This window comes from Bos indicus x Bos taurus, chromosome 3 (genome assembly GCF_003369695.1).
Source record: "Bos indicus x Bos taurus breed Angus x Brahman F1 hybrid chromosome 3, Bos_hybrid_MaternalHap_v2.0, whole genome shotgun sequence".
Lineage (NCBI taxonomy): Eukaryota > Metazoa > Chordata > Mammalia > Artiodactyla > Bovidae > Bos > Bos indicus x Bos taurus.
Window position 1 is genome coordinate 14,457,009 of NC_040078.1, and position 487,587 is coordinate 14,944,595.

General features: G+C 47.7%; 21 protein-coding genes, 2 long non-coding RNA genes, 2 other non-coding genes and 2 pseudogenes across 57 annotated transcripts; 15 read left to right on the forward strand and 12 right to left on the reverse strand.

The window, feature by feature from the left end:
• Window positions 1-24,844: 24,844 nt before the first annotated feature.
• Window positions 24,845-31,760, reverse strand: TSACC (TSSK6 activating cochaperone). 4 transcript variants are annotated; one of them, XM_027530317.1, is made up of 4 exons: window positions 31,596-31,760; window positions 30,666-30,725; window positions 26,506-26,628; window positions 24,845-25,135 (listed from the first exon to the last, which is right to left on the reverse strand). In XM_027530317.1, the coding sequence occupies exons 1-4, from the start codon at window positions 31,612-31,614 to the stop codon at window positions 24,918-24,920; spliced, it is 420 nt and encodes a 139-aa protein (XP_027386118.1). In that variant the 5' UTR covers window positions 31,615-31,760; the 3' UTR covers window positions 24,845-24,917. The 4 variants fall into 4 exon arrangements, with proteins under 4 accessions (XP_027386118.1, XP_027386124.1, XP_027386128.1 ...); XM_027530323.1 differs by having other exon boundaries at window positions 31,277-31,705; XM_027530320.1 differs by having other exon boundaries at window positions 24,855-25,135; window positions 31,558-31,705.
• Window positions 31,761-31,854: 94 nt separating this feature from the next.
• On the forward strand, window positions 31,855-46,471 carry CCT3 (chaperonin containing TCP1 subunit 3). Its single transcript, XM_027530314.1, has 14 exons — window positions 31,855-32,008; window positions 34,006-34,067; window positions 34,752-34,802; window positions 34,892-34,954; window positions 35,997-36,093; window positions 39,096-39,213; window positions 40,665-40,851; window positions 41,485-41,634; window positions 42,531-42,663; window positions 42,844-42,925; window positions 43,986-44,166; window positions 44,887-45,132; window positions 45,388-45,519; window positions 46,138-46,471. The coding sequence occupies exons 1-14, from the start codon at window positions 31,978-31,980 to the stop codon at window positions 46,240-46,242; spliced, it is 1,638 nt and encodes a 545-aa protein (XP_027386115.1). The 5' UTR covers window positions 31,855-31,977; the 3' UTR covers window positions 46,243-46,471.
• Window positions 46,472-51,662: 5,191 nt separating this feature from the next.
• Window positions 51,663-56,317, forward strand: GLMP (glycosylated lysosomal membrane protein). 2 transcript variants are annotated; one of them, XM_027530339.1, is made up of 6 exons: window positions 51,663-51,827; window positions 52,280-52,537; window positions 52,743-52,943; window positions 53,068-53,286; window positions 53,690-53,946; window positions 54,061-56,317. In XM_027530339.1, exons 1-6 carry the CDS (start codon window positions 51,714-51,716, stop codon window positions 54,224-54,226), a joined length of 1,215 nt encoding a protein of 404 aa, XP_027386140.1. In that variant the 5' UTR covers window positions 51,663-51,713; the 3' UTR covers window positions 54,227-56,317. The 2 variants fall into 2 exon arrangements, with proteins under 2 accessions (XP_027386140.1, XP_027386144.1); XM_027530343.1 differs by lacking the exon at window positions 52,280-52,537 and having other exon boundaries at window positions 51,669-51,827.
• On the reverse strand, window positions 54,832-60,914 carry TMEM79 (transmembrane protein 79). The gene is made up of 4 exons (XM_027530346.1): window positions 60,795-60,914; window positions 59,197-59,999; window positions 58,727-58,940; window positions 54,832-55,830 (listed from the first exon to the last, which is right to left on the reverse strand). Exons 2-4 carry the CDS (start codon window positions 59,954-59,956, stop codon window positions 55,617-55,619), a joined length of 1,188 nt encoding a protein of 395 aa, XP_027386147.1. The 5' UTR covers window positions 59,957-59,999; window positions 60,795-60,914; the 3' UTR covers window positions 54,832-55,616.
• A 1,661-nt stretch (window positions 60,915-62,575) lies between these two features.
• Window positions 62,576-90,283, forward strand: SMG5 (SMG5, nonsense mediated mRNA decay factor). Of its 2 annotated transcripts, none has more exons than XM_027530350.1 (22): window positions 62,576-62,810; window positions 66,366-66,464; window positions 66,983-67,106; window positions 67,709-67,865; window positions 69,739-69,828; window positions 70,998-71,087; window positions 71,781-71,859; window positions 75,643-75,768; window positions 75,867-75,935; window positions 76,396-76,604; window positions 77,249-77,386; window positions 77,524-78,123; window positions 79,615-79,790; window positions 80,945-81,020; window positions 81,460-81,635; window positions 82,669-82,827; window positions 85,644-85,703; window positions 86,029-86,188; window positions 86,586-86,676; window positions 87,498-87,572; window positions 88,540-88,678; window positions 88,858-90,283. In XM_027530350.1, the coding sequence occupies exons 1-22, from the start codon at window positions 62,737-62,739 to the stop codon at window positions 88,939-88,941; spliced, it is 3,051 nt and encodes a 1,016-aa protein (XP_027386151.1). In that variant the 5' UTR covers window positions 62,576-62,736; the 3' UTR covers window positions 88,942-90,283. The 2 variants fall into 2 exon arrangements, with proteins under 2 accessions (XP_027386151.1, XP_027386162.1); XM_027530361.1 differs by lacking the exon at window positions 62,576-62,810 and adding an exon at window positions 63,059-63,081 and having other exon boundaries at window positions 88,858-89,265.
• A 1,128-nt stretch (window positions 90,284-91,411) lies between these two features.
• PAQR6 (progestin and adipoQ receptor family member 6) lies at window positions 91,412-96,411 on the forward strand. Of its 6 annotated transcripts, none has more exons than XM_027530396.1 (8): window positions 91,508-91,631; window positions 93,055-93,130; window positions 93,576-93,703; window positions 93,836-94,041; window positions 94,156-94,282; window positions 94,662-94,758; window positions 94,959-95,109; window positions 95,426-96,411. In XM_027530396.1, exons 2-8 carry the CDS (start codon window positions 93,080-93,082, stop codon window positions 95,698-95,700), a joined length of 1,035 nt encoding a protein of 344 aa, XP_027386197.1. In that variant the 5' UTR covers window positions 91,508-91,631; window positions 93,055-93,079; the 3' UTR covers window positions 95,701-96,411. The 6 variants fall into 6 exon arrangements, with proteins under 6 accessions (XP_027386175.1, XP_027386197.1, XP_027386216.1 ...); XM_027530382.1 differs by having other exon boundaries at window positions 91,542-91,631; window positions 93,055-93,178; XM_027530391.1 differs by lacking the exon at window positions 91,508-91,631 and adding an exon at window positions 92,358-92,447 and having other exon boundaries at window positions 93,055-93,178.
• A 100-nt stretch (window positions 96,412-96,511) lies between these two features.
• BGLAP (bone gamma-carboxyglutamate protein) lies at window positions 96,512-99,048 on the reverse strand. The gene is made up of 4 exons (XM_027530474.1): window positions 97,466-99,048; window positions 97,174-97,212; window positions 96,905-96,974; window positions 96,512-96,750 (listed from the first exon to the last, which is right to left on the reverse strand). The coding sequence occupies exons 1-4, from the start codon at window positions 97,527-97,529 to the stop codon at window positions 96,621-96,623; spliced, it is 303 nt and encodes a 100-aa protein (XP_027386275.1). The 5' UTR covers window positions 97,530-99,048; the 3' UTR covers window positions 96,512-96,620.
• Window positions 99,049-99,134: 86 nt separating this feature from the next.
• Window positions 99,135-120,919, reverse strand: PMF1 (polyamine modulated factor 1). Its single transcript, XM_027530462.1, has 5 exons — window positions 120,729-120,919; window positions 104,187-104,292; window positions 103,001-103,101; window positions 101,343-101,538; window positions 99,135-99,641 (listed from the first exon to the last, which is right to left on the reverse strand). Exons 1-5 carry the CDS (start codon window positions 120,887-120,889, stop codon window positions 99,588-99,590), a joined length of 618 nt encoding a protein of 205 aa, XP_027386263.1. The 5' UTR covers window positions 120,890-120,919; the 3' UTR covers window positions 99,135-99,587.
• LOC113885283 lies at window positions 104,301-108,225 on the forward strand. The gene is made up of 3 exons (XR_003509172.1): window positions 104,301-104,946; window positions 107,457-107,543; window positions 107,672-108,225. It is a non-coding gene; the product is annotated as an uncharacterized LOC113885283 (long non-coding RNA).
• A 180-nt stretch (window positions 120,920-121,099) lies between the features above and the next one.
• Window positions 121,100-137,960, reverse strand: SLC25A44 (solute carrier family 25 member 44). Of its 3 annotated transcripts, none has more exons than XM_027530427.1 (4): window positions 137,796-137,956; window positions 132,196-132,840; window positions 127,207-127,334; window positions 121,100-123,763 (listed from the first exon to the last, which is right to left on the reverse strand). In XM_027530427.1, the coding sequence occupies exons 2-4, from the start codon at window positions 132,818-132,820 to the stop codon at window positions 123,572-123,574; spliced, it is 945 nt and encodes a 314-aa protein (XP_027386228.1). In that variant the 5' UTR covers window positions 132,821-132,840; window positions 137,796-137,956; the 3' UTR covers window positions 121,100-123,571. The 3 variants fall into 3 exon arrangements, with proteins under 3 accessions (XP_027386228.1, XP_027386237.1, XP_027386248.1); XM_027530436.1 differs by lacking the exon at window positions 137,796-137,956 and adding an exon at window positions 133,434-133,528 and having other exon boundaries at window positions 121,111-123,763; XM_027530447.1 differs by lacking the exon at window positions 121,100-123,763 and adding an exon at window positions 123,770-124,788 and having other exon boundaries at window positions 137,796-137,960.
• A 14,461-nt stretch (window positions 137,961-152,421) lies between these two features.
• On the reverse strand, window positions 152,422-180,732 carry SEMA4A (semaphorin 4A). Of its 7 annotated transcripts, XM_027530526.1 has the most exons (16): window positions 180,645-180,705; window positions 178,795-178,942; window positions 171,174-171,344; window positions 169,270-169,430; window positions 167,909-167,971; window positions 167,531-167,629; window positions 167,202-167,307; window positions 166,257-166,373; window positions 165,418-165,542; window positions 165,080-165,252; window positions 163,867-164,017; window positions 157,657-157,837; window positions 156,078-156,196; window positions 155,811-155,968; window positions 154,102-154,202; window positions 152,423-153,726 (listed from the first exon to the last, which is right to left on the reverse strand). In XM_027530526.1, exons 3-16 carry the CDS (start codon window positions 171,313-171,315, stop codon window positions 153,134-153,136), a joined length of 2,289 nt encoding a protein of 762 aa, XP_027386327.1. In that variant the 5' UTR covers window positions 171,316-171,344; window positions 178,795-178,942; window positions 180,645-180,705; the 3' UTR covers window positions 152,423-153,133. The 7 variants fall into 7 exon arrangements, with proteins under 7 accessions (XP_027386293.1, XP_027386327.1, XP_027386319.1 ...); XM_027530492.1 differs by lacking the exons at window positions 178,795-178,942; window positions 180,645-180,705 and adding an exon at window positions 174,957-175,052 and having other exon boundaries at window positions 152,422-153,726; XM_027530518.1 differs by lacking the exon at window positions 178,795-178,942 and having other exon boundaries at window positions 180,645-180,732.
• Window positions 180,733-187,369: 6,637 nt separating this feature from the next.
• Window positions 187,370-215,998, reverse strand: LMNA (lamin A/C). 2 transcript variants are annotated; one of them, XM_027530570.1, is made up of 13 exons: window positions 215,788-215,998; window positions 206,031-206,630; window positions 194,399-194,555; window positions 192,958-193,083; window positions 192,504-192,674; window positions 192,176-192,301; window positions 191,164-191,384; window positions 190,848-191,070; window positions 190,348-190,455; window positions 190,122-190,241; window positions 189,643-189,732; window positions 188,590-188,862; window positions 187,370-188,304 (listed from the first exon to the last, which is right to left on the reverse strand). In XM_027530570.1, the coding sequence occupies exons 2-13, from the start codon at window positions 206,384-206,386 to the stop codon at window positions 188,278-188,280; spliced, it is 1,998 nt and encodes a 665-aa protein (XP_027386371.1). In that variant the 5' UTR covers window positions 206,387-206,630; window positions 215,788-215,998; the 3' UTR covers window positions 187,370-188,277. The 2 variants fall into 2 exon arrangements, with proteins under 2 accessions (XP_027386371.1, XP_027386359.1); XM_027530558.1 differs by lacking the exon at window positions 215,788-215,998 and adding an exon at window positions 213,575-213,679.
• Window positions 215,999-235,442: 19,444 nt separating this feature from the next.
• Window positions 235,443-245,514, forward strand: MEX3A (mex-3 RNA binding family member A). The gene is made up of 2 exons (XM_027530582.1): window positions 235,443-236,379; window positions 239,967-245,514. The coding sequence occupies exons 1-2, from the start codon at window positions 235,926-235,928 to the stop codon at window positions 241,073-241,075; spliced, it is 1,563 nt and encodes a 520-aa protein (XP_027386383.1). The 5' UTR covers window positions 235,443-235,925; the 3' UTR covers window positions 241,076-245,514.
• An 828-nt stretch (window positions 245,515-246,342) lies between these two features.
• On the reverse strand, window positions 246,343-253,475 carry RAB25 (RAB25, member RAS oncogene family). Its single transcript, XM_027530616.1, has 5 exons — window positions 253,166-253,475; window positions 249,767-249,962; window positions 247,783-247,976; window positions 247,066-247,146; window positions 246,343-246,687 (listed from the first exon to the last, which is right to left on the reverse strand). Exons 1-5 carry the CDS (start codon window positions 253,206-253,208, stop codon window positions 246,560-246,562), a joined length of 642 nt encoding a protein of 213 aa, XP_027386417.1. The 5' UTR covers window positions 253,209-253,475; the 3' UTR covers window positions 246,343-246,559.
• Window positions 253,476-254,580: 1,105 nt separating this feature from the next.
• Window positions 254,581-257,724, reverse strand: LAMTOR2 (late endosomal/lysosomal adaptor, MAPK and MTOR activator 2). 2 transcript variants are annotated; one of them, XM_027530627.1, is made up of 4 exons: window positions 257,536-257,721; window positions 257,091-257,253; window positions 255,020-255,109; window positions 254,581-254,784 (listed from the first exon to the last, which is right to left on the reverse strand). In XM_027530627.1, the coding sequence occupies exons 1-4, from the start codon at window positions 257,601-257,603 to the stop codon at window positions 254,728-254,730; spliced, it is 378 nt and encodes a 125-aa protein (XP_027386428.1). In that variant the 5' UTR covers window positions 257,604-257,721; the 3' UTR covers window positions 254,581-254,727. The 2 variants fall into 2 exon arrangements, with proteins under 2 accessions (XP_027386428.1, XP_027386437.1); XM_027530636.1 differs by lacking the exon at window positions 255,020-255,109 and having other exon boundaries at window positions 257,536-257,724.
• Window positions 257,725-258,687: 963 nt separating this feature from the next.
• Window positions 258,688-274,299, forward strand: UBQLN4 (ubiquilin 4). 2 transcript variants are annotated; one of them, XM_027530593.1, is made up of 11 exons: window positions 258,688-258,852; window positions 260,379-260,530; window positions 260,932-261,149; window positions 261,722-261,984; window positions 264,138-264,296; window positions 268,118-268,343; window positions 269,421-269,560; window positions 270,055-270,138; window positions 270,298-270,413; window positions 270,611-270,797; window positions 272,300-274,299. In XM_027530593.1, exons 1-11 carry the CDS (start codon window positions 258,745-258,747, stop codon window positions 272,450-272,452), a joined length of 1,806 nt encoding a protein of 601 aa, XP_027386394.1. In that variant the 5' UTR covers window positions 258,688-258,744; the 3' UTR covers window positions 272,453-274,299. The 2 variants fall into 2 exon arrangements, with proteins under 2 accessions (XP_027386394.1, XP_027386403.1); XM_027530602.1 differs by lacking the exon at window positions 272,300-274,299 and adding an exon at window positions 271,768-271,911 and having other exon boundaries at window positions 258,704-258,852.
• Window positions 274,300-281,073: 6,774 nt separating this feature from the next.
• On the forward strand, window positions 281,074-281,959 carry LOC113890424 (annotated as a pseudogene).
• Window positions 281,960-299,474: 17,515 nt separating this feature from the next.
• On the forward strand, window positions 299,475-306,165 carry SSR2 (signal sequence receptor subunit 2). 2 transcript variants are annotated; one of them, XM_027530649.1, is made up of 6 exons: window positions 299,475-299,574; window positions 300,159-300,313; window positions 301,273-301,371; window positions 302,463-302,571; window positions 304,396-304,473; window positions 305,588-306,165. In XM_027530649.1, exons 1-6 carry the CDS (start codon window positions 299,566-299,568, stop codon window positions 305,696-305,698), a joined length of 561 nt encoding a protein of 186 aa, XP_027386450.1. In that variant the 5' UTR covers window positions 299,475-299,565; the 3' UTR covers window positions 305,699-306,165. The 2 variants fall into 2 exon arrangements, with proteins under 2 accessions (XP_027386450.1, XP_027386461.1); XM_027530660.1 differs by having other exon boundaries at window positions 299,533-299,649.
• Window positions 306,166-310,071: 3,906 nt separating this feature from the next.
• On the forward strand, window positions 310,072-358,759 carry ARHGEF2 (Rho/Rac guanine nucleotide exchange factor 2). 8 transcript variants are annotated; one of them, XM_027530671.1, is made up of 28 exons: window positions 310,072-310,297; window positions 317,666-317,961; window positions 319,329-319,446; window positions 325,698-325,736; window positions 327,493-327,610; window positions 328,250-328,289; window positions 329,448-329,541; window positions 343,062-343,206; window positions 345,314-345,381; window positions 345,703-345,766; window positions 346,418-346,544; window positions 346,768-346,877; window positions 347,027-347,173; window positions 347,650-347,900; window positions 348,107-348,232; window positions 348,544-348,661; window positions 348,860-349,108; window positions 350,662-350,738; window positions 351,205-351,374; window positions 353,093-353,160; window positions 354,289-354,489; window positions 354,854-354,973; window positions 355,104-355,171; window positions 355,313-355,348; window positions 355,556-355,606; window positions 355,809-356,255; window positions 356,499-356,682; window positions 357,298-358,759. In XM_027530671.1, exons 2-28 carry the CDS (start codon window positions 317,687-317,689, stop codon window positions 357,369-357,371), a joined length of 3,585 nt encoding a protein of 1,194 aa, XP_027386472.1. In that variant the 5' UTR covers window positions 310,072-310,297; window positions 317,666-317,686; the 3' UTR covers window positions 357,372-358,759. The 8 variants fall into 8 exon arrangements, with proteins under 8 accessions (XP_027386472.1, XP_027386502.1, XP_027386512.1 ...); XM_027530701.1 differs by lacking the exons at window positions 310,072-310,297; window positions 317,666-317,961; window positions 319,329-319,446; ... (1 more) ...; window positions 327,493-327,610; window positions 328,250-328,289 and adding an exon at window positions 329,034-329,140 and having other exon boundaries at window positions 357,298-358,492; XM_027530711.1 differs by lacking the exons at window positions 310,072-310,297; window positions 317,666-317,961; window positions 319,329-319,446; ... (1 more) ...; window positions 327,493-327,610; window positions 328,250-328,289 and adding an exon at window positions 329,241-329,260 and having other exon boundaries at window positions 357,298-358,492.
• Window positions 333,640-334,483, reverse strand: LOC113885403. Its single transcript, XR_003509193.1, has 2 exons — window positions 334,395-334,483; window positions 333,640-334,228 (listed from the first exon to the last, which is right to left on the reverse strand). It is a non-coding gene; the product is annotated as an uncharacterized LOC113885403 (long non-coding RNA).
• A 3,110-nt stretch (window positions 358,760-361,869) lies between the features above and the next one.
• On the reverse strand, window positions 361,870-364,929 carry RXFP4 (relaxin family peptide/INSL5 receptor 4). Its single transcript, XM_027530732.1, has one exon. The coding sequence runs from the start codon at window positions 363,283-363,285 to the stop codon at window positions 362,164-362,166; it is 1,122 nt and encodes a 373-aa protein (XP_027386533.1). The 5' UTR covers window positions 363,286-364,929; the 3' UTR covers window positions 361,870-362,163.
• Window positions 364,930-380,217: 15,288 nt separating this feature from the next.
• KHDC4 (KH domain containing 4, pre-mRNA splicing factor) lies at window positions 380,218-397,525 on the forward strand. 3 transcript variants are annotated; one of them, XR_003509198.1, is made up of 14 exons: window positions 380,218-380,312; window positions 380,792-381,008; window positions 383,863-383,991; window positions 384,323-384,402; window positions 385,846-385,898; window positions 386,150-386,313; window positions 387,581-387,792; window positions 388,349-388,409; window positions 390,328-390,385; window positions 390,623-390,876; window positions 392,571-392,744; window positions 393,685-393,769; window positions 395,257-395,348; window positions 396,242-397,525. XR_003509198.1 is itself a non-coding variant. In XM_027530743.1 (14 exons), exons 1-14 carry the CDS (start codon window positions 380,275-380,277, stop codon window positions 396,439-396,441), a joined length of 1,845 nt encoding a protein of 614 aa, XP_027386544.1. In that variant the 5' UTR covers window positions 380,218-380,274; the 3' UTR covers window positions 396,442-397,525. The 3 variants fall into 3 exon arrangements, 2 of the variants coding, with proteins under 2 accessions (XP_027386544.1, XP_027386553.1); XM_027530743.1 differs by having other exon boundaries at window positions 393,657-393,769; XM_027530752.1 differs by having other exon boundaries at window positions 395,257-396,411.
• Window positions 387,101-387,235, forward strand: LOC113890613. Its single transcript, XR_003510571.1, has one exon.
• LOC113890610 lies at window positions 391,571-391,704 on the forward strand. The gene has a single exon (XR_003510568.1). It is a non-coding gene; the product is annotated as a small nucleolar RNA SNORA42/SNORA80 family (small nucleolar RNA).
• A 1,093-nt stretch (window positions 397,526-398,618) lies between the features above and the next one.
• Window positions 398,619-407,881, forward strand: RIT1 (Ras like without CAAX 1). 2 transcript variants are annotated; one of them, XM_027530762.1, is made up of 6 exons: window positions 398,619-398,761; window positions 399,213-399,357; window positions 399,531-399,587; window positions 402,046-402,119; window positions 402,337-402,528; window positions 405,179-407,881. In XM_027530762.1, the coding sequence occupies exons 2-6, from the start codon at window positions 399,255-399,257 to the stop codon at window positions 405,407-405,409; spliced, it is 657 nt and encodes a 218-aa protein (XP_027386563.1). In that variant the 5' UTR covers window positions 398,619-398,761; window positions 399,213-399,254; the 3' UTR covers window positions 405,410-407,881. The 2 variants fall into 2 exon arrangements, with proteins under 2 accessions (XP_027386563.1, XP_027386561.1); XM_027530760.1 differs by lacking the exon at window positions 398,619-398,761 and adding an exon at window positions 398,902-399,019.
• A 9,505-nt stretch (window positions 407,882-417,386) lies between these two features.
• On the reverse strand, window positions 417,387-436,765 carry SYT11 (synaptotagmin 11). The gene is made up of 4 exons (XM_027530772.1): window positions 436,444-436,765; window positions 429,433-430,259; window positions 421,241-421,364; window positions 417,387-420,695 (listed from the first exon to the last, which is right to left on the reverse strand). Exons 1-4 carry the CDS (start codon window positions 436,475-436,477, stop codon window positions 420,385-420,387), a joined length of 1,296 nt encoding a protein of 431 aa, XP_027386573.1. The 5' UTR covers window positions 436,478-436,765; the 3' UTR covers window positions 417,387-420,384.
• Window positions 436,766-438,570: 1,805 nt separating this feature from the next.
• Window positions 438,571-483,661, forward strand: LOC113885485 (annotated as a pseudogene).
• Window positions 483,662-487,587: the final 3,926 nt, after the last annotated feature.

The window sequence follows — 487,587 nt, forward strand, 5'->3', positions numbered from 1 at the left end:
AGGGGATAGCTGTTAGCCAGGCTTTGGAGATGAGCCAGATCAGCCCTCCCTCCTGGAGCCACTGTCCAGTTAGGAGAGAGACATTTAGGAGGGAATTGAATTGCCATTGGGGTAAATGTGTGACCCAGGAATCACAGAGACTGTGGAGCCCAGAGGAGAAGCTGCAGAGCCTACAGAAGTGGCGATAAGGAAGGGGACTGGGCTGGAGAATTGCCTCCTGGCAAGTGGTGCCTGAAGGCAGCCTGGAAGGACAACCTGGAAATTGAGTAAGTGAAGAAAGGAGAGGAGACATCTCAAGAAGGGACCCACATAAACAGAAACCGTGGGCATGTTCAGGGTGCTCAGAAACTGAGGTTGGGGGTGGGTATCAGCAGGCAGAGAAACGTGGCCTCTGTCTAGTGGGTGCTGGGCCCCTGGAGACCTCTGAACAGGTGGAGGACCTTTGTGTTATTGGTTCTGACACCCAGCCCACAAAGGGCTTCAAAGAAGAAAACCTGAAGCCCAGTAGGGCTGGTGGTGGGAGAAGTCCTGTGTCTCCACTACCCACAGCCTAGCCGCACCTCTCTGAGGGGGCTGTTATACAGGGGTAGGGGGGCGGGGGCGCGGGCTTGTGGGAGTTTGCAAAGATGTCCCAGACCCTGGCCTGAAAGAAGAGCTGCCGTTCCCATGGGCTGTAGCCTAAGGCCATAGGGACCAGTCACTGCCCAGAGCTGATGCCAAGTAGGGCTCAACCTTGCTTCTCCTCTGCCACCTCCCCAGTTCACCTCCTCCCCCACTTCCCCACAAGGCCTAAGCCTCTGTCCAGCATGGACTCTGCAGGACAGTTGGATTCTAGGTGCCCAACCGGGCAGGCGTGGGAGGGTGGTAGCTGCCTCTGATAGCACTGCTCTAGCAGATGGAGCAGCCTCTCTGGCCCTTGGTGGCCCCTGGCCCCGAGGCTCTGTGTCACTACTTGGTCAGCAAGATGGCTGTTTTCTTGCTAGTCTGCAGGTGGTGGGGCAGGGGAAGAGGGCGGGGGAGGAGAAGATGTCTGATCAGCTGCCTTTGGATAACAACTCTCAGATCATTCAACATCTGGGGTTTCCTGCCACATCCAGCCTTCTGCCCCAAAGATGCAGTCTGCTTCCTGAGCCCTGTTTGGAAGAGGGGGTTGCCCTGCGTTGCACAGGCAAGGACTGGATAGGCCCTTAAAAGGAGAGGTTTTCAAAAGCACCAGAATTCGAAAGAGAAAGGAGTAGGGTCTGTGTCTTCTCAGCATCTTCTGGGAGCTTCCACCGTGATTCCAGCCTCCTCCATCTCTGTCCCACCTGTTGTCTCTCTTAGTCTCTGAATCCCTCTGAATCTCTGATTTTTCCTTTCCTCTGTTGCTCATTCATTCATTCACAATATTCACTTAGTGTCAACCCTGAGCCAGCTTTGGGGGCTGTGACCTGAGGTTCTAGTCACATGTATAACACGGTTGGGTCCTGGGTGCCTCCAGCCCTGACAGGTGTTCACCTTTGATGTGGGAGGTCTAGAGGGAGCCCTTTGGGAGGCCCAGGATAGCTGGGCCAGTATCTCGAAGGCACACTTGGAGACCTTTGGGCAATTGCTATTCACCAGCCTTTATAGGAGGATCCTGGTATTCTCACAACTAGTGGGTACCAGCTGGTATCACCCCTGGTCTAACAGAGAACAGGGTCCTGACAGTCCTCCCCTTCTGAGGGTCCCCCTGGCCCACCTGTCCCCTCTGTGGGCTCTCCTGGCAGGCCTACACCTGGGGGCTCTCCTGGCCCACCAACCACTATGGAGAATCTCAGTCTATGGTTTTCTTTGGGATTACCAAGTGCTGTCAGAACTCTTGGCCCTCCCTCCTGCCTTCTCCAGCCCTGGAAATTCTGATGGAATTGGGGGGAAGGCTTCATCTCTCACCCGTCTCTCCACCCTTGACCGCCTCTGAGGGGCCCCAGCTCCGTCACCAGCGCCCATCCTGCCTGGCCTGGTGGTTTGCCCAATCTTTGACCTTCCATCTCCAGTTTCCAGCTATGGTCAGCTGGGCACTTGAGGGTGGCCAAAGGGAACTGGTGTGTGCTGCTTGCCCTGGCCCAGCCTGGCCAGGCTGTTCATGGGGACCAGGGCTTGGGTTACTGAGTAACTCGGGGTTGCTTGGAGCTGTTCTCTACTGGGGTCACCTTCTGCCTATTCACTGCTCTCTTGGCTCAGGAATCCTCAAAACCAGTGGGCTTCTTTTCTCCATCGAGCTTTCCCAGTGTTTATGGGGAACAAAAGAGAAAAGTTCTAAAGCACCAGAATCAGTAAGACTCCTGTTTGTTCATTCTTTCATTCACTCAACACATCTTTGCTGTATCACCTTGGCAAATTGTGGAGCCCTCTCTGAGTTTCAGTTTCCTTATCTATAGGAGAAAAATGATATTCCCTTTGTGGAAATGTTATGAGAATTACAAATAATTACTGAGGAGTGCTGGCATTTTCGTAGGCAGTCAACAGATGCTGTTATTATTGTTCCGAGTGGCTGAGCAGAGAGGGTAAATGGGTTGCTGACTCCAACAAACAATGGGCACATGTGCCTCTGGTGACAGGAAAGGATGGAGGGGACAGCCACCTTGATGCGTTCTCCTGTTGTTGGCTGGAGTGAGTGACCAGCAGGTCTGGGGGCTAGGAAAAGCACATTCAGGAAGGGCCTTTGGACCAGCAGGCCCCGTGACATAACAACTCTTGAGTAGAGGAGATTTGGGGAGGCTTCCTTCATTCAACAAATATATATTAAGCACCTGCTGTGTGCCAGACATGGTGCTAATTGTTGGCAATCCAATGAAATGAGATATATCCCCGGGTGGGGGCGGGAGGTCTATCTGTGTGTGTGGAGGTGCAGATGAATCAGCAGGCAGTAGTATTGCCAAGGGTAGGGGAGACAGGTCATACCGGGACCCAGGCCTTGCTGGGGGTGATCAGGGAAGGCTTCCCAGAGGAAGTGATTCTTACATTGAGATCTGGCCTAATTTCACAGCTAAGGTGGAGCAGAAAGATTCCTTTTTGTCTAACAGTCTGATATGGAAATAGAAAAAGAAGCTATACTGGGCAACTCCTAGGCACCTATTTTCTGGGGGCAGACAAACCCCAGAGCTCAGTTTTTCCCAAAAACTACAGCCACAGTGGCACCATAAAAATATTATTGTGTTTACATAAAGCCGTTTGTAAAAATCAAATATGGCCTTTTGTCCCCAGAGGCTCACCAAAATAGCTTCTGCATAAAAGATTGCCAGAATTAGATTACTTGTGTTTGTTAAGGTTTCTTCATCTGTAAAATGAAAATGGCAATACCTTGGGAAAGAAGTTGGTCAGAAGGCAGTGACCTCACAGTGATCTCATTTCAAAGCTTCTCATTCATGTAACGCATTTTGCTTGCCTTCCTGCTACGGGCTAGATTCTAGAGGACTGCCTCCATGTTCTGCCACCACCAGAGAGAGGGGAGTTATGCTCTGTCCTCAGGACACCACGGCAGATGAGATGTAGTCTCGATTCCCCAGTCCTGACAGCAGCTCTGCCTCAGTGGTACAATTCTCATGATCCTACGGGGGGGTTCTGTGGTCAATTCCTGACCAGGAAGTTTTGAAATACAGCAAAGATCAGAAGGTGAGCGTGTGTCTTCAGATTGAGAGGGACAGAGGACTGAATCCCAGCTCTGCCCAAAAGGGATTTTGGAGAAGTTGCTTACCATGCCTTGAACCCCAGTTTCTTCATCTGTTCCATGGCGACAATAATAGTACTAATACCACAAGGGTTGCTGTGAGGATTAACGTCCACAAATCATGGGACATGTAGTACGCCTTCAGCAGTATAGTCACAGTTCTGACTCTCGTTCATAAGGAAACATATCAATAAGCTGTAGAGCATTTCTTTCTTTGCCTTGCATTCCTCCTCTTAGTAGTGGTAGGAGAACTTTTCTAACTGCTAGGGACATGGGGAAAACTTTGCTAACAGCTAAGGACATGGGAGAAACTGGCCCTCAGTCCTTAGTTTTAAAAATATAATTGTGTTCCGCTAATTCTCAAGGGCCTGACTGGAGTCCCTTAAGAGAAAAACCAGGGAGAACTTCCCTGGTGGTCCAGTGGTTAGGACTGGGCCCCTTCACTGCAAGGGCTGGAGTTCCATCCCTGGTCGGGGAACTAAGATCTCTCAAGCCGTGTGGTACAGGCCAAAAGGAGAGAGAAAATCCAGAAGGGAATCCAGGGTGCAGTGGACTTGCTTCTAGAAATAGGTCACGTGAAGGTGACTGCAGCTAAAGGGAGCAGGGAGATGGGAAGCCACGTCCTTGCCCCAGCTTCCCTTCCGCATTTCTCCTAAGGATTCTGCCACCATCACCAAATCAGCCAAAACCACAGCCAGGAAAGCTCAAGTCCTACCACCTCCCTCTGCCAGAAGCTGTTGTTCAGGCGTCCAGACATCGGACCCTTCTCCCTCTCCTAGGCCAGCCCCATCCCCAAGTGTGAGAGACACTTTGTGATGAATACCTCTCTTCTCTGGAAAGGGAGCAGTTGAGTAGAAATATTCTTCATATACAACCCAGGACAGGACATTGTGAAGATTGGAAGCACATCTTCTCTGCCCAGGGCCTGGGGAGGCACAGAAGCGGGGAGCAGCCAGAATGGAGGTCATAAGATGAGTGCATAAGGTTTGACAGGAGCTGCAGAAGGGTGATCAGACTGGGCTGTGAGCCCAGGAGAACTCAGCCTCTCTAGTGCACATCTAGCGACATGGCTCCCTGCTCCGAACTCCCTCCTGCAGCCCCGCCAGCGTACCAAGCTCCTGAGGCACAGGAGAGAACGTGAGATCTGAGGCTCTTAACAAAGCAAGGTCATGACCATTCAGCCGTTCATTTCATAGCTGTTTATTGAGCCATGTGTTGCAAGGTCAAGCAGGCCCTGCTTTCAACCCTGAGTCCAGGGCACCAAACAAATAGACGTTGTCCTTGCCCCCCTGGAGCTGCTGTCCTGGTGGAGGAGACACACAACAAACACACGCACAAACAGATACATTAGATGTCATGAGAGGTTTGCTGAAGAAAACAAAGCTGAGCTAGAGGATACAGTGATGGGGGTTACGAGACTGGATCACTAGGGGAGGCTCAAGAGGGATGGAAGGAGTGAGAGGGGATCACATAGACTCCTAGGCGGAGGGAAGAGCAAGTTCACTGCCCCTGGGTTGAGAAGCAGGGAGGGCAGTGTGGCTAGAGGTCAGTGAGTAAGGGGGCAGTGCAGGAGGGTGTGAGGGCCAGCAGGTGGAGGGCTCAAGGCCCTGGTGAGGAGTTTGGACCTTACTATTAAGATAGTGGGGAGCAATTTGAGGGGTCAAGAGCAGAGAAATAACATGACCTGAAGTATTATTTTAAAGGATCCCTCTGGCTGCCTAAGGAGCATGGCTGTAGGTTTAAGCAGTCACAGATGACCAGTCCCGAGGCTACCATTACAATCCAGGCAAGAGCAGACAGTAGCAGTAACAGTGTGGAAAGTAGCAGGTTCTGGAAGTATTTGGAAGGTAGAACTGACAAGGTTTATGATGGATATCTGAGAGAGAAAGGAGTTGCTATGGACTGAAATGTGTGCCCTCAGAGTCACATGTCTGGGACTTCCCTGATGGTCCAGTGGTTAAGAATCTGCCTTGCAACACAGAGGATGTGAGTTCGATCCCTGGTCTTGGAACTAAGGTCCCACACACCTCAACTACTGAGCCCATACGCCACAACTAGAGAGAAGCCAGCTTGCCACGACTAAGACCCAATGCAGCCAAATAATAATAATTAATTTTTAAAAGTCGTACGTCAAAGTGCTAACCCCCATCGTGATAGTATTTGGAGATGGGACCTTTGGGAGGTAGTCAGGTTGAGATGAGGTCATGAGAGTGGTCCCTCATGACGGGATCAGTGCCCTTATAAGAAGAGACACCAGAGAGCTCCCCCAGCCCCCTGCCCCTTTTGCTCTCTTTCACTCTTGCTTGCTCTGCCAAGTTAAGACACAGCAAGAAGGTTGCTGCCAGGAAGAGATGTCTCAGCAGAAACAGACCATGCTGCCAGCACCTTGATCTCAGACTTCCCGCCTCCACAACTGTGAGAAAAGAAAGTTCTGCTGTCGAAGCACCCAGTTTATGGGCTTTTGTTATGCAGCCTGAGCTGACCAATACAGGAGTCAAGTATGGTGCCCAGATGTTTGATCTGAGCCACTGGTGGGCAGCCCATCTCCAGTAGGGAACTGAGAAGACCCCTCCCCGAAGCAGTCTGTCTCTTCCTCCAGGCTGATATTTGCTTTCCAGACTCTGTACTCTAGTCTGGGCTGTTACCAGAACACTCCTTCTTCTACTAAAACAAGACTTCACCTTCAAGGCCCACCTCAAGTATGACTCCCTGCCTTTGGGTCCTGGCTGCGTGCTCTCCACATAGAGTGCTAGATGCCCCATTGGGATTTATACCTCCACCTCTTCTCTGGACTGGGCCAGCAATGTTTGACTGAAGGAAGACAGGACTTTGACTCCGCCAGGTGAACTAGTCCCGATGCTGCTGGGAGTTCTTTCTAGATCTCCACCCTTGAGGGCCTGTCCTTCCCTACTGCTTCCTCTGCCTCCTGCTTTCTCTGCCCGGCCCTCCGCCCTGAGACAGCTGGGCAGCCGGTGGTGGAGCTAAGTGAACACAGGGGTCCCGCCTCCCTTTCATAGCACCAACACCTTCACCCTAGGGTTGCAGCTCCAGCGCTCACAGCTCAAGCCAGAAGCAGGTTAGCTCCCCTGGAGCAGGAGGCCCACACCATCATCTGCTGGGCGGTGGCAGCGGACAGGAAAGAGGGGCCCCGCGCCGCTGGCTGGGCTGGGCTCCCTGGCCAGCTCTCCGTACGGTCTCAACCATCGTATCTTCTTGCGTGCTAAGTTGCTTCACGTCCAACTCTCTGCAACCTCATGGACTGTAGCCTGCCAGGTTCCTCTGTCCATGGGGATTCTTCCAGGCAATGCTGGAGTGGTTTGGGTTATCTTATGTTCTTAGATCAATTTGTAAACAATAGTATCTTTTCCCACTTATTCACTCAATAAATATTTATCTAAGTATTTCATTTTATTAGCCATTTAAATATGCAGAGAGCCAGCAGTGTGCCAGGTACTAATCTACGCATTGGTTACACAGCAATAAGAAAAACCATCAAGAACAGGACAAAAAAACCCCTGAGTTTTCATTAATGTGAAGTTCATTAACGTGTTTTAAATTGTATTGTTTTAAAATGTGTCACTACTGGGAATTCCCTGGTGGTCCGGTGGTTAGGACTTGGCGCTTTCACTGCCATGGCTCAGGTTCAATCCCAGATCAGGAAACTAAGACCCCACAAGCCTTGCCACACAGCCAAAAAGATAATAATAAAATGTGTCATTCCTTGAAACTGGTGATTTGACTGCACCAAACTCCTGCCAGTGAAGTGAAGTGAAAGTCACTCAGTTGTGTCCAACTCTTTGCGACTCCATGGACTATACAGTTCATGGAATTCTCTAGGCCGGAATACTGGAGTGGGTAGCCTTTTCTTTCTCCAGCAGATCTTCCTGACCCAGGAATTGAACTGGGGTCTCCTGCATTGCAGGTGGATTCTTTACCAACTGAGGTATCAGGGAAGCCCTAAATTCCTGCCAAGTGGTTTGCAAATATCAGGTGAAAAACCCCAAAAGGCACTGAGTTCAGGAAGGGAGAAACTGGGCTGGTGGGGTGGAGTGTCTTGGGGAATTTGTACCCAGAGAACTCCTCCAGGATTCTGACTCTCCCCTTCTGAACTTTATTTCCTGAAGCTCTGGATTCAGTTAGAGCTGTCACATCTGAGATGTGCAATAAACAGAGAGGCAGGATCAGATGAAACCAGAGGAGGATGGTAAAGGAACTGGGGCTGCTTTATCTGGACAATGGGTGTCTTAGACTCGGGGAGGGGGGTTAACTGCTTCCTGTCTTCACTGTGAAATTGATTTACTAAGGGCTTGGAGCTCAAACTCCAATACTTTGACCACCTCATGCAAAGAGTTGACCCATTGGAAAAGACTCTGATGCTGGGAGGGATTGGGGGCAGGAGGAGAAGGGGACGACAGAGGATGAGATGGCTGGATGGCATCACCGACTCGATGGACATGAGTTTGAGTGAACTCCGGGAGTTGGAAATGGACAGGGAGGCCTGGCGTGCTGCGATTCATGGGGTCGCAAAGAGTCGGACACGACTTAGCGACTGAACTAGACTGAACTGAAGGGCCTGGAGAAAGCTATAGGAGTCAGACCCAGGTTTAGGTACAAGAGCCTTCTAGCACCCAGACCTGCTGCCCTGGGAGGAGACTGGGCTTCCTGCAGAGGGGCTGGAAGCTGGGTAACTCCTGGCAGGAGAATCATGGACCCAGAGAGTTAGTGGCCAAAAGCACCCTTATCAGAACCACTGCGGGAAAGTTGAAAAGGCTCAGCAGCTGACTGTGAGAGACTGACATGGCAGCACCCACTCCTCATGTGAACCCTGCTGGCCTGGTAGGGACACTGTCCAGTGTCCCTCTGAATCACCTGGGTTGGGGAAGAAACTCTGAAAAAATACTAATGCCTGGCCCCACCCCTGGAGAAGGCAATGGCAACCCACTCTAGTACTTTTGCCTGGAAAATCCCATGGATGGAGGAGCCTGGTAGGCTGCAGTCCATGGGGTTGCTAAGAGTCTGACACAACTGACCTACTTCACTTTCACTTTTCACTTTCATGCATTGGAGAAGGAAATGGCAACCCACTCTGGTGTTCTTGCCTGGAGAATCCCAGGGAAGCCTGGTGGGCTGCCGTCTATGGGGTTGCACAGAGTTGGACACGACTGAAGTAACTTAGCAACAGCAGCAGCAGCAGCCCCCACCCCACAGAGACTTTGGTTTAATAGGTTTGGGTGGAGTCCCAGCACCAGTATTTTTCTTTTATAGTTCTCCAGACAATTTTAATAGGTAGCCAAAGTTGAGGATTGCTGATCTAGACCAGCAGTACTAGCACCCTCTACCAGGGAGCTTGTTAAGAAGGGCAAGCTCTCAGGCCCTGCCCCAGACCTACCGAATCAGAAACTCCTGGAGAGGGGCCCGCAGTATGCAGGGAACAAGCGCTCTGGGTGATTCTGACGCATGCTGATGTTTTGGGGAGCTTTCAGGCCTTTTCTAGCTCTAAGTGTCTCAGAACCTCAGGGAAACACAGCTCCATAACGGCTTACCCTCTTCACCAAGGAGGTGAGTTAATAGTTTAACCCGCCTAGAGGACAAACTAGTCAAACCTGAGATCACAGAATGGTTTCACTTCTTTATCACAGTGTCATACTTCATGAAAAATCCAAACCAAAAACTTGACCCATCTTCAGATTTTTTCAGGAAGTGTTCAGTTCAGAAGCAAACAGTGGTCCTTGAATCAGATATACCCATCACCTCCTGTCTCAGAGTATCTACTGCTTCGGTCCTTTAGACCTGACTGCCTGCTTTGTGAGGTCTTTACCTAAGGGACCCTGCCATCTGGCTGGTTTTCATCCCATCTTCAGGAGTCAAGCATCAGTACATAGAGGGAAGGACCTGCCAAGCGAGAGTTGGCCCGACTCGCCCAGAGACAGAAGTGGTGGTAAAGCCAGGATTGAGTAGAAGACCATGCCTGGCACCTCTGGTTCATTTAGGAGCAGCTTTAAAGGGATGGGGAGACCAAACCCCTGAGTCAGAGGAAGCCTACAGCAGAGGGCTTGTTTGCAAAGAGGGAGTGAAGCACTCTGCGCTGGAGGCTCTGGATAAGACCAGAAGGCTGTGAGGGTCCCAGGATTTCCATCCATCAATTCCCCCCAGTGTAGAAGAGGAGGGACCCAGGCTCCTCTCAGAGATTTTTCTCCAGGTCTTTCTCTTGGCTTCAGAGCAATTAGAAAGGCCCAAGAACACAAAAGGAATCAAGACCTGGAGAGGAAGTAATGGCAAAAAATCTAGGATCTCTGGGAAACACAGTCACGTAAGAAGGAAGAGGAACGGTAGTTAGTGAAATCTCAGCCCCACTGAGGGGAAGCCAGGAGGAGAAGGGCAGAGGAGGAATGCAGCTCAGGCACACCAGCCAGCTTCCCTCTGCTCTATGCCTCCCTGCAGTTCCCTCTGAGATACTGTCATGAGGACGCCCCACAGGCACTAGCACGTTATAACAGGCACTTGTTCTGTAAATTCTCTGGCCCTTCCCTCTTGCTTCTGCTAATGCTGTGGTTATGGTTTCACATAAGTTTCAACCAGCTTAGGGCGGGTCCTACCTGACAATGTCTGTCCTTGGAATCGGTGCCATACCTCCCATTTCTACCCCTGGGGCTTCTTTGCAAGAACCTACAAAAACTCATGGGCTTCCCAGGCGGTGCTAGCCTGCCAATGCAGGAGATGCAGGTTTGATCCCTGGAGAAGATCGCCTGGCGGGCGATCGCCGGGAGAAGATCATTGGGAAGATTGCCTGGAGAAGGGCATGGCAACCCACTCCAGGATTCTTGCCTGGAGAATCCCACGGACAGAGGAGCCTGGTGGGCTACAGTCCATGGGGTCACAAAGAGTTGGACACGACTGAAGTGACTTAGCATGCAAGCACACTCAAAGACTTATGCACATGTAACCGGGAAGCATGGAGGGGAAGCCAGCGGGGAGGTGCTAGGGACTGAATGTTCGTAGCCTCCCAAATTTCAGGTTGAAACTCTAAACTGTACCCCCTCAACATGATGGTATTAGGAGGTGGGGCCTCTGGGAGGTGATTTGGTCATGAGGGTGGAAGCCCCATAAATGGGATTAGTGCTCTTATTAAAGGGACCCCAGCAAGCTCTCTCCCCCTACTTTCACCATGTGAGGATACAAGAAGTTGGAAGAAGACCCTCACCAGCACCCAGATTTTAGACGTCCAATCCCCAGAACTGAGAATTCAGTTCAGTTCAGTCTCTCAGTCGTGTCTGACTCTTTGCAATCCCATGGACTGCAGCACACCAGGCTTCCCTGTCCATCACCAACCCCTGGAGCTTACTCAAATTCACGTCCATTGAGTCTGTGATGCCATCCAACCATCTCATCTTCTGTCATCCCCTTCTCCTCCTGCCTTCAATCTTTCCCAGCATTAGGGTCTTCTCCAATGAGTCAGTTCTACGAATCAGGTGACCAAAGTGTTGGAGTTTCAGCTTCAGCATCAGCCCTTCCAATGAATATTCAGGACTAATTTCCTTTATGATTAACTGCTTCGATCTCCTTGCTGTCCAAGGGACTCTCAAGAGTCTTCTCCAACACTACAGTTCAAAAGCATCAATTCTTTGGTGCTTAGCTTTCTTTATATGAGAATTAAATTTTGGTTATTTATAAGCCATTCAGTCTGTGGTACTTTTTTTTTTTTTTTTTTGGTTTGTTTTTTGTTTCTTATTCAAGTATAACTGACTTACAATATTATATTAGCTTCAGGTGTACAACATAGTGATTTTATTTTTATTTTATTTTGTTTCGTTTGGCCATGCTGTGTGGCTTGCAGGATCTTAGCTCTCGACCAGAGATGGAATCTGGGCGCTCGGCACTGAGATCGTGGAGTCCTAACCACTGGACCACCAGGGAATTCCCTCAATATTTTTATACAATACAAAATGATCATCACTATAGTTCTCTGTTATAGCACCCTAGACTGATTCAGATAGGAAGTTAACCATAGTAGGGCACCTGTGTCTAATGGGGGTCAGGAGCCAATAGATACATTTCCCCTTTGCATTTCCTCTAAGTGGGTGGTTCTGAAATCCATTTCATGAGGCTCCTCAAAAGGTCCTGTGAGACTGAGCAAGAGCCATGTGCTATGGTAGCTAACTGAATGATACATCTTTATATCATCTTTCCCCTTCTCTCTTTCACGCCGCTTGCTTTGCATACCATTTCTCTGGATCAAATTCCCAAATAAACTACCTGCATGAAAATATTTGATTCTTGCTTTTGGGAGAAACTGGCTAAAACAATTGGTTCCAGACTAGAATGGGATTTTGGAGCTGTATCACTCTTTAGTCAGATGTCGAAAAGGACTCCATTGCTGGTAATTCCTGGTGTATGATCGCATCAAGATGACTAAGATCCTCAGCTGTGGTGGATTGGGATGTGGTAAAAGTTGAAGTGATAGGCATTTGTGATAGCTATGACCCTTGGGATGGGGGCAACAGTAATTACGAGGATTGGCTGGTTTTCACCTGTTTTGAAAACCTTCAAAAACAGAAAATTATAGGCTCAGGTCAACCAACTAACAACTCAAGGTATACCATGCAAGTCAGAGAGCCTCTAGGAAGACTCTCATCTAAGCTGCAGGGCAGACAGTGAAAAAACCAGATATGGGGTGTAACTGAGGGTAGCACAACAGCAGAGGAGACTGAGTGCATAGCATCAGCAGGTCTCCTATGTCGGAGTCAGGACCCTGAAGGGAAAAGAGTAAGACTAAAAGACCCAGAAGGAGACATCTGGGGATGCAGGAACCTGAGAATTCTGAAACTCCAGGTTGACCTGAACACTCCAGGCCAGCAGAAGCAACCCTCTTCCCTTGCAGATTAGCATCATCATCAAATACTTAAAGGATAATAGGATGGTAGTTTTGTTGAGATTAAGTGATGGATACACAAGAATTCATATATTATTCATTTGTCTGGCTCTTGCAGAAGCCAAGCAGATGAGAATGAGTTACCACAAATTTAACCACATGGTAGCCCCAATCATAGCGGCCACACTGACTGTGGTATCTTCACCAGCCAGCTTCTAGCATCGATATGTGACTGTTGGTCTGGAAAGCGTGTTCTCCATCCTCCTTGGTAAGGATGGGCAAAAGCAAGTGGCCTTTATAGGGGAAGGACAGCAGCACATCATCTCCATCTCGCCACAAGATCATATTAACTCTCCTGCTCTCTAACCAACAGTCTGCAGGAAATCCAATTGTCTTGACACTGCCCAACACATGCCAGTCCACTGGATTGATGATGTACTACTTGGACTTGATCATGAAAGATGGTAAGTGGTTTAGGAAGACCAGAAGATTCAGGTTCTTGGCTGTATAGCTATTAGCAAACTGATGCCCTCTTGGACTTTTGGAGTTTCTCCTTTCCTTTCATTGCTCCTATCCAGGACTGTAACGTGCAGCAAATCATTTCTCTGCCACCAAGGGCTTTTTAGCTAATAGGTATTGCCTAATAATCACGAGGACCAAGTAGCCTCTATGCTCTGTTAGACCCCAAACAATGATGAAGAACTCTCCTTGACATATTCCTCATGTCCACAAGACTACTTATCCATTCACAAATCTTAACTTAGGAATGTATGTCTTGTTTTCAAGCACCTATCCCCATACCCTAGGTTAACTATAATATTATCCCAGTGGCCCCTCTGTTGTGTGGAGTACAGCTGTGAATGCTTCTGGATCATTGCCCACCCAATCCCATTCCCACTGATTTAATCACCACTGATCCGCTGATTATATATGGAGCCTCTTGCTTCATTTTTCAGTCTCAAGATGCCTTCTCAGTTTGGTGGGCACTTTTTATTCCCTCTGTCCTCCAACACTGACACACTGAAGAAACTTTAAGGGATCCAATAATCTGAGGCATGCCAGAACATCTCCTCTGTAAAGGACAAAGAGCTGAATTTGTATCTCCTACCACTATGACAAATCTAGATAACATATTCAAAAGCAGAGACATTACTTTGCCAACAAAGGTCCGTCTAGTCAAGGCTATGGTTTTTCCTGTGGTCATGTGAAAAAAGCTGAGCACCAAAGAATTGATGCTTTTGAACTGTGGTGTTGGAGAAGACTCTTGAGAGTCCTTTGGACTGCAAGGAGATCCAACCAGTCCATCCTAAAGAAGATCAGTCCTGGGTGTTCTTTGGAAGGAATGATGCTGAAGCTGAAACTCTAGTACTTTGGCCACCTCATGTGAAGAGTTGACTCATTGGAAAAGACTCTGATGCTGGGAGGTATTGGGGGCAGGAGGAGAAGGGGACGACAGAGGATGAGATGGCTGGATGGCATCACTGACTTGATGGACATGAGTCTGGGTGAAATCCGGGAGTTGGTGATGGACAGGGAGGCCTGGCGTGCTGCAATTCATGGGGTCGAAAAGAGTCGGACATGACTGAGCAACTGAACTGAACTGAACTGAACTGAACCACTAAGAAGAGTAGTAACAGGCAAAACTCTTTAGATTTTGATGGCAGCCTATTCCACACATGGGAACTTTGCTCCACACCATTTATGAGGTGACTTGAAGGGCTATTAGTTTTGAGTGGGGTTCAAAGCAAGAGAGAGAGAGCTGTACAGCACATCCAGACTGTGATTGAAGCTATCCCATCTCTAAAGCCCCATCACACACACACAAACACAATGAATCCAAAGGAATTTACAGTGGATTAGAATATTGGAGAAGGAAATGGCAATCCACTCCAGTTTCCTTGCCTGGAAAATCCCATGGACAGAGGAGCCTGGCAGGCTACAGTCCATGGGGTCGCAAAGAGTTGGACATGACTGAGTGACTTCACGAGCGAATATTATAGAGAGTCTCTAGAAAACCCCAGTAGAACTGTTAACACAGACTCGAGGTTCTGGAGCAAAATTCTGCCAAATGTGAATGAGAATGACTTGTCATTTGCCAAATGGGCTATAAGGCTTGAGCACAGACCCAGCACTGACTATGGGACATGGAGACTATTCATCTAGAGCTGCTCATCTTGACTGGGCGTTATCAGATCCGTTCAGTCATAAGATGGGGAGGGCACTGCAACAATCCACTGTATGGTGGGGAAGTGCAGATTTGGTATTAGGCCTGAGCAGATCCGAAAGACGCTTGGTAATTAATTACATCAAGTGGTGGTCCAGACTGTCTACGCCCTTTGCTCCAGTGCTTTTTCCCTCAACTCATATCTATGGCCTCACGGAAAACTTTCCAGGACAAACTGACAGAGGAATAAAAACTCAGGTCTGATTTTGAATACATCCTGGATAGTTGATATTAATGTACTTGATACATACTAAAATATTTACAGTGAAATTACATAATATATGCAACTTGTTTAAAATATCACGAGGAGGGGAAAGAATGGGACAGGCCAGGCTTAAGGAGGGAGTGGCCATGGTTAAGCATGAGTTAGGGATAGATGAGAGTTCATATACTATTCTATTTACTTGGGTGTACATTCTAAATTCTCTTTTTTTAAAAAAAATTTATGTATTTTTATTTTTTGGCTGCACTGGGTCTTTGGTGCTTTGTGCAGGCTTTCTCTAGTTGTGGTGAGCAGGGCTTCACTGCAGTGCTGTGGCTTCTTATTGAGGTGGTTTCTCTTGTTGCAGAACACAAGTTCTAGGTGATCGGGCTCAGTAGTTGAGGCTCTTGGGCTTAGTTGCTCTGCTGCATGTGGGATCTTCCCAGATCAGGGATTGAACTATTGTCCCTTGCATTGGCAAGCAGATTCTTATCCACTGTGCCACCAGGGAAGTCCCCTAACTTCTTTGTCAGTCAAAGTTAAGAACAACTCAGTCTGGACCAGAGATGGGTCAGCACGATACACTGAGGTTATCATGATACCCTGGGCTGCTGCTGTATCACAGCCTTGTTCAGGGGTGGTCCTAAAGGACACCAGGCAGGGAAATACACGGAGGGCCAGAGCCTTGAGCATCACACCCAGTTGTTCACTTTATATGGCAGAAGTGGCCTGAGGTTGAGTATACACGGAGTTCTGGACAGTAGTGGTGAATGGCTTGGCGAGTTGATCAGGGGCCTGCAGGAGAAAAACTTGAAAAATCAGAGACAAGGAAGTATGGGAAAGAAAACATTGGTGGAAAAGAATTAGAGTGACTTCTGTTTCCAGTAATCACATTATGTTCCTAATGATGAAGCAAGGGTTACTTGGCCTTTTTTTTTTTTTGCCATGTTTCACGCCATGTGGGATCTTGTTTTTGTTTTTTTTTTTAATGTTTACTATTTATTTTGGCTGCACTGGGTCTTAGTTTTAGCACACTGGATCTTCCACCTTTGTTGTGGCCGAGGCATTTGGATCCAGTTTCCCGAACAGGGATTGAACCTGGACACCCTCCATTGGAAGCTCGGAGTTGTATCCACTGGACACCCAGGGAATTCCCGGGCTCTTTCATTCTTGAACATGTTTTCATCTAAGACTATCTTAGCTTTTCTAATCAAAGCTAAGGAGAGTAGAGTCTGAAAGTAGCTCTTCCTTTCATGGAAGTCTTAACCTTGTGGTGCCCAGAGCTGTGTTCTTTGCCTCTTCATTCCTTAGCTCCTCCAGTTTTGTGGCTTTCAATATCATTAACACACTGATGTCCATAGAATTTTAATCTCCTCCCCACTGCATTCAAGTCATGTATCTACCTGCCTGGCAGACATTTCCACTTAAATATGTAACAGGCATTACAAATTTCACACAGTCAAAACCTTCCTTCTGTATCCACCCCTTTTATTCCTTTCCAGCCTTCTCCATTGCATCATTCCAAGTGTTCAGGTCAAAAATCTAGCATCATCCTTGACTTCTCTTTCTCTCACACATCATACCTTCTATCACCAAATCCTGAGAGCTATACCTTCAAAATATATTCCAACTCCAAACATTTTCACCACCTTTGTAGCTATGACCCTGTTCCAAGCCACCTTCACCTCTTGTCTAGATTATCAAATAGTGTCCTCCTCCTCCCTTTGCCTCTATCAATTTTCAACTCAGCAGCTACAGTCATTCTGTAAAAATATATTTCTGGGATTTCCCTGGTGACCCAGTGGTTTAGAATCCACCTTCCAATGCAGTGGGCTCAAGCTCAGTTCCACTAAGTTTCCACACGTTGTGGGGCAGCTCCAGGGCAACTAAGCCGCGAACGGCAACTAGAGAAGCCCACGTGCTGCAACTACTTCATCTAGAGCCAACGCTTTACAACAGAAGCCCTTGCAGCGCAACTCAGACCCAGCATACCCAAAAAAATAAGGGGATTTCTGACCACATGACTCTTCACAATCCTCCAGTGGTTTCCCATTTCGCTCAGCGTAAAAACCAGAGTCCTGAAAACATCCTGCAGTGCCCTACACGTCGTCTGGGGTTCTCATCCCTCTCTGACCTCACCTCCTTCCACTCTTCCTTGCAGTGATGTCACTGCAACCATTTTGACCTATCTGTTCTCCCAGAATTCCAGGCACTCCTCATAGCCTTTGCACTTTCTGTTCCCTTGGTCTGTAATGTGCTACTCCCATATGGCTCATTCCTTCTCTACCTTCCCATCTCTGCTCAAATGCTACTTTATCAGTAAGACTTCCACTGCCTCCCACAATCTCTCCCTTCCCCTCGTTATACTACACCAAGGGTTTTCACACGCTGATTTCAGGACCCCTTTCCACCCTTAAAAATTGAGGACCCCAAACAGATTTTGTATATATCTTTCAATATTTACCTTGTTAGAAATTAGAACATTTAAAAATATTCATGTATTCATTTGAAAATGAAAGCAACCTCATGTTAACAAATATTTTAATAAAAATATAGTATTCAAAACAAAATTAGTGAGAGCAAGAGCACTATTTACCTTTTTCAGTTCAGTTCAGTCTCTCAGTCGTGTCCGACGCTTTGCAACCCCCATGGACTGCAGCACGCCAGGCCTCCCTGTCCATCAACTCCCAGAGCTCGCTTAAACTCATGTCCATTGAATCGGTGATGCCATCCAACCATCTCATCCTCTGTCATCCCCTTCTCCTCCTGCCTTCAATCTTTCCCAGCATCAGAGTCTTTCCCAATGAGTCAGTTCTCCGCATCAGGTGGCCAAAGTATTGGAGTTTCAGCGTCAGCATCAGTCCTTCCAATGAAAACTCAGGATTGATTTCCTTTACAATTGACTGGCTTGATCTCCTTGCATTTCATGGGACTCTCAAGAGTCTTCTCCAGTACCATAGTTCAAAAGCATCAGTTCATTGGTGCTCAGCTTTTTTTATGGACCAACTCTCCATACATACATACATCAGATATCCATACATGACTACTGGAAAAACCATAACTATGACTAGAAGGACCTCTGTCGGCAAACTAATGTCTCTGCTTTTTAATATGCTGTCCAGGTTGGTCACAGCTTTTCTTCCAAGATGCATGCGTGTGTGTGTGTGTGTGTGTGTGAAAGTCGCTCAGTCACGTCCAACTCTTTTTGAGTCCGTGGGATCGCAACCAGGTCTCCCACATTGCAGGTGGATTCTTTACCAAAGGAGCAAGTGTCTTTTAATTTCATGGCTGCAGTCACCATCTGCAGTGATTTTGGAGCCCAAGAAAATAAAGTCTCACTGTTTCCATTGTTTCCCCATCTATTTGCCACGAAGTGATGGGACCAGATGCCATGATCTTTTTACCTTTTTACCAATCTCTTTAATGTCTGGCTTAATAGAAAAGTAACTGGATTCTCATATCTGTTTCCAATCTGTTGTGATCTCACATTCCTGTCGCCTCTGGAAGATCCCACTGTATACTGAGAGAATGAGAATGCAGGCAAATAATGTCTTAGTATTACTTATTACAAAAATTGTCTTGACCTCACAGACCCCCTAAAAGGGTTTTAGGAACACTCAGGAGTCTCTGGTCCCACTTGGAGAACTCTATACTATATTTTAATAGTTCTTATTGTCATCCAACATAACTATTTACTTGTTTTCTTACTATCAGTCTCCCTGCACTAAAACGAAAACTCCATGAGGTGGAGACTTTGTTCTGTCAACTGTTCTATCCAGCTCCAAAATCAATGCCTGCCACAGGCATTGTGAGAGGCACCAGTAAATGAGTGAATGAAGAAATGGGGGAAAAAAGGAACAACTGGTATCATTTTTAGGATTATCTCATCATGAAGAATGCAGAAATGCTGTAAAACACCTCATTTTTAAAACAATTCCATTGATGAGTCTACCCTAAGTCTGAAGTACCTATCAAACAGATAAAACAATGAGCCACTTGTGATCTATTTCATCCACACCCCAAACAAGATTCTTTTGAGGCAAACCACAAACATCATCTGCATAAGTTTCTGTATGTGTCTTCAAATATACCGATCTTCATTTTCAAAATTTTATGATGCAAATATTCAAAATTACATAAAAGTTGACTTTTTTCCATGAAAACTCATAGATTACCACTACCTAAATTTTATAATAATATTTTATTCTATTTGTCACATAAATATTTTCCCATCCTTCCATCTGTTTTTTTTTTTTGGATGCATTTCAGAGTGAATTGTAGACATCACTAAACCCTTCTGTATGGACATCGTTGGTGCTACTGCTGCTAAGTCACTTCAGTCGTGTCTGACTCTGTGTAACCCGATAGATGGAAGCCCACCAGGCTTCCCTGTCCCTGGGATTCTCCAGGCAAGAACACTGGAGTGGGTTGCCATTTCCTTCTCCAATGCATGAAAGTGAAAAGTGAAAGTGAAGTCGCTCAGTCGTGTCCAACTCTTCGCGACCCCATGGACTGCAACCCACCAGGTTCCTCCGTCCATGGGATTTTCCAGGCAAGAGTACTGGAGTGGGGTGCCATTGCCTTCTCTGATGGACATCATTAATTAGAGATTAATATTTGTTTAGTTTCTTTCTTGTTTTTTATTTAATTTTTAAATTTATTTGGCTGCACTGGGTCTTAGCTGCTTAGCTGCATGTAAGATCTTTAGTTGTGGCATGGAACTCTTAATTGCAGCATGCAGAACTTAGTTTCCTGAACAGGGATTGAACCCGTGGTTCCCTGCATTGGAAGCTCAGAGTCTTAACCACTGGACCATCAGGGGAGTCCCTACAGTTTTATCTTTTTAAATTAAAATTTACATCCAATGAAATGCACAAATCTTAAGTGTATCATTTGATAAATTTTGACAAATGCATACACCTGTGTAACCCAACCCTATATCAAAATATAGAGTCATCAAACAGAAAGTTCTCTTTACCCCTTCCCAGTCAATTCTTATTCCCACTCCATCCCCAGAGGCAATTGTTGTTCTTAGGTTTTCTTCCATCGTATATTAATATTGCATGTTTTAGAGACTCAAATAAATAAAATGGTACAATGTATGCTCTTTTCTGCAAGATGTCTTTCCCTCAGTATAATGTAATGTTTTTGAGATTCGTTCACCTTGTTGCATGTATCAGTAGTTTGTTCCTTTTTATTGCTAAGTAGCAATGGCACCCCACTCCAGTATTCTTGCCTGGAAAATCCCATGGACAGAGGAGCTTGGTAGGCAGCAGTCCACGGAGTCACAAAGAGTCGTACATGACTGAGTGACTTCACTTTCACTTTTCACTTGCATGCATTGGAGAAGGAAATGGCAACCCACTCCAGTGTTCTTGCCTGGAGAATCCCAGGGACAGGGAAGCCTGGTGGGCTGCCATCTACGGGGTCACACAGAGTCAGACACGACTGAAGCGACAGCAGCAGCAGCACTCTATTGCTTGAATATAACAGTTTATCCTGACTTGTCATTATGAAATGTCACTCTTTATCTCTGGCAGTATGAATTTGTCTTGAAGTCCACACCATCTGATACTAATACAGCCCCTCTAGCTTTCCTCTGCTGTTAGCATTGTAGTTTTTTTTCCTACCCATTTACTTTCACCAAAATATATTTTTACAAGTAAAGTCTGCCTTATTCAGATTGACTCCTGAGTTCTTCCAACACAATTCTTAAACAGTTTCTTCCTACCTGATACGATAAGATATTCCAGGTCTATCTTGTATTTTTCCTGCCAGAGAATTGGAAATAGTCATTTCTTTAAGGAATTCTGCTTCCTTTAGTTGAAAAAAGTGGCACTTAAAGGCTATATTCTGGGTGCTAGGGGTATTCATTGCTTCAGAGTTGATCAGTTCTGGGGCCTTTTCAGTGAATATGACTTTCTGAGAAAGGTGTAAGCTCAGTGTAGACTCACTTTATTGCATGTGGATGCCCAGTTAACAGTTTAGAAAACACTATCCTTTCTCCATTGGATTGCCTTTACTTCTTTGTCAAGGATCAATTGACTATGTGGGTCCATTTTTGTGTTTTCTCTTCTGTTCCACTGATTTGTCTTTCATCAATACCATACTTGATTAGTGTAGCTTTATATGAAGTCTTGAAGACTTAGTAAGTCTTCCTCATTCTCTCCCCTCCTCCTCCTCCTCCTCCTTCAATAGTGTACTGGCTATGCTTAGTCTTTTGCCTCTTCATATAAACTTTAGAGTCAGTTTGTCAGTATTGACAAAGTAATCTGCTGGGATTTTGATTGGGATTGCATTGAATCTATAGATCAAGATGGGAAGAACTGACATCTTAACAAGACTGAGTCTTCCTTGAGACTTCTCTGGCAGTCCAGTGGTTAAGAATCTGCACTTCCAATGCAGGGGATGTGGGTTCCATCCCTGGTCAGGGAACTAAGATCCCACATGCCAAAAAAAAAAAAAAAAAACAACTCCCAAAACCCAAGATTGAGTCTTCCTATCCACGAACATGGAATACCTTTTCATTAAGCATGATTATAAATTTTTATTGAATATATTTGACAAATAACATTGTGTATGTTTGAGGTGTGTGCAGTATGTTTTGTTATGTTACTTTTGATATCTTATGTTACTTTTGATATCTTTATATTTTATACTATGATTGCTATTGTAGTTATACTTATCATATTACATAATTATGGTACAATACTGTTGTCTGTGCTCATTATAGGGTACATCAAGATCAGTAAGGCTTCAGTTTAGTTCAGTTCAGTCGCTCAGTCATGTCCGACTCTTTGTGACCCCATGAATCGCAGCACGGCAGGCCTCCCTGTCCATCACCAACTCCCAGAGTTCACTCAGACTCACGTCCATCGAGTCAGTGATGCCATCCAGCCATCTCATCCTCTGTCTTTCCCTTCACCTCCTGCCCCCAATCCCTCCCAGCATCAGTCTTTTCCAATGAGTCAACTCTTCGCATGAGGTGGCCAAAGTACTGGAGTTTCAGCTTTAGCATGATTCCTTCCAAAGAATACCCAGGGCTGATCTCCTTTAGAATGGACTGGTTGGATCTCCTTGCAGCCCAAGGGACTCTCAAGAGTCTTCTCCAACACCACAGTTTAAAAGCATCAATTCTTCGGTGCTCAGCTTTCTTCACAGTCCAACTCTCACATCCATACATGACCACTGGAAAAACCATAGCCTTGACTAGACGGACCTCTGTTGGCAAAGTAATGTCTCTGCTTTTCAATATGCTATCTAGGTTGGTCATAACTTTTCTTCCAAGGAGTAAGCGTCTTTTAATTTCATGGCTGCAGTCACCATCTGCAGTGATTTTGGAGCCCCCCCAAAAAAGTCTGACACTGTTTCCACCGTTTCCTCATCTATTTCCCATGAAGTGATGGGACCAGATGCCATGATATTCGTTTTCTGAATGCTGAGCTTTAAGCCAATTTTTTCACTCTCCTCTTTCACTTTCATGAAGAGGCTTTTGAGTTCCTCTTCACTTTCTGCCATAAGGGTGGTGTCATCTGCATATCTGAGGTTATTGATATTTCTCCCGGCAGTCTTGATTCCAGCTTGTGTTTCTTCCAGTCCATTTACTACTTATTGAAAGTTTGTACCCTTAAACAACATCACTTTTTTATCCCTCCACCCCCATCCCCTGATAACTACCATTTTGTGTTTTTTTAGATCCCATAAATAAATGATATCATACAGTACCTGTCTTTCTCTGACTTCTCTCACTTAGCATAATGTGCTTGAGGTCTATTTATGTTGTCACAAATGGCAAGATATCCTCCTTTCTTATGGCTGAATAATATTCCATTCCATACCACATTCATTTTCTGAAGGGCATTTAGGTTGCTTCCAAATCTTAGTTATTGGGAACACTGCAATATACATGGGAGTGCACTGCTCCCTTCAAAATACTGTTTTCACTTCCTTTGGGTATATACCCAGTAGTGGAACTGCTGGGTCACATGGCGTATCTATTTTTAATTTTTTCAGGAATCTCTCTATTGCTTTCCATAGTCACTGGACCAATTTACATTTCCACCAACAGTGTTTAAAGGTTCCTTTTTCACCCACATCCTCACCAACAACTGTTATCTTTTGTCTTCTTGATGCCATTCTAATGGGAGCATAACTCTTAAAATTTTTAGTGTGAATGGAGAGATCACTGGCTAAGGGAAGAGGGGACCCCATTCAGATCTTACTCAAAAATTGCATTTTAATGAAGATGATGAGATGATGAAATAGACATACTTCCAGACATAACATATCCTTCCTCTTTCCAAGCAGTTGGGTCAAAACTTATGCACAAATGTCAGAGCCTCTTTCTAAAATTACTTTATTTCTCTTTTCTCCACAAATAATAGCTTAATCAAAAATTTTCAATCCCCAACCCCAATTCCTCAAGCTTCACTTCAGCCTTATCCCTGCTGTCTTCCTTTTTTCAACTTTATTTTTAATTGGAGGATAACTACAGTATTGTGATGGTTGATGACATACATCTCTGCTCAGTCTTCCTTATTCATACACAATAAAGAACTCTCTCTGGAAGCAGATTCAAGATGGCACTCACCTTCTCCTGTCAGACCAAGTCATGCACTCATCTCCTCCTGCGAGACCATCAAAATCACAACTAGCTGTTGAACAACCACCGAGAGGAGGACACTGGAACCCAACAACGGTAAAGGACTAGGAGTCCCCAGAGAATTTTACTTTGAAGGCCAGCAGGATTTGACTGCAGGACTTTCACAACTGTTAATTGGTTATACCCCAATACAAAATATTAATAAAAAGTTTTTTTTTAAAAAGAAGTCTCTGAAAAACCATTCAAAGAGTTGAAGCCAATGTGAAATTCTCTTCTCAACCACTGCTTTCTCACTTTCTCATCTCTGAATTCAGGCTTAACTCTCCTTTTATCTTCTCCACATTCCATAGGAAAATAAGCTTCTGGAAAAAGGACCTAGTCTCAGTCTCAAGAATAACTTGCCAACACAAATGTATAAGAAAGCAGTGATCTAATGTGGTCCAAATGACTAAGCCAACCTCTGGTGTCCGCTTCTCAAACACTGAAAACATGTGGCTGGATTTGAACCCCCATGAAAGCTGAACTGATTTCCCAACTTAGAAATTTCAGGATGCTGTCGCTTGGTTCTTCAAGCTCGAGACTAGTCCCTTTCTACAATATAGCTAAGATTTACCCATTGCCTGTCTTTATATCTAAACCCTTTATCCAGACCCTGGTAGTTTCACAGGGGCCTCTCCACTTGCATCCTCCTTCCACCCCAAAATGTTTTGCCCATTTTGTATCCTTTGCTACCTGAAAGCCTTCAATGGCTTTCCGGTGCTTCAAATAAAACCAGAGCTTCTAACAGTTGTTAGCAGAACAATTCTCCAGGGAAAGCTGCTCTGTTCTCAGCTGCTCCAATTCTGCTTCACATCACATTCTACATTCTGGGGGTAAAATAATCCTCTTTTCCTAATTTTTGATGACTTATTCCCCTACCTCTCGGTTTTTGCCCAAGCTTTCCAACTGACATGGAACTACCTTACTTCATCTGCCCAGGCCATCCAATGTAGCTCCTTCATCAAGTGGCACCACTTCCTCTGGCAAGATTCCACAACTGATCCAGTATCCTACTAACCTTTATCTCTGAACTTCCATTCCCTCTTAGAGTACTGCTAAATTTTACAATGAACTGTCTTTTCTGCTTTGCTAGATAGTAAACTCCCTCCCCACAATTTCTCTCTCTTGTAATATGCATTCCCAAGTGCCTTGTACAGCGCTTTGCACTCAGTGAGCACTTAATACGATCTTGTAAACCAACCAACCACATATAGAATATATAAGCCCAGATTCCATCAATGGTTTACTGAGAAGACAGCAGGGAAAACATACACAATAACTTTGTTCCACAATTCATTTACTGAATTGGGGCAGGTGACTTAACAATAGATTGCGAGATAAGGCTGGGAGAGAAGAGTTCTTGTTTTCTTTCCCAGGAGCCAGTTGTGTCATGGATGCTTGTAAATTTTCCAAAATAGCCATCTGTTGTTGGGCGAGCTGGGTCTGAAGCTGGAGATTGGCATACATACATTCTAGGAGTCCTAGGCATTCCTTGGGCTTGTGGTTAATACCTGAAGGAAGAGCAATGGAGGTGCAAAGGGGACAAAAGAGATTTTATAATTGCACTGAGATGGGAAAGGTTCTACTAAGACGACCCCTCTTTCTGGGCACAACTCAACCCAGATGTAACTATGCTCAACTGTCACCTTCTCTATGAAGCCTACCTGGCCAGCCTATTTGAAACCAATACACTGGAATTTATTATTCACTCCCTTGCTTCACTTTTCCCCTTAGTACTTATGATTATTTGGTTAATTGTTGGCTAATTCCCCCTTCTAGAATGTAAACTCCAGGAAGGCATGGATTTTTGTCTGATTTGTTCACTTGTGTGTCCCCAGCATCTAGAAGGATACCTGTCATGTAAGTGTTCAACAGATATTTGATGAGTGAATGAAATGGTTTGAGACTGAGGCCTAACCTCCCTTTCAAGAGCTCAGGAGATGCCTCAGCCTTCTTCTCTCTGACCTGACACAGTAAGGTCATTAGCAGTGACTCGAAGTTCTTCCTGCTTTCTAACTTCAACGAGTCTTGCTGCACCCATTTTTAATGTTTTTAACTACATTATACACATCCAGCTCTGCCAGTTAACCCCGGCAGTTATTTATACCTTGTATATTCATTGGTCTTGACTTCTTTATTAAACCCTGAGGTCCTCAAACTCAGGAGTTATGACTCTCTAGGAGATCAGTCCTGGGTGTTCATTGGAAGGACTGATGCTGAAGCTGAAACTCCAATACTTTGGCCACCTCATGCAAAGAGTTGACTCATTGGAAAAGACCCTGATGCTGAGACGGATTGGGGGCAGGAGGAGGAGGGGACGACAGAGGATGAGATGGCTGGATGGCATCACCGACTCGATGGACATGAGTTTGAGTGAACTCTGGGAGTTGGTGATGGACAGGGAGGCCTGACGTGCTGCGATTCATGGGGTCACAAAGAGTCGGACACGACTGAGCAACTGAACTGAACTGAACTGAACTGAGTGCTGTTTGGCTTCCCACGGGTATGCTAAACTTGCTGATTTTTCTGTGGGAGGATGAATAACTGAAATGCAAAGAAACTGAGCTAATAGTTACTATTTCTTTCCCTAGTCACTTTTTAACTAACATTACTAAACAAGCAATGGAAGTCTTATTTCAGTCCTTCCAGTCTAATAAAGGCATTAATAAGCAAAACAAACAAACAAATGAACTGGTAAAATCAGGAAGAAAATGAAATCAACAGAACTGAATAATCAACAAACTACCAGCGAAAAATCTAAAGTTGCCTGGACCCAGAAGTCAGCACCAAAATCAATAAAAGAAACCTCCAGCCACCTTGTCCAGAAAACCCTCCCTGCTGCTGAGCCTATTTGGGAAATCCACCCTGCCTCCTTCCTTACCTGACGGCAACTTTGTTGGCAGGATTTTCAGTAAAGTGACTGGTGGGGAACTTGCTTGAAGATTAATAAAGCTGGGGGAGGGTTTGGCTCGACAAAGAGGCACAGCATTACCCTCCTCTTTGGCTGGAACAAAATCAGAGGCAACTAAGTCAGAGTTCATTCTGACTAGGGACAGCCTAATTAGAATCCTGCATCTGGTCTATGAATTCAAAATGCTGAGGCCCTGGCCTGAATGTCTCCAAAGAAAGTTATATAAGACAAAAAAAGAAACCACAGTGAGACTAAGGGAAACCAAGCAGAGATGGGATAAGCTAAAATCTAATTTGCTTACATTTTACAAGTTCTTATTGATCTGTGCTACATGCTGACTACTGCACTGAATGCTAGAGCATAAACATGACCCAAGACATAGTTTCATAGGTGTTTAATCAGACACTGGTGAAATGGTGATATAGCAACACAGAACATAAACAGTGAGTCTGATAGTCTTGCATGAAAATAAGTCCTTTTATCTTTTAGTTATACTGAAATGTGATCAAATGTAAAAATGAATGTTTTTGAAAGGGCAGGGGAGAGGTATCAACATGAGCACAATAGACAAAGACAACTCCAGGCAGGTGGAGGATATTTCCTAGACCTTGAAAACAGGAAGCTTCGGATAAGTGGAAAAGATAATTCAAGTGGGAGGGAAAAAGATGGTATGAGCAAAGACAAGGATGCAAGAATGTGGCTAGAATGATAAGGAGCCCTAGGAAAGTGGCCAGAATTAGGGTGGGGAGAGTGGGAAAAGCAGGATGGGTCATGGAAGACCCTTTCCAATATAAATCTGAGACTCTCTCAGAAAATCACTGAGCCTTTTTAGGGTTAGAAAATATGATACAATTTTTAATCAATACATTAGGATTAAAATGGGTTGAACATGGAAGTTCTTAATGGGGAAAAATAGATTACCTTTGGCAAAAATAGTTAAGTTAGAAGGAAGTTTTGATTTGTAGGAAGAAAATGACGAGTGTTATAAGAGACATATGTTATTTCTGTCTACTGAGCCACCCTTCCTCTGAGAAGCTACTCGTTCTCCAGATTCTAGGTCATACATACATCAGGCCCCTCTCCCTATTCCAACAGGAATGGACATGTGACCTAATATAGGCCAATCATGGTAGCCTATCCCACTTGGCAACTGGGACTGATCCAAGGGGTAAGCACATGAGGCAAACTGGGCTTGTCATGCCTTGGGACTGATAGGTAGATTCTGTGTCCAGGCTTGCTTTCCTCAATTTGCTCTGCTGGGAAGATGTAAAGCTGGGGTCAATGAAAGCTAGTGAATTTGGCTAGCATGTTTTAAGAAGCAGGTATAAGCAAGAGATTAGAGAGAAGAGACAGTATAAGAGAAAGAGAGATAGATGGGCAGATAGCTACAGGCACTGAATCCTCAGTTCCAGTCCCTGTGGTCCTCATCACTCTTATTCATTCTTATTCTCCAGCTATCTCATCAACCCTCCCAACTGCACAAGCATCTGAATTTCCTTTTTCACTCAAGGAAATCTGAGTTTCAGTAATATCATATTAACATAAATCACATTTTGGACATATTGGATCTGAGATGAGACAAGGCAGCCCAAACGCCTAAAAAACAGCCAAAGAGATGGTACTGAACTCAGGTGAAAGGTCAAACTTCCAGGCCAGACACAAAGAGGTGATGAAGGAGCTGCAAGAATAAATTAGCTCTCCAAGGTCAAAATCTGGGAGAGAAACCTGGACCTTTGGGGAACTCCTTCCCAAAGTTTGCAAGATGAAAAGGAAGTGGCAAAGTAGACTGAGGAGGGCTTCTCTGGTGGTCCAGTGGTTAAGAATCCACCTGCCGAAGAAAGGGACCTGGATTGGATTCCTGGTCCGTGAGTAAGCCCAAGTGCCACAACTACTGAGCCCACGCTCTGGAGCCCGGGAGCTGCAACTACTGAAGCCTGGGCACCCTAGAGTCTGTGCTCTGCAACAGGGGAAGCCACTGCAACGAGAAGCCACTGCAACTAGGGAGTAGCCCCCACTCACCACAGTTAAAGAAAGCCCATGTGCAGCAAGGAAGACCCAGCATGGCCAACAGTAAGTAAATAAATAAAAATCAAAAATAAAAAATCCAAAGAAGAGCAATGGATGGAAAGGCAGACTATCTGGCTCCACGAAAGAATTAAAGGGATCAAGACAGTGGAAATCCACAATTCACTGTCATAATAAGATCAAAGAAGATAGAAAACTCAAATTTACTCATTCATACATAGAAGACATAGCTTAGTGCTTCTATGTATCAACCACTGAAGATGCTACAGTGCATTAAACAGACATGGCTGCTATTCTCAGGAAATGACAGTATTACACTGTAGACAGTGCATTTTCTACTGAACTGTAAGGTTTGAAGAGTACATTACACACAATCCATATTAAAAGAACTATACTGATGACTACACAATGTATAATAGAGGACGAGACTGGGGAGCAGCAAAAGGAAGAACAGACAAAATAAATATAAAAAGTGATTTACATACATTATACATTTCTCATACTGACCCTATGAAGTAGGTAGCCTGTGGAAAATTCTTCAAGAGATGGGAATACCAGACCACCTGATCTGCCTCTTGAGAAATTTGTGTGCAGGTCAGGAAGCAACAGTTAGAACTGGACATGGAACAACAGACTGGTTCCAAATAGGAAAAGGAGTTCGTCAAGGCTGTATATTGTCACCCTGTTTATTTAACTTATATGCAGAGTACATCATGAGAAACGCTGGACTGGAAGAAACACAAGCTGGAATCAAGATTGCCGGGAGAAATATCAATAACCTCAGATATGCAGATGACACCACCCTTATGGCAGAAAGTGAAGAGGAACTCAGAAGCCTCTTGATGAAAGTGAAAGTGGAGAGTGAAAAAGTTGGCTTAAAGCTCAACATTCAGAAAATGAAGATCATGGGATCTGGTCCTACCACTTCATGGGAAATAGATGGGGAAACAGTGGAAACAGTGTCAGACTTTATTTTTCTGGGCTCCAAAATCACTGCAGATGGTGACTGCAGCCATGAAATTAAAAGACACTTACTCCTTGGAAGGAAAGTTATGACCAACCTAGATAGCATATTCAAAAGCAGAGACATTACTTTGCCAACAAAGGTTCGTCTAGTCAAGGCTATGGTTTTTCCTGTGGTCATGTATGGATGTGAGAGTTGGACTGTGAAGAAGGCTGAGGGCCGAAGAATTGATGCTTTTGAACTGTGGTGTTGGAGAAGACTCTTGAGAGTCCCTTGGACTGCAAGGAGATCCAACCAGTCCATTCTGAAGATCAGCCCTGGGATTTCTTTGGAAGGAATGATGCTAAAGCTGAAACTCCAGTACTTTGGCCATCTCATGCGAAGAGATGACTCATTGGAAAAGACTCTGATGCTGGGAGGGATTGGGGGCAGGAGGAGAAGGGGACTACAGAGGATGAGATGGCTGGATGGCATCACTGACTCGATGGACGTGAGTCTGAGTGAACTCCGGGAGTTGGTGATGGACAGGGAGGCCTGGCATGCTGCGATTCATGGGGTCGCAAAGTCGGACACGAGGGAGCGACTGATCTGATCTGATCTGATCTGAAGTTAGGAGATTTGCTTAAGATTTTTCACTGAGGCAGTGCTCGAATTAAATCCAGGCCTATAGACGCCAAAGTCATGTTCTTTACCACTGCACAATATAATCTGTGAAAAGAGCTAGTTCACTTATGTTCACGTTAAGACAGTACAGACCTCTCAGATAATCTATCCCACCTACAATTAAGTGAATAGGCTCTGGAGTCAAATGGTTTCAGGCACTTCCCTGGCCACTAGTGGGACTGTCCCACTCAGTTTGATTATCTGTTCACTCGAGTCAATAGTATGTCTTCTGTCCTAAATATTAAGAGGAGATGCAAAGGAATAATACACTTCAACTTATAATTACTGAGTATCTACTATTTAATAGATCCAGTTCTAGGCACTAGAAATACATTTAGTGGGAAATGCATAACAAATACAAATACTTTCCGACTAAGTAACAGGAAAAAACCATACATACAACTAGTTTCATTTCCCCAAAAGCTGGGCAATTAAGGTCTGGTTTTAAGGGAGAGGAAGCAGGGCATCTGACACACACCTCTTCTGTTAGTAGGATGACTAGGAAGCTGCTCCATCTGAACACCCATAGGTGTGGTGCCTGGGGAAAAAAATCATAGTATCTCATGACTGACAACCCATCTTACTGTTTTATTATTAACAATTTAAGTTCTCCCCAGCAGACCTCAGGCTGTTCCAATTTGGAGAGGGAAAAGTGTGAAAGGATGTACTGTCTTAGTTTATGGCGAAATAGAAGTAACTGTTCTTGAATTGTTTTTGGTCTCAGGGCCCTTCCTTTAGTTTGGAAAACAGCTATTTCCTTTTTTTCTGGACAAAACAGTACTTTAACCACGCCTAAACCTTACAAGTCTCCTATGAACAGGCAAATATTCCGTGTTCTCTCGTTTTAATTTCTGTAATATCAGTCCTTTTCTCATTCTGTAGGGTTATTTTAAAACTCGTGCTCTCCAGCAACTCTAATGAACCTGCAGTTGAGGCGATGAGGAGGGCAAGGGAGGGAATGGGCGTGGAGAAAGAAAATCTTGAGAGCACTACAGGGAACACTTGAAAAAGTCTTTTGGATAGGACAACTCGGGGAAAAACTTAAGCCACCTCCTGGTACCGCTGACAGCCTCAGAATAAAGCATTTACCTAAGAAAGGGAAAGTCCACGCACAGCAACGAGTCAGAGACAATAAACCACAATTCCCAGCGTGCCAGGAAGGATAGTCACCGCTCAGCCCAGCCGGATTGGACTACAACTCCCATTTCCCAGCATCAAACCGGCCAGGTCTTCTCTCAACAGCCGGTTTAAGTCCCGCCCCTCTATCGCTCGCCGTTGCTAAGGCTGGAACGAAAGCGTGGAAACTGCCACGCCTTTCTTGACCTTCGCGGCCCGAGAGAAGCCTAGACGCCAGAGTTTAATGACCTCACCTGCAGTGTTAATCGAAAGCCTCAACCCCAGCACCCACCCTTGTTGTTGATACACATGCGCAGTGGCGTGCCGACCAACTGCCGGAGCCTCGGCGCTTGCGCTGAGGTTCGCGCCGCACGCGGCCGGGAGCGGCCACCCTATTGCGCAAGCGCCTGTGCCCTCGCATTTCTATCATCGTGCTTTCTCTATCTAACTTGCCCTGCGTTCTTACGCAGGGGGTGGGGCTAAGAATGTCAATTGGTGTGTTTTCGTGCCGGTCAGTGACATGCATGCAGTGATTGGTGGTGACTCAGAGGGTAGCGGGTTTAGGTGTGAGCCCCGAGGAGGCAGCGTTTTCTGGGCTTCTCTCTGGTTCTCTCTCTCCAGAAGGTTCTGCCGGTTCCCCCAGCTCTGGGTACCCGGCTCTGCATCGCGCCGCCATGATGGGTCATCGTCCGGTGCTCGTGCTTAGTGAGTTGTGGGGAAGGTTGGGAAGGGACTCCCTTCGCCGCCCTCCCCTTTCGCACTTAACAGCCTTGCCCCAGCCCAATCGCGCCCTGGTTCGGCCGCGGAGCCTTCCAGTCGTTCATTTTGGAAGCCCCTTCTCCCGTTTCCCTCTTTCCTTAACCCATTCCCCTGTCTTCGCAAACGCCAATTGACCTTACCCTCGCCGAACGCGAGGCTCTGTCTTTCCGGGCAGTGACCTCGGAAAGATGCTTCCCACTCGGCGTTCCGTTCTTCACTCCCAACCCTTGCCCCTGCACGCTTCCTTGAGCGATTTTCAGTGTGTAGCTGAATGAATAAATATTTTTTAATTTGGCCTAGCTTTATAATCTTGGTCCATCCTTTAATAGTGGTGTGGTTTCGGCCAAATAAAGATCGAAATAGTTCCATCTTTATTATTAGGGTTAACAGTATTTCCTCGTAGAATTGTGAGGCTTAAATGAGATAAGTAGATACAATTGTTTAAAAGAGGGTCTGGCAAACAGCGAGTTTCCTTGGCCACTTTTTTTTATGATAACTGTTGTCTTGAATTTTCATTTGTTAACCCCTGTTCCTGATGTAACCCTGCTTCTCTCACTGATCATATTATATTAGATGTAATTATCCCTGCAAATGTCTCGTCCGTTGTAATCTTTCCCACTTACGAACTGAGTTTTCCCAAATTTCTTAATTAGTTCTTTTTACCTTCGGGAACATCCCAGATTTCTTGTTTACTTATGAGTCCCATTTCACTTGTCTTCCCCTGGTATGTTTCTATCCTGTGTAACTTCTGTACCTCATCCTGCATGATCACTTGACATGCTTGACTAGCCATTTTGCCTTTCTCACCATCTTCTGTGTAAAGAATGCTGTTCCGAGATTTTATCTATTTTCTCTACACCTGAAAAATAACTATTTTAAGACAAGCATTCGCTTAACTCAGAAATAAAAAATATTTTTTCCTGATGAATCCATCAGAAAGATCCATGCAGGATTTTAGTTAACAATGCCTGAAATAGGGATCTAAATCCAGAGAGTTGTGTTTAGATTTGATGGGACGGGATCGAAAATTTTACAACAAATTGTAAGGAAAATATAATTTGGAGAGAGGAGTGAGAAAAACAATACATTGGTTCAGTTATGGCCATTGGCTTGTCTCTCATTGAAAGGGCCCTAGGGTGAGTTAGTGGTGCATTGTGCAACCTTTCTGAGGTCCGTGTTAATCCTTGGCAGTAGCAGCTGTAACTGATTGTGCTCCCTATTAAAGTATATAGTACACTGTTACTGATGGTAAGTGGGTAACTGAGGCATTCTGAGTATATCCAAGCATGAAGTGACCATATCTTGCAAACCCCAATACTTGTGAGTGTGTGTGCTCATTCCACAGCACACTGGGGGTCACTGTCAATAATTTATGCTGGGACTGGGTATGGTTCACCATATCCTAGTGTGAGAATGTAAATCCCCAGACTCTTTCCCTTGTTATATAAAGGAGAGATTCATGCTTTTTTAGGGACACCAGCCCTTTGAGAATCCGATACAGTTCAGATTATGAATCCTTGCTGTAAGTACATGAATGTTTGGTTAAAGGGAAAGTGATGACCAAGATTCTGAAGTGAAGCTTTGTGGATTGTTCTTATTATACCAGGAATTGAAGTAAATAAGTAAGTAGCCATAAGTACATGTGTTTATTTTTTAACAGTTTGTTGAGGTATAATTGATATTTAAAGAGTACAAGTCGATAAGCTTTAATCAGTGTATACATTCATGAAACCTGGGTGTGTGTTTATTTTCAAAGATTAGGGAGTAGCTTATATACAGTGGAGCAATACTGGTGTGTCGCCTTTTTTTTTTTTTTGAAGGATAATTGCTTTACAGAATTTCGTTGTTTTCTGTTGAAACTCAACATGAATCAACCGTAGGTATACGTATATCCCCTCCCTTTTGAATCTCCCTCCCATGCCTTTTGTTTTTATCTGTTTTAGGCCAGAACACAAAGCGTGAATCTGGAAGAAAAGTTCAATCTGGAAACATCAATGCTGCCAAGGTAGCATATTTTTTTAAGTTGTTTATAATAGTTTGCCTGTATTTGTATTTCTGTATTTGTGATTTGGTGGAAGAAAATTTGATTTCCTTTCCTTCAGGACATTTCCCTTTTGGTGGTAAGGAGAAAGAAGCCTTCCCTCTCTGAGATGTATCTAATGGTCTTCTCATATTGTGCATATTATATTGCATGTTTGTGTTTGCCTCCCATACTAGACTGAATTACTTGGGTAAAAGAACTATATTAATTCCCTTTTGTATTCCTAGTACTTACTGTAGATCCTGGATATGTATATTCAGTAAACATCTGTTGAATGAAAGAATAAAATAGCCCTGGATATAATTTAGCATGGGGTGGAAGCCACTATCATGGAAGGAAGTACAAATATGTGGACTTTCAGTTATCTGTGGACTGCTGGGAAACTGAAGCTGTGAGAGCTATGTCCCTTTTTTTTCCTTGTGAAAAGTTATTTCTTTGCATATCCAGAAAACATTCCCAAAGGGGGAAAGACAAAGAACAGAATCTAGCCATATGACACTCTATACTGAAAGTCAGTTGCAAACCCTACTTTAGAAGTGTCCTTGTTCAAACACTGGCTCTGTGAGTTGCCCATGCCCCTTCCCCTAAAACACACAATCACCATCCTCTGGTTTGTGCTTAACGTGTTTTGTATTTTCTTTCCAATAGACTATCGCAGATATCATCCGAACATGTTTGGGACCGAAGTCTATGATGAAGGTAGGCTTATTTCATACTGAAACTTCAGCTACACGTTTTCCCTTTCTGTTTTCTGGGACACTTAAATATAATCTTTGCTTTGGTCCTAGATGCTTTTGGACCCCATGGGAGGCATCGTGATGACCAATGATGGCAATGCCATTCTTCGAGAGGTAGGACTTTTCATTTTGTTTTCTAACGTTTTACAAAAGATACATAAAGAGATAATGTAAATAATGGTTAGTTTCTTTGGGCTACTTAGAAGTTACCACAGACTGTGTGACTTGAAACAACAGAAATTTATTCTCATGAACTGGAGGCTGGGGGTCCAGACTCAGTGTGTCAGAAGTGACACACTCCCTCTGAAGGCTCTACGGAAGTACCCTTCCTCTTCTAGCCTCAGAATCTTGACCACATTCTTTGGCTTATAACCTGTCTTTCTGTCATATGGCATTCTCTTGTGTGTCTCCACCATCCCAGTGGTTGGATTTAGAGCCTACCCTGATTTGTCCTATAACCTCGTCTTAACTTGATTTCATCTTCAAAGACCGTATTTCCAAATATGGTTGAATTCACAGTTTCCAGGGAGTGAGGCATCAGCATGTTCTTTCAAAGGCCACAATTCAACCACCACAACGGTGCTCCCAATAAATTAGCTAAAAGATACTGTTCTGTTCTCGAGAAACTTTAATAGTTAAGTTGTCTAATGCATTCCTCCTCCTTCCCTCTGCCCCACTGCAAAAACTACTTGAAAAAGTGGTTTACTTAGATATCTTGGAGGCCAGTTTTAATCTTTAAATCTGTGATCAAACAATAACAGGGAGTAAGTGGAAGCAAGAATCTTTAAGAGTTAGGACCAAGCAGAATGGGTTAAGAGGTCTTTGAGTCGTGTTGATTCAATGAATTCTGCATTTTTCTTTTTCTAATTATTTGTGGCTGGGCTGGGTCTTCATTGCTACACCTGGGCTTTCTCTAGCTGCGGTGAGCAGGAGCTACTCTTCATTGCAGCGTGAGGGCTTCTCGTTGCCGTGGCTTCTCTTGTTCCCAACTACAAGCTCTAGGGAAGGCGGGCTCAGTGGTTGTGGCACACGGGCTTAGTTGCCCTGCAGCGTGTGGGATCTTCACGGACCAGGGATCAAACCCGTGTCCCCTGCATGGGCGGGCAGATTCTTTAACCACTGGACCACCAGGGTAGCCCTGTACTTTTCTTTTCAGATTCAAGTGCAGCATCCAGCAGCCAAGTCGATGATTGAAATTAGCCGGACACAGGATGAAGAGGTTGGAGATGGGACCACATCAGTAATTATTCTTGGTAAGAAGAGAATGGAAGGTTGATAAGGAAAATTAGATTGAAACATTAGATTTTTGCCAGAGATAATGTCAGTCTTTTTTATATTTTTGCCACACTGCTCAGTATGTGGGCTCTTAGTTCCCTGACCAGGGATCAAACCAGCACTCCCTGCAGTGGAAGTGCAGTCTTAACCAATGTACTACCAGGGAAGTCCCCTGAGTCATATTTTAAGAACATTTTTACTAATCCATTAATTATAACTATTTAAAGAACTTGTTGCTAATTTTCTATGTATTCTCTCCCAACTGAGCATAAAATGTTCATCATGGTAAAGAGTAAGTTTTTCAAATGTGTTAGAGTAAATTACAGTCTATTCTCATTACAGTAAATTATTTTCTATAAAGTCACCGCAAACACTGAATTAGTACTAAACCATCGCTCCCGGAGAAGGCAATGGCACCCCACTCCAGTACTCTTGCCTGGAAAATCCCATGGACGGAGGAGCCTGGTAGGCTGCAGTCCATGGGGTCGCTAGGAGTCGGATACGACTGAGCGACTTCACTTTCATGCATTGGAGAAGGAAATGGCAATCCGCTCAAGTGTTCTTGCCTGGAGAATCTCAGGGACGGGGGAGCCTGGTGGGCTGCCGTCTATGGGTCGCATAGAGTCGGACACGACTGAAGCGACTTAGCAGTAAACCATCACTCCAGAAGGTAATATGGGGTTAGATGCCTTTGAGCCTCTGGTCACATATTTTATCAAGCATAAATATGTGTTTTATGTTTTGTTTTAAAGTGAAGTTGCTCAGTCGTGTCCAACTGTTCATGACTCCGTAGACTGTAGCCCACCAGGCTTCTCCGTCCATGGGGTTTTCCAGGCAAGAATACTGGAGTGGGTTGCCATTCCCTTCTCCAGGGGATCTTCCCCACCCAGGGATTGAACCCAGGTCTCCCGCATTGCAGGGAGATGCTTTACCCGCTGAGCCATTAGGAAAGCTCTGGATGTTGTTTTTAAGTAAACATGGTTTGTTTTAAAGATACTGTATTTAATGTACATTGTTGACTCATTAACATTGAACTCATGCCCAATATCACTGTAACTCACACCTGAACTAAGCTTATCTAGTAAGTTCATTGTCTTTACAAGGCACATCAGAGCCTTCTTGCACGTGGGAAAACTAGATAGTACTTAAGGGCTTTCAACAGTGAAATCACCAAGAAGATGCACAAATTTGAGGAAAACTTGCCACTAAATATACCACATAAAGGACACTTTTTTACAAGATGAGAGCTGAAACAAGGCAGAGCATTCAGTCTTGCCTGGGAATTGTATGCATTGGGTGCTTTAAATTTTTCATCTCTGCGTGTCTGTGAATGACCATTTAAGTGCAGTAAATACTGATTTTGAGATTACAGATTTTAGTGAGTAGTAAAATAGAGAAATATAGAAACTTAAGACTGAGTCTTAGCTATACATGTTTTAATGGCCTAATCTTTCTGCATTCTGTGGGATCATAAAACATCCATTTGAAAACTTAGCGTGTTGCCTTAGTTTCATAAATTTTAAGTTGATTGTGAAATTTTTATAATAGCATTCATTTTGAAAATATCTGTAGCAACATGAGAATTTTCTGATGGTAATCTTACTGGCTCAGTAATAGAGAATCCTTGGCCACCTCATGCGAAGAGTTGACTCATTGGAAAAGACTCTAATGCTGGGAGGGATTGGGGGCAAGAGGAGAAGAGGATGAGATGGCTGGATAGCATCACTGACTTGATGGATGTGAGTCTCAGTAAACTCCGGGAGTTGGTGATGGACAGGGAGGCCTGGCGTGCTACGATTCATGGGGTCGCAAAGAGTCGGACACGACTGAGCAACTGATCTGATCTGATCTGATCTGAATAGAGAATCCACCTGCCAGCGCAGGAGGCTGGGATCCCTGGGTTAGGAAGATCCCCTGGAGAAGGATGTGGCAACCCACTCTAGTATTCTTGCGTGGGAAATCCCATTGACAGTGAAACCTGATGGACCATAGTCCATGGTGTTGAAAAAGTTGAATACCAACAACAGCAATCTTAGTTGAATCTTCTGAAGATACTAAATAGGTTAACTATCCATAGGTCTAGGTATTTTAGACATAGCTATTTAAAAAACACCAAAATATTGCCATTTCTGAAGATAACTTCTATGATACTATTCTGGCTGCTGTTTAACAGGGCATAGTCTTTTCTAAGTTATTAGAGCATCTTTTAAAATATTTGATTATCTTTTAATATACTTAATAGTCACTTATGAATTCTAAAGTATCAAAATCAAACATTTGAGCTCATGTCAGAGAGTAGATAGGTGAACTTTGACACATTTGTGTACATTTTAAGAATTACTGTCAAAAAAAAAAGAATTAGTGTCAGTGGACCTGATAATATAAGCATTTTGTAAAAGGCCCTTTTTTGACCAAAATTAATGGTGTTTTAGAAGCAAACTTTTGTATGTCAGTGTGTATTTGTATTTCTCTGTGTTTGTGTGTGTTTTAATTAGAATTAAAAAGTAAGGACAGTTTTTAAAAGAAAGAGGCATTTTACCAATAATTCCTCTTCCAAAGGGTAAGATTTTAATGGGTATTCTCTGGGTGTAGAGTTTTGGTGGGGGGGTTCAGTACCTGCAGTTTGACTACATCTTAGGTATTGAAATAATAATAAGCAAATAGATTTTCCTTTATGTATTTTTCTTTCTTTTTAGAGTCTTTGGAAAAATATTTACTGTTTAAGAAACTGATAACATAAGTAGTTAGATCACAGAATTAAGTAAACCCTAGGATCAATCTTTAGTCATTTAAAATGTATCTGATTAGTACTTTATTTCAGAGTTGGCTTGTACAGAGTACAAAATTTGAAATAGTGTTGGCATACCTTTGGGGCAGACCTGCTTTAGAAAAAAAGAGCAGGTATTTTAGAAGCTTTAATGAAGTTGTTTTGAAATCCAGATACTTTTTAAGATGTTATGGTATATATATCTTTTTTCAGCTGGGGAGATGCTGTCTGTGGCTGAGCACTTCCTAGAGCAGCAGATGCACCCAACAGTGGTGATCAGTGCTTACCGCAAGGCATTGGACGATATGATCAGCACCCTTAAGAAAATAAGGTATTGGAGGTGGGGACCAGAAGCGGGTGGTGTCGACCAAGGAAGGCCTGAAGACCGATCTGTTCTTAGGTGGTAAAGGAAGGCCGGGCACATCACCAGTAGTTCGTATTATTTTGCAAGGAGAAAGAGGGGAGCAAAATGAAGGGAAGGATAAGGGGAATAAAAGTTTTTAGAAAACGGCCAAGGATCCAGAACAGACAAATAAAAGGAGCTAGGTTCAGTTCTTCAAAACATGCTTTGGTTACATGCAGCCTGCTAGTTTCCATGTTATGCCTTGGGGAATGTATAGTAAGTGAACTAGAGTTTCACTCCAAAGTTACAGATTGTAGTAGGAGAAACAAGGAGTTAGATAACTGTGATTATTGAGGACTTAATATTAAAATATCCTACCATCATGTATGATTATAACTAATCCAGTCAGTACTCTCTGTAATACACAGCATTGTATAGGATAATAGTCAGCTATATTCATTAAAACGAAAAGGATGGTACTGAAAATGCTGTTTGAATCCAGTCTAGTTATCACAGAACTTGCCGTTGGTCTGTGTTTGCTGAGTGCTATAAGGTATAATAAAAAGAATATAAAAATGTGTGACTTCTACTTAAGGGAATGTCAGTTAAATGAGAAGATGATACAAAATGCAGAACTTTTTTATTAAAACAGTTGTTATAAAACCTATAATCTACTCATATTCTTGAGTTGTTGGATGCACAAGTACCCCGCAGTGTGGAAGCTTTGTATTGTACCGCCTGCTATTAAGAAACAAAGTTCTTGATAACTAGCACTCCTAGAGAATGAGGTGTTTGATTGCAGGTGATTTTATGAAGTAAGCTTTGTAAGAACGTAGAGATACAAAGAATTTATTGAATATTGGGAGCTGAGTCATTAACATTCTTCTTTTTATCAAGCAATAACTTTTGAAGCTATTGCTTTTTTCTCTAAAATACATGATTCAACAACTATTTAATGATTGCTTATTGTGTGTCTTACACTGTTAATAACAGGGATTTCAGCAGTATGTGAAAATTCGGACAAGATAGTATCCAAGGTCTTCTACAACTTTCAGGATTTTTTAGTTAAGGGATGAAGTTTCAAAGATGAAATGTGTCTTGACTCAAGTTGTTAAAGTTATATAGAGTGTATATGGTTGGAGTAGACAGGAAAGAGAATATTGTACTGTAAACTCTTAAGTAAATGTGGAGGGTTGTCAGAGGAGGGAGCAGATTATTCAGGGATTTGAGACACCTTCCAGGGATGGGTTAATTGTAAGCTTTCTGAAAAGCAGAAGATGGACAAGGTTACTTCTTGATAACTTTAGTTTCCTATGAAGAAACAAATTTCCCCTTCTTCTGCCTGTTGGCCCACTGTTATAGCCATCAAGATGTAGATGAGGGATTTCTTAAATATCCAAGATCCACCTGACCATATTACCCGTTTTTCTTTTCTCCAGTATCCCTGTCGACACCAGTAACCGAGATACGATGCTGAACATCATCAACAGCTCCATTACTACCAAAGTAATCAGTCGGTGGTCTTCTTTGGCTTGCAACATTGCCCTGGATGCTGTCAAAACTGTACAGTTTGAGGAGAACGGCCGGAAAGAGATTGACATCAAGAAATATGCAAGGGTAGAAAAGGTAAACTCTTCAAGTGTGTACTTTGCTTGCGGAGGAAGTAAGTTTAAATCAGAGGAAGATACCTTTGTTATTAGAACCAGGAAGAAGAGTATTTACTACCTGGAAAACAAAAATCTTGAAAAAGAAGGTACTAAAGAGGTATCTGAAATAATTCTGTTAGCTTCACTGCTCTCTCTACCCACGGTTTACAGGGGCAAGGGAAAGCCTTTTTTTTTTTTTTGTCTGTATTTGTGTGCATATCAGACACTAGGTCAGGAAATAAGGGCTCTACACCATAGCACTAATAAAGCTTTCTCCATCTAAGATTTAAAAGAAGCATTAATAACTTGTGACCAGTAGAGGGAGCCCTATACCTAAAATTCGTGGAACTCTTTCAGGAGGTAGAGATATATGCCCCTTTAAATCTTGGTGAATCACTGAACTTCTGTTTCAGCCAACCTTCAAATTGTGTGTCATGGTCTAAGATTGATGTGCTTCCTAGAAAGAAAGAAAGGTGATTGAAGCTGTAGTTGTTTTTGAGGTTTGTGGAAAATTTAGAAATCTGAAATGGTGGTTATTTGGGAAGGATGAATGTCTGAAAAGGAAGTTGAGAAGTGTCTCCTGGTTGTGGATTAAAGTAATTCTTTTGCTCAGATACCTGGGGGCATCATTGAAGACTCGTGTGTTTTACGTGGAGTCATGATTAACAAGGATGTGACCCATCCACGAATGCGACGCTACATCAAGAACCCTCGCATTGTGTTGCTGGATTCTTCTCTGGAGTACAAGAAAGGAGAGAGCCAGGTAAGGGCGTCGGCCCTGTCCAGTCAAGTTGATGTAAGACTCTGTTTCTATACCAAGGAGGTAAGAAGTGCTTGGTACATGCCTGCTGTGTGACCTTTACAACAACCCTTAAGAGCAAATGATACTGACTTTCATTTTACAGATGAGGGATCTGTAGCTCAGAAAAGTTAGGTTAATTGCTTCAGGAACATACCTTGTATTGGCCAAATCAGAATTTGAACCCAGCTCTGTTTGGCTTCAGAGTATCATGCAACCTTTTCTAATGCATTAGTAGAACATGGAGTAGGAGTTAATTGAGCTTTGAAGTGCTAAAAAATTTCCAAAGGACAGGAAACTCAAGGCTCCATCACACTTGAATAAAAGTAATTGAAGCTTATCAAACGGTGATTGGGAACAAGAATCATTATAAGTTGGGAGAATTAAGACCCTGAGTTACCCTGCATGCTGACAAGTCAGAGGAAACATTGAACTAAGTGGCTATAGACCTTAGCCAAACTCTCCACTAATTGCATGTGACTTTCCTTCCAGTAAATAACTAAATGGGCTTAAGCTAGATGTAGATGATTCTTGGAGCTAAACTGGTGTACAAAGGTGTTGGATCATGGTTTATTCCAGCTCTTGCTTTCTGGGATACATGAGAGGGCTAAACAGAGGGGTCGGGTGGGATTGTGTGTGTTCGTGTGTGTGTGTGTGTGTGTGTGTGACTTGCTCGGTCTTGTCCAACTCTTTGCAATCCCGTGGACTGTAGCCCGTTAGGCTCTTCTGTTCATGGGATTCTCCAGGCAAGACTGGAGTATGTTGCCATTTCCTTCTATACCAGAGGGAGTGTAGTAGTAGCTAAAGAGCTTCACCAGTTCAGAATTTTTAATTCATGGTGACTTTTCTTCACCACATAGACTGACATTGAAATCACACGAGAGGAAGACTTCACTCGAATCCTCCAAATGGAAGAAGAGTACATTCAGCAGCTCTGTGAGGACATTATCCAGCTGAAGCCAGATGTGGTCATCACAGAGAAGGGCATCTCCGGTAGGACTCCATTCATTTTTCCAGACTGCTGTTGTGGTAGAAGAGGATGGGTAATTTTTTTCATCCCATGTTGTCATATACTGAACATAATTGACGGGTGATGGTTAGGGTACATGGAAGATAAAAGCAGTTCAGAACCCGGAATTTCTGGCTTCCAACTTGACATCTCTATTTCCACAGATTTAGCTCAGCACTACCTCATGCGAGCAAATATCACAGCCATCCGCAGAGTCCGGAAGACAGATAATAATCGCATTGCTAGGTGAGTAGGTCAGGTAGAAATAAAATTGTGCTCCTTCCCATGTGTTTTTATTTTGTAGCTTCATAATGTAGTCATCATTATCTGATAAAGCTTAACAGGATACAATCAGCCAAATCATTTACAGGTGGAAATAACCTGGGATTAGCCATCTGCCCTCTTCAGAGGTCCCCCAGAGTAACAATTATCTGCTGCATGAGATTCTGTTGCTCCTAACCAGAAGTGAACAGCTTATGCTTAGACATCTGTGATCACCACCTTGGTATAGGGGTCCATTTCAGAGTCGTCTGTTTTAACTAGCTCAGAATAATTAGCTTGATTGGATCCTCAGTTACTGTAATGCAACCTTAGATTGCATTCACTACTTCAGCATGGATATCTAGGCTTAGGTCCATCTTTTTTTTCTTTTTTTTTTTTTTAATGTTAAGTCTATCCTAACATCACATAATATGCCATAGATCCAAATGTGATTTTATACTTAAAACGCGATTTTATTCTTAAAACGCTTGCTCTGAAATGGCGCGGGGCATGCATGTGTATATATAGTTGACTCTGCATGCCCATGAGGCGGGGGGGAAGAATGACATAAAAAATTAGCCCTACATTCATTAAAATGGGGTCAGACATATATTTACCTTCCTTCTTGCTTGACCTTTGCTTTGTTTTTAGTGTAGTCCTGTTATTGGCCTTGAGATCTAACTAGGCAATATAGGACAAGTTCAACATAGAAATGACCACTATGTAACGTGCATAAGAACTCATTTGTCCAAATTTTAGGGTCTACTGAATATACTTTGAATTAAACAGTATCTCATTATAGTAATTATCTTAGGTATGTACACTTAAAAAACTATATTAGTTTAAGGAAACTTTATCTCTGTATTTGGAAATCTGTTTCACCAGGCAGCCAAGACCTCTCAAGTTCGGTAGAAATGTTACTAGCAATCCACTTTTGCCCTTCCTTTATCCCCCACCACAGACTCTAGGGACCAGGAAGGTGAGTCAAAGTATCTGACATCATCTGGTCTTCTCCCTGTCCCCCTCCTCCCCATCTAATCATTAGAGCCTGTGGGGCCCGGATAGTCAGCAGGCCAGAGGAACTGAGAGAAGAAGATGTTGGAACAGGGGCAGGCCTGTTGGAAATCAAGAAAATTGGAGATGAGTACTTTACATTCATCACTGAATGCAAAGACCCCAAGGCCTGCACAATTCTTCTCCGAGGGGCCAGCAAAGAGATTCTCTCGGTGAGTCAGCCTTAGAAGTGTGACTGAATTGAAGTAGGTCATTCCATTTCTTGAGAGTTTCCCAAAGGGCCTAAAATTTTCCTGTTTGCCATTTATAGTTATTCAGTTGTCATCTGAAGCTGCAAATGTTTTTATTTTAAATTGTGGTTAAAATTTTTTTAAATGTAACATTTATTGTCTTAACCATTTTTAAGTGTATTAGTTCAGCAGTGTTAAGTATATTCATATTCTTATGCAACAGATCTTTAGAACTTTTATTTTGAAAAAGTGAGGTGCTATACCCATTAAACTTGTTTCCCCATCCCCTAGCAACCATTGTTTTCTTATTTAAGTTGAAATGAATAAATATTACCTTTTTTTTTAATGAGGTTAAATAACTTACGGAATGCACATAGCTAATAAGTACAGAGTTTCCACTATGCTGTGCAGCCTCCTAGAGTATACAAGTAGACAGGGCAGAGTAGGGTATAGGTCTTTCAAGCACAGGGGACAAAAGCCTAATATCCCAGAGTGACACCTCCTCCCCGTGGCCTTCTAGGAATTGTAGTTAATGTGTTTTTCCACAGTTACAGCATCTACCCTTCCCAAAAGGTTTGAAGGACCTTTCTTAGTCTGCCCTCTTTGGTGGTTTACCAAACTTGGCAATCAGGAAGTCCTTTGATGCTTCCGGTTTGTTCCTGAGTCATTGAACTTTGGCTTTATACTGTTTGCTTTCCCAAGGAAGTAGAACGCAACCTCCAGGATGCCATGCAAGTGTGCCGCAATGTTCTTCTGGACCCGCAGCTGGTGCCAGGGGGTGGGGCTTCTGAGATGGCTGTGGCTCATGCCTTGACAGAAAAATCCAAAGCCATGACTGGTGTGGAACAGTGGCCATATCGGGCTGTTGCTCAAGCCCTGGAGGTCATCCCTCGCACCCTTATCCAGAACTGTGGAGCCAGCACCATCCGTCTGCTTACCTCCCTTCGGGTGAGTTCCTTTCCACGCTGTTCTCTTAGGTAGGAAAAGCTGTGTTGGGACTAAGGGTGGTTCATGTCTGTCCCCCCAGGTTCTCCTGGTAGCTTCTTCCCTTAAAAACTGTATCTTAATTTTTACCTTATTTGCTGTCATTGGCATTTTCTCTTATTCCTACCTTATCAATCAGTGTATTTGGTTCTTGTCTAATGGTCTCTGTCAGTTCCTAATATTTTCCCCTTTAACTGTTTATGCTTGTTCCAACTACAGGCCAAGCATACCCAGGAGAATTGTGAGACTTGGGGTGTAAATGGTGAGACAGGCACTTTGGTGGACATGAAAGAACTGGGCATCTGGGAACCATTGGCTGTAAAGCTGCAAACGTATAAGACAGCAGTAGAGGTGAGGCAGTCAAAATCATATGCTGTGCTGTTTGAGTCTTCTTCAAAAGATCTCCCCGGGAATTCCATCCCCCTGCTTATTTTTAGCTCACTTCAAAAGCAAGGTAGTGGGAACTTTCCTGGTGGTCCAGTGGTTAAGACTTTACTCTCCACTTCAGGGTGCAGGTTTAGTGTCTAGTTTGGGAGCGAAGATCCCACATGCCTTGGGGCCAGAAAACCGAAATATAGAACAGAAATAATATCGTAACATTCAGTAAAGACTTTTTAAAAAATGATCCACATGAAAAAAAAGTCTTAAAAATAAAGAGCAAGGTAAGGAATTTCCTGGCAGACCAGTGGTTAGAACTCTGCTCTTTGACTGCCCAGAGCCCAAGTCCAGCCACTGCTCAGGGAACTAAGATCCAACAAGCTGTGTGGCACAGCCAAAAGGGAAAAAAAAGTTAACTAGCACAAGTAGCATCTCTTGCTTAGGGAGAACTCAATTTACATTCAAGACTATTGAAGGGTAGATTTCAGATAAAATGATAATTATGTAGGAGGAGCTGGGTGATAATGTCTAAAAGAAAACAAGTGTCCTTCCTGTCTGCTGACCTCTTTGGGGCTGTGGTTTTTCTTCTAGACGGCAGTTCTGCTGCTGCGGATTGATGACATCGTCTCAGGCCACAAAAAGAAGGGTGACGACCAGAGCCGGCAGGGCGGAGCTCCTGATGCTGGCCAGGAGTGAGCAGTGGACAAGGCAACCTCAACGCACAGAGCCAACAGAGTCTCCCCCTTCCCTGGGCCAGACTGCCAGGGACACTGTGGATATCTTTGTTTGGAAGGGATCAGGTTGAGGGGCAGCCCCAGTCTCTTTCTGTCCCAGCTCAGTTTGCAAAAGGCACTGACATGTAATTCTTCTCTATTGTAAGCTTTCCATTTAGTTTGCTTCCGATGATTAAATCTAAGTCATTTGAGATGGTTGTTATGTGTTTTTCAACCTTGGGTCATATCTCTGCCTCCTGGCAAGGAGGGAAAAGGCAAAAAACCTTACTGGGGAGAAAGAAGGATGGGGATTGAGGTCATTAGGTAACTTTGTCTTCTTGAGAGGGTATTCTTCACTCTTCTCAGTAGATGCTAGTTGGGATTGCTCTTGAAATTCAAAGCTTGATACTGTAAAGCTTAAAGAAGCACAACTTTGCATTCACCACCCAAAGAACAGGAAGAACCTGTCCCAACTATGATATTCCTTGTGTGTGGTTGTATGTAGAGCGACACCCAATATGTGCCAGGGCTCTGGCGTTCATCCTCAAGAACATAGAGCATGTGTTTTTTGTACTGTATCCTGTAGCTTTGCAGAATCTTTCCTGTCATACCTAGAATTCTTTCTTAGCTGTCTCCCAGGGTTCTTCCTGATTCCAGTCTATTCTGGCTTGCTGGCTTATTTTCCTGGTGTGTTTGTGTCACAGGAGGATCTCTACTTTCCCTGCTAACATTAACAAAAGATGTCCCATTTTGTGCTTCATTTTTATCAAGACAAAAAAAACGTCTTGTGACCCTGAGACTCTGGAGGCTAGGTGGGGCTAGCCTTTGATTTCTTCAGAGACCTTCCTCTGCGCCGTTCCCTGTTCCCTTTGTCCTCATGACTCATGCAACCAGATTGTATCTCCTCCGTGACCACAAGAGTTAGTATTACTAAGTTGAATGTCAGGTGGCATGATAATGGCTAGCACATAGTGCTTATTGTATAATGGCTGTGTTTTGGTCACTTTGCATATATTGGCCAGTCCTTAAAAGGACCCTGAAAGATGGGTAATAACCCTGTTTTATTAGGAATCCAAACCATAAAGTAGTTTGTCCAAGGGTCACAAAAATGATAAGTAGCAGGCCTAGAATTCCTGTGTAGATGGTCTGGCTCTAAAGTTGGCATTTACAACTAGCAATGATGACTGAACAGAGGTGTGCCTGAAAAGGGTCTTTGGAGATCTGCTCTCATCACACCTGGTATTTAACTTGCTGTTTAACCCGGTCTAAAGTTTTCAGCTTTTCCTTTTCTATGAGAGGCTCTGAAACAAGCCTACCTACCTTTTGCTGAAATCCCTGCCTCTACATGAAGTATTAATTCCCTCAAGAGTTTTCAGACAAAGAAAGATAATGAGTTAATTCCCAAAGATCTTGAAGAGATGGTGGGAGGAATTGCCTCCCATTTGTTCTTTACAGTTTTCTAGGTCCATTCTGGTTTTACCTCTAGTGGTTAAATACATGGATAATTGTACATAGTAGTCTAACCTATGGAAATTCCTCCTGGAATGTTAGATCAATCTCTATCCTTCATCAGAGCTTTCAGAGCCACTTTGTGATTTTCCAAGCCTTTAAGTCATTACCCAAACAATTGTTGCCTGCATGAGCTCTAAAGTGATTCCATGAACACAGTTGTTGCTGCCACCTTGACTGTCATGATTCTCTGGCAAATTCCTGGATTCAACTAAATTCTATTCTGCACCTGCCCCCTCATAAAGCAGTGTTTTGGGGGTGGGGAGAGCCTTGAATCCTGTTAAACACTATGTACTCAGCCAAGACACTTGCGTGTATCCTCACATGCCAAGCCTAGAGGTGACCCTTGAGAGGTGCAACTATTTTTTTCTCAAGGAAAGGTTTTTAAATCTTACTGAAGTATAGGTGATGTACAGTGTTAATTTCTATTGTACAGCAGAGTGACTTATATTGACATATATTCTTTTTCATGTTCTTTTCTGTTCTGGTTTATCACAGGATAGAGAATGTAGCTCCCTGTGCTGTACAGTAGGACTTTGTCCATGCATTCTACGTGTAATAGTGTGCATATTACTAGTCCCAAACAGCCGATCCTGCTGTCCATCCCTAACAACCCTAAGTCTGTTCTGTATGTCTTTGAGTCTGTTTCTGTTTCACGAGTATGTTCATTTGTGTCATTTTGGGATTTTTTCTTTTTCTTTTTTGGATGTGCAACACAGCATGCAGGTCCTAGCCTCTCTGGCCAGGGATCATGTCCACACCCTCTGCAGTGGAAGCACAGATTCTTAACCACTGGACCACACCAGGGAAGTCCCTTTGTAGACATTTTTGGTGTGACATGGCCATGGTGACTGGTGTGTGTGTGTGTATATATAAGCTCATAGTCTATAATTTTTATTGGAGTATAGTTGATTTAATCTAGTTTTGATTTGCATTTCTTTAACAGTGTGATGAGCATCTTTTCATCTGCCTATTGGCCATTTGTATGTTTTCTTTGGAGACACGTCTGTTTAGGTATTCTGCCCATGTTTCAGTTGGGTGGTTTTTTTCTTGCAGTGGAATTGGATTACCTGTTTGTATATTTCGGAAATTAATCCCTTGTCAGTCTCATCATTTGCAAATATCTTCCAGTACATAGGTTGTCTTTTAGTTCTGTTTCTGGTTTTCTTTGCTGTATAGAAGCTTGTAAGTTTGATTAGGTCCCATTTGTTTATTTTTGCTTTTATTTCTGTTGTCTTGGGAGACTACCCTAAGAAACCATCCGTATGATTTGTGTCAGAATGTTTTGCATGTGTTCTCTTTTAGGAGATTTATGATGTCTTAAAATTGTCACCTCCCTAGTGACTCAGATGGTAAAGAGTCTGCCTGCAATGCAGGAGACCTGGGTTCAATCGCTGGGTTGGGGAGATCCCCTGGAGAAGGAAATGGCAACCCACTGCAGTATTTTTGCCTGGAAAATTCCATGGACGGAGAAGCCCTGGTACAGTCCTTGGGGTCACAGAAAGTCAGACAGGACTAAGTGATTTTCACATACATATGTTTGTCTGTAAGCCATTTGAGTTCTTTTTGTGGCTCAGCTGGTAAAGAATCTGCCTGCCATGCGGGAGACCTGGGTTCAGTCCCTGGGTTGGAAGATCCCCTAGAGAAGGGAAAGGCTACTCCAGTATTCTGGCCTGGAGAATTCCGTGGATTGTATAGTCCATGGGCTCTCAAAGAGTCAGACACGACTGAGTGACTTTCACTTTGTGTATGGTGTGAGGTGTGTTCTACCTTCTTGGATTTACGTGAGACTGTCCAGCTTTTCCAACACAGCTTGCTGAAGATACTTTCCTTCATTCTATATTCTTGTTTCTTTGTCAAAGATGAGTTGTCCATAGGTGTTATGTGTTTACTTCTGGACTCTGTTTTGTTCCATTGATTCATATGTCTGTCTTTGTGCCGGCATCAAGCTGTTTTGATTACTGTAGCTTCGTAGTGTTGTCTGATGTCTGGGAGGGTTATGCCTCCTGCTTTGTTCTTTTCCCTAAGGATTGCTTTGGCAGGTCTGGGTCTTTTATGGTTCCATATAAATTTTAGAGTTTGTTCTAGTTCCTGTGAGAAATGTCATGGGTAATTTGATAAGGATCACATTAAATCTAAATAGATTGCTTTGGGTAGCATGGTCAGAAAAAAAATGAAAATTTTCAGGAAACTTGAGTTGATCCTAGACTAGCCATCAGAGGGGAAAAAATGAAATTGGATCCTTTCTTTGTTTCTTACAGCAAAATTAGTTTCTGGCAACTGAAAGATTTAAATATAAGAGCACTAGAAAAAAAACATGAGATTTAAAAATACGTTCATCAGGATTTCCCTGATGGTCCAGTGGTTAATAATTTGCCTGCCAGTGCAGGAGACATGAGTTCCCTGGTCTGGGAACATTCCACATGTCTTGGGGCAACCAAGCCTGAGCACCACAACTCCTGAAGCCCACACACAGCAACAAAGGCCCAGCACAGCCACAAGTACATTTTAAACTATATGCTTACATATCAGGGGAATTCCCTGGCACTCCTTGGGACTCCATGCTTTCACTGCCAAAGGTACAGGTTCCATCATGGGTCAGGGAACTTAAGATCTTGTGCTGTGTGGCAATAAATGAATGAGTGATAGGGACTCAGAAAAATAGGCAAAAGGTATAAATAGCTCCAGGGAAGCAAAAATAAATGACTAATAAAACGTGGAGAAGTGTTTGATTTTATTCATCGGGAAATACAAATTGTTGGGTAAGCACTCATCAGAGTGTGGGGGAAATGGGCCCTCAAACATGGTGTTATCAATTGAACTTCATAGAAGGCAACTTGAGGCAATTCTGCTGAGTATTAATCTTAAAGATTTGGTTACAAATATATGAAATGCTGATCATACAGGGATATTCTTTTCAGTGTTTTTTGCCTGTAGCAAAATGTTGGATACTATCAAGGTTCTAAGTATATCCGTGGAATATCCCCCCTGCAATGAAAGACTGGAGAGATACAGAATAGTCCTCAATATATGTGAAAAAAATTTCTAGACAGTGGATTCCATGGTATCCTATTACACACATATATGTATATAGTATTATTAAGTATGTATGTATATATGCAGTCCAGTGGTTAAGACTGCTTCCACTGCAGGGCATGGATTCAATTCCTAGTTGGGGAACTGAGATCCCACATGCCATGTGGTGTGGCCAAAAAAAGAATACATAAACATGAGCACGCATAGAATATTTTAGGAAGGACACATAAGAAACTGGTAATAATGGTTGTCTCAAGGAAGGACCCAGGTTGCTGATATCTTCTGGTACTTTATAAATACTGTACCATATGCATTTTTTTTAGCTAAAATGACTAGGATTAAGGAACAAAAACCAGAAGTGCATTCATTCAGCCAGGCATGCACTGAGTTATATATTCAGTTCTATGACAATTATGTATCACTTTCATGTCTTGTTTTCTGAGGTTTCTTTTCTCCACAGTAAAATTGTGAGCTCTCTTCCAAGACAAGAACCTGCATAGCCAGGGGCTCAATAATTACTAATAATTGACAGAAAGAACCCTCTGAGGTGTGCTATTCCCTCACCGAATTCTTTCAAATTCTCTGCGCCTTCTCTGCCACAGTCGTTCTGTAGATTCCCTTTGGATGTTTGAATCCAGATATCATGCCCCCTTGTAGGTAACTTTAGTGGAACCAGTTGGGTAGGAGAGGTTAGGAGTGTGTCTGCAAATCTAGTCTGAGATAGCTCGCTTGCTAGCTCAGTTGGGGATGACAAACTCCTAACCTTTCTGATTCCATTCTTAATTCAAATACGGGAGGGAGGCGGACTCTTTAAGAACTGTTGTGACGGCCCCGCCCTTTTAAGAGATCAGCTGAATCTGTGAGTCACATGACTCCAGCGTCTCTTCCGCCCTCTGAAGTTGGGACCACATGAGCGGCTATGAAAAGCCTAGCCGGGGTTGGGGGTTCTGTGCCCTCAGCCCCGTGCTCCTGAGTCTACTGATGGCAGCTCCACTTGGCCTGCTAGGGGAGGAGACCCGCCAGGTGAGGGGCTACAGCAATAGGTGTTTCAGCATATGCTGCCTTGAAGGGTGGTTGGAATCTAGGACAACGGAAGGGTGGGGATGAAAGGTGCTTGCATTGACGAGTCGGGGCAGCCGTGGGTCACGGTACAGGATTATGGAGTAGGACGGATGTGGTAGAATCTGGACCCTGACTTAGCCCTGAGTCAGCCAGGTCCAAGCAAGTGTTGGATTTTTTCCTTCCTCTCAGCAGTGTGCCCTGATCTCTCCTCCAGGGTTAGGGCAGTTTGGGCTCTCCCTGCCTCTCCTCCAACCCATGTCTGCCCTTGACAGTGAGGTTCTCTTAGCTCCCACAAACATTCCTCTTGCACTCTTTCCCCATCATTTTGCAAGCCCCCTCTCATCCCCAGACATCTTTGTCCTGTGTCTCTCCCTGACCCTGTTCCCCTGACCAGCTTCTACTCCTTGTTCCAGGTGTCTCTGAAGGTCATCTCTAACAGGCTGGACTTTTCCCAGAACCTGCTTCACATTCGGGCAGTGGGCACCAATTCCACGCTGCACTATGTGTGGAGCAGCCTGGGTCCCCCAGCAGTGCTGTTGGTGGCCACCAACACCCCCAACAGCACCCTGAGTGTCAACTGGAGCCTCCTGCTCTCCTCTGATCCTGACGGGGGCCTGATGGTGCTCCCTGAGGAGAGCATCCAATTTTCTTCTGCCCTTGTCTTTACCAGGGTGAGGAGGTTGGGGGAGATCCGAGGGGAAGAGTGCAGAGGAGAGGGTTCATTCTAGAGGGAGAAATTGAAGACTGGGAGTAGGTGAAGTAGAGTCGTGTGTGAGAGCCTGGGGTGGGGCCAGTGAGTGCGGGGTCGTGATTCAGGAGAAAGGTGGACTCGGGCAAACCTTGTCCCTCCCCACCCCTTCCCCTCTCCCCCCACAGCTGTTTGAGTTTGACAGCACCAACATGTCTGATGCGGCCTCAAGGCCTCTGGGAAAATCATATCCCCCGTACTCCTTGGCCAATTTCTCCTGGAACAACATCACTGACTCACTGGATCCTGCCACCCTCAGCGCCACATTTCGAGGCCATCCCATTCGCGACCCCACTGGGGCTTTTACCAATGGCAGCCTGGCCTTCAGGGTAAGGATATAGGGAATTTGAACTCGAAAGGCTGGTTTATGAGGGTGGGAGTTAATGATAGGGGTCGCCTTCAAACATATGCATACACCTGCTTCCCACCTCTCCCATGCCTCTTCCATCTTAGGTCCAGGCCTTCTCCACATCTGGCCGACCAGCCCAACCCCCTCGCCTCCTGCACTCGGCGGACACCTGCCAGCTAGAGGTGGCCCTGGTTGGGGCCTCTCCCCGGGGAAACCGCTCCCTGTTTGGGCTGGAGGTAGCCACCTTGGGCCAGGGTCCTGGCTGCCCCTCAATGCAGGAGCAGCACTCCATCGATGACGAGTATACCCCTGCTGTGTTCCAGGTGAGGCTTCCAGCAGAAAAGCAGACAGGTGGGCGTGTGAAGGGGGACTCTATCAGGACCTCAGAATCATTCAACAATTTACTATTTAGCAATACTTCATTCAGTTCCTTTAAGTGCTGAATGCTATGCTAATGCATTTAGCCCAGAGGAAAGGCGGTGCAGTGTGACTCTTGCTCTGACTGGTGGGATGTGCAAGGGCCTGGGGTCCCAGAGTGGGGAGCTGGTGCAGGCTTGCTGAGTGTTGAGACTGGGAAAGGACTCCGTGCCACCCAGCTGTGAGTTCTAGAACCAGGCCTAGGATTCAGGACCGCTCATGACAGAGGGAGGCTGTGAAAGGGCAGGGGAACAGAAGGGCCAAGCATCTGTTGTCTTCCTCAACCTGTGTGTTTGCGTTTCTCCTCAGCTGGACCAGCTGCTATGGGGCTCCCTCCCATCAGGCTTCATGCAGTGGCGACCAGTGGCTTTCTCCCAGAAGCGGGGCAGCCGGGACTCAGCCATGCCCTGCCAATCTTCCCCGCTTCACCCCACCTTGGCATACCTTCTCCCCCAGTCACCCATCGTCCGAGCCTTCTTTAAGACCCAGGACCACTCCTGTGCCTTCAATCTGACATTTGGGGCTTCCACAGGCCCTGGCTACTGGGACCAACACTACCTCAGCTGGTGAGAGTCAAGGCCTGGGCCATGGGTTTGGGAGGTTGCAGTGGAGGAAGGCTAGGCCTCTCGGCCTTCCCTCCTAAGCCTGACTCCCTCTCTTTCTCACTCTGCTTGCTCTAGGTCCGTGCTCCTGGGTGTGGGCACCCCTCCAGTGGATGCCTTGTCCCCACTAGTCCTAGGCATCATGGCAGTGGCCCTAGGTGCTCCAGCACTCATGCTGCTGGCAGGAGGCCTGTTTCTGCTGCTGGGCCGCAAGCGGGACTCTGAATACCAGTCCATAAATTGAGGCCTGCTCTCTAGAGGAAAGGACATTACTGGACCTGCCTTGCTGGTCTGCAGGTTTGAGGGTCAGTATTCCCAGCCAGCTCCTCCTCTTCCGTATCTTCCTTTTTGGTAGAACCTCAGATCAGCCTCAACTTCCTGGGGGACCCAGGTGGGGCTTCCTTCCAACTCTGAGGAGGGACCAGACACAGAATGATTGCTAGAGGGAGGGTCCCCTCCATGTGGCCTCCCCGTTGCTCCACCATCCCATTTCCCTTGAATGGGACTCACAGGCCTAAATGAGAGAGGCCTTCTGACTGTTTGGTGCCCTGGAAGGCATGAAATAGACTAGTTTTTTTCCCACAGGGCTTGTCTCTCAATGTGATGCGTTGTTGGGCAGGTTTGGACCTGGTTCCAGGGAATGAGAGGGCTGGAGGAGGGGCGTAGAAGGCAAGTTCTTTTTGAAGCCTCATTTCCTCATCAGGCCTAGTTCTCTCCCTTGCCATGGGACCAGGCTCCTGCCAGCCACTCTTCAATATGTAGAGCTGGGAGGTTTCTGGTGCAGTTTGAATCAAACAAGGAAGGGACACTTGAGGTTGAGGGGCAAACCCGACAGAAGAGCCAAGAAAGTCTGTGGTATTAATCGTTTATTATTATATACACATTCAGACGGGGTTAACATCAACCACCATGCCTTCCAACCACTCCCAGCCACCACACGTGTGGGCATGCACGCACATACACACACACACACACACACACACACACCTCTTAGGAAGCAGGTTTCCCTGTCTGCTCCTCTTCCCACAGGAGAGAGATGACTGGGCACTTTGGAGGTGCAAAGTTACAGGGACCTAAAGGGTTGGAAGAGAGGAGTCAGCCACTCTGGGCTGGAGCAGCTGCAACTGACTTGGCTGAGGCTAAAGGGCCTATGAAGGCCAGTCATGGACGGTCCTGAACCCAGGTCCCCAGAAGGGTTTTCACCAAACAGGAAAGTCCTATTGGATCTGATGCCCAGCCTTCACCTAAGGCATAGGCAATGTTTCCAGTCTCTTGGAGGCCCTCTGCTTAGACACCCAGCACAGAAACGGTCAGAGTTTTGGCTATGCCCTGCCGGCTGCCTCAGGCAGGAGGCTGCAGAGTGGGGAGCAGAGTCCAGTCTCTGTGGGCCCTGGTGGCAGCAGTCAGAGGCTGCTAAGAAAGGAACCATGCCTCTGCCCCTGATCCCGTGTCCTCAGCATGGGACAGGAACATGGCTGTCCACCTCTTTCCCTGAAAGACTGTTTAAGTCCCTCCCACATAATTGTCCCAGGCTCCTAAGATGAAGGGGAGCACCCCACACTCTGATTGGATGGCACCCCTGTCAGGGCAGTAGGGAGGTTCATCCCACCCAGGGACAAAGCGGGTGGGGCAGCTCAGCCCCGGGAGCGGGGCCTGTAGTCTGAGGCAGAGCGGGCGTGGTCAGGGTAGTCCAGGCGGCTCTCGGAGGCAGTGAGCATGCGTTCGGGCTCCACCACGAACATGTAGTAGAAGTTCCACAGCAGCATGGACAGCAGAGGCAGGAACGTCAGGCCGTAGCCAAAGCCTCGGAAGGAGCGGCCCACAGCGAAGGTCAGCCAGTATATGAGCCTGGGAGGCGAGAAAAGGTCGGGCTTTCCTTGAGAGAAGTGCATCAGCGAACAGGTTGATGATACGGAGAGTGGAAAGTGAGGGAGGCAGATGGGGGTTGGTTGGCACAACTGATACCTCTAAAAACAACCAGTGTTCATGCACTGACATATGTGCCAGGCATGGTACTAATGACTTGAGGGGCACTATTTAATTTAGACCTCACATCTCTATGAAGCGTGTATATTATTCACCTCCCTCTTTGTATACTTCTCAAATTTGAATTAAAAAGTTTTGAGTAGGCAATATACATTTACACGGTTCAAACTTCAAAGGCACCAGTGAATATAGTAAAACGTTTTCCTTTACTGATTCCCAGATACTCTGTTCTCTTCCTTCACCTCCTCACCTCTATTCTACTCCCACCCCAGACATCATCCGTTATTATGGTTTCTTGTACATCGTGAAGTTTTCTGTGTATATAAGCAAGAAAATTTATGTTTTCCTCCCCTGCCTCTTTTTTTTTTTTTTTTTTGAGGTTTGGGAGCATACTATTCCATTGGGGTCACAGAGTCGGACATGACTGAGCAACTAAACTGAACTGAACTGAGCATACTATAGAGACTATTCTGCACATTGACTTTTTCCCCCCATTTAATGCATCTTGGAGATTATGTCATTGTGTGTGTGTGTGATCCATTGCTCAGTTGTGTCCGACTCCTTGAGACTCCATGGGCTGTAGCCCACCAGGCTCCTCCTCTGTACATGGAACTTTCCAGGTAAGGATACTGGAGTGGATTGCCATTTCCTACTCCAGGGGATCTTTCCAACCCAGGGACTGAACCCACATCTCCTGCATTGGCAGGTGGATTCTTTACCACTGACCCACCTGAGAAGCAATTGTGTCGTATCAGTATATAAAGAGCTTCATTATTTCGCAGCTACAGTACATTCCATTGTGTTTATTTCCCCTTTTATAGATGGAGAAACTAAGATTCCAAAAGGTTAAGACGGGTCCAATGTCACATATTGGCTAAACAGTAAAACCATGATTTGAACCCATGCCTGTTCATCAGCCTCTCTCCTGCCATTTTAGAGGGGCTGAGGGAAAGAAGAGACTAAGGAAGCCAGCTTCAAGAGAGCTTGAAGCCCAGAGGGATGAATCAGGCACAACTAAATTTCCCCTTTTGGAAGATCCATTCAAAAATACACACCCCTCAGTGGGAGGAGGGCAGCGGTTTCCTCTTAACTTACGAAGGCCCATCTATTACAAAATTGAGATGCCCCTATATTTTTACCTGTAATAGAGGGAAGAGTACATGCTGCCAGTAACTTGCCCATAAAGAAGGACCCTGGATGAGAGAGGGAAGGGACTGGGGTTCTAGTCCTGCCTCTGCTGCTGACAGACCTATGCAACTCTTCTCCCCCAGTCTGTAGTTACTTCCTCTCATAGTCATTTTCTCTCTGTAAAACGGGTAAGATGGACCAGACAACCGCTGGTCCTTTAGCTCCCTGATGATTCTTGCTGCTTAAACCAAATTAAACCAACTTCTTATCTGAGATCAGTGTTCCCTGAGAAGGAGATGGGAGGTTGAGTTACATGAGCAGGAACATATTTATCTTGGAAAACATCTTCTGGAAGAGCACGCACGGCTGCATGACGGTCAGGAGACTTGCAGGACAGATGACCATTAGACTACACTTAGAAGGGACAGGAAGACAGATGTTAGCTTAATAGGAAGAATGCTTTAGCAGTTAAAGCCACCTGGAATCCTGTATGGAAAATAACAGGACTTCCCTAGTGGTCTGGTGGTTTAAGGACCCACCTGCCAATGCAGGGGACACAGGTTCGATCCCTGCTCCAGGATGCTGAAGCATGGTCCTACATGCTGTGGGACCCCTAAGCCCCTGTGCCACAACTACTGAGCCCCAGCCCTGGAGCCTGCGAGCCCCAGTCGCTGAGCCCACATGCTGCAACCACTGAAGCTCGCGTGCTTTGAGCCTGTGCTCCGAAACAAGCCCACACGCTGCAGCTAGAGAAAGCCCTTGCTCAGAAACAAAGACCCAGCACAGCCATAAGTAAATAAATATGATAAAATATTTTTAAAAAGAAAATAACAAAAGGAAATGTATTAGGGGGAAGAAATGGAAAGATCTGCCTTTCTGAAAGACTTCAGAAATTCAAGGGTACCTTTCTGGGTTAACATAGTTTACATGAAAATACCCCTAAGGATCTTCAAATTCTAAATGAAAGAGTAATGAGGCTGCTATGAGACCTATGTGCCCTCAGTTTGGATGAACAGGACAATCCCATGACCAGCCCCCACCCCCTCCCATTTGACAAGCAGAATTTCCTACCTAGATGGAAAGAGACAGGCTAGAGAAGGGACCAGGACCATTTAGCAAAGTAAGCACTGGGAGAGTAGACTGTTGGGAGTCAGAATTGAGAGCTATTGTCAAAGATCTGAATTGACTAGAAAATTCCAGAGGTTAGAATCAGGGCAGAAGTTTTCAGCACAATATAAAAGAGAACTTTATAAAAACTAGGACTTTTGATAAATAAGACTGCCTTACAAAGAACAAAGCATTTGGTCACAGGGGATGTTCAACCAATGTTCAGCCAATGGCCACCCGACCAGAGTGTCATAGAGGAGTGGTTGCAATGGGTGGGAAGTTGGTCTAGGTGACACCCGAAAGCCCTTCCCTTCCCGTTCTAGGTTGATATATGTGTCTTACGAAAGACATAGGAGCTGCCAGGTGAGGTAAAGTGCAAGGCAAAAAGTGGACTCAACTTTCCAGGGTGCACATTTGGGCTGATTCAGAATCCAGAATCTCCCCGGCTCTCCAGACATTCGGATGCCCAGGTCCCTTAAGCACCACTACTTCCCCTTGTGCCCCACCCCCAGCCCCAGCTCACCGGGAGATGGCAAAGAGACCAGTGAGTAGAGGGAGCAGTTTGAGGGCATCTTGAGGCAGGTAGGTGGAAAGCACGGCCAGGTTGAAGAAGTAGAGGATGAAGAGCTGGACCGACTGGGCCACATATTGCCGGTGGATCTCCACCTCCCGCCGTGGCTCCCCAAAGGGCCGAAGGGCAGCAAAGCACAGCAGGCTCAGCCCGTACACCAGGATCCCTGGGTGGGGTTGGAGAACACACAGGATCAGGTGAGGAAGCAGGCGGCAGAGTCTGTAGCATGGGCATGGGCTCTGCACCCTGGGTGGGGCTGAGGTGGTCCTGAGTGGAGGTGGGCACACAGGGTGACAGGGTGTGGGAGGCCCTGAGGGTCCAGGTCTAGTGATGGAAACTTTCCTGCTCTCCAAGTCAGGCAGGCCCTACCCTCCAGCCCAACTCCCAGATGCCCCCTCCCTACCCACAGGGCCCAGGCTCACCCAGTACAATGGGGAAGGTGGCAAAGACCCCACAGCGCAAGGTGTAGATGAGGCGGGAACTCATGGTCGGCAGGCGTGGGGCATCGAAGGGCAGGAAGGCGTACGCCCCGTAGAGCAGGCAGGGGAAGAGGATGAGGGCGGCTCCCACTGAGGCCATGGCCCTCAGCGCCTCTCGGCCTCCACAGCCCCCACAGCCCCCACAGGAGTGGCCAGGCGGCTTCACCACTGCTTCGGCCCACTTGCACTCCGGGGGCTCAGGGTGGGTGGCCCGGGGAGGCAGGAAGGTCCGGCGGTGCTCGCCCTCACTGGCCTCACAGCACACAACGAGGTCCTCCTGGGGCCGCCGCTCAATGCACTGTAGGTCGATGGGCACGAAGGCCCGGGCTGCCTTCTCGGGCAGCAAGCTGGCTTCATCTTCAGGCAACTCCTCTAGTTTGGTGGGTGGCTCTGACTCGGGGGGCTCAGGCTCAATGTTCCTCCAGCCCGGGGGATCTGGGAACGGGGCACTGGGCTGGGGTCCAGTTCCCCAAGGCAAAGTGGCAGCCTCACTTACTGTGCTGTCTAGACCATCCTCGGTCCCCTCTCTGGCTGTGGGAGACTCAGCTGAAGACCCCACTCTAGAGGACTCAGCTCCAAGGGACTCAACCTCATCTTCCCCTTCCAGCTTCCGGCCATTGGGGACCAAGGCCTGGGGTGGGCTCTTCTCCAGGGTCTCAGGCCCCTTCACTTCCAGCAGGGCCAGGGTCTCGGGTTCTGTCATCCTGGGACCTGACTTCTGAAGTCTATCACAAAGTCATGTCACCCTGGAGGGAGCAGAGTGAAGTTCTGTCAGAAGCTGCCATCCTCTGGCCCTTAGGAGGGGTTGATAGAACTGCAACTCTCCAGGGCAGCTGGCCTCACAGGCTTTAGCCCCTTCTGGGATCTTAGAGAGAACCTGATCTGAAGGAAGGTGTTCAAACAGTTGGAGGCAGGAGAGAAGTGAGCAGCTGAAATGGAGGCACCCTTTCGACATCAAATGCTATTCAGCAGGAGAGGGTGAGTCAGGGGGCACAGGCCCTGGCAGCTATGGCCTCAGCCAGCCTCTACCCACGCCTTCTACCCACTCCACCAAAACCCCTGGGGTCATGGCCACCCTAACACAGGAATAGGAGGAAAGGGAGATATTTAGAATTTTGCCAAGGGCTTTCTTCCCATGAAGGAGCTTGTGAACAGAGAAGCTGCCCCTTCTCCTCCACACCTCCCCTTCCCATGCAGATCCCCAGCTGGAACTTTCCCGGCAGCTGACACCCATGATTTACCAAGAGATCTGTCCCAAGGAGCTGGCAGTGGCAGTGCACCCTGGTCTTTTGTCTCCAATCTGGATACTTGGTCTGTTTCCAAACTTCTCAGTAACCCACCCCCTACGTCTCTGGAGGGCCCGGGTGGATCCATTCTGACCTCTAAGTCTAATGAAGGTTGTTTCCCATGCCTCCTCTCTGATCTTTGTCCCCTCCCTGCTGTCCTCCATCTCACTGCTTCTGGATGGGGCTGATTTCCCTCTCTTTACCTCCCCAAGGACCTCCTACCCCCTACTGTGTGGACCCATGACACCCTCTTACTTTCCATCTGGAGAGAGGTAGAGGGTCCCCAGCGTCCAGGAAGGAGCTGCCCAGCTCTTCTGCTGGCTCTGCAAGTATTCCTTTCGGTCTCCCTCCCTTTACCTGTGTCTCCAAACCTGTCTGACCAGAGCAGGTGGGGCCCAGTTTAAAGGGGAAGGCCCCGCCCTGCTGAATCTGCCGACAAAAAAAGCATTAAAGGAGGACGTCATGCTTTCTGAGCCTAGAGGTGTGTGTTCTGGGAACATGGGATGTGTAGGAACTCCCAGCACAGGAAAGCAAAGGGGGCAGAGTGGGTTTCTGCATCAAAGGGCTCTTGAAATAGATTGGGATACCCCAAAAGAAGTAGAATTACTACCCTTATTCATTCAGTATTTACTGGGCACCTATTATTAGTTAGGCACTATTCTAGGGACAGACACAGGAAAGAACAAGATGACAGGCAAAGTCTCTGTGCTTAAAACCTGGCTCTATTGGGGTAACAGATAATCAAGAAGCCCAGCAACTAAACCAACATGACAATATCAATAGGGAGACACCTCTTTGCCAAAGTGATCGTTGAGCTGTGACCTGATGGGAAATCTGGAGAATAAGTGTTCCAGACAGAGGAACAGCAAGTGAAGGGCCAATGAGTGGGAAAGACAGGTTGTTTCAGGACAGAAAGGTCAGCTGATGTCCAAAAAGGGAATTTATGTTCCCACTACAGCGTGTACATGGGTCCACTGAACACTTTGCTTTTTAGGTTAGGTTTAAGGTTAAGAACAGAGAAGGCAATGGCAACCCACTCCAGTACTCTTGCCTGGAAAATCCCATGGACGGAGGAGCCTGGTAGGCTACAGTCCATGGGGTCTTGAAGAATCAGATAGGACTGAGCGACTTCACTTTCACTTTTCACTTTCATGCATTCGAGAAGGAAATGGCAACCCACTCCAGTGTTCTTGCCTGGAGAATCCCAGGGACTGCGGAGCCTGGTGGGCTGCCATCTATGGGGTCGCACAGAGTTGGACACGACTGAAGCGACTTAGCAGCAGCAGCAGCAAGATTAAGAAAGCAATAGGAATCCAAGGTGATCTTTCCCATGGAAAGACCAGGCCGGCAGAAACATAAGGCACATGCAAACATAAGCAACAATGTTGCTTCTCATTCCTGTGGATCTTTTCCCCTAAAGTCATTTGAGCTTTATGGGGGGAGGGGCAGTGTCTGAGTTGCTCATGCCTGCGTCTCCAGAACCCAGAACTGTGGCTGGAAGACGGCAGGGGTTCAATAAATGTTTGCTGGGCTGGTTGGAGATTAACAGCAAATGGAAATCTTTGAGTTGGGGTAGGGGAACTGAAGGGCCCAGGTACAGAAGTTCTGTATTGGATGGCCTTTCTCTTATGTCATGCTTGACTGTCCAAGAAATTTTTCACATACACGTTTTTTGTTTAATAGGGAAAAAGGGAGAATTTGAATCAATCTATCCAGTAATCTGAAAGAGGCTCGGCTCAAACGGATGGGCCAAATGACCACTGTCGGACAAAGCAAAGTCATGCTCCTAGCTGTGAGCCCATCTGCCCAGATCCAGCTTAGCCTCAGCACCCTCACCGCAGAGGCCAGTGCTTGTTGTCTGGTTGTCGGGAGGCTGTGTTAATAAAGTTTTTCGCAAGGGCTCACCGAAGCCGAAAAGAGGCGAGGCTGCCCAGAGTTAGTTCTGGCAACTTCCTGGGAGGGAAAAAGAGTTTCGCGAGATTTGGTAGCAGCAGGCCACTGGCCCGCCACCTGCAGCCGCTATCGCGAGATTTGGCAGGCGGAGGAGGAGCTGTCGCGGTCAGCCGCCTCACAGCGATGGCGGCCGAGCAGGGCCGGCGGCGGCGGCGGCTGCGGCTACGGCCGGAGACAGCAGTGGTGGCAGTAGCGGTGGGTGGCGGGGGCCTGTGACCGGGAGCCACCCCTGGGCCCGGGCATCATGAGCCAAGGCCCCCCCACAGGGGAGAGCAGCGAGCCTGAAGCAAAGGTCCTCCACACTAAGCGGCTTTACCGGTGAGAGGGGCCACGGCGTGAGAGCAGCCGCCAAGGGAAGTGGGGGACAGCGAGAGGCGGGGCCTCCCGGACAGGCGGGCTCCGGTGCCGGGCTGGGGTATGGGTGAGGGAAGAGGGTGCAATTTTGGAGGGAGCAAAGGGGGCGGGGCCGCGTAACCCGGGATTGAGCTGAAAGAAGGAATTGGGTGGGTGGGAGGTTGGGAGGGAAGCACGTGGAGGGAATCTCTTCCGCAGTGAGCTTGGGACGGGCACCGAGCTTTGCGGATTTGGGGTAAGAAGGTGGAAATTGGGACTGCGGGGGCTGAGAAGGTGAAGGTGGGGTCACAGATGGGAGAAAAACCCGGAAGGGAATAGTGCGTAGAACCCTGTAAGGATTTACAGGGAAGAGCCCTGGACTGAAATCAAGAGAGGTCTTTGCTTTGCCGTTCACTGTGTGACCTTGGGCCTTAGTCTTCTCATCCTTAAAAGGAGAGATCTGGATTTGATAGGCTTTTAGGTCTCTTAGGGCTCCAAGTTTTGGGAATCTGAATGAAAATAAAGAGGCTGTAAGATTATTTGTGTTAGACTGGAAGGGAGGTGAAGGACTTTGAGTCCAGAGTTTTCGTAGGTCATCGGAGCCCGTTTCCGGGCACCTGGGGACTCCTGAGCCCTGCTTTCCTTCCAGCCTCATGACTGCGGTCTCTTGCCAGGCAACTCCATTCCTGGTTTCTCATTTCCACAGTGCCACTCACGCTCCTTAACATCTTCATTCAGCCTTTCAGCCCTCTGTTGGAAACAGGCCGGGGTGAACATTTCCCGCCCCGAGTGGAGGATATTTTTGTGTGGGGCAGCTAGAACACGGGTTCTGGATGTGGATCAAAAATAGAATGACACATAGAGACCAAACTGAGTTTTCCACTTTCTACTAGGAAGTTAGGAGTTTGGGGTTTTAATTTGGCTAAGGCTCTGGAACCAGAGGTGTTTGCATGAGAAGACTACCGTCAGAGCCATGAGCCCCATCTTGGCAGTGAAAGAGTCAAGAGCATGTTGTCTTTTCCTCCCTTGTGTAGGCATCCTGCCTGGTCTGGCTTCCTAAGCCAGAAGGCAGAGGGGAGTATCGGCTGCTCCAAAAATAGAAACGTGATCCAAGCCCTCAGCCTCTGGGCTCCCACTGTGGGCTGCCCCAAGCGGTCTCCGGGCGGGTGAAGAGACTGGAGTGGCACATGTGCCTCCTCATGCTGCCGAGTGTCAGTGCTGCCTGTCAGACGGAGCGTGGGCAGTGTCTGTGAGATTCCTCTCTTGTCTCCAGCTTTTGGAAATGGCTTTGGTCATCCTTCTTATCATTCTCAAATCTTGTTTTTTCTCAAGCCACTGCCCTCACAGAACTGACTGATTTAAGCTGATATGTTTGCATGTGTGGCTTACATGTATGCACAGGGGTCTCTCTGCTGGTAATTGTGCGTTGTTGGCTTTGGGTAGGGTGGAAATGTGAGGCAGCACATCTTTTTCTGTCGTTTATTATAGCAGTGGTGATTGGTGGGAAGAAATGGGGGAAGAAAGTTTGGTTTCTCGGCCCAAGGTACATATGTTGTTGGGCTATGAAACTGGCATTGGAGCTTCTGTAAATTTGGGAAATTCCCACAGTCTGTTTACAGAAATGAAATTCTGAAATGTTTGAAGCTCCTCAGAAAAGGCAGCTGGAAAAGGAATGCTGAAAGGGATGCAAGCACCAATTATTAATAATTAGGCAAATTTTAACTACTTTAAAAATGTTTGTAACATGTTTTTCTTCTTTAACTCTGTGCTTGACCTAAGATTACAGTAGTGAATGAGACACAAGACTGGTTTTTGCAGTTTTTGTTCTAAATGAGATTACAATTTAATGGAGGAGCTTATGGTCTGATGGGAAATGTAAAAGAAAGTGTGGAGTCCTCTAAGGTGTAAGAGCTTGCAATTAGAACTCCCTGGAGTAGTGGTTTTGAATTGAGAATCTTAAGGAAGGCTGTGGGGCCTATCCATGAAAACAGCGCCCCCCTCCCCCCCGCACCCCCGCCCCAGATCTGTGCATGGCCCTTTCCTGGGGACGAAACTGGCATATCACTGATGGCCGCTTGGTGCTGCCTTTGGCATTGAGAGCCTGGCTGGCTAAAAGAGCTTGGCTTCCATCTCTAGGCAGCCCAGGAGGTGTTTGGAGAAATGCTGGGCTCTTAAGATTGTCTTTGAGAAGGCCTTGATTACCATCCTACCCACTCAGCTGGGTGTTGGTGATCACTTCCCAAGTACAGGACAGCTTTTAGGGGTGCTGACTGAGCCACCACAAGATGCTAGCCTGCTGTGGCCCACTTTTCCTGGCCCAGGAGCACGTTTCAGTATTCTGAATCCATTTTGGACTATTTTAGGAATTGTAACTCACTATTTTTCGGTTGTTTTGTGTCCAAGAGCAGTGCCTGATTCATCTGTTCTCACAGCTGCTGTCTGTCATCCTCTGGGTTTTTCCCTTCCAGAGATGATACTTACTTAGGTACCTCTTGGCCATCCATTGCAGAGTTGCCCTGAATTTTTCTCTTAAGGCCTGGAGTATCCTCAGGATGAAAACCAACACTTACTAAACACTTACTGTGTACAAGGCATTGTTATGAATGCTTTATGTATTAATTAATTTAATTTGCATAAAATAAGTGATGTTACTAATCCCATTTTATAGATGAGAGAACTGAGATAAAGAAGTTAAATATTTGACCCAGGACTGTATAACTGGTAGGAAGTAGAGCTAGGATTTGAACCCAGGCTGTCTGATTCTAGAGACTGTACTCTATATTAAAACAACTGTTTGCTTCAGCAGAATCCAGGAGACTTTAGGAACTTCAGGGACACTCTCATTCCCCTTTCTTTTACCCCATTATTGCAGAACGGAATTTTATGTTAGGAATGCTTTTCCTTTATATCTGATAATAAGCCAGCCTTTTAATAATAATAATTCATTTCACCAATATATATCAAATGCTCACTATATACCAATGCTGTATTTAAATTATTTCATTTACTCTTCACAACAGCCCTTTGTGGTAACTACTCTTATCTCCATTTTTATAAATTGGTAACTAAGCCTTAAAGAGGTTAGGTAATTTCACCCAAAACTATAGAGTTAGTAAGACACAGCCAGATTCAAACCCTAGATTTTCTGCCTGGCATCAGAGCCTATGCCCTTTCCATTGAGAGAGCCTGCCTTCCCATATCACAGAGTTTCTCTACCTTGACAGTGTTGGCAGCATGATAGTTACGATGGTGGACTGTCCCATGTATTGTGGGGTGTCTAGCAGCGCACACTAAATGCCAATAGCAGCGCCTCTCCTTCCCCTCCCCAGGGTTGTGACAATCAAAAATGTCTTCAGCATTGCCAGACATCTTCTGAGGGGGCCGGTGTATCAAGATGGAGGCTCTGTTCATCTTGTTTTGAATGGAGCTCAACCTGCAGCCATTTGGTTTCCCTACCCCTAATTCTGTAGCTTTTCCTGTAAGATTAGTATATGGACCATATACATGGCTCAAGGGTTGTTTGCCTGTGATTCCCTGCAGGGCTGTGGTGGAGGCTGTGCATCGACTTGACCTCATCCTTTGCAACAAAACCGCTTATCAAGAAGTGTTCAAACCGGAGAACATTAGCCTGAGGAACAAGTAAGCTGAGACTCTATACACATCCTTAGAGTTTCTCTTTTCCTCTACACCTGAAACCCTGTCATATACAGACATATTCTCTCTTATCTCCTGACTTCATGGTACATAAATGGTCTGTGACATATCTGACCTTCCTAAGAGGGAGAGGGGATCCCTCACTTTCTGCAGCTTCTATATCTAACAGACCGGTGCCATTAGAGTGGTGTTTGAGTTGGGGGAGTTGACTCTACTGCATAAGGAAAGAAAGAAAGAGATACAGAGGCTGAGTAGAAAGGAGAGAATGGTGCAAGGGAAGAAGATGAAGATTGTTAAGATTCTTACTGCTCCTGCCTGTGTCTTGGGGCTCCACTGCCTTCTAGGACTGCTTGTCTTGTGTCCTACTGAGTGGGCCTGGATGTCTAATGGGAGACACAGATGTCTGTCAGTTGGGGTGTTGGCAGGTGCCTTCTTGCCCTCAGTTCTTGTGTCCCACACGAAGGGATGGCCAGTCCCTCTCAGGCTTCTCTACATCCTCATAGGCTGCGTGAGCTCTGCGTCAAGCTTATGTTCCTGCACCCGGTGGACTATGGGAGGAAGGCTGAGGAGCTACTGTGGAGAAAGGTATACTACGAAGTTATCCAGCTTATCAAGACTAACAAAAAGGTAAGTGGAGGGCTTCTCTGGTGGCTCAGACAGTAAATAATCTCCCTGCAGTGCAGGAGACCTGGGTTGGATCCCTGAGTTGGGAAGAGTCCCCTGGAGAAAGGAATGGTTACCCACTCTAGTATTCTGGCCTGGAGAATTTCATGGACAGAGGAGCCTGGCAGACTACAGTCCATGGGGTCACAAAGAGTCAGACACAATTGAGCAACTTTGGCTTTTCAAGGGGAGGTCGTAGAGCTTGGAAAGAAGTTTGTCTAAAGAGGGGAAGCTAAGGAATGAAAAGAAAGCTAGGCAACTGGCCCAGAGCATGGCTGTAGGTAGCGATATCAAGGAAGCGATAGAAAGGAGGGAGGAAGTCATATAGAATTAGGATTAGGAGAGGAGGGGAGCCTGACCCCAGGTAGGAGACCAGAGAAGGAGATCTAAGGGTATAGGGTTGACTCGTGAGTAAGAGGAGAGGTGGATAAAGTTCCAGACTTTATCCAGTTTCCAGAGCCAAAAAGATATGTTTATTTCTTCAGTGAGATAAATAAGATTAGGGACAGGGGAGCAGAACTCGGATCTTGCTGCTTAACTGGCCCCTTCTTTTTCCCTATCTCCAGCATATCCACAGCCGGAGTACCTTGGAATGTGCCTACAGGACACACCTGGTTGCTGGTATTGGCTTCTACCAGCATCTCCTTCTCTATATCCAGTCTCACTACCAGCTGGAACTGCAATGCTGCATCGACTGGACCCATGTCACCGACCCCCTCATAGGTCAGTGAAATCTGAAAGGTGGGCTGGAGGAGCAAGTTGGTTTGTTTCTACTTTGGCATTCTTATCCCTCAGTATCTATGTACCTTGTGACCCAGCCAGGCTGTGAAGATTCTAGAAGACATACAAATGCTTCATGAAATTTGGATTTAACCAAATAAGCATGTGAGTTGGGGTAAAGATCTTAAGGAAAGAGAGAGGCCTCTTTAGTTTGGGGTTATAGACTGATGTAGAGCCAGTGGGAGGGATGGAACGATCTAGAGGAAGTCTGGCACTGGAAGATGATATTGATAGCATTTTTTTTTCTCCCAGTTGGATTTGACTGGCACTTTCTTTTAATTTTAGAAATTGTTTCCTAGTATTTGATGAAATTACTACAGTATTTAGAAATATTGGGAAAATCATGGACAGTCTTTCAAGATAGTGCAAATCTCTTCTTTATTTTCTGAGGTACTGGAGCTATGGTTTACCTCCTTCTCTAGTTGATGGTTTTCTCTTCAGTTTGACTATCCTTTGGAGCTTCTTCCCTCTTCCCGCTTCCTCCAGCTCCCCTTGCTCTTCATACCTCCTGCCCTCCCCCAGCCCCCCTGCCCCTCCCCTCGCCAGCAGAAAGACATTCTGGGTCAGAGATGGAGGTTATGTCTGTGCCACTGTGTGGCAGCATTCTCTGATCAGAAGGCACTCTGTTTTATCCATTTGAAACACTTAAGAACAAAACAATGGAGGGTTTCCTGGTGGCCTAGAGGTAAGGACTCAGCACTTTCACTGCCGGGACCCTGAGTTCGATCTCTGGTCAGGGAACTAAGATCCTGCAAGCTGCATGGCCAAAAATAAAGCAATGTTAATCCAAGGCAGAATTCATAGGTGTCATATGAGATTGCCAGGAGGGTCCATAGCCTGAACGAAGATGACGAACCCTTATTTCAAAGAATTACTTCCCCAAACAACTTTATCTCCTTACAGATATTTCTCATTCAGCCAACTCAGCAACGTCTCTATAGTAAATATCGGGGAGGGCTTCTCAGAATGGGAGCTGCATACCTAGGAGAGTGTCTGCAAAGTGCAAGGGATACATGGATGGCCTCGAGCCAGATTGTCATTTGGATCCCAACTCTGTCACTTACCTGTTATGTGACTTTGATTTAACTGTAAAATGGAAATAATAAGAGTAACTTACCTCTTGGGGTTGCCTTGAGGATCACTTCAGTTGGCCTTGTGATATACTTAGATCAGTACCTAGCACATAGGAGAACTGCCTCCCAAATAGCTGAAGCGCTTTGAAGTCCCAGGGCTGCCTGGGTAAAGGGAGCAGTGAGAGCCCAGGCGTCTGTGGCTCTGGCCACCACCTGTCCTCAGGTCAGACAAGTCTCCTCCACGGATGGGCTCTTCAACAGGCTGCCTTCTCCGTGACCTCCTCCGCCAGGCAGAAGGCAGCATTTCCTTTGGCCTCATCTATATGCCATTCTTCCTAGGCAAGTTTCCCATCTTTACCCAAACTTTTTACCCTTAGGTGGGGAGTAGCTCCCCAAGGCACCCACATACTTACACTTGACTTCACTTCTTCTTCCTTTCTAGTAACCTTCCTGTGATGAGCTTTCACATGACCTTTCCTCAGGCAGCTGTCCTAGGTTGAGGACCCTAGACCTTCTCTTCCAGTTCCTTCCTGTCCTGTGAATGACTTCTACCCAGGAGCCTCTGTCCCTACCTCTGTCCACCTGTGAGCCTGTGTCTTGGATGGGCGTCATCTCTGCCCCATAAGGCTGGGCTCCAGAACTAGACCTGGGTTCTTGACCTCCATTCTCCACCTAGGAAAGGTGTTTTCCAGAGGTAAGGTCAGAAGAATGCGCTTATAAACCTCTCTCTCTCTCTTTCTCAGGATGCAAGAAGCCAGTGTCTGCCTCAGGGAAGGAGATGGATTGGGCACAGATGGCATGCCACCGATGTCTGGTGTACCTGGGGGATTTGTGTAAGAATCAGAACCTTTCATTTGTCTCTGTTTGGGGCTCCAGGACAGGCTCCAGCTGTTCAAATTGTTGGTACCACCCTTTAAGCGACTGGAGGGCAGGAAGAGTAGTTTGGGCTCTGATAACTTTTTCCCTCCAGTCTGTTTAGTGTTTCTTTCTCTTCACTGTTGTTCCGTGAGTCAGAAAGGATGAGTGAATGCAAGAAGAAGGGGAAAATGTCTTTGTGCTTTAAGAAAGTCAGGGTGATAACCTGGTTTTAGTAGTAAGTTCGGAAGGTATTTTAATTTGATGTCCTTCTCTCTTGGAGTTTTCTTTTTCTTCATAGATTCCTAGGGGAATTACAGTTAGACCTCAGGGAGGACTTACCTACCTGAAGTACGTTTCTCAGAATGGAAAAGGACTCTTGCTTTATGCCCCCTGAGTCGCTAATCCTGATAGACAAAGACCTGTAGTCCTGTTAGGCTCCTGCTGTGTGGCTTTTGGATGCATTATCTGTAATTGACCTGAGGTGCCTCTCCCTGCCCTTATCCCACTCCTGAACCCTTTACAGGTGGGGGCACAGGGAGAATCAGGCTTCCCAGGTGGTAAAGAGTCCGTCTGACTGTGCAGGTCCCTGTGTCGAGAAGGGAGGAGGAAATGGCAACCCACTCGAGTATTCTTTTCTGGAAAATTCCATGGACAGAGGAGCCTGGTGGGCTGTAGTCCATAGGGTTGAAAAAAGTAGAACATGAGTGAGCAGATGCAGGCACATGTGTGCACACACACACAGAATCAGCTGCTTCACAGTAGATTGACCTAGTGTCATTAGTAATGTCTTCTCTCTAGAACTGAGCAGTTGAATTCCAGAACCAAATATCAGAAGTCATTTCAAGCATTAATATATGCTGTAGCTCCCCTTCCTTGGGAAGAGATAATCAAGAAGAGCCTCTTTACAAACACTAAATATTCTTTACGTTTTGAACCTACCAGCAAGGAAGTGAGAGTTGAACAATTTGCCCATAGTCATGTAGACTTCCAACTGTGCCAGAGACCCAAACAGCCTGCCTTCCAGCTCAGGTATCTTCCTCCCAGGCTCCTATTACAGCTCTCTAGAGTGGACTTCCAAACTAGGGGAGGTGTTTTCTGAAGCATGGAATTATCGTATTTCTTTTCTTCCTCCCCCTCCTTACAGCACGGTATCAGAATGAACTAGCTGGCGTAGACACTGAGCTGCTAGCTGAGAGATTTTACTACCAAGCCCTGTCAGTAGCTCCTCAGATTGGTAAGTGGACTCCCCACTGGGGCCTCCCAACCCAGCAGCATTGTCTAAGAGGACAACAGTGTTGAGATGGCAGGCAGGTATACTCACTTCCCCCTAGGTCCTCCTCACTCAGTTCTTTCATACTTCACCTTGGTTCTGAATTCTTTCCCAAGTAACACACACTCAGAAGATGGTGGAAGAGGAAGAGAAATGGGAGAGTCTTGAACTAAGAGGGAAGGAGGCAGAAAAGAAGGGAAAGAAGATGGCTTCCTCATCTCTGGTGTCTCTGTAGAAAGAGGAGACTGTGCTTCAGCTGCCACTATGGAGGCACAGTGAGGGAAGAGATGAGGCTAAATTACAGGACAAGATGGGGACTAGCATGTCAGAAGGAGAACTCAAAGGCAAGAGACTGAGCCAAGATGAGAGGGTTCCAGGAGTTGAGTCAGTGTTGGAAGAGCCACAGCTGCTGTTGAAGGAGTCGCACCCGTCAGTGCTGAGTCCCTGAGGACCAAGTGGGATTAGACTGGTAGGACGTGAGTGTGGAATCAATAACCCTCTGGGGGAACAGGATTAGCTGCTGACCACCTGAGAGACCAGTGTCTCCCGCAGAGCCACTGTTCTCCACATGAGTTCTCTGATGCTCAGCATGGGTTGGGCCGGCAGCTTTCAGTGAGTGTTGTGGCCACAGACTGTGTGACTCCTCTTTCTCTCCAGGAATGCCCTTCAACCAGCTGGGCACCCTTGCAGGCAGCAAGTACTATAATGTGGAAGCCATGTACTGCTACCTGCGCTGGTGAGTGTTTGGCAGCTCTTTCCCAGCTTTCACGTCTGCACAGTTCCTGCTTTGTCCTCTCTTTCCGTTCTCCCTTCTCTAGCTCCTGAGGAAGACAGATGGGAGAATGGTGAGGCCAGGGGAGCCTCCTCAGGGACCCTGCTTCCTGGCAGCCCCACTGCTTTTCGCACAGCCGCCTGGATTTGTAGGCACTTGGGCAGCTCATGTAGCTGTCTGCTATCATGAAAGCTAACAGGGTAGCTACCTTCCCGAAGAAGGAGATAAATTGGATGCAGTTGGTAAAATCGTACCAAAGTAACCTCTGATAAGAACTTCAAATTGTAGAGCTTTAGTGTCATGAAGTGACAGGCATGACAGACAGCATGGGGGGATCAGTTTAGCAGGGTGGATTACTGCTTCCCTGGATCTCATTCTTATTTCTTAGAATTAAAAAACAACAACAAAACACAGTTTTTTCAGGGCACCCACAGTTGGTTAGACTTAGTTTACTGAGTCACCGTAACCAAATGCACGTGAGACTGACAGGTAAGTGAAAAGGCTTTGATTAAAGTTTAGTGAGACGTGGACTGCCGGGAAGCGCACTGTTGCCACCTCATGAGGGCCAGCGTCTACCTGAGAAGCCAAAGCAGTCTTGGTAGTTACATAGTGAATTGGCTTTCAAGGCCCAGAGGGATTAAGGTGGTCTTATAGCTTAAATGATCGACTGCTGAAGTGTAAATTACGATACCTAATTCTGCCGTAGAATTCCAGGCTGTGGTCCTTGATTCACCTGGTCAAGGAAACCTATTTTCAGTATCAATAAATATTTGCCCTTATCTAGATCAGGCACTGTATTTTTATTTATTTTTTAATTGAAGTATAGTTGATTTACAATGTTGGGTTAATTTCTCCTGTACAACAAAGTGATTCGGTTATATATACCTTTTTAAAAGTTTTACTTTTGGTTGCTCTGGGTCTGTCGCCACGAGCAGGCTTCCCTAGTTGCAGTGCCTGGACAGTTCGTTGCGGTGGCTTCTCCGGTTGTGGGATACAGGCTCTCGGCGTGTGGGCTTCAGGAGTTGCAGATGTGGGCTCAGTAGGTGTGCCTCTTGGACCCTGGAGCGTGTGAGCTTCAGTCGTGTGGCTCACAGGCTCTAAGGCGTGTGGGCTCAGTAGTTGGGGCACAAGGGCACAGTTGCCCTGTAGCATGTGGAAGCTACAAATGCCTGGACCAGGGATCAAACCCCATATGCTCTGCCTGGGCAGGCAGGTTGCTATCCGCTGTACCACCAGGGAAGTCCTGTACATTCTTATAGTCTTTTCCCTTATGGTTTATCACAGGATGGATGCTGAGCATAGTTGCCTGTGCTGTACAGGAGAACCTTGTTTATTCATTCTGTATACAATACTTTGCATCTGCTAACCCCAAACTCCCAGTCCATCCCTCCCCCACCTTCCCCTTGGCGACCACAACTCCCTTCTCTAGGTCTGTGAGTCTGTTTCTGTTTCACAGATACGTTCATCTGTGGCATATTTTAGGTTCCACATACAGGTGGTATCCTATGGCATTTGTCTTTTTCTGACTTACTTCATTGAGCAGGATAATCTCTAGTTCCATCCATGTTGCTACAAATAGCATTATTTCATTCTTTTTTTATGACTGAGTAGTAGGCCGTTACATAGTATAATATATGTGTGCCCTGTCTTTATTCATTCAGCTGTAGATGGATATTTATGTTGTTTCCATGACTTGGCTGTTGTAAATAGTGCTGCTGTGGCACCAGTGGTAAAGAACCCACCTGCCAATGAAGGAGAAGTAAGAGGTGTGGGTTTGATCCCTGGATCAAGAAGATCCCCTGAAGAAAGGCATGACAACCCACTCCAATGTTCTTGCATTTTTTTGGTGAATCCCACGGACAGAGGAACCTGGCAGACTACAGTGCCTGGGGTTCCGCAGAGTTAAGCACAGCCAGGACAGCCTAGTGTGCGCGCACGTGAGCACCGGGGTGCATGTGTCTGCTTGACTTACTGTTTTGTCTGGGTATACTCCCAGGAGTGGGATTGCAGGATCATGAGGCAATTCTGTTTTTAGTTTCTTGAGGAATCCCATACTGTTTTCCATAATGGCTGCACCACTTTACATTTCCACCAACGGTGTAACAGGGTTAGCTTTTCCACCTTCTCCTGCATTTATTATTTGTGTATTTATTCTTACATATGATTACCAGGTTTCTACCCTCCCATGGAATCTTTCCCATTCCTTGTATGCCTTCCAGGGAATGCCCCCCTTTCTTGTCCTGGATCCCGTATCACATTCATAATTATGATTTAGGGTGAGTCACTTGCAGAGAGCCAAGTACATCCAGGTTTGGGAGGTGCCCACTAAGGTCCTCTTCTACGATGCCTAAACAGTTATATCTCGTGTTTTGTGGGTTAGGCATTTGCCTAGGGTCAGTCTGGCAGTCTTCCTCCTGGTGGCACTGTCTAGGGTCAGGCAGTGGTATTCGGCTGGTCTGGTGTCTGATGTGCCTGGAGAATTGGCTTATCTGGACCCCTTTCCCTCTCCTTTTAGTCTTGGGGCCTCTCCATGTGGTATCTTCCTCAAGGTAGATGGACTTCTTACATAGTGGCTCAGGACTCCCAACAGCAAATAATGACCCAAGAAACTTGAAACTAGGGTCTGCCCGTCTCTTAAGGCCTGGGCCTGGAAACTGGTGGCGTCACTCCTACAATGCGTTCTCGGCCAAAGCTTTTCAATGGTCGTTGCTTCCCACCCCCACCCCCTGCCAAGGTTGAAAGGAAGGTGACATAGAACCCACTTCTCAGTGGAAGGGATATCAAAAAATGAATAGCTGTATTTCATTCACCTCTAACATGTATTTCTTCTTTTCTATACCTTGCTTTTTATAGTTAAAAGATGTTTCAGGGACTTCCCTGGTGGTCCAGTGACACAGAATCAATCTCTATTTGGGGAACTAAGATCCCACATGCCATGGGGCATGACCAGAGGAAAAAAAATAATAATAAAAAATTTTAAAAGACATTTCAAACAACAAGACATTTTTAAAAAGTATAGCATGCTGTTAGTCTTTGTGGTAGGGAGGTCGGGGTTGGAGACTGAGCGGTACTGTGTTTAGCTGTGTGGCCTTTGCATTATACTCGATCTCTCAGGCTTCATTCCCTTGTCTGTACATGTGGGCAGTAGGAGGGTGCAGTGCCTGACAGAGTGGGGTGCTCAGTATATATTTGCATTTGAATGAATATTGTGAAGATTAACTAAAATAGAATATGTAAATACCCTTAATGCTTGTTAAATGCCACCTATTAAGTGCTCTGCTTTTAAAAAGATGAAAAATAGTGTATTTCAGCGATGGTGACTAAGTTATGTTTGTAACATTGAATGCGATTAATTGTCCCATATCTGGATGCAGAGGAGATACAGATGTCATCATTACTCTGATTAATCTGAAAATTGTATGTGTGTGGTTTTATTAGGAAAGATAGTTTTCACCCTCAGTCTGTATGTGAAAGAGGCGGCTGGGGGCAGCCTGTATTTACTAGAAACAGTGCTCCTGGGACATCCCTGATGGTCCAGTGGCTGAGACTCCACACTCCCAATGCAGGGGGCCCAGGTTCGATCCCTGGTTGGGGAACTAGATCTCACACGCCACAACTAAGACCTGGCGCAGCTAAGTACAGAAATAAATATTTAAAAGAAAACAGTGCTTCCTAAATCCCTGGAAAACTGACATTTCCCCTCTCCTCCTCTGCCAAGACTCAGTAGCTCACCTCTGTCTCCTTCAGCATTCAGTCGGAAGTGTCCTTTGAGGGGGCCTATGGAAACCTCAAGCGGCTGTATGACAAGGCAGCAAAAATGTACCACCAGCTGAAGAAGTGTGAGACTCGGAAACTCTCTCCCAGCAAGAAGCGGTGAGCGGGGCCTGTGGGAAGAGGGGGTCTTCCTGCAGTTTGTGCAGTAGGACCACAGGGAGCTGTTCGCCATCTACCTTGGGCTCCTCTTATTTCAGATGTAAAGACATTAAGAGGTTGCTGGTGAACTTTATGTATCTGCAAAGCCTCCTGCAGCCCAAAAGCAGGTGAGTAGAAGAGAGTGTGAGCAAGAACTGTGTCCTGGGAGCCCCGTCCACAGTGGCTCCTTTATGGCAGGGGACTTGGAGAGGAGGGCGGGGGCTGGTGAATTCTGTCTCTCAATTGGAAATTCTTGAGCTGGTTAGTCCTTTCTCGGCATCCCTCACTGTCTCACCCTAGGTTCCATGCCCATTCTCTGGGTGGCTCACCCTCTGGCAGATTAGGCGCTTACTGGAAGTTGAAGGAATGGCCGAATGGGAAGCCCACCCACATCCCTTCCACTGTATGTCTGCCCTTCCCGTGTTATTCTGTCTGCTTTAGAGATCAGCCAGCACTGAGTCCCCCTCCTCCTCTCTGAAGTCTCCCTTGTAGGATCCCATAGTCTTTTCTCTGAATCCTGTATTCCCAGCTCTTTGTGCCTGCCTCAGCCCCCATCACTGACCTCCCATTACTCCTGCGCTTCCACAGCTCCGTGGACTCAGAGCTGACATCACTTTGCCAGTCAGTCCTGGAGGACTTCAACCTCTGTCTCTTCTACCTGCCCTCCTCACCCAACCTCAGCCTGGCCAGTGAGGATGAGGAGGAGTATGAGAGTGGATATGCTTTCCTCCCAGATCTTCTCATCTTTCAAATGGTCATCATCTGCCTTATGGGGGTGCACAGCTTGAAGAGAGCAGGTAACTCTCCCTATGTCCCTCTTTTCTCTCCCACTGGCTTCTGGGATCCTCACTACCCTTTTCTGCAGCTCCTTATCCATAAAGTAGCTTCCACAAGTAGTCCCTTCACTACCTGTGTCTCTGCCTGTAGGAGAGAGCCCTGAAGGAGCTCCTAGTGAACAAACAAAGGCAACAGCATATTCCCACCCCCTCCACCCTCCCACACGCACAGATACATGCACCCTTGTCTGGGACCAAGGCAGACAGTGGTTGAGATGCTTAACTGTTGATCCAGATGGAATTCAGACTTGGTGGCAGTGGGGCCGGGGGCAGTTAGTTTCTGCCAGAGGTATATGTAGAGCAAGGTTGGATGGAAGGGAGGGAGAGACGGGACTGGGTGTGAACATGCTTGGGGAGGGGCCTGTGTGAACACATCAGAGCTGGGCAGGATGAGGTGGGACAAGAGGAAGCAGGATGAGCTGACACATTGCACATTACATGGTGGGAGTGCAGAGACCTGAGAAATCTTTTTTTACCTTAGAGAAAGTTTTTAGAGGTAATTAAATCCTTGGGAGAGTTGAGAACAGGTGAGATGAGGTTGGAATTAATGGTGCTTCCTACTCTTCAGGGCCATTAGCCCCTAACACTGGCTTTCCTGGGTTTAGGATCCAAGCAGTACAGTGCAGCCATTGCCTTCACCCTGGCCCTCTTCTCCCACCTCGTCAATCACGTCAACATCCGGCTGCAAGCTGAGCTGGAAGAGGGCGAGAATCCCGTCCCGGCGTTCCAGAGTGATGGCACAGGTACCGGGATGGGGGGGTTGTGGCTGTGGAAAGGTTAGCATGGGGTGTGGGGATCCTGGGAGGGGAACACAGGTGTGGCGGGGTGGGGGCTGTCAACGCCTGCCAGTGTCCCAGCGTTGACCCTCCTCTTTCCACAGATGAACCGGAGTCCAGGGAACCCTTGGAGAAGGAGGAGGAGCCGGGGCCTGAGCCTCCTCCTGTAGTACCTCCAGAGGGTGAGGTCAGAAAGAGTCGGAAGTTCTCCCGCCTCTCCTGCCTCCGCCGCCGCCGCCACCCACCCAAAGCAGGTGATGACAGTGACCTGAGTGAAGGCTTTGACTCGGACTCAAGCCATGACTCGGCCCGGGCCAGTGAGGGCTCGGACAGTGGCTCCGACAAGAGTCTTGAAGGTGGGGGAACAGCTTTTGACGCTGAGACAGATTCAGAAATGAACAGTCAAGAGTCCCGATCAGACCTGGAAGATATGGAGGATGAGGACGGGACACGGTCCCCAGCCCTGGAGCCATCTCGGGCCAGGTCAGAGGCTCCTGAATCCCTCAATGGGCCTCTGGGCCCCAGCGAGGCCAGCATTGCCAGCAATCTACAAGCCATGTCCACCCAGATGTTCCAGACCAAACGCTGCTTCCGACTGGCCCCCACCTTCAGCAACCTGCTCCTCCAGCCCACCACTGAAGCACCCGTCTCGGCCACCCTCAGGCGCTGTGTCAATGGAGATGTGGACAAGCCTTCAGAGCCAGGTATGTGGGCCTCTCTCCATTGTTCTGCGGGTCCACACCTATGTACTGTCAGCACTCACTTGAGAGAGGCTGCTCTTTTCTCCGAGTACTTCTCATCCCTACCCTTGCTGCCTTGCTTCCGGCCTCTGCCTGTAGTGTGGCCCAGGAGCTTTTCCCTGGAGATCCCCTCTCCTGCTCACTTGGTCATTCTCAACTCCCAGCTGATTTTGTGGTCCTATTCTCCTCCCATTCCCACCTTGCCCTGTGGGTTTGGGGTTTTCCTCCCCACACAACACTGTAGCAACAACTTCTCCTGTGCTATCCCAGGTGCTGCCAGGGCTCCTGGAAACTAGAAAATCCAGCACCCACTAGGAGGGCAGGTAGATTGGAACAAGACATTTCTTCTGAGGGCCTTCCCCTGAGGTACAGAGGGAGCACCTGGTCAGCGGCCACGAGCGTTTGTGGCGTCTACACTGTGCAAGCATCAGGCTGCACTTTTTAGGGTCTTGGCTTATTTAACTTTCACAGCAGTCTTTTTTTCTTACGAGTTTTTTGTTGTTGTTGTTTTGTGTTTTTAGTTTTTTTGGCCACACCTTGTGACATGTGGGATCTTAGTTCCCTGACCAAGGATTGAACCTGTGCCTCCTACATTGGAAGCACTGAGTCTTTACCACTGGACCCCCAGGGAAGTTCCCACGGCAGTCTTGTGGTGGGAGAGTCATCATCCCTGTTCTGAATGCTGTCCCACTAAGCTTTTGTGCAATGCTCCTTTATCCTGGAACATGCTTTCCCTCCCTTGCTCTGAGTGTGTTGCTTGGCTAATTGTCACTTGCCTTCTAGATTTTGCCTTATGAATCACTTGGTGTGGGAGTCCTCCGAGGGTCAGCTTCCTGTGGTCTCCTGTAGCTTCTATACCTCCACAGCTTCCAGCGCTTTCCCATTCAAGTGATGATGTCCGTTGGCTTGTATGTGTGCCCACCAGTACCATGAGCCTTTTGAGGGCAGGGCAGTCCATGTTTTGTCTGTTGCTGTATCCCCATTACCAAACACAGGGCTTGGCACAGTGCTGGGGCTTAGGAACTACTGAATGAGTAAAAGAAATGAGGAGGCTGATGCTCAGAGGTGGAGTGTGACCTATGTCGTGTTCTAACCTGCAGGCTTACAGAGCTGGGAGCTGGAAGTAGTTTTAAATTCTGTACCCTTTTTCACCCTACCTGTAGCTCCTTTCTGTCTGCCCTGCCTTTTGCACAGAATGAGCACATCATAGATGTCAGTTGAGTGAGTAGCTGTAGATCTCACAAATTAGCTCGTATTTTAAAAGGCACGAGGCTCTTGGCTTAAAAGCAATCAGTTAGTGGACCTAGAGAAATCAGGCCGGAATCTCATTCCTCTCTTCTCACGTCAGAATTCTTCAGAAGAGTCCAGGCAGGTGGGCGCACGCGCCTCTCAGAGCCGAAGTCTTGCCGTATGTCTGCTAGTTGCTCATCCCAGTTCTCTGTCTCCCACTCCCAGCCTCTGAAGAGGGCTCGGAGTCGGAGGGAAGCGAGTCCAGTGGGCGCTCCTTTCGGAACGAGCGGAGCATCCAGGAGAAGCTGCAGGTCTTGATGGCCGAAGGCCTGCTCCCTGCTGTGAAAGTCTTCCTGGACTGGCTGCGGACCAACCCCGACCTCATCGTTGTGTGTGCGCAGGTGCGTCACCCCACGCCACTGCCCTCTTTAGGTCCCAGGGTGTGAGGGGAGGGCTGGGCCAGCCTCAGCGGGGCGTGGGAATCCCCTCAGCTGGGCTGGGCAGGCAAAAGGTGTTGTCAAGTACCTGTTGTGTGCTGAATCCTAATGCTTTTTACAGGCTAGGCTTAGGCATGACCTTTACCCTCAAAGAGCCTGTGGCCTGGGCTGGGATACAAGTCTTGTGGACTGGGAAAGTGAGAAAGCTGCTTATTCGGCTTTGTGTCCCCAGCACTAGGCATAATGCCGGCTGTAGTGAGTAATGCTGGTGAAAATACATGTTCAAGGGCTAACCTTGGTAGGTAAACATCAGCACCCAGAGAAAAGAGAGGGCACAGCGTGGCGATGAGAGATGGGCCTAGGCAGGGACAGGGTGCACAGACGAGGCGCAGCTGCTCTGGGCAAGGAAGTGGCTTAGAGAGTTCTGCAGCTGGAGCGAGCAGTGTCAGAGCGGGCGCCCATGGAGGCTGGCTGGATTATGGCGGCCTCCTTACCTTCTCAGGTTCAGAGTCTTCATCTCAAGCCTCTGGTGTTCTGAGGCTTTTCCTCAATGTGGTTTTATTCCAGAAGCAGACCTGCCTGCTGTGGAAGACCCTTTTCCCTGTCAGTTGCCCTCTTCCCTCAAAGAGAGAGTTAGGTCAGGGCCAGGCACACCCTGGGGCGTGTGCTTGTGCCTGAAAACAGCTAGTTAGTCACTGTTAGTCATCGAGGGTGGTGAAGTGAAGGTGGCGGCGGTACAGGCCGCTTCCCCAGAGAGCTGGCCCCATGTGTGCACCTGGAGGGCTGAAAGGAGAAGTTTGTGCTAGAGAGACGCTTCTTCCAGCGCTCTAGCTTTTTCCATTACCATGAACCAGAGAGTTCTTCCTGTGGTTTCACACCTTCCCTTTTCATGAAGCCTTCAACTGCTGATGAAGCTCACTGAAGCTTCAGGGTTCCCCTTCTTCATTCCTTCCTGTTTTCCAAGTCCTCTGTAAGCCCCACTTTTGTTAATTTTTTTGTTAACGCTTTTAGGCATGTGACCATAGCCCTATACCTCCCAAATCTAGTGCTTCTCTTGTTCACTGCCAGCCTCCAGTACTGCCCCAGCTAAAGACTTTCTCTTCTGTCTCTCTCTCAAGAGCTCTCAAAGTCTGTGGAACCGCCTGTCTGTGTTGTTGAACCTGTTGCCAGCTGCTGGTGAACTCCAAGAATCTGGTGAGTGAGTCCCTGGCACTGCCTTCCCTTCCCCTCTCCCTCACTGGCCACGGACCCCCCCACCCCCCTACCCCCCTGGTAACCTGGCGCTTAGGGTAAGGAGGTTAATGTGATTCACTGTGTCACCTCCCTAACACACAGCAGTCATTGTGGTCTGGGCTTCTCTCGTTCCCTGCCCGGACACTGCCCCACTGTGGGCAGGTGGCCTGGGCCACCAGGGAGTGTGCTTGCCGAGCGGTCCTCTAGCCCTTCCAGTTTTGGTCTCCTAAAGCTCTGCCTGATGGCCCTGTGGACCATCTCTCCTTTCCTCCCTGCATCTCTCCCCACCTTCTGTCCAAGGAGTATGTCCTGCCTGGGAGTTCCCAAAGGGAAGCACTGTGTGCCTCTGACCGGGGGCTCCCACAGCGCAGGGGCCTCATGTGTCCTCTTTTCTCCCCAGGCCTGGCCCTGTGTGCTGAGGTCCAGGAGCTGCTTGAAGGCTGTGAACTGCCTGACCTCCCATCTAGCCTGCTGCTCCCAGAGGACACGGCCCTTCGCAACCTGCCTCCCCTCCGGGCGGCCCACAGACGCTTTAGCTTTGATACAGCTCGGCTCTTGCTCAGCACCTTAGAGGAGGTGAGGCCAGCACTCCTCGTGCCACAGGCTTTGTCTTTGAAGATTCAGTAGCAAAGCAGGAGCTCGGGCTGGGGGGCAGGCTGGCACCCCTTCTATCCAGACATGGAGCATGTCCCTGGCTGCAGCTCTGAGTCCTTTTTCACTCAGTGAACCATCTGGGCTTCCTGTCATTCTTGGCAGGATGTCCATCCACAGTGTCTCCCTTTGTAGAACAAGCCATCTTCCCCTTTCCCCACCTTTTGGAGAGGACAGAACAAGTAAATTATTAGGGCCTTAAAATCTCTGTTGATCTCTTTTCTCTTCTGAGCCCAGCCTCCTCTAAGCTGAACAGCACACAGAGAAGGTTGGAGCTGGATGGGAATGTGCTGCCCATTTAGTCCAGAGACTTTCACCCTTGAGTCTGTGTCACCACATGGGCTGTCCGGGGGCAGCAGAGGGAAGCCAAGTGGACTGGCGTACCAGCACCATGCACACAGGCGCGCGCGCGCGCGTGCACACACACACACACACACACACACAGTACACACACGCCCTTTGGTTTCTCCTTCTCCAGCCAGAGCAGGTTGGCTTTATGCTCTGTTTTATATTTTAGCACTCTAGGTTAAGACTTTTGTTTGATTGGGAAAGAAGGGTTTTGCTGACCAAGAACTTAAGTTGGAAATGGTGACGTAGTCTGTCCTCTCATTGTACACGTTAGGATCGAGCCCTAGAGGAGAGAGATGCATGAGAACCCAGGTCTCGTGTCTCCCAGCATGTGGCCTTGTCGCTGTCTCTCTTCTCAGCCCTGAGTCCTGCTTCTCCAGTCCTTCTCAGAGTCTCCTCCCCCTGTGTGGTCCCTCTCTTTCTGGTAGCTACAGGCTCTGGGCCTCGGTGCTCCTCTTCTCCCTACACACCTCAGGCCTTTGCAGGGAGCCCGTGTTGCTGAGGGGGCTGGACTGGCGGAGGGCGGGGAGGGGAGGAGGAAGGAGCCCTGGCGGGGGCAGGTGAGCTTGGCAGACTCTGCTTAGCCAGGCTGGCTCCTGTGTCTCCACAGACAGTCGTGCGGATCTGCTGCATACGCAGCTTTGGCCACTTCGTTGCCCGCCTGCAAGGCAGCATCCTGCAGTTCAACGCAGAGGTCGGCATCTTTGTCAGCATCGCCCAGTCTGAGCAGGAGAGCCTGCTGCAGCAGGCCCAGGCCCAGTTCCGCATGGTGAGTCAGGCTGCCCCTCCCTGTCCGCTCTGCTCCCACAGGCTCACTGAGAAACCACGGCCAGAGGCTCAGAAATGCTGTGGCCCTCGACTGAAGAACCTGGTCACTGGGGCCAGGGCAACAGAGACCGAGCCTGGGGAGACCAGAGGGCCGGGAGAGAAGTAAGGGCAGATGGGGAGTGAGAGGTGCTTTGAGCAGGGGCAGCCTGGCACCGCCGCTGGATCTAGACTGACTGGGGATTGAGGGCCATTTCTGTCACCTCCCAGTCTGAATTGAGCAAGTCACTTAACCTTGCTAAACCTGTTTCCTCATCAGTTACGTAGGAATAGTACAATCAGCTTTATGGGGTTGTTGTGACTAAGGCATGGTAGTGAACGTCAGGCACTTGGCGTGTTGTATTAGGCAGTGTGTGTGCTCAGCAAATGCTCCCTGACTGAGGTTCCTGCATCAAACACCATGCAGGAACCTCCCATCCCACAGGAGCCCCGAAGGGTAGGAGGCGGCCTCTGTGATTTCTTTCCCATTCAGTCGTTCGTTCTACAGATATTTACTGAGAATCTGCTGTGTATCAGTAGCCTAGGCCTGGGGGTTACAGCCGCAGACAAGACAGGCCTGTGTCCTGTGGTGCTGGTGCTTTGTGGCAGCAGCTGGGCTCTGGGGCCTGCGCAGCCCTGGCGTGTTGTCCTGCCCCAGCTCAGTGGCACCGGCACATTTGGGTGGTGGTGTCTGGCACAGCAAACACAGCCCGTGTGTCCTGGTGAGCCCAGGGCTTCCTCATCTCAAGCCAGTCTCCTCCCCCGTGTTCTTCCTTTCCCCATCCACAGGCTCCCCCACCTCTGAGCACCCCCTTCCTGCAGATGGGAAGCAGCACTGGCTCCCCAGAAACTCCCTTCCTTGCTGTGTTAAAAGCAAGCACATTTTGTTAAAAACTAACTTTTTATGTTAAGACTTTTATTCCTATTCCATAGGGGAAAACAAGGGGGCTTACAAAAATAATTATGGGGAAGTTACACAGCTTCAGAAAATGTGGAGTGTTTGCAGGCATTTCCTTTGGCCTAGAACTCCTGAAGACTCCTCCTGGGGGCGGGGAGTACTTGAGAGCCCCTCTGGTGTGCTGCTGGACCCACAGGCTGCTCTGGAGCCAGGCCACACTGCCTGCTGGGACTGCATCCTGCGCCACCCGAGGCAGGGTTTCCACCCCAAGGGGTTCAGCTCCCAGTGGTGACAGCAGCGGCTCCTTGTCATACTGCCACCTCCCATCGTGTATTGAGTTCTCCGTGTGCAGAGCTGCTTTGCATGCGACATCTCAGGTGCCTGCATCCTCACTTCATAGGCGAGGATGCACAGAATGTCAGAGGGAGGTGTGGGCGGCTGAGCCAGGGCCCTGGAATTGGAAAGATCTGGCTCCTGTCCTTGTTCTAAGCTGCTCTGGGGGCTCAGCTTCTCCACAGGCCAGGGGGGGGGCCGCTGCTCTGCTCTCCAGGCTCTCATGTCTGCTTGGGTTAGGGAACCCCTCGTTCCCCATCGCCCGGTCTTCTGCATCCCTTCTTTCCTTTCTCTACCAGTGTTTCTCAAAGGGGATACTCTGGACGGGGGTAAGAGGTGGACACTTCCTACCGATAGTATAATTACCAAAACTAAGAAAATAGGACTGGTGCAGTACTGTCAACTACAAGCTTTATTCAGATTTCACTAGTTTTCCTGCAAATCTCTTTTTTTATTTTTCCCGAGGATCCCACATTACATTTGATTATTAATGTCTCCTCAGTCTTTGCTTGTCTTTTATGATCTCGACACTTCTAAAGAGTACTGGTCAGCTGCTCTGTGGAGTGACCCTCACATGGCTTTGTCTGGCATCTTCTCATGATCAGGAGGAGGCTTACATCCCAGGTTACTGTTTTAAATCCTCACTCTGATGATGCCAGTTTGTTCATCAGAGAGTCTAATGGTTCCCCGTGTCTTCTAGAATAAGTCCCCATTCTTAATTTCATCTTTAGACCATATTCATCTAGAAGACAAAGGAAAACCATCACGGGGCTTTTAGTCAGGGCCATGGTGGACCACAGATGGTTTTTGAAAGATTTCTTTGGTTGTCAGCAGAGAAAATGGGTTGGAGGCAGAGAGCAGAAAGAAGGTGGTTTTAATAGTCTAGGTTGGGGGTACTGGCTTAGGCTAGGGTTGTGCTTTGAAAATAGAAGGATGCAAAGGGGTGTGCGTGAATTTTTTTTTTTTTTAAAGGAGGTACAGTTGACAGGACTGGGAGGCTGATAACTTCTGGGGCTGAGAGGAAAAAGTCGAAGCTGGTTAGCTTTCTGACTTGACAGATGGTGGTTTATTTAGCAAGCTGGGGAACATGGGAGGATTAGAAGCAGCTTTGGAGAAGCAGATCGGGCTGTTGAGTTGGGTATATACTTCTCGAACTCAGGAGTGGTCAGGTCTGGGCTGCAGCTGTAGATTTTGGAAGAAGTTTGCAGGTGGATGGTGACAGAAAGTGAGGGGTTGCGTGAATGGTGTTCCCTGGGAGGAAGGGAGGATGAGGGGGCCAGAGGTGAGATCAGACAGGTGCTGGCCCTGCCTTTCCTTCCTGGGGGCGTGGGCTGCTAATGGGAGGTGTTCAGATTGCACCAGAGTGGTATTTTGGCTCCCACGCCTACCTTCCCCTCACTTAGCAGAAGCAATAGAGAGTTGACTTATATAAGGCTGTACCTATTCCAGACCCGAGGAATCCCTTTTGGAATTCTTGATCACTGGAGAAAGGAATATTCCCGCAGCTCCTTGTCCCAAGCTTAACACCTGTTTCTTTCCCCCCTTTGTAGGCACAGGAGGAAGCTCGGCGGAACAGGCTGATGAGAGACATGGCCCAGCTACGACTTCAGGTAGGAAGCCAGGGCCCAGCACTGCTTCTGCTCCTGACCTGTTGCTGCCTGAAGCCCCCGCTGTGGCCCTCCACCTCGCCCTGACTACCCTCAGCCTCGTAGACTGCCCCCCACTGCGACTGGTCACTGAGCCTTTGTGCTCCCGTCCTGCCTTTACTTCTCTTTTCCTTCTCTTCCTCTTAACCATTGTTCCTGTCTACTTTTCCTCTGAAGCCATTCGTAGGAAATGGCAGCAGGAGGAGTCCCATAAGAGCCACCTTGAGAAGCATTCTCCCCCAACCCAGCCCGCACACAGCTCCCCCCCGACCCTGCCTTCTCTCAACAGCTTGAGGTCTCTCAGCTGGAAGGGAGCCTGCAGCAGCCCAAGGCACAGTCAGCAATGTCTCCCTACCTCGTCCCCGACACCCAGGCCCTCTGCCACCACCTCCCTGTCATCCGCCAGCTGGCCACCAGTGGCCGCTTCATCGTCATCATCCCAAGGACAGGTGAGTGCATTGGAGAGGTCGGGGCACAGAGTAAGGCTGAAAGAGAATCTGGCTGGGGATTGAGAGGCCCTTATGCAGGCCCAGCTCACACACAGTGCCCTTGGTCAAGTCCAGCCACCTCTCTCAACTTCGGTCATGTCATCTGTGAAGGGGGCATGACCATCTCTGTCAAACCCTGACTCACAAGGAGGTTGGGAGAAGCAGGTGAGAAAATCTGAGGGAAAGCAGTTGGTAAGTTCCCAAGTGCACTGTTGGCAGGAGGTCAGTCAGACCTTCGGGGCTCCTGTGGGGGCTGCAGTGTGTCCTGGAGCGAGTGCAGGTGCTTCTGCAGAGCTCTCATCACAGCAGCCAGAGCTCATCTGTTTTGTCCTTCCCCCACCCTCACCATGTCCGCCAGTGATCGATGGCCTGGATTTGCTGAAGAAGGAACACCCAGGGGCCCGGGATGGGATCCGATACCTGGAGGCAGAGTTTAAAAAAGGGAACAGGTGAGTGCAGGCCTGGCTGGACCTGTCCTGAGCCCAGGTCAGCACAGATGCCTGTGTGTTCCTGGTGTAGACACATGCTCGTGGTCCCTGCTCACACTTGGCTCACGGCCTGGGGAAGGAGGCCAAGGATATAATTATTAGTCAGGCGGTTAGGTGCTGAAATAAACAATGATTGGAGGAGCCAGGAGCCCTGTTGGGGAGCATTGGCCTGCTGTCCATCTGCCTCTGGGGCAAACATGGGATCAGTGTCAGTGGGGAGAGGGGAGCAAGCCCCCAACTCAAGCCATGGGCGCTTTTGCAGGAGTTTCTCCTGCTTTAGGTGATCAGGTTGACCAGGGGGTTCCCACGGTTCAGGGGTGTGGGGTGGCAGCGTGTAGGTGCTCAGCCCAGCACAGGCCCTTCCTTCTGGCCTTTGGGGCCAGAAGAGGACTAGGCACTGGGTGTTGGGAGGAGGGAGGGAGCTCCCCGCTCTCTGCTGGCTGGCCCACCCTCCTCTGCATCTGCCCTTGCCTGGCCAGGAAGCCACACAAAGCTTTCTTGTTTGGACCTTGTCTCCAGAAGCACTAACTTGAAAAGCATCCGCTGCTTCTCCCCACCCAGCTCCTCTCCAGGGAGGAACCAAAGAAATGATGTTATCAGGAGGAGGAACAAGCGGGGCTCAGCAGCTGGGGAGCCACTTAGAATGGCTCCAGACGGACCTGTGACGTGGGAGAAACCCCTTCCCCTCCCGTGACACGGGGTCTCTGTGCCACAAGGGCCCACTTTGTGTGAGCTGGGCACCCCCACACCCCTGCCCCTGCCACTCTCCCATCTCCCTGCAGGTACATTCGCTGCCAGAGAGAGGCGGGGAAGAGCTTTGAGCGGCATAAGCTGAAGAGGCAGGATGCCGATGCCTGGTAACATTTCTGCCTGTGCCCCTGGAACCCCATATACGCTGCCTGCCTTGCTCCTCTGTGGGCACGCCCCAGGAGAGAGGGATAGGGCCAGAGAATCCAGTCACAGGCAGCAGGACCAGCCTGGGGCCAGGTGCCTCTGTGGATCTCACCCTAGAGGCAATGAGAAGTCACCCCAGCTCTGGAGCCCCTGCGGTCCTGAGATCCTTGGGCGCAGGGCCCTCCCTCATCGTATCTTTGCCTGGTTCCTGGAGCTCATCCTCCAGGCCAGCTCCCAGAACCCACTGCTTCGAGCTGCCTGGTAGCTCTTTCTGTCTCCTGGGCCCCTCCCCATCCCAGCTTCCCTTCTGCCCTGGGGATGTGGTATTCAGATCAGATCAGATCAGATCAGTCGCTCAGTCGTGTCCAACTCTTTGTGACCCCATGAATCGCAGCACGCCAGGCCTCCCTGTCCATCACCAACTCCCGGAGTTCACTCAGACTCACGTCCATCGAGTCAGTAATGCCATCCAGCCATCTCATCCTCTGTCGTCCCCTTCTCCTCCTGCCCCCAGTCCCTCCCAGCATCAGAGTCTTTTCCAATGAGTCAACTCTTCGCATGAGATGGCCGAAGTACTGGAGTTTCAGCTTTAGCATTATTCCTTCCAAAGAAATCCCAGGGCTGATCTCCTTCAGAATGGACTGGTTGGATCTCCTTGCAGTCCAAGGGACTCTCAAGAGTCTTCTCCAACACCACAGTTCAAAAGCATCAATTCTTCGGTGCTCAGCCTTCTTCCCAGTCCAACTCTCACATCCATACATGACCACAGGAAAAACCATAGCCTTGATTAGACGAACCTTTGTTGGCAAAGTAATGTCTCTGCTTTTGAATATGCTATCTAGGTTGGTCATAACTTTCCTTCCAAGGGGTATTCAGTGTTGTGCTAATGCTGGAACTTGGCCCTCCTTCCCCCTCCCCTCCCCGCTCCAGGACGCTCTATAAGATCCTGGACAGCTGCAAACAGCTGACTCTGGCCCAGGGAGCAGGTGAGGAGGACCCGAGCGGCATGGTGACCATCATCACAGGCCTTCCACTGGACAATCCTAGCACGCTCTCAGGCCCTATGCAGGTGGGTTACGGGGTGGTTTGGGAAAGAGTGGAGTGGGGAAGAGGTACCGGAGTCGACTCCCTCAGACCAGACAGCTGCCCTTTTCCTCTTCCGCTACCCCTTCCCCAGCCCCTCAACGACTTGTCCTGTAATTTAGGAGGTCAGGCCCTCCTCAGTCTGTCCTTCCCACAATTCCACAGGCAGCCTTGCAGGCCGCTGCACATGCCAGTGTGGACATCAAGAATGTTCTGGACTTCTACAAGCAGTGGAAGGAGATTGGCTGAGACTGAGCCCCAGGCCCTGCAGCGGGGCTGACTCCAGATCTCTCCTGCCCTCCCTGGCAGCCAGGACCACCACCTGTAGTCACCCCACCACACGCAGACTCACGCACGCACACAGGAAGGAAGCCCAGCTGCACACGGGCTGCAGGGAGGGCCCAGGAGCCAGCTGGGAGGGCGGGGTCCCCCTGTTGCCAACACGACGTCAGGAAAGCAAGGAAAGTGCTTGGAGCAGGAGAGGCCTGTGGGCCCCTAGCCAGCCTTCCTGCCTCAGCCCCCTGCTTTCCCCAGGGGCAGGTGGCAGGTGCGGTGTCTGTTTGATTGGAGTGGTTCCTGGACCTCTGAGGGGAAGGGACAGCAGAAGGGGCCCTTCCTCACCCAAGACGCAGGGTGGGTGGTGCCAGGAGTTGGGGCCCTCGGGGCCTGGGGCAGAGTTGGGTAACACCGGGTGTCTGGGTGGTTCTCTGCAGACCCTTCCTCTCCTCAAGGACCACCCGCCCCTCTCATCCCCCTTTGCAGGGACAGGCAGCTCTGGAGCCTTGGGGACTCATAAGGAAGAGGGGCCTGGGGCTGCTGGCACCGACAGCAGGGCAGGGCTTGGATCCCCTCCTCCTGCTGCGGGGGCCGCACACCGTTGCCCCACTCGTTTCCTGTCTCCCCTCTTCTGGCTTCCAGTGCAGGGAGCAGGCCCGCAGCAGCTACAGGCAGTCTGGCCTGTGTGCCAGGGAGGGCTCCTGTGCCCACCAGCCCCCGGTCACTGTGTGTTGTGCTCTGGGCTGGGACAGAGTGGGGTGCCAGTAAGAGAGGGGGCAAAGTTTGAGGCCACCACCCCCCTTACTATTGAGGGAGGGGCCTGAACTCAGATGGGCAGCAGAAAGGAGAGGCCCCTTGAAGTTGCCTGGCTGGGTGTCCTCTGCCCTAACGGGCTTCCCTACTTCTGTCCTTCACCAGGACTGAAGGCCTGGGGGAGCCGAGCGTGGGGCTAGCTTTTGGAGTGCCAAGGTGAATGTGAGCGCAGAGATCATGGATAGCTCAGGGCAGTGAGTGGAGCCACAAGAGCGGGGCTGCATGAAGGAGGCTTTGGCCAGGATTTCCTCGGCCCCTCCCACCTTGGGCTGCACACGTAGCGTGGGCTGGGGGTTGAGGGAGGGGGGTCTCAGCTCTGCTGTTCCCCACCCCAGTGCTAGCCCAGCTTCCCAGGCTGTTCTCGGGACAGCAGGCTTCCTGCATCCTTCCTCTAAGAAGGCAAGTCTGGGACAGCCTAGGGGGAGTGGGGTCACTCCCACTTCCAGTCCCTGGCAGAGACTTGAGACTAAAGCATCACTTAATAAAGACCCCCTGAAGCCCTCCCTGCCTCCCGGTGCCTTTCTGTACAGTTTTACTGGAACATGGGAAAGATCACAGGCTGAAATGGCAGTTTGGAAAGGTTTCTATGATGTGGCCCAGTTGAAGCAGGAAACCAGCAGTTGAAACACAAACTCCAGAAGCAGTTTTGACAGCTGTGAAGTTCATTGACTGCACTGAGCTGGTGCCTTCACAAGGGTGACGTGTTAGTCTCTCAGTCGTGTCCAATTCTTGTGACTTCGTGGACTATAGCCTGTCCATGGAGTTCTCTAGGCAAGAATACTGGAGTGGATTGCCATTTCCTACTCCAGGGGACCTTCCTGACCTAGGGATCAAACCCGGGCCTCCTGCATTGCAGGCAGATTCTTTACTGCCGAGCCACCAGGGAAGACCAAGGCTGACGGGTGAAGGCTATACAGATGACCATGAACAACATGTGGTTTTAGGGCACTGACCCCCATATAGTCAAGCATCTGCACATGGCTATCCAGTTGGCTTTCTGTATTTAGTTTCACATCCATGATTCAAACATGGACCATGTTGCACTGAGCACATATTTAGTGAAAAATTGTTTATAAATGCAGTTCACACCCATGTTCAAGGGTTAACTGTTTTGAAGGTGACAGCCTGGGGGTGGTTGGCTGTCTTCAGCTGGGTCCTCTGAATCAAGGAGAAGCCTCCTCACAGGAGAGATGAGGGTGAATCTTGAAACCAGCCTCTTGAGTCTTCCATCACCTGTCCTTTCGCTAGGATTGACACACCTCTCGTGTGTCTGGGGAGTGGAGAAGCTTGGTGAACCCCTCGTGGTTTAAACCAACATTTACCAAATGCATTTGCTCTGAATTCTGTCCAGCACCAGGCACTAAGGCAGCAAAGCACAGTGAGAAGTGATTTTGGAAAATCCAAAGTTGGGGTTGGAATTCCTCTGCCCAGCCTACGGCAGAGTCCCCCATCCTCAGGTGCTGGGAGAGCCTTGAACCCTGGAGCCGTGGGGCAGCCTAGGCTGAGGGGTCCCTCCATACCACCCTGGCTGCCTCCTGGATAGGGCCTGGGCCTCTTCCGGCCAGTCTGCTCTCAGTGGGGTGGGGTCAAGCTGGAGGGGCTGGCTGTGTGCTGGAGGCCGAGTGAGCTGCCTGCTAATGGGGCTGGGCCACCCTGCGCTGCTCCCTGAAGGCTGGACAAGGCTAGGATTGTTTCCCTGCTCCCTTTGTCTCCCACACCCCGCCCAGGCCTGGCCCGCCTGCCTGCCGCTCCTCTCCCTCCCTTTGGCCCGGCTGGCAAGAGCCAGGGATCCGCCCGTGGAGCCCGGGGCCTGCCGACCCTCTGGCTTAGGAGCGCCCATCAAGCTCTGGGTAAGGAAGCTCACCTGGGGGACTAGAGGCAACGTACCTGCTCCAGCTGCACACCGCACTCCCCCCCACCCCCATTTCCTTGGCTACAGCTGACCACTCCAGAGACCTGACCCTAGTGCTGAGGGGAGGACCCTGAGGGGACTAGACCCCAGCATCGTCCTGGTCCACCCCTCCCCAAAGTAGCTGGGCTGCACCCAGGGTAGGTCAGGACACCCCCATCCCCGTCTTGGGAGGGGTCGGTCATCTATCTCGGGTAGTTTTTTGGATGCGGTCCGAGGTTTGTGGGGTCTTAGTTCCCGGACCAAGGATGGAACCCAGACCCTCGGCGGTGAAAACACGGAGTCCTGATCACTGGCATGCTAGGTCGTTTCAGTTGTGTCTGACTCTGTGGCCCCAGGGACTGTAGCCCACCAGGGAAGTCTAATCACTGGATGGCCCCGGAATTCCCGGGGGTAGATACCTTAAAGCTCAGCCGGGGTGCAGACTAGGGACCAGATCTGCCTTGTGTCCAGCAGGGTCCCCAGCATCCAGCTCAAGGGCAGAGGCTCGGGGTTCGGGCTGGCTGTGTAAGGCCTGGAGTGTGTGAGGCGCAAACAGAGCAGGCAAAGGAACAGCGGCAGGAAGAGGGGTGGGTCTGGGCTGGAAAGTTTTCGCCTGGAGAGGTGGGCGGGGTGTCCTGTTCTCCCTCCTCCCAGGACAGTTCCACCCACCCTGGTGGCCCAGCCCCTCCACTTGTGCCAAGGAATGTGCCTGGGAGAGGCAGCCTGGGAGGCAGGCGGGGCAGTAGAGCCGCGGCCACCCGGAGGCAGCACACAGGTCTGAGGCTGAAGGGCACGGGGCTCAGGAGGGACAGGGACCAGAACACCCCCGGGGGTGCAAGTGTAGTCGTGGAAGAGCTAGGCTTCCCCCAGTTCCTTGCCCCACCAGTGGGCATCTGGCCTTTCCCAGAATTCTTCCTAAGCTCCCTGAGTTTTCTGTGTTCAGCCCAGGCACTGGGGGCCAAGGGGCTTTTTGGCGGTGGCGGCAGCGGTGGTGGTGGTGTGCCTGGGCTCTCTCTGTGCTGTCCTTTGTAAGTCAGGGTTCTTCTGAGACAGAAATTTGGGGTTAGGGACTTGGATCCAGGGTTCCTGAGGCAGCCTTCTGGCTGAGGAGGCCACTCCACTCCTGATGGATCAGTCCCTCTCCATGGGGGAACTGAGTAGCCCCAGGTTAGGCTGAGGAGGGGCTGGGGTTATGACCACCGGGGAAGCTGGGAGAGCCTCCCCAGGCCTGAAGGAAGCAGCTTGGTGGCCAGCTACCACTGCATGCATGCCTGTACACAGCCCACCCTGGGACTCAGGGATGGGGTCCAGCCTGGGCCTCGGTGAAAAGGGACCCATGGATGGGGTCAGATACCTAATTCCCCTCTGCCCTTTGTCTCCAGGTCAACGTGGAGGTGCCGGGCCACCATGCTCAGTCTCAAGCTGCCCCAACTCCTTCGAGTCCACCAGGTCCCCAGGGTGAGGGATTCACCAGCTCCTACTTCCCAGGGTGCTGGCTGGCCGGAGGTGCTTCTCTTTGTGCAAGTGCAGAAATCTTTGCTACAGGCTACCTCATCCCTGTCAGTTTGGTGTGGGGCTCCTGTTCTCTAAGGAGCAGGGTTTGTGACCTGCTTCCTGGAGCCCAGAACGCTGCTTTATCTGGAGTCCCCAGCCTCAGAGGCCGTGTGTCCACCGACTCCCAACCCCATCTGGTCCCCTCCCTCTGCCTCTTCTGTTTCTCGCCTGCTCTCTGGGTTCTGGAACCTGTGGTGAGATGGGGTTGGATTTAGTTTGGCTTTGGCACCATGGTGATCTCCAGACCATTCCCTTCAACCCTGCTTCCAGAGATCTCTCTTGGAGAGAAAGGGTGGAGCACAGTGACTCCCCTCTTCTCCCCCCACCCCGCCCCCACCCACTACCCTAGGTGTTCTGGGAAGATGGTATCATGTCTGGCTACCGCCGCCCCACCAGCTCGGCCTTGGACTGTGTCCTCAGCTCTTTCCAGATGACCAACGAGACCGTCAACATCTGGACTCACTTCCTGCCCACCTGGTGAGGGAGGCTCTGTCCCAGGCTTGGGCCTCGAGCTCAAGTGGGTACTCAGGCGGGCCAGGACTGCCTGGGCCCACGGGCTGCAGTGGGAGTCGCCGGGGCTCCGGTGGCCTGAGCACGTGCCCGCCGCAGGTACTTCCTGTGGCGCCTCCTGGCGCTGGCAGCAGGCCTGGGCTTCCGGTCGGAGCCCTACCACTGGCCGCTGCTCGTCTTCCTGCTGCCCGCCTGCCTCTACCCGTTTGCATCGTGCTGCGCGCACACCTTCAGCTCCATGTCGCCCCGCGTGCGTCACATCTGCTACTTCCTGGACTACGGTGCGCTCAGCCTCTACAGCCTGGGTGAGCCCCACGGCGTGGCGGGCAGGGGGAGGGGCGTTTCGGGCAGGGCGGGGGTGTGGCACGGGGGTCCTGGGGCGGGGCCTCAGTTCCTGCCCCGCCCCGCCCCGCCCCCAGGCTGCGCCTTCCCCTATGCCGCCTACTCGATGCCGGCCTCCTGGCTGCACAGCCGCCTGCACCAGCTCTTCGTGCCCGCCGCCGCACTCAATTCTTTCCTGTGCACCGGCCTTTCCTGCTACTCCCGGTGGGTTCTCGGCCAGTGGTGAAGGGGAAGGCGGAGGGGCAGACCAGGGCGCCCACAAACACTTGGACACCCAGGACCGCTGGGTGTGCCTGCGCCCCACTGCTCCTGAACAAAACTAGTGGCTGTGGGGCCGTTTATTGAGGCCTTAGTCTGCCCAGAGCCTGTGCACCAGCACCACCCCGGCTCTGTCTCTCCCACAGCGACCTAAGCGGCCCGTGTCTATCCCCATTTTATAGCTGTTGTCACTTACAGAGGAGTTACGTGGCCTAAGGGCTTTCGAAGCCACTAAACATTCCATGGTGGCCAAAGGTCCCCTGCCCTCCTCTCACCCCCATCCGAACATAGTGATGGTGACCAGCCTTTCCCTCTTGCCTCCCAGGTTCCCAGAGCTAGAAAGCCCTGGGCTCAGTAAGATCCTCCGCTCGGCCGCCTTCATCTATCCCTTTCTGTTCGACAACCTCCCGCTTTTCTATCGGGTAAGGCTCCTGCTTTCCTATCCTGACCCTCACAGTGCCCAGTCCCACCCCCTCGAGCCCTGACCCCAGCCCTGCCACCCACCCTCCTAGCCCAGCATCCAGTCCAGCTGTGCACCCCACCCCCCGTCCTCACCAGATCCCAGACACATGATGTCCAGCCCCAAAGCCCTTCCCTGCCAACCCTGCTTTTCCTTTGCCAGCTGGGACTGTGCTGGGGCAGGGGCCGCAGCTGTGGGCAGGAGGCGCTGAGCACCAGCCACGGCTACCACCTCTTCTGTGCGCTGCTCACTGGCTTCCTCTTTGCCTCTCATCTGCCTGAGCGGCTGGCACCAGGACGCTTTGACTACATCGGTGAGCGCAGACCTGGCCTGGCCGGGGGGCGGTCAGGGAGACAGCTCCCCAGAGCCCTGAGCGAACTAAGAGTGTTCCTGGCAGGGCCCTCAGGTTAACAGCAAAACCAGCAGCACGTATGCCAGGGGCTCTGTGAACAGCAGCTCACTCATAGTTGCTGATAACTCTGGGAACCTTAGGAAACCCTGGGTTTCTTATTCCCAGTTTTAGGGGAGTAGCAGGCCCAGATGATGGGATGCTCGCCATGGATCACAGTACGAATTGGGGCAGCTCTGGGGGTTGGATATGTGTCCTCACCTGCCCACCCTCCCCACAGGCCACAGCCACCAGCTATTCCACATCTGTGCAGTGCTGGGCACGCACTTCCAGCTGGAGGCGGTGCTGACTGATATGGGATCTCGCCGAGCCTGGCTGGCCACGCAGGAACCGCCCCTAGGCCTGGCAGGCACGGTGGCCACTCTGGGCTTGGCAGTGGCTGGGAACTTGCTCATCATTGCCGCTTTCACAGCTTCCCTATTTCGGGCCCCCAGTACATGCCCCCTGCTGCAAGGCGGCTCACTGGAGCGGGGTACAAAGGCCAAACTGCAGTGAGGTCTCAGCTCTGAGTCTGCCCTGGAAAGAGGCAGAGGCCAGGCAGGCCCTCATGTAGGGGAGGAGCCCAGACCCAGGCCTGATAAGATGGGGGCACATCTGAGCCTGGAAGCAAGGGTGGCTGAGGACAGAGCGTGGAGCTGAGAAGGGAACTGGGAAGACAGAGGCGAGGAGAGGGCCTGGGAGGCTGGGAAAGAGCAGGAGGCTCAAGGAGGGGGCTCTTGATGGGGTTGGGAAGTACTGAGGGTCTGAGAGGGGAGGTGCGTGTGTCCAGGCTGGAGCTGCCCCACCTGCCATCGAAGGCTGGGGTGGGAGGCGCTGGGTCCTTTTATCTGGTCCCATTTCTGGTGCTCCTGGAATTTCTGCACAGCCCAGGGAAGAACTAACATGGCTAACCCAGCCCCCCCTGAATGCTTGTTAACCCAGCTCGGAGGCCCGCTTGTGCCCTGCCCCCAGACCAGGCAGCGCTGGCCGCCGGCAGTTCTTGGCCTGTGGCCATGAGGGCATCTGTCCTGGTCCCAACCGTGGACTCCGCATCCAGGCCTCTGGGATCTGGTCTGTTTGGGTGTGTCATGGATGGGGCAGTGGGTTGAAGTGGGGGGAGGGTGCTGGGCTAGAGAGAACCCTAGCTAGACTTTAGGGAGCTACCTTCAATGCTTCTGGAATCAGGCAGGGATAAATAAATAAATCAACAACAGATTTTGGGACACACTTTCTGGGACTGAAAAAGGGAAAACCTCTGGCTCCACTCGCCATCGTCCCAACGCCTCCTCCTCACACTCCACAGATGGACAAAGAATCACAGCCCCAGTTCCTCTTCTGGAGTTTATTCTAGAGCAGCGGGGATGACGGGGAGGGGAGGGGTCCTGGAGAGAAGCCAGAGCTGGGGGCTGCCAGCCAGGTGGGCAGGGCTGCAAGCTCTAGACTGGGCCGTAGAAGCGCCGATAGGCTTCCTGGAAGCCGATGTGGTCAGCTAGCTCGTCACAGTCAGGGTTGAGCTCACACACCTCCCTCTTGGGCTCCAGCGGATCTGGGTAGGGGGCTGGGGCTCTGAGAACCCACCACACCGGGCATCAGCCTCCATGCAAAGTGCCCGCCCCTCCTCCCACGGGACCTGGGGCTCCAGGGTGCCCCCACAGCAGCCGCTCCTCCCAGCCCATCCTGCAGATGCAGGGCCTTGGCCCAGCACCGCCCCTCCTCTCACCCCAGCCAGTGGTCCAGGTAGCGCCTGAGTCTCTTCACCACCTCGCTGCCCTCCTGCTTGGACACGAAGGCTGTGGAGCACAGGGGCAGGGGTCAGGTGGCTCCCAGTTTGGGTGGATAAGATGAGGAGCAGGCTGGCCTTCCTGAGAGCCAGATGGGAGGGAGCAGGAGGGGAGAACGGGACTGAGAGGACTGGGGTAAGAGCGGGTGCTGGGAGTGGGCAGCACCCTCGGAGATATGGGGCATACCCCCGTCCAGCCCACTTCATACCTGCGCCTTTGCCCGACTCTGCATCACCAGGCTTTGCATCTGCAAGGAAAAGGAGCCCAGTTCACCCCTGCTCATCCCTAGAGCCCTCCCCACCCTCCCCTGCCTCTGGCAGCTTGCTCTTCCCTCCTCTTCCTCCACAAGGAGAGAAGGGGGCAAATGGATTAAGACTACAGAAAGCTAGTTAGACTGTCACAGGGACTGCCCGTGGAAGGGGTGAGGAGAGCGTGAGTCCCGGGCACTTACTCTCCCAGCTCCCATGGGCTGGATCTGGGGCAGGGGTTGGGGCACTCACCTGCCCGGCCAGCGAGGCAGAGTGTGGCCAGGGCCAGCAGGGCGAGCAGCATGGGGGTTCTCATGGTGTGTCTGTCAGCGGCTGCGTGGACTTGGCCAGTCTGCTTCTCCCGGCCTCCAGCGCCATTTTATACTCTCTGGGCTGTGCCCCAGAGGCAGGGGTGCGGGCGGGTCATGGGGGAGTCTGCCAGGGCTGTTTGGGGCTCATCCGCCTCAGCTCTGTCGGCCAAACCCCAAAGGAGGTTGTGGTTGGAGCTGTGGCTCCCTGGGCAGGCTCCCAGAGTGATGGAGGAGGGTTCGCCTCAACCCAAGACTGCCAGCTTCCAGAGAGGGTCCCCAGCTCCTCCCCGCAGGGTCGCCCCAGGTCCCCCAGCCCCTACTCTCCCTCTGAGCCCCAGCCTCAGTTTGAGCCATCAGTGGGGCAGGCTGGGAGGGGAGGACGGGGATCCTAGAGAGGAAGGGGGGCCGGGGGTCTAAAATAGAACCGCGCGGAGTTGGGCTGCAGCCTCTCAGACTGTGATTTCCACCACTGGCCCCGTGGGCAGGAGCCAAACCCCAGGGAGGGCGGGCCTGCTGGCAGATGCCCTCATTCGCCCCGAGGAACCCTGTCCTAGAGAGGCCTCGACAGCAGGGGCGGCTCGGCTCTGTGCAGGCCCTGGGCATCAGGACACGGGAAGGGGTTGGGGCAGCACGGGGCCAAGAGCCAAAAGCCAACACGGGTGGGGCCGGGCCTGAGGTTAAGGACAGCCCTTTGGTCTGCCGCCGGCCAGGTGGGCCCTAAGCTGAAGACCTCCTGCCCCGTGCCCCTCACAGGCAGGGACGCAGGGTCTGCATGGGGCAGGAAGATGGAGAGCACCCCTGGGCTCCTGACCACCCCATCCTCTTCCTGCCCTCACAGCCTCCTCAGTGCCAACCCTGGGGACCTGTCCTCCAAGGGACAGAATATCCAGCTAGAAAACCCGAGAGCTGCTTCTGCCTCAGCTCAGGCTGGAGAAGAGGGGTATGCTCACCCACCCCCGCTCACCGGGTGGAGGCCTGGCAGACACAGCACTGCCCGCCCACCCCCACCTGCGGCTGGGTGTTTGGATACCTCCAGGAGAGAGGAGCCACTGGGCTCAACGTAGGGGGTGGCGTCTGAAGAGGGGCCACCCTGACATCTCCCCAGTGTCCCTGGTGCTCCCAGACAGACCAGCCAGGCCTCTGTCCACAGTGAGGATGACGCTCTCACCCATACCCCTCTCACCCTCCAGTCTGGAGGAGACACCCACCCCACCTTTGGCCAAGTCTCTCCTGATGCCCTGTGGCCCTGGCTGGGGAAGAGGGGGCATGACGAGCCAGAGGACAAAGTCCCAGCCTTCTGGAGGGCCCACCACAGAGCCTCTCTCAGAAGCAACCCAAGAGAAAGAGAACGGTGGGCTGGCTTGGACAGAGTGACACTCCGCGGAGGCTTGTCCTGGCCTCAGGGAACCCAAGGGTCCTGGTTTTGGTGACAAGGGGCTTACCAGCCCTTCTGCACATGATGGTCAAATACAGCCCCCACCCGCCCTCCCCAAGACCTCTTGCAGCCCTGCAACCAAGACCTCGATGGGAGCCAGGGCTCTGGTCCAGGGCGGAATCTTGGCCTTGGAGAGTCTGGGGAGAGGCCCAGGCGGAAGCAGCACCCTCACAGATTACAGTGTAGTGGAGGAGGTTTATTTGCGGATGTGGGGAGAGCATGGCAAGGGTCCCTGGGGCTGGCCAGCAAGGGGGCAATCAGGAGACTGGAGACAGATTCCCCGAGCCAGGTCTGAGGGCGGGCTCAGGAACTGGCGGTGTGTGTCAGGGGGGTAGAGTGGCGGGTTGGCCCAAACCTATACGAGAGGAAGCATGGGGCCTGCCTCCCACGGCAGGAGCTGGCCAAGAGTCCTCAAGTTAGGAGAAAACAGGGAGGAATCTGAACGTCGTGTGTGTTTCTGACCCCAAGGAGCCCCAAAGTACAACAGCAATGGAGAGACCTCCTTCTCCAGCAGATTCCATCACTGCTGAGGGACTGTTCTCACATGCAGTTCACTCAGGCCCAGCATCCTGGACCACAGGCCCTTGACCTTGACTGCCCTCTGCTCCTGGGTCTGGCCCTCTCCTCCTCACTCAGGCTCCTTTAGTACGGCCAACAGCTCCTTCTGTTCTCTGTGTAGAGCCTGACATCAATGAGAAAGAACAGACAGATTGGGAGATGAGAAAACCCAAACCCCTTTCCTCCACTGTCCTTGACTCCAGGCCTGAGTTTCTACCAGAATGATATGGAAGGTGTCTGTAACTCATGTCATGGGCCCAGCAGAGCATGTTAGGAAATCCACTCCACTCAGGTGTTTATGGCAGGTTGGGTGGCAGGCTTGGGGCTCCACCTAGGCTGGGCCTCCACAGAGAAGAGCTGACCTTCAGAAAGGTCCCTCAAGTGTCCCCCTGACCCTCTGACCTAGTGGAGATTGCTAGCAGAGACGCTTTCTTAAATGGACTTTCAGCTGGGCTAATGGTTTAGTTGCTAAGCTGTATCCAACTCTTTTCGACCCCATGGATGGTAGCCTGCCAGGCTTTTCTGTCCATAGGGATCTCCAGGCAAGACTACAGGAGTGGGTTGCTATTTCCTTCTCCAGGGGATCTGCCCAACCCAGGGATCAAACCCATATCTCCTGCTCTGCAGGCGAAGCTTTACCACTGAGCCACTGGGGAAGCCCTTCAGCTGGACTAGACATGGAAATTGTGGTAGAAGGGGCTCTTTGGGCTCACACAGGACGCAGCGCTGAGCACACCTGACCCACTTCAGACAATGGCTAGGATCTGCACCTGTCGGGGAGAGGTATGGCTCTAAGAGCAGGGTGCGTCCTTCCTCTTAGAACAGAAGCACCAAATGTCACAGCTGGCAGGGCTCTGGGGATCACTGTTTGGCCACTTTGGAAGCCAGAGCCCAGTCAGGGAAGTGACGTTTGGCCTCACAGTGATGGAGTGGCAATGTCAGAGCAGCCTGAGGACCCAGCAAGGCAGCCCTAAGAGCACCCGAGACACAACTCTGAGCCATGGAACCCGCCCCAGGAGACAGGACCAGGCTGAGGGCCTCGGCTACCCGTCCTGGGCCCTGCCATGCAGACCTGGGCCACTACACAACACGATGCTGCACGACAGTACACCCCCAGGGCCGGAGGCTGAGGAGTGAAGACAAGAGGAAGCAGAGCAGGACACAGCCTTTCTCTCGCCGCCGCCTCTCTGAGGCCTCGGTGCCTTGCTGAGGCTGGGGCACAGCCTTCAGGTTCCCCTGACTGGTCTTGGGAGGAGACCAGGGAACCCAAGAGTCATGGATCTGGGGACCTATCCTGCTCAGGATCAGGAGGGTTTGCCCCAGGAAGGGAGCTGTCAAGTGGCCACAATAGACACCAGCTGGACATCTGAATGGTGGACAGAACCCACCGGCGGTTGGGTTCAAGCCCCACTAGAAGCCCTCTTTGGGAATCGTGCTTTGAGCAGCAAGGAAACCCCCTCATCACTCTGTAGCCACACTTGCCGTCTGTGTCACCCAGCCTGTCACCCCTTCCCTTTGTTTACCAACCTGGCCCCAAGTGACTTTGGGCCACTTTCAGAATAGGGTTTACCCTCAAGGACATGCTTTTTTTACAGGGAGGCTATGTTGTAGGTATGCTGACACTCTAGAAGTTGTTCTGAAGTACACATTTTAAAGGTACCGGGCAGTGGTCACGTGGAGTTGAGCCGCCATGGCTATGGAGTGTTGACCCTGACTGCGACAGGCAGAAGCCGCCCCTGGGCACGCCACTTGCTCTCTCTGGGCCCATTTTCTCCTCAGCTGCCACAGGGGACGGCGGGCCTGAGGGCCGGGCTGGGGCGCTCACCTGCCAGGCCTGCTGCCGGGCCTGGGCCTGCAGCTGCAGCTCCTCCAGCTGCCTGCGCCCAGCCAGGACGGCGTCCGCCAGCTGCCTGTTCTCGGCCTCCTGCCTCTGCACACGACGCTGCAGGGCATCCCGCTGCTGCAGCAAGTAGGGCGCCATGGCGCTGCGCAGGTCCTTCTCCGGGATCCCACTGGGGCGCCTGCAGGGGGCGCAGGGGTGGGGACAGGGAAGAGGAGGTGGTGGGGTGAGGCCTCTCCTCCAAGCCCAGGTGGCACGCCCACCTTCCGCTGAGCTGAGCTGGCTCTCGAGGCCTCTCCTGTGGTCCCTCACTCCCAAACCCAATCGCATGGCTCCTGCTCCTGAAGGGAACGCAGACCCCTGTCCCTCAGCTTCCGCTCCCAGGAACCCACCTCTCCCCTTTTCACCAGTCTGCACCCTAGCCTTCCTCCTTTCATCCACATACGCTCTCCCCAGCTCTACCCCTCCAGGGCTGGAGGCAGCTTTCCTCTGTGCTTGTGACCATGTGACCATGCGCCTTGCTGGGGCGTCCCTGCTGTCAGACTGTAAGCTGGAGAGATGGGCACAGGGTGGTGGCCCAAGAGCAGGCCCAGACCCCCAGAGGCCATGGCTGGCTAACGTGGGAAGATAAGGAAAGACAGATCTGAGAACGCAAGATTATAGGGGGTTCTGAGTGCCCAGAGTGAGGAGATGGGTCAGTTCTGATGGGCAGGGGCATAGAAGCCACTGTAGGTTCTTTAAAAATCCTTTGTCAGTTATAAAAGGTAATTCTCTTCAGTTATAAAGAACATAAAGCATTAAACTGGAAAGCACAAAAAAGGTTTTCCCTCCTCCTGACCTAGGCGTCTGCTCAGGCAGGGAGTGGAGGCAGGAGCTCCGGCCACTGTGATTTCGGTGGCCTCAGCTCTGCACTCCCGTCCCCAGGGCCCCCGCTCTGTCCTGCCCAGGACAGCCAGGCAGCGGGTCTGCCCCCGGAATGACAGCTCCCGGACAGCAGGTCTTTCCTGTCTTAGTCACTGGCGAACTCCTGGCATGAAGAACAGTTCTGGGCGTAGAGTAAGAGCTCCTAAAATATTTGTTGAATGAACAAATGAATAAAAACCAGATGCTTGGGCCAGACTAAACGACCTAAGAGTCCAAACGTCTCTATTCCACCTCATCCCACTCCCTCTGTCTACCCTCTCTCCCACAGGCCACGTGGGTCCTGAAACGAGCTGCCTGGGAAGATTTCTCTCATCCCAGGCACCTCAGCCCCCAGGATGACACACGTTTGCCCCCAGCTCTCCCTCCCCAGAGGGGCTACGCATTTGTCTCTCTGTGCCGGGGCACTGTTCGGTGTTGGCCCTCTCCACCTGTCCCTGTCACAGGGTCCTCTCAAGGGCCATGAGCCCACAGTCTCATGAACGTGGTTCCACCAGAAAAGCTCCCTCAAAATGCTGAAATGCTGGGACTTCCTGGGTGGGCCAGTGGAGGCCCGGGTTCCATCCCGGGTCACAAAAGTAGATCGATCCCACATGCCGCGCAACTAAGACCCAGCACAGCCAAATAAAAGAAAAAAAATTTTTTTTTCTAAGATGCTGAAATGCTGCCTCTTTCCCTATGAGCCTGCCTGTGGCCAGGGGAGCAGGCAACGCCCTTCTCACCAGGCTTGCTCCTTGCGGTCTTTGCTTTCTTCCACAATCGCGTCCAATGCAATCAGGACAGCTTCCAGGTTTCCCTCAGCTTTGATTTCAGAGATTTCCTCCTGGAGGGAAAACAGGAAGGAGCTATAATGATACTAGACAATTCCATATGCTGAACTACTAACGGCACTTAGTAAAATTCTGGCTGATTTAAATTCTGTCTTCATACAAGCAGTCCAACTTTCCTACATGTGACTTTTATAAGTAAGGAAGTACAACACAGAAAACACTTTAAAAGAGTCTGCATGGGCTTCCCTGGTGGTCCAGTGGTTAAGAATCCGCCTGACAATGCAGGGGACGCCGGTTCAGTCCGTGGTCCAGGAAGATCCCACGTGCCACAGGGCAACTAAGCCTGTGTGCTACAAGTATCGAGCCTGTACTTTGGAGCCCATGAGCTGCAACCTCGAAGCCTGTGTGCCACAGAGCCCGCGCTCTGCCACAAGAGAAGCCACTGCAGCAAGAAGCCCGAGCATCGCAGCTAGAGAGTAGCTCCCACTCCCCACAACTGGAGAAAGCCCACAATCAGCAACAAAGATCCAGCACAGTTAAAAAAAAATTTTTTTTTTAAAGAGCCTGCAGCAATACGCCCCTCCTGCCCATCATCTCTGAAGGCTGCAGCCCCTGCAGTTCCCCCCACGCCCGAGCGCCCCCAGCTGACAGCACACACACATTCTGATGCTTAACGAGGCCCATCCTGGAGCGTGCCAGCATGGAACTGAGACTCCCCAGGGAGAGTTCATGGCACCCTGTCCTTTCCTGTGCCCCCTCCAGCATGCAGTTCCCGTGAATTCAACCATTTGCTAAACGCATCCTCTGCCAGGCTTTGCAGCAGGTGCTGGAGAAACACAGGGAAAAAAAAAAAAAAAAAAACACAGGGAAGCAGAACCAGGCCTGCCCTCGCTGAGCTCCCAAGGTCAGGTGGGACAGCAACTATAACCACCATTACAGCACAGGACAGGAGGCACTGGAGACACCCACATCATTTGGAGGGAAGGGAAGGCGGCCACTGCAGCCCCTGGGCACAGGGGATAGTCCTGGGGACTGAGGGTAGACGGAGGCCAAGGGCAGGGTCCCTGCCTTCAGGGGGCTGACGACCTGGAAGACAGGACCCGAACCGAGAGTGCCTGCGGGCATTCTTGCCACTCACCTGGATAGAAGTCTGCAACTGAGTTACAAACTTGTCATAGATGCGCTGGGTCATCTCAGGCTGCAACTGGTAGAAGCGCTTGTAACAGTCAGTGAACCTCTGGAAGCTGGTGGGAGGGGAGAAGGCGCAGGTTGGGGATTCAGAGTCATCAGCTGGCGCCTGGGCAGCCCTGCCCCTCATCACAGGGCTCGAGGCCTCGTCTCCATGACTCTGGCTAATGGCAGTGGGGGCAGAGTCTCATCTGCAGCTCTGGTCACTGAGGATGGCTCAGCCCCTCCAGTCTTCCCACTCCCTCTCAGCAGAGCCCCGGCTGAATTCAGGTGTCTCCCTCTGAAGGGTGGGTCACAATCGGGCCAGCCACAGTACTTAAACTCGACCTTACAAAGCACCAAATCACCAGGAGGGCTGATGAAGACTCAGACCACTGCCCCCGCCCCCATTCTGAACAAGCTCCCAGGCGATGCTGATGCTGCTGGCCTGTGCCCCTCACTTTGAGAATCTCTGGTCCTTCCAGTGCCCTTGCAGGGCTGCATTAGGACAGGGTATGTGGCCGCTGGGAGAGGTTTCCTTACTCCTAAAAAGAGCCACACAGGAAGAACTGATGCCCATTCTGTGGGACTTAACTATACCTAGGTGATGCTCCAGCCCCCAGCAACCACAGAGGCAGAGCAGGAAGAGGGAAAGAACCGGGTCTCAGATCATCAAGCCGCTGGAAACATCAAGCTGGAGCCATCCTACCTCGGGGCTTCTTGTTAGTGAGGTAATGGATTTCTCTTATTGTTTGTGGCATTTAAAATCAGGGCTCTGTCACTGGCAGCTGACACACTCCTTGTAGCTGCAAAGGTCAAAGGGTGCCCAGTATACTCCCGATGGCTGGCTCCTCTTGGGCAAAGGAACTGAAATAACAAACGAACTCTCATGGCTGTTTCCTCTCCCCCCTCCACCAGCCTCTCTGCCTCTCTCAGGCCCTTCCCATCCACAAGTGTTCACTTAGCATCTGCTATGTGCTGGGTGCTCTGGGTCAGTGAGGCTGGCATGGCCCTCCTGGTGCTTCCAGTGGAGGAAGAGATGGCAGGAAGTACAGGAACTCACAGGCGAACGTGGGGATGATTACTAGTGAAGAGTGCTTGGAGGGAAAAGGGCTGGGAGTTAGGCGCCCAGAAAGTGCACCGTGGGGATCACCTTTAAGTGTGGGGGTGGTCAGTGAAGGCCTCTCTGATGAAGGAATGTCAAGGGACCTGCAAAGAGTGGCTGAGGAGGTGTCCGGAAACACACCCTGAGGCTTCACTGTGGGCTCAGATATTCCTCAGCCGTCTGGGCCAGTAGGGGCTCTGGACAAACAGGACGTTGGGTACCTGGAGCCCAATGCACAGGCCCCACTGCAGCCAGGGCGTCACTGCTGGGTCCTCCCTTTCTCATGGCTCTCTGGGCCTCCTGGCCCCGTTCCTGCCACCAAAACAGAGTCCTCTGAAACGGACGCAGAGAGTGGCGCAGTGGTGTGCTGCGGCCAGCTCACAGTGGTTGCAAGAGATAACCGTTAAATTTCCAGGAAATCCGTGAGGCAGTTGTTAAGCACAGTAATTACTGAAAATTAAATTAGGTAAGACTACAACGAATTACACTAAAAACAAAGGTACTGGGGCTTTCCTGGCGATCCAGTGGCTAAAACTCCGCACTCCCAATGCAAGGGGGCCAGGTTTGGTCCCTGGTCAGGGAACCAGACCCTGCATGCTGCAACTAGGATCCGGCACAGCCAAATACATGCGTAAGTATTTTCTAAGAAAACCCACAAGGTACTACCTGCTCAAAACACATGATGTCCAAGTCATTCTACACACTTTACTCTGCTCCGGAGGCCGACCCCATCCATGGTCTCCATCTGTAGAAACACTGCTGCCCGCCCCTCCTCTACTGTATGCAGAGATGCTACGCTGCTAGGCTTATTTACACCCGGGAAGCTGGCAGACACCGTGAGCCAGGGCTTCATTTCTGGAGGGCTGGCTGTACACACCTACCAGCGTACCTCTGGCTACGGGCGACCGTCTCCCATCCTCTTGAGGGTACACATTTGCTATCCGTGCACTTTGGGGGAAAAACTAAGGTACCAAATACAAAGACGACAGACGTCCTTTCACCCTCGAGAGCCCCAGACATCCTGTTGTTTTGCCGCTGGCCCCACGAGCCACGCAGTCTGCGGCTACACAGAGGAATATGGAGGGACACACGATGCCTGAAAAAGCGCGGCTGGAATGGAAACCGGGTAATTGTGGCCTGAAATGGGTCTGGCTCAGAAATGGGAGATCCTGTTCCTCCTCCCAGCCCTCTCAGCCCAGGCTGGCAGCAGACAGGGCCCAGGGCAGGATAATTCTGCTCACCAGTGCCGCTGGTCAACTCTTCTGGTATCCCCTTCCTGGTCTGCGAGATCAGTGAAAGTGACGGACCCAGAAACACACACACTGATACAAACACACAACACGGGAAACGTGCTCCAAGGACGTGGAGGGAGAGCAGTCAGGCTGGAAGCGGGGAGGAAAGTGGTTTCTTTTCTTTTAGTTTCACTGAGATGCAATTGACATATGGCACCCTGTAAGTTTAAAGGGTACAGTATAATGACTTATATATACTGGTAAATGATTACCACGGTAAGTAAACATACACCATCTGAGAAACAAAAAGGACTTCCCTGGTGATCAGATGATAAAGAATCCACCTGCAGTGCGGGAGACCTGGCTTCAGTCCCTGGGGTGGGAAGATCCCATGGAGGACGGTATGGCAAGCCACTCCAGTATTCTTGCCTGGAGCATCCCCATAGACAGAGGAGCCTGATGGGCTACATACAGTCCATGGGGTCATAAAGAGTCGGACATGACGGAGCGACTAAGCATACACAGAGAAACAAAAAAGAACAAACAATTGGATTTTCCTTGTTATGAGAACTTGCAGAGTCTGCTTTTTAAACAGCTTCCACACACACCACACAGCAGTGATAACTGCAGTCACCAAGTTCTGTGGCATTCCTAGTGCTGATTTGTCTTATGATTGGTAGCTTGTATCTTCAGACCACCTTCATGCAATTCCTTCTCCCCTCAGCCCCCAGGGATTCCTTTCTTGAGAGCCAGTGTAGACTTGGGAATACTGTGAATGCTCCTGTAAATTTCCTGAAAAAACGCACTCACAGAGAAATGATGCATTTTAGAAAACATTCATGGCCACTACCGCCAAGTGTCACCTTTTATCTTCTCACGTAAATTCTAATATCTCTGTGGACAGGGATGCCATCCACAATGGCGCTGGGATGTCCAGGGTACCCAGACAGTGTTAGAATCACAGCAGCACGCAAGACAAGCTGCAGACCAGGTGAGTGCGACTGCGCTGAGGCCCGGGCTACCCGGCCTCAGGCGTGCTCCATTCCCAGCCACCTCCCCTACCCCGGACCCTAGGGTACCAAGGCTTGGACTGCTTGATCAGAGGTGCCCTCTCCACAGAGCGTCTCCATCGGCCTCTCTGCCAAGTCCTCCTGTGCCCTGTGCTGGAATGGTCTTCTGGCCTTGGCCTCCTGAGGGTACACAGGGGCCCTCCAGCTATCTCTGCCGGGCGAGTGCACCAGCTCTAAGGCCTGCCTGTCCTTTTGCCTGGGTTCACATCCTGCCTCTGCCACTCATCAGCTGAGTGACCCTGGACAACTTCTCTACCTTTATAAGCATCGCTCTCTATCTCCATCAAACAGAGATAGTAACTACCCATAAGTCACAAAATTACTGTGAGGATTAAATGAGGTTACATATGTAAGCACTTAGTACAGTGTACAGGGAAATGCTCCACGTTAGCTACAATTGTTATTACAATTTTCAAAGCAACAGTCCTCACCACCCCTGAAAAGTGTAGAACACAGCCAGTAACTGCATTTCCCAGGGCTGGGAAGTCTGAAGAAGGCAGGTTAGTAAAGCATCTTGATTGCAACTGCATGTGCAGGAAGAACCCCCTGACCCCACTGCAAAGAAAAGGCTACACTGTGGTCCCCAAAAAAACGGCCACATTTTTCACCAATGAAAGTATTTTCTTATTGGAGTATAACTGCTTTACAATGTTGTAACTTCCTGCTGTATAAGAAGTGAATCAGCTGTATGTACGCATATATCTGCTCCCTCAGACGTTCCAGCCCGGCCCCACCCCGCCACTCTAGGGCCTCACAGACCACCACGCTGAGCTCCCTGTATCACACTGCCAGTTCCCACTAACTCCCTGTTTTACACATGGCAGTGTATTTATATCAAACCCCACCTCCCAATTCATGCCGCCCTCTCCTTCCCCCGCTGCGCCCACAGTCCGCTCTCTATGTCTGTCTCTGCTCCTGCCTTGGAACTCGGTTTATCTGCACCATTTTTCTGGATTCCTCATACACACTGGCTATATATATAAAACACATATATCGTTAATGTACGATATTTGTTTTTCTCTTTCTGACTTACTTCGTTCTGTGTAACAGATTCTAGGTCCATCGATACCTCTCCAAATGACCCAATTTCGTTTCTTTCTGTGACTGAGCCGTATTCCATCGTATTCATGTACCACGTCTTCTTTATTCATTTCTCTGTCAATAGACCTTAGGTTGCTTCCATGTCCTGGCTGTTGTAAATAGTGCTGCAAGTAACTTTAAAAACTGCATTTACTGAATTTCAAAACAGAGATGACTATACATTCACTGATTTTAACCTGTTTCTTCCTCTTATTATGCAATATCTGAGTCACCATCACTGTTTTTGAACTCACCAAAAAAGCATGTCATTCACAGCACTAAAAATTAATCGCAGGGACTTCCCTGGTGGTCCAGTGGTTAAGATTCCACATCTCTCTGATGGGGGCCTGGGTTCTATCCCTGGTCAGGGAACTAGATCCTGCATGCTGCAATTAAAAAGATCCTGCATGCAGCAACTAAGACTCAGTGCTTCCATATATAAAACAAAACAAAACCAAACAACCTCACTGTAAACTGAGTTTTCACATATGTTTAACTTAAAATATTTAAGGTCAAAATCAAGCTCTAGTGGCTAGTCAATCTGTCAGTTTACATACGCAGATAAATTGTGCAGGAATGGAAAGACAGAGGCATAGACAAGTAAACATGTGTACTGCTGCTGCTGCTGCTAAGTCACTTCAGTCGTGTCCGACTCTGTGCGACCCCAGAGACGGCAGCCCACCAGGCTCCCCCGTTCCTGGGATTCTCCAGGCAAGAACACTGGAGTGGGTTGCCATTTCCTTCTCCAATGCATGCAAGTGAAAAGTGAAAGTGAAGTCGCTCAGTCGTGTCCGACTCTTAGCGGCCCCATGGACTGCAGCCTTCCAGGCTCCTCCGTCCATGGGCTTTTCCAGGCAAGAGTACTGGAGTGGGGCGCCACTGCCTTCTCATGTGTACTAGTGCTAAAGAAACCCGGTGCGCCCTCCTCCACGGTAACCAGCTTGTTGCCTGCCTGCCCGCCTGTTCCACAGACTGTCCACCAGAGGGCGGGTGAGAACTGGCGTTTTCGTTCAATAAAGGCATGGAGGGTGAAGACAGCAATACAAATATACAGAAGCTGGGGAGCACTGTGACAGAAACCCATGCTCTCCACCTGCCACCCGCCACCTGTACAGCCGCCCTGTTTTATTAAGAAATGTTTCTCTAAAATGAAAAAAAAAAGAAAGAAAGAAAAGAGAAGAAAGAAATATTTCGCTGCTTGGTCTTTCCCCCTTCCCCCTTTTCAGCCTCAGGACTGAGAAAGAAAGGGGGGCAATAAAAACCAGAAGTGTTCCCTGATGAAAATAAGAGGTCAGTCAGCCGCATGTAAATCCAGCTAGAACATTTGCTCACACCATACATAAAAATACACTCAAAATGGCTTAAAGACTTAGATATAAGACCTAACACCAAAAAATTCCTAATAAAGAACATAGGCGAAACATTCTCTGACACAAATCATACCAATGTTTTCTTAGGTCAGTCTCCAAAGGCAACAGAAATAAAAGCAAAAATAAACAAATGGAACCTAATCCAACTTACAAGATTTCACACGGCAAAGGAAATCAGAAACGAAATGAAAAGACAACCTACGAAGTGGGAGAAAATATTTGCAATGATGTGACCAACCACAGGGTTCCCTAGAGGAAGAAACATCCAAGAGCAGCAGGAGTCTTTGAGGGAAGGACAGAAGGCCCGGCAGCAGCGTGAAGATTAGAGTGCACGCGCGCCTGGGGTGCAGATGCCGTGACGAGAAACACGCACGGGGTGCCGCCTGAGCCAGGCACTCTACGTGAAGCAACTCACTTAGTCCTCATGGTAACTGAGGAAGGGTCTACTCTCGCCGTGCCCATTTTTCAGATGCAGACGCTGAGGCAGAGAGGAGCCTGCCCAAGGTCACAGAGCTGGGACATGGTGGAGCCGTCAGCTCTGGGTCAGGCGTCCTTGGCCGCCACACAGTCTGCAGGCTGGTGGGTCAGACACACACAGTCTACAGCGTATCATGATAGGAAGAGCTGGAGGAGGGGGCTTTGGGCAGGGCTGGGGCAAGATCAGATCTGTATGTTAGAAACCCCTCTGGCTGCTGGGAGGGGGACTAAGGAGGCACAGCTGAGGTGGCGGCCGACACAGTGGGGACAGGGTGAGGTGGGTGATCTGGAAACACACGAAGAGCAGACAATCAGCACAACGGGCTGAAGCCACACACCGCAGTCTGTGAGTCACACCCACACTTCAGAAACTAGCTGCTGCCAACAGCACGCGTCATCTGCACATTCAAAGAGTGCGAGATATTTCTGAAGCACTTACTTAATCAGAATATTTTAAATATCAAACCACTCTTTTTCCTGTGAAGAACTGTTTCCTATGAACACCAACAGTCTCTGCCATTCGTTTAAAACTCAACCAGTTCACGTACACATGCGATTAGCTCTCCTTCCTTGGTCCCTGTCAGACACAGGCTTCAAGTCAGTTTCTACACATCACCCTCTGTAGCACGTGTTGGGCAGGAACGGCACCCGGACAGGCACTGGGCCAGTCTGGCACCTCAGACTCAAGAACTGTCAGTCACCGCTCACTCCCTCAGTGCCCCCGGGACGAACACCGCACGTGGCACCACTGCCGGGGGCCGTGGGGACCTGTGGCAGACTGGGCGTGCCCTCAATGGTGCCAACTTCTACCGGGGCCCCACCAACACCAACTCTAATCAACTGTCTCTCTTGGCGGGTCCTGATTTATAACAAAACACAGCAAACCTCATCTACTTGCTTTAGCTAAACAGGAAAACAGCTGTTTCTCAAGGTCCAGGAGGCTGTATGGACAAAATGAACCCTTCATTTTCAGAAGATAAGGGAGAGGTCACATATGGTAAGCTCCAACGGGGCCACATTTCTATGTCCTGAAGCCTACGAGAGGACAGATTTGGACGTCTCTGCCTCAGCTGATCCAGTGAAAGGAAGACACCCTAACTGAAGACAGGGGTATGGGTCTGTGAGGTCTGACAGCCCAGTGAGGCCAATAATCTCCCAGTCACTCTGGAGTGTATCATATAATTTGCCCCTCTGGTCAAGCTAACATGGATGGAAAAACATGAGTTGTAGGGGAATTCAATCTGCAGTTTGAAATATCCCTTTGGATAACTGACATGTGAATAGACCAGCTTTTACTCTGTAGAGATTCCTGTCCTCTGTATAAATTCTTGGTCTTTGGGATTGAGGACTTTTAATGACTTGGGAGAGGGTCAAGCATTTGGATACATCTTAAAAGGCTGTATTCATACATGACATTTGTTGAGCCCTTTCTAGGTGGAAGCCAGCCGTAAGTTCCTACTTAACTGAGAGAGGGGAAGGGCGTTCTAGCAATGAGAAAAAGCAAGTGGAAAGAGCGGGTGGTGTGTTTGCACACCAAGTGTGCCTTGCTGCACACCCACGGCCCTGATCACAGCTGGAGAGATGGGAAGGGCCAAGGGGTGAATGGCCTTTACACTAAGCTAAGGAGCTGAGCAGTCCTGAGCCAACTGAACATTATAAGCAGAAGGACATGCTCAAATCTGAGCCATAGACTGGAGGGAGGGAGCAAGATTGAGGATGGAGGGCCATTTTGGAAGCTGGTGCAATAATTCTATGAGAGACAGTGAGGGCCTGGACTGAAGCATTTGCATGACGATGGAGAGGAGATTGAGGAGACAGGCTGAAACCAACAGGGCATGGTGGCTGACTGGAAGCAAGGGGTCAATGAGGAATCCCAAATCTCTGGCCTAGAGAATGAGTAGATGGTGGTATTTTCAACCAATGTGGGGACCACAGAGGGAAGAGAAATCCTGTTTTGCTGAACGTGATGGTTCTGTGGGATACCAAGTAGAGATTTCTAGTAGTAGACTGTTAAAGATAGAGGCCTGAAGCTCGGGAGAAAGATGTGGCTTGAGAATCCTCACTTATTCCAAAGCTATTTACTGAATGTTTACTATGTGCCAGGCACCATAATAAGCAATGAGCAGAGAGTGATGAATAAGACAGATAAGATCCTGTCCTCAAGGATCTTACGTTTCATGTGGGGAAGACAGACCACAAACAAACAACAGAACAACATACTATGGTAAGTCTTTACAAAGGAATGAAATAAGGTGTTGTGATAAAGAATAACCAGGGGAGAAAGGTGGCTTTAGAGAAGATCAAGAAAACCATTTCTGGCAGAGCAAACATCAAGTGCAAACAGCCTGAGGCAGGAAAGCTCTTGACACTCTAGGGAATGAGAAGGTTAGGATGACCAAGTATAGCTGCAGAGGGGAACAAGAGGCAGGCAGGGGCTAGAACATGCGGGGCCTTGAAAGCCACAGTAAGGAGCGATGAACAGCCACTGAAGGGCTTTCAGCACAGCAAGATACCAAATGGGCTGTGATCTGCACACGTGCCGGTGAAGCAGGAGAAGGGCAATGCTCGCACATTTAAGGGACAAGTGGACGAAGAAGAGCCCGAGAAGGAGCAGCCAGTGCGGTAAAGGACAGAGGATGGTGTTGGAAGCCAAGGGAGAAATTTCAAGGACAGACAAGTGGTTAATAGTGTCAAATGCTACAAGGAGAGCACGTACATTAAAGATGAAAAAAAATCCAAAGTATTTAACAACAAAGAGTTATTATTGACCTTGAAACGAAGGTTTTAGGAGAATGGTGTCAAAATCCCCTAAGCAGAGGGAAAAAACTGGAGATGGAGAACTAGAAGCTGGGAATGCAGAGACCCAAGGTCACAGCCTGGGATGTGAAGGGAAGGACACTGACAGGGAGGGAGCTAGGAGGATGCAAGACCAGGCATCCCAGCCAAGTTTACAGGCGTCTGAACCCCTGCCTGGTGTCTCTATTCTCTCTGTGGACCAGGTGTTGAGGCCGTTTTCAGTGAGCGTGTAGAGGTAGCAGGGGAAGGGCCTGGGGGACAGGGTAAACATTTTAAATATTAATACTTCTGTGGAGAAGGGGAAGAGAGCTGACAGGAGACATGAGGATAATGGGCTCGCTGAGCGCCCAGATGAATCCCAAGAACATGGCTGTGTGGAAGCACCATTTTCCACCATGGGTGAGACTCTACAGCTGCTCAGAGGTTGAGTGCAGGGGCAGAGGAGTGCAGTCAGGACCCTGAAGGTGGGTTTCACAGCTGGTGGGGTAGGAGGATGAGGGGGCAAAGGAGCTGAGATACACAAGTGTGGCTGCCCTGCATCTCCAACTGAAACTATCCAAACAGAGGTCTTGATCTCCAACCCCGGACTCATTTCTCTCCCCCAACTCACGGGGGAGTGTTTCTTCCTCATCTCAGTAGATGGTAAAACTGCACTCAACCACCATCAGGAAGAGGCAGCATCCTCCTGGAGGTCCCCTCCCCCTCACCTTCCCTTCCAATCCAATCCGATTCTCTCTCTGATCAGCTCATATCCACCCACCCCTCTCATCTACACCATCTCTTATCTGGACTGTTTCAGCTCCTACCATGCAGTTAGCATCCCAGGCACAGGACCGTGACCTGACAAGTAGGGCAGACAAGATGATTTAGACTTAAAAATAATGGGAACGGCTTCAAAAATAAAAGCTCAACACTGACCTAATAAGTGTCATCTTAGAGTAATAAAAAATATAACACATCACCTAGTCAACTACAATTTTAATATGACTAGATAAAAATTATATTTAATATGGGATACAGATACTTCTCCCCATGACATAACCTGATTTTTAAACTTACCGTTATAACATGATCATTTTTTCCATAAGTCAGTATTATTCAAAATGGAATTTTAAATAACTCCATAGTCATGTGGCATAGGAGATCTTAGTTCCCCGACCAGAGATCAAACCTGCACACCCCGGGCAGTGGAAGCATGGTGTCTTAACCACTGGACTGCCCTCAACAGGATTTTACTAGATAGTTATTATACCTACGTAACCACCATCCTTCAAATGTTGAACATTTTTGGTGGTTTTCAACTGTTTTCTACTGAACATGCTGCATAGATATTTTTTGTACTTTTTATGATGTAAATTTTTTGACAATTTTATTTTGAAATAGTAATAGATTAGAGGAAGCTGCAAAGAAATGTGCTCTCCCCAATGTTAACATCTTACACACCATAGTACAATATCAAAACCAAGAAGCTGACACTGGTACAATCCACAGAACTCATTCAGATTTCAACAGTTATACATACATTTGTTTCTATTTGTGTATCTTTACCACATGTGTAACCTTGCATAACCACCACCTCAGTCAAGACACTCAATGCTTTTTAAATATATCTGTCATGATATGGGTTGAGGTCGCAAAAAGAAAAAAAAAAAAAAAATCAGAGTCTAGAAGCCTAGAAAGACCTTAAGGTAATCCTACCAACAATCCATTAATATCCTGCACAGCAGTCAGAGTACCTTTAAAAGATCAATCACTGTATCAGAGCATTACAAATAAATAGATTTTTAAGCCCGTGGAGAGCCATCTCCTAAGTACACACACACACACACACACACACACACACACACACACAAAAGGATCACTCATGCCTTAAAAACATCAATGACTTTCCATTTCTCTTAGAATAAACTCCCTTGCATCTAACAAAAAATAATAACCCCTATATATAATGTAACAAAGACAGACAATGGGAAAAAAGAGATATAAACAGTTGTGATGAGATTTTTTCTTTTTTTAACTTTTTAATGTATTTTAAAAATTTATTTATTTTTTAACTGAAGGATAATTGCTTTATAGAATTTTGTTGTTTTGTGATGAGAGATTTTTAAAATGAAATGAATGGCTCAATCAAGACCATTTTTAAAATGAGTATATTCTCTCTCTACACACACGCGTGCGCGCATGCCTTTGGCCACATCTTGGGGCCTGTGGGATCTTAGTTCCTAGACCAGGAATCAAAGAACCTATGCCCTGGGCAGTGGAAGTGGAGTCCTAACCACGAGACCACCAGGGAATAACTAAAATACTTTAATAGGAAAATTTAGAAGCTCAAACTAATAAATAAAATAAAATTCTATACCCAGGAAACACAAACTGTATACTCTTTTCAAGTATACATGGAATATTCACAAAAATTACCTGTAGACTTAGCCATAAAGAGTCAGAATGTCAAAAATTCCCACAAAATCAGCATCACACAAACTGTTATTTCACCACAAGATGATAAAATTGGAAATTACAACAAAAGGATAACTCTTTAAGAATTACATGTCTGGGAGCCAAATAACATACTACTAAATAATCACTGGGTTACAGAGGAAATGATAAGGAAAATTACAAAGTACATAAAATTAAATGACAATGTCTATATGTAAAAAAATGAAATTGGATCTCTTTCTCATACCATACAAAAACTACCTCAAAATGGGTCAAAGACCAAAATGTCAGAGCTAAAACTATAAAAGTCATAGAAGAAAATATACATATAAATCTTTATGACCTTGAATTACACAATGGTTTCTTCAGTTCAGTTCAGTTCAGTTGCTCAGTCGTGTCCAACTCTTTGTGACCCCATGAACCGCAGCATGCCAGGCCTCCCTGTCCATCACAACTCCTGGAGTCTACCCAAACCCATGTCCATGAGTTGGTGATGCCATCCAGCCATCTCATCCTCTGTCGTCCCCTTCTCCTCCTGCCCTCAATCCCTCCCAGCACCAGAGTCTTTTCCAATGAGTCAACTCTTCACATGAGGTGGCCAAAGTATTGGAGTTTCAGCTTCAGCATCAGTCCTTCCAATGAACACCCAGGACTGATCTCCTTTAGGATAGACTGGTTGGACCTCCTTGCAGTCCAAGGGACTCTCAAGAATCCTCTCCAACACCACAGTTCAAAAGCATCAATTCTTTGGTGCTCAGCTTTCTTTATAGTCCAACTCTCACATTCATACATGACCATTGGAAAAACCAGAGCCTTGACTAGACAGACCTTTGTTGACAAAGTAATGTCTCTGCTTTTTAATATGCCGTCTAGATTGGTCGTAACTTTCCTTCCAAGGAGTAAGTGTCTTTTAATTTCATGGCTGCAATCACCATCTGCAGTGATTTTGGAGCCCAAAAAAATAAAGTCAGCCACTGTTTCCACTGTTTCCCCATCTATTTCCCATGAAGTGATGGGACCGGATGCCATAATCTTAGTTTTCTGAATGTTGAGCTTTAAGCCAACTTTTTCACTCTCCTCTCTCACTTTCATCAAGAGGCTCTTTAGTTCTTCACTTTCTGCCATAAGGGTGGTGTCATCTGCATATCTGAGGTTATTGATATTTCTCCCGGCAATCTTGATTCCAGCTTGTGCTTCCTCTAGCCCAGCGTTTCTCATGGTGTACTCTGGATATAAGTTAAATAAACAGGGCGACAGTATACAGCCTTGACGTACTCCTTTCCCGATTTGGAACCAGTGTATTGTTCCATGTCCAGTTCTAACTGTTGCTTCCAAGAGCTTATAAACATTGATCTAACTAAATCCAACTATATATTTTAAATACATCATATTCAAGATTTATTCCAAGAATGCAAAGACAGTTTAACTTTCCTAAAATCTACCAATGTAGATCATAACATTAACAAACTGAAGAAAAATGACAAGATCTTCCTAACTGAGGAAGAAAACATCTGATAAAGTTCAACACCTAATCATGATCTTCTTAATAATTCTCAGAAAACTAGAATGAGACAGGGACTTCCTTAATTTGCCAAAAATATGTACCAAAAACTGCAGAACCCATATGCACTGGCACAAAGACAGGCAAATAGATCAGTGAAACAGGAGAGAGACCCAGGGGCACTAAATGCAGAGGGACTTGCCATATGATAAAAGATGAATGAACTGCTTAGTTGGCAATGACTGGGAACACTAAAAAAAAAAGTAAGAGTAACTGAAACTACCATTTTACACCTGTGATCAGACAGATCACAGACTGAAAGAGTAAAATGATAAAACAGCCAATAGAAGAAAACACTGCATATCATCTTTGTGATCTAGGTGTGGGTACAGCCTCTATAAGCAAGATATCATAAGCACAGGCCATAAGATTAAACACAGGAAAATTGAGGGTTTTAAAATACAAATTGATTAGGTGATACCTAACAATTTATTAGGACTGTTCGAGGGATGTGGACTTAGTGCAAAGGCTGAGTAGAGTCATGAGTATCCACATAGCTTGGGAGAAGGCCCCCCTGGGATGACTACATTTCTCTTTCTGCCTCATCTTCCTGGGGTAAAGTGTAAATGATTAAAATCTGCAATTTTAATTTAACTAAGGATTTCTGTTACTCAAAGAACATGATAGACAAAGCTAACATCTCACAGAGATAGCTATTTCCTCTTCAGTCTAAAACTGACAAAATGATTGATATCTAGACCATACTGGGAACTCCAGCAAATCAACAAGATAAAAAACCCAATTCTAAAAAAGTACAAAAAAAAATTACAGGAAATAAGTAGGCAGTTCACAGAAAAGGAAGTCAAATGACTAATGAGGTATACAAGGAATTGCCCACAGCTTATGAGGAATTAGAAATGTGCAAATTAAAATAATAATGAAATACCCTTTTCACACCTTCAGAATGGCAAACAGAATGGTGGGTTTGGACCAGGTTTTCCGGAAAGCACTCTGACAAAACATAGGTAGGTGTAAACCCTTGGATCCAGGGATTTCAGTCCACTGTACACCTCAAAGAAATTCTAGCACTAGTCTGTGAGGGGAGGCACCCTGGCATAATCTGTGGAGGAGGGAGTTGGAAGCAATCAAGAGTTCATGATTGGGAATGGGCAAGTGCTGGACGTGTATCATGAAATGATAAACAGCACTGAGAAGCTATGAACCACATGCATTTACAGTATATGGTTATATCTTAAAATCAAAAATCTGTTGATTGAAAAAGACATGAGCACGATTATGATTCATGTAAATGTAAAACCTATATAAATTTACCGACAAAACAACACACTTTACAAAGGCACAAACTTACTCAAATGTCAGGTCCTTGCACTTACACTAACCCAGACCTATCCCTATTGCTCTCTATTCCTTTTTGCTGATTTATTTTTCTTTATGGCACAAGAAAGTCTATTCCAGGAGAGCAGGGACCTTCCTATCTTCATCACTGCGGTATTTCCAGTTCCTAACACAGAGCCTGAGACACTAGAGATATCCAGTAAATATCTGCACATGAATACATGAAAAAAATGGAGGACACACAGCAAGCGGAGAACAGGGCCTATGGGGAGGGGAGAGGAGGGCAAGAATGAGCAAGAGAAAGCCAATTAATCGATCAGTAATAGAGCCTGCCTGGACATACAATGATGGCGTGTCATGAATGGTCCATAAACATGATTATAAATTATTTACCAAATGTATTACTCTGGAAACTGTGCCCTGCTGGATAAGCCGATCACCTGCCTGTCCAGCCTCCTCTTATTGTTCTCTCATTTTGCTACTTCCTAGAATCCCCTGACCATTTCAAGGCCTTTGCACAAGCTGTTCCTCCTTCCCACAAGCTTTTCCTCTAGTTCTTCAGAAGACTGGTTCCCTCTCATTCTTCAAGTTTCAGATCAACGTCACTTTCTCAGACTGGAATCCCTATCTTATCTAGTGTCTTCCTTCCCCTAATTTGCCTCTTCATTAGCTTACCAAGCTCTGTGATAATTTTGCTTACTTCATGTCTCTACATATTGAAGGCAAGCTCCAAGACAGGGGCCTTGTCTACTTTATTGTATCCCCAGCACTTGACACAGTGTTTGGCACAGGCACTCAAATATTTGCTAAGTGAATCAATGAGTGATGAAATGGATCCTAAGGTCTTGGTGGGAAACAAAGTCCTAAAACTAGGAAGGAAATCAGAAGATGAGAGTCTTGACGAGGTCAAAGAACAGAGGTAGTGGGGACATAGAGGGTGGATGGAGAATAGGCTGTGGTCAAACCCCTGAAGGTCCTGATAACAGTGTTTCAGTACTAATGTTCTGGGTATGCGACCATGGACAAAACTCGTCCTTTAAAGTGTCCAATACTGTCGTGACCGGCTGGGACCTGGGTCCCTTTGCTGCAATGCTTGCAACCTGGGCAAAAGTCTCCTCAAACAGCAGAATACAAAGAAACTATAAGGAACTAAAACTAACCACATACAGGCACAGTTAATGGCAAGTTATGAATAAGATACAAAAAGACCAAAAATTCCAACCGTTACTTCTGAGCTGTTGGAAGTAAAAGCTGGGTACTGCACATGATCCCGGCACACAGCACCACTGAAGGGGTAGGTAGAACACTTAAGCCTCCTCTCCAAGCTGGACCAATGGATCCACCCCTGTCCTCTCCGCATTTAAGGGACCAGCTGCCTCTCCCGCAGGAAAACCAGCAAGGACTCCTACAACCTTTTTTCAAGCCCTCCTGCTGCACCACAGGTCTCAATAAAGGCTTGCCTGAATTTCTCCTCTTACCAATCTCTATTGTTTGAAGTGTTCAATAACCCACGTCAGTAACATTGTTACAATACTGTTCATAGACAGTAGACCGGAAGCGTTTCTTTCTATTGTAAGACATTCAGTCCTCACACCCACCCAGTGAAGAACGTATTACTATTTTCATAATAAATTCTATGATTCTAATGCTTTCTACGTGGCCGGCACTGTTCTAAAACCCTTACGACTATTTACTCATTTAAATCTCGGAAAGAACCTATGAGAAAGGTACTATTGTTGCTATTTTATTCACGCTGAACAGAAGCACAGAGCAGTTAAATCTTTTTCATTTTAAGTTGGGCCATGATTTGAACCCTAAATCTAATTCGAAAGCCTGTAACGTTCCTTCCAACCACCTATAATCAACACCAGGTTTACTGGAGAAAGGAGTAGCTAGAAGTTAGGTCTGCTCCACAGTACCTGTGTTAGCAAAAAACCAGTGACCCGCCCCCAACCCCCAAACATCCACGTGACTCAGCTCTTTGCCCCCACCCACCCATCACGGGCCGTCCTGATCTCGCGAGGTTTAGATTCCAGTGGGACAACAATCTACAACGAGATTTACACTCGGCCTCACTTCCTCTACCTTACCTCCCGGCAGCGACCAACTTCTGGAGGAAAGTGTCCACCATGGTGTCGAAAAGCTTCACCCTCGAAACGATAGTGCCGGGGCGCGCAGGTTCCTGAGACAATTCCTCGGGCCCTTTTTCTTCACAGCCGCTGCCTACGTTGACGCTGCTCGCTTCAGCCATGTTGAAATAGAACCGCCAAAACCGACTGACCCGGCCGCCCCGCCCACCGAAGCCTCCGATTGGCCGCTCCCGACCGTTGGGCGCCTCCGATTGGAAGCAGCAAATGTCTATCACCCAGCCGTGGGGAGGGGACACTGCCGGACGCGGAGGATTATACAAACACAACAACCGTAGTCCTTTCTTGGCGAGAAGGCAAAATAAGCTCGAAACTCAGGGACTCAATAAAAACGTTTAATTACACTTTTTAGAGAATTCGTACAGTGCAACAGTGAATGTTCGCCGTTAATATTATTCACAGGAGTCCATTTTATCAAATGTTAACTATCTGCATTTTTATTCCCCTGTTCTTCAATACTCCCATCAAGTTTCCCGTCTTGCCCAGTCTCCCGGAAGTTCTTCCAATTTTGGCTACAGACCAATACATCACTCCAATTGGTCCGATCCATGGTCCTGGGAAAATGGAAGGCCACGGTCCCATCCCCACCAAGCCATATTTTAACCAAACCCAATACCAGTCCCTAAAATATTAGATGGAAAAGTAAGGGGCCATGGGTCCCTTTTAGTAATATGCACATCACCTTTTAAAACACCCGTGCGCGTGTGTATGTGTGTGTGTGTGTGACAGAGAACAGGAAACAAGATTGAAATACTTTACAAGAAAACAAAACAGAAGAAAAAGAGTTGAGGAGTCTGGGTCGAGAAATAATCTAAGACAAGAGAGGAAGGAGGCTACCTGTTGTCCATAATACCTCCTTACTCACTTTGCAATGGTGGGGAAGGACTGAATATAAGTCTCTAGGAAGGGGAAGATGTGGCGCTGAGAAAAATCAACCTCCAAAGGTCTCAAAAGAGTGAGTTTAAAGAGAAAGAAGGGACCCCTGGCTTCTCTTATCTCATGGTTCTTAGGGTAAAGGAATGACTGAGACACAGAAGGTTCAGAATGATGTGCAGACCCAACCCTTTAGATGACCATTTGCGAACAGAAACTGGAGGACTCTTGACAAAATCTAAGAAGGGACAAACAATGAAATGAATGAAAGAGAAAATAACCTTCAAAGAGCACAAGCTGGGACGTGGTGGTAAAGATAGAGAATTCAGATTCTGATCTAGCCCAGGGGGGATAGACTGTGGGGCAGCCATAAGAAATATCAAGGCTTCAGGTAGCTAGCACCTTTCAAATTGGCACCGTGGCCTCTCCCAGGGGGTGGGACCAAATAAAGTTTGAAGGGTCATCCAAGTCAGATGTTTCAAGCAGAAGTGTGGGTTTGATATGCCTTCTCATTCCATTTGCTGCACCTCTCCTCACCTACCACACTGACTTGGTAGAGGAGGTGTATGTTGTGGGGGGGAAGGATGAGGCAGGAAAGAAGCACTCATCACCTAGCTCCTGAGAGCTTCAGTAGATAATCTCGGCAGTATCAGGCTGGTAAATGCAGTGGTCCTGGTATTGAGTGACTTCCCAACCCACCCTTTACCCTCCTCCAAGCATCGCTCCAGAGGGTACCATGACCGGGATGTCTCCTTACACTGGGGAGAAGAAAAACAGTTCCACATCTCAGAGATTCCCATTGTGAGACAACATCTGTTTCTGTGAGTCCAAGTGATTGGGGTCTGTGTGTGTGTGTGTGTGTGTGTGTCCGCGCATGTGTGATGACTGCCTGGGGTTAAGAAGCTCCACTACCCTCTGCTAGGAGCTGATCAAGGGAGATGCACTGGAGCATACATATCCTTCTGTCACTTTCCAAACCAACTACTCTCTCAACCAGACTTTTCCGAGTAGTGTTCCAAGTCCAGTGTGTCCCAGACAGTCTGATTTACTTAGAGCTGTGCCCACCACTGTAGTCATCTGGGCCAGGGGAAAACAGCAGCTTGTTTGTCCTAGGGCTGCTGGGACTGGAGGGACTGGGAGGGATAGGGAACTGGGATTGAGGGAAAAGCTACATTACATTTTTCACCTGTCTGAGGAAGGGGTAGGCTCTGACTGCAGGATTGGTGCTTTAGCAGGACTTAGACAGTAGCCTGGTTCACAGAAAAATATACACACAAAATAAAGTATCAACATTTCTCCCCAACCTAATAACTCTCCAAAGAGAGGACAAGTGCTCTGGAGAACCAGAGGTTGTTGCTGCTCCTACTCCCTGTGTAAAAGTGCCTGGCACCTTGTCCCCAGTGGCAGAGAAAAGCAGAGGAGTCTGGTGGGCAGCTCAGTCCCGAAAGAAAAATTAGCAAACCTAAGAGATGAAGGGCTGATGGCAGCTGCTTGGAATTCGGACTGAAAGCCCAATAGGAAGAACTAGTGCTAGTAACCAAGTTCTGTGTACAGCTCTTCTCAGGACCTCAGGGACACAGATGGAGGGAGAAGGCAGAGAAGGGCTAGCACGGGATCCGATGGAGTGGGATTGGCGGGCAGAGTGGATTTCCTTAGGGCAGGACTGAGTTACCTGGACTGAGTGAGGAAGCCCAGCTTGGCAAGAAAATTAAAAACAATGAGGATGGGGGATCCAGGCGTGGAGCCTCTTCAGCAAGAGCAGTTCAAAGTCTCTGTCCCCGTCCCAGACAGGCCACCTGGCCCACAGCAGGACTAGGTCTGCGGTGGGGGCACTTGGAGAGGGTGCTAGCCTCTCCTCTCGCCCCTGACCCAGAGTAGTGTAGGAAGCAGCAGGCTTCTCTCCCCATCACTGGTTACCAGTGTCTCGAGTCAACCAGCTCAGGTCGGAGGCTGAGTTTCTTGAGGCTCTCATAGCCCACCACAATGACAATGGTGGAGGGCGTGGCTGAGATGATTCTGGCGGACAGGCCTTTCATGAGCCCCCAAGGCCCCTCTTCTGCCATCAGCTGTCGGAAGGTCAGGATGATGGAGTTCTTGCCCTCAACCTGGAGAAGTCAACACAGTGGAGGATCACAGTCTGCAGTCAAAGTCCCTACACCCAGTCTCTCCTATCTGAGCCTAAAAGTGGAAAGAATTAAGACTTGGGAGTCAGAGGGCTGGACTCTGCTTCAGCAGGACAGCTCAGCACAGTGAATGAGTGTGGCCTCTGGTGCCAGAATGCCTGGTATGAATCCTGCCCCCTAATTTACTAACAGCATAATCTCAGGTAGTTTACTTAGCACTTTGCATCCCAGTTTCCTCAAATATATAATAATAATGATAGTACCTACACCGTACAGTTGTTTTATGCAATAAGCAAAAGAATTCTTATAAATGCTGAGAACAGTGCCGGGCAGACAGTAAGTATTCAATAAATGTTAGCTTCATTAATATTACTACATAAACTACATAGTGATGAGTCTGGACCAGGTTCCCCTCTCTGGTCTCAGGGAGGCTGGATTAAATCACCTCCAAGGCTTCCGCAGACAAATTTTGATTCTGATCATCTCAATTCCTCCGAACCCACATGGCTAGAGTCCTCCCCTCCGTCCCTGCCACCTCCCACCCTGTGACCTGCCTTCCCTATTGCACCAGAAGAGTGGCCAAGGCAAGGATCTTTTCTGTCTTCTTTCCTAATACTCTTGCCCTCTTCTCCATACCTACAACCAAACACATTTAGAGACCACCCCACTCAGACCCACAGCCAATGCAGGACAGAGACCCTGTTATACCTCTCCCTATTCCCAAGGTGGGCCCATCTTTGACTAAGAACATCTCCCCATTCCTCTCTGCCTCCTTTAGCACCCGCCTCCACATTCCCTCATTCCCTTCTTCCTCTGACCACTTGTGCGCCTCTCATCTTCCACTTACCTAGACACGTGAAGGACTTTTTTAGCTATGGCCCTGGTCCTCATACGCACTTTTTCTCTTCTAGCTTGGGAACGCCTCAAAGTAGTTGTTTAGTTGCCAAGTCATATAGTAGGGAAATGTTCTTTCCCTTGATTCTCCTCATGGAACCCCCATAACAAGGCTAGGAGAGAATAAGGATGGAACTTGTGCACTTTACGATTTGTAAACCGATCAGACACCATTCATTTTAAAATGTATGGGTCATAGCAGGGACAATCTTTCCTAGAGATAAATATACAACTGACCCTTGAACAACATGGGTTTGAACGATGTGAGTCCACTTATATGCAGTATTTTTTTTTCAGCAGTAACACTATTAACAGTACTAATAAAAATTAAAAATAAAAAAAATAAAATAACCAGAAAGATTTTACCATTGCTTTTTAACCTCTATGTATTGTATATTTTGAAACATATCAAGATATATTCTTGTTTCTCTAAAGTATATACTTGGTTAATTTAAGAATTTCATGCTTATACTAACATTAAATTTAAAGAGATTATTTAACTTCTCTGGAAATAAATCAAAATTTTACATAGGTAGCAGAGTTATTACATAAAAAATTGAATTTAGGGAATTCCCTGGCTGTCCATGAGATCATGGCATCCAGTCCCATCACTTCATGGGAAATAGATGGGGAAACAGTGTCAGACTTTATTTTTGGGGGCTCCAAAATCACTGCAGATGGTGACTGCAGCCATGAAATTAAAAGATGCTTACTCCTTGGAAGGAAAGTTATGACCAACCTAGACAGCATATTAAAAAGCAGAGACATTACTTTGTCAACAAAGGTCCGTCTAGTCAAGGCTATGGTTTTTCCAGTGGTCATGTATGGATGTGAGAGTTGGACTGTAAAGAAAGCTGAGCGCCGAAGAATTGATGGTTTTGAACTGTAGTGTTGGAGAAGACTCTTGAGAGTCCCTTGGACTGCAAGGAGATCCAACCAGTCCATCCTAAAGGAAATCAGTCCTGAATATTCATTGGAAGGACTGATGTTGAAGCTGAAACTCCAATCCTTTGGCCACCTGAGGTGAAGAACTGACTCACTGGAAAAGACCCTGATGCTGGGAAAGATTGAAGGCGGGAGGAGAAGGGGACGACAGAGGATGAGATGGTTGATGGTATCATAGACTCAATGGACATGAGTTTGAGTAAGCTCCGGGAGTTGGTGATAGACAGGGAAGCCTGGAGTGCTGCAGTCCATGGGGCAGCAAAGAGTCGGACACAACTAAGCGACTGAACTGAACTGACTGAACTGGCTGTCCAATGGTTAAAACTCCACACTTCCACTGCAGTGGGCATGGGTTTGATCCCCAGATGGGGAACTAACATCCCACATGCCATGGTGGGGTGGCTAAAAAAACCTGAATTTCAAACTGAACTGCCTGCTTATATTACCTGCAATGTAATTAAATGTCTTTATGACTGTAACCGATACCAAAATTGTTTAAGTAAAAATTCATCTTTATTTATACTTAAAAAAAACACCTCCCCCCAAAAAAAATCCTGCAGTACTATACAATCTGTGGATGAGGAGTCATGGATTTAGAGGGCCAAGTTACACTCTGATTTTCAACTATGCAGAGTGTCGGCTTTCCTAAACTACATGTTGTTCGAGGTTCAATTGTACCTAGATTTACCAATCACCCCCGTCCTAACATCCATATCAGAAAAGCTGACTTCACCTCTAACCTGTTTTAAGGTTATCATCCTTCCTTCTCCTCCCTCATTCTCAGGCTTCCCTAGTGGCTCAGAGGTAAAGAACCTGACTGCCAATGCAGATTTTGGAGCCGCTGGCTGGATCCCTGGGTCAGGAAGATCCCCTGGAGGAGGAAATGGCAACCCAATCCAGTATTCTTGCCTGGAGAATCCCATGGACAGAAGATTCGGATGGGTTACAGTCCATGGGGTTACAAAGAATTGGACATGACTGAGTGCGAGTGTGTGTACGCGTGCACACACACACTCCACCTAAAGCTTTATAGAGCGAAATGTATCATTTGTATATTATATATTATTATCTAGATTCAATTTCTTTGGCCTTCAGGTTGTGAAACTGTCACTGAGCTGACTAAAGACAGGGTCTATAATTTCTGGACAGCACCACCAAGGCCTTTGTCTGTATTTGTGCTGAGTCCATACAGAACCATCTGTGAAAACTGTTCAAGAACAGTCACTCTCACTGTAGAGAGCTCATAGCCAAGTGGCAAAGCCAGAGAGACTTATGAAATAAACTAAAATCGTGTTTCTAGTATCGACAAACCTGCAAGGTAAGGAAAAGGTGGTTGATACGCTATGCTAGGGCTTCCCTGGTGGCTCAGATGGTGATCTAATAGGACAAAAGCCTCGAGGACAGCAGTAAGAATTCCTGGGGGCATGGGCAAGGAAAAGAGGCAGCACGGTGGTAGACAGGGTGACAGGAACATCTGAGGTGGTTCAAAGTGCTCAGCTGGTTTCTGTAGATGGTGAGTCATAACCACGGGGAAAGGCTTCTCATGGCTTATCTGGCAGCTGGGGAGAGAAGAAGACTGGTCTTACCTGTACTCGGGTTCGGATGACGTCCATGGGATTGGTGAGGATGGAAGCAGTGGCTGCAGCCAGAGGCCCCGAGACGGCTTGAAAGACAATGTGAGGGCACTCCTTTGGGCAGAGGGATGAGAGCTGCTCTGGAACCGAGGGAAAGACAGCGCCTCAGGACACGAGCCGCCAGCCCATGTGCCCCTCACTGCTTCTACCAGTTGGCCCAACGATGACAAAATTTCCATCCTTGGCCACCTTAGACCCTGTAACTTCCGTCCTGTCTTTTCTTCACGTCCATCAGAACCAACAAAAATTTATAAATCTCAGGCCCCTTCCAGAAGTCAATTTGAATAGGACAAAAAATTCCTCTGGAGAAGGGGATTTCAAAATCCCTTTGCTTGCTGACTCCTTTCATTTGCTGGACAGAAATCCTTCCTGATGTGAAACTCTTATGCCGATACTCCACTTCCTCCAACTCACAGGATAAAAAAGCACACGCTACATATTTTCTTGTATGTGCACTGGATAACTGGTAGAATACATGAGAAACTGGTCACACTGACTGTCTCCACGGAAGGGAGCGGGGTGACTACGGTAGACGAGTGTTTCCACCGCACACCTTTCTCCTACCTTTTGAATTTCAAACCATGTGAATATTTTTAAAAATAAAAAACAATTACAATTAAAAGAGAAAATCATATCCTACAGTGAAAACTTTTCTTCAGCCTGTATCAAGGAAGGAAAATTCATTTTTCAAAATGGTGACGGAGCAGATGCAATAACACCCAGATTCACCCAACCCCAGTGTCACTTGGAAGTTCACCTGCAATCGAACTCTTTTGCTTTTTCCCTCTCTGGAGGTGAGAGATGAGAGTCTGTTCATTTATTCAACAAAGATTCACTGAGTGACTACCAAGAGCCAGTCAGCTTGGGTTCTGAGGAAACAACACTAATAAAAGAGCCTCAAGTCAGAGTCTGAGGAGAACACACGGAAGCCACAAGGGTCACTGAGCCCTCTCCCGGACCTGGCCATCCTTCTCAACGCTCCACAAACAGTATGATGTGGCCTGTCCCCACTTATCTCAGCAACTTCATTTCCCTCTCATTGTACATTAATGAGAAAAGTAAAGTTGCTGTCAATGCTTGCCACTGGGGAGCCTGCCTCCAGCTGCTCCTGGGACAGACCTGCGCCAGGAAGGGCCACCCAGATGTGTGGGTCCTGAAGGGCGAGATCAGAGGTCCAAATTTTCATCTAGTTAAACTGGGGCTATGTATAGGAATATTAAAATTTATCAGATTAAAAAATCTAAAACAACCTTACAATATTGAGGAAGAAAGTGACAATAGAAGGAAAAAGAACTTTTACTTCACCAAATAGTGTGTATTTCAGGGTGGATTGTTTTTTTTTTTTTCCAACTTTTATAAATCCAAATTGTAATGTTTAAAAAAAAAAAGCTTCAAATCCCTGCCCTTATGGAATTTACACTCTTCTGCTGCTGCTGCTGCTAAGTCGCTTCAGTCGTGTCCGACTCTGTGTGACCCCATAGACGGCAGCCCACCAGCCTCCCCCATTCCTGGGATTCTCCAGGCAAGAACACTGGAGTGGGTTTTACACTCTAGAGGGGGAAAACAGACAATAAATAAAAAATAAAATATATCAGAAGGTGATGTATGCTAAAATATACATTTATATGTATATCTTATATATATATAAAATCATGGATGTTTTTAGGTATGGATAAAAATAAAGCAGGAAAAGGAGATAAGAATGCCAAGGGTAAAAGGTGAAGTTTAATCAAAGAGTTAAAGCAGAGTGTAAGCCTTATCGATCTGTGGAAAGAACTTTCCCAGCAGAGGCAACATCCTATGCAAAGGCCCTGAGGCACGCGTATGCCTGAGATCTTCAAGGGGCAGTGAGGCCAGTATGTCTGGAAGAGTGAGGGGAAGAAAAGCAGATGAGGTCTAAGAGGTAGGTCATTTAGGGCCTCGAAGCCATTGCATGGACTTTAGCTTTTACTCTGAGTGAGACTGAGTGTCAAACAGATTTAAGAAAAGAATTAAGAATTCTTTTCTGGGAGGAGGGGCATTATAGAGGTAGGGGATTAAAAGGTACAAGCTATTGGGTGTAAAATAGCTACAGGGAAATATTATATAACACAGGGAATATAGCACATATTTTATAATAACTACAAATGGAGTATAACCTTTAAAAATTGTGAATCACTATATTGTACCCCTGTAATTTATACAATATTATATATTAACTATCAGTTTCAGTTCAGTCGTTCTGTCATGTCTGACTCTTTGTGACTCCATGGACTCTTTGCAACCCCATGGACTGCAACACACCAGGCCTCCCTGTCCGTCACCACCTCCCGGAGTCTACTCAAACTCATGTCCATTGAGTAGGTCCATTGAGTCAGTGATGCCATCCAACCACCTCATCCTCTGTCGTCCCCTTCTCCTCCCACCCTCAATCTTTCCCAGCATCAGGGTCTTTTCAAATGAGTCAGTTCTTCGCATCAGGTGGCCAAAGTATTGGAGTTTTAGCTTCAGCATCAGTCCTTCCAACGAATATTAACTATACTTCACATTAAAAAAATAATAATAACTTTTTTCTCATGCTCCTACTTTTGGTAATTTATGGCCAGGCAACTAAAGATTGGAAAACAAGTAGGAGGGTAGAGGTTGGCAGGGCAGAAGCGAAGGCTTCCAAGACCCAGCGGCATGACAGAATTCCTTAAGCCCTACCAGAATCACCTCTCCCCTGATTTCTGATCACTTTCTTCCCCAGGGTTAGAATACAAACAGAAACAAAGTGAAGTGGCAGCTGTGCCTCAAGGGTGTCTTGCTCTCCAGAAGAGAAAACATTTCACAAGCATTAGAAGGTAGCATCTGGACTGCCACTGCCAGCTTCCTGGGGCCTGTCTGCATTGGCATCCAAGCCAGCAAGCTGCAGTGGGATTCAGATTCCAATTCTAATCACTCACGTATGCCATTTTCCCGGGGTTTAGGAAGAGGGTGAAACAACAAAGACAAGAGGGTGGGAGAAAGAGTCCCAAGTCTTTCCTTCTCCGTTATTCACTCAACAAATGTTTATTGGGCATCTATTATCTGCAAGGCAGAAGATAAACCTAGGCTGACTTGGTTTAAGTCCTTCCTGGCTAAACGACTTTGGGCAAGTAATATAAATGAGCATTTATTTAATATTTACTATATGCCAGCCACTGTGAAAGCACTAGGCAGAAAACAGAGAAATGGGCAGGGAAGTAACTTCACGGAACTTACAGTCTAGTTAAGGAGCTGCGTGGGAGCTAGGGATAAAACAATTGCAAATTATGATAAGTGGTCTAAAGGAAAAGGTGCTGAAAAAGAAAACAGGAAGTGCGCTCTTTCCAGTTGGGTAAAGGTAGCATGTATGCCGATGCCTGAGGCATGAGAAGGGCCCGGCCACATAAAGAAAATGGGGAAGGGTGCTGCAGGCAAAAAGAACAGTATCTGCAAAGGCTAGGAGGTGAGAACGGAGCTTGCTGTATCTCGGGAATTGAACGAAGGGCAGTGAGGGTGGACCAGAGTGAGTGAAGGGAGAGGAGCGCAGGATGGGGTGGAGAGGGGGACAAGGACCAGGTCACACACACCTGTACTGACTGTGAGAAGCATTCGATTTTATTCTAAATACCCACATGGAAGCATTGGTAGATTTTAGCAAAACGGAGTGACAAGAACCAATCTACTCACTCGACAAGTATCTACTGAGCACTTACAGTTCATCAGCCCCTGAGACACAGTGTCACAGAACCTGGCACACAGTGAGGGCTCAATAAATGTTAGTGGGGACAAGGAAGAGGCAGGGGCCAAGCGCGACGCGCAAAGCCTCCGTCTCGCTGATCTGGAGAATAACCTGGCCACTGACACCTGAAAGTCAGTCAGAAAAAGAAAAAGTTTGGGATGAAAAATGTTATAGTTGAGTAAAATTTCAGAGGTATGTGCCTGCCTTCAAGTTGAAAGGTCCAACAGTCAGAATATCTGTCCAGAGCTCTGGACAGGTTAGTCTGGGAAAAGAAATAGAGATTTGGACATATTAGAAAAGGACAACCCTAATTGTAGATGAAATCAAATGAGGAGACAGGGGTGAAGACAGACTCCAGAGAAAATTTTTCCTAGGATGTTTCTCTAACATTAAGATTACCAGCATCTGTTCCAAAGAATCTGATACAAAGGGTCAAGGTGGAGTCCATGTATTTAAATTTTACCAAATACTCTAGATGAAAAACTGTTAAAAGAAAGAGACAAAGTTACAACGCTGTGGATGTTTCAGGGTAGCAAGCGCCTACAGGTCCTGCTCTTGGCAATATGCTTTGCCCTTTCAGAAGGAAATCTGGCGGTATGTTTATTAAGACCCTCAAAAATGTCATCTCTTGGGACTTCCCTGGAGGTCCAGTGGTTACGATGCCGTGCGTCCAATGCAGGGGGTGCAGGTCTGAACCCGAGTCAGGGAATTAAAACCCCATATGCTGCGCGGCCATTAAAAAAAAATGTTATCTCTGGACCCAGTAATCCCATTTCTAAGAAATACTTGTGAACAAAAAATACAGGATTATTTTTCAAGATTATATTACATCTTGAACTTAAATTTAAAAATACCCAGGAAAGGCATCCAACTCAAAAGCTCACACTATCACCACTGATTCCATCTTTAAATCCCATGGATTTTGTCCCTCTCCACCCATTCTCTGCCAATATTCCACAAATCTTAGTTGATCCTGATGCATGGAGAACATACTCAATGTTCTACAGTCAAAGATTTTACTTGTCTGATTTCCTCCACTATAATATTAGCTCTCTGAAAGCAAGAACCATATCTTATTCATCTCTGAATCCTCTTGAATTCAAATGTTTGCTGTATGAATTCTCCCATTAAATCTCCGATTCGAACATGCCCGGGGCGATAGCGTCTGTCTCATTAGTAACCCATCCTCCAACCTCAGCCTCCTAGTTCCCGCTTACCTGCATAGAAGTGGTAGAAGGGCCACCAGACAGCACTGTTTGGGATGTAAGTAAGCAGTGAAGCCACGTAGCCTCGGTAGAAGCCACGAAGTCCATCAGCCCGCAGGATCTGCCTGATGATGTCCTTGGTTTGGCCAAAGGCAACTACCCCTTGTCCCTCTGGATTCCCTCGCACTTGGAAGCGGCCCATTTTTTCACCCTTGCGCTGCATCATCAGATGCTGGGAGACCACGTCAATGGGCACTGTGATGCTCTGGGCCACGAGAGAGGCCGAACCACCAGCCACCAGTGATTTGACTGTGTTGCTCTGGCTGTAGTCAGCTACGAACTTCCGGGTGAGCTCATAAGTGGTGACATAGCACTGGCCAGATATGAGGGTGAAGGTGTTGACCAGGAACCCCCGGTAGAGGCCAGTCACACCATCCGCCCGTAGGATCTTGATGAAGGCGTCGAAGGTCCCATGGTAGAGGCTCCTGCCTTTCTGAACCTGCAACCGAGTGCGGATGAGGGTGAACGGGTAGACGCTGACGCGGATCATCATCGTCATTGCCACACCGAACACGTAGAACTTCTTCTTGTCCAGGTGCTCCCACTCGATGATCTGGATGTTACGTTTGTCCTCCATTGTGCCTGGAGACCTGGGGGCTGGAGCAGGATGGAGGGAATATGAAGGAGATCAGAGTTCACACTTTCTCCTCTTGGCTAGGCTCTGAAACGCTATTCTCAGGCTTCATCTCCTGGGGTACTCACCTCCCAAAGCTTAGACTTCAACTAATCTGGCTCTGCCAACCCCTGCCTGATTCTTCCTTCACAGATCAAGATGCTCCCCATCCTTTACCAGTCCACGCATATTCAGGACCCCTCCTGTGAAAGCTGTTTCTCACCTCAGGGACTCCCCTGTCCCCAGTCCCACCTCAGCTCCCTGCTCCCAGCTTGCTGGACTCATCTGCTCTCTCTGCCTCTGCCAGGGCCCTGGTGTCAGGCCATACTCTTTTCCCTTCTCTCACTCACCCAGACAGCTCAGGATGCTGTGGACAAACCAACCATGTGACAGGAGGCAAGACCTTTAGGTGGGCTAATGGGATGTCACGAAGCGACATTCCAGGGGTTCGTAAAACCTCAAGGGAAGCGCTCCATTTCTGACGCCCCTAGGCCTACTGAGAAGGCAAGGCTTTCAGCCTTCAGCCACTGAGCCTCAGCAGACTACCTCTTTTAGCACCATTTACCAGCTGACTCACCTGACTTTATTTCTGGTTTCCTGCGTTGGCCCCTCTGAGCTTCCCTGACCCACACTCACTACACTTACATTGTCTCTGGTCTGCATTAGAAGAAAATGTGAGGAAGAAAGCCAACAGGGCTTTCATACCACAGCCACCACCCCCTCCCTCCCTCCCCTTTAATGAAAGAAATTAGGAAGTCAGAAACAAGTCAAAGGTCAGAGTCCTCTTTGGTTATTAGATAACTCACCCGAGAGAAAGAAATGAACCACCTGAGAGCTAAATAGCTTCCCTGAAAAATCTTGACAACTGTAGAGAACATGCGTGGCCCCCTTATCCCCAAGCACAGAAACAGTAACCTCAGCCCTAGACAATGCAGGGAGATTCCAGTGACAGAAGACAGACAGACTCTGCCTTTGATACACTCAGTCTCTTCAAGGAGACTCAGTATCCCTCTGGGGAATGGACATAAGAAACAGAGATAAAGCAACCAGGGCAAATTAAATACATGTGGCCCTCATGTTACGTGTATCCAAAGAGTAAAGTTTCAAACAAAACTCATAAGCTTACAACTGTAATAACTATATAAAATCAGGAGCTTCCAACTTAAGAAATGTCAAATGAGACCACATCATATACTGGACATAGACCCAGTGACAATGTGATGTGCTCCTGTGTAGGATACTGGACATTTGCAGCCAGAAGGAGAAAGTGGAAAGTTAAATTCCAGGAAGTGAGAAGTCAGGGGCTCCCCAAATTTTAAGTAGCTTCTTGGTTTACAAGGTTAGCTTTTTGGAATTCCCTTAGCTGGACTGCAAGGAGATCCAACCAGTCCTTTCTGAAGGAGATCAGCCCTGGGATTTCTTTTGAAGGAATGATGCTAAAGCTGAAACTCCAGTACTTTGGCCACCTCATGCAAAGAGGTGACTCAATGAAAAAGACTCTGATGCTGGGAGGGATTGGGGGCAGGAGGAAAAAGGGACGACAGAGGATGAGATGGCTGGATGGCATCACCAACTCGATGGACGTGAGTTTCAGTGAACTCCGGGATATGGTGATGGACAGGGAAGCCTGGCATGCTGCGATTCATGGGGTTGCAAAGAGTCGGACATGACTGAGCGACTGAACTGAACTGAACTGAGTTGGACTGTATCACCTTCATTAAAATACAAAATACCTGCAGTATAAACTCAGTACATGTGAGCTGAAGGGAAAACCTCAGCTTCAAGGTGAGACATGCATGAGGCACATGTAACCAAGATAGGCTTCCTGGAGGAGGACAAAGCAGGTGAATGGAGAAATACATGTGGACAGTGGAAGGGAGAGAAAAATGGCTGAAACCACGGAGTTAACCAGAACAGAGAACTGAGGTCATGGGGAATGAACTAGAGATTGAGTTCTAGGAAGAGAACCTTTGGAAACTGATGTCCCACTTGCTGTGGGCCCTTCCTCCAGCCTCAGCCTACGACACCCACCAAGTCCAGTGGAGAAATCTTCTCCTTTGAGGCCCTTCAAAAGAATGGGATCACTGTACCATTGAAAAGCTAAGTGGGTGTTTGTCATCCAGGGTCCCAAGGTCATGTGTCCATTTCTACTGAGAGAGGAGGAAAGAGAGGGAGATACTAGGATTCACTGAATGCATGTTACCTCATATAATCCATACAACTTAACTTGTGTACAGTTAGACACTTCTGCTAAATGAGAAAGCAGAGATACAAACAGGTTAAAAGAAACAGGCCTAAGGTCACACAGTTGTTCAGCGGTGGAGGCAGGACATGAGCCAAGCTTGCTCCTCTGCTCCATCATGCCCTCTGCCCTCTGGGAGTTGAGGAGTTCCAGCACAAATCACCTCTGTTCTGTCTGAAGCTAAGTCATTCCAACCCTGGGAGGCAAAATTAATGCCCTCACAACTGCCAGTCACGCAAGGGTTAAGCATAAGCTCCTGGCCGTGCAGATGCCCAGGGATTTCTCTCAGCTTTGTTCCAGAGAAACCAAGAGCTGCCTCTGCTTTCCCAGCGTGTTTGTGGAGGGACTGAGCAGAGCGGCTGGGCAGGCCTGTTGTCGTCACAGGACAAATACAGCAGGACTCAAGCAGGAGAGCCTCTGCCCGGCTCATGAGTAGTGCGTGACAGGCAGGGCAACAAAGGACTCTGTCCCAGAACCTGGTTTTGAGGGCACCATCTCAACTTAGGAAACTGAATGACAGAGAACCAACATCTTCTGATTACAACAGCACCCGGTGCCTCACTTCCCCACTTTCCTCCATCTCCATCTCTCACATGTGCCAGTCTAGTTTAAATTCCCAGAAAGAAAGAAGGATGCTCCATGGCCAAAGCAGGAAGCTTCCACCATTGCCATGATGACAGAGGAAGCCGCTATGGGTCATGCCACAAAGGGCTGAGCCTCTACAGTTGAAGGTGAAGGCACTGCATCTACTCTCCCTACCCCTTTGAAAGGTAGGGCTGGTCCCAAAAGTTGGGATCTCAACCTGCTCTTTGTTCTATAACCTCCCAATGTCATGCAGAAATGTCAAAACCAGTTCCTTCTGTCTGTCCCTCAGGAAAATCCTTCTTGCAGATACCTGTACGCTCACTTCCTGCAGCCTTCCAACTCAATCAGTCCAGCTTCTTTATGACTCTTTCCCAGACCCTCATTTGTGTGGGTGTGGACATGCTCAGTTGCATCCGACTCTTTGTGACCCTATGCACTGTAGCCTGCCAGCCTCCTCTGTCATGGGATTTTCCAGGCAAGAACACTGGAGTGGTTGCCATGCCCTCCTCCAGGGGATCTTCCCAACCCAGGGATCGAACCTGCGTCTCTTATGTCTCCAGCATTGGGAGGCGGGTTCTTTTACCACTGCACCACATGGCTCGCACCACACGGCTCCAGTTGTGAACTGTCTCCAATCTTTTAACATAGCTTAGACACAAAGGTTAAAGTGCTTCATGTGGAGACCCACCAGATGACCCAGGACGTCCTGAAGTCATCAAATGAGATGTCAGAGGCAGAGGCCTCATTGATGAGCCTATCAGAAGAGAGGGACAAACTGGCCCAGGCAGGTATACTCCCCCTCCACTTCACTCTCCCTGTACCAGAAAAACTACACCAGACTTCACTAGGATCTCAGATAAGGTTCTGGTTCAGGACAACACAGAATCACCTGGAACGTAAGGTCATTCTATGGAAAGAACACTAGTAGTCAGGAGATCCAAGTGTGAGTTCCACTACCATTACTTTCTAGTAGGATTGGAACCAAATCACTTCTTTGAAATTCAGTTTCCTCATCTCTGAAATGGGGCTAATAAAGCCTGCCATAGCTATACAACAGTTTGGGGCAACTCACCTGAGGTAATATGTGTGAAAGCATTTTGTAAACAACAAAATACTTCTATTATTGCAGAAAGCTCTGCTGAACAGTGCTGCTCTAAATCTCTGCTACTCAGAGTGCGGCACAGACCAGTAGCATGGGCGTCACCTGGGAGTTTGTAAGAAATACAGAATTTCAGGATGCTCCACAGACCTGCTGAATAAGAGCCAACAGGATCTTGGGTGATTAATACATATATCAGAGTTGGGAAAGTACTGCCTTAAATATTAAGGACTGTCAGTATTATGACAATGGTAACAACTACTCTAGGATCCAGGGTCATCTGACTCCATCCTGACTGGTCACCAGGACTGGGCTCAATGATGTCTACTAGGCTCATTCAGATCTTATCAGTCAACAACCCCCACCAAATCAAATCGACACCTAAAACTTCTGACAAGTCATCTGTGGGGTTTGGGCCCCACTTCTGTGCTGGAAACAAGATCTTTGCTTCCTCCTCTAAATCTTACTGAATCTGCCTGAAGGCTCTGCATCCTGGGAGCTATCTACCACATGAATGTGAATGTATTTCCACGCTTGCCCACCAGTCTTAATGAATATGCATTTCCTTAGGGAAGTTCCCTGGCATGCCTCCAACCTCTCCCTCCAAGAGAATCTCCGCTCTGGGACATGAAGAGATTCCCACCCAGCCTTCCTTTGGTCTTTCATAGGCTCCCATGTGATGCTTCACGACAGACACCACATGACAATCCTCTTCACCTACTCCATATGACACACGCTTTAAGCTGCTTCTGTCCTGGCCCCCGAACTGCCGCCTCTGGATCCTCGGACTTGTCCCTCGCCATGCCTCTCGCCATGCTTCTTTCGTTGTCAGCGAACCTCATGCTCCTCCGACAGAAAGAGATGACTAGTTGGAATCGTCCCTCATTCCCCAAACTGCGTGGCGGGCTCCCACTGAAGTGCAGCCGGGCACTGCAGGCACCCGCTGCCTCCTTGACAGGTCCAGCCCCTCGGAGACCTTAGTCCTCAAGCACCCCAAGCAGGTGGTTTCTTACCTCCTCAGATCAGGGTGGTTCCGCCGCGTCTGAGGTGAACTCCAGGTGCGGACCTCTAGGCTGCAGGTCCCATTTTATCCTCTGTTTCTGGCGACTGATGGCCTCCGGTCGCATCTTCCTCCATCTCGACCGGGCTCCCGGTACTGACGGAACCGGAAATTGGGACCTTGTCACTCCCTCCCCTTGAAGGGGCGGAGATGAACGGCGCCAATTCCACCAATGGAGTTCTGAATCTTCAGCCTCTCCCCCCGCCCCCGCAGCGAGAGTGGAAGTTCCTGGAAGCCATCTTGGATTTGGGCAGAGGCCACGCCTTCATTACCTCGGACATGCCCTCGGCTGTACAGCGCATGCGTTTTCTTTCGCCGGCTCTTCTTGAGTATCTTGTTCTAATTGGGTCACCTTGTGTTTCGATGCTATTGGAATCCTTAAATTCAAAGCTAATCTGTTATTTTTCTCATCTGTTGAGCCAAAACAGAGGCTAATGTGCTGAGCAGGAAGGACTAAATTTCGACAACCAATTTTAACGTTTGAGAGCTCAAAGAATTGCAGGAATAGAGGACATCCTGGAGGTGGAGTAGTCTCTCCCAGCTCTAAAACAATTTGCCTATACATGGATTTAAAAGAAGAGGCAGAACCCTTTAAATAAGGGACTGGGAGGTGGGGTATGGGGTGGAGAATAGATTCATTTCAAAATAGATACTTCTACACCGCCACAAAAAGACAACCCAATTCTTTAAATGGGTAAAGGACTTGAATAGACATTTCTCTAAAGAAGGTGGCCAAAAAGCACAGGAAGAGATGTTCAGTATCATTAGGGAAAAACAAATCAAAATCATAAGATCTCACTTCACACCCACTCGGGTGGCTAAAATTAAAACAAGCAAGCAAACAAGAACCTGGAAAGTAAGGAGTGTTAGCAAGGATGTGGAGGAACTGGAACCTTCAGACATTGCTGGTGGAAATGTAAAGTGGTTTAGCTGGTGTGAAAAAGTTTGATTGTTCCTCAGTAGGTTAAGCTACATTAATATATGACCAAACAATTTCACTCTGAATAAGCATCGAAAGAGTTGAAAACAGATGTTCAAACAAAAACTTGTAACACAAATGTTCACAGCAGCACTATTGCAATAGCCCAAAAGGACAAACAAGGGTTCCTTGTTTATCTATACAATGGGGCATAAGCTAGTTAAAATAAAATATGGATACATAGTACAATGTCGATGAGAATTTTGAAACCATTATGCTAAGTGAAATAAGCCAGACACAACAGTCACATATTGTGCAATTGTATTTAGATGAAATATGCAGAATACACAAATCTACATAGACAGAAAACAGGTAAGTGGATTAGCGATTCCCAGGAACTGGAGGGAGGAGGAGTGGGAGTGACTGTTTAATTAATACAGAGTTTCTGTTTGGAGTGATGAAAGTGTTCTGGACCTAGATAGTGGTGATGATTATACAACATTGTGAATGGCTAAATGTCAGCAATAGTAAATTTTATGTTATACGTATTTTATTAGGTGGCACTTCTTGCCTGGAGAATCCCGGGGACGGGGGAGCCTGGTGGGCTGCTGTCTCTGGGGTCGCACAGAGTCGGACACGACTGAAGTGACTTAGCAGCAGTGGTAAAGAACCCACCTGCCAATGGGCTTCCCTGGTGGCTCAGAGGGTAAAGAATCTGCCTGCAATGCGGGAGACCTGGGTTCAGTCCCTGGGTTGGGAAGATCCCCTGGAGGAGGGCATGGCAATACACCTCAGTACTCTTGCCTGGAGAATCCCCGTGGACAGAGGAGCCTAGCAGGCTACAGTCCATGGGGTTGCAGAGTCAGACACCACTGAGAAACTAAGCACAGCCAGTGCAGGAGATTTGGGAGACATGGGTTTGATCCCTGGGTCGGGAAGATTCCCTGGAGGAGGGCATCAGTATTCTTCAGTATTCTTGCTGGAGAATTCCATGGACAGAGGAGCCTACCAGGCTACAGTCCTTAGGATTGCAGAGTCAAGCATGACTAAAATGACTTAGCACGCAGGTACAAAGAATTTGATATAGAAACTGTTCTAGGAAAGATCCGTCCTGAACACCAGATTTGTATTGATGACTGCCACAAAATATCTAATGGGCATTTCAAACTTAATGTGAAAGTTAGTCTTATGTCAGTCTGGCTAGCACTAGGAAGGTGAAAGTGAAAGTTCCTCAGTCATGTCCGGCTCTTTGCCACCCCATGGACCAATCCATGGAATTCTCCAGGTAAGAATACTGGAGTGAGTAGTCTTTCCCTTCTCCAGGGGATCTTCCCAAACCGGGGATTGAACCCAGGTCTCCCGTATTGTGGGTGGATTCTTCATCAGCTGAGCTATCAGGGAAGCCCAGGACTATAATACTTATTCACTAATAGATGTTGCTGTGAAGGTGTTTTGTAGGTGTGATTAACGTCTACAATCAGTTGACTCTTAAGTAATGATTACCTTGATAATGTGGATGGGCCTCACCCAGTCAGGTGAAAGTGTTGCCTTTGGAGCAACACTGAGGTTTCTCTGGGAAACCTCAAGGATGTAAGGATGTACAACCAGCAAGGATGTACTGTATAGCACAAGGAACTATATTCAATACCCTATAATGAAATATAAAGTAATACCCTATAATAAAAAAGAATCTGAAAAAGAATATTTATACATATAGCTGAATCACTTTGCTGTATACCTGAAACAACACACCATTGTCAATTAACTACATTTCATTTTTTTTTAAGGGTAAAAATAATAAAGACTGCAGCATCAGCACCAGTGTTCATAGCAGCACTATTTATAGTAACCAAGACATGGATACAATCTAAATGTCCATCAACAGATAATGGATAAAGAAGATGGGGTATACAAACAATAAATCCTGGAGAGGAGGTAGAGAAAAGGGAACCCTATTGCACTGCTGGTGGGAACGTAAACTGATACAGCCACTATGATGAGCAGTATGGGGATTCCTTCAAAAACGAGGAATAAAACTACCATATGACCCAGTAATCCCACTACTAGGCATAAACTAAGAAAACTACAATCCAAAAAGACACGTGTACTCCAGTGTTCGTTGAGGCATCACTTACAGTATCCAGGACATGGAAGCAGCCTAGATGTTCACCACAGATGAATGGATAAAGAAAATGTGGGGTGTGTGTGTGTGTGTGTGTGTATAGAGAGAGAGAGAATAGAATATTACTCAGCCATTAAAAGGAACAAATTTGAGTCAGTTATAGTGAGGTGGATGAACCTAGAGCCTGTTGGGCAGAGTGAAGTAAGTCAGAAAGGGAAAAACAAATATTGTATATTAACACATATGTATGGAATCTAGAAAAATAGGACTGATGAATGTATGTTCAGGGAAGGAATGGAGATGCAGATGTAGAGAACGGACCTGTGGCCACAGTGGGGGAAGGAGAGGGAAGGGAAAATTGAGAAAGTAGCATTGACATATATATATATACACTGTCGGGGGAAAAATAGATAACCAGTAGGAAGCAGTTATATAACACAGGAAGCCCGGCCTGGCACTCTGTGATGATCTAGAAGGGTGGAATGGGATGGGGAGAGAGGGAGGCTCATGTGGGAGGGGATACATACATACTTATGACTGATTCGCATTGTTGTATGGCAGGAACGAACACAACATTGTAAAGCAATTATTCTCCAATTATTAATTTTAAAAAAGTAATAAGAAATATGCCAGCAAATTTGGAAAAGTCAACAGTGACCACAGGACTGAAAAAGATCAGTTTTCATTCCAATCCCAAAGAAAGGCAATGCCAAAGAATGTTGAAACTACTGCACAATTGCACTCATCTCACACACTAGCAAAGGAATGCTCAAAATTCTCCAAGCCAGGCTTCAATAGTACGTGAACTGTGACTTCTAGATGGTCAAGCTGGATTTAGAAAAGGCAGAGGAACCAGAGATCAAATTGACAACATCCGTTGGATCATCAAAAAAGCAAGAGAATTCCAGAAAAACATCTACTTCTGCTTTAGTGACTTATGCCAAAACCTTTGACTGTGTGAGCACAACAAAGGGTGGAAAATTCTTCAAGATATGGGAATACCAGACCACCAGACCTGCCTCCTGAGAAATCTGTATGCAGGTCAAGAAGCAACAGTTACAACTGGACATGGAACAACAGATTGGTTCCAAATCAGGAAAGGAGTACATCAAGGCTGTATACTGTCGCCCTGTTTATTTAACTTATATGCAGAGTACACCATGCGAAATGCTGGGTTGGATGAAGCACAAGCTGGAATCAAGATTGCCAGAAGAAATATCAATAACTTCAGATATGCAGATGACACCACCCTTATGGCAGAAAACGAAGAAGAACTAAAGAGCCTCTTGATGAAAGTGAAACAGAAGAGTGAAAAAGCTGGCTTGAAACTCAACATTCAAAAAACGAAGATCATGGCATCCGGTCCCATCACTTCATGGCAAATAGATGGGGAAACAGTGGAAATAGTGACAGGCTTTATTTTCTTGAGCTCCAAAATCACTGCAGATGGTGACATGAAATTAAAAGACGTTTGCCCCTTGGAAGAAAAGCTATGACCAACCTAGACAGCATATTAAAAAACAGAGACATTACTTTGCCAACAAAGGTCTATCTAGTCAAAGCTATGGTTTTTCCAGTAGTCGTGTATGGATGTAAGAGTTGGACTATAAAGAAAGCTGAGCGCTGAAGAATTGATGCTTTTGAACTGTGGTGTTGAAGACTCTTGAGAGTCCCTTGGACTGCAAGGAGATCCGACCAATCAATCATAAAGGAAATCATCCCTGAATATTCATTGGAAGGGCTGATGCTGATGCTGAAGCTCAAGCTCCAATACTTTGGCCACCTGATGTAAAGAACTAACTCATTGGAAAATTCCCTGATGCTGGAAAGATTGAAAGCAGGAGGAGAAGACGATGGTTGGATGGCATCACCAACTCAATGGACATGAGTTTGAGCAAGCTCCAGGAGTTGGTGATGGACAGGGAAGCCTGGAATGCTACAGTCCATGGGGTCGCAAAGAGTCGGACACGACTCAATAACTGAATTGAACTGAATTAAAAAAGCAACATGATGGAACAATCTAGTCATGAGATTAAGGGTGTAGAAGGATGATGTAAATTCTAAAAGCCTATATAAAGGTGGACAGTATTCCAATCCTAATTTTTAAAAAAAGAGATGTGGTACATATATACAATGGAATATTACTCAGCCATGATAAAGTATATATATATAAATTATAGAATTGTTTTATATTATTTTAAAATATAGATTCGGTGCAGTTCAGTTCAGTCGCTCAGTTGTGTCCGACTCTTTGCGACCCCATGAATCACAGCATGCCAGGCCTCCGTGTCCATCACCAACTCCCGGAGTTCACCCAGACTCACGTCCATTGAGTCAGTGATGCCATCCAGCCATCTCATCCGCTGTCATCCCCTTCTCCTGCTGCCCCCAATCCCTCCCAGCATCAGAGTCTTTTCCAGTGAGTCAACTCTTCGCATGAGGTGGCCAAAGTACTGGAGTTTCAGCTTCAGCATCATTCCCTCCAAAGAAATCCCACGGCTGATCTCCTTCAGAATGGACTGGTTGGATCTCCTTGTAGTCCAAGGGACTCTCAAGAGTCTTCTCCAACACTACAGTTCAAAACCATCAATTCTTCGGCACTCAGCTTTCTTCACAGTCCAACTCTCACATCCATACATGACCACTGGAAAAACCATAACCGTGACTAGATGGACCTTTGTTGGAAAAGTAATGTCTCTGCTTTTCAATATGCTATCTAGGTTGGTCATAACTTTTCTTCCAAGGAGTAAATGTCTTTTAATTTCATGGCTGCAGTCACCATCTGCAGTGATTTTGGAGCCCAAAAAAATAAAGTCTGACACTATTTCTACTATTTCCCCATCTATTTCCCATGAAGTGATGGGACCGGATGCCATGATCTTCGTTTTCTGAATGTTGAGCTTTAAGCCAACTTTTTCCCTCTCCTCTTTCACTTTCATCAAGAGGCTTTTGAGTTCCTCTTCACTTTCTGCCATAAGGGTGGTGTCATCTGCATATCTGAGGTTATTGATATTTCTCCCGGCAATCTTGATTCCAGCTTGTGCTTCTTCCAGCCCAGCGTTTCTCATGATGTACTCCACATATGTTAAACAAGCAGGGTGACAATATACAGCCTTGACGTACTCCTTTTCCTATTTGGAACCAGTCTGTTGTTCCATGTCCAGTTCTAACTGTTGCTTCGTGACCTGCATACAGATTTTTCAAGAGGCAGGTCAGGTGCTCTGGTATTCCCGTCTCTTTCAGAATTTTCCACAGTTTATTGTGATCCACACAGTCAAAGGCTTTGGCATAGTCAATAAAGAAGAAGTAGATGGTTTTCTGGAACTCTCTTGCTTTTTCCATGATCCAGCGGATGTTGGCAATTTGATCTCTGGTTCCTCTGCCTTTTCTAAAACAAGCTTGAACATCTGGAAGTTCACGGTTCACGTATTGCTGAAGCCTGGCTTGGAGAATTTTGAGCATTACTTTACTAGTGTGTGAGATGAGTGCAATTGTGCGGTAGTTTGAGCATTCTATATTCAATATCCTATGATAAACCATAATGGAAAAGGATGTGAAAAAGAATGTATATGTGTGTGCTCAGTCAAGTCCAACTCTGTGACCCCATGGACTGTAGTCCACCAAGCTCCTCTGTCCATAGGATTTTCGAGGCAAGAATACTGAAGTGTGTTGCCATTTCCTCTTCCAGGGGATCTTCCCAACCTAGAGTTCAAACTCCTGCGTTGGCAGACAGATTCCTCGGTAGCCCATGTATATGTATATGTATGTATCTGAATCACTTTGCTGTACAGTAGAAATTAACACAACCCGTAAATCAACTATACTTCAGTAACACAAAATTTTAAAATGTCCGGAGCTTGAGTACTTCCCACTACCTCCATACTTCCATCCTAATCTCAGCCACTATCATCTCTTACCTGGATCATTCCAGGAGCTTCCCCACTGGTTTCTTTGCTCCCACCCTTGCTTCTGCTATGTACTAACCAGAATAAAGCAGCCAGAGTGATACGTTTAAACTTTAGGTCAGATCAAGCCCCTCGTCTGTTCATAATCCTTCAATGACTCCCCAGTTTATTCCAAGTAAAGGTCAAAGTCTTTACAGTGACCAACAGGGTCCCATAACCTTCCCCCACGCACATACAGCATCTTTCTCATCTCACCTACTATTCTCATTCCTGCCTCAGGGCCTTCGCATTGGCTCTTGCTTCTGTCCGGAAGTTCTTTCTTCAGGCGTGCACATAGCTCCTACTTTCACCTACTTCATTGTTTTATCGTTCAAACACTGTCTTATAAATGAGACCTACTCTGAATTTCCTATTTAAACTTGTAGACACTCCTCTCACTCTCAACCTTCTTTCTCCAATTCAAGTTTTTTTTTTTTTTTCCCTCCATAGCACATCACCATTTAAAGTACCCCATCCGAAGTTCCCGGGTTGCCTAGTGGTTAGGATTCTGGGCTTTCACTGCAGTGGCCCAACTGGGGAAGATCCTGCAAGCTGCATAGTCAAAAAGTTGCTTATATAGTACTCTATTTTATTTCTCTCTCTTCTGCACCAGAATGTAGACTCTGTGATGGCAAAAATTGTGTCCGTTTTGTTCATTGACATGCCCACAGTATGTAATAGTGCCTGTCACACAGTAGGTGCTCAGTAAATATTTTTTAAATTATTTATTTTAATTGGAGGCTAGTTACTTTACAATACTGTAGTGGTTCCTGCCAAACATCGACATGAATCAGCCTTGGGCGCACATGTGTCCCCCATCCAGAACCCCGCTCTCACCTCCCTCCCCATCCCATCGCCCAGGGTCATCCCAGTGCACCAGCCCTGAGCACCCTGTCTCATGCATCGAACCTGGACCGGCGATCCGCTTCACACATGATAATATACACATTTCAATGCTACCCTCTCAAATCATCCCACCCTCACCTTTTCCCACAGAGTCCAAAAGACTATTCTATACATCTGTGTCTCTTTTGCTGTCTCGCATATAGGGTCATCGTCACCATCTTTCTAAATTCCATATAAATGTGTTAGTATACTGTATTGGTGTTTTTCTTTCTGGCTTACTTCACTCTGTATAATAGGCTCCAGTTTCATCCACCTCATTAGAACTGATTCAAATGCATTCTTTTTAATGGCTGAGGAATATTCTATTGTGTATATGTACCATAGCTTTCCTATCCATTCATCTGCTGACGGACATCTAGGTTGCTTCCATGTACTGACTATTATAAACAGTGCTGCGATGAACATTGGGGTACACGTGTCTCTTTCAATTCTGGTTTTCTCAGTGTGTATGCCCAGCAGTGGGATTGCTGGATCATAAGGCAGTTCTATTTCCAGTTTTTAAGGAATCTCCACACTGTTCTCCATAGTGGCTGTACTAGTTTGCATTCCCACCAACAGTGTAAGAGGGTTCCCTTTTCTCCACACCCTCTCCAGCATTTATTGCTTGTAGACTTTTGGATCGCAGCCATTCTGATTGGCGTGAGATGGTACCTCATTACGGTTTTGATTTGCATTTCTCTGATAATGAGTGATGTTGAGCATCTTTTTATGTGTTTGTTAGCCATCTGTATGTCTTCTTTGGAGAAATGTCTGTTTAGTTCTTTGGCCCACTTTTTGACTGGGTCGTTTATTTTTATGGAATTGGTTGCTCAGTAAATATTTGTTAAACAAAGGAATGGATTTCAGCACTGAGAGAGTGCTTACCATATGCCAGGTACACAGAAACACAATGAACATACAGCACTGCATGAAAATGGTTATACTGGGGTAAGCATTGGTCACTAACTCTGCATGGGAAGTTAGAGGCCAACCCACAAAGAGGATGCTGTTCTAGGGGGGAGTCAAAGCATGTCCAAAGGAACCTGACTGCTGGTCCCTCTAGGCAGAATGTCTTTTCATCTCTGTGTCATCAAGGCCTGGAGTAGTGCTAGGCACTCAATAAAGCTTTCCGCAAAGCTGTGTAGAGAAGCTCACGATCTACAAATAGTGTCTAGGTGTGGATGGGGGAGCTGGAGACCAGCCATGCCATACCAAGGGGTTTTCATCTTTATCAATCTGGATTTAATGAAAAGCCATTTAGAGTTTTAGGCAGGTTTTACTTTTTCCTTCCTTCCTTTTCTTTCTTTCTTCCTCCCTCTCTTCCTTCCTTCCTCTCTTTCTTTCCTTCTCTCTTAAGCTCCCTTTGACTGGAGAGTGGAATGCAGGATGGGAGTAGAAGAAGGTGGCAGAAACTGGTCAGGGATCAGCTCTGGCTGTCATAGTAAGGGGTCTGGGCCAGTGGGGATGAAGAGGTACTGAGGAAATCCAGGGAGAGGGAGGAGGAAGAAGGGATGAGATTGGTGGTATACTAAATGCGGAGGACATAAGAGAAAAGAGGTCCCAGGCTTCTGCATTGCAGTGTGGTTAACCAGCATGGGGAACAAAGGAGGGGAAGCAGGTTTGAAAGGGTTGATAAATTCAGTGTGGACACATTGCATTAGAGATGTCTGTGGTGTATGCAGGTGGTGGTTGGGGTGGGGGGTACAGGAAGCCTGAGCTCGAAATACTCTGTCCCGCACCCCACTTCTCCCCCACCCCACCCTGGGCTCTGATTGTTTCCATCTATCCCTTTTGCTGGATTGTAAGCCCGTCGAGGGTAAGAAGCAGGTCTGACTAGTGTTTCTCCCCAGGTCAGATTCTCTCTCTCTCTTTTTTTTTAAGTAAAAAGAAACAAATTTTGACTGTAACACCTGGCACGTGGGATCTCAGTTTCCCTGACCAAGAATCGAACCCACACCCCCTATAATGGAAGCCCAGAGTCCTAAGAACTGGACCATCAGGGAAGTCCCTAGGCCTGATTCGGAACCACAGAAAGTACTGAGTGCTCGTTTGCTGAATGAATGAATGTGCATCCTTGATTGAGAAGTGAAAGTGGAAGCAATAGGCATGGAAGATATTATCCAAGGGGACTTTTCAAGGGAAACAGGAAAAGAGAAGCACTTGGAGGGTGCTGAAAAGCACGGCCAGAGAAGTAGGAAGGTACGCAAAAGCAGTGCAGCCAGGGACCAAAGAGTAGGTATTACAAGAAGCAACTGTCACTGATGTCAAAGACTGCAGAGAGGTCAGGTAGGCTGGGACTGAGCAGGGTTTTGCTGTCATAAACGGTAAGCGTTTTCCAAGTGCCTGCCCTCACGAGAGCATCGTGCTTCACACTGTAGGCTGTGGAGATGGGAAGCAGATTCCCCTGTCCCCAGGGTGCTGAGCGTCCAGCAGGAGCAACTACATGTGCCAGCCCGTGCTGTGTTTTACATTCTTCACAGAAACTTTCATATTTAGAAGTACCGGCTGGACTTGGTTTAGATGATCCCCATTCTATTGGCAACCTCCAAAGAAAGCATCGTCGTCGGGAGCCAGTTGATCATAGGCCTTCTTTGCTTCATCAGGCCTGATCAGAGTGTTGACCTTGGCCAGAGAGCCTTTTCACAGCCTGTTTAGTCTGGTGCTTCTTGGTCTTGACATCCACAGTGAACCCCAGTGTGTTGCTGTTTTCTGTCTTCTTCCTGGCTGACGCAGTTGTGAGGGGGACCTTGTTGATAACATAGTGGTCAAGCGTGTTTCTCCCAGGGGTGCTCTTCCAAGGATTTTTGGGCTGCCTCCTGAGCCACAGTATTCTGGGTGGCGGAAAGGTAGGTAACGTCAGACTGTCTTTTTTTGGTAGCTCTGGACGCCTTTCAACACTGCTTTCTTGGCCTTCGAAGACTTTGCTCTGGCTTTGACTTTCAGAGGGGCAGGGGCCTCCTTCTTCACCGTCAGCACCATCTTTGTGGAAAATGGTATTTTACATTCTTGTGGTTGGGTCTAAGTACCTCTGAACAATACCGACTATGAGTGCTGGGGAAATCTTAGGGAAAAACTCATCAGCCAGAACTGGAGCAGACTGGGAAGAGAAGGAAGGGACAGCCTCTAAATTGTGCCTGAGAGGGAGATGCGGAAAGAGTATCCAGAGTGATGTTGGCAGGAGGTAGAGGAGGGAAGGAGAAAACATGGGGTTCCGGGAGCCCTTAGGTCATCTGGATGAAGATGTCCGACAGTCTTATCCTTGTCCTGGCCAGAGCACAGGAGAAGGCTAGGCTCTGGAGCTGTATATCTGACAGAGAGGAATCCATAACACTTAACGCAGGAAGTTTCCTGTGCATCCCTTCGCCCTGAGACGTGAAGACATTGAGGTGTAGATGGGAAGGTGCCCAAGTCTATTGTCAGCAGATTAGAGGCCCTGTGCCCCTTCCACTGGCCCACAGCCCTTGACCTAGAGGCCATGCAGGAGCCATACGGAGACAGTCTGGAAAGGATGCTCAGAAGAGTGAAGGCTGGGTCTCAGGACAAAAGTGATGAGAGGAAGGAAAGGAGCCAACAAGGGAGAAAGAAACAAAATGGAAGCCAAACACCTCCACTAAAGGATCCGTGGCAGACAGGATCTTGTGATATCTGCACACCCATGCTGATTGTGGCATTATTCTCAACGGTGAAGAAGTAAAAACTACCCAAATGTCCATCAACAGATAAGCAAACAAATTGCGGTCTGTACATACAATGGAATATTCAGTTCAGTTCAGTTCAGTCCCTCAGTCATGTCTGACTCTTTGCGACCCCATGAACTACAGCACGCCAGGCCTCCCTGTCCATCACCAACTCCCAGAGTTCACCCAGACTCACGTCCATCGAGTCAGCGGTGCCATCCAGCCATCTCATCCTCTGTCGTCCCCTTTTCCTCCTGCCCCCAATCCCTCCCAGCATGAGTCTTTCCATTGAGTTAACTCTTCGCATGAAGTGGCCAAAATACTGGAGTTTCAGCTTCAGCATCATTCCTTCCAATGAACACCCAGGACTGGTCTCCTTTAGGAGGACTGGTTGGATCTCCTTGCAGTCCAAGGGACTCTCAAGAGTCTTCTCCAACACTACAGTTCAAAACCATCAATTCTTCAGCACTCAGCTTTCTTCACAGTCCAACTCTCACATCCATACATGACCACTGGAAAAACCATAGCCTTGACTAGACAGACCTTTGTTGGCAAAGTAATGTCTCTGCTTTTGAATATGCTATCTAGGTTGGTCATAACTTTCCTTCCAAGGAGTAAGTGTCTTTTAATTTCATGGCTGCAGTCACCATCTGCAGTGATTTTGGAGCCCCCCAAAATAAAGTCTGGCACTGTTTCCCCATCTATTTCCATGGGACCAGATGCCATAATCTTCGTTTTCTGAATGTTGAGCTTTAAGCCAACTTTTTCCCTCTCCTCTTTCACTTTCATCAAGAGGCTTTTGAGTTCCTCTTCACTTTCTGCCATAAGGGTGGTGTCATCTGCATATCTGAGGTTATTGATATTTCTCCTGGAAATCTTGATTCCAGCTTGTGCTTCTTCCAGCCCAGTGTTTCTCATGATGTACTCTGCATAGAAGTTAAATAAGCAGGGTGACAATATACAGCCTTGACATACTCCTTTTCCTATTTGGAACCAGTCTGTTGTTCCATGTCCAGTTCTAACTGTTGCTTCGTGACCTGCATATAGGTTTCTCAAGAGGCAGGTCAGGTGGTCTGGTATTCCCATCTCTTTCAGAATTTTCCACGGTTTATTGTGATCCACACAGTCAAAGGCTTTGGCATAGTCAATAAAGCAGAAATAGATGTTTTTCTGGAACTCTCTTGCTTTTTCCATGATCCAGCGGATGTTGGCAATTTGATCTCTGGTTCCTCTGCCTTTTCTAAAACCAGCTTGAACATCTGGAAGTTCACAGTTCACGTATTGCTGAAGCCTGGCTTGGAGAATCTTGAGCATTACTTTACTAGTGTGTGAGATGAGTGCAATTGTGTGGTAGTTTGAGCATTCTTTGGCATTGCCTTTCTTTGGGATTGGAATATTAATCAGCCTCAAAAAAGGAGGAAAATCCTGTCATATGCAAGAAAATGGATGAACCCGGAGGCCAGTATGGTGAGTGAGATAAGCCAGTCACACAAGATCAAATATGAGACACCTAAAGTAGTTAGACTCATAGAAAACAGAATGGTGGTTGCTAGGGGTTGAGAGGAGGAGGAAATGTTCAATGAGCATCAGCTTTTAGGTTCACGAGATGAAAAAGTTCTAGAGATCTGTTACACAACGATGGGAACGTAGTTCACACACTGAACTGTATGCTTAAACTGTATGGTTTGTAGCTGTTTAGTTGCTAAGTCATGTCTGATTCTGTGACCTCATGGATTGTAGCCCGCCAGGCTCCTCTGTCCATGGGATTCTCCAGGCAAGAATACTGGAGTGGGTTGCCATTTCCTCCTTCAGGGGATGGAACCCGCATCCCCGCATTGTAGGCAAATTCTTTACCACTGAGCCACCAGGGAAGCCAAAACTGAATGGTTAAGGGGGTAAATTTTATATTACCATGTTCTTTTTTTTAACCACAACTGAAAATTTTTAAAACATCTTCTAAAGAAAAAGCCGTAGAAGAGAGTTACGAGGAATCTAAAAAAGAGCGGATATATGTTTAGGTATAACTGATTCACTTTGCTGTACAGCATAAACTAACACAACATTGCAAATCAACTATACACCAATAAAAATTTAAAAAGAGTGAGTTGTGAGAAGAATAGCATGGCCAAAGTGTGAAGACTACACAGAGATCAAGGCCAGCAAGAGGCTTATGGAAAATCATGAAGAGTCATCTAAGCAGAGAGGTGGGGGAAAAAGCCAGCCTACAGGGATTAAAGAGGGTGAGGGTGACGCTGGGGGTGCTGGAGGGACAGAATGAACCCGACCTGCTGTTCAGTAGTTGACAGGAAAGAGTTAGTGAGCGTGGCAGGGGTTGACTAAAAGTGTGGGGTTGTAGGAAGGATCGTTGATTTTTTCCCCTTTGGTACAGAGAACACCCAGCACACTTGTGGGTGGAAGAAGGGAGGCTAACAGTGAGGGAGCAGTAAAGTGGGGAGGGCGGGGGAGGGCGTCTTGGCGTGGCCCGTGGAAGGGCCAGTGCACCTGTTAGCCTTGGATGGAAAAGGGACAAACGTCGTGACAGGATGGAGAGTGGGCGGGTGATAAGGGGGTGTGCACAGAGCATTTGTCAGATATTAGGAAGGATGTGGCCAGGATGGGGGTGGCTGCACGGTCTTTCTATAAATTCAGTCCTCCAAGGGTTGAAACCAACTGCTGCCGAGGGGTAGGGGGACTGAGTAGGAGTCTCGAGAAGTGTGGGACAGCTGAGATCAGCAACTGTGGGGCTGCGGCACGGAGTCCAGGACGGATGAGGTGTTGCCTGGCCAGCAGACACAGATGTGAGTTGGCCCCAAAGACAGAGTTGGAGGTGCTCTCCAGCAGTGTCTGGAGTAGAAGGAAGGGCTGTGGGGCTGCTTGGGGGCTGGGAGGGAGCTGGCAGGGAGAAAGGGGTGGTTTGGAGCTGGAGAGAACAATCATCCCACAAATCTACTAATGTCCTCAGACTTCCTGCTCCCCTCCCCTCCCACGGGCCCCAGCTGGAGTGCTCTGCTCTGACAGAAAAACAGCACCAGTCACAAGCTTTGTCTTTTTAATAAAAAATAAACTGTCTGTGACAAGCAGGTTTTGAATTCCAAAACAGAGGAGAGGGGAGAGAAGAGAGTCCAGGGGTCAGCCAGGGAAAAGGAGTGATCAAGGCTCAGATTACCCCTGCCATTCGAGCCAAGCCAGAAGAGGCACAGATTAAATGTGCCCCAACTGAAGCAAGATGGAAGGAGGTGAGACTTCAGGAAAGACCTCCCAGCGGAGCTGATAAGGTGAGCTGGAGGGAGCGGCTCCCTGCAGGGTCCTGGAGAGTCCTTGGAGAGGGGAGTGTTGGTATCCAAGGTGGCAGCTGCTTTCAGAGTGGAGTCTCCAGATGTGGTGTGCTCACGCGCTTGTTGTTTTAGGGTCTCCTGCAGCGGTATGTTCTGGACGGTCCCAGGATGCCCAGAACTGAAGGATCCTCTCTGGGTCCTCCTTTCATGGCCTAGACCAGGTCTGGGGCAGCCCCGCTTAGAGAGGCCACGTGCTTGGTAGAAGCAGGTTCCACAGGGGAGCCAGCTCTGCTGTGCCCAGCCTCACTGAGTGCTATCAGTGGCACAGAATGGCAGAGAAGGTCCTCTGGTTGGGGAAAGCGGTCTTCGGTGCCACTCCCAGCCTAGTCAGAAAGGAACAGCTCCCAGCTCCCCCAGCCAATGGCCACACGCCCTGCCCTATCCAACAGCCCCAGCCTGTACCCAGAGTTTAAGCCACCTCTGTGCCCTGGAGGTTGTTGTCGGCGTCCATGTCACTGGCAGAGGTCCTGCCTTCCTTGGAGGGTTGGAGGCACTGCTCGCTGCTCAGTGGGGCTTTCTCCCTGGAGGGCAGGGTCCCACAGCCTTGGACTTTGCCCCGGGCTCGGAGTGCCCCCAGTGGGGATACAAGGAAGGTGACGAGGGCTCCTGAGAGCACCAGGGCAAGGAGCACAGTGACGGTGAGGAAGTGGGGCCAGTAGGACTTCGGGGCAGCCAGGGCGGCCCCGCCGCCAACCCTGGTCAGCGGGGCCTCCATGCGCTCCCGGGGAATGCCCGCCAGTTTGGGGTCCAGGGCGAGGGGCTGGTCCTGACTGTGCACCCAGTAGGAGACCACAGGGTACGAGAAGTCATTCTCAGTGGCCCAGCACTGATAGAGACCCCCCGCCCCATCTCGCAGAAGCAGCAAGAGGGAGCCATTGTAGACTGTGGAAGGGGCCTCTGGGATGGCTTCTACCCCGTGACTCCAGTGGTAAGAGGCCAGAGCCGAGCTCTGGGGACAGGGGAGCTCCAGGATGGAGTTGGGGACAGCCAGGACTTCTTTAACTGTAGGGGAAGGAAAGGGGCCAAAGGTTAAGGGGAGAATGCAGGCCCCGACATTTGGGGCCCCATTCCCGTCTCCGACTTCTATTTCAGGTCCTAAACTCAACTCTGACCCCTTTCCTGTCTCCAGTCTGGGCCCCAAACTAACCCCCAGTTCATCTGACTCCAGCTCTGACACCAGAACCAATTTCAACCCCAATCCTGAATCCCAGCTTAGAATTTCTATCCCTCCACCCTACAGCTGACATTCAAATCCATCCCAACTCTGGGTATTCAGTTCTCAAGCCAGGCAGATGCGAAGGGAGAAATTGATGCAGGAGTGTCCCCACCGCTGGAAGTCCTCTCTAGCCTCTGCACCTCCTCTGGCCCCACACTCACTGATTTGGGGGCGGCTCCTGGGCCCCAGACTCCTGCCCATGGGGCCACTGGCACATGCCCACTCTGGGTTCCCTTGCTGCATGTCCTGTTTCCAGGACTTCCTGAGGAGAGAAAGCAAAAATTATCCCTTGAAACAGGCAAGAGTGGGAAGAGGAGGGAGCAAGAGAGGGAAGTGCAGTGGGGAGAAAGATGGGTCGGGGTGACAAGGTAGAACAGAGATCAGGGGAAGAGAAGCCCAGGGTGGGCTGCAACAGCTCAACAATGCCGGGTATAACTCCATCCCTGGAGGAGCCCCCAGAGGCTGGGGGTTGTCTTGGAGGCGATGTGTTAGTATTAGGTTGATGAAAACGTAATTACGATTTTTGCATTGTTGAAATTTGCCATTTGATATTGGAATACATTCTTAATAAATGTGGTTATGTTATACATCATTTTAATGTATATTTTTTGCTTTATGTTTTTTGCTAATGACCTACTTGATGTTTATTTTATATTTATTTTGGACTATGGAAATAATATTAGACAAAAAGCAAATATGAGCAATTTTCTTACTCGAGTTCAAAATGGGTCGTAAAACGGCAGAGACAACTCGAAACATCAGCAATGCATTTGGCTCAGGAATTGCTAGCAAACGTACAGTGCAGCGGTGGTTCAAGAAGTTTTGTAAAGGAGACAAGAGCCTTGCAGATGAGGAGTGTGATGGCCGGCCACTGAAAGCTGACAACGACCAGTGGAGAGGTCATTGAAGATGATCCTCTTACTATTACACAAAAAGCTGCCAAAGAACTCAATGTCGACCATTCTGTGGTCATTGAGCATCTGAAGCAAATTGGAAAGATGAAAAAGTTCAATAAGTGAATGCCTCATGTGCTGGCCACAAAGCAAAAAAATCGTCATTTTGAAGTGTTGTCTTCTCTTATTTTAAGCCACAACAAGAAACCGTTTCTCGATCAGATTGTGATGTGTGATGAGAAAAGAAAAGTGGATTGTATACTATAACCAGAGACTACCAGCTCAGTGGTTGGACCAAGAAGAAGCTCCAAAGCACTTCCCAGAGCCGAACCTGCACCAAGAAGAGGTCATGGTCATCGTTTGGTCAGGACCTTTTTTGGTGCAAGTGTGGCTTTGGGAAGTGCTTTCGAGCTTCTTTTTGGTCCAACCACTAAATGTCTGATCCACTACAACTTTCTGAACCCTGGCGAAACCATGACATCTGAGAAGTATGCTCAGCAAGTCAATGGGATGAACTGAAAAGTGCAATGCCTGCAGCCAGTTCAAAAAAAAGGGCCCCTTCTCCACAACAACACTCAAACACATGCCACGCAACCAACACTTCAAAAGCTGAACGGACTGGGCTGCAAAGTTTTGCCAAATCCACCATGTTCGCCTGACTTCTTGCCAACCAACTACCACTTCTTCAAGCAACTTTTTGAAGGGAAAACGCTTCCACAAACAGCAGAAAATGGTTTCCAAGAGTTCATCGAATCCTGAAGCACAGATTTTTATGCTACGGGAATAAAGCAACTTATTTCTTGTTGGCAAAAAATGTATTAATTGTAACAGTTCCTATTTCGATTAATAAAGATGTGTTTGAGCCTAGTTAAAATGATATAAAATTCACAGCCCCAAACCGCAATTACTTTTGCACCAACCTCACAGCACCTGGAAAGAAGGAGCCCAGAAGCACATACAGGGTAACTGGCACTCACAGGATGGGGGTGGGCAGGAGGCGGCAGGTTTGAGACTCAGGGTCCCAGGCACAGTGAGGGTCCCGGGCAAGGACACAGTCCATACAGCTCTCGTAGACACTACAGTTGGCTCGAGGAACCTTCCAGATGCCTCCTGAGAAGCCTACAAACACTGCTCCCTGGAAAAGAGATGAAGCCTGTCAAGTCACCCTGCCACATCTAGTAAGGACCTAGCACCCAAGGCCTGCCCCCCTGGAGACCTCATCTGAGGATCAGGCCCTTTCCCACCTGGGTAGGGGCCAGCTGCAGGTTTCGAACAGGTTCAGGGTCAGGGAACAGCTGAATCTCCTCCACCAGATAAGCACTGTGGTCCCCACTCACCACAGCCTTGTGGAGGGAGCCTGTGCCTGTGGAGAGAGAGAGTTGAAATCACCTAGCCTCTCATGCTTGCTCTCTGACTCCAGATGGCCTCCCCAGCTGTCAGAAAGTTCCTTCTGGGACTTCTCTGGTGGCCCAGTGGTTAGGTCTTTGGGCTTCCATGCAAGGCGTGCTGATTTGATCCCTGCTTGAGGACCTAAGATCCCACATGCCTTGAAGCCAAAAAAAAAGAAAGAAAGAAAGTTCCTTCTGAAGTCTGCACTGGACACAGATCTGTCAGACCATTTCCTTCCGTTGCCATGGAGACGGAGCTCTCGTAAATGGCTGGAAATCCCTTGCCTCTCAGTCCTTCCTTGGAAACTGCCTGATCAAACTCCAGCCCTAGAGGAACCAAACTATCCCCTTTCTTCATGGATATGTGGACTTTTAATCAGTTCTGGAGAAAATCACATCACCAGCCTCCCTCACTACAGTCAAGGGTCTCTACTCAAAGTTCAGTAAGGTCTACCCCGACCACCTTTTCAAATTACCACCTTTCCAACAAGCGTTCCTGACCACCCCATCACACTGTTCTACTTATTTTCTGATCTCGTAATGTACCAAGTAACTGACTCCTTCAGTATGTTTATTGTCTGTCTCCATGCACTCCAAAAGGAGCTAGCTTTTTGTCTGTTTTGTTCTTGTCTGTGTACTCAATATAGGCACAGCTGATGTCCTAAAAGAAAGAACGAACCTGACGGGCTTCTTCTACTAAAGCTCAAGGTCATCCACCTTAGCCAGGCCCTCAAAACATATGCTTCGCAATCTTCCCCATCCCCCCACAGACCGTCTCTCCTTCTTTCCACAAAGAATATTTGAATCTACTTCTCTCTTCTCAAACCTGCCTTTTCCATCCCTCAGTCCCCGCCACTCATGACCTTGTGTTCTCCTACTTCATAGAAAACACAAAAGCCTTCGCCTAAGAGCTCCCTCTACTTCCTGCCCATCTTCTCCCTCCCCAAGTCTATACACCCCTCCTCTATCCTCCCTTACATCACCTTTCTAGCATGGTTTCCCCCATAAGATAGATAAATAAGATAAACAGCTCTTGCTAAGGTCACCAAAACCCTTCATGCTTCTCTACCTCACCAGACTGAAAGTTCAGAAAAGTTAGGGATGGGGCTCTTTGGTTCCCCTGCTATATTTTCAGAGCCTAGCTGGGTGCCAGGCACAGCACAGGTGCTCTGATAAACATTTGCTACTTCGTGATAACCTAGAGGGGTGGGATGGTGGGAGGTCCAAGAGGGAGGGGTTATATGTATATGTATAGCTGATTCACACTGTGGTACAGAAGAAACTAACACAATATTATAAAGCAATTATCATCCAATTAAAAAAAGAATTTGTTGAGTGAATGCATGAGTGAATGGACTCAAAGGTCTCCCTCCTCAACCTGAGTTGCAACCCTGGCTCCAGCCCCTTGAGGGGTGCCCTGGAGCCCTCTACTCACTGGTGCCCAGGTACATGACCAGATGGCTCTGCCCGTCGATGCCCTGGGCTGTCTCCACCGCAAGCCATGTGTACTCTACACCAGACTTCACCAGCAGGGGTGTCCCCACCACTGGCTCATCCATCAGGAAATGGTCCTTCATGAAGGTCAAGGCTTTATCAGAGGAGGGGCCCTTGGAGCACTGAAGGGGGAAGGAGGCAGATCAGGTCAGCTTTCTCCTTTCCTTCAACCCACCTGTGGCCTCTTCTCTCCCTCCCTCCCCTTTGGCTAATCTCCTTTGCCTCCCTCCCTCTTGGCAGTCTTCATTTCAGGATTGGGATTAAAGCTGGACTCTGGAACTGCCTGGCTTTAAAATGCAGCGTCTGAATTCAGCATGTCTGAGGTTCCTTAACAGTGAAATGGGCCTATTACCAACACAGCACAGACTTGCTATGAGGATGCAAGCGACTTACATGAAAAGTAATTAGAACAGTACTTGGCATGAAGTAAGTACTTGATAAGCTTTAGCTGTCATTATTTCTACCCATCATCCCCGTCACCAAGGATGCCCGGCCACCAGCAGAATGTAGGGTGAGGATCCCCTGCAGGCAAGGACCACCCTGAACTCATGTCTGTAGGCCCAGGCTTAGCATAGGACCTAGTACTCAGTTGGGGCCCAATAAATGTTCACAGAGTCAATAATGGAATGCAGTCTGTCACAAAAAGGGGTGGTGTAGCAGGGAGTATTTTGCATCATGGTTTGGCATGAATTGGATGCACGACTCGGGGAGAGTCCCTTCTCCATTCTGGGCCTTCTTTTTCTTACCCATAAAATGAGGGGGTTGGACCGGCTGTTCTCCAAAGGCCCTGCCAACAACAGCATACTGCAGCTCTGGGACACCTGTGTCCTGATCAATGGTCACGATTCTTGTCCTCCGTTTCCAACAGCACTGTCTTAAAGCCAGCCACAACTGCATCACCTCATGCTGTGTCCTCAGACAAGTTACCCTACCTCTATGAGTTGCAAATTCCTATCTGTAAAGTGACGCGATAACATCTGTATCTCATTTAGATGCCAGAATGAGCACATGTACCTACTCTCGCTTCCTCCCAAAGGGATTTTTTTTTTTAAAGACATATGAGAACATGAGAGGAGGTAAAAGCAGCCACATTTGGGAAGCTGGAAAGCAAATGAACAAAAGGGAAAAGACTAAGCAGGAAAAAAGAGTCTTTCTAAGCCAGCCCAGGCTTAAATTTTTATTTATAAGGTAGAATTTCTGAAGTTCATAAATCAGTGGCCTCAGTCCCCTCTGGAAACGGGGCAAAAGAAAGGCTATATTTGAAAATCTATTTAAGAAGCAGGCAGACTTCTTCCCAGCTCCATGCAGCTGAGTAACTGTCCCTTCCATACCCTGGCCCAGGACTGGAGGTTTATTCTCTAGAGAGGATAAGGCAGAGGGACTCTGGTTGGAGGACAGCAGAGAGGTGACACACCATGATGAAGGCAGGGGATTAAATGCAGGTAGACACAGCACCTGCTGAGACTCTTCCCCCACCCCCAGCCTTTCTTCCCCATGACTCCCAGATCCCAGGAGCCAGACCGCCTTACTCCAAGACAAGACTAGAAGAATCTGCTCCAGGAAAGCTGACTAAAGGCCCAAAAGAAAAGACTTAAAGATACTGATATTGAAGGTCTCCAGTAAAGCAGCCTAGCCAGCCCATTCACAGTGGAGTTATCATGGAGTTCAAGTTGCCAAGTCATACCCAGGGTGCAGAGTTTCCACAGCTTCAAGGCCCCCTCCCTCATAACTATGAGTAGATAGCCAAGGATGACCAAATATGTGAGTGAAACCACAGACATGAAAGATATAAAAAACAGAGACACGGAAAAAAATTAATAAACTTTAAGAGGAAACAAATGATTCAGAGAAAAGAAAACTTCACAGCGAAGTATCATTATTACCTTAAGAGAGAGAAGTATGAAAATAGCATACCCATGAAACAAGAACATACATAATGCTTCAAAAGAGGAGTTCTTATTCCAACGAATGCAGCCAGAGATTATAAATGTCCTGAAAGAAGACCAAACTAATACAAGTTTTTATTTTGCTCCCCAAAGTCAAACTTTAAGAGCAAGTTTTTATGATCAAGTTTCTAGATCCAAACACCAATTTATAGAAAATACTTAAACTCTGCCACAGCAATGCAAAATCATCAAGATCCAGACTGTGGGAAATTCTACATACCGAATAAATTGTAAGAGAAAGAAAGAAGTTGGCAAGGGAACATATAGACTAAGAGAGACTGAAAAGAACAACCAATCCAAACTTACAGATCTTATTTTGATTTTGATTTCAAAAACAAACTATATTAAAAAAAAAAAACCTTATGATATCTATGAGACTATTAGAAATTTGAATACTTTTGCATATTAGGTTAAGAAACTATTATTAATTTAGGCGGGGTAGGGGGCTTCCCTGGTGGCTCAGATGGTAAAGAATCCACCTGCAATGCAGGAAACTTGGGTTCAATCCCTGGAGAAGGGAGTGGAAACGCACTCCAGTATTCTTGCCTGGAAAATCCCAAGGAGCCTAGAGGGCTACAGTCCATGGGATCACAAAAAGTCAGACACGTCTGAGTAACTAAACATGCACGCATGCATTATTTTTTTGGTGTAATAATGGAACTATACATTATTTTTTTCAAAGCCCTTATCTTTGGTGATACATACTAAAACCATTATGGATGAAGTAATGGGATGAATGGTAGCCACCCAAAGGTATGCCCATTGAAAACCTGGGAGTGTGACTTTATTTGGAGAAAGGCTATTTGTAGACATAATTTAAAAATCTCAAGATGACTCATTCTGGATCACAATGGGCTCTAAATCGAACGACAAGTGTGCTCATAAGAGAAGAGGAGGAGACACACAGAGATAAGGCTACGTGACGGCAGAGGCAGAGACGGGAGTGAGGTGCCTACAAGCCAGAGAACACCAAAGCCTGCCAGCAGCCAAGGCAGGAGTGAGGCCCAGAACGGATTCTCTCTCAGGGCCTCCAGGAGGAGCCAACCTTGACTGCAACTTTGATTTCAAACACCTGGCCTCCAGAATTGTGAAGGAATAAATTTCTTGGTGTTCTTGGTGTTTTACACCACCAAGTTTGTGGTAATTTGTTATGGCAGCCATAGGAAACTAACACAGATGAAATGATGCCCAGAATTTGCTTCAGAAAATAAGAGGGGAAGTGAGTGGGATAGAGATGAAGTGGTCTGATTGGCGAGGAGTTGCAGCTGGCTGATGGGTGTATGCTGCTAAGTAACTTCAGTCATGTCCGACTCTGTGCAACCCCATAGATGGCAGCCCACCAGGCTCCCTAGTCCCTGGGATTCTCCAGGCAAGAACACTGGAGTGGGTTGCCATTTCCTTCTCCAATGCATGAAAGTGAAAAGTGAAAGTGGAGTCGCTCAGTCGTGCTCTTCACGACCCCATGGACTGCAGCCTACCAGGCTCCTCCGTCCATGAATTTTCCAGGCAAAAGTACTGGAGTGGGGTGCCACTGTTTAGAGGTCCATAATACTATTCTGTCGGAGAAGGCAATGGCACCCCACTCCAGTACTCTTGCCTGGAAAATCCCATGGACGGAGGAGCCTGGTAGGCTGCAGTCCATTGGGTCGCTGAGGGTCGGACACGACTGAGCGACTTCATTTTCACTTTTCACTTTCATGCACTGGAGAAGGAAATGGCAACCCACTCCAGTGTTCTTGCCTGGAGAATCCCGGGGATGGAGGAGCCTGGTAGGCTGCAGTCCATGGGGTCGCTAAGAGTCAGACACAACTGAAGCGACTTAGTAGCAGCAGCAGTATACTATTCTGTCCACTTTTTATATGTTTAAAATTCTCTATAATAGAATGTATTTATAAGACATATACAAAGCTCAAAAAATCTAGGAAATTAAATATGTTAGCAGAAATTTAAAATCTGACAGAAGGATCAGAAGATAAAAAAATTGAGATACTCTCTTAGCAAGTAGAACAAAACCAAAGACTTGGGAAAATTCCTAAAAAGGATTTTAAAAGTTATAGGACCAACCAATCCAGGGTGTTCAGAAAGAAATGAGAAAACATCCCAACAGTAGAATATCCTCTCCATGAAAAAAGAGATTTTTGTTTTCTTCACTACTATGTCTTCATTGCCTACAATAGTGACAGGTGACCTTAAAAAATATGTATTAAATGAAAAGGTAACAGTTCAAGCAACAGGTAACAGTTCTTTTCAGTTCTTAGAACTGAAAGAACTAAATTTCCAGGCCTAAGGGGCAAAGTGAACACTCGGACCATGAATGAACAAGATCCCATCAAGGCACAATATCATGAAATTTCAAAATAACCAGCAACAACAACAAAAAAATAACCAGCAACACAAAAAAGGTACGACAAGATTCCAGAGGGAAAAACAGATATTCAAAGCTTTGGGGATCAGAATAGCTTCAGACTTCTCAAACAGTAGCACTGTAAGCTAGAATATAATAGAGGATGCCTTCCAAGTCTGAAAGGAAGATTATTTTTTCCTAGAATTAAAATAGATACAACCAGGCAAACTATCAAAGGTGAATGTAGAATGAAGACATTTTCAGACATTCAGGGTCTCAAAAAAATTTACCTGCTGTGTATTCTTTTCCAGGAATTTACAGAGGCCATCCTGGTGGCTCTAGTGGTAAAGAACCCACCTGCCAATGTATTGAGACATAACAGACACGGTTTTGATCTCTGGGTTGGGAAGATTCCCTGGAGGAAGACGTGGCAACCCACTCAGTATTCTTGCCTGGAGAATCCCATGGACAGAGGAGCCTGGCAGGCTATAGTCCATAGGGTCGCACAGAGTCGGACACAACTGAAGCAACTTAGCACCCACCCACCCATCCTCCACTAAAATAAGACAGTGAAAGAAAGAAAAAATAGGAAGTTGTGGGATGCAAGAAACACCAGATTATCGCAAGAAAGAGGCAAAGGGAATGCCCAGAATGATGAGGAAGGGAGCTTCCAGGATGGCAGCTGTGCTCCGGATGTACATGAGATGAAGATGTAGTCAAGACTGCAGCAGATAGAAAGGATTTCCAGGAAAATGAAATTCTTAGACTACCAAATGGGTCTGTTTTCAAAAGAGATTCAGTTAATTGAGGTAGAGTTTGGGGTTGAAATAAAGATAAGAGCTTAGAAAACAAAGCAAGAAAAAAAAATCAAGATAATTACTAACCCCAGGGAAAATTTTTTTAATTATGCAAAAAGGAAAAATAATCATGGCCTACTATATGGCTCAGTTGTGAGTAATGAATCATAATATAAATACTGGCCTGACCAAACTGACTATAAACCAATGCTGGGAGATAAGAGGTGGGTACAGCAGTGTGCTGGTAAGGCTGCTCTGGGGTGATGATTTAAAGTGTTTGCTGATTTCCATAATGTATTATTCCCACCATGGTTAATTTCAAGCTATCAACGTAATGTCACTGAACTCGGATTTGGAAAGAGATGCACAAAGGGTTCTTGCTAGTTGCTGCAAGTCAGCTCCAGCTCATCGCTGAGTGGGGGGTGGGGATGGGGAGACACGGTTAAATCTTCACCATCCACAATGGGAATTCAATAGCTGCTGCCTGAAATGGAAGCAGCAAGGAATAGGAATAAACATATTTTGAGATTTGGAGATAAAATCAAAAGAATCAGCTAAAAGAGTTGAAGGAGATTGTCTCTAGAGAGGGAAAAGTGCTGGAGAGAGGAAACTGGGCTGCTGTTTGTAACCAACCATGTAAATCTCCTTGGAAAAGTGCTGGAGAGAGGAAACTGGGCTGCTGTTTGTAACCAACCATGTAAATCTCCTTCGAATGGTGTATATATACAACCCCGATCCAAAAACAAAAGTTAAATAAGAAATGCAGATGAAGAGGCCCAGGAAAGTCCCTGGCACAGCCTGTGCTCCCTTGTTTTTTCAGTGATATACCCAAGCATATGGTGTGCACTTAGCTGGGGTGCAGGGGTGCTGTTCTGTATTTAGGATGGGGCTGGACACCATGGATGTGGAACGTGGGCAGCTGGAATGGTGAATATCTGAGCAGACAGGACTTGGGGGTGTGGGGAGCACTAGCATTTATGGGGCACTATCACGCTGTGAGAGGTGCTTTGACACATATATGTCTGGGGGAGGCGGGCTTTACTCATTGCATGGATAATACTCACACTGCCTGGCCGTGGACTGATATCAGGATATTCATAAGTAGTCCAGCGTGAAGTCTCTTTGTCCAATTCCTTATACTTCCCCTCAAAGACACTCTTGATGTCCTTGAGTGAGAAAGCACAGACAGCAGAGCTCCTGGTCCCACCAACGTGCCTGGAGACAGCCAGAGGGGAAGTTAAGTTGTCTGTAACCTCCTCTGCTACACCTCCCCCTCCCACCTTGGCCCACTTTTGGTGAAAAACCCCAGAAGGGGAGAAGTATGAAGGGCTGGGTCAGTCCCCAGCCGAGAGGCGATAAGAGCTAGGAGAGTCCCAGACTTTATCCCATTTTAGGATCTGAGGTGTGGTTATCCTTAATGAGAACTAATTTGGGCTCAGGCCCTGGGGCGTCTCCTGTGTGGCCTGCCCAGACTGAGCCTCTATGGGAGAAGCAAAGTAGCCAGCTCCCAGACAGGCTCCAGGTGAAGCTCTCCTCCCTGGGGGTCCAGTGTATTCTTGGTCCTCAGAAAACCAAACAGAACCCAACTACAAGACTATTTTTATTCCTTCCGCCCTGGTCTGTGGAGACAAAAGCTCTGTCTTTATTGTTTTGTTTTAACCTGACTGTGGCATAAACCATATTCTCAGTCCTGGAAGCCACAGATACCAGACCATGCTTACAAAAGATATCTTTGGTACCTGACACATTGTCAGCAGACATCTGAACACTGTGGGAGCCAGACCACAACAAATAAGTCTCAATCTCCAAGCAATGACTTTATTTTTATCTTATGTTGTTGATGGTGTTTCGCTCTATGCTATGACCACTAGGAAGTTCACAGCTACAGGTGTCCCAGCATCCCCAACTGTATAAGTGATAATCATCTGTAATGTGCGGACTCCATCCCTGGGTTCTCTCATTCTCCTTTTATTTCCATTTCCTCATAGGTTTATTTTATTTTAACGTTTGCCTTTTGTAAGCTGCCTCCTATCCTTTTTGGAACCAGGCAGGACATAAACTAATAAGAACCTTTCTGAGCTTTATTTTCCCTATCTACATTGAGCCCTACATTAAGGGCGTGAGTCAAATTCCTGGGAGATGGTGATGATCAAATGTCTTCATATGTGAAGTGTGGAGTTTGTACTTCGCTCACATCAGTTCCTACCCTCCCTGGCGGGCCAGGGAGCTGACCCCAAATCCCACTTCCAACCCCCACGCTCTCGCCTAGTTGCTCACCACTGAGAGGTAAAGACTGCGTAGACCTGGGGATCGGTGGAGGAATTGTCTGCCAGCAGGACAGCGTGACGGATAACGTTGAAGGGAAGTTGTTCCGGCTGGGTGCAAAGCAGCTGGGCCTTTAGGAAGGTGGTCCACTTCTTCTGCAGCAACTTTTCGCCACCCACGTCATTCTAGGGGCACAATCTAAGAGTCAGAGGGTGCCCCCACTGCCCACGCGTGACCACGCCCTCTAGCCCGCCCCTCACCCCATTGGACCCTAAGCGCCCAGCCCCTCCTCTGCCATCTCCCCCATTGGCTTCTCCACGGCCAGCCCCGCCTCCCACCAGGCTGTGGACCTTGCAGACTTGGGCCACCCGGGAAATGCGAAGCTTCTCGAAGAACTCAAACTCGCTGGCTGTCTCCTCGAAGAAGAAGTAGACGACCTGGGTGGAAGGAATGGCTGCCACGAAGGAGGCGTCCGCTGCACGGGAAGGGCAGATAAGCTAAGAGACGGAGCACCTAGGTGTCCTGGTTTCCCCTTTGGGAAAACCCTTGACTCTGAAGACTAGAAGGTACTATGGCCCAGATCTACAGCTGATCGAGGTGTGGCCATGGGTGGGGGAGGTACTTTAATTATTTACATAAGATGAAAGTTTCCCGGGTTTCCGTGGTGGCTCAGTGGTAAAGATCTGCCTGCCAGTGCAGAAGACAAGCATTTGATCCTTTGTCAGGGAAGATCCCACATGCAGCAGCTAAGCCTGTGGGCTTCAGCTATTGAACCTGTGCCCCAGAGCCAGAGAGACCCACAACCACTGCGAGCCCGTGTGCTGCAACTACTGAAGCCTGCCTGCTCTAGAGCCTGTGCTTCCCAACAAGAGAAGCCACCACAATGAGAAAAGCCCATGCACTGCACGCAACTGGAGAGTAGCCCCTCGTTCGCCACAATCAGAGGAAAAAAGCCTGCGCAACTACAAAGACCCAGCACAACCAAAATTTTTTAAAAATTAAACAGTTTTTTTTAAAAGATGAAACCTCCCAAGGACAGGAGGTCTGTCTTCTTCCCTGCAGTACCACCTTGCATATAGTACGTCTCAACCAATGAGAGTTGAGTGAATTAACAGCAGTTCAGAGTGCCAGGTCTCCGGGACTTGGGGAAGGGGGCCAGACCTGTGCTGGGTGGGGCTGAGGTCCTTACGTTGTAGCCAGCGGAGGAAATTGTCAGTCTTGAGGACAGGCTGGGATCCCAGGGTGCGCAACAAGATGGGCTCACTGCCCAGGAAGTTGTTCATGGTGCCAGAATAGAGCATCCCATCTAATGTGAGGAGAGGAGGGAGGACCTTGTCAGTTGGAGGGTGCCCCTGCCCTTCTCAGATCTGCCTCTGACTGGGGTCAGCATTCACATCACTCTCTGGCCTTCTTCATTTGTTCTACACCTTCCCATGGAGTCCCAAAGCCCAGCTCACAGCCCGCCCTGAGCACTGTTCTTAGGTCCTCCTCCCACAGGGACTGGCCAACTTTATGGCCTTCAGTGTTTGGCACTTTCCCCCCCTTTCTCTGGCTCCTCCCTCCCACACCCAGCTGAACCACTCGCCAGTTAGAATCACTCATTGTTTCTCCAGGATGGCTGTTCTGTTTCTACACATGAGGGCATACCCTTTTCTTCCAGGAACACTTTCCCTGCCCACCTACCTGTCTTTCAAGGTCCCACTCAGTCAAAGGCCACCGGCTTCAGGAAGCCAGGGGGTGGGGGGAGTGATGGTTTGTGTCCAGGAGGGCACAGCACCATGATTTCCTCTTTGCAGTCCCTACGTTTCCTAGCCCAATGCCTGGCACACCGGAGTGGCTGTTCATACAGAGTCTGCTTGTTGAACAGAAGGTGACTCTCAGGCCTCTTTCCTGTCTGAGACCCTTCCAGGACCCTCCCATCTCTGTGCATCCCTCCACATCCATCTTGCCCCACCTCCTTTGTGGCAGCTTCATCTGGTTGGGGTACCTGATACTGCCTCTGATTTTATGCTCTGAGGCTCCTGGCTTCCCCTCCCTTTGTCCTCTTGCCTTTCAGGAAATTGTCAGATTCCCTGTGTCACAGAGTGACCAGGGAAAGCAGTTATTGGGATGGACCAGGGAAACCGATACTCACCTGCCATGACAGCCGTGTGCTTATGGGTGGGGTCGAAGGGGCTTTGGCCTTTCCCCTCCACAACCCTGTCCTCCGAGATGGGCAACAGTCTGGAATCTTGGAGTTCCTAGAGGGGGGGAAGTGGCTGGGGGGGCCAGAACGCCAGAGTCTCACGTCTGGGAAAGGAGGGACACGAGGGAGGAAGGGGTAGGGGGTGCAGAGGAAAATTGACCTGGAGCTCGGAAGCTCACAAGGACCCTGGGCCGCAACATCAGAGTTTTTCAGAGCTGCAGAGGATGAGCTGGGGTGGAGGTGAGGCGGGGCCTGAGAGCCGGCGCCAGATAACTCACAATGAAGGTACAGGCAGGGCTGAAGGCAAACGTGCCGCAGGCGTAGAGGTGGGTGGAGTTGAAGGATACCAGGACACGAATAAAGTTGAAACACTGTGTCTGGGGGAGAGAGACAGTTCAGGCCTCCAGAACACTTGCCCCAGACTCCCGGCCCCTGGAGGACTGCTCCCTCACTTGCCAGGAGGGAGAAGGGCTGGACAGTGCTGAGGCAGTCCCCATAGGTCTTTATAGAACAGCAGGCCACGTGATCATGATCCTCTAGAACACGATCACTCAAACAAGCGTCCTCTGCTGCCTGCCTCACCTAAGGTCATCCAGTGATGGCCTGGGGACACCAGGGCTCTCTTGCAGAGCCCCAGTATCGCCACCCCTACTTACCTCATTGCTCTTCCTCTTAAAGGCACATTCACTCTTTTTTCTGTCACTGGCTGGCCAGGGTATCTGAAGTAGGGCATTGGGAAAGGGGAGATGAAGGGAATGAGATCTTGAGCTCTCTGACCTACTACCCCCTCCTTGGATCTGGTGTGAAATCACCAGCAGGCATAATGGTTAGTTACATGCTGGTAGGCTGTAAGAACCTCGCTTTGTGACCCTGGCTATTACTCTAATGATACTGATATTCATGAGGACACAGCTCCATGTGAGAACATGGTCAATGGAATCAGACCTGAGCTTGAACCTAGACTCAACCACTTACTGGTTGAGTGATCTTGGTCAATGGCACAGATTTCTGTATGTAAAGCACCTAATGCCATGCATGGTATACAAAGCAGCAGCTGGAAACAAAACAAAACACATTTCCTGGGGAAATTGTTAAAAATTTTCGGTTCCTCACACCTCAGAGAAACTGTATTTTTAATCCGCATCCCATATGTGCAGGTGGCCCACAGACCACACGCTGAGCAACACAGACTGTGTTGAGATGCTCAGTAATTGCTCCCTCCCTCCCTTTTTTCCTTCCCTCTCCCTTTCTCCCTTACATTATTCCTGTGAGTAGGGTGACTATAACACAGAAGCCTCAGTGATTTCTTCCAGTGGGTGGATATCACATTATTGATAAATTTGAGTCAATGTTTCTCTCATAGGTCAATTTCCATATCAGTCATTTTAGCAACTAGTATTGGGGCTTCCCTGGTAGCTCAGCTGGTAAAGAATCCGCCTGCTAATGCAGGAGATCCTGGTTCAATTCCTAGGTTGGGAAGGAGGCCCTTGAAAAGGGATAGGCTACCCACTCCAGTATTCTTGGGCTTCCCTGGTGGCTCAGCTGGTAAAGAATCTGCCTGCAATGCAAGAGACCTGGGTTCAATCCCTGGGTTGGGAAGATCCCCTGGAGAAGGGAATGGCTACCCACTCCAGTATTCTTGCCTGGAGAATTCCAGGGACTATCCACGGGGTTGCAAAGAGTCGGACACGACTGAGCAACTTTCACTTTCACTTTGTCAATTTCCATATCAGCCATTTTATCAATTAGTATTATTCAACCAGTATTCATCGTGCCCATGAAGTGTAAGGCCACTGCTGTGTTTCTTTCTTTCTTTTTTTTATTTTTTTTATTTTTTTTGTGTTTCTTGTCTGTCATAAAAATCATACGTGTATATGTCCATACCAAGACCTGCCAATCGTTGCTGATTATAGGCAACAGCAAATTGGGTAGTTATTCATGCATAGGCAGTCCAGGCACAGGGCAGCTGCCAGCCCCCTCCTCACTTCCAGCCCGCACCCTTTCCCTGGCCTCTCACCATATTCTTCAGCCTTGGCACCCCAGGATCCTCGATATTCAAGGCCAGAATGGCCTCTCGAGCCCCCACATAGAGAGTGCCTCCGTCATCACTCAGGAGTAGAGTGTCAAAGTCCTGGAGGCCCTTTTGGTGGAAGAAGCTAAGAGCTCTGCGTCCATCCCCTGTTGAGAGGTGGTGAGAAGGGGTGAGTGATGAGAAGGCAGTGGGTAAGCAGCTGATTTATGAGAGAAAAGCAGGGGAAGGAAAGGGTTGGCAGAGTGTGCTCCCCCCAGCCTTCGCAGCCGGACCCACTCTTCAGCAGCAGATCCCTGCTTTGCCCCATCCTGCTGACAGCCTAGGAGCATTGGGTGCTGAGCTCATAGTGGAGAGGAAAGACAACCAGATTCAGGGTAATAACAGACTGGGACAGACAGAGGGTGCCCCACACTCAAGAGACAGACAAAGGGACAGGAAATAAAGTGAGGCATAAGGGATGTTCTTTCAGGCCTAGGGGGCTGCGGCTGGGCAGGACACATCAGTCCTCACAGGCAGGGAGGGCAGAGAGCAGATAGACAGACAGGAAGGTGTTGGCACCCACAGACAAGAAGGCTAGAGGTAGATAGGACTATGTGTCAGAGTAACTGTGGGTTTCAGGGGTCCCACTCACCAACCCCACTTTCCTTCCCTCCTCTACAGGAAATTTCTACCACGAGAACCACTGCCATAGGTGGAACAGAAAGAAAATGTTTTTCTCCTGAGTTTCCTGCAGGCGCCTGTATATCACCCAGACTGGGGATTTCGGCTGGCTGTGGGAGATTCCCTGAGGTCTCGCCATCACTGTGATGTGGCGGAGGTGGGCGTGTGTGCCCGTTCCCCTGGCACATAGGGCCCCTGGCACATCAGCGAGGAGAGATGAGCTTCTCAAACTCTCTCTCTCATGAGCACGTTTGCACTTTCGCATTAGAGGACTGATGAGCTAACTGTTAGCTCTGGAGGCTCAGAGAATCTTAGTACCAACCACGAAGAGGAGTTGGGGAAACATGTGGCAAGGTGCCAGAGAGGCTGGCCTCCCCAGAGCTGTATAAACCCCTCTGTCACTGAACTGATCACCCTCAAGTATGGTTGTGTGACAGCCCACCTGCCTGCCCCTGGGGACCATCAGCACCTTGGGGGCAGGGTTTATGCTTGTAATCCCAGCACCTAACACAAGGGAGGCCCTTCCATCAATGGGCAACATGCATTTCCTTTACCATGTTGCCCCAGAAAGATGCAAAAGACTCAGCCATGCCCAGGAGACCCTGCCCCTGCAACTCCGACAGGGCCCATGTCCTTTCCTGAGTCTTTTCCCTGCAGGTGGAAGGCTAGCAGCCCCCACAGCCTCAGTAAGAAACCAGTCAAGCTGTGCCTACAGGGTCCCAGGGCCCAGATACCAGCCAGGCTACTCTGGGTTCTTGTATTCCTGGTGTCCACAGTATTGGACACAGCGTGGTCCAGCATCATCTGTGCACTTGCGTGTCCTGGGTCACCAGGTCCACGGATTCCCTTAAGCCTCAAATGTCCTACGGGCATGAAAGCAGTTATGGGTTTGAAGTGCCCAGTTTGATAACAGTGACACTGAAGGAGGGAAAGAGAAATCACCAGCTCTGGAGAACCAGAAGGCACAACGCCCCTGGCCCCCTGCTCTCCTCACCTCCCTTTCCTCAGTCTCTCCCCCAAGTGAGTTTCATCATTCACTCCTTTCTCAGCCTGAATTTCTATTTCTGGCTGTCTCTCTCTCCCTGACGCCCTCTGCCTCTCCATGACTTATCTAGTGTGGTTTCTCCAAGTCCAATTTCCTACCCCTTTCCTTCCATTCTCTCTTTCCTTCCTCCACCCCCTCCAGCCCGGGGCTGCCATCCCCTACTTCCTGACTGTCAGATCCTTACCTGCATGGTATTTGACCCTGGGTGTGGGTCCCTGCCCTTCACGCCCCGCAGTTGTCGCCGGTGGCAGGAACAGCAGGAGCAGCTGGAAGAGGAAAAGGCCCAGGAAGCTCCAGGAGTCCAGGCCCAGGGCTGGAAGGGCCATGCTCAGCCAGGGGCTGTCACTGGACGTCTCTGGGGAAACAGGCACCGGGTACTCTCTGGGTGAGCAGTCCTTACCACATCCCCCCTGGGAACCAATCAGAGAGCCCCAGGCAGCAGAAGTGTGTATGGCGGGGGGCGGGGGGGGGGATGCAGGGGAACGGGCCAGTTTCCTCTCCAGTGTGCCCTCAGAGAGTCTCACTTCCATCATTCTCACAGGCCTCACTCTGCCCCACTCTCCCCTCCGAATTGAAGTCCAGTTGTTCCCCATCCCTTATGATCTCTTTGCACCAATAGCCTGGCTCTGCCTTCCCTCACCTTACGCTCAAGGAAGTCCTTCTTGTTATCTACTCTGCCTTTCCTCCTCCCATAGCCCAGATCCCAAACCACTGCCTGGTCCTGGCTCCAGGACTTTCTGGGGAGCAGATTCCTGCACTCGCAGTATAGATTCTTCAGACTTGATTCTCCTGGCTCTTTCAGATCTCTTGATACCCAGGGCCTTGTACTCAGCCCTACCCTCTGATGACCCAAACAAGAAGACCAGGTCTGAACCGGCCTGCTCTGTTCTCTGACTCTGAGGCCTACAGGCCTCTTCTTGCAGAGAGGAGATGGGAGACCAGCCCTCCAGGCTGACTAGTAGCATCACACGGAAAGTGGCCCAGGGCAGGGAGAGGCTGGTCGTCTCCCAGCCTCTGCAGCTGCCCCCTCTCTCTCTGGTCTTACTGCTGCTGCTATCTGTCCCCCTGGTCTCTGCATAATCCTCCCCTTGGTCTGCCACCCCTCCAGTCAGCCATCACATCTCACGTACCGTTGAGCCAGTCACAGCATAGAACCCAGGTATCCAGACTCTTGGGCGGGGGGTGCCATCCAAGAGAAAGAAGGGAGGGCTCCCAGGCCCCAGAGGTGGGGGACAGGAGACTCAGCCCGGCTGGGCCAGGAGTGCGGCCCTCCAGGTACCCATAGTGGCAAAGCCCGCACTGGGAGCTCTGGGCAAGGGAAACCAGAATTTCCACCTCTCGAGTTGTGACAGATCCCTGGCTTGGGCGGAAGTTGGTTGACTGGGAGGGGAATAAAAGGAGACACACCTCTCTCTTTGGCCCTCCTCTCACCTGTCTATCAAGAAAGTTTAAAAGGCCAGAAAGTTTCTAGGTCATTTCAGCCATCCCCCTGTCCCTCTATCGTCACAGCCAGTCTAACAAGCCTAGTCGGGATTTTACCTCTTGCTCAAGATTTCCCAGATAGGAGACATGACACCGTCTTTCATATTCCTCTTTTCACTTACCTCTCCACTCCTACCAACAGGGAAGTCCCTGAAGTGGAATAACCTTTCAGACCTCCCACGGCCAACCGAGCCATAGTCTTTAAAAAACAATACGATCCTGAACAACAAGGACCTAGAGCACAGTACGTGCTGCTGCTGCTGCTAAGTTGCTTCAGTCGTGTCCGACTCTGTGCGACCCCATAGACAGCAGCCCACCAGGCTCCCCCGTCCCTGGGACTCTCCAGGCAAGAACACTGGAATGGGTTGCCATTTCCTTCTCCAATGCGTGCAAGTGAAAAGTGAAAGTGAAGTCGCTCAGTTGTGTCCAACTCTTAGCGACCTCATGGACTGCAGCTCACGAGGCTCCTCCGTCCATGGGATTTTCCAGGCAAGAGTACTGGAGTGGGCTGCCACTGCCTTCTCCAGTATGGTACAGGGACCTATATTTAATATTTGTAATAACCTATAATGGAAAACAATCTGAAAAAGAATATGTTTATATATAATCTGCCTGCAATGCAGATTGACCTGGGCTCAATCTCTGGGTCGGAAAGATCCCTTGGAGAAGGAAATAGCAACCCACTCCAATATTCTTGCCTGGGAAATACCATGGATAGAGGAGTCTGGTGGGCTACAAGTCCATGGGGTCGCAAAGAGTCGGACACAACTTAGCAATTAAACAACAGCAACCCACTCCAGTATTCTTGCCTGGAGAATTCCATGGACAGAAGAGCATGGTGGGCTGCAGTTCATGGAGTCACAAAGAGTCAGACACCACTGAGCGACTAACACTTTGACTTTTCTTATCTATATATACATATGTGTATGTAAAACTGAATTACTTTGTTGCACAATCTTCTCTTCTTTCTCTCTCTTTTTTTTTGGCCACACTACCCAGCAATGTGGGACCTTCCCCAGCCAGGAATCAAACCCCCACATCCTGCATTGGAAGCATGGAGTCTTAACCACTAGACCACCACGGAAGTCCACATTTTGCTGTACTTTTGAAACTAACACAACATTGTCAATTAAATATACTTCCATTTTAAAAAATGATTTAGGGGCTTGCCCCTTGGTCTAGTATCTAAGAATCCACCTCGCAATGCAAGGGACACAGTTTCGACCCCCTGGTCAGGGAATTTAGGTCTCACATGCCTTGGGGTAACTGAGCCTGCATGACAGCTAAGACCCAAATAAATAAATATTTTTTAAATGGTTTAAAAAATTTTTTGTAATAAATAAAACAATTGCATTAGGCTCTCATCCATGGCGGAGAAGGCAATGGCACCTCACTCCAGTACTCTTGCCTGGAAAATCCCATGGACGGAGGAGCCTGGTAAGCTGCAGTCCATGGGGTCGATAGAGTCGGACACGACTGAGCGACTTCGCTTTCACTTTCATGCATTGGAGAAGGAAATGGCAACCCACTCCAGTGTTCTTGCCTGGAGAATCCCAGGGACGGGGGAGCCTGGTGGACTGCCGTCTATGGGGTCGCACAGAGTCGGACATGACTGAAGTGACTTAGCAGCTCATCCATGGCTTTGCTGAGAAAATTCCTTCTGTAGTCTTATCTCCAGCACTCTTAGGGCAGCATCAGGCCAGTGGGAGACCCAGAAAATTTCCCATCTGCTCGCATACTTCTGAGGCACCCAAAGGCCGGATGGTGGCTGCTCACCCCTCCCTTAGGGCTCCAGGGATCTCATAATGCAGAGTTAATGAGGCATCTAGCACCAAAGGCTTCATGACCTAGAAAGTGGGTAGTTTCCTGCTCACTCAGCCCCAGCTGACTGCTGGTAACAGAGCACAGACGTCCCAGGGCTAATCGACTCTAATAAATAGACCACCTCCTTAAATGCATATTCCTCATGGTCAGGAAGCCTTTCCTGCTGTGTAACATCCACCCACCCCAAGTCCCTGCCACAGCAAAGCGGACAGCCTAGGCTCCTTCTTAGAAGAATTCCTTGTCAGAGTCGGCTCAGCCTTCTTCCCTTTCCCGCTGCCCTCATTTTCCCTCAATTTCTCTGAGGGCTGGTCTCAGCCAAGCCGCTCCTGACAGCTGTTTCTGGCAAGACTAGATCCTGCTGATCTAGTGGCAAGCTCACTCCGCAGTCTCAACTTGGGGACCCAGATTTGATGCCTAGTTAGGGAACTAGATCCCACATGCTGCAACTAAGACCCAGCACAGCCAAATAAATTAAAAAACAACAACAACACTTAGTTTAGACTCCCCCAGACTCTCATGGAGTCTCATTGCCAGGTCCCTGGGAGAAGCCATGGGCCCAGTCACCCGGAGAAAATTTTCTAGACTCTCAGAATCAAGGATCACTCCCACCTAGACCCCACATTTCATGCCCCCTAACCCTCAGTTTAGAGTGGGAACCTACCCCGCTGCAGGCCTCTCTGCTTGAATGGACTGGCTTGTCTGGGAAGAGTTCTGATGGTGGGGAGCCGGGAGGAGGGAGGAGATTCCAGCCCCAGGCTCCGGCCTCTGCCTTGTTCCTCTCTCTCCGGAAGTCTTAGATTCAATGCCCTGAGCCTCATTCTTCCTTCTGACAAGTCTTCTTTACCTCAACCACAAGTATGAAGTTTGCCTTATCGATAAAGGCTTTGATCTACCCAACAATTTTAGCTTCTAGGTACTACAGTAATCTTTTTTTTTTTTTTTTGGTCTTGCCATGTGGCATGTGGGATCTTAGTTCCCTGACCAAGGATAGAACCCTCACCACCTGCATTGGAAGCATGGAGTCTTAACCACCGAATCACCCAGGGAAGTCCCCACATTTTAAAGATAAGGGAAGTGAGGCAGAGTAGCCAGAAGGAAAGGTAAACTCAGGTCTGCCTCGTTCCAGAGTGAATCCCTTAGCTACAGTGTCTCTTAGGCATCCTCCTCCTGCCCAGGTCCAGCAAACTCAACTCTGAGCAACTTGGATGGAGAAAGCAAGTTCTAGTTCCCCTGGGCTAAGAAACAGCATCTCTGGGGTGAATCTTGACTCAAGAGGAAACAGAAGCCTACAATTCCTGCCTCCACTGCCTCCGCAAGGGCCTCCCAGGCTAGTTCCCTGAGGAGCCTGGTGGGGAGGAGGATCACCTTGCCCCCATCACTGCCCATCTGTACCAGAGTCTCAGAAGTCAGACTTCAGGCCACACTGCCCTCTCTCTTGCTGCCCACACAGGGGCCCACGCTCAGTCTAACGCCCAAGTCCTGCCATCTTGTAAGTCTTGGTTGGTTTTTTTTTTTTTTTTTACTAAAAAAATGTTTACTAATGTCTATTCCCACTTAAACATAGCACTGTCATTAAAAAAACTTTAAGCATTTGCAATTTTTTAATAATTTCACATATGTGTTCATGAAATCATAGTGACGTTGATCTGGTAATCCATAAGATTTTCAGGTTGTAAACTGCAGAGGCTATATATGAGATAGGTGATTTCAGAAATGCAAGGAAGGAGTTTGGGAGGAGGGAAGAAAAGGAGAAAGGAGATAAGGTCTTTGGAAACAGAGTTTTCTGTGGAATCTCCTGAAAACTTTTCTGGCATTCCACCTTGGAAAGATATTTTGGTAAATAGAATGTTTGAAAGTCTAAATTTTGAATGAGGGGCCCCACACTTTCATTTTGCATGGGGCCCGGCAAATAATGTAACAGGACCTCTCACAACATTGGGGATGCTCAGAGCTGACAGGGTCCCACCCTCTCTCTGTACAAATGAGGAAACCAAGGCCAGGGAGAGGAAGTGTCTTGGCTGAGGTTGAAGCAGGGCAGCAGTTCAGGTAGGGTGGCGGTAGGAAGGGGTCAGTGGTTCAGGACCAGGTTGTAGGGGCTATGCCATTTCACAGCTGCACTGTGGGGGCTCCCCAACTCTTTTCTCTCCAAGCCCTGGGGCCCAACCTGGGGACCCCCATGACAGCACTGCTGAGTTCAACCCTGACCTCCCAGTGGGGACTCCTTCCCCGTGGCCCCTGCTGCTGCTGCTGCTAAGTCGCTTCAATCGTGTCCAACTCTGTGCGACCCCATAGACGGCAGCCCACCAGGCTCCCCCGTCCCTGGGATTCTCCAGGCAAGAGTACTGGAGTGGGTTGCCATTTCCTTCTCCAATGCGTGAAAGTGAAAAGTGAAAGTGAAGTCGCTCAGTCGTGTCCAACTCTTAGCAACCCCATGGACCGCAGCCCACCAGGCTCCTCTGCGCATGGGATTTTCCAGGCAAGAGTACTGGAGTGGGGTGCCACTGCCCCTAGACCACATCAAATAATAACCCCTTTCTGGCCAGCTTTCACCCCAGGATGGAAATCTAGATGTGGGGATAGAGGTGGGAGAAGTTGCTTCCCATACCCACCCCATGCTCACCCCAGGGTCTCTGTCTCTTCTGCACTCTGATGGAGCCTGGATACCTCACCAAGGGAGGGATCCTGGAGCCAGGAGAGAAGCCCCTCCTGGCTGTGCCAACGACCCAGCTGGTCTAATTCTTCCCACCACCTCTCCCCTCAGCTTCAGGGAAGCCCCAGAAGAGCACAGTCCTAGGGAACATCAGCTTCCCGGGTCCCCTTCTTAGCCCTATCTACCCAGTCCCTCATTATCCTCTTTTTTACAATCACAAGAAGTCAAATCAACTTATAATTAAAGTGCCTAATGTGTGTAAGGCACTAAGGATATATCCCCAAGCCTCTGCTCCCCCAGCACCCCCCCACCTCTTCTCACCCCCACAGTCTCCAGCCTTCTTTCTGTCCACCCAGTCCAATCCCCTTTAACCCCTTACCCAGTGCCTCCTGGGTTTCCTCCTCCTGTCCGACTAGTGCTGGAAGACTGAGCTGAGTATTGAACACAATGGCCTGACCCCCTCTGTCCGCCCCTCCTCAGGGCAGAGCAAGCGCCAGACAATGGACCGCCCCCTCCATTCTGAACTGTCAGCGCTTCGGCTCCCTTACCTGGAGCTTGGATGTGCTGCTGCGTCTCCCTCCCTCTGGAATGCCAGGCTTCCTGTCTCCCAGTGCCTTCGTCCCTGCCACACCCCCGCCCCCCACCCCCAACCCCATCCCGCCTCACTGGTCCTCAGTCACCATGGCAACTGCATCTCTAAGTGGGAGGGACTAGAATCTCCCCATATTCTTCCTCCTCCTACTCGTGTCCCCCTGCGCCCCACCTTCTGCGGCTCCTGAATCCACATGTTTGGAGGACGCAGGGCTCTGGATGTGGGGGGAGGTAGGAGGGGGAGCACACTAGCCTCTGGGGGTCCTTGCTCATCTCCCTTGCCCACTGTCAGGCAGACATCACGATGCAGATGTCCCCCAGCTTGGTTCAGGGGATTAGTTGAGGCCAATTCTCCTTTATGGTCAGTTCCTCTGGGTTTTCCCCCTTCTCTCAGGAACTGTGTATATGTAAGGGGGTCACACCTGGATGCTGGCCAGCCTGACCCCAGGCAAACTGAGTTTGCCAGTGAGGATGCAAATGAACACACAAATACCCATGCAAATAAGCCAAGAGGCAAGGTCTCTGTCAAGAAGCCTAAGAAGCTGTCTCCTATTACTATTATCCTGGCTTGCATGGCAAGGGCACCACTGCCAGGTTCAAGTTCTGCTGTTTATTCCTAAGCCACTTTACCAAGATGCCAGAAGCCTTTGGCTAACCCCCTAGGACCTGTTAGAAGGAGAAAGTTTGTGCTGTAAGAGGAGGGACAGAGGGTAGACTTCAGAAAGGACTTTCCAGAGGATCAGACCAGATAGGAATAAAAAGAGACAAGCCTAAGCTGGATTCTTTCCTATTGAGAGGCAAGCAGGGGTCTGGGCAGAAGCTTTGGAAGCTGGCTGGGCCTGGGGTCCTCTGCTAGCCCTGATCCTGAGCCACTATGTACCAGAGCTCCCTCCTGTCCCCGCTGGGGCTTACCTTCTTCATTGGTAAAATGAGGAGTTGAAAAAGCCCCTTCTAGGGGACTTCCCTGGCGGCCCAGTGGTTAAGACTCTGCACTTCCACTGCAGGGGACATGGGTGTGACTCCTGGCTGGGGAACTCAGATCCTAGATGTCATACAGCCAAAAAAAAGAAAAACAAAAAGCCCCTTCTAGATTGGTTTCTCCTGGTCTGTGGGAAGATTGTGAAAAAAGGCACCATGGGGCTGGAAAGCAGAAGCCCCAGGGATCCTAGGCCTGGATCCCTATAACTTGCTGTGTGATCTTAGGCAGGGCACCTGCCCTCTCTGATTCACATAAGTAAATGATGGCTTTTCAGCTTACCTGGGAGCAGCTTGGCTCATCTCTAGACTTAGTATTTTTTACAAAGAAGGAAGTGAGTGTTCTGGTGCCGGTCCAGGGCAGAGAGTTTCACAGGCCAGATGTGGTTCCCCTTAAGGTCTGGTTTGGGGTAGCGGGTGAGCATTTCCGTCTGGGGCAGGGCAAGAAGGGCATGTGTTGAAAGCAGAAGTGGACTAGGCAGAGATGCTGTCACATCCCCCACCACTTCCTGACACGCCATCCACTGTACCCTCAGCCCTGAGGCCCTGGGGATTCGAAGAAAGCCAAAAGATTCTTCCTGAGGCAGGAGGCAGATGGGCCCCTCAGGGTTAAGTGACAGGAAATCCACTCCATGTGGACTGAAATTCCAAGAAGAAAGTAACAGGACAATTAAGAGAGGAGGCTGGGCCCTGCCCAGACCACATATCACTCATCTTTAGGGGACCTGTCTGACCACACATGCACAGAAAGGCTCCTTGAGGATCATGGGGAGTAATGCTAAGCGATGGTCTACCCATAGGCCTTTGCAGTAGAGTCCGTCTTGACCAAGAGATGCATGCGCAAACATGGAAGGATCCTGAGATATATGAAATATGGACTGTAAACCAGGCAAATCAAAATGATTGGCCAAAGGAAAACCAGAAGAAACACCCCATAAAAATAATTCAAACTACCATGAGGGCGCGACTCAGGGACTCTCCCTCTGAGTCTGCCCATGTGTCTATCCACACATACTGTACTCTTTTCCTCCAAATAAACACTTTACTAGCTTCACTGCTTTCCAGACTTGTGGGAATTCTTTTCAGCAAAGCTGAAGGGCCAAGGCCCTTGTCACTGACCACTGGTCTAGTGGCTAGGATTTGGTGCTCTCACCTCTGTGATCTGACCTCAATCTTTGGCCGGGGAACTGAAGCCCAACTTCAAGCCCCTGCAGGCCAAGGCCACTCAAAATCATTCTCCCCCAGGATTGGGACACACAGCAGGAGAGGAAAAAATGATTTGGAATCAAGGTGGCCAGGGCTAAAAGAAACTGAAATTGAGCCAGGGCTGTAAGACAAAAACTGGACTGCAGAAAGACTTTACACCTGGGGGTGTCCTTGGGCCCCTGCCCCCAGTGCTTTCCCTTTTAGGGGGTTTGTTCCCAGTCCCTGTAGCAGAATTGGAAGAGACTACATTTCCATTTCTGAAGAGGGAGGAAAGTCTACAGTCCCCCTCCGCTTCATTCCAGGTTACCCAGCTGGGCTTCAGGGAACCCTCTCCTGGTTGTGACATGGAACTCAAAACTTCCAGGAAGGAGCTAAGTTGTCCCATGAGGGAACAGAGACGTAGTCTCTGGAGGTAGCTGTGGCTGCAGTTAGAAATTTACCAGGGTGAGCGGGACACCCGAGTCTCCTATGTCTAGCTCCTGGGATTCGAGAAGGAAGGAGACGCTTTCTGCAGCCTCACTTCCACTTCTCCAGCCGGGGCACAAGATTCCACTTACTCTGGTTTGCTTGGTCTCAGTTTCCCCATCTACGGGAAGACAGTGTGTCAGGGCCCTATGTCCTTAATTGAAGGAGGAGCAGGAAGTGATTGGACAGAAGTTAGCAAATGACAGTCCCAGGAAAATGAGATGAGGAGTGAAGCCTGAGGAAACCCAGGCATCCTGTCCCCTTAGGCTCTGTCCCTCAAGATCCCTGGGGTTACCCTTCCCCCACTTTGAGGCCGGAGGACCACCCAGAGGGCCCCTTAAGTTATCTACTGAAGTTGGCACACCGATATTCCATGTCCACAGGGCTAGGAAACTGACATCCCGAACCCCCATCCCACCCCAGGGGCCGAGGTCCTCCTTCCCCACCACCTTCAAGCCTTACCCCCAGCCCAGCAGTGGAGACCCTAACCCAGGCGTCCAAGACTTCCAGCAGAGTCTGTACCGGGCAGGGGGCGGAGCAGAGGCAGGCAGGGAGGGGGAGGGGGTGGGGACCCTGCCAGCCCCCTCCGATGTCCCAGTTCCCAGGCAGCTCTTAAAGGGACCAAGGAGAATTAACTAGGGGCAGCTTAAGGGGGTAGGTGTAGAGGAAAGTGGGTAGTGGGGAGAGGATTAGGTCTGCCAGGGACAGGAGGACCAAAGTAGGGGGCCTGACGCATCCCCTCTTCCTCCAGAAACCCCCAGACTCCTCAGTCGAGCCTTTTCCTCATCCCATGTGACCCCCATTTTGGCCACCCAGCTTATGACTAACACTTCCTCAAATCCTGGCCCTATTTTCCCTTGGGTCCTTGCCCACTTCCTCCCCCCTTCCCCATATTCATGCCACCCCAGTCTCCGGTGGGAGCTGCCAGCTGGCACTGACTGGTACTAAGCACGGAGACTCAGCCCAGGGATTGTAAGGGCCCGAGGCCTGGCCCAGAGGGGGCGGGGAGGCCAGCGCCTCAGAGTCCATCCAGGTTGGTGGGGGTGGGTAGGGAGCAAGAGGCACCCTCCCCTCTCAGCTGCCTTCTAAGTCTTGTTTCCTCCACCCCTCTGGCTGGGCAGGGGGCACCGAGGCCCTGGAGAGACTAAGAGACAAAGGGTCCTGTCCCAGCCCCTCCCTCTCCTGCTCCCTGATAGGCTGTCAGGCTGCTGACACAGAAAAGGAAAATGGCTTAGCCAGTTACTTCTGGGCCTGGAGGGGCAGGGGGCAGCTGAGAGACACACACACATAAGGAGAGGGAAAAAGAAGTGGAAACTGAAAGACAGCAGTGAGCCAGCAGGAAACCTCAGCTCTTATATCCCTGCTCTGCTCAAAAATACCCCCTGGCTCCCCAGTGTCCTCGGCATTAATTTCCGGCTCCCTGATGGTGTTCTCGGCCGCCTCTCATCCCTTCAGCCTGGGAAGGCTCTGCCCAGTCCACCCGGACTCTGCCTTTCCTCAAATATCAGTTTATTATTTTTTCTGTATCCTTTTTTCTTAGTCTTTTGTTTTTCTTCTTTTTTTAAAGAAGAAAAAAAAAATAAAAAATATTTTTAAAAATGAACAAAAATTCATTTTCAGTCTTTGTCAAGTTTTAGTTTAAACTGCATCCCCTACCTGGGATGGTGTTTCTTCTCCTTTCTACCTGGTAGAAAACTTCCCACCTTTCCATGCCCTTCTCCCAAAAGATCCCTTCCTCTGTGAAGTCCTCCTTGGTCCTCCCACAGTATTCTGAGTTGCCGCACTGTTTTCTGGGAATCAGGAGTCCTGGGCTCCTCCAGCAGTGAACTGGGTGACTTCAGGGAAACCTCTCGTTTCTCTGGGTCTCTGCTGCCTCGCTTAAAACGGGACTACTAATAGCCTGCCCCCTAGTGGTGAATGTGCAAATTGGTTCTATCGTTTTGGAAGCAATTTGGCTAGAGGTCTCAGGTTCTCCAAAAGTGCTCACACTGAGTCTATTTCTGAGTCTATGAATTTACAAATACTTATAAAGCACCTACTATGTTGTCAGACACTTCACTAGGTACTGGAGATTCAGACAGACAAAAACACCTGCCCTCAGATGTATGTATTCCGGTACGGAAGACAGATGATGAACAAATACATACATGAAATCTGTGCAGTGAAAGTGAAGTTGCTCAGTCATGTCTGACTCTTTGCGACCCCATGGACTATAGCCTACCAGGCTTCTCCGTCCATGGGATTTTCCAGGCAAGTGTACTGGAGTGGGTTGCCATTTCCTTCTCCAGGGGATCTTCCCGTCCCAGGGATCGAACCCAGGTCTCCCGCACTGTAGGCAGACACTTTACCCTCTGAGCCAGCAGGGAGGCCCTGAAATATGTGCAGTGATGTTAAATGCACTAGAGAAAAAGTAAACCAGGGAGGGTGGCTCAGAAATTGTCAGGCTGAGAATGAGAAGGAGTGTGTGCGTGCTCAGTTGCTTCAGTCACGTCCAACTCTTTGTGACCCCACGGGCCCCGCCAGCCTCCCTTGTCCAAGGGATTTTCCTGGCAAGAACACTGGAGTGGGTTACCGTTTCCTCCTCCAGGGAATCTTCCCAACCCAGGGATTGAACCCATGTCTCCTGAATCTCCTGAGCTGCAAGCAGACTCTTTCCCACTGAGCCACTGGGGATATCCACGAGCAGGAGGATGCTATTTCATTAAATTTGGTCAAGGGAGGTTTTACTGGGGGGGTGGTGGTGACATTTGAATAGAGACCTGAAGAAAGTGAGGGAACAAGCAAGCAGATATTTGATCGGGAAAGTGGTCCAGGCAGAGGGAACCACTTGTGCAAATATCCTGAGACAGGCGTGCGCTTGGTGTGTCCTAGGGAGTGTCTGGGTAGTCACTGAAGTTGAGTGGGGTAACCATGAGGGAGAGCAGGGAGAGATGAGCTGCAGGAGCTGTCACGCCTGGCTTTGCATGCCATTTTGGGAACTTTGGCTTCTACACTCAGTGCTTTGGAAAGGCTCTGGAGGGTTTTGAGCAGAGGGGTGACCCAACTATTAAAGGACCACTCTACTACTGTGTGTGGAGAATAAAGTGTATGGAGCACAGGCAGGAGACCGATTAGGAAACTAATCCCATAACCCAGACGGGAGATGGTGGTGGTGGTGGTGGTGGTGAGAATGAACGGGATTCCAGATATATCTTAAAAATGGAGTTGGCAACATTCACTAATGGATTGAACTTGAGGTATGAGAGGACAAGAGGAGTTAAGGACGAGCTCCAGGGTATTTGACCTGAGCTCCTGGAAAGAAGGGTGGTCATTGGCTGAGATGGAGGAAATTATAGGCAGAGCAGGTAAGAGTGGAGCAGAGGGGTAGAAACCAACATATCAGTTTGGGACATACTAACTTTCAGATGCCATTTGACTTCAAGTGAGTATTCAGGCCCTGGGTCAGAGCACAGGAATGAGCTCAAGATTTAAGAAAGAGAGTCACCAATATACGGAGGGCGTTTAAAGTTGTGAACCTGGAGGAAGACTCCCAAGGCCTAAGCGCAGACAGAGGAGAAAAGGATTGAATGCTCGGTCAGTCCCTGAGTCAGGGATCAGGGAGAAGAGGATGATTCAGCAACACTGGCTGAGCAGTGACAAACAGGGTCAAAGAAACTGAAGACCGAGAAGTGGCGGCTGGGTTAGCAGCATGCAGGTCACAGGGACCTTGACAAAGCAGTCTTTTTGGAATGAAGGAGGAAGCAGGTCAGCAGCTGAGAGTTAGGAGAGGAAGTCTGAAGAGAGAGAAGAGGTGTGAAATAGTCATCTGGAGAAAGGGATGACTGGGTTCAAAACAGCAATAGCAGGGGAGGAAGTCCCAGGGTTGTGGTCATGAATTTAAAGTAAGATTCCGTGCTAAGAAACTACCTGAAATATTTACAGAAAAGGGATTCACAGCTGCATTATTTACAATCATAAAATTGAGAATTAATATAAATGTCCAGAAGGGGTGGTTAAATGAAGTGTTGTATATTCATTCAGCCACTAAAAATGGCTGCAAAATATCTGCAAAGCATATGACTTGATAGCTGTAGATAGATAAAATTGAGAGAAAAATCTTTCTCCCTTATCTTAAGAACTGATATGAGAAAGATAATCCTGCCAATAGAAAGATGAGCAAAAGGGATAGAAATATGTTATTCACACCAGAAGAAAAGTAACCAATGTATGTGGATGGAAAAAAATTTTCAACTTCTCTTCAAAGAAATGCAATCTGAAACATTAATGAACTGCAATTGTTTTCCTAACAGGATGGCAAAGATTAAAACCGACAAAAATCCTGGTGTTGGGAAGAGTTTGGGGGCAAAGTGGGCTCTGCTGCAGGTGAGAATGGTAAAGACCCATTTCTCTGGGTAACACATAGCCTTTATAACATATATACCTTTGATTCAGCTAGTTCCCTTCTTGGAATTTATTTCATCGAAATGCCCAGAGATGTGTGCAAAGATACCTGTTCCAGGACACATTATTTATTAGAACCAGGAGAAAACTGAAAATATATGTATATAAGTTGAAAAAAAAATGCTTGAAGGCCTCCTCCATGGTATTCATAGAGGTTATCTCTGAGTAGTGGCAGTATAGATGGTTATTATTTTTTTTCTTGTTCTACCTTCTCTGTAATGATCAAGTATTACTTTAGTTAATGTCTGTTAATGAAAGTTGCTCAGTCGTGTCCGACTCTTTGTGACCCCATGGACTGTAGCCACTAGGCTCCTCTGTCCATGGAATTCTCCAGGCAAGAATACTGGAGTGGGTAGCCACTCCCTTCTCCAGGGGATCTTCCCAACCCAAGGATCGAGCCAGGTCTCCCATATTGCAGGCAGCTTCTTTACCATCTGAGCCACCAGGGAAGCCCCAAGTATTGCTTACACGATAGGAAAAGAGTCAATGCTGTTTAAAAATAACCCATACGGGGGACTTTGCTGGTGGTCTAGTGGCTAAGACTCTGTGCTCTCAGTGACAGGGGGCCCAGGTTCAATCCCTGGTCAGGGAACTAGATCCCACACGCAGCAGCTAAGACCTGGCACAGCTAAATAAGTTAATTAAAATAATGTATAAATTAACTTAGAAAATGAAAATAATCCTTATAAACTTTGAAATAACATTGGAAAGTGCTGACCCATGTCAACTGAGTAAAGGAGAATTAAAGTTTAAACCACGGTGAGGTCTTAACTATGTAAAGTGTATGTTCAGGAGGAAAAAATAATCTGAAGGAAAATCCATCAGGGGGTTGCCTCTGGGTGACTGAAAAGGGATGATTTCTTTTTTCTTCTTTTCATAATTACTTGTGTTTTCCGTTTTACTACAGAGTATGTGTTACATGTTAACTGCTGCTGCTGCTAAGTCGCTTCAGTTGACTCTGTGCGACCCCATGGACGGCAGCCCACCAGGCTCCCCCTTCCCTGGGATTCTCCAGGCAAGAACACTGGAGTGGCTTGCCATTTCCTTCTCCAATGCATGAAAGTGAAAAGTGAAAGTGAAGTCGCTCAGTCGTGTCCGACTCTTAGCGACCCCATGGACTGCAGCCCACCAGGTTCCTCCGTCCATGGGATTTTCCAGGCAAGAGTACTGGAGTGGGGTGCCATTGCCTTCTCCGTACATGTTAACAACAAGAACCAAATCGTTAATAGTCATGTGCGGTCCGCTGAGAGTCACATGAGGTAACCACGTGTGACGCACCCGCTGGGCGGAGTTGGAGCTACCGATTCGCCTGCGCGGTCAGCTTGCCCCAGGTTTCGTGGACCTGCCTTACCCTCTGCCTCGCTCAAGAGCAGGGACGCTGCCTGCTAGCCCGGCTCTCAGTGCTTCCTGCGGAGCCCCCCCAGTGTTCAACTGCCGGGGAGCCCACGCCGTGAGCGGGGCTCTGGCGCCCCCAGGTGTCACATCTGGGAAGCCCATTTGGACGGTCCCATTTAGAAAAGACGGGAACTCCATTGATGCCCAAGTCCCATATTCCCTGGGACCCCCAAGTCCTTGCCTGGGACTGAGAGAGAAAGGATTTCCTTCTTCAGAACCACCCTCCCCAGAAAAGGACTGCTTCCTCAAGTCCATGCACTATCCTCTCTGCATCCCTTTCCCGGAGGCACCTGGCTTGAGCCCCTAGGGAAGCAGGACTTTCCAGCAGGACTTTGGAGGTTTTTCTCATCTCATTCATTTTGCTTTCTCCAATTCTTTTTCCCACAGTCCCAGGCATGCTCTTTTTCTCACTAACTTTTGACTGCGGGCTCAACTCATCTGCCCCAGGAAATGTAAACTTACATTTTATCATCACTTTTTTTTTTTTTTTCAGAAGGGGAGCATAATGTCACAGAAGCAGGGGTCTGCAGCCGGGACCCTGGGTTCTCTCTGCCATCTAGTAGCTGTGTGGTCGTGTCGAGTTAACTCTGAGCCCGCATTTCCAGGGACAAGACAGCATGAGGGTCAAATGAAATAGCGCAGAGATGCTTTGGAACCTATAAAAGGCCAGAGGAGGGTTGGTCCCTGTAGCTCATTTTCCCTGCTTGGGGTCTTTTCCCTCCATCTGGTTTCCTCATTCCCCTACATTAGAGGCCTCCCCCTGAGGCTCCTACTCCACCTGACCTGTCCCTTTGTCCCCAGCAGTCCACTGGAGTGTAAGATCCCTGAGAACCCTGAGTACACGGTCTTGTCCGTCTCCCTGTCTCCGAGCTGAGCACAGTCTGGCGCAGACGGACATTAACTGCCTGCTTGCAAAGTCAGACCAGCCCCTTTCTGGCCAACTCCCTCCTCCCCATCTGTCCTTGCCCCGGGTCCTGAGACGTCACCCCCCTCAGACTGGGTCTATATCATCATGTGTCTCAGTATTCATGCTGAGCTCAGGGTCCAGCACGAAGAAGGTTCTCGCTAAGTGCTGGCTGGTTGAAGGAAGTCAGGAAGGAAATGCTTGCCCTCAGGCTCTGCCTCTCTGCGACTCGTGGAGAGAGCCCCACCCTGGGTGGGCAATGCTCATGTCAGAGCATCTCCCCAGCAGCCACCGACGGGTGCCCAGCTGTGCACCTGAAGCTCTCCAGTCTTTGTCTCCCCAGGGGAGGCTGGGCAGCGTGAGGATGCAGGTGACCGAGTGACATGTGTCAGACCCTCAGAAAACACACAAGGACACCCACCAACAAAGACACCACGGCAGCCAGGGATAGAAACAACTAGTGTATTGATTCAGGGAGGAGAGAAGGGGTGCAGATGGGAAACGGGAGGCAAGGGGCTCCTTAGTGTTTGCTGAAACCCGCTGCCGCAAGCCCTCCACACTTCCTCGCCTTCCTCCCCTTCGGTGGGGCCCCAGCAGGCTCTCCCCTTTCCTAGTAGGCCTCCCTCTCCCTCATCCCCTACACCCACGTGACCTTGACCGACCTCCAGTAGTGACTGGGCAGAACCCACCCCTGGCTCTAAAGCTAGGTGAAGGCAGGCTCAGACTAACCTTTCTTCCCCCTCCTCTACCTCCCGCCTCATTCCCATCTCTTGTCTAAATAACATACAGAAGAAGCAAACGCAGCTGGGACCTGGGAGAATCGAGTCACCCCGGGGTTGGGGAGAGGAGGGGACGGGGCAGGCAGGCGGAGGAGCCTCTGCCAGGGGTCGTGGAACGATGGGGGCCGGCCCAGGGATGAGGCTCAGCCCTCCTCCCTTGGAGGCTGGCGGAGCAGACTCCATACCTGCCTCTCAGGCACCATGTCACGGGGTCCCCGGGATGGGGGTGGCGGGCAGGGCAGAAAAGCAGAAACGAGGCTTTGTAAAAGCAGCCCCTCTCCTCGGCTCCCTCTTTGGTTTTAAGGCAGATACGGAGTTTCTCGGAAGCAGGGAGAAAAGGGGGGGAATTGAGATAGATGCGCGCGTTTTTTTTTTGGCTTATGTTTTTCCTTCGGTAAAAAACCACTGTAGAAAATAACTTCTCTTAGAAAAACAAAAAACAAAACATAGAAGAAAAAACAAAGGGCTATTTTTCTTTGGCTTCGAACCCCTTCCCGTGAGGTGCAGGGCAGGGGTGGGCATGAGGTGAGGAAGAAGCATGGGCCTCCGCCCCCACCCCTGCCTGGCAGGTCCCAGGTTACATGATGCTGCAGTTCTGGGGGCTCTAAGAGAGAAGAGAGATGGGGAGAGGTGTGAGTGGCAGTGCTGGGCCGAACCCTCCCTTCCCCTCTTAACCCAGCCCCGCCCCTGCCCTCCAATCTGGGGCTCAGACAGGAGGGGCAGGACGCAGGAGCGGCAACCCTCTAGGATCTTGGGCTGCGGGGAGGAGGCTCCCACTCCCCCGGGCTGCGGAAGAGAAGGCTCTCCCTCCCACAGGGCAGCCTGGCCCTAACCCTGGAGGACTAGGGTCCTCTGCCCGCCGGGGGTTGGAGACAGAGGGCTGACTCACCTGGGTTCGGGGTCTGGAGTTGCCCAGGAGGTAGGAGCGGGTGACCAGGCTGTCCCCGAAGCTGCCACCCCCACTGCCCCCCACACTTCGGTAGCTGCGAGTGACTGTGACACTGGAGGCGGAGGAGCCAGAGGAGATGGATCCGCCCACCTGGGCTCCCGAGCCGCTGGCAGACGCCTTGTCTGCGGGCTGCCCGCAAGTCCCGCACAGCACGGTGCGCGAGCGCAGGTTGTACTCGGCGGGGTCCCCCGAGCTGCTGCCTGCGTGGGAGCCCTGAGGAGGGAGACAAGGCTCAGGCCGGACGGCGAGTCTGGGACTGACCGCTCAGGCCCAACACCCAGGCTCCGCGCTCCGGCAGGGTCCAGGCAGAAAGGCGGGCTTCTGCGCTTAAGTAACCTAACTGGTGGGTGGTATAGGGCTTGTTGGGTCGGGGCTGGGCTGGGAAGAGGGGAAGGGAAGGACATGACAGGGGGAAGGGTCAAGAAGACTTGGGGACAGTCAGGAAACAGGAGCCGGGTCTTTGACTCTTGTCTTAGCTACTCTAAGCTTCAGAGGGAAAGGAGAGTGAGCAAGCCTGTAGAGCGGCAGGCATGCAAAATTAACTGGGGAGGAGGGTAGGTGAGAGAGACCCTTCTCCCAGGAAAAGTGGGGGAAATGAGAGGCCATGCATGTGACTAGGAGGGGGAGGAGACAAGAAAGGAGATGCATGCAACAGAAGTGGGGGGGAGAGAGGCAGGGCTGTGGGCCCCACGTCTGTCCTCCCTTCTCTGCCCTGGGGGATAAATCCAGACTCTTGTCCACCGCTCCCATGGGAAGACTCATTGGCATCAGAAGTTCCCACTCCCTTCCTTACCAGAGTAGGGCACCCAGACACCTGGGTTCCCTGTTCAAGGTATAGGGAGGAGAGAGAAGAAAAGCCAGGGCAGCGAGTGAAGTTCCAAAATGTTCTTTAATGAAAAGACTTTCTGGCAGGGGGAGGCCAGGGTGAGGGTGTCCCCAGGCCTGGCTGCGTGCCCTGGCGTGGGCTGGGCCTCAGCGGCGGCTGCCACTCACGTGGTGGTGATGGAGCAGATCGTCTCCATCCTCATCGTCGTCGTCCTCGACCACGGTCACTGAGCGCACCAGCTTGCGCATGGCCACCTCCTGCCGCAGACACAGGACAAGGCCGAGGGTTAGGGGCTGCGGGTCGGAGAAGGGGTGTGCAGCATGCCCACCCCAGCAGCCTCCAGGAGCCTGCTCGCGTTCTGCCCCCTGTCCCGGCTGCCACTAGCTCTGTCCTCCAAGGCGCTGGAGGTAAGAAACTTGTTTCTACTCCAGGGGCATGCGCAAGGTCTCTGGATAGGAGCGTGATCTGCCCTTAACCATGCTCACTGTCTAACCCCCACCCCTCCTGCTGCTAGGGGAGCTATCTCTGGGTGGAGAGTTTGGGGCCTGGGAGAAAGCGGCCCTGAACTGGGGTGGGGGCAGCTGCCTCCAACTCTGGCCACGGGGGAGGCCTCGTCCAGTGAGAGGCCAGCCCGCAGCATACTCACTTCCCCAGTGGAGTTGATGAGAGCTGTACGCAGGCTGTTTCCGCAGCCCCAGGTGTTCTGGGCCTTCCACACCAAGTCAGTAGGGGGGCTGTGGGTGGCCCCAGCTCCTGCAGCCCAGATCTGGGGGAGGGAGAATTCAGTAGAGAAGGGCGCTCACGCGCTGGCACCCCTAGCCTCAGGCCAGCCCATCCCCACCCGAGGCCACCCCAAACACCTGGCCACTCACCGTCACCACCTGCCCGGCCTTCAGAGTGAACTTTGGTGGGAAGCGGTAGGTCAGCAGGGGGTCATCTCCATTCTGGCGCTTGATCTGCCAGTTGCCCATGGACTGGTCCTGCCCAGGAGGTAAGGGGCAGGTGAGAGAGGCTCCTTCAGGCTCTTAGAGGGTTTATCACCTTCTATTCCTCCCCTCACGGCTCTCCCCGCTCAAGGATCAATAACAGCTACGTCTACAGGCACTTAGGCTGTACCAGACCCACTCAGTCCTTTCACCTTCCCAAGAACTCAAAAGTTAGGGACTATTGTTCATGCCTGTTCTGCAGATGACGATGCTAGAAGAGGTTAAATACATTGCCCAAGAAGGTCTCACTGCACTGATGAGTCCTGGGGCCAGGACTGGAGGAGATACCCACACTTGCCCTGGTCTGATGTGAGGAACAGCCCTCCCCGCAAACTCCATCCCTTCACCTTCCAGGTCTTCTCCCTAACCCGACCTGGGAGGCCTACCTCGTTGGACTTGTTGCGCAGGCGCACGAACTTGCCTTCCTCGTCCACCTCCTCCACGGCCACGCGCCCGCTGGTGCGAGCATGCTGGGAGAAGCTGCTCCGGCTCTCGGTGGACTCCAGCTTGCGCTTTTTGGTGACGCTGCTCCCACTCTGTGTCTGGGACGAGTGGGAGGAGGCCCGGCCTCGGCTGCGCTGCGAGGTGGGACTAGGGGACAGGCGGAGCCTGTGGAGGGGGGGCAGGGTGAGGGGGCCTCGTCAAGGCGGGTGGCAGGCAGGCAGGAGGCAGCAGCCGCTCCCTGCCTCCCCCGGAGCCCACCTCTCCTCCTCGCCCTCCAGGAGCTTGCGGTAGGCGTGGATCTCCATGTCCAGGGCCAGCTTGATGTCCAGAAGCTCCTGGTACTCGTCCAGCTGCTGTTGCATCCTTGCCCGCATTTCCGCCATCTCCCGCTCCTTGTCTGCCAGCAGCCGCCGGCTGGTGTCGCGTTCACGGGCCAACGAGTCCTCCAGGTCCCGCAGCTTCGCTTCCTTAGCTGCCAGCTGGGTGAGGGGGAATGGGGGTCTGGTGAGCTCTGAAGGTCCCCGAGTATGGAGAGGTAAGGGATAGGGGTAGGGGCACCCCCCCGGGCACACACCACCCCCACCACCCCTGTCTTCAGGTTCCCATCAGAGCCTTTCATGGGCTCTAATGTGGCTGTGGCTGGCTGGCAACTGGGGAGTCCTTCTCAACATTCGACTGAAATCTCTTAATCTGAGGCTAGAACCTATCTCCTCTGCCACAAATGGCACAGCCAGCTACAATATTGATGCTGTTAACACCTCACTATGCCTGCAATGCAGGAGACCCCGGTTCAGTCCTTGGGTCGGGAAGATCCCCTGGAGAAGGGAATGGCTACCCATTCTCCAGTATTCTTGCCTGGGAAACCCCATGGACAGAGGAGCCTGGCAGGCTACAATCTGTGGGGTCGCAGAGAGTCAAACATGACTGAGTGACTAACACTTTCACTCTTTTCCTTTCCACTTTTAACACCTCACGCTGAGTCTTGTGGCAGATCTAAGAGTTAGGGAGGACGGGAATGGTCTCTATATTCAAACGGGAAAAACCTAGGCTCTGAGAAGTGAAGGTCAAGCAGGTAGATATCAAGAGATAAGAGGTAGTCCTGGACCAGCAAACAGGTCATGTGACTCCAAATCCCGGGCTTCTTACTCAGTCTACGCTCCGGGGGCATATTCTGCGCCCTCCCCTGTGGGGAGGGGAGGGGCAGTGGGGGAGGGGGCAAGGGGGAGGCAGTGGGCAGTGGCGGTGGTGGGGGGGGGCGGGGAGGCAGCACCTGCTTCTGGAGCTGGCTGAGCTGGGCCGAGAGGCTGTCGATGCGGATGCGGGACTGCTGCAGCTCCTCGTGGGCGGCCCCCACCAGGTTGCTGTTCCTCTCCGCGGACTGCCTGGCATTATCCAGCTGGCAGAGAGGACACAGGGTTAGAGCTGCAGGGACCGACCAGGAAGGAGGCAGGGACCCAAGAAGGACATCGCTGCTGCAGCCCGAGGTCCGGGGCAATCTGGGCCCCCATCCGCCTGATCTCCCACAGGACATCTCGGGGAGGGCAGCGGGGAGGGCTGCTGGCGACAGAGGCAGCACGGGAACCCGGGAGAAGGAGCACCTTGGCCGAATAGGTCTTCTCCAGTTCCTTCTTGTACTGCTCCACCTGGTCCTCGTGCTGGGCCCGCAGCTCCTGCAGGGCATCCGCCAGCCGGCTCTCAAACTCTCGCTGCTTCCCATTGTCAATCTCCACCAGGCGCGTCTCGTGGCGGCGTTTGGTCTCACGGAGCTCCTGGAAGGGGTGGACCCAGAGACCAAAGTCAGAGCTAGTCCTTTGAGGATGAGGCCCAAGAGGCTGAGCTCCCAACCCAATCCCAACGTGGAACAAAGTCACTGTGAGCTCCACTTTAACCTGGGGGCTGGCCACCACTCCCCCCAGCCCTCACCCCGACTCCCCATCACTAGTACAAGCCAGCCTGGCAGGGGAGCTCTGCACACAGCTGATACCCCAGCCCAGCTCTGACATCTTTCAGCACCCAGCCCCAGTCCTCCGGTCTGCAGGACACAGTTCCCACCTCGCTGTAGATGTTCTTCTGGAAGTCCAGCTCCTCCTTCAGGGTCTGCAGCCGGTTCTCAGCATCCACTCGTCGCAGCATCTCATCCTGAAGTTGCTTCTTGGCCTCGCCCAGGGCTGCCTCGAGCTGAGAGGAAGGGGACAGAGGTCAGGGAGAGGGGTCATAGGACACCAGAGCTGGAAGGAAGCTGAGAAGGGGGTCATGTCCAGCACCTCCCTTTATATGTGGAGAAATAGGCCTAAGGGAGCAAGACCCTTGGATGCCCACAGAGGTGATAACGCATCTACTCCTTTGCAGTAATGACCTTGTATCGTTGCTGTGCTAATGAAAATATAGATAGTGCCTCCTCTCTCTATAGCTGTTATTTTGCTATAGCCACGGAAATATGCCCAGAGTACAGAAGGAACACGAGGGAAGGGACCAAAGTGTGCCTGGGGTGGTAGCGGGGGGCTTTAGGAAGCCCTCAGGAGTCTGAGATCTGAAGGACAGGTGAGTGGGCAGACAGGAGCAAGTGCAAGGGCGCAGAGGTACGAAAGCACACACATGCACTTCAGGCTCTTCGGAAGGCTCAGTACTGCTGAAGCCGAAGGATGGAGCCCTGGGGGCAGAGTGATGGCAGAGGTGGCTGGGCTGGAAGGCAGGGGCTGGGCCATGGATCCATGGATCGCACCCTCACTGCCACGAAAAGATCCTCTGAAGCTTGAGTAGGGGTGCACCTTTCTTAGATCTTCATCTTAGAAAGCACAAGCTGGGCAGTGCAGCTGGGAAGGGCTGGGGGCAGGGCCTGGGAGAAGAATGGCCCAGCCTTGATTTTCTGGCCAAACTGCTGGCTTCTGGTCTCTCCAGGGTGTACTATGGTGGCAAGGCCTAGCAGGGAAGAGAGCCCTGGACAGAGGCTTGGTGGCTGACTCTAGTCCTGACCTTGCTCTGAGTAGATGTGGCGGTGAGACTGGGAACAAGCCTGCTTCTTTGATTCTGCTCTCTAGCTTTTAACATGAGACTAGAAGCTGGAATGGAGAGCAAAGTGTTTGAAAGTAAAGACCATCGTATACATTAAAAACATATGTCCATATATGATCAACCATCAGCTCCCAACTAGGGCTCTGTGGACAGTCTACACTCTTCTCTGATCTTCCAGAGAGGTCACGGCTGTCTATAGCAAGGCCACACGGGAGGGCTCCAGGGCCAGGCACAATTCATCTCAAAGTGAGATGGAAATGGCTTGTGGATTCTTTTAAATTCATGGTGCTAGACACCGTGGGCAGCAAAGGAGGAAGCACTGTACTCTGGATGGATGCAGCAACGCTGGGTACAGGAATGGCTCTGATGCTGTGGGACAGGACAGACCAGGCGACTCCTGAGAATGCCTGGAGGGAGCAGTGAGTGTGCGTTTGGGCGGGGAGCAGGGACGAGTGTCAGCTGGGTCTCGGGTGGGCCTCACCTTGGCCACTTGCCCCCGCAGGTCATGCAGCTCGCCCTCCAGCGTGCGCTTCTCGCTGAGAGCAGTGCTCAGCGCGGCCTCCTTGGAGTTGAGCAGAGCCTCCAGGTCCTTGAGCCGGGCCTGGGCGGCCATCAGGTCTCCCTCCTTCTTGGAATTGCTAAAGAAGCCAGAGAAGAGTGGCTTTAAGAGAAGTCTGTATCCCTAGACAGAGTCAGGTCCCCCAGGGAGAGTGAGAAGTCCTGGGAGGTCAGCCACAGTACCTGGTTCTGCTATCCCCCAAGCTGCCAGGAGAGGGCAGCCTTGGGTCTGGTTTGCGGCTGCCCGCCTCTGGGGCTGGATTCCCACTTCTCCCAAGGCCCCCAAAACCCCTTTCCTGCTTCTCCACCCTTCCCATGACTCAGTGCTCAGGAACGTGCCTGGGGCCAAGGGCAAAGCTCGATCCCGTGAGATGAATGCTTTTCCCTCTCTCCCCTCCCATTCCTTCCCAAAGAGACAGAACCACCTTTGTCTCCTGCCCCTTCCCACATAGGGCCTTAACCTTCTCCCCCTGACTCCACCCACCTTCCATTCAGCCCAGCCTCCTCCTCTGCAGGGATCCAGACAGCCAGACTCCTAGCCCTGGGGTCTGAGTGTCCCTGACGCTTATCAGTTTGAGTGCTAGAAGTGTCAGTCACTTCCCCTAGTCCCTTTACACACCAGGGACTGCTGGGAGGGAAAGTTTGGTTAAAGCTCAGGGAGACCTGGAATGAAGACTAGCAGGCATTGTATTGACCATTCCCTTTCTCAGACCCAGTCTGGGTCCCCTGATGGGGCAGAGCACAAGGGTTCCAGCCTTCCCTCTCTCTGGGCCTCATCAGAACCTATCAACCACAAGCCCAGCATCTGGCCCCAGATGTGACCCCAGGCCTCCAGGTCCATTTGGGCTCCAGCCTTGAACCTCCACACTCCTCAAACTGGGTAAAGCTTTAACTAGAACCAGTTCAAACAGGAGGTGGCCTCTGCCACCTTCCTTCCCTTTCCGGGCCCCTGATTATTTCTGCTGGATAGTGACCTGGAGAGACAGAGGGATCCTATTTTCTTAAAGACCTCTGGGGAATGCAAGAACTTCCCAGTTGTAAGGATCCCTTCACCGATGTGTGGGGAGAGAAAGCACTAGACCCAGGGAGTGGAAGGAAAGAGCCCAGGGGCCTAGTCCCAGCTGCCATCTGCGACTCATCAGACTTCAAGCATGAACCCACTTGGGCAGATGGAAAAAAAGAAAAGCAAATGTGGGCAGGGGGAGAAAGAAATCTATCCTGGCAAGGAGAGAAGTGGCCCTGCCAACATTTTTCTCCTGCCACCAAGCCCTCGGCTCCAGGAGCCCCAGCAATTCAGTGTGAAGAAGGATGAAGAAGGCCCAGCAGGAGAAGCTCTGGACCTGGACGGAGGGCCCAAGACTGAGGCAGTGTGTTCCTGCCACTAGCTCATAAGTCTTCAATCAGAAGTCACCTCCCCTCCAACTGGGCTCCACTGTGAGAAGGAGAATGCCACCCAGACAGGCAGGGGAAGGACGTGAAGATCTCGGGGGAGCACCCCCAGCCTTGCTCTGTCCAGGCCTCTGGCCACATTTCAGAACAAGCTGTTTAGAGCAAGTGTGTCTGTCTCCTGTGAAAAGAGGCCCTTCCAGACCTGAAGGAGCTCTCCCCTCCTCCGTCTTAGCCAGAAAAGCTAAAAATAAAGTCAAAACCCAGCTCAGGTTTTGGCTGCCATCCGGCCCAGCCCCTGGCTGGGAGCACAGCCCCAACTTTCCATGACTTCAGAACTTTTCCGAAGCAGAGGCAGCTGCAGGGGGAGGAAAGAAGAAGAAGAAAAACCGCTGGTAAAGTGAAGCGACACGGCAGACAAAGATTCCGAGCTCCTTGGGCCGACTCCAAGGCTGGCAGGGACTTCCCAGAACAGGCCTCCCTGCCCGGCAGGCTAACGGCTGGGAGGCTCTCAGAACTTAGAGAACTGGGAGGAGCTTCGCATAGGTTTGCCTTAACCCCCTCCTTTTACAGATGAGGAAACTGAGGCACGGAGGAGGAAGGTGAGTGACCCCATGTCAAACAAAGCATGCAGCTCCGGGGACCCAGGCAGAGTCACAGTTGATTCTGGCTGCTGATCAGGACTCCTCCCCCTGCTCTTCCTCCTACTTAGCCACAGGTCTAGAGAGAACCGAGCCAGCAGGAGACAGGACTCCTGATCCAGCCAGCCCGAGCTGGGAGCAGCAGGACGGAGCACCATGACGCTTTCAAAAGACATCTCAAGGGTGTCTCTTCCCTAGTCCCACCTCCACGGCCTCCTCAGACCCAGAGGAGAAACTTCAGAAGTTCTCCTTGGAAATACCTTTGCTGTGAGAGTGCCAGGCAGACGCTGACACAGGAAAATGCAGCTGCGTGGTCCCTGGCCTCGGGGGCTCACAGCCTGACAACTGCAGGATTTTGTCCTTCAATCTAGCCTCTTCAGTTAGGGCTGCTCCCAGAGGTGGGGTGGTACTAATACTAATACTATTAAACTAATATTAATACTAATAGACTAATACTAGTAATCATCTAAGGACAGCAAACAGAACTGACTGTGTACCCGTTATGGTTGTTGTTCAGCCACCAAGCGGTGTCCGATTCTTTGCTCTTAAAGACTGTGTTAACTGAATCGCCACAGCTTCCCCACTGAGACAGGTGCTAGTCCTAGGTGATGGAGGAAACAGGCTCAGAGAACTCTGCCCAGGGTGCCTCCGGGATCCTGCAGCAAGTGGGGAGCAGAGGTGTGAATGGGTGCTGGATGGCTTTCCCCCCACCACCCCCGCCCGCCCTGCAAAGAAATTAAGGGGGCGATTTTCCTTCCCCTCCTGGAGACTCTGATTAGCACTTAAAAGAGTTGCAATGAAAGGACCCAGACACACCCCGCAGATGAGGGAAGCCACTTGAGCAGAGAGGGAAGCAAGGAAGAGCCTTTGTGGTTTTTTCAGTCAGGCTCCGGGAGCTCCCCTTTGTGGGGAAGCAGCCGCTATCACCCATGGGCTTATGACTCAGACCTCAGGAGCCCTGTGGCCAGGGAGCCACACGCACCCCGCAAGAGACGGCTGCAGCGGGGGGAAGGCACAGAAGCCAGCGCCTCCCCAGCCTCCTCCTCGGTCTTGCCTGTCCACTAACTCCAAATGACATTGCTTCCTTAGTCGGGGTCCCCGGCCCTAACAGGGACTCCAAGCAGACACCGGCCAGGCGTCCAACCCAAGGGGCTGTGCTGCCTGTGCCCCAGTCCACTGCGGGCCAGCAATGGGAAAGTGGGGCACATGCTGCCCCACAGTGGGCTGGCAGGAAGAACAGGGTAGGGCAGGCAAGGGGAGCTGGGAAGGGTGGGACCCAGGGGCTCCACAGGTGACTCATCCTCCAGCAGACAATACCCGGGCAGGTGTCAGGAAATCCTCTAGCGCTCACAGGGGAGACCCTGGCTGTACCCACGTCCTGCCCAGGCCTCCGTGCCACGCCACAGGGAGCCCACTCTTTCCCTCCCATCCGCCAGGCTCCTCCAGCACTGGAGTGGGTTCATCCCAGTGGGCTCCTGAGACAAGAAGGGCTGGGCATCCTGTTTCTAAACTCTTCCCAGGTTGGCAAATCCGATCGCACAAGGCGGGAAAAGTTGGGTGGGGCAGGGCAGGAGAGCAGAGAGGAAAAGGCTAAAGCCTACGCACGAGAGCTGGGAGCGGGCTTGCGTGCTCCCAGGCTGGGGCGCTATTAGGCTGGAGTGATAGGGGAGCCGGGCTTCAGGGCCACTGCAGGGCAGGACTCTAGGGGCTTCTTGGACGGGGGTGGGGGTGGGGGGAAGCAAGGCGCCTGGCGCAGTAAAGGGGCTGCGTGGGCACTGTGCCAGGCGCTGACCTGCCGGCTGAGTCAGCCTCCTCAGCCCAGCTCGGATGCCAGATATGGAAGCCAGGGCGGCCACAGGCCTGTTTGGGCCCGGTTGCTGGGAGCAACTTGCTAGGCCCGGAGGGAAAGGCCCCCATTTCCTCCGCTGGGCTGAGGAACACGAGGCGAGCAGAGACAGCAGGCTGGGGCTAAAAATAACCAGTGGGCGGGGCAGATGGCCACAGGGGCAGTGGAAGAGCCGGGCCAGTCCGCCCGGGCTCCCTCAGACCCGCCCCAGTCCCCTCGCTGACCACGCCCCAGGCTCACCAGCCCTCGGAGTTCCCCATCGATGGGCGGAGAAGAGGGGGGAGGGGAGGCAGGAGCACGGAGATCCCGAGCCCCTGGCATTTCCTGCCTCACTAAAAACGGAGCCCCCTGTGGCCGGGCAGGGCAAAGCAGGGCTGGGTGTGCAGCATTGAGTCCCAGCCCTCCCCTCTCCTCCCAGACGTCTAGACCTCTTCCCAGGCTGACTCCCTGCCAGGTGATGGGGTCTCTCCTGTGGCCACCCCACGCCGGGCCCCCTCGTTCCTACCACTCTTCATTTTGTTCCAGCAACTCCTCCCACTGCAACGTATTCTTCCCTCCCTCCACCTGTCCAAATCCACACCTGCCTCCTTCGTTTGAGCCCTGCCTCAGCCCTGTGCCTCCAGACCCAGCCACACCTCTCTCTCCTCTTCCAAGTCCGCTCAGCTGTTGTTTTACCTGCTGGTTTATTCTCTTTCCAGTTATAAGTGTGTCTCGGGGCTTTTTCTGTTTGTCCCCAAATGCCCTAAGGCCAGAAGATTCATATGCTCAAGGTTTCTAAGGGGGAACCTCCTTCTAGAACAATTCCTGCCCTTTTACAGGTGGGGAAACTGAGACCTGCAGAAGAGTAGGCTCAGACCCTAAAACCCTGCCCACCCGGTCACCTGAGGACACTCGGAGCAGATGGAGACCGGCTCAGAAAATTGCATGACGCATGCAGGGCGCGCAGAAAGTAGGCAGAAACACCCAGGAAGAGAGCCCGCGAGACACTTGGGCTTCTGCTCAATGGCCAGGAGTCGCCCTAGGACCCAAGTGATGACACAGAGACCTAGCGAAAGAGCCCTCACAGCTGTGTGTGGGGCCACGAGGTTCCGCAGTTCCCTCTCCCAAAAGGAACCACTGTTGGGTTTCTCGGCTGGTCTGTGGGCCTGCCATTGCTCTCAGGTATGGGCAGGATGTGGAAGGGCTGGGACATTCGGTTCCGCACTCTGGCTTTCAAGGCACCAGCCCTCTCTGGAAAGGAGACCTTAAGGAGAGAAACTGAGAGGGGCTGGTGTTCTAGGGACTGAGAAGCCCCTTGAACCTTCCCCAGATGCCACCCTGTGCAAGGTCTGAATGTCTTACACCTGGAAAGTACATGGGAGGATCCCAGTACGGACCCCCGGACCCCTGACCCTCCCGCCCAGGCACATCACCCACAGCAGGCATGGCTCTGCTTCCCCACGCCTCCCTTGGGCGTGACACCCACCACATATGCTCAGGGTCCAAGGGCCCTTGGATCCCCTTCCAGAGCCGCTAGGCTCCCAGCTGTCCTCACCCCAGACAAAGCCAGCTCTTAATTCCAAGCAAAGGGAGGGTTGGGATGGGGGAACTGGCTGGCGCTGAGAAGGGGGACAGGAGGCCTGTTGACATGTTCAGACGCAACTCCAGCAGAGTTGCTGGGCCTGGCACAGGGCCAGCCCTGAGTCACAGCTGCTGGGTGTATCAACGTGGCATTGTGCAGCAGCGGGAGAGGCCTGCAGTCCGAGGTCGGTGCGCTGGGGTCCTGGACAACAGGCGGCAGGCTTCCTGACTAACCGCTCCCTCCTGCCAAACTCCACTTTCCTTCTTCCTGGCCTGTCTCTCCAGAAATCATTCCTGTGTTGTCATAAAAATGCAGGCCAAGGCCTGGAACAGACCAAAAGAAGTCGGGGCCTGGAGGGGAGAAGGATGGCCTAGGAAGAGGTAGGAGGTCCTGGGTGTGGGAGGGAGGGAGGCCACTGGCCAACAGGCGGGACATGCAGGGGATCCCTACAAGAAAGCGATTCAGTTGTCCCTTCTTAGGATGTATTAACCTTCCATCTGGTGGCTCACGGTTATTAACCCTGACAACAGCAGGGAGAAAGTGGGAGCCGCACCCCAAGATGGAGAAAGGAAGTTGGGGAGGACCTAGCAGTTCTGGTCGCGCTGCATTCCAGCTCCAGCCTTGGAAGATGCAACGCTGTCTCCCAGCCAGCAGAGGGTGGCAGTGTCATCAGAGCTTCGGGAGGAGGAAGGGGGGGGTGCCTTGGCAATCCCAAACATCCCCCTTTGAACTGCCAGGGACTGTGCTCCTGGAAATCAAGGGTCTCTTACTTCCCTGAGCCAGTCCCGAAAGGGATTCCTGTATTGTTCCCCTCCATCTGTCCCCCATCTGATTCAGATCCTCCTCCTCCTTCCTGCCACTCAGAAAAGTAGTTTTCAAAAAAGGCCGTCCCTCAGTCTTTCTTTCTCTGACTGGACAATTCAGGGTCTCCCGTCCACTCTCTACTCTGCCCTCTACCGTGACTCAGCTCCTCTGCTGGGCCTGGGATTTCGGCCAGAATTATTCCTGGTTTCGACAGGCAGGATTCAGGCTTCCTCACAAAAGGACAGGGGAGCGTGGCCCCCTACTCTGCCCCACCTCCTTCCCAAACTATCCCCTTCCTTGAGTGTTAAGGGACAAGACCTCCTCACAGCCCAGCCTCAGGCTGGGGGAGCCAGAATGGGGCAGGAAGAGTAGAAGGTGGGCAGTTCAAGGTCACCCTGCACCTCCCTCTGATTCCGGGCCATGCTGTCTAATCCCAGCCAGCACTAAGGTAAGAGTCCTGCCTGCCCCAGAGCCTCCACTTCTTCTCCAGCACAGGTCCATGGGACTCTCCTGCATGGTACAGCCTCAAGGGAGGTATGCTCAAAATATAGTGTCCTTTCCTACTAGTAATAAAAACAAAGTCTAAGCCAAGAGTGTAATGTCATAATAATAACCTGTTTTTCACAAACTTTCTTGGAAAAAGAGAGGAGGGTGTTAGTACTTTTAATTCCACAGCTTGTGGGAAATATTTCTATTGAGAATAGCATTGGCTATTAACTATTTTCACATTAATTATACCTGATTTTTATATGCATAGCTTGGTATTTTAGAGAACTGTTTTCACACTTTGTGGGTCATGGTACTACTTCGGAACTGGAGGCATCTCTGGAGATCTTCCGCCCTAACCCCTTTCTTTTACAGCTAGGGAAATCCAGAGGTGGAGGGTGAATTCTTCAAGGTCACACAGCAGTTCAGAGGCAGGGCTAAGCCTGGAACTAAGGACACCGAAGGCCAGGGCTATTTTCACTGCCTCACACTACCTGTCAGTTTGTTGGTAGATCACCTTGCCTTTTGTTAAATGACAGGAGACCCTGCACCATCCCCCACAGAACCTCTTTCCCCGGCATCTCCAAGAATATTAGAGCTTAGCCTGTGTCATCTTCAGTTCAGGAGCCGGGGTTCGAGGGGCCAGGGAGGTAAGAATGGAATGAACTGCCCTGGACCTCTGGGCCAGACCTGGTCCTGGCTGTTGGAGCTGCTAAAGGTGGTCAGGGGCTGGGGAGGAGGGAGACTGGGGGGTGGGGGGAGGAGGGCACAGGGGAGCAGGGGGCACAGTGGGTAGGTAAAGCCATCTCCTCCCAGTTGTCCCCCCAGCTGTCCCTGCCTTCAGCCCTGACACTGAGCTACTGAATCACTGGGGATGGGCCTGGGAGTGCAGACAATGGGCACATTCCATGCAAGAGTAAGCCTCAGATCCCTGGAGGCCAGGGGATGTGCCAGGGACAGGGCATCAATCTTGGGAAGGCCATCAGCACCTTAGCAGGAATTACAGTCTTTCTTGTTTCTCTTGGTCTCCTCAAGCACTTACAGCTCAGCCCCTGGGGTTAACTGTACTTTCTTCTTTCCATTTGAATAAGAATGTGGACTTCAGGGTGAGGGGTAGCGTGGAGAAATGACAACAGCAGCACACGCAGCATCCTCAAAGGCCAGCATCCCCGCTATCCTTATATATCTGCCAAAGGGCACACTTTCTTACACATCCAGGGAGGCAATTCCCATGACAAGTCCCAAGACAGTCTCAAGACAGGAGTTACCAGCCTCTCACAGCTCATGATTCAGGGCCTGGAAGGGTCCTGGGTCTTTCCAGGTATGGGCTGTGGCAAAGGCTGTTGATCAAGTGATAACAGGCCCTGCAGGACGGCAGAACATTAAGGCAACCCTGGCCTCAGAGCAGAATCTCCAGAGTGCAGGGGTGCACTTCAGTCACCCCAACCCTCCTTCCACATCCTCCAACCTGTCCCCGAAGCTAGAGAAGTGAGGTGTAATGATGTGTGTGTGTGCATGCTAAGTCACTTCTGTCATGCAGCCTTATGGACTGTAGCCCCCAGGCTCCTCTGTCCATGGGGATTCTCCAGGCAAGAATACTGGAGTGGGTTGCCATGCCCTCCTCCAGGGGATCTTCCCAACCCAGGAATCGAACTCCCATCTCTTAGGTCTCCCACATTGGCAGGCGAATCCTTTACCACTAGCGCCACTTGGGAAGCCCAAGGTTTAACGGTAGGAGCACTCAAAATGAGAGTCAGAAGACGCGTGCTCAAGTCCGGGCCTGTCACTCATTGGCTGTGTGACACAGGACAAGCCTTCGCACCTCTCTGGTTTTCCCTGTTCTTATCCTGATGAGAGCTTGGAAGAACCTGGGGCTGCAGGTCCCCGCGTGTCCTGACTGAGGCCATCATGTAAGGCGGGCAATTCAGGAAGTTGTCGGGCACCCAAGGCCTTGTTCGGGGGGAAGGGATACTTCTGCTTTGTGGGTCTGGGATCTCCCCACTTCTGACTCAGCCTTCCTCTACCAGTTCCGTTTGGGAAGACACAGACCCTGCCACCAACCCGCAGCCCAAGCCCGTAACTCTGGACTCTGCTCTAGAACTACCTGTGTGCACGGTCTGTCAGGAGCCCTGGTTCCAGACCACCAACTAAGGAAGGAGGCAGAAAAGGCTCCCAGGATGCAGTGGGGAGCGGGGAGCAGGGATGCAGACACTCAGGCCCCCACCCCTCCCTGTAAGACATCTGCTGTCTCCACCCTGTCTCTTGCAAAGCCACTGGGGTGGGAGGGAGGGGGGCAGTATCTGAGTCATCCACCCAGCTGTCCTGACTGGGATGGGGCCTAGCTCCAAGCCTCGACCCCAGGCCGGCCTTCCCTGATGCTTTTAACCTCCTCTTTCTTCCCGCGAGTAGGTGTTCAAAACCCCTGGGCTCCAAAATAAAGGATGTGAGTCTGTGTTTGTGGGCAGGAGCAGTGTTTCTGCTTGGAGCCTGTAACCCAGCCTGATGAGAGGGGGCCCCAAAGCCCTGGGTGTGGTCAAGGTACCCAGGCTGGGCCAGGAGTCACCACAAGATCTTACAGATAGCTCTGCATCCCAACCCAAAGCCTGGCCCTGAACTCTGAGCTCTAATTAAACATTAAACCAGACAACACCTTCTCTCTAGGCTTTAGTGGGAGGAGTTAGGACAATGCCTTTCTTCCTCTCCCAAATTCTTCGTGCCATTCTTCACCTCACCCTGAGCAAAGCAGACACAAAAGGGAGCAAGAAATCCTTGTTCCTCCCACTGGGGACATAGAAGGGGACAGAAACCCCAATCTGAGTCCTCTTGGTCTCCACCCAGCCTCCTATCAGCCTAGGATCCAGGTGTGCAAAACCACCCCACCTCTTCCGGAAGCCCAGCACCCCCAGCCAGGATCAGTGGGGGAGAGGAGAGGCAGGCAGCTAAATATAACAAGTACACACACCACCCCCGGCCCTGTCCCACGTGTGCGCACACCCGCCTGGTGTCCCAGACCGGGACAGCTGCACCAGGGGGCAGAGACGGACTGGCGTGGCTGGGTTAGCGAGAGACCGTAGACTCCACTCTTTCTGTTCCCTGATCAACACCTTCCCCAGAAAAAGACCTGCTAAGAATGCCCTTGGCAGGGACGTGCAAGGTAGTAGTTTGGTAGCTGGGTAAACTAGTTTAGAACACTAATCCTCTGGGACTCCCCTAGCTTGCCTCTTATCTGCCCTGTTAACTAAGTTATTCATATCACCAGTGGACAACGACAGGAATGATCCCTTTCAACAGAAATAGTCACTCTGAGTTCCCTGGTGGCCTAATGGTTAGGATTCCTGGCTTTGGATCCCTGGTCTGATCGGGGAACTGACACCCACCAAGCCTGGGCTTGAGGGTGGCGGGGGCGGGGGAGAGTCACCTGCCTGCCGACACCATTTCCACCTACTCTTCACTAGGGGATGATATATCTGCCACACCCACCGTGCCAGGGCTGGGGGCTAGCGAAGGGGTATAAAGACTGGCCAATACACAGCGCTTCTGAGAAGAGCATGAGCCTGGAGAAGACAACGCAAAGGGGAAGAAGGGGACAAACCATTACAGCCTCAACCAGGGATCTCCAAGCACCTTCAGTGCTCTCTGGCTGAGGTCTTCACAGAAAACAAATCCGTGGGGAGCTGAAGAGGGCCTAAACTTCCCAGCTCCAAAGGCCTTTTTAGAAAAGAGGGAGGAGACTAGTAGGGTGCGGTAGGGTGGGGCAGGGATGGGTAAGGTAGGAGGGGCCTGAGCCTTCCAACGGCTGGATTTCAAAAATGTCACAGTATTCCAGTAGTTTAATAAGGCAAAGAACAATAACCAAAAAAAAAAAAGTCCCAGTGGCTGAGAGGACGACCAGGGCAAAAGCTGCTAGGCTTGGCTGGGAAAATGAAAGTGGCTCACCCCAAGAAGGGAGGCAGGGAGGGACAGAGTCCATATCCTCCTCCGAAGACTCCAGGGAGAGGGTGAGGGTGTGGAGGTGGGGAAGGGGAGGCACAGACCTGGGCATACATAACACAACTTCCTGAGCCGGGAGCCTCTGCCCTCGGTCTCCCTCCCTCCCTTGCATTCCTGGGCCAAGCAGGCCAAGGGCTGTGGGAGCTGCGGGGGAGCGGCTCTCCTGGAGCTGATCGGTGGGCCTGTCAGAGGCCAGGGGAAGTCCCAGACATGCAGGGAGTAAAGGAGCACTTCAAAACTCTTAACAGGAACCTGGGAAAGGGTTGGGCAGTGGGGACCATCGCCGTGCCCCTGCAGGGGGAAAAGGCGGGCACCCGGCTTTGGTGACCTCTCTCTGGCACCACTGGACACCTCCCTAAACAGCCTAGGAGCTCTGTTTTAGTGGGAGTCATGTCCTCAGAGCCAGGCTGGGCAAAGTTGGCACGGTGCCAAGGCTGCCAAGAAAGTTCCAACAGGACCCCTTCACCCACTCCTAAGTGTCTTGGGTGCCTAGATGTCTTAGACCTGGCAAGGCCAGTTCGGCTTTGCTCAAGGCCCTCTCCCAGGCCCCAAATAACTGGCAAATCCCACCCTGACAGAATGTGGGCCTGCCACCAGCTCCTACTTGGCCCTGATGAACCCCGCCATTCCTTATATACCCCACCCTCTCCCAGAGACCTCTCCCTTCTCAGTCCTGTCTTGACAATTTCCCTTGGCACTGCCAGGCACTCGCTGGGGGCAGTTCCGGGAGGGAGGAAACTATACGGGCAAAGTTATCAACCGCCTGGAGCCCGGGCAGGGGCGGCAGTCCGTCTGCCCTCGCTGCTCCTCCCGGCCCCACGCCGCCACCTGGGGCACTCACCGTGCCTTGAGCTCCTTGAACTCCTCTCGCACTTTGCTCAGCTCCAGCTGCAGGCGGGCGCGCTCCTTGGCCACCGAGTCAAGGGTCTTGCGGGCATCCCCCAGCTCGGCCTCGTAGGCGGCCTTTATGCCAGACACCTCGCGGCTGACCACCTCCTCAGACTCAGTGATGCGAAGGCGCAGACCTGCATTCTCCGTTTCCAGCGAGCGCACACGGTCGATGTAGACAGCCAAGCGGTCATTGAGCTCCTGTAGGTCTTCCTTCTCCTGCAGCCGGGTGATGCGGGTGGGTGACAGCGGGGTGGAGCTGGCCTGCGCCCCGCTGCGGGTGGCGCGCCGCTGGGACGGGGTCTCCATGGCCGGCAGGGTGGCAGCACTGCCCGAGGGGCAGAGGTCCCGGGAAGGACGCGGGGCTCAGGCCGAAGGACAGAGACTGCTGGGGTAGGAGCGCGCCGGCCGGCTGGCTCTCGGCTGGCTCCTGGCAGGCTTGTGGATCTGGGCCGGGCGCTGTCAGACCTCGGGATCTGGGCTGGCCGGTGTGGATGCGGAGCTCCCGCGAACACTCTGAGTCACCGGCTCCTGGGCAAAGGCTCTAATAGGTCTAGGGAATGGGAGGAGGGGCCACTCTCTTAAAGGGGCCGTCGCTTAACCACAGGGGTGGGAGAGGGAGGGGTGAGCAGGGGAGACGACTGCCCCGGGTAGGGCCCCACCCTCCCTCAGGCACCCCCACGTGCCTGGGGCTTCCCTGAAGCTCGTCTCTAGGTCTCTACCTGCTCAGAGATCCAAGCTGAAAGCTTGCTCCCACTGCCTCTGGCCTTAGAAGCGGTAAAGGGCAGAGCCAAGGGGTCAGGCTGGGTGGGTATAGGGCAGAGCCAAGGGGTGATGCTGGGTGGGCAAAGGGCAGGGGGAAGAGGCGCAGTAGGCACAAAGCAAGGGAGGGCACCAGGCAGGCAGATCCAGGAAAGTGGGGGGAGGTTGAGGCTGGTGCCCATGAGGGTGACTCACTCTTCCACCACTGGCCCCCCTTTTCCTCCCCATAGTAATAGTGAGTCACCCCTACCGCCCCCCCTCCATGAGTGGGCAGTCCATTCAAAGCCGCATCTCAGTATGCCAGAGTGGGGTGGGGAAATATGCCTGGGTTCCCTGGGGTGGTTGGAGGGAGGGCTGCCACAAAGTTCTGGATCCTGAGTTCCTTATACACCCTCAAATTCAGGGTGGGGACCAGAGTTTGGGGTCATTCTTTTCCTATCTTCTGCCCCAGGTTAATCTCCTTTTGAAATCAACCACTGGATCTTAGACCCAAAGAACAACCCCCAGGCCCCAGAGGAGGTCAAGAATAGGACCCAAGTACTGCCCACCCCGTCCCCTTCCTTTGGACCTAAGCAGTCGGAAAAAGAGCCTGCCTGAGGTTCCTCCCAGCTTTGGTCCCTTTCTAGTCCTCAGCCCAGCCCAGCCCACCCCACCAACCCCAGGACTGTACTTATTTTTTTTTTCCAGGACTGTACTTATTTTAATGGATAATTTAAAACAGATACCAGAACTGTGCATGCATTCATCACATTGCCAGGACACCAGGTCCCAAATTTTTGTGGTTCCCAAAGGGGCCTGAAAGGGGGAGCAGGGCTGGGGGCTGGACAGCCAATGTTGGGTCTCTATCCTGGTTTCAGCCAGAAAAGGGGGGTGATGGGGGTGGAGACAGCAAAGACACCCACAACCTTGCTGACTGCTGGGCCAGCACTGCACTTATCTCCACATTCCTCTCTGGCCAGGTCTGCTTTGCCACTGGCTCTGGGGAGGGGCCAGGCCTTCTCACAAAACAGGATCATCCAAGTCCCTGAGCTTCCCCACCCCAGGCTCTGGAGCTTCATCCTCAGGACTCACGGGAGACCCCTTTAATCAGCCTCCTACTCCCCTCTCCCATCCAGGTCCTGGCCCCACCAACCATCTCATCCTAAGAGGTGGCAGAGGCTGAGGCTCCAGAACCCACGTGCTTTCCTGCCCTGACCCTGGGCCTCCCATAGCTTATTCTCTGGTGAGGAACTGGGGAAATTAAATTATGTTGCTAACTCCTACAGCTCCAGGATATCAGGATACACAAGAGAAACAGGGCTGGACAGGTCTTCTGTTCTGGAGCTGGGGCAGGATTAAGGCAGGGACTCTGAGTGTTCAGGGAGAGAAACACTCCCTGAGGGATGGCAGGTTCCCATCTCCAGGGGTTGACTAGGCAGGGTGGTGAGCATCCAGGATACTCAGAGTTGGGGGACCCGGGATATGGTTCCCCTCCCTGCAGCCCCCTCCCTCAGGGTGGGGCACCCACCTTCAGCTTCCCAGACAAAACAAAGTCTTTCCTTGTTTCTCCCTCTCGTGTTCCCCAAGTCAGAACCAGAGGTGGGGGTGAATGAGCCAGTGAAACGTGAGGGACAGTGGCTGTTCCCACTGCCTCAGCCCCCCTCCACAGGGCTCCCCGGCCTCTGCCCCACCCAGTCCCTGCCTGGCCTGGCCTGACTTCCCCTCCTGGCTGGGGACGCAAAATCACACTTAACCCTTCCTCTCTCACACCTCCCCATCTTTGAGAAAAGAGACAGGAAAAAGGAGAGGGGATTCTCACCCTAAGTTTCTCTCTTTCCAAAGGGTTCACCACCACCACAATGGCCTCAATCCTAAACCTGAACTTCAAAGTGGGCCTTTACCCTAAATATTCAAGCCTAACTCTGAATCCCAGATGTCATCATCTGCTCTCCCCCTGCCAGGGTGTAGATGGTCAGTCCCAGCAAAAGCAGAAGGCAGGGAAGGCCAGGTCCAGAGGAGCGGAGCCTGCTGGAGGTAAGGGTTGGCAAGAGTTGTGTCTGGGTGGAGACCAGTTTCCAAGCCTGTCTCTCACTTGGCCAGGTGATGACAGGTCTGCTGCTGAATTCTCCGGGCCTCAGCTTCCTCATCTATAACAGGGGCAGAGTGGCTATCAAAGAAATGAGGGTTGAGCTAACATGTTTGCTGTCTAGGGAGTTGTCCACCAGTAGGGAAAACAGGAAGAGGCGATACCAAGCACGAGCAGTTAAAGAGCAGCATAGAACCCTGAACTGGATAATGAATTCCAAATGGGTTCCAGAAGCCTGGAAGTTGGAACATCTGTAAGTGATATTAGAATATAGTTGTTGAGTGCAAAGGTCCAACTATCAGAATACAATTGTTGGGCAGTGGAAGAGACACTTGTCTTGAAGACCAATGACCTTGGGGAGGGGACCCTCCTCTTTCCCATGGCATCCTGGACATCTGTGTCCCTAACACTTGGCCCAGTGCCTGCATTCAGGAGGTGCTCAGTGTTCCTTAAATGAACAAATGCATCTGGCCCTGCCACTTCCCAGTTGACTGACTTTGGGCAAGTTGTATCTTTTCTTTCAGCCTGTTTCCTTGTCTATAACATGGGGATGCTGCCATGTTTAAGTAACATGCATTTAAAGGGAGGCTTCTTGGAGGAGGTAGATTTCAGGCTTTACAGAAGTGCCTTATGCCCACAGTGAATTCCCTCATCCAACAAAGATTTATTGAATATCCACTGTGTGCCAGGCACTGCTCTAGACACTAGGGAGACAGCGGTGAATAAAACAGATCAAAATCCCAACCCTCATGTAGCTGACATCCAAGTGGAAGGAGATGGCTCATAAATAAAAGACAAAATTATAGTTTGTTGGGGCTTCCCCAGTGGCTTAGTGTTAAAGAATCTGCCTGCCAATGCGAGAGTCACAAGAGATACAGGTTCAATCCTGGTGAAGATCCCCTAGAGGAGGGCATGGCAACCCACTCCAGTATTCTTGCCTGGAGAATCCTATGGACAGAGGAGCCTTTCGGGCTGTAGTCTGGAGGGTCACAAAGAGTCGGACACGACTGAAGCGACCTAGCGTGCACGCATGCACGCACGTAGGATACTGCTCAACAAACTGGGTAACTGACACTTTGACACTCTTTAGTATATTTTCACAAACATTCTCAATCTGGTCCACAAAACCACCTTATGGGCTGGGGATCATTTCCCTGTTTTACTGCTGAGGCTGACTTTCCCCAAACTAGACATTACTAGGCCGAGGCCAGAACATGGAAGAGGTGGCCTGGACCAGGATTCCTTCACTATCTCATGCCACTTTGATGGGACGTGTGGGAGGAGTTGGGGTGGACTGGTGCTGGGAGGAATTCTGTACAGAGGAGCTGAAGTGGGAAAGAGCTGAGGAGGGTACACAGCTCAGCTGAGCAGGGAGACACTAGAGGTGAGGTGGGAAAGTGTGGGAGCAAAGGCAGGACTGGAGAAGAGGGAGATGGAGGCAGCCACCTGGCTCAGGGATGGAGACCTGCGGGAGGGAATCTGACTGCTTGAAAAGGCTGGGCTCAAGGAGAGAAGGGAGGCCTTGAGACCTGCAAGGAAGGAGTCAGAGGCAGCAAGTTAAACAGTGGGCTCAGCAGAAGGGTGAAATGAGGAGGGCTTTGAGGGGCATAGTAATAACGATTCATGTGGGGAGGACTGTGGAGTACCTACTATTATTAGGCACTAGGTATCCGAATTACTATGTTGAACCTATACAGTAGCTTTACATGGTGAGTACTGTTATTAGCCCTATTTTATAGATGAGCAAACTGAAGCCCAGGGAGATTAAATTATTCCTTTAAGGCAGGGATTCTCAAAGTTTGCACTACTGACATTTTGGGCCTGATAATTCTTTATTGGGTGGGGAAGGGTCTGGGCACTGTGGGATATTTTGCTGCCTCTCTGGCCCTCTATCTACCTCTGCCCCCAGTTATGACAATCAAAAATATCTTCAGACAGTGCCAGTGTCCCCTGTGGGGCAAAATCATGTCCAGTTGTGAACCACTTACCTAAGGTCATATGGTGAGTAGCAGGACTGAGATTTTAATACAGGTGGACTTGACTTTGAACACCAAGCACTTACTACTACTACTACTACTACTACTACTAAGTCACTTCAGTGGTGTCCGACTCTGTGCGACCCCATAGATGGCAGCCCACCAGGCTCCCCCGTCCCTAGGATTCTCCAAGCAAGAACACTGGAGTGGGTTGCCATTTCCTTCTCCAATGCATGAAAGTGAAAAGTGAAAGTGAAGTCACTTAGTCGTGTCTGACTCTTAGCGACCCCATGGACTGCAGCCTATCAGCCTCTTCCATCCATGGGATTTTCCAGGCAAAAGTACTGGAGTGGGGTGCCATTGCCTTCTCCGAAGCACTTAGTATCAGGCTGTAATTCTAGACAGGTAGGAGTGGGAGAGACGCATTCAAATAGATCCTAGGCCACTGGGGAGACAACTCCCCCATAGGGATGGGAAGAGGGGAACTCCTGGAGGAGGGTCTAGGGAGTGGAAGCTGATTTGGAAAGTGGGAGCTGGCTCACAGCCATGGTTTGAGGATCCCTTTATAGTAGGTTCCAGAGGGAAGGTCCCTTTCTTATTCATTCTTTGATCACAGGGTCTGGCACAAAACACCTGTTGAACTGCTGAGTCACTCGTGCACAGGTGAATATTATAACCTTGAGAGTGGAAGGACTCTCCTGTTCTGTAAGTGGTTGTCACGTACAAGGCACCCGGCGAGGGGCTGTGTGGGGCTGATCCCACTTAATCTCCACCTAAGCCCTAGGAAGGAGGTATTATTATTGGCATTTTATGCACCAAAACCCCCAGACTCTGAAAGGTTGGCTAACTGACCTCAGGCCGCCCAGCTGATTAGACTGCCTTCTTCCCGCTCAGACTCAGCTAGATGGAATGATGCAGGCTGTGGGCAATTCACTTAGCTTAGTTTAGCCAGGAAGGCCCTTAGAAGGAATGTGTATTTGACAGCCCTTTGGAAAGACAAAGAACTCCTCATTTGAATGAAATCTCACCCCCAGAGCCTCTCTAGCAGGGAAATTTTGGGACCCCTTCTTGGTGATCCCTTGCCCAGAGGGCCCTCAGGCCTCTGGGGAATAAGCCCCTTTCTTTACAAATAGGCTTCTAAGGCCAGAGAAGAAAAATTTTGCCCAAGGTCACACAGGTGGGCCTGCCCAGAACTCCTGAAATAGTGCTCTGACCCCATCATATGCTACCACAGGAGACATAACACCCTGCACAGGGCCCCTCAAGGGAGGGTATTAACATCACCTTGATGTGGGGGTGCTGCCTGCTGAGCCAGAGACCATGTCTATTCCTTCAGGGAACCAGCCTGGTCAGAAAGGGCCGCTGGATAATGGGCAGAGAACCAGCCTTTAACATCTCACACCTGGCTGGGCAGGTCTCCCAGGCGTGACCCTTGGACAATTAAGATTACTACCATAACAGTCTCAAATCTCTTAGAGACGCACAAACACCATTACCCTCATCACACAGATGAGGAGATTGAGGCTTGGGCGGGTTAACTGATTTGCTCAAGGCCACGCAGCAGACAGTGACAAAAGAAGGCCTCAAAGTCCAGGTGTCCGCCTCCAGCCTAACATCCCACCCCGTCAGCTCAAACCCTGCAGGAAATCCAACTGCAAAATCCGAGGATCTGCCTGGGAGCTCCAGCCCAACATTTCAAACCCCCTTCCCCATCCAACTGGGCCAAGAGAGCCGCCCACCTGAGAGCCTCTAGTTTCCAGACCTGTCACAGGACACACCAGAATACACACCAGACTAGGGCCAGAGAGGAATTCCGCAGTGACAGCTCCCTCTCTTGCTCTCCATCCCCCAGATTTGGCCCCTCCCACCAGGTGAGGGTGGGGGGGTGGGCGTGGAAAGGGGCGGGGCATCGAAGATGTGGGTGGAGCCATGTGGACCGGCTGGCCCCGGGCTGATCGGCTGGGGCTGGTAGGTTGGCTCGGGCTGTGGCTGGGTGGTTCCTCCCTCCTTCCCGCCCGGAGGCGGGCAGTGCTGACGGCTCGTACTGACGCAGGCCCCTGCGTGTGGGCGGCTGCCTGTAAGTCTGTGTGTCTCTGTATGTGTGTGTGGTTGCTGGGGCCTCCGAGGTCTCCTAAATGGGGGTTTCCTCTCCCTGTTGTCAAGGAAACAAACAGAAGCTCCACAACTCCAGGGCTGGGGCTGGAAGGGCAGGGTCCCGAGCCCTACACACCCATACATTTCCAGAAGGTGAGGCAGAAAAGGATTCCCTGTCCCCCTCCGCTCTCAGGGTACTGACCAAACGTGACCAAACAGTGGGGCCCTGAAACTGGAGTAGCCGCCTATCCTGTTTGCAGAGCACTGGGGAGTTTCCTAAGACAAGGGAGTAGTGGTGCTCAAACCAGGACAGGTCCTGGCAAACCCGACAGCTGGTCTCCCTACATGTTCATCCAAGTTTTGCGGGGAGTCTCTTTTTAAAATATAAGAATATCTTTTACAGATTTTACACAGATATATGACGATGTGGAAACACGGGCAGACTCCTCTGAGGGTCTTGGAAAGGCCTGTGCAGCTGAGGGTCCCTGAGCTTCCCCTTCATCACCTTCACTAGAAACCCACCTGAGGCCCCAGTCCCCATTGCCCTTGAGCTCCGTGGGTCGCTTTGAAGGCTACCCACCTCTCCCACCAGGCACTCACACTAGGGGGATCCACTGGGAAGGTGAACTCTTGCAAGGAGGATGGTGTTAATCTGCAGATTTCCTGGTGGGTGGACCGAGCAAAGGGTTCTTTCTGGAGAAGTGGTTGGGCTGCCAGGTGGGGCAGGTGGCTCGGCAGCGTCTCTGCCAAGATCAAGAGCTCCTGGAGAGAGGCGTCATGGGTCAGGGAGGGACTGTGTTGGGCCAGTGCTTCATCATTCATTGCCTAGAAGCCAGAACTTCGGAGCTGGGAGGAGTTAGGGCACCACACAGACCAGCCCCCTCATTTCTAGACCCGCCTTGGTCAAACTCCCTAGATTGCCCCGTCCCACCATCCCTATGCTGCCCACAGGCCTGCCCCAGAGTAGCACCCCGTTTGCCCTCTTTGTCCAGTAAATCCAAAGGTTACAGGGCACCCTGAGAGCCCACCTCACTTTGGCCCTCGACCCTTGAGGGGGTCTTCATCAGAGTAACAGATAATGGGGAAACCACTGGAGCAGGGTGAGGCAGCAGGGGCTGGTCGGGAGAGACAGGATGCATGGGCTGAGGCTGTGCTCCCAGGCTGCCCAGGGAGGGGCTGAGGGGGCATCTGTTTCCTCTTGGCCAGGATTCCCTCAATCTCATCCCCAGAGGAGGTGAAAATGGTCCTGGCTTCCCAAAGCAGAGCTTTCCGGCCTGGGAATGGAGGATGGTTGAGGTGTCTATCAAAACATCCCGTATCCCCTCTCTTCCCTCTGCCTGGAGCTTCAAGGAGCTCAGCTAGGGTTTAGGGGTGGGGGCACACTTCCTGTTGCAGCAGAGAGTTGAGGTCCTGGGGCTCAGTGAGCACCAATGATGTACCTGAAGCTTTAGCCAGGCTGGACTCTCAGTGGATGTAGTGGGGTAAGGGAAGGGGACTTGTCTGGCTCGGGGTGTGGGGTGGAGGTGGGGGCCTCACCTTAGTGGATCATGGGTGAAGGATGGACCAGAGAGAGGTGAGCACAGAGGGTAAGTGGGGATGAGGGAGACATACGAGTGAGTAAAGGAAGGAGGTTAGGGAAGAAGTCTACCGTGAGAGACGAAGAACTGAGCTTTGAGGCAAGGGGCAGGGGGTCAGATCTGGAGCCCAGGCCAGGGGGGACCAGGAGGAGTGGCAAGCTGGGTAGAGGGGGAGCCCAGGAATTGAGGAGAGGGGCAGCTAGCTGCCCAAGCTGACGCCAGCACTCCAGCCCCAGATCCTGGTGGGGCAAATATTTACCAGGCAACAGTTGCTAAGTAAGGAGGAAGGAGGAGGAAAGCCAGTAGCTAGAGGGCTTTCCAGGCTCCTCCCATCCTCACAAAAGAAGAGGGTGAGCCATTCTGTTCTCCTCAGCCCTCCACCCCCACCACACAGGCGTGGCCACATCCCTTCATGCACACATATCCTGGAATCACCCCTACCAATGCCCCCCCCCCCCCCGCCCCACCAAACCCCAAGCTGGTAAGAGGACAGAGGGCTGGGCTAGGGGCAACTTCATCCCAGGGCTGCCAGGCCTTCCGCCTACCCTAACAGCTCTGCGGGCTCAAACCTTGTGAAATTCCCCTTCCCAATCTGTTGTTCAGTGGGGGCTGGAGAGGAGGGTGGTCCAAGCAGTCAGGATACAGTGAGGGAGAGGATGCTGAAGGATGGAGTCAAGATGTCCAGGGGGTGCAGGCTGCAAGAGAGGATGCGGAGGCGGAAAGGCGGGGAAGGAGTGACTCCATTAGAGGCTGTTCAAGGGCAGGCAACTGGGGGCTGCTGGACCCAGAGAAGAGGGATTCTCAGGAGTCCCTCCTGCCCTGGCCCCTGGGCAGAGGAGGGGGAGGGCAGAGGAGGGGGAGGGCAGAGGAGGGGAGGGTGTGCTCAAATGGAGCCAGATGTGGCCCATGTGATGTGGGCTGTCGTTGGCATGGGCACAGTAGGGGGCAGGGCATACAACTGCCGCCAGAAAGAATTAGTCAGAAGCTGGGAGGAGACAGGGGAGAAGGACCGCTAGCCCAGGACCCTCGGGGGAGCAGATGGAAGCTCTGGGGAAGGGTGGGAGGGCTCACAGCCTGCAAGAAGGGGTTGAGATGACCTCCCAACCATTGCCCTGGCTGAGCCCCGATTTCCTTATGCAGAAGAGACATCCTGACATCCCTTCCCAGGACAGAAGACGTGCCGAGGGCCCAGCTCTCGGCCTGACACGTGACAGGGGCTCTCTTTTTTTTACCCACCTTCTCAGGGTGAGGTCTCTGCTCTGCAGGGCTTCTCTTTGGGGGTCAGTGTGTTTAGACCCTCTGGAAATTGGGGCGCAGGAAGGGGAGGGAAGGGCACAAAGAGGGCGCTGCTGGGGCAGAGGCGGTTCCGAGCCCAGGCTCCCTGGCGCTGATGGAGGTTCTTGAGGGTCGAAGGGTCGGCCAGAGTGACTGCAGGCCCCATGGGTCCACCCTGAAATGGAGGTAGATGGAGGGCCTTCACTGTGGAATGGCACCAGAAAAGAGACCAAGGCACCTCCCCAGGGGGTACTTCCAGGAGCCCAGAGCTCACACAGCGTGAGCCAGCAAGAGGGAGAAGGGCTTGAGATCCCAGGAACCAAGGCAGACTTGAGGGGTGGGCCAGGGCACAGCCCTGTAGAAACAGAGGGACCCTTGGCTGGCCAGGTCCAAGCTGGCAATGGAAAGAGGGTTGCTTTCCAAACTCCCGTCGGAAAGTTTGAAAAATACACATGGAAACATGACTCACTGCCCCCTCCCCATGGCCCCTCTTTCCTGATTTCTGTGATTTTTTTTTTCTCCCAAGAGTTAATTCAAGTCACATTCTCATAGAAACCATACTTAATGAGGGAGGGCAAAGGGCAGGCTGAAGGAGGCAGAGAGGCACGGCAGGAGCTGTCTAGAGAAGGAGAGGCGTCCAGGGCTGGGCCAGACCAGTGAGCGGCAATCTAGCTGCAGGGGAACACCTCAGACAAGCTTCCAAACACTGAAATGCTCAAGGGAGGGAAGCAGAATCCATTCACACACAGCCAAAGCTGCTGCAGAGTGACTGCTGCGCCCTGTGGCCCCGTGTAGCTCAGGCCCAGAGAGCGGCCTTCTGGCCTCCTCCTCAGAATCCATTCCGGAGGCCACAGCTGAGGCCAGAGGCCCAAGGAGGTGGGAGTGGTGGCGGAGCTCCCTGCACTCATCGCCTCCGCGGCTCCCTCCCCAAAACGTGTCCTGGAGCTGGGCTCTCACCCTCTGGGCTGGGGAGGATCCCGAGGGCCGCCCCCCCCCCCACCCCCGTCCCACCCCGTAGGGTATCCCTGGGCCAGGAAGTCTCAACCTATCCAGAAGAGGCCAGGGAAAGGGAAGCCCGGCCCTGGGCCAAAGGTGAGGGGCCCTTCCACTCTAGACAGCTCTCAGGAGAGGCCGTACAAGATTCCCAGGGCAGGGGTGACTGCTGAGCTCCCACACTTGCCATCCCTCCTTGGATGTCCCACATGGAGCTCCTCAGGCCTCCCCACCACCAGCCCAGCCCCACCCTGTGCCTCCTCCTCAGCCTCACCCTTTCTGTTTCCCTCGGGGAGCAACGCCTCCCCCCCTACCACCACCAAAGTCCTCTGGATCCAGAATCTCTCTCCGTTCTGCCCACTGCATCCAGCCCCTGTGGTTCTTTCTGTTTTGTTTTTTTGGCCATGACACGTGGCTTGTGGGATTTTCGTTCCCCCAAGCTGGGCCCTCAACAGTGAGAGCGGGGAGTCCTCACCACTGGACCGCCAGGGAGTTCCCCAGCTCCGACGTTCTGATATCACACCTTCAGCCCTCGCCTGAGGAACTGCAGGAGCCTCCGGCCAGTCTTCCTGCTTCCACCTTTGCCTCTGTTCTGATCCTTTCTCCTCCCTAAACCACAGCCATCTTTCCAAAATATAAACCTCGGCGTGTTTCCACAAGACTTCAGACTCCCTGACTGTATTCGGGATAAAGTCCAAATTCCTTGAGCTGCACTGTAAAGCCCTCCTTGACCCAGGCTCTGCTTGTTATCTTCAGCCTTGCCGCTTGCCTCACTCTCAGTTCAGTTCAGTTCAGTCGCTCAGTCGTGTCGGACTCTTTGCGACCCCAGCGACCCTATGAATCGCAGCACGCCAGACCTCTCTTCCAGCAATCCCGATCTCTCTCGTTTGTTCTGAGCTAACCTTCTGGGACGTGGCACACGCTTTGCCCTCTGACCAACTCCTCCTCATTCTCCAGGCTCAGCCAAGAGTGTCCCTAAGTCAGGGTTAGGTGTCCCACTAAGCCCCAACATCTCTTGTCATGGGAAATTGACACAGTGTTCACCTCTGTCTTCCCACATCAGGGGAACTGCTTGAGGGTAGAGGGTGGGTGGATCTGGTGCTGGTGGTTTAGTCGCTAAGTCGTTTCCAACTCTAGAGACCCCACAGACAGTAGCCTGCCAGGCTCCTCTGTCCATGGGATTCTCCAGGCAAGAACACTGCAGTGGGTTGCTATTCCCTTCTCCGGGGGATCTTCCCAACCCAGGAATTGAACCCAGGTCTCCTGCATTGCAGGCAGATTCTTTACCAACTGAGCTGGTGGGTTTGTCTCTTCCCTTTATTCTGAGACACCCAGCATGGTACATAGGGACAGAGAAGTTTCTCTTCACATGTGAGCCAAACATCTCAACATATCTCCCTCCTGAATGGGTACTCCCAAAGCTCTATTTCTCCCTCTACTTTTTCCACTCATCCCACTCTTCACCACCTAATTCTAGCCCCGCCTGCCTCCCACGTGCCTCTTGCTGCCTCCCTGCATTGGAGCTCTTCCTGTGCCCTGCAGCCAGGCCTCTCTCCACACCCAGCCCACAGTTCAGTCAGTCGCTCAGTCGAGTCTGACTCTTTGTGACCCCATGAATCGCAGCACGCCAGGCCTCCCTGTCCATCACCAACTCCCAGAGTTCACTCACACTCACGTCCATCGAGTCAGTGATGCCATCCAGCCATCTCATCCTCTGTCGTCCCCTATCTCCTCTTGCCCCCAATCCCTCCCAGCATCAGAGTCTTTTCCAATGAGTCAACTCTTTGCATGAGGTAGCCAAAGTACTGGAGTTTCAGCTTCAGCATCATTCCCTCCAAAGAAATCCCAGGGCTGATCTCCTTCAGAATGGACTGGTTGGATCTCCTTGCAGTCCTAGGGACTCTCAAGAGTCTTCTCCAACACCACAGTTCAAAACCGTCAATTCTTTGGCGCTCAGCCTTCTCCACAGTCCAACTCTCACATCCATACATGACCACAGGAAAAACCATAGCCTTGACTAGATGAACCTTTGTTGGCAAAGTAATGTTTCTGCTTTTCAATATACTATCTAGGTTGGTCATAACTTTCCTTCCAAGGAGTAAGCGTCTTTTAATTTCATGGCTGCAGTCACCATCTGCAGTGATTTTGGAGCCCAAAAAAATAAAGCCTGACACTGTTTCCACTGTTTCCCCGTCTATTTCCCATGAAATGATGGGACCGGATGCCATGATCTTCGTTTTCTGAATGTTGAGCTTTAAGCCAACTTTTCCCCTCTCCTCTTTCACTTTCATCAAGAGGCTTTTGAGTTCCTCTTCACTTTCTGCCATAAGGGTGGTATCATCTGCATATCTGAGGTTATTGATATTTCTCCCGGCAATCTTGATTCCAGCTTGTGTTTCTTCCAGTCCAGCATTTTTCATGATGTAGTCTGCATATAAGTTAAATAAGCAGGGTGATAATATACAGCCTTGACATACTCCTTTTCCTATTTGGAACCAGTCTGTTGTTCCGTATCCAGTTCTAACTGTTGCTTCCTGACCTGCATACAGATTTCTCAAGAGGCAGATCAGGTGGTCTGGTATTCCCATCTCTTTCAGAATTTTCCACAGTTTATTGTGATCCACACAGTCAAAGGCTTTGGCATAGTCAATAAAGCAGAAATAGATGTTTTTCTGGAACTCTCTTGCTTTTTCCATGATCCAGCGGATGTTGGCAATTTGATCTCTGGTTCCTCTGCCTTTTCTAAAACCAGCTTGAACATCAGGCAGTTCACGGTTCACGTATTGCTGAAGCCTGGCTTGGAGAATTTTGAGCATTACTTTACTAGCATGTGAGATGAGTGCAATTGTGCGGTAGTTTGAGCATTCTTTGGCATTCATTGCCTTTCTTTGGGATTGGAATGAAAATTGACCTTTTCCAGTCCTGTGGCCACTGCTGAGTTTTCCAAATTTGCTGGCATATTGAGTGCAGCACTTTCACAGCATCCTCTTTCAGGATTTGAAATAGCTCAGCTGGAATTCCATCACCTCCACTAGCTTTGTTTGTAGTGATGCTTTCTAAGGCCCACTTGACTTCACATTCCAGGATGTGTGGCTCTAGGTCAGTGATCACACCATCGTGATTATCTGGGTCGTGAAGATCTTTTTTGTACAGTTCTTCTGTGTATTCTTGCCACCTCTTCTTAATATTTTCTTAATGCTTCTGTTAGGTCCATACCATTTCTGTCCTTTATCGAGCCCATCTTTGCATGAAATGTTCCCGTGGTATCTCTAATTTTCTTGAAGAGATCTCTAGTCTTTCCTATTCTGTTGTTTTCCTCTATTTCTTTGCATTGATCACTGAGGAAGGCTTTCTTATCTCTTCTTGCTATTCTTTGGAACTCTGCATTCAGATGCTTATATCTTTCCTTTTCTCCTTTGCTTTTTGCTTCTCTTCTTTTCACAGCTGTTTGTAAGGCCTCCCCAGACAGCCATTTTGCTTTTTTGCATTTCTTTTCCATGCCCAGAGCCGAGTCTCAATACCAGTAGTAACAACAGCTACTGTTTACGGAGTGCTTGCTATGTGTCGGGGCCTGATCTAGGTTCTTTCCATTCATTGGCTCATTCGATACCAGGCAGAAGCTAAAAAAAGAGATTGGCCCAAGAACCTGACCTGTCCGATGGTTCAGTACCAGTCTCTCCAGGAGTTCATAATTCTGTTGTCACTGTGTGTAAAGGAGATGGGTTATATGCGAGGCCCTCAATAAATGTTTATTGAAGGAATGAACAATGTAATTGCCTACCTGTGAAGCAGGTCCCATCACTACTGAAACATTATCTCTGAGCAGCCCTGAAAGGTGAGCAGGGCAAGGGCATTATTCTCACTTTATAGAAGAGGACTTGGTCCAAGTGAGTGAGGAGAGACCTGCTTCTGGCCACACAGGTGGTAGTGGGCTCCCGTTCAGTGGCAGCACCTCCGGGCCTTGCAGAGGGTCCCATGTGGCACAGACAGGGAGCTGCTGTCCAGAACGGGGGTGAGGGTGGGGAAGGATTTACTTGAGAGTTTTCAGGAGTCATGGCTGGAGGAAACCCAGTGGTCTCAACCCTCACTGGGCAACAAAATCACTTGGCCGGGGTGGGGACACTTCCTCTGTGGTTCAGTGGTTAAGAACCCACCTTCCAACCCAGGGTACATAGTTTCAATCCCCGGTCAGGGAACTAAGATCCTACAACTAAGCCTGAGTGCGGCAACCACTGAGCCCAAGCGTTCTAGAGCCCATGCTCCGAAACAAAAGAAGCCCCTTCTCGCCACAACTAGAGAAAGCCCACGTGCCACAACAAAGACCCAGCATAGCCAAAAAATGATAATAATAAATAGCTTGGGAGAGGGAGCTTTCAAAACTGCCAGCCCCCAAAGTCTTAGATATTTTAATTCAATAATTCGTCTAGGGTGGCTGCTGCTGCTGCTGCTAAGTCGCTTCAGTCGTGTCCGACTCTGCAGCCCCATAGGCGGCAGCCCACCAGGCTCCAGTGTCCATGGGGTTTTCCAGGCAAGAGTGCTGGAGTGGGGTGCTATCGCCTTCTCCCGTCTAGGGTGGAACTCTGGCATTTTTCGGCAAACACTACTTTAGTCTTTCGTTTAACAGATGGAGAAGCTGAGGCTGGAGTAGGAATCACAATGACAGCTGATACCGAGTGCTGATGATGCCCGGCTCTGCTCTAAATAGAGCGGGTGGATTTTTCACCTGATCCTCACCGTAACCCTGCATGGGAAGGACTGTTATTATCAGCTCCATTTTACGAGTGAGAAAACAAAGTCCAGTGGGTCCAGAGTCACACAACCAATCAGCGGTGGAGCTGGGATTCAGATCCCAGAGACCTGGCTTGGAAGCGCACACTTTCAACCCCAGAGTTGCAAAGGAGCCAGTGGTGGAGTCAGTGGCAGAGCCAGGCCCAGCCAGGTGCCACCTCTTCTAGACAGAAAAGTCAGAAAGCTGGTGAGGGTGGGTAAACAGAGCAGAGAAGCCACAGTACAGATGGGAGCCCCTCCCTCACAGAGGGGGAAGGGGATGGGTGATGCGCGGCTGGGCAGTGAGACAACTTCCCCATGGGACCACCCTTCCACCTGTCTGCCTCCCTGGCCTCCTGGAGAGGAGCCCTGACCAGCCCCAGCTGAGCCGGTACCTACCCTGTGCTAATTGATGGAGCCTCCTAATTGCTGATCACAAGCAGTCAATTAAGTCCAATTAGGGAGCAAGAGCTAATTAGTGCTCAGCTTCCTACAGCCTCTGGGCACCCCTGGGGTCTGCAGGAACCTGCTGCCCACCTCTCCCCACCCCCAGGGAAGAGAATTGCTGCTTGTAGTGAGCGTGTCAAAAGTTCATTTGGCTTCCTTGCTCTACTAAGGATCCAGGGTCAAGCACCTCGGCTTATCCACCATCTCTGCACTCCAGGGCAGCTCTGTCTCCAGTCCCACCACGCAAGACTTGCCTTCCTTGACATCTGACAACATTCATGTCACCCCATAATTCATAAGGATCATCCCATTCATCATCCTGAAGCCTGGAGGTAGGGCACTCCATATCATCACTGAGGCTCAGAGAGGGTAAGTGATTTGCCTAAGATCACACAGTCCACTTTGACCAAAGATCCTATACCCCCTGACATATGTGATAAATCTTTCTGATGATCTCCCCTCTATCATTCCGGCTGTAACATGGCAGACAGGTGGGGCATGAGTTGTGTTCCTTCTTTTCACGTGCTATACTATGGGCTTCCCTTGTGGCTCAGTGGTAAAGAATCCACCTACCAGTGCAGGAGACACAGGTTCGATCCCTGGGTCAGGAAGATCCCCTGAAGAAGAGAATGGCAACCCATTCCAGTATTCTTGCCTGGGAAATCCCATAGACAAGAGGAGCCTGGCAGGCTACAGTCCATGGGGTCTCAGAAGAACTGGACACAACTTAGCGACTTAACAACAGCAAACCTATACTACATTAGGTTTCTCCACTTAATCTGCTGTCCTCCCACTGTTCCTCGGCCTGACTCCAGTTCCAAGAACCAGCGTCAAATTCAAAGAGGTTCTTTCTGAGATCACAGAACAGGGGATATAGTTCTCTCTTCTACTAATTCATTCTGTGACCTTGGAGAAATTGCTTCCCTTCTATGGGCCTCGGTTTTCTCATCTGCAAAACAGGTGGACTGGGCCGGAAGATTTCCAAGGCAGTTTCACCTCCATCCCTTCTGCTTCAAGGGAAGAGATAATGAAGAGCTAGAGCTCCTTCTTGCATGTCATCAGGGCCACGGGATGGGACAGGAATACTCCTTTTCATACTGAAATTCTGGGGGCCCCACAGCTAGACAAGAATGAAACTGCGCTGGGACTTCCCTGGTGGCCCAGTGGTTAAGATTCCATGCTGCCAATACGGGGGCATGGGTTCCATCCCTGGTTGAGGAACTAAGACCCCACATGCCATGCAGCACGGCCAAAAGATTGAAAAACAAAAAATAAATATAATAAAGGATACATTGGAAACATAAAAAAGAATGAACTGTCCTAATAGCCACCAGCGAATGCTGGGAATTGCCCCGCTCTAGCAGGGGCTGGGAGTGGGGAGTAAGGGGCAAACATGATGACCTTTCTCACTGTCACTGTCTCTCTCTCTCTCTCTCACACACACACACAACTACCCCAAGGACCAGGATACACGGAATGTTGTGGGGGATATTGGATGGCCAGAATTAGGGCCTGCTTCTTTGGACTTGGAAGATGGTGAGAGGCAGGCTAGATGCAGTTTCTGGCTCACATTAGGCTGTACATTTTGCCAAACTCCCTCTCAATCAGGGTCGGATTCACAGAGGGCAGGGCAGGCAGGGAGGCTGGGGGAGGTGGAGGGAGTCCCCTCCTGTCTCCTCCTGGGTCTTAGCCACACTGTAACTTCCATGCCCCCGATCTGCTTTCTGGATCTTCACAAGGATGGTTAGAGTCAGACTAGACTGGATCCCATTCTTCACTCAGTCACTCATGCCCTACTTCAGTCACCCTTGGGTCACTAGAGTCACCCTTGGCCAGCCTGAGAGTTTCCTCTAGTTTTTCCTCTTCTGTAAAATGGGGTAACACTAATTCCAGGGGCCGTTGTGAGCAACAAGCAAGATGTGCATGTCCAGTGAGGAGCAAGGGCCCTGCCCCTTGTCAGGGCTCGATTCCCCGCGAAGCATCTGAAAGAGCACAGGTCCAGGAGCTGTGGTTGGGGGAGCGTGTGCTGAATACCAATAAGGAGCCACACGGCATCCGGTGCCTGGCACCCAGTCCCTCTAGCAGCTTTCCCTTTCCTGTGGTGAATCACTCCTCACCAACCCTGGGGACTCAGGAGTCCCCAGCTTACCACAAACACTACCATTGTCATAGAAACCGGGCCTCCCCTTCCTCTCTGACTGACTGATTTCACCACATTGTCCCCCACTCTGTCTCTGGTTCCTAGATCTCGGCTTTTGACTCACTGATTGAATCGCTTCTCATTCCTGTCCCCAAGATACTATCAACCTCATCCCCGCTTCATGGTTTGCGCCCACAGCCCCTCAAGCAGGGCCCCTTTCCCCAGTGGCCTCCCCTCCCTTCTCTGCCAGGTTGGGCTGGGCACCCCCTAGAAAAATGTCTGCCCAGAATAGATGAGTGAGCTTCAGCCCGGGCTCTGGCTGCACCCCCACCTTCCACGTCAGGGGCCCAGTTCAAACTCCTTTAGCGCGGGATTGTGAAACCAGAAAGGGCAAGGGAGGTGGCCACGGGCAGAGACTGACGGGCACTGGCGCCACCTGCTGGCCCCGAGGGGACCAGCCTCATCTTCTCCTATAGGTGGGCGTGCCCAGGCTAGTCCTGAGTGGCAGAAGGCCCTGGCTCTGTGTCCTGTCAGGGCAGTCATCCCCATCATCGTTCGTTCCTTCATTCACAGATATTCACAGATTTGTGTGCCCCAAAGAGCTCTTTTCCTCATGGAACAAGCAATTAAAATGGTACGACTACCCCCAAAGATGCAGCTCTGGAAGGCAGGGACAGAGAACCAGGCCCCTAAGCAGGGGTGACTAAGCTAAGTCCTGAGTAACAATCACCAACATTCATGAAGCACTTTCTGTCTACTAGACACTACGTCAGTACTTTACATGCCTCTTCCCACTAATCACACGACAAACCCATGAGGTAACTGCTATCATTATCTTCGCCTTATTGATGAGGAAAACAAGTTCAGAGACATTAAGTAATTTGCATAGGGCGCATGGGTAGTAGGCAGCAGTACCACCTGCCTGCTTGTAGCCCAGGTGTGGAGGACAGCCACTCCATGGGCTCCTGCTTGAATAGCTGGGCAGAAAGGCCGGACAAAGTGCATGTCAGGTGGAGGAAACTACAGGCCTGGGAGCCACTGGCCCTGGGGACAGAAGAGGAGAGATGAGCAAAGGAGACTGAAAAAGAGCACCAGGCAAGTAGGAGAAAAGTCAGGGAGAAAATAACGCATTTGGAGAAGGAAGCCGGGACCGGCAGGGTCAGAGGTCAGTGTTCGAGCAAGATTGAAAACGGGACTGGACTCAGCCCCTGCTCTGAGGGAGCCGGTTAGTGTGGGAAGGTGGGGCCGGGAACGCCTGGAGAGCAGGGCAGGCAATCCCTCTGCACAGGTCTGACGTCAGGGCTTGGGCCAACCAACAGGCCTGGAGCAGCCTGGGAAGGCTGTCTGGGAGGGGCATGCAGAGTTACCACTGGGCAGGTCAAGGAAGTACCTCAAGAAAACTGGCAATAAGGGTGATAATAAGGGTATAACTGGCTTCCCACACTGAGCTACTAGTAAAGAACCTCCCTGCCAGTGCAGGAGATATGAGACACACGGGTTCGATCCCTGGGTCGGGAAGATCCCCTGGAGGAGGAAATGGCAGCCCACTCCTGTATTCTTGCATGGACAGAGGAGCCTGGTGGGCTTCAGTCCATGGGGTTGCAAAAGAGACCCAACTGAAGTGACTTAGCCAAAGATATAACTGGCAACCTGGGTACAACTAGCCAAGTCCCAAACTGGATACAACTGGGGAGCAGCCTGGCCTCCCTCAGGCTCTGGTGCGGGGCGGGGGGCGGGGGGGGCGCTTATGCAAGGATGTTAAAACAAGAAAATGCCTGGAAGGCCTTTTAGCCCAAGCCACCCCACCTGTAGTCCTGAGTGGGAGGTGGCTTGTACCTGTTGGTAACAGACCTTGCTCACATTGAAATCAGCCATGGTGATTGACACCCTGGAAATTGACAACCACCACAAACCAGAGCTTCCCCTCACCCCACCCATTATTAAACATGTGCAACTACATCTCTGTTCTACCTCTCCTGCCCCTACTTTACAGAAGAGAAAACTGAGGCCCAAGGATGGTATGACTTTTTCAGTATCATACAGTAATTTTCTTCTGCTTGTTCATTTATCATTTGCTAGCACAAATTTTTATGGAGTGCCCCCTCTGCTAGACTTTGGGGAGACATGTCCCTTGTCCTGGGGGCACCTGAAGTCTGGACTGGCGTACAGAACATGTACACCGGCTGTGATGGCACTGAGGGCTGATAACCACAAAAGGGATGGGTGGCAGAGCCACGGCAGACTCTGGAGGAGCGCCAGCGTCCATCAGCACGGCCAGGAAGGCCTCTCACAGGACAGGACTCCTGAGTGAAGCTCTGAAGGATGAGTGGGAGACGGACGAGACGATGGGGGCAAGAGGGCTGGAGGCAGAGAGAACAACATCTGCAAAGGTATAGCCAGGGAGAGGGCCTGGCAGGGGCACATGACCTGTGGGCACCTCTTCGTACTCTCAAGGACCCTAGGTCCAAGACTCCTTTTACCAGCAGCAACCGAGAAGAAGGGTACACTGCTTAGACACCTTCGGAGCCATCAGTCAGAAGTCACACCAGTGAATTAGCACCAGTACTGAGTTCCTGCTGGATGTGAGTTCCAGACTAGGCACTGGGGAGAGGAGGAATCCAGTGAGGGTGTATCTGAAGCATGACCCCCTAGAGGATCAGAAAAGGAATGTCTGTGACGGCCGGGGTGGGGGCTGGGGAGAGCAGGGGAGAGATGCCATTGGGTGTGGAGGGTGGGAGGTATGATGGAAAAGCAGAGGGAGAAGATGAATATTTGGTGGGGTATGGAGGCCAGAGGCTGTTCAAGAGGAAAGGATGGATGAGTACGCACAGCTTCTAAGCAACAAACGTTAAGCACTTGCTGTGTGCCAGGCACAGGTGTGGGGAATACAAGAGTAGACTAGAGCCCATCACTGTCTTCAAGTGGCTCCCAGGTACTGGGAGACAGAACTGTAAATGGACAGTTACAATATAGTGTGATGAATGGTAAGACATCCCCAAAAATGACCAGGGGAGATTCCCGGGGAAAATAACATGTAACTTGAGTCCCACAAGATGAACCAGCATGAGCCAGGTGAAGTGTGAGGGAACAGTAGATGGGACAGCCCAGGCCAAAGCTGAATGACAGGCAGAACAAGATGTACTGAAAGCCCTGAAAGAGGGCCCATGTGGCTGGGGTGGAGGGCGGAAGGGCAGGAGCAGCTGGACTGCTGGGCAGAGGGAGGAGCGTGAAGGACACTCTAAAACACACTAAGGAGGGAGCTAGTGGCTAAACTAGTGGTCCAGAGGTTAAATCTCAAGTGTTTCCAATCCCTGGTAAGAAAACTACGATCCCACGTGCTGCATAGCCAAAAAAAAAAAAAGGTTTTTAAGTAAACTACCTGAGGGCTTCCCTGGTGGCTTAGTTCTAAGGTAAGTCTGCCTACCAATCCAGGAGACACGAGTCCAACCCCCAATTCGGTAAGATTCCACATGCCGTGGAACAAGAGATACTGGTTTGATCCCTGGGTTGGGAAGATCCCCTGTAGAAAGAAATGGCAGCCCACTCCAGTATTCCTGCCTGGAGAATCCCAAGGACAGAGAGGGACCTAGTGGGCTACAGTTGATGGGGATGCAAACAGTTGGACACGACTGAGCACAGCACAGCACAAACCACGCCAAGGAGTTTGGTCTTGGATCTAATGACAATAGGGAGCTAATAAAAGGTTTTAAGAAGAAGAGTTTCATGATCAGATTTTTTTTTTTTTTTTTAAATGATCTCTCTGGCCACCTTGTGGAGAATGGATTGAAGGGGCAGGGGAGACAAGAGTGGAGAAGAGAGACCAGTGAGAGATTACTGCAGACAGGAAAGGATGATGGCTTGGATCAGGAGGGTAGCAGCAGCAGTGGATGGATTTGGGAAATGTTTTGAGGCACAGTTGACAGAACTTGTTGATGGGTTACATGGGAGGAATTAGGGAAAATACTGGAATCATAGATGGCTTGAGCCACCAGGTGGAGGGTAATGTCATTTACCAGAAGCAGGGGATGGGGGAGCAGCTTTGGACTGTTGTCACAGAGCCGGGACTAAAAACTTAGGACTCCTGATTCCAAGCCAGCACCTGTTTTCCCTGGGGGGACTGCTGGGAGAAGGCCGGGAGAATGTGGGACAGAGGAAGAGGAACATGGACATGGAGAGGAGAGGAAGCAAAGGGAACAAGATAACAGTAACCACTGTTAAGTCAGTACCGGGCACTGTGCTGGTATACATGCCCAGTTAAATTCTCACAACATGCCCATCCTTTCTAAATTAGCCACCTCACCTTTCTACCCCCATATCCTGCTTTGTTCTTCTTCACAGTGATTACCACTACCAGAAATTACATGATTTACTTGTTTATTCTCTATCTCCCCTCTCCCACAGAATGTCCACTCCATGAGAGTAAGGACCTTGTCTGTCTGGTTCAGTGATATCTCCAGGCACCTGGAACAGTGCCTGACATGACAAACGTTCAATATGTATTTACTGGATGAAAACTTACAACTCCTTATCAGTTTTATTATTATTCCCCTTCGGATCCAAGTCGGTGGTACTCAAATGTCTGGTTAGCCTGGCCCTGAACAGTGTCTTCCAGGGACTCAGAAGGTCAACTGGACATGAACCAGTCTTAAGCAGCTGGAGAGGGCTCAGGATGACCTGGGGAGCTGGTCAGACCATGTGGATGCCCAGGTCGTGGCCACCTGGCTTTTTCATCAGACTGGTAACCTTATCTCCCGTATGTTAGATGGCCTGCCAGAAAAGGGCAAAGTGGAAGCTGGAGATGACACCTGAGGAGGCAGGATGGGTGCGGACCCCTAGCTTGGGCAGGAAGAAACCTCTGGGCCCTGGTGTCCAAGCCCACCCTGGAGCCGCTCCCGGTAGCTGGTCTGCAGCGCCACCTCGTGGCCAAAGTTCAAAGACGCTTTTCCTCCCCCTGTCCCCTGCTGCTCAGAATGCAGGCAAGCGGGCCACTAGTCCAACTTGTAAGCTTCCTGAGTACCTCTGGGATCAGTCTTCATCCATCTCTCCAGTCCTTTCGCTTTGAATGAACCTCTCTCATCCTCAGGGACTCCAGATCCACTTCATGCAGGAAGCCTCTTCTGGTCAGTGATCACTCTCCTTGGCCTCCAGACTACTCACTGGGTATCACTGTTTACCTCTGGGTTCTTAGCCTCTGGGGTCAGACAAATCTGGCTTTAAACACTGGGGTGTCCATTTACCAGCTGTGTGACCTGAGCAAGTTACTTAATCTCTCCGAGCCTTAGGTCCCTGATGCTAAGCAGAGATGGCAATTCCAGTCTCACAGGGTTGTGAAGAGGATTAAGTGAGATCAAGTTTGTAAATGTAAAGAAGAGAGCCTAGCAATAGGCTCGGGAAATAGAAAGTCCCTTCCTACCCCTCTCTAACTTCCTCTTCCCTTTCCTGAAAAAGGAAGCATGATGAAATAGAAGGCGCAAGAGTCACAGGACCTGGGTTCTCTGGGCCTTGGTGTTCTCGCTGTCTGTAAAATAAGGCCATGAGACAACTGCTAAATCTATTTGTTCATTTGCTCATTCACTCACTCATTCATTCAGTTTCTAGTCCACCTACGACATTCTAAACAGTGAGTATGTCTTTTATATCCATTCATTCACCTGTGCCAGATGGTGTCTTATGCTTCAGTATCAACCTGTTAGTTTCCAGCCCAGTGCCTGACACAGAGAGGGCACTGGAAAAAATCCTTCCCCAACAATCTACCAAGAGCATGTTTCCTGCCTCCCCTTCCCTGCCCCAAGAGAACACCCAGCCCTGCCTGGCACCAGGTGCCCCTCCCCCTCCTCAGCCTGAGAAGCCAGAGCTGGCGCCACTGGGTGAGGAATCTGGGGACCAACTGTCACAGCTCCGGTATCACCCGCCCCTGGGACGCCTGGGTCCGGCCCTGAATCCCAGTGGGGCTCTATCAGCCAGCTGTCCTGGGGGACCCTAGCTCTGCCCCAGCCCCTCTGAGCTGCTCTCCCTGGGGAAATCAGAGAGGGCGGGTGACCTGCTGGGGGGAGTTCCGGAGTGGTACTGGAGGAGGAACAGAGAGGAGTTTGTCTGTCCAAGTCCAAAGCTCAGGCTGGGCGGCAAAGTCCTTGGAGGCTGGATGCACAGCGGAGGGCCCAGAGAGGCCTCCTCTCTCCCCCAAACTCTGCAGGCTGCCAAGTCCCAAAGACTGCTTTGCCCTCACGTTTGTTCCCGTTTGGCCCTGTTCCGTGGGTCAGATAGGCTAGTTTCTGTGTCTTTCTGTGGGCAGAGAGCAAGTCTGTCGTTTCCTTTGTGTGTCCTACAACAGAATTTTACCCAATACATTCTCGCTAATGGAAATTAATGAGTTGGGTGCATTTGAGCAATACACCCAAGAGGGAATACTGGCTGCACTCTCAGCAGCAAGGATGATGTTAGATCACAAGGCAGACTTCCCATAAGGGAAGAGTATTAAGAAAAGAAAACAAAAACCCCATAAAGTTTAGTAGAGGAGGTTCAGTAGGACTGATGGAGATGGCTTCTCAAGAGCAGCAGGGACACACAGGTGAGACAGCCTCTGTAAGGACCAGCCAGCTTAGAAGGGCAGCCTTGGTGGTAGCCTCCTGTGTCTGCCTCCCTCCCCAGGGGCTCTGAGAATAGGACAAGGGAGGGGCGGGCATCAGGTCTGTGCCCCATCCCTTGATACCTGATGCCTGGACAGCAGTAACAGGTGCCCAGTTTTGCTAGAAAAGGGACATAGATGCACAGAGATAGCACAGTCCCGATCACCCATCTCACTCCTGTCCTCCAGCCTCCACTGGAGTTCTGAGCCACCCCACTCTCAACTAGGTCACCTTTCCTGCCTTGCAGCCAGACCTGTGGGTACACATCCCCACCCACACATACACAACTTGCACACAGACACACTGCTCGTATGGCCAACTCAACAACTCCACAGGGGCCTCTGTTCCTCAGGCCTGAGGCTGTGTGTGTGAGAGACATATAGAGTTCGCCTGCATTCCAGGGCTCAACAGGAATTATGTTTGGATCTCTCTGTTTGTTTGTTTGGGATGATCTTATTTCTGCAAGTCTAGATCCAGAACTGACTTCAGTTGACTCACAGTGGGTCAGGATCTCCTCCAGTGCCTGGCACGTCCTAAGAACTCAATAGGAAGTAGTTAGCTGAATGAATACATTAAAATTAATTAATGAAGACCACAGTCTAGCTAAAGTCAATTGCCAGCAGAGAACAACCAGGGGCCCAAAACTAGCATTGATTGAACATCTAAAATGAGCCAGACACTGTGCTAGGAACTTGGCTTATTATTTCCATTTGAAAGATGAGGAAATCGAAGCGCAGCAGTAATTGCCTGTTCAAGAAGCGTAAAAGGGACTTCCCTGGTGATGCAGTGGATAAGAATTCACCTGCCAATGCAGGGGACATGGGTTCGACCTCTGGTCTGTAAAGATTCCACATGCCATGGAGCAACAAGCCTGTGTGCTGCGACTACTGAGCCCGCGCTCTAAAGCCCTCGAGCCACAACTACGGAGCCTGAGTGCTGTGGTTCCTGAAGCCTGTGCACCTAGAGCCTGTGCTCCACAAGAGAAGCCACTGCAGTGAGAAGTAAGTAGAGTAGCCCCCGCTGACTGCAACTAGAGAAAGCCCGTGTGCAGCAACGAACACCCAGTGCAGCCAAAAACCAACAAATAAATAAGAAGCAGAACTAATAAGCAGCGCTCTTGGCTCCAGAGGTCACCTCCTTCCTCTTACACCACGATGCTTGGAATGTGCAATTTCACTCACCACACCCTTACAGAGTTTCTGCTCCGAGGAGGGTTGTGTGCTGGACACTGGGGGACCAGGGTGGGACACAATGACAAAGTGAGACACACAGTCCTGTCCTCCAAGGTCCTGAAGGGGAGATATGCCACCTACCCACCTTTCTGGTCATAGGCAGAGTGAAGCGTGGGGAGGGGTGGGCACAGCTATCTATTTCCAAGCAAAATTGTTTAAGTAAGGCCTTCGGTCCTTATGGTCATAATTCTAGATTGAGTAGGCAGGGACTTCCCTGGTGGCACAGTGGGTAAGAATCCACCTGCCAATGCAGGGGAAACGGGTTTGACCCCTGGTCTGGGAAGATTCCACATCCACCGAGCACCTATGGCTGTGTGCCACAACTTCTGAGCTCCTGCTCTAGGACTATAAATACCGAGCCTGTGTGCTGCAACTACCGAAACCCGCTGGCACTCCCCAACATGAGAAGTCACGGCAGTGAGAAGCTTGGGAACTGCAACGAAGAGGAGCCCCCGCTTATCGCAACCAGAGAGAGCCCATGAGCAGCAATGAAGATCCAGTGCAGCCCCCACCCGACCTAAAAATAATACTGATAATATGATAAATAGACTGGGTAGGCAGAGGGAGAGGAAAATGGGAGCTGCTGGACAGAAACTTAGCTTGGCCAACATGTCAGTGGATGAGGGGAGTCCCCTGAATAAAGGAGGCCACCCACTTCTGGAAGTGAGGAAAGAAAGTGGGTGTGTTAGTCGCTCAGTCGCGTCCAACTCTTTGCAACCCCATGGACTGTAGCGCCAGGCTTCTCTGTCCATGGACTTCTCTAGGCAAGAATACTGGAGTGGGTTGCCATTTCAAAGGACTCATCAAATAAGTTATTTAAAGACTTCAGAATAGGGAACCTCCTGGCAGTCCAGTGGTTAGGACTTGAGCTTTCACTGCCAAGGGCACAGGTTTGATCCCTGGTCAGGGAACTAAGATCTCACAAGCCCCTCAGCCAAACAATAACAATGACAAAGCCCTCCCCGCTCAAGGTGCACGCTCCACCCCCTCTGCTGCTGGGCACTCTGGCAGGTCCCCTGTAGGTGAATGTACCCCCACACAATTTGGAGGCACACACCTCTGTGTGTACACCCATGCCCCAGACCTAAGTGTGTTCACACACAGCCTGCCCTCCAGGTGCCAAATGCCTCTCTTGCTTTGGATATTTGGAGTCAACGGGACCCTGAGGATGGACCCATGGCACATGAATACACCCCGGGGGGCTGATTAGTCCTTGCCGGATCAGTGAGGGGGGTCCAGCAGGGACTGCCCCTTCCTCTACCCCCCTCTTTAGTCTACCTCTTTGCATTCAGCAGCTGTCCCCTCCCCACTCACTTACACTTGTTTCTGTTCTTTGTTTTCCTCCCTGGCCAAATCCCCAAGGCTTCTTTGGTCATTAACCTCCTGCTTTAATTAGCTTAGTGGGGAGGAAAGTGGAAGCAGGGAAAATTCAGGAGTGGGTGTCTAGGGGGAATCTCATTTTGGTGGGGACAGGAAGGCTTGGACCAGCTGGTGACAAAAATGCCTGGCACACGGTCAGACCTACAAAACTGTCTGCGATTTCTGATAATGTGAAAAACAGTCGCCTGGTCCACAGAGCAGGAGGCTTCCCCCATGGCTCCCAGGTCCCCCAACCTGGGTTCCTGGGGTAGGAGAGAAGACAAGAGCAGGGAACAGCCACTCTCAAAAGGTCTCATCTCTCCAATTCTTCCTCTCTCACTCTTGCTTAGAGGTGGGAGGACTCAATCCCACAAAAAGGTTTGTTGCTAACTTTGTTAACTCCTTGATCCAGAGGGCATCTCATTCCCAATTCTGGGGCCTTCCAGGGTCTCTCTCTGTCATGGCTTCCCTTCCCTGGATCTTCCGCTGGGCAAAGCAAGAGACCTACAATAAGCCAACTCCCACGCCCTCCTGAGATCCTCCACCTTGTCTCCCACCCTCCCCTTGGTGTGCAAATTTACTCTCTCCAAGAATCAATTTAGGGAACTGGGCTTCGCAGCTCAGCCCTCACGGCCTCACAGTGCCTGGTCTATGAGGTCATCTCCTTCGTTCCCCCATCCCCCTGCCTCCAAGCAGGACGTTACCTCACAAACTAGCTCAGATTTTTGGTTTCCAAGGCACTCCAAAAAAGAACACCCACCCATTCTTATCAAACTCTTTTGGGAAGTTCTTAAAAGTCCGTCCTCAAGCCCTCAGGTTGCGGTGCCATCCTTTCTCCTACTGGGAAAGACCCAGGCATAAAAAGGATGACAAAAATGCCGAAGCTCTGGGATAAGGGGAGAAGAAAAGATTGCATTACACTCCAACTTCCACAAACTCCCCTAAAAATACTCAGCTCTCCAATTCATGGCTTAAAAACTGATTTTTCACTTTCACCAAATTTCCAGAGTCAAAGGAGCTGAATTAGTGGGTTTTCAACGGGGGAGAGGTGGGTGAGGCAAAGTGGAATGATGGTGACGGCTAAAGAACAGTACACCCCCGAGCTAAACGGATGGCCCGGGCGGAGGAAGTCTGGGTCTCCATTCCACCCGGTGCCTTCTTTCCTCCTTCCGTCGCACCCAAAGCTCGTGTGGCTCTCACCCGAAACTGTTAACTCCTATCATGCCTTTAAGACTTGCCTTGCCTCTCCGCTCTCGGTCCCCTACTTCTCTCCACCCCTTCATCCTCCTCACCTCATTTCTCCACAGCCCTCCCAGCTCCCCTCCACTGATCAGAAGGATGTTAACTAACTCACCTCCCAGTCGGTGCTTCTCTGATCTCCGAGACTGGGGGGAGGGAAGGGAGGAAGGGGGATGGCTTGCCGCTTGGGGAAGAGGGGACCCCGTCTTTTGCCAGGGGGTCCCACCCTCCAACCCGGCACCCCATCCCGGCCCCCCACCCCCACCCCCCAGCGCGCAGAGCCGTGTTCTCCACGCATCGCCTCTGCGGGCTTTGTCTGCTCTGCGGAGAACCTCTGCCCGCGGCCCGGAGCCGGGATCGACTCTGGGAGAACGGGAGGGGGGAGCGGAGAGCGGAGAGGGAGCGCGGCAGGGAGGGGGAAGAGGGGAGAGAAAGCGAGAGAAAGCCGCAGTGACCCAGCCGGGACAGCTCCCCGCCCTCTTCCCCCCGCCTCATTACCATAAGAAAGAGGGACCTAAGACTGGCCGGGATCGCGAAGGAGCCCGTTTTGGGAGGGGGGCACACTCCATTAGCCTGTTTTCAACCCGTTCCGTTTCTGTACACTGACTCCTTTCCTCTTTAAAAATGAGGGACCTCGACTGCCTTCCCACCCCCAGCTTCGCCTCCCAGCAGCGGGTAAAGACCGAAGGCGCATCCCTATCTTCCTCGGGTCAAGGAATTCGTCCCCGCGCCCCCGAGGGCGGGAAACTACAACTCCCGGCATGCCCCGGGCGCCCCCGGCGCGCCCCCCTCCCGTCAGTTCCATGCTGCTCCATCCAGTTCATTTAAAACAAAAGAGTTTGAGCGCTGGAAGGGGCTGGGCTCTATTGGGGGCCACTGAGCGCCGCTCCTGGACTGGGGCTCGGTGCGGGAGCCTAAGGGGGGCGTCTGGACGGTGGGGTCTAGAGACTCCCGGGACCGAGGCGGGAGGGGTGGGGGCAGAGATCCCGCAGCCCCCCGCCCCCCCGTCACCCCCGGAGAGGAGAGGAGATCTGCTTTCTCGGTTTTGCTTCTCTATCCCCCCACCCCCACCCCGGGGGCTGGGGCGAGGGGAGTCGGGTTACAGGGTGTTTGGGGAGGGGGGCTTAGAGGGAGGGTCTATCTTTCTATCTCGCTTTCTTCCCCCCTCCCCAGTTCTTTGTTCCCCCCTCCCCACACACCCCCCTCCTCTCCTCTCCCCTCCCCTCCTCTCTCCCCTTTTCCCTTCCACCACCTCTCTCTCTCCCTCTCTCTCTCTCCCCCAGCTTTTGTTTCGCCATGCCTAGTCTAGTGGTATCTGGAATAATGGAAAGAAATGGGGGCTTTGGAGAACTAGGATGTTTCGGGGGAAGCGCTAAGGACCGAGGGCTGCTGGAAGACGAGCGCGCCCTTCAGCTGGCTCTCGATCAACTCTGCCTCCTGGGTTTGGGGGAGCCCCCCGCCCCCACGGCGGGCGAGGACGGGGGAGGTGGGGGGGGCGGCGCCCCCGCGCAGCCGGCCGCCCCCCCGCAGCCGGCCCCGCCGCCGCCGCCCGCGGCGCCCCCGGCCGCCCCGACGGCGGCCCCCGCGGCGCAGACGCCCCAGCCCCCCACCGCCCCCAAAGGGGCCAGCGACGCCAAGCTCTGCGCTCTCTACAAAGAGGCCGAGCTGCGCCTGAAGGGCAGCAGCAACACCACCGAGTGTGTACCAGTGCCCACCTCCGAGCACGTGGCAGAGATCGTGGGCAGGCAAGGTAAGCGGGCGCCGGGACCGCGGAGAGGGACTGGAGTTGGGGGGCACCCCATCCCTAGCACGGAAAGTTCACTTCCTCCCTCCTTGCCCGCCTCTGGCTCAGTCCCTTCCCCACAAAGGGGGACCCGCCCCCTACCCTGATTTCGAAGTGCCTCAAAGTTCCCTGCTACCCCCCTAGTTGGAACTGTCCTCCAGATCCTTCCTTCCCTAGGGCTCTGCCCTTAGACAAAGAAATATCCTCTCTCGGAGAGAGGGAAAAGGGAGGGGGATCGGTTTTCCAATCCGGGGAGGCTGTCCGGAGGGGGTGTCCACTCGTAGCCAGAAAAACTGGCCGAATGTGCAAAAGAGTTACTCAGGAGCCTCAACTACGGCATCTACTAGTGGTTTGGGGAGGGGGCACCCCTGGGACCCCCAGCCACCTGGAGTTACAGACTTTGGGGGAGACCTGGCCCAGGAAGGCAGACTGAGTATCTGTCTCTTTGTTGGGCTGAGTGTAGGAATGGAAGGGGGTGTGGCTCATGGGAGGGTCCCAGCCTGGGGGTGAGGTGGGAAAGGGGGGCTGCTGGGAGGAGGGAGTCCTGTGGTCACCCGCACACTAAAGTTGGATGGTCTATGGGATTTTGGAAGGGGTGCCTCCAACGAAGTGCCACGTCCCGGTGTGGACCTCTTCTCCTCCCTCTCAGGCTTTTGTTCTGGGCTGGCCACGGCAAGGGGCCAGAGGCCTGCAGAAGGGTCTCTGGTAGTGAGAGAGTAGGACAGGGTGGGAAGGGGCGTGCTGAGGGGTGAGGAACCATCACCTGGAGATTTGCTGGAGGGCATGGGTCTGGGTGTGTTGTTGGGGTGGGGGGTGGGTACAGAATTAATCCAATGTAGAGTGTCTGATACCACACCCTCCTCTGCTCCAGCATCCCTGGGCGGGTGGGGGTGGGAATGTTGGTAAGGGTCCAGATTGAGCAGACGGGATCCTGGGGACCCTTCCCTCTCCCAGTTTCCCAAAGGGGAGTGGGGGGGGCGGGATTTGGAAATTGCAAGGGGGCTGGACTGGGGAGGTGTGGGGTGGGGGAGGAGCAGGGGAGGAGCTGTCCCACAGTGGGGAACAATAGAGGAGCTGCATTCCGGCTGGGAGTGAAGGAGGAGGCCGGCTGCTGGCTGGGGAAGAGGGGAGGCAAGTCGGGGAGCCCCTACTCCACATCACACCTCGTCTACCCGAAGTGTGGGGGGTTGGGGGGATTTTGCTGGGAGATCCAGAATGGAGGAGGGAAAGATGCCACTCCCCGGCGTAGCCCTCATCCCCCTGGGGCACCCCATCTCTTGAGATTTCTGGTTTTAAAAGTTGGATTTCCTCTTGTTGTCAGAAACTAAGGACCCAGAGCCCTGGAATTGGGTGGGGACACTGTTATCTTTTCTTGGGTGCGGGGGTGGTCTTGGGAGGCCCCGGAATTTCATGGAGTCATTCTTTCCTCTTCTGCCTCCGCATCAGATGGGCCTGTCTCTCATAAAAGTAGGGGGATTTCTCCTATTCAGAGAAGACAAGCCTCCCCCTCACTCCTTAAGGGAATGGAAGTCCTTTCTCTTGTCTAACCTCCCTTCTCCTGCTGTGGCGTCAGTGGTGCTCTATTTGACCTCTAGGAAGGTGAAGCCAAGTGGGTCTTCCCTTCAAGAGATGTTTCTTCGGGGTTGGGAAACGCAGGACGAGATCCGCTACCAGTTCTGCATCTATAGGCCTCTAGCTTTTCTCCTTACTTTTATACCTGGCCTGTTCTCCTCACCCCAATTCCAGCCCCCAAAGACACCTATAACAGCTCTCATGTAAGTTTAGGGGCCCAAAACTTAGAGCCAGAACCCAGGTGCCTATCAGATGCCATACATTTAGAAGTTGTAGAAGGCTCTTCACTGTTCCTTCCCCCGCCCCCCATGCCTCCCAAACAGAACAATCATTTACTGACATTAAAGCAGCAAAGATGTGGGCTTGACAACAGGTAGGACTTCTCAACTGCCAAGAGGTCTGAAGACAAAAAGGGAGGAGCAAATTCTCCTTCCTGAGGTCTCTTGAAGGTGAGGAGAGCTGCCCCCAACCCACTCTCTCCTCCCACATGCCAATCTGGTAGGTTTGGAGAAGAAGCCATCTGGAGTGGAGGAAGGAGAGGGAAAAAAAGATGAGCTCACCTCAGGCCTATGGTTGGAGGGTTAGGCAGAGTCAGAAAACTAGGACCACTGACATTGGTTGGGGAGTGAGAAAGGGAACTGTAAGTGTGTATATGGAGACGGGTATGAATGTTTACATGTGAATGGGGGCAAAAGTTGTGGGCAGGGGTGTATAGGAATGTGCTGCATGTGTCCTGGGAATGATGGGGATAGAAGAGTGGGCTGGATGAAAGGATGAAACACTGGGAATCCATGTGTATGGGGGAGAGGGGTATGTGAAAGTGTGCTTTAGACTTGCACCAGAAATAACATTTAGATAAAGGCAAGCTGCATAGCGGCTTCTAGGTCCATGTCTGTGTCTATGCATGTACACACACACATGTAGCATGTGTGCTTTGAGAAAACATGTGAGTCTCAGAGGTTCTGTGTGAAGACAGGGGCAGGGATAGGGAATTGGAAAAGGAGGAGAGAGGTTTGTCCAGTCAGCCGTCAAGGTCTGCCACCTTTAGACTGCAGTCTGGCCATCCCAGCTTCCCTCACTTTTCTCTTTCCCCTTCTCCCTCTTTGTCTCTCTTTGTCTGGGCCATTCTCCTTTCTCTTCCTGCCTCTCTCCCCAGCCTCTCAGCTTTTACCCACTCCTTCTTCAAAGCAGGAGTATGGGTCGAGAACACCTTCTCCCCCCACCCTACTCAGCCCGCAGCCCATCTTGGCTCTCCTGCCCCAGGGGACAGGGTGGCAGGAGTGTCCATGAGGTCAGGCACTGCGTCCCTCACACGTCATTATCCTCCTTTCCTTCCTAAAACTGATTCTCAGACCCTTCCCGACCTCCCACACTCCATGAGTTGCTGAAAACTTGCTGTGAATTTGGGACCGGCTGAGAGACACTAATGGGTGGAAGGCATGGGAGCAGATGCGGGTCAGTCGTCCCAGTGTAGACTGGAAGACACTTTTAATGCATGGAGATCAAGTGAGGAGTAGACTGTAGGCTTCTGAGGCAAGATCAGGGTCAGTGACAGACTGGAGATCTCAGTTGCAGGGCAGGGTGGGTGATTGAGTGATTTGGAAGTTTGTGAGTAGCCAGAAATCAGTAGAGAAATTGGGGAAAACAGCTAATGGTTGTCGAGGAGTTAGTGAGTAGATTAGCAGCTTGTCTGGGAAGGTCAGTGATTATTTCAGGATTTCAAAGGGTGCATAAATTTGGAGGTCCTACATGGAATTCAAGGGAAAGTTGCAACATTTTGCAATCTGTGGCTGATAGATACACTGGATAGATTTAAGATACAGTAAGTGAATTGTTCTGGTTAGAGTAGGGGGGAGGGTTTCCTAAGGGTAGATAGAGGTTCCTGGTGGGCTGGGTATCGGAGTAGGAGCAGGAGCTTGTTGGTTCCAGCACAAACCTTCTTGCCTTGTGAGTTTATTTCTCTCTTCCCTTCCCTATCCCAGGCTGCAAGATTAAGGCTCTGAGGGCCAAGACCAACACCTACATCAAGACGCCCGTGCGAGGCGAGGAGCCAGTGTTCATGGTGACTGGGCGGCGGGAGGACGTGGCCACAGCCCGCCGGGAAATCATCTCAGCGGCCGAGCACTTCTCCATGATCCGCGCCTCGCGCAACAAGTCGGGCGCCGCCTTTGGAGTGGCGCCTGCTCTGCCCGGCCAAGTGACCATTCGTGTGCGGGTGCCCTATCGCGTGGTGGGACTGGTGGTGGGCCCCAAGGGGGCAACCATCAAACGCATCCAGCAGCAGACCAACACGTACATTATCACGCCAAGCCGGGACCGCGACCCGGTGTTCGAGATCACCGGTGCCCCGGGGAACGTGGAGCGTGCGCGCGAGGAGATCGAAACGCACATCGCGGTCCGCACAGGCAAGATCCTCGAGTACAACAATGAAAACGACTTCCTGGCGGGGAGCCCCGACGCCGCGCTGGATAGCCGCTACTCGGAGGCCTGGCGGGTGCACCCTTCCGGCTGCAAGCCCCTCTCCACCTTCCGGCAGAACAGCCTGGGCTGCATCGGCGAGTGCGGAGTGGACTCTGGCTTTGAGGCCCCGCGCCTCGGCGAGCAGGGAGGGGACTTTGGCTATGGCGGGTACCTGTTTCCTGGCTATGGCGTGGGCAAGCAGGACGTGTACTACGGAGTGGCGGAGACTAGCCCCCCGCTCTGGGCGGGCCAGGAGAACGCCACGCCCACCTCTGTGCTCTTCTCTTCCGCCTCTTCCTCCTCCTCCTCTTCCGCCAAGGCCCGCGCTGGGCCCCCGGGAGCGCATCGCTCTCCTGCTGCCTCCGCGGGTCCCGAGCTGGCTGGACTCCCGAGACGCCCGCCGGGAGAGCCGCTCCAGGGCTTCTCTAAACTTGGGGGGGGCGGCCTGCGGAGCCCCGGCGGCGGGCGGGATTGCATGGTGTGCTTCGAGAGTGAGGTGACTGCCGCACTGGTGCCCTGCGGACACAACCTGTTCTGCATGGAGTGTGCAGTACGCATCTGTGAGAGGACGGACCCGGAGTGTCCCGTCTGCCACATCACAGCCACGCAAGCCATCCGAATATTTTCCTAAGCTCCTGGCCCCTGGCCTCCTGGGGCCGCTCCCCAGGGGCCCTTCCTGGAGCTGTTTTCCACTGGGGCCTTTTGCAAATCAGTGGTTTGAGGGGCAAGGTGCTTAGATACTCGCTTGCTGGGGGGGCGGGGAGGGGAGGCGATGGTGGCTGGAGGGCGGGGCCACTTTCAGAGCCTCTGGTCCCCCTATCCTGGAAAGGTTGGGAGGGGGGCCAGGCCGGAAATTTTACTAGAGTTACAACTCTGATACCTCAACACACCCTTCAATCCGGAAGCAGCTAAAAAACTTTTGTTTTGCCAGAGGTGGCCGCTAAGGCATCCTGACTCCCTGCCCGCCCAACTCACACTACCCCTTCCTCTAGGGAGGGGATGGGGAACGGGAGAGGGAGAGTTACCATCTGTATCTAGAGGTGCTCCAACAATCCCCAAGCCTCTGGTCCTGACCTCTGACCTCCAACCACGACCCTTTAGACCCTCCACCACCTTGTATTCTGTTTGAGGATTTGTTCTGGGCTTCCAGCAGTATGAGGGGGTTGGGGCCCTTTCAGAAGTCTGAATGGATTTTCTGAGGGGGAAGGGGAGGAAGTATGTCAATCAATAAAAGGGCTCAGAACTCGTCCCTCCCCACAAAGCTGGGCTAGAGGAATCTGGAGAGGGGTGCTCCTCTGCTTTCCCTACACACTCTCCTCCCCGTCATCCTTCCCTTTGGGTTTTCCTCTCTCCTTAGCTCTGTCCTCCAGCTCTTCTCTCTGCTTCCCCTTGCCGGCTGTCACAACCAGCCCTGCCTGTCTTTTTTTTCTTTCCTTCTCGCCTCTCCTTCTGCTCCATCCAGCTCAGCTTTGGGGGACACTATCCCCTGGGGAGAGGCAGAGGGAAAAAACATTTTGATGGTCCCCTCAATTCCTCTTTGTCATTCGGAGGCCCACTTTTCTCCTCCTCCAAAGAAACACCTCAAATTCTTGATAGAATGTATTCCTGTTCTCAGTGAATATTTGAAGAGAGGACTAATACTGGGGTACATAAAGGGTCAAACCTCCACCCTTATCATCTTTGGGCATTACATGTAGGGAGCAGTTTGGGGGCTGGGTTTTCTGGTGGTGGGATGGGGAGAGCCAGGGTAGTGTGTCTGCTCTTGGGGAGCAGGAAAGAGGCAGTAGGAGATGCTGCTGGAGGGAGGCAGGGTTCCTCCTCCCTTGCAGTGCCCCATTCCCTGCGCCCCTCTCTGGACCTCACCTGAACCCCTGTTAACAAATTAATCATGAAGTCTCTGTCTCACTCATTGAGGAGAGACCTTGTCTTCAGAGAGGGGTCACTCCAGAGCCAAGCAGGACTGGGGTGCAGCCGGGCCTGTTCTAAGAATCATGTATTATTACAGGCCTTGCACCCCCTTTGCTGCTTCCCTACTGCTCACCTGGGGCAATCACCAGCCTCCCACCCTCCTGGTTCCGCTGGCCGGGCTAGGAGGGGATGGGGGATGGGAGTCCCCGGGGGTCCTAGGAGATTCTTGTATATAGTAGGGTGGGACTGTTCTAAGTGATCTCTGAGCCTTGAGGCTCGGGAGTCCCATTCTTCCTGGATGGAGAGGGGGTGCAGGGATGGGGGCACAGAGGGGATTTCCTCCTCTCCTTCCTCCTGTTGTGAATTAACTCACCTCTCCTCAGCCTGCCCCTCCAGACCACCAGCCAGGGAGGGGAGCGGAAGGAGGTCACAGCCAGGAAAACTGGCCTGTGACAACTTCCCTCCTTCCCGCCAATGTGAGCCATCCTGAGATGTCTGTACAATAGAAACCAAACCAAACCAATGGGCACCCCTCGGGCGCCGAGGGGGGGTGGGGAGGGGGGTGGGAAGATGGGATGTCTGTCTGTCGATCCCCTCCCCCTCTCCACTCTACCCACAAAGGCGGAAGACTGTTACACTAGGGGGCTCAGAAAATTCAATCCCACTCTTACTAATTGAGCCAAACCTAGAAACCAACACAAAACACATAGTGAGAGACAAAATAGAGGAGAGAAAGAGAGCATGAGAGGGAGCGAGATAGGCAACCAACACAGAGGAGAGAAAACAAAAATAGAAAAAAAAAAAAGCAGTTCTTTATAATTTAATATTCTATTTTAATAAAGGCATTTATTACCGTATAAATGTAGCAAAGAACCTGGGCTAATATGAAAAAAAAAAAGACTTTTTATTAGGTAATTTATTATATGAAAAGGATATTTTATTTTATGATAAAGTGATCCTTAAAAAAATAAAAAAACTTTAGAAGGTTTAGAATATATGTAGGGAGAGAAGAAGAAAAAAAAATACATTTGTATTCAGAGTTAAATCTTAAAAAAGTGTTTTTAATATATGTTCTGGTTTACGTTCCTTTTTTCCCCCACATTTTTTTGGGGAGGAATGTCGTTTGCTTTTCCGGGGGAGCATCCTGGGATGGCTTGTGGAGACGGGCTAGGGGAACCTGGTCCCTCTGGGGCCCTGCAGGTAGATTGGATTTCACCCCCAAGGCTCCCCCTCCCTCTCCCCCTCCCCTTTGGGGGAGCCGGCAGAGCCAAACAAAGAAAGGGATTAAGGAGAAAGGAAGAAGCAGTAGGACTGAGGATCCTGGGGTGTCCCCCCTGCCCCTTCCCCTGTCCGGTCCCAGGGGCAAGTAAGGTGGGGAAGTCCAGAACTGAGGCCTAGCAGGCCTATGGGAACCCTCAGAGAGGTGTGAGATTTAAGAGAAATAGTTTTTTTTTTGTTTTTTTTTTTTAACCAAAAATGAGAGAGAGAAGAAAAACCGAGGGGTTTAAAAGAAAAGAATACTACAAAATAATAATAATTAATAATAATAATAATTCAAATTTATTTCATATAATCCTAGAGACAAAGAGAAAGAATTACTAGTTACTTAGTAGACGATATTCAGATAGCTTAAAGTTTAGTAGCATTGAGGGCCCCTGGGTCCAGTAGAATGTATAAAAGTCATAATGAAAAGGAAAATAGAGGAGGGAAGTGGCTGAGTCCACCCTGAGCCCCCCCCCCCCCCCCCCCATCTTCAGATATCAGGGTGGAGCAGGTTGCTAGTTATGGTTGGGAGCTTCCTTCCAGTCTGCTGGGGTTGATTCTAAGAATCCTTGGATTTTTAAATTATAGGACAAATAGATGAGGGGCTCAGTTCCCAGGGTCTTTGAAAGCATGAACACTGATCATTTCAACCAGAGGTGGGCTGGGTTAGGGACAGCTGAGGTGGGAGAACATGGTTGGCTCCCTGTCTTTGGGCAGCCCTTACTCCAAACATGTCCTCTTGGGGCTCTCTGAGAGGGGGAAGATTGCCCAGCTTCAACCCTCCAGAGACAGCTTCTCCCAGGCCTAACTGAGGAAGTCCTTCCTGAAGTATAACTGCAATCCATTCTACCTCTGATTAATTCAAGAGCCTGGTAGGTCATTCCACCAACAGACACACATGCACACGCTTCTTTCTCTCCCAGAGCTTCAAGGGGACTGGAGGGTATCTGTCCCCCATTCTTTTCCCTACTGCTTAGCTTCTGACCTCCATGGCAGCAGGTGAAAGAATGATCTCAACAATCAGTCTCCTTTAAAGCTGCACTGTGCTTTACAAATTTGCAGAAGTGCTTTATTATCTCTTAGATACCAAGGACTTGCCACCCACTGGGGTGGAATGGAGACGCTGTCCTTGAAGGCCTGGGAGAACTGGCCCCCAAGGGTACAAAGTCAGGGGGTGCAGCAGGGACTTTAGGTGACCCTCAACCCTAACCATCTGTTCTAGTTCACTGCCATCTGTAAGAGTTCAGGTAGAGGTCATCTGCTGTACCCTGACCCTCCCCATAGAAAGTTGGGGAGCTTGGCTTTTGCTTGTGCACTTGCCTTCTACCAACCCCAGCTTGTAATCAGTTGGTCCCCCCACCCTCACTCCTGTCCAAGGGGGTGTAGAGGCCTCTTGACTCTTGGCAAGAAGTTCCATGACACTAATGACTCTGTCATGCCCCTCCCTGGCCCTAGACCCCAAACATATCTCCTCCCCAATTTACTCTTCTCACCCCACCCAGGGACAGACTTTTCCCCTGCTCTTTTTGTCCTAGGAACCCCGCTAGTTTGGGAAGGTAGCGTCTGGGGTGGGGAGGGCTTCCTCTTCCCTGCTCGAGGGTGCGGGTGGGGTAGGGTGGGTGGGGGGAGACAGCCCTGGGGCAGGGGAATGGTCTCTCCACTGTAGAAAGTAGAGTAGGATTGTGGTCAGACTTAATTTGAGGCATCTAGTGAAGACACGTTACAAATCCACCAGGAAAACCATTTCAAAAGCAAAATAAAGGCGGGAAACAAAACGGACCCATGAATAATCAAGTCAAAGTGATGTTGCACAAAATGCAGAGAAACCAAGAAGGGGGAGGGTTAATGTATTAAATGTGCTATTAAGAACTTAATTTTATTAAAAGTATTATTACTTAAGGCTCAGGCTTCTTTCTTGGCTTGTTGGTCAGAACCACCTTAGGGTGAGTGGGGTTTTCTCTGGTGTCATTCTGGGTGACCTTGCTTACCTTGCATGAAGTGGGTGGCTCCTATCTGTTTGCTCTCCACAGCTCCCTACTTGGGTCTCTAAGTACTCAACCCCTCTTTTCTCTCCATTTACCTCCTTCTATTCCTTGGGGCACCAGGAGACCTCATTCAACCTTGCCTTGCAGAACAGGGGAAGGCGAGGCAGGGCCACCTAGACCTTGCCTGGAAAGCCAGCTTCCGGACTTGATGGAGAAAGGGCTGAGCTGAGAGCTCGACCCTCCCATCAATTTGCACCAGATTCAATCCATCCCTACACCCCACATCTTCTCTTCAGGGTCAAGCAGAAACCTGGATGGAAGACTTAGGCCTTCCACCTCCCAGGCTTAAAATCCCTTCCCCAGCACACACAGCCTGGGCTGGCCCTGACTCCCCTTTTCTTAAACATCCCCCCTGCCTCCTCCCCTCACCCCTGGCATTGGAGTGACCTCAGCTCTTGGCACCAGGGCCCAGGGCACCAGATGGTACCCGCTGATGGTTTCCTTTGTCTCTCCTTCCAGATACCCCCTCTCTGCCATGCTGTGCTCCCTCTTCCACCTGCCCTGGGGGTTGGCAGAGGGAAGGGCGGGCACCTCCCACCCCCTTGGCACTGTCCCCAGACCACAAGACTCCAGAGACAGCTGGCCCTGGGGGGCAGTGGATACGGTGGTGGGGATGAGGGGAGGGAAAGGGGAACAAGGACTCAGAGGAGGGCCCAGAGATGAAGAGGAGGCAGCAGGATGGTCAGGCTTGATATAAAACACAGCTTTATTGGAGGGCCGTAGTCTGTAAGAGGGGGACCGATAATAGAGATCTGGGGGCAGGGAGGGGCACATGAAGACCTTAGAGCTCTGCAGGGTTGTGGACAGGGACTGGCCCCTCTGACATCTGGACCAACAGGGCAGAGAAAGCTCCTGGAGCTGGGCAGGGCTGGGGGGCACCGGAACACAGTGGGGGCAGGTCAGAGGCTGATGCAACAGGCCCTCTTCTCCCCAGGACCCAGCTCCTGCCCAGCCGGGCCACTGCCCAGGGTGACGGCATTGGTCCGGGCGTTGTTCTGCCTCTGCTTGGACACCTTGGCGAAGATCTCTGTGAGGGCAGAGGGCAGTGATCAGGGCAGATGAAGATTAGAAGCCCACCCTCCTCATAAACACTCTGCGTGCCCCTTTCTGAACACTGGGGGTTTTGCTGGAAGGAAGAGGAGTTTGGGCACCTGGGTCCCGTCGACTTACGTGGGTGGAGCGGGACTAAGAATCAGGTCCCTGGGAGTGTGGCCTTCTGGTTCTTTCCCTAAGCTCCAGGGGTGGGGGTGTATGAGGGAGGCTCTGAGGAGGCTGGGGGGGCCCACAGAGGGGATGAGGAATCGGCTGGGGCGGGCGAGGGCTGGGTGTCTGCGTTCCTCCCGCTGCCCGCAGAAGCCTCAGGGGTGGGATGGCGGTGCCTGTCGAATGGAGGCAGGGGCTCTACCTTTGAGGACAGTCTCAAAGGCCAGCTCGACATTGGTGGAATCCAGGGCCGAGGTCTCCAAGAAGAGCAGCCCATTGTTTTCTGACAGAGAGGAAGCACACCGTTAGTTGTGAAGGGTCAAGACAATCATATTCACTTCACGTTTTACCATGTACGTTCGTTACGCGCTAAACCCTTGGCATGTGTGGCTCATTTAAACCTACAGACAAACTGGAAGGTAGGTCTAAATACTATTCCTCTCTTTTAGAAGAGGAAACTGTAGCCCAGAAACAGAGAGAATGAAAAAAGAACTTGCTTTGTGTCCCACATCTAGTCACGATCACCAAGAGACACGGGCTAGGCCACGGGACCCCACAGCCTACACCCTTAATCCCTGTATCCTGCTGCCTCTAAACCCCAGAAAGCTCCTGGGGAAAGTGTGACAGGAGACAGTCAAGGGAAGCCCATCTGCCACACTTAGGATCTCTGAGCACGGCAATGTGGGCTGCCTTAAAACCAGCTATGAATAATTGCCCATAAAGACAGGGCAAATGGGTGGGACATAACGAGGGACACAGGGTCACTGAGGGGAAGGTCTAGGAGATTCTGAGGCAGGCAGAATGGAAGTGGGGAGCCTGGGGAGGAAGTCCAGGCCAGAGCCCTACAGGGGGACCAAGGGCTGGGATTACATTGGCAGAGCAGCCGGAGGGGTCCGGCTGGGTTGTGGTGGGCTCTCACCAGCAAACATGCGGGCTTCCTCAGTGGGCACCTCCCGGGACTGGCTGAGGTCACTTTTGTTACCGACGAGCATGACGACGATTGTGGCCTCGGCGTGGTCGTAGAGCTCCTTCAGCCAGCGCTCCACCACAGCATAAGTCTGGTGCTTAGTTAGGTCAAACACCAGGAGGGCCCCCACAGCACCACGATAGTACCTGGGTAGGGGGTTAGTGGGGTGGACAGAGGCAAGGTCAGGGCCATCAAGTCTAACCTCAGAACAGAACTCTTAGGCCAAAAGCCAGAGATGAGCACCAGAGACAGGGAAATATGAAGATTACAGTCCAGAGACCCAAAGCGCTCAGGGCAGTCCAGAGCTCCCATGTCTGATGCTGAACGCCTTCCAAGGATACTGGTCTTGGAGTCTCTGAAGACTCACCTCCCTTCTCCAAAACCACAGGCTCCCTCCTCCCTCCTAACCCCTCTGCTGCCTCTGGTCTTTGTTCTGATGTTAGCCACAGCTATCCACGGATGTATCCAGGGCTCTGGTCAAACTAGCTTCTTGGATGCCCAACACCCCAAATCTCCCTCACATAGCTCCTTGACCCCCAGTGCTTTTCTCTCATGGCCATCTTTCTAGAACTAGCTGAATCTTCCTGACCATCTGAGGCACCCTTACTAAGTATCCAGTCTCACTCTTGGAAGTTTGATAGCACTTCTTCAGACTGAAAGAAAGAAAGTAAAAGTGAAGTCACTCAGTTGTGTTCAACTCTTAGTGACCCCAGCAGGTTGGTCTTCCCCACTCCTGACTCGCCGATCAGCACCTCCTGCAGCCTCCTAAGGCTCCTCCATCCATGGGATTTTCCAGGCAAGAGTGGGTTGCCATTTCCTTCTCCAGGGGATCTTCCCGACTCAGGGGTTGAACCCGGGTTTCCCGCATTACAGGCAGACGCTTTACCCTCTAAGCCACCAAGGGAAGCCAGACTGTTGCTGCTGCTGCTAAGTCACTTCAGTTGTGTCCGACTCTGTGCGACCCCATAGACGGAGCCCACCAGGCTCCCCCGTCCCTGGGATTCTCCAGGCAAGAACACTGGAGTGGGTTGCCATTTCCTTCTCCAATGCAGGAAAGTGAAAAGTGAAAGTGAAGTTGCTCAGTCGTATCTGACTATTAGCGACCCCATGGACTGCAGCCTGCCAGGCTCCTCCGTCCATGGGATTTTCCAGGCAAGAGTACTGGAGTGGGGTGCTATTGCCTTCATATATAATTATTCCCTTTGTACTGAGGCTTGTAAGAGTCAAGTAACCAGTCCAAGAGTGATGAATATGCATAAACAAAGCCACAAAACCCCCAACTCCTGCTTCCTGCCCCCTTGCAGGTGCTACCCGCCCCCCCCCCCCCCCCGACACACACACCATCTTTGGCCTGACACTGACTGGTAGACGCTCTGTGTCCAGTATCAAGAGGCTTATGTTCCTCTGTGTCCTCTGAGTTTTGTAAAGTGTGGTTATGGGGTCCAGCCTTTCACCTTGCAGTTAGATAGTGAAGGTTGCCAAGTGCAAAGCACTGCAGAAGTGAGGGGGAGGTGCTCTCGATCCTAGAATATGTCCCCATCACAGCTGCACCCCAATTTCACCTGCTTGAAACACAAACTTCTTATCTAAAGAGGGATTAATGATAGCACCTTACTCCTGTGGTATTTGGAGGATTACATAAAATGCCCAATGTAAAGTGTCCTGTACCTTCCCTGGCACATAGTAAAGACAAGTAAGTGGTGGTGATGACTCCTGTTTTTGGCTCCAGCAGTCAGTATCATTGCTTCCTGTCTCAGACTGTTCGTAGCTCAGAGTACTCCTGTCTTCTCCCCCAAGCCATGGTGGCCCCACGGTCCCATTCAGGGAACTCCCTGCTGAGTTTCCTTGCCTCCTCCTCCTCCACTCCTCCTCCAATGGTACCCCCTGACTTCCCCAGCACCCCAGCACCCCAGTACACCCCCAGCCCAGGGCTCACGCCGACGTGATGGCTCGGTACCGCTCCAGGCCAGCCGTGTCCCAGATCTGAGCCTTGATAGCGGCAGTGCCCAGCATGACAGTGCGGGTGGAGAACTCAACCCCGATGGTGGTGCGGCTGTCGTGGCTGAACTCATTGCGAGTGAATCGGGACAGCAGGTTGGTCTTCCCCACTCCTGACTCGCCGATCAGCACCACTGAAGGAGTGGAGAGATAAGGACTGAACTTAGAGGGTCTGCCCATCAGAAAAGACGAGTAGCTCAGAAAACTGAGGAGGGAGCCAGGTCTCCTGGCAGAGCCATGCACGCACGCTCAGTTGCGTCCCACTCTTTGCCACCCTATGGGCTGTAGACTGCCAGGCTCCTCTGTCCATGGGATTCTCCAGGCAAGAATATTGGAGTGGGTTGCTGCGTCCTCCTCCAGGGGATCTTCCCGATCCGGGGATCTAACCTGCGTCTCTTAAGTCTCCTGCATTGGCAGGCGGGTTCTTTACCACTAGCGCCACAGGAAGCCTGGCAGAGACAAGGGTCTCCAACTCTACATGATGCACCCACCCTGGGGCAGAAGGGATGAGAGTCTGAAACAGGCTGAGGGGCTTCAAGGGTTCTAGGCCTGGCCTGTTGCAACATAGCGGCACACATCAGCCCAAGAATTTGGTGAGGGAGTGATGTCTATGGGCTGTTTGTGGATAGTGGCGTCCAAGGGTTATGAGGTAACAGGGAGGGTAGGGGGTCTGTGTGTGGGGGGGTGCACATTTCTGGGCGAGAGGATCTGAGAACATGGGCGTGTTTCTATGTATACAAGCTGGAAGGAGAAGTGGGCAGTTTGTGTGTGTTTGCGAGGGGAGAATAGCAATATGGGTGAGGACAAAGTTGGCAGCTGACACTTCTGTGGGCGGGGGAAAGGTATGGGGGTATGTGTGCAGAAATTAGGATCCCGTTATCCCCAAGAAGGGGCAGTCTTGCATGCTTCAGACCATGGAACTGGATGTGGGGCCAGTTATGCATGGCTTCAGCAACTTATTATTCTCTTTCTGATGAAAAAAATGGGAATAACAATTTTATCTGTGAGTTGTTGCAAGAAGTAAACAAGATATTGCCCAGGATATAGTGAGTGTGCAAAACTGTTACTGTCATTATTGTTGGTGGTGAAAAGTGAAAGTGTTAGTCACTCAGTCGTGTTCGACTCTTTGTGACCCCAGAGACTGTACCTTGCCAGGCTCCTCTGTCCATGGGATTCTCCAGGCAAGAATACTAGAGTGGGTAGCCATGCCCTCCTCCAGGGGGTCTTCCTGACCCAGGGATCGAACCGAACCTGGGTCTCCTGCGTCTCCTACATTGCAGGTGGATTCTTTACCCACTGAGCCGCCTGGGAAACTCGTTGTTGGTAGGCTGGTGCTTTTACCTTTAGGTTTTCATGGACAAGGATACACCAGAGGGGCCATGAAGAGCCTTTGGGTTGAAGGGCAGGATCCAGGGCCCTGCCTTACCCACTGTGAGTGAGCTAGGGGCTGGCATTAAAATGTGGGGGCTGATGTTAAATATAACCCATAATCCACTGGCCCGGAGCTACCCAGGGTGGTTCTGGAAAGGCCAGCTGGTGCCCCAGGACTGGGCACTGCATAATCTGGGTGCTGGTCCCCACTCACCCTCTGACTAGCTATATGACCCTGAACAAGTGGCTCATCTTTTCTGGGTCCCAGTTTCCCTGTTCATTAAATCTACAAAGGCTCACTCCAACTTCAAAAATTCCTTATTTGTGTAGGATAGGGAAGAGCTGGGAGCTGTATGGATGTTTGTAGGTAAGAGGATTTATGAACATGAGTGTGTGTGTGTGTCTCTGCTATTGGGAACCTCATCCCCATCTCATCCCTCCCACGAGGTGGACTCTGAGCCAGGGCTTTGAGTACTGACTGTGCAACCTTTTGAAAACTATTTGTTCTGTGTCTTATCCTCTGAAAAATGGAGATACTAATGGTTAACGTTTTTTGAGCCCCCTCCAGTATGCCCGGTGCCCTCCTGAACGTCTGAACTCATTTAATCCTCACAACAATGCTACAAGGCAAGTACCTCTATTAGGATCACCCCATGTTTACAGGGGGTGGGTGTTCAATGACTTACACAAGATAACACAGCCAGTGTGGTAAACGTGAGCTGTGCTGCCCACATGAGCCTTCCAGGGAGGCCTTGCCCCCAGCCACAGGGAGTGCAGGCAGCACCCAGCCTTCAGCTGTTGCTCCTTCAGCATCTGCTTCTGAAATCGAGGCAGCCTCATCTGGGCTCATGCCTCTCCCTGGGCTGCCACACCCAGTGCACAAAGAGAGGGGAAACCCAGAGCTGCTCGCCCATGGTCAAGGCTTTGTGTTCCTGCCTTGCAGTGTGACTTCTCCCTCTGCCCAATCCTGTGTCCTTCCTCTTCCTTTCACTGCTGTTGAGCCACAATAAACATCTCACACCCCAAACTTCTCCGGGTCTGCCTCTAGTGACCCTAAATTGCAATAACTCCTAAGTGGCGGGGCTGAGATCTGAACTCGGTATTGCCCCAGTCTACTGTGACCCCTTACCTTGTCTCCCTTCCTGGGAAAAATGCTGGGAGTACAGGTTTCCCAAGCCCTGGTCTCCTGAGAGTCCCAGCTCAAGGGAGGGTGGAGCTGAGGCTGGGAGGGTGGAGTGGCTGGACAGGGAATCGTAGCGCTGCCAGTCCACCCTGCCCTGAAGGAGGTGCGGAGGTGGGGGTAGGGAACACACGACTGGCTAAACACAGGGGCGAGATAAAGGAGCAGGAAAGATACATGCAAACTTCCAGGGATAGCCTAGTTAAACCCAGTTCCTGGTATTTGAGCCCAGGGGGTCTGCCAAGGGACAGACCAACGAGCCTATGGTGCTGGGAGTTCTCCAGATTCTATTAGACCCTGGTCCCGATTCATATCTTCCCTGTGTCTTCCTCCAGCCCTGTATGGTAGAGATCTTCCTATCTCTCCTTTGCTGTACAGCTGCCCGGAAAGGTGACTTTCTTCCTCTTAAGTCTGCTTGTCCCTCCTTCTCAGGAGGGAATCCTCTCTGAAGTCTCACCTCCATCTCTTGTGCTGCAGTGGCTAACTCTTCCGAGGGACTGGGGCTTCCCTTAGGAGTGGGGCAGAAGAGCCTGACTTGCACCGTTAAGGAGTGATCAACATTATTTACTTCCGCAGAGCATTCTGGCAGCTCCAGGACTTTTGCTCCTGTAAACAGACCCCCCGCCCCCCCCCACTCCTTAAGCTTTCTTTCTGATCTGAAGGAATGATGAGCCCTGGGAGGGGGGCCCTGCTAATTGATTCAAAAACAGGAAGGGGCCCTCTGGCTCTGCTGTTCTCTTCCTGGGTCTCTTTCAGGTATTCTTTCTTTATGGACCCCCGACTCACCCTTGAAGACAAAGTTATAATCTTCCTCGGCTCTGTTTCCCATCTTGGCTCCGCATGGAGGGCACAAGTATCTTCGAGGGCAGAGGTGATGGGTCTACGCGTTGGCTCAATGCCCTCAACTCTCAGCTCTCAAGACACCTGGATCCGTCCTTCCTCTCATTGAGAGTAAAGAGACTTCTGCAGTGAGAGGGATCGAGGGCCGACTTTAGGCTAGCCAGGGCCTAGGGAGGCTCAGTTCTGGCAGGTGCAGAGCTGTAAGGAATCTGAGAGGAAGGAAGCTGAGAACAGGAAGAGTGAGCGGCTGGAGACCTAGAGCCCAGGTGGGTGGAGAGATGATGACGTCAGACAGGTTAGACAGGTTGGGTTTCTGCTCTCAGCCTGGGCTCTTGCAAGCAGGTGAGCAGGCTCAAGGGAATGACAATGGGGGCAGCTAGGACAGGGACAGGACCTTCGGAGAGCCAGCTGAGGACTAAATGTGCGTTGCTAGGCTCCTGGGACCTGTGGCTGGGGAGTCCCACCCACTAGTGAGAAATAGTCCTTCAGGGAGCAAGAAACTACACAGCCTTCTGCTATTCCTTGGAACCGAGTAGGAGTGGTAACTGGGGGCACCAGAGGAAGGGCTGTGGGGGGAGGGGCTGGGGTCACCCCACTGCAGGGCAGAGCTCGGGGAGGGGCATCTTGGATGCAGCAACTTCTACCCTTCCCTGACAGCCTAGGACCTGGGATGGGCAGTTTCTCAACCTGGGTGGAGCTGGGACTTGCAACCTACCAGCTTCCCTAGGATGAGTCCCTTCCTACAGCACTGGGAAAGGTCCAGCCTTGCTCTAAGGACTCTGGACTAGGGGGAGCTGGGGCAGAAACAGCCAGGTGCAGAGACGGGTCTCACTGTTGGGCCAGGACTTCTTAATTGTTTCTACTCTTTCCCCAGGACCTGAAGCTTCAGGGCAGATACTTCCTGTGTGCAAAGGACTTCCTGATCTGGAGAGGGGTCTGCGTAAAGCTTGTGAATGCCCAGAGAAGAGGGAAGGGGTGGCCCTCGTAGGCCACTAGGGGGCACACTCCCAATCCCAAGAGTAAAAAAGGGGCCCCCCAAAGTTGGAACTGAAGGACACTGAACTCCCACAGCCTGTTCTCTCTTCATCCAACACGACCCCCACCAGCCCCTTGTTCCTCTTGGCTCACTCCCAAGGTTTTGACAAGCAGGTGGGTAAGATTCTTCTCTGAGTGGCAGGGGCCTGGTGAAGTCACAGCACTGAACCAGCCAAGGGAGCCTAGGCACCTCTGCCAAAAACCGTGTGGTGGTTGGGGGTCTCAGTGGTGTGGGAAGCATCCTAGCTGAATGCGAAGAGCATGATGCACAATCCCTGCTCCTTCCTCTCCTCTGATTCCCCCCATCCAAGCAAACAGCCAAGACATGAGACAGCAGTTGAAGTTTATTCTTGGGAAGAACAAAGTCCCCCCACTCCAATCTCCTGCAACAGTCCAGGAAGGTTTCCCCGGGGAGCCGTGCCCCACCACATGGTCATCTCACTCTTCTGAATCCCAGGTTCCACCAACGCCCATTATGATGCTGCTACTTGGGTGAGAGGCTCCTCCAAATACTGCACCAAGGCCTGGGCCTGTGGGAAAGGGAGGAGAATCCAGTCCCACAAGGCCTGCCACCTGAGGGATCTTAAATTCAGGTCTACTCCTACCGCTGAGCCCCCAGCCCCTAGCTGCTGCCTGTGAGCCCACCCCAGATGTTGACTGGGTGACATGAGAAAGACTCTGGGAAGATGGTGGGGATGGGAGTGGATACAGTGATGGAGCATGAAGGCTGAGCCCAGGGGTATACAGGAATGGGCACATACACACCTTGGCCTTGAGCATTCCGAAGCCAACGGTCTCCTTGGCATACATGCACAGTAGCAGGTTGGCCACTCTCGTGATGGCTACACGGCCCTCCTGGTGGGGGTGGTATCAGGGGATGTGATATCTGCTTGCACCCTTTGCCCCTTCTTTCCCCAAGGGCTCCTCTTGAGAAGGCCTGTATCTTCCTTTCATGCCTCAGGCAGGGCAGGAGCTTCCGCTGGGGGACTTTAGCCACAGCCCTGAACCTGAAGTCCTGAGCCCATTCTAGCCTCAGCACAGTCACCTACTAACCAAGTTACCCGAGAAAACTCCATCTCCTAGAAGCTTTGTTTCTCTTTCTATAATCCCTACCTCACTCCAGTTGGTGAGGCTGCTAATACACAGGAAGGAGTCCGGTGTCTAAAAGAGCTGTCTAGATGGTTGATGTTATTATGGTTTCACCCCCAATGACACTGTAAGGGGAGAACACAACCCAACCCAAACGAGTTCTCCTCGTTTCCCAACATAATATTTTTCAAACTGTAGGTTTGCCCCAGGGCTAACTAGCCCCAGATCAATTAAGAAGGTTGATCAGCATTAAAAGAGAAATAAAGTGTATTGCATACCGCAAAGGAAGTACTATTTCATGAAACTTTTGTTTTACTAGACTCTGACTGAAAATATATTTCTTATGGCTGGGTTGTGGTCAAGACATTTGAAAACTATTGCCCTTATGGCACCAGCTCTAGGCCAGGGACCCTACGACTCATCATTTGAACTGGCATCTGGTTCTGAACTCCCTCCTTAACTGAACTGATTAAGGAGGGAGTGAGGAAGAGGTAGGTGGCTGAGTTGCAGTGGAAATCCTTCCAGAAGAATTCACTCTTGGGGGGCCTTTCCAGTTTGGTTCAGCAAATTTTCACTAAGTATCCACCATGTGCTTGGAACCCGGAGTTGTGCCCTCTGCCTCTCTGGCATCATCTACTAACCTCTCCCATTCTCATGCTACGCTAGCCACTTCAACCTTGTTATCCCTGACCAGGCATTATTCTGCCGCAGGGCATTTGCATTTACTATTCTATCAGAAATGTTCTTAACCCAGACAGCCACACGGCTTACCAGCTTCCTTTAGATGGATCTTTGATGAGGTATCACGTTTTCAGCGACGTTGTCCCAGATACACACATCCTCTCTATCTTACTTCCTTGCTTTTTCTCGATAGCATTTTCTTCTAATTTTTACATTATTTTATTTTTTTGGTAATGCCACATGGCTTGCAGGATCTTTGTTCCCTGACCAGGGGTCAAACCCGGGGGCCCCTGCAGTGAAAGCACCGAGTCCCAACCATGGGATCACCAGGGAAGTCCTCCCCTAGCATTTTCAATACCTATACACTACTTTTTAAACTTACATAGATGTGTTACAAAACATATCCATGAACTTATTTTACAATAAGTTCATACGTAAGACTGTAAGCTTCATTAGGGTGGCAGTTTTTGTCTGCCCTGTTTCCTACTTTTCCCCTAGCCCTGAGAACACTGCAGGGACATAAAAATATGTTGACTGGACAGATACAAAGATGTATGAGCCAGTTTCTGTTTCCAAGAAGTTCACAGTCTAATGGCCACTTCCCCTTTCTGGACTTCATGACCTTTCTCTGTAAAGTGAATGGACGGCAGGGTCTAGAGACTCTGCCACGCTTCTGGGTCTGTTAATCTCAGATGACAACACTTTGTGTCTGCATATCGCTCTACAGTTTATATTCACCCTCTCCTTTGATCACAAGAACCCTGTGTGCATGGTGTGGTGGAGATTATTGTTTTCACCTTGGAGGTGTGGTCAGAAAACTCAAAGAGGTTAAATCACTTACCCAAAGTTTCACCAATGCTAAAACCAGAACCCCAGCCAGACCTCGGTTCCAGGACTTCTTTCTCATCAATACATAGGGTCCTGCCTATCATAAATGCTGCTGCAGACCAACTCTTAGTACTATCTTCCAGACATCCTGTCCCTGGCCCTCCAACCATCCAGGATGGGGTCCAGGTTGCCCTTTGGGATCCCCTTAGGGTCAGAGGAATGGATCCCTTCTTCATACCATGCAGTCCATGAGGATGAATTTGAGATTGTCTTCATTAAACGCTTGGTTTCCGTTCCGGTCGTAGGCCGCCCAGATGTTACTGGCGATGGCCGCGGTGACCCGGGCGTCTGTATCCCCATAGCCGGAGTAGGCCAACAGAGATCCTTCGTTATTCAGCAGCCTGGTGAAGAATCAGGAGGGATATCAACGTGCTCAAGAGGGAGTCAAACTCCTCGGTACCCATCCCAATTCCCGCCACTGGGACTGAGTGTGTCCTGGGACGTGCCCAGAGCACCCAGCACGTCGGTTTCCTTTTCAAGAGGGGCTCTCCGTCAGATTCACCTAGTTGCTGCCCCCTCTGCCACCTCCTCCCTTCCCAGAGAGCCTTCCCCAGCCCTCCCTCGGAGAGTCGCGCGCTGCCCCACGCCAGTGCTCGCCACCCGGCTTCTCGGTCCGCACTCACAGGGTGCTCTGAACACCTCCAGTGTTGGCCTGGCTTAGCACCTGGGTCAAAGCCTTGGGACGCAGCATGCCTGAGGCTCCTAACTCGGTTTTTGCACCCAGAACCCAGAGTTTCTAATTGCTGGCCTCCGCCAGTCGCTTTCCGTAGTCCAGCTGCCCTGCTCCGGAACGCCCTGGGAGTTGTAGTTTCCGGGCCTGATTTTGTGGTTCCGACTCAACCCTGCCCCACAGCGGTGAACGCTGGGAATTGTAGTTCTCCGCGGCTTCGCGAGGCACCCTGGGAACTATAGTTCGCCTTTCCAGTGCGACCACGCGGTTATGCGGGGAAAGAGCGGGAGTGAAAGGACAGTGGCAGTATTGGAAGGACATTTAATCCCCTCGGGCAGAGGAAAGTCATATCCGCATGACAAGTAACGATTCAGTAATTAAAAGAAAGTAAAATCCCTATATTTGTCAGGCACACCTTTGGTTACTTTTCAAAGCAGTTTTCTACATTATACAGTTTGGTGAGATGAGGCAAGAGATACTGTTGAGGAAAGCAAGGTTCAGAAAGGCCGCGCAGGCAAAATTCAGGTCTCTGGAACTGTACTTTGTAGACTTCGTGCAAGCCACTACTCGCAGGGGAATAAAGTCAGTCCTAGAAACGAGGTTTTGGGTGGACATACAGGAGTAAGAAAAGTCAACCTCAAAGTCGGGATAGGTCTCAGGCCTGGAAAGGATTTGGGCTTCCGGAGAAAGGCCAGTTATCACAGGGAACGGAGATAAAGCGGCGACACAGAAAGTCCTTTGTCCCGAAGCTGGAGTTACCCGCGGAGGGGCGGGGGCAGCTTTGGGCCCAGGGGGCACCTCGGCTCGGCTCCGGCGGGCTGCGTCGGGCTGTGGTCTCTCGCGGGGAATTCGGCCCCCGCCCCGCAGTGACCGACACGCCCCGCCCCCGCCCCGAACCCCTCGGGGGCTGCAGCCCTGCAAGGCCCGGTCCAAGCCGACGGACCCCGGGCTCAGCCCTGGGCGGACCCCACTGCAGTGGCCCCCCCAGTCCGCCCGGGGCGCTGTGGCCGTGGCGGGTCCGGAGGGGGCCGGTGAAGCCTTGGGGAGGGGAGGGGACAGGGGAGTGTTGGAGGCGCCGGAGCCAAGCCCGGCCGGCCGGGCGGGCGGGGAGTAGGAGGAGGAGCCGGGGCGGGCTGGCGGGCGGCCGGGTGGCGGCGGTGGCATGGCGGAGCCGAGCGGGGCCGAGACGAGGCCCCCCATTCGGGTCACCGTCAAGACCCCCAAGGACAAGGAGGAAATTGTGATCTGCGACCGAGCCTCGGTCAAAGAGGTAGTAAGGGTGGCGGGGGTGGGGGTGAGCGCGGAGGAGGGGTCTGCGAAGAGGCGGGTGGCTCTGAGACTGTCGGGCGTGCGGGAGGGCCGGGGAGTGGAGGGCGGGAGCCCAGCAGGCACTCGGAGGAGCAGGAGGGTAGGGCAGGCGGGTAGGGGGCATCCTGCGAGGGCGATTTAGGGGAGCGTGGCGCGTGCTGGGGAAGGGAGGCCGGGGTTTGCCTTGTGGCCTGGGCTGGGGGCGTGGTGGAGAGTGGGAAGAGGACACCTTGCACTGGGCAGGGGGGAGGACCCTAGGTTTGAGGGGAGTGTTCGCCCCGGTTACTGGTCGGGATTCGAGGCGCAGAGGCAGAGTGGGGGCCGGGCCAGGTGCTGAGCCCGGAGAGTGGGCGGCGGGGCGCAGGTTGGGGGGAACTCTGGGCGCCTACTGTGCGACTCAGAGAACGCCCAGAATTCTGACGCCTGGTTGGTGGGGGGAGGATTTCCCTCTGCCTGGATCTTTCCTACTCTTTCAAATTAGAGTGGATACATTTGATTCTCATCCCCTCTGGGATTTACACAGTGTGCAGTAGGTGCTTAGTAAAATATGTTGAATGAGTGAATGAGGGAATATTGCCTGTGTTCACTACCTCCCTGTGGCTGCTCCAGAATTTCACAGAGGCGGGGCTTAAGATAGGCGTCTGATTGGAAGGGAGGGGTCTGGAAGCTGCCTTTGCTTAGCAAGTGCACCCTCTACTTAAGAGTGTGTGTTTGATTTGCTTGGGTTGATGGGGGGCGGGGACGGTGTGTGTGATAGGTTTGGGGAGTCTAACTCTCCCCAGCCAGCCTTTGTTGCCATCATTGCCCCTCCCCCTGACCTTATAAAATGACCACATTCCGTAATTTAAATAATTTTTGCCTGCAAAGCTGAATTTGAAATCAGCTCTAATTGAGAGCTCCCGCCACCCCGCAGCATACATTTGGTTAAGAGGAGCCTGGGCTTTGATGTCAAGACCTGAGTTCCAGTTTGCCCAGGGCAAGTTATCTAACTGCTCTAATCCTCAATTTTCTGGTCTCTGAAATGGAGATAATAATTAACATGTGTAGTTAGTGCTGTTATAAATAACTGGGACTTATTTGTTGTAGTTGTTACAAGAAAACTGGGAATAAAGAGAGGAAAGAGACTTGAAGTCTGAAGAGAGAAGGCTGAGGGGAAACAGGGTTGGGCCAAGGAGTTTCCATGAGAGAACTGCCCAGGTAGTACCCTCAGGGGGAACTTGGGACTGAAGAGGGAGTGGACAGAAGCAGGGCTTGGGAGGGTGAGAGACCCTGGAGTATTGCTGAGAGGAGCCTCTCACTGGTCCAGCTCCCTTGGTTAAGAAAGGAGCAGCTTAATTTCAGCTGGAGGGATGGAGTCAAGACTGCTGAAAGGACTTCCCACGACTAGAGGTGGGAGCAAGGGAATGCAGAAGCTTTGAAGGAGAGGCAGGGTCCCTGGTTGGTGGAGCCCAGGCAGCCTCCACAGTGACCTTTGCCTCTTGATCACAGTTTAAAGAGGAAATCTCCCGGAGATTTAAGGCACAGCAGGATCAGCTGGTCCTGATCTTCGCAGGCAAGATCCTCAAGGATGGGGACACACTGAACCAGCATGGGATCAAGGATGGGCTCACTGTTCATCTGGTCATCAAGACCCCTCAGAAGTAAGTTCAGGAGAGGAGCAGGTCCAGCTTCAGATTGGGCTTTCTTTGTTTCTCCCCATCTGACACTTTCTCACCCATTGTTCAAGCATATGTCTGTGGAAGGTCTGTGGAATGCCAAGACCCAGGAAGGTGGCTCTTCGATGGGCTGCCAGAAGGCCTTGTGATCGGACCTGCAGGGCTAGGGAACTTGACTTACCTCGCCCTAAATGACCTGGAGATAGAGGATACTGGCTCCTTTCTCCCTCTGCCCAATTTCCTGACTGCCCCCGGCATCACCCTGCCCCAGCCTCAGGGTTACCTCAGAGGTGGCTTGGTCTAGGGCTGTAGCTGCGCAGCACAGGTAGAAATCATGGTCTTCCCTTTTGTGTCCACTTCAATGAGGATTTTTCTTTCTTTCTCAGGGTTCAAGATCCAGCTACTGCCACTGCTTCTTCCCCTTCCACCCCAGACCCAGCCTCAGCCCCCTCCACCACCCCTGCTTCACCTGCCACGTCTGCCCAGCCCTCCACTTCTGGAAGTGCCACTTCAGATACAGGCAGTGGAAGCCGAAGGGGCAGTGGAGGGGGTACCTCCCCAGGGACTGGGGAGGGACCTCCCAGTGCCACTGCATCCATACTCTGTAAGCCTTTAGGGAGGAAGGCACCACACTGTTATAGTCTATAGAGTGGGAGAGAGGCCAAGAAGAGGGGAATGTTGATCCCTGCTCCTGATCTGATGGGGATTGGGGCCCCTGAACATAGGGTTCCAGACACTGGTGCTTGAGCCAAGTTGGGAGGAAACCACTCTGCAAGGGCTTCCCAGAAGAGGGGAGCATGGTGAAATATTAAGGGTGAAGGGAGAAATGGGGCTGGGGATGTGGAAAACCGAGGGTATTGGAGTTTGGGAAAAAGGTGGGCCCAACAGTATCCAGTTGGAGAATATTTATTTGCTCATTCAGGATGCCGTCACTGATTGCCCTCTCTGGGTTCAGTACCGTGCCTGCCTGTCAGCCTTGGCCATCAAAGAGGTCTCAGTCTAGTAGGCTCCCATCTCTTTGCCAGCAACAGATCAGGGCTGGGTCTGTGGAAATGATTGAGAAAGGGAGATGTGAGAAGCAGAGGGGGCCCATCCTGGTTCCTTCAGGTGATTTCAGTGGCTCTGGCCAGGTAGAAGAGTCTTGGGACAAACTGACCCTGCTCCCCTCCCGCACAGCTGGCTTTGGGGGCATCCTGGGCTTGGGCAGCCTGGGCTTGGGCTCTGCCAACTTCATGGAGCTGCAGCAGCAGATGCAGAGGCAGCTGATGTCCAATCCTGAGATGCTGTCGCAGATCATGGAGAACCCCCTGGTCCAGGACATGATGTCTAACCCCGACCTGATGCGCCACATGATCATGGCCAACCCCCAGATGCAGCAGCTGATGGAGCGGAACCCTGAGATCAGTCACATGCTCAACAACCCTGAGCTTATGAGGCAGGTGGGTCTGAGAGAAGGTTGGGGGGGCGTGGAGGACCCCGGGCACCCAGCTGTACCCTGTCTTACCATTTCCTACCTTGTCCTACCTTGATATGTTCATTCATTCAACAGCCACGTTTTGAGCACTGGGGGTAAAGTGATGAAAAGACATAGGCCTAGCTCTCTAGGAACTACTTCTTTTTTCTTTTATTTTTAGATTTGTTTTATTTATTTATTTGTTTTTGGCCGTGCTGGGTCTTTGTTGCCGCGTGGGCTTTCTCTAGTTGCTGCGAGTGGGGGCTGCTCTTTGTTGTGGTCTTCTCATTGCGGTGGCTTCTCTTGTTGCAGAGCACAGGCTCTAAGGCACACGGGCTTCAGCAGTTGTAGCTTGTGGGCTTGGTAGTTGCTGCTCTTGGGCTCTAGAGCTCAGGCTCAGTAATAGTGGTGCACAGGCTTAGTTGCTCCATGGCATGTGGGATATTCCCAGACCAGGGATCAAACCTGTGTCCTCTCCGTTGGCAGGTGGATTCTTAACCACTGGACCACCAGGGAAGCCCCCCAGGAACTTCTGGTCTCAAAGGGAAGTGGGACAAGTAAGAAGGCATTTATAGTACAGCGTGGATAGTACTATCATAGAGATGGTCACAGGATCCCTTAGGAGCACACAGAAGGGCTCCTGACCCTACCCTGGGGCTCAGAGGGGGCCATAAAGGAAGTGTTGCCCAAGCAGAGACCCAAAAGAGGAAGAATGAACCAGAGGGAAAAAGAAGAGTATTCAGGGCTAAGGGACAGCAAGCACAAAGGCCTGGGAATGAAAAGTAGGATTGGAGACCTTTGTGGCTGGGCAGGGCCAGGTGGATAAGGGAGGGTTAGGTGAGTGAGGAAGACCCAGGCAAGGGGGTCTGGTGTTGGTCTTCGGGAGCTCTGTCTTGTGGCCACCCACTAGGGGATGAGGGTAGATGATCTTAGCAGAACTGTGGACGCTAGTGCTGGACTCACCAGAAGGTAAGTCCCAGAAGGGCAAGACTTTGCAAATGTTTTGTTCACTGCCTAGAACAGTGCATAGTGTATAGCTACCACTGGTGTATAGTTACCACTCAATAAGTACTTAGTAAGTGAATGACTTGTGGAATAAGAGATCAGAGGCTTATCATAGACATAAAAGTGTCTTAGAAGAGGCATGTATGGAGCAGATTTAGGAAGAAGGACAGGGAAAGCTTTCCAATGGATGAGAACAAGAAGCTGCTGTACTCAGTGTCCCCTCGTTATTGAGAGTGAGACATTGGCTCCCAAGAGAAAGCCCTCATCCTATTTCTCAAGATTCAGTGAGGCCAAAGACCTGTAGTGAGATCCAGAAGGTGTTGGAAGCATCGTCCCAGCTTGAATCCTTTCCCCCCACCAATTTGTGGTCATTTATCAGAAGCCGTAATCTAGTCTTGGTCAGACAGACCAACCTGGCCTTGAACCCTGTCTCCACCGCTAACTGACTGTGGGTACTAGGCAGTGAGTCTCTGAGCCTATTTTCTTATCTGCTAAATAGGGACAGAAAAACATACTTGGGATAGTTATCATGGGGATTAAATGACTTGAATTCTGTAAATTACTTAGCTCAGTGCCTGTATGTAGTAACTGTTCAATAGATGTTAATTTTCTCTCTTGCTTTCTCCCTTTTCTCATGTACTTTCTTTCTTTTTTTTAATATTTATTTAGTTTACTTACTTGGCTGTGCTGAGTCTTCATGCAGGATCTTTAGTTGTGGCATGTGGGATCTAGCTCCCTGACTAGAAATCAAACCCAGGGCCCCTTGAACTGGGAGCTCAGAGTCTTAGCCACTGGACCACAAGGGAAGTCCCTCTCATGTCCTTTCTTATTGAACTTCCTTGTGTTCCCTGATACTTCTGCAGATCCCCTGAACCTGAGAGAGGAAAGCTGCTGCCCTCACCCCATCTGGGATCATTATACCCCCAAAAGTCAACCAGAATACCCACAGAGAGGCAGGGTTGGAGCCAAGATGACAATAGAGAAAGGAAATCCAGTTCACCCTCCTCCCAGCCACTCTGGGTCAGTTCCTGGGCCTGGGACCCTAGTCCTGGTCCCCCTTTTCAAGGCCCAGTCTTTTTCAAGCTTGGTGACGCCCTGGTTCCAGAGTCATTCTCTCTTTTCCTTTTCCACCAGACAATGGAGCTTGCTCGAAATCCAGCCATGATGCAGGAGATGATGCGGAACCAGGACCGAGCTCTAAGCAACCTGGAGAGCATCCCTGGAGGGTACAATGCCCTCCGCCGCATGTACACAGACATCCAGGAGCCCATGTTCAGTGCTGCCAGGGAGCAGGTGGGGCCAGGGGCTGGGCTGTGGGAGGGCAGTCTGAACGCAGGAGCACCCAGCCCAGACCCAGGCAAGCCTGAGGTGCTATCTGCTCCTCTTTCCTTCCCTAGTGCCCTGAGGGTAGGCCTTGGCTTGAAGGTGGTTTTCACAGGGCACAGCCGGGGATGGTCCATCTCGGCATGGGACTGAAGCCCTGGGGCAGAAGACAGCAGGGGTCCCTAGGAAGTGGGGGCAGTGCAGTATCCAAGGGCTTTGACATTGTTCTGGCAGACTTCTTGCGCGGGCTCAAAGGTTGTGGGGCAAGCCTGAGGTCAAAGAGCCCACCCTTCCACAGTGTGTCTCAAGTGTGGTCCACAGATCACCTGCATCAGAAGCACCTGGGGTGCTTGTTAATCATGAGATTCCTGGTTCCCATCTTTGAGATACTTATTGAATCAATCTCTGGAATTAAGCGTTGGGAATATGTGCTTTCAAAAATGCTTTGTGAATTTTTTTCAAATATACAAAAAGTACAGCATTCTCTCATATTAAAGTTTAATTTACACTAAATACATTATGCATTTACCTGTTTCAAAACTCAGAAGTTACACAAAGTAAACAGAAGGATATTTAAAAAGAGTGGAAAGGTATCCAAGCTTAATAAAAGTATACAAAAGAGATCCTTCTATTTCCATCTCCCAGCCCTCTCTTTTCTATCCTGGAGTTAATGAATATTTTTAGTATTTTGTGTGTTTTCCTAGATATCTTTAACATTGGCAAATAAGATATTACACATGGAATTGCAGCCGTCACATGCCCCTCCCCCATCCTATGCCTCTCTTTCCCTCTCGGAGTCACTACCACCTTGAAGTCGGTGTTTGTCGTTTTGATTCTTTTATTATCTATGTATGTATCCATAAATAATCTGTGGCATCATTTTGCATATTTTTTCAACCTTATGGAAGTGATATGCTGTTTGTATAATTTTAGACTTGCTTTTTAAAAACATCTAGAAATGTTTCATTTGAAGAATAATATAGTTGCAGAAAGGTGCACATATCCTAAGTGTTTGGCTTGATGGATTTTCACAAACTGAACAGTCTGTCCCCACAACCAGCACCCAGGTAGGAGAGTGGGACCTCACAATACTTTTTCCTTGTGGAAAGGAAAAAGCACCATGTCCTGAGCAGTCCATGCCATCCCAGCAGATTTCTTGTTCATGGCATTGCTAGTGGTAGTGTTATTCGCTCAGTTGTGTCTGACTCTTTGTGACCCCATGGACTGTAACTTGCCAGGGTCCTCTGTCCATGGGATTCTCCAGGCAAGAATACTGGAGTGGGTTGCCATTCCCTTCTCCAGAGGATCTTCCAGACCCAGGGATCAAACCTAGGTCTCCTGTGCTGCAGGCAGATTAGTGTGCACCTTGCTGGCTCGGTTCCTATAATGATACCACTTTGTCTTAATTAAGCCTAGGCATCAGGTAGGGTGACTCTCCCCTCCCCACTGCAGCTTATTCTTCACCGTCATCTTGATGATTATTGCCATTGCTCTTTCAAACTTTAGAAAGTGCTTATAGAAATTGAAAGAAAGTGCTTATGAAGATTACCTGTGGGTTTTTAGTTTATTTAAGTTTTATTTTACTAAAGTATTTAAAATGTATATCAAAGTAATGCATGTACCTGGTTAAAAAAAAATTCAAGTAGTTGAGCAAGGCTTAGACCAAGCCCTCAGCTAATTCTGATACACTTTAAGTTGTGGGAACCACTGGCTCAGCTAAAAGAACAGCGTTTGGCAACAGCAAGCCTGCGTCCAAACACCTGCCCCACCATTCTTCAGTGGTGTGGTTTTAAGCGAGTTGCTTCAGCCTCCCTGAGTTTTCTGCTGCCTCATTTTCAAAATGGAGACAATGTATTATAGCATTGTCCTCAATCATTTTGGTCTCTGGATCCCTTTATTTATTTATTAAAAAAAATTTTTTTTTTTGCCTTACTGCACAGCATGTGGGAGGGATCTAGTTCCCTCACCAAGGATCAAACCCGCACCCCTTGCAGTGGAAGCCTGGAAACCAAACTAGATTACTAGGGAATTCCACTCTGGACCCCTTTATATAGTTAGGACCCCAAGGAGGTTTTGTTTTTGTGGGTTAGGTCTATTGATATTCACTGAATCTGAAATTAAAACTGAGAATTTAAATAAATATTTATGAACTCATTTAAAAATAACAATAAACCCATTGCACATTAATATAACCAGCATGCTCTTTTAAAAAATAACTTTATCTCCCAAAACAAAACTTTAGAGGAAAGAATGGCCTTGTTTGACATTTTTGCAGATCTCAGATCAGATCTGCTTCTGTATTCAGTCCATTGCATTGTCACATGTTATGTAGCCTTTGGAAAACACCCCTGAATACTTATGAGAGAATGAGAGTGAAAAAGGCAAATAATGTCTTAGGGTTATAAAAATTGTTTTTAAACCTTGCAGAGGTCCTAGGACCACACTTTGAGAACTGGTGTATTAGAGGGATATTATAAGCATTAGAATGAATGGGTCAGGCACATAGTAGGTGCTCAATAAATGGCCGTTGTTATCAGTTTTGGGAGTTCTGGCAAAGAGATTTAGGCCTTAGGGTGTACTGGGAAGAGCAAAGCAGGACCCAGAACTAGCTGGGGTTGGGTGCTAGGCAAGTTAGCAGAACAGGAAATCTGCAATGATGACAAAGACTGAAACTGTGGTACACGTTCCCTGGCCTGCAAACGCTATTATCTGAACAGGCATCTGGTAGGGCAAAGGAACCACAGCTCAGAGCAGGAGCTGGCCCCCTGTTTGAATAAACAGGAAAAGTAACTGGATATGAAACTCCCTGGTGCGGTGGGGCTGAGGCTGCTCAGGTACCTCCTGCATGGGTAAGGCCTGCCTGGGGACAGGAGAGGGAGGCTGAGCAAGGGGAAGAGGCCTGGGCTCCCTCAGCCATCACATGCCTCAGACAGAGCTCTTTCCTGGCTATCAGCGGGTCCAGAGGGAGGAGATTCAGATGCAGGCTCGGGTGTCCCCTTGGGCAGCCCATCATGTAGTGGGGTGCAGACCCTGAGACAATCCTGGGTAACATCCTAGGGGGCCTGATGCTAGGGGGTACTGTTTAGCTGAAGCAGCCAGTCTAAGAAGATGGGGGTGGGGAGGAGAAAGAAGAGATTACATGGAGGAAGCAACAGAGGACAAGACCTAGGGAAGGGTGCTCAGCCAGAAGCGTGCCCCTCTGAGGGGCTCCACGTGATGTTCCTGGATGGGCAGAATGCCACATGGGGGATCTGGAGGTGAGGAAGAAGGTTCAGCGGAGTTAGACTTGGACTGAGGTGGCTGGAAAAGGGAGAGCTGAAGGCAAATAGGGGTTGGAGTAGTCAGCTCCCATCAAGCCAATAGTTACGTATTGAGCACCTACTAGTGTCAGGGGCCAGGTGTGCAAAGGTCAATCTGACATTGTCTCTGCCCCTTAAGAGCTAAGGAAAACCAGTATCTCGCGGCACAGTAGGAAAGGTGTGTGTCAAGTACTATAGAGCACAGAGAAGACTAGAAACCAAATATTTAGAGCCACCAGGGGAGATGGGGATGTTTCCGGTGATCTGAGGGGTTCATTTATCCAGTCATTAGCATCAGCCAACTCCCACCTTGCAGGGTGAGGGTGAAGTCGGCTGTTGTGAGGCCAGAAATTGACATGAGGACCTCCACAGTTTTAGATCTCTCTCCCTTTCCTGGGGACCGGGAGGCTATTAGGTGAGAAGAAAGAAAGGGCCTAGCCCTTCTCCCTGATCTGTTTCAGTCCTTAACCCAAAACCTTTCCCTCCTCCCAGTTTGGCAACAACCCCTTCTCTTCCCTGGCCGGGAACTCCGACAGCTCATCCTCCCAGCCTCTGCGGACTGAGAATCGAGAGCCCCTCCCTAACCCCTGGAGCCCCTCGCCCCCCGCCTCCCAGGCCCCCGGGTCCGGTGGGGAGGGCGCCGGAGGATCAGGGGCCAGCCGGGTGCACCCAACGGTCTCCAATCCCTTTGGGATCAATGCGGCTAGCCTGGGGTCAGGTATGTCCTGGGGTGGGCGGAGCTGAGTGGGGTCACCAGGGCAGTCCCCTGCCCCAGGCCTGAAGGGGGTTCACACTGCTCCAGAGTACTGAAGACAGAGGTGAGACTGTATCAGAGCCGCAAACAGAGCTCTGTGGGCTGGAGTAGTGGCTTCAGCCCTCAGAGGGTGAGGCTTGGTTCTAGCCCTTTCCCAGTGTCCCCAAGAGCAACCTAAGTAAAGGCTCGTGAATAAACCAGGCCCCACTTTCTAAGCTCTTTCAACTCTGCTGGTATTATCCAGTGTCAGTGGGTTAGACTGGGGATGAGGGTGTGTGAGAGGAATGAGGGACGGGTAGATGTGAGGCTGGGCGAGAGGGATATACAGAGCTGCCTTGTACAGAGTGTAGGTTATACGCTGTGCAACCCTGGGAGATGCCCCATTTATCAAGACTATGACTGTAATGGCCCTAGGGATGTCTGGTAGATGCCATGATTTCTCTGTACTCTGTGGAATATCTTGGTTGGGATAGTCCCTTTCCCTCTATATGCTTATTTCATAAATAAGGGACTTGAACCTGACCCATGGTTTCAGAATTATACTTCTGAGTCTTGAGGGGTCTGGACCATTGCCAGGACGGGGGAAGACCACATGGGAAAGGCTCCAGGCCTTCTGCCCCAGCTCCAACCAGACCGTTGACATACTTGGTTTCCTAGTGAGATTTGGTTTGAGGAAAGGGTCTCTGCTGCTAGGACAAGTTTGAAAACCATTGATCTGGGTCATCTTTAGTCAAATCCTTTCCAACTCTAACATTATCTGACCTGTGGCAGGAACAGAGGGATAGGAATCAGACCCAGTTTGTAACCGGCTTGATCATAGCAGAGCAGATGGTGAGAGAGCCAGGCCAAAGCAGGGCAAGATGACCTCAGGGTCAAGAGAGACTTGGACCCACTCCCCGGGATGTGGGTGCCCACTTTACTGTTGCCTTTCTGAGTTTGGCAACCCCTCAGTGCCTGAAGTAAGGTAGATTGAAATCAGGCATCTGGTTTCCATTTGGACCCCTTTTCTGTTGTTTTGTTTTTTTTCCCTTCCTATCCTAGGGATGTTCAACAGCCCAGAAATGCAGGCCCTCCTCCAGCAGATCTCTGAGAACCCCCAGCTGATGCAGAACGTGATCTCAGCCCCCTACATGCGCAGCATGATGCAAACGCTTGCCCAGAACCCCGACTTTGCTGCTCAGGTATGGGACTGGCATGAGGGGGAGTGTGCTGGGGGCTGTGACTTGTGATGATCCAAATGCTCAAGAGCCAGACTGCCTGGGTTTCTGTATTGAGCTCTGCCACTTCCTAGCTGCATGAGCCAGGCAAGTTATTTATCCCCAGTTTCCTCATTGGTAAAATGGTAATAACAATAGTACCTGCCTTGGAGTTGTGAGGGTTAAGTGAGTTAATAACATAAAGTGCTTAGCACATGGCCTGGCACAGAGTAAGCCCTGTGTACTCAGAAATGTTCGCTATTATCATCCTCATCAGACTGGCTTCTGACTCTTGTCCTTGTCCAGAGTATAGTTCCAGTTCCTCTCACTGTCCCACCTAGGACTTCAGGATACTCTGAGATCCTTGGAAAAGCTGGCCCGGTTTCCTACAGTGGTGGGGTGCTGAGGGAGATGAGGCGGTGGGGGCATTGTGAGGGTGGGTAGGCCCAGGCCTCCCCCTGCTACCTTCACCCTGGCAGATGATGGTGAACGTGCCGCTCTTTGCGGGGAACCCCCAGCTGCAGGAGCAGCTCCGCCTGCAGCTCCCAGTCTTCCTGCAGCAGGTAAGTGAGGAGCCTAGATGGGTGGAGGTTGAGGGCCACCTGGGTAGACCCAGAGGCCAGTGGGTGAAGCTTAAGGGAGGGGCCGCGCCTAGCTCTGGACTCAGGGTCTAGGCCGCCTCCCGTCTCCTGCCACCTCCTTTCTGTGTTGTTTCCCACCAGATGCAGAACCCAGAGTCACTCTCCATTCTCACTAATCCCCGAGCCATGCAGGCGCTGCTGCAGATCCAGCAGGGACTGCAGACCTTGCAGACCGAAGCCCCAGGGCTGGTACCCAGGTGAGGGGCGGGGGCAAGTGGGCAACAGGGATCTGGCTCCTCCTCCCCTTCAAGCCCTTTTCCTGCTGCTCTCAGCAGCCCTTGTGTCCCTGAGGATCTGTTTTCCTGTTCCTTCCAACTGCTTTTCCTGCTGGATCTCACATTCCCACCCTTTTCTCAGAGGCCGTCTCCCCCTTCTCGGTCTCTCCTGCCTGCAGCCTTGGCTCTTTTGGGATGGCCCGGCCCCCAGCATCCTCTGCAGGCAGCAACGCCGGGTCTGCGCCCGAGGCGCCCACCTCCTCGCCAGCCCTCCCAGTCACGTCATCTCCAGCAGGGGCCTCCAGCGCTCAGCAGCAGCTCATGCAACAGATGATCCAGCTTCTGGCTGGAAGCGGAAGTTCACAGGTACGCAGGGCAGCGGACTGGTGCTAGGACCCTGCGGTGCTAAGGGTGGCAGTCAAATGGAAACAGCAGGCTTTGGAGTCAGCCAGACCTGGCTTTAGTTCCTGGTCTGCTACTTTCTAGCCTTAGGTAAGTAACTGATCTTCCATAAGTTTAGTTTCCACAGCTGTGACATGGAGATAGTAATAGCACTTACTGGGTCAGCTGAGTACTGGTCTATGTGCCTTGTATATATGAGCTCACTTCCTTTACTCTTCACAGCAGCCTTCTTCTTACTCTTTCTGTGTTACAAAGGGGGGAAGCTAAATCCCAGAGAGGTTAAGTGGCTTTCTCAGAGTCACAGAGTGAGTAAGTAATGAAGCTGAAATTCAAACCGAGGCATACTGGCTCCGGAATTTACACTTTAACCACTGTTTTACTACTTCTACTGTATCAGAGGACTCTTGATAATTAAAGCAGCCTCTGGGACGTCCCTGGCAGTCCAGTGGTTTAAGACTCCACATTTCCACTGCAGGGGGCACGGGTTCTATCCCTGGTCAGGGAACTAAGATCCCACATGCTATGTGGTGCGGCCAAAACAAAAATAAAAATGAATAAAGCAGCCTCTGTCTGTGAGACTGGAGAGGAGGATTCTGGGAGGAGAGGTGACCAGAGCCCTGGGCTACAAAGTCTTAGGCCTGGGGCTTGGGGGCAGAGCAGGGGATTACCTCAGGGAAGCCCCTTAACCTTTTTCCGACCTCTGTGACCTCTGGGGAAAGCCTTTCAACAGAAATGGAAGTGTGCCCAGCTCTGTGCGAGGCACTGAGAGGGCTGGGTGAAGCGTTCTCCAAGGCCCAGTCTAGCTGCGTCTGGAGCCCAGTGTGGGTGGATCATGCTGAAAACATCACAGAATGGCAAAGGGCTCCTGTACTGCGGGTTGGGCGCTCTCATTGCTGGGCTCCTTCCAACCCTGAGTCTTCTTTTCGTGATCTAGGCTATGGCTTCCTGAACATCCCTGGGGGAAAACGTTTCCAGGAGATGTGTTTTGGAGTGTCAAAAATGAAAAGCCTCCTCTTTTGTAAATAACTGTGTTTGTTGATGGGTTAAACACAATTAAACAGGTTCGTGTTTTCTGGGGGCCCTTCTCTGACCTTTAATGTGATCGTGTGTGTGACAGTTGCCAGGAGCAGGTTTGGAGACGGTATTTACTGACCACAGAACATTTGGCTTTTGGACTGCCTGTTAACATCTCCAGAGTGCTGATGGAAAGCAGTTAGGAATATCGGCTGATCTAGACCTATTTGTTACTTTGAAATTTCAAGAAAGATGCACCCCCCTCCTTATGATGGCACAGCTGTTTAGTGATCTGGGACGCCGGCTCCCCTGGCCTCTGTTTGCTGGTCATCGACCCCTGCCCCATTGGTTGATTCTGAGGAGGACTTCGTCTCTCCATCATAAACCCTCGGAATCAGCTAGGCCCTCTGGGGTTGGTCCTGAGCCCACTTCACAAGGCTTGTCCCCTCCAGGTGCAGACGCCAGAAGTGAGATTTCAGCAGCAGCTGGAGCAGCTCAACTCCATGGGCTTCATCAATCATGAGGCCAACCTGCAGGCTCTCATCGCCACGGGAGGGGACATCAACGCAGCTATCGAGAGGCTCCTGGGCTCTCAGCTCTCCTAACCCCTCAGCCCGGGCCTCTTGCGTCTCCCCTCCCTTGATGCCCATGTTTGGCTCCTCTGTCAGCCTGGCCCTCTGCAGCTTGTCATCCCTTCTGCTCTTCTCCCTTGTTCTCTCCAGACAGCAGGGTGACTTTAGAGGGGTGGGCCCAGCCCTGCGGCTCTGAGAATTCCACTTTTACTTCACCTCTTGTAGAACCTTCTCTACTGGTCCTGCCTGCTTGAGCAGAGCTATTTAAACAGTTTTCAGTTTTTGCTGATCGGCCCCACCTCCTTACTCCACAACCATCTTTTGCAGCCTTCACACTTCTCAGTGGCAATGCAGAGTTGAAGGAGGAACCCACTGTCTGCTTTATTAGAACAGGGTCTTCTGTCTCTACCACTAGGATTTTTCTTGTCTTATGATTACTTTTGGTAACTCTTCCTCCTCTCTTTCCCCTCATCCCCTCCCACCTCCAGCCTACCCAGCGCTAGACTTCCATCCTCTGAAGGAGGGGCAGGTGAAGCAGGCTGTGATTTTCCTCCTCACCCCATGTTCTGATCACTTTCAGGGGGTCTGTTGGGATTCCCAGTGGAAGGAAGATGCTTGTTCCCCCTGTCTGAAGGGAGACATGAGACGCGGCCCCCCTGGAGCAGGAGTTAACAAGCCCTGAAGTGAAGTTGCTCAGTCGTGTCCGACTCTTTGCGACCCCATGGACTGTAGCCTGCCAGGCTCCTCTGTCCATGGGATTCTCCAGGCAAGAATACTGGAGTGGGTTACCATTTCCTTTTCCAGGGGATCTTCCCGACCCAGGGATCAAACCTGGGTCTCCCGCATTGCAGGCAGACGCTTTAACCTAAGCCCTGGACCAGCCCAATAAGGGGATGAGGGAATGAGACTTTCTGGAGGAAGGGAATGGGAGAAACAGCGTGAGCAGAGGACTTGGAAGTTGGAATTGACAGGGAATGGAAACACTAATAGTTCTTTTAGTCCACAGAGTCTAGGCTTTGGCCTGGCAAAGGAGATTTAGAGATGGTATTGAGTTGAAGAAAAGGGTTCAGAGAAGCTAAACAGTATGGCTCACAAGGGATTATATTGGCTCCATTTCCTCAAACACACATGCTTCTGTACATTCACACACATTTCCATGAACCCAGGACCTGCCCGCATCTCCAGGTACCAGTGATTTAAGCCCCGCTCAGAAGACATGAAGAGGACTGGGGTCTGTCTCAGCAGTGAGGGTGTGTGTGGGTGGGTGGGTGCATGCACGCACGCGCACATGTGCATGTGAGTTGAGTGGGAGGGTGGATACCTTATTGATTTCTGGTTTAGAGTTTTATCCCACCAGACAGAAGTAGGTGGAAGGGCCTGTCTAGGTCAGGAATATATACACCCTGGAGAGCTAGGTCCCCTAGGCCTCTGGATGCCTGGGTAGTGTGGGGACCCCTTCTGAAGCTGTCAGGGCTGTGACTGGCACCCTTGATTACCCCTTCTCTTATTGCTTTTGGGGAATAGTGGGGGAGGAGTCTTTCTAGAACCCCTGGCCGCTCCTGCCCTTGAGTTTTCACTGTTTCCCTCCAGGCCAGAAAGTTCTATTTGAGGAAGGGAAGGAGAGGGCAGCAATGATGCCTTTGATCTGGAATTGGACTTTACTCTAGTGGAGCATAGGGGAGGCTCAGATCACCTCCTCTCTCTGCTACTTAGCCCAGCTGCTTGGAGGACCCGTTACGGAGGCAAGAGGAACTGAATTTTCTCCCAAGTGGGAAAGGGTCCCAAGCAATCCAGAGAGGATGTCTGTGTGGCTTTCCCTCCCTACCTCCCCCAACTCCTACACTGGCCTTTGTAAATAAATGATATGGTCTTTGTTGTGAGGGTGTCTTGGTGTTTGTTTCCTGGGGTAGAGGAGGCTGGCTGAAGACACTTCTTGGTTTTAGAGGGCTTTTGTAAAGCCGTATCCAGACCAGTGGTTAAGAATCTGCCTTACAATGCAGAGGAAGCGGGTTCCATTCCTGGTTGGGGAACTAAGATCCCACATGCTGCAGGCAACTAAGCCCACATGCTCCACAACTCCTGAAGCCTGCTCGTTCTAGAGCCAAAGCGCCACAGCGAAAGATCCCTGCATGACGCAAGGAAAGTCCCGTATGCTGCAACCAAGACCTAACACAATCAAATAAAATATTTAAAAGAAAGTGTTCAGAATCATTGAAGGTAAAGGGATAACTGATCATGCAGCTATCTGTAATCTGTGGTTTAGGAATGGAAAGGATTGTTCTCTTCCATTCCTCATTGCCAGACCATAAGTTATCAGGTCCCACCCCACCCACCACTCCCATAAGTCAGGGCTGGGAGAGGAATGTATGAAAAGTGCTAGGAATATGGCTAAGTCCTTGCTTCCATCCCCTGATCTCTTGGCAAGACTATCCTCTCCTTACCCCGGGTAAAAAGGTCAAAACAAACCCTTACATCCAGATTTTATGTAAGTGGAGTTTAGCAGTTATTAGTCTTAAGCTCTGAGGCTAAAATCTAGCTCTGCAACGGCTGCTGCTGCTAAGTCTCTTCAGTTGTGTCTTTGTGACCCTGTGGATGGTAGCCCACCAGGCTCCGCTGTCCATGGGCATTCTCCAGGCAAGGATACCGGAATGAGTTGCCATGCCCTCCTCCAGGGGATCTTCTCGACCCAGGGATCAAACCCACATCTCCATGTCTCCTGCCTTGGGAGGTGGATTCTTTACTGCTAGTACCAGCTGGAAATCCCTGCCCTACAACTAATCAGTGTGAGTCTAAGGAAGTCTTCATATGTCTACAGTTTTATCTTTTGTATAGTGAGGTTATGGGCTAGAGTTCTGTGATATCTGCAATAAAGCGAGTGGGAAGTTCCACTTCTAATAATGGTAGGCTGGATGTTTCAGACCAACCCTCAGAAATTTTAAATACGAAAAGTATCAAAAATCAAAGGACTAACGAAGATTGACTGGGAATCCAGAGAGAAAAGAAGACTCCAGGGCTGCCTTTGCTCAGGGGGCTTTTCCAATTGGGAAAAGGCTTCTGAGAGGCTGTGCTATGCTTTTGAGGGCCTTGAAGGATGAGAGCTAGAGGAAGAAAAAAATCAGAATCTGGGATAGCTAAATATAGGGATGCTGGTAAAGATCCACCTAGACTAGGAACCCCTAAGGATGAATCAGAAGGAAACCAGTTGTATTCTGCCTCCTGGTGTGCCACCATTCTGGGTGGTCCAGAAACTCTCAAGTCTTGAACTTGGAGTAAGCTGATCCATATGTGTAGCATCTCCAGAGGCTTGGGAGAAGCAAGCAGAAATCTCAAGGAACTTAACACCAATCTAGACCTCAAAATTATTATAATTAATAATTTTTCAAATATGACATCAACCACAATGAGAATTAGTCAAGAGACTGAAGAAAGCAAACCTGAAATGACACCCTTAAAAGGAAATGAGAGGCAACAAATAGACAACTCCATGTAGCAGAGTTATGCAGAAATAAGTGTATGACAAGATAAAAGCAAGGCTTGCAAATTTCAGCAGAGACCTGACGCTTACACAGACATAGCACAATCGGAAAAGGACCAAATAGAAATTTTAGCTAGAAAAAAAAGAAAAAAAAATTTTTTAGCTAGAAAAATAAAATAAATGAAATTAAGATCTCAAGAGATGGGTTTAATAGCAGGCTAGACATAGCTGAGGAGAGAATTGGTAGATTATAGAAACAGAATGAAACTTGAAAAGTAAGGATGGAAAATACAGAAGAGACACGAAGTTGGGCTAAATTATGTTTACCTGGAGTCCAAGGAGAGGAGAGAAATGGAAAAAAGCAACCCGAAGAAGTAATGTCAGAATTATGTACAATTGATGAAAGCCATCAGTTCACAGATTCAGGAAACCCAGTGACTTAAACTCTGCAAAAAGAAAACATCCTAAAGAAACTAGGGAATAAAGATGGTTTATCCTCAGAGGAACAACAGACAACCGCTTATATCTCAACTGCAAAACTGGAAGGCAGAAGAGTGAAATGCCATCTTCCCTATGTTTAAAGAAGGTGGGAGCCCAGAGAAAACATCATTCAAAAAATGAAAACAAAACAAAGATATTTTCAGACAAACGAAAACAGCCCACAACCAGCAGTCTCATACTAAGGGAAATTCCAAAGGGTAATAGTCTTTAGTCATAATAAAAAGGAAAAAAAAAAAGGAAAAAATATCATATAATGATGGGTGCATGCCAAAGGGATACAAGAGTCAACTGAAAGAGCTCCCGATGGCCAAAGCTAGAACAATTTAAGCAGCAAAACAAGTAAGTATAAAATAAATGCTCTTGCATCTGTACTGATACAAATAAATAATTGAATAAATAAACGAGTGAGAAGACACAAATCTGTGTAGAAAAATTACAAACAACGTATGTAAATATTCTGCCCTCAAGGAGAGGAACAGAATACCCATTCCTCACTTGTAGGCTGCACACGCCTACCTAACAGAGTATAGTGTGGAAAGGGCTGGAGTGGGGGGCATTAGAGTGAGGGGACACTACCTCAGTCAGGTGACCAGGGTCAGTGATAAAGCATGTTGAGAGTATGTACTCGTGAGATGATGTGAGGAAAGCTACATTTTACCTCTGTTCTCTTCCTCCTCCAAACTTATAACCTCAGTCCAATCATGAGAAAAACAAACATGTTCCAACTGGGGACATTCTACGAAATATCTCTCCAGTACTCCTGGAAACTGTCAAGGTCATCAAAAACAAGGAAAGGCTGGAAAATTGTTACAACCAAGAGGAGCCTTAGGAGAAAGGAGTAAATGTAATGCCCTAATGTTCCAGGACAGGACCCTGGAACAGTAAAAGGATATTAAGTAAAACAAATAAATCTGAATAAAGTATAGACTAAGTTAATGATAATGTATCAGTAGTGGTTCATTAATTGTAAAAATGTACCATAGTAATGTAAGATGATAATAATAGGGAAAACCAGGTGTGGGTATACAGGAACTCTTTTACTGTCTTTACAATCATTCTGTAAATCTAAAATTAGTCAAATTGAAAAGTTTAAATAAGACAAAGCCAGAGAGAATATACAAAATAGAACTTCCACATAATATGGCAGATTTAAACTTTAATATATAAGTAATTTTATTAAATGTAGATGTATTAAATGCTTCAATTAAAAGTCAAAGTTTGGGACTGGTGGTCCAGTGGTTGGGAATCTACCTTGCAATGCACGGGACTCAGGTTTATCCCTGGTTCAGGAACTAATATCCTGAATGCTAGTTGCTGTCTAGTCATTAAGTTGTGTCCAACTGTTGTGCCACCCCATGGACTGTAGACTGCCAGGCTCCTCTGTCCATGGGATTTTCCTGGCAAGAATACTAGAGTAGGTTGCCATTTCCTTCTCCAGGGGATCTTCCCAACCCAGAGATCAAACCCATGTCTCCTGCTTAGCAGGCAAATTTTTTACCACCCAGCCAACAGGGAAGACCATCCTGAATGCTATGTAGCAACTAAGTCTGCACAGCTGAAAAAAAAAGAACTCAAAGACTGTCAGGTTGGATCAATAAAATAAAAATCTAACTACAAGGCCCTGAAGATCTTGTGAATGGATGCTCTGATGTGAGCCTGCAGGACAACCCAAGCTACATCCTATCCTACATCTACTGGGGACACGGAGGCCAAGTCCAGAAGGCCCCAGGCTCACTGGTGGTCTCCTCTGCAGGGAGGGGAGGCACTGAGCCTGCCCTGACGCTGAGCAGGGGTCAAGACACCCCAAGGGCACTCACAGAGCCCATGGTGGGTAGCTCCCAAACCAGCTGCTTTGTGGGGAGGAGCAACCTTTCATCCCAGAGGCCTTGCCACCACCTGAGTCATAGCCTTCTTTGCAGAGTGATGGGGGAGGAGAGACAAGGCCCAGCCTCAAAGAGAGGCTGGTGTCCAAGAGAAGACACGTAAAGGTCTGGTTTTAATCATTCACCTTTATTTTTCCTTCTTTTTTAAATAATTTTATTTATTTATTGGCTGTGCTGGGTCTTCGCTGCTGTGCAGGCATTTTTCTGGTTCTGGTGAGTGGGGGCTACTCTTTGTTGTGATGTGCAGGCTTCTCAGTGCGGTGACTTCTCCTGTGGAACACAGGCTTCAGTATTGCAGCATGTGGGTTCACGCTTGGGCTTAGTTGCTCTGCGGTATGTGGAATCCTCCAGGACCAGGGATCGAACAAGTGTCTCCTGCATTGGTAGGCAGGTTCTTTACCACTGAGCCACCAGGGAAGCCCAATCACTCACCTTTAAATGAAACATTCTGAATTCCTCAGTGGGTGGAGCTGGGGGTAAGGGAAACAATCTAAGTGTATCCTAACCATAAGACATTTATTGAACATAAGAAAATAGAAAAATTCAAAATAACAGTTTGGAAAAAGATAAACTGTATCAACACAAACCAGAAGAAAATTAGGATAGCTATATTGATAATAAACTAGCTAGAATTTCAGGCAGAAAGTAACACTTAAGAGTTAACTCATAAAGATGAAAGGTAACATTCACCAGAAAAATATATAACCATCTTAAATATTAATATTTATGCATCCAATAACATGGCCTTAATATATAAAAAGAAAAAAACTGAGAGCACTACAAAGAGAATTAGAAAAACTCCCAATCATAGATTTCAATATACCTATCTCTATAATTGATACAACAGGCAGGGAAAAAGTATCAGTGTTAATTAACTCTAAAAGTGAAAGTGAAAGTGAAGTCGCTCAGTCGTGTCCTACTCTTTGTGACCCCGTGGACTGTAGCCAATCAGGCTTCTCCGTCCATAGGATTCTCCAGGCAAGAATACTGGAGTGGGTTACCATTTTTTTCTCCAGGGTATCTTCCCGACCCAGGGATCGAACCCGGGTCTCTTGCATTGGAGGCAGACGCTTTAACCTCTGAGCCACTGATAGGGTTTTTTGGTTTATTGTTTGTTTGTTTTAATCCGTCGGTATCCCGGTATTGAGTTATAGTTTAATTGGTAGCATTTTTTTAAACTGATAACATTTTAAAGCTTTTTGATAGTAAGTAAAGTAACAGTGTGTTATATGTTGGACTGTGTCTCTCAAAAAGTCATATGTTAAAGTCGTAACCCTCAGTACCTCAGAATGTGACCGTACTTGGAAAGGGGGCTTGGGTCATTGCAGGTGAAATTGATTAAGATGAGGTCATACCAGGAGTAGGGCTTCCCCAGTGGCTCAGCAGTAAAGAATCGTCTGCAATGCAGGAGATGCAGGAGACTCGGGTTCAGTCCCTGGGTCAGGAAGATCCCCTGGAGGAGGAGCCAGAGTCGGACACAACTGAGCGACTAAGCACAGCACATACTGATACTAAAAATTACCAGCAAACCATCAGATGCTAGGGGAGAGGTATGGAACATGTTCTTCCTCCAGCCTTCCAAAGAACAAATACTGCCAGCACCTTAGTCTCATACTTCTATCCTCCAGAACTGTGAGACAATAAATTTCTATTGTTAGAGCTCTCTGTTTTGTGGTACTTTTTTTAAGGCAACCCTAGCAAAAAAAAATACTGGGTGCATCTTATTTTCAATGAAAAGCAATCCGTATAATACTACATCCAATAAACTAGAATATACATGTATATACATATTTTCAAGCATACATGGAACATCTGCAAACACTGAACATATGCTGGGAATATAGCAATTTTCAATGAATTTTAAAGGATAGAAATAATACAAAATATCAAGACTTCCCTGGTGGTCCAGGGAAGTGACTGGTGTGTGGGTTCGATCCCTGGTCTGAGAACTAAGATCCCAACTGCTGCTCTGCTGAAAAATTATAAAATGATAATACAAAGTACAATCTCTAATCTTAATACAGTTTTCTAGAACTCAAGATTTTTGGAAATAATGAAATATACTACTAATTAAACCATTGGTCAAAAAGACATAACAATGTGAATTATTATACGATATTTAAATAATGACAAAAAATTACCTGTAAAAACTGATGGGATGGGCTTTCCTGGTGGCTCTGTGGTAATAAAAATTCTGCCTGCCAATGCAGGAGACATCAGTTTGATCCCTGATCTGGGAAAACCCCACATGCCTCAGAGCAATTAAACCCATGAGCTGCAAATAATGAGCCTGCGTTTTAGAGCTTGCAAGTTGCAGCTACTGAGCCCACACCCCAAAAGTACTAAAGCCTGCACACTCTAGGACCTTCAAGCCGCAACTAATGAGCCCCCATGCAGTAACCACCGCAGCCCACATGCCTAGAGCCCCTGCTCCACAGCAAGAGAAGTTATCGCAGCGAGACTGAGCATCGTAACTAGAGAGTAGCGTGTGTGCAGCAAGGAAGACTCGGTGCAAACAAAAATAAACAAGTATTGCAGTGTGCATATGTCATTTTTTAAAATTAAAAATAGAATTACATTATGGTCCAGCAATTCCACTTCTGTGTATATACCCCAAAGAACTGAAAGCAGGGTCTTAAAGAGGTATTTGTACACCTATGTTGGTAGCCGCATTATTCACAATAGCTAAGATGTGGAAGCAACCCAAGTGTCCACTGGTAGAGGAATGGATATACAAAATGTATATAAATGCATACAATGGGGAGCAGGGGCCCGGGGCTGCGGGCTCATAGACCATGGGCTCTGTGTCACACCACCGGTTTGCAGGTGGCTGCACCAAGGCGCCAGAGGAGGCGCCCAAGGAGCCACAGGTACTCCACAGTGCTGGCTTCTATGAATGCTTCAGTGTGTGCTTGGCATTTGGCGTCCTGTCCATGACCCACCCGGGTAGGGGTCGCGATCAGCCCTGCAGTGGATGTCTCTGTGCACCAGAGCAAGCTGCACCTGGAGGGCTTCTGGCGCTTGAAGGAGGGCGAGGCTGTGGAGTTCACCTTTAAGAAGTCAGCCGAGGGCCTGGCCTCTATCCGAGTCACGGGCCCTGGTGTGCTGTTCTGTGTTGGGAGCGAAAGGCGACCCAAAGGAAAGAATATGCAGAAACACAGGTCAAAGGGAGAGATGTGCTACAATTGTGGAGGTCTAGACCATCATGCCGGAGAAGGCAATGGCACCCCACTCCAGTACTCTTGCCTGGAGAATCCCATGAACAGAGGAGCCTGGTAGGCTGCAGTCCATGGGGTCACTAGGAGTTGGACACGGCTGAGCGACTTCCCTTTCACTTTTCACTTTCATGCATTGGAGAAGGAAACGGCAACCCACTCCAGTGTTCTTGCCTGGAGAATCCCAGGGATGGGGGAGCCTGGTTGGCTGCCATCTATGGGGTCACACAGAGTCGGAAACGACTGAATCAACTTAGCAGCATCAGCAGCAGCAGACCATCATGCCAAGAAATGCAACCTGTCACCCCAGTCCAACAAATGCCACTTCTGCTACAGCACCAATCATATGGTAGCCTCATGTCTGTTGAAGGCCCAGCAAGCTCCCAGCTCCCAGGGAAAGAAAGCCTACTTTCGGGAGGAGGAAGAGAACCGTAGCCCTGCCACGTTCCCAGAGGCCCAGAATTGAGCCACAGTAGGTAGCAGCTATCCTTTCGTGATCAGAAAGTTTTGAGAAGCAGGCATCAATCGGCAGAGTGGAGTAAGTGGGGACAGGGTGGGTAGGGGGCAGCTGCACTGCCATGTATCTCAGGCCAGGGTGCAGAGCATCACCCCCTCTTCTCTCTTGGTGGGAGGAAGTCATGAAACGAAGGAACTCCAGTCACGCTCTCTCCAAACGCATGTGAGGGCTTTGGGGGTTAACCCTCCCTGCATGCTTTATCTGAGTCTGCACCCCCAGAATCTCCAGCTTTTGAAAGTGGTCTGGATAGAGAATTTGTTTTACTCTTAAAGGAGATGGAATAATATTTCCCATGCCAGAGTGAAAAGATTAAGCATGAGACCAGATTGATGAACCCAACCCACAAGTCACTGCATTCTGTGGGAGGAAATTTGTCAGCAGGGAGGCAGGGTTTTCCACATCTTGTCTTCTCATAACCCCCTCTTGGAATGGAGTGCTGAGAACTGTCCTAAGCAGTGGGTTGTGATGACAGGTGAAAGGGATGGTCTGAAGAAACAGCTGCAGTCCTGGTGCTTCTAAGCTCACTCCCACCCCATTCAGGACCAATACAATTTTATTTATTTGCTGCCCTTGGTGACTATGCCTTGGGTCCTTCTTTCTCCAGGATTCCAACCACACTAGTTCTTGGGGAATGACGTATCTTGTGTATTTTAACTATTTTTTCATGATATATAAATATTCTGGTTTTGTATTCTTGTATATTTTAATCTAAGACCCCATACCTGCACTGTGTTCTCAGGTATGTGAGCAATCTCAGGGGTGAGTTGGCAGGAGCTCTGGGTCTGCACGATAGGAATGCTTTTTGTTGCTCTATCACCAGAGAGAACAACTATTTGAAGTGTATAGCCTATTGAACTACCTCATTTTTGCCAGTTAGAGCTGGCTTTTATGCCAGATTCCCTGGTAGCTCAGCTGGTAAAGAATTCGCCTGCAGTGAGGGAGACCTGGGTTCGATTCCTGGGTGGGCAAGATCCCCTGGAAAAGGGAATGGCTACCCACTCCAGTATTCTGGCCTAGATAATTCCATGGACTGTATGGTCCATGGGGTCGAAAAGAGTCAGACACAACTGAGTGACTTTCATTTTCACTTTCTGCTGTGGTGTCCTCTTGAAACCCCTCCATCTTCAATGTTTCATAAGAGACTAGGTTTTTACTGGGTTGCTGCATGACTTAGTCTTCTACTGAAAGATTGGAAATTGGTTTGAATAGGGAGAGGTGGTGCAGAGAGGTTAGGAAAGGCTGGGCCAGGTAAAAGCAGAGAGGGGAAGCTAAGATTAGGCAAAGGTCCTCTGTAGGTGTGATAAAGGATCCCATTCTAGACCTCTAATCCCAGGGCACAGGACTCACTTTACATATCAGATCCATCCTTCACTGGATTGGGTTAAACCTACCAGGCACAGCGGGCTTCTCTGGTGGCTCAGACAGTAAAGTGTCTGTCTACAGTGTGGGAGACCCGGGTTCAAGCCCTGGGTTGGGAAGATCCCCTGGAGAAGGAAATGGCAATCCACTCCAGGACTATTGCCTGGAGAATCCCATGGGCAGAGGAGCCTGGGAGGCTGCAGTCCATGGGGTTGCAAAGAGTCAGATATGACTGAGCAACTTCACTTCACTTTACCAAGCACAGCAGGGTATATTGTATGTGTGTTTTTTTTTTTTAATAAAAAACGTGAGTTGGTAAAGATAGGTTTTAAGAGCAATGTCTCTGTACCCATTTTGAGCTGCCCAGGGTTGGATACATGAAGCAAGGACAAGATCCTTAACTTTATACAATTCTGGGCATTTCCTGCTTGTCTTCCAGGGAGACCATCAGCTATGGCTTCTTCGTGGTTCCCAGAGCCACGGTCCTGCCCTGCTGCAGAAGTGACTAGTATCATGGTGGCTAAAGGGAAAAAGGGAGTTTCATTTACATGCTGTGAGATCCCTGCAAATCTACCTCATAGTGTTGTAAAGGAGCAAATGCAATAGCACGCATTGGGTGATGTGGGTCTGAGCCTGGGTTCTTGTCTCCCCCAACTGCTACTCCCCCTCTAGTTATAACATTTGTCTGGGCTTTGTAGGACCTCACAAGTAGCTGATTTGGCGATTGCTGGGTGGTATAGTTTGTGTAAATATAATGTGTTGGTCTTCTCCATGTTCTTTTAGAGTTTTATTGTTTACAAACTTCTTTCCATTTTGAGAAAAATAGCCAGAGCATCTTTGACAAAAGGTTTTGCACCAGGCAAAAAGATCTGAAACATAAGCCTGGGGGCCCCTCTTCTTGAAGTAGGGTGTCTTGACCCACACTTTCTTTTGTCTTCCCCTTCCCCTATTTCCTATTTTGAACAAGATTGTCTGTCCTAAAAACTAGATTCCTACTCGAGCCTCTTATGTCCACCTTTGTGTCCCCTAAAATAGCCCATACACCTGTATATTTAATTTGTGGGGTGCCTGCGTTTAAATGATCTGTGCAAAAATCCTGAAGAAGCTCGGAACTCTTCATCCCTTGTTCCCAGTCTCCTGAGTCATGACCATTCCTTGATGTGATTCACGCTAAGCAGACTGCTGTCTTTGGATGGATTAAAACCTATTTTAATCTCAAGTCTGACGGTAGACAGGAGCAATGGGGGAGTTTTCCATGTAGAAAGTGGGGTTAGAAGACCACAAAAGGAAAGATGAATGTATATCCAAGTCACGTAGGAACTTTTATGCAGGTGCGAGAAATTGATATCCAATAGGTGACAAGATTGTTTAATAGAAGATGGATGAATATAACTCCATGTTTACTGCTAGAAGCCATAGGTGTGAAATCTTAAATTTATGATGAGGAAAGGGGGTAGAAAAGCATGTACCCATCTGTTCTTTCCTTCATCCTTTCCTCTCATTCCCGAACTACAGGAAACATAGCCCTCTTGGGCTTTGGCAACCCCATCTGGGCAGTGTTTATTTGATGGTTGATTTTGTTGTGCCGGGTACTTCCTTTCCCACTTGCTATCATTTTGTAACCCACATTCTGTTTTCCCTTCCCCTTTTTTTCCTTGGGAATATACAATGAATAAAGACTCATTCAGTTCAGTTCAGTCGCTCAGTCGTGTCCGACTCTTTGCAACGCCATGAACCACAGCACGCCAGGCCTCCCTGTGCATCACCAACTCCCAGAGCTTACCCAAACTCATGTCCATTGAGTCGGTGATGCCATCCAAACATCTCATCCTCTGTTGTCCCCTTCTCCTCCTGCCCTCAATCTTTACCAGCATCAGGGTCTTTGCAAATGAGTCAGCTCTTCGCATCAGGTGGCCAAAGTACTGGAGTTTCAGCCTCAACATCAGTCCTTCCAATAAACACCAAGACTGATCTCCCTTAGGATGGACTGGTTGGATCTCCTTGCAGTCCAAGGGATTCTCAAGAGTCTTCTCCAATACCACAGTTCAAAAGCATCAATTCTTCGGCGCTCAGCTTTTTTTTATTGTCCAACTCTTACATCCATACATGACTACTGGAAAAACCATAGCCTTGACATAGCCTTTGTTGACAAACTAATGTCTCTGCTTTTGAATATGCTGTCTATGTTAGTCATAACTTTCCTTCCAAGGAGTAAAAGTCTTTTAATTTCATGGCTGCAATCATCATCTGCAGTGATTTTGGAGCCCCCAAAAATAAAGTCAATCACTGTTTCCCCATCGATTTGTCATGAAGTGATGGGACGGATACCATGATCTTCGTTTTCTGAATGTTGAGCTTTAAGCCAACTTTTCCTCTCTCCTCTTTCACTTTCATCAAGAGGCTCTTCAATTACTCTTTGCTTTCTCCCATAAGGGTGGTGTCATCTGCATATCTGAAGTTATAGATATTTCTTCCTGAAATCTTGATACCAGCTTGTGCTTCCTCCAGCCCAGCGTTTCTCATGATGTACTCTGCATAGAAGTTAAATAAGCAGGGTGACAATATACAGCCTTGATGTACTCCTTTTCCTATTTGGAACCAGTCTGTTGTTCCATGCCCAGTTCTAACTGTTGCTTCCTGACCTGCATACAGGTTTCTCAAGAGGCAGGTAAGGTGGTCTGGTATTCCCATCTCTTTCAGAATTTTCCACAGTTTATTGTGATCCACATAGTCAAAGACTTTGGCATAGTCAATTAAGCAGAAAATAGATGTTTTTCTGGAACTCTCTTGCTTTTTCGATGATTCAGCGGATGTTGGCAATTTGATTTCTGGTTCCTCTGCCTTTTCTAAAACCAGCTTGAATATCTGGAAGTTCACAGTTCAGGTATTGCTGAAGCCTGGCTTGGAGAATTTTGAGCATTACTTTACTAGCATGTGAGATGAGTGCAATTGTGTGGTAGTTTGAGCATTCTTTGGCATTTCCTTTCTTTGGGATTGGGATGAAAACTGACCTTTTCCAGTCCCGTGGCCACTGATGAGTTTTCCAAATTTGCTGACATACTGAGTGCAGCACTTTCACAGCATCATCTTTCAGGATTTGAAATAGCTCAACTGGAATTCCATCACCTCCACCAGCTTTGTTCATAGTGATGCTTCCTAAGGCCCACTTGACTTCACATTCCAGGATGTCTGGCTCTAGGTAAGTGATCACACCATCGTGATTAACTGGGTCATGAAGATCTTTTTTGTATAGTTCTTCTGAGTATTCTTGCCACCTCTTCTTAGTATCTTCTGCTTCTGTTAGGTCCATACCATTTCTGTCCATTATCGAGCTCATCTTTGCATGAAATGTTCCCTTGGTATCTCTAATTTTCTTGAAGAGATCTCTAGTCTTTCCTATTCTATTGTTTTCCTCTAATTCTTTGCACTGATCACTGAGGAAGGCTTTCTTATCTCTCTTTGCTGTTCTTTGGAACTCTGCATTCAGATGCTTATATCTTTCCTTTTCTCCTTTGCTTTTCACTTTTCTTCTTTTCACAGCTATTTGTAAAGCCTCCTCAGATAGCCATTTTGCTTTTTTTCATTTCTTTTTCTTGGGGATGGTCTTGATCCCTGTCTCCTGAACAATGTCACGAACCTCCATCCATAGTTCATCAGGCACTCTGTCTATCAGATCTAGTCCCTTAAATCTATTTCTCACTTCCACTGTATAATCATAAGGGATTTGATTTAGGTCATACCTGAATGGTTTAGTGATTTTCCCCACTTTCTTCAATTTAAGTCTGAATTTTGCAATAAGTAGTTCATGATTTGAGCCACAGTCCGTTCCCAGTCTTGTATTTGCTGACTGTATAGAGCTTCTCCATCTTTGGCTGCAAAGAATATAATCAACCTGATTTCGGTGTTGGCCATCTGGTGATGTCCATGTGTAGAGTTTTCTCTTGTGTTGTTGGAAGAGAATGTTTGCTATGACCAGTGCATTCTCTTGGCAAAACTCTGTTAGCCTTTGCCCTGCTTCATGCTGTACTCCAAGGCCGAATTTGCCTGTTACTCCAGGTGTTTCTTGACTTCCTGTTTTTGCATTCCAGTCCCCTGATAATGAAAAGGACATCTTTTTTGGGTGTTAGTTCTAAAAGGTCTTGTAGGTCTTCATAGAACCGTTCAACTTCAGCTTCTTCAGCATTACTGGTTGGGGCAGAGATTTGGATTACTGTGAGACTGAATGGTTTGCCTTGGAAACGAACAGAGATCATTCTGTTGTTTTTGAGATTGCATTTCGGACTCTTTTGTTGACCATAATGGCTACTCCATTTCTTCTAAGGGATTCCTGCCCACAGTAGTAGATATAATGGTCATCTGAGTTAAATTCACCCATTCCAGTCCATTTTAGTTCACTGATTCCTAAAATGTCAATGTTCACTCTTGCCATCTCCTGTTTGACCACTTCCAGTTTGCCTTGATTCATGGACGTAACATTCCAGGTTCCTATGCAACATTGCTCTTTACAGCATTGGACCTTGAAGTAATTACCATAAAATTCACCACAGTGGTGACCTCCGTGGGAAATAAGAATCTGTGATTAACAAGGAGGCTGCTAAGTTGCTTCAGTCGTGTCCGACTCTAGGGTACCGATAATGTCCTATTCCTTGAACTGAGGATTGATTGCTATGATTTCTTAGAATGAGCATTTATGTTTTGTTTTGAAATAATTTTGTCCTTATTTCTCCTTGCTTTTCCAGTGGTCATGTATAGATGTGAGAGTTGGACTATAAAGAAAGCTGAGTGCCGAAGAATTGATGCTTTTGAACATCAATTCAAATGGATGGTCCAACCAGTCCATTCTAAAGGAGATCAGTCCTGGTGTTCATTGGAAGGACTGATGTTGAGGCTGAAACTCCAATACTGATGCAAAGAGCTGACTCATTTGAAAAGACCATGATGCTGCGGAGGATTGAGGGCAGGAGGGGAAGGAGATGACAGAGGATGAGATGGTTGGATGGCATCACTGACTCAATGGACATGGATTTGGGTGGACTCTGGAATTTGGTGTTGGACAGGGAGGCCTGGCGTGCTGCGGTTCATGGGGTTGCAAAGAGTCAGACACGACTGAGTGACTGAACTGAACTGAACTATTTCTCCTTACAGTTCTTCTGTAAGGAGAAAGACTTACAGAAAAATTACAAAAATAGTACAAATATTCTTCACCCAGCTTCTCTTATTGTTAGTATCTTGCATGCATGTGTGCATGCTAAGTCACTTCAGTCGTGTCTGACTCTTTGTGATTTCCGTGTGTGTGTCTGTGTGTGTGTTAGTCGCTCAATTGTGTTTGAGTCTTTGTGACCCTATGGACTGTAGCCTGCCAGGCTCCTCTGTCTGTGGGATTCTCCAAGCAAGAATACTAGAGTGGGCAGTCATTTCCTTCTCCAGGGGCCCTTCCCAAGCCAGGAGTCCAACACACATCTCCAGCATTGGCAGGCAGGTTCTTTGAGAGTGTGCCACCTGGAAAGCCCAATATCTTGCACAATCACAGTAAAATTACCAAAGTGAATTAACGCTGATATGATAACATGAGCTAAACTACAGACTTTATTTGACCTTTACCACTTTGTCCTTTCTGTTCCAGGATCCAATCCAGAATCCCACATTGTATTTATTAATAATTGTCCACTTTCCTTAGTCTCCTTTACTATGTGAAAGTCTTTCAGAGCCTTGGCACTCTTTTTTCGGGATTGTGGTGAACATTTTTTAAAATTCATTAATTAGGAACTATACTAGCTGTCTAGTGGTTAAGACTCCCCACTTCCAAAAAAAAAAACAACAAAAGCTCCGCCTGCCCATTGCAGGTTGGCACAGTTTCAATCTCTGGTTGGGACTAAGATCCCACATGCAATGTGGCATGCTAAAAATATTTTTTAAATCATTTTTTAAATTTACTTTTTGAAGTATAGTTGATTTACAATGTTTTGTTAGTTTCTGGTGTACAGCAAAGTGGTCAGTTTCATATATATATATTTAATATTATTTTCCATTATGGTTTAATACAGGATATTGAATATAGCTCCCTGTGCTATACAGTAGGATTACAGTAGGACCTTGTTGTTTATCCATTCTGTATATAATTGTTTGCATCTGCTAATCCCAAACTCCCAATCTATTCCTCCCTCATCCTGCCTCCCCCTTGACAACTATATATCTATTTGAGCCTTGGCACTTTTGAGGAGTATCGGTCAATCATTTTGTACAACGTCTCTCAGTTTGGTGGTTTGTCTGATATTTCTCATGCTTAGACAGAGGTTATGCATTTTGACACGCGAGCCTTCTCAGCACACCATATCAGGGGTACACAATGTCAACATGTCTTATCATTGGCAATGTTAACCTTGATAACTTAGTTAAAAGGAGGTGGGATCTACTGCGTTTCTGCTTGTAAAGTTATTATTTTGATCTATGTAATTAATAAATACCTTGAAGGAGGTACTTCAAGACTGTGCAAGTACCCTGTTTCTCCTCAATTTTTAACCCATTAATTTCACCTTCCATGGTTGGGTGTTGCTCCAACAATTATGACTCTTGATGTTTTAGTAGTGGTTTTCTATCTCTCAATGTGTTCATTGCAGTTCTTCTGTAAGGACAGCTGCTCTTTCTCCATTTTTATGTTAACTTTTACGCACTTTACTGTAATACATATTTTAAGCACACCTGGGACATTTACAAAAATTAAGCATATCCTGGGAAACACAAGAATTTCAATGAATTACAGAATTGCCCTGCCCAGATTCCCTTTATGGGGCCACACACCCATTTCCAGCTACTATGGAGTTGATGACTAACAGCTCACAGTCCTTCACCAAAGAACTGCCTTCAGTCAGCAGGGAGGCTACCTCACTGGAGAACCTCGAGCAGCCCACAGTGACTGACATGGGCTTACAAAAGGCCAACCCCCTGCCTCAAAAGTGCAACCAGTTTTGAGATGTAACCCACAGGTCAGAGCTCTCAGGGATCAGGTGGACACAGACTTAACTGTTAACTCTTAACCTGCCTAGCTTTCTGCCCTGCCCTAATCTGCTTCCCTCGTCCACCTTCCCTCTTGTGAGAACATCTCTCAATAAAACCCTTGATAAGAACCTCCATCTCAGGCTCAGCTTCTAGGGAATCTGCCCTGAGATATTTTCCTGATTTCTAAGATTCCTTCTGAATGATTAGTGAATATGTGGGGAAGGGAGAAGATAGAACCTGGAGGGAAATTGTCTCTTTTTTTTCTCCTTTACTCAAGCTAAGGAAGGAAAAGTGAGATGGCAATATAAATTTGGAAGCTAGTCTTAAACTTTGTCGCCGTGATGGCAATCTTGAAAATGGCCTCGAGAATCCCTTCGGGCAGTTTTTTTGCTGATCTTCTTATTTGCTACAATCAGAAGCTCAAAAGTTTTGCTATATAGAGCGGAGAGTTATGAGGGAGAAATTGAGACAAGTCTGGGGTTGAAACCCGGAAAGCTAGGCCTTGAAGCCTCCCTCATTAATTACCCCAAGACTCTTCTCTTCAGGCTGTTTTTCACCTTCCTGGAGTTGCAGGCCTCAAGGGTTTCAGAAGCCTCCTGACTCCTCTCCAGGTCTCACCCACCCATACACTAGCCCCACGTTTCAGAGATGGAAATTCACATAGTATTAGAAAGGATGAGAAGATGTTCAGAGAGATGAAAGGGGAGGATGAGGAGGAAGAAAGTGGATACATCTACAAAAATAATTAAGATCATCAATTGGGTTCGTACATACCATCCATAAAAATAAAATTTGCTTTATTTACAAGTTGACGGATTACACTCTCTGTTCTCCTGGCTTTTGCCTGGAACTTCCCCTGGAGTTCCTTCGGGAGCCTGTTGCCTCGCTTGCTCGTTAATAGAACCTGTGACTCCATTCTCCTTTTCATCTGGGTTTCTCCTTTCTTTGGAATCTGATGCTTTGTTCTCCTCCACTAACTTCTGCTTAGTTCGGCAGCACATACACAAGTATTGCCGGAACTCCATCATACTCCAGGGAGATGACTTGGTATTGGAGACAGTCGTGTTCAAGTTACTTTCCGAGATGCCTGAATTCTCCTTTTGCTTTGGTTGGCGGGTCTTTGAGTATGCGTGTTGCTTCCGTCTCACCCTAGGAGAGCGCCCTGCCTTGTCCTCCTCATCCTCCTTGTCATTCTCATCTTCCTCCCTCACCTTATTTCTCCTCATCCGGAAAATGGCAATCTTATTCCGCTTCTGTCTCTTGCCTGGAACAAGGCTGGGATCTTCTTCCTTGAAGAATCCGAGAGCAAGGAATGAAGTGTGCTCTCCACTGACCCATCCCATTACATATGGGACTTCGAGTCTAAGGGGGGGAAGTGAGGCAGAGAAGGATTGAGATCAGAGGGAAAGATTAAGCCAAGCACCCACCTGCTGGTGAGTACAGAGCGGGAAGCACAGCTTTAGACTGCCCTGCCCAGGGAAGACATGCACTTAAAATGACCCAAGAGAAGTTACCAAGCAGTATCAGCCAAGGACACACAGGCATATTCTAAGTGTATCCAATGATAGCTCATTATTTTAAAAAGGATTCAAATGCTTTGGTTAAAGAATCCCTTTAGAAGTTAGGTAATAACCCTCTAATTTATCTGTTCTAGAAATCCAGGCGGTTCCTATTTGAAGGTGATGGATCTGTTTATTATCTTGATTGTGGTGATGGTTTTGCAAGCACATACATTGTCAAAACATAAAGTTGTACACTTTAAATATGTATAGTTGTATTGTATGTCAATTATAGCTCAATAACAAAATTACAGCTAGCATTTAAACCCTCCCCCAAATAAACAAGCAAGTAAGTTCATATATCAAGTGTGTTCAACAGCGTATAAATGTTGAGAAGGTACAATGGAGCGCACTCATAAAAATGGAGTAGCTAGCCGGAGGCAGTTTTGTGTGTGAGATTCTGAGTCACACAAACTGAGCTCAGACTCTAGCATCTTTTAGGCAATCTTGGGAGAGTTACTTAATTTACCTTTGTCTCCATTTCCTCATCTGAAAAATGGGGATAATAATAGTATTGACCGTACAGGGTTCTTATGAAGTTTAAATGAGAGATAAATTTTCATAAAATGGCATGTTGTAAGTATTCAGTGGATATAAGCTGTGACTACTATTACTGTTGGTATTTTTTCCTGGAAGGAGTCAATTTGAGCCATGTTTAGTAAAAATGTGAATTGGAAGGACATAGACAAGATATGGAAGGTTGCCACAGAACATCAAAGGGGAGGTCAGTGACCTAAGATGCCCATACGGTGGTAGAGCAAGGGGTGGGAGACCCCAGAGGAGGGGTACTCACGCTGGTCAGGTCCTGGCTCCCTTGATAGCCTAGGTCATCAGTGAAGCTGTGGATGGGTGTCAAGGATATATCAGTGGTGTTAAAGGAGGGGTTTTCTACCCCTGGGGATCCCCAAGCTTCTTTAACCTCCTAAAGGGAAGAAGAAGGAGAGGTTAGTTAGAAGTGGAACTGCTCACACACAGGCAGAACTTCAGGAGTCACCCTGCCTTGCACCTGCTGTGTCCCATCCTGCCCTCCTACTTCGAGATTCGAAGACAGAGACATATTATCTCTCTTCTTCATTATCATAAAGTTCTATGATCACTAACGCATTGAGACTCTGGTGCGTTCCCTCTCTAACCCCGCACTCACAATTCTTTACTCCCTACGTCCTCATAGAAGCGGTTGTCATAGCAATAGAAGGGTGGGGTCCCAGGCTCATAGGTTCAAGGAGGGCTCCTCTGAGGGATGTTGAGAGGGTGCACACGCACACACGCACACATACACACCCTTCCTTCTCCTTCACTCTCAGCAAGAAGAGGCTGCATTTGCTCATCCCCCTTCCCCCCGCCCCGACCAGGGCTCCGAGTAAGAAGACTGAGCTTAAGAAGAAATGCTGTGGACTTCCCTGGTAGTCTAGGAGGGAAGAATCCGCCTGCCAATGCAGGGGACACAGGTTCCATCCCTTGTCTGGGAAGATTCCACATGCCGTGGGTCAACTAAGCCTGTCCGCCACAACCACCAAGGCCGCGCTTCAGAGGCCAGGAGCTGAGGCTACGGAAGCCGATTCACCCACAGCCCACAAGGAGAAGCCCGTTTCCCTCACCTAGAGAGTAGCCCCTGCTCCCTGCAACTAAAGAAAACCCAGGCACAGCAACAAAGACCCAAAGAAAATAAAGAAAGAAATAAGAAAAAACACTGACCAAATCCTAAAAAGTGGGACCAAACCCCAAAGGGCACCAAGACATGGAAGATAAAGATCCCAGAATCCACCCTGGAATCTGCATCTGCTAGAGAGAAATTTGGCATGGAGCAGAAAATAGTCCATGACCCACTTTGGGTGGCCAGGCCTGTCTGAGATCTTCAAGGATCCAAGGACTTAGTAGGAGACCCTTCAATGTCTATTTCAAGAGCCTGAGCTCTGACTGAGCCTTCTCCCCCTTTTCTCCTGCCATCCTCTCAGTCTCTGAAGGTAGTAACAAAGGCTCTATCTTTCATGCATTTCTCTTCTCTGTCCACAACTCTCCCTGGGAGAAACTCATTTCATTGAATTGGCACACATTTATTGATTAAAGCAATGCTGCAAAGTCGGTTTGTTGATAGGATCCTAGATTTTTTTTTGTCTTAAATAGCATTTTGGCAAAAACTGAATATGGATTCTAAACCTGAAAACAGTGTGTTATCAGTGTCAAACCTTCTGTTTGGGTTCATTGGGTTTATGGAAAATAATATTCCTGCTCTTGGGAGATACAAGCTAACGTACACTGGGATGGAGTGTCATGATATGCAACTGACTCTTGAATGGTTCAAAAAATGTATATGTGAATGTATGACATGTGTGTATGCAAACATATGTTACTTTATATGTAGAGAGAGAAAATAAATGGAGAAAATGTTAGCAGCTGGTAAATCTTAAGTGAAAGGTACATTGTTGATTAGCAGCCAAGTCATGTCTGACTCTTTTGTGACCCCATGGACTGTAGCCCACCAGGCTCCTCTGTCCATGGGATTCTTCAGGCAAGAATACTGCGGTAGGTTGCCATGCCCTCCTCCAGGGCATGGGACTGGATGCCATGATCTTAGTTTTTTGAATGTTGAGTTTCAAGCCAGCTTTTTCACTCTCCTCTTTCACTTTCATTAAGAGGCTCTTCAGTTCCTCTTTGCTTTCTCCCATAAGGGTGGTGTCATCTGCATATCTGAGGTTATTGATATTTCTCCTGGCAATCTTGATTCCAGTTTGTGCTTCATCCAGCCTGGCATTTTGCATGATGTACTCTGCATATAAGTTGAATAAGCAGGGTGACAATATACAGCCTTGACGTACTCCTGTCCCAATTTGGAACCAGTCCATTGTTCCATGTCTAGTTCTAACTGTTGCTTCTTGACCTGCACACAGATTTCTCAGGAGGCAGGTAAGGTAGTCTGGTATTCCCATCTCTTTAAGAATTTTCCATAGTGAGTCAAGCTGTGTCTTTTTCAGAATGTGACATCTGTAAACCAACCAACCAACACGCTGCTCTCTTGCTAATAGAGACCATCTCTCAGAGCACAAGAGTGATCTGCTTTTATGCTAAAATAGCTCCTCATTCCTAGAGATGAGGGTAGCGGGGAATAAAAGGGTGAAGGGACTATTTCTGAAGTTGGTTTTTTTTTTCAATAAAGCATGCCACATGTCTTTATATTGAAAACAAACAAACAAAAAAGGGTGAAGGGGCTAAGGGTGGTCCAGTGGTTAGGACTTGGTGTTTTCACTGCTGGGGCCTGGCCTCAGTCCCTGGTCAGAGAACTAGGATCCTGCATGGTGAGTGGTGTGGCCAAAAAGAAAAGGCAAAAAGCAGAGGGAGGAAAAGGAAGAGGGAGAGAGAGGAGAACTGTGCCTGTGGAGGTCTGGGATAAGCCTGAGGGGGATGACCTGTGCTCTGTGTGAACTCACACCTGGGGACAGGCTCGGGAAGTCTCAGTGGATGCCAAAGAGGACAAGTATTGATGACCAAACACCAGAAGTATTTGATCCCCTCTCTCCATGCCTGTAGCACATCGGCAGCCCTCTAGAAAATTAGAGGCACCTCTGGAGAGAATGGCTGGGGAGTCCCTGCAGAAATAAAGATTTAAGTCCTTGCTACCTAATGGAACAGGGGCTGGAAGACGAAATTGGGTTTGATTGTAGAAAACTAAGGAAGTTAACATGTCTTAAACATCTGAGTTTGCATCCTGATATTTATATCCACTATTTTTATACCCACTATTTCATTATTGTTTGATTTTTTAAAATAAGACTATAAACCTATAATATTTGTGTAAATTAAAAACAATTTTTTAAAATGATTCCATTTACATGGGGTACCTAGACTAGTCAAATTCATAGAGACAGAAAGCAGAATAGTAATTGCCAGGGGCTGGGGACAGGAGAAAGGGAGTTAGCATTGAGTTATTTATTTTTGCCTACGTTGGGTCTTCACTGCTATGTGCAGGCTTTTCTCCAGTTGCGGTGAGCAGGGTCTACCCTCGAGTTGTGGTGTGGGCTTCTTGTTGCCGTGGGCTTATCTTGTTGCAGAGCATGTGTTCTAGACACTTGGGCTTCAGTAGTCGTGGCACGGGTCTTAGCTGCTGTGTGATATGTGGGATTTTAGCTACCCAACCGGGGATCAAACCCGTGTCCCCTGCATTGCAATGTGCAGTCTTAACCACTGGACCACCAGGGAAGCCCCGGGAGTTAGTATTTAACGGGTATGGAGTTTCACTTTGGGAAGATGAACATTTCTGGTGATGGATGGTAGTGATGGCTGTACAATAATGTGAATGTAAATGTACATTTCAAATGGTTAAAATGGTAAACTTCATATTATGTGTATTTATCACAATCAAAAAATGAATGTTAAAAAAAAAAGATTGCTGCAAATTTACTGTAATAACTTTGATTCTGGATATTTCATGAAAAGTGGCGTGGTTCATATTCACTCCATTACCACTTACAGAGTGTCCTTCTGGCTAACTTTATGTCCATTGCAGGCCCCTAGGTTTGACAGCATGGCTCTATTTCTGAGTGCTTGCTTAGCCACCAGCTGGAAAGCGGTTTGCCACTTCCTTCTCAGCTTGGTCACACATTCTCTTGGTGGCCCTCTTGTTGCAGATCCCAAAAGAGAAGTCAGTGGGCAGCTTGGGCTCTGTCTTAAACACCAAGAAACAGGACATAAAGCCAGTGACACCATCCTGGGGGCACAGTAAGCACCCTAGGTAGCCTGAGGCTGGCTCTGCCCTCCTCTGTTCCTAGCACACAGTGCCCTGAACATCTAACAAAGTTCTACTCAAGCTCTTGGTTTGGGGTCCCCATGAGGATGGAAAGAAAAACTTGTATTCTTTTGGAAGTCTTTCAACAGAAACATCTCCCTTAGCAACTGACTCGCTCTCTCTTTTGGCCATACTGTGTGGATTGAATCTGCAGTGGAAGCGTGGAGTCCTAACCACTGTGCTGCCAGGGAATTCCCAGCAATCGACTCTCAAAACCACCCCTCTAGTCAGAATAGATTTCAATAGGGAGACTGTAAACAGAAATGATGAGGATTCCTCCAATCAGCAGATATTTCTTGAGCACCTCCGTGTGTTCAGCATCACTGTAGGATCTTTGGATAAATGTATATTAGACAAATTGCACCTAATCATGAAGGTGAACTTTCCAGATCAGAAGCAACCAGAAAACAAACAAAAACCTACAACATGTCACTGTGGTGCTGTAAAAGAGCAATGCAGTCTGGCAAAGCCAAGGACGGCTTCCCAGAGGGGATGAGACTAGGGCGAGGCCCTGAAAAAGGGCTTGGATTTGAATAGGAAAGAGAGGCAACAGAGAATTTTTTGAGGGAAGCCACACACAAAGGAAGTAGGAGATCGTGTGTAGAGGATTTTTTGTGAGTCATTCCTGGAGTACATCCTGTGTGCTGAGGCATGACACTAAGCAATGGGAAACAGACCACCTGTCCTCAAGGAGCTCTGGGAAACGGTGAATGAAGGGGCTACTAAAGCAAATACAGGTGATGTGTATTAGTCTACAAGAATGTTAAGCCCCCAGAAAGTAGAAACCTTACCTGTTCTGTTCATCTCTATATCCTAAGTACCTAGAACAGTGCCAGGCACAACTATGTGCCCAGTAATTGCATACTGAATGAATTCATGCTGCAATGGAGATGTATAACAGCAATATTGATAGTTACCATTTATGGAGCACACACATGTGCCAGACAATATGCTAAGAGTTTTACATACATCATCCTATTTTATTCTCCAGCATTTTGAGAGTACTATAATTATCTCATTTCACAGACTTGGAAACCAAGGCTTATAGAAGTTAACACTTGCCTTAAGGTTACCTAAACTCTAAGTGACAGAACAGAGATTTGAATACAGAATTCAAAATTGCCTAACTTCACTATCCATCCTCTGAACATAGAGTCAAAATGCTGTTTGGGGAAGTTTGTCTACTAGCTGACTGAAATGTGCAGAGAAAGACTCAAGAAAGTGAGACTATTGCAATGAAAAATAGCAACAGCAACACGTATAAACTAAAGCAGTTACAGGAGAAAAGAAGAAAGGATATACTTTCAGGGGACTTCAGTTCAGTTCAGTCGCTCAGCTGTGACTAACACTTTGCGACCTCATGGACTGCAGCATGCCAGGCTTCCCTGTCCATTACCAACTCCCAGAGCTCTTTTTCTTGGGGATGATTTTGATCACTGCCTCCTGTACAATGTTAGAAACCTCAGCCTATAGTTCTTCAGGCACTCTGTCAATCAGATCTAATCCTTTGAATCTATTTGTCATTTCCACTGTATAATCATAAGGGATTTGATTTAGGTCATACTTGAATGGTCTAGTAGTTTTCCCTACTTTCTTCAATTTGAATATGAATTTGGCAATAAAGAGTTCATGATCTGAGCCACAGTCCACTCCTGGTCTTGTTTTTGCTGACTGTATAGAGCTTCTCCATCTTCGGCTGCAAAGAATATAATCAATCTGATTTCTGTATTGACCATCTGGTGACGTCCATGTGTAGAGTTGTCTTTTGTGTTGTGGGAAGAGGGTGATTGTTATGACCAGTGCGTTCTCTTGGCAAAATTCTGTTAACCTTTGCCCTGCTTCATTTTGTACTCCAAGGCCAAACTTGCCTGTTACTCCAGGTATCTATTGACTTCCTACTTTTGCATTTTAGTACTCTATGATGAAAAGGACATCATTTTGGTGTTAATTCTAGAAGGTCTTGTAGGTCATCATAGAACCATTCAGCTTCAGCTTCTTCAGCATTAGTGGTTGGGGCATAGACTTGGATTACTGATATTGAGTGATTTGCCTTGGAAATGAACAGAAATCATTCTGTTGTTTTTGAGATTGCACTCAAGTACTGCACTTCAGACTGTTTTGTTGACTATGATGGGTACTTCATTTCTTCTAAGGGATTCTTGTCCACAGTAGTAGATATAATGGTCATCTGAATTAAATTCTCCTATTCCCATCCATTTTAGTTAGTTGATTCCTAAAATGTCTATGTTCACTCTTGCAGTCTCCTGTTTGACCACTTCCAATTTGTCTTGATTCATGGACCTAACATTCCAGGTTCCTACGCAGCCCTTTGAAATCCCCTTCAAAGGGCTTCTAAAGAAAGTTCAGGGCTTGGTGACTTATTTGATACATGGGATGACCAAATTTCTCGGCTGGAAATACAAAGAACGGTGGTAGCCCCAAGAGAAATAGCTTTTCTCTAATTCCAGTTTGACAGTACACTGGATAGATAGATTTTAGACAGACGACTCTAATCTCTAGATTTGTCAGTTCCACAAAACAGTCAGGAGCTGGGTGTCCACGGTAACGGCAAGTCAGATTGAAAAGTCATTCTGGAGGGCAGAATGATAAAAGCGAGAAAGAAAGAAAGGAAAGAAGGGGGGAAAAAAGAGAGCGAGGGTGCACAGATAAGTCTTTCCTAGGAGCGGTCGCATCCCGGAGACCAGCGGGCACTACAAAGGGAAAGGTGGGGCTTGTCTAAGAACTACAACTCCCAGTAGGCATCGAGAAGAGCAACGAAGCTTCCGGCCAGAGCTTATTTCCGGTCTTTCGGGTGCTGACGCTCTCTTCCGGTTTTGAAGGCCCCTGAAAGGGTTTGGGGGATGTGCACGGTGAGTCCCGACAAGTGGGAGCAGGGGAATCTTGTGTCCGCACTACACTCAGCGGCTAAAAGTTAGCTCCGGGAGGTCAGGGAGGAGAGAGGGCATGCTGGCGGGAGGACGTGTAATCTTGGCAAGAATGGGGGAGGGGACTGGGGCCACGAAGGGCCCCAGAAAGGGATGTGGAGGGCGAGGACGAATGGGATCCCTGGGAAAGGATGGAGGGTGGGATGCAAGAGCGTGGGGCAGGACCCCGCGAGCGCGCCGTGGGATCCCAGGGGAGCTGGTGGAGGAGGACCAGAGGGAAGGTAGCAGCCGTGGGGTGCTTCTGCGTAAAGGAAAGCTAGAGGCTGCTGTGGGTCCGAGATCGGCCGAATCCGGCAGCCCAAGGAGCGTGGGCTCATAGAGTCCTCTCAGAAGATCCTGCCAGTTAGGGAGCATCCAGGGCCCAGGTGGCTTAGAGACTGCTATGTTGGGAGGGGCTGCCGCTTTGACAGACTCAAAAGAGCTTTGACAGAGGTTGAAAGAGCTGTCAGGGAGCTTTTGGTGGTTTTACGTGCTTGGACTGACTGCTCGCTTTGCTTTTTTCTCCAAAGATGAGGCTGCTGGCATTCGCGGTGTTGGCTCTATTTGCTGTCACTCAAGCAGAGGAAGGAGCCAGGCTTTTGGCTTCCAAATCACTGCTGAACAGATATGCTGTGGAGGGGCGAGACCTGACCTTACAGTACAACATTTACAATGTTGGCTCAAGGTAAGGAGGCACTGGAGCTATAGGTTGGGTCCTTTTCAGGTTTCCTAAATTTCCTAGCTGGGAACAGGGACCAGCAGTGATTTATTTTTGGGAGATTTTCAGCAGCAGACATCATGAGTGAATGAATGAATATACTGCTGGATCTGCTTTTGGAAGAGGAGGACATATTCTTATCTAAGTTACAAGAAACCGTCTTCCACTTTTTTGACGTGAAAGAGTTTCAGAGTGGGGAAGAAGCAAGAATTGTGGTGACATAGGGAGAAGAAAATGAGAAGGCAGGAAATGTATAATCCTTTGTTACCTTAGGGATTTAGTTTCAGCTTCCTTTCTTAGATTGGCTTTTTTGTTGTCTTTCACTGTTTGAAAAAAGTAGACCTTTTATTTTGTTTGGTTGGGTTTTGGGTTGTGTGTTGTTTTTTTTTTTGCCATGCTGTGGGGCATGTGGAATCTTAGTTCCTTGAGCAGGGCTCAAACCTGAGTGTCCCACATTGGAAGCACAGAGTCATAACCACTGGACTGCCAGAGAAGTTCCTTTTTATTTATTTGGCTTCGTGTCGGGTCTTAGTTATGGCCTGCAGGATACTCATTACTGCGTCCCCTGGACCATCAGGAAAGTCCTCTCTTTTACTTTATTTCCTTTAATTTTCTTTTCCATATGCATTTTGCTCCTCTTCCCCTCCTTACACACACACACACACACACACACACACACACACACACACGTGAGAAAAAACTAGGGCAAAAATGGATTCGGGCCCATTCTTTCCTAGATACTTTGAGTATTTTATTTTGGTGCCCAGAATCCAGGCCTTGAGTGCGATTCTTCAGTGTAACTACGTAACTCATATCTGTCTTTTGTAGTTCTGATTTTTTAGGACAGGCAGACAGATTTGATTGCTAACTGCTTTAATTTTATAGCCATTACTTACTAACCTTTCTTTGTTTCCTCCATTCTTTAGTGCTGCATTAGATGTGGAATTATCTGATGATTCCTTCCCTCCAGAAGACTTTGGCATTGTCTCTGGAATGCTCAACGTCAAATGGGACCGGATTGCTCCGTATCCTCTTGACACTGGCTGATGAAGGCTAATGGGATGTTGGGAGGGATGTTGCCAGCAAAGCAGTAGGGTCACATCAGTCTAAGTGTATATGGCCATTCTTGCCACCTCTCTGGATAAGATGTGGCAAGAGAGACTAGTGAGAATTGTGTGTGCATGATTTCGGGTGGGCCTGAGGAAGGAGGTTCCTGAAGTTTAGGTTATAAAGCCCTAAAACATTCCATACTGGGAGAATGTAGACAGATGTTTGTGGCTGGTTGATGATCTTTAAGGTGCTTTTAAAAGAAATTCTGTGGGATGCTAGTGTGATCTGGGTGACCTTTTTAAAGGCTCTTCTTATTCAGTGAACCCCGTATTTGGATCAACTGGTAATTTCTTGAGTGTTTTTAAAATGCATTCTTAATTCATTTATTTTTGGCTACACTGGGTCTTCGTTGCTGTCTGCAGGCTTTCCCTGGTTGCGGCACGCGGGGTTTCCTCTTGAGGTGGCGCGTGGGCTTGTCGTTGCAGTGGCTTCTCTTGTGGAGCGCGAGCTGTAGGGAAATCGGCTTCAGTAGCTGTGGTGCACAGGCTTAGTTGTCTTCCCGGACCAGGGATCAAACCCCTGTCCCCTGCATTGGCAGGCAGATTCTTTACCACTGGGCCATCAGGGAAGGTTCCTTCCTGAGTGTTTTGATTTAGATTATTTTTTCCCTTGTGAGTTACAGTATATTTAGATTTTCTGACAAGGGCAAGTGTTCTCTTTGTATTGTCTTTGTTTTGTATTTTCAAGAATTTCCTTCAGTTACAGGCAGCAAAAGGTTTTCTGTGACCGTAAGTGACTAATTTTTCATCTATAACCTGTATTGTTTTATAACATTTCAATATTGAATATGTCATAGACCTCTTAAAACTTGATTAAAAAGATATCATATAATACCACCCACTTCAGGCTTAGGTACAAAGCCTGTGTTTATTACTTTTGCAGAGTATTTTAGATATGAAATATTACATGTGTTAGCAACTCTTTTTGTGAACGTGCATTTAGTCCCTAAGTTGAAAGTTTGTTACGACTGTAGCTTCATCCTTTTCCCTCCTTAACTCTGAGTCAGTGCCAGCAACGTCTCCCACACCGTGGTCCTGCGCCCTCTCAAGGCTGGTTATTTCAACTTCACCTCAGCAACTGTGACATACCTGGCCCAGGAGGATGGGCCTGTTGTGGTGAGTCACCCACACCCTTAGCTGGCTGGGGCTCAGCTCTGCCTTCCTTTGCAGTCTCTTGCAGAGAATCTCCAGAGCAGGTGCTAAATTCTGAGGAAGTTAAGAAGGACCCAAAACTTGAGGTATTGTGGTAGGAAGGAGCATATTTCAAAGTATGTTATAAAGTCTCAAAATCAAGCAGTGAAATGAACAGGAAGGAGTACTGCCTGGTTGCTTGCCTTCTCCTTCACCTTCGTTCTGTGCAGTGTCAGGTGCCCTCTGCTTTGGTACCATGCTTGCCTTTCCAGTCCACCTTCTATGCTGCCGTCAGATCACTCCCTGTCTCCGCTGTGTCTGTGTCTCTCCGTTGCTTAGAATGCGCCTGCTTCTCCCATCAGGGCCACGCTTTTCCTTGCATACCCTTCAGTAGTCTTGCTAGGTTCTGCCTCTCCCTCCAGTTCTCTACCCGCCAGGATCCTCTGTCCAATGAGGCCAAGCGCCTCCTCTCTCTCAGTGCTCCTCGTTTCCACTCTGCCTTTGTTCTCTGTCTGAAGTACTCTCTCTCCTCCACTTCGTTATCTGGCACCTTCTCAAGACCCAGTTCTGAACTGCATCTCCTTGATTCTGTCTCCTGCTTTTACAATTCATATGGCTCTTTCCTACTCATTCTTTCACTAAACATTCATTGACTGCATCAAAACGTCTGTAGTTCTTAAAATCCATGCCACTTGAACATTTAATTATTGACTGTCTTCAGTAGTTCTCTCTTATATCTAGGTCTTTTCCCTCACCCCCACTTCTCAGTTTAATTATAAATGCCTCAAGGTGAGGGACTGTGTCTTAGATTTCCTTCGGTTTCCCATATAGGGTAGAAGTCCAATATAAACAGTCTTTTGATTGATTGATGTAAAGGTCAGCAGACATTTACTGAGCCCCCGCAATGTGCTAGATGATAGGAAATACAAAGAAGATTAATAAAATACTGTCGTAGGCCTCAAAAAGCTTAGGTCATGAATTTATAAATACACATGGGCTTTAGGCTCCTTAGTGAGTGCACAGTGGGGAAGGGACTTAACATAGTCAACCATAGAACTATAAGAAATTCAAGAGACTCAAACCTTCATTGCAGTCTCCGAATTATGAACCTGTGGAAATATATTCTTGTAATTCTGGTTATATTATTTTCACATCTTCCATCCTGTGTGCTTTAAGAACCTCGTTTGGGATTCCCTGGTTCCACCTGGTCCTTGATGGGTTAAAAGACACAGACGTCAAGGCTCAGCTGCCACTTTAGAACAAAGTTGTTTGCCATGTGCTCCAAAGTCTTGGCCTGCTCTCCAAGACGAAGGAATGTGGGGCAGACTCAGCCCCTCCTCTGGTAATGTACATTTGGGTAGGGCTTGAGACTTTACGGAATCCTTCTCATTATTTCATTGGAGCCTCATGTCAGCTCGTGAGTTACAGAAGAGTGTTTCCACTTAAGGAATGGGGAAATGATTGCCAAGGGCAGAAGGGCCAGTGGTGGTGAGCAGCTCTCTCCAGAGTCTGAGGCTGAGGTAGAATGATCTGGCTTTAATTACCACAGCATACCTGGCCTACCTTTTTTTTTTTTCTTTCTTTTTTTAAGTAAATGCTCATCAAGTGTCTCCTGGCTCCTAATTTACTCATCTTTACAACACACGAAAGAACCATCCATCTTCTCTAGTTCAAAAAGTTTTCCTCATCTGGATGTTTCTTGGGCCTTTGGGAACTAAGACTCTATTGCTTAGAACTGGGTTCGTTGAAAAACTGCCTTTTTCCCAAATGAGAAAGAGCTGAAGACTTGCCTTCTTTTCTTCTTTTCAGATCGGCTTTACCAGTGCACCTGGACAGGGAGGAATCCTGGCTCAGCGGGAGTTTGATCGAAGATTCTCCCCCCATTTTGTAAGCTTTGCAGGCCTCATCACTCCCCTGGCAGGAGAACACCCTTTTTGTTGTGAAACCTCTTGGCCTCCTTAGAAGATAAGGATAGTTGGTTGGTTCTTGTCATATCTGTTTTTTGGTGTCTGGTACACACAGCCATCAAACATCATGATTTAACCATGGCTAGAGATTTTTGGCAATGAGATCACAGTTGCCAGAACCAAAAAAAAACTGCCGTTTTTCTCTGCTCAGCCTTGAGTAAAGCCCCACCTTGGAGTCCTGGGTCTAATTCAAGGATGAAAAGAGTATCTGCTTAGATTCAAAGAGTCGCCAAGCATTGGGAGGTTAAATGGGAACTTTGTTGTAGTCTAGTCTAGGAGAGAATTTTTTGAAGATTTGCCTAAAGTACTGAATGAGGAGATTCATTTATTCATTCCTTCAGGGAATAATTATGAGGTTCCAAATTACATGCTCGCTTCTGTGCTTTGCTTGGAGAAACCAGTGCAAGACACAGTCCCTCCCATTGAAGATCTTATGGGCTTATGGAGGCCTCAGTGGAGGGAACTGCTGTGATAGCAGTCATACACAGGGCTCAGGAGGAGATGCAGCGGGAACACCTAACCTGATGTTGAGAGTCAGGGAGGATTTTCCGGGAGGGAGAGGTTTCACTAATTAAAGAGGAGGTAAGGAAGGGGACGCACCCCAGGAAGAGGGAGTAGCTCTGAAGTGAGAAAAAGCGTGGAGTACAGGAATAGCAGGTAGTTTCGGAAGGCTGGAGGGCGGCATGTGACGCAGAGGAATGGAAGAGAGAGGCTGGCAGTGTGGGCCAGAGTTAGTTTGCAGGAGGCTTGACTGTCAGGGCAACACCTGGACATCTCCCTCCTCAAAGATTGTCTGGAAGAGAGAAGCTTCTCTTCCAGAGTGGATTGGGTCAGGTGAGGCCTTTGGTTTCATAGCTCGAAAGGGTGGTCTTTAGTGAGCCATTCTGTGTCCGGAGTGGCCAGAGAGGAGCCTTCCTGCTGACGCTCTGCTTATTTGGGCTGGCTGCTCGCTTTTCTCATTGGACCCTTCCATCCTAGTCCCGTCCTGTGCCCTAATCCAGGCTTCTAAGCAAGGCCTTTGTTGTCTTCCACAGCTGGACTGGGCAGCCTTTGGGGTCATGACCCTCCCTTCTATTGGCGTCCCCCTGCTGTTGTGGTACTCCAGCAAGAGGAAATACGACACCCCCAAAACCAAGAAGAACTGAGTGGGGCTTCCACAGCCCTCCCTGCCCAAGAAATCCAGGTGCTTTCCAGACTCCAAAGGGAATCTCAAGTGCAGTGTCTTCTCCTTTAGCCCTTGGCCATCTTCTCCTGGATCCTGTCCTGCTCTAACTAGAGTGAAGGACTAGGCCTGGGAGTCTGTGAGCGCCTCTTTGGTTCCATCATGAAGCCGGACAAACAGGAACGCCTTCGGCAGCTGTCGTGACCTCGGGGCCCTGTGTTGCAGCACTGAGGTGCCGGGGGTGTGTTGCTGGCTATGTGAACTCTCAGAGGTCCAGGAAAGGGCATTTCGGAGGCTGCCTGACACCACCCCATCCCCCACCACCCCTCTCAAAAGAGGGTGGAAGATAAGATGAAAGCTGTGGGACTCTTGGAGGCTACCCAGTCTCTGTACTGGCTTAGAAAGTTCTTACCAAATGGGGTTTTCTAATAAAAACAAATGCCACCCTGACTTGTCTGTTTTCCCATCACCTGGATGAACTCAGGTTACTGTTGGTACACAGGCCCTGACTACTCAGGCTCCTGGACAAGTGAGCTGAACTCCTGCCTCCTTGCTCCGGGGAGTGTGGGTCCTGTCCCCCAGAGGCATTCTGTCCATCCACCTTCATGACCGTCTTTGCTTCTGTCTCTTGTTTCCCTGTTTTCACCAGTCACCACACGCTTAGTCATGTCCAGTTCTTTGCAACCTCATGGACTATAACCTGCCAGGCTCCTCAGGCCATGGAAGTTTCCAGGCAAGAATACTGGAGCAGATTGCTATTTTCTCCTCCAGGGGATCTTCCTGACCCAGGGACCAAACCCTTGTCTCCTGCTTTGGCAGGCAGATTCTCTGTGCCAGTCACCATATATTCCCCTAAACCTTCCTTGCTTGTGAGCTCCTCTCCACAGTAGAGGAGGGAAAATGGGGAAAGACGGTCTGCATTGTTCTATCCCCAGATCTTCAGAGAGCAATTTAGTTCATTATTTTTAAAAAACTGTTCATTTGGCTGTGTCAGGTCTTGGTTGTGGAATGTGGGCTTAGTTACTTTGCCTCGTGGGATCTTAGTTCCCCGACCAGGGATTGAACTTGTGTCCCTTGCACTGCAAGCTGTATTCTTAACCACTGGACCAAGGAAGTCCCTTCACTGACTGTTGAAAAGCTATCGATTACACCTGATTCTAGCCCTTCCTGTGTTGAAGACTTAGCTTTTCTCAAGTTTAAGCTTATTTTAATGTCTCTGCTTTGAGCTCAGGCCAGGCCGAAGCGCCTGAACCCCCCGAGTTGTTACCTAAGCACAGCCTGTGGAAAGGCAGTGGGTTTTGGCTGTAGCAGCAGTGGGGAGAAGCCACTCTGAGCTGACTCTGTCCAACCCAGGAATGCCGTGGTCCGAGAACAGCCTCCCCGGCAGGAGAGAAACCCAACAAACACCCGCTTTGTTCCTGCCACCGTTTCTCAGCTTAGATTCTGGTGGGGTATGGGAGCAGTCAGTGCTGCCCAACTGGTTTAACCTTTCCTTCGCCCAGCAGTTGGAGCCTCTGGGCTGAAGGATGAAAAGGACATGGAGACAACGGGAGGCTCTGAATGGAGTAGCCCTCCACCAGCTCACATCCCTCCTTCAGGGCCTGCGGCTCGGACACCCCAGGACTGGCCAGGTCAGAAGGCAAGGAGGATGTGTTTGCTTTTGTTCACTGTGTTGCTGGTGGAGACTTGGGATCTGCTCAGGAGAATGGGGGAAAGGACAGTGAATCAGAAGCTTGGGGTTGAGAACAAGTATAGGGAAGGAAAAGGGAGCTAGTTTGATACGTATTGTCTTCCTCTTTAGCACTATAAGATGTTAGTCTTTGGAGGCGGGAACTCACTGCCACCTGTGTGGTGTCTGCTGGAAACAGTGAGGAGTTAACCTGTAGGAGGAGTTCTGGTTTAGAGGCTAGGATAACCTTCATAACTTGGGAAGGCAATATGAGATTTCTTCCTCAGTCTGAGTGCTGGGAGGTACTCCTTTTCTGAAAGCTGGGGCAGTCTTTACCTTTCCTTGCAGAACTCCCACTTTGCATCCTGGCTCTTGTTACAGAGAAGACTAAAGGGGAGCCCAGGTCTGACCCAGATGACAAGCAAGTGAAGGCAGGGTCACAGGCACCTTGGAAAAAGGCCAAAACCAGATACTTCATCTCTTGAGAGACCAAATTCCTTGGAGTCAGGGTGGAATTTGAGCCTCCCTTAAGCAGTGGCGTTGGAGAATAGAAGAGCCTCTAAAATCTATAGATGGCGAGACTTAGCTGGAATAGTTACTTTAGGATTAAGCCCTCTTCGTGAGATAATTTAATGGAGGATGAGTAGCAGATAGTGCTTCACTCTAGTGAAAACCACCCTAGGAAGATGGGAACCCTGACCTCCAGATTCCGTGCAGGTCTGCAAAGGAGAGAGAAAGTAAGCACCCACCCCACATCCTTTCTGGAGATTGGGTACCCAACCTGAGAACTTCCTCCCTTAAAGGTAAAACATATAGTAACCCATCTGTCAATGTGTTCCAGATCCCCTCCACCCCCGGAAACCAGCCCTCTATCCCTCCTATGTCATGCAGGCTTTTAGCTGGCACTTGCTCACCCACACCCAGCCCCACTACCAGGAGGAGCCAGGGCCAAGATTATCACCTTTTTTACATCCTAGGCTTTGGGATTTCACCTGAAGAAAGTCAATGGGAAATGGGGATAAGGGTTCCCAAAAAGCTGGGGATAATGAAGCAGCCTGGTGACAGCATGGGAGTTTTCAAGGCTTGATAGCTGGAGAGAGCAGCTCAGGATGGTGGAAGGAATGCTGACCACAGACGCAGCAGCGCTGGGTCCCCGCCCACCTCCACCACCCACTCGCTGGCCGACTTCAGGTGAATCACGCCTCCTTCCGGGGCCTGTGTCCTCATCTGTATCATCACAGGATTGTTTAATCAGGATTTCTGAGGATCCTCCACCACAAAACAGGTAGCTGTTTCCCCTGTATTCTTGAAAGAAACAACTCATATGGTCATATGGTTTGGAGCCCAGCCAGGTAGGAAAAGGGCTTCCCTGGCGGCTCAGACAGTAAAGAATCTGCCTACAATGTGGGAAACCTGGGTTTGATCCCTAGCTCGGGAAGACTCCCCGGAGAAGGGAATGACTATCCACTCCAGTATTCTTGTCTGGAGAATCCCATGGACAGAGGAGTCTGGCAGGCTACAGCCTGTGGGATCGCAAAGAGTCATGACTGAGCGACTAACAGTTTCACACAGATAGGAAAGAGCACACAGCTTCCACATCTGGCAACAGCTGCCCTCTTCCTCTCACCCAGAGTGAGGGTTTGAGAGCAAGGATGGACCATGGATCACATAATCTCATCTAATAGATGAGGGAAGGCAGAAAGTGGAGGGGCTTATCCGAGGTCACAGCAAGTGGCAGTTTATTGAAGAGCATATTTATTGAGTAACTATTATTTATATAATAACTATTATGGACCCAGCGTTTAAGTGCCACTATTTGTACATCTGTCATTCACTATCCCCATTGTACAGAGGCGGCGATGAGGCTACCAGAATAGGTAACTTCTCCAAGGCCCCTTATCTAGGGAGTTGGCAGAGGCAGCCAAACTCTTCCAATTGCAGCATGTCCTTTCCACTAGACCATGGGCCTGGCAGGGAGGAGGCTCCCCGGTACCTCAGGAAGTCCAGTGTCTGCCCACGCCATCCTCTGCCCCAGGGAAGCAGGGAAGGTGAGTCAGTACCCCCAGAAGCGGTTATCAGGGAAGGGGGTGGAGAGCCCGTCAGATATCCTGTGCCTGGTATCCACAACACTCTGGGAGTGGAGCTGTGTGTGCCGAGCTGCCAGCTCACCCTGTTCCTGTTGGCCGAAGGAGGGCCGTCTTCAAATGCAGCTGCCCTTGTCAGCGCTCCTCCCTGCACTTTCATCACAGAAAATACAGTCTGTCCTCCTCCCCCTACTGTAACCTGCCTCTTAAAGGGAACCACCAGCATTTGGAAACCAGATTAGAGAGAGAGCAAAGGACCTCCCCGACCCCTCTAGGACCTTGCTGTGAAGTAGGGTGCCGACCATCGGCCTTTCCCTGAGATGTCCTCTTTTTCCTCTCAGCTCCACCCTGTCTCCACTCGCAGGTGGGTGAGGGTTCCCTGGGATGTCATTCCCAAATACTCTCCGCTCAGAGTGACCCCAGCTTGGCTTCCTGGATCTGTTTCCACCTGTGACTGAATCTGATGGCTGCCCTTTGGGGAATGTTAAAGACAGGAGAACCCAGGAATCCTCTGGACCAGCGTTGGCACCAAAGGGGTTAAAGACCGGAGCCCAGCACTGTCAAGGGTGTTTGAAGTAGGGCGGGGAAGGGAAGGGCTAGAGTTGTTGGAGAGGCAGCTGGTCTGGACTGGAATGAGTCCCCCCTGTCTCCTAAGCAAACTTCTGGACCATGAGCAATTCCCTTAAAAGGATCAAGAGAGAGGTACCCCCATTAAGGTGCTGGACTGGATTCTTAGAGGGGCTACCTGAAGCGGGACTTCCTCCCATATTGAAGTCACCAACCGAGGGCAAGAACGGGTCTCCCATCTTTGGGATATCTCCTGAGTCTGGTGAGTTTCCCTTTTCCCTTTCCCTGAGTCCTTCCTTCATGAGTGGGCATTCCCCAGAAGTAGAGATCTTCAGGAACCCCTCAGCACACCCAGGAAGTGGCAGAACAATTCTCCACCAGTCTCCTGTATTAGTTCCCGTTTTTAACTAAGGTGTATTCTGTTTGTGTCTGTGTGAGTGTGCACAGGTGTACAAACAGAAAATCACCAAAATGGCCAACAGTTAATTAGCACTACTTGTGCAACCAGTGATGCCAAAGCTTGTTTATGCACTCTTAATCCTCACAATCCTGATGAGGTTGGCATATCACAATCCCTGTATTAAACGTGAGGTTTATCCTTCTGTCCATGGGATTTTCCAGGCAAGAATACTGGAGTGGGTTGCCATTTCCTTCCCCAGGGGATCTTCCCAATGCAGGGATCAAAGCTGGGTCTCTTGCATTGGCAGGAGGCTTCTTTACCACTGAGCCACCAGGGAAGCCCAGTTAAACAGCTAACCCTTGTCAATTAAGAGGGATTCAAACTCAAGTTCACCTGGCAGCAAAGTCCATTATGATGTCTTCTAGTCTCTTTTTCTTACTCAAGAGGTATGGACAAAAAGGATGGCTAGAGTTTTAAAATTTCAAGTCCGAATTCACCCAGGGTCCCCTTCCTCTAAGGCCTGGCAGTACTCCCTTCATCCGTCTGAGTTAATTGTAAGATTTAAAGGGCCACCAACTCATGTCTGAGGCTCAGAGGCTTCCAGATTCCATATTACTCCATCCATTCAGATTAGGGGCTTCCTACTTCACCCACTACCTTTAGGTGTTCCCTGGGATCTAATGGGTTAATTCCTTGGGACTCTATGGTCAAAGTCTTCTCAGGTGTGTCCCTCTGAACCTCAGCCCTTCTCTTGCCCCACCCTTCTAGCATGGCACCCAGGATGCAGGCCAAGAAACTGACAGGAGGTGGAAAGGGACTGATTGGTTTTGCCCCTCTTATTCCCTAGCACCCACACATCATGGGCTAGCCTGGGTCCCAGCAAACCTCCGGTAAAAAAAGCACACAAGCCTAGCAGAAAGAAAGGACAGGATCCCTAGGTTCAGTTTGCAAATCTATTTAAAGAAAGAAAGAAGATGGTCACACTTGGAAGCCCAAGGCAGCAAAAGTCCTGATTGCTTTGTGAGCCTAACATATCAAAGAGGCGGGGGTGATTTGGGGTGGGTGTTTCAGATGCGTGATGGCTGCCCTTTATGGAGATGTGGTGGGACTTCCTTGATGGTCCAGTGCTTAAGGCTTTGGGCTTCCACTGCACGGGTTCAATCCCTAGTCAAGGAATTAGGGATTCTGCATTTTGAACTGTGGTGTTGGAAGACTCTTGAGGATCCCTTGGACTGCAAGGAGATCAAAACCAGTCAATCCTAAAGGAAATCAGCCCTGAATATTCATCGGAAGGACTGATGCTGAAGCTGAAGCTCCAATACTTTGGCCACCCGATGCGGAGAACTGACTCACTGGAAAAGACCCTGATGCTTGGAAAGATTGAAGGCAGGAGGAGAAGGGGATGACAGAGGACGAGATGGTTGGATGGCATCACCGACTCAATGGACATGAGTTTGAGCAAGCTCCAGGAGACAGTGAAGGACAAGGAAGCCTGGAATGCTGCAGTCCATGGGGTCACAGAGAGTTGGACACGACTTAGTGACTTAACATATTTAGCATATATTTCTTTAGCACCTATCAGTGTCCGACAGGGCCCAGAAAGGTCTATGTGCAAACACAATGGTGGGGCACTGTGGTCATACATGACTGCTAGAAAAAGCATAGCTTTGACTGTACAGACCTTTGTTTGCAAAGTAGTATCTTTGCTTTTTAGTATGCTAAGTTTGTCATAGCTTTCCTTCCAAGGAGCAAGCATCTTAATTACAAAATTATAAAATTTAATTATGAAATGAACAGTGCCATAAGGCACTGCTGTCGTTTAGTCACTAAGTCGTGTTCACCTCTTTTGCGGCCCCATGCAGTGTAACCCACCAGGCTCCTCTGCCCACGGGATTTTCTAGGCAAGAATGCCAGAGTAGGTTGCCATTTCCTTCTCCAGGGGATCTTCCCAACCCAAGGATCTAACCCGAATCTCTTGTACTGGCAGGTGGATTCTTAACCGCTGAGCCACCTGAAAAGCCCTCGCTTACACAATGTCAAGCACATACCAAAATCTTGCATGTCTCACACTGAGAAACAGAGCAGTGGTGAAGCCAAGTCAGGGTGAGGTGAGGCGGTATTAGAAACTTGGGTACTGTATGACCCGCTGTAGAATGGGGTGCTCGGGGAGCAGGGAGAGGTGGGAAGGAACTGTGGTTACTGAAGCCTTCTTTTTTTTTTTTAAACTGAAACCTTCTTTACTTGAAGCACTGCTGTGGTCTTTTATGTGGGATACTGTTGGATTAATGATTTACTTTCTGTGCAAGAAGAAGCAGGTATATTAAATTTTGAACTATCAAAGGGTTTTCTATGACCCTGTCCCCCAGGGCTAGGAGACCCCGAGGAGAAGCCCACAGATCATGCCATCTGGCCTCTCCCTTCCTCCCCATTCTTTACTTTCTAGTTTTTTCAGGTCTTCCCCGTTATTGCCCCCTTGGGGAGATTTAGGACCCCAGAGCCAGACCCAGGAAGCCACCAGACTGTGAAGGGGCCCGGCAGCATTGCCCACCATCCCACATGCCCAGCTGTGTGGTTGCTCTCAGCAGTTCCTACCCTCAGTGTTTGCTGGCAGCAAACAGAAGCAGGCCCTCCCTGCCCACCACCCATCACCTCATTCAGATATCTAAGATCCAGAGGGAGTAGAAAGGACAAATTTAACTTACCCCCCATCTAATTTCTTCTGGAAGCTGCGTTCTCTCTTTGGCTGGTGTGGAGAGGGCAGAAATGATGATGAGAATGGGAGTGAATAACAACAGTGCTGGATTTCTTTTTTGTTTTTTTTCTTTTGGCCGAGCAGTTTGTGGGATGGACTCTTAGTTCCCTGACCAGGGATTGAACCTGTGGCCTCGGCAGTGAAAGCATGGAGTGCTAACCACTGGACTGCCAGAGAATTCCCCAGACTTCTTTCAAAGCTAGCCACTTGTGGTCACTGGGAGCTTGCCTTCTGGTTTCAGAGGAGAACTCAGGTTCTGCAGTGCGTTGGATCTGCTGTGAAAACTCAACTCTACCTCCTACAGCCCTGTGACCTTGAGCAAGTTACTTTCCCTCTCTGTGCTGCCTGTTTCTTCTGATGTAAAATAGGAATACTAATATCTATTTCAAGAAATGGTTGTGAGGGTCCCACAAGATGATGTAGGCACTGATTGTGGATTAAGCCTCTACCCCTGTAGGCTCAGATGCTACTTAGGAAATGGATGAGCTGGGGTCTTTGATGTCCCTCTTTCCTAAGCTGGTTGGAGATGCCTGGCTGGTGAGCAGTAAGCCTTACTGTCTCTCTGTAATCTCTTTTTCTCTCCTTCCTGAGATTCTGAGGCCCAGCTTCTCTAAATCAAGAGCCTGCAAACTTTTTCTGTAGAGACCCAGATAATAAATATTTTCGGCTTTACAGGCCATATGGTCTCTGTTGCAACTACCAACTTTGCTATCGTAATGCAAAAACAGCCATATACCGTATGTAAATGAATGAACATGGCTGTGTTCCAAGAAAACCCTTTATTTATGAGCACTGAAGTTTAAATTTCATATAATTTTTATGTGTCACAAAGTAGTGTTCTTCTTTTGATTTTTTTCCCCCAAGCATATAAAAAAGAAAACAGTACAGATTTGACCACAGGCCATAGTTTGCCAACCTCTGCTGCAAATCACCAGAGGCTATCGCCCCTCCCTTCTCTTTGAAGAGTGCAGGTTCATCAAGGTCCTTCTTGCTCTGGTTGTTTGCGTTCTTTTATATCAGAAGGACTTTATGATAATTAGTCCCCATCACAGTTGTTTTAGTGTCAGCCTGTGGGTTATTTATTCACTCTCTTTTTAAGAGATAACAGTGAGGTAACCATCATATAGCGCTTCTCTCTTGGGCCTTCCTCTCTCCAGAACCCCATTTCTCAATGCTCTGCCTTCTCTCTGCCTCTAAATAACAGCAACCACAACAATAGTAGCATTTACTAAGTACCTAATATGTGCCAAGCACAGTATTAGTTGTATTTACCGACATTATCATTAAGTCTTTCAATATCCTTGCAAGGTAGTATTATCATTCCCATTTTACAGATGATTCCAGAGCTCAAACACATGAAATAAGCAATGTCATGTGGTTATTTATTGAGATGCCCAAGGTCACTTGGTTTATGAAGGTGGCAGAGCTAGCAAATCTGCCGAACTTCAAAGCCACTGTAGCATCCTGAAGAAATTACGGTCTCGGAGTTCTGAATAAGAGAACTATTAAATAATAATTAAATAATACATGCCTCCATCTCAGCACACACTGGAATGTGTAACGAATCAATGGCGACTAGGGAAATGATGGAGATTACACACAGAGGAGAGATCAGGAGATGCTGATGGTCTATGTTGGTGGGGAAAGCATCTGATCCAGAGGCAGGAAGAAGAGTAAAGTGACTGAGAGCCCCTTCTGGCTTTCCTCTCCTGCCCCCATCCCCAGCATCTGATCCCAGACCTATTTCAGAATCTCCTATCTCTGCTCAGCGGAAGCAGTGATGTGACACGATGTGATCTCATTCAGGAGCTAAATAAAGCCATTGTGTGAGCCCCAGCCCTGGCCGCTCCCTTGTACCATTTCCTGAGCTCAGGAACCCAGGGAAAGATGGGAGGGGGCTGGGAGAGAACTGGTGTGAAGAGCAGCAAGGAAGGGAACGTAGAGCCACAGAAAGCGGAGGGCGGAATATCTCTGGGAGGGGGATGAGGAAGCCTTGCTAAACCTCATCACTTTGAAGGAGAGAATGAAAGTTATTGACATTATACCATGAAGGAGTGGAATTTAGAAAACAGAAAAACTTTCCGAAGAATGGAATGAAGATATGAGGGAGAAGGAGTCCAGTGAATTCCATTTTCACAGAGGGCGGAGACCATGAATGACATGACAGAAGAGGTTAGAAAGAGGGCAGATCTTTGAGCAGAGGTCAGATTCAAGGTGGTCTCAGTTGGAGGAAGGAGGGTGAGATCCCAGGACATGAAGATCTCAGGATTAAAAATGTCTGTCCACCAGGCTAAGGCAGCAAGGTACCACCTCCAGCAGGAAGCATCTCCAGGGATGGAGGGAAAAGAAAGGGCTTCCATTCACTGCTTTTCATTCATCCAGTCAAATCCATCCCATGAGCAAAATCCAGCCAGGAAGAGCAGGTAGAAGCTGGGTACAGGTGTGTAGGTCTAACAGCTTTTTCTCTTTTGTGAGGTCATTGAATGCCAGATCCAAGGTCCGCATGGTGCCCCTCAGTGCCCATTTCTGTCCTATTCCCAGCCTCTGTTGCTCTTTTTCTAGTGAGCACCCCAAGTTCCTACTCTTTCCTCCCTCCCAGCTTCCCTCAATACTTTTTTGTCAGTACCTCCCGCCCCTTGCCCCAAATCTCAGCTTTGAGACCCCTGGTTGGCAGGGATCATGCTGTGGCCCTCAGGCTCTGTCCTGCTCCCTGCAGAACTGCCCATCCCGTTTATTTTATTTTTTAAAAATATCTGTATTTGGCCGTGTCGAGTCTTAGGGTCTTCTAAGATGGGATGTGGGATGTTTCGTTGCAGCGCATGGACTCTCTAGTTGAGGCACGTGGGCTTAGTTGCCCTGTAGCACGTGGGATCCCAGTTCCCTGACCAGGGATCGAACCCACGTCCCCAGCTTTGCAAGGTGGATTCTTAACCACTGGACCACTAGGGAAGTCACCGGGCCATCCTGTTTACAGATGGCACATCAGATGACACGAGGCCCAAGTCTGTGGACACAGAGGATGGGTCCCAGTGGCTGGACGAGAGGCCCCCTCTATGTGGCTTCCCGATGTGCTGAGACAGCAGGCCTGGGCTGGTCTCCTAGGCCTCTCCTTTCCTATTCTTAGACCCACCCGGCAGGGCAGCAGAATCCACCTGCAGAGGCCTGAGTACTTGTGTCCTCCCTTCCCCATGGTAGACAGGCGTGCAGTGGGGCACAGGCACCATCTCCGTGGTCCTGTCTGCAGCGGCAGCAGGTTGCAGTGAGAGAGGGAGCAGTAGCTGGAAGGGACGACTTTCCAACAACCTGGACTTTAGGGGTGTGTGTGTGTTTGTGTGTGTCGGGGGCAGGGAATAAAATAACCTGCGGAAGGCTTGACGCCCTCACAGGAAGCCTGGGAGGAGGGCGAGTTCTGGCTCATTGCTTCCTGGTCCTCCTGGGTCCTCCCAGCATCTCAGTTGCTTCTCTCCTGGGGGAAGAGGAGCCTGGGAAACTCATTCTAGCAGAAGTTGTGCAGAGACAGGGCCTGGGAGGGAGTGCAGAGGTAGATGCCACTGATGTGAGCTGCCCTCCTGCCCCTCCGCCACCTTGAAACTCTGGTATTTGGTACTTGTTTCTGGAGCGGGGCTTATCATTTTCAACTTTAAGAGCTCCTGAGGGTTCTTAACTCTGAGACACACTGAGGCAAGCCCTGACAGCCTCCAGGAGTGTTGGGCTATGAGAACAATGCCTACCTGGAAGAGAGAGTGAAGGAATTTCAACATGGCTAATTTGGGGGCCCTTTGCTCTGCTCCGTGGGGAGAGGTCAGAATAGCTGTCTTACTACCCAAAGGACAGGAGTCTTAGAAGGAAGAAGTCATAATACTGTCACTCACGCACCTTTTCTCCCTGCTGTTTTATTTGCCTAGACTCCTCCCTCTCCAACGTGGCCAAATCCTAACCACTCCACCCTTCCAGGCCCATCTCAAAGGCTATTTACTTCCTTCTGTTTCCCTTTTCCGAGTCCTCCAACTGGTTATATGTACTCAGCACAAAGCCTTCTTTTTTGAAACTTTTCTTGTGACATTTGACAAATCCTGGCCAGTTGTTTGTGATCTGTGCTTTTGTCTGCGTGCACACATGCACGCACTCACTCACCAGAATGAATTCCTTGAGGGTAGGAACAATATCTATTTCTCTTTGCTTGGCATGGCTTCCTGTCAGATAGGTGCTCATCAGATGGAATGATAATGAGTGAATGAGGGTGTCATTATGTACTGGACAGAACACTAGACTGGGAGTCAGAAAACCCACGTTCCTGGTTTGACTCCTCAGCTAATTCTTTGTGTAATCTTGAGCCAACCATCCTCCAGTTCTGTGCCTTGGGGAAGGGAGGAGTGGGTAACAGGATACTCTAGGCCTGGCTGACTATGACACTTTCCTAGTTCCAAGGTTCCAGAGTTCTAGAACTCTGCTCAGCATTCTCTGTCTTCTTGATTCAGTCTGGCCTGTGTGCGGCTTCCATGAACAGAGAAGTCCCAGAGGTGTTCCTCGCAGGTGGAGATCTGGTGCCCCGAGGCCACACTCGCCGCTGCCTCTCTGCGGTGGAGTCCAGAGCGCAGCTGGAGGAAGAGGAAGAGGAGGAGAATCAGAGGGAGGGGAGAAAAAAGGAGGGCGAAGCCTTCCATGCTGTGCCCCTCCGAAGGTCGGGCGCTTTTCGTGCCCACAGCCACAACTACGACCCCTTCAAAAGGCATAGCTGGGGGCCGGGCAGGGAGCTCCAGGATCCACTGAACAGGTAAAACACTGGAGACCTCCTGTCTCTCCTCTCAAGTCCTAGACCCTGGAGAAAGTGGTTGGGAAGGAATGACAGGAGTTGAAGAGGCCTGGGCCCCTAGCCTCATGCCTGGAGAGTCTGAACCCAGGCCTGTGGCAGGCCTCTGAGGAGAATGGACCCTGCCTTTCAGTATGTGGCTCTCTCTAGTGTCCTAGCCCCTTCCTTCTACTAGTCTCCAGGGCAGTGGGTGAGACTGGAGAAGGGGAGGTGTGGAGGGGCGGTGAGAAGCAGGACACTCGGGTCTTACTGTCTCCTCCTCCCACTTGCGTTTAGCACATACAGCAGAGTTAGAGCTGGAAGGGACTCAGGGATCATATGGCCCAGTTGCCTCATTTTACACATGAGGAAACAGGCCCAGACAGCTTCGGAAGTTTTCTTGAGCCGTGCTCCTAGGGTTGGGACATGGGACCTAGCCCCCTTTCCCAAATTGCTGCCCGCCTGATGGTGCAGGCTGAGGCAGGCCCATGGTGTTTTGACATCGTAGTCCAGCCCTACAGTGGGGGAAGACCTCCTCTTGCTCAGGGTTCTATATATGCATGACAAACCGGAAGTGAGGGACCCAGCTCTTCCCCTCTCCTGGAAAAACCCTGACCACTTCCCCAAAGACAGAGAGGAAGCCAGAAAGAGAAGGCCTGGGGGTCAGCGTGAAGGGTTCAGTGTGAGTGGTGCCTGTGAGTGCCTGCCAGCCTTGGAAGGGCCTGTCTCTCTGCTTTGGCAATGGTCCCCTTGGACAAATTATCTTAGCCTGGTGAGTAGACCAAACTTCTCGAGCTCCTGGATAGGGCTGGCTGGGTGTGTGAGAGGAGAGGACCCTTGCCCCTGAACTGGCTTGGGAGGGAACTTGGGTGAGAAGCCTGGTCTTCAGGACTCACGGCACCTTCCTAAGAGCAGCTTGTCCAAGGCAGAGATGCCTTTTGTGATGCCAGCTGTATCTCAGGATCTTCGAGGTTCACCTTCACGATCAGGCACTAATTCTGTCCCTTGGGTTGAGAAGGAAGGGCGCCCTAGGCACACCATTTATCTGAGTAGGGGCTAAGGTTCTCATCAGAACCCCCATCCCCTTTCCCTCCGCGCTGACCGCCGACCGTCTTCTGGAGGGCAGTACTGCCCTTTGACCAGCAGGGGTCATCCTTGCCCACAGCCAGTGCCACAGCCTTGCCCAAGCACAGCCTGAAAGGGAGGCCAGTTTGGGTCTGGCCTGCGCCTATGCCAACAGGAAGGGCTGGGCTGGGGGCAAGCAACAGGGACTGGGCTGAGGCGGTGTTTCTCCCTGGTGCCCGTCACTGGCCACTGGGTACGGAGGGCAGCGGTGGCAATGTGTGTTTCAGGAATAAACTGCAGGCATCGGGATGCACAAACCCCAAGGAGCCCTCCTTACTGCGGAGCCAAGAGGAACTGGACTCCTTTCTGGACCTGCAACACCAAGGTGGCCAACCCTCCTGCGTGGTATGGACAAACAAATCCCCATGGAAGCGCCCACCTTCCCCCCGCTCTCCTGCCCCTTTGCCTGTCCAACCACCAGTCTGTGCCTCTTCTGTTCTGCCAGCTGCTGAGGCTCTCTGTGCCCAGGGATCACTTTGACTTCATCTGACCAAATCTGAATCTGGTGTCTATACCCCTCTGTCTGCTTCCCTGGGTCTGTGGGCTCTGTTCCCCGGCCTTGGTATCCTGCCTCTGCCTCTTTCTCTGAGACCCTCTGTTCCCTGCTTTCTGTGTCTCTGTGCTGATGTGGGCATCTCTGCCTCTCTCTCAGTAAAAGGCCCCTGTTCCCCTAGTTATAACTACTTCTTTCTGTGGACCCCACATTTCTCAGATTTGGAGATGAACTTACTATTTGTAGGATGAAACTAGGCATCTGGTAACCCTGAAAACAAGATAATTACAGGACTATCAAGTAAGAAAGGATATAGAGATTGCTCAGGCTTCTGGCTTAGGGGACCATCACAGGGAAGATCTCAAACCAGGACCTAGGGACCACTGAGGATACACAGAGGTTTTAGAGACACCTCTGGGTCTGCTAGCTAAAAGTCCCTGAGTATAGTCAGCCCTCAGTATGCACAGGTTCAGCATCCATGGATTCAACCAAGCATGGGTCAAAAATACTTGAAAAAAAAAAAAAATTCCAGAAAGTTCCAACGAAACTTGAATTTACCTTATGCTGGCAAATATTTACATAGCATTTACATTATGTTTGCAACTAATTTATGCGGCGTTTACATTGCATGAGGTATTATAATTAATCTAGAGCTGATTTAAAGTATATGGGAGGATGCGCATAGGTTATATGCAAATATTATGCCATTTTGCGTAAAGGACTTGAGCGTCCTTGGATTTTGGTATCCATGGGATCCTGGAATCAGTCCCCTGTGGATAATGAGGGACAGCTGTACACAGAAATGCCTCAAGCCCAGTGACTTAAGGTTACCTCCTGTCCAGCACATACTGGCCAGTGTACCCACCCGGCCTCAAGATCCAAGTGCCTGTGGCTCAGGCGAGAGGCTGAGAAGAAGGGGCTGTTACAGTCTGTCAGGGAAGCAGCAAAACCCATCTTATCCCAGGTCACACTTTTCTCCATCACCATTTCTGCATTTCTTCCCTCCAGCCCAGTTCGATGTGGTATAGTAGAAAGAACAGCGTTTGGGAGTCACACTAGTTGAACAATGCACTTCATCTTTCTGAAAATCAGGCTACTAAAACCTGTCTTTTCAAGTTGTGATTGTTAGACTGGGGAAAAAAGTGTTGAAGTGCCCAATACTGCGACTAATACATGGGAGACAGTGGTTTTTTTTTCCTCTTCTTCCCTCCAGGCCCTTCTTACTTATTTCCCCCCTCTTCACCTCTCTCTTTGTCCGGCTGCGCGCTTCCTGGTATTATATGTCTCCTTCTTTTCTCCCCTCTCTAGTGTTTGTGTTTTTGTTTTGTTTTTTTTTATGCCTTCCTTCTCTCATTCCTCTCCTGTCTTTATCTAAGTACTTCCCTTAAATTTCTCCTTGTCTGTCTGTTTTTTGCTTGTTTATTTGTCTGTTTCTTCCTGCAGCAGCAAGTTGGTGTAAGTCCTCTGCAGTGTCCATAGACTGAAAGTCTGAAATTCATTAAACTAGACTGGGGCTTGCAGACTGACCATGAGCCAAGTCTAGCTCAAAATTTATTTTGTTTGGCCAGCACGGTGTTTACAATTTCTAAAATTCAGATGTCCTTAGATGAGAGCTTTATCCTCCAGTTTGCCAGAGTTGCTAATATTCTGTATTGTATTTTTCCATTGTCTTAAATGTAATATTGAAAAATGAATGCCTAATCAACCAACCACCCATCTCAAGAACAAGAACATTACTAACACATTTATCTTTGCTTATGTCTGCCTCTCTTCTCTTATTCCCTTGCCTCCCCTCCAGAGGTAATCACTGTCTTCAATTTTCTTAATAACTCATTTACTTTTTAAGAGTAGTTTAAAAAATTGTTTTAGCACAAAGTATTACCTAGTAATACATTATTTCTTTTTTGTTTCTAACTTTAAAATCAATGATGTTAAAAAAAATCAATGATGTTATATTCCACAAAATTTTCTATAACTTGCATTTTCACTCAGCATCCTGTTTCTAATTTTTATCCGTGTGTTGCAAATGTAGTCCATTATTTTCATTCCAGTCTTCTGTTGATGGACATTTGTATAATTTCCATTCTTTGCTATCATGAAGAGTGTCATTATGAACATCCTTTTACCCATCTTCTGGTGCTCATTTGCAAGAATTTCTCTGCAGTATATCTTGGAGTAGGATTATTGGGTCACAGAGTATACAATGTTCATTTTTTTGAGATAACGAGAAACTTTTTATTTCTATCAGCAATATATAAGTGCTCCTGTTGATTCACATGCTTTCCAACATTTGGAATCATCAGATTTCTTAATTTTGTCAGTCTAGTGGTTATAAATCTCATTGTGGTTTTAATTTGAATTATCCTTATTACAAATGGGATTGGCATTTTTTTCCCTTTGCCTTGGTCATTTGTGTTTCCTCTTCTGTGAAGTTCCTTTTCCTATCTTTTGCCCACTTTTCTATTGGATTCTTTGAAGGTTTTTTCTTTATTGTTTTGAATGTGTTCTTTACATATCCTGAAACTAATCCTTTGTTGTTATATGTGTTGCAATGATCTTTTCTCAAGATTGAGAAAAGTGGTTTGACTTTTTCCTCTCTATAATGTCTTTAAAGAGACAGTTTCTTAATTTAGAAAGAACATATTTATTGAAGTATAACTTATGTATAAAACATGCATTAAAAACTTTTGAGATTTTGATTGGCGTTGCATTAAATCTAAAAATTATTTTAGGAAAAGTGGGCATCTTTACCATATTGCTTCTTCCTACCCATGAAAACAGGATACTTCTCCATTCAATGTATTTCAATAAAGTTTTATCATATTTTTTCCATACTGTTTATAGATATATATTAGATGTTTTCTTAGGTATATTATACTTTTTTTTTAATCAAGATTTTATGGTGGCTCAGAGGTTAAAGTGTCTGCCTGCAATGCGGGAGACCTGGGTTTGATCCCTGGGTCGGGAAGATCTCCTGGAGAAGAAAATGGCAACCCACTCCAGTATTCTTGCCTGGAGAATCCCATGGACGGAGGAGCCTGGTGGGCTACAGTCCACGGGGTCACAGAGTCAGACACGACTGAGCAACTTCACTTTCACTTTATTGAAGTACAGTTGATTTACAATGTTTCAAGTGTATAGCAAAATGATTCAGTTGTACATGTATAGATAGGTAGGTATTCTTTTTCAGATCTATTTACATTATAAGTTATGGTCAAGTTTTTTTTTTTTTTTAAGATTTTAATTTTAGCCATTCTGGTGGGTGTTTTTGAATTGTCTCATTCTGGTTTTACGTTTCATGTCCCTGTTGAAAAATTTTACTGGGCACCTTTTCATATTCTCATTGGCCATCCAAATACATTGTTTTGTGAAATGTCTGTTCTAGTCTTTTGCTTAACATTTAAAACAGTTTGTCTTTCTCTTATTGATTTGTAAAAGCTCTTTATGTATTCTGGATTTGAGTCCTTTGCCAGATATGTGTATTGTGAATATCTTCTCACAGTCTTTGACTTGCATTTTTATTTTAATACTGTGTTTTAATAAACATGAGTTTTTAATTTAGATGAAGTCCAATTTATCAGTTTTTTAATGCTTAGTGCTTTTCGTCATGTTTAAGAAATCTTGCCTACCCCAAGAATGTGAAGATTTTTCTCTAATGTTTTTTTCTAGAAGCTTTATAGTTTTAGCTTTTCATGTTTAGGTCTGTGACTTATCTAGGTTCTAGTATATAGAAGAAATAAAAAAGTTTTGTTTTTTTTCCCCCATAAAAATATATATTTTCTTCATTAAAAAAACTTACTTTCTTACCTGAATTGCTGTGGCATCTTTGTTGAAAATCAAGTGGGTGCATTTGTGTGAGTCTGTTTCCGGAGTCTATTCTCTGTTGCATTGATCTATTTGTCTATTTTTATGCCAGTATCACATTATCTTAGTTAATGTAGCTTTATTATGAAAGTGAAAGTGTTAGTGGCTTAGTCATATCCAACTCTTTGTGACCCCACACCCACAGACTGTAGCCCGCCAGACCCCTCCGTCCATGAAGTTTCCCAGGCAAGAATACTGAAGTGGGTAGCCATTCCTTTCTCCATAGATGAGTTTTTTTTCTTACAAGTTTTATTTATTTATCTATTTTTTTGGCTAATGTAGCTTTTACTGTAAATCTTAAAAATGTAGTGATTTAAGTTCTCCAACTTTCTTACTTTTCTTTAAAATTATCTTGGCTATTCTAGGTCCTTTATATCTCTATATGAATTTTCTTTTCTTTTTTTCTTTTTTTATTATTATCTTATGAATTTTAGAACCAGCTAAAATTCTTGCTGAATTTTTATTGAGATTATGTTGGATTTAAAGATTAATTTAAGAAAAACAGACTTCTTTCTAATATTGAATCTTCTTATCCATGAAAAATGATATCTCTAGTTAGTTAGGCTTTCTAAACAATATGTCTTTTAACAAAGTATTAGTTTTCTTCATACAGGTCGTCAATCTTTATTAGATTTATTTCTATGTGCCGTATAGATTCTGTTGCTATTATAAATGCTTTCTTATATAAAGAAATTGTGTTAATTGTATTTTATAATTATTTTTGGTTTATAGAAATGTAGTTGAATTAATTATAGTTATTCATCTTGTTAAACTCTCTTTTTTTCAGTTATAACAATTTGTGGATTTTCTTTTTGGCTTTTCTAAGTAGACAATTATGTCATCTTTAATTGAACTTTGTTTTCTTCTTTTCCAATAATTTCTTTCATTTCTTTTTCTTGCCCTACTGTGCTTGGCTAGGGGTCTATTGCAATGCTAAACAGTAATGGGGATAATGGCTATCCTTGTCTTTTAGAGGGAGTACATTTCATGTTTTACCATTAAAATTGATTTTTGGCTGTAAGGTTTTAAAAGATACTCTATCAAGTTAAAGGGCTTCCCTGGTGGCTCAGCTGGTAAAGAATCTGCCCACAACGCGGGAGACATGGGTTTGATCCCTGGATTGGGAAGATCCCCTGGAGAAGGGAACGCCCACACACTCCAGTATTCTGGCCTGTAGAATTCCATGGACTGTTGCAAAAGAGTCGGACACAACTGAGCTGAGCAACTTTCACTTCACTTCCTGAAGTTAAGGAAGATTCCTTCTATTGGTAACACTCAGGCCTTTGGTTTTACAATGAGTGAATGTTGGATTTTATCCTGTGATTTTTTTTTTTTTGCTTTTACTGAGTTGGTAATGTTTTTTTCTCCTCTAATATTGTCATTGAGGTAAATTACATTTAAAGATTTTCCTCATCTTAAACCACCTTCATTTTTTAGGATAATTCCAACTCTTTCATGATGGATTCTCTTTCTTATGCGCTGCTGGAATTCATTTGTGGCATCAATTATCTATTGCTGCATAATAGATTAACCCCAAACTTAATGACTTAAAACAACCACCTTTTTTTCCCCCTCAGAGTGCTATGGATGGTTAATTTTGACTGAGCTTAGCTGGGTATTCTTCTGCCAGTTCTACGTGGCCTCACTTATGTGGTCACAGTTATCTGGTGGCTGAAAAGGACTGATGGTCAAGGATGGTGATATTCATGCCTGTGGGTTGTTAGGTTGCCTTGTTGTGATACTTTGGTTCTCATCCATATGGCTTCTCCATCACATGGAAATATCATTCTAAGTGGGCAAGAGAGGAAGCTTTGAGTTTCTTGAGGTATAGTCTCAAAAATCACATCATGCTACTTCTGTCACATTCTAGTCATCTTAGTAAGTCACAGGCCTGCCCAGATACAAAGAGTGAAGAAATAGATTCCTTCTTAATGGTAGGAGCTGTAAATAATTTGTGGCTATTAAGGCCATTTAAAATCTATTACAGTTTGCTAATATTTTGTTTGGAATGTTTGTACTTTGCATAAGAGAGATTGGCCCATAATTTTCCTTTGTCATATTGTCTACGTGTAGCTTAAGAATCAAGGAAAGGGTTTGAAAGTTTTTGTTTTCTATTCTTTGGAAGAGTTTGGATCAGTGTTCTATTGCTTGAAAGATCTATTCCTTGACTATAAAACTGTTTTGGCCTTGTGTGTTTTGTTTATAGAAAGATTAACTACTGATTCCATTTCTTTAATAGGACCATTCAGACTTTCTATTTCTTCTAGATTCAGTTTTGGTAAGTCATATATATATATTTTTTAAATAATTTATCTATTTTGTTTCCATTTTCAAAATTACTGGCATTAAGTTATAGATAGCATTATCTTTCTAGTCACCTTTTGCTCTTTCTATAGTTAGATCCACTTTTTCATTATACTTTTATTTGCACATCACTTTTATCAAAGTTTTGTCTATTTTATTGGCCTGTCTCTTGGCATTATTGATCCTATTTTATGCTGTTACAACTTCATTGATTTCTGCTTTTATCTTTATGATACCCTTTACCCTTTTTTCTATTTTCTTTGGGTTTGTTTTGTTGTTCTTTTATCTAACCTTTTAAGTTGGCATAGCTCATTAATTTTCAATTTTAAAAATTTCAATATAAGCATTTTAAAGTTATAAATTATCCTTGAGGTACATTTTGACCGTCTCCTACAAGTTTTGTTGAGTAGTATTTTCATTATTGTTGTTATAAAATATCTTTAAATTTCCATAATGATTTCTTCTTTGATCACCAAGTTTATTTGGGAGGGTATTTTTAAATTTCTAAATATATGGATATTTTTTTAAAAATTTGAAATATACATACAGAAAAGTATATAAAACATATCTGTACAATGTAATGAATAATTAGGAGGCAAACACTCATGTAACTACTCTAGGTTAAAAAAAAATAGAGTACCACCAAACCCAGAACCCCCATGGGGTCCCTCCCCACTCACAGCCCTCTCCTGATAGAGAGGACTACTTTCTTGACTTTCAAGGTCAGTTTTCCTTATAGATTTACCACATTTATGTGCATCTCTAAACAATATCAATAAGTTTTACCTGTTTTAAATTTTATATGAATGTGGCACCCCACTCCAGTACTCTTGCCTGGAAAATCCCATGGGCAGAGGAGCCTGGTAGGCTGCAGTCCATGGGGTCGCTAAGAGTCAGATACGACTGAGCGACTTCACTTTCACTTTTCACTTTCATGCATTGGAGGAGGAAATGGCAACCCACTCCAGTGTTCTTGCCTGGAGAATCCCAGGGACAGAGGAGCCTGGTAGGAGGCCGTCTATGGGGTCGCACAGAGTTGGACACTACTGAAGTGACTTAGCAGCAGCAGCAGCATCCATTATGTATATAAATTTTTTGTATCTTCATTCTTCCACTTGGCATTCTTTGTGAGGTTCATCTGTATTGTTGGGTGAACTATAGTCTGTTTATTTTTATTGTTGTATATATAAATATACCATAGATTCGTTATTCAGTCTGTTGTGAAAAGGGACTTCTGGATTGTTTCCTATGATCTCTCTGATAAAGATTATCTGAAGTATGTTAAATTTTGCCTTATGGACTGATATATAGCCAGTTTTTGTAATGTTCCAAGTAGGGTTGAGAAACAAAAAGGGTTTGAAAGATTGGGTGTGTAGTTTATGAATATTTCTATTCCCTATTGTTTTAAAACCAGACTGCCCCATTTTTTTTTTTCTTTTTTTTTCACTATCTGCCTGACCTCTGTAGATTGAGTTTGTCACTTTGGAAACCATTCAGGGTAAATCTTTTCTAGGATATATTCTATATTAAGGCAGCCTCGATTTGAGTTGCAACAGAGTGATGACTGCTAAATAGCAGGAATAACTTCCTAACTATTTCAAGTGGAATGTTCCAGATATGGGTAGTAGGGAGGGGTAGAAGGCCTGAAGGGCCTTTTGCTGTGGGAAAGTGAAGAGCCTGGGGGGAAGATGGTTGAAGCTTGGTCTTTGCATGAAGATTCTTGATTCTAGGATCAAGGTTCCTGTCACCCACCAGCTGGCCCTTTGGACCACTCAGCCACTGGTATGCTTTCCAAGTCTGTATCCATGAGTGGCATCAATTGCTTCTTGGGCTGCTCAGACCCAGCTGGTGAGTAAAAGTGGGGAGCAAAGCAGTGGTGGCCCCTTCTTCTGGCAGTCTCACCCCAGTCCTCAGAGCCAGCTGTAAATTTTGGGTTCAGAGGTCCTGCGTTGTGTTCAACCACACACCTTTGGAAACTCCAAAATGCCTTTATGCAAATGAGAGACCTGAATTCAAGACTTTGGTACTCTGAAACGCCTTTATGCAAATGAGAGATCTGAATTCAAGACTTTGGTACTCTCCTTCCAAGGAAGGAGAACACAGGACAGGAAGAGGCTCTCCAGGTTCCCCCTTCACCAGAGACGGGGACAGTTACCTTCAACATGCCTTGTCATCAAGATGAGGCTTTGGGAGCTCAGAGTGAATCCTCTGTCCTTTCCACTCACCGGAAACAGAACTGTGACACTGGCCTCCAGCCTTTCTCCACACAACCCCCCAGGGCTCTGTTACCCTGGCTGCTAAGTCCTTCAGCTCTGCTCTGCTCAGACCCGCCCTCCTTCCCTGCTCCCCAGTGCCCGCCCTCAGGAATGGCGTCAGAGGCACCTGCAGCTTGGGAACCTGACCCAGGTGGAGCGGGTGGGGGAGGCAGCTCTGAGCGCCTTTGTCTGGCTTTAGCTGGACACCTCACGTCTCCTTTTGTGTTGGCAGGGAATTTGTCCCAGTCTTCTGGCACTGACCTGAGCCAAAGGTAAGTTTGGGGGATTCAGAGCCTCTCAAAGGCCTGGATGGGGGAGAGGCAATGGGACTGGGCCAGGAATTTTGTAGCCTCAAGGGTCTCTGCAACATTGCACCCCTTAACGTTTTTTGATCAAAGATCTCCAAATATCCTTCTCCTTGAACTGCAAAGAGTTGCCCTTCTTCTCATTGGGCAGGGAAGGCAAAGAAGGTTCCCTGTAGCTCCATGGGATGAGGAAGAAATTAGGGAAAGAAAAGGAGTATCTGGACCCCCAGGGTGTTTGTTGAGTAAGAGAGTGGAGGTTGATGGCTGCTGTCAGGGTCAGAAGGTTGGCTGCTGTACAATCTTAGGGAGAGACTGTGACCAAGGACCAATGGGGAGTGGCCCTAAGAAGAGGTGGGCATGGGCAGTTGAGCCCCTAGGGGAGAGGGCAGGGGCTGAAGGCATGTAGTTCAAGGACAGAGGTGGAGGCTGGGAGCTTTCAGTGTCTGTGTAAATAAGCATGCCGAATCAGCACCTGTTTGTTTGACTCCTGCAGCCAAAGTCTGATTAGAGTGGGTCAGCCCTCTGAGACAGTGTGGGTGTGTGAGCTGGGAATGGGCCCTTTAAGATATCAAGCTCTGATTTGTGGTCCTGAAAATCTCTAGCTGACACATCCTCCTGGCTCTGGGTTTGGGATTAGCTCATGGGATGGGGCTGATGAAATCCCAGGAAATTCAGTCCTTATTGGCGGTAGGCCCAGAGGCCCTTTCCACACAGCAGAGAGGGTCGTACACAGGGCTCTTGTTTTGTGGGGGAAAAACGTCCTCTTGGAGAGCCCACCACACCCCATATCATTTCCGTTGGGAAGCAGTATGAAAGAGGTTGGTCCTGGATTAGGGAGGAGGGGAGCGTCTGTATTTATCTGGGAGGAGCCTGGAGTTTCCCTCATATATAGAGGGGCCTGGGAAACTGTAGTGACCATAGCCAGAAAATCCCAGGAGGTAGGGGGTGGGAGCCTCTTCTTTTTAAGTCCTCCTTCCCTTGTCCCCATCCTTCTCTCAGTCTTCCCCCTGTATCTCCATTTTCTCTCCCCTGGTTATGGCACCTTCATCCACCATATCTCTGGGAGTATCTTGTTCTTTTCCAGCTCTAGCTCCATCCCTTCACCTGTTCTTTTTCTCTCTGCAGCTGTAGCCAACTGGAACGGAGCTCAGGTACCTGGGCAGGCTCCTCCCTGCGACGGACACTCAGCTTGATCTTGGGCATGACCGGAAAGGCCAAGGTAGGAGTCAGGGGAACGGGAAGCCTGGGCCCCCTGCCCTCCCCAGTTCCCTTCCTCTCCACCTCACCACCTGCCCCCCTCCCCAGCTTCCCCCAGTAGGCAGAGACACAGGGCAATGGTTCAAGTTTTAAGGGAACACATTATGTCTCTCAGGCTCCCTCCCTATGTCCCAGTAAATCTCCTTTCCTCTGCTTTCCCCATGCCTCTAGCTTAGTAGCCAGCTGTAGACAGCTGGAAGAAGAGAAGGGCCAGGGCCTCGGAAGCTAAGGAGTGCCCTAGCCTTCCCTCTCTTTAGGCCCCACATAGCTAAGAGGTGGGCAGCAGAAATCTTAGCCATTGGACATAATGATGATAATAATTACAGCAACACTTTTTACTTCTTCAGAGAGTATTAGGGTTTGCAAAGTGCTTTTACACTCATAATTTTATGGGCGGATATAGCAGCTGAAGGACTTGAAATTAGACCATAGGGAGAGTGGAAGCCAGGAGTGTATGATTATGGAAGCGCACACACAGCGCCCACGTGGGGCTGTGTGCAATTCTGACCCCAGGAAGATGAAGGCACATTGCTCTCTTCCTTATTACCAACCCTCAGGCTCTGGTGAAACCGGGAGCTCTGCCTACTGCTTGAATTCATTTCTACTTTCTTCATTTACTGGCAGAATGAGCCATCCCCCTTTTCCTCTCCTGGCTTACCCAAGTATGCATGTATTTTCCCACCGGGGTAGCTTCTGAACATTGACAGAAACCCCAGACGAGACATCATCAGGTTCACCTGGAAACACCACAGGTTTCTACCCAGTAAGGTTCTCACCTGCCCACAGTGCCTGGGCCTTCTCTCTGTCAGTCTTTTAGCCAGGATTCTCCTTCCTCTGGGTAGGCAGGGAGGGCAGAAATGAAACCAGGTTCTTAGCACCTTCTCACCGCAGGCTGTAGTGAGAAGCTGAAGCATGAGATCAGGCAGTCTGAGACCAGAGCAAGCTGGGCACACTGAGGCTCCTTCTTGCCTCTTGGTGGGGAACAGAGCTCTCTAGGGAACAAAGCCAACACTGAGACCTTGGTTCTGGGGCCCCTCACCCCGCAGGCTCTCAGTGCAGAGTAGGAGAGTCTGATGGCAGAATCACCCTCTTTTCCTGCAATGTGAATGAGAGGGGAAGTCGATGCTGCCCAGGGGCCGTCTGGATCCCAGTTGGTTTTCATTTGCTCACCCTTGGCCTGGCAGTTTGGTGAGGGGATGAAAGGGAAAGTGGGCAGAGACGAGCCCAGGCCAGCAGCAGGAAGGACTAGCATCATCAGGACATTGTCCGCGTCACCTTTCCTCACCAGGGCTCTGGTCCTGTCTACCTGTTTCCCTCTTTGTCATCTCTTGGTTCATCTTGCTCCCACCCCCATGAATGTGTGTTCTTGAGTCACTAAATCTCTTCCTTTCCCCTCCTCCTAGCTCAGGATAGGGGCCATAAGCAGGTAAACACCAGAGGTGTGGCTGGAGAGCAGCTCAGTCAAGCATTGAAAGAAGGAAGTAGCTTATTTCTTCTTACTTGAGGAGCAATGTAAAGTTGACAACAACACTTTTACAGAGCTCAACTCATCTCATTTTTTTAAAAAATTCATTTTTGACTGCGCTGAGTCTTCACTGCTGCATGTGGGCTTTTTCTAGTTGCGAAGAGCAGGGGCTACTCTCTAGTCGTGGTGCCCGGGCTTGGCATTCGGCGCCTTCTCTCGCGGAGCACAGGCTCTGGGCGCACAGGCTTCAGTGGAGCACCCAGGCTCAGTAGTTGTGACTTGCTGGTTCTAGGGTGCTCGGGCTTCAGTAGTTGTGGCACAGGGGCATGGGCTTAGTTGCTCAGAGGCATATGGGATAGTCCTGGACCAGGGATGGAACCCATGTCCCCTACACTGGCAGGCGGATTCTTATCCACTGCTCCACCAGGGAAGTCCTCATCTAATTCTTATAACACTCTGGCAAAGATAAGTATTTGAATTTCCATTTTATGGCAAGATATCTTAGAGGCTAAGCCACTTGCCCAAGACCCCACAGTTAGTAAGAGGTATTGCTGTATTATGAACCTAGAGCTTTGACTATATACTGTCACCTCTGCCTCTGTCAGTAAACCTACGGAACAGCTGATTTCCTCTCTTTACTTCTTCCACCATTTCTTCTTTTTTAAATATTTATGTACTAGGCTGTGCTAGGTCTTAGTTGCGGCATGCAGGATCTTTTAATTGTGGCCTTCGAACTGTGGGATCTAGTTCCCCAACCAGGGATTGAACCTGGGCCCCCTGCACTGGGAGCAAGGAATCTTAGCCATTGGACCACCAGGGAAGTCCCCTTCTTCCACCATTTCTGATGGATTAATCATCCCCTCCACAATACACAAGGGAACAAAGTAATAAGAAGCAAAACAAACCTCTTGGCCACCATAGGACTTGGGCCCAGGTATCTCTGTGGCTTTCTCTGCTCATCTACTGGACAAGACGCTGACAACCAGGTTCTTCTCTGGGATGGCCTCCCTACCCCTGAAATGTGGGGGACTTATCTGTCAAGTTAGGGCATCCCAGGTGGCACTAGTGGTAAAGAACCTGCCTGCCAGTGCAGGAGACATAAGAGACACAAGAGACATGGGTTCAATCCCTGGGTTGGGAAGATCCCCTGGAGAAGGAAATTGCAACCCACTCCAGTATTCTTGCCTGGGTACTCCCATGGGCAGAAGAGCCTGTCAGGCTACAATTGATGAGGTCACAGTCGGACACGACTGAGCACGCAGGCACTTCTCTGTCAAATTAAATAAGCTAAAGAAGGGGTGGTTACTTTTAGATTCTGGCAGAAATTAATATTGGCTTTTGTTTTTGTGTATCTAAGAAAATAATTTCAGAAAATCTGGGAGGCATCACTGGTAGAAGGAACAGGGACTGGGATGAAAACGGTTTGGAAGAAAGGTCAGGGGATGCCAAAGCAAAAGGAAAAGGGTTCACTATTCCAGAGGATACAAAAAGTAGAAATTAAGTCAAGCTGCAGGCCTAGCCCGCTAAAAGCACAGGTGTTCTTAAAGGTAGACTGAGTCCCTTTACCCACTCCCTAAGTCCCCTTCTTACTATTCACCTCTTAAGAGTTAGAAGAGGAAGGGTAAGAGGGAAGGTAACAAAGAGCAAATGGGTGGAAAGTTTATTGAAGATTGGGGTGGGAAACAGAAGAGGGCTATGAGATTAGGTCCTCTTCTTTCATATAGAGACCTTCTAAATTGAGTTTAGGGACTGAGATCCCTCACAGAACTCTGGGATTCAGGTCCTGGGTTTACTGCATATCCAGACTGGAGTTTGGCCCTTTAAGATTCCATCCTTAGCTTGCAACACCCTCCTACCCCAGGCCTGGGAGAAAAGCAGAGGTCTCAGCCTACCCCTTGTCTCTGGGCCCCCAGTGGGCGGAGCCTTGCGGCTAGGATTCTGGCTTCTGGCTGTCTGTTTTTAAATTTAGTACATTCCTCAGCCCTGGCTGCCCACTGGGGGGAGGTAAGTCTGGGGTAATGGGTCTAGGAGCTTCAAGACCGCTGCTTTTGGGAGAGTTCCTAGGGCCTTCCTGTAGGTCTCCCCTGCAGGTGCAACCCTGGAGAAGTCAGCCTCCCTGATGGCCCTGGGAAGTCCCTTCTGCTTTCTAGTTTCCATTCAGCCTAGAACTGGGCATGGTTGTTTTCTCTCCTTTTTTTCTGGTCTTTGCTATATAAGGATCCTAAACAGGGGAATGGGTGAAGAAAGAGGTGAAGGAGTTGCTAGGCAGGAGGGGAAGTCAGAGAGGAGCAGTGTGGGGGTGAAGAGCCCAAGGAGCTCAGCCAGTGGTGAGGCAGTGGAGCCCAAAATAGTGGCAGAGGCTAAAATTGGCACCTACAAGAGTGCTGAGCTGGGCTTAAAACCTGCAGCCAGGCCCTGCTGCTGAAGCCCTGCAGGGAGCCGCTGGGTCTGGGTTGGGCCTCCTCTCCTCCCTTCCTTCCTCCACACCTTTGAGGACCAGAGTCAGGCAGCACCCTACAAACTTAAGATGCTCTGTTCCAGGACTCTCTGTGCTTTTGGTTGCTCCAGAGACACGGAGGTTCTGAGAGGTAGAAATGAAGGGCAATGTGAATGATTATAATTCTAGGGGAGGAGGTGTTTCCCCCAAAAGGTGGAGGTTGCCTCAGGCTGGGGCAGAGTTTCCAGAAAGTGTGTCCCACTCCACCGCTCCTCCTCGTGGAGACATGGGCCATTCTCCAGTGGGGCAGGTTGGCTGCTGGGCTTTCTGGTTCTGGTCTAACTGGCAACAGAGAGAACTGGGGTTAGACACAAGGAAGGACTTCCTCAGCGTCTTGGTCCCACAACCCCTGGCCCCAAGCCGTCGGTGGAGGCAGAAGCAGGAGGGAAGGGGGTGGGCAGAGTGCCGGCCTGGAAGGCCCCAGAGAGGCTTGGGGCTTGGGGAAGGACTCTCTCCTCTCGGATTCTTCCTCCAGGCCCTGTAAAGAACTAAAACCCAGCCTTTAGTTCCCCTTTGATTTCTCCGCCCTCTCCCCACCCCTGCCCCGATCGTAAAAGTGGGGGTCGGTTGGCTCTGGCCTGCTTTGATGGGCCCCCAAAGGCCAGGAAGGAACTGGTCCGGATTCCCTGGAGAGCTGGGAACGGCTGGAATCCTCCGGCCCGCGGGTCTTTCTAGACTGATGGACTGCTTTGGGGGAGGAGAAGGGGAAGGGGAAGATGAACGTGGGGTGAGGGCTACGGGGCCGGCCAGGGAGGGTTTTAGGAAAACTGCAGCCGAGGCGGCTGGGGTTAGAGACACCCCCCCCACCCCACCCCGCACCCCAACACACACACACACACACACAGGCACACACCGGCGCTGGACTGCCAGTCCACGACCCCGTGTACTCGTGCGAGCCGCCCCTCCACTGACCGAGGCGTCCCGTCCCGTCCGGCGCGCGGCACTCCGCCCTCCCTCCGCCCCGCCTCCCCCCTTCCTGAGCTCGGGCGGGGGTGGAGACTCGGGTTTGAGGAACTGGCGCTGGGTGCTGGGCGAGGGGAGTCAGACTTCCTGTCCCCCAGACTGACGCGTGCGGGGCAGACCCCTCCCCGCCCTCCCCCCACAATAGCCGGACGCCTGGGTCCGCGCCGCATCCTCCCGGGCGCCCCTCCATTGGATTATGTCTCGGATCGAATCCCTCACACGGGCGCGGATCGACCGGAGCAGAGAGCTGGCCAGCAAGGTGGGCTCTGAAACCCCTGTCCCTCCCGCCCGCGGTCCTTGGGGTGCCCTTCGATCCCCGGCACCCGCGCGGCGCTCCCGGGTCTCCCCGCCTGCTTTCTGGGCGCCAAAATCGGGCGGAGCGATGGCCGGGAAAGCGGCGGGACGCGGTGGGTGGGGACTGTGAGTGAGTGGGGAGGGGGCTGGGGGAGCCGTCGACGCGACCCGCGCCTCCGTCTCTGAGCTGATTCTCCGCTGGGATCCCGGGAGAGAGCGGACCAGGGGTTGGGCTGCTTCCGATCCGGCGGGACTCGGTGTTTTGGGCCGCGTGAAAGAAAGTTGCTCCGGTAAGGGACGGAGCGGGAACAGGGAGGTGTGTGTCGCGGGGGTGGGCGCGGTGAAGGCTCTCGGAGACCCCCTCTCCCAGGGTCCCACCAGGGTGCTCTCTGTGTACCCCCTCCCCGCCCCCCTGCAGTCGCTGGCGCGGTCGTTCCCTCTTTGTCCCCGCCATCCGGCCGAGGGGTGGGAGGGGGTGGTTTCCCAGCTTCCTCCCACCACCAACACCACCCGCATCACCACCCGTGCAAGACAAAAGTCAGCTCCTCCTCTCCTCGCAGATGGACTTTCCAGCTGTGATTCAGTTCTCCCCAGCGGTGGGCGGGTGACTGGGGTCAGGACAGCGTAGGGACAGCTTACTTCCCCCCAAGCCATCACCCTCAGGTGAAGGGAGCAGAGGTCTTTGTGTAGCTAGGATCCTTTCTTCCATCCTTAGGAAGGTTCCTGGGCACCCCAGTTCCTGAAACATCAGGGTCCCCCACCCCTTTTTGCCCCACCAGCTTCCCGAAATAACCTGAAACCTTTAGGCTGACCCACTTGGCACTGTGCCCTCCTCCCTCCTCCCCACCTCTGCTCTTAGCTCTTCATCTTGGGACGGTTCTGTCATTTCTAGAGTTTGGATATATAATTAGCCTAGTCCCCCAACCCTATCTGGAGCTCTTGGCCACTCCTTTCCAAGTATCTTTTTTTTCTGCTTTTGTACCCAGGCCCACTGCCAAAGACTGTGACCTCTCCACACCTCAGCCCCCAGGAAATGATGAAGCTGACTTGTATGTGAATAAGTGAGAGCTGGGAGGAAGGTGGTGCATGCAGGCAGCACCTCCCAGCTGCCTTAGGCAGCCACACTATACCCATTATTGGAAAGGCCAAGACCCAGTCCATAGCTGGTTTAATCTCTGGCCTCTTTCCAATCCCAGTGTTCTGCCCTGGCAGGCAGCCTATGCTGATCACCATCACTGTCTTCAGACATGGGGGCAGCACTCCTTTGGAACCCTCAAAGATGATGGAACCCTTTTCCTCCACTTCCCTCCTAGCTCCTAGCCTGGCCACCTATCTAGAGACCAAGTTGGGAGAGAGTCTGTCCTGGAACTTTTCCTTAGGGGGGCTGGGTTAAGGTTCTGCTGACAGGAAAGCAACTGGGGGTTTGGGTAGGGCCTAAGACAAACAGAAGTCCAGAAGAGTGGCGGCTGAAGTGCCGTGAAACAGCGGGGTGGCAGGCAGGCTCTTCCCAGCCCTGCGCCAGGCCAGGCCCCAGCTATGAAAGTCTGTTTATTTTTCAACCGTTTGAGCTGAGACTCTGGAGTAGAGCCAAGGGGGGAGGAGAGGTTTTTTGAAACCACGGAAATTTGGTTCCACCCTAAAAAGGAAAGCCGTGGGGGCACCGGTGAGGGGCTATAGACAGGGATTCTGGGAAGGTAGATACTGGGGTCCCTTTTCCGTTATTGAGAGGAGTTGGGGAGCCAGATAACTGGGTCCTAATGTCTTGTGGGGGGTTTGCATTTGTTTGTTTTGTTTTTGGTCATTGGAAGGACTGGGAATCTAGAAGCTTGACTTTTTCCATCCTGGGGTCCTGGGGCTGATCTTGGTTTGGGGGGTGTTGGGAATCTGATTGGGGGTGGGGATGTGGGGGGCTGAGTGGGTAGATCTGAGAGGGCATGGAGGCCACTGGAGGAGGGTGCTTGTCAGTTTGGGCTGGTCGGAAGGGGAGGGCCACCTCCGGAAAACTGTGGTTACAGAAGAGGGGAGTTGGTTCTTAGCCAACAAACCCTGGATCCCCTCTTCCCCCTCCCCCAAGCACACCAGCTGTCTCCTTTCTTTTTATACTGCGGTGGGAAGGAGAGGGGGCCTGCTGGAAATGAGATAATTTGAGGAAGATGGTCTCCCCTGCTGCCTATTTGGGGGGATGCTTCACAGCAGGTCCTGACAGCCCCCGCCCCCCACCATTCCTTGCCTTCCTCCTTGGGACTTCCTTGAAGAAGAAGGAATTTAAGTGGAACCTGCCGCTTTCTCCTTCCCACTCTCCTGGAGTCTATGCAGCTCCCGCATCACCACCCATGACTCCTTTCTCTTTTCACTCCATTTCTATTCTTCCAGGCTGTCTTCAGTCCTCCACCCCCTCATTCTCTGCGCTCTACTTCTTACCTTCATAGGCCCCAAACCCCAGAGGTCCCTCTTCTGTCTTTCCTCCTCTGTTCCCACCTTCCTCCTCCCCCAAACCTTAACTGTCTCCTCTCTCAGAACAAAGAGTCCTTTCCTCCCTAGAAGGAAGCAGGGACCAGAGGATCAGGGATGGCTCTGGAGGCTAGGGGGTCCCCCTGGAATCTAAAGGACCCCAGCTTTGGAGCGTGGTGGTGGGGGAGAGGAGAGAGACTATTTCTTTGTTCTGACTGTTGGAGAGGTGGCTGGCTTTGTGTGCGGGACTGGGAGTGGAACCGGAGAGGAGGGCTGGGGGAGCCCTGGAGGGAACTGGCGGTGCTGGCAGTCTGGGAGGGAAGTTGAAGAACTAGGGGGTCTCCGGAGAGGCTGAGGCCTTGCGGGGCATAGGAAAAGATTCTTGGGGCCTTAGAGGTTAGGAAAAGAGCTGAGGGGGAGGGGAGAAGCAAGGATGGGGGAAGGGAGTGTAATGCTTAAGGTAGTGGCTGAGTGACTCCAGGGGGTCGGATGGCGCCTAGAGAGGGACGTGCCTGGGCTGCCCGAGGGATTTCAAGAGGGGTTCAGTCTCAGTCCCTCTGGCTTTCCTGGAACCCCTGACCTTGGAGTCAGGGACGGCAGATCTGAAAGAGTGAGTCCCGTGTGTGCACATGTCCTGTCCTGTGTGTTGGTGTGGGTGTCTGTGTCTGTCTGTCTGTCCCCAGATGCTCTGGGTCACTGTTTGAATGATGGTCACCAAAGTAGGGGGCTCATTGCACTCTGGACGTGAGGAAGTAGTTCCATTCTTAGCTCAGTCTCTCCTTTGAAGTATCATCTAGGAACGAGAGGGAGCAGATTGGTCATGGTTCCTGGAGCTGATCGGAAAAATGGCTGAGAGGTGCTGGCTGGACCCTTCTGGGTTTGTTTATGTCTCCTTGGGGGAGGGTGGGGGAGGGGCTGCAGGCAGCAGCTGCCCCCCTCCCAACTCAGCCGGCCTGCCCTGTGCCAGGAGGGCAGGGAGTCCTGGCACAGCTATTGTTCGCCTGCACAAATGCCTGTCTGTTTGCATCACTGCCCCCCTCCATCTCTGCTTGTCTTTCTCTCCTGACCCGACAGGTGTGGCCTGGTGGGGGGGCAAGCTGGGTTTCAGGATGCCTGAGTCTTATGCTTTCCAGCCCAACTTTATTCCCTATGGCCCTCAGCACCCCTCTTCTGCTCCACTCGTGTGCCCACCCCCACCGTCTGCTATCTCATCTTCATTCATCAAGCAAGCGTTTATTAAGTGCCTTTGTGTGTTCAGCGATGTCTTTTTGTGTTATGTTGCTGGCTTTGGTGTTAACGTTTCGATTTGGCCGCCGTCTCCTCAGCCTCCTGCCTTCATCTTATCCATGGAAGCTCATAAAGGAAGCAAAGCCTGGCTGAGATCACCCCACACCCTCTTCTCAGTCCCATGGCCAGGAACCCCCTCTCGCATTTCCCAGCCCTAGAACCCATCCCTCAGGACTCATGGCCCTTTGCAGCCTATGACTCTGAACCCCTGCTGTCCAGGGTCTAAGCCACAGTTGACTTGAAACCTGGTAGAACCTTCCAGGGACCTTCTGGGCATCAAGCACGGCCTGGACAGAGACTGTACCACCTTGGGGAAGAGGCTGCTACCCCTTGCCCAGAGGTCATTCTCAGCATCATGTGACCTCCAGAGGTCTTGGTTTGGACATACCTGATGGAGGAACAAGGACACTGAGAGTTTAGGCTCTGTTTGGAGAGGCTCTCACTCCTCTGGGTCAGCTCCGCCACCCTCTGCTGCCCGCTAGGGAACACAGGAAGCCAAAGTCCTGGCTCTGGCATCTGTGGCCTTTGCATATGTCACTGCCTTACTCATCTCTCGCCTGGGAGCCTAAGCCAGAGGAAGGGGAGACTGCCTGTGTGTTTGAGCCAGCAGCCTCAATGCCCTCTGCCATTTGCCTAGTCTTTCTCCAAAATGACCAAGGTCTGGGATGACAGTGGAAAGGAAAGTCTTCTTCTGACTTTCAGAGGATACCATCTGAGCCTAAATTCAAAGGAATTAGGAGTGAAGTTCTGGGAGGAGGGAGGAAAGACTAACAAGAGAGGAGGAGACCAGAATTCCCTGGTGGTCCAGTGGTTAAGACTCCACGCTTCCAGGGCACAGGGCACAGGTTCAATCCCTGGTCAGGGAACTAGGATCTCACAAGTGCATGGCTCAGCCAAGGAGAGAGAAAGAGAGGAGGCGGAAGGGGAGACTGAAAGCTCTGAAGCTGTGGTAAAGAATGAGGGGATCCCTAGAGCAGGGGCAAGGGTGCTGCTAGGACCCCTTGTCTTGGTGTCTTGGCCATCCATCCGTCCTTCTTTACTTCCTCTCTTCCCAAGCATACGTTGAGTGCCTGTTATGTTCCAGCCCTTGTGCTTGGTGCTTACCCGTGCTTTATTCACTCCATCCTTGATGCAGCAGTGGCGGAGATGCAGGCTGTGTAGCAAGACCTTCTGTGAGGGTTTGTAAGAAAGCAGGACTCTGGACGCTGGACGTAGAGGACTGAACCAAGCAGGAAGGGCCTCTGAGTGTGTGAGTGGTTGTTGTGGATTGGGGAGTAATGGGCCCTTTTCTTGGTGGACAGATGGGGTCATGAGGTGAAGGGCTGTCCTGCTGGCTGGTGGCAGGCAGGTAACAGGGGTGATCTTAAGAATACTTGGAAAGAGGGCAGAGAAGCACACAGGGCCATTGACAGGGAGCAGGCTGCCCTGGGGTGCAGGCCCTGTGTCCTTCTTGCCTCACCAGCCTGAGCCCTTGGGGAGGGTGCAGACTGCCTCCAGGACAATAGCACTAGGCAGTGCCAGGGCCGCTCGCTGCCGGGCAGTGTCTGTGTTGGGATGTGCTGCTGCTGTGGCTGCTGCCCGCTGCTGGCCCACCTAGACAGGGGGTCCCTTGGAGAGAGGGTGAGTGTTGGGAGGCGGAGGAGGCTGGGCCCTTGGAGCCAGAGAGGGAAGGTCCACAAGAGTCCCTGTCCCCTGGCTGCCCCGGTCCTCTCGCCCTCTTTCCCCGCCTCTTTCCCAGGTGAGTGCTCCTGGAGGCCTGAGGGCAGAAGGCAGAGGGCAGAGGTCGGGGGAGAAAGGGAGTTGTAGCAGCTCTGTAGCGGATCTGCAAGACTGCATCTGCAGGACTGCCCATTTTGGAGCTGACCCTGCTTCAGATATGTCACTTTTTTTTTTCTTAATGTAGTTGATTTACCTTATTATATTAGTTTTAGTATTTTTACAGATTATGTATGCTCCATTAAAGTTATTACAAGATAATGGCTATAACTTCCTGTGTTATACAATACATCCTTGCTTCTTTTCTGTTTCGGTTTTTTTTTTTTGGTCATGCTGTATGGATTTTAGTTCCCCAACCAGGGACTGAACCCTCAGCAATGAAATTGCAGAGTCCCAACTACTGGACCACTAGGGAATTCCCTGCTCATCTATTTTATACACAGGAGTTTGTATCTCTTAATCCCCTGCCCCTAATTTTCCCCTCCCCATGTTGCTCTTTTTAATATGGTCACGGTTTTTTGTTTGCTTACTTTTAATTCAAACATAACAATTCCTCAAACTTTTCTCTTTGTGGGAGGGCAGGTGAGGAGAAGAGAAGGCAGAGTGTAGGGCAGTGAGCTGTTTGGACTTGGACTTTGAGGTTCTATGGTGCTGGTGGTTTAGTTGCTAAGTCCTGTCTTAGCGACCCCATGGACTGTGGCCTGGCAGGCTCCTCTCCATGGGATTCTCCAGGCAAGAATACTGGAGTGGGTTGCCATTTCCTTCTCCAGGGGGTCTTCCCGACCCAGGAATCGAACCTGGGTTTCCTGCATTGCAGGCAGACTCTTTACCGACTGAGCTATGAGGGAAGTCTCCCAGGTTCTATAAGGCCATTTTATTCAGAGGAGGATTGGATTTCCTAAAGAGCTATAATTTGGAGCTGGGCACATGGCGGTTAGACCAAAGAGAGAATTTTCTAGTGGTCCAGATAGGTAGGTACCAGAAAAGAAAGAGGGAGGTTACAGTGAGAGGTTGGTGAGCTTCCCTGACAAGGCCTAGGAGGAGGGGAGGGAGAGGCCAAGAGCAGCAAGGGTGGGAAGGAGGTGGGAGGCCAGGGATGGGAAGGAGAGGGTGTTGTAGGAAGAGCAGGAGGCTGGGAGGGGAGGAGAAAGGGAAAATGGGTGATTGGTGGGGCATGACCTCGAGACCTCCAGGCTCTGCTCACCATCAGACACACCTGGACTTCTGAGGGTCGGCGGGAGAGAGAGGGATCTTGGGGCACCAGGAAGCCCTGAGACCCTCGGGCACCACAGTCCAGTGCCCTCTGGCCCCTGTGCTGTTGACTCATACTGTCCCTCCGCACTTCCCTTTTCCACCCTCGCCCCAAGCCAGTGCCTCTCTTCCCCTCCCCCACCTCCTAACTGCTAGAGTGACCTCAGCTGAGAGTCAGGACTGGGTTCCCCACCCCCAAGTCCAGACTGCGGATTCTCCTCTGAGTTTTGATTGGCTGTCCCAGGGCCCCACACAGCATCATCTGACTTGGGGCTCATTACCCTCGGCCATCAGTATCTGGCCATCAGGATCTCGCTCTTCGGTTTCTGAGAGAGGCAGGGAGGCCTTGCAAGGAGTGGTCTTGTCATCTCTGCTTCCTGCTCTCAGTTCTCTAAGAGTGGAGGGAAAATCCAGGGATCTGAGGTGACCACTGAGGAGGGTCCTGGAATGGGTGTAAAGCACGGTGTCCCATCTTCTCATCTCCTCAGGTTCAGGGAAAGCTCAGGGGCCTTGAGGAAGGACAGAAAAGAGGTCAGGGAGAAGGACTTGACCTGCAGAGGTGGGGGTCGGGGGGTGAAGCAGGAGATGAGAAAGCTGATGGGAAATGCCTGCTTCTGAGATTGTGCAGACAAGCCCAGAGAGTGCCCCATCCAGACAGAGCAGGGCAGGAGGAACTGGCGCTGCAGCTGGGATGTAGGGCGGATGCCAGAAAGGACTTCCTAGACGAACTGGGTGAGGAGGAAGAATGGAGCGATCCTAGGATTTGGAGGGGAGCGTGAGAAGGATAAAAGTTAAAACTGCAGAAGAGACTTCCTGCCAGGAATGAGACCTTGATGGCCAAGTTTCCTTTCTTAAAGATCCCAGAGAGAACAAGTGAAGAGACTGAAACCAGGCTCCTCCTCCCTGAGGTTAGCGGGGGACATGCTGCCTCCTGCAGAGGGGCCCTTGGTCCCTGGGCTGAGCAGACGTGGAGGCCTCTAAGGTTTGGGACCTCCTGTTGAGGGTGGCAGTGGAGGCATCCTGCCCCCTTCAGCCAATCTGATAAGGGGATCTCCTGCCCCCCCACTGTGACTGCCACTGCCACGGAGACAGCGGCTCCACCACCGGTTGTCATGGTTATAAGAGGAGCTAACTCCCATAGATTTGAAAGCGCTGGTGAGCTGGCACCTTCTGCTTTGCCTGCTCTCCCCTCCTCTCTGCGCATCTTCTCCCGGCACAGAGAAGAGAGTACAGCAGCTTGGGGGCGAGCAGAGCTAGAGCCGGGAGGTGGAGTGAGGACGCGGAGGTCTAGAGCTGTGGCGATGAGCGGCAACAGGAGGCAACCCAGCCGCAGGGGCCAGGTAGGTCAGGGGCCAGCTCGGCCCTTGGGCATGGCCAGTCACTCCTGGACAGCTACCTCTGACACGCTGCGGCAGGCTCTGCTTCAGGAAGTGGTGTGTTTCTGGCAACCCCAGGAAGGCGTTGCTCTCTCACCTCTGCCCTCGCCTGCCTCTCTGGACTTCTGAGGCACCCTGGCATCCTCCAACCTCACTTCCTGTCTCTCTCGCCCCTTCTGCAGACCCGGGAAAAGGAGAAGATGAAGGAAGCCAAGGACGCACGCTACACCAATGGGCACCTCTTCACCACCATCTCCGTTTCGGGCATGACCATGTGCTATGCCTGTAACAAGAGCATCACAGCCAAGGAAGCCCTCATCTGCCCAAGTAAGTTCTTTGGACCCTGAATGTCACTCTGCCTCAGTGCGCCCTGACCCTGGTCCTTCCATCTGTCCTTTCTGCTCTGAGCCCCAAATGCCAGGGCTGGATGCTTGATCCCTTTCTCCCTTTCCTTACGTCTAGGACTAGTGGCAGTCAGAATATGGCATAAGCGGGACTGGGGGTGGGGAATTGGGGAGGGGAGGCCAGGGTGGCTCTCCTTGCAGCTGTCGTCCGCTGGGTATCCCCCAGCTCCCTGAACAGCTGCTGAGGGTCAGAGAACTGATTGGAGAAGGAGCAGGAATGTTGTGTGTCTGGGGAGGTGGGGTGGATAGGGGAGCTGGATGGGAGGCTGCCAGCCTTGCAGCTGCTCTGCCGATCTTCCTGGGCTGAACTGGGTGTTCAGGACTTCAGGGTCCCCTTGCCCCCTCCCTTTCTGTTGACTGGGTGGAGGCTGAAATCTCTAAATCTCTGAAGGATTAGGGATAAGGACACCCATCTCAAATTTCTAGTCCGACTGATACATAGTGAGAAAGAAAGGATATGGCAGCAATGTGTATGTTGAGGGAATAGCGGTTAGAACTCCTGACCTTCAGCCACATCTCAGGATAGCCCTGTATTAAGTACAAGCCAAGATTTCTTCCTTCCCCAAGATGCTTATACAGAGGGCTCCCACCCTATCCACCCATCCACCCCCAGACTTATGGCAAAGAGCTGCTTCTGGTTTGAGCAGGACGGCCCACTGCGGAACAGAGGAGCCATAGCTTTAGCTTCTAAATCTCTATGGAACCTGGCAGGGAACCCCAGACAGAACCAGTGAGGCCTCCCTCCCTCCTCACTGTTCAACTTGAGTTTATGAGGGTGAGGAGGGAACCCCAATCTAGATCCCTCTAGAGACCTGACAAAATTCCCAATCTGGAAGCTCGTTGCCAGGGGAACTGGGGAGGCGGGCAGCAAGCGCTATTTTGAGAGCAGGTGGAAAGCGGAGGTTCGATCCAGAGACACTGCGTGCTGGAGTAGAGGAGAGCTCCAGTGGGGTGGGCGCAGCCCCAGCCCCCACTTCTGTCTGCCCCTCTGCCCCACCCTGCTCGCCTTGTATTTGTGGAAGTAAGCCTGATGCTGGGTATTGTCTGAAGGAGTTAGCAGAGTTTCCGGTGTTGTTGGATGGGGGAGGGGAAGCTGGAGCCAGCCAAGGGCTGAGGGCACATCAGGGAGAGGGACAGGACAGCCGGTAGTCCCGGCGCCCAGGCATGGCTATCCCTCCTCGCCTCTTCTCTCCTACCCCACAGCAAGGTGGGGTGGGTGATGAGGGAGAAGCAGATGGAGTGTGGGAGCTGTGGGTTTGCCTTACTTGGAGAACAAGACTCCCCGGGCCCGGAAGGGAGACTGGAGTCATAGCAAGCATGAGCAGTACAGAAGGCAGGCAGGCATGGCCGGCAGGGGCAAGGCATGGCCAGTCCCCACTCTGCTGGTGGATCCATCAGCCTCTGCATTGCTTAGGCCTAGCCAGGGTTCACCAGCAGACACGTGGCTCCAGGTAGAACCCAGACACCCCTGAGTTAAACCCCAGCTCTGCCACTAAGACCTCTGGCAAATGATTTAAGCTCTCCAGGAGACAGGTTCCTCATCTGTACGATGAGGATCGTTGCATCTGCTAGGATCCACTTGATGTGGCACATTTCCTCGCTGCCCAGGGGATGTTCATTCCCCCCCTGCCCCTAGCCCCCATCCCAGCTGCTCCTGTGCCACCTTCTGTTCCGTGGGCGTCCTTTCTGCCATCTGTCATTCTCAACCACCTTTGTGCCTCTTGAGCTCATCTCTGGCAGCCAGAAACCCCTTCTTCCCTCTAGTCCACCTCACAGGTCATCTTTGAGTCAGGATTATCCCCCTCCTATGGCTTAATTGTGGTCCATACCTATCCCCCCTCACTTCATCTCCTGCTTGAAGTAAGGGGGAGGCGGGAGGAGAGGGACTGGGATGTGGCAATGGCCAAGGAGTCTGGGGAGGGGGTGAGTCTCCGACGGTGTGGCCAGGGGGACATGGGGGTCTGCATGTGGGTGTGTCCTGTCCTGTACCACCCGGCCCTCCCGTCACCCTCTCTACCCCACCCTCCCAGCCTGCAATGTGACTATCCACAACCGCTGTAAAGACACCCTCGCCAACTGTACCAAGGTCAAGCAGAAGGTGAGATGGCAGGGAGGGCAGAGGGCTGGGGGAGAGGGTAGCGAGTATGCGGTACCCTTGTGCCTATTCCGTTCATTCCTCACCCTGTGTTCCTGCACCCCTCTCCTCACCACGGGGCTGCCCAGACCCTCCACCCTAGACCTCAGGCCCCACCGGAGGGGGCCAGCCTGTTGCTCTGGACACATCCGCTGGGCACCGGGGTCAGCCACCCTGGTGCCCTTAGCCATCGAGCCAGCTTTCTCCCGAGGGGGTCCTGGGCCTATGGAGGTGACCCTTGGGTGACAGCTGTTCTTGGTATCTCTCTTGCTCTCTGTCTCACAGCAACAGAAAGCTGCCCTGCTGAAGAACAACACTGCCTTGCAGTCCGTTTCCCTTCGCAGTAAGAGTGAGTAGTGAGGGTGCAGGAGCTGCCATAGGACCCTGGACCCCCAGGCCTCTCGGCCCATGGGCTCTGCTGCCCCCCTGAGGTTGTTCCCTGGCACAGCACCTTCCTCCCTTCAGTTGGAAGCTGATGGCGGCCCCACAAGGGAGATCTAGACCAATGGGCCTGGGGGCAGGACAGCAGAATTCAAACGAGGTTGAAGGCCTGGGATTGACTGGTCATCTGAGCCTGCTCTCACTTTATATTATTATGATCAGTTATTTACATGGCACTTGGGGATGTTGGCAGAAGTTGTTAAGGGCCAATTCAGAAAGATCTGGTGTGACAGCAAGAGTAGGGTGCTTAGTCAGGAAGACTAGAGTCTGAGTCTGTGCTCAGCCACCAGCTGAGTCACCCCAGACAAGTCCCTTCACCATCCTGAGCTGCAGTTTGCTTATAGGCTTGTGGCGGGGAAGAGATAAGAAAAGCTCTTTGTAACCATTAAAAGTATTGCACAAGTTTATGGGTAGTGTTATAATCATCTTTCTCTGACTAGAACTGGGCTAAAGGTGGGGTTGGAGAGGAGGCTTCCTTTCTAGTCAAGGAGCCTGGGAGGCTTGAGTCCTGGGAAGGCACCAGGTTTGAGGCTTGCTTGCTTGGTATCCCCTCCGACAGCTACCACTCGGGAGCGGCCCAGCTCAGCCATCTACCCCTCCGACATCCGGCAGTCCCTGCTCGGCTCCCGCCGTGGCCGCTCCTCCTTGTCTTTAGCCAAAAGTGTCTCCACCACCAACATTGCTGGGTGAGCCTCTACTTGGGGACGGGAGAACCAGTCAGGCAGAGTGAGGCGGTGGAGACAGGTAGGGGGGAGGGGCTGAGAGATCCTTCCCATCCCTGAGTTCAGAATGATAGGTAAGGAGAACTTAGGGTGACTGCCTCTGGGATCCCGCCTTGGTTCCCCAACCTGGGAAGGGATCTCTCGCCCGAGTGAGTCGGGTGATGCAGCCAGGCTCCACTCCCCTCAGACACTTCAATGATGAGTCTCCCCTGGGGCTTCGCCGGATCCTCTCACAGTCCACGGACTCCCTCAACATGCGGAACCGGACACTGTCGGTGGAGTCCCTCATCGACGAAGGTGACCGTGCCCGGACCTGGGGGAGACCCAGGCGTGAGGGGCGGGCGGGAGCTGGCCTGGGAAAGGCAGGGTGGAAAGGGATCTGGAGAAGGGCCCAGGACCCAGGGAAGAGGTTTGGGGTCCGAGTCGTTTCCCCCACTTGCGTCCAGGTGCCGAGGTGATCTACAACGAGCTGATGAGTGACTTTGAGATGGATGAGAAGGACTTTACAGCCGATTCCTGGAGCCTTGCAGTGGATAGCAGCTTCTTGCAGCAGCATAAAAAGGAGGTGATGAAGCAGCAGGATGTCATCTATGGTGAGCCAGGAAGACCACCCCGGACTTCTTGTTTGTCACCAGCCCTGTTTCTCTGTGTCCTTCCTCTGCCAGCCCCTACCTCTCAAGACACTTTCCTCTTATCCCATTGGCCTTCAAGACCCTGCCAGGGATCCCATAAGTAGCTACGAGGTCCCCACCTTTTGAGGCTGTTGACCTCCAAGGCCCTTCTTTATCCCTTCTTTCCATTCAACTCTTAGTCTTTCCTCTCTGCCCATCCCATGCCCAACTCTGTGCTGGGGACTGTGGGAAGCCTAGACATGTAGGGAACACATAGTTTTTGCCTTTATGCCTTGGGATGGCAAGGCATAAAGATAAATGATTAGAAAAATGATCTAAGATCATAATAATGCAGAATATTAGCCTGGAAGGGAAACTGAAAACCTCTGATGAGCCTGAGGTCTCCAGCCTGGGCCCCACCAGTTGTGGCCAAGCCGGATGTTCCACCGTCCCCACAGAGCTGATCCAGACAGAGCTACACCACGTGCGGACGCTGAAGATCATGACCCGCCTCTTCCGCACGGGCATGCTGGAAGAGCTGCAGCTGGAGCCGGGAGTGGTCCAGGGCCTGTTCCCCTGTGTGGACGAGCTCACTGACATCCACACGCGATTCCTCAGCCAGCTGCTGGATCGCCGGCGCCAGGCCCTGTGCCCTGGCAGCACCCGGAACTTCGTCATCCATCGCTTGGGGGACCTGCTCATCAGCCAGGTGAGAAAAGCCAGGACCCCTGAGCAGCAGTCCTGGGTGGGGCTGTGGCTAGAGTGGGCATTTCTCATCTCCAGACTCTGGGGGGTAGGGCAGAGACAGTTGGAGAGGCAGGAAGCCAGTCTGTTTGGCAGGAGGCGAGAGGGCATTGGGGATGAGATGTGACTTTGGGGGACATGCTGACCCAGCCTTGCTCTCCCAACTTCTAGTTCTCAGGTCCTAGCGCAGAGCAGATGCGGAAGACCTACTCAGAGTTCTGTAGCCGCCACACCAAGGCCTTAAAACTCTATAAGGAGCTGTATGCCCGAGACAAACGCTTCCAGCAGTTCATCCGGGTGAGCAAACCTCTCCAAGACCCACCCTCTGCCTCCTCTAGTGCCCTGGCCCTAGTGGACACAGCTGCTTGCGTTTCCATCTGTAGCCCCTCAGAGTGCTGGAGCGAGAGCTTTCGCTCCTTGGGTCCTCACAGTAAACCTGTGACCTTGTCAGCCCATTTTCCAGAGTCATTAACTTCTGCCAGCCGGCATGTGGTCAATGACCAAGTTGCAGGTCAATGACCAGGGCTTAGGCTCCAAGTCCAGCGTCCTTTCGGTCGCCCTCCCCGCGGGTCCCCCTCTGGCCCTGAGCCCTGACCCTTGCTTTGTAGAAAGTGACCCGCTCGGCGGTGCTGAAGCGGCATGGGGTACAAGAGTGCATTCTGCTAGTGACTCAGCGCATCACCAAGTACCCGGTGCTCATCAACCGCATCCTGCAGCATTCCCACGGTGAGAGGGCGAGTCCAGGAGGGAGGGGGACTCGAGAGGGCTGTCAGGGGAGCGGCGTGGCCCTGAACAACCACCGGGAGGAGGAGGGTCAAATATGGAGCCCTGGGCAGCCTCTGAAGGCAGGATTGAGATCAGTGGGATGGGGACTTCTGTGAAGCTGGCTGGGCCACCCCTTCCTCACGCCGACCTCTGTGTCAGGGATGGAGGAGGAGCGCCAGGACCTGACCAAGGCCCTGGGGCTGGTGAAGGAGCTGCTGTCCAACGTGGACCAGGATGTACACGAGCTGGAGAAAGGGGCCCGCCTGCAGGAGATCTACAACCGCATGGACCCTCGGGCCCAGGCCCCGGTTCCTGGCAAGGGCCCCTTTGGCCGAGAGGAGCTCCTGCGGCGCAAGCTCATCCACGATGGTTGCCTGCTCTGGAAGACGGCGACTGGGCGCTTCAAAGGTCAGTGGACAGCTTGGCAGACTGGGCAAGAGTCCATGGCCAGATATAAAGAGGGAGAAGCCTCCAAGCCCGTAGGCCCTCTTTTAATGTAGCCCTGGTGAGACCCAGTGGGAGGAAAACATGTGAGCTCTGTTGTAACAAAAGTCAGAATTCTGGATTTAATTTCATGGGCGATACAAGGACTTTGTTGTCAGGATTTGTTCATTCCTTTGGTCCTTGTGTGCCCAGAAAGCTACCAATTTTGATGAGAAAAACAGAGAAATTTCAGGATTGGAGGACTAGACCCGGGTAGTTGGTTCTACCAGCTGGAGTCCCAGACACTAGGACTGGGGAATGGGCAGGCACTTTGGGAACACAGCTGAGGAAGGCCCTTGGAGAGGGCGGAGCCCAGGGAAGGGCGGGCCAAGTGGAGAAGGGAAAAGACAGCAGGGAAGGTGTGTTCGGGGCGGGGCGCACTGTCCCAGCCTCTCTTCCCAGACTGCACTGGCCAAGGCTTGCCTACCTAAATCAAAGCAGAAGAGTCACAGACCTCAGCTTTAGGTGTGAGGAATGCTACCTGAGGCCAGAGCTTGCCTGCACCTCTGTCCCGTGTCACGAAATCCCCACTCCATAGGCTTGAGTATTGCAGGCTTTGCCAGCCACTTTCCTCCATCCTTTTCTCCTTCCCATCCCTCCCACGCAGCAGCTAAGAATATAAACCATGGGGGGGTTAAAAATAGCAAGGCTGAAGAGCTTTATTTCTGAAGCCTTTAGCAAAAGCCCTCCCCTTCTGTGTGCCCACAACTTAGAAAGATCTCCAAGGGCAGGGGATGCATGTGTATTTTCTTGACTGTGACATCGGACTTTCATGGGTTGACCTTTGTCTCCCCCAAGTCTTAAAGCACAGGACCCCGTAGAATGTGAGAGCCTTGAAGGTGGGGCAGAAAAGGAAAATGAAACCAGGGCCTACTGTTGTTGAAGGAGATTGGGATTGTTCAACGGTGGGAGAAATGAATAAGGAACCCAACTGTTCCCCTCCCCACGGAGCACAAAATAAGAAGTGGGGAATATGCTGGGGTGGGGGGAATCTTAGACCAAATATCCAAAAAGATCTTATATTAGTTGTTCAACATGGAACTGAAAGGCTCCGGGAGTCGTTTTACCCTCACAAGAATTCTGGACCCTTTCACACAGAAAAACACACGTGTGATAGATTAATATGTAAAAATTACTTATGGAACTTTAGAGGATCTACAGAGCCTCTGAAGCCTGATAGTAGACACCCCTAGGTGTCTGCAGACCGCAGGTTAAGGAACCTGCATTCATTGGATAAAGAGGCTTTTATTCAAGGCCGCTGAGTGATTGCTTATAGGCATCTCTAGCCCAAGAAACTGTTTTATCTCATGACACATGCGTTCCCCCCCGCCCCCACCATTTCTGAGCTGTAGGAATGGGGAGAGGCGGGAGGTCTGCAAAGGTGGAGGAAACAACCAGAGGGAGAGAGCTCGGGGAAAGGGAAACAGCTGCTCGTAGCCTCTAACGCTGACTCTCCTCCTGCATTCATCCCCTGCCAGATGTGCTCATGCTGCTGATGACAGATGTGCTGGTGTTTCTCCAAGAGAAGGACCAGAAGTACATCTTTCCTGCCCTGGTGAGACCTTCCACCGTCTTCTTTCTCAGCATAGACCAGTGTTTCAGACCCTTCTTACTTTCCTACCCCGGCCAGGAAATCCTCCAACATCAAATAGCTATTATTGTAACCACTACCATAATATAATCAGGAAAAATAAGAAGAGCCAACGTGTATAAATATGATCAGAAGGAATAAGAAGAACCAACGCATATTGTTACTATATGCAGCCACTTTTTTTACACATGTCAGGAAGGCACATGATTATCCTCTTTTTGTAGATGAGGAAAGTAAAGCTTAAAGTTAATTAAATTGTCAAGGGTCACAAACGTTTCTAAGTCCACTCTGGCTGGCACCAGAGCCTGAGCTCTTAACTTGTATTCTCGGCTGACTCTTCAATCCTTTGGGTACTCCAGGAGGACTGAAGATTCAAATATCCAGGGATCAGGATTCCCAGCTTTAATCCTTCCTGTGCCCCAATTGGCAGGACAAGCCCTCGGTGGTGTCACTGCAGAATCTCATCGTGCGGGACATCGCTAACCAGGAGAAGGGGATGTTTCTGATCAGTGCGGCACCCCCTGAGATGTACGAGGTCCACACGGCATCCCGGGATGACCGGAGCACCTGGATCCGCGTCATTCAGCAGAGTGTGCGAGTGTGAGTGTGTGCATGGACTTGTGGTTCCTGCAGTTTGGGGCCCCGGGCCACAGCACTCCCAGGGAACAGGGTTCAGAAGTGGAAGCAGAGGCCAGGAGAGAGACAAGATGGCTCAAGGCAGGCAAGGTCATCTACATTCTCTTGCCCGGTAAAGTTGCATTTTATACAATGACAACCCAACCGCCTTCTGAATGCACCTTGAGCTGACAGGCCAAAGGAATACTTTAAGTTGGGACGTGCTGGCATCCCTGCCAGTCAGCAGTGCAGTTTCATCTCCATTAACGTCTTAGTCCGTAGGCAGTGGGCCATTATTTGGATTGTATTGTCTTTTACCTTCATTTTCTAAAAATGAATGAAAAAGAGAATAATGAAAAAAAAAGAAAAAGGATAATGAAAGCATTGATACTAGTGATCAGAGGAGCAAGACTCAAACAAACTCCATACGATAGAGGCTACAAAGAAATCATTTTGTGTGCTAAAGCAGCAAATCTTTGGCTTCTGTTGGACACACATCAGATCTGAGTATGTGTCTGTTGTGATAAAAAAAAAAAGTAAAGGGGCTTCCTTGGTGGCTCAGACCAAGAGCTGCCTTCAATGCAGAAAAAAAGTAAAGTGCATGTAAAATGTTGAAAATGGATTCTCAGGCTTCCCTGGTAGCTCAGTGGTAAAGAATCGTCCTGCCAATGCAGGAGACACAGGTTCAATCCCTGATCCGGGAAGATCCCACATGCCTTGGAGAAGCTGACCCCGTGCACCACAAATATTGAGCCTGTGCTCTAGAGCCCGGGAACTGCAGCTACTGAGCCCACGTGCTGCAGCTACTGAAGCCTGAGCGCCCTAGAGCCCATCCTCCACAACAGCAAAAGCCACCACGGTGAGGAGCCTGTACACCGTGACTAGCAAATAGCCGCCACTTGCCACACCTAGAGAAAAAGCCTGTGCAGCTCTGAAGACCCAACACAGCCAAAAATAAATAAATAAAACTTTAAAAAAGAAAGTGCATTCTCAAGGATAATGCCTGAAAAATAAACTCAGTTAGGATGTTTATGATTTTTTTTTTCTTTTACTTTTCAGGGAATGGATTCTTCTCTACTTTATAATATATAAACCTATATATTTTTTTTCACTTCTGCAATTTAGACTTTTGAACAAATTTTTCAGAAATTTGTGCAAAAATATGAAATTACCTGTTGTGGGAAAACAAGACCAAAGTTCCTATCCCATTGACAGTAGATCTATAGTTGCCTCTTTATTAATAATGTTAATATTTGTAGTTGTGAAAACATTATTCATGATAATTGTTTTATTGAGCTTATGCCACGTTCAAAGCATTAGTACATTATTTCATTTAATCCTCATACGAAAAAAACAAACTGTGAGGAAGAGATCATCCCTGTTTCTCACATGAAGAAATAGAGAGGTTACCACCTGGTAAATTGTTGAGCCAGAATCTGAGCCCAGTGTGCTTGATACCAAAACCTGTAGCTGTCCTTCTGCACTACGCTGCCGCTCTGGGTGACTCGGAGAGGTACTGGCAAGCAGATGCAGAGCATCAGTGCCAGGAAAAGGAGAGGGTCAAGAGCAGATGAAGCCAGGGCGTGGAGCTGATGAGTCTTGTTGGGGAAGTATAGAGCGCATTTGGGAAGGAGGGAAGGCAGACTCCTGGTGTGTAACCTAGCTTCCTTCCCTGAACCCCACCCAACCTGTGATCCCTCCAGATGCCCATCCAGGGAGGACTTCCCCCTGATTGAGACAGAGGATGAGGCTTACCTCCGGCGTATCAAGAGTAAGTCCAGGGGAGTCTGGGGGAGAATGGATGCATGTATACGTATGGCTGAGTCCCTTAGCTGTCTATCTGAAACTATCAGAGCACTGTTAATCGGCTAAATTCCAATACCAAATAAAACGTTTAATAAAAAAAAATTACATGATGTTTTCAAAAAACAAAAAACAGTACGTCTACCCACAGAGCTTGTTTAAATAATTTATCAGTATGATATATCCACACAGGGGAATACTATCTTAAAATGAGGTGGCTGTATGAGGGCTGATGTAGATCCACAACCAGAACATTTAGTTAAGTGAGAAGAGCAAGATTTGAAACACTGTGAAGTATATGCTGTCACTAGTGTGAAAATATTGGGCATAGATATGTGCCATGCATTTTGTGTATATGTGTGGAGTGTCTCTAGGAGGATATTATTACTGTGGTTTCTCTGGGAAGGGAAACTAGGAATAACAGGATTAAGATACTGACTTTTTTACCATAGATCCGTATGTTAACTGGGGGTATGATCTAACTGCTATACAAAAAAATGAACAAAAACCAGTTGGTCACATGAGGTAGATTATTTCTCTCCACATAACAGTCCGGAAGCGAGAAGAGCAGGGCGGTAGCGCAGCTGCGCCCTCCTTGTCATGAAGATTCCCCATCTCTATGTCCGCATCCCTCCTCCAGCTTCCTCTCTCACATCTGCATCCCAGCTAGCAAGGAGGGGTCGAGGACAAGGAGAGTTTACACTCATTTCTTTTAAGGCCGGATCAGGAAGACATTCCCATCCACTGGTCAGAATTTAGTCCTGTGGCAATGCCTAATTGCAAGGCAGATTGGGAAATGGCATGTAGCTGGGCAGCCGCATGCCCAGAGGAAATTTGCGCCCCTTGTCTAATTAAAACGTGGGGAGATGAAAGCTGGCGGACAGCCTGCAGGCCCTGGCACACAAGGTTTCACTTTTGTTTTGAAGACAACACTGCATGTGTTACTCCCTCCCCTCCAAAAGTTCTCTTCTTTTGCGTAAATGCCAAACCCCCCCAAAATGCAGTCCTGCCGCCCCACCCATACCTGGCTCATCCCTGGGGCTGCTGCTCTATGGCTAGTGGCTCTTCCGGGTGCTCACCTGTTTCTCATCCACAGTGGAGCTGCAGCAGAAAGACCGGGCACTGGTGGAGCTGCTGCAGGAGAAGGTTGGGCTATTTGCCGAGATGACCCACTTCCAGGTGGAAGAGGATGGCAGCAGCGGGGTGCCCCTGCCCACCCTGCCCAGGGGCCTCTTCCGCTCTGAGTCCCTTGAGTCCCCTCGTGGCGAGCGGCTGCTGCAGGATGCCATCCGTGAGGGTGAGGGAGCTTCTGGGGAAGAATCTGGACTCACCTCTTCACCATCACACAATAGGGGACATGTGGCTAGACAAGGGGGATGTCCATCCCGTAGTCCGGAACTCCCCCGGGCGCCTGTTGGGTGCCGGATGCCAGGAATGATGGGGGAAGATGGCCCTTGCTACTGTTTGCCACCTCTCATCCTGCACAGCCCTGGGCACTTTAATGACCTTTTCCTCGTATGTGGTTGTGGCACTGAGACCCCATTACCTGTGCGGGAGCATTTCCCTAGACACCTGCATGTCCTGTGAATCGAGTGAACGGCAGCCCCTCCCACCCCCTGCAGAGTTCTGACCCTCTGTCCTCACGTCTTCTTTCCGCACAGTGGAGGGCCTGAAAGACCTGCTGGTAGGGCCTGGAGTGGAGCTGCTCTTGACACCCCGGGAACCACCCTTGCCCATGGAGCCAGACAGCGGTGGTAACACGAGTCCTGGAGTCACTGCCAGTGAGTGCCAGGGAAGGGGACCACGGCAGCAGATGGGAGGAGTTAAAGATAATGGGGTGGTACCAAGGTCTGAGTGGTGTCATGGTGCTGGGGGAGCTAGCCCGGTGCATCATTTTCCCCTTCTCAATAGACGGTGAGGCCAGAACCTTCAATGGATCCATTGAGCTCTGCAGAGCCGACTCAGACTCCAGCCAGAAGGTAGGTTTCGGGAGGTGTGAGGACTTAGCTAGAGGGTGGGAAATGGACTGCTGGCCTATAGACCCTTGACACAGAGCTATCAGGGACAGGCACCAGGGACTCGTGTGTCTGCTGATGCCCTATCCTTGCCCGTTTCTGCAGGATCGAAATGGAAATCAGCTGAGATCTCCCCAGGAGGTGAGATGGGCTTGCGATGGTATGGGAGACTGAAAGAGGGGTTACTCTCAGCTGAGAAACTGGAGCCCAGTTTGGAGTGGGGGGTTGCTGTATACACCTCTAAATACCTGCAGTCTTATTGTCCCCACACCCACACTTATTCAACTTCTGGTCAGTTCTCCCATCCTGAAGCTTGGACTCTGTTCCTCCCCTCTCCTCTGTCCTCAGGAAGCGTTGCAGCGATTGGTCAATCTCTATGGACTTCTGCATGGCCTACAGGTCAGTGAGGGCAGGGGCTCCAATGGGAATGGGAGGGGCCAGGCCAGAGCTGCCCACTTAGCTAGAGCAGAACCATCGTAACAGGCCTGTCTAAGCCTTGCTCTGATTCGAGCTCTATGGGACTCACAACCTGGGCCCTGGGGAGTGAGGGACAGAAGAAATGGGATTCTGATATATCCCTTCATCTCCATTCCACCCCCAGGCAGCTGTGGCCCAGCAGGACACTCTGATGGAAGCCCGGTTCCCTGAGGGCCCCGAGCGGCGGGAGAAGCTGACCAGAGCCAATTCCCGGGATGGGGAGGCTGGCAGAGCCGGGGGTGTCCCTGCGGCTCCTGAAAAGCAGGCTACGGAACTGGCGTTGCTGCAGCGGCAACACGCACTATTGCAGGAGGAGCTGCGACGCTGCCGACGGCTCGGCGAGGAGCGTGCGACTGAGGCCGGCAGCTTGGAAGCCCGGCTCCGGGAGAGCGAGCAGGCCCGTGCCCTGCTGGAGCGGGAGGCCGAGGAGGCTCGCAGGCAGCTGGCCGCCTTGGGCCACACGGAACCCCCACTCGTGGCTGAGGCCCCCTGGGCCCGCCGGCCTCTGGATCCGCGGCGTCGGAGCCTCCCTGCTGGCGATGCCCTGTACTTGAGTTTCACACCCCCACAGGTGAGGACGCTTGAAATAGTGAACTAACCTGGGGTGGACGTCAGGGTCCAGGAGAGAATCTGAGAGGAATTGGAGGCCAAATGAAATCAGCCATTAGACTTGAAGGATATTAGGATACTGATGGGAGGGCTGAACAATTTCGATGGGTGCAGAAAGAAATCAGTCAGTGGTAGATGTACTGAGAGTCAAGTCTTCACACTGCTCATTCCCGGACCTCCTGCTTTTCCCGCCTGCTGTCCATAGCCCAGCCGAGGCCACGACCGCCTGGATTTGCCTGTAACTATTCGCTCTGTCCATCGACCCTTTGAAGACCGAGAGAGGCAGGAGCTGGGCAGCCCCGACGAGCGGCTGCAAGATAGCAGTGACCCTGACACCGGCAGCGAGGAGGAGGGTAGCAGCCGTCTGTCTCCACCTCATAGTCCACGAGGTGAGGTCCTGGCAGAGACATGGCTTAGAAATGGGGTGCAACGTGGGTACAGACCTTTGGGCTGTAGTTTCCAAATGGAGCCTGCATCGGAAAGCACAGGAACGTTTAGGATGGTCCCTAACCAACCACTGAGGTCCACAGGTCGACTCTTGGGACGGGCCCAGAGTGCTTCCTGGTTTGCCTCCTGGTAAACAGGTAGTGGATCTCTCAGAAGCAGAAAACGTAGGGGCCTCTGCTCCAGTAGGTCCATGATTCCCAACCTTTTCAAGCAGAAACGGACTTTCAGAGTGAAAAAATGTCAAAGACCTCCAAGTTCTTATAGTTGGCTCAGGAAATACAAAATAACCCAAAGCTACTGTGACTTCATACAATACTCATCTCAAAATACTTTGTATCTTATTAACCATATTGTATCTCCATGTATTTAACAAGGTACCTAGGTATGGATCCATTATTTTGTGGACAGTTTTCCCATCACCCAGGGATTACAGACCTCTGCCATCCCTCCCAGCTCTCTGAGCTGCTCAGCCCACAGACAGGGAGACATCCGTGTAGGGGTTCAGCTGATCATAGGAGCCTCTGTTCACTCACTGACTTTGCCCCTTCCTCCTTCAGATTTCACCCGAATGCAGGACATCCCGGAAGAGACTGAGAGCCGAGATGGGGAGCCTGTAGCTTCTGAGAGCTAAGGGGGCCCCTCCCCCCACCCGGTGTCCCCTGAAGAACATTACTGAGGGAGGCAAACCTTGGGGACTCCAATCTGCCAATGACAAGGGAACATTTGAAAGAACTGCTTACTGTCCTTGCCAGCTCTTGGTATCCTTGGATACCTGGGGGCCATTTAGGAAGCTGGGGGAATTAGGCCACAGTGCCCTCTGGTGGCATCCAGAAGCTACACTGCAGATGCCAATTTTTCATGCCTTCTTCCCTCTACTTTAGTAAAATTTATTTATTTATTGTTTATTAGTTACGGAGGGAGAGGGGAGATTTAGAGGACCAGGGACATGGGAACCAAGCCATAGGGATCAGGGGGCCTTGTCCTTTAACACTACTGGGGTTTATTCAGGCTTAACCATGCAGCTGCTGGGTTCTAGCCCTGACACCCCTCCTGAGCAACACCCATCTTTGAGGAGAGGCTGCAGCCGTAAGACCCTACTGCCCCTTCAGGAAGGGCTGTGGTCAGGGCCATGTCCCTCTCCCCTTCCCCTCAACCTCTTACTGCTGTTCTCCCTTCTCTCTGTCTTCTATGGAAACCCCAGGGACTTAACCTGGCTTCCTAGAGTTGATGGAATAGAGGTTGAGGTGGCCATAATGGTTTGTTGGGGGGTGAGGGGAAAAACTCACAGGGACCAGAATGGTTTTTTTTGTTGTTGTTGTTTTCTTTTTTTTGTACCAAAGCCAACTGCACGTGTTTTATATTTTTAAGAGAAGATTGTAGGCAATTAGAAATTGCAGCCTTCTATCTCTAAATCTCTGAAGAACTTGAGGGATGGGGGGAGCATTGACTTCTCCACTCATCCATAGTAATGGGGGGCCCCATTCTGACCTCTTCCCCAGTCATTTGGAAAAACAGTTCTAGGGTGAGTTGGGAAATCTCTCCAAACCCTGACCTCACCCCCAACCTCAGCAACCATGACCTGAAACCTCAGTGTGAATTTGGGGGATTTTTCAGTGGATCCCCCCTTCCTTGCCCAGTGGCCACCAGCCCCGGCCAGTTTTCTGCCAATTTGATTATTTTAAAAAAAGGAAAAAAATAGAAAGTCGGGGGTGGGGGGGATAAAGCAGGGAAAATTAAAGTCCTGGAACCCCAGGAAGTGCTGTCTGTTAATATCTGCGAGTTCTGAGGATGCTGGTGATGAGGACAGCCAGGGAGGGCCCTGTGTTCCTCTGAAAGGAGCCTCTTCCTCTCCCAGGAAGGGCGACTGCCTCCCTGAAGACACAGGGCACTAACAGAAGAAACTGGTGCCAACCTGTTTTTGTTGTCGTCTGTGATACTCACAAGGATAAAAATGAAGGGGCACTTAGGTTCCAGCGGCTGTTGGGGGGTTCCAATATTAAAAAACCTGTTTTCATCTCATTTGCATGCTGTGCTCAGAATTACATCAGCCTCTTGCCCCCTTCTCTCCCTCTCTGCACAGTTGCAGTTCCCCTTAGCATCTCCGCTCAGATTCAGCCCTCACTCTGCTCTTGTTCTTCAGTGTCAGAATCCTGGGGTAACCTCTTAACACAGTTCCCCTCTCCCCTCATAGGAGCTGCTCATTTGCCCTTAGCATTTTGAGAGGCAGTGAGAGACTAGGTAGGTTTCGGTTCTTATTTTTGGTTAATTTTTTGCTTCCTGTTTCTGGTTAATAGCCTGCTCTGGGGCCGTGGGGGAGGGAGGCCAAGAGTGACTAGCGTTGTATAAATGCTGGCAGAGTGCATAGTCTTCTGTTGGAGCCCATGGAGTAAGATGAGAAGAATGGGGCTCAACCTCAGCTGGAAAGAGGAATTGAAATCACATGGGGTGTGGGCAGGCTTGGGGGAGCAGCCAGTACCCTCCACTCCTGTAATTCTCATCTGTTGGCATCTGGCCTTGACAAGGTGCTTTCTCATCCATCACAGAATCTGTGAGGTAACAATTTTCTCATTTTATAGAGAAACCTGGCTCCAGAGGGTTGCCAGGCCAGGAGAGCAGCCAGGGGAGGGCCAGTCCTAGCTGCAGTCCCCCATTCCCCTTCTCAGTCGCTCTGCCGAAACACCAGAGTGCCAGGTTTCCAACACACTGGCCCATGGCTCAGCAGCTGGGACCCAACGCCATAAAGGCAGAGCAGGGGGACGTTAGCATCCAAAGACCACCAGATGGGAACGTAGGCTCCCCCAGTGTTCTCACAGGTCCAGTGAAGGGTGCTGGTCGGCAGGAAACAGGAGCCTGGAGACAGAGCCTAGAGCTTGAGTTGGGAGAAGCCCACAGCTCACAGGACAGCTTTGCTGTCCCTCCTGCTATCCCTGGGCTGAAACCCCCTCATCCTCGATCCCAGAACATGACACAAATTTCTCTGACGTGGCAGTCACATCTCTCAGCATTCTGTCTGTTGTCCCCTCTCTGTTCCCGTTTTTGGAAACAGTCTTGCTCTCTGTCGGTCCTATTGGCAGTTTTGAAGCTGTTGGGCTTGTGCTCCAGAGCCCAGTCTCTTGCCGCAGTTGTGCCCCCTCTCCACTGCGCCGTTCCCTCCATCTCCCGTCCCTGGGGGTGGGTCTGCATGCATTCATTCACCTCTGACTTGGACCTGTTTAAATTTTGTCAATATTTACCTCTGGGTCCCATAAAACCCATAAAGCACTGATGCCCCCAGAGGAGTCAATATCCGGAGCCCCAACAGCTCCGGAGCCATTGGAGGAGCTGCAGGGGGTGGGAAGAAGGGCACTTGAGTGGGGGAGGATTTTCCATCCTGAATTGGCTGGGAACAGATCTGGAGTTTTGATACCAGTTTAAACATTATCAGAGAGAGGAAATTAAACATCAAGAGGCTAATTAAATCTCTTTAGCATGGCTTAATATGTTGTGAATTAGGTGAGTCTTTAGAGCCTCTTCTGTTCAGCAACTGGATGGAGCTGGTGCAGGGGGGTGCCCCTTCCAGAAGTAGCTCCACGCACTTGGGAGGTGCTGTGCCCAGCTATTGCCCTGGGATCTTGAGTGGCCAGAGTCCTCCTGGGTCAGAAGACCTGTTAGAGCATGGGGTGGGGCAATGGCAGTGGAAATTCCACTCCATTTTCCCTCTGTCACCTCCGTCCTTTCCAAGGGCTGCCCCCAACCTTGAACATCCCTTCTGGTGGCTGACTGTTGTCGTTGCTGCAAATCCATGGATATATGGATACAGAAACCAAAGGGGAAAAAAAAAAAGAAACCAAAGAGGAACCCCTCCCTTTAGTGCACACCTTTATTAGGGGCCACCCCCTCACTCATTTCCTTTTGTGACTTTAATTTCACTCCAGAACTTGTAAAAATTCCAGAAAAGATCTTTATGGTTTCCAGTCACTGTCTCCCAGTTACCCCCCTTATTTCCTCCTTTTCCTTATCTCTGTTTCCATTTTACACAGGGTGTGCGTGGGTGCCAAGTCGCTTTAGTCGTGTCCGATTCTTTGTGACCCTGTGGACTGTAGCCTGCCAGGCTCCTCTGTCCATGGGATTCTCCAGGCAAGAAAACTGGAGTGGGTGGCCATGCCCTCCTCCAGGGGACCTTCCCGACCCAGGGATTGAACTCGCATCTCTTAAGTCTCCTGCTTTGGCAGGCGGGTTCTTTACCACTAGTACCACCTGGGAAGCCCATGTGGAGTGTAAGAATCTATTCCAGGCACCATTAAATCCTTAACAGCCCAACTTAAGTTGAGAAAACAGGTACAGAGAACTATTTAACTTACTGAGGTCCCTCAGCTGGTTAGTGTCAGGCCTAGGAGGTGAATCCAGGTGTTCTGACACCTGAGTTGATGCTCTGAGCTAAGAACGTGGGCAGGAGGAAGACTAGCACCTCTTTCTGCACTTTCATCCTGGTACCCAAGTGGTGCAGTGGTGGAGAATCGTGGCTTTGATCCCTGGATTGGGGAGATCCCCTGGAGAAGAAAGTGGCTACCCACTCCAGGATTGCTGCTGGGAAAACCCCATAGACAGAGGAGCCTGGTGGGCTGTAGTCCATGGAGTCTCAGAGTTGGACACAACTGAGCACGCACACATCTGCACCTTCAGCCACCTCTTCTCCCAGCCCCTTTCTGAATCTCACCTCTCTATGCCCCACCCATGTCCTTGGCTTGTCCTTATCTTCACTTCTTCCTCCAAATCCTGATTTAAGGAGAGACAAGGTACTCCCAGCCAGAAGCAGGAGTTTGCACTCCAGGCTTGGCTGGAGATAGGGATCCGGCAAGGTCCTGCAGACAGCAGGGGGAACTGCAGCTTTTGCCTCGGAGGTGTCTGTGGGCACCAAGTTTCTACGGGTGCTACTGAGATGGTAAGAAGGTAGAGATGGCCAAGGGAGGAGGGCATATTTGGCCTCAGCACCAGAGAAGGACAAGGGTACACCCCATTTGAGGTGAGGGAGGGAAGATGGAGAGGACGGAGGGAGATAGTTACTGACCTATGACTCAATTAGTCTAGAACCCATAGGGAAATTTTCCTGGGAATTCTCACAGAAGGCAGAAAAGGGGCAAAGAATCCTTTTGGCCACACTGACCTAGAAGGGGAACTGAGATGAAAGGTGCAGACACTGTGGATAATCCAGAGGTTTATTCTTCGATTCCCATTGCCACGTGGAGATTGAGCTTGGTCGTACCCAGCCCTGACCTGGGCCCTGGGCGCCTGCCTTTCCCCATAGCCAGAGCTGGGGATCAAAGATCAGACTTTCCCTGAGGGTGTTGCATCAAGGCAGAGAGGCCAACCTCTCTTTCCCTAGGACGCGTGGATCCTGTACTTGGCAGATAACCAGAAAGAGGAGGGGGTTTAACTTGCCGCCTTCACCCAGGGTTCCCTTTGTCCAGGTTGGTGAGCATGGTAGAAAGGCCACCCTCCTGAGGGGTGCTCTCCGTCCACCGCCTGCCCATTTCCTTTAGGGCCACCTGTTCCACCCAGCCCCGACCCTGGGGCCACAGCCTTGCTCGCAGGTCCCTGAAGGTGTCTGCCAGGGCCCGCCGGGGCTCCTGCCTGAGAAGGCAGTACAGCACGGGGTTGAGGCAGCTGTTGGTGTGCGCCAGGCAGGTGGTGACGGGAAAGACATAGGTGTGGACGGTGTAGAAAGTGCTATCCCAGGGCACCAGGTCAAACTTCACCAGGACACCCCAGAGCGTGACCACATGGTTGGGGAACCAGCAGAGGAAGAAGGAGGCCAGAAGGATGCGGATGGAGTGGGCCACGCCCCTGCTGTCCCGCCATCGCCGCCGCCGCCGCCTCAGGAAGGCCAGCAGCAGCAGGTAGCTGGTGGTGATGATGCTCAGTGGCACCATAAAGGCCAGGACCACCCTCTGCAGCTGGTAGGCCCCCAGCCAATACCTGCTGGGGAAACGCAGCAGGCACAGGCGCACGCCACTCACCTCGCCCTCGGCCCCAAAGACAGCTGTGGGCACCGTCACCAGAGAAGCTGCCACCCACGTGGCCAGGGTGGCTACACGGGCCCAGAAGAGCGAGAGGTGGGTGCCTGGCCCTGCAGCCATGGCCACCACCCAGTACCGGGCGACGCTCAACGCTGTGATGAGGAAGATGCTGGCGTAGATGTTGAGGACGGTGGCCGTTAGGACCATCTTGCAGAGGGCACCTCCGAAGGGCCAGTGGAAGTCCAGTGCCGACTCAGCTGCCCAGAAGGGGAGGGTGAGTGCCAGCCCCAGGTCTGCCAGAGCCAGGTTGAAGACGAAAGTGTCAGAAGGTGGGCAAGGGGCTCGCTGAGCACAGTTACCCAGCACCCACAGCACGGCCAAATTTCCCAGCAAGCCGACAGCCCCCACAAGCCCATAGGCCAGGGCAACCGAGACCCTCAGGGCTAGGAATCCAACAGGCATCGTGGCATCAGCAGCACTCAGCACGCTGCCTCCAGAAGCGTTGACCCAGAAAGCGGGCAGGGGGGCAGAGGTGTTGGGCGTGGGCATCGCAGGGCATCCGACGTCAGTGGTGCTGGGCAGAAGGGCCAGTGAGTGCCTTACCAGCCTGGCAGGGGGCACCTAAGGCGTTCAGCAGGACACTGGATCAGAGCGCTTGACTGCTGCTCTCAGGGCCTCTGGCTGCCTGGAGACCCAGCCCACGCCCACACCTAAGGGGGCGGGCTGTGGACAACAGGACAGCCTTCTTCTCTGTTGGTCTTGGTGGTGGGTGGGGCAGGTGAGGGAGAGGTGAACATTGGCACAAACGTGTGTGTGCATGTGTGCCTGTGTGTGCATGCATGTGTGCGTCTCTGTGTGTAGAGCCCCATGTGAAAGAGTGGGAAGGGGGGAGGGAGAATGATCCTGCTACGGAGGGCAGCCCCACACCTCCGCTTCGGGGAGAGGCCACAAATACCCCACCTCAGGGGTGACAGGAACTGAATTGGAGCCCCCCTCTACTCCTTCTGGTGTTCAGGGGCCCCCTTCTCTGCAGCAAATGTTCCCTTGGGGCCTGGAGGAAGGGGCCTGGGAGTGTGCACAGAGGCAGAGAATCAGAATAGGATCTGAGAGAAAGAGGAGAGGTTCTGGAGTCCCAGGGCTGCTCCCTGCTGGCTGTGTGACTGTGGGTGAATTACTTTACTCTCCTGAGCCTCAGTTTCCTCGCTTAAAATTTACAGAATGGGTGTGACAAAATGAGAGAACACCTGTGAAAAAGCCCCTTGTTCATGGCTATTTGCGTGAATGTGAATGATTACTATTTCAAAGGAAAAGTTGGGGGCATCTGTGGCAGGAGGGAGCAAGTGACTCCCTTCTTATAATGAGCAGCTCTGATCATCGTGCCTGGGGAACAATGCCAACTAAAACAGGTTGGAATTCACTGCAGCAGCCAGTGACCTTGAGGTTGAGGGCAGGGAGGAAAAGGGGAGAGGAAGTCACAGCTTCCTGTTCCCTCCCCACTGGAGCCGATGAGGACCTGAGCAGGCCTGGGGCATGCCCTCAGGCCTCTCCCTGCTAAGCAGTCCTGCTGACCTCTCACTCCCACGGCCATTTCACCCTTCCCTGGTCTAATCTGTGGAGGCAGAGGTCAGCGGTAACCCCCACTGTCTCCTCCAACCCCCAAACCCCATTTCAGAGCTGTGGATGCTGAGAAACACCCTCACCATGCCTCATCCTGTCTCCCCACGATCTCAGTGCTAAATGGGGTGCGTGCTTCAGTGGCTCCTCGCCTTTTGTGCCTGTATCCTTACCCGTTGCAGAATTTGCTGTGATGGGGGTGAGGGGTAGGAAGAATGAGGCTTTTGCAAAAATATTCAACCACCTTCTTGCCCTCTGCCTGCGAATTAAGATGTTTGACGTTCAGTTTCCTTGAGTGCTGGGGGAGGAAAGGGACCCTTTCAGGATAATCAGCAGCGGGTTTGATGAACCCTGTAGGAGAGACCCAGGGGTGAAAGAGATTCAGAATGGGTACCCAGATGTTTGGGTTCGCTGGCAAGGGGTGGATGTGAAGGGAGTGCCCAGCCCAAGTTCAGGTGAGCCCCAGGGGCCGCCTCCCAGCCTCACGACTGGCCCTGTGTGACTTGTTAATCACTGCCTCCTTCACAACTGCTTTTCAGCATCCAGCATCACCATGCTGATCTGGCAGCCACCATATCTTTCAATGCGTGGGACCTATTGTCCCTTGACTTGGAAAACAGAAGCTGGGTCAATTTCAGGGCTCTGCTTTCCATTTGAAATATCCGGTCCTCTGGTCATTTCTTTTTTTTTTTTTTTTACCTTTATGTGTTTCTAATCTAAATCCTTTCCCTTGGTCTGAGACTAGCAACACTCCCTTGTGGTTATATAGAGAGGTGGTGCCACCAGCTGACTGAGTTTAAGAACTTCCCTTCGGGCCCTTTCATTTTAGTGTCTTGTTAGTTCCCTCCTTGATCCATCCACTCATTCACGAATCACAGCATCTCTTGAACACTTATTATGTGTCAGGCATTGTGCTAGACGTTGGGGAGACAAAAACATTACATGATCCCTCTCCTCAGGAAATACAGTAAGCTCTTTGAGGTGGGTGGAATCCTTTACATCATTTTGTTCAACTCCTCATTTTATAGAGAGTGAAAGTGACTTGCCCAAGGGCACCAGGAAGTAGTGTCAGAGTCAGGATTTGAGATAAAATCTTCTGACTGCTAGACTCTAGCTCTTTCCAATACATCACAAAACCCTTTGGGCATTTCTTTCCACCTCTAATCTCTTCTCTTTCTAGAGTGCCAGACCCTGCCCCTGGGAAGCCCCACGGAAAACAGCAGCAGGATACGCACAGAGGGATAGTGACAATTCCGCTTTCAGTGGTCTTCACCCACAACTCCTGAGAGAGGAGGAGGAACTGGATTCAATAAAAATTATTTTTCCGTCTCTCATGTTCATATTACCCTCCAGAGCCATTCTTTTCCAGCCCCCTTTTCAATCTCAGAATCCAGGGATTCTGCAGTGGTAGATCACAGAGTCTCCCTTCCATAAAAGGGACTTGTAACATCTGGGCCTTCCCCTTAGTCACCTGAACACCCTCCCCTTGTGCAGTCCACGTGTCTTTTCAACCCCACATCCCTGTCCTGCACTCCAAAGCCTAGGAAAGAAGAACTGGGGGAGAAGGAGGATAGGACTGAGCTATCCCTCCACAGAGCATAAAGAGAATGGATCTTTGCCCAAAAACATAAAGAGAAGGAATCTTTGCATCTGTATTTACGGTGGAGGCAGAGACTTAGCAACTGAACTAAAGCGAACAGAGACTGCTTGGAGGACTGCCGAGTGGCCGAAGTAGGAGCGTGCGTTCTAAGTCACTTCTGTCACGTCCGACTCTGCAACCCTGTGGACTCTAGCCCGCCAGGCTCCTCTGTCCATGGGATTTTCTGGGCAAGGATACTGAAGTGGGTTGCCATGCCCTCCTCCAGGGCATCTTTCCAACCCAGGGATTGGACCCACGTCTCTTATGTCTCCTGCATTGGCAGGTGGGTTCTTCACCAAACTTCTGAACCAATCTCTGTCGCTCTCTCTCAACTTTATTTTTTTTCCCCAAGGCAAGGGATTATTTTTTCCTCTCAACTTTGTATTTTGGCATAGCTTTATATTTACAGAAAAATTACAAAAGCAGAGATGGTGATCCACCGCTTATTTTCCATATTAAGATGAAGCTGCTAGAGCATCAAAAATAAAAAATAAAAATCTTAGAGATAAATCTGACAAGAGGTGTACAGTACTGATATATTGAAAACTATAAATGACTGCTGAGAGAAATTTAGATTTTAATAAATGGATAGAGAGGCATACTGTGCTCATGAGTTTGAAGACTCAATAATAAGATGTCAATTCTCCTCATAATGGGTCTGTAGATTCAATGCAATTCTAGTCAAAATTCTAGCAGCTTTTTCAAAGAGAAACTGACAAGTTGATTCTAAAATTCATGTGGAGAAGCAAATAGCCAAATGATTTTGTAAAAGAGCCAAAACAATTTAGTATAAAGATAATAAAATTGGAGTAGTCATGTACCCAATTCCAAGACTTACTATAAAGCTGCAGTAGTCAAGACAACGTGGTATCAGCAAAAGGTTAGACATACAGATCCACGGAGTTGAGAGTCTTGAAATAGGCCCACACGTTTACAGTCAACTGATTTTTGCCAAAAGTGCAAAGGCAACTCACTGAAGAACAATAGTCTTTTCAACAACTGGTTCTATAACAGCTGAATACTCACATTAAAAAGAGTGTGCGTGAGAGAACTTTGATCCCTGCCTCGCACCATGCACAAAGATTAACTCAAAAATGGATCATAGATCTTTAAGATCATAGATTTTTAAATATAAAGCCTACAATGCCAAAACTTCTAAAAGAAAACAAAGGAGACATTTTTATGACCTTGGGTTAGGCAAAAAGTTCTTAGATACAACATCAAAAGCACAGTCTAACTGCAAAAAGTGAATAATTGGGCTTCATTGAAATGAAGAACTCTGCTCTTGGTTTTGTTTTTTTTTTCAGTTTATTTTTTATTGAAGTATACTTTATTTAAAATCAGAGTGTTTTTTTTTTTCTTTTGTCTCTTTTGAATTTGTTACAATGTTGCTTTTGTCTTAGCTCCCTGACCAGAGATTGAATTTGCACTCCCTGCTTTGGAAGGCAAAGTCTTAACCACTGGACAGCCAGGGAAGTGCCCTCTTGAAGTATACTTTATTTGCAATGTTGTGTTAGTTTCTGCTGTACAGCAAAGTGATTCAGTTATATATAAAATATATATCCCTTTTCATATTCTCTCCCATTATGGTTTATTATTACAGGATATTGAATATAGTTCCCTGTGCTATACAGTAGAACCTTGTTTATCCATTCTATATATAATAGTTTGTATCTGCTAATCCCAAACTTCCAATCTATCCCTCCCCAACCCCTCTCCCTTGGCAACCACAAGCCTGGAACTTCTGGTCTTTGAAAAATACTGTTAAGAGAATGAACAGGTAAACCACAGACTAAGAAAACATTTGCAGATCACAGAACTTATAAAGAAACATGTCTAGAATATCTAAAGAATTCTCAAATTTTGATAATAAGAAAACCACCTTATTTTTTAAACAGGGTAAAGGATTTGAACAGATAGTTCATCAAAAAAGATATAGGGATAGCAAATAAACACATGAGAAGACACTCAACATCATTAGCCCCCAGGGAAATGCAAAGACTAACCACAGTGAGACAGTACTATTTTCTGATTAGAATGTCTCAAATGAAAAACAAAAACAAAAATACTGATCATACCAACTGCTGGTGAAGAAGTAGGGTACCAAAACTTTCATACATTCCTGATAGGAATGTAAAATTGTATAATCACTTTGTAAAGCAATTTGGTATTTTCTAAAAAGTTAAACATGCACCTCATATGTCCTAGTCACTCTATTCCTAAGCATTTAACTCAAGAAGAATGAAAGTACATACTCACATGAAGTACACCAGTGTTCACAGCAGCTTTATTTGAAGTAGCTTAAAATAGGAAAGAACTCAAGTGGATAATCTAATTTTCCATGAGGTAAATGAGTAAATAGACAGTGGTGTTTTCGCACAATGGAATGCTGCTCAACAATGAAAAGGAAGGGATCACCGCTGTGGAATGGTAGAGCAGCAACCGTGGGGGGAAGAGCCCTGCTGACTGCCAGGCCAAGGCCGTCCCTTCCCCTTTGCCTCACAGAAGCACCTGTTCTTCCCCGAACATGTTCAGCATTCCAAGTTCATCTGCACTGCAGCCGAGTCCTGCCTGCCTAGCCTGCAGTCCTAGCAGTGCTCCTCTGAAAGAGGACAGCCTCATTGCTAACTCCATTTGCTCGGGACCAAGTTCACTCTAGAGCACCTCACACTGGGGGTCCCAGGCTGTGGCTCTGAGAATCCTAGATTTTCTGTCTTCTGAGGCCCCCCCACCTGAAAGATAGGTTTCCATGGCAGATGACAGGTGTTCATCTTCCTGAGAAAGGAATGGGGCAGATACTTCCACACGCATGTAGATGACCAGAGGCTCTTCCGGGGGTTACTGTTCTAAAACCCCCAAAAGTTTAAGTTTTCAGTAATGGACATACGTGTTAAGTCACTTCAGTCTTGTCCTACCCTTTGCGACCTTATGGACTGTAGCCTTCCAGTTTCCTCTGTCCGTGGGATTCTCCAGGCAAGAATACTGGAGTGGGTTGCCATGCCCTCCTCCAGGAGATCTTCCCGACCCAGGGATTGGACTTACCTCTCTTACGCCTCCTGCACGGGCAGGTGGGTTCTTTACTACTAATGTCACCTGGGAAGCCCCAGAAGTAGGAGACCCTAATCCAGATCTCTAACCTCACATCAGCCCAATCAGCCACCATCTCTACTCTTTCATGTGCCAGAATGAGAAGCCACTAAAAGTTTTTAATCTAAGCAATGACAGAATCACATCTATTTTTTGTCTATTGACAATGTGAAAGATCGTTTCAAAGAGGCCAAGAATGGCAGGAGAAGAAATATCAGTTAGAAGGCTTTTGTAAACAGGTGCTAAGATAGTTAGGAAGTAGAGGAGGGAAGGAATATGGATTATATTTAAGAAATAGAATTAATTGACTGGGGATGTAATAAGAAGAGGGAAGAAGGACTTCCCTGGTCGTCCTTCCACCGCAGGAGACACAGGTTTGATTATGCTCAAAATCCTTCAAGCTAGGCTTCACCAGTCTGTGAACTGAGAACTTCCAGTTGTACAAGATGGGCTTAGAAAAGGAAGAGAAACCAGAGATCAAACTGCCAACATTCGTTGGATCATAGAGAAAGCAAGGGATTACCAGAAAAATCTCTACTTCTGCTTCACTGACTACTATAAAGCCTTTAACTGTGTAGATCACAAAAAACTGTGGAAAATTCTTAAAGAGCCAGGAATACCTGACTACCTTACCTGTCTCCTGAGAAACTTGTATGTGGTTCAAGAAGCAACAGTTAGAACTGGACATGGAACAACTGACTGGTTCAAAACTGGGAAAGGAGTATGACAAGGCTGTATATTGTCACCCTGTTTATTTAACATATATGCAGAGTACATCAGGCAAACTGCCGGGCTGGATGAAGCACAAGCTGGAATCAAGATTGCCAGGAGAAATACCAACAACCTCAGATATGTAGATGATACCACTCTAATGGCAGAAAGTGAAGAGGAACTAAAGAGCCTCCTGATGAAGGTGAAAGAGGAGAGTGAAAAGTTGGCTTAAAATTCAACATTCCAAAAACTAAGATCATGGCATCTGGCCGTATCACTTCATGGAAAACAGATGGGGAAACAATGAAAACAGTGACAGACTTTATTTCTTGGGCTCCTAAATCACTACAGATGGTGACTGCAGCCATGAAATTAAAAGATGCTTGCTTGCTCCTTGGAAGAAAAGCTATGACCAACCTGGGCAGCATATTAAAAAGCAGAGACATTAGTTTGCTAACATAGGTCTGTATAGTCAAAACTATCATTTTTCCAGTAGTCATGTATGGATGTGAGAGTTGGACTCTAAAGAAAGCTGAGTGCCAAAGAATTGATGCTTTTGAATGTGGTGCTCGAGAAAACTCTTGAGAGTCCCTTGGACAGCAAGAAGATCAAACCAGTCAATCCTAAAGGAAATAAACCCGGAATATTCATTGGAAGGACTGATCCTGAAGCTGAAGATCCAATACTTTGGCCACCTGATGTGAAGAACCAACTCATTGGAAAAGATCCTGATGCTGGGAAAGATTAAAGGCAAAAGGAGAAGAGGGTGGCAGAGGATGAGATGGCTAGATAGCATCATCGATTCAATTGACATGAATTTGAGCAAACTCCAGGAGCTGGTGAAGGACAGGGAAGACTGGCATGCTGCAGTCCATGAGCTCACAAATAATAGCAACTGAACAATGAACGATTGGAAACTAAGATTCCACATACCTCATGGCGAGGCCAATAAAAAAAGGAAGAAGAAAAGGGAGGAATTAGGTTGACTACTCGGCAATCTTGAGGAATTAAGTGAATGAAGGGTACATGATTGGATGGCTGGATACATGTATCACATTGGCATCAGAAAATACAGGAGGAAAACAAGGTTGAAAAATTTGTGAACCACTTGGGTACAGCAACCCTATATGCAGTTGGAAGAGTCTGGAAAGAGACCTGGTCTTGAAGATCTGAAATTAGATGTCTTCAGTAGAAGGTGGTCATGGGTAAGCCATAGAAGAAAAGGTCCAGTAGTTTTGTGACTGTGTTTGGTTGTTTTCATAGTATCCATGTCCCCTTCTTCCTTTTTTTTTAAATAATTTTTAAAATGTATTTATTTTTGGCTGTGCTGCGTCTTCATTGCTACGAGGGCTTTTCTCTAGTTTTGGTAAGAGGTACTCTCTACTTGGGGTGCAGGTGCTTCTCATTGTGGTGGCTTCTCTTGTTGCAGAGCAAGGGCTCTAGAGTGCAGGGGCTTCAGTAGTTACAGCTCCAGGGCTCTAGAGCACAGGCTTAACAGCTGTGGAGCATCAGCTTAGTTGTTCCATGGCATGTGGAATCTTCCCGGGCCAGGGATCAAACCAGTGTCTCCTGCATTGGCAGGTAGACTCTTTACCACTGAGCCACCAGAGAAGCACCCCTCTTCCTTTCTAAAGAACTCAATTTTGTTCGTGTCCATTTCTTCTCAACAGAGCTCTCATGACTTGGAGGAAGCTAACTCCATCTTCAGCTCTAGGAGTGGATTCTGATAAGTTTGAGTCAATCACTATGTCACCATTCTCTTGAAGGTAACTGTTTCGAGTCAAGGATTGGACTTCCCTGATGGTGCAGTGGATAAGAATCTGCCTGCCAATACAGGAGACACAGGTTTGATCCCTAGTCCAGGAAGCTTCCTCAGGCTGAGGATCAACTAAGCCCATGGGCCGCAACTATTGAGCCAGAGCTCTGGTGCCTGCGAGCCTCAACCACTGAGCCCGAGTTCTGCAGCTACTGAAGCCGGCGTGCCTAGAGCCTGTGCTTCCCCAGAGGAGCCCATGTGCCGCAAGCAAGAGTAGCCCCTGCTCCCTGCAACTAGAGAAAGCCTGTGCAAAGCACAAAGACCCAGTGCAGCCAAATAAATACATAAAATTAAAAAAAACATTGAGTTATAAAAGTCAAGGATTAAGCCTATCAACCTCTGACATCCTGATGAGAGTTTCTAGTCCACAGGTTGGTCCAATCAGAATGAAGGTGGGGGGGGGGAGGATTTTTCATTCTGATTGGCAGAGGGAATTTATTTCTCCTGTTGGATCTAAACATAGAAACATATGCCTCAGTTGGTGTTGGCTGTCATCCTGTTAGAATGAAGGAAGCCAGTTTAAGGACAAAGCCTTCCCACGGAGGCAGGCAGAGCAGAGAAGCTGGGCATACACCATCTTTGGGCTTGTAGCTATAAGACAGAATACACTTATTATTGCTTGAGACATTTGAGCTAGTTTTTCTGTTACTTGTTATGAGAAGCATAACAAGTTGGTTTAAGCAGAAAGGAATGCAGGTATGTCAGTAAATATTATTTTTTATGACAGAAGGAACCAGAAATGTTCACTAAATGTATTGCTTACAGAAAGAGAGGGACCTCCCTGGTGGCTCAATGGTAATGAATCTACCTGCCGACGGAGAAGACTTGGGTTTGACCCCTAGGTCAGGAAGACACCCTGGAGAAGGAGATCTTCAATATTCTTGTCTGGGAAATCCCATGGACAGAGGAGCCTGGTAGGCTACTGTCCATGGGGTTGCAAAAGAGTCGGATACAACTTAGTGACTAAATAACACAATAAGAGAGAGACATCTTGGTCAGATATTATCTCTATGGGCAAAGCAGACTGTAAATCTTCTAGCTACAGGGTTTGGGGAAACTAGTGTATTTTCAGAGGCATACATAGATAGACATCATCCTTGGAAGATGATTACTCTTAGGAGACTGCTGTTGATTGAAGACTCTCTGACTTTGAGAAATGAGGGGTTGACACTGGACGATGTTCACTAAGGCAAGCTGTTCATTGATTCAACAGGTTAAAACAGGTTTTGATGGCTACATGTTACCTTGGCTTTTGTGGTGGTTGTGGTTTAGTCAGAGTCGTGTCCAACTCTTGTGACCCCATGGACAGTAGCCCGCTCTGCTCCTCAGTCCATGGGATTTTCCAGGCGAGAACACTGGAGTGTGTAGCCATTTCCTTCTCCAGGGTGTCTTCCTAACCCAGGGATCAAACCCAGGTCTCCTGAACTGCAGGTGGGTTTTTAACCAACTGGGCCACTGATGTGGTTGCAGAATAAAAAAATCAGTTTGGGTTTTTTTTTTTTTTTTTAATGTGTGTGTGTGTGTGAATTTCTTTTTCTAATTAGCAGGATGAAGTATTCCTCTTCCTGTTTAAGACCAATCTCTCCATCTGTGTTCTTAAGTCCTTCCCTTTCCAGATCCTGCTCCATCAGTCATTCTCTTCCTCTTAGTTTTTTTTGTTTTTGTTTTTTACAGTTCCTCTTTTATTGCAAGGAACCCCCATGAGTTGCTTCTAGTACTGAAACTTGTATCTAAGGACAGGTTGATGTTTATCATGCCAGAGTCCTGGGAAAATCCTCACTGTTTTGACTGCCTATTCCCACTTCTCTTTCCTTTCTCCGCTGCAGCTGGTGGGCACGTTGGCGTTAAAGAGTAGAGCCAAGAATGCATTTTTAGAGTTTCAGTAGATCTGAATGGATTCAGGTGGGATAATAGGAAGACAAAACAATACAGCCCTCAAGAGACCGAGTTTTATTCCTTTTGCTTTTCATTTGGTTCCTGTTTCTGATTCTCTCAGCACATCTGCTCCGTTCTCTTGCTTCTCTTTGCAGATCAGCTGCATCTTACACCTTTTAGAAAATAAGTACCCAGACATCTGATGTAATCACTAGAGGAAAAACACAATTACAAAAAACTTCTTAATTAAAAGGGAGAAAATAGAAGGTATCCTCCAGTATATCAACACCGTACATTGGTCAAGTCCTCAGAGTTGTTTCACATCCCTCAGCTCAGTAAGCCGGTGTTGTAGGGTAAGCCCTGGATTGATACTACAGGGGTACCCACGGCTGGGTGACTGTGTGTTTGAACACGATTGAATTTCCAGCACCAGTTTGCTGACACATCCTTACAAGTAGAGAGCGTGCCTTAGTCAAAACATTTGATTACATCGTTTTTGCTTGTTGGGAAGTTTTCCTTTTAACACTGATCTTCGGATTACCCCTGAGATAGACACTGATGAAAACTTTCTCCATAGAATTGAACTAAAATATTTCTTTTCTGCCATTACCCTCTTTACTTGGGATTAAGCATTGCTGGAGAGGTCAAGATGCCTTGCTATGTTGATATGAGTCAAATTCAGGACCCAACAGTTCAGATCTGCTGTCTTTCTGGCAATTCAGTTCTTAAAGTACTTTAGTGGGTTGCCTCTCCTTTTTAAACACTTCTAAGTTTGTTTTAATGTTTTGATAGTTTTTTTCTTCTTCCTTTTGGTATTTTTTTCTTTTGACATAATTACTGATTTAGAGAAAGCTACAAGACTAGTACAAATAATTTCTGTATCCCCTTTACTCAGATTCCCCAAATGTTAACATTTTTTCACATTTGCTTTTAAATGTAACTAAATTACATCTAATTTTTTTTTCTGAACAATTTGGAAGTAAATTGCAGACCTGATGCTCCTTTACCTCTAAATTTTTCAGTGTGTTTCCTGAAAACAAGTATATGCTCTTATGTGACCACCGTACAATGATTAAAATCAGCAAATTAACAATGCTACAATAATCTTGAAACCTTGTTCAGTTGTTTCCAATTCTCTCCTTAATGTCTTTTTAGCAAAAGATATCTGAGATCATGCCTTACACCCAAGTGGCATGTCTCCTTAGTTTCCTTTAATCCAGAATAGTTCCACAGGCTTTGTCTTTCATGACATTTTTTGCTATGTATTTTAAAAGAGTAAAAGCTATTTTGTATAACAATTTTCCACTTGGGTTTGTCTGCTATTTCCTTATAATTACACTCAGGTTGTGAAATTTTTGGCAGGAACTATGTGATGTGTTCATTTAACAGCATTGTATTAAGAGGTGCATGACATCTATCACTTGGATCATTTAGTTAAAGTGGTGTTTGCTAGATTCCTCCGCTGCTGTAAACATACATAAATGTAAACATATTATTTCCCTTTTGTGCCTAATAAGTATCTTGTGAGGAAATACCTTGAGACTATGTAAACATGCTGCTACTCCTCTCTTTGATACACTAGTTTTAGCATTCATTGATGATTCTTGTCTAACTCCATTGTTACTGTCATAGTTGCCAAATGGTGATTTTGATGGTGGTTTTAAAGCCATGACCTTTTTCTGACAGTGGTTATTTCTCTAGGAAAATTAGTCCTGCAGGAATTTGTCGCCTGGTGGGAACCCAAGCTGGGAGAAGGCAATGGCACCCCACTCCAGTACTCTTGCCTGGAAAATCCCATGGACGGAGGAGCCTGGTAGGCTGCAGTCCGTGGGGTCGCTAAGAGTCCAACACAGCTGAGCGACTTCACTTTCACTTTTCACTTTCATGCACTGGTGGAGGAAATAGCAACCCACTCCAGTGTTCTCGCCTAGAGAATCCCATGGACGGCCAGGCCTGGTGGGCTGCCGTCTATGGGGTTGCACAGAGTCGGGCATGACTGAAGCGACTTAGCAGCAGCAGGGAACCCAAGCCTGAATTTTGCCCGTCCCCTCTGCTGCTATTCTAATGGCTTTGTCCTTGGGCCCTTGATGAGGAACCACATTTGAGACAACACAATGTTTTACCTGCAAGTCCATTCATTATTATCCTATGAAAAGTCATGTTTTGGTGGGGGAAGTGTTGCATTGACAAGTGTTTTTAAGCAAACCAGATGCTAGGGGTTTCCCCACCTCTTCTGGCTCTCCCAGGAATCCACATTCCAATTGTCAAGAGCCTAATCATGGCCACTCAGTGCATTAACTTTAGTCACAATAATCTAGTATGGCAAATAATTTGGTACGACCTAAAATATGACAAGAAAAGGTTAATCTTCCTCTACCTGGCCTTAAGTAGTTTCAGCCTACAGAGTGAAAGAGTTTTGTCTAACAGGATTACAAAAATGCAGTTTTTGGTTTTTCTTTTTCCTATGCCTTTCATCAGAGAAACCTGGAACAAAATGTTGATCTCTTTTGGGACTGTGCTTCTCCTAAGGCTCTAAAGAATAATAAGCGTGGAGTATAATCCTCCCATTCTGCTAACAGGGCCTCTGGGCTTTGCTGTCTCCTGGTTTGGCTTTGTCACGGCTGAATTCTCCGTCGGGAATGGGTTAACTGATACTAGCCAGTCACAGTTTCACCGAGGGTCTATGATTTGCAAACCCACTCTTTAAAAAATTTTTGTTTTGTTGAAGTATAGTTGATTTACAGTGTTGTGTTAATTTCTGCTGTACTGCAAAGTGATGTATAACATCAGTTATACATATATATATATATATATATACACATTCTTTTTCATATTCTTTTCCGTATGGCCTATTGGATATTGAATCCACAGGATATTGAATATAAATTCCTGTGCTATACAGCAGGGCCTTGTTTATCCATCCTATATATAACAGTTTATATCTGTTACTCTCAAACTCTTAATGAATCCCTCCCCCATCCCTCTTTGGCAATCACAAGTCTGTTGTCTGTGAGTCTGTTTCTGTGTAAACCCACTCTTAGTCATCGACTTATTTCTCAATTATACAAATAGCCAAGGCTCACTGAAGCTAGCTCAAGTGAGGCGGAGGGAGGGGGAATCATAGTTTACTTATTTTTAAAAAGATTTTTATTCTTTTATTTTTGTGCCTGGCCGCACCAGGTCTTAGTTGTGGCACTCAGGCTCTTCTGTCTTCATGGCACCATCTTAGATCTTTTAGTTGTGGGAACTAGTTCCTTGACCAGGGATTGAACCTGGGCCCCCTGCATGGGGAGTGAGAAATCTAGCTGCTGAACCAGCAGGGAAGTCCCAGGAATCATATTTTAAAACTACACTGGGAAACGTCCTGGCTATAAAGGACTTAGCAAAAGTATAGCCAAGACTCAACAGAGGCTGAGCTGGGTCTAGACACTCTATTTCTTGAACAATTGCTCCATTCTTCTCTTTTTGACAGACTTCTCATTGTAAGAAGGCTTTTAGAGGTGATAGCAGATTGTGTTATCTGCTACCTAAACTGTTTTTATAAGTGATAGCAGATTTCTTCATAGGAAATCTGTTTGGAAAGATTATTCAGAAGCACTTGAGGGAGGTTACACCCCAAAGGGTGCTGGTGAATATACTGGAGACCCTGTGAAAGCTCACTCTCCATCTTTTCTTCTTCCCCATCATTACTCCCACTGCTGTGGGTGAGGACATCAGGCCAGAATGGCAAGATCCAGTGTCCTCATTTTCCAATTTGGGGCTGATAAATGGAATCAGGGAGATACTCAGAAGGCAGGTATGGATGTGTACCACCACTATTTGGATTGTAGACAGAAAGTGCCACTGAAACGATGAGGGAGTGGCAAGTTTCAAGGGTCAGGACAGGATATGAACTCCAAGCTGTCACTGCCTTAGAGTTGGTAGATTACCTAATACTACCCAAATGAGCACCAGGAAATGCACAGTCATTCAGATTCATGTCAGTTTTTTTTTTTTTTGACCATGCAGCAAACAAGAAGGAAAAATGACCTCAGCCTAACCTCTCTCACTTTAGAGAGATTTTTTTTCAATTAGCAATATCACAAAGTGCGATTGAATGAAGTGTAGAAAATCAGACTTGGTTGTACCAACAAAGAAATTTTCTTGGGGAAATTCTAAAAGAATTTTAAATAAGTAAACTGAGCATTTGACTTAAGGAACTAGGAAAAACATTAAATATTACCAAAAGGAGAATATAATGAATAAAAACAAAATTTTAGGGATTTCCCTAGTGCATTTCCAATGCAGGGGGTGTGGGTTTGATCCCTGATCCCACATGCCTCACGGCCAAGAAACAGAACATAAAACAGAAGCAATGTTGTAACAAATTCAATAAAGACTTAAAAAAACCCTTTAATTTGCTATCAATGAATTGATGAACATATTGATGATTAAAACTAAATTATGGATTTTTCAAAAAGTTGAACAAATAGACAAGACCCTGGCAAGGATAGGGAAAATAAAAAGAAAAGAAAAAAGATAGAACAGAAAGAAATAGTCATACAAATGAGATTAAAAGAATAAGAGACCTTTAATCAAATTTTATGCAAAACATTTTAAATTCTAGGTAAAATGGATGATTTTTAAATCAGTAAAACTAACTCAAGAAAAGTGAAAAGACAACCTATAGAATGGGGGAAAATGTTTGCAAGTCATATATCTGAAGGGACTTGGATTCATAATAAATAATGAACACTTACAACTTAATAATAAAAAGATAAATAACCCAATTTTAAAATGGGAAAAGGATTTCAGTAGGATTTTCTCCAAAGGGGTACAGAAATGATGAATATCTATAAACAGATGAGTGGATAAACAATGGTGGTATATCCATACAATGGAACAGTATTCGACCATAAAAAGGAATGAAGTACTGACACATACTACAACATGGATGAATTGTGAGAACATTATACTAAGTGAAAAAAGCCAGACACAAATGGTCACAAATTCTGTGATTTCATTTATATAAAGTGCCAGAATAGGCAAATCCACAGAGACAGGATGTAGATTAGTGGTTCCCAGTAGCTGGCCAGAAGGGAAAATTGGAAGTGACTGCTTATGGAAGCAGAGTTGCTTTGTAGGTGATGAAAATGATCTGAAATTAGATAATGGTGATACTTGAAGAACTTTGTGAATATACTAAAAAACAATGAATTTTACCTGTAAGATACTCTTTCGAAAAGAGTAAATTTTTACAGTATGTAAATTATAGCTCAATTTTTTAAAAAAAGGAAAAAATAAACACAGTGTAATTTCAGTCATAATCCTACCAACATTGTGTTTTGGGGAGACAACACAAGGGGAAAACAACGTTTTTAAATCTGAAATTCATTTGTAAAAACACACCTGACAATGTAAGCAAAGGAATGTAGGAATATGGGCTTGCCCTAACAGATATTAATGTAGACATAAAATTGTTATAACATTATAGTAAAAGAAAAAATTGATTCATGCAATAGAAAAGTGCAGAAATATGACACATATAATTTCATATATAATAAAGGTGGCATTTGTATGGAAAGGACATTTATTAAATGCTGAAGGAAAAACACTATTTATTTGACTTTCAAATGAATTTGTATTCTATTAATCCTATGAGATGGCTTCCCTGGTGGCTCAGTGGTAAAGAACCCGCCTGCTAACGCAGGAAAGGTGGGTTCTATTCCTCGGTGGGGAACATCCCCTGCAGAAGGAAATGGCAACCCATTCCAGTATTCTTGCCTGGGAAATCCCAGAGACAGAGGAGCCTGGTGGGTTATAGTCCATGGGGTCACAAAGGGTTGGACACGACTTCGCGACTAAATAGCAATCCTACCACAATGTAAACGTATTTGAAAAATACCATTATACTTCATTTACTCAATCTAGAGACTCCTTGCTGCTCTAAGATACCCTACATGCTGGTAATCTCTGGCTTTCAGAATCAACTCAGCCGGTATCCAAGGGCTTTCCGGATCCCGCCCGGCACTCGGCCAGTCCAGCCGTAAGTAGGCAGATCCAGAACACGGTGTTTCATAACAAACGCTGGATCACTCCTCCAACCATCACCTGGAAGTTTAGTTTCCGTTTCTTTCAAATACCTGCGTGTAAGCTCCACCAAGTTCAGCATTCTGTCTTCTTCATCTTTGCTTATCACACAGTCCTATTCTATGTAATTGCCCGCGTGCCTACCCCGCCACATTATAACTAACAGAAACGGAGGACCCGCGGCTGGTTTGTCATAATTTATATGCCTCGCTCTTAAAATGGGGCTAGGCGCACAGAAAAGAAGAAAAAAAAAATTCTTCGAATAACCTTTGAGAGGAGGAATCGTTTCCATTTTCCTAAACATGTAACTGAAACGTGAAGTTCGTAAAAGTCGTGGGAAAGCACACTTCCAAGCCACAGGCTGGGACTCCACAGGAATGTTAGTGAATTTGGGGTAAAACCTGTTTAATTCCCTGACTCATGCGTATTGTCTTCTAGGCTACCAACTTGCCCACAGCAAAGATGAATTCTCCTTGCCCCAATTCTTCCTTAATATGAGGTTTAACAGCCATCTTTTTGAAGGGCAAGGCGCAAGCAGGAAGGTCAAACCCTAGAGGCTCCCACAACTCCAGATGCCTTGAAATCAGAGTCCAATAGGAATAGACGTTTACACCGGAACCGCTTTGACTCACGACCGGAAGAGGCTCTGCGTAAGGGCGTTGGGGGCGGAAGTGACGGGAAGGTGGTAGTGGAGTAGTTGGCGGGTGGTTGATCAGACCCGGTCGCCATGTCCGCGGGGAGCGCGACACATCCTGGAGCCGGCGGGTAAAGCTTCGCGGGAGAGGGCATCTCAGGGAGCGTGGGGAGCAGGAGAGGCAGAGGGATCATGGGAAGCAGCGTATGGGTGGAAGGGCCCTGAGGTGGGAAGTGGACATATTGGAGGGCCGGACCTTTGGGGCGAATGGTGGTGAGCAGGCCTGGAGTCCCTGGGAAAGGCTGGCGGGGATCAAAAAGAGGAGAAAAGCAGGGACTTCGGGAAGGCCGAACTAAGGGGGAGGCGGAAACGAGGACGTATGGGACAGAGTGGAATCTTAATAGGGATGACGGAGGAGAAAGGAAGTAGATTCTGGAACGAGGTTGGAAGAAGTATTTGGGGAAATGTTGCAGTAGTTCTAAGGAGAGACGGTAATTCCATTTTTGATAGGAGAGTCGAAATTGTAAATGCGTGTTAAGGTGTCGTAAGGGGAGAAAAATATAACTGAAAGCTTTGATGGGGCCTAATATTTTTTCTTTTACTTCCGTAGGCGCCGCAGCAAATGGGACCAACCAGCTCCAGCCCCTCTTCTGTTTTTGCCACCGGCGACCCCAGGGGGGGAGGTTACCAGCAGTGGGGGAAGCCCGGGGGGCTCCACAGCTGCACCCTCTGGAGCCTTGGATGCTGCTGCTGCTGTGGCGGCCAAGATCAATGCCATGCTCATGGCCAAAGGAAAGCTGAAACCAACTCAGAATGCTGCTGAGAAGGTATTTGAAGTTGAGGGGACTCTGCTAATTGCAGTATTAATGGGGGTTATTTTGTAATCTCCCAATAATTTGGATGAATGAAAGAGAAAACAGAGATACAGTAATTAAAGATACTTATATTTGAAATGTATTTGATAATATCTTGTGATTTGTTTTTAGGAGGTAGTGTGATTGAATTTATTTCACTTAGTTCAGCTTAAGTTCTATGTATATGACAAGAATACTGGAGTGGGTTGCCATTGCCTTCTCCAGGAGATCTTCCTGACCCAGGGATTGAACCCTGGTCTCCCGCATTGTAGGCAGATCGTTTACTGTCTGAGCCACCAGGGAAGTCATAATTATCTAAAGCAGTGGTGTAGTATGTCTTTTGATAACATGTACGTTTTCCCTGAAGTCAGAAGAGAAATTCAGATAAATCGCGTGGTTTAAATTGTCGTGTCCAGTTAAAAAGCTGTAGATTCAGATATCTAATGACTGCCTAACTGAAGTGCAGTTAAACATCAACTAAAATGATTAATTGATAGGTGAGTTGTTTTGCTGTTTTCATACAAATTAGGAAATTATTTGGTCGTTTTATAAAATCCCTGTTAAAATTAGAAGCTTACAGCTGAAATGGGTCTGAACTTTGAAGCCTTTATCTTGCTGCAGAATGCAAGAATTTTCCTACAGAACAAGGAGCACAGTTCTGTTTATATTGCTAGAATACAAGCTTTGCGGTCAGGGGGAGAAACAACCTTGCGACAAGTATGCAGTGGATTATTGTCACCAGTTTATAGATACGGGAACATTAGGTTCATGAATGGAAAGTTAACTTGTCTTAGACCTGTAAATGGTAGACGCAGATGTCTGACTTCAGTGTCACCTCAGACTCGGGGTGTTTAGCTTTTGTTTGGAGTTGGAGAATTCAGTTTGTTCCAAGACAGCCCATTCCGTTGTAGTTTTCATGTGAAAAACAATTATTTTGGTTTAATTAAAATTGCCTTCCTTGGTACCGGTGAAGAGTTCTGCTTAAAAACGCAATGTATGTGGTGATGGATATGTTAATTAGTGTGTTTGGTGGTAATTATTTCACACTGTGTGTGTATATATTTGTATCAAAATGTAAAATTGTACACCTTAAATGTTTACAGTTTTGTCAGTTGGTACTTCAATAAAGCTGGGTGGGCTGGGGGGAGAAAGGAAACACAATTCCTCAGCCTTCCAGTTTGTCAATAGATAATATCTATCAGTAGGCCAGAAGCTGTGTGGATGTTTTAATGCTTGAGTTCTGTGGATTTGTTGAAAACTTGTAGTGAATTGGAAGTTTGTTATTCATTGTATTTTTTTGGTTTGAAGAGATCATGTGAATCAATTGTTTCTTTGTAAAATCTAGAAGGAAATACTAAAAGCACATTGATGGAGATGGATGCTTGAATGTTAAAATTATTAATATTGATGTTACTCATTTAGACTTATTTTTTTCTTTTAAAAAAGTAATCTCTAAAATGGTAATTGAACCCAGCAGAAGGCAGCATGGTGCACAAATACTGGATTTAGAATCAGAATACCTACATATGAAACCTAGAATCCCCAGTTACTGGTTGTAAATTTCAAGATTTAGTTCCTTGGTTATGTTAGCCACATTAGTCGACGTGTGGATGGTGACACCCATATTGGACTGGCAAGTGGAAAACAGAGTTCTGTTGGACAGCACTGATACGCACCTTTAAAGGCATAAGGATTCAGTGAGATAAGGTGTGTAAATGCATTCTGAAAGTCAGTAAAGGAAAAGAGAGATTGTGGAGTTTAGTGTGCTTCCACATTTTTAAAATCCCTAATGTGCAAATAAATAATCTGTATTTTACTTTCTTTGTGCTGTCCATGGCAACTAAGGGTTGGGGAAGGCTATCTTGAGGTTAAAGTTTTTGAGATAACACTCAAATTCAGCTATCTGGAGTTGCCTGTAGTTTATTTTAATTATTTTAGGGGGCCATGTCAACGTAGCTTGTGGGATCTTAATTCCCCAACCTGGGATTAAACCCAGACCCTCAGCAGAGAAAGCTTGGCATCCTAACCATTAGACCACCAGGGAATTCCCTGTAGTTTATTTTTTAAATTTTTAAATTTTATTAACTTTAAAAAATTATAGTTGATTTACAAAGTTATGCTAATTTCTGCCGTACAGCATTTTCTTGTTTTACTTTTTATTAAAGTGTAGTTGATTTTACATTGTTGTGGATTTGCCCATAGTTTAAACTGAGAGAAAACAGTCAGGTTTTAGAATCTTACTTGTCTTTTCATTCATTCTCTTTGTTCTTCCTTAAGAGAGTAATGGGATGTGAACTGGATACAATTGAAGGATTTCTGAGGTTTCTGTAGGAATAGAATTTTTTGTGTTGTGACCTAGTGTTGGCACACAGGCAGCTTTCTACTACACGGATGGGGTGTGCGCGTAGTTGGGCTCAGGTAGGTTGTGCATGGACTCTGCCCTATATTTTACTACACCTGTAGCTATCTAATTGAGCAGTAAAGCATCATAACTTGGCCTTTAATTTTCCTTTTGGAGATTGCAGCTTTTAGTCCATAGCGTTTCTGTAATCATATGGTCATAAAAATGCACACAGGGCCAAGGTTACAAAGATATCTAATGATGGCCTTCAAGTAAATTGACTGTATGTGGTGTCATTTTATGGAGGTTTTGTTTGCTTTCTTATTTTGTTGATGACGAATGACCAAGGAATATTTCCAGGTGTGTTTGCTAGGTGGAGGGGATCGGTAAGGAGTTAGTGGCACTTGGGAAAGTGTAGTTTTAAAGTGAACAGCAAAGAGATTATTTCGTCATATGAACTTTTTGATGTAATTTCTCCTGTTACAGCTTCAGGCCCCTGGCAAAGGCCTAACTAGCAATAAAAGCAAGGATGACCTGGTTGTGGCTGAAGTAGAGATCAACGATGTGCCTCTCACGTGTAGGAACTTGCTGACCCGAGGACAGACTCAAGATGAGGTATGGAGATGTTGGGCCTCTGTGGGGAAGGTGGTGGGTGGATGTAGTGTCAGAAAAACAAGGCCTTTAAACACAAACAGGAGTCAGATTTTTATTAGTGGTTTTGGGTCTGCAAAGTCAGGATCAGGTTTAACTGTGGAAGAACTTACTCATGACAGTAAAGAAACAGGGGTGAATTCCTTGAGTTAGCTTCAGTTAAAATTTCAGATACTAGGAGGGAACTCACTCCTACGTATTGATGGAGTGAATGAATGGGGGAAATCTATATCCTGCTGCCTGTCATTGAACTCAGTGAATTGCCCAATCATCTAATGCATTGTTTGCTTTTTAGATCAGCCGACTTAGTGGGGCTGCAGTGTCAACTCGAGGGAGGTTCATGACAACTGAGGAGAAGGCCAAAGTAGGACCAGGGTAAGTATGCATATCCTATACTTTGGGGAAGAGTTGGATATAGGACTCACAGTAGCTTCATATTCGTTATTTGTAGGGAATATGTGTACATGCTTGCTTGGTTAGTAGCTATACACACACGCATGTGCGCGCACTCATTTTATAGCAGAATTTGAGACATCTCGAAACAGATGTAAGAAGTATTGGCAGCTGTTTCTTTCCTCTTGCTGTTTGGTTTTTTACTTGACAATGCTTTTACTGGAGGAAATAAATTAGACTAAACTGTGAGAGAAGACAGTAGTTGTTAATATTTACTGTATATCTAAGTTTTTTTCTATGGAAATATTTCCCCCAACAAGTGGGTTCCTACTTTGTTATACTCTCCGTTTTAGAAAAATCCTTTTATCAGATTCCTTATTACCACTGTGATAATTATAGGTTGTAAGTGGTCCATATAAAGGTTTCATCTCAGTTTAGTTTCATTAGTTCCATTATCCAGTTTTTGAGGGCAGGTATTCAGGCAGTGCAACATTTTTCATATTGGCTTAAACTTAATATAATTAGGAGGCAAAATTTGCTCTCTACCTCAAGCTAAGACTGTATTTTAACCTTGCATATGTGCTGGTTATTGTTTTAAACATTTTTTTCTTTAAACACAGTTATATTTTGCCGACAGCTTTTTATTAGTATGGTTGTTGATCACTTTATTGTTATAATCACAATTTAAGTGAGTTTCTGGTTTTGATTTGTTATTTTTGGCTGTATTGGGTCTTCGTTGGACTTCAGTTGCAGCAAGCAGGAGCTACTCTTTGTTGTGGTGCGTGGGCCTCTCATTGTGGTGGCTTCTCATGCTGCGGAACGTGGGCTCTACGTGCGTGGGCTTCAGTAGTTGCTGCCCACCAGCTTCGTTGCTCTGCAGCGTGTAGCATCTTCCCAGACCAGGGATCGAACCCATGTCCTCTGTATTGGCAGGCATATTCTTAACCACTGAACCACCAAGTAACCCCGTGTTATGTTTAGAGGCTAAAGAGGCTTCTCAGTTGGGTGTGGACCTTTAAAGAAATACGCGTGTATGTGTGTATATATATATGCCACCACTCTTGGCACATTAGGTTGGATAGCCAAGAGCCCTTTTGTCCATAACTTAATAGACAGCCAACAGAAAGAAATTCTGTTCTCAAACATTGGGTTATCCAGAAGACAAGAGATTAATGTTCATGAGCCTATAAGAGCATATTTGATCCCTGTGTGGCCCCATTTACTTTAAGCAGCCAGCAAAATATTCATTTGCCAGCTATAAAACCATGTTCTTAGAAATTTAACTAGCAACAGGCATTTTCATGTATATGGTCTCCTTTACTTAATTAGAAACATTCGAGTGATATCAGATTAGGTTTGGTGACCCATTTGACGCCTTTGGTTGTGACCAGCTTGCTATCATCATTTTAATATTTCTCTTTATAGGGATCGTCCATTGTATCTTCATGTTCAGGGCCAGACACGGGAATTAGTGGACAGTAAGTAATTGTTTTGACTCACATACTGCTTTTTGTGAGGAGCAAAGTATTACATGTAATAAGTTGGCAAACTCTTTGTTCCTGGTGGCTGTTTTAACTCTTCTTTATGAACTGCTCATGAATATATTTGGGTAGTCCATAAAATGGATTAAAAACACAAGTAACTGAGGATTGGCCTGTGTTTATCATTGTTGTTTATCTGTTTGTTCATTTCTTTAATGTAGTACCCTACTGTCTGTGTTTTTCCCTAGGAGCTGTAAACCGAATCAAAGAAATTATTACCAATGGGGTAGTCAAAGCTGCAACAGGGACAAGTCCAACTTTTAATGGTGCAACAGTCACTGTCTATCACCAGCCAGCACCCATTGCACAACTGTCTCCAGCTGTTAGCCAGAAGCCTCCCTTCCAGTCAGGGGTATGTTTTATGGAGAGATCATTAACAGTGTTATCATTTCTGTAAAAATGATATATGCCAAATACTATAGGGAGTATGAAGAAAAAAATAAAACCCTGAAGTTCCAACCTAAAAGTTTACCCTGTTGATAATCCTATTAATGGACCATTCAGGTTAGTGAACATCTGAACACACATCTCTTTATACTGATACATTCTAGATGTCAACTTAAAAAAAAAAATGCATAACATGAGAGTTGAGAGTTAAGTTTTATTTGGGCCAGTATGAAAACTGTAGCCTGGGAGATAGTGGCTCAAATCGTTCTTAGAGACTGTTCCAGAGAGATAGAGGGGGAGGACAGTATATATGTGATTTTGGTAAAGTGGGAGTACATGTAATTAAGCATGTTTATTTTTTAGGAAGTTCTTCTGGTCTCATAAAGCTTCTGCCAGTCACGAGAAATAGTCATCACCATGAAGGATTTTAGTGCTTTTCTAGGTACAAGGAGATGTAAAAATTAGACTCATAGAATCAGCTCTTGAGAATAGCTAGCTATTTGAAGACCTGTCCTGCCAGTTTTCTGGGAGCGCAAGAGTGCCTCATTTCTGTTTTCCACCCTGAACGCCTTTCAGAGGGTACTGAAGGTCAGCAGTGGCCGCAGCACATGATTTAATCCTTGCAGAGGGAGATGGCAAGCATACATGGCAAGTGCCGGTTTGTGGTTGACACAGAAAAGGGACTGATAGATCAAAGAGTACACATACTGTGCATTTTGAAGTTAGTGGTTTGGTTTAAATTAGTAAACTTAACTGGAGGACTAAGAAGGCTGAGTCTGATGAAGCAAGACTCTGCTGATACAATCCTCCTAGAAAAAAAGGGTTGGAGAGAGCAGCCCTCCGTGTGTTATAGAATATCACAGGGTTGACTGTATGACCCGACATTCTACTCCAGTTTTACAGGAGACTGTCTTTGCTATTTCTTATACAGTAAGAGGATATACTTACTCAGTATTGAATCTTGGGTTTTCACTTCTTAAGTAGATTTCACTGAACAGAGTTAGATGTTAATGTAGGTATGTACGTGGAATATGTGGTTTGTGTTTAAATTAAGCAACTTGATAGGGTTTATTTTTTAGGTTCATGGTAGTAATTACAGGGCGGATGGGGCGTCTTTATTCTGGAAGTGATTGAAAGTATCTGGAGGATTAAAGTATTTTGCCTAATAATTTTCATTTTTAGGATTTATTTATGTATTCTGTTTTAATTAGAGATATTCTGTTCTTCTGCAGATGCATTATGTTCAAGATAAATTATTCGTGGGTCTTGAACATGCTGTGCCCACTTTTAATGTCAAGGAGAAAGTGGAAGGTCCAGGCTGCACCTATTTGCAGCACATTCAGATTGAAACAGGTGCCAAAGTCTTCCTACGAGGGAAAGGCTCAGGCTGCATTGAGCCAGCATCTGGCCGAGAAGCTTTTGAACCTATGTACATTTACATCAGGTATGGATGGATAGAGCCAAGGATATTTGGATACTTGTCAGCTGATCAGTACAGGCAGAAGTGACTCAAGAGGAGCAAGAGAATATGAGCTTAATAAGTAGTAGCATTAGGAACTTAAGTAAATAATAGCAGTAATTGCTTTGTAATTAATAAAAACTGAAGTAGAGGTGTGATTGGATTTTTTAGTATTTACATCTTTGGGTTTTATAAGAGTCTGTGATCATTAAATGAGCTGCGGTAAGCTTGAAATAACTTTCATTTAAACCTATGACACTATTAATACATTTTAAAATAATTTTAGCAATCTTTAAATAGGTTTTGTTTATATCAAGAAATACCGTTACTCAAAGAAGGAGAACATAACATTTACGGTAATGATATTAGTTACATCTTGAAGGGCTTAAGGACTCTTTTTGTGTTTCTGTTTTGTGATATTCAGAAACTTAGATTTGTGCTACATTGACTATACTGCATTTATAAAACAGCATACAAAGTGGAAGCAGAATTCTGTGTCTTTTTCTTTCTTTCAAATTTATTGGTTCTTACGTCTTTACAGTCATCCCAAACCAGAAGGCCTAGCTGCTGCCAAGAAGCTCTGTGAGAATCTCTTGCAAACAGTAAGTTATATTTATCTGTCTGAAACTCATTTAGAAGATCTACTGCCATCTTGGACTGTGTCTTAGCTATTTTTCTACCTGTATGAGTTTCCTAGGCCTCCCATATCAAATTCCCACAAACCAGATGACTTAAAACAACAGACCTTTATTCTCTCATAGTTCAGGAAGCCAGAAGTCCAAATTCAAGGTGTGGGCAAGCTTGGTTCCTTCTGAAGGCTCCGAGGGAGAATCCATTCCATTCCTCTCAACTAGCTTGTTAATAATTAACCTGCAGTCCTTGGTATTCTTTGCCTTGTGTCAGCCTGACTCTGCCTCCATCTTCACCTGGCTTTTCCTGTGTCTCTCTTACCTCCTCTCATAAGAAGGAGGAGATTGGATTTTACGGTCCACTCTAATCCAGCATGACTGCAACTTAACGATCTCCATCTGTAAAGACCTTGTTTCCAAATGAGGTCATATTCCAGTGTTCTTTGGCAGACATAAATTTGGTAGGGGGTTGAAACAACACTTCAAACTACTGCATTATTCCAGCAACTGATACTCTTCTGTAAGGATGTCAGACTCCCCTAGCCAGGGTCACTGTTGACTTGCATTTCTTCTTCAGGAGCTATTTCAGTATGACATTTCCACTATATAGTATCATACAGTCTGAGTGTTGTCAGTTATTTAAATACCACTATTAATCCTGGTCAGGTTGTTTATGATCTGAATTCCAAATTTAATATTAGCTTTAGATGAGGTGGGTTGAGTTATCACAGTTGGAAGCCAGTCATCCTTTGCAGTATCCTTTGGGCTTCTTTGTCCATTCTGTTTATTCTATAATCAAATAACCAGAAGTTAAAATAAACTGTAGGTTTTTTTATAGCACCTAAGGGAAATCAGGTTCGAGGGGTTGAATATGTTCAATCTTGCATTATTTGGTAATTTAAGGAATTTGGTATCAGGCGTCTCAGGATGAAGCTGTTATTTCCTTTGCTTTTGTAAGGTAACGTGATTTACCAACCCTTGTCTCATATAACTTCCTTGACCAGTTCCTCATCTTTTTCTTTGTTGTTACTTACTAAGTAGCAACAAAGTTGGACTTAGTAAGATCCTTACAATGAAGAACTGGATGGAAGAGGTAATAAACCTTCATTAAACCATGAGCTCCTTGAGAGCGAATTACCCTTATTGGTAATTCTTTTATTTATTATAAAAGAATGAATGGTTTCTCTACAGTTAAGCAGAAAACTTAGAAATATCTTAACTGCTTAATTTCTGTGGCTCTGTGAATGATTTTCTACCCTAGAATTGGGTCAGTTGGGGTGGGGGCTTAGGATGCTCCCCTCAAATTGCTTCCCTAATGCTGCAGACCCCAGTTCGATCCCTGGGTTGGGGAAGATCCCCTGGAGAAGGGAAAGGCTACCCACTCCAGTATCCTGGCCTGGAGAATTCCCATAGTCCATGGGGTTGCAAAGAGTCAGACATGACTGAGCGACTTTCACTTCACTTAGGGTGCTCCTGATGTCTATGTCTCTTGTTCCCCAAACCTGGGTTAGTAATTTATTGGTGTGCCTTATTAGAATTAAGAGTTGTGTCTGACCCTTGGTGATCCCATGGACTGCAGCCCACCAGACTCCTCTGTCCGTGGTATCCTGCCAGCAAGAATACTGGAGTAGGTTGCCATTTCTTCCTTCAGGGAATCTTTCTGACCCAGGGAATCTAACCCATGTCTTCTGCATTGGCAGGTGAATTCTTTACCACTGAATTCCCTGGGAGGCCCCCAAATTTAGATTAAACAAGTCTAATAAATTTGATTGAAACATTGATAGAAATGTTTTGGCTTCTAATTTGCTTTGATCTTAGAATTATATATCCTTATATATACACTAAGTGAATAGAGTGTTCCATATTGATTTGTCTTCCCTTCACTTCTCAGGTTCATGCTGAATACTCTAGATTTGTGAATCAGATTAATACTGCTGTACCTTTACCAGGTGTGTATGTCTTGAAGTGGTAAAAAAATATTTTGGTAGTGATATTAATGAAGAAAGTAAGATACTTGAAGTTAAAGTAACTGTGCCAGGGCACTAATAATATTCACTTTAACTTAGGGTAATTTGGAAAGCCATTTGTGCCTCAGTAGTTTTCTTCCCTAGAGATTAAGTTTAATATTCAGCTAAAATGTCTCATTCTGCTGCAGCTGATTAAACACTTTTTTTCTTCCCCCTCAGGCTATACACAACCCTCTGCTATAAGTAGTGTCCCTCCTCAGCCACCATATTATCCATCCAATGGCTATCAGTCTGGTTACCCTGTTGTTCCCCCTCCTCAGCAGCCAGTTCAACCTCCTTACGGAGTACCAAGTATAGTGCCACCAGCTGTTTCTTTGGCACCTGGAGTCTTGCCAGCATTACCCACTGGAGTTCCACCTGTGCCAACACAATACCCGATAACACAAGTGCAGCCTCCAGCTAGCACTGGACAGGTAGGATGCCTGGATATGAAATATGAGACCGTTGAATTAGGAGAAATTGGGGCAGGGACGGGGGGAAAGGTGGTGGTATTATTCAGAAGCAACTGGAATTCGAGGTGTTTCTTCCTGTGTTCTCACCATCGAACTACCTGAATACTTTGGAAAAAGTGTGTACATGTGTATATTTATCCTAAAGTTTACAATTTTATAACTTTTGCCACCAAATACTACTTTAGAGCACAAGTTGTTGAGCTTTTCACGAAGGGCTGGAAGATAAATAACTTTAGGCTTCGTGGGCCATACAGTTTCTGCCATAAGTACTGCATTCTTGCTGTAGCGGAAAAGCCATCGCTACACGAGGAAATGGATGAGCATGACCATGTTCTAATAACTTGATTTACAAAAACAGAGAGCAGGCCAGAATCATAGTTTACGTGTCCTGGGCTTTGCAGTGTTAAAGTTCTCATGGATTAGGGCTGGCATACCACACTCGTCTAAATGATTGGAACTGATTTGCTAATCTTAGAAGAAATATATCATATACAGGTGTTCTAGGCCAAGAGGTATGTGAGCTTTCTAAATGAAAGGATTATAAATGCTGGTATATATTTCTCAAGCTAGGAAAGTAGAATTTTAGAAAAAGAATAAATAGCTACCTCATTTAGATTATGTACCCTTCTTATAGGCAGGGGAAGGAGTGATGAAAGCATGGTAATGGATTTATGGCAGGTCCTCCTCTGTGGGCCTCTCATAGTGTACCCATGCCAGAGAAAACAGCCTCGAACCATTGCCCAGTCTCTTTACCTGTGGGCTGTGAGCACTGAAAGCGGTTGTACAGGGTGAAACCAAGAATGGGCTTATGAACTCAATTCTGTTTGTGGTCCCCTATCATAATTATTTTACCTTACATTTAGGCAGAGCTATAGTTCTGCAGCTTTGAGCCACATTCTCTCGTAATTGGGAAGCAATATAGCAGAATGGTTAAGAGTATGGGTTTAGAGAGAGACTGGCAGGGTCCATGATGCTTCCCCATTTTTGAGCTGTGTGATCTTGGCAGAGAACTTAATCTATCCAGGCTCTAGTTTTCCTTGTATATAAAATGGCATAATCATTATATCCCAGAGTTGCAAGGATTAAGTAAGCAGTCAGTAAATATTAGCTGTTATTAATGAAAGTTTTGCTTTTAGAAGTGCTTGTTTTCTCTAATATATCTATCTTTTCCTTTTTGGAACAACCTCTTAAAACTATTATACTTGTTCTTGACATAGTTTATCCATGGAAATGATAGATGAAGTTGTACTTGCCACACAAGCCTTAGCAGCATTTTTGATCCAGAAAGAGCTAATTACATTGATGAAAGGGCCTTAAATAAGAGAATGTTCTTGCTTGAGAACTTCTGAACTAAGTAAGTGACTGGAGTGTCTGTTGTTTGTTCATGATCATGTTTGCTCCTGATGGCAAAAATGTGCAGCAGGTTTTTCCTGAGAGTTCAAAACATTGTAGTTTTTCAATTTCATGTTAGCTGCTGTGAAGGTAGGAAGACTAGGTGGTACTGTTAACCAAATTTATACTTGAAGGAAACTTAGGACCAGAAGATGAAATATTTATATGTATCATATTGATCACAAGTATATTGTAAACATCCTTTAGTTAATTTGTTAATTGGGCATTCTCACACTTTCCTCCTTGGTTTGTTTTGGTCCCAGAGTCCGATGAGTGGGCCTTTTATTCCTGCTGCTCCTGTCAAAACTGCCTTGCCTGCCGGACCCCAGCCCCCACCCCAGCCCCAGCCCCCACTCCCAAGTCAACCCCAGGCACAGAAGAGGCGATTCACAGAGGAGCTACCAGATGAACGAGAATCTGGACTTCTTGGATACCAGGTTAAATAAAATATCCTATCTTACTTTTTTCATCTTACCTTACTGTATTCTCCCTTTAAAGAAAGATAAGTTCACATCTGTGTCAACTGTCCTCCCAATACTAGGATTTCTGCATTCTGGAATCCATTTAAGTAAGATATTTATCCTTAGGGATTAAGTTAAACCAAGATGATTCCTTTTGGGTGGGTTTTGTCTTTGGGTCAGTGTGATAAGAGAATACAAAACTCTCCACCTGAGAGAAGTCTCCTATGACTAGCATCTGGAAGTTCTGTAGAATTCTGCACTTCCTCTTTATACAGCAGACTCTTGAAAGCCTCTTACAGCTTGTAGTGAAATGAGTAGGGAAGAACTGTTACTCTACCAATATATGGTTTGTATTTAAAACCTTGGCACTGTTCTTTTTCTCCCTGCTAAACAAGAGGGTGGTGTCATTCTCCAATTCCTACACCCCTGAAAAAGCGATAGCCAGAAATGCAGTGATTCTGTGCATGGATGTGATTATAAACTCATTCACTGATGAGTCTTTTTAGATTATTAAAATACGTAATTTTGGTACAGTCTTGTTTTATCCGGAGAAGTACTTTACCAGAATTCTCTGAAGCATTCTTTGAACCAAACATTCTTTGGAGCATTTTTGTAGTTTATAACTAGATTTATACAAACCAGTTAAGTCATAGATAATTGAAAACATAAAGACATAGCATAATGAAGCACAAAATCTCTGGCCAAGTCCCACAGAGAAAAGTGATAGTCTGTGCTCTGAGTATAGTTAACTCCAAATCCCAGAGAGCTATGTAGTACAGCTTACTGCAGTTGATCAGAAAGATGAGGCACTTGACAGTTACATTAAGGAGCTAAAGTCAATACAGCAGTTGTAGATTTGCTAATGCCACTGTATTTTTCTGCTCATAGCATGGACCCATTCATATGACTAATTTAGGTACAGGCTTCTCCAGTCAGAATGAGATTGAAGGTGCAGGATCGAAGCCGGCAAGTTCCTCAGGCAAAGAGCGAGAGAGGGACAGGTAAGTTAGTTGGAACATAATTATATGGATATGTTCAGATGCTATTTTTTTTTGCAACACTAATGTGAATAATGATTGTTGCTACGAGCACCGATGTTAAACTGAAATGAAATCATTTGGATCAAATAATCTCCTGTTCATTGTAATGGATGCGGTAATGGAAAATATGATGATATCCTTTACACAGTCTTAGAATCACTTATGGAGAAGGCAATGGCACCCCACTCCAGTACTCTTGCCTAGAAAATCCCATGGATGGAGGAGCCTGGTAGGTAGGCTGCAGTCCACGGGGTCGCTAAGAATCGGACATGACTGAGCGACTTCACTTTCATTTTTCACTTTCATGCATTGGAGAAGGAAATGGCAGCCCACTCCAGTGTTTTGCCTGGAGAATCCCAGGGACGGGGGAGCTTGGTGGACTGCCGTCTATGGGGTCGCACAGAGTCGGACATGACTGAAGCGACTTAGCAGCAGCAGCAGAATCACTTACACTCAGCCTTGAATAGTTCAGTACTTGATTATTCGGGTATCTGCCTTTATTTTTTTTGTCTGTGTCTTAGCCGTTTTCCTAAGGATAGACAGTAAAAGAAGTATTACACAATCAAACCATTTTTGCTACTTAGAATCATAGAATATCATGGATGGAGGTACTTGAATGAAAGTCCAGCCTGCCACCCAGTGCTTGGATTCTCCTTTCCTATGTTATGTTAGCCTTCACAAGATGGAGCTGGTTTTTATCACAACAGTTCATTCTTTCTGTTTTTCTGTTTTTTTTTTTCCATAAGAATATCATACTTTCTTTTTTTTTTTCATACTTTAATTCTTGATGCATCGTTTTATAAACTGCCTAGAAATATGTACTGTGATTGGCAAATCCCATTAGTGGATATACTATGTTTTACAGTAGTTAAAAGTATACAAAGGCATATTCAAACAGAACAGTTGGGACAATTACTTTCAGGTCATGACAAAGATAATTTGCATTGGAAAGACCTTTTTTTTTTCTTTTATTTTGAAGTATAGTTTATTTTTAATGTTGCATTAGTTTTAAGTGTACAACAAAGTGATTCACTTGTTGTACATACATATCTTTTTTTTTTTTTTCAGATTCTTTCCCCTTTGAGATTATTCCATAATGTTATATATAGTTCCCTATTACAACTTTAATTTATGTTTATTTACTCATTCTGTTATAATCTTACAACTTTTGTTTTTGGCCACACTGCATGGCTTGTGAGATCTTAGTTCCTTGAGCAGGGGTTGAACCCAGGGCACTGGTAGTGAAAGTGTTGGGTCCTAGCCACTGGACTGCCAGGAAATTTCCTAATCTTACAACTTGATAATCGCTTGAAGAATATGGTGTCAGGTAGAAAGGGTTGAAATTAATGGTTAAAATGAACTTTTATTTGTAGATTATATTGTTATTCAACTTCTTATCTATTGGAAAGGTTGAATGTGTCTGAAAAATTATTTTTAACTTTTAACAGGCAGTTGATGCCTCCACCAGCCTTTCCAGTGACTGGAATAAAAACAGAGTCTGACGAAAGGAATGGGTCTGGGACTTTAACAGGGAGTCATGGTGAGTAAGGTGTAGCTGGGGGAGCAAGGAAATGGCTAAGACTGGTCTTAAGCTATTAGTTTTCTAATCTGATATTCATTCAGGTTGACTTATTCAGGTGTTTAATCCAACCTCTATAATCTGTTGGCTAATGAGAATACTTTTTTTTTTGTTTGTTTATAAGGACATCATATAGTTACACAGCCTTTTATTTTCAACCGACGTGTGTCTAGAAAAGAGTCAGTCGACTTACATTTTATACATAGCATCAGTGACATTTAGGAAAAAGTAATGATTGGTAGGTCATTTCAAAATTTTGTTGCCTTTGTTGTTTGAATACCTGGAGGTAACCTGATGCAGACTTAAAAGATTTTCGTGTTGGGAGCTGAGCTACCTCTCACCTTATATCTCTTACTTATTGGTTGGAAATGGTCAACCAGTTTCTTTTTTAAAATGTTGCTTCTTAGTATCTCAGAACTCTAAATTTGGAGAGGTCCGTAAATGGGATTATTTTTTTGTTCTTTGCTTGTAGTCTTAAAAATGAACAGAAGAAAATACATTTTTTTCTTTTCTTCTTTTCTTTTAACTTTTTAAAGGTGAAATATTAGACTCCAGAGACTGACTTGCTAACTTTCCTTTCTTTTTTTTTCTTTTTTTTTTTTGTCTGTGTGTTTCTTTTTTCTTTCTCTGTTTTCTTACATGGTTCTGGTGGATTCCCATTTGCTGATGCTGGTGCTGTTTTTCGTGTGATCTTCAACGTTTTTGGGTGACCATTGACCCTGTGACCTCAAAATGGTGTCCAACTAACCACAATTAACATCTTTTTTTTAATTAACGAATTTATGGTATTATCTTTTTTTTTTTTTTTTCTTCTTGGTGGGGAATGGGGTTGGGGTTACTTTTCTCTCTTCTAGATTATCCCGTCAAGAAAATGAAGACTACAGAGAAGGGGTTTGGCTTGGTGGCTTATGCTGCAGATTCATCTGACGAAGAGGAGGAACATGGAGGTCATAAAAATGCAAGTAGTTTTCCACAGGGCTGGAGTTTGGGATATCAGTATCCTTCATCACAGCCACGAGCTAAACAACAGATGCCATTCTGGATGGCTCCATAGGCAACGGTGGAGCAGAGATTTGAGCCTTGGTGACTCTCTAGCAATAATGCATGCATTTGATTTAATAAGACTCTGGGGCCTGTACGGGGAACCATCTTGGACTTTTGCAGAAGTCAGTGATGGGGGAAAAAAAAAAAACAGTGATGAGTGTTCCCTTTTTTAAAGGGTTTCCATTCTTTAAAAAAAAAATCCTTATTTCTGCAGTGGCATAGCATCTGTTAAAATTTACTTAGAATCACAAATTTGTCTCAAACTTTTTAACAGTTGGTGAAATGTGCTTGTTCAACAGGGTCATTCCAATATACCCTTGACCTGGTCCAGCCTTTTCCAAATGAATAGCCCCTATTCTGACATAAAGCAAGTTTTATTTGTATTTTACTACTGTGGTCAATTTTGATAATAACTGGTTCCAAACAAAGCCTTACTATTTATTAGTGGGTAAATGATTTTAAGACCATCCTTTCCTTTCAGTATTTAAATCTAAAAACTTCCTCATCTCTATTTCATTTTTTGGATTCTTTGTTTTGGAAAATGCAAATGCATTACTAATGCAGAACTGTTGGATATAGCTGAATCCTGGGATATTGAAGGTTTTTTTCCATTGGGATGAGTCAAAGCTGGTACCTTTCAGGCACTCTTGTCTCAGATAACCATTGCTGTTTTTACTGCCCGTCTAAGCTCCTTGTCTTCAACTGGGTCTGAGAAAATTACTTGATCAAAAGCTGGTCAGCACTCATCACAGAAGTGACATCCAGTGGTCTGTCTCTCTGAGAACTGATTGCAGCTGAAACTAGAGAGATTTGACTGCTTGGAGTAAATGGTGGACTTAGTGACTGAAATTGCAACTTGTCCTTTTTCTTGGCATTATAGGTTTTGCCAAAAGAACTTTTTTGTATCAAATATTGATGTGTGAAAGTGAAGGAGCTAGTCTGCTGAACCAGGAGTAGTTTGAGATACTGAACTGTCGTTTTTGCACATTTGAATACTTTGCAGACTGGCTTTGTATAAACGTATCCTCTGGTTTCCTATATGTTGTAAATATTTAGATCATAATTTCCTTATAAATAAATGTATAAATATTCTGCTTGTGGTTTCTTTGTTCTTTATTCCACAACCCATCCATATGTGAAAATTCATAACCTTTTTTACTCATGTGTTTTAGCCGCTCAGTGGTGTCTGACTTTTTGCAACCCTGTGGGCTGTAGCCTGCCAGGTTCCTATATCCATGGAATTCTCCAGGCAAGAATACTGGAGTGGGTAGCCATTCCCCTCTCCAGGGGATCTTCTTAACCCAGGGATTGAACCTGGGTCTCCCTCATTGCAGGCAGATTGTTTACCGTCTGAGCCACCAGGGAAGTCCCAACATATGCTATTATAGCTCCATCAGAAAAATACATACTTAGACCCAAAAATTTGCATGTAGTTCCAAAAGTTTTATGACTGTACAAAGTAAACCCTTAAAAATTCAAATGAAAACAGGATTTTTATGATGGATATTTTTCACTTTCATATTGTTGTCCTCCTTTATTGAACATGGTTAAAGGTACTGAGTGAAGGAAGCATTTTTAAAGGAAATACAAATTATTCTTGGAAAAATCTGCTTCAAAAAGAAGGAAGGGTGCAAAAGTTGGAATAGAAAAATTCCCCAGTGTAGTTATTTGTGCTACCTACAGGTGAATATAGTTGATAACTCCTTCATCTGTGCTGTATTTAAGGCCACCTGAAAACTCTTGGATTATCATTTCCTGTGGGAAGGCATTATATTCCTTAAAAATTTTTTTTTAAATTATAAATATTTCACTTAACATTTGCTTAAAATATGTGCAGAAATCTGATTAGTCTAACTAGTTGTCTTTGAGACCTGATTGTCTCAAGTCATTTAAGAGCCCAATTCATTGCTCTTGTCCATTTGGGGAAAGTTTTCTTTTTCTGCTGTTAAGCCTTAAACTTGATCTTGGTCCTCTTTTGGGGAGGATTGGTGGGTGCTCGTTTCCTTTGTTTACCCATTATATTTGGCTAAATTTTTTTATATACAGTACTGGGTAAGTTAATTGTGTTAACGCCTTTGTGGGCTTGGGCCCTCAGCAGTGAGGCGCGGAACTGGGTTTGAGGACCTGGAGGGACGATGGCCCTCCCCGGAGGGGGTGTGGCCAGCTGCGGGCGTCACGGGGCCGCCCCGCCCCTCCGGTCGGGACGCGGGCGCTGGTGGCGCCATCTTTCCCGGCTGCGGGAGGGGTCACAGGTCAGTGTCGGATCCTCGGCGCGGGTGAGGAGGACGAAGTAGGTGATCAGACCGGCCGAGACCTTCAAGTTCCGACCGGTAAGAGCAGCAGGAGAAGGCTGGCTCTTGAAACGGAAGGGTGGAGGGCCTGAAGGCGGGCCGGAGATGCAGCCGGGGGAGGGGGCCGCAGAGAGGAATGGGGAGGGGGCGGAACCTCCGGGTACCGCTGTCTGGAGAGGACCCTTGCGGCCTAAGGGGAGGTGTTCCTTTGGTCCTCAAACCTCCGCCTTCTCACTGGGCTCCTTCCTGCTGTGTCCCGGTTTGAAGATTTCTTTGTCTCTAGACTTTCTGGAAAATGTAATAATTCGGGAAACCTGTGATAAGTCATAAGACTGAACTGTCGGGGAGGGAAGGTGATGGTGAGGATTTCTTCTACGGCCGCCAGAAAGGGAGCAGGAGTCATAGGCCAGCGTATGGGAAAGCAGGGCGCTGACTAGGACTGTCGTCACGGGTGCCTCCATCCTGGATTAAATATTTTCTTTTATTCTAGGTGCCTTTTCCTCGGGGTAGCCCGGGATTCTCCAAGAGGACAATGGATTCTGGGACTCGCCCAATTGGTAGCTGTAGCAGCCCTGCAGGGCTGTCTCGGGAATATAAACTAGTGATGCTGGGTGCTGGTGGTGTAGGGAAAAGTGGTAGGTGACATTTTTCTTCCATCTTAACAAGAAATAAGAATGAAAAATGCTTACAACAAATGCCTTCCACCCAAATCAACTGGGAGACTGGCTAGCATGCAGTGTTGATACTTAACAGTTCTTTCCATGGGTCATCTTTGTGTGGATTTTACCTTTCATTTCTTGTTTTAAAGCCATGACCATGCAGTTCATCAGCCACCGATTTCCAGAAGATCATGATCCTACCATTGGTAAGTCAGAGTATCACTTATGTTTTACAAATAAACCTCATAAAAGTTTCTTTGTGTCAGTTTTTGAAACAGTTTTAAACCATTTATATTTTGATCCTTTGTTGGTGCCTAAACAGACTTATTTAATAAGCCTATCATAGTGATTGCTAAGCAAAAGCTTAAGCTTTTTTCCTAGCTTAAGTCTTTATGTACATCAGCCATCTTAGTCTGTCTTTTATTGAACATTAATGGGACACTTTGTTATATTTTTATGGGTGGTATACCATGTTGCCAGGTTAAAGGAAAAATTTAAGGGCCACTTAACAGAAGCCTTTTGCTATCATTTTTCTAAGGGTCTGATTTGAGACTGACTCTGTAACTATGAGTCAGCTGGTTTGAACTTCCACAAAAGGAAGCAGAAAAACAAGTAGAGCCAGCCTGCTGAACTCTTTACAACCCAGACATCCAGAGCCTGGACTTACTTGTTCCACGAGAAGCGCGTCATTTACTTCCTTATACCTCAAGTTCATTACATAGCAAGGTCTTTCTTGTCTTTCACAGTCCTTAATGCTCAGTTGTTAGTAAAACAGAGAGTAAAAAGTAATTTTTTTTAAATTGCTATTCTCTGTAAACACTTAAGTACATTACTGTTATTCCTGAACCATAAGGAGACAGGTTTGATTTTTAGGAATTATATCCCAGGATTATAGAAAACTTGTGATGGGAATGGGGAGGCACAGAAGGCCGGCTGTATTAGTTATGTTTTCAGGAGGTGACACTGTGTCGGGTCTCAGGAGAATTTCCATTGGGTCAAGCTAATGAGTGTTCTGTGCTAACCCATCTTTGGATGTGGTCATTTTATATAGTAGGTGCTTTTGTGGCTTGGGGAAAATAGAAACAGTTCTTATTTTTTTCATGTACTATATTAAATTTAGAACATTGTTCACAAATTCACACTGTGGTGGGAATTTTAGAAACAAAATTAATTTAGGGCTTAGTATAATTTACTTAGAATTATCTTTTCCTGGGACTTTCCTGACGGTGCAGTCCAGTGGTTAAGACTGTTTCCATTCGAGGGGGCACAAGTTCCAACTCTGGTCAGGGAACTAAGATCCTGCAAGCAGCATGGTGGACCCCCCCCCCCAAAAAAAAAAAAACTAAACTAAAAACTTGTCCCCTGAAAAAGTTCCCCTCCCCCCCACTCAGCTGCTCTTCTGACAATATTATCTGATTCAACAACAGATACTTTTACCTATTGAGTTATGTGCCAAGCACTGTGTTAGGCCCTGGGGTTACAGTAGTGAGCAAAAAGATATGGGTGTCTGCTCTCATTTGTGCTTCCCTGGTGGCTCAGAGGGTAAAGCGTATGCTTGCGATGCAGGAGACCTGGGTTCGATCCCTGGGTCAGGAAGATCCCCTGGGGAAGGAAATGGCAACCCACTCTAGTACTCTTGCCTGGAAAATCCCATGGGAGAAGCCTCTCATTTAGTTTCGAATTTAGTGCAAGTTTGTCACAAACTTTGGCTGCTAAATCTAAGAAGAAAATCTTTATATTGTAACATGCACATATAAGTATACATTTGTATATATGTATATGTAATTAAAATACCATGAAACTCTATTTACCTCACTACTTATGTTGCACTTTTGTATTTCCTCTTTCATTTTAGATATCTCCTTGTTTATTTGAATGCTGGTCCTAACCCATTAAATTCATCCACAACTCACAAATACTGATGGGTGCATGACCTGTAGTTTGAAAATCATTGGTTTAGTAGGCCCTTCATCTTTGAGGAAGAGTCAGAAGCAGGGTTTCAAGAAAAACTGTTTGAAGGAAATACATCAGGGTGTAAGGAGCAAATGTTTGAATGGTGGAAATAGTGAGGCTTTTTTTCCAAAATTACCATAATAATATACATAAAGAAATAGCTCTCATAAAGGAGACATTTTGACTATATGGATTCTCTAGGAGACTCTGATATTTCTTTTTCCTGTATTAAAAATGAGGAGGAACTATAAATAAAGCTTTAATGAACTTTGTACCATTTAGGTTTTTTTTTTAATCTGTAAAATGGAGTTAATACCACCTCACTGAATTATTGTCACTATTGAATGAGTTAATATATATAAATCACTTAATATAATGCTTAGTGTTTAATAACTGTTTATTAAATGGTGAAGTTTTATGGCCTAACACTTTTCAAAAAGATAAATCTCTGAGCTCTTTTTTAGTTTAGAATTGTAGGTGAAGTCTGAGAAGTTTAAGATATGAATAAACTTAGGTCATGGCTTATGTGGAAGAAAAAAATTAGTTGAAGACCCAATTTACATATCTGAATGGATTTAGGGGCTTCTTTGAACATCTGGGCACTTAAAGAAACTTATGTGTAATCATCTTCTCCGTAAGATGAATTTCAGAATAAGTTTGCATATTCCTGCATTTATGAGTTGATAGTACTGCCTCTCTTCCCTCCTGTAGAAGATGCTTATAAAATCCGGATCCGTATTGATGATGAGCCTGCCAATCTGGACATTTTGGATACAGCTGGACAGGTATTAAATCTCAAAATGCTATGAGTAAAGGCCTTTTCATGCTAGTAAAGGGGAGGGAAAGACTTAAGCAGAGAAGATCACTGGTTCATTTCTTTTAATTTTTCATGCACTCTGACTCAGGACAGCAGGTAACAAGCATCTCTCTTTGTACTAAATAGCTAAAGTATGTATGGTTTTAGCTTGTATCAGTACACTAATGACCCTTGTTTCCCTCTAGGCAGAGTTTACAGCCATGCGGGATCAGTATATGAGGGCAGGAGAAGGGTTTATCATCTGTTACTCCATTACCGATCGTCGAAGTTTCCATGAAGTTCGGGAGTTTAAACAGCTTATTTATCGAGTTCGACGTACTGATGATACTCCTGTGGTTCTTGTGGGAAACAAGTCTGACCTAAAGCAGCTAAGACAGGTGAGGATAGACTAGAAAATGCTATATGTAATTGTGTGAGATTAGTCATTTGTGTTTCTTGGTTTATACATTTCTGTGCCTTAAAATGAAAATTTAAAATTAGCTTCTCCCCAGCCTGGAAAATGTCCCTATATCTTGCTATTATTTTGGGTAAAGTCTGGATTGTAGGAATCAGTTTACAGGACAAAATCCGCAGGTCACAAATCAGATGACAAATAGGATACACTTTAAGTGAGGCATCATGGACTACCCTGATGGCTCAGCCAGTAAAGAACCCACCTGCAATGCAGGAGACACAGGAAACGTGAGTTCGATCCGTGGGTTGGGGAGATCTCCTGGAGGAGGACATGGCTACCCACTTGAGTGTTCTTGCCTGGAAAATTCCATGGACAGAGGAGCCTAGCAGGCTATAGTCCAAAGGGTTGAAAAGAGACACAAGTGAGCATAAGCACAGATGGAGGTATCATGGGATTTTCATTTCCTAAAACCTCAGAAATAAGTCTCTTTATGTTGCAAAGAGAGAAACTTTGGCTTCAAAGTATACTTCCTGATGGTGAGGATTATGATCCCAGTAAAGGAAGAATAAGAGAAATTGTAGAGGATTTTAGAATGAGTGATACCCTTCAAATTAGCAGCAGTGTTTAAAATTTTGCTTTTTGGTATAGAGATGAAGGTGTAGTGAAAGGGGCATATTTATCAGCACTAGTGAAGGCAATGAATGGTACAAAATTTTTAGAAGTAATTGGATAGTTAAGTTCGTGATGTTTCTTGGTTGCTTCCTCTTCAGAATAATCTATTCAGGGATTTATATATAAAATATTTGTTGCTAGGCTATTAATGGCAGCAAAAAATTGGAAAAAGGCTAAATGTCCAAAAGTAGGAGAAATTATGTTATATTCATAATTTGATATGTTGATTTCAGGTTCTTATGGTTTTCAGTATTGTAGCTTAAGTATAACTTCTCATTGCCTTGTGATTTACTTTCTTGAAATGTATGAGGAAATTAAGATTGTATATTTGACATCTATAAATATTCCCTGTTCCAAAAAGTTACCTTTAAAATAGACTAGAAATAGAATCACATAATTTGAAGATGGAAGGAGTCTTAGAAGTGAAATAATCCAGCCTCTCAACAATACAGATATCACTGTGCTCTGCTTGTTCATCTCCGGAGTTGGAGAGGTCTCTTCCTGTTACCTTCACTTTGGGGCGGCAGTTGTAATTATTTTCTACTGTTGTTGTTCAGTCGCTGAGTTTTGTCTGACACTGCGGTCCCGTGAACTGCAGCACACCAGGCTTCCCTGTCCTTCACTATCTCCCAGTTTGCTCAAACTCATCGAACCACCGAGTTTCAGTGATGCCATCCAACCATCTCATCCTCTGTCATCCCTTTTCCTCCTGCCCTCAATCTTTCCCAGCATCAGGGTCTTTTCCAGTGAATATACAGGGTTGATTTCCTTTAGGATTGACTGGTTTGATCTCCTTGCTATCCAAGGAACTCTCAAGAGTCTTCTCCAGCACCACAGCTAGAAAGCATCAATTCTTCAGCACCCAGCCTTCTTTATGGTCCAGCTCTCACATCCATACATGACTGCTAGAAAAACCATAGCTTTGACTATATAGACTTTTGTTGGCAAAGTAATGTCTGTGCTTTTTAATATGCTGGCTAGCCTTATCATAACTTTCCTTCTGAGGAGCAAGCATCTTTTAATTTCATGACTAAAGTCACTGTCTGCTGTGAATTTGGAACCCAAAAAATAAAATCTGTCACTGTTTCCACTTTTTCCCCATCTATTTCCCATGAAGTGATAGAACCAAATGCCATGATCTTAGTTTTTTGAATGTTAAGTTTTAAGCCAGCTTTTTCTCTCTCCTCTTTGACTTTCCTCAAGAGGCTCTTTAGTTCCTCTTCACTTTCTGCCATTAGAGTGGTATCATTTGCATATCTGAGGTTGTTGATATTTTTCCGGCAGTCTTGATTCCAGCTTGTGCTTCATCCAGTTTGGCATTTCGCTGATGTGCTCCACATATAAGTTAAATAAATAGTGTGACAGTATACAGCCTTGTCATACTTCTTTCCCAATTTTGAACCAGTCCGTTGTTCCATGTAAGGTCCTAACTGTTGCTTCTTGATCTGCGTACAGGTTTCTCAGGCGATAGGTAAGGTGGTCTGCTTTCCTGTCTCTTTAAGAATTTTCCACAGTTTGTTGTGATCCACAGAGTCAAAAAGGCTTTAGCGTGGTCAATGAAGCAGTTTTTCTGGAACTCACTTGCTTTTTTTATGGTCTAACAGATGTTGGCAATTTGATCTCTGGTTCCTCTACCTTTTCTAAATCCAGCTTGTACATCTGGAAGTTCTTGATTCACGTACTGCTGAAGCCTAGCTTGAAGGATTTTAAGCATTACCTTGCTAGCATGTGACATGTGCACAATTGTACAGTAGTTTGAACATTCTTTGTCACTTCCTTTCTTTGGGATTGGAATGAAAACTGACCTTTTCCAGTCCAGTGGCCACTGCTGAGTTTTCCAGATTTGTTGACATATGAGTGCAGCACTTTAACAATATTGTCTTTTAGGATTTAAAATAGCTCAGCTAAAATTCCACTATGCTATTACCACTATAAGTTTTCTCTTGTTTACATTTTTAAAGGTCACCAAGGAAGAAGGATTGGCTTTGGCCCGAGAATTCAGCTGCCCCTTTTTTGAGACATCTGCTGCATACCGCTACTACATCGATGATGTATTCCATGCCCTTGTCCGGGAGATTCGTAGGAAAGAAAAGGAGGCAGTACTGGCCATGGAGAAAAAATCTAAGCCCAAAAACAGTGTATGGAAGAGGCTAAAATCACCATTCCGGAAGAAGAAAGATTCAGTAACTTGAAGGAAAGATGTAAAATGTTTATCTGTGAACTGCAGTGCTTAATCAGAGCAGTCCAGTAATCTGCATTAGTGAGCGTGGTGCTTGTTCTTTCTCCTGTTATGACTGTTATTTTAAAAGTAACTGATGAAGGGGACATGCCCACTAGGAGATTTCAATGATGTGGTATTTAAAGGATTGTCTCTTAGCTAATTCTGATTTTATTAACCCAGTGGAGCACTGTCTACTTTTTAATTTGCCACATTAGAATTTGATCTACCAATGTTTTGGATTCTGTTGCTGACATTAATTAATGTAAGTTTTTTATGCCCAGGGGAATATGCATACCATATGTGTTTGACTAAGCTCACAAGAGGAATTTTTTGCCATGCACTATTCTGCACTCTCTTGCAGTCCCAACTGCAATTTCCTGGGAAGGACTTCTGTCTTTTCTATTCATGCTGTGCTTCCTGGAGACAGAACAAAAATCATATCGGGAAATCAGTTCTACAGAGATCAGTGCTAAAGTTCAGCCGATAGCTATGGAACTGACTCCTCTTGCAGATAGTGATGAGAATGGGGAAATCAGGCTGTATGTTTTTGCAGGAACTTGCTAGAAAAAGGTAGGATCAGAACAGTGCTCCCCAGAGGAGCCTGTCTTTTCTAAGTACACATTTGACCCAAATTCACTGGGATGAATGAGAACAAACAAGTAAAATGTAATGAAGCTTTCTTTATCCTACAGTGTTATCTTACTGTTTCTTTCAGGGTTATACCTTTCTTTACCTTCAAAGGTAAACACTTTGGAAACCATTACTAGATTACTAAACTCTTGTTTAATCTAAATCCTTGGTTGGGATAGCCATTGCCTTGTACAGGTTTATTTTTTTCCCCAGAGATGCACTCACCAGTACACTTACATTAGTTGCTTCCTAGTGCTTTCCCCTCACTTCTCCATGCTCTCTAGAAGAGCTAAGCCTGGCAGAATGTTTTATAGGCCCTTCGTCAGACTGACTGCATTTTCCATACAGAAGAGACTAATCAGGAGTTAGTAAAATTGTGTATGTGCCTCCTTGACATAGACAATCACTAGACTCAGTGTTCTAAGAAAGCCTGTGGCATTTCTGTTTAATGAGCCAATCTTGAAGCTTTAAAATTCCCATGTGTTGAGTTTCTCATTGAAGGTTTCTTTATAAGACCTTGCTAAGTACCCCTCAGGGTTTTGTCTGAGCCTTGACAAAGCTTAGCCTAAGAGAATACCACTTTGATAACTGCATAGTGGAAAAACTATCCTATCTTCTTGGGAAGAATCAGCTTTAAATATTGGTGGTGAGCTCTTTCTTTTAGAACCAGGATTATTTTGATACCTGAACTTGTTATGTGTGGAGATTAAGTCCAAAAGTGCTAAGAGTAATGTAGCAGATGTTGAACGTTAAATGTCACTGAAGCAGTGTTTGTGACCACTTTCAGAACATGACTTTGTGTAGCACCTTTTAAAAAGTACACAGCTCAACTTACTGTTTTACACTTTTATTACCAACAGAAGGATGGGGTTTTTCCTTCCAATCAGTGGTATATGTTCTGGGTTTAAAGAAAAGTGATGATTGTAACTTTTTTAGCTGAGCAGTGATCCCTTTTGAAACTCCTGGAGATGTTTTTGCGACCAAATAAATCATGTTTTATGGTACTCAAGCCATCCAAAAGTGAAAGACACAGAATTTGAATCTATGCAGGACAAATATCTTAATGGAATCATAGCACTTTGGAGAACCACGGCAGAAGATAAGTACAGTGCAATTCTATGAGTAGTGTTTCACCACGTTTAAACTGGCTTAGAGCCTGTTGGGTTTACTGCCTTAGCTTCTCATTACTAATGACTTAGGGAATTGTTATTAGCATCAAGCAAGAAGTTCAGGACAGTCAAGGCAGCAGAGAATATTGCCAGAAAAAAAATCTTTAAGACAGGAAGGAATTTCTATTGTAGATAAGAAAAATAACAAATGAGTGTTTTTAAGACTATCAGTGTCATATATTTGATCATTGGAATAATTAGCCCATCAATTAGTATTGAGAATTCTGTTCATGGTGCTAAGTAGTTAGAGGGGTGTAATGTGTAGGTCATAGTTCTATTGTTAGTGATTATATAGTGTAAATAATTTATAAGCTCTAAATAGTCAGCTTTATCTAATTTGAGGGCATTAAAATCAATTACTGCCTGGAACTTTGAAGAGAGAAAAATTCAGGGATAGATAAGTTGAAAAGCACTGGAACTGTTTATGTCCATACCAGATTGGTAAATTACAAAATTTGGAAGCTGGTGTCTAGAATTAACTGTTTAGAATTCAAAAGGGGACATAATGTTTTACCTTTGTGATCTATTAGCAAGAATTGGTCTACTGTAATGTTTGGGGAGCAAAGGGAAGAAAAAATTTTCACTTATGCACTTGTTTTTGAAGACAGTTTGTATGACACAATACAAAACTTTTAAACAACTTATTGGGCCTTTCCTTTATTTACCTATGTGTGGGTAGAAATGTTTGGAATTGGTATACAGAGGTCATTTTAAGAAAAAAATACTGTGAGATTTTATATTCTGGAAAATATTGACTGAAAAAAGTTTTGAGTGTCTACCATGTACAGAACAGCTGTGTCAAGTACTCAGGAGCATGCCATGGAATGCCCCTTCATGCAAAGAGATTACCTCGGTGCTCACAAAGCTTGAGGGGCAAGGAGGGAGGTGGAGGTGCTGCGTCTAACGGCCTTGTCTCAGTGAGCTGAGGTCCCAGTTCCAGGCACCTCCTGGCTCTGATTCCTGACCTCAAACACTGTCCCCATCCTGGAGCAGGTAGACCAATGACACTTGGTATTTGGCCATGCCATTGGAGAAAGTGGGGTGCAGAGTGAACTGCTGCCTCCAGGTGCCTGAGGGACCCTCTTGAGACCCCAGCATCTCTGGGAAGAGGCAGAGGGATGAGGCAAAATTTTGTTTAAAAAAGAGCTTACCTCTTCAGTGAGAAGACAGAAAAAAGCATGTTTAAAGTAGTACTGCATTTGCCACTTGATCAAGGGTTAATTCAAGTTGTTTCAAGTATATAAGCTAAATGTGAGACAATGAGGAATAATCTTTTATGTGAAGGTCATTGCTTTTATCTCCACTACTCTAAATAGGCATCAGTGTTGGTAGAGAGGACTTAATTTAGACACTGAAAAAGTGAAAGTGTTAGTTGCTCAGTCTTGTTCGACTTTGTGACCCCATGGACTGTAGCCCACCAGGCTCCTCTGTCCTTGGATTTTTCCAGGGAAGAATACTGGAGTAGGTAGCCATTCCCTTCTCCAGGGGATCTTCCTGACCCAGGGATCAAACCTGAGTCTCCTGCATTGCAGGAAGATTCTTTACTGTCTGAGCCACCAGGGAAGCCCAGTTTAGACATTAGAGAAATATATTTTGTGTCCTCATTTAACACTTATTGAGTAGGTCAGTAACTATCAGAGTGTCCACTATTAAACGGGTGATGGAAGAGGAGCATTCCATATTCTAATGTAACCGCTTAGGATAGGCAGTGGAAGTACAGTTGAAATATTTATGGACAGTTATATGCACTAAGCCCTGTTTGCTTAGAGGTGTGAGGGTTTCTGATACAGTCAGAGGACTAAAAAGCTCCCGGCTCTGCAGCCTTGATAAAATTTGCATATACAAAACAACTAGAGATCAATCTTTAATAGATTACATGCTTCAAAGTGGGAGTGTTAACAAGGATTCAAAGGAAGGATTTACAATGGCCTGGCAGATCAGTGGAGTTGACTCTTTAAGGTGGAGGGGTCTTCCCTGGTGATCAAGTGGTTAAGGATCTGCCCCTGATGCAGGGTAACCGGGTTTGATCCCTGCTCAGGGAACTAAGATCCCACATTGCCATGGGGCAACTAAGACTGTGCCACAATTTAAGAAGCCCACGTGCCACAACAGAGACGCAAGACTGGGATTTCCCTGGTGGTCCAGTGGTTAGGAATCTGCCTGCCAAGGTAGGGGGCATGGGTTCCATCCTTGCTCTGGGAAGGTTCAACACGCTGTGGGCAACTAAGCCCGTGTGCTACAACTATTGAGCTGGTGGGCCCTAGAGCCCGTGCTGCACAATAAGAAGCCACTGCAATGAGTAGCCCCTGCTCACTGCAACTGGAGAAAACCTGTGAGCTGCAAAAAAACCCAGCATGGCCAAATTTTTAAAAAAATAAATGGGAAGGACTTCTCTGGTGCTCCAGTGGCTAAAATATACGAGACTACTGTTCAGGGAACTAGATCTCACACGCTGCAACTAAAGATCCTGCATGCCTCAGCTAAGACCCAGTGCTGCTAAGTTAAAAAAGTGAATGGAAGAGGAGACAGATTGAGGAGAGATTGCATTTGACCAGAATAGAATAATGAGATAACATCAGGTATAATTTCTGAAATTCCTTATTCCTGGTATTTATTACTTATTTAAGAAGAAATTGCTTATACAAGCTTAGTATGCCATTGAAAAATGATTGGCCACGTTGCACTTTTTCCAAACTTAATCTTGAGAAAGATGAGATAAATTTGAAGTCTTATTTTTAAAAGTCCTTATTAACACTGACAGGACACTTGGCTTTAAAAGATGGCTTAATACTGAAAACATTGGAGTTGATTTGTTCAGCTTCAAATTAAAATTTATTTTCAAATCTTTATTCTCACATTTCATTAGCTCAGCTGGAACTGAAACTCAGACGATAATGTCATACAGGGAAGTAGTTGGAAATCCTAGATTTATGACTGAAGATATCACTCACCCTATCTTCAAAGTATCTCTAAATGTTCTCATTGCACAAATTAATTTTGTCTTTCTTTCTCCCCACTAAGTATTGGCCATCAATAATTAGGTATAGCATGAATTAGAATAATTAGCAACTATATATTTTACTCAGAAGTTTTCAGTTTTTTTTCAGTGAAAGTTGGAAAATGAGTCTTGCTATTCCTTGCTGTTTTATTGGTTAACTGTTTCAATGGTGTGCTCTTCTCATGTTTGACTAGCCTACACCCATACCCATGAAGAAAGCTTATTGTTGTTTAGTTGCTAAGTCCTGCCTAACTCTTTGTGACACCATGAACTGTAGCCCGCCAGGCTCCTCTGTCCATGGGATTTCTCAGGCAAGAATACTGGAGTGGCTTGTCATTTCCTTCTCCGGGGGATCTTCCCAACTCAGGGATCAAACCCACATCTCCCGCATCTCCTGCACTGGCAGGTGGTGGATTCTTTACCACTGAGCCACCAGGGAAGCCCCTGGAGAAAGCTGCTGCTGCTGCTAAATCGCTTCAGTCGTGTCCGACTCTGTGCGACCCCCTGGACGGCAGCCCACCAGGCTCCCCCGCCCCTGGGATTCTCCAGGCAAGAAAACTGGAGTTGGTTGCCATTTCCTTCTCCAATGCATGAAAGTGAAAAGTGAAAGTGAAGTCGCTCAGTCGTGTCTGACTCCTAGCTACCCTATGGACTGCAGCCTGCCAGGCTCCTCCGTCCATGGGATTTTCCAGGCAAGAGTACTGGAGTAGGTTATGGAGAAAGCTAGAGCTGCCTTAACACTTGTCTACAGAAAGCACATTCTCCTTTAATGAGGAGTTGAATTGACTTGCCATCTGTTTGGCACCACTGTTTAGAAGTGAAGGACCTAGTAAGGCCTGCAGGAACCAGGATGGATTTTAATCTTTAGGAAAATGTGATCAGAAAGCATAAGGGAATCAACCCATCTATAGAGGCTTGCAGACCTATTTCTAGTCAGACCTGAGTGTGGCCATCTTCCTTAGGCTAAAGTAAGTTAGTTAACCTAACTAAAGACTCCTAACACAAAGTTTCTATTCCCAGCAGTTTACATTTGGTAGGGAAGACAAAGCAATCCGTAGGAAACATAAAAACAGAATTCCCTGGCAATCCAGTGATTGTGCTGTCACTGCCGAGGCCTCGGATTCATTCCCTGATTTGGGAACTAAGATCCCACAAGCCATGCAGCACAGCTCCAAAAAAAGAACAGAACAGTAAACTAATTTTTAAAAATTGCAAGATCTAGGATTGAATTGGTAGGTGGAATTAGGCCATGAAGATTACTCCAAAGGAGGAAAAGTGTGACTTGGGACAAAAAGTTGAGTTGTGTCTGTAGGACAACTTCGATGCAGGATTCGAAACTAGAAAAGTCAAGACCACAGTGTAGTACATGGAATGAGGATAACAAAGCAAGCTTGGGGTTAAACAGTAAGAGGTGGGGTATAGCAAGAGCCCATAGGGCAGGGTGGAAAAATGTGGAGCCTAGTCTCAAGGGTGCATGATTTTCAAATATCTGTTTATTCAGGGTCAGAAACAATGGAGGGCTTCCCTGGTGGCTCCGTGGTAAAGAACCCGTCTGCCAATGCAGGAGATTCGCGTTCAATCTCTGACCTGGGAAGATCCTGCGTGCCGGAGAGAAACTAAGCCCATATGCCACAACTATTGAGCCTGTACTCTAGAGCCTGGGAACCACAGCTATTGAGTCTGTGCTCTAGAGCCCGGGAACTGCAACTACTGAGCCCACGTGCTGCAACTGCTGAAGCCCATGCAGCCTAGAGCCTGTGCTCAGCAAAAAGAGATGCCAACACAATGAGAAGGCCGAGCTCCAAAACTAGAGAGTAGCCCCTACTCCTTGCAACTAGAGAAAAGCCTGCACAGCAGTGAAGACTCAGCACAGCCAAAAAATAAATAAAAGTATTTTAAAAAGAAAAGAAACAACTGGAGAGCTGTTTTATTTATTGTTTCTCATTTTCTCACTTTAGCCTCTGGAGATTTCAACTTCATAGCTTTCTGATAGGACCTGATAGGGTTAAAACAAAACCCTCCCAGGTGATTCTGATTGCAATTACCTAGCCATTCAGCCGTTCCTGGGTTAGGGATCACTGAACTGGATGATGTCCAAATGTCTTGGGAGATCACTTGGGAGATCATAGGTTGTAGTTAACAGGTGTGGAAAATTGTGGCTCTATATGTAACAACAGAACGGTGTGGGGATGGGGAGCAGCTGGGAGTAAGCAACAAGAAGGCTGCTCTAATAGTTAATGAGTAAGCAAACAAGGGCTTTGGCTGTGGGGACAAGCAAGAAAAATAAACTCATACCTTGTTATGAAGGAGACCACTGGAGAGCACAAAGGACTGTTAGGTCCTAATGTTCAGGTTATTTTGAAATCTCTGACCAACTTTCAAATATGAGTTGACCTGGGAAAAAAAATTACTGAAATATTTTAGCTTTGTCTAATAGTCCTTGCTTTAAAAAGAGAAAATACGATGAGCAGCTTTTGGTTCAGTGTGTACATTCTGCAGCACACATGATTATATCATTAAGTCACCCAGTTTTTTGAACAAAAGCTGCTGGGGTGGGGACATGTGTCATTTCCTGCCCTTCCCAGAGCTGGTTATTGCTAGGTTTATTACAGTTTGCTCTGAGCCAGGAGAAAGTCTTCAGCTCCCAGAAATATCCCCACCAGATGCGTCTCTAATTTTCCTTGCAGAGGAGTGTGTAGGTAAAGTCCTGGAGGCAGAGAAACTTACAGTATATATGAAGGTGAGCCCAAATATGTGCTCAAATACAATGTAATCCAACATAAAAATTTCTGCTGGCCTCTGTGGAAGACACACATGCACATACAATTTAGTCAGAAATATCTTGCACAGTCCCACCCAGAACACTGAGGCTGCTCTTATTTTCATATCCTTAGACTCCTTAAGAGAGTATGTGGTTCTGGTTGCAGCTAAAATACATTTACCACCACAACCATCACAAAAAAAAAAAAAAAAAAAAACCGTCACAAAAACAACTCTAGACCAAACTTCTCTTGAAACTCTAATTCAGTAAATAGGAGGAAGAAGCAAGGGCTTGGTGTCTGCCTCCTAGACAATATTTTGTTCACTGCCTGTCTACCTTTATTGGACAAATCTTTACTGCATACAGCTCTTGGAGTCTCAGTTCTGTTCTTTGGGCACCTCCAGTTCTAAAATGTGGAATCTCCTCTGAGATTTGATCAAAGAGTGGGAGAGTGTAGGGAAAGAGCAAATTAGCCAAGACGGCGGTGGTCAGGCTCTCTCGCCCCACGCCCTCTCGCTCTTGCCCCACGTTTTGTAAATAATGATTATGTAACAGCTGAGATCACTTACAGCACTGCGCACGCACATCACAAGGTGCTGGCTTGGCCACAGGCTACGCTTGTTCTGTAAGCATATATAAGCTTCACCTGACTCGCCCTCAGGGCTGCATTATAGCTGCATTATGGCGGAGAGGCTGCCCTTCAGCTGTGTCTGCTGGGTCAGCCACGGGAGGAGAGAATACAGGGTGTCTGCTGCTATGGCTGCTGTGCCAGTCAGGACAGAATAAACATGTTCGCAGGTCTTACAGCTCCTTGCACTTTCTTCCATCTTCTCTGCTCTAGCTTACCTACCCTGGGTTCAATGAACACTGTGCACAGTGAAATACAGTGAGACAATCGGCATAGTTGGCAGGATAAGTGAGACAGAGAGTGAAAAGAGGTGAAGAACAAGCAGTATTTCAACCCCTTGGTGAACAATAACGTTTAAATATTAACTTGGAAAATGCCTAAAAATAGACTGATTTGGTGTGACTGAATGTAAATCATAAAAATGTCCAGTTTCATACAATAACAGATAAGCAACCCTCTAAACGGAGAAGGCAATGGCACCCCACTCCAGTACTCTTGCCTGGAAAATCCCATGGATGGAGGAGCCTGGTAGGCTGCAGTCCATGGGGTCGCTAAGAGTCGGACACAACTGAGCGACTTCACTTTCACTTTTCACTTTCCTGCATTGGAGAAGGAAATGGCAACCCACTCCAGTGTTCTTGCCTGGAGAATCCCAGGGACGGGGTAGCCTGGTGGGCTGCCGTCTATGGGGTCGCACAGAGTTGGACACGACTGAAGTGACTTAGCAGCAGCAGCAGCAACTCTCCAAAACACTTAAAAAAACTACAGTGTTTTTATTTTTTGGCTGTGCTGCACAGCATGTGGGATCTTAGTTCCTCTAGCACAGATTGAACCCACACTCTTTGCAGTGAAAGCTGGGAATCTTAATCACTGGACTACCAGAGAAATCCTAAAACATTCTTGAGGACATTGGCATCAAGAGCATGAATGAGCACAGCGACTTCCCTGGTGGGCCAGTGGCTGAGGCTCCATGCTGTGAATTCAGGGGACTCGGGTTCGATCCCTGGTCAGTGTCCTAGATCCCACATACTGCAACTAAAACCTGGCACAAATATGTTTTTTAAAAAAGTATGAGCACATTCTAATTTGTATCAGTTCCCGTAGCCTCTGTTTGCATCTTTCTTTGAAGTCTCTACCAGTACTGATAGTGGAAGAAAGAGATTCTGGGGTCAGAGGTCCACAGGGCGAATCCAGGATGCATGGCTTATGAATGGCGTAAGCCACTGGTAAAGTTGTTAAATGGGGACGATAGTAGCACATATCCAACAGGGTTGTTGGAAGGATTGAGTTTTAAATGTGTAAAGTGCTTAAAACGGTGCCCAGCATTGATAAGCATTTGATCATGTTAGCTTTTTTTGCTATTAAAAGAAAATGAGACCCTTCTTATGGCCTTGTCAGAGCTTTCCAATTAGATTGAGGTTTAACAGAACATTTGAGGTGAATTACCAGCTCAGCTCCCCAGAACTGAACACAAAAGCAGCTAATGAATTACCGGGCTCTTATCGATTTATCTGTTAATACATCTATTCCTGGGCCTGCTGAGCCTTAAGACCCCCTCCAAGAGTTTGTTCTTGAATACCAAGCAGAGTTTTGAGCAATTCTTCCAGGTGTTCAGAAGGTGTGTTTGACCTAATATGGTATTTGGCAAATGAGATACTCTCCAGTTCACTATCTTGTAAAAGTTACACTGAATAAGAATAGATATGTTTTCAGTTTTCTGAAAAATTATGCCCCATGGCTAAAACTTATGTTACTCTTGAATTACTTAAAGAGGACTTCCAGCACTAGGCTGTTCGTCTTTTCAAACCACTCGCTATAGGGAATGAATGAGATTAGAAGGTGAGGCACATGGTAGGTTAGGAACTCTTATCCAAGAGTTTGTTATAAGATCATAGGATAAAATACCTTGGAATGAAAGGTACTATAGGAACCTATGTAGGAATTCCTGGGTGGTCCAGTGGTTAGGATTCTGTTCTTTCACTGCGGAGAGCCTGCATTCAATCCCTGGATCAGGGAACTAAGATCCCACAAGCTGCACAGTGTGGCCAAAACCAAACTATGCGATGTTCTTTATTCATTGCCCAACCAGTAGCAATTCCTTCTTCCAAAGGAAATGACATTTTACTCAAGAATCTACCCATCTTCCATACTCAGTTCCAGGGCAGTACTAAATGGTCTGAAGATAATCCCATTGTCTTTGCTTGTGATTGGTTCAGAAATGACCAGGTGATACACTTTGGACCACCAAGATAAGAGGAAAGAATAGCTACAGGCTTCTGTGAATGATTGACCTTATTTTTCTAGGAGACGTCCCAAGGCGATCTCCTGAAAGTGCTTCTATAAACATTATAAAAGCCTTACTAATGATTTTATGCCTTAAGCTAGCCCTGAATATCAGAATGGCCCTCAGAAAGAACCTGGGCCCCTCATAGTATTGGTGACTTTATTGTGTCAACTCTGAAGCTTAACTTGCCTTTGGACTTCCAGTTAGGTGAACTGATCCATTTCCTTAATGTTTAAGCCAGTTTGAATTGGGTTTCCTGTTAATTAAAGCCAAAAATATCTTGAGTGCCAAGATAATCTTACTATCATTGTTATTACATCATCACGTTAGAAAAAAGTAATATACAAAATTACATAGCATGATTTGAATTATAAGGTTGTTAAATGGGAAGGACATGTGCCAAAATTAGTACTGTTTGCCTGTGGGTGAATTTTTTTCTGGTTCCTATGAACATATACTTTATGTATTTTCTAATACGATCCTGAATAATGTACACAGGGAAGAAAATGCACAAGAAATAAGATTAAATGACAAAATGATTGTTAAGGTTTTGGAATCTTGACTTTTTCCCCTCTTCTCTATTTTCCAATGTTTTTATAATATGCTTATGATGTTAGTTTTATCATTTAAAAATTTTTTATAGTTTCACTGAAACTTGTTTTAAACTTTTTCTCTTGCTTCCCTCTTTCTTGCATGCACACACAGTGTTCCTTTTCTCAGTTTATAATTAAATATTTATTAGTGTGATTGATTGATTAATGCTTATCCTCTGCTAAGCTCAAATGCAGTACTCTTGCTTATCAATGTCTTGTATTCCCAGTACCTGTCATATGATAGAAACTCAATTTAAAAAACTGTTTTGGGGGAGGGAGGCTCACAAGGGAGAGGATACATATGTATATAATTATGACTGATTCACATCGATGTGCAGAAGAGACCACCGTAACATCATAAAGCAATTATCCTCCAATAAAAATAATAGAGTCTTGACTAATGAATAAATCAGTCAGTCTAAGCATTGCTTTTGATGTATTTTCAGTTAAAGAGTCAGACTTATTCTCTGCACTAAAAACCATCAACCCTCACTCTGGTGGTTATTGTCTTAAATACTACATTTTAAGAAGAAAATAGGACAAAAAGGAAAGACTCTCAGTCTAGGACCACATCTTGGAAAACATGGTGTGTGTGTGTGCGTGCGCGTGTGCACACGCATGTGCTCAGTCGTGTTCAACCCTTTGACCCTGTGGACTGAAGCCCACCAGACTCCTCTGTCCATGGAATTTTCGAAGCAAATATATTGGAGTGGGTTGCCATTTCCTGCTCCAGGGGGATCTTCCAGACTCAGGGATCAAACCCAACTCTCTTGCTTCTCCGGCACTGGCAGGCGGATTCTTTACCACTGCACCACCTATTGGAGTCTGAGTGTTCACACCATTCATAGTCATCCAGCTTCAAGAAAACCATGCTGAAGTCATCGGGCCTATTTAATGTGAATCAGTCTTTATTCCGCACTTGTGTGGTGCATTAACAAATTCAACATACAAGGTAGCATTACATATTGTAGGTTAGCATTACAGCATTATGCAGTTTCACACAATTCATGTTAGCTTTTTCGATTTTTTTCTTTTTTTAAAATTTGACACGTTTATTTTATTTTTTGAGTTTCATTTTTACAAGAGAAGACACAAGGTAAAGAAAGACGACCACATCGGAGAAGGATCACGGTGAGGGCAATGTCACTATTGTGGCCATAATAAAAGCTTCCCAAGAAAAAGGACTTGCATCGTTCCCTCTCCTGAGCAAGCCGCCCCTGTCCCATGAACCAGTCTGTTCTCATATCCCGAGCACCGCTCCTAAACATGTACCTCTTGGCTGTGCTCCACTGAGATGAACTGAAGGAAGGACTAACTCATAAAGGGACTTTTTGTTATTAAGAAAAGCTCTTGCCTTCCCAAGGAATCAAGATATCAGCAGAGAAGGACTGACTCTTGGAAAATCAGAAGTGACCATTCCCTAACCTATTCCTGATCATGAGTGCCTTGTGTGAAAGCTAGAATGTAACTCTCTTGTCTTTCCACTGACTCTTAGGAGTAGGTATTCCTCCTCCACCCTTATCAGTTAGCTCTGGGAGGAACAAATGTGAAAGCCAAAGTCAGCTAAGAAACTTTGGGATGGCTGAGTCAAGGGCACGACGGATCAGGCCTGAGGTAGGAGGGAGGAACCTGGGACTGTCTGCCTCTTTGCCTTTTTCTGAGAAAGACACCGAGGCAGTTCCTAGGCTACAGAACTATGGGTCCCTCTCCTGCCACCTCCACCCACCGCTCAGTAGATGCAAAGAATAAAGCTACACGGAGATGGGTAAGAGAGGAGTTGGGTGAGGCTGTTTTCCCAGACTTATGTCAGGAGGAGCTTCAGAGGCACACACAGCAGGGCAAAGACCACACTTTCTCCACCTGTTGCTTTGCATTGTTTCTGGGAAGGAAACAAAAGCGGGTTGCTCAGCAGTTTCTGATCTTTAGACATTAAGGCGATGGAGAGGAACCATTTAAAATTTTTCCTAATGGGGCTTCAGAATGCTCCTGTCAGATTTACATTAAACTATCTCAAAATGCATTTTTAGAAAACAAAAATTATTTTTGTCTACGTATGATACAGTATTTACATTCCATGGAGTATTGGATAGAAACCAGTGATGTGAACCCAGCTGATGGTGAGATTGTGAGTCAGATTCTGGGGGTTGGGGGATGACAGGGACAAGAACAGAGAGTGGGCTCTGTGCCTGCTCAGAACTGCTCTGCACTGTCAAGAATCCAGGTTAAAGAGAAAAAAAGAAGAATGGGGTTGGGGGGGGTCAGGGAACAGGTTGGTTTTAAATCCACAAGAGTTATGGAACGGCAGAGGCAACATCACCACTCTCTCCATAGAGACTCAGCTTTTCAACTCTTCTCAGAAGCAAGTCAGATAGTGATGTTCTTGTATGAATGTGAAATTTCTGTCTCTACTAATCTTTCAGGCCTTGGTTCAAGCTGCTGCTTATCTGAGTTCCTCTTCAGGCTGGCAAAAATATCTACTGCCTATCCGGGCTTACTTATCATCCATGGAGTCTCTGCCATCTGAAAAGTCTCAACTCTAGAGGCATGGCTGGACTAGGGATAAGGAGACATGAATTCTAAAACGGAGGCTGAATCTCTCGCAAGCTCTGCTGTCCACTGGCAGGTGGAGGACTGAGCTCTGTGGTTTCCCCACGCCTTCACTGTACCTTGAGATTCAGGAGTCCTAAGAACTAAGCACTTTGTTTACAGGGAAAGGATGCTCTGAAAAATCCAAGTCATCTTTATTACTAATTTAGTCATGTGCTCGTTTTACTCATTTAGTTATTTTTAAGGGCCATTTATTGAAAAATTTGAGGAGAAAGAATAATTTCTCAAGGTCCTTTTCCTTATGAAGTAAAACTAACCTCACGTAAACTACTTGAGAAGACTCTAAAGCTTCTCAGCGGTCAGCATTTCTGGAAAAACAAAGGCCAGTCTAACCCTTCAAACCACAGATGATTCCTAACACATCACCAAAAAATGGCTATCCTTCCAAACACAGCTACAAAGGGCGAGGCACTCATCTCATTTTCCTTGTCTTCATAACTACATTTGGGATCAGCAAGATATAGTCAATGGTACTATCCTGTAGCTGAACTTGAAGTCCCAAAGCTCTTTCTAGAGAAGTCATCTAGTTTTGTAAACCCAGATTCTACCGAAAAGTCTGATGCCTTCGTGTAATTGATGACGTATTAATCAAAGAGAGTCTTTTACCCCTTTCCAGCAGGAGCGCTGATAGCAAACACGCCTCATTTCTCAAATACTCTTTCTCCTGCAAACCCTGCCTTATCCATTCCACCTTTGTATATTCGCCTACTGCAGACCTCTGGTTCTTAAGCTCAAAGAGCAGAAATGTAAGCGGTAATAGGGTGAAAAGATGGGGATGATGAAAACATGAGGTTTTACAAGAGCAAAAAGATTCTTCCACAGAGGTGGGGGATGAGAATAACTCTCCAGAGAAGCCCAATAAAAAGAGACCAATTTCAGGTAATCAGCAAATACAATTCGGCACAAAACACGATTTTCATGGATTAAAATCTGTACCTTGATATTGGCAGTTAGGCTAATTTCTTCAGTTTGTATTAGACATGCAAATATAAGGTTACATTGTTATATATAGACTTGTAGAGGTCTTTCCCTCTCTTTTTTTCCCCATTTGAAAAAAAAAAAAAAAGGATTTCCTAGTGCCTTGCAAAGGAGAAAAATCATCATTGCTAAGAACTGAACTGCAGCTGTGGTCATGTGGGGTGTTCTCTGTGGTGTTTGTCGTGTAAGAAATTTTCTTCTACAACTAAGATGAGGTTTTGAGTCCGCTCCTCTCGGTCCTCTCCCCGCCACGTCCCTGCCCGGCCTGGCCCCAGGGTTAGAGGCAAGGAGAAGAGGATTAGTACTCGCTCAGACTGTGCCACTTGGCCACGGGCTTGCGGGGGCTCTCGCACACCTCTCTCCAGTGTTCGGCACCGCTGGCTGTGACACTGTGCGCCCCCAGGATCAGCCTCCCCACCACCTCGTTCTTGGTGGTGCGATCGAAATCGATGACCAGGAACTCGATGCTGATGTCAGGCAGGAGGTCGGTGGGGATGTCGTAGATGAAAGACTCGTTGAAGACTGGGTTCAAAGTGCACTTCTTCACGTGGGTTTTCTTCTTGGCAATGCGCTTTCTGCCGTAGTAGACGTTCACCTTGACATAAGGATCTGGGGCCCCCAAAGAAAAAAGGGAGACAGGCCAATGACACAGTCCTCTCCTATACAATGTCAGGGAGGAGGGGCTTCTGCTGTCCATCTCCTTGATGTCCCCTCTCTCACCCCGTGGGGTCTTTGGTGGTTGCACACTAAGTGTACACTGACTCTGTACACATCTGCCTGCCTGGACAAGGGGTCAAGGAAACCAGGCAGACAAGGAACAGAAAAACCGCCTCGAGTCAGGGCCGAAGAAACTCCATGACACCAAGAAGCATTTTCAAGGGGGCACAGGGACTACCAAAGGCTGCAGGCTTTCTGAGAAGTCTCACCTGGAGCAAGGGCACAGAGGCTAGCATGTATACCACTGTGAATACCTCGCCAAAGGTAGAGACCATTTGCTTACCCAAAGGAAGAGAATGTAGACAGAGAGGAACGGGTGGAGGGTGAGAGGTGCAGGGGTCCTGAAAGGTGGGCGGGGGGAGGTGCTTGGATCACAGGCGAGGGGCAGCGGGGCAGGGAGGGCAGACAGACAGAGATAGGTTGAAGTAAATAGCTGCTACCTGAGAGACCGGTGATGTCCATCTTCGGCAGGTGTCTGGCTTTGAGGACCACCACTGTCATTCTCTGCGCCACAGGCTGGTATGACAGAGACACCTGGAGCTCGCCTCTGCTAATGCACTTCTGTGGGGAAGAAACAGCAGGTGAGAACCCCAGTCGAGGGGGCAGGCCACGGCACAGAAAGTGCGGGGGCGAGGACAAAGGAGATGTTCTTCTCACAGTCCTGACAGTAAGCAAGGGGATTCCCGGTGGCCCTGTGGTTAAGACGCCACACATTCACTGCAGGGGGCGTGGGTTTGATCCCTGGTCAGGGAACTAAGATACCGCATGCCACATGGCGTGGCCCAAAATAAAATAAAATAAAAAATCTTATAGTAAATAAAATCATTTGCACGGAGAGGCAGCACAGCACAGACTCTGCAGTCAGACTGGCCTGGATTCAGATCCTGACTCTACTGCTTATCTGTCTGAGCTGGGACAAGGTCAGCCCTACTTGACCTCTCTGGAGTTCTGCTTCCTCTTCTGTAAAATGGATATGAAAACAGCAGCAACTTCCCAGGACTAGTAAGAGGATCCAGTAAATTAGTGTGTACCAGAGACACGCATTCTCTCCTGCTTTCTCATTTGGTTCTTGTGATAAAGTTTTGAAGGGAGATAGGAAACTCGCATTTGAGTCTTAACTTTGTCATTTACTCACCAGCTAGCCCTGGGCAAGTCCCTGAACTTTCTGGAGCCTGTGGCTCCATCTCAGAAGGTGAATATCCACACCTGCTCTGCCTGCCCCAGGGTATGACCTTCTGAGCATCTTCTCTGGCCACCCTGGTTGCCCACATCTTTGTTTCCCCACCTTGAAATGTTATGCTAGGCTCTATTTTGAGCTTGCAAACAAGACAAAACAAAACAAAAACTCTAGTCCTCCAAGAACATTTTAAATAACATTTGGATACTAATTACATGCCAGGTGCTGGGAATTCAGAGCTAACAGGAATCGGTCATTGTTCCCAAGGATGGAGTAGAAGATTCAGAGACGTAAACAAACATGTTTACTTGTCAGGAGAGTGAGAAGCCTCGGAACTCCCTGGTGGTCCAGTGGTTAGGTCACTGTTGAGGGCCTGGGTTTAATCCCTGGTCAGGGGACTAAGATCCCACAAGCTGCGCGGTGAGACCAAAATAAATGCTTCAGTGCTGCTGGGAGATGCAGGCGAGGTTTTGCCAGCTGACATCAGGGCTGAGCTTCTGGAGGGTGAGAAACAGACACTGAGGCAATGGGCAGAGAGAAGATCCTGCGTGGCAGGGCAGCCGAATGGCTGGCTTCGGGCTGAAAGGGTAAGCTATGTTCAGAGAACGGGGAGAGGTGAATGTACCTGATGTTGGAGTCCTGGCAGGAGGGATGGGCCAGGAACCTGGAGAGGTGGGTTAGGTGGGGGTGAAGGGCATGGGGAGCAGGGGGAGTAAGCTAACCAAATAGCAGAGCCAGCAGCAGCAGCCAGGAGAGAGGAGGTCTGTAAGCATAGGAGCGACTTCTGTAAGCATAATGTTACTGCTGTTGTTAATATATTAATAATCATATTATTCTAGTTAAAGCTGGAGAAAGAACTAAAGATGAAAGTCAGAAAACCTGGTGAAGAGGCTGCTCCCACAGGCTAGGGAAGAGAGGGTGAGGGCTGGAACCAGGGCTGTGGCAGAGGAGATGGACCTGGGATAGGTCTCAGAAAGAACTGTCAGGATTTTCTGGGTGGGGGCGGCTAACTGGATGTAAATACAGGGGAGAGGGAAGACAGGAAGGAGTGTTTCTTGTGTTTCTCTCTTAGGAAGTGGGGATGAGGCTGGGGTAAAGAAAACGAAATGTGGCGGCACAGGAGGAGCTTAGGACATAATAAGTTAAATTTGGGACAAAAAATTTTGAGACCAAATCACTCCTCCACTATCAAATTTTATTCCTTATACTCTTCATAGCCCCAAAGGAAGGCCACCAACTCGATGAATTCTTAGATTGAACAAAAATAGACCAAACTCACCACCAGCCTTACATACGCCACATACCCACCAAAATGACTTGCTGTGCATTAAGAGTGCCAGGCAATCTTCTAGCAGCTAGGGCTGAAAAGATGCACCCCTACCCTCCAGAAGCTCACAGGCTAGTGCCTGCCCAGGTGTGTCTGGCGCAGGAAAGAACAGCAGTAAATGGTTTGATTAGCTCATCAGTGAAAAACAAAGGGAAAACCCTAATAGCTTATGCTTTGATTGATTATAAGTCGTCACCTCAAGGAATGAACTGTGATAATATTTCCATTTGGTTCAAAAAATTTCTTGAGGTGATGTTTCATACCAGGAGCGTACGGAAATGTCTTTCATAGGGTACTGAACGTGACTAAACTTTAAACGCAGCCGTTAGCTTTAGAAATTGAAGTACAAAAGAAAACAAGCTTTAGAAATGATTTTCATGGTTTTCTCTGCTAGATGAAGCCCTACATCTTTTCCTTACCCATAACATACAGTCGGCTCTTGACTGTATCCACAGGACGCACCCCGAGCCAGTGTAAAATCACAGGCTGGTTGCTCCTGCCAACCAGTATACTTCTGGGTCACTTCCTTTGACATAAGTCAGAACTTAGTCTGAGAATGTGCGCTCATTTTTACTATCAGTCACAGCCCAAAGGCATCAGGAAGGTAATCCCTCAGCAAAAAGAAAATACCTTCCGAAATGTTCAGAACTGAACTGCTCAATACCGTAGCTGGTAGCTACATGTATCTATTTAAATTTTAATTCATTAACATTAAGTAAAATTAAAATGTTAATTCCTCAGTCACACTGGCCCTATTTCAAGTGCTCAGTGTCCACACGTGGCCAGTGGCTACCATGTTGGATATATGCAGACATAGAACATTTCCATCATCAGAGAGAGTTCCAGTGAACAGTGCTGATCTATCTAGAAAGAACTTTTGGATTATTTGAGCCACTGCTCCCCTCCATTTCCATGAATAATGAAATGTTAACTAGTTTTGATATCTATATCTGGGACCTTGAATATTGGTATCTAAATATTAAAAATATCATCTTTAAATATAATCTAACTTTATATACAGAAGAAGGCTAGGGAGGGTAAAAAGGAAATTTTGATTTAAAAAATAAAGTTTTATTTGTAAAAATAACATCAATTACAAGATGATACTTAGGTTTTCTGATTATTTAAAACTGTTTAAAAAAAAACACACACAAACTGTTTCCTAAATCATCCATTATAGCATAATCACCCTAATCAAAGTCCCGTGCGCCTTCCCTAGTTCTTTGGGAAAGTGGACAACTTCTGGTCACCTTCACAATCCTTTCCTCCCCTAAAATCACTCCTCTGGCAACTGTTCTCCATCTGACCCACCCTCCCCCCTCACCTTTGGCCATTTTACATGGGCAGAATGCCCGTCCTCATTCAGCTGCCCCTTTGTGATGCTCAAGTCTGCCGCCACAACACCACCTGAATGCCATTCCATTCTGCACTGAAGGCCAGAGTTTCAAGTCCCCCCTGCCGCCTCCCCTTCTCTTTCCACCCAATTCCCATTGCGAGCGGCATTGTCAATGGCTCTTTCTCAAGGGCTCTTTGTCAAGGGCTGGGAGCGCACTCTGTTTCCCAGCCCCTTCGCCTAGTGAGGTAAAGACCCTGTTGGGGGGTGGGCGAGCAGAAGGACAAGGGGGAGAAAGGGTTTTATCCATGCCTGACAGAGCCGGGAGGCTTTGCCCTCAGAGTACAGGATCCTTTCTCAGTCCGTGGAAAAGAGGAACAAGGGCAGTGGTCCGAAAGAAGACGTTAGACTGAAGGAAACACTTAGGTGTAGGATAAGTCTCTTTCTTATAATTAGCAGAGCCCCTACGGAATGACTTTTTCTAGCCAGAGCATCTTTGCAAAGAGGAGGACTCAGGCATCCTCAATAAACCTTTATAGGGACTAGAAGTTCTCAGTGCTACCTCCACATTAATCACAGTCATGAGAAAACAAAAGAAACAAAACCCTCAACATTCAGCCACATCCCTCCTTGTCTTCTCCCCAATACACATACACAGCAACTTCCTTTTTTGGTGTGTATGATTTTATTTTATTTTTCTATAGCAAATTTCTTTATTGTTTATGGAAAATTGACATTCCTTGTTCTTTCTTTTCACTCCCTTTTGACTAGCCTGGATGACCTCCAAGGTCTCTTGTAAATCTGAGATTTTAAGAATCCTCTCATTCCCATGACCACTGTCCCAGGTCATGAACACCAATCTGGCAGCAGAAAGACAGGAAATGGTTTGGGAAACAATGACATGAAGAAATTAGGAGGAGTCTAACAACTCTCTATTATCCACCCTGTAAATCACTTCTTTCCCACTGTCTCTTCTTTAACCCCAGCCCTCTCTCAATCACTTCCCTTCTCCTTGTGAGGGGTGTATTATGGAAATGTAAATTCACTTTTATTTCTTTCTGAATAAAATACTAAGGCGGTAAAAAAGCTGCCACTAAAGGGAAAAAAAATCCAGTTCCAAAGTCCAACTCAGATAGTTTGGGTGTTTGGAGTTTATGCTGTAAACTTGTTTTATTAATAGTCAAGTGTTAATTTTTAATGCTTCTTGTATCTTTCCGTATATTCACAAGAGCTGAGAGTGTTCTCACAAAGTGACCCCATTAGCCTTTATGATCCAGCCAAGAGGGAGACTGAGGCCCAGAGAAAGTAACTGCACACCCAGAATTAGACACTGAAATGGACAGAATCAGAAATCATGACCAGTCCTGGCTTCTTCCAACTGGATTACACTGCAAGAGCGGAAAGGATAAGAGCTGAATTTTCTGCTACAGGTCAGGAAATGCAGTTAGGGGTTGGGGACTGTCTAGAGAAATGCAATTCTCACCAGTCTCCACCCAGGAAACTTTGATCCCATTACTATAAAGGGATACCCTACCCAGATCAGGAAAGACTCTTACAGTGTGGACTCTTCCAAAGCAGCTCTAGCTGATGAGCCAAGGGGAGACCCAGAAAGAGCAGACTATTGGCTACAGTAGGGAGGATTTAAGGTGGACATTTGGAGGCTGCACTGCTAGGGAATCAGGGGTACAAATGACTAGGGAGATGACAGCCATGACCCAGGATGAAACATAGCCCTGCCCACTGGCACTGGCTGGGGAAAACAGGCTTAGGAAGCCTGGGAGGCTGCAGGGCTCTGGGTGTCCCGTCTGGGGCCTCATCCAGGGAGTGTGCTGCTCAGGATCCCACCCTGGCTTATCCCTTCTGAAGGGAGTTAATAAAGTGGAAAGAAGCTTGGCTCTTGCCAAGAGCCCCTGGCAGTTTAGCAAATGCCATTGTCTATGCTCCCTGCCCAGTGTCCTGGATTTGAGGCTTGTTTTGTTCCCAGCCCAAATCAGTCCCTTTTCTTGCCAGTGTCTTCCCAGCTGCAGCCTGGCACAGAGCCCTCCTCCACACTCAGCCGTGGGCTGAGAATGCATGAGCCGTCTGGGGGAGTCCAGCTAGTTGGTGGCTTTATCAAGGCTAGTACTCCAGAGAAGGCTGTGCTGAAAAGAACCGCCCAGTGAGGAGAGCTGAATGAAGGCAGGGGGTAGGGTACTGGAGCTGCTATAATGGGGAGTCAGGAGTCAGGGGAGCGGGCTGGTAGAATCTGGAGGAAAAGAAATGGAGGGAGAAGGGAGAGGATGCAGGGAGATGAAACTGGTCACTGCTGCAGCTTCTTTGCGGGACTTCTGCCTCCAAGCTCAGAGGATGCAGAATTCCTGCTGTGTTGGACTCAGCTGTGTCTCACTGTATCCTGGCAATGGACCAGTGTTCATGCCCTGACCAAACACCTCTAATATTCTCTAAAGTGTTCAGACTTCCCCTGGCCCTTGTGAGCTGAGCGTGCCACATGGCAACAGCGGTTCTCTGGGCAGTGGCATGACTAAGCTGACTGCAGTGGGGCAGGCAGAGATGGTGCAGGCGGCAGAGACGGTGAGAGCACACTCCCGGGGGAAGGGCTCCCTGCCTCCCCTCCCCAGCCTGGCGCGGCACAGCACCCTTCAGCAATGGCCAAACCTGCTTCCCAGGAGCTCACTGCCCACTCAGTCCTGCTGGCCTGGAAGCCTCTTGTACGTTCCTGAGCCTTCTGCCTCCCCACTGAGTCCAGCATGGGTTTGCAGCTGGAGAGGGCAGTAACAGAGAAGTAACGTACCTGCAGGCAGGGCTCTTTCTGGAAAACGTACAAGTGTTTTTAGTGACCCTGATATCCTTTCCAAACCTCCTACCATCTTCTCCACTGATCTAGCCTTCCTTGTCTTCCTTTACTTTATCAAAATAAAATGTAAATATCTACAAATCACATATCTCTCCCAGGGATCAAACTTTAATAATAATAATCCTGGTTAACATTCATGAGAGTTTACTATGGGCTAGGGACTATGCAAATGCATCATTTTAATTTCTTATAAGAAACAGAGACTCAGAGAATTTAAGCAGCTTGCCCAAGGTCACTTAGCTGGTAGAATTTAGATTCAAACTCAGGTCTGACTTCAAAGTCCTTGCTGTGCTGTGCTTAGTCTCTCAGTTGTATCCGACTCTTTGCGACTCCATGGACTGTAGCCTGCCAGGCTCCTTTGTCCATAGGATTCTCCAGGCAAGAATACTGGAGTAGGTTGCTCTGCCTTCCTCCAGAGGATCTTCCCAACCCAGGGATTGAACACAGGTCATCTGCATTGCAGGTGGATTCTTTACCATCTGAGCCATCAGGGAAGCCCAAGAATACTAGAGTGGGTAGCCTATCCCTTCTCCAGGGGAACTTCTCAACCCCAAAATTATACCGGGGTCTCCCGGCATTGCAGGCAGATTCTTTACCAGCTGAGCTACCAGGGAAGCCCCAAAGTCCTTGCTATCAATTCCTTATGTTAAATCCTGAAAAAGGAATGAAACTCTTAAGTATAAAATTTCAACAACTTCTTTCACAGCACACTCACTATACGATAAATGCCAAGATTTCTTTTTTGTCTTTCTCCTCCACTAAGTAAAAGCTACATGAAGGCAATAAGATGCCAGCTATATTATTCCATTTGATTCTCATAACCCATAAGGAAGGCAATATTATCAGTTCCATTTTACAGATGGGGAAATAGAAGTTGAGAAGAGTTAAGTAACTCACTTACATCATACCCCTGGAAAGTGGTGAGCTGGAAGGTGAAGCTAGGCAGTCAGATAAGAGCCCTCCTGCCAAACCGCAGAACTGCACTGCCTCCCCAGTTGAGAATGAAACAAATGAACTAGTGTGGCTGGGAGCACAATTCTTGCATCCCTGAAAGGATTCAAGAACCAATGCTAGCTCAGTGGAGAGAAGGCAGGATGGAGGGCTCTCATGCCCCTCTTAATGCAAACAGGGCAGAGAGGAGGAACGGAGAAAGAAGTACCCGTGGCAAAGGTTTTGGCCTGTGTGAGGGGCCTGAAAGGTCAAGCAGTTGTATGCTATGAATGCTAAGTTGTTTCAGTCGTGTCCGACTCTTTGCGAGTCCATGGCCTGGGACCCACCGGGCTCCTCTGTCCATGGGATTTTCCAGGCAAGAATACTGGAATGGGTAGCCATTTCCTCCTCCAGGGGCTCTTCCAGACCCAGGGATCAAACCCGTGTCTCTTACATCTCCTGCACTGGCAGGTGGGTTTTTTACCACTAGCAATACCTGGGAAGCCAAAGCAGTTGATGAAGTTGCATTTATAAAATGGTTCTTAAAAGTCACACAGATGCAAACCTACTTTTATCTCTAGGTTTGGGCTGGGAAAGGGAAGCCGAGGGGAAAATTACTGAATACTTCCACAGTTTCTCAGTTGTAAGGAATAAGTTCACAAGAGGAAGATCACACATTTTGGAGAAGAAATTGGCTCCCATATGCCTGAAATGAGGAGGTCTAGGACTGGAGGGCTAGCCTGCTCCAAGCAAGCTGGATGCAGCATCAGGATGTCAACCACTAAGAGCAATTTCAGAAGGCATTTGCCCGTTTCTCTTCAGGAAGTTGCTTCTTGGAGGAGGCCTAACCTGACAGGCTCTCTGTCTTACTCTGACCACTGTTCAGTCTTGACATCCAAGAGCTTCCTCTCTACAGCCCCTCCTTGCCATCCATCCCACTTCTCCCTGCCATTCATCCCCTTCTGTCCCCCAACCTACCATTCCTCCCCAACAACTCTTCCTCCTCACCTGGATGTTCCTTTTGATGATGTCCCTGGTCAGCTGTACCTTGCCCGTGCTAGGGTCCACCCCAGCCAGCGGCACCATGACCTCCCCAATGACGTCATCCCGGGAGAAGCGGTCAAAGCTGAGGACGAGGAAATGCAGGACCAGGTCTTGCAGCTGGCTGTATGGGATGCCATAGAAGGTGAAGGTTTCATCAAACACAGGGTCCAGGGTCTTCCGCAGCACCCTGGTCTTCACCCGATGCCGTTTGTCAGGAAGGATGGTCATTTTGATGTAGGGGTCAGAGCCCTGGGTCTGGTCATCCATCACGGGCAGCCCATGAGCCTCCTGGATTGTCACCACCAGGGCTTTTTTCGGGAAGTTATAGTCCACTGAGAAGGTGAGGGATCCTAGCATGACATCCTCCTCTGGAGATGATGGAGAAGTAGTTTTGCTTTCCCCCGGGGTCAGGCTTGCAATGGGGCTCCTCAGTTCTTCCCCATAGTCCACTTTGATGGGCAATTGGTCTACACAAGATCCAGAGCTAGGTCCCTTAGGACTCTTGTCTTGGCCCAGCAGGCCAGCCTCTGCTGCATCTACCAACAGGTTCCCGCGTCCACCTTCCCTCCCGGGGCCATCTTTGTCTCTCCGCACTTTGATGATTTTCTTCTTGTTGCTGAGGGTTTCTGGATATATGCTGATGCCTTTGAGCATGTGTATGAACTTGTATGGTGGGTTCTTGTGCTTCTTCTCTGCCTGCTGGTGGCAGCATGTCCAGACAAAGACGGTCACTGAGACACACACCACCAGCACAGAGGCCCCGATAAGGCCAGCGACCACTGGTGAGACATCTGAAAGTGGAGACCAGAGATGTGTCAAGGCGGCTGGACCTCGGCCTCTGCCAGAGCACCCCTGCTTAGGGCCTCCGGCTGGGGCTGAGCTAATCTGCAACCCAGCCTTCTTCAAAGCAAAACTTGCTCATCTAGGCTTAGGAACGTCTCCCCTCTCTTAGAGATGCCCTCACCCATCCCTCCAACCAATCTGTGGCTCTTTCTTCCCACCAACCTGGATGAAATACTTACCTTCTCTAGAAAGCCTCCCCTGCAGTGCGCCACCTGACTGCCTGTTCTTTTCTCGGCCTTGCCTCTGCACTTACGGACTTGGTTTGCTCAATGGATTTGTATTTCACATAAAGTGGCCCCGTAAGTGTTATAGGTCACCCTTCTACATAGGAGCCATTCACCTCAACTGTTCCACAAGGGCATGAGCTGTGTCTGGTTTCGGGAGGATATTCCACAGCATGCAGCACAGGGTTTGCCACAGTGGGTTTGTGTGGGCTGACTGATAGGTAGGGTGGAAGGATGTGGAATTGACTTTGGATGGGTTTGGTAGGGTGCCCAAGGGTGATAAAAGTAGGTGAGTGGTAAGAAGTAGAACTGTGGGCCTAAGTCCTTTTGAAATATGTTTCAAATTTCAGCTCCCAGGCATTTGAAATACTTGTATTTTAATGTAAAATACAAATATTTAAAAATAAAACACAAGTATTTTAAATAGGAAGAAATAGGGACCATGGAACATGTCAGACCTTGTCACCTTCTTAGTAAAGTCTTTCCTGACCAACCTATTTAAAAATGTAACCTTTTCCACCCTTGAGACCTACACTTCTGGCCCTGCTTAATTTTCTCCATATGACATGACATGAGTTCTCTCTTTCATAAACACACACACACGCATGCACACATATACAAACACTCACATATAATTGTATTAGTTATTGTCTATCTTCACTAGAATGTAAGTTTCCTAAGGACAGGGATCTTGTCTGTTTGTGTGCTGTGCTCAGTCACTCAGCCACGTCCAGCACTTTGTGACCCCGCTGACTATAACCCGCCAGGCTTCTCTGTCCATGGAATTCTCCAGGCAAGAATACCGGAGTGGGTTCCCCTGCCCTTCTCCAAGGCATCTTCCCAATCTTCTGGGATTGAACCCAGTCTTCTGAATTGCAGGCAGATTCTTTACCTTTTGAGCCACCAGGGGAGCCTTTTGTTTGTTTAGTTCCTGTCTATATCCCCAGCACTAAAAACACCCAGCAGGTACTTAATATTTGTTAGGTAAACAAATAACTAAAGAGAAACAGGTTTTTTTTTTCTCTTCCCTTTTCTAGTCTTGTCTTTTCCTGCACAAATTGGGCCCCTGACTTAGATAATTTGGTTTTGGGATTTCTTTTCCCTTAAATGCACTGAAGCTAAATTGGGTTTAGGCCTTAAAGATCTAGATAAGGCCTATAGTTATCCATACTACGCATTAGGGTAAGTCTCAAGTAGGGCAGGGGGAACTAAGGAAATAAATGTGATTCTTGCATATTCTAGATTTTTCCTAGAAGATCCGTCTATCAGGCATAGGCCTGGCCTGCTGCCTCACTCACTGCAGGCTTTTGTTCAAACCTCATCAGAAAACATTTCCTGTCTGTTCCAAGGAAGATAGTATCCCCACTACTCTGATTGATTTCTCTTTGTAGCACTTATTACCTCTGGTATATATTTATTTGTCAGTCTTCTCTTACTAGGTAATTTAATAAGACCAGTGACTGGCTGTTTTGTTCACTGCTACATTCCCAGGTCCTAGAACCATGTGGCACATAGTAAGTGTTCAGTGAACAAATGAGTTAGTGAATTCAAAACAGCTTCCACTTTAGGAGCTTGGGATTAACAGATAACAAACTACTATTTAAAAAATAGATAAACAGCAAGGTTCTACTGTATACTACAGGAAACTATATTCATTATCCTGTAATAAACCATAATGAAAATATATATATACACACATATATAATTAAATTATTGCTGTACATAAGAAACTAATACAACATTATAAATCAATGATACATCAGTAAAAAATTTTTAAAAACCCAGTTGCCACAGATTGGAGAAAGAGGATGAGGTCAATATGACTACATATAACAGGGATAAATGTAAAATTCTATTTAGCCTTCAAAACCTATTGATAGGAAATAGGAGACCTTACTTGATAAAATCTGAGTAAAACTAACTTAGTAGTTTAAGTGATCACAAGCTTGGAGTATACCTAGGCTGACTTATACTATCAGTGTGATGTCTAAATCATAGAGGGGCAGTATAATTTCATCTGCTCTGGTCATGACACACATGAAGTGCTCTATCTATTTCTGACAAGAATAAAAATTGCTGTTTTTTGTGTGCCAGTATGATACCCGTGCCAGACACTGTGTTAGAGCTTCCTCAATTTGACTCAAATAACTCACTGAATAGGTACCATTAATAGCCCAATTTTACAAGTGAGGAAGCTGGGGACTCAAATCTGCTCTAGACCACAAAGAAGCAAATGACAGTGATGAGATTTAAACCCTGGTCTATCTGACACCAGAATGTGTCTATATTATGGATAAGCAGGATAGAAGAGGACCTAGAAACCATATTAAATGAGGAGAAACTGAAGAAGCTGAAGCTGAAGGGTCTGGGAATAACAATTTTATTTAATTACTGAAGGTACTTTGCTGGAAGAAGGTCTCATCTGATTTTACTTCGGAGGGCAGGTCTAATACCAGTGCATACAGGCTACAAGAAGACAGATAAATTCAAAGAACTGAATTATTGTTAGAACTGCCTCTCAATGGCCCAGATTGCTTCTGGAGGCAGTGAATCTCTGAAGACTTTCAGAGACTGGATCACCTTCGTCAGATATATTATTCTAAAAGGAATTTCCTTAACAAGGATTGGAATCAACATCTCTGAAATTCTTTCTGCCTCAAACATTCAAAGTTCTATGAATGTTGGGACCAGGTAAGAAAAGAAGTGGTAACATTTTGAAATAATACAGATGAGGAGTAATGCCATTTAACAAAAAGTATATCAAGGTGACTGTGTCCATGGCCATGCTGAATAATAATAGCATTTATTTTCAGAATATCAGGTGAAATAAAAACTGTTAGGGAGAGGTTTCACATAATGGGAGCAGCCTTGGCTGTAAGCTCCTTGAGAGCGGGCAGAAATTATAACCTGTTTACCTTTGAATCCCCGAGTCTCTTGCATCAAACAGAAGCTCAGTAAATACTTGCTTGAACAATTGATTGGGTTCAACTGTAAATCAGAATGGGCACAATCTGAAAAATCGGCTCTCCATTCACCTATGAGAGATTTTCCTGAAAACTGTTTGCTACTGATTCGTAACACTGAATATTATCTCTGCAAGAAGAGAAAAGCAAGAAACTACCAGGACAAGTATATTTTTGAGAATGATTTGAAAGGGAGCCTAAAGGTCAGGTTGAGAGACATCTGAGTGATCCTTTTGGTTCTACCATAAATTTACTGTGTGATCTTGAGAGATCCCACTGCTGCTCACTATGCCTCAACTTTTACTGCTAGAAACCAGTGGATCAGTAAAAGAGAAGATGAAGGATGCTTATCTTTCAGGAGGGTGGAGAAGGAAAAAGATGAATGGTTAGATAGCATCACCCACTCAATGGACATGAATCTGAGCAAACTCCAGGAGACAGCAAAGGATGAGGAAGCCTGGCATGCTACAGTCCACAGGGTCACAAAGAATTGGACATGACTTAGTGACTGAGAAACAGCAACACAACGCTTCCACCTCGTTTCCCACTTTCGCTCTACGTTCTTCTTCATTTTAGTATTTGTTAATCGCTATGTCTCTCCCCCACACCCATGGCAGCAAACTAGAACAATCAGAAATGTTGAAACTCAGGACTCTCTGTCTAGTTTTAGTCAAAGGCTGAGTGGGAAAAGTAAGTTAGAACTAAAAGCTGAAGTAAGTGTTTTCAAGTAGCTGTAAATTGCAGTGACCCATGCTGCTTGCTCCTTTTGTCCTCCGAGGTCACAGATAATTGAGTGTTGGCTTGGTGTATCTCACAAGGGCTATGGAGTTTGAAATGAAGTACTCTATGAGATGTGAAAAAAGTCAGAAGTTCTACAGGGAGTTCTCGGTGGAGACCTTCCATATGGATTTGAAGATCTATAAGACATAGCTAGGTTTGTTCAGCTCTCTCAGCTTCTGACCAGACATGCTTATTGACATTTCCTTTGCAAAAATAGCCTTTCCTGGTCAAGTAGGCCAGCATGATACAGTGAAATAAGAATGAATTTTGCCATCAATGGGAAATTTGTTTAAATCCTAACACTAACCTAACTAGTTTGACTTTATCTCCCTTAGCCTCAGTTTCCTCATCTAGCAAATATATATATATATATATATATATATATATATATATATATATGTATATATATATATATATAATGAATACACTGGAGGGTATTTATAAGTCTTTTAGTATGTAAAAGGTTGATATAATTTCTTTTCTTTTGTTCACTAATATTACCTCTAGATGACATCACTATATTATGCTCTATAACATCTAACTTTCCAAGGAATCTGGAACTGCAATTAGAGAAAAGAATATAATGGAAAGGAGGCATAAGAAGAAAAAGAGAGAACTAGAAGAAAATCACAGAGTACTCATGTAATCAGAAAAGGGACATCAATTTTGGAAATTTAGGACTCAAATAATAAAAATGCAGAAGATGAAGTGTAAGAAAAATATAATCAAGATTTATCCTTGGGGAATCAGTGTGAACCAGTAGTAAATGGGTGTGATCTGTTGTCTGTATACTTTCTCTGACCTGATATTCTTCCTGACATTGAAGGGATAGAGCAGGCTGGGTTTTGTTAATTTCCATAAACCTTCTAGTAGGGAGTGAGAAAAGCCATTTCCTAGTTGGATTGTGACCCCACCCTAAACACTGGAGTCTGGATGCTCAAACCTTCTGGATTGTCTGAGACATAGAATCTCTTAAGGGAAATGAAGGAACCCTAGGCTGACAGCAACTCTCACCTGCTTCTCCCATCCAAACTGGGATAGGACTGAGGCAGAAGCAGGGCAATTCATTTTTCTTTGGGGGGCAGGAAAACAGCACAGGAAGTTTGCTATCTCAGCACATTTTACAGGAATCCCCCAGAGGAAAAACTTGCATCTCGAGCTTTTCTTTTCCATCTGCTTCCCTATTTTCCACCCCACTCTCTGCTCCAGGGAGTGTAACTGATCTTGGAGCCTGTAGGGTTAGGTCTGGGACCAGCCGCTCCGAGATGACGTAATGCTTTCTCTGGTACACAAAGCGGCCTCCCCCGGGCTCGGCCTTTTGCGCCCCTCCCCCTCTGGGCCGGATCGGGCCCCCGCCAGCACCAGCGCGCGAGTCCCCCTTTTTGAAAAGCCGGCCCAGGGAAACAGGGAACAAAGGCCTGAGAAGAAGAGCCTAGGCGCTGCCAGGAGGCCCAGAAATAGACATCACGTCATCCCCCAGCCCAGCAGCGCCAAGCGCCATTTGGTAGCATCGGACGGACCCCACCATTACGATGCAGAATAGACATGGCAGGGCTCACGTTTCCTCCCGGCCCCAGCATCCAGCTGACCGGCTTCAGGAGTGGCTTCCTTTTTGCTCCCCACCCCCGCACCCCTCTTTCCCCAGAGGCCGCCGCCTCCCCTGGCTGCCTGCCACCCAGCCCACAGTCTCCAAGCTGCCATCTTGATGCCCCATCCCCCTTGCCACCTCCCTCCCCCGCAGCCCTGAGGAGTGGGAGGGGGAGGAAGGGGCACCGCCCTGCGTGCCCCAAGGGGGAGGGCTCGGCCTACCTCGCCTCTCCTCCCCTCGAAGGAGGGGTTCACGTCCTTGGCAGGCTCTCGGTTTCTCACCTCCAGCGGTACTCACAGTGCACCATACAAGGTTTTCGCATCCTGGACGTCCCCACCCTTGCTGTGACTCTGGCCTTCTCGGCCCCTGCAGCCCAGAGCTCAGGTTCGGACGCTGTCCACTGCCGGCGATACCACCACCGTAGGCCCGATTCTACCCACCACCACAGGCCCGATTCTAGAGGGGCTGGCACTTGAAGGCCTTGATCTGGGCTTCGCGTTCTGCCCAGACGCTGAGCTCCCTTGGCTTGGCAACGGTTTAACCTACCCCAGGCTTAGTTTGCCGGATTTTTACTTACCAAAGCTAGGTCGGATGTTGGTGATCTCAGCCATGTCGTAATCAGAGGCTATTGCTATAAATGCTTTTGCAATGGTCGGTCAGACAAGTCTGGGACCTCCGGTAAGTACCGGAGGCCGCCGCTGCAGAGCGCTAGGTCAGGGGAGGGGGAAGGTATCTGGTGGATGCCTCCTGCGACGGTCTGGTCCCTGGTTGACAGCTGCGGTCGCCTCTTAAGATGCTCCAGGGATGCTCTGAGCTAAGGATGCAGGTGCAGCCAGACTGGTCCTGATGCGAGGTAGGCCCCGCCTTCCTCCGAACGGCCCTCGGCAGAAGACTCCGCCTCTGTCCGAAAAGTTCCGGAAGGCAAGCCCCGCCCCTTTCCGGAAGATCCGTGGGAGGGGACCCCTCCCGCTGCCAAATTTTCAAGAGAATGAGACCCCGCCCACTGATGGGCTTGTGGGTCTGTAAAGCGAAAACCCCGAGGCCTGACTAAGGAGAAGTTGTAAGAGATTCTTTAGATCTTGTGATTCCGATTCCCTAGGCTTAATATAGCAGCAGAATGTTCTGGGCGACAGGGAGGTAGGATTTTGAAAAAATAAAATTATATATTATCTGCTTTTCAATATCAATTACCATTATTTTTATGCGTTTCTTAGACCACTAAAGATCATTATGGAAACTTTCTTAAACTTCAGAAGCTCTGATTGAAGACCAAACCTGGTGACGGCTGCACAACTCTGAAAGTTTACTGAAAATAATTGAATTGTATAAATAAAACCTCTTTGGTGGCTCAGACGGTAAAGAATCTGCCTGCAACGCGGGACACTCAGGCAAGAGCTGACTCAATGGAAAAGACCCTGATGCTGAGGATGAGATAGTTGATGGCATCACTGACTCAATGGACATGAGTTAGAGCAAACTCAGGAAGATAGTGAAGGACAGAGAAGCCTGGCATGCTGCAGTTCATGGGGTCGCAAAGAGTCAAATGACTTAGCAACTGAAGAACAACAATAAGTAGGATGGATTCTGTGATGTGTAAATTGAAGCTTTTTTCTTTTTAAAGACTAATGAAAGTTGCCAATAATTAATCAGTGTTGGCTATTTCTCTTCTAAAAGCTTCAGATGCTTAGAACAGTTTAGATGAGAAAGAGATAGCAAACCAATAGGTCTGTGTATTGTGTAGTTTCAAAAAGCAGGACACAAATGAAAAGCCAAGCTTCTAGAGACATCTTTGGAATGCAAGAGTTAGTGTGATTCACATTAGAGTCACACTGCTTGCGGTTATCTCCATGATTACATCAACGTCACCATTTTGAGCTGTGGATTCTTTTATTTTGCAGATTCTGTTTACAGACAGAATCAAGTCAAATAAATTACTTAAATATATAAATGTTGGTGGTTCACCTGTAAAGTGAGAGTGTTGAATGTACTTTTCTAGTTTTGACCTTCTGTCCTTCTAGGAAAGAGAAAAGAACATCGTTCTAGGAGTTATTCATCCATTCAAAACACATGTATTGAATTTATTGGCCTTCAACTATGCTTCAAGCACCTTCCTGGACACCGGATTAATGCATTAGAAGCTAGAGTCAGGATACCTGATTCCATCTGATAGCTGTGTATCTTTGTAAAAATCACCTACCCAGCTGAGCCTAAAATGTGTCCTGTATAAACAGGAAGGTATAATAGCCATTGTCCTATAGAATTTATTGTAAAGATAAAAAAAAATCACCTTTGATAACGTAAGTGAAAGCATTTTGTAAGGAGAGTGTTATACAGATATGGATAATTACTATGGATTGAATTCAAGACTACCTTCTCTTTATTCAGGAAACTGCACTATTTGTAACCCAGGATTTCGCTTTCTTAAATTTTATGAATTCTCCATTTCCTTGGTTGCATATTCCAGGTGTCTTGCAGCGAGGACTGTCAACTTAAACCACTGAACCTTAAACTCCCAGTGTTGTTTTGAGTAGGATAGCTCAGTGGACAGAGAAAGCAAGGTAGTGCCTTTAAATATTTTTGCCAACAACGGAAGTGCTCGCGCTTTGGCTTCATTGTGCCCTAAAATAGAATGGCGCCTGGGCTGGGAGCGTGCTCCTTGACACTCCGACGCGGCGCACCGCGACCCGGGGAGGTGTTAGTAAGTCGCTGCCGTTGTCTGACTTCCGGTGATAAGGAAGCTGAGTTTCCGCGGGAGCGGGCCGGCTGGTCAGGGTACGCGTTGTGTCCTGTAGGGCGGGAAGACGCAGTTCGGAGCGGACGTCCGGGCGAAGGATGTTCAGGCTGAGGCGGCCGGGTCCGAGGGCTGGTGCGGGGTGCGTGACAGAGGTAGGGGAGTGAAGACGTCTAGCTGGGAGTGGGAACTGAGTCAGCGCTAGGCGCTGAGGTGAAAAGCGCAGTTTGTACCCCTTTGTGAAATGTTTGCCCAGGAGGGGTTTGCACCAGGGCCTTCTCCTTATTTGCATTCATTCACACTGTTGGTTTGACTGAAGTTCCCAAAGAGGGGGCCTCTTTACAACCTCTTTTGTGTTTGAAGTGCCTGAGCTGATCCCTGCAGGCTAGTGACTGAAAAGTAGCTGCCTTCTTTTCATCCCCCGCCCCCAACTCCTGCCTTTTTGGACCTCAGTGATTTATCTGAACTATGACTTGCCTAATTCCACAATCCTTAATTCTCCCTTACCATTCCCTTATCAGAGGAATCTTGCTAATTTAACTGTGATTATCTGATAGAATTCCAGTTGAGCTATTCCAAATCCTGAAAGATGATGCTGTGAAAGTGCTGCACTCAATATGCCAGCAAATTTGGAAAACTCAGCAGTGGCCACAGGACTGGAAAAGGTCCGTTTTCATTCCAATCCCAAAGAAAGGCAATGCCAAAGAGGGCTCAAACTACCGCACAATTGCACTCATCTCACGCCCTGGTCAAGTAAGGCTCAAAATTCTCCAAGCCAGGCTTCAGCAATACGTGAACCGTAAACTTCCTGAGGTTCAAGCTGGTTTTACAAAAGGCAGAGGAACCAGAGATCAAATTGCCAACATCCGCTGGATCATGGAAAAAGCAAGAGAGTTCCAGAAAAACATCTATTTCTGGTTTATTGACTATGCCAAAGCCTTTGACTGTGTGGATCACAATAAACTGTGGAAAATTATTCAAGAGATGGGAATACCTGATCTGCCTCTTGAGAAATTTGTATGCAGGTCAGGAAGCAACAGCTAACTGTTGCTAACTGGACATGGAACAACAGACTGGTTCCAAATAGGAAAAGGAGTACGTCAAGGCTGTATATTGTCACCCTGTTTATTTAACTTATATTCAGAGTACATCATGAGAAACGCTGAACTGGAAGAAGCACAAGCTGGAATCAAGACTGCCGGGAGAAATATCAATAACCTCAGATATGCAGATGACACCACCCTTATGGCAGAAAGTGAAGAGGAACTCAAAAGCTTCTTGATGAAAGTGAAAGTGGAGAGTGAAAAAGTTGGCTTAAAGCTCAACATTCAGAAAACGAAGATCATGGCATTGGGTCCCATCACTTCATGGGAAATAGATGGGGAAACAGTGGAAACAGTGTCAGACTTTATTTTTCTGGGCTCCAAAATCACTGCAGATGGTGACTGCAGCCATGAAATTAAAAGAGGCTTACTCCTTGGAAGGAAAGTTATGACCAACCTAGATAGCATATTCAAAAGCAGAGACATTACCTTGCCAACAAAGGTCCGTCTAGTCAAGGCTATGGTTTTTCCAGTGGTCATGTATGGATGTGAGAGTTGGACTGTGAAGAAGGCTGAGTGCCGAAGAATTGATGCTTTTGAACTGTGGTGTTGGAGAAGACTCTTGAGAGTCCCTTGGACTGCAAGGAGATCCAACCAGTCCATTCTGAAGGAGATCAGCCCTGGGATTTCTTTGGAAGGAATGATGCTAAAGCTGAAACTCCAGTACTTTGGCCACCTCATGCGAAGAGTTGACTCATTGGAAAAGACTCTGATGCTGGGAGGGATTGGGGGCAGGAGGAGAAGGGGACGACAGAGGATGAGATAGCTGTATGGCATCACTGACTTGATGGACGTGAGTCTGAGTGAATTCCGGGAGTTGGTGATGGACAGGGAGGCCTGGCGTGCTGCGATTCATGGGGTTGCAAAGAGTCGGACACGACTGAGCAACTGATCTGATCTGATCAAGATAGGGACAAAAGTTCATTTGGTATAGGCTGGGGAATCTCTCCCAGTGTCCTGAAGAAATGGAATTAAAGCAGTTTAAAACTAACCTTATAGTTCAAACTCTTAGAAAGCACTTTTATGTTGCCGCCCTCTAATCCAGGTTTTCATCTAGTGCCTTGGTTAGATGGGCATTCAGGCCTTACTTGAACACGGTTAGTGATGAAGAACTCACTGCAACACAAGGCAGCATGTTCTATTCTTGGGCCTGTCTTATTGAGAATAAAGTTTTTTGGGGTAGAAAGATGCGGTTAGTTTTCATATAATGCTCTTGGTCCAACCTGCATAGAGTATGCACAAAACAGAAGTTCACACACTCATTCATTCATTCAGGGAACGGTTACTGATTGTCTCCAGTAGGGCAGATATTGCTGAATACTAGGGGTACTCATCGAAAGAATCTTTTCCCTCAAAAAGCACATAGTTTGTGGGGGGCTCGTGGGAGAGAGCCAAGAAGCAATCATAAAAGTGGTATGTACAAAAAAAGAGGTTTGCAAATAGATCTATGAGAAAATATGAGAAGGTAACCTCCACTTTAGGTTAGTGTTGCCATTAAAGTGTGATAATTGGAATTGAAGTCAACTGTTCAGAAATATAGTATACACAAAAGTGAGGAATCTCTCTTGTTTTCAATACAAAATTTTTGTTAATTATGGTCTAACCTTTTTAAACAACCACACTTTGCTTTTGGATTCTTTCTGTTAAGGGAAATACCTGTTTATAAAAGCAACAATGGCAAACATTTATTGATCTAATAAATTACTATTTAATGATAGAAGTGCTATTTTTATTTCATTTTATAGCTGAAGAAATGAAATTCAGGTAAAGTAACTTATGCAAGGTCACAAAGCTTACTTGGGAAACAAATCCAGACGGTTTGACTCCACAGTTTGGTCTCAATATCACACTATCCTACCTCCCTGATGGTAATAGTAATAATTAACACTTACTAATCATTTACTATTTAATTCTTATAACACCTCCATAAGGTTAGAAAAATTATTATCTTTTATAGTTGAGAAAACCAAAATTTGGCTAGGTGAAGTCACTCAGGCAAGATAACACACTAATCAGTAATAGAGTTAGAATTTGAACTCAGGCATTCTGTCTCTTCAGTTCAGTTCAGTTCAGTTGCTCAGTCGTGTCCGACTCTTTGCGACCCCATGAATTGCAGCACGCCAGGCCTCCCTGTCCATCACCAACTCCCGGAATTCACTCAGACTCACATCCATCATGTCAGTGGTGCCATCCAGCCATCTCATCCTCTGTCGTCCCCTTCTCCTCCTGCCCCCAATCCCTCCCAGCATCAGAGTCTTTTCCAATGAGTCAACTCTTCGCATGAGGTGGCCAAAGTACTGGAGTTTCAGCTTTAGCATCATTCCTTCCAAAGAAATCCCAGGGCTGATCTCCTTCAGAATGGACTGGTTGGATCTCCTTGCAGTCCAAGGGACTCTCAAGAGTTTTCTCCAACACCACAGTTCAAAAGCATCAATTCTTCGGCACTCAGCCTTCTTCACAGTCCAACTCTCACATCCATACATGACCACTGGAAAAACCATAGCCTTGACTAGACGGACCTTTGTTGGCAAGGTAATGTCTCTGCTTTTGAATATGCTATCTAGGTTGGTCATAACTTTCCTTCCAAGGAGTAAGCCTCTTTTAATTTCATGGCTGCAGTCACCATCTGCAGTGATTTTGGAGCCCAGAAAAATAAAGTCTGACACTGTTTCCACTGTTTCCCCATCTATTTCCCATGAAGTGATGGGACCCAATGCCATGATCTTCGTTTTCTGAATGTTGAGCTTTAAGCCAACTTTTTCACTCTCCACTTTCACTTTCATCAAGAGGCTTTTGAGTTCCTCTTCACTTTCTGCCATAAGGGTGGTGTCATCTGCATATGTGAGGTTATTGATATTTCTCCCGGCAGTCTTGATTCTAGCTTGTGCTTCTTCTAGTCCAGCATTTCTCATGATGTACTCTGAATATAAGTTAAATAAACAGGGTGACAATATACAGCCTTGACGTACTCCTTTTCCTATTTGGAAGCAGTCTGTTGTTCCATGTCCAGTTCTAACTGTTGCTTCCTGACCTGCATACTGATTTCTCAAGAGGCAGATCAGGTGGTCTGGTATTCCCATCTCTTGAATAATTTTCCACAGTTTATTGTGATCCACACAGTCAAAGGCTTTGGCATAGTCAATAAACCAGAAATAGATGTTTTTCTGGAACTCTCTTGCTTTTTCCATGATCCAGCGGATGTTGGCAATTTGATCTCTGGTTCCTCTGCCTTTTGTAAAACCAGCTTGAACCTCAGGAAGTTTACGGTTCACGTATTGCTGAAGCCTGGCTTGGAGAATTTTGAGCGTTACTTGACTAGCATGTGAGATGAGTGCAATTGTGCGGTAGTTTGAGCCTTCTTTGGCATTGCCTTTCTTTGGGATTGGAATGAAAACTGACCTTTTCCAGTCCTGTGGCCACTGCTGAGTTTTCCAAATTTGCTGGCATATTGAGTGCAGCACTTTCACAGCATCATCTTTCAGGATATGAAATAGCTCAGCTGGAATTCCATCACCTCCACTACCTTTGTTTGTAGTGATGCTCTCTAATGCCCACTTGACTTCACATTCCAGGATGTCTGGCTCTAGATGGGAGATTGCATTTGGTATAAAGTACAGTGTTCATGTTTGAACTTGAATAAGTAAAAGTATATCTGCTGCTGCTGCTAAGTCCCTTCAGTTGTGTCCAACTCTGTGTGCCCCCATAAACGGCAGCCCACCAGGCTCCACCATCCCTGGGATTCTCTAGGTAAGAACAGTGGAGTGGGTTGCCATTTCCTTCTCCAATGCATGAAAGTGAAAAGTGAAAGTGAAGTCGCTCAGTCGTGTCTGACTCTTCGCAACCCCATGCACTGCAGCCTACCAGGCTCCTCCGTCCATGGGATTTTCCAGGCAAGAGTGCTGGAGTGGGGTGCCATTGCCTTCTCCGAAAAGTATATCTGAGGATATTTATTACCATTAATTAATAGGAAAGTGATAAGAATTTGCCTTTATCCTTTCAGGATGGAACAAAAGTGGGACTTGGAAAATGTTGCCCTGCAAGAAGAGAAGAACTACACTGACAGAGTCCCCACAGCACCAGGGCAACCAGGAGGAAGATGACTTAGACCTGCAGGCAGCTGGGAAACCAGAATCTGACCTGGGGTCAGTTAAAGACCTGGGGTCAGTGTCCCTGTCCTGGAGTCCAAGTCATGGCAGAGCAGCTGACCTTGAAGTGCAGGCTGCAGGAATTCAGCTTGGTATGGAGGACCCATCTTTGAGCTCTAGGATGCTCACTGAGGACACAAATGTAGCAGTTCTGGAAGCTGTGGATGTGGCCATCTCTCAGGAAATCACCCTAGCTTCCTTGGAGTCTTCCCAGCCTGTAAATACACACATTGGTAAAGGAAAACTCCAGGCCACTAGCTCAAGGAGAGGGAAGAAAATTACACTCAGACCTGGGTCAGTTACTCAAGAAGACAGAGGCGATCATCCTATCGCTAAGGAGCCTTTTTCAGAAGAGCCTAGTGAAGAAGTCAAGGCAGAAGGAGGTAAGACATGGAAGATCTTTGGCTTACATTTACCTTGTTAGTACCAGCTTGCCATTGCCTTTGCACTTGCCATTGCACTCTCTGCAGTGCCTTTACAAAACAGCATTTCTGAAAGGGGAGGCTGGCTGGGTTTGGAGTTGGAGCCTTGGTCCTTGTAAGGGTCAGCACTGAACATTATGAATGGGTAGAAACTTTCTTCTCCCCTCCCATTTCCTTGATCATCTTCTGTATTCTTTTCTTTTTTGTTTTAAGGTTTATTTATTCGTTTGGTTGTGGTGTGTCTGTGCTGCTGCACACGGGCTTTCTCTAGTTGCAGAGAGTGGGGCCTATTCTCATTGTCACGTGCAGGCTTCTCACTGCAGTGGCTTCTCTTACTGTGGAGCATGGGCTCTAGGTGTACTGGCTCAGTAGCTATAGCACACAGGTTTAATTGCCATGCGGCTTGAGGGATCTTCCTAGAGAAGGGATCAGGAACCGGCGTCCCTTGCATTGCAAAGTGGATTCTTAACCCCTGGACCACCAGGGAAGCCCTCTTTCCTTCCTTTTTATCTTTTCATCATTTCTGTAGGGATGAACTGTGTATGGCCTATTGATATTTGGTGCCTGTTTATGAAGTGGGCCTTGAGGAGGGGCAGCAGCTATAAGGGAGAGAGTACTGCCTATGTCATTTGGTAAGGCTCTCCAGAGATGCCATGAGCCTTAGAACCTGAAGGATGAATTGTGATCTGATGGAATGGTGGCATGGAGTATCTTAGCTTAAGAACAGTCTGAGCAGAGGCAGGAGAGGTAGTGAAAGATGACGTCAGAGTGTTAGATTGTGTTTAGATTGTGATGGGCTTTGTTTTTTATGCTTGAATATTTGAACTTTTCCTGAAGGTTATCGCTCACTAATAAATAAAAGGAGCAGAAGGCATACTTCTGACCTCAGAACGCTTGTAATCTAGTTGGGAAGAGAAGACACAAGCGCCTAACTCTTTTGGTGCAGTTTAGGATAATATGTGATTGAATGGAAGTGAGGTACAAGTAATTAGGATTTTTCAAACTGGATCTTGGTGGATTGATAGAATTTGATGGTTTAGGGTAAAGGAGTGGAAATAGAATAGCATTTTCTACAAACATGTAAAAGTGCTGTGTTTGTATGGGAGCATAACAGGGTTTCAAATAGAAAGGATAAATTCAGATTACTATACAGAGTCATGCTGTTATGCCTTTGAGACCTTGTAAAGTATTGATGTAGGATGTTGGTGGTAAGGATAGAGAAGAAAGGGTATGTCTTAGAGACATTAGAAAGAAAGAATTAATATTACTCAGAGACTGATAACATTTAATTTATCTGAGTTGGGGGATGGTGAAGCATTCCTTCGTGGGGAGGTATTTGAGGGGTTAAAATGAGTTCAGCTTTAGATATGGGGAGTGTGAGGTGACATTGGGGCCATCAAGGAAAAAGAGAAAACTGAGATTGAAGTTTGGTAAGAGGTAGAACTAAAAAAGTTTTGATTGTGGTTCTTCTCATGGAAAGGAACATGGTAGAAAATGATAGAGAAGGGAAAACTTGATAAGTATCAATAATAGTGAAAGTCAAGGAGGCAGGAGAGTTTTAAGTACAGGTACTTTATTTAAAACTTAGTGACAAAGGAGATACATTGATAACCTGAGAAAAATATTACATTTAAAGGTTGATCTTTGAGAGTAGATTTAGGAGGATTTTGAGAAAAGGAAATCAAATGATGAAATTAAAGAGGGAAGGATGAAAGTCCCAGTGATAATTTGTGCAGTGGAGTGGAAAGGGAAATAGCTAGTCTTGCAACCGCATGACTTAAATTTTCTCCTGGGCTGTGGTGTGTTTGTGACATGAAGACCAGAAGGAACGGAAGAAAATGCAGAATTAAAGTGCTAGAGATGGAATGTAAAATTAAGTAGGGGCTCAAGGGGGTTTAATTGTCAGTTAATATCCAAGAATAGAGAAATAAAATAAAAAATATCAAATGTAGATAAACATTTTTGTTTTAATATTATCAGTAATACTACTACCCCTCATTAATCTGGATAATTGAAAGTTGATTCTCCCACCTTGTAATACTTCTGTTGGCTGTATGTACAAGTAATACCACCATCTCAGTGGCTCTGTGGTAAAAAGAAATCTGCCTGCCAGTGCAGGAGATGCAGATTCGGACCCTGGGTCAGAAAGATCTCCTGGAGAAGGATATGGCAACCCACTCCAGTATTTTTGCCTGGGAAATGCCATGGACAGAGGAGCCTGGTAGGCTACAATCCATGGGGTTGCAAAAGAGTTGGACACAGCTTAGTGACTAAACAAATAATACCAGTAAAAGAAGTACATTTTAACTCCCTTTTATCACCACCTGCCCCCGCCAAAAGTAACTTTTTTTGACCAAATAGAAATGTCACATAAAAAGCAGAAAGGAAGAAAGAAGAAAGATTGAAAATTCATATATGTGCATTTTGGAAAATATTGAAAAATTGAAAGAAAAAAATAAAAATCACTCATAATCTTACTACTCAGAGTGAAAGTGAAAGTTGCTCAGTCGTGTCTGACTCTTTGCAACCCCCTGGATAGTCCATGGAATTCTCCAGGCTAGAAATACTGGAGTGGGTAGCTGTTCCCTTCTCCAGGGGATCTTCCCAACCCTGGGATCAAACCCAGGTCTTCCGCATTGCAGGTGGATTCTTTCCCAGCTGAGCCATCAGGGAAGCCCAAGAATACTGGAGTGGGTAGCCTATCCCTTCTCCAGGGGATCTTCCCCATCCAGGAATCGAATCAGTGTCTCCTGCATTAGCAGGCGAATTCTTTACCAGCTGAGCTACCAAGGAAGCCCCAGAGTAATTGCTGTTATAATTTAGTGCCTATTCTTTTTGTTGTTTTGCTTTTGTTTAAGTAACATTTTGGTTTTTTGATCATGATTATGTGGTGAAAAAAGCAGAATAACATTAGGTTATTTTGAAGTATCAGCATTGTGTTACAATCGATACACACTGTTAAATTATGTTTCTAGGCTGCAGGTGTTAGTGATGCAACCTTTCTCTGGATTGGTGTTTATTCTTGCAGAATTTTAATTGTTCTTTTAAAATTGATTTACATACCCTAATTTCTCCTTGAGTATTTTTTTCTCTTTTGTTTGCCTTCTAAAAATGATTAACTTAGATTTCAGCTTACAATTAGTTGGCTTTTACAGTTTTCAGCTAATTATTTTCATGTTACCAATTTGAAGCTGTTGGCCTGGCAGTAAGCGAATTACTTCTTGGATTGATCTCTTGATCATTATGTAGTGTCCTTCCTTATCTCTTGTAATATTCTTTATTTTAAGGTCTAGTTTATCTTATATAAGAATCGCTATGGAATGTCTTTTTCCATCCTCTCAGTCTATATGTGTCTCTAGGTCTGAAGAGTGTCTCTTGTAGATAGCATGTATATGGGTCTTGTTCCTGTATCCATTCAGGAGTCTGTGTCTTTTGGTTGGAATGTTTTATCCATTTACATTTAAAGTAATTATTGATATATATGTTCCTATTGACATTTTCTTAATTGTTTTGGATTTGTTTTTGTAGGTCTTTTCCTTCTCTTGTGTTTTCTGTCCATAGTAGTCCCTAAAGGGGACATTTGTTGTAAAGCTGGTGTGGCGGTGCTAAATTCTCTTTTAACTTTTACTTGTCTGTAAAGTTTTTGATTTCTCCATCAATATTGAATGAGATCCTTGCCAGGTAGGGTAATCTTGATTGTAGGTTTTTCACATTCAGTACTTCAGATACAGCCTGCCGTTCCCTTCTGGCTGCAGAGTTTCTGCTGAAAAATCGGCTGTTAGTCGTATGGGGTTTCCCTTGTGTGTTGTTGTTTTTCAGTGGCTAAGTCGTGTCCCACTCTTTGTGACCCCACAGACTGCAGCATGTCAGGCTTCCCTGACCTTCACTATCTCCTGGAGTTTACTCAAACTCATGTTGAGTAAACATGAGTTGGTGATGTCAGTGAGTCAGTGATGCCATCCAACCATTTCATCCTCAGTCGCCCCCTTGTCCTCCTGCCGTCAATCTTTCCCAGCATCAGGGTCTTTTCCAATGTGGTCGAAGTATTGCAGCTTCAGCTTCAGCATCAGTTCTTCCAGTGAATTTTCAGGATTGATTTCCCTCAGGATTGACTAGTTTGATCTCCTTGCTGTCCAAGGGTCTCTCAAGAGTCTTCTCTAGCACCACCATTCGAAAGCATCAATTCTTTGGTCCCAGCTTTCTTCATGGTCCAACTTTCACATCCATACATGACTACTGGAAAAACCGTAGCTTTAACTATACAGACCTTTGTTGGCAAAGTAATGTCTCTATTTTTTAATATGCTTTCTAGGTTTGTCATCTCTTTTCTTCCAAGGAGCATCTTTTAATTTCATGGCTGCAGTCACCATCTGCAGTGATTTTGGAGCCCATGAAAATAAAATCTGTCACTATTTCCACATTTTCCCCATCTATTTGCCATGAAGTGATGGGACTCGATGCCACGATCTTTGTTTTTTGAATGTTGAGTTTTAAGCCAGGCTTTTTCACTCTTTTCTTTCACCCTTACCAAGAGGCTGTTTAGTTCCTCTGCTTTCTGCCATTAGAGTGGCATTATCTGCATATCTGAGGTTGTTGATCTTTCTCGGGGTAATCTTGATTTCAGTTTGTGAGTTATCCAGCCAAGCATTTTGCATGATATACTCTGCCTATAAGTTAAATAAGCCGGGTGACAATATACAGCCTTGATGAACTCCTTCTCCAATTTACTTATTGCTTTTCACTTGCTGCTTTTAATATTTTTTCTTTGTTTTTATTTTTGGTTAGTTTGATTAGTATGTTGGAGAAGGCAATGGCACCCCACTCCAGTACTCTTGCCTGGAAAATCCCATGGATGGAAGAGCCTGGTAGGCCGTAGTCCATGGGGTCGCTAAGAGTTGGACACGACTGAGTGACTTCCCTTTCATTTTTCACTTTCGTGCATTGGAGAAGGAAATGGCAACCCACTCCAGTGTTCTTGCCTGGAGAATCCCAGGGACGGGGGAGCCTGATGGGCTGCCGTCTAGGGGGTCGCACAGAGTCGGACACGACTAAAGTGACTTAGCAGCAGCAGCAGCAGATTAATATGTGTCTTGGAGCATTTCTCCTTGGGTTTATCGTGAATGAGATTCTCTGTGCTTCTTGGACTTGATTATTTCTTTTCCCATGTTAGGAAAGTTTTCAACTATAATCTCTTCAAAAAATTTCACAGACCCTTTTTCTCCTCTTCTTCTGAGACCCCTATAATTCGAATGCTGTTGTGTTTAGTGTTGTTCCAGAGCTCTCTGAGACTATCCTCAATTTTTTTCATTCTTTTTCCTTTATTCTGCTTTTCAGCAGTTATTTCCGCCATTCTATCTTCTAGCTCACTTATCTGTTTTCTACCTTAATTATATGAGTATTGATTTTTTTCTAGAGTATTTTTAATTTCAGTAATTGTGTTGTCTGTCCCTGTTTATTTTTAATTTCTTCTAGGTCCTTGTTAAATGTGTTGATTCTGTAATTTTTTCCATTCTGTTTTCGAGATTTTGGATCATCTTTACTATCATCTCTCTGAATTCTTTTTTCAGGTAGTTTGGCTATTTCCTCTTCATTTATTTGGTCTTGTGAGTTTTTACTTTGTTCCTTCATTTGCACAATATTTCTCTGTCTTTTCATTTTTTGGTAAGTTACTGTATTTGAGGTCTCCTTTTCCCAGGGTCTAGTGTTGTGTTCCTTCTTCCTTTTGGCTTCTGCCCTCAATGGATGAGATTGGTCCAATGGGTTGTGTAGGCTTCATGTTGAGAGGGACTTGTTCGAAGGAAGGAAGGAACTTAGGTGAGCAAGGAGAATAGGTGAGATGAATCAGCTATGGGAAATGAAAAAAAGAAAGACTAAGTTGTGTAAAAACTGCAGAATAGGGAGTTCTCTGGTGTTCCACTGGTTAGAAATCTTTGCTTTCCCTGCTGTGGGCCTGGGTTCAATTCCTGATCAGGGAACTAAGATATTGCAAGCCTTGCAGCATGGTCAAAAAATAAATAAAAAATAGAATCTTCAGAATAAGTGTGCTGTATTGGAATAGATTCTTACGGTGCTGAACACCTTAAATAGTCTTTAGAGGTATGCGTTCACAGTTGGGAAAAAGTGTCTGAAACATTTTCTTTTCCTAGAGGAGGCAAATGATGACCATCCAGAGTGTAATTTCCTGGAAGAACTTGATGAACCAGATGCAAAGGATTTCTGCACTGACCAGGCAGTAAGAATCACCAGTGAGTCTGTGTTTATTATGAGTCATGCTCTTGACTTTTCCACAGCTACTTTTTGTTTACTTTGCAGCTTTTTGAGGGTGAAGCTTGTAGCCCACTTAGATTAAGACATTTACGTTTCCTCTACCATTTATTTCTATAATTCTTTAAATTTACATATATATTCAGGAATCCTTTCAGTTACTCATTTATACATCCCACAGTCACGTATTGAGTCCAGTATTTGGCAGCGGTTGTACTGAAATGAGTAAGACATGGCCTCTGCCTGTAGGATGTCAACTTAGTAGGGGGATACAGACAGGAACAGCTACAGTACAAAGTGCTAAGTGCTATAATAATAGCTTGTGTATAAGGTACCCTGGCGGCCTAGAAAAGGGTATATAGTGTCCTATGTATACTATGGCTTAGGGAATGATTCACAAAATGAGATGTTTCATCTTAGTTTAGAAGGAGCAATAAGACGTTTTTGGCGAATGGGGCCAGAGAAGGATATTGCAAATAGAAGAATGTCTGCAGACCATGAAATTATGAGACAACAATACATATGTTTCGAAAATAGTAAGTAGTTTGATTTAGTTGTCTGAGTGAGTGATGATAGACAAGTTAAGCAGTGTTCAGGTCTTGGAGAATCTTAGATTTGATTTTTGATCTGTCAAAAAGGAGAGCTCAATGAGTTTTAAGCAGGAAATCAGTAGGAACTGACTTGGATTCTAGAAACATCACTTTGATTTAATGCCAGTTTAATTTATTGATTTGGTGGGTAAAGAGAGCAAGATTGGAGATATGGGAAACAGATAACTTGGCTTGAGTCATGTTTTAAAAAATTATTCCATTGCTGGTTTGCCAATAATGGATAACATGTTTCAGGAACTGTTGATGTATATCCCCTGTCCTGGGAGAGCGTCCATCATGTGGCGAGGGTGAAACGTGGGCTGGTGACAAGGTCACGCAGAAAGCTTTGTCAGTATGCCAAAGTGTTCATTATGTACCTAAACCATGCAGGTCTTTGTCCAAAGAGCATTATGTGAGCACAGTCTTTTAGGACTTACGTTTTGTTCTGTTGCTTTAGTTCATCTTTCATGTAATTTTTGAGATTAGCATGCCGTTTTCTTTATGAAGGTCTTCCACTTATTTTGGTATGTTATGACAGTTAAGGTTAAAGGAAGCATTGAAAGGAAAGTACCAAGAATCAAACAAAAAGTAAAGAAAGAAAAGGCTGGAGGATTCTTGCAATAAAGTAAACTAGAGAAAAGAAAATGTTATTAAAATCATAAGGAAGACAAAATACATTTATAATACTGTATTTATTGATACTGTAAGTTTATGTTGTCTGTTTACAGGATAAATCATCTGTCATTATATTAACATTATCTTATATGATATAGAACAGTGTAGGCATACGTGTCAACTGAACATGAATAATGATGTGATAAAGAAATTCATATTTATTTACTGGTATAAGGATTCATGCATTGATAATGAAGAAGCAACGCTATGATGGCTTGATGGTAGCCTAGTGTAATTGATAGGATTGCTTCATGGTACCTTGGCCTATAGATGAATGAATTGTTACAGAAATTTTATGGCATACAATATTATAGTCCTTAAAAAAACTAAGATCATGGCATCAGGTCTCATCACTTCATGGCAAACAGAAGGGGGAAAAGTGGAAGCAGTGACAGATTTTATTTTCCTGGGCTCCAAAATCACTGCAGATGGTGACTGCAGCTATGAAATTAAAAGATGCTTGCTCCTGCTCCTTGAAAGCAAAGCTGTGACAAACCTGGACAGCATATTAAAAAGCAGAGACATTGCTTTGCCAACAAAGGTTTGTATAGTTAAAGCTATGGTGTTTTCAGTGGTCGTGTATATTTGTGCGAGTTGGACCATAAAGAAGAGTGGGCATTGAAGAACTGATGCTTTCGAACTGTGGTGCTAAAGAAGACTCTTGAGATTCTCCTGGATGGCAAGGAGATCAACCCAGTCAATCTTAAAGGAAATCGACCCTGAATATTCATTGGAAGGTCTGTTGCTGAAGCTGAAGCTTCAGTACTTTGGCCTCCTGATGCAAAGAGCCAGCTCTTTGGAAAAGACCCTGATGCTTGGAAAAATTGAAGGCACAAGAAGAAAGGGACAGCAGAGGATGGCATGGGTAGATAGCATCACCACTCAGTGGACATGAATTTTAGCAAACTCTGGGAGATAGCAGAGGACAGGGAGACCTGGTGTGCTGCAGTCCCTGGGTTTCAAAGAGTCAGACATGACTTAATGACTGAACAAAAGTAATATTTAGTCAATATTCATGTACAGGATTGTAAACATTGTTACATTTTTTAAAATATGAGAGGCTGATACAAGGTTTCTCTGATTACAAGAGAGAGGCATACTGTAGAGTAATATAACTCTTTGAAAGCAAAGTTATAAGTCAGTAATAAAGCTAACACATTGTTAATTTTATATTAAATATCACTTTATGTAAGGGTAGGCTACGCATTTTAGTATAAGTCTTGCACATGATGTTAGGCAATGATAATGATGATGACACAGAAACATCTCATACAGTTCTTGCCATACAGTTATTAGATTTTCACATAAAGACACATATATACACAACAGATAAGTTTATTAACTGTTGGCATGGTGACTATTTACTGTTCATTAAGTAGAAGTGGATCATGAAAAAGGCCTTTATCCTCCTTGTCTTCACATTGAGTCAGCTGAGGAGGAAGAGGAGAAAGAAGAGGGGTTGGTCTTGCCGCTGCAGGGGTGGTGAGACAGAAGAGGTGGTGGAGGCGGATGAGGAAGCAGAGAGTGTGACATTGTGGAGATACATTGTAATTTTTGTCTGACTTTTTTGCCTTTTCATTTCTCTGAAATGTTTCTGTGTGGTACCAATCCCTGTCCCACCATACGCTCTGGTTTCAGAGTCTATATCATGAAGGCTTCATGTAAAAGAAATCAAAAGCAGTCTTGAATAATCAGAACTCTTCTGCCAGATTGTCTTATATTGGTGCTCATTGGCATTGGTCTGGAAGCACTCATCACCATCAAGTCATCTTCTGTTAATTCCTCTGGTGTGGGGTCTGTTAGCTCTTGAATTTCTTTAAGATCCAAAACTTGAATCTTTGCACCCCCATCTTTTGGGGCCATATTCACAATCTCTTTCCTGATTTCCTTGATTGGCTCTGTCGTAAATCCTGTGAATTCATGCATGACTTCTGAACACGGTTTTCTCCAGTGGGGAGTTATTGTTGCAGGTTTGATGGCTTTCTTGGCTTTTTCCCTAACGGTGTTGGCATCTTCAATAGCGTAATCCTTCCTCCAGAGTTACATGATGTTCTCTCCATAGGGGCACTTGTATACTGGTGAGAATATCATGTGTAAGGTCCTTATGACCCCTGATCTAAAGGCTGAATTGGAGACAGCTTTGGAGGCAAGTAGACCACTTAGATGCCTTCAGTGTTGAATCCATGGGGTTCTGGGTTGCCAGGGGCACTGTCCGATATGAAAAGAAGCTTAAAAAACAAGGTATTTCCTGACTTCAGGGACAAAGCACTGATGGAACCAATCTAGAGAAAGGGCCTTCTTTTTTTTTTTTTTTTTAATATCCAAAGACTGGTAGCTCCTGTTTTATCTTTTCCCTTCAAGGCTCTGGGGTGAGCAGCTTAATAGAGAAGGGCAGTCCTGGTCATAAACCTGACTGCATTTTCACAGAACAGTAGACTTAGTCTCTCCCTTCCTGCCTTAAATCCTGGTGCTTGCTTCTCTTTCTTACTAATTAATGTCTTTTGTGGCTTTTTTTTCCCCCCTCCTCCAGATTAGGGCATTTTTGTCTGCATTAAAACCAATTAGGCAGATATTCCTTCTCCTCAATGATTTTCTTAATGCCATCTGGGAACTTGCCTGCTGCCTCTGCATGAGCAGAGGCTGCTTCTCTTGTTATCTTGACAGTTTTTAAGCCAAACCTCTTTCTAAAATTATCAAACTATCCTTTGTTGGCATTAAATTCTCTAGCCTTATGTCCTTCACCTTCCTTTTGCTTTAAATTGTATAATGACTTTGCTGTTTCTCAAATCGTGTCAGATAGGTATGTCTTTCTTATAGCAATCCTCCACCCACATAAAAGTTGCATTCTCAACATGAGATAAAAAAGTATTTTGCAGAAAGCTCTAGGTTTTTGCACCTGCTTGCATAGCTTCACCTATGGCTTCATGAATTTCCTTTTCTTTCTTACAAAGGTCCTTAAACTAGCTTTGTTTATCTTGAAATGGTAGGAAATCACAGCTGCAGACCGCAGTCTCTGGTACCTATCAAGCAATTCAGTGTTCTCTTGTAATGTCATGACTGTGCTTCTTGGGAGCCCTTCCAGCATCACTAGAGGCACTTCGTATGGGTCCCATGGTTATTATTCAAGGTCTGTGCTATTGTGCTAAACTTGATGAAGAATACTCAAGAACTCCAAGAGATCACTTTTTACTACAGTATGCAATCACAGAGTTTGGAAAGCCTTCTGTGGTTACATATGTTTTCTTCCCACGTAAGCATTTTCATGGCCTCTTTGATGTGGCCTTTCAATCTGTTTGGGGAACTGGGGTGACAGGGAGTTCACTGATTCTGCAGATAGCGTGTCCTACTCTCAAACACCTCCTCAGTTAACGTTTTCCTTATTGAACCTGAACCTATCTTTTATATTTCTCTTTTTGTCCATTGTTGCTAAGAATATAATTTACCCCCAAATGTGCATAGTATTTTTCTTCTCCTACATTTTTTTCTTTAGTACGCTAAACATACCAAGTTTCTTCAGTTCCCTACATTTCAGACTTTCCACACTTCAACCCCCAAGTTAACCTTCTTCTGGATTCTAGCCTTTGTTTTTAAGAAAATTTCTCCCTTATTACATTTTATTATGAAACTTTTCAAACATGTGGAAAAGTTGAAAGAATTGTACAGTGGACACCCATATTCTCACCATCTACTTTCTATAGTTTTCATGTATTAATTATGCAGCGCTTCACTTATTTCTCTATCCATCTCCTAATCTTTTTTTTTTAAGCATTTCATAGTGAGTTGTAGATATCTAAACATTTCATCATGCATATCATGAATTAGGAGCTTCCCAGGTGGTGCTTGTGGTAAAGAACCCACCTGCCCATGCAAGAGACATAAGATATCACAGGTTCAATCCTTCAGTCGGTAAGATCCCCTGGAGAAGGGAATGGCAACCCATTCCATTATTCTTGCCTGGAGAATCCCATGCAAAGAGAAACCTGGCGGGCCGCAATCCATCAGTTCGCAAAGAATCAGACACGACTGAAGCGACTTAGCCCACGTGCATCATGAATTAGAACTGAATATTTGTTTACAGTTTTTCTTTTTAGGTATGTTTATACACATTATTCGGAGAAGGCAGTGACACCCCACTCCAGTACTCTTGCCTGGAAAATCCCATGGATGGAGGAGCCTGGTAGGCTGCAGTCTATGGGGTCGCGAAGAGTCGGACACGACTGAGCGACTTCACTTTCACTTTTCACTTTCATGCACTGGAGAAGGAAATGGCAACCCACTCCAGTGTTCTTGCCTGGAGAATCCCAGGGACGGCGGAGCCTGGTGGGCTGCCATCTATGGGGTCGCACAGATTCGGACACGACTGAAGTGACTTAGCAGCAGCAGCAGCATACACATTATTGCATAGAAATCTTAAGTGTACTATTCAGCGAGGTTTGATGAGTGAAACCCCTAACAAGATGGATATTTATCATCCCCAAAATACCTACTGGCCCCTCGAGATCAGTCCCCTGACCAATCTCCCAGGTACAACCACTCTTCTGTTTTTTTCTATCACAGATTAGGTGTTTGCCTGTTTTAAAACCTCATGTAAATGGAATCATGTACTATGTGTTGTGTTGTGTAAGGCTTCTTTCACTTAGCATGTTTCTGAGATTCATGTGTATTGCTTGTATTATTTAATTTCTTCCTTTTTATTGCTGAGTTGGATTCCAGTGTAGAAATATACCAATTTGTTTATTTTTCATCAATCCCTAGTTGTTGATGGACACCTGATTCTTTCTAATTTCTGGCTGTCTTGAATAAAGATAGCTCTGAACTCTCTTGTTATTTTTAAAATTAAAAAAAATTTTTTTTAATTGAAGGGTAATTGCTTTACAGAACCTTGTTGTTTTCTGTCTGACCTCAACATGAATCAGCCATAGGTATATATTTGTTCCCTCCCTCTTGAACCTCCCTCCCATCTGCCTCCCCATCCGACCCCTTTAGGTCGATGCAGAGCCCCTGTTTGAGTTCCCTGAGACTTACAGAAAATTCCCTTTGGTTATCAATTTTACATATGGTAATGTAAGTTTCCATGTTACTCTCTCCATACGTCTCACCCTCTCCTCATGTCTGTAAATCTGTTCTCTATGTCTGTTTCTCCATTGCTGCCCTGCAAATAAATTCATCAGTACCATCTTTCTAGATTCCATATATATGCATTAGTATATGATATTTATCTTTCTCTTTCTGACTTACTTCACTCTGTGTAATAGGCTCTAGGTTCATTCACCTCATTAGAACTGACTCAAATGTGTTCCTTCTTATGGCTGAGTAATATTCCATTGTGTTTTTGTTCTCTTGTTAGTTTTGTGAACAAATATTTCATTTCCTTTGGTCAGCTCTCCAGGGGAGGAATCGTTGGTCATATAGTAGCTGTATATTCTGAGAAATTGCCAGACATTTTCCCAAAGGTCTTTTATATTCTTTTTAGAGTTCCAGTTGATTCACATCCTCATAAATGTTTGGATATTAGCTTTTTAATGCCCTCTTAAGAAGGGCTTTTATAGAAATGATCACAGTCCTCTAGAATTGATCTGAAGGCCAACCAAAAAAAATTGAGACCTTTTTCAGATTGTTTTTAAGCCATGTTACCTTTTTGTGCACTTAAGAAACTGATTTTTGAAAATCCTAAATGTATGACTTGTTTATCCCTATTCCGTTTCATCCAATTAATTTGAGAAAACTTAGAATTTCGAATCTGCCATTGGTTGGTTTGGTGATCCCTTCCAGCTTTGTGTCATTTACAGATTTGAAAAGTGTGTTTTCTAGGTGTTTTCAGTTGTTAATGGCATTGCTGGTCCAAAGATAAAGATGGAGTCCTTGGACACATTACTGAAGACTTCTCTCTTGACTCCATTCAGCAGGATAGGCCAGCAGACTATGAATTTATCTCATAAAGTCATCTAGGACTTCCCTGGTGGGCCAGTGGTCAAGAATCCACTTACCGATACGGGGACATGGGTTCAATCCCTGGTGCGGGAAGATTCCGCATGCATGGGGGCAACCAAGCTCATGTGCCACAGCTGCTGAGCCGGTTCCCTCAAGCCTGTGCTCTGCAACAGGGGAAGCTACTGCAATGAGAAGCCCAGGCCCCCACAAACTGGAGAGTACCCTCTGTTCTCCACAACTAGAGGAAGTCTGCACACAGCAACGAAGACCAGGGTGACCACAAATAATAAATTAAAAAAAAAATGCCTAGCTTATGTTTTTGTTTGTTTTCCCACTAGAATTTAAGCTTCATTCGCGAGAGTTTCTGTCATATATCTGAGCATCTAGAATAGGGATTAAAGCATACTGTTGTTGTTCAATAAATGTTTTTCAATGAATGAATGAATGATGGATATTAATACATTTGAGGATTTTGTCAAAAGCCTTGCTAAAAATAACTTTCTTTGTTTTCCTGGAATTCCCACTATTGCAAAATGAAATAAGTGTGTGCCAGCAACATACTCTTTGGCTTTTTTGCAGAAAAGGACATGAATGAACTGATGGAAGAGTCGTTTGAAACTGTGAGTAGTGATCTTTGAATGAGAACTTTGGACACTAAAGGTGACTTCCCCAGCAAGCTCTATCCTTTGGTCTCAGGGCCTCTCTCTCCAGAACAGTGGTCTGACCAAGCCATTCTCCTTTCAGTTCACCCAGGAGAGAATATAGTGACAGGAGAATTTTGGTAACTAAGAAACTTTGAATATCCATATCTTAGTAAAGTTTTCCTTACGAGCTTTTACATAACCTTTTCAACTGTCACATGGTGTATCCTTAAAGATTGCAAACTAATTAGAGTTTCTTTTTCCATAAATTTCTCTCTTGAAAGATAATCTGATCATTTTGAGTTATCCATGCTCTGTCTTTACCATTACAAGTTGGCCAAGTGAGAAGGTTTTTTTCTGGCATGAAAATTATGCCATGTGCTGGCCTGGTTGAGCCCAGAAGTGAGAAAGGATCCAATGCAAGCTCTTTCTGTGTGACAGCATTTATTAAAGTCCTGTAAACCAGTCTTCATTTTCCCCTGTCACTGTTGGAGTGACTTTTCCTTTGCCCTCAGTTTCAAGATGAGATGGGATTCTCCAGCATGGAAGATGATGGCCCAGAACAGGAGGAATGTGTGGCTGAGCCTCGGCCTAACTTTAACACTTCTCAAGCCTTATGGTAGGCTAACCAAAGACCTTGAGACCTAGAGTAGAGGAAAAGTGTATGTCTGAGAAGGTTTTGAGACGTTTTGGTTAACTATTTCTCATCCCTGACTACCTGTTGTTACTGATATAAGGATGCTGAGCCCCATGGGGGTGTTGGGTGTGAAGTGAATAATTCTCCTTCTTATGGGGCAGTGCAGCTCTAGACCAAGCTGTATCTGTTTGGGAAGGGAGAAAAAGCAGTATCTGGCATCCATAGCAGCTTCTCCAGGTGAGTGGTGCTGGAGAGGTGTGTAGGATGCTGTGTGGCCAGCCATACAAACTACTCCAAAGTGTAATATCCAGTATGTCCCTTTTGTTCTTCTGCTTTTCATTAACAGAACAATAGTAAAAGTTAATGAACCTTCGTTAGTCTCCAGGGCATTAATTGAGCAAACCATGAAGCACCTGCGGTAATGCCCTGGCGTGTCAAAAGTGTGTACTGCCCTTTTCACATGAATTAGCACTTCTGTTGTCCCATCCAGAAAGTAGAAGCTTTAATTTTTCCCCCTATATTTGTGTTGAGTTTGCAGAGTTCATCCATACTTTGTTGTTATCCTTTCTGAGCAGCAGCCTACTGTCATTAGGTACTGGCTAGATGTCTGGGTATGGTTTGTGCCATGGGTGGAACAAAGCAAAACCCAAGGACTCATAGCCTTTAATTAGTCCTGTGCTTTACCTTAACAGCATTACCTAACTAGAGAGCTTTGGATCCACCTGAAAGCTAGACCTTCAGGTAACGTGCAATTTAGTGAAAAAGGCTAGGTATACTAACCAATGCCTAAAAGTCGGGGGTAGCAGTCATCAATTCAGTCAGTTCAGTCGCTCAGTCATGTCTGACTCTGCGACCCCATGGACTGCAGCACGCCAGGCTTCCTTGTCCTTCACCAGCTCCTGGAGCTTGCTCAAACTCACATCCATCAAGTCGGTGATGCCATCCAACCATCTCATCCTCTGTCATCCCCTTCTCCTCCTACCTTCAGTCTTTCCCAGCATCAGGGTCTTTTCTAATGAGTCAGTTTCTCACATCAGGTGGCCAAAGTATTGGAGTTTCAGCTTCAGCATCAATCCTTCCAATGACTATTCAGTCATATTCCATTATAATAAATACCGTAATATAACCACAACAGAAATCTCAAGAGTTCCTTCCCCCCCCCGACTTTGTTGAGTTCTAATTGATAGACAAGGTTCTAAAACGTTGAAAGTGCACAGCGTGATGATTTGATATACATTATGTATTACAAAAGGATTTCACCCTTGAAGTTAATGAATACTTCTGTCACCTCACATATTTACCGTTTTTATTTTTTTGAGAACATTTTCAAGGTTTCTTAGAGTTCTTTTTTTCTCAGTTTTATTTTTATTGATTTTTTTGTAACACCAAAAACATTTTGTATTGGGGTACAGCCAATTACCAATGTTGAGATAGTTTCAGGTAAACAGTGAAGGGACTCAGCCATACATATGCATGTATCCATTCTCCCCCAAAGTCCCCGCCCATCCAGGCTGGCACATAACATTGAACAGAGTTCCATGTGCTGTACAATAGGTTTTCGTTGGTTATCCATCTTAAATATAGCAGTGTATACATGACCTTCCCAAATTCCTTCACTATCCCTTACCCCGCAGCAACCATGAGTTTCTTTTTAAAGTCTGTGAGTCTCTTTCTGTTTTGTAAGTTCATTTGTATCATTTCTTTTTACATTCCAAATATAAGGCATGTCATATGATATTTCTCCTTCTCTAACTTACTTCACTCAGTATGATACTCGAGGTCTGTTCATGTTACAGCAAATGGCTTTATTTCATTCTTTTTAATGGTTGAGTAATATTTCATTATGTGTGTGTGTATATACATATATGTATATATACACACATGTATCATATGATACTGAAAGAGAAACTCCCCAGGTCAGTAGGTGCCCAATATGCTACTGGAGATCAGTGGAGAAGTAACTCCAGAAAGAATGAAGGGATGGAGCCAAAGCAAAAACAATACCCAGCTGTGGATGTGACTGGTGATAGAAGCAAGGTCCAATGCTGTAAAGAGCAATATTGCATAGGAACCTGGAATGTCAGGTCCATGAATCATGGCAAATTGGAAGTGGTCAAACAAGAGATGGCAAGAGTGAACGTTGACATTCTAGGAATCAGCGAACCGAAATGGACCGGAATGGGTGAATTTAACTCAGATGACCATTATATCTACTACTGCGGGCAGGAATCCCTCAGAAGAAATGGAGTGGCCATCATGGTCAACAAAAGAGTCCAAAATGCAGTACTTGGATGCAATCTCAAAAACGACAGAATGATCTCTGTTCGTTTCCAAGGCAAACCATTCAATATCACAGTAATCCAAGTCTATGCCCCAACCAGTAATGCTGAAGAAGCTGAAGTTGAACGGTTCTATGAAGACCTACAAGACCTTTTAGAACTAACACCCAAAAAAGATGTCCTTTTCATTATAGGGGACTGGAATGCAAAAGTAGGAAGTCAAGAAACACCTGGAGTAACAGGCAAATTTGGCCTTGGAATACAGAATGAAGCAGGGCAAAGACTAATAGAGTTTTGCCAAGAAAATGCACTGGTCATAACAAACACCCTCTTTCAACAACACAAGAGAAGACTCTATACAAGGACATCACCAGATGGTCAACACCGAAATCAGATTGATTATATTCTTTGCAGCCAAAGATGGAGAAGCTCTATACAGTCAGCAAAAACAAGACCAGGAGCTGACTGTGGCTCAGACCATGAACTCCTTATTGCCAAATTCAGACTTAAATTGAAGAAAGTAGGGAAAACCACTAGACCATTCAGGTATGACCTAAATCAAATCCCTTATGATTATACAGTGGGAGTGAGAAATAGATTTAAGGGCCTAGATCTGATAGATAGAGTGCCTGATGAACTATGGAATGAGGATCGTGACAATGTACAGGAGACAGGGATCAAGACCATTCCCATAGAAAAGAAATGCAAAAAAGCAAAATGGCTGGCTGGGGAGGCCTTAGAAATAGCTGTGAAAAGAAGAGAAGCGAAAAGCAAAGGAGAAAAGGAAAGATATAAACATCTGAACGCAGAATTCCAAAGAATAGCAAGAAAAGATAAGAAAGCCTTCTTCAGCGATCAATGCAAAGAAAGAGAGGAAAACAACAGAATGGGAAAGACTAGGGATCTTTTCAAGAAAATCAGAGATACCAAAGGAACATTTCATGCAAAGATGAGCTCGATAAAGGACAGAAATGGTATGGACCTAACAGAAGCAGAAGATATTAAGAAGAGATGGCAAGAATACACAGAAGAACTGTACAAAAAAGATCTTCACGACACAGATAATCACGATGGTGTGATCACTGATCTAGAGCCAGACATCCTGGAATGTGAAGTCAAGTGGGCCTTAGAAAGCATCACTACGAACAAAGCTAGTGGAGGTGATGGAATTCCAGTTGAGCTATTCCAAATCCTGAAAGATGATGCTGTGAAAGTGCTGCACTCAATATGCCAGCAAATTTGGAAAACTCAGCAGTGGCCACAGGACTGGAAAAGGGCAGTTTTCACTCCAATCCCAAAGAAAGGCAATGCCAAAGAATGCTCAAACTACCGCACAATTGCACTCATCTCACACGCTAGTAAAGTAATGCTCAAAATCCTCCAAGCCAGGCTTCAGCAATATGTGAACCGTGAACTTCCTAATGTTCCAGCTGCTTTTAGAAAAGGCAGAGGAACCAGAGATCAAATTGCCAACATCCACTGGATCATGGAAAAAGCAAGAGAGTTCCAGAAAAACATCTATTTCTGCTTTATTGACTATGCCAAAGCCTTGGACTGTGTGGATCACAATAAACTGTGGAAAACTCTGAAAGAGATGGGAATACCAGACCACCTGATCTGCCTCTTGAGAAATTTGTATGCAGGTCAGGAAGCAACAGTTAGAACTGGACGTGGAACAACAGACTGCTTCCAAATAGGAAAAGGAGTACGTCAAGGCTGTATATTGTCACTCTGCTTATTTAACTTCTATGCAGAGTACATCATGAGAAACGCTGGACTGGAAGAAGCACAAGCTGGAATCAAGATTGCCAGGAGAAATATCAATAACCTCAGATATGCAGATGACACCACCCTTATGGCAGAAAGTGAAGAGGAACTCAAAAGCTTCTTGATGAAAGTGAAAGAGGAGAGTGAAAAAGTTGGCTTAAAGCTCAACATTCAGAAAACAAAGATCATGGCATCCGGTCCCACCACTTCATGGGAAATAGATGGGGAAACAGTGGAAACAGTGTCAGACTTTATTTTTTGGGGCTCTAAAATCACTACAGATGGTGACTGCAGTCATGAAATTAAAAGATGCTTACTCCTTGGAAGGAAAGTTATGACCAACCTAGATAGCATATTCAAAAGCAGAGACATTACTTTGCCAACAAATGTCCGTCTAATCAAGGCTATGGTTTTTCCTGTGGTCGTGTATGGATGTGAGAGTTGGACTGTGAAGAAGGCTGAGCACCGAAGAATTGATGCTTTTGAACTGTGGTGTTGGAGAAGACTCTTGAGAGTCCCTTGGACTGCAAGGAGATCCAACCAGTCCATTCTGAAGGAGATCAGCCCTGGGATTTCTTGGGAAGGAATGATGCTAAAGCTGAAACTCCAGTACTTTGGCCACCTCATGCGAAGAGTTGACTCATTGGAAAAGACTCTGATGTTGGGAGGGATTGGGGGCAAGAGGAGAAGGGGACGACAGAGGATGAGATGGCTGGATGGCATCAATGACTCGATGGACGTGAGTCTGAGTGAACTCCGGGAGTTGGTGATGGACAGGGAGGCCTGGCGTGCTGCGATTCATGGGGTCGCAGAGAGTCAGACACGACTGAGCGACTGATCTGATCTGATGTATATACACACGTGTGTATATATGTGTGTGTGTGTATATACTCCTTATCTTCCCGTGAAGGAGGGCATGACAACCCAGTCCAGTATTCTTGCCTGGAGAATCCCCAAGGACAAAGGAGCCTGGTGGGCTACAGTCCATGGGTCACAGAGCTTTGGACATGACTGAGCACAGGCCGGCGGCACACCCCAGCTTCTTTATCCATTCCTCTGTCAGTGGACATTTGGGTTTCCGTGTCTTGGACATGGTAAGCAGTGTTGCAGTGAGCATTGCGGTGCATGCATCTTTTGGGGCCGTGTTTTTCTCTGGATATATGCCCAGGAGTGGGCTTGAAGGGTCACATGGTAGCTCTGTTTTTATTTTTTAAAGAACTTTCACACTGTTCCTTAGAGTTTGTATTTGATCCACCTACTTCACACCATATGTCATAGAAAAAAAAATTCTAATGTAGCAGAATAGAACCTGAGCACCTATTATCATGGGATGTGATCAGTAGACCTATTTCATTTCCACTACACACCTCTGTGTGTCAAGTTTTAAAATTTGGGAATTACATAACTACTTTAAAAATTCTTATTCAGTTCAGTTACCTTCTGGTATTCAGTTGATCTACTTAGGCTGCTGCTGCTTTTACCTGGAAATACAAACCTAGCTTATTATTTGACTATGAGTAAAATATCACATGGAAAGTAGGTTACCTGTGCTCCCCGTATCAGCTGTCCATCAAGATAATGCTGCTTAGAATCAGGTACAGCTCTTTTTGCATTATCTACTTTTTTTCCTGCTTCTGGTCTGTTCCTCTGCTAGGTATGCAGATAATCAAAAGAGTTTTCAGTTCTCAGCAAAATTGTACAGAGGACAGTCCTGTGTCTATAGATTTTCATCCTGGGCCTGCCCATACTTACAATAAATACTGTTAAAGGAAACATAAGGTTTATCCCCAGGGGCTGTCGGAACAAAGTTATGATCGTTTAACTATTGTACAATCTAGAGGATTTATTGAATTAGGATAACCTGCTAGTCATAGCTGCTTGAGCAGTTTGTATGCTGATTTCATAGAGTAGCAACTCTTGCTTAATTACTTGAGTGTCGTCTTCTGCGTCTACCTCAGAACTAGCACTTGGATTCTTACTTCAGCCCCTGACAGTCTCTTAGGAAGTGGGGGTGGGAGGGTAGTGATAGAAAGCTTGGAGGAGGAATTTAGAGGGCTAAGATATTTTCATGGAGATGAGTAGGGTCATGCTTGGACCAGCTTCTCACTATTCGTCTAAACTGCCGTGTGCTTTAGGGTTTCCCAGGTGGCACTGGTGGTAAAGAACCTGCCAGCCACTGCAGGAGACGCAAGAAACGTGGGTTCAGTCCATGTTTCAGGAAGATCCCCTGGAGTTAGGAAATGGCAACCCACTCCAGTATTCTTGCCTGAGAAATCCCATGGATAGAGGAGACTTGTGGGCTACAGTCTATAGGGTTGCAAAGAAACAGGATGGCAGTGACTTAGCATGCATGTAGGCACCATATGCTTTAGTTTATGCCCTTTCTACTCCATGCTAGAAGGTCTTTGAGGATTTAAGAAAGGAAGTCAGGGCAGCCTGAATGAATAGGAGCTGGAGAACAGGAAATTCTAGGCCTAGGGTGGGAGTAACAGCTAGCTTAGACAACAGATGTTGTGCTTTGGGAAGATTCTGTATCACCATTAAGAATAAGTCCCAGATTAATGTAACTGTCAGTGGGATGCGAAAATTGTGGGCTCCCATTAGCTCCTTGGCTGCTTTGTTATCCAGACATTACCCTATGTTTAGATTTTAGTTTAATTTCACCTTCATTAGTATATTACTTGGAGAACGAAATGGCAACCCACTCCAGTGTTCTTGCCTGGAGAATCCCAGGGACGGGGTAGCCTGGTGGGCTGCCGTCTATGGGATCACACAGAGTCGAACACGACTGAAGTGACTTAGCAGCAGCAGTATATTAGTTAGAGTACTGATTTTAGGAGAATGGGTAGGGGACGATTAAGAACCATCTTATTTGAATCTACTTTGGGAGAAGATTTGGGTAGGCTAGGAGTTTGCCTGTTGGCTAAAGTGAGACTTGAGGGTTAGCAGTAGATGGAAGTTGCTCAGACTGGCTTAGCCTATGGTAGGAAGGAACTGAATATTGTTTTGGACCCATGGAAATGTTCAAATCCAGTCATCTCCCTATGGGGGACAGGTTTGAGAAACCACTGGCCAACTTACTAAATGAGCAGCATCGCACCATGAAGGAGCTACTTGAACAGCTGAAGATGAAGAAATCTTCACCCAAACAGCAGCAGGAAGTAGAGAGGGTTAAGCCCCAGAGGGAGAAGGTTCATCAAACTCTGATTCTAGACCCAGTGCAGAGGAAGAGGCTGCAGCAGCAGATGCAGCAGGCAAGACTCTTCTTGGTAATGTTAATATTGGATCATCTTCATCTTTTGAGATGAAACCAAAAATTAGCAGCTTGTGAAAGTCAGAAATAGGTGTCTTGGTAACCATTGAAACCACAGGACCACAGCATCTTCACGTCGGTCAGGACCTTGAGAAGTCACCATGTTGTGTCTTTATGGCTCAGATAAGAATGCGTGTAAAAGGACTTCCCTGGTGGTCTAGTGGTTAAGCCTCCAAGCTTCTAATTCAGGGGGCACAGATTCGATCCCTGGTTCGGACCTCAGATCCCGCATGCTGCACAGCATAGCCTAAAAAAAAATGAAAAAGAATGCTGTAAGATTTCAAAGAATCTTTATTAATCCCTTCTGAATTGAACAGTCTTATGCCAGAGTAGTTTTTGTTCTTTCTAATCTCAGTTCCTCTGCTTTGAGGTTAAACTTCCTTTGATTCTGTCATTTTGCTGAAGTAGAGCATATCTGAGAAAAAACTTCATAGTGAGATAACTGTGTTGTTTTCATAGTCTCTCTATAAAGTGAAATGTGTTTGATAAAGTCACTGACATTGGTCTTCTGGGTTCCGGAGATGACAGCATCATAACATGTCACACTGTATTATTTTCTTTCCCTTCCCAGCATGTTCAGCTCTTGACGCAAATTCACCTTCTTGCCAGTTCTAACCCCAGTCTCAGGTTGGAGTCCAGTACCACCAGGATATTTCTTGTAAGGTTTCAGATACTCCTAAATCTAAAGAATTGTGTATTCAATTAGTTAGGAAGTCATTTCTCACAGATACCAAGTCATCATGAGCTACATTAATTCTTCTCTCCTGCATGTTTTGGTAAATATTTGTATGGCTTCCTATGCTTGCTGAGAAAACATAAGTTACTGCTTCCCAGGAAAGGACACAGTGTGTGTTCAATTTTCTAAAGACAATTCCTCTTATCTTTTTATTGGGTGCTCTTCCTCACCTGTAGATCCACCCATCTTAGGCTTTTGGTACTTCTCTTCTTTTTATTGAATTCATAATTTATGAAGCTTGATATCATTGTTTTATATATAAAATTAATTTTGCTTGTGGCATTTTGAAATATTTTGGAGGAAGGGCTTTTAATTTCAAAATTTTGGGAATTCCCTGGTGGTCCAGTAGTGTAGGATACGTCACTTTCACTGTCAGGGCCCAGGTTCATTCCCTTATTGGGGAGCTAAATAAGATCCCATGAGCAGCAGGGAATGGGCAAAAAATTCACATTTTAAAATCTGAACTTTGGGGCAGTAATAAGGATATCCTTTACTTGTTGGGTAAGTCCCTGGAGTCTGAGTTGACTCGTAATCAAATCTTCCTTGGATAGTCAGCGGAGTATGTTTCCCTCTTATTGTGTTCAGAGGATCATGAGGAATACTTTATTCTGAGTGTTATTCAGAGGAACAAATAAAAAATTATTTATTAATTTTTTAAGTAATGGCTCTCACTCTTTGAGAGTTATAATTCCATCTGGGGAGCTAGAACATACATCCAGAAGGCTGAGGAACACTCAGACTGAGAATAAAGCAGTAATAAATTAGTATATCAGAGATCCTCAAATATCTGAAGATTTAGTAGAAGAGCTCTCTTAATGGAAAAACGTTAATTATGAAAGACCTTATGACGATTTTAACCTGTTTTTATCCTATTGTAGGAAGGACAATTTTTCTCTCAGAGGCTAAGAGCTACTGGTATTGTCTAGAACTCACAGCTCCTTTGTGTTCTGTTTTCCCAGAAAGAGCCGGGAACCTTTGCTCAAAACTCCATTGCCCTTCATCATCAGTTCAGTCCCAAGTTTCAGACCTTGTTCCAACCCTGTAACCTGATGGGAGCCATGAAGCTCATTGAAGCCTTCAGCACACAAGTCAGCGTTGACTGGAGTCCTCGTAAAACTCTCACGAAGACTGGTAGGGAACAGATGGGTCTGCTTTAAGTTTTTATTTGCAGTACGAGGTGGGTGTCTTACCCCACAGACCATTTCCTAGGGGATAATTTCCTAGGGTTGGAAGAAACAGGTATTTGTAACTTCTTTCTTCTCTCTTTTATCCTCCCTTTGTGTTCATTACCTACGTTCTAGAACTAGGTAATAATATTTGGGCTTAAGTAGAGGATGGAGTCAGTGAACAGGACAGGGATGTGGGAGGTAGAGATGTGGGACTCATTGCTAATAATTGGACTTAAATAGAGGTTTTTCCTGTGGTCATGTATGGATGTGAGAGTTGGAGTGTGAAGAAGGCTGAGCGCCGAAGACTTGATCCTTTTGAACTGTGGTGTTAGAGAAGACTCTTGAGAGTCCCTTGGACTGCAAGGAGATCCAACCAGTCCATTCTGAAGGAGATCAGCCCTGGGATTTCCTTGGAAGGAATGATGCTAAAGCTGAAACTCCAGTACTTTGGCCACCTCATGTGAAGAGTTGACTCATTGGAAAAGACTCTGATGCTGGGAGGGATTGGGGGCAAGAGGAGAAGGGGACGACAGAGGATGAGATGGCTGGATGGCATCACTGACTCGATGGACGTGAGTCTGAGTGAACTCCAGGAGTTGGTGATGGACAGGGAGGCCTGGCATGCTTTGATTCATGGGGTCGCAAAGAGTCGGACATGACTGAGCGACTGATCTGATCTGATTAGGGATTAGGTCAAGACCACTGGTATGAGATAAAGATGGAAGTCAAGCGGTAAAGTCAGGTTATATTTAGGTTTTTACTGTCTTCTTCATTAACATCATTTTATTTCCCATAAAGATTATAGTGGTATCTCCATTTTGAGTGAAACATTGATTTGGGAGTTAGGAACAAAGTAACAATGTTGTACATTTGCCATGTTCAATATTTTAAAGACATCTGCAGGTTTGGTTTCTACTTTCATTGGTTTAGTTTTTTTTGTGTGAAAATATTTTCTGTTCTTGTAAATCAAATATTTCCTTCTGATTTCTTCCTGATTTAACAAATTAATTATGGTTTGCTCTGGATTCGGACTTTGGTCTTCATTTTAACTCCCACTCTTATAATTCAGTGGAATGTAAGTACATTATGTCATGGACACTGATCTCAAACTGCTTTATTAGTTATATGTTGGTAATGAAAACTTAACACCAGACTACAGTTATAACTTGGGCTTCCCAGGTGGCTCTGTGGTAAAAGAATCCACTGCCAATGCAAGAGATGCAGGAGACACGGGTTCGATCCCTGACTTGGGAAGATCCCCTATGGAAGGAAATGGGAACCCACTTCAAGTATTCTTGCCTGGAGAATCACATGGACAGAGAAGCCTGATGGACTACAGCTGATAGGGTTGCAAAGAGTTGGACACAACAGAGTACACATGCGGTTATAACCTACATATATAGTGACCTGTGCTTTTCTTCTGGGGATATAAATTACACTTATGGAAGGATAAATATAACTATAGAGGTGCTTATCTCTGAAAAGGCAGAAGTGCCTGGAATTGGGAGGCTTAGACAACAAGACAGAAATGAATGAGACTGAATTGTCTCATTCTCTTTCTGATTTTTTTGTCCCAACCTCAGGAAGAATCTGGGAGAACTTAATGAAAGTTAAGTAAGAATAAGTGAAATTTGGAATACTAGATTCGTGAGGGAGATTAAAGAAGTGGGAGTCTTATCCTGGAAGAAAGAAAACATTGTTGAAGGTCACTTACCTTTCAAGGATTTAAAAGGGGAAGGAGGTAAAAATGTTTTGAGCATAGGGTATCTGCCAGGTGTTCCTTGGTACTTGATAAGTGTTTATGTTAGTGTGTTAAGTGTTCCACACAGGAAAGAAAAAGACAATCAACTTTTAATAACGTTGAATGGGACTCCTTTTATGTACATGTTTGGCTGAGAATGATTGTGGAAACTTTTGGGAGATGGGTATATGGGTGGATACCCACATTATTTAGGGTCAGCTCTCTCTAAATGCCAAAATACATTCAGAAGCTTTTGTGAATCCCTCTTTTGTTCTGGAATTTCACTTACAATGAATTTTCTTCTTACAGCCTATAGATTGCCCTATTTGCTAAAGCAAGTGGCTTGGATCCTAGCCACGAGCAAGGTTTTCATGTATCCAGAACTACTTCCAGTGTGTTCTCTGAAGCCCATGAATCCCCAGGATAAGAATTTCTTCACCAAGGCAGAGGACAGGTAAGGACTTAGTGTAGCAGAGAAGAAAATCAGAAGACTCGTGTAATAAGGAATGGACACAAAAGACAAAGAAAAGCCGTGTAGATGGACACAGTTCTATAGTATGTACCTGTTCCAGCAGTGCTCTTTTTAGGGGATTACATTTACATTTTGGAAACATTTTATGTTGTAATTTGTCTTTTGTTTATCGTAAAAACAAATCTCATAATACTGTTGGAGGAAAATTTTCAAGAAAAAACATTTGTATCCATTATCCTCACCAGCCCAAGACAATGATTTTTTTCTTTTTATATTTCGTACATAATTATTGCCAATTTGAGTTTAATTTTGTTTTGCTTTTTTTAGCTTAACATCTTCTTGAAATTGTTTTTCTATATGCCATGGTGTAGCATTGTCTATTTTTTTTTTTTTTGTCTGTATATTGTCCTTTCAGGCTGTATTAATGGCCCGATCATAGTCCTTTTATTTGCCTCTTTTCCCTCCTGGTCTTGTTTGGCTGTTCACCAAGGATCTTTGTGCATAGAACTTTTGAAACTTTGAGTTTATCTCTTTGGGTAAATTCTAAAGAGTGAGATTATTTAATAAAGGTTATAAACACTTTTCTGGCTCTTAATGTGTATTTCCCCACTGCCATCAGCAAATATGTATACAGGTAACTAATTGAGTACGTTACGTTGGGAGGTACTGTTGGTGAGGATTTAATATATGTAACATGGTGCCCAATATTCATTTTATATTTGTTTTATTAGAGCCATTCTCCTTCCCTCAAACTTTGTTTTTATGATTGCTGTAAAACACATCATGTTGTGACATTTATTAGCAATTTATGCCTGGTTTTGCCTCTTAACACTTGATGGGAACACCTCACTGAGTCTTACTTGCATAGTACTTCTTAGTATTGAGTGAATATCTGAAATTTTCTATTGAGTTTCCATTAACTTGTACAAGAATTAGCTGTAAAAAATGTGGGTTGCAGAATGTGGAGTTTGTCTGGGAGGCCTTTTTGCAGGATGGATTGTCAAGTGAGATTGAGTGTTGCTGCCCCTTTCTCAGTTCGTTAGCTTTAGGCCTGAAGCACTTTGAAGGGACGGAGTTTCCCAAGCCTCTGATCAGCAAGTACCTTCTCGCTTGCAAGACTGCCCACCAGCTGACAGTGAGAATCAAGAACCTCAACATGAACAGAGCTCCTGACAACATCATTAAAGTGCTCCCTGCATGCTCCGCCGGGCACCTTGGCTGAATGCAGCCATTCCTATCTTTTTCTCAGTTCAGTGAATAGCCTTTTATCTAACGCTGCTGCTGCTGCTGCTAAGTCACTTCAGTGTGTCCGACTCTGTGCGACCCCATAGACGGCAGCCCACCAGGCTTCCCCGTCCCTGGGATCCTAACTGCACACTAGCCCTCTTTTCCTTTCTAAGGTCATTAATCTATTCTTTTTGTATGGAGTATCATCTTCTTCCCCTCTTATGGATATTCTCGCTAAATATAAAATTGTTCAAATGTAAAAATACTGCTCAAATTTGTTTTCTTTTAGTCATTTATTCTCTTCTTCCACTCTAACCTTCTTCAAAGGGTAGGCAACAATCCACTTATATCCTTCTTAATTCTTTTAATTTAGATGTTTATATCAAAGTTATAAACTATACTTTAAAGCAGGGTTCCCCAGCCCCCAGAGCACAGACTGGTACTGGTCCATAGCCTGTTGGTAACTGGGCTGCACAGCAAGAGGTGAATGGCAGGCTAGTAAGCTAAGTTTCCTCTGTATTTACAGCCATTCTCTATTGCTTGTATTAACGCCTGAGCTCCACCTCCTGTCAGATCAGCGGTGGCATTAGATTCTCATATGAGTATGAACCCTTTGTGAACCATGTGTGTGAGGGATCTAGGTTGCCAGCTTCTTATGAGAATCACCCTAAAACTATCCCTTGGGTCCCCCCACCCCTGTCCTGTGGAAAAATTGCCTTCCACAATATCGGTCTCTGGTGCCAAGAAGGTAAGGGACCACTGCTCTAAAGAGTTAAATACCTCTATGAGTCTTGTCATGAAAAACAATCATTTTTCTCCCTATTTCCTGCTAAGCAAGATTTCTGCAGGGATGGTACATTTACTTCTAATCTAGGATCTAGGTAGCATGCTTAGAATTGCTATCACTTGACTTTTCGGATTTGGGCCTTCTCTATTAAACTGAAACCATGGAAGATGAAGACAGTTCTCGCCACACTCTCTCACTGCTTCACCTCAGTTATATCACAGTGTAAGTTGGATTTTTTCCAGAGGTTACATTATAAGCAGTGTGTAAAAACTCCTCACAGCTGAGCCAGGTAGTGTATCATGATTACTTTGCTTTTCCTGCTGAGTATTTTGTTTCTCCTGGAGTTAATGATTGCATTTTTGGAGGGTGAGTGGGACTTGGTTTATTATGTATTTATTACCGGTTTAACATTAACGTCTGCTTAAGTTTTATAAATCTGTCTTCAGCGTGTCAGGTATTTCAGGTGCTCCGCTGTCACCTGCATCGTCCTGAAGAAGTCGTTCCGGAGCGCTCTGGTCCTGCTCCGCTCTACCCACGCTGCTCGCTTGGCTTGCTGCACTCATGTCTCTGGCTTTTTCTTCACAACTTTCCTGGGTGTTTGTTTCACCTCTTACTAGTGTTGGATCCTCTTATTTCTGTCTTTTTAAAAAATTTTTATTTGTTTTTTGGCTCTTCTGGGTCTTCGTTGCCCTCTGGGCTTTTCTTGGGGGGCAGGGGGATGCCCTCCAGTTGTGGTGGCTTCTCTTACTGCTGAGCACGGGCTCCAGTGCGGACTTTTTTTTTTTTTTCCCAGTGCGGACTTTACCAGTGGGAGTTCAAGGGCTCAGTATTCGTGGTTCCCATTCTCTAGAGCTCAGGCTCAATAATTGTGCCTACAGGCTTAGTTGCTCTGTGGCGTGTGGGATCTTCCCGGATCAGGGATTGAACCTGTGTCTGTGTCTCCTGCATTGGTAAGTGGATTCTTAACACCGAGTCACCAGGAAAGCCCTCTTTAAAAAAAAAAAAAAGTTGTTTTTGACTGAGCTGGATCTGTTTTGTGCAGGTTTTCTCTAGTTTCGGAGAGTAGGCGCTTCCCTTGTGGCATATGGGCTTCTCATTGCGATGGCTTCTCTTGTGGAGTACGGGCTCTAGGCTGCTCAGGCTTCAGTAGTCGCAGTGTATTGGCTCTGGAACACGAGCTCGGTCATTTTGGTGACTGGGCTTATTGCCCTGTGACATGTGGAATCTTCCAGAAGTAGGGATCATACCTGTGTCTCCTGCACTGTCAGGCAGATTCTTAACCTTTGGACCCCAGGCAAGTCCAGATCCTCTTATTTCTTTAACCCCACATCTCTTTTCCCTTGTTTTAGTGGAGCACATCCTAGCATTCTGAGGGAGAGTGCTTGAGAAACAAGTTTTTAGATTTAAACTGCTTGTATTCATCGTATTATGACATGACATGACCAATATTATAGTTTCCTGTTTTGCTGTTGTACTGTATACCTGGTTTGTATATGTTACTATTGTTAGTGTGTAACAAGTGTACATAAGACCTGTCTATGAATCTATATTTACTCAAAATTAAAAGTTTGGACTATGTCTGTATGTCTGTTCTCCCACATCAGTGGGTCCAACATTCTAGGTTGAAAATCACTTTTATCAGAACATTTTAAGGACTCCATTATCTTCTAGTTTCTAGCACTGGCTCTTTAGAAATTTGATGCCCTTTTGACTACTGAACCTTTTGATGACACGTGTTTTTTTCTCTCCCTCTGGCAGTACGTAAGATTTTTCCTGTTTCTTCAGTGTTTTGAAATTGCATGATAATATGCCTTGTGTGTCTAGATAATATACTATGTGTCTAGTTTTACTAAGTATGCCAGGTACTTGATAAACTTCAGAAAATCATAGGTTCTGGTTTTAAAATTCCTGTACTCCTATCTACTGTGATACCAGGACTTTTACCTCAGGCTGCTCTTTCGTGAACTCTGCCATTAAATGTCAGTGTTACACAGTAATTTTGCAGTATCTAAATTTTGCAGAATCTCACCCAGATTCATCGTTTTTGGTATTCTGTCTCTTCATAATTTTCAGATCTGTGTCTTTGGTCCAGATTTCTCTTCAGAGCTCCAGATTAGTGAAGTCAACTGTTTGAAGGAATTCTTAGCTCAGTTGCCTCACTGACTCCTCAGACTGAACCACATGTCCCTCTGCACCCTCCAGTTGTTGCCACTGCCACCACCAGCCTACTCCCCTCCCCCAACTTACACTTTACTGGATCTGTTCTTTGTGTACGACGTTACTGACTAGACATTTGCTCGACCTATAAACCTAGGAGTTCTCCTCGACTCCTACTTGATCATTACCATCTGTCTGTCACTAAGTCCTTGGCATTCTTACTCTGTCTCCTGCTCTGTTGCCCGTGGCCTTGGTTCGGCACCTGAACTAAGTTGCACCTACATGAACGTAGTATTTTTCTAATACTACAGGATTAGTGTCTCTGATTCAGGCTCCACTGATTCCACCCTGCACATTGCTGCCACAGCCGCCTTTACTCCTTTAGCGCGGAGTGGAGACTGCTTGGCATGTGCAGAAGGCCTCTCCTGTCTGCCTCTGACTTGTCTCCTGCAGTTTCTTCACAATTCTTTGACTGTAACCAGACTGATCTCTTTGTGTTCTTTAAACACATTTGTGATTTTGGAAATGAAGTAAATTTTGTCCTCCCTTGCTTCATTTAGCAAACTCTGTTTCTTTAAGATTTATTTGTAGTTGGACCTAGTCCAGAAAAATCTTAAATTTGTAAATTTGAGTTCTGTGTCATTTTTTGTGCACATCTGTAACCTTTCTTACCTAGAACGTTATTAGTGGTTTCTTTCTTTTTTAAAAAATTTGTGGCGTCATGGGTCTTTGTTGTTGTGTGCAGGCTTGATCAGTAGTTGTGATGTGCAGGTTTAGCTGCCCTGAGGCATGTGAGATCTTAGTTCCCCAAGCAGGGATTGAACCCTAGTCCCCTGCATGGGAAGGCGGATCCTTCATCGCTGGGCCACCTCATCATTGGTTTCTACTTGACTGTCTCTTCCGCTGTCTGTAAGCTCCTTGGGAGCAGGGATTGCCTCCTGATCTGTATGCTCGGCTCGTAGCACAGTGCCTAGTGCTTATTGTCAGTGTAAGCTCATTCCCCTCTTCGTTCACTCTTAAAACTGAGCTGTCTCAGTCTTTCCGTTCTTTCCTTCCCTCCCAAAGTTCCTTGCACCATTATTTGCTTAAAAGGAAGCTTCCATGTGGTCAGGTTAAGGATTAATAACGCACTCCCATTTGCAGGAGCAAATTTTAGATAAGATGACTCTGCTTCCTTTTCTCTGGGACCTAAAATTTTCCCTTCCTGGTGACTAGAATGGAGCTTATCAGAAAATACTAAGTAATAATAAAATATTTATTAATTGGAGATTAGCTTAATTTGAAATGCAGAGCAGTCAGTATATGCTGTTTGTGTGTATATATATATATGTGTGTGTGTGTGTATGTGTGTGTGTCTGTGTGTGTGTCTGTGTGTGTGTCTCAGACCACTGCCACCACACTTCCCAAACTGATGAATGCAGTGTTTCTGGAAGGAATGTGACTCATGCTTTATTTCTTCACACTCAGTTTTATAAGAAGACCAAACAGCTGCCCATCTTAATGAAGTGCTGTGAAGAGATCCAGCCGCATCAGTGGAAGCCGCCTGTCGGAGGGAATAACACCGGCTTCCGTTCTGGTTAAAGTTACAGCCCTCCTCCTCAAAGTGTGTCAGGAGCAGAAGGTCACTACACCCCGGCAAGAACATCAAGGAAGGACTGCTTGACACCTCTGCTGCTTTAGTTATAGAACTAGGACTTAAGACATCTTCTGTCACCATTCTTGTCCTGTTTCTCCACCCCACTTCACCCTGGTGGTTCTCTAACCTTTTGAAAATAGTGGTTTTCACTATTTTAAGAAATGATAGTTTCTTAAAGGAAATTCAGAGGAGAGTTTCTAGAGTAAAAAAATCAGGATGTAGTCTTTTTAGAAATATCTGTTATCCTGCCAAAAATTCCTTCTTAAAAAGATGTCTTGAGACTGTCCTGGAAAGGCACATAATATCTAGATAAACCCAATTATTTTTTAATTTTTCTCTAATTCTGGCATGGGCTAGATCTGAGTATCCTTGTTTCCACTAGGCCAGTCTGCCGTCCATCCAGGAGGAACTGCAGTGTATAGCTGATGGTGCCAGAGAGTTAGGAAATGTGACCGGAACCACTGAGATCAACTCAGACCCAGGCCTAGGAAAAGGCAGCTCGGAACTGGAGAGTGAAACTCGGTATCCACTGCTGCTGCCTAAGGGTGTAGTCCTGAAGCTGAAGCCAGTTGCCAACCGTTTTTCTAGGAAGGCTTGGAGACAGAAGCCGTTGTCAGCCCTGAAACCCCTCCTTATCAGACCCTCAGACCCAGTCTCTGTTTCCATCCTAGCTCAAGCTCTGGGAAGACACCAGCTAGGTCAGCTTACTTCGAAGCCCCTCCAAGCAAAATGGTGGTCCGGATTCCTCCCCTGATCCAGCCAGCCACGGTCTTACAGGCAGTGCCAGGCGGCCCTCCTCTGGGGGTCCCTGGGGGGGATAGTTTTGAGTCTCCAGCAGCGCTGCCAGCTACAGCTGCTGAGGCCAGGACCAGCTTCCCTCTGCCTAAGCCGCAGACCCTGCTGTCCTCCACCCCTGTGCCCAAGCTAATGCTGCCCTCACTTGCTCCTTCTGAGTTTCAAAAGCCATGTGTGAAACGGAGAGTTTGAGAGAGAAAGGGACCCAAGGCCTCTCTCTGTCTGAAGCCTGCCCCTCTCATCCACCCTGCGCCTGTTTTCTTCACTGTTCCTGCCACCACGGTAAAGGTTGTGAGCCTCGGCAGTGGCTACAACGTGATGCAGCCTGTCAGTGCAGCTGTGGCCCAAAGTCCTCAGACCATCCCCATCACCACCCTGCTAGTTAACCCTACTCCCTTCCCCTGTTCGTTGAACCAGCCCCTTGTGGCCTCCTCCATCCCTCCCTTAATTGTCTCTGGCACCTCTGTGAATCTTTCTGTACCATCTACTCCTGAAGATAAAGCCCCAGTGAATGTAGACGTAGGTTGTCCTTTGGCTGAGGGGAAAAATGCCTTTCAAGGCCTCGAACCCAAATTAGAACCTCGGGAACTCTCTCCTCTCTGTGCTGCTGTCTTCCCCAAAGAGGAGCACAGCCCAGGGCCTCCAGCTACAGACAGAGTGTGCCAGGAACAGTTGTCGGAGAGCAGCGCTTATGGCTGGACTATTGTGAAAACAGAGGAGGGGAGACAGGCCCCTGAACCACTGCCTCAGGGCTTCCGAGAATCTCTGAATACTTCCCCTGAGGATTTAGAGGAAATCCCTGGGGAGGACATCTATGGCAGATCCCTGGATCAGGATATCCATTATGAAATCAAAGACGAACACTGGGAAACAACACTGGCTTCCCAAGTGAGGAGTCAGGTGAGCTAGAGGTGAAGGAACAGGCCTACAACAGGAGGAAGAGTCATCCAGCTATTAGGTTGTTGCAAAACTAATTGCACTTTCGTATTGTTGAACTTTGCTATTTGATGTTGGAATACATTCTTAAATAAATGTGCATATTTTATACATCATTTTAACCTGGATTTCTTGTTTTATGTATTTTCCTAATGACATTGCTTGCTGTGTATTTTATATTTATTTTAGACTAGGAAATGATGAAATGATTTTCATTCCAATCCCAAAGAAAGGCAATGCCAAAGAATGCTCAAACTACCGCACAATTGCACTCATCTCACACGCTAGTAAAGTAATGCTCAAAATTCTCCAAGCCAGGCTTCAGCAATATGTGAACCGTGAACTTCCTAATGTTCCAGCTGGTTTTACAAAAGGCAGAGGAACCAGAGATCAAATTGCCAACATCTGCTGGATCATGGAAAAAGCAAGAGAGTTCCAGAAAAACATCTATTTCTGCTTTATTGACTATGCCAAAGCCTTGGACTGTGTGGATCACAATAAACTGTGGAAAATTCTTCAAGAGATGGGAATACCAGACCACCTGATCTGCCTCTTGAGAAATTTGTTTGCAGGTCAGGAAGCAACATTAGAACTGGACATGGAACAACAGACTGCTTCCAAATAGGAAAAGGAGTACATCAAGGCTGTATATTGTCACCCTGTTTATTTAACTTCTATGCAGAGTACATCATGAGAAACGCTGGACTGGAAGAAACACAAGCTGGAATCAAGATTGCTGGGAGAAATATCAATAACCTCAGATATGAAGATGACACCACCCTTATGGCAGAAAAGTGAAGAAGAACTCAAAAGCTTCTTGATGAAAGTGAAAGTGGAGAGTGAAAAAGTTGGCTTAAAGCTCAACATTCAGAAAATGAAGATCATGGCATCCGGTCCCATCACTTCATGGGAAATAGATGGGGAAACAGTGGAAACAGTGTCAGACTTTATTTTTCTGGGCTCCAAAATCACTGCAGATGGTGACTGCAGCCATGAAATTAAAAGAGGCTTACTCCTTGGAAGGAAAGTTATGACCAACCTAGATAGCATACTCAAAAGCAGAGACATTACTTTGCCAACAAAGGTTCATCTAGTCAAGGCTATGGTTTTTCCTGTGGTCATGTATGGATGTGAGAGTTGGTCTGTGAAGAAGGCTGAGCGCCAAAGAATTGATGCTTTTGAACTGTGGTGTTGGAGAAGTCTCTTGAGAGTCCATTGGACTGCAAGGAGATCCAACCAGTCCATTCTGAAGGAGATCAGCCCTGGGATTTCCTTGGAAGGAATGATGCTAAAGCTGAAACTCCAGTACTTTGGCCACCTCATGCGAAGAGTTGACTCATTGGAAAAGAGTCTGATGCTGGGAGGGATTGGGGGCAGGAGGAGAAGGGGACGACAGAGGATGAGATGGCTGGATGGCATCACTGACTCGATGGACGTGAGTCTGAGTGAATTCTGGGAGTTGGTGATGGACAGGGAGGCCTGGCGTGCTGCGATTCATGGGGTCGCAAAGAGTCGGACACGACTGAGCGACTGATCTGATCTGATCTGAGGAAATGATGTTAGTCAAAAAGCAAGTTCTTATTTGAGTTTGAAATGGGTGGTAAAGCAGCGGAGACAACTCACAACATCAACTATGCATTTGGCCCAGGAATTAGTGAATGTACAGTGCAGTGGTGGTTCAAGAAGTTTTGCAAAGTAGATGAGAGCCTTGAAGATGGGAAGCATAGTGGCCAGCCATCAGAAGTTGACAACAACCAGTGGAGAGCAATCATTGAAGCTAATCTTTGGTAACAGGAAAAGTTACCAAAGAATTCAACATCAGTCATTCTATAGTTATATGACATTTGAAGCAAATTGGAATAGTGAAAAGCTCAGTAAGTGGGTATCTCATGAACTGACCACAAATCAAAAATGTTGTCATTTTCAAGTGTCTCCTTCTCTTACTCTGTGACCATTTCTCGATTGGACTGTGATGTGTAATGAAGAGTGGATTTATATGACAACTGACGAGGACCAGCTCAGTGGTTGGACTGAGAAGCTGCTCCAGAACACTTCCCCAGAGCTAAAATTGCAGCGAAAAAAGGTCGTGGTCACTGTTTGGTGATCTGTTGCCCATCTGATCCACTACAGCTTTCTGAATCCCGACGAAACTGTTACATCTGAGAAGTATGCTCATTAAATCAACACGATGCACCAAAAACTGCAATCCCTGCAGTCAGCATAGTTCAACAGGGCCCAGTTCTTCTCCATGACAATGACTGACCACACATCGAACAACCAACCCTTCAAAAGCTGAACGAATTGGGCTATGAAGTTTTGCCTCAAACACCATATTCACCTAACCTCTCGCCAACCGACTGCCACTTTTACAAGCATCTCAATAACTTTTTGCAGGAAAAATGCTTTCATAACCAGCAGGAGGCACAAAATGCTTTCCAAGAGTTCTACTCTGGAAGCATGAATTGTTATGCTACAGGAATAAACAAACGTATTTGTCATTGGCAAAAATGTGTTGATTGTAATGGTTCATACTTTGATTAATAAAGATGTGTTTTAGCCTAGTTATAATCATTTAAAATTCACAGTCTGAAACCACAATTACTTTTTTACCAACCTAAAATCCTTTCAGCTTCTCATGAGCCTCCTGATGTAGGAAATTCAAGAGATGTAGGAAATTCAAGAGATGTAAGCAAAGGGTCCCCAAGGGATACTTCATTCTCCACTGACCCTGAAATGGTAGCCCCCCAAGGAAGCCTGAAGACTTATCCAGAGTTGATGGTCAGTCATTGGGACCCAGCTGGGCCAGAAACTGCAGGAGAGAAGGATGGGCCAGAGGAAGAAGAGGACTTTGACAACCTTACCCAGGATGAGGAAGACGAGATGTCATCAGCTTCTGAGGAATCTGTGCTCTGTCCCGGAACTCCAGGTGAGAGTTGGGCAATATTCTTCAATGTTTTGTGGATTCAGTAATAGATTTAATTTATTGATAGTGTACCTGCTTGCTTTTTGCACTAGAGATAGTCCTAAAATTATTTTTGTCTTTTGTGAGAGGAGAGGCAAAGAGTTAAATGTTCCTTATTATATTTGACTTAAACTCATTTACATTACAATGAATCACCTGAGCACAGTGTAAATAACCACAAAAAAGAAAAAGGATCATAAGCATGGACCCTGGCAAAGGACAGTTATCTTCAGGGAGATGTATCAAAACACATCTGCTCAGGAATTCCCTGATGGCCCAGTGATTAGGACTTGCCACTTTCACTGTTGGAGCCTGGCTTCAGTCCCTGGTCAGGGAACTTACATCTCTTAAGCTGCACAGTGTGGCCAAAAAAATGAGAGAGAAAAAAAAAAAAAAAAAAAAACTCCAAAATCCCCGGAAAAACCCCATTGTCTTCCAACCTCCCTCACCAGTTAATTAACCTCAGTCCCTTCTGAAAAACTCTGTAAGCAGCCCGTGGTGAGCCATTATATCCCTCATGCATACTGTTTGGGGGTTTTTCAGGAAACAGTGGAGAAACTGACTTGGTTCACATCTGAAAAGTACATGAGTCAGGAGGGTGAGTCTGAGGAAGAGAACTCCCAGAAGAGAGCCTCAGCCTGAGAAAGAAGAGCAGGAAGAAGCAGAAAGAATGGAAATCCTGCAGAAAGAGGATGAAATGATGGACAAAGCCATTGGAAATCCTGCCGAGAAGCCACCTGTTACCTGTGCCTCCCTGAAGGCCTCTCCAGAGGTTAAGACCAGCAGGACCCTACCAGGTGAGTAGGACAGGCCTGAGTGGGGACAGGTCTCAGGTGGCCTCATTGACTTAGGGACACGTGCAGAGTGACAGGCTTATAAAACAGATGCCAGTTTCCAGAAGAAATCCTCTGGATCCCGCCTGCCAGTCACCCTACTCCCAAATAGATGTTTAATCTGCTGCCATTGCAGAGAAGAGATGCTCAGAAATTAAAAATTTGTCTCTCGTAAGCTGCTAGATTTGTACTCTGTTCATGCAGGGTTTTATACTGGTTCTTAATTCATCAGTCATGTATGAGGCCAAGAGCAATGTTTATTTCAGAAAGTACTGCTTGTTCCTCACCAGGACATAGTTCTTTGAGAGCCCAGCATCAGACCAAACTTGGACTTCTGTGTTCAATATGCAGTTGCTAAGCATCTCATTATTATCCCAGTTAATGCAGTCATGCTGTCGACTCTCCATAGAGCTGACTTGACAGGGACAGACATTACCTGTCATAGCATTTTTCCAGCAGCTTTTCTCCCAAGTTACTATGTAATTTTGAATAGCATTATGGATGGGGATGGGGTGCCTGTGGTGGGTTGGGGAGAGCAGAGGCTGCAGGTACAGAAAAACAGTTGAATGCTAAGGAGAGAGCATCAAAGCTGCTGGAAAGGGCTGGAGTAATCATTGAGCTCGCAGCAAGCAGGGCCGTTGGGCCCGGGCCAACAAGGACACCTCCAGGCTGCTGTTGCTGTATGATGAGGACATCCTCAAGTGAGATCCACTCCAGGAACAGGAGGATTTGGCCTTTGCTCAGGCTTATCTGACCAGGGTAGGCAAATGCTGCTTCCTGTTCCTGCCAGCCCCTCTCAACAAGACTGATTTTCCTTCAGGGGAGATGTTTTTTAAATGAAGTCTGCCTATTAGGCTGCACAACAGCCTTCTATGCATCTGCCTTTGTTTACCTAGAAATATCAAAAGAGCTGTGTGAGTGAATCACAAGGATGCCAAGTTTAGTCATCAACAAATTTATTGTTACTGCCCAGGCATACCACCCCTCTGTTGCCCCAAAACTGAGGAAAGATGATAGCCACCATCATCAGTGCGAGGGTAGGCTAATAAAGACTTTAACTGAGCCCTTGGTTTGAGAAAATAGACATTTGATACATTGACCAAAAAGTGGACCTCAGTGATCTTCAGAGTCATGAACCAACCTGTTTGTGGCAGCAGTCCCTATCTCATTCTTTTGGTAACCACCTGGTTCCTTTTTACTCCTAGCTAAGTAGAGTCCTAGCAGTGATTGTCATGGTTTTTCTTGTCTCCTGATATTTTACTAACATTCCTAATTTATGTATTATTTACCCTCAGATGATACCATGCTGAAATATATGTAGCAAGCACTCCTTATCTATTTCAACATGGAGGTGAAACCAGGAAGGAGAGGTTTGGACTGTGAGCTAGAGAAAATTTACCTGATTTTGCAGGTAGCACTGTAGTCCCTGGAAAATGGAAAAATTTCCATTCCACACTGTCAGAAAAAGAGCTCTGCCTTGCTCATGGCCCCATGGCTTCCATTAATCATCAGATCTTAGGACCTGTCAGAGGAGTAGCCTCTGATGGATGATCTGGAGCTCTTTAACAGTAACTCCTCCTTCCTCGGTCCCTTTGTTTCTTGTCAGGGTCCAAAGAAAGGGGATTGGATGATTGAAAAGTCCTCTCATATAGGTCTGAGAAGCCCTGCAACACATCCCTGACAAGTATGAATATTTCAGGTCATCCATGAGTTTGAGTCAAGCACTCAGAGGCAGACAGCTGTGGATCTCTACAAGAGCCTGCAAATTCTGCTCCAAGACTGGCCTCAGCTGCTGAAGGACTTTGCTGCTTTCCTGTTGCCTGAGCAAGCACTGGCCTGTGGATTAGTAAGAGAGGGGCAAAGACCACACACTAGGATCCCTGGGTCACAGCAAGACTGGGCTTGGGTTGTGTTGATCAGGACTGTTCCAGACTCCTGGCTGTTTCCATAGATAGCTTTCCCCTAGACCAGGGTCACAAGAGCCACCTCCTTTTCAACAGATGGTCTCCCCAGCTCCTGTTCTCTCCATGTAGAGTGAAGGGTTTGACCTTTGTTGCCAGTGGAGACCTTAGGTACATTAGAACTCTTTGCTCCTCACTGTTGCAAAATAGGCTTTCGTTCAACAAATGTTTATTGAGTACCTGCTGTTTCAGGCAGAGTTCTAGGTATTGGAATGTAGTAATTATAAAAGACTAAAATCCTTGCCTTCATGGAGCTTATATTCTCATGGGGAAAGTCAAGTAATAGCATATTGTATATTGCAAAAAATATATATATATATACTATAAAAATGATAAAATGTATAAACAGCAAAAATATATCATGCTTTATAGTGATTATGTTGCAGTTTTATACACAGTGGTCTGGGAAGGCCACTATGGTTAGGTAACATTTGAAATGTTTGAGAATAAGTGTTTGAACTTGAAGCATATCCCAGTAGTTCTGATTTTCTTGTCATGATGGGTAAACACAGGAATAAAGGATATGATATTAAACTGATAGTCTTAAAACAGTTAAATGGTGATTGGATGATTATACATAATTTTCTGTATTATTATGAGGGTCAAATGAGTATATATGGGAGAATTCTCTGTAGACTGTGAAATGTGTCTGATTGCACAGTTCTGGAAACAGGAAGCAACTTGAGATAGATAACTCTGGAATCTTTCATTTCCATCTTACTTTTCTTGTGTTCACAGACCCCAGAAACCCAAGGTGGATAGATACTAGGGTCTTAAGAAAGATCTCACAAGGAATTCTCTGGTGGTCCAGTCGTGAGGACTTGGCACTTTCACTGCTGGGTCCCAGGTTTGCTCCCCGGTTGGGGAACTAAGATACCACAAGCTGCATGGTGAGGCCAAAAAAAAAGATTTCACCTTTGTAAACCGGAGCCTGTAACTGGGAAAGGTTAATTTTGGCTTCATGCTTGATCTATGACTTTAACCCTTGTTTTCGGTATTTTTGTTGTTATAAGCATATGTAATGGTCTGCCTCAGAGAACCCTGTCCCATCTACCTGACTCTTAAATTAAAATGCCTTTGTTTAGCTCACAGAGAGATAATCTGACCCTGCCCACCTGTGAATGACTCTAAGAAAGAAGGAGCTAATACATCGCCCTGCCTGAGGCTTGTCATTCTAGGAGATACTTGCAAGCATTAAATAATCTTCTTACTTTGTTTCCTCATCTCACTCATCTCTGATTCATAGAAGATCACAGGTCTAATGGGTCTGGGAAGTCACATTATAGTGACTTTCTGATTGGCTAGGTTTTTTTTCTGGTTACTTTGGTCACCCACAGACATCTGGTACTGTTTCCTCTAAGGCTTCTTTTAAAGTTTCTTGCTTCTTTCTCTTTGAACCCTCTGCGAACAGGTGAGTAGCTATGGAAGCAATGGAGGAACTCTGGCCTGGGTTACCCTTCTGTGTATTCCAAAGGTCTACCACCCAGTGTGCCCCAGTAACTGCCACCCAGGAGATGAGGGCTCTTCTTTCCTCTTCCTCCCTTGAGCTGAGGACCAGACCAATTAATATCATGTGGTTACGGGTCAGACACTTAAAAGCCATTAGGGAGTCTGCCACTTGAAGACTCCATGATAGCATAAGTGGGATGTGGATCAGACCAGACAATTAATGTCCCGCCCCCAGCAAGATAGCTTCTAAGCAACTCAGGAACATATTGGTTCAAGCAAAACACTGACCCCATTTTCCCCTCGCTGCCACTTTTCTGGCAAGATTACAAGGCAGATTCCTCAGCATGTCTTCCCTGTTGCCTTTGTCTTTTTCCCTTTCAGTCTAGATAGATTTTCAGGAGCATGGGTGTAAACCTCTGGGCCTTCCTGAGAGGCCTTCTGCCCTAGGCTAGAGGAGGAGGAATGAAGCTTTCTAGCATGGGTGAATGGGCATGTCAGTCCTTTGGTTTCTTTGGGGTGGCCACTCAATTCTTTCAGGAAAGGAGAGGAAAACTTGCCTGTATCTTTGAATTGCAAATTTTAAAATGGGGAAATAAAAATTGGCTTATCCAAGGCAAACAAATCTTAAATGCTTTTTCTACAAATATTTAGCTGTCTAGTCAAGTGAGCTTGAATTGTTCCATCTGTGAGAAACCCAACTTTTAATCCAACCTCTTTGTAAACTGGTGGGTTTTACTTTACTGTACCTGACTCAGGATTGAAATCTTCAAGTTAGAACTGAGGTCTCGTGTGTCTGTATGTGTCTTTGGATAACACTGCCATGGTTGATATGTAAAAGAGCTCTATGTAATTGGCTTAAGCAAAAGTTAACACTTACAAACCAAACAACTCTAAATACAAGAGAAATTAAGCTAAATAAATTTTAGTTTCATGTGAATTTGTAAATATTCAATATTAAATTAGTACCTAGTACTAATGTTTAAGTCAGTTGGTCTGATAGGCATGTCTTATCAACATTAAATATAATAATAATACTTTCAGTGTGCCCAGATTTAATATAAGCTAAATAAGCAAATTTGTCAGCAAAGAAGGTAACTCAATGTAAAGAAACTTTTGAAAATAATACATAAATGAGATGAGTTTTTGAGTGAACATTTAGATCTCTCCAGATATTCTATAACTTAAAAGTTAAAATTGTACTAAAATAAAGTGGTGAAAGGTTTATGAAAAGTGGACCCCAAGGGGGGACTTCACTGGTAGTCCAGTGGCTAAGACTCTGTGCTCTTCATGCAGGGGGCCCAGGTTTGATCCCTGGTCAGGGAACTAGGTCCCACATGCCGCAACTAAGACCCAGCGCAGCCTAAATAAATAAATAAAATATTTTAAAAAATGAACCCCCCAGATGGTTTTATACACTATCAGTCAGGATTGACTAAGTTTAAAACAAGTTTAATGGAGTAAATTACTGAAGTGACGTAGCACACACAGTGGAGTAAACGAACTTATAAAGTAAGCTGGTGCAAAACGTAAACCTGACTTTTCTGTTAAGACTGGTTTGTGAAGATGATAAACTGATTTTGGTAACAGATTTTCAGTTTATATACCTTTTAAGTAATCTATATTTGCTGTTGAAATCTTTTATTGTCACTCTGGCTGAGTTCCACAGTGACCGATGGTCCTATTTGCATTTTAAAATGTCTTTTTTTGCTGTTCCTTTGGCAGGGCTTCCTAAGTTAAATTATAACAAAGTTCCTAATTTTGGGGAGCTTCAAAGGGCCCGTTAGGTGCCCAAGGGGAGATATTTAAACTAATTAGTTTCTCTTGGTCTATTAAACTATAAGGGATGCATTTTCAAATGGGTAATAAAGTTTTAAGTTATATGGTAAATGGTACAGATATTCTAGAGATTGTATGGAGTTCCTGGGAATCTGATGTATCCTGGTAGATTGTTGTCAGTCACAGTTGTAGTTATTTTCTGAAAGTGCTGTGTCACGGCAGTGGTTGGACAGCTTTGTTAATTGCATTGTAATCAAATTTAAGCTGTGCCTTTTTAAAGGTTTCTTTGTGGACAGTTATGCTTTCACTCTAATGCTTTTGCAAAAATGTCTCCTCTTCAAGATTTGTAAAAAGAACTTAACATAGATACAAGTTTCTGATTTTCAGACCATAATGCTGCACTGAATAAAGAAATTGATGAATTCTAATGGGAAACCTGATGACTTTACAAGGCTGTTAACAAAAAGATTAGTTACCTAAGACTGAGTAAACTGGTAAGTATGGTTGTAATTTTTATGGTTTCTATCTAAAAGAATTATTGGTTTAAATATGTGTTCTCCAGGTATAAGAAAAACTTTCTCCTTAA

Bases quoted from the DNA above. Each gene is read 5' to 3' on its own strand.
- TSACC (XM_027530317.1), bottom strand. The intron at 26,629-30,665 runs GTGTGTGTCAGA...ATTTTGTTCCAG, and splicing joins TCATCCTACTAACAGAAGAG to CCAAAGAGGAGGGTAATGCT. The intron at 25,136-26,505 runs GTAAGGAAGGAG...CTCTTCCTTCAG, and splicing joins GCCAACAAAGTTGCCGTCAG to GTATTAACCACAAGCCCAAG.
- CCT3 (XM_027530314.1), top strand. From the start codon at position 31,978: ATGATGGGTCATCGTCCGGTGCTCGTGCTTA. The intron at 45,133-45,387 runs GTGAGTTCCTTT...TTCCAACTACAG, and splicing joins GTCTGCTTACCTCCCTTCGG to GCCAAGCATACCCAGGAGAA. The intron at 45,520-46,137 runs GTGAGGCAGTCA...TTTTTCTTCTAG, and splicing joins CGTATAAGACAGCAGTAGAG to ACGGCAGTTCTGCTGCTGCG.
- GLMP (XM_027530339.1), top strand. From the start codon at position 51,714: ATGAGCGGCTATGAAAAGCCTAGCCGGGGTTGGGGGTTCTGTGCCCTC. The intron at 52,538-52,742 runs GTGAGGAGGTTG...CTCCCCCCACAG, and splicing joins CTGCCCTTGTCTTTACCAGG to CTGTTTGAGTTTGACAGCAC. The intron at 53,947-54,060 runs GTGAGAGTCAAG...TGCTTGCTCTAG, and splicing joins GACCAACACTACCTCAGCTG to GTCCGTGCTCCTGGGTGTGG.
- TMEM79 (XM_027530346.1), bottom strand. From the start codon at position 59,956: ATGACAGAACCCGAGACCCTGGCCCTGCTGGAAGTGAAGGGGCCTGAG. The intron at 58,941-59,196 runs GTGAGCCTGGGC...AACCCCACCCAG, and splicing joins CACCTTCCCCATTGTACTGG to GGATCCTGGTGTACGGGCTG. The intron at 55,831-58,726 runs GTGAGCTGGGGC...CTCGCCTCCCAG, and splicing joins GGTCTCTTTGCCATCTCCCG to GCTCATATACTGGCTGACCT.
- SMG5 (XM_027530350.1), top strand. From the start codon at position 62,737: ATGAGCCAAGGCCCCCCCACAGGGGAGAGCAGCGAGCCTGAAGCAAAG. The intron at 71,860-75,642 runs GTGAGTGTTTGG...TGTCTCCTTCAG, and splicing joins ATGTACTGCTACCTGCGCTG to CATTCAGTCGGAAGTGTCCT. The intron at 75,936-76,395 runs GTGAGTAGAAGA...GCGCTTCCACAG, and splicing joins CTCCTGCAGCCCAAAAGCAG to CTCCGTGGACTCAGAGCTGA.
- PAQR6 (XM_027530374.1), top strand. From the start codon at position 91,419: ATGGGGCTGGGCCACCCTGCGCTGCTCCCTGAAGGCTGGACAAGGCTA. The intron at 94,042-94,155 runs GTGAGCCCCACG...CCCCGCCCCCAG, and splicing joins GCTCAGCCTCTACAGCCTGG to GCTGCGCCTTCCCCTATGCC. The intron at 95,110-95,425 runs GTGAGCGCAGAC...CCCTCCCCACAG, and splicing joins AGGACGCTTTGACTACATCG to GCCACAGCCACCAGCTATTC.
- BGLAP (XM_027530474.1), bottom strand. From the start codon at position 97,529: ATGAGAACCCCCATGCTGCTCGCCCTGCTGGCCCTGGCCACACTCTGC. The intron at 97,213-97,465 runs GTGAGTGCCCCA...TTTTCCTTGCAG, and splicing joins CTGCCTCGCTGGCCGGGCAG to ATGCAAAGCCTGGTGATGCA. The intron at 96,975-97,173 runs GTATGAAGTGGG...TGTGCTCCACAG, and splicing joins AGAGTCGGGCAAAGGCGCAG to CCTTCGTGTCCAAGCAGGAG.
- PMF1 (XM_027530462.1), bottom strand. From the start codon at position 120,889: ATGGCTGAAGCGAGCAGCGTCAACGTAGGCAGCGGCTGTGAAGAAAAA. The intron at 101,539-103,000 runs GTGAGAAGGGCG...CGCCCCCTGCAG, and splicing joins GACCGCAAGGAGCAAGCCTG to GCGCCCCAGTGGGATCCCGG. The intron at 99,642-101,342 runs GTGAGCGCCCCA...CATTGATGTCAG, and splicing joins CCCGGCAGCAGGCCTGGCAG to GCTCTACACAGAGAACAGAA.
- SLC25A44 (XM_027530427.1), bottom strand. From the start codon at position 132,820: ATGGAGGACAAACGTAACATCCAGATCATCGAGTGGGAGCACCTGGAC. The intron at 127,335-132,195 runs GTAAGCGGGAAC...CCTCGGTTCCAG, and splicing joins CTTCTACCACTTCTATGCAG to AGCAGCTCTCATCCCTCTGC. The intron at 123,764-127,206 runs GTAAGACCAGTC...TGACTTCTCCAG, and splicing joins TCATCCGAACCCGAGTACAG to GTTGAGGGCAAGAACTCCAT.
- SEMA4A (XM_027530492.1), bottom strand. From the start codon at position 171,315: ATGGCCCTTCCAGCCCTGGGCCTGGACTCCTGGAGCTTCCTGGGCCTT. The intron at 156,197-157,656 runs GTGAGTAGAGGG...CTCTCTCCACAG, and splicing joins GGTCATGTACCTGGGCACCA to GCACAGGCTCCCTCCACAAG. The intron at 154,203-155,810 runs GTGAGTGCCAGT...TTCTCTCCTCAG, and splicing joins CTCCTGCCCACCCCCATCCT to GAAGTCCTGGAAACAGGACA.
- LMNA (XM_027530570.1), bottom strand. From the start codon at position 206,386: ATGGAGACCCCGTCCCAGCGGCGCGCCACCCGCAGCGGGGCGCAGGCC. The intron at 193,084-194,398 runs GTGAGGCCCACC...CCTTCCTCTCAG, and splicing joins TGCGGGGGCAAGTGGCCAAG to CTCGAGGCAGCCCTGGGCGA. The intron at 192,302-192,503 runs GTGCTCCTTCTC...CCTCTCTGCCAG, and splicing joins AGAAGACCTATTCGGCCAAG to CTGGATAATGCCAGGCAGTC.
- MEX3A (XM_027530582.1), top strand. From the start codon at position 235,926: ATGCCTAGTCTAGTGGTATCTGGAATAATGGAAAGAAATGGGGGCTTT. The intron at 236,380-239,966 runs GTAAGCGGGCGC...TCCCTATCCCAG, and splicing joins AGAGATCGTGGGCAGGCAAG to GCTGCAAGATTAAGGCTCTG.
- RAB25 (XM_027530616.1), bottom strand. From the start codon at position 253,208: ATGGGAAACAGAGCCGAGGAAGATTATAACTTTGTCTTCAAGG. The intron at 249,963-253,165 runs GTGAGTCGGGGG...CCACTCCTTCAG, and splicing joins TTATAACTTTGTCTTCAAGG to TGGTGCTGATCGGCGAGTCA. The intron at 247,977-249,766 runs GTGAGCCCTGGG...CCCCCTACCCAG, and splicing joins TACCGAGCCATCACGTCGGC to GTACTATCGTGGTGCTGTGG.
- LAMTOR2 (XM_027530627.1), bottom strand. From the start codon at position 257,603: ATGCTGCGTCCCAAGGCTTTGACCCAGGTGCTAAGCCAGGCCAACACT. The intron at 255,110-257,090 runs GTATGAAGAAGG...CACCCCCACCAG, and splicing joins TCATCCTCATGGACTGCATG to GAGGGCCGTGTAGCCATCAC. The intron at 254,785-255,019 runs GTGTGTATGTGC...CCTTTCCCACAG, and splicing joins TCGGAATGCTCAAGGCCAAG to GCCCAGGCCTTGGTGCAGTA.
- UBQLN4 (XM_027530593.1), top strand. From the start codon at position 258,745: ATGGCGGAGCCGAGCGGGGCCGAGACGAGGCCCCCCATTCGGGTCACC. The intron at 260,531-260,931 runs GTAAGTTCAGGA...TTTCTTTCTCAG, and splicing joins GTCATCAAGACCCCTCAGAA to GGTTCAAGATCCAGCTACTG. The intron at 270,139-270,297 runs GTAAGTGAGGAG...GTTTCCCACCAG, and splicing joins TCCCAGTCTTCCTGCAGCAG to ATGCAGAACCCAGAGTCACT.
- SSR2 (XM_027530649.1), top strand. The intron at 301,372-302,462 runs GTATCCTCTTGA...ACTCTGAGTCAG, and splicing joins AAATGGGACCGGATTGCTCC to TGCCAGCAACGTCTCCCACA. The intron at 302,572-304,395 runs GTGAGTCACCCA...TCTTCTTTTCAG, and splicing joins AGGAGGATGGGCCTGTTGTG to ATCGGCTTTACCAGTGCACC.
- ARHGEF2 (XM_027530671.1), top strand. From the start codon at position 317,687: ATGAACAGAGAAGTCCCAGAGGTGTTCCTCGCAGGTGGAGATCTGGTG. The intron at 325,737-327,492 runs GTAAGTCATATA...TCTTGATTCTAG, and splicing joins TTCTTCTAGATTCAGTTTTG to GATCAAGGTTCCTGTCACCC. The intron at 350,739-351,204 runs GTGAGACCTTCC...CCCAATTGGCAG, and splicing joins AGTACATCTTTCCTGCCCTG to GACAAGCCCTCGGTGGTGTC.
- RXFP4 (XM_027530732.1), bottom strand. From the start codon at position 363,285: ATGCCCACGCCCAACACCTCTGCCCCCCTGCCCGCTTTCTGGGTCAAC.
- KHDC4 (XM_027530743.1), top strand. From the start codon at position 380,275: ATGTCCGCGGGGAGCGCGACACATCCTGGAGCCGGCGG. The intron at 383,992-384,322 runs GTATGGAGATGT...TTTGCTTTTTAG, and splicing joins GAGGACAGACTCAAGATGAG to ATCAGCCGACTTAGTGGGGC. The intron at 390,877-392,570 runs GTAGGATGCCTG...TTTTGGTCCCAG, and splicing joins CTCCAGCTAGCACTGGACAG to AGTCCGATGAGTGGGCCTTT.
- RIT1 (XM_027530762.1), top strand. From the start codon at position 399,255: ATGGATTCTGGGACTCGCCCAATTGGTAGCTGTAGCAGCCCTGCAGGG. The intron at 399,588-402,045 runs GTAAGTCAGAGT...TCCCTCCTGTAG, and splicing joins AGATCATGATCCTACCATTG to AAGATGCTTATAAAATCCGG. The intron at 402,529-405,178 runs GTGAGGATAGAC...ACATTTTTAAAG, and splicing joins ACCTAAAGCAGCTAAGACAG to GTCACCAAGGAAGAAGGATT.
- SYT11 (XM_027530772.1), bottom strand. From the start codon at position 436,477: ATGGCTGAGATCACCAACATCCGACCTAGCTTTG. The intron at 421,365-429,432 runs GTGAGGAGGAAG...TCTTCCCCACAG, and splicing joins TCATCAAAAGGAACATCCAG to AAGTGCATTAGCAGAGGCGA. The intron at 420,696-421,240 runs GCAGCTATTTAC...TGGGGGCCCCAG, and splicing joins CATCACCGGTCTCTCAGGTA to ATCCTTATGTCAAGGTGAAC.